Source organism: Saccopteryx leptura, chromosome 4, assembly GCF_036850995.1.
Source record: "Saccopteryx leptura isolate mSacLep1 chromosome 4, mSacLep1_pri_phased_curated, whole genome shotgun sequence".
NCBI classification, from domain to species: domain Eukaryota; kingdom Metazoa; phylum Chordata; class Mammalia; order Chiroptera; family Emballonuridae; genus Saccopteryx; species Saccopteryx leptura.
The window spans coordinates 53,002,280-53,578,995 of record NC_089506.1 but is presented as its reverse complement, the minus strand read 5'-3'; the positions used below and the strand labels follow the sequence as shown (position 1 = coordinate 53,578,995).

The 576,716-nt window shown below is 39.7% G+C and overlaps 4 protein-coding genes, 1 non-coding gene and 1 pseudogene across 12 annotated transcripts; 2 read left to right on the top strand and 4 right to left on the bottom strand.

The window, feature by feature from the left end:
• Positions 1–3,942: 3,942 nt before the first annotated feature.
• CLDN10 (claudin 10) lies at positions 3,943–135,269 on the top strand. Of its 2 annotated transcripts, none has more exons than XM_066383698.1 (5): positions 3,943–4,391; positions 116,762–116,923; positions 117,013–117,094; positions 134,260–134,367; positions 134,913–135,269. In XM_066383698.1, exons 1-5 carry the CDS (start codon positions 4,178–4,180, stop codon positions 135,034–135,036), a joined length of 690 nt encoding a protein of 229 aa, XP_066239795.1. In that variant the 5' UTR covers positions 3,943–4,177; the 3' UTR covers positions 135,037–135,269. The 2 variants fall into 2 exon arrangements, with proteins under 2 accessions (XP_066239795.1, XP_066239796.1); XM_066383699.1 differs by lacking the exon at positions 3,943–4,391 and adding an exon at positions 108,515–108,841.
• An 8,704-nt stretch (positions 135,270–143,973) lies between these two features.
• DZIP1 (DAZ interacting zinc finger protein 1) lies at positions 143,974–223,105 on the bottom strand. 5 transcript variants are annotated; one of them, XM_066380678.1, is made up of 23 exons: positions 222,597–223,105; positions 222,106–222,203; positions 221,528–221,752; positions 220,550–220,816; positions 219,893–220,450; positions 206,664–206,748; positions 203,245–203,369; positions 192,485–192,646; positions 188,143–188,280; positions 186,240–186,302; positions 178,420–178,560; positions 177,922–177,970; positions 170,476–170,532; positions 168,662–168,718; positions 163,246–163,305; positions 158,664–158,803; positions 152,612–152,774; positions 152,194–152,323; positions 151,558–151,611; positions 149,185–149,375; positions 147,486–147,616; positions 146,135–146,315; positions 143,974–144,112 (listed from the first exon to the last, which is right to left on the bottom strand). In XM_066380678.1, exons 4-23 carry the CDS (start codon positions 220,583–220,585, stop codon positions 144,036–144,038), a joined length of 2,598 nt encoding a protein of 865 aa, XP_066236775.1. In that variant the 5' UTR covers positions 220,586–220,816; positions 221,528–221,752; positions 222,106–222,203; positions 222,597–223,105; the 3' UTR covers positions 143,974–144,035. The 5 variants fall into 5 exon arrangements, with proteins under 5 accessions (XP_066236775.1, XP_066236777.1, XP_066236779.1 ...); XM_066380680.1 differs by lacking the exon at positions 151,558–151,611; XM_066380682.1 differs by lacking the exon at positions 163,246–163,305.
• Positions 223,106–247,585: 24,480 nt separating this feature from the next.
• LOC136402817 (platelet-derived growth factor receptor alpha pseudogene) lies at positions 247,586–250,059 on the bottom strand (annotated as a pseudogene).
• Positions 250,060–257,375: 7,316 nt separating this feature from the next.
• DNAJC3 (DnaJ heat shock protein family (Hsp40) member C3) lies at positions 257,376–339,303 on the top strand. The gene is made up of 12 exons (XM_066380677.1): positions 257,376–257,604; positions 277,173–277,283; positions 282,560–282,684; positions 289,425–289,499; positions 306,104–306,256; positions 308,079–308,260; positions 308,702–308,821; positions 312,737–312,842; positions 312,927–313,047; positions 332,359–332,491; positions 332,989–333,137; positions 335,415–339,303. Exons 1-12 carry the CDS (start codon positions 257,523–257,525, stop codon positions 335,570–335,572), a joined length of 1,515 nt encoding a protein of 504 aa, XP_066236774.1. The 5' UTR covers positions 257,376–257,522; the 3' UTR covers positions 335,573–339,303.
• A 3,975-nt stretch (positions 339,304–343,278) lies between these two features.
• On the bottom strand, positions 343,279–575,067 carry UGGT2 (UDP-glucose glycoprotein glucosyltransferase 2). Of its 3 annotated transcripts, none has more exons than XM_066380674.1 (39): positions 574,861–575,067; positions 553,847–553,929; positions 543,198–543,328; positions 542,616–542,728; positions 528,286–528,460; positions 512,888–512,984; positions 504,782–504,854; positions 501,886–501,986; positions 497,429–497,528; positions 496,788–496,848; positions 490,212–490,303; positions 486,076–486,226; positions 480,832–480,951; positions 479,880–479,965; positions 479,197–479,332; positions 467,089–467,220; positions 455,054–455,218; positions 454,583–454,706; positions 454,388–454,486; positions 451,729–451,823; positions 444,899–445,105; positions 439,652–439,783; positions 425,629–425,753; positions 421,122–421,217; positions 417,880–417,982; positions 408,929–409,008; positions 405,250–405,433; positions 400,516–400,674; positions 400,044–400,129; positions 389,376–389,460; positions 377,221–377,309; positions 373,761–373,859; positions 372,310–372,394; positions 358,230–358,412; positions 356,840–357,000; positions 356,099–356,213; positions 352,144–352,260; positions 347,395–347,521; positions 343,279–343,515 (listed from the first exon to the last, which is right to left on the bottom strand). In XM_066380674.1, exons 1-39 carry the CDS (start codon positions 575,010–575,012, stop codon positions 343,493–343,495), a joined length of 4,542 nt encoding a protein of 1,513 aa, XP_066236771.1. In that variant the 5' UTR covers positions 575,013–575,067; the 3' UTR covers positions 343,279–343,492. The 3 variants fall into 3 exon arrangements, with proteins under 3 accessions (XP_066236771.1, XP_066236772.1, XP_066236773.1); XM_066380675.1 differs by having other exon boundaries at positions 421,122–421,214; XM_066380676.1 differs by lacking the exon at positions 455,054–455,218.
• Positions 468,645–468,720, bottom strand: TRNAD-GUC (transfer RNA aspartic acid (anticodon GUC)). The gene has a single exon. It is a non-coding gene; the product is annotated as a tRNA-Asp (tRNA).
• Positions 575,068–576,716: the final 1,649 nt, after the last annotated feature.

Here is a 576,716-nt window from a genome sequence, read left to right as displayed (position 1 = left end):
TCCCAGTGACCCTACTTCTGCCTCTATTCCATTCTTCAATTCACTGTGTTCATTAGATTCCACATATAAGTGAGATAATATGATATTTGTCTTTCTCTGCTTGGCTCATTTCACTTAGCGCAGTGGTCAGCAAACTCATTAGTCAACAGAGCCAAATATCAACAGTACAACGATTGAAATTTCTTTTGAGAGCCAAATTTTTAAATTTAAACTATATAGGTAGGTACATTCCTTATCGAGGTAGCGCCCGCACATGGTATTTTGTAGAGCATGTGGCTTGCGAGCTGCAGTTTGCCGACCAGGGACTTAGCGTAATAATCTCCAGGTCCATCCATGCCATTGCAAAAGGTAAGATTTCCTTCTTTTTGTGGCTATGCAGTATTCCATTGTGAATATATACCACACCTTTTTTATCTACCCATCCACTGATGGACAGGTATCAGTCTGTTCAGACTTTTTTCACAGACGTCAGTGGAGTGTTGCCACTAGACTGCTAGGGCCTTTGAGACCCAGAAATTTGGTCTGCCTACAATCTGGACAGGTTCTACTGAGTATCCTGTGAGGCAGAAGCACCAGTCATATTCTTTCTTTTAAATTTATTTATTTATTTATTCATTTTTTTAGAGAGGAGAGAGAGAGAGAGAGAGAGAGGAGAGAGAGACAGAGAGAGAAGGGGGGGAGGAGCAGGAAACATCAACTCCCATATGTGCCTTGACCAGGCAAGCCACCAGTCATATTCTTAGTAGAGTGCAGGAGAAAGTTCTGTCCTGAAGCCAGAAAACTGACTCACTGCCACACCCCCTGCTTCCTGGCTTACTTCTCAGAACTTTCAGTCACCAAAGGATGGGTCAGGAGAGATTCCCAAGGGTGGGGCAGTTGCTTTCCCCTAAGCCAGCGGTTCTCAACCTGTGGGTCGCGACCCCGGTAGGGATCGAACGACCAAAACACAGGGATCGCCTAAAGCCATCGGAAATACATATTTATAACGTAACATTATAATGTAAATTATACATTTATATGTAACTCCTGGCACTGTTGGAGAATGACTCAGCACAGAGGTTCCAGTGGCCGTCCCCCACCGTATCTCTCCCTGGGTCACCAACTTCACATTTTCCTCATGCAACTCTCGTCCTCCCAACCCTTCCTCACCAGAGCTCCAGGTAAGTGGCTGTGAATAAGGTTTTCTGTGCTGGCTCTTTAAGACAGAGACTGCATCTCTGAGAGCTCCATCACTTTCTCACAGACAGAAACTTTGGCTCTTTTCACTGCCAAATGCTATATGGGCACCTCTTCTAGGCTCTGGGGCTCTAGGCTGGAACACCGTCCTGGGCCATTGGACCTTCTGCTCTCAGGGAAACCCTCCCTGCAGTGAGAGTCCCTCCAGACCCTCAGCCCCACTAGCTCCTGGAGCAGGGCAGCCCTTTCTGCTTGTCTGCCCTTCCTACCAGTCTCGATGTGGCTTCTTCTGTGATCCTTGGTTATGGACATCTTTTCATTTAGTCCAAAGTTGGTTTTTCAAGGTGATTGTTCTTAAATTTAGTTGTAATCCAATTTGGTCCTGGGAGGTGGCAGTTGGAACATTCACCTACTCTGTTGCTATCTTAGAATCCCCTAGATACAATTCTAACAAACATCCCAATAAACATGTATGTGTGTAGCTTAATTAACTTATTCTAAAATATATAAGAAAGAGCAAACAGCTTTAAAAAATTTCCCAGACATTTTCTCTCTCTTTTTTTCAAGAGAGACAGTGATAGAGAGAGATGAGAAGCATTAACTCATAGTTATATCATTTTAGTTGTTCACTGATTGCTTCTGATAGGTGCCTTGATCGGGGGCTTAAGCCAAACCCCTGGCTCAAGCCAGCAACCTTTTTGCTCAAGCCAATGGCCTTGGGATCATGTCAATGAGCCCACACTCAAGCCGTCAACCTTGTGGTTTCAAACTTGGGACCTCAGCATCCCAAGTCTATCTGTCTACTGTACCATCAGGGTCCCCCCTCAAAAAAAGAAGAGCATGATAGGTCATCAACTAGATCTCAAGATATATTTATAATATTAGAGTAATTAAGATATTTGTATTGGCATGGGAACAGACAAACCCATAGATGGAAGAGAGTAGAGAATTCAGAAGCAGACTATGCAAATATTGAAACTTGATATGACAGAGGTAACTTTGAAGATTAATGGGGAAACAAGGGAACAAGTAAAGATTTAAAAAAAAAAAAGGTTTCCATATTTAAAAATGAAATAGTTACCAAATCATAAAACACACAAGAAAGTAATTTCGGATAATTTAGAATTTAAGCTAAAACATTGAAATAGGAGTAAAGGGAAGTGTATTTATTATATCTGTGGAAGGATTTCCTCATCTATATCCCAGAAGCACAAATCATTTAGTAGAAGTTTGATAAATTTGAGTACATTAAAACTGAGACACTTTATCAAATGGCCATATAAAGACAAATCACAGCCTAAGGCAGGGATCTCAAACTCAACTCAGCATGTGGGCCGCAGAGCAAGATCACAGCCTTCGGCGGGCCGCACTAGGTCTACAAAAGGCAACTGTTACGCAACACTTTTCAGTGTCACAAAACAACCAGAAACTGTAGTTCGTGGATTAGTCTGCGGGCCGCACAAAATTGTTCGGCGGGCCGCATGCGGCCCATGGGCCGCGAGTTTGAGACCTCTGGCCTAAGGGAAAATCTTTGCAACATATATATAGTAATCAACAAAAGATTTCTATCCGGAATCTATAGGTAACTAATTGAAATTATAAAAAGTCAGAAACCCAATGGATAAAATGAACAAAAGCTACAAATGTCTTTGTAGGCAAAAACACAATGAGGCAATAAACACGTGAAAAGATGTTCAACCCCTTTAATAATCAGGAAAATACAAATTAATAATTAAAGGTAAGCCTTTACATCTTACAGAGTGGCTAAAAGAAAAAAAACTCTGCCTGACCAGGCAGTGGCACAGTGGATAGAGTGTTGGCCTGGGATGCAGAGGACCCAGGTTTGAAATCCCGAGATCGCCAGCTTGAGGTAGGCTCATCCAGTTGGAGCACAGACTCAGCAGCTTGAGCACTGGGGTGCTGGCTTGAGTGTGGGATCATAGACATGACCCCATGGTTGCTGGCTTGAGCAAGGGGTCACTGGTTTGGCTATAGTCTCCCCACTCCCATCAAGGCACATATGAGAAAGCAATGAATGAAGGTACCACAACAAAGAATTGACACTTCTCATCTCTCTCCTTCCTGTCTGTTCTGTCCCTCTCTCTGTCTCTCTCACTAAAAGAAGAAAAAAGAAAGAAAAATATTCTGACAACACCAGAGTACCAAGTACTGTGAAGTAGGGAGATCAGGACTCACCCATTGAGAGTGGGAAGTAAACTACAATAAGTACTTAGTAAAGCAATTCAGTATGATCTGTAAAGTTGAAGGTATTTCCTACATACTAGCATTCCTGTTTCTCAGATATACCTTGGAGAAAGTCTTGCAAAAGGCTCAAGGAAAAATCTATGAGAATGTTTATAGCTGTACCACTTGCTATGAAGGGAAAACACAAATGTTCATCTCCAGGAAAATGGATAAATTGCAGTACATTCACTTGATAAAATATTATATTCATCTGTTATATTTAATGAACAATTGCTATATTCCCAAACAGAAATAAATCTCACAAACATAATATTTTGTGGAAAACACAGGTTGTAGAAAGATACCCACAATGCTTTCATTTATGAAAAGATTCAGAAGCATGCAAGACAATAGTAATTAGTAAAAAAAAGCCCCAACTGTTACTGTATAATTTGTACTTTGTAATATCTGGTAGTGGCATAGTTCGTTAGGTTTCAGGTTAACAGAAAATTAAGCATTAACTATGGTGCCAGGAAAAAAATTATGAAGTGAGACCTTTAAAATCCATCTACAAAGGTTTAGTAGAATGTCTATGTAGGATATTAGAAAGTTCATCTTAAGGCTGTCTTTAAAATGCCAACAGTAAATCAGACTTTATCCAAAATTCTGGAACTTCCTCAGGCCATTTGAGCATGACATACTGCCACCTACCCACATTAACTTGCTGTAACACTTGTCTAAGTGTTACTCGTCGGCTGCATGCCTAGACCACCAAAGTGTTCTGTCTGGACGGCGTCACTGGAGAAGTCTGAGCGACATGTTTAGGGCACAGATTTCAGCTCTGCTGTTTGGTGTTGGAGGGTTTGGAGCTCTCATTGCTGCCACTGTGTCCAACGAGTGGAAGGTAACCACGCGAGCCTCATCGGTGATAACCGCCACTTGGGTTTACCAGGGTCTGTGGATGAACTGCGCAGGGAATGCGTTGGGTTCTTTCCATTGCCGACCTCACTTTACTATCTTCAGAGTAGAAGGTAAATATAATAGTTTTGTTTGGGGTTGAAGTAAAATGTCACCTTTCCCTCCACTATGCTGAGCTAGCTGTATACAGTCAGCTGTTCACTCTGTAAAGACAAACTGCTTAATTGAAGTGCCATGATTTGCTCAGGATGGATGGGTATGATGGCTGAAACAATTAAATCATGTATTTTATATGGCAAGGGAAAGTTAGAATAGCTCTATGGATCTTTTAAAAATACATAATGCAAATGATAGATTCATAAGAAAGGGCAGAAGAGACTGACTTGTTTTAAAAGCTAGTTTTAATTTGTCTCCTGTCTTGAATCATGGAGGAATTATTCATATGTAATCAATCATGTTATGCTTCCTCAGGCCACCTGTACATGAAATACATACCTACATATATGCATATACATATGTAGGTATATATATATTCATATACAGAGTGATAGAAGCATCTGACAAGAAGGACAGTGTGGAGAGAAGAAGAAATCCTGTTTTCAAAAGGGTTTCCATATATCATGTTTAGTGATAAAATAGCAGAACAAGAAGAATTTTAAAAATAACTAAGTGAAGAACAATTCCCATGAACTATCCCTTTGTGTTACTTGGTTTTATTTTTTAAAATATGTAGGCAAGCTTTCATGGTTATCCATATTAGAAATTATATTACAAGTGTATGTATTCTAAAGAGGAAACTTTTTTTTTTTTTAAATAAAGGCACTTTCACACATCTAGGGAAACAATTATTTGCTTTTCTGTCATTTGGAGAATCACTGTCTGTCTCTGTTTTCTGCCTATTTTATACACTTACAAATATGTCACAAGTTGTGGGTTTATTATATTAAAAATTGGCCCTAGTATTTTATAAAATATAGACTTTTCACAATCAAATGGCAAAACTGTACCTTGGCCCCAGTAAAGAAAATGAAATAAATTTTTAACTAGGAGGTTACTAAAGCATAATATTTTATGGGATTTTGTGTCAAGTATTCACGTCATTAGTCCACAGTGCATGTCAAAGGATTAAGAGAGAATAGTTAAAGCCAGGAGATTTCTAACAACAATCAACGGAAATGTTCAAGCTTGGATACCAGTTAGGGTGTCCAATAACATGGACTTTCCTAAGCACGCATTTTAGGAATCAATGTTATGTCTCTCTGCAGTCCCAACTTCTAAACTTACTTTGGGGTATTTCAAAGTTGGTACAAGGGAGGCTTTTGGAAGGAGAAGAAAAGTGCTGTGGAGACACTTGTCGTTCTGTATACCTCTTGTGGTTCTTCTTTCTCCCTGGTCCCCTTCCGCCCATTCCCACCCTGGGCAGCAAGTAAAAGATGTCATGCGGGTAAGTCTGTTTCTTTGTTCTTTACTAGGTTCATCTTTTTAAAAGACAATGTTCTCCCATATGACCTTCCATTTTTTAAATTTTCTTTTTTCCATTTTTTAAATGAAAGTTTTAATTTAGTATGTTAACATGGCTTCAAGTGTCCCACTCAGTATAACACCCTCATCCCCCAACAACATGCCTCTCATTATACCCCTTTTGCCCCCCCCTTCCTCTGGAACTTCCTGTCCTGTTATCTGTATCTATGTGTTATGTGTATACAATTTCACTAATCCCTTCACCTTCTCTGATCCCATCCTCTCATCCCCCTTCCCTCTGACAGCTGTCCCTCTGCTCCCTGTGACTCCACTTCTGCATCTATTCTGTTCCTCCATTCACTGTGTTTATTAGGTTCTACATATAATGAGATCATATGATATTTGTCTTTCTCTACCCGGTTTATTTCACTTAGCATAATAGTCTCCAGGTTTATCCATGCCATCGCAAAAGGTAAGATTTCCTTCTTTTTCACGGCCACATAGTATTCCATTGTGTATGTGTACCACTGCTTTTTTATCCACTCATCCACTGATGGGCACTTGGGCTGTTTCCAGATCTTGGCTATTGTAAACAATGCTGCAATAAACATGGAGGTGCATATCTTCTTTTGAATCAGTGTTTTGGGATTCTAGTGCAGTATTCATTTCTGATGTTGTATTTGTCATTTCTGAATGGTTTTTTTTTATGATTTCAATGTCCTTTTTAATGCTTAGTATCTCTTTGTTTAAGTTCTCACTGTGATCTTCCATTATTACTCTAAGATCCTTGAGCCTCCTAATAACCATTATTTTAAACTCTATGTCTGGCAGTTTGGTTACTCCCATTTTGTCCCAGTAGAACCCAAGCTCTACATCAATCAAGCATCCTCAATTTGACTTACCCGCACACTGGGACACTCCTGCTTAACAGTAGAGCTGGCAGCCTCTTTGAGACTGCTCTTGAGGCAGCTATGAGGATTCTACTTATCAGTGCCCAGATTAACTGCCACTGGAGGAAAGACATGACTGACACACAAGTTAGTTTCAAGAATCACACAGGCAGCTTATTACTCACGAATCCTTTTGGCATGCCTGGGTACAGCTTAAGGGGACCCCATTGGCGTGCTTCTCTTGGTTGTCCTTGGTCAGAGTGGCATGGAGACAGTCCACAACATTGGAGTCTGGGAGACTACCATAGCAGGGGGCCCCTAAGCTTTAGTGCCTTTTCAGGCCAATGCCTCCTAACAGGTATCAGTCTATAGGATTATCACCTCAAACCACACTTTTAGGCAGGCATCCCCAAACTATGGCCCGCAGGCCGCATGCAGCCCCCTGAGGCCATTTATCCGGCCCCCCACCGCACTTTCGGAAGGGCCACCTCTTTCATTGGTGGTCAGTGAGAGGAGCACTGTATGTGGCTGCCCTCCAACTGTCTGAGGGACTGTGAACTGGCCCTGTAAAAAGTTTGGGGACCCCTGCAAGGAATTCCTCACAGGAAGACCTTTTTATGTTAATCTACCAAATGTCACATCAAGCAACTTTTAAGGTATTCTTAGGGAAGCTTCTTGTTTATGTTAACATACAGAATTACCACATCAAGGCATTTTTTATCAATATATGTATAACTTCATACACACACTAAGTAGGCCCCGTGAGAAAGGCAGAGTCTGCCTATCATATCTGTACACATCAGATTAATTCCTATCCAGACAGCATAGCCTTAATCACTTGCCTTAATGGCTTTTAATATTATATCCTAACTTATTTCTATATATCGTCCATATTTTTTATATTTCTATATATTTAATTATTATAACATTATATTACTGTAACACACTTCATTTAGTTTTTTTTCTGGGGATTTCTTCTATTGATTCATCTGGGTCATATTTTTTTGTCTGCCCATTTTGTCTGTGTATTAGGTAGCTCTGTCTGACTTTGAAATTAGTTGTGGCATCTTTATGAGGAAGATATTCTCAGTGGTACTGACCTCCAGGCCACCTGGAGAAGTTCCTTGCTCTAGGAATGCTTCTTGAGGGTAGTATTTACACTCCTGTTGTATATACATGTTGAATGCTATTGGCCCTTTTGGGAGTGGGGTTATCCCTACAGGCTGGTTGGTTCTAAGGGTCAACCTTGATTATGTGTATTAGATGCTGTGCAGTGTCTGTCCTGTTGGGTGTATTTATTCTCCTCAGTGTCTGGTGTCTGCTGGACTCTTCCTTGGGCATGCAGCTTTTGTACCTAGCTGAGTCTAGTGTTGGTGCTGTCTGCCACCCACTACTGGTTGTGTTAGTTTGGGGTCCTCTTCAGCAGGGTTTGGGTATGGGTTGGCTTCAGCAGTCATTTGTAACCTGCCATGGACTACCTGTCTGGAGAGACTGCTCTGTTCACTGTTTATGTCTGAATTTTTTGTGCCTGGGTAGTGTGGGAGGGGCTAACCTTTGTACAAGGATCAGCTTCTTCCTGCTTAGAGATGACAGCAGATTCGTAAAAACCCCAAGCTCTGTAAGACTTATCTCCACTTTTCAGCGGCTCCACCTCCTCTTGCAGCTGCCTGTTCTTCCCACAGAGTCTTCTGTAGAAAGACAGTAGTCTGGGCTCAGACTGGCCTCACCTACCAACCCCTCTACAGGTTTCATGCTTGGTGGGTTAGGGCAGCTGAGACTGGGACTATGTTAGTGGGACCCTTACTTTAAGAGTCTCTTGGTCAGGAGCTCAGTATGGGGAAAGTGACCACTACTCCAGAGCCTAATTCTCCAGCCACTGCTGGATATTCCAATTCTATTTCTCCCCAATGTGAACATCAGATTGGGTGGGGTTGACAGTCCCCTCTACAGAAGTGTTTCCAGCTGGGATGCCCCAGTTCTCAGGGAGGAAGACTGAGAGAGTCCTCCCTTGGGGCTGATTGTGCTCCCCCCCCCAGAAAGTGGCTAAGCCCCTTGACCAGTCCCAACAATAGGTGCCAGGGAACCCACAGCTTGAATGACCGTGATCTAAACCTCTTTCCCTTCCCCTGAGGAAGCTAGCCTAGCAGGGCAGGATACTTGGGACCTGGGCTGGCAGACTGTGAAGCTCCACCTTGTCCAGTGCATGTCTGAGCTGCTCTGCTGGTGCTGACCACGGAAAGTGAAACTTGTTGCAGCTGGGTCCAGTGATTGATGAGCCCTCCCTTTGGACACACCACCAGCAAGGGTCATTAGGTCCTGAAACAATGCTATCTACAGCTGACCACTGGATGTGCCAGCTATGAGCCTCCCTGGAGGGAACCCAGTGTAGACCTGTGCAGGACCCTGCCTGTGACTGGTCCTCAGCAACCTTTGTGGAGCTATAAGCAAACCAGAGTCTGTGGCTGCTTCTGTTGGGCCCAGGTACACAGGGAAATACCAAGCTGCACTCCTAGGCTGGCTTTTATCCACACTGGGCCTGGGGGAAGTCAGCAAAAGGCCTAAAGTTTCTTGAGTCCTGCCTCCTGAAGCCTCTGTCTGCTGACTGATTGTTGGGCTCAGCCCCTGAAAAAACCTGTAGTAGAGTCTAGACCAGTGGTAGTCAACCTGGTCCCTACCACCCACTAGTGGGCGTTCCAGCTTTCATGGTGGGTGGTAGCAGAGCAACCAAAGTATAAATAAAAAGATAGATTTAACTATAGTAAGTTGTTTTACAAAAATTCATTCTGCTAAACTTAGCAAAAATCTGACATAAAGTACTTGGTGAGTAATTATTATTATATGCTTTAACTTCCTGTAACTCTACTTTATAAATTTTATAAAGTAAAGTTACTTCCCTACTTTATAAATCACCATTACTGTGGATCCGGTGGGTGGTTAGAAAATTTTACTACTAACAGAGATACAAAAGTGGGTGGTAGGTATAAAAAGGTTGACTACCCCTGGTCTACTGCCTGACTGAGGCAGTTCAGGGGTTAGAAAGGGTGGTGGGTGTGGCTCCTGCCTTTTGGCCCAGGTGTCAGTCTGTCCAGACTTTTTCACAGACCTCAGTAGGGTGTGGGCTCCAGGAGTCTGGTGGGTGTGGCTTCTGAAACTCAGAGATATGGTCTTCCCACAGACTGGGCAGTTTCTACTGAATCTCCCATGAGGCAGAAGCACCTGTCAGTCATATTCTCAGAAGAATGTGGGAAAAATTCCAGCCTCAACACTAGAAAACTGAATCACTAACGTGCCGCCTGCTTTCTGGCTCCTCAGAATGACTCAGTCTCCACAGGGTGGGGCAATATGGATTCCTAAGGATAAGACCCTTCCTTTCCCCCAGGATGCACACGGAGGGGACTGCTCTACCCAAGAAAGAGGGTGACTCCCACACTGGGAAATGACTCAGCACAGGGTTTCCAGTGGCCAGCCCCCACCATGTCTCTCCCTGGGCCACCAACTTCACACTCTCCTCACACAACTCTAGTCCTTTCAGGCCTCCCTTCTCTGGAGCCCCCGGTAGTGGCTGTGAATGAAATTTTCTACATTGGCTTTTGAGATGGTGCCTGCATCTTTGAGAGCTCCTGTCTCTTTCTCGCAGATGGAAACCTCAGCATTTTTCACTGCCAGATGCTACGTGGGCACCTCGTCTAGGTTCTAGTGCTCTAGGCTGGGGTACCCGGCTTGAGTCTTAGGACCCAAATCTCTCAGGGCAAAGTTCTCCGCAGTGAGAGTTCCTTTGAATCCTCAACCACCGCTTACTCCGAGGAGCGCGGCAGCCCTTTTGCATCTCGCCCTTCCTACCAGTCTCAATGTGGCTTCTTCTGTGATCCTAAATTATGTATTTCTCTTAATTTAGTCCAAGTTGGTTTTCCAAGGTAATTGTTCTTAAATTTAGTTGTCTTCCAGTTGGGTCCTGGGGGTGGCAGTTGTGACGTCCACCTACTCCATCACCATCTTGGAATTCTTATTCCCTTAATTTTTCTACTTGATAGTAAAGATAATGTGTTCTATATCTGCTGTGTATCTTACACATAAGAGATAAATTGAAAAATATTCTCCACTGACAAAGCTTCAATTAGAATATGCAAAATTTAATTTGACATATTCTCTCCATTATCTTCACCCTGAATTGAAATCTTTATACAAGGTCGTTACCACAGAAATGTATTTTCAACATTAGGAACACTGATTCATATTTCCAAAGGAAATGAGAACTCACAAATTTGGATTTCCTATTCATGTGGAATCATTGCTAATAAAGCTGGTTGCATTTCCTTTGTTCTCATTCAGAAATATATCAGTGGAAGCATTGGGAAACCTTTTTATGCCAATAAACTCACAAACATTGCAATGATTCTAAATTGAGAAAAGGACTCTGAAGCCAATGAGGAGTGCAAATGGTTATCTCACATTTTAAAATAACAAACTATTTAATCCTACATTGTCAATTTGAGAAGAATCTTCTTATATTTAAGCCAGATGAAGCCTCTTCTAAGAAAGGAAAACAGAAAACCTTTTAAAGCTACAGGCTTTTGTTTGGTTGTTTGTTTTTAATGGTTTTATTTATTGATTTTAGAAGAAGGAAAGAGAAAGAGAAAAATGCAAGGGGAGCAGGAAGCATCAGCTTGTAGCAGTTGCTTCTTGTATGTGCTTTGATTGGGTGAGCCTGGGTTGCAAATCGGCAACCTCAGCATTCCAGGCCAATCTATATCCGCTGTGCCACCACAGGTCAGGCTGTTTGCTTCTCACTGTCAGTGTCATACCTTCTTTTTCCTAGCCCTCTTACATGCCCTATTATAATCATGTATTTTTAAAAAATCCTTTAGATTAATAGTGACTGTACCCTTTAAAGATTTGATGAGGGTTTTTTGGACAAGGAGCATTTACAGTTATTAAGAAAAGTACAGGCTTCCTTCAATTACAGTTCTTTGGAATCAATTGCAGGAAAACACCATAGGGGCATTAGTGATTCAATCTTCATTGCATCCTGGAAGCTTCCTGACTCAATTTCAAAAGCACTTCACTTGTTTTAGATGCAATATCCACAATAGTCTGTGTTAAAAAAACTAAAATTTAATTGAGAAATTTTATTTTATTTTAATTTTTTATTAAGTGAGAGGCATGGAGGCAGAGAGACAGACTCCCACATGTGCCCAAACTGGAATCCACCTAACCAGCCCACTAGGGGGAAATGCTCTGCTCATCTAGGGCTGTTGCTCCATTGTTCAACAACCGAACTATTTTAGTGCCTGAGGTGAGGCCATGGTGCCATCCTCAGGTCTTGGGGCCAACTTGCTCAAATGAGCCATGGCTGCAGGAGGTGGACAGAAAGACAGTGAGTGAGAGAGAAGGGGGAGGTAGAGGGGTGGAGAAGCAGATGGTTACTTCTCCTGTGTGCCCTGATCAGGAATTAAACCTGGGACCTCCACATGCTGGAGTGACGCTCCACTGCTGAGCCAACTGGCCAGGGCCAACTGAGGAAATTTGAACATCTAATTGACTTTATTGAGTGACTCATGAATCAAGTAGCATCACATCCAGCAAGTGAAAAGAAGCCCTGAAAAGCTGTACAATATGGAAGGTTTTATAGGCAGAAACTGGGTGGGATAAGAAAGTAACTAGCAAAAGAGAAGGATGGATTATTTCAGGCAAGATTACCTCAGGCCAATTGCCTCAATTTCTTTTGGAAAGAATGGAGGAAGCCCATGTGACAAATTACCTCATTGGTACTGACCAGAGAATTCCAGACTGAGCAATTAATATTACATTGCTGGAGAAGGTTGAAACTGCAATTGGGTTAGGCGTCATGGGCTTTAGTGGAAGTAAGTCCATTTGGGGCTTGTGATTTTCTCTTTAACAGCTGCATCTTCTGTTTTATTGTGTTTTACTTTTCTCTCATGTCAATGTTAATAGGCATGCTTTAATAGGCATCAAAATAAAGCATTTCTCATGGGGAGAGAAGCAGTGATTTCTGGTGGAGAAGACTGAATCCAGAAGGCATTGTTACAAGTAGGTAGTCATGCTAAAATGTGGTCATCCTGAGGACAAGGACCACACTAACGTGATCTGTTGTGCTCTCTTCTGGCACATAGTGAGCTTTGGATATATATTTGAAAAATGACTGAATGAAAAAAATAATGAGTGCAACTGATAGTTTATCATGAGAGCAAGTTGTATTCCTGGAGGAAGGCTGGCATGTCATGAATTGAGGAGTAATTTAGGACACATACTGAGGCAACAAAAAGGAAGATCAGTGGATTGCAACTCAGCAGATGGAGCTTCAGATTCTGACTCTTCTGTTTAACCAGCCATGAGACCTCGACTTTAGCAATGAAACTCTCTGTTCTTTTTTTTTTTTTTTTTCTTTTTTTCTCTGTATTTTTCTGAAGCCGAAACGGGGAGAGACAGTCAGACAGACTCCCGCATGCACCCGACCGGGATCCACCCAGCACGCCCACCAGGGGGCGACGCTCTGCCCACCAGGGGGCGATGCTCTGCCCCTCCGGGGCGTCGCTCTGTTGCTACCAGAGCCACTCTAGAGCCTGGGGCAGAGGCCGAGGAGCCATCCCCAGCGCCCGGGCCATCTTTGCTCCAGTGGAGCCTCGGCTGCGGGAGGGGAATAGAGAGACAGAGAGGAAGGAGAGGGGGAGGGGTGGAGAAGCAGATGGGCGCTTCTCCTGTGTGCCCTGGCCGGGAATCAAGCCCGGGACTTCTGCACGCCAGGCCGACGCTCTACCACTGAGCCAACCGGCCAGGGCCGAAACACTCTGTTCTTCGTACATAAATTTCCTCCTCCATAAGTGGAGAGATCCTCAAAGTATCTTTCAACCTGAAGTTTAATTCAAGAGCATCACAATACTTCACCACCTGGCAGTAGAAATTCACCAAAGAATTATGGCTATAAAAGGCTTCTCTGTGATAATTGCTTATGAGATTAGTCCTTCTTTTTCTACCCTTATCTATTAGTATCTTGGCTGGCTGGCTCCCTGTGTTCCTGACTGTTCGGAATCTTATCTGTATCTGGGTGGAGACAGGTTTAAATGGCCTCAAATGAACATATGACCCAAGTGAAGGTGCCAGAACTTCAGTGGAATGAAACCAAATGTTATTCTGGATGCTGGCATTCAGCTGATGCTGGCTGCTTACAGGATAAAGCTGCTCTCCTCACTTCCCAACTCCTTCGTCTCTCTCTTCCCGTTTCCTTCTCCATCAAGCCATAAGAATGAAAGTAAAAAGAAATGGCGTTTGCTAGGAAAAAATGGGTTTTCTAGGGGTGTTTATTGACATACAGGAAGTAGCTATGAGTTAGCTGATGTCATAATTTTATTTCTTGCTATTTAAAATGTGTGCCTTAATTCATGAATAAATAACAGTCATAAATAAATCTCAAACAACAGTAATGAATAAATAAAAACTATGGTGTCAATGAGAAAAAATTATCTTTAATAATTTAGTAGCTTCCAAAACATTTCAAAAATAATACATTCACCGCACTTCTACATCTTTGGAAGACATTTACCGTTAATCTCAGGAGAAGCTTCTATTTGCTAAGATTTTGACTCTGCTTTCTGAGACTTAATTTCAGTATATAAGCTTAAAGTTAATTTCTTTTTCCTTGTGACAGAGACAGAGAGAGGGACAGCTAGGGACAGGCAGACAGACAGGAAGGGAGAACGATGAGAAGCATCAATTCTTCAATTTGGCATCTTAGTTGTTCACTGATTGCTTTCTCATATGTGCCTTGACTGTGGGGCTACAGCAGATTGAGTGACCCCTTGCTCAAGCCAGCGACCTTGGGTTCAAGCTGATGAGCCTTGCTCAAACCAGATGAGCCTGCCCTCAAGCCGGAGACCTCGGGGTTTTCTACCTGGGTCCTCTGCATCCCAGTCTGATGCTCTATCCACTGTGCCACTGCCTGGTCACCTGGTCAGGCAGCCTAAAGTTAATTTTACTTTTAGATTTATTCTCTTACTGTGTTCCAAATGCATTTAAGGTTATTTAAAAGATATAGAGCTTAACCAGGTGGTGACACAGTAGAAAGAGCATTTGCCTGGGATGCTGAGGACCCAGGTTCTAACCCCAAGGTCACTGGCTTGAGTGCAGGTTCATCCAGCTTGAGCACAGGGTCACCGGCTCGAACATGGGATCTTAGACATGACCCCATGGTCTCTGGCTTGAGGCCCCCAAGACCACTGGCTTGGAGCCCAAGGTCACTGGCTTGAGCAAGGGGTCACTAGTTCGGCTGGGGCATCCCAGTCAAGGCACATATGAGAAAGCAATCAATGAACAACTAAGGTGCCTCAACTATGAATTGATGCTTTTATTCTCTCTCCTTCCTGTCTGTCTGTTTCTCTCTCTCTCTCTCTCTCTCTCTCTCTCTCTCTCTGTCTTGCTAAAAATACTAATAACAATAATTAAATTTAAAAAAATTAAAAGCAGATAGAAAAACTCAAGTTTTGTCTTTGGCATTTATCACCACAAAAATATAAGCTTCAGGAACATCTATATGTTCATGTCCCATCAAAAAGGTGTCATAATTTTATGTTTACTGACACACTCATTGACACCATAGAATTTGGACAGGATGAGCCAAGAAAACATCGTCTCTGTGCCAAGAATGCACAATGCTAAAATGTGTCCAGGCCTTGTGGTGGTGAAGGTGGTGCTGAAACCAAAGCAGCCCATGACTGGACTTGAAATCCTGTCAGTATGATGCAAGGATGCCTTTTTATGGAAGCATCAGAGACATTCAGGGCAGCTTGGCTCCATTAATAGCTCCTTTCTTAAAGACCGGGTCCTTATCTTATTTATCCTCAGATATCATTCACCTCATTTCATCTCACAGCGGCATTGTAACATATCATATCATCACAGGAAGGAGGACGAGTACTGTACGATAAGAAAATTTGAGAGAGACGACATCCACATAACTTTTATTACAACTGTAATGTTGTAATTGTTTTACTTTATTATTTTTGTTGTCAGTCTCATACTGTGCCTAATTTATAAGTTAAAGTTTGTCATATATGAAAAACATATGTACATATATGAAAAACACAGTTATACCTAAGGGTTGGTACTGTTTGCGGTATCGGACAAGTTCCTCTTGGAGTTTAACCCCTATGGATAAGGGGATACTACTATACATTTGGTATTTAATGCTGGTCTTTTGGGGCAAGGAATTTATCTCCTAGCATTGAGCTGGATAAACTCGTGACCGGGAACTACTGCAGAGGAAAGTATGGGCAAGAGCCTTTATTGTGGTTTTTGTGGAAAGGAATGACCTAGGCAGAGTTGCCAGCCTAACCAGGTATAAGGCTAACTAGACTGAATAGTTTCATCAGGCTCTGGGGTGTTGTGGCTGTCTCAGTGTCTAGTACCCGGCCTTGGGTTGACTAAAGCAGAGGAATATTGACTTGAAGTGTGAAAGCTTGACAAAAAAGAAGTAGTTGGGGATGTGGGCTTTAAATTTGCTGTTTTGCTTATGAAAGGTGCACTTTCTTGTTATATCTAAGAATTGGCTGGCCTTGGGTAGGCAGCTTCCCCTCCTGTGATCAATGAGGTCTTAGATGTCAGAGCAATGTGAATACAGAAACTAAGGAAATATAGTTAATATAGTATTGATACTAGAGCCTTAGGTGCTGTTTGCATTGGGGTTCAGAGGACAAGTGCTTTGCTATTGCCACTTTCCTTTATGGCAGGGGTCCCCAAACTACGGCCCACAGGCTGCATGCAGTCCCCTGAGGCCATTTATCCGGCCCCCCACCGCACTTCCGGAAGGGGCACCTCTTTCATTGGTGGTCAGTGAGAGGAGCACTGTATGTGGCGGCCCTCCAACGGTCTGAGGGACAGTGAACTGGCCCCCTGTGTAAAAAGTTTGGGGACCCCTTTCCTTTACAGCTTCACCTGCTTATCTGATTTTCACTATTTGTTTTCTTCTGGAGGATATTTTGTGTAGAAAAGGTTCAGAATTTATTTCACAGGGCTCCTTGCTCCTCTCTCTGCTTGTCGCCCATCTGACAGTATGTGACAAGTGGGCTTTACTGCGTTTCCTTGGCACAGGTTCCGTTCCTCACTCTTAGATTAACTCTCAACCTAGAGGAACTAGAAACTCAAAGGACATCTTTCTGAAGGGCATTTGGAATTAGTAATGTATTTTTTAATTGTTTTAAAATTGAAGTTGAATTTATTGGGGTGACATTGATTAATAAGATTACGTAAGTTTCAGGTGTACCATTCCATAATACATCATTCGTGCATTGCACTGCATGGCCTTCGTAATTTAAAAACTTCCTGTCGCTGGAAGGTAATTTTTAGGTAATTACATAGCACTTCAGAAAGCTATATTGTTCTCAAATGAACTCAAGATAATTGAGCTGATGTGCAGCAGACAGCTAGTCTATAGTTATGCTTTGGTCATATTTTTGGTAGTCATTACAGAAAAAATGGACAATTTGACAAATTGCTATAATGCCATCTTATAACTGCCAAAGGAAATCTGTAAGTGGTTAATTCACTTATCCGTTAATGAGTCCTTTCATCAAAGCATTTATTAGATTCCTGGCACAGAACACAGGTTCTGGGGACTCAGTGAGGAGGAGGTTATGTGCGCATTCTCAGTGGACCCGCTGCTGAGAGAAAGACAATCAGTTAGCAAGTGAACCCAGAATGATAAGTTCTACCTCCTAGTTAAGTAAGTTCAACGATAGGCAGATTTCTCAGTAGCATTAGTGCTCGAACTCCCTTGAAAGATGGGTAGAAGTTTGCCAAGGAGAAAGAAAGAGAGGGCATTTAAGGCTATGAGACTTCATCCAGCTGTACAATTTATTAACTGCATGACTGGGCAAAATGCTTAATATATGAGCTCCTTCTCCACCCCCAGTAAAACAGGAACAATATTATCTACTTCAGAGGGTGGTGGGGAGGATTAAGTGAGTTAATTTGTGTAGAGCATTTAGGATGATGCCTGGCCTGCAAGCAAAGGCCCCAAAGCAGAAGAGAGCCAGTGCATCGGAACCCTGAGCACACTGAAATGACTGCAGTGTGAAATGTGCAGGAGGACGTTAAAAATTGGGCTGCAATGTGGAAAACAGGGCTCTCGAAAGGGGCCCTTTAAACTCTTTGAAGGGTAAATTTAGACTCTGTCTTGGAGCCGGAAAGCTATTGAAACATTTTGATCCGAGAACACCCGAAGGGACTTGCATTTTAGAAAGATCCTGCAGTATTTCATGTTAGAACCTGAATCAAAAAAATAGTAGCGGGAACAGACAGGAAGATAGTTAGGCATGACACTGATAAGACTTAGAAACTTGACTCGCGAGGGGTGAGAGGGACCAAGGATCCTCTGAGGATGCCTTCCTGGAGACTTGGGGGGAAGTGAAAGAGAAAGCTGGTCAAGAGCAGGTCCCAACCTAAGTTCCAGTCCCTCCTCCTAGTACAGTGTTTTCCAATACACACCAAAATTTTAAGTGATAAGATTCAAAACTTAATGTTTGACTTTTTAAAGATTCAACTATATAGAATGAGAGGGCATAGTTTGATTGAATTTAATTTTTTTAATTTAATTTTTTTTGAAAAAATATGCCTTTTAAATGTTTAATAAAAAACAGTGGGAAATGTTGCAGTGATAAAGTTTATTAATGCAATCTAAAGTGCCAATGATAGTATAATAACACCAGAATGGGGAGGGTAGTAGCCACCCTCTGCTCCCAATGTACTCTGTAGTCAAATTGCGGAGTACTAGTCTTGAGTGCCACATTTTAAAGTCATGGACATAAACCACACTCATTGATTCCTGAATAGGGTAACTAGGAAGATGAGAGATCTTAAATAACTACACATAGTAAATTGCTTCACATAGAAAAATAAAGGAACAAAATATGGTGGCAGGGACAAGGGAAGTAGAAAGAAGACAAGTAGGAACACTGAGAGATGTTCCTAGGGAACGAGGTTCAGGGGCACTATGAATAAGAAATGTCTGTTGCCCAGCAATGGAACAGGCTGTCTCACAACGAACCAGCTGGAAGTATCCAGAGGAGGCTAACAATCTGCTAAAAAGGTGGTAGAAACAATGCCTGCATTGGCTGGGAAGACAGACGAGATCATCTCCAAAGTCGTTTCCAATTTGAGAGATGTGAGATTCTATGAACAAAGAGAAATATTTATTTATTTATTTATTATTTTTTTTGTATTTTTCTGAAGCTGGAAACAGGAGAGACAGACTCCCGCATGCGCCTGACCGGGATCCACCCGGCACGCCCACCAGGGGGCAATGCTCTGCCCCTCCGGGGCATCGCTCTGCAGCGACCAGAGCCACTGTAGCGCCTGTGGCAGAGGCCAAGGAGCCATCCCCAGCGCCCGGGCCATCTTTGCTCCAATGGAGCCTTGGCTGCGGGAGGGAAAGAGAGAGACAGAGAGGAAGGAGGGGGGGTGGAGAAGCAAATGGGCGCTTCTCCTATGTGCCGTGGCTGGGAATCGAACCCGGGTCCCCCGCACGCCAGGCCGACGCTCTACCGCTGAGCCAACCGGCCAGGGCCTACAAAGAGAAATATTTAAAAATGGAAACTTCTGATTTGCATATTGACTTCAACGTTTTTGACAGCTGGTAGACTCTGCTGCACACCTCAGAACACAGCAAGAAAAGGACCGTGTCTCTGCCCTGGAGATGTGCAGAGCTCAGAAGGAACCATGAGTTAAAGCAGTGAATGTTATAATATATGTATTATATTAATGCTATTTTATTCAAAACGATCTATTGATACATGTTGGAATTCATATAATAAATATATAATTCTCTATCTCTGATGTTATAAACTGTCTTAAGCAAACCCAGGGGTGTGACATCTAAACCTTGCTGGGGGAAGGAATGACTCTTTCTAAATCCAGGCACTGAGCTGAGTGATAGGGGCTAAGGCGATTCAGGAAGGTAAGTCCTGCCTTTAACTGAATTGCTTTGGATCAATGTTTTTGATTTGTATATACCAAATACAGCCCGTGCATAATAACCAGACCAGTCATCCGACTGGGACACTGATTTTCTCTAGAACACAAAATGTGGACTTTTGGCAAGGTGGGCGGGAGGGGGAGGGGGGATTAAGAGCTGTTTTCTCTCTAACTTACTACAGCCAGATGTTCTCATCTACTTCCACCAGCAAACCTTGAATCAGTTTTACCTGGGTCCTTCAGCCAAATCTGTAAGACTCCTATAAATGTCCCCACTAAACTGATTCTCTCTGCTGCAATGGTTGAGATCCTTCCTTGGCTCCGTGCCCTGGCTCTGTGCTCTTCCCCCTTTGCTTAGCCTCCTAGTTCTTGGAGGTCAGCTGATACCCACTCTCCTGTTGAAACCTGGGCCTCAGACCTGTCACTTTGTTCTGGCAGCTGATATCTGGGTTCCACGCGGTCGGTCCGTTTTATGAATGGTCTACCACCTAATTCCAGCCTGTCTGACTACTCAGTCCTGACCCAACTGCCTGCTTTGTGCTCTAAATTTGGCTGATCGGTCTGGTAATTTACCCCATTGTCCACGGTTCTGCTCCCTTACCAGAATGTGTTCTTCTCCCACCCTGTGCCTTGGGAAGAGCTATTGGAGCATGTCTCCAAGCTGTGAGAATTCAGAGGGGAAGGAGAAGGGGGTAGGAAAGAGTGGAGCAGAAATTACATCAACCCTCTCATTCTCCTCACTGGGAGATTTGTGTTGTCTCTGACTCCACTTCCCTGCTGACTTAGATTGGCATCAAATATTAGAAAGACATTTTCTACATTCTGACTTGCTCTAATCACGGCTCTCCAATACTGCCAGATAAAACGTGCAAAGGCAAGGCTTCTCGCCAGTTTAATTCTGGGCTTTATTCAGCTGCATTTAGAGAGCATTTACTTTGTGTCAGGTCCCACTTGACAGAGTTTTATTTAATCTGAGTTAGACACTATAATCATGCTCATTCTATAGTTCTGAGGCAACTAGAACTTGGAGAAGTCCCATAACTTGCTCAATTTCATGGCTCTGCTGGTGGCCATGGCAAGATTCAAATGCCAGACTGTGTGACTCTTGACCCTAAACAATTGATTGCCTGCCCATCAAAGACTCCCCATGGCTAATTTCCAGCAAGAGGAATGTGTCACAACCATCCTGACTCTCCTTTCTAGTCCCCCTGCTTCCACCAGATTGGTCTACTTCTCTGGTCTGTGCCCCTGCTCACGCTCCTGCGGCAAATGCCTTTCTTCATTCTTTCCATCTCTCTCTCTTTTTTTTTTAAAAAAAAACTCTACCTCGAAAGCCACTTCCCATGCTAAAAAACTATTTAACCTTATAGCTGGAAGAAATCTTTGTCTTCATCTGTGCTCCATGGCATTTGGAACTTTTCTTACTCTGATTGTGCCACTCTGGCTTGTGTTGTGGTTATTTGTGTATTTGTCCTTTCCCACTACTAGATTATAAGCCCTTTGAGGACAAGGTTTGGGCAACTTCTTTCTATCACTTGCCTAGAAGACTGCCCTGCATTAAATCCATGCTCTATAGTTGTATGTTGAACTAGGCGAATTATTTGTTGAGTTAAATGAATCACACTGGGGAACACAATTTTTGTTGCATCCACGAAAACACTTGTTCTTATCTAATTCGAGTGTGCTGATCTCAAACCTGACATTAGTTTTTCTCTGTAAGCTACAGGTTTTTTTGCAATTCAAGATTTTAGGTTTTCATTTTATTGTAAAATTTCAACATTTAGTTTAACATAATGAAGTAGAATGTCTTCTTCGGCATCATCTTTGTGAAAATATAATAATTTATATAACACAGAGAATACACTAATACACTAAAAGATATGATTGCATCAGAATTTGTCTACAATTCCAAAATAGAACATATTAAAACACTTATTTTAATTATAAAATTTGCGCAAAACTTATTTAAATTCTATTCAGGCAAAAATTTGCGTTTGTAGCTCTTGCGTTTGTGTACTTGTTGAGGACGATCTCGTTTGCGTGAGTGCTCATCACTAACAGCTCCAAGATTTTCGGGAAACTTATCAAGGTGACTGTTCAGAAAGTGAATCTTTTTATTTTTCAAGGACAGAGAGAGTCAGAGAGATGGATAGATAGGGACAGACAGACAGGTACAGAGAGAGATGAGAAGCATCAATTATCAGCTTTTCATTGCGACACCTTTTGTTCATTGATTGCTTTCTCATATGTGCCTTGACTGTGGGCCTTCAGCAGACCGAGTAACCCCTTGCTCAAACCAGTAACCTGGGGTCTAGGCTGGTGAGCTTTTTGCTCAAGCCAGATGAGCCCACGCTCAAGCTGGTGACCTCGGAGTCTCGAACCTGGGTCCTCTACATCCCAGTCCAATGCTCTATTCACTGCGCCACCACCTGGTCAGGCTCAGGAAGTGAATCTTAATGCTAATGTTACATCCAATGTCGTGGAAAGCCAACAGCATCCTTTGAACCAGAAGTTCATAGTTTTCTGCTTTTCTGTTGCCAAGGAAGTTCTTTGTAACTGCCACAAAAGACTGCCATGCTGCTTTCGCCTCCTTATTCATCTTCCTGGCAAATTCTTCATCATGTATGAGGGTTCGAATTTGAGGTTCATCGAATACACCTGCTTTTATCTTTCGAAAGACAAGGCAGGAAAAGCAGAAATAATATGTCGAAAGCATTCACTTTCTCTATTCAAAGCCTGAACAAACTGCTTCATTAAGCCAAGTTTGATGTGAAGTGGGGGGAAAATGATCCTGTCTCGATTAACTACAGGCTCATTCACAATATTTGCATCCCTACTTCCAGAGCTTCACGTTTCGGCCACTCCTTCTGTGTCCAGTGTTTCTCCTGAGCTTGGATGTCCCTCAAACACAGAAACCAAGGATACTTCGTGAAACCTCTCTGTTGTCCTAGCAGGAAATTTACTATTTTAAGATCCACACAAATGATCCAGTTATGCTCCTCATACTTCAGAAAATCAAGGACAATTTTTATGTCATTATAATCTTCTCGCAGATGAGTTGAATAACCAATTGGAACTACTGCATAAACATTACTGTTGTGTAGGAGAACACATTTTAGACTCCATTTAGAGCTGTCAAGAAATACCCGCCATTCTGTTGGACTGTAAGTGGTAACATCTAGCTGGCTGAGAAGTCTACTAATATCATGACAGTAAACAAAGTATTTGTTTTCGGAAATAAAGTCCACAAAAATTTGTTCACACTTCCTGATATAGGATACTTAGATGACCAGTGAAGTATATTCTTTTCTTGAAGCCTGGAGGCTAATAACTCAGCTGCTTTCTTTGATAGGCCCAAATCTCTTACTAAGTCATTCAATTCAGGTTGGCTAAACTGCTGAGGGGTTAATGACTTTTTGGCATCAGAAGAAGACCCTTCAGATTATATAACCATTTTGTCATGCATCTTATCAAAATATACTTGATCACCATGTTCACTTTCTTTGTCCTTAGAAGAAAGAAAACCATTGAAAACTGGAACCAGGAGCGTCTCAGAGTGTGGGATAGGTCATATTGCTGAAGGAATATTAGGATATGCGATCATATGCTGTTTTTTCTTGCCGATGCCTTTTGTATGGATCAGACAGAAATAACAGTCACTGCTGTGGTCCTTAGGTTCACGCCAAACCATGGGAATACTAAAAGGCATTCCTTTGCGTTTTCCTTTTGTCCAGTCATGAAGCATTTCCTTAAAATGATGACACACAATATGAGGAGCCCAATTCTTGTCTTGATCACCAAGGGGAACTTGAAAATCTCATAAATGATGTCACAAATGATGAAATATTGCAACTTTGATCTAAATGTGTAACAGCTACATATATAACAGAAGGTGTCAGAACTATTCTTACATTTACGCCTACTCGAAGAAGCCATGATTCAATCTTAAAACAAAATAAGGGGGTGTTTTTATCAGATAATAATTTTTTACATTTAAAAACAACTACAATTATGTAAAAGTGATGTTTGTAAAATATTAATTGCCTTGTGGTTATGTTCAATCCAAGAGTCATTGCCCCTTTAACTCCAATTTAAAAACCAATGCATGCCATTAACTATAACAAAAAGAAATTAAAATTGCATAAAAACTAGAGCATGCACCAAAAAAATGGATTGCATATTTAGAATCAGTGATGCAGAAATATATAGAAACAATTCTAAAACCTCATGCAACAGAAAATGAAAAAAAAAATTGTTCCTCAGTGTAATAGGAGGAAAGACAGGACCACAGGACATGGACACTTTCTTTTAGGTTTACCATCCTTAGTGCCATTAACGAATCTATTCAGAAAGTTGCAGCCCCACGCAGTTGGCTCAGTGGATAGAATGTCAGCCTGGCATATGGGCATCCTGGATTGGATTTCTGGTGAGGGCACATAAAAGCAATCACCTGCTTATCTCCCCTTTCCTCCCCTCCCTCTTCTCTCCCTCTTCCCCTCTCATAGCTAGTGGCTCAGCTCGACTGGTCTGAACATCAGCGGCGGTGTTGAGAATAGCTAGGTTGGTCTGAGCGTCAGCCTCAGGAATTAAAAATAGCTCAGTTGATTCGAGCATTGGCCCTGGACAGGGGTTGCCAGGTGGATTTCAGTCCAGGTGCATGTGGGAATCTGTCTCACTATCTCTCCTCTTCTCACTTAAAAAAAAATATGGAAGTTTCCAGTACCATATTTCTTTTTCTTGACCAAGAGTGTAACATGATAGAAATTGCAAAGCATCCCCGTAAACTCATCAAAAGAGAGTATCTGAGGTGGCATTTCTTGCTCATGGGGAATAAGGCTGGCTCTCATTAGGAGTTTTTGTTTTGTTTTGTTTTAATTAAGAGCTCTAAAACCCTCTCTTTAATTATCTGTCCTAAAATTTATCTGGGGTTTGCTACCAAGCTTACCAATAACAGTACCTTTTTGAAATTTGGGACATTTTCTTGACTTTCTTTCTGGTCTTGTTTGCCTTCATTGTAAGATCACTTCTGGTCTATTCATTCAGATATTAACATCATGAAAAGTCTCGGCACCATTCAAAATGTCCCCTTTGGGCCATAGAAAACAACCTGTATTTAAAAGGTGCAGCTGAGAAATCAGAACATGATAAAAATGGCTCTGATTGTTCTGATTATTCAAACAAACTCACTCTTAATGGATATTTTTTTCCTCTGAGTGATTCTGGGCTGAGTCCTTCTCTTGGTAGTTAATGACTCTAAGATATGGATGTGGCTGTTGGGCTTGTCCATAAATCATCCAGTCATGCATGAACACAGTCAGCAGAAAAATGTAACCTCTTCAGCTTCTCATCTGCTGGATTCTGAAGAGTGACTGAACTACAAGACCATTTCTGTGAGTTGCAAGTTTCTGCATGTTATGAGCAACTTGGCAAAAAGTGCAAGGTAAACATATTAGTGTCATTCACTGACAGAAGACTAAATTACCAACCATAACCTCCTCTAGATAGTCTGGTCCCATTTAGGTTATCTATATTACAAAACATGTCTGAGGATGATTGCTTTGGAAATAATTGTTTTTTTCATGTCTTACTTTATATTAATTAAAATGGTTGAGATAAGGAGTGGAAATTATTTCCAATAATAAAGTATTTCCTTTCTGAATTATTTTCTTGTCAGGATTTTCTCATGGTTACCCTGTTCCCTGACCACATATACCCCACAACTGATCTGGACTTCCTTAGCTTTTTAAAATATTTGTAATTACCATTTTATTAACTTAATTGATGGGTCTTCTCTTCTGGTTTATAAATCTTGATTCTTCCCTAATCAAAAGCATTTTTAACTTTTTAACCCCTTGCATATCTCATCTATTTTTTCCCATGTGTAGAAATTATGCTCTACACACAAGCCTATGGGAACAAGTGCTTTTATCTTTACATTTAGGCCACATTTCAAATGGAATACAGGCTGAAACTTGAGAGTTTTCCAGGAGCTCCTGCCCTAAATATCTCTGAGCTCCCTAGCAACGCTTGGAATGATCTCTTACCTATTATTTTCTTCAGGGGAGATCTCAGACTCTACTCAACAGGGCTGTGGCTTGGTTCAAGTCCCACCACGAGCACTGCTTCACCCTCAAACTCCATCAGCCTTTTGTCTCAATAAACAAGTGTACATTTCTATGATACATGATCTGTATATTGCATTGGTTTTTAGTCGGAATAGGAGGAAATGACAGGGGTACAATGGGCTGAATATTTGTGTCCCTCCCCCAAATTTATATGCTGAAATCCTAAGCCCCAATGTGATGGTTTCAGGAGGTGGGGCCTTTGGGAGGTACTGCCTTTATAAAAGAAACCCCAGAGAGCTCTCTTGCTCTCTCCACCATGGGGGAGATAGAACAAGAAGTCTGCCACCTAGCAGAGGATCCTCACCAGAATCCAGCTATGCCAGCACCCTGATCTCAGACTTCCAGCGCACAGAACTGTAAGAAACAAACTTTTGTTGTCTATAAGCCAGTCAGTCTGTGGTACTTTGTAATAACAGCCTGAACTGACTAAGACACAGGGGCAGTGGGGAACAGTCCTCAAATGCCATATGGGTGATAATCACCCTTTCTGTATGAATGTTCATCTGCCTCACCTTCTTGGCCTTTTCAATAACACCCCATCATGGTATTTCTAATGCTTTCCATACTTTGTTTCATCGAAGAATGGAGAGCTACAGTTTGGCAATTAGCCAAGGTTGGGGCATAGATGGATTAAATGGAATTACCAATATACTTCAGAGCTATATGAACATTTGGTCCTACTCGACAATTTGTTTTTGTGAAAGATAATTTGTTTTAAAGCTACATAGGCTTATGTCAATGCTCAGAGAAAAAAAAGTTTACCTGATATGTTGTACCAAGAATTATTTCCTACAATCCCTAATGGAAAACTATATTTAAAAAATTCTCTTCCTGTAGCCCACTGATTAGTAGCCATGAAATTCAACCTAACCAAAACACAGATATTCTAACCAGTGGAGCAATGTGATTTTGTTTTGGCTTTTCCCACAAAGAATGTTCAACTTTTTTTTTTTTTAAGTGAGAAGACAGGTGATAGACAAACTCCTGCATGTGCCCTGACCCATCTGGGGCCAACGCTCGAATCAACCAAGCTAGCCTCAGAGCCCAGGGTCAACAACCAATCGAGCCACTGGCTGTGAGAGGAGAAGAGGGAGAGGGAGGGGAGAGAAGCAGATGGTTGCTTATCCTGTGTGCTCTGACTGGGGATCAAAACCAGGACATCTGCACACTGGGTCAATGCTCTATCCACTGAGCCACCAGCCAGAGCTCAACATCTTTTAAAATATGTAAGCAAGTTGTTCATGGCCATTTCTTTCTTTCTTTTTTCTCTTTCTTTCTTTCTCTTTCTTTCTTTCTTTCTTTCTTTCTTTCTTTCTTTCTTTCTTTCTTTCTTTCTTTCTAGAGACAGAGAGAGAGTCAGAGAGAGGGATAGATAAGGACAGACAGACAGGAACGGAGAGAGATGAGAAGCATCAATCATCAGTTTTTCATTGCAACACCTTAGTTGTTCATTGATCGCTTTCTCTCTCATATGTGCCTTGACCATGGGGCTATAGCAGACCGAATAACCCCTTGCTCGAGCCAGCGACCTTGGGTCCAAGCTGGTGAGCTTTGCTCAAACCAGATGAGCCCACACTCAAGCTGGCAACCTCAGGGTCTTGAACCTGGGTCCTCCATGTCCCAGTCCGGCGCTCTATCCACTGCGCCACTGCCCGGTTAGGCTCATGGCCATTTCTTTGTGAAGTTTTTGATTGGATTAAAATACCAATGTAAATTAAATGTCAATTGTCCAGTGGCAAATTTTTAATAAAGTAAAATTCTAAGCTTCTGGAGAATGGAAGCAGGGGCTTACTTATAGTTTTCTCTATATTACACAGTACTTACCAAGCTAAGTGCATGCTACAAATAAGAACTCTGTAAGTTCATTTGTTGGATGGGTGAATTTATTTATTCATGAATAAATTTTTTATTCATGAATGAACTTTTATTTATTTGCTCATTACTTTTCTTGCATTTTATCTGCTATTTTTTTATTCTTTCCACTTAGTAATACTTTTCATATTATTCTCAATAAGAGAGCTGAATAAATGCATATTGACCTGAATTGAAAAGAGAAATGGAAATAGACAGAAAATCGTTAGGAAATTGGACCCAAAATCTCCCAGTAAGTTGCAAATTAACCCAGTGAAACGTCCGGATGTTTTGGATGAGGAAATTCAGACAGGTCACACTCTCTTACTAACCTTGGATCTGGTTGAAGGAAGACTCCTCTAATCCAAAACATCCTGCAATTTTAATTTAATTATGAAACCGCATGTTGTGCAAGTCAGGTTAGACTTCAGGATGACTTAGCAGAAAGTCTCTGTTTTGATAACAAAAACAAATACTATCTAATGCAGTAAAAATAATTGTATTAGCATTAAGCCTAACAGTCAGAGATAAGTACAAACAAGCAAGAAGAGGCTTTTACATAACATGATGTTGGGAGCCATAAAATTTTGTGTCATTTGAGGTAAGACTATAATTTCATACCCTTTAAATGTAAAACTACATTTGCTATCTGTGCACCCAGTCGGTCATCTAGCCATCCCAACTCTCATTCCTTGCTATCCAAAACACAACTTATTTTAGGTTCTCCCAGTTCTTTATATATGTCAGTTTGTTTTCCCTGTAAATCTCGCCACCCCTTTCCATCCTCCGCTCTTCTATACTGCTTCACTTTGTTCTAAGGAATTCCAAGAAACAAAGATAAAATCTCTGCTCAAGGACATCTGAACATGCTCTATCCATCCCTCCATCCACCTATTCATCCACCCATCTATTCATACATCCATCTAACAAATATTTATTAAGCATCTTCTATGTGTAAGGCATTTTTCTTGGTTTGTGGGGGCAGATCAAAGAAAACCAAGTTACGGTTTCTATTCTTCACAGGAGATTCAAATTTGAAGGCAATTTGAAGCAGAAGGGGGGGGGGTAGGAGAAAGACAGACCTTTTGTACATATAGGCCATGTAGCCGTCCTGCCACATTATTAATAGAATAGGTCCCAAACCAATGTTCCATTATGTTCCCCCACAAAACCACTTCCTTTTTTGTCCGGTCCCACAACTACTCCTCTGTCTTTCAGAAGCATTTTATTGTACTTATCCTGTGTCCGCCTCTATTGTTGTCATGTATGCATTTGCCTATTTCTTTCTTTTCTCTTTTTTAATTTAAAGAGAGGAAGGGACAGAGAGAGAGAGAGAGAGAGAGAGAGAGAAACATGTATCTGCCTGTGTGTGCCCTGACCTGGGATTGAACCTGCAACCTTTGCATATTAGGACAATGCTCTAATGAACTGAGCTATCTGGCCAGGACTGCCTACTTCTTGAGGAGAATTATACCTTAAACCTGGAATATGAGAGCAGATCTGAATCCTAATCACCTTCACATCTCTGGCAATTACTTGTTTTCAGAAAACAGAGGTACTTCATACTATAAAATCTGCTCCCAGTGAAACAACCATCTTCTACATTGCACGGTTAGGTTGGATGGAAATGGATCTTGTTGTTTTAAGAAGCCAGGTGTATGGCTCAGGCAAAACCAAAACAAAGGCTCGTGGGCTTCTCTGCTCTGCACATGCTTAATAACTGACAGGAGGGTCTTGATTGTCTGGCCACATACTTGGTGAATTACATACTGCTTTAGGGGGATTTCCTATAATGCAACGGATTGTTCCATTCTCTAGTCTTTTACACTAGCTTCAACTACGTACTCTGCAGCTAGAAATTCCTTTGGTTTCTCCCAGTTACCAGACAGTATTTGCTAGTCCTCAGTTTCCTTGGGGATGCCACTGCCTAGCACTTGAATGACTTACAAATAAGGATTCCTTCCAAATAGAAAAGGCAGCTCAGATTTGTGGATATGGTCTCTGACCCTTTTCCCTTCTAATGACCCTACAGGAAGCTCAAGCTCCAAAAACTAAATCACTGTTTAGTGGGAGTGTCCCGAGACCTCTCATCTCATAAGCATATGATAAAAATGGGTTGGTATATGAGTTAGCAATTGTCAGAAAAATGGCTGTGTAACAAACACAGATCCTCATACTCAACAACAACAATAAATACTCATTTTTTGTACCTGCGAAGCCTAACCAATCTAGTTTGGGGTATGTTGGGTGGCTCTGCTGATCTCAGGTACGTATCTCAGTCAGGCATCTGGGGATCTGATGGGGACTGGCTGATTTCAGGTGGGACTGGCTAGAATGGTTTGACTCTGCTCTACCTGTCCACCTCTTCAAATCAAATAAGATAGCATAGACATATTCTTTTCATGGCAAAAATGGAGCAGAACAAACCTAATCCACAGATGGTTTTGCAACCCTCTTCTTGTAACATATCTTCTGACATTCCATTGTCCAAAGCAAGTCATTCATGTGGCTGAACTCAGAGTCACAGGATGGGGAATATACTCTTTATTTTGATGGGAGGGACTACAGAATCAGGCGGCAAAGAGTTTTGTTGTATGAAGTGAAGAACTGGAGTCATCAACACAGTATATAATTGTTGGAAGAACATTTATGCAGTAAACTACATCAACCTTCCTCTCCTTTCTTGATATTTTCCATTCTTTGCTCTTTCTAAGTAACATTGTGACCTTGAGTGAAGAAATTCAGCTAAAATATTCCAGTGGCTTTGTTCCTCACCATTCCACAAATCTTTGATTTCTACTCCCTCATAATGGAGTTGAGTAGAAGAAAGGACAGACACTTTTCAAAGACTTTATGCTGCCTGACCAGGTGGTGGCGCAGTGGATAGAGCATTGAACTGGGATGCGGAAGGACCCAGGTTCGAGACCCCTGAGGTTGCCAGGTTGAGCGCAGGCTCATCTGGCTTGAGCAAAAAGCTCACCAGCTTGGACCCAAGGTCGCTGGCTCCAGCAAGGGGTTACTTGGTCTTCTGAAGGCCCACGGTCAAGGCACATATGAGAAAGCAATCAATGAACAACTAAGAAGTCACAACGCGCTACAAAAAACTAATTATTGATGCTTCTCATCTCTCTTCGTTCCTGTGTGTCTGTCCCTGTCTATCTCTGCCTCTGTAAAAAAAAAAAAAAAGAAGACTTTATGCTAAAAAATCAATTCATTATTATTATTTTTTACTTCATCATTGATTGCCATTCACTCTCATCCCCCAATTATTTGGATTTCACTGTGTTTAATGGTCAGATCGACCTCAGTGTTCTTTCCACTCTCCCACACTGTGCCTCATTATTATTAGGAGACTATTGTCTTGCACTATTAATAGCATGTGAAGCCCAGAGTTATCTCGGAGATCTGAATTATTTCAGGAAAAAAGGAACTTTAAAATAAAGTAACTTTAATTTCCCAAACCAAATTCCTGAAGATTAATCTTCTTTTTTATTTAATCAAAAGAACTCTTCTTACCATAGTGCAAATGCTTTAACTGTGTACTTCTGTGAGATTCAGAACAGCAGAATCTGTTCTTTGTAGTAAGACATTTTACATGCAGCATTTAAACTCTAATACTAAGTTGGGCCTTTCCCCCCAAACACATCTTTGTTAAATATTGCAAGCATTCCAATATTTTCACATAATCCATAATACACAAGGAAAATATTTATCCAAGCCTAAGGCTTCTTGTGAGTTGAGGGAAGAAGCATGGAATAGGGATGAAGAAGAGATGAAGAGATGTTACCAACATGATTACAACGGAAGGGAAAATTTGTGAAAGCTGTTGAAAGGGAAAGAGAGTTTACAGAATATCTGTTCAGCGGAATACTAGGTTAGGAGGATCCTTTGCTGGATTGTTTCATCCTGTAGAGGTGAAGCGTTTTGTCTTTCATTAGGTATTTTACAAGTCTGTTAAGGAAGAAGTTAATTTATAGAAAACCTGTAGCAGTACAAATGGTCCCTGTTCATAGCAGTGCAAAATGATCTCTGCTCATGGCAATGTAGAAGAAATATTATAGTCTCAGGGAAAGAATATAAAAACCAATTATAGTGTCTGACTAATTCCATCGTGAATTAATAATAAAAATAACTATCTGTTGGGTCCAAGTTTAGAGGCAAGGGGTGGAGGGGTGCGAGGGGCCAGGAGCTGAAAGAAGACGCGTGAAGCTATAAGCAGATGGTACATTTTATTGGGCAGCAGCAGCAGCTTGATGCAGTGCATAGGAGTTTTATAGGAAGTCACACAAAAGTGGCACCAAGCCATGATTATAAAAAGTAGGTGGGTAACAGTTATCAGTTATATACAGTGGGCATGCATATATATGTACTGTTCTGGCCTGTTTCCCTTAGTCACGCATGGCTGGATTTGACATAGTTAACCTGTCCTCACTGACTCCATCTTGTGCAGGCTGTCTACCAATTCTGGGGAGACCAGCTTCCCCACACTACCTCATGGATTAGTGATGGTGATTTTATAGTTGTGTGGGAGTCATAATTTCAGCTTTCTTAAAATAGCCATTTAGTACTACATGGCTGAGTTATTTTCAGATTATAATTCCTATAGCCACTTATTTTGTTCATTTATCCTGTAAATAAGTTTAAATTTATTCAAACCATATTTGATCTTTTTTGATCATTCTCTAAATATTTTTTCAGAAGTAAATAATTTTCATAAAGGCAAAGGCTTTGGTATCAAAAGAAATTGAGAGGCCACAATGAGTCATTCAAAGGCTCTTTAATTATAGTACAAAAATATTTATTGACCACTTAGGTGAATAATTATTCTAGCAGCAAAGAAGGAATACATACACTTCCTTCTATTTAAGATTTCACACTTTATACTCCTCTTAGATCTTAGATAACTTATTGATGCTGCCATTGTTCATGATAAAGGGAGATTCATACTTTTTTTTTTCTAGTAGATTCAAGAAAACATTTTTTCCAGCAGCCCCCCCCCCCCGAGATCCACCCATCTTCTAGCCAAAGCATTTTTCTTTGTTATTGTTCATCATCTTCATATATTGAGAGATGCTTTAGAACAGGTGTTCTTAATATGGGGTTCATGAACATAGGTTTTGTCAAATACTTTTTCTGCATCTACTGAGATGACCATGTGATTTTTCTTTTTAAAGGTTTTATTATTGATTTTAGAGGGATGGGGAGAGAAGGGGGGAAGCAACTCATAGTTGCTTCACTTTAGTTGTTCAATGACTGATTCTTGTATGTGTCTGACCAGGCAAGCCCAGAGTTTCTAACCGGTGACCTCAGTGTTCCACGTCCATGCTCTATCCACTGCGCCACCACAGGTCAGGTGACTGTGTGATTTTGATTTCATTCTATTGACCTGATGTATTATATTACTTGATTTTCCAATGTTGAACCAAATTTGCATCCCTGAGATAAATCCCATTTGGTCATGGTATGAAATTATTTTTATTTATTTATTTTACTAAATTTTTTTTATTGTGCTAAAATACATTATCACATAAAATTTGCCATTTTCAATGAGATACCACCTCACACCTGTTCGATTAGCTGTTATTAGCAAGTCAGGTAACAGCAAATGTTGGAGAGGCTGTGGAGAAAAAGGAACCCTCATACACTGTTGGTGGGAATGTAAAGTAGTACAACCATTATGGAAGAAAGTAAGGTGGTTCCTCAAAAAACTGAAAATAGAACTACCTTATGACCCAGCAATCCCTCTACTGGGTATATATCCCAAAAACTCAGAAACATTGATACGTAAAGACACATGCAGCCCGATGTTTATTGCAGCATTGTTCACAGTGGCCAGGACATGGAAACAACCAAAAAGCCCATCAATAGATGACTGGATAAAGAAGATGTGGCACATATACACTATGGAATACTACTCAGCCATAAGAAATGATGACATTGGAACATTTACAGCAAAATGGTGGGATCTTGATAACATGATACGAAGCGAAATAAGTAAATCAGAAAAAAACAGGAACTGTATTATTCCATACGTAGGTGGGACATAATAGTGAAACTAAGAGACATTTATAAGAGTGTGGTGGTTACGGGGGGGAAGGGGGAATGGGAGAGGGATAGGGGGTGGGGAGGGGCACAAAGAAAACAAGATAGAAGGTGACAGAGGACAATCTGACTTTGGGTGGTGGGTATGCAACATAATTGAACGACAAGATAACCTGAACTTGTTATCTTTGAATATATGTATCCTGATTTATTGATGTCACCCCATTAAAAAAATAAAATTATATAAAAAATTTAAAAAAAAAATTTGCCATTTTAACAATTTTTAGTGTATAATTCTTTTTATATGCTTCTAGATTCAATTTAACTAGTACTTTGCTGAGGATTTTTGTGTCCATTGAATATGGATATTGATCTGTAGTTGTTGTTTTTTTTCTGTGTGATGATTGTCTGCTTTTGGTATCAAGGTAATACTGGCCTCAGAAAATGGGTTGGGAAGTGTTCTCTCTGTTCTTTTTGGAAGAATTTGTCTGACATATAGGGTGGAGCTTGATTATGGTGAGCTTTAATTATCCAGGTAGTGGGTACTTGCATTTTATCCCAAGGCAATAAGAAACCATTGGCACTTACTGTATAATATAGTTTTCAATAATTTTTTAAAAATCACTATAGCTAGTAAATAAGAACCCTCTTCATGAGATACAGGAGAGTTAAAATCATATAATTTAGGAGGCAAATGAAAATATGTTTGTAATAGACAAAAAAGAAATAGGTTTGGATTGGCACCTTAAAAATATAGTTACAGCCTGACCGGGTGGTGGCACAGTGAATAGAGCATTGGACTGGGACATGGAGGACCCAGGTTCAAGACCCCGAGGTCACTAGCTTGAGCATGGGCTCATCTGATTTGAGCAAGGCTCACCAGCTTGAGCCCAAGGTCTCTGGCTCGAGCAAGGGGTTACTTACTCGGTCTGCTGTTGCCCCCCCAGTCAAGCACATATGAGAAAGCAAACAATGAATAGCTAAGGTGCTGCAGCAAAGAATTGATGCTTCTCATCTCTCTCCCTTCCTGTCTGTCCCTCTCTCTGGCTCTCTCTGTCTCTGTCACAAAAGACAAACAAACAAACAACAACAAATATATATATAATATATATATATATATATATTTACAATATAGAGGTAGGCATTTAAGGGAAAAAAGGATTTACTTGTAAAAAATGTATATAAGTAATATACAAAAGTAGAGGAAATAGTGTAATGAACCCCTGTTCTGATTTTCTATTCTTCTGCAGTTATCAACACAATTACTTTTGTTTCCTCTATACCCCTCCACTCATTACACTAACTCTCACCCTTGCTGAATTATTTTGAAGCAAGTCCTAGATATTAAAATTATTTTATCCATAAATATTTCAGTATATATTTCAAAAATAAGGACTTTAAAAAGCATAGCCATATAACCAATGCACCCCCAAAATGAACAATATTTCTATACCCTATCAAATATCCAGGCAAATATCCCTGATTGTCTTATAAATTTTTTTAGTTGTTTTGTTCAAATCACGATCCAAGTAAGTCCCCTACATTGTATTTGGTTGATAAGTCTCTTAAGTCTTTTTTACTCTATAAGTTACCCCTTTCCCTTTTTTGTGCAGTTTATTGAAGAACAATAATTTCTATAGATCTATAGAATGTCTCATAATCTGTTTTTTATTGATCATATCCTTATGGGGATGTAGCTCCTATAAGCTGGTAATTAGATCTAGAGGTTTATTTTATCACATTCAGGTTTCATTTTGTTGTTGCTAAAGGAATACTATATTGACAGTGTTGTGTACTCTCATTGCATCACATCAAGAGGTTCCTGAGCCTGGTTGTCTTTTTTGCCATATGAAGAATCATTGGAGGGCTCAGATATCACAGCCTGGTTCATTTATTATAAAGTTCCTTATAATGTTTCACCTAATCCTTTAGCAGCCACTGAAAACCATTTGCCTCGATTTATTATTTTATTAGAGGTTACAAATATTCTAATGGTATTATTCTAGTGATATTCTAATTAAATTATTTCTTCTGCTTTTATTAGCTGGAATTTTTTTAAAAAGAAGAAATTTACATAAACTATTTGGTTACCCTTCAATAACAACTTCAGAATAACTCTGAAGAAGAAAGAATTGAACTATTGTTTTGTCCCCAGGTTTTCAGAATATTGAGTTGGATTCCTAGCTTCCTTCAAAGAGATTCCTGTGTGTTATAACTGTATAACACATTTAAAGGTTTTTTTAGTCCTTTGTAACTATACTTTCTGTTGCTGAAATTGTGTAATCTCTGGCCTATAGGTTCTTCAACTTGGTTCTTAAGTCTTTTGGGTATGACCTTGAGGTCTCGATAGATTCCTTGCTTACTGGTATAACAAGATGTTTCAGTCACATCCTTGACCTTGAATCAGCCATTCCTCCAATGAACGCTATTCCTTTTAATGGGAAATGTCATTTAGAAAGAACAGTTTGGGAGCTAAAGTTGCTCATTTCTATAAATCAGTACCGGTGTGGACCTTTTCAACAGACATAGCTAGAAAGACTTTTTAAAAAACTAAATACCATATATATATATATATATATATATATATATATATATATATATATATTTTACTAATATTTTTATTTCAAACTTGGATCATAGGTTTCTGTTTAACCTCTTTAATTGTTTTTTCAAATTTTCCATTGATTTGAGAGAGAGAGAGAGAGAGAGAGAGAGAGAGGAAGGGAAAGAGAGAGAATGCAGCATCAACTCAGTGTTCCACTTAGTTGTTACATTTAGTTGTGCCCTTGCTGGTTGCTTCTCTTATGTGCCCTGACTGAGGATCATACCGACAAGCTTGACACACTGGGACAACATTCTATTTCCTGAGCCACCCAGCCAGCACTCTATTTAGCCTTTTTGATTTGATATTTATATCTCCCTTTTTTTACACTGAAATCTTGGTTCCTAATAAAAATGTATACTTAACTTCCGTTGCTACTAAATATATTATTATTTCATAATAATTGTATTTTACTATCAGAAGATATCATAATATCAATGAAAAAAATCATGCCAAAAATTTAAGTAATTTACTGAAAACCATTTGAGATTTCTTTACAGTTTTTGGATTGTTTCATTATTTTTCTTTGTTTCTTTGGTATACAGCCCACTAGGAAGAGCTGTGTAGTCCAGTTACTGTGGTTTTAATAATAGAAGCACTTAACATGTCCAGATTTAGCAGACCCCCAGAGAGTTTTAGCCAACTTTGAATGTAGCAATGATGCACTCGGAAAGATTATGATGTGAGTGCTGTAGCCACCTGTTTATTAACTCAAGTTTCTGCCCATTCAGGGAAGGATGTGGACACAGTTAGATTCATAATAATTGCTTTAACTTAACCATCCATATTTAGTAGGAGTTAGATCTGGCATGGCTAACATATGGCCCACGGGCTGGATCCGGCCTGCGTAATGAGTTTATGCGGCCCACGATTAAATTTTTAATATTCTCCGCTACCTTAAAATCTCAGCTACTCAGAAGCAGAAGCATCTTTGATTATTGGAAATCGAGATGTTTAAAAAGATAATGATACGCGGAAAAGAATTGTGCGTGTGACTAATCTAGGGTTAACTTCCAATGATTGGTAGAATGGATTCGCGATACTTCTTTATTTAAAAAAAAATTCCATTATAAAGATTTACAACTTTTGTATTTGTCTGTACTCAATATGAACTGTTTGACGTTTAATGGCGATGTGAAACCCACATTCATTTAGGCGGAGTTTGCCAGTGCGCACCCAAGGTCAAACAATTCGTTATTTGTGTGGTCAAGTGTGCTGAATCAAGTGGCATTGTAGCATAGACAATAGTTGCAGTTGATAACTGAAAACGTGTCCAGGCTGTTTGTAAAACAAAATAATTGTTTTATTTGCGATATAACCCCTTCAAGCTCATTCTATTAATTAAATATTGTTTCGATTGATTGTGATACAGTTCGGATATTTATACGGTATGTAATTATATTTTTATTAAAATATATTTTTATTGCCCTGGCTGGTTGGCTCAGTGGTAGAGCGTCGGCCTGGCATGCAGAAGTCCCAGGTTTGATTCCCGGCCAGGGCACATAGGAGAAGGGCCCATCTGCTTCTCCACCCCTTCCCCTCTCCTTCCTCTCTGTCTCTCTCTTCCCCTCCCGCAGCCAAGGCTCCATTGGAGCAAAGATGGCCCGGGCGCTGGGGATGGCTCCTTGGCCTCTACCTCAGGCGCTAGAATGGCTCTGGTCGCAACAGAGCGACACCCCGGAGGGGTAGAGCATCGCCCCCTGGTGGGCAGAGCGTCGCCCCTGGTGGGCGTGCCAGGTGGATCCCGGTCGGGTGCATGCGGAAGTCTGTCTGACTGTCTCTCCCCGTTTCCAGCTTCAGAAAAATACAAAAAAAATATTTTTTTATTAAAATAATATTATATATTAACATTTTTCCACTCACATTTATTCATAAACAAATTACATACAAAATTTTGTTTACTTAAACAAATCGTTTTTGTATTTAAGATTTTTTAATTTTAATATTTTCTCTGGCCCGTGAAAGAAGTTTTCTTTCTAATCTGGCCCAGGGGCAAAAACTGTTGACCAAGCCTGAGTTAGACCCTCGCTAATGATCAATTACTCAACTGGTTGAGGGTTAATTTCATTCATGAAGTTTTAGTCTTTAGGAGGAAAGTTCAAAGTCCTCTAGCCATAGTTGGTTAAAGTGCTAATGAATCTTACAGGTTACCTGATTTAATAAACTCAGTTTGCAGAAGAGAAACTAAGATCCATAAGAGTCTAATAACTTGTCTAACATCACACAGGTAGTTAGTAGCAGGGGAAGAAGTGGAAAAGAATTTGCCATCTCCCTTTCATTATAGTGCACTCTGCTCCCTTAGTCTCCTTGTGTGAATGCTGAAAGCGATTGTCATCTTTGCAATGAGCACAGGAGGTCTTATCTGAAAGTTTAATCTCAAGACTCAAGATACTCAATAAATGTTTATGAGAATTTGCTCAGTCATTTGGTAAATATTTGGTAATTGGTTGATTATATACCAAGAAAGAATTGATTGCCTACTTTTGTTTTTTATTGGTCCAGGTAATAGATGAAGAAGAATATGTATCTGGTACAATGTGAAGACTAGAGACTCTATTTCAAACATTTAAGACCATTTTCTGTAATCTTTTATCAAAAAACCCACAACTATACAAACAAAAAAAACCCCCGAAAAACAGCACATTACTTTAAAATAATGTCTACTGTCGGGATTGTAAATGTTTTCTGTTTGTTTATCTAATTCAATAAACCACAACTGTGTAAAAAGGCACTGAGCTAAAGGGAATTTTCCAAATATTAGAACTCTCCAAACATGGAACTGGCTGCTTTGTAAATTAGTGATGTAGGGAACTGAGGGCTAGTGTGTTTTTATCAGATGTCTACAGAGAGGATTCTTGCAGAGGTCAAAGGATTGGGACTCGGTGACACCCAATGTCCCTTCTCATCCTGAGAGTGGATAAAAGATTTTTATTGTATGATTTCTGTGATGTCCTAATTAAAATGACTTGTTTATTTTAAAGGGTAGCAACCATTTATACAGAGACACAACGTGTGTTTCCCTTCTGGTTTTCTTCCAAGTTCAGTTTCTATTTACAGCATTGCCCCAGAGACTTGACATGTCAGAGATGATATTCCTTTACAAATGAAAGGGACAGGCTTTGGTGGAATTATGGCAATTTCCTATTGGCCATGCACTTCCTGCACTGCCAAATTCTTTTCTTCCTTTTCTTTCCAATTGTGTTCTGCTTAAATCACATACACTTGCCCAATCTTCTGATATGCACCTTCCACCCAAGGTTAATTAGCAACAGAGTTCCTAGACAAAAGATAAAAAAGAAGTAGACAAATTTGGGAGTTATTTGTAAGGTACTTTTCCCCGCCGAGAAGGAAGGAAGAGGCCAGAGCCACAAAGTGTGGAATAGCAAACGGCTTTATTCAGTACAGAGCACGCATCCCGCCCGGCAAGGTTTCCTGGCCCCGAGGAAAAAAAGATGGAGGTCAGGGAAGTTGCATGGATTAAACCGCGTGGGAGATATTTAAAGGGTCCCTCTAGGGAAGTGGAGCTACTATGACGTGGTGAAATTTCACTGGCTGGCAGACGATCGCTTCTTTCCAAATGGTTCCTGGGAAGCTTCCCCTGGTGCACCTGGTTGTGGGCAGTTCTATCCAAAGTTCGCGGGTCTGAGTTCCCCACGTGACCATCCCCCATTATCCACCGACCTTACATTCTGACCTTTTGTGTTAAATAGAAAAAGGGACGCCGTTTATTCGTCTGGCTACTCCCTGCTGAATAGGGGTGTCATGGGGAGAGGGAGATCAGAAGGTGGTGGCTTTGAGGGGTGTCAAGAGGAACATCTGTGTGGCTGTGACTGGAGAAACTTCGCAGATACGGTCCTGTAAGGATTTAAAAAAAGGAGTAATAGGGGGATTTGCAGGGTCCAGCCTTTTGGTGAGCTGGAAATGGATGGAGTCCAGTGGTTCCGACTGCCAGTGGTCCTATAAGGAGGCAAGCTTGAGGCAAAACTGCATGTCAGGAGTGGCGTAAAAAGGGGAAAGGAAGAGGGTCCCATCCATTCCCATAACCAAAACCTGTGAGGGAACTAGAGGTCCAGAGTGTGATGGTAAAACAGAGAAAGCAGCCCCCGTGTTCACAAGAAATGAGATGGACTTACCCACTTGTTGCAGAACCCTGGGTTCTCCGAGTCCAGGTTGTGTCCTAGGAGTTCGAGCAATGCACCCACCTGGCTGGATTGGCCTCCCATTTGGGCGCTTTGTCCTCCACATAGAGGCGCTGAGGAAAAGCCTGTTGCCCAAAGGGGCACTCACTCCGCCAGTGACTGGGCTGCTTGCAGTCAGGGCAGGGCTCAGTGGGCAGCTGCCGGCAGGGGCCCTGCCGGGACCAGTGGTCCTGCTTGCCACACTTAAAGCAAGCTGCTGGTGGCTCTGCTGGTCTCAGGGTTAACACAAGAGTTTGGGTTTGGAGTGTTACCTTCTGCTGCATGTGGAGCCTGGCGGAACAGCCTTGGCCTGTTTCTACTAGTTGGGACCGTTAAAAACTTTAAATGCCGTGTTCACAGGTTCCGGATAGGGGTTTGGTGGGGGTTGAGAATAAAAGGAGGGGGGCTCATGCGGAGCCCGGGACCCAGATCCTGCAGGAAAAATGCTGGAGCCAAAGAAAGGACAGGGGAGAAACTTCCTGCAAGAAAATTGGGGTTGGACTTCCTGAAAACCAGTGTAAGAGCCAATGCCAGGCTGAGAATAGCCTGACGGAGGAGTGACTTAAGAACACAATGAAGGGAGGGGCCCCTGGCCAGCAGGGGAGAAGAAAAGAGAGATGGTACTGGTGAAATAAGAAACAGGTTTTTGCGAAGGGAGGGGAGGAGGCTTTCAGAGGGAATAGACCCGAGCACAAAAGAAGTCCTCAGAGGGACCAGAGAAAAGTCCCGAGAGAGGGGGGGAGAGAGAGAGGCGCCCCCAGGGGTCAGGCAGGAGGGAAAGAGAGTTGGGAGTCCGCGGAGAAGGAAAGATTAGGAATAGAGGTTTTAGGTGAGGTTTCTCTGGCCAGAAAAAGGCCTGCGCAGTGGAACAGGCAGCACAGAGATTAAGGACAGGTGTGCGAATAATTAGAAGCTGTGAATGTAAGAGATCTCCAATCAGCTCCCAGCTTTTTTGGCCATAGTTAAATTGGTGAGGGTGTTAACACCGGAAGTCCCTTCAGGAAGCTAATTGAGTGGGTTCTGTGGCCTGGCCACAGTGGAGAAGAAGAACAGTTTCTTCCTCTTTAGGGAGGGAGATTCCTGTGCCCCCACAGCCGCCCTCAGTCCTTGGAGTGGTCAGTATTGAGTATTAGCATCCTAAATACTCAAAGTCTGGCCACAGATGGAAAAGGTAAAGTGGATATGCTCCAGACGTCTCCGAAGCACACGCTCACTCGGACGGAAAAGAGTTCCCTGACGTAGCTACGATTTCGGACAGGAAGTCTCGGAGTAAAGAACTGAGAGGAAGGCTGGAGGCAGGGGACTTACTGCACCGTGCGCCGAAGTAGGTGGAAGGTCGGAGATCCTGGTTCTTTCTCCTGGTTCTTTCTCGGAGGGAATGGGAAAGGAGCGGTCCTTGCAGACTTCTAACTCCTTCCGGGTTTTCGGCACCAAAATGTAAGGTATTTTTTCCCGCTGAGAAGGAAGGAAGAAGCCAGAGCCACAAAGTGTGGAATAGCAAACGGCTTTATTGAGTACAGAGCACGCATCCCGCCCAGCAAGTTTCCTTGGCCCCGAGGAAAAAAAGATGGAGGTCAGGAAAGTTGCATGGATTAAACCGCGTGGGAGATATTTAAAGGGTTCCTCTAGGGAAGTGGGGCTACTATGACGTGGTGAAATTTCACTGGCTGGCAGACGATCGCTTCTTTCCAAATGGTTCCTGGGAAGCTTCCCCTGGCGCACCTGGTTGTGGGCAGTTCTAGCCAAAGTTCGCAGGTCTGAGTTCCCCACGTGACCATCCCCCATTATCCACCAACCTTACATTATTCACCAAATGCCTGTGCACTTTGAAAGCCATCCACAAATACTTGAGCCCCATACTGTGTGTCAGGCTCTGAAATTGGTGCTGGGGGTAATGAAAGAAACACAGTTGTTGCTCTTCCAGGCGAAAAGAAGAAGGGAGTAAGAAAGGATCAAATACAGCAAAGTTGATGAGTGTGAGGACAGATAAGAGTAGAATTTTAATCTCATGGAGGAGGAAGAAGAGTCTTGCTGGTCAAAGTAATATTTCACTTTTGACCTGAAGAAGGAGTAAGAGTTAGTTAATAGAAGACAGGAGTAAAGTTTCCAGACAACAGAAAGACAGAAAGACAGGTCCAAAGGTCCAGAACCAAAGAGAGTTTGGTGAATTCAAGAAATGAAAGAGCTTGACCAGGTGGTGGCACAGTGGGTAGAGCCTCGGCCAATCTCTATGAGTTTTGTTTTGTTTTTGATGCAGAGGACCTAGGTTCGAAACCCCAAGATCACTGGCTTGAGCCCAATGCCGCTGGCTTGAGCAAAAGGTCAATGGCTCAGCTATAGCCCCCCAGTCAAGGCATGTATGAGAAAGCAATCAATTAACAACCAAGGGGCTGCAACAAAGAATTGATGCTTCTCATCTCTTTTCCTTCCTGTCTGTCTGTCCCTATCTGTCCCTCTCTCTGTCTCTCTTGCTTAAAAAAAAAAAGAGGTTAAGACTTGTTGGAGCATGGGTTGGAAAGAGACAATTGGAGATGAAGCAAAAGAAAAAGGCAGGAATCAAATGGTGGAGGGGCTTGTCATGGCACCCTCAGAAAGTGTTCATTAATAATGTCCAAAGCAATCTACAGATAGTCGTTAGTCTGAAGGTGTTCTTGCCCAGCTTCTTAAGGCGTATCAGAGTTTTTCACAGGGTATTCGAAAACCAATTTTTTTAGGTGAGAGGAGGGGATACAGTGAGGCGGACTTCCACATGCGCCCCAACCATGATCCACCCAGGCACCTTGTCTGGGGTTGATGCTCGAATACCAAGCTATATTTAGTATCTCTTAGTAACTTTCAAATATATGATACACTATTATTAACTACAGTTACCCTACTGAACACTACATCCCGCTGGTATATTTACTTTATAACTGGAAGTTTGTAAGTCTTGACCCCTTTGACCCACCCCTCTTCCCTACTTTTGACCACCACCAAACTGTTCTCTGTATGTATGAGTTTATTTTGTTTTTGACAAAATGATTTTAACTCTTTGAGTAGTATGAACGTTCATGTACGTCTTTGTGCCTTCTGACCATCCAGAGTACGATCGTACATGTACATCTTTAAACTTTGAGCTGGAGCAGTAAAAGCTGGAGCAGTAAATATATGTTCTTCTTGTTTCCATAAATTATCAAACAAACATGATTTTAAGTTAATAAAACTAGAACTAATTTCATTTTTGGAAAAAGAATTCACTCTCGGGGGGCAGCGAGCATGAAAAAAACTCACTACTGAAAGGGTTAATATGAGAATGTGGGATCAGAAACCTGTCGCCATGACCACACAGTTGAGCCTGACTGTACCGACCATGGCACTTAGAATCCAGAGCTCCCTCTGATCCCTGTGTTTCTTCTCTGGATATTCTTGAGAACTTTGTGTGTATTAACACCCTCAGGAGGGGATTCAATGTCACATGACAACAGCAGGCCCTCAGGCAGCCATAGTGCCCATTGCTTTTTAGTGACAGCGGCCAGTTCCCACCCCTGTGATGATTCAGCCTAAGCTGAAAAATAATAAAAAATCTCATTTACATTTCATTGAGGTGTCATTTATCTAATTCAGCTGATCTCAAACTTGAGCATTGATCAGAATCACATGGAGAGTTTGTGAAAGCTAAATCCTAGAGAGTCTGACTCAGCAGGTCCAGAAAAGGGCCAGAAACTTGAATTTCTAACATGTTCCCAGAGAATGCCGATGCTGTTGGTCGAAGGACCACACTTTGAGAATTAGTGAACTCATTCCACAAAAACTGCTCAAGGGCCAGAGGACACAAATCTCTGCCATCAAGGGGCTTGCCCACTAGTGGAGGAAACTGAAATAGAAAGAAAGTATAACCCAATGCAATGTCACAGGGTTCTAATAGAGAGAGAAGAGGTTTTGATGAGTGCAGAGAAGAGGAATAGCCTACTGTCAGGGTCAAGAGGTCCCTTGGGAAGTGAGGCAGTGCTGAGGGAAAAGAATGCATGAGGAGTTGACACGGGGGAAAGAAAGTTGCTACGCACTTTATTTCCCAAGGCCAGTTTTATACCGTGCAGAAGAACTCATGCATGTGTGAACCCCCTTCTGCTGAAGTCAACTATAGGTAAGGCAGCAGGTTATATAACTGTGGGAGCAACAGCGCATGCGCTCCCACTTCCAGGTTGTGTCCTTCGGCATAGCTACCGCGCAGGCGCTCCAGGCTCTAGCTCATAGCTGGGCTCTCACACCTACATGAGCCTGGGGTTGGTGAGAACAGGTTAGCCTCTGCTCCAGTCGGGAGGGGAGTGGGTACAAGGCCAGGAAGAAGAAGCCATGTGTTTAAAAAGGCAAAGGTCTACTAGCAATGGCTCAGTGGTGGTACCTACTTGTTCTTCTTAGGGTTACCATAGTGAGACTGAGCATCTTCAACAATGGAAATTTATCCTCTCATAGTGCTAGAGTCCAGAAGTTCAAAATCAAGGTATAGACAAGGTTGGTTTCTTCTGTGGGCTGTGAGGACAATCTGTTCTGTGCCTCTGTCCTAGTTTCTGGTGGTTTGTTGACAATCGTTGGTGTTCTTTGGCTTTTAGACACAGCACCAAGTTCACTGCCTTTATCTTCACATGGTGTTCTCCCCATGCCCAGATTTCCCCTTCAAATAAGGACAGCGGTCACCCTAATGACGTCATCTTAACTAATTATGTCTACAGTTACTTAAGGTCACGTTCTGCAGTACTGAGGATTAGGAATTCAACATATAGATTTGGGGATGGGAGACAGAGTGCAACCCATAACAGGAACGACCAAATCTGCTGATCCAGCTCTCTGTTGAGTTACTAAACGTTGGCAGGAGATGAGCCTCCATGGCCCCCATCAGGTCCTCTAGCCATTGGCTGAGAAAGAGTGCCAGAACCTGTGCCACCATCTTTACTGCCCCCAAGTATTGTCACCTCAGGGCATCTCTACTCCTCTCATAAGCCAGCAGGGTTTGAAAGAGTTTGAGTGTTCTCTTCCCAGGGGGTCTCATGCCTCTGATGAGATTGTGTCCCTTTGCTGTAGGGCAGGGGTGCCCATATTAGAGCTCTAGGAATTGGCTCTCTAGATCCATTTCTGTGGGTATGGTCTCAGCTAAACCATCCTGGGTTAGTTACCTCTTGTGCTCCCACAATCCCATGCCCACTTGCACAGATCAAAGCCCCTTGGGTTTAATTTTCTTTCTTTCTTTCTTCTTGAGACTGGGATGTGCTAACCCTTGATTGACTTAATGACTGACAGCTGCCTTACTGAGGCTGTTGGGTGGTCTTCTATGCTCATCCCAAATTTCTTCCAGTGTATTCCACTACACTGCCACTCACCTCTTCTCTCTCCATGGGCCATTCTCCTGAGAGTTAATGGCAATGAGATATATAAGAGAAGAAAGTGTTTGGGGAGATACAAAGAAATATAAACTTGATTTTGGATTGTTAAATATGACATACGAGTTGACAAGATGGAGAAGTTCTGCAGGCATTTGGTTAAGTGTATGGAACTCGAGAGGGAAGTCTGAATTGGGGACGGAAATGTGGGGCCTTGGGAATAAATAGGTCCTCTCAGGGAGCATGTGAAGGGCAAGACTGGAACCCTGGGCAGTGGTGACAAGTGAAAGAGAGAAAAGATGATGTCACCATGTTGATGAAAAAGATCTGTTCGTTTGTTTTTTAATTTTTTTATTTATTGATCTTAGTGAGAGAGGAAAAGAGAGAGAGAGAGAGAGAGAGACAGGAACATCCATCTGTTCCTGTATGTGCCCTGATTCGGGATTGAATCAGCAACCTCTGTGCTTTGGGACAATGCTTTAACCAACTGAGCTATCCAGCCAGGGTGAAAAGGATCTCTAATAAAATGATTTCATTTGGTCTTTACAATGAGATTATGAAATAAATTACCCAGAGGAAGTAACTGAGTCTCAGAGAGATTGTCACTTGATTAAATTATCATAGCCTATAGGTGGCCGAGCCAGGTCTCAAACTGCAAGTTCAGAGCTTTTCTCACTACATGTATTCATTTCTTGACTCAACAGTCATTGAGGTCTGTTCTGTGTTTGCACAGGGTCTCGTGTTCACATAATGGCAATGTAGTAAGGACCTGAGTGGGAGTGGGATGAGAAGTAGGATATGAAAGAGTTGAAAGCCAACCACTCTTCCCATTATAGCAGGGAAGGCAGAAAAGTAACACTAAACAGCTAGAACGATCACGAAGGCACGTGTGCAGAATCAGAGGACACTATCCTATAAACCCTGCTAGGTGTGGTGCATGGACCGGCAGCAAGGCGGCATCTGGGAGCTTAGTAGACATGCAGAGTCTCAGTGCCACCTGGATCCACCGAGTCTGAATCTGCACGTCAACAATATTCTCAGCTGATCCTATGTACATTCAAATGTGAAAAGCACTGGCACCAGCTACAGACAAACTCATGGAGAGATGGAGGAGGAGAATATGTGATTAGTTAGGGAGGTTTCTTGGAGGAGGCCTTTAGCAAGGAATGCCAGCTGCCATTTGGGAAGAGATAAGATCTTTCCCTGACCAGTGGTTCTCAAATGTGGCTGCAAGGTGGGATCACCTGCGGTGTTTTAGAAACTGTTGACGCCTCCTCCCCCCAGAGATTCTCATTTAATTGCGGTAAGGCGTTGACACTGGGATTTCACAGAGACCCCAGGTGATTCAAACTTGAAGCTAAGCTTGTGAACCACTGGTTTTAGTCGTATTTGGGATGAAGTAGAGTGTACCTCTATGAGGAAACAGAGTAAACAGCGATCAGGTGATTCAAATCAGGGCCAGGAGTGTGCATTTATGTATATGGAGGGCGGGGAGGACCTGAGGCTAGGGCTTGCTACATCCCTCTTGTCCCCAGTGTGGCCTTCCCGGTTTGGCATATCAGTCTTTCCACTCTCCTCATGTGGATGCTTGAATTCTGCTTCCTCCTAGTGGTGGTTTTCAGTACTGCCCAGCTCTCACAGGTCCCATAGAGGCCAGCGTTCATCACAAACCTAGGAGGAAGTGAGTCCCAAGTGATGGTCTTGATAGGTGGGATATCCTTGGAATTGTACACAACGAGCAGCTTAGCAGTGATTTCAGGAGTTGCTCCTTCACGGGGCAGCTCAGGGAGTTCCAGGTCGCTAGCCAAGCACTGATCTGGTGCAAGGCCACTACTGGAGCCTAAGTGACTTTCTATGCTTGGGGTTTGAGGAAATTCATCTTACCAACTAGTGGCAAATGCCTATAATATCAAGCATCAGGAAGTGCCAAGGGATAATAAAATAGCAAGCGTCATGGTAAACAGCAGCCACCCTTATTCGGCTCCGTGTGCCAAGGGTGTGTTTGTATTTATCACACCTAATTCTAATACAAGCCTAGAAGAGGTTGGATCCCCGTCCTACAGACAAGGAAACAAACCTACAAAGCGTAAGTAACTTGCTCAAGATGATACAGTTCGTAAGAGACAGAGGCAGAATCTGTAGCCAGCCAGCCCAGTGGGACAGCACAGCCTGGCCCAGCTCTCCGTGTTTCCTGCAGGACCCAGGAGGTCTCGCCTGCAAAGATCTGCACAACAGCTTCAGCATCAGTGCCCGACTGAGTCCCCGCTGGTGCCCGCAGCTCCTTCTTCTCCCTATGGTGTGTTGAGTCAGACACTTCCTTCGGCAGGGCAGCCCCCGAGAGCCCCGCATTGACAGGAGACACCTTGCCCCGTTCTGACAAAAAGCTTCTGCGTTCAACCTCCAGAAGTGGGTTCAGGTCAGATTATAAAAAGTCCTGAGAGAAGCTGGAAGTATCTTAAGATTCCTGTTAGCATCTTCCTTTGCCCTGGCTACCAACCTCACTTCTCCCCTGGTAAGCAGGCAGATTCTTCAGCTCCATCCTCAAAGATTTTGATTTAAGGGGTTGCAAGCAGGGCTGGAAATTTGCATTTTAAACAGATAACCTGTAAGAATTCTGATGCAGGTGGTTTGGAACACACTTTGAAAAGCATTCAACAGACCCACCATTAATATTTGTGGGTCCCAGGTCAAGAGTATAAATGGACGCTCATACTATATGCTTACATGTTTAAAAGTTGTAAATCAAGCTTAACAAACTATCAAATATCTCTTCATAACTACCTGCAGGCTAGGATTCCTAGTTTCTGGAGTTCCAAGCCCAAAGGCACAGCATAAGGAACCTACTCCCAGCCCCCAGCCCTCTCCCCTCGCTCCCTGCCTCTGCCTCTTGCCCCTCTTTGTGCCACGAGGAATCTGCCACTCAATCCAGGGGCACCCAGCCTGCAAGTCCAAGCCCGGGTTCCTCTCTTTCCACCCCATCAACAGCTGTATCTGGACCACCTGTAAAGCTAGGAGATGGTCCCCACAGAGGAGGCCTGCATTGGCACTGGCAGTGGGAATTCTAGGGTTCTAGGTATTCAGAGCACGGCCTAGAGGGGAGATGAGGGCACTAGGTAGACACATTCCCTTGTCCTTGCTGGCCGCCCGCACCATGAAAAGGGTGCAGCCAGAGGATCACCCAAGCAGGGTCCACTAAACCGGTGCTTCTCCAACTTTAATGTGAGTAGGAATCACCTGGGATCTGAAGGTTATGAATCAGTAGGTCTGAAGTAGAGACCAATGTTCTATGTGCCTAATAGCCTCACAGCAAAGCCAATGCTGCAGGTCCACAGGCCACACTTAGAATAGCAATGTTCGAAGGCAGGGTCAGCATAGTTATTCTGCAAAAAGCCAGGGAATACATTTTCAGGCTTTGCAGGCCATATAGTCCCCATGGAACTCCCTAGCTCTGCTGGTGTTGCATGAAAGTGGCCATAGATGAATCATGAATGAATGAGCGTGGCTGTGTTCCAATAAAACCTTATTGAAGGATGTGGGAATTTGAATTGCATATCATTTTCTTATGACACAATATATTCTTATTTTGTATCTTTCAACCACTGTAAAAACTATTCTTAGCTCACAGATTATACAGAAAGAGATAATGGACTGAAGTTGGCCTGTAGGCCAAATCTCTAAAATATAAAAAATGTTTTAATATAAGCATAATTCCAACATCACCTCTAAAAATAATTAGCAATAATTCTTTAATATCATCAAATACCCATTCAGTATTTGAATTCCTAATTGTCTCCTAAAGTTAGGTTAATTATCATTCTTCAATACAGAATTCCTGTTTAATATGTTCTTTAACTCACTTCCCTGTCCCCACAGTAGTTCGGTGTCTTGTGCCCAGTAAAGTTTTAACCAATAGATGGCACTACTGATCATGACATTTGCTAATTCCACTTGATATTGACATGAGAAACTATCATTTGTATGCAGTTCTCAATTCCAGGTGAATATATGAGCAAAAAAATTGAAAATAGACTGTGCTCTGTATAATATGCATAAAACCTCAGCACATTCCAATCCCTAGGAAAACTCTTCATTTCGAACAAATTTCAATTTGTTTGGAATAAGGAGCATGGTCAGCCCATTTCTCTGTATTAAGGTTTACCTCTTCTAGATCAACATTTACAGTGTTAAATGATTGAGGCCACTTATGTTTTTAAATTTTTTGGCTTAGGACATAAAGCAAATTGAATCTATTTGCACAGTGGATCTATGTGTTAAATACCCATCACAAACATACTGTCTGAATTGTATTAAGTGTGCCTACCTTGGAATTAAACTTTCCTTTGCAAATTTCCTCTAGCACAGTGGTCCCCAACCCCCAGGCCGCGGACCGGTAGTGGTCCGTGGGCCATTTGGTACCCGGTCCGCAGAGAAAGAATAAATAACTTACATTATTTCTGTTTTATTTATATTTAAGTCTAAACGATGTTTTGTTTTTTAAAAATGACCAGATTCCCTCTGTTCCATCTGTCTAAGACTCACTCTTGACGCTTGTCTCGGTCACGTGATACATTTATCCGTCCCATTCTAAAGGCCGGTCCGTGAAAATATTTTCTGACATTAAACCGGTCCGTGGCCCAGAAAAGGTTGGGGACCACTGCTCTAGCACATTCTGAAGAACGAGGAATCAGGATGTGCGATTGGGGTGGAATCTTTAAGGTTATCTAGTGGAGCCCTCCAGCTGACAGCAGAAATGAAGTCTCATTATGCAATCACACAGCAATTTGATGGTTTTCTGTGCATATTTACCACCTTTTTGCCAGTGAGCTCTCCTTCTTCCCCCACTCCTACTCTACAACAACAATACACTGTTAAAAATGTCTAACTACTAAATAATAATTAATATTTCATTTTAAAGACATAAAACCCAAATTATATAATTAATCCTTTTTTATGTCCTTTCAGTATAATTCAGCAAACATTTACTGGGTACTGCTAAGACCAAGCAGGGTCTTCTTACTCTCTTGCCAACTTGGTCTTTTATTTGAGTTTACATTTTTTAATTCTCTAGAAAGAAATTAAGACACTTTGGGAAATTAGCCTGTATTAAGTTTCTGAAGTGCAGCATATGTGGCTCTGTCCAGTACACGATAATAATTCTGAGAGTCATTTGTTATCTTCTCCTCCTATATTCAAATTAATACAATACCAGAACACCCTTTCTTTTTTTAAAATCAAACCTCCATCCAGGGCAGGCCCTAAATGTTGCTCTTGAAAGTGAGGTCTTGCCCTGGCCGGTTGGCTTAGCGGTAGAGCGTTGGCCCAGCGTGCGGAGGACCCGGGTTCGATTCCCGGCCAGGGCACACAGGAGAAGCGCCCATTTGCTTCTCCACCCCTCCGCCGCGCTTTCCTCTCTGTCTCTCTCTTCCCCTCCCGCAGCCAAGGCTCCATTGGAGCAAAGATGGCCCGGGCGCTGGGGATGGCTCTGTGGCCTCTGCCTCAGGCGCTAGAGTGGCTCTGGTCGCAATATGGCGATGCCCAGGATGGGCAGAGCATCGCCCCCTGGTGGGCAGAGCGTCGCCCCTGGTGGGCGTGCCGGGTGAATCCCCGTCAGGCGCATGCGGGAGTCTGTCTGACTGTCTCTCCCCGTTTCTAGCTTCAGAAAAATGAAAAAAAAAAAAAAAGAAAGTGAGGTCTTGTCTGACCAGGCAATGGCACAGTGGGTAGAGCATTGGACTGGGACATGGAGGACCCAGGTTTGAAACTCTGAGGTTGCTGACTTGAGCGTGGGCACAGCTCACCAGTTTGAACCCAAGGTCTCTGGCTTGAGCAAGGGGTCACTCGGTCTGCTGTAGCCCCCCAGGCAAGGCACTTATGAGAAAGCAATCAATGAACAAATAAGGTGCCACAGTGAAAATTTGGTGTTTCTCATCTCTCTTCCTTCCTGTCTCTCTGTCCCTGTCTGTCTCTGTCTCTGTCTCTGTCACATATACACACAAAAAGAAAGTGAGTTCTCACCAAGTTTTCCCCAAGAATAACTTTCTTATAGTAAGTAGGTTTTCCCCCTTTATCTTCTCAAACATTCTGGAATCTGGGCCACTAGCCATCTTGCATACAGCCATCTGCTTGCCCCGTCATTCTCAGGGTCTGCCTGCATTACTTCTTCCTCCTGGTCTCACCGACTAAACCTTCCACAATAGAACCTTCTGACCTCACTGGGCAGTTACATTCCACCTGGGAAACAGGCACACAGTCGTACCTGAGGCATTCTATTCACTCCCTGTAACATCATTCAAGTGTGTTCTATGAAGTATTCATACACAAGGGATGTTTCATAGTCAAATTAAGAAGCAATTGCTGGCTCTGGAAGATTGGTTCAATGGATAGAGCATTGTCCCGGCATGCAGACATCTTGGGATCAATCCCTGATCAGGTCACACATGGGAAGCAACCATCTGCTTCTCTTCCCCGCCTTTTCCTCCTTCATTCTCTCCACCCCTCTCCCAGCCAGTGGCTCAATTGGTTTAAGCATGAGCCTCAGGCACTTAGGATAGCTCAGTTGATTCAAGCATAGGGCCCAGATGGGGGTTGCTAGGTGGATCCCGGTCTGGGCGTATATGGGAGTCTATCTCTCTATTTCCCCTCCTCTCACTTAAAAAAAAAAAAAAAAAAAAAAGAAGTAATTGCTTAACCAAATGTAAACAGCTTTCTTTACTGCAGGACTTTTCAGAGCCTTTGACTTCCTAACAGACATTCTGAGTCCTTTCAGATAGGGAGCACATATAGCACATTTTCCAAATTGATTTGATTAAAGAACACTCTCCTGCTTTAGTTAGCGTGGGCTATTACAATAAAATAATGTAGACTGGTGGCATAAAGCACAGACATTTATTTCCTATAATTCTGGAGGTTGAGAAACCCAAAATCAGGCTGCTGGAAGGTTTTATTCTGGGTGAGGGCCCACTTCCTGGCTTGTGGACAGCCACTCACTTGCTGTGTCCTCATATGACAGAGAAAGAGAGAGCCAGCCTCATCTAACTCTAGTTCCCTTCCAAAGATACCATCTCCAAAAACCATCACATTGAGGGTTAGGGCTCCAACATATGAATTTTGAGGAGACACAAACATTCAGCTCATAACACCCCCTTTCACTCTTCTCTCACATTGTCTGCAGTGTGTTGTACAGAATGAACCTTGGGACACATACTCCAGTGCTGGCTTTGGAGTCAGACTGCCTGATTCGGAAAACAAACCACCCAAATTTAGTCCTAGCTCCACCACTTTCTCGCTGTGGGAGTTTGAACTCATGTCTTGATCTCTCCTTGCCCCCATTTCCTCATCTGATAAAACAGGGATACAATGGTACTTACTTCATGGAGTTGCTGTGAGGATTAAATGAGTTGATACAGAGCAATAGAGTGCAACGCAGAGTAAACATTCAAAAAAGTTAGCTATATTCATGAAATGTTATGATTGACAATGAATTATATAATCGAACTATTTCTTTTATCAATTTGCAATAAACATATTGATAATTAATAACACTTAAAATAAGGCACTATTTCTTTTCTGTTTAGAATATTGAATTTTGCCACTGGGTCAGGGTTAAGCGTCTATTTTCTACTGCCTGCAGACTCCTAGAGGGCAGTGTAGCATTGAAAGACACAGCAAGCCGAGATGTCTCCAGCATGTGCCAGGAAGCCAACATTGTGTGGCTGGATTTAAGGGAGAAAGGCCACTGACCTCGGTGCCAAGATGCTGTGCCAACCACCACAGCCTGGGCAGGAAACAGAGTGTGATTCTATAAAGGACAGAGCAGTCACATCATGAGGGTGGCAGACTTGCCTATCACCTCGTGCTCCTTGTAGACACATTAGTATTCATGCAAATGATACCGCCGTTCACACCCTCTTTAAACATGCATCGCCATTGTACCTTTATATCTCCCTTGTCCAATAATCTTAGAGCACAAATGTTCTCTTGGAACTTCAAGGGTATACGGGGTTCCTTTATGTAACCAGGCAAAGGCAAAGGATTAGTGCCAGCTGGGAAATCCAAGTGTTTAAAACCTAGGCAGCAGTTTTGCAGCCAAAAAGTAAGTTGCCAAACATTTCTCTCTCTCTCTCTCTCTCTCTCTCTCTCTCTAAAATATCAAGCTTCTGAATGAATACTAGATGGAGAAATTCTGCAAAAAAATCAAAGAAAGTAGGGAAGACTTAAGAAAATTAAAAGCCCTGACCTGTGGTGGCGCAGTGGGTAAAAGCGTCGACCTGGAACACTGAGGTTGCCAGTTTGAAACCCTGGGCTTGTCCGGTCAAGGCACATAAGAGAAGCAACAACTACTATGAGTTGATGCTTCCCTCTCCTCTCTCACCACCTTTCTCTCTCTCTCCTGTCTCTCTAAAATCAATAACTAAAATATTTAAATAAAATAAAAATTAAAATGATACTGAACTTTCATTGAAATAATATTAAACCTGAGAATATTCAAAAACTACACAAAGAGAAAAAACAGAACACAAGTGATTTTTAAAAGCCAATCAGGAGAAAAGTTTTACAATCCACTAACTTCTGCATATAATCAAACAAAACAGAGCTTCTTTGTTAGAAATCTTTTGAGCCCTCAGAGTTATGAAGTGAGGCTCTGCCTCTGAGGAATGATCTAAAAGGTCAAAGGCATAGTCTGAGACGAGGATTTCTTTGGGACCCACAATTCAGCTCTCATCTCCTATCATCATTAGCATCCCTATGCGCCCACCCTGGTCCACAATGCTGAACTCCAGATCCTTACTTTAGATATTCTTCAGGTAGACTCAGGGTAGAAAACGTTCCAAAGAGAATTTAGGCTCCCAGTACAAGTACATATACAATATGTGCACTCGTGATACTTTTCTCCTAAAAAATTAATTGTAGTAAAATATACATAACATTTACCACTTTCAACATTTTTTGTGTTTAATTAAACTGCAGTAAAAGAACATATAAAACTTACCTTCTTAACCATTGTTCAAGTGTACCCTCAGTAGTGCTAAGTACATTCACACAGTTGTGCAATCAATCCCCAGAATTCTTTTCACCTTGCAAAATTGAAACTCTAGACTCTACACAACCGCTCTCCACACGAATTTCCCCCAGCCCTGGGAAATGCCATTTACCTTCTATATCAATGCACTTGAGAACTCTAAGTACCTTGTATAAGTGGAATCATACAGAATTTGTCTTTTTGTGACTGGCTTGTTTTACTTAGCATAATGTTCTCAAAGTTCATCCATGTTGTAGCATACCATGTGTCATGGTTTTTTTTCCTTATTCTTTTTTATTTTTTTAAAGAGAAAGAGACAGACAGAGACAGAAATGAGAAGCATCAAATCATAGTTGAGGCACCTTAGTTGTTCATTGATTGCTTTCTCATATGTGCCTTGATGGGGGCGGGGGGCTCTAGCTGAGTCAGTGACGCCTTGCTCAAACAGGTGACCTTGGGCTCAATCCAGCAACCTTGGGCTTCAAGCCAGAGACCATAGGGTCATGTCTATGATCCCATGTTCAAGCCAGAAACCCTGTGCTCAAGCTTGTGACCTTGGGGTTTCAAACATGGGTCCTCAGCATCCCAGGCCGATGCTCTATCCACTGTGCCACCGCCTGGTCAGGCTTGGTTTCCTTCCTTTTTAAGTCTGAATAATATTCCATTGTGTGTACTACATTTTGTTTATCCAGTCATCTGTCAATGGACCAGGCAGTACACTTTAAAAGAGGCCATGCAAATATGTGGTGTCATGCTTAAAATGGTTTCACAATTCATGATCAATAGCAATTATCAAGCACCTTTCTGTGCCTCTCTGACAGGCACCAAGAACAGACAGGATGTGGGTGATTTAGGCTGCCGTCTCGCAGTCAGGCAGACAGAGACGCTGATGCAGACCTAACCAGCCCCGCTGCTGGTCAGGCAGACGTTTTCAGGAAGGCTTGAAGGTCAGAGTAGGAAACTGCCAAAGGGGCAGCAAATGGAATCAGCAGCTGGAGCCACCTCACTGAATATGCTTATTGGAAGGCACTGACAGAGCATGTCTGAAACCCAAGAAAGGAATTGAACATTAGTAAAAAGTTCCTCTACACCAAATATCTCTTATCTACTTAACAGTTATTCATTGTTATTGACTCCCTACTATGTACCAGGCACAGTTCTAGGAACTAAGAATGTATCAGTGAATAAAACCCATAAGATCCTCAGTCTCATAGAGTTTACATTCTAGTGGGGTGAGGATACAAATAAACAAATAAATGAACAGGGTATTTGAGACAATGATAAGCAGTGTGGGGGCAATAAAATAGCCTGATGCATACATAGTGAGTGAGGGGGTGGCTGCTGCTTAAGGATGAGAGGTTAGGGAAGGACCCTGTGTGGAGCAACCATTAGATCTGAGGCCAGAATGGCTCAAAGGGGTTACCATGCGATGATCAAAGAGGAGAGCACGCCTCGAATAGGGTACAGTAAATGCAGAGACCCTAAAGTGGGGCCTAGTGTGGTATGTATTAGGCCAGTGTGGCTGCAGTATACTGGGGGGGGGTGGAGGTAAAATAGGTGCCAGTTCATATACAGCTTGTAGCCAAGTATGAAAGGATGCTTAACTACTGTGTGGAGGAAATAAAAGGAGGATATCTCTGGTAAGTGCAAGAAGTGTGCAGAGAGAGACTCATTGTTTTGGTACAGCAGTTATTGCCATGAATGTGTTCAAGGATAAGCAATGATCAATGAGCAAAAAAAACTAGATAGTTGGTTGGGACAAGCCTGGGAAATGCCTACAGCAAGCTAAGGACAGGATCTGAACTTTATCCAGCTAATGACTGGGAACTATCAAAGGTTTTTAATTAGAGGAATGATCCTATTTTTGTTTTAAAAATGGACTTATAGCTGGATGGATTAAAACAGGGCAGAGACATCATTCTTCCCAGAAATCAGGAGTCCTGAACTGAGCTAAGGGATAAGACAGATCAGAGAGGAGGTGGCATATGAGGGAGATACTATCAAGAGCAGATTTACTTGGTCTTCTTGATGAATTGACCTTTTATCATTATGAAATGATAACTATTTCTACTAATTCTTGTTGTCTTGAAGTCTTCTTTGTCTGCAGTCAATAAAGCTACCCTACCTTTCCTATGATGAGTGTTGCATGAATATCTTTTCCACATTTATACATAAAGTGCTTCTCTTATAAACCCCATATAATTGGGTCTTGATTTAAAAAAATCTAATTTAGGTGCTGGCCGATGGCTAAATGGATAGAGCATCAGCCTGGCATATGGATGTCCTGGGCTCGATTCCCTGTCAGGGCACACAGGGGAAGCAACCATCTGCTTCTCTCCCCCCGTCCCTCTCCCCATCTCTCCTTCTCCCTCTTCTTTTCCTCTTCCCCTCTGTAGTCAGTGACTATATTGGTTTGAGCATAGCCCCAGGCACTGAGGATAGCTCCGTTGGAGCACATTGGTCCCTGGTGCTAAAAAATAGCTTGGTACTGCATGACCAGGTGGTGGCACAGTGGTTAGAGCATCGAACTGGGATGCGCAGGACCCAGGTTTGAGACCCCAAGGTCGCCAGCTTGAGTGTGGGCTCATCTGGTTTGAGCGGAGCTCACCAGCTTGGATCCAAGGTTGCTGGCTCGAGCAAAGGATTAGCCAGTCTGCTGAAGGCCCATGGTTGAGGCACATGTGAGAAAGCAATCGATGAACAACTAGGGTGTCACAACAAAAAGCTGATGATTGATGCCTCTCATCTATCTCCGTTCCTGTTTGCCCCTATCTATCCCTCTCTCTGACTCTCTCTCTCTCTCTCTCTCTCTCTCTCTCTCTGTAGAAGAAAAAAAAAAGCTTGGGACTTGAGCATCAGCCCCAAATGGAGTTGCCAGGTGGATCCTGGTTGGGACACATGCAGGAGTCTGCCTCACTATTTCCCTTCTTCTCACCTAAAAAACAAACAAACAAACAAAAAACTAATCTAATAATCTCAAATTTAAATTGAAATGTTAGGCTCACTTACATTTAATATAATCCTTAATATGACTGAGTTTGAGTCTATATAGTCTGGTTTTTTTATTCTATCTTTTTTTTGTTCTTTTCTTTTTGGTTAATTGAATAAATTTTAATATTTCATTCTATTACCTCTACTGACTTTTTAAAACTATATTTCTTGGGGTTTTTTTTTTAAGTAGTGGTTTTAAAGATTCTATGTATACTCTTACCATAGGCTATTTTGAATTGACATCACCTAATGTAAGGACTTTACAGTGCTGCTCCCTTTACACCCCCACCCCATCCTTTATCATTTGTGCTATAGTATTTTACCTCTGCACACGTTCTAAAGGACAAATTTACAGGAAACTCATTAGATTTCACAGGAAAGGAAAAAGGAGGAGTTTAGCTCAATTCTTAGGTTCCTGAATTGGGAATATTGTCTGCAATTCATCTAGAAAAAAAAAGCTGTAAAAATTATATCTAAGAGTACAAATGAGACCAAATTTACAGTCATACTTCAAATCTTGATGTTTTATCCTCCCACCTGCTTGATACCAGGAAGTGTAGTCTTTTGGGATTTCCCTCATCTCTAAGGTCTGAGAAGCCTCAGGGGGTAGTTATGTGAATCTCTGAATCAACTAGTCACTTCTTCTCTGAAATTTGTCCTGATGCTCACAGCATGGATCAGTTTAGGAGCACGTTCTGAGTGAAGGGGATACAGACACCTTCAGTGCATAATACTCAGTAAAAGGGTCTCTCAACAAAGATGCCTGTCTCTGGAGTCACCACTCTTTCTTTCTTTCTTTCTTTCTTTCTTTCTTTCTTTCTTTCTTTCTTTCTTTCTTTCTTTCTTTCTTTCTTGCTTTCTTGCTTTCTTGCTTTCTTGCTTTCTTGCTTTCTTGCTTTCTTGCTTTCTTTTGACAGACAGGGACAGACAGACAGGAAGGGAGAGAGATGAGAAGTATCAACTTGTTGTTGTGGCACTTTAGTTGTTCTTGGTTGCTTCTCATACATGCCTTGACCATGGGGGCTACAGTTGAGCCCATGTCCCCTTGCTCAAGCCAGTGACCTTGGGCTCAAGTCAGCAACCATGGGGTCATATTTATGATCTCACACTGAAGCCAGTGACCCCATGCTCAAACTGGTGAACCTGCACTCAAGCCAGATGAGCTCTCTCGCTCAAACCAGCAACCTCCTGGTTTTGAACTTTGGTCCTCAGCATCCCAGATCGATACTTTATCCACTGCACCACCACCTGGTCAGGCTGGAGTCTTTCTAATGAACATAATTGTAGGTGATTAAAAGAGTGGTAAGAAAAACTCAGAGCCACAATGCATTCCCAGTGCTCACCCAAACATACTGGCTTCTTGTGTGCCTTGTCTTGTGGTTGGAATGAACTTGTTGAAATACTTCCTGTCCAGATCAGAAGAGATGGACTCACAAATGGGGTTTGTTGGGGGCCTGAATTTTGGGTGTTTCCCCACTGGAGATAGCCAATATGCATCTAAAGATGTTGATCTCAGGACAGAAGTCAGAACTGAACATGTGGCTTCACATCAATGATAGATGTATTCACCAAAAGAGAGACTCTAAAAGAAGAAAAACAGAGAGCCAATGACTAAACAATAGGAAGTAGCCTATATTGGGGGTTGAAGGTCATTAATAAAAATACAGACACAAGGTTCTAACAGATTTATTTTTATGTAAGGCCAAAGGAAAGGATGATGTAAAAAAGGAGCGGCTGTGGATGCTCCATGGTATTGCAGAAAAATGCACATCAGTATATGTCCTGGGTCTGAAAATTAAGAAACAGTCTGAAATAGAGAGGATATCAAGAAAACCAATAAATTAAACAAAGACTGTTACTGAAGAAGTATGGTGGCCCTGGCCAGGTAACTCAGCAGTATAGCGTCGGCCCAGTGTGTGGAAGTCCCAAATTCGATTCTGGTCAGGGCACACAAAGGAAGCAACCATCTGCTTCTCCACCCCTTCTCCTTCTCTCTCTCTCTCTCTCTCTCTCTCTCTCTCTCTCTCTTTTTCTCTTTCTCCTCTCTCTTTCTTCATCTCCCACAGCCATGGCTCAAAAGTTTGAGCAAGTTGACCCCAGGTGCTGGGGATAGCTCCATGGCCTCGCCTCAGGTGATAAAATAGTTTGGCTGCCAAGCAACAGAGCACCAGCCCCAGATGGACAGAGCATCGTCCAGTAGGGGCTTTCCATGTGAATCCTAGTCAGCGTGCATGCAGGGGTCTCTCTCTGCCTCCCCCCTCTCACTTAATAAAATAAAGAAAAAGAAGTATGATAAGTATAGGAAAGGGAGAAATTGTTAAAATGGGATTAGAGGACTTCTGGTTTCTGGTTTGTGTATAAAGAACTTGAAAATTGTCACTCTGTCCCACCAACAAGTAAAAATCTGAACAGACTGAAAAGTCAACAACTCTTCTTGGGTCAGTAAGAGACAGGAAGACACAGGGCAAATTCTATGTCCTCCAAGACTGGAGAGACAGAGAGCCCTGGGTTACTGGAGCCCACTCAGGAGCAGAAACTCCCTCGGGAACCACTGTCTGGGTCAGAAAACGGTAACTAGAACTAACAATGGCTACAGGCCAAGTGTGGAGGAGTTGAGAGTTGAACTTCAAGGGGAGTCAGTCCTAATAGCAGCCCCAGAATACTGTGGAGTTTACTTCCAGGAATTTGACCGGGTTCTCATAGTAGATATTGGAGAAAAACCTCCTCATGCTTCTAGCAAGAAGAGGGGGAAAGGAACCATTTTTAAATATACCCTAACCTGCTGGTTATTATCAGAAAGGGGAATAAAGCAAAGTGTATATTTTGTTAAGATATGGAAGACCATACATAGACATCTTTATAGGCAAGAAAAAAGGAACATTCTGATGTCCCTGCCTATGTATATATTTAGTTCTCCCACAAATCTTCTGCAAGAAACACTAATCACATTCACCAAAACATGATGTGACCTTTACACATACTTTAAAAGCATCCATTTGTTTATGTATAAATCACCACTGAATGTTACTTCATTGAAAATTTTCACTAATTTCAAGGTGCTAAAAATCTAAAATCAGGTCTTCTGACTCAATTTCTCTGGAAAGTTAGCAGAACATACAAACAGGCAAGCATCGTTATAGCCACATGGTTCACTCATTGTTCACCTGCAGAGACCCATATGCGAGGAGTATCTTGCAATGAGCCCAGTGAGGTCTTGGCTGTTGACTGACTGACTCGCTTTCTTCAGTGCACAGTTATTGGCTCTCATTAGTATAAATACTATGGTCTTTGAAAGTTGATTTTGGTTCCAACCCAGGCCAACAGTCTCTTTGTGGTTTATCTAAAGGATATTTTTGGCTTCCTGAGAGAAGCCAGAATGGCCGTTGGCAGCAAGAGAAGCAAGTACAATTCAAAAGCTCTCTTCTATTTTTCAGATTACTGCCACAACCTATTTAACTGCATTACTGAGGTGGGCAAAGCAGATGTTTGCAAAGTGAGGCTGACGTGGACTAATGCATAAATAAAATAAAATAGACACATTTGTCACTTTGCTGGTGCCAAGGCTCCTTCTTTTAAAGGCCCTATCTTAAAAGGGGGGATTAATTAATCCTTGGTAGGGGGGAGGATAAAGAACTCAGCCTCACCTCCCAGTGTCTCAAAGAGTGTTCTCCACTGCTAATCAACCTGGGGGGGGGGGTCTCTGCAGCTGCTCATGTGTGTATGGGGGATACAGGGTGGACTAGTGGGGAGAGGCTACTCAGCTCTTTCTCCTCTCGAACCCTGCAAACTGATCAACACGTAGCCTCTGTCTTTCTTCCACGTCCCTCTGCCACATCTACCTTCTCTTTGCAAACACATAATGAACTGTGATGCTTTCTTCAGAAGAGTCAGTAGGAGCTCAAAAGAGCAGCCCAGTCAGTGTAGGAAAAACAAAAGGTGGAACATCATCATTGAAGTCTCAGGCCTCCAGGACGGAGGGTGCCCCCCTTTTATTTCCCATCCCTTCTTTTTAGTGCTCTCTTGCAATGTTCAACTTACTTCTGAAATCTCAGCTTTTATTTACTAGTTAACAAAATTATACAGGTTGCAGGCGCACAATTCCACAACACATCATTCATAATGCTGTATTGTGCGTTCACCACCCCAAGTCAAGTCTTCATCTGTCGCCATTTATGCCTGCTATGTCCTGCTACACTTCTCCTCACCACCTCCTCCTGGCAATCACCACACTGTTGTTCATGTTTATGCATTTTTTAATCTTTTTTTATTTTTTGCTCAATTCTTCCACCCTGCCCCCCAACTCAGCCCCCTAAACGTCCCAACAGCTGTCAGCTTGCTCTCTATCTTTGAGTCTATCTCTATTTTGCTTGTTGGTTCATTTTGTTCATTAGATTCCACATATAAGTGAAATCATAAGGCAGCTGTCTTTATCTGACTGACTTATTTCATTTAGCATAATGCTGTCTAGGTCCATCCATACTGCCCCAAAAGGTAAGATTATCTTCTCTTTATAAAGCCAAGTAGTATTTCATTGTGTAAATGTACCACAGCTTTTTTTATCTACTCATCTACTGATTGGCACTTGGATGCTTCAAATCTTGACTATTGTAAATAACACTGCAATAACATACAGGTGTATATATTCTTCAAATTAGTGTTTCGGGTTTGTTTGGATATATTCCCAGAAGTGGAATCACTGGGTCACAAGGCAGCTCCTTTATTTATTTATTTATTTATTTATTTATTTATTTATTTAGTATTTTTCTGAAGTGAGTAGCGGTGGGGGGGGAAGGCAGACAGACTCTCGCATGCCCCCCAACCAAGATCTACCTGGCATGCCCACCAGGGGGAGATGCTCCGCCCATCTGGGGTGTTGCTCCATTGAAACCGGTGCCATTCTAGTGCCTGATGCAGAGGCCATGGAGCCATTCTCAGCACCTGGGCCAACTTTGCTCCAATGGAGCCTTGGCTGCAGGAGGGGAAGAGAGAGACAGAGAGAAAGGAGAGGGGGAGGGGTAGAGAAGTAGATGGGCACTTCTCCTGTGTGCTCTGGCCAGGAATCAAACCAGGGACTTCGACATGCTAGGTCAACACTATACTGCTGAGCTAAATGGCCAGAGTCCATTTTTAATTTTTTGAGAAATCTCCATACTGCTTTCCACAATGCCTGCGCCAATCTGCATTCGCGCAAACAGTGCACAAGTGTTTCCTTTTCTCCACACCTTCGCCAACACTTGTTTATTGATTTATTGTTGATAGTCATTCTGATAGGTGTGAGGTGATAAAAGAAAACATAGTCAGGCCCTGGCCGGTTGGCTCAGCGGCAGAGCGTCGGCCTGGCGTGTGGGGGACCCAGGTTCAATTCCCAACCAGGGCACATAGGAGAAGCGCCCATTTGCTTCTCCACCCCCCCCTCCTTCCTCTCTGTCTCTCTCTTCCCCTCCCGCAGCCAAGGCTCCATTGGAGCAAGGATGGCCCGGGCGCTGGGGATGGCTCCTTGGCCTCTGCCCTAGGCGCTAGAGTGGTTCTGGTCGCAGCAGAGTGATGCCCCGGAGGGGCAGAGCATCGCCCCCTGGTGGGCGTGCTGGGTGGATCCCGGTCGGGCACATGCGGGAGTCTGTCTGACTGTCTCTCCCCGTTTCCAGCTTCTAAAAAAAAAAAAAGAAAAAAGAAAGAAAACATAGTCAGCAAAATCTCGGACATTTCTCATAGGAATATTTTTTTCTGATATATCGCCCGGGCAAGGGAAACAAAAGAAAAAAATAAACATTTGGGACTACATTAAAGTAATATGTTTCTGCAGAACAAAGGAAACATCAACAAAATGAAAAGACAACCCTCTGAGTTGGAAAACATATTCACTGAAACATCTGATAAGGGGTTAGTACCCAAAATGTAGGAAGAACTTATAAAACTCAACACCAAAGCAATCCAATTAAAAAACAGGCAAAGGACCTATATAAATGTCCAAAGTGGACCTGCAGATGGCTAAACTACATCTGAAAATACGCTCAGTGTCACTAGTCATCAGAGAAATGCATATTAAAACCACAAAGCAATCTCAGCTTTTAAACCCCACCTTTAAATGCCTCACTCAGGAGACCCTGCTCCCTTTGCCCCAGGGAAGTTCTGCCTTCTGGGTCCCATCTGGTATCTGCAAACCCCAGCACCTCAAGCTTTAGCCCCTCACTAATGACACCCTTATTCTGTTCAAGAATGGGGAAGATGGACCTGAGCCTCCCAGTGAAAATAAGGGTCAGTGTACCATATCTAGTTCACTCTCCTCAGCAACACAGTTGATTTCTATAAGATTTTATCCAGAAAGAAGAATACCTTGCTAAAGTGAACTTTTTTTTTTGAGGGGAAGAAACTGTGCATTTTACTCAGAGGGCCCACAGGAAACACACACTGCTTGGCCACCCCAGTCTAAGGCACTGGGGCAGTCTGCTGTCACACACTCGTCCAGAGCCACCCTGTTTCTTTATCCCCCGCAGCATTAGACAGACAGCCCATCCAGTGCTCAGCAACATTCTGATAAGAGACGATCCTCAGTCTTGTCTTGATGAGAGACATAGACTGGGTTCCACCAACCTTGTAAGAAAATTGCTGGAGAAACTAGCTGAAATCCTTTTCTCCCCCCTCCTCCAAAAAAAAGGTGAGGAGAAAGGGAGGGTTGCTGTTCCACAAATTTAGCACCCCCCAAAAGGTGACTTGCCTTCTCTCTGCAAGTGTCACTAGTCATCAGAGAAATGCATATTAAAACCACAAAGCAATCTCACACATAGGTCGGAAGTTTGGGGACAGCAGAACTCTTCAAATGGAGTTTTTCAGCAGGCCGTGAGGAATGAGGTCCAATCTGAACAGAGAACCACAGGTATTTGGCTCCTTATTTTCTCGCATGGAGCCTTAGAACCCAATGCTATTCTGTAATGTGTACTTGCAAAGCTTCAATCTAAAGCGTTAGAGTTATCTCAATGAACACAATTTTTCATGGAAATTAAAAACAAATATAGAAAGATGTGTTTGTCTTGGAAAGCATCCAAGTTTCTCCACTGGAAGAAAATATTTCACCAATCCAGTTGTGAATTTTAGCTATTATTCTAACTTCCTGCCACTTTTCATGGATAAATGTGATTGAGCTGAAGGAAATGTGGAGTTGAGGCTCAAGGTGAATTCCACTGCTTTTGTTCCCACATCCTTTTCTGCTTCAGTACGGAGAGTGGTGCAAGGGGAGGCATCTGGAGTTAGGAGGGAATAAACCGGACTTTGAATCCAGATTGAGCACTGAGGAGGCACGACTCTACATCTGTCAGTTGAACCTCTGGGTTCCAGCTTCCTTGTTGGTCATTACATTTATTTTACTTTTTTAAGAGTAAACCTATTTCATAGAGTAGCTGTGAGGATGATGTGAAATTATATATGTAAAGCGTTTGGCACACCCAGGACTAACAACTGTTCATCAGCTTCCTTCTGAACTTCCTAATTCTCTGTGCTATTCATACTATTCCTCTAAAACCACCTGACTGAGGCCTCATTAATGTTCTTGTGGCCAAGTCCAACCATTCATTTACTCTAAAGCTCTTCTCTGTATCAGTATTGTTAATAAGTTGATCATCATGAAATGTTTCATTTTTGTTTTTGTTTTTCCAGCCCTTAAATTTTGGCAGCACTTGATAAAGCCAAGCACACATCACTTCCGGTATTGTAGTACTCCCTGCATCATATGTAACCTCTACATTCTCAAGCTGCATGGCCAGCCACAAGGAAAATCAAGCCCATGACAAACAGTTATGCAAACATGTTATCAAGCATCATCTAAGTGTCAAAGCAGACACAGGCCAAAGAGGACATGGTTCCTGGGCTGTAGTAAGAAAGGCAGGCAGATACCTGGCTGTGTGACAAGACAGTGATTAACCCTTTGAGTAGTACGAACGTTCATGTACGTCCTCGTGCCTCCTGACCGTCCAGAGTATGATCGTACAAAAATTTTCTTTTTAAAAATGTGTAAGGCAACACTTAAAAAAGCCAAATGTATGTTATTTTTGTTTCCATAAATTGGTTATCAAAGAAACATGATTTTAAGTTAATAAAACTGTAACTGAAATTAATTTCATTTTTTGAAAAAAAAAAAACAAAACACCTCATTCCCGGAGGTCAGCGAACATGAAAAAAACACTACTCAGAGGGTTAAAATGTATACAGGTGCCATAAAAGCAGAGAACTCAAGAGGGGTGGTGGCAAGGAGACTTCTGCATCAATCTGGATGTCACAAAAGATATCATTAGAGGTCATTTTAAGCTACATTCTGAAGGGTGAGTAGGAGTTAGATAAATAATGAAACAAGTAGAGGGGTTAGTGGAGTCAGGTAGGAACTCCAGGCTGAAAACAAAGAATGTGCAAATGCACTGAGGTCTGGACTGAAGGTTGCCTATGGGGGAGTCCAGAGAAATGGGACTAGAGCAGTGGTCCCCCACCTTTTTCAGGCCACAGACCGGTTTAATGTCCGAAAATATTTTCATGGACTGGCCTCTAGGGTGGGATGAATAAATGTATCACATGACCAAGACAAGCATCAAGAGTGAGTCTTAGACAGATGTAACAGAGGGAATCTGGTCATTTTTAAAAAATAAAACATCGTTCAGACTTAAATATAAATAAAATGGAAATAATGTAAGTTATTTATTCTTACTCTGCGAACCAGTACCAAATGGCCCACGGATCGGTACCAGTCCATGGCCTGGGGGTTGGGGGCCACTGGAGTAGAGGAGTAGATAAGCCTTGTTTGTGAGTTGATGTGAGGAGTTTGAACTGTATCTTCAAAATTCTAGAAAACTTTTGAAAAAACAGGGAAGTGACATGATCACATTTGTGGTTTCCAAATCTGACTCTAATATGGAGCATAGATTGGAGGGTGGGGAGGTTAAAGGCACAGAGACAGGTAATTAGGAAGTTTTTGTGGGACTCTAGAGAAAAAGTGACTAGAACTTGACATAAGGCAGTGACAGCAGTAGTGGCCATTGGGAACAGATACCAAAGACCGTAAGCCAGCTGGTTACATGTGGGTGGTGAGGGAGAGAGAGAAACCAGAGATGATGCCCAAGTTTTTATTCTGCGTAACTTAGATGGTGATAAGCAAGTTTTGGGGTGTGGAAGAAGAGGCCCATTTGAGGGGAGAGATCATGAATGTGGTGTTGGACATGCTAGATCTGTTCAACAATGTCAAGTATATGAAGATCAGCCACACTATGTTACCATTCATAGGAAGTTATCTATATACCCTACAGCAAGTGGTCTCCAACCCCCGAGCTGTGGACTGGTACCAGACCATGGGCCATTTGGTACCGGTCCGCATAGAAAGAATAAATATTTATAACTTACATTATTTCCATTTTATTTATATTTAAGTCTGAACGATGTTTTATTTTTAAAAAATGACCAGATTCCCTCTGTTACATCTGTCTAAGACTCGCTCTTGACGCTTGTCTCAGTCACGTGATACATTTATCCATCCCACCCTAAAGGCTGGTCCAGGAAAATATTTTCTGACATTAAACCAGTCTGTGGCCCAAAAAAGGTTGGGGACCACTGCCCTACAGAAAGTCAGGTCAGAGTGACAGAGCTGATATTCTTCCATGAAAACTGAGTGTAATGAGAACATCATTACCTTAATACAGAGGTGAGCAACAGGAGTATTTACAGACAGGGCCAAAATTTTTTAAGAATTGTTCCAGATTTGCTCAATGAACACAGAAAAAAGTGGTCAGGTCATACAGCAAAGCCACAATAATTTTAGTTTTATAAAAATGTTAGGAGTGGAGCAGAAAATAACAAGTTATTTTTTTTAAATCTCCATTTATCCCTCACACAATATAAAGTTCTAAGCTACTCGGCTTTTACCTAAAAATGTAAAGGAAGTGATTCCTCTGCTTTTTTAGACACATTCCTATCCTGTTAATGCTCAAATCCCTCCCTCACTCTTCTTGAAGGTCATTGGTGGTTTCTTGCCACCTTCGTCTCTGTTGCTTAACCCCGGATGCCTTTCCACCCCCTCTGGTCTATCTCTTTTCTCTTCCTCACACACAACTTTCTAGAATATATAATAGTTCCCTGATTGTAAACTGCCTACCTTATGGGTGTGCTGGTAAATGTTTAACACCTGGTGGGCAGGGTGGGCATGGAGGGCTGATTTATAGTATTTGCTCATTTCTGTGGTATAAATATTCTCACCTTGGCAGGTTGCAAACTACTGACATGTTGTCAATGGCCTCTCAAAATTCCTAAGATTTTAACAATGGGAAAGCTCAACTTAGCCTATGCACGTTGGTTCCAGAACAGCACTGCTTCTGAACTGGAGTCACGCTGAGCGTGGTGGTATTCCTGACCCTTCCCTTGGAGGGGAAAGCTGGAATGAAATGGGTAGTCTGGTTTACAAGGGAGGGCCTTTCTCAAGGGATGAAATTTGGAAGTTTCTACCCCTGAGTTTTGCTTAGGCCAGTCTTCTCCTTCCCTGTCAAGGCACATAGTCACTATCCTCCTTTTTGAAAACTTCTGTGATTTTTCTGAGCACACCTTCATGTTTATGAATTCATTTCTTCTTTGCTATTTTGTAGACCTTTGTCGCACAAAGTCAATAGTTTTTTGTGCTAGTGTCAATTAGAGAATATTTGTTCTGCCTTTTCAGGTTGATAGTAAATTTGTTAAGGGTAAGGATCTTACCTCTATGCACAATTGATGTGTGAACAGTTGATTGCCTGTGTATTTGTTAAGCCCTTCCCTGATTTGCCTTACCTTAATCTTTATTAGGCCCTGTTGAGAAATCATTTTTATTTTTATCGTGATTATATATATATAATCTTTTATATACAATGAAAATTTAACTATATTATAATCATGTAAAGTGTCCATGCATGGTAAAAATATCTTTCAATATCAGTAAATTAATAAATTATGTTGCCAGACTCTGACCAGTTGGCTCAGTGGTAGAGCATTGGCCCGGCGTGTGGAAGTCCCAGGTTTGATGCCTGGCCAAGGCACACAGGAGAAGCACCCATCTGCTTCCTCACCCTTCCCCCTTTCCTTTCTTTCTCTCTCTCTCTTCTCCTCCCACAGCCAAGGCTCCATTGGAGCAAAGTTGACCTGGGTGCTGAAGATGGTTCCATGGCCTCCACCTCAGGAGCTAGAATGGCTCCGGTTGCAATGAAGCCACGCCCCAGATAGGCAGAGTACTGCCCCCTAGTGGGTTTGCCAAGTGGATCTCGGTTGGGCACATGCAGGAGTCTGTCTCTCTGACTCTCTGCTTCTCACTTCAGAAAAATACCAAAAAAACCCGATGTTGCCAGAAATTAAAGTGATAAGAACTGGTGGTTAATTGGAGACTTATCTCTGTTATGAACTGCCTTACTATCTGAGGCAAATGATTAAGGCCTCAGGCCTCCAGGTATGCAACAAGGATAATGAGCCCTGGTCAGTTAGCTCAGAGTGTCATTCTGAAATGCCAAAGTTGTGTGTTTGATCCTTGATCAAGGCACATATGGGAAGCAACCAATGATTGAACAATTAAGTAGAACAACAAATGAATGCATCTCCCTCTCTCTGCTCCCCTGTCCCTCTCTCTGTCTCTCTAATATCAATCATTAAAACAAAAATACTCATCATGCTTGAACAGGTTGTGGCGCAGTGTATAAAGCATCAACCTGGGACAGAGGACCCAGGTTTGAAACCCTGAGGTCACCAGCTTGAGTGCAGGCTTATCTGGCTTGAGCACAGGTTCAGCAGCTTGAGCCTGGGGTCACCAGCTTGAGCCTGGAATCATAGACATGACCCCATTGTCACTGGCTTGAGCCCAAGGTTCCGGGATTGAGCAAGGGTCACTGGCTCAGCTGTAGCCCCCACGATCAAGGCACATATGAGTAAGCAATCGATGAACAACTAAAGTTCTGCAACAAGTTGATGCTTCTCATCTCTCTCTCTCTCTTTCTCTCAAAAAAAGTACTTATCATAAAAAAAATAAATAAGGGCATAAAGAAAGCTTTCAAGGTGTTAGAAAGGCTGAGTTGGCTAAATGGAAATGTAGTTGAACTCTAATAACTAGTATGCTATGAATATGATGTATTGGTCAAGCATAAGAATTTTATAGAAAATAAAACATTCTGCACTGCAGGGGTTTTTTTTTTAACTCAAAGATTCTTGAAACATCTACAAAATTTGAGACTTGACAACCAGTTTTGCAAGAACCTTATCCAATCTTTTTATACATCCAAAAGTCAGTTGGCTCTAGGAACCAAAATAGCATTAAGTAAAGTGAGATATTACAAATACAGATTAGTATCATTTGTCTAAGCCATTGTGGGATTTTCTTTAGGTGAAAAAAGCAAATCCTATGATAGAATGGCAGAGAACAAAAAGAAATGAGAAAAAAAGATGCCTGTAAACAAGGAGAACTTTCAAACCTATGACTGTTTATTAACAGAAACAAGTGTTGAGAAACCTGGGTGATGGGAACAAACTGGTTTCACAGAAAAGCATTTCTTTCTGCAAAAATTTCTGCAATAGTCATTATTGAGAGAAAGTCATTATGAGGACTCCCTCTTGGTGGTGTTTCAGACCCAGGTCAATGTTATAACTAGGAAAAACCATTTAACACAAAACTTTACTCATCTGTCTTCCTTTCCTTCTTCTTTTCTCTCTTTCTTGTAAATGGAAACATGTTTGGCCAACCCACAACAAGGTTTGGAAGGGAGAAATGGGTGAAGACAGCCATAGTAAATGTTTTAACTCCCTTTGAGGTAGGGGAATTAACCTGAGAATAACAGCTTCGTTTCTGCCACACAGAATGCTGTCTTGTGAATTTCCCAGGGGCACAGGGCCACCTCTACCACCTGTGCTTTCAGGTGAGCCAGGAGGGGTTCAGTCTCTGCCTGGACTTCATATCCCTACAGGCTTACTTGGGAGAATGGACTGAACCAGAATGCAGAAACTTCAGCTTTCCGTACACAGAAAGTACCTAAAGTTTTTGTTTGTTTGTTTGTTTGTTTGTTTTTTTACCAATATACTCAATAAATATTTATTAACTTAAATTTGAAATTTTCCTACCATTGTAGCATGGTCCTTAAATCCAAAGTCAAAACCTTCTGCATTATTTATTACTCAATAAATATTTGAGTACCAACCATCTGCCAGGCACCATGCTAGGCAATGGACACACAGTGGTGAAGGAGACATTTTACATTTTATATAACAAAAGGCAATGCATGTGCTATACTGAAGATAGGCTTGTTTTCTAATTAACATAAAGACAAAGTAGTTTCACTTGAGAGGTTTAAAGTCATTCCACTTCAAACCAGATGGCACCCTTCTAACTCGTGTTACACTTTGAGCCTTTCTCCTTCCACGCCCTCCCCACCTATCTCCTTCCTGGTCTTCTGGATTTTAAAAGCAGTAAACAGAGGCCCCCCCCCCCAAATAAGAAACTATATATTTTTAAAATTTAGGAAATCCTAACAAAAAACATCTGTGAAAAAGAAATCCTTTGTGTGTAGATTATCTGTGTGTGTGTGTGTGTGTGTGTGTGATAGAGACAGAGAGAAGGACAGATAGGGACAGACAGAGAGGAAGGGAGAGAGATAAGAAGCATCAATTCTTTGTTGCAGCTCCTTAGTTGTTCATTGATTCCTTTCTCATATGTACCTTGACAGGAGAGCTCTAGTTGAGCCATTGACATTGGGCTCAAGGCAGTGATTATGGGGTCATGTCGATGATCCCATGCTCAAGCTAGCAACCCCACACTCAAACTGGTGAGCCCGTGCTCAAGCCAGATGGGCCTGCGCTCAAGCTGGCGACCTTGGGGTTTCAAACCTGGGTCCTCTGCATCCCAGGCTGATACTCTATCCATTGAGCCACTGCCTGGTCAGGCTGTAGATTAGTTCTTAACATCAATTCATACATATCAATTTATTATATTGATAAGAATTGATCTAGGATTGAGATAGACCCTCCCTCATAGGCCCTGCATTCTAATCTCTGTCTATAAACTTCAGAGACCAACAACAAAAGATAATAAGTGTACAAACAGATATTTTTATTTATGACAGCTTTTCACGGGTGCTGTAAGGAAACAGGCAGTCACGTGTGTTGAGGATAACGCAGTAGTGTGCTGGAGGCAGCCCATAAGAGCTGAATGTTACATTTCAGAAATTTTGCCAACTCATGGGTGTCACATTGGTAGGTTGCAAGCAGCCACGGCAGTAGTATTTATGCAACAGAAATAAACAAACACTAGAAATCGGGGATTCTCTCCTTTCCCCCACATCACCTCAGGCCTTCAGGCTAGCCCATCACTTTAACATTCATTCCTCACACAGCAGCCAGTGGGAGCCTCTCAACATAAAAATCAGATCACATTACAACACCCTGATACCTGCTTAAAACTCTTCAATGGCTTTCCACTTCTCTTGAAAAAGCACCTAAATGCTTTGCCTTGACTTACAAAGCCCCATGTTAAATGGTCTATAGCTCATCATGGGCTCTACCTCCCTCCCTCACTGCTCTCCAACCACCCTCGTCAGCTTGATTCCTTTGATGGTGCTTGTCCAGCGCTGGCCCAAGGGAGGAGTGCCACCTGCCACCCGAGCAAACCTTGGACCTTGACTGGCTAGATAACAGTGAGTTTCTTTCTAGTCCTCTACTGAACTTGAACTTATTTGGTTCCAAATTGGCTTAAAAGTCTTCTTTCCTGTGTGTGTGTGTGTGTGTGTGTGTGTGTGTGTGTGTGTGTGTGTGTGTGTCAGTAACAGAGAGAGAGACAGAGACAGGACAGATAGGGACAGACACACAAGAAGGGAAAGAGATGAGAAACATCAATTCTTCATTGTGTCTCCTTAGTTGTTCACTGATTGCTTTCTCATATGTGCCTTGAAGAGGGGCTACAGCAGAGTGAGTGAGCCCTTGTTCAAGCCAACGACCTTTGGGCTCAAGCCAGCGACCATGGGGTCATGTCTATAATCCCACGCTCAAGCCAGCAACCATGGGGTCATGTCTATAATCCCATGCTCAAGCCAACAACCCTGCGCTCAAACTGGTGAGCCCATGCTCAAGCCAGTGACCTTGAGGCTTTAAACCTGGGTCCTCTGCAACGCAGTCTAACGCTCTATCCACTGTGCCACTGCCTAGTCAGGCAAAAAGACTTCTTTCCTTTAAGCACACTTTTCTGAAAGAAACTGTTCTTTTAATTCTTTGAAATGTAAGAGTTAAATGATGTGTTATGAAATCCTTAAACTGAGAAAACTTACTTATGAAAATATTAAGCTCCTTGCTCCAATAACCAAAGTTTATTTATTTATTTATTTGTTTGTTTATTTTATTACAGAGACAGAGAAAGAGTCAGAGAGAGGGATAGATAGGGACAGACAGACAGGAATGGAGAGAGATGAGAAGCATCAATCATTAGCTTTTCATTGTGACATCTTAGTTGTTCATTGATTGCTTTCTCATATGTGCCTTGACCGTGGGCCTTCAGCAGACTGAGTAACCCCTGCTCGAGCCAGCGACCTTGGGTCCAAGCTGGTGAGCTTTTGCTCAAACCAGATGAGCCAGTGCTCAAGCTGGCAACCTTGAAGTCTCGAACCTGGGTCCTCTGCATCCCAGTCCAATGCTCTATCCACTGCACCACTGCCTGCGTCAGGCACCAAAGTTATTTATTTGACAATTTAACTCTTGTGGTCTTTGGTGGCCACAATGCAGACAACAGGTCCAATATTGTTATGTGACATTTTTTTTCTTTAGGTGAGAGCAGGAAAAATAGTGAAACAGACTCCCACATGTACCCTGACTGAGATCCATCCAACAACCCCATCTGAGGCCGTTGCTCAAGTACCGAGCTATTTTTAGTATCTAAAGCTGATATGCTCAGACTAACCAAGCTATCCTCAGCACCTGGGCAATGCTCAAATCAAGTCACTGGCGGCCAGAGTGGAAGAAGGAGAGAAGGGGAGAGGAAGGGGGAGAAAAGCAGATGATTGTTTCTCCTGTGCGCCCTGACCAGGAATAGAACCCAGGATGTCCATATACCAGGTTGGCACTCTATCCACTGAACCATCAGCCAGGGCCTATGTGACACATTTTAAGAACATTTGACTCATCAAAGGAAAAGTGTGTAAAGGAGAACCTAGAGTTTGCTGTTTGTTTGTATGGGTAAGAAGAGTTTGACAGGATAGTTTGGGGTAAATTTTGTAGTAGTGGTGTTACTATAAGGCTTCTCCTTTCAGAAATAATAGGGACTTTTCTAAGAGATAAGTGTGTATTTTTGTGTTTGTTTTTTTGTGACAGAGACAGAGAAAGACAGAGAGAGGGACAGACAGAACAAAAGGTAGAGAGATGAGAAGCATCAATTCTTCGTAGCAGCACCTTAGTTTCTCATCGATTGCTTTCTCATATATGCCTTGACTGTGGGGCTACAGCAGACTGAGTGATCCCTTGCTCAAGCCAACGACCTTTGGCTCAAGCTGGTGAACCTTGCTCAAACCAGATGAGCCTGTGCTCAAGCTGGTGACCTCGGGGTTTCAAACCTGGGTCCTCTGCATCCCAATCCAACGTTCCACCACCTGGTCAGCCTGATAAGTGTGTTCTTAATAATCATTGAATGGAGCAAAATGGCAGGTATTCCAGGCCAGCTGGCTTTTGAAAGATTTTTAAACATGAAGAGCTGTTTTATAATTTAAATATAATATATTAAAATATCCAAATAAATATCGTTATAAATGTATACTAACCAAAAATTTGAAAAGCACTAGCACTTCACAGTAATAGAGTATTTCTCATCTGTATCAGTTGGCCCATAGCCATGATATCTTGACAGTATTATCACATTCTAAATCTTCAGACAGATTAAAGAGTATTATAAAATATAAAAAGTAACATGCAAGTCCAAAGCCTCTGAGAACATTTAAGATCATGCCTTAAGGCAGAAAAGATTCACAGGGAAGTAGCAGTAAACTTAAGGTTTGTGTTGACTGGAAGATTTGGATTCAGACTAAAGAGACACATTTTCAAATGAATGTTTCCATTTGAAAAATACATTACTTTGTGAATGCTCTCAAACTTGTTCTTTTTTAAAATTCCTCTGAAATCCAAGAAGATAATGTTTTTTATCAAAAATATTTACAAGGAAATAAGAAAGTTAAATGATTCCTAAAGAAAACCTATTGGACAGCAATCAGGCAAGAAAAAGAAATAAAAGGCATCCAAATTGGAAAAGAAGAAGTAAAATGATTATTATTTAACGATGATAAGATATTGTATATAGAAAACCTTAAAGTCTCAGTCAAAAAACTACTGGACCTGATAAATGAATTCAGCAAGGTGGCAGGATAAAAATTAATACTCAGAAATCAGAGGCATTTTTATACACTAACAATGAACTGTCAGAAAGAGAAATTAAGGAAGCAATCCCCTTCACCATTGCAACCAAAAAAATAAAGTACCTAGGAATAAATTTAACCAAGGAGATTAAAGACTTGTACTCGGAAAATTATAAAACATTGATAAAAGAAATCAGGGAAGATACAAACAAGTGGAAGCATATACCGTGCTCATGGTTAGGAAGAATAAACATCATTAAAATGTCTATATTACCCAAAGCAATTCATAAATTCAATGCAATACCGATTAAAATACCAATGACTTACTTCAAAGATATACAACACATATTTCAAAAATTTATATGGAACCAAAAGAGAATACGAATAGCCTCAGCAATCTTGAAAAGGAAGAATAAAGTGGGAAGTATCACACTTCCTGATATCAAGTTATACTATAAGGCCATTGTACTCAAAACAGCCTGGTACTGGCATGAGAAGAGGTATACAAATCAATTGAACAGAACTGAGAACCCAGAAATAAACCCACAGTTCTATGGACAACTGATATTTGACAAAGGAGGTAAGGGCATACAATGGAGTAAAGACAGCCTCTTCAAGAAATGGTGTTGGGAAAATTGGACAGCTATCTGCAAAAAAATGAAACTAGACCACCAACTTACACCATTCACAAAAATAAACTCAAAATGGATAAAAGACTTAAATGTAAGTTGTAAAACCATAAGCATCTTAGAAGAAAACATAGGCAGTAAGCTCTCTGACTTCTCTCGCAGCAGTATATTTGCTGATTTATCTCCATGGGGAAGTGAAATAAAAGACAAGATAAACAAATGGGACTTTATCAAACTAAAAAGCTTCTGCACAGCTAAAGACAATAAGAACAGAATAAAAAGACAAACTACACAATGGGAGAACATTTTTTACAATATGTCTGATAAGGGGTTAATAACCAAAATTTATAAAGAACTTGTAAAACTCAACACCAGGAAGACAAACAATCCAATCAAAAAATGAGTGAAAGAAATGAATAGACACTTCTCCAAACAGAACATATAGATGGCCAATAGGCATATGAAAAAATGCTCAACATCACTAATCATTTTAGAGAAATGCAAATTAAAACCACAATGAGATATCACTTCACACCAGTCAGAATAGCACTCATCAATAAAACAACACAGAATAAGTGCTGGCGAGGATGTGGAGAAAAGGGAACCCTCCTGCACTGCTGGTGGGAATGCAGACTGGTGCAGCCACTGTGGAAAACAGTATAGAGATTTCTCAAAAACTTAAAAATCGAACTGTCTTTTGACCCAGCCATCCCACTTTTAGTAATATACCCCAAGAACACCATAGCACTGTTTCAAAAGAAGAAACGCACCCCCATGTTTACGGCAACATTGTTCACAAATGATGACATCGGATCATTTATAACAACATGGATGGACCTTGATAACATTATACTGAGTGAAATAAGTAAATCAGAAAAAGCTAAAAACTATATGATTCCATACATAGGTGGGACATAAAAATGAGACTCAGAGACATGAACAACAGTGTTGGGGTTACAGGGTGGGGGGAGGAGAGGGAGGGGTTGGGGGAGGGGAGGGGAAAAAAAAAGAGTGTGGAGGTTATGGGGTGGGGCGGGAGGAGAGGGAGGGGGTTGGGGGAGGGGAGGAGCACAAAGAAAATTAGTTAGAAGGTGACAGAAGACAATTGGACTTTGGGCGATGGGAATGCAGCATAATCAAATGTCAAAATAACCTGGAGATGTTTTCTCTGAACATTTGTGTCCTGATTTATCAATGTCCCCCCATTAAAATAATTAAAAAAAAAAGAAAACCAATTGGCAAAAACCTTAAAGAGCTCCTGTTACTAGACAAACAAATACCACACAGCGATCCTGGTCCCTCTGCCATTCTCAAGGACCTCTTTGGGGCAGCAAGAAACCTGTCAGGCAACTAAGGAAATATCTTTGGATCTTTGTGATGCATAGAAGGGCATGAAGGGGAATTTCATCTTTTTAAGATCTTCATATCATATTATGAATCCTTATCATATAAATTAAGAAATTAATCAAACGTTATGATGGGGAAGAGTTTTTTTTCCTGCCAGATACACAAATAGCCACCTCCATTAACCATAGGCAATGCTACCCGCAGTCACCTGTGATGAAGCCATTCACCTAGGGTAATAGATTTTCTTCCTTTATTTCCTCCTTCCTTCCTTTCTCTTTTTTCATTCTCTCCTTCCCTCCTTCCCTCTTTTCTTCCCTCTCTGCCTGCCTTCCTTCCTTCCTTCCTTCCTTCCTTCCTTCCTTCCTTCCTTCCTTCCTTCCTTCTTCCCTTCTTTTCTTTCTTCCAAACTGTTTTCCTTTCTTCAAAACATTTTTCTTTTTTTCTTTTGCTTCCTTCTTTCATGGAATTTAGTAAGATGCCCTCCTGCACTGTGCTCAGAGACAGAGATGCTGACATATGAGTAAGGCAACCCTTGCATTCTGGAAGCTCTTCCCACAGACAGACAAATAATAGGAGCCTGAAGGGATGAACACCTACAACCTTAGGGATCTGGCAGTGGAGGAAGGGAGAATCAAGGTAGGAAAGCTGGGAGTTAAATTGAATATTAAAAACAAAGAGACTTTTCAGTGAAACAAGTAGAGAATAGTTAGTAATGATTTTGACAAAAACTAAAAATTTTCTGTTTTTTTCTGGTAGAAATATAAATACGGCCACAGGTGGTGGTATAGTGGATAGAGCATGTGTCTGGAATGCTGAGGACCCAGGTTGAAAACCCTGAGGTCACCGGGTTGAGTGTGGCCTCATTCTGCTTGAGCATGAGCTCACCAGCTTAAGCACAGGGTTGCCGGTTTGAGTGTGGGATCATAGACATGACCCATGGTCTCTGACTTGAACCCAAAGGTCACTGGCTTGAAGCCCAAGGTTGCTGGTTTGAGCCCAAGGTCACTGGCTTGAGCAAGGGGTCACTGGCTCAGCTGGAGCCCCCCTGTCAAGGCACGTATGGGAAAGCAATCAATGAGCAACCAAGGTGCCACCATTATGAGTTGATGCTTTTCATTTCTCTCCCTTCCTGTCTGTCTGTCCCTGTCTGTTCCCCAGCCCCCACTATAGTATATATATGGGAATCATGTTATTTGTGCTAATCACTTCTGGAAAGATAGTAGCTATTGTAACTTTTTTTTTTAGCAAAATTTCCAACTAATTGAAGGGAGTAAACACGCTTCTTTCAAAAGAATGTGCCATGTTACATAGAAAACAAGGTTTGAAAGGAATTGTTAAGAACCATTAAGTTTATTAATATGTTATTTTTTGGTACCGTCAAGGGCACTGGGAACTCTAGCCTTTCGCAGTAGAATTCTTAGCTTCCTAGGTGAGCCTGCCTCCAGGCTGGAATAATTTAGTCACCTGACTCTCTTGTAACTCATTATTTTTGGCTTCATGAAGCAGCATTCATGTACAAGTAGTCCTTTTTCATTCCCCAAGAGTCTTTTGTAGGACACTGATCATCTTTCTTTCTTTTTTTTTTTTTCCCCTCTAGTTCTCTGGGTGAAGTGTGCAAAAATTCCTGGTCATAACCAGGGTTCATATGCAACTAATAGATACAATTAGGATTTTGATTTTGCTAATATTTGTTTCAAATAGTTTTGGGTTTAAGACTGCTATTTCTTTGTTTAGCAACAGATAAGCTCTCCCTTAAAACTAGCTTATAAAATTTCATTTGGTACTGTTTCTAATAATTATGGTGAAAAAAAAAACACATAAATTATTCTAGAGTTAAACCCAATGTAATTGTTATGAAAAGTCACTTTCATTATTCTTTTTAAAAAACACTGAGTTTGTTATACTGAAATTAAAAAGAGATAGTAGGAGTGCATAAATTTTGTATACTAGAATATCAGGCCACACTCATGTAGTGATTTTTCATGCCCACCAACACCAACTAGAAAATGTGTTATTAGGTTCATACTTCCCAGCACTTATATTTGTTTGTTCTTGAAAACTGGAGGAAGGGAAGAGCAACAGAAAGTTTTCACTGTGAATTATTTAAGTCCACTTCCTGTTAAATGAAAGCCCTATGACATTTTCAGAGCTGCTGTTTATTTTGGGATATGAAGGATGTTAAAATTCTTTGTGTTTAAACCACAACATTTGTGAATGGCGTGAGACAAAGACCCATAGCAGGCTGTAAGTGGTCAGGCAATCTCTACCGGAAGGAAAGAGACTATTGAATTACCAAAGTCAAGAGCAGGCAAATCCACCTGGGTTGGCAAGTTTAGGGGAAGCTGCTAAGAAAAACTGACATCCACTGTTCCCTCTCAGCTGCTTGAGTCTATTCAAGCTGAAGGAGTAGCATGTTTCTACTTTTATTAGTGCAAAGATAACAAACTCCAAATTACATAAAGGAGAAGGTTCATACGCTGTTATAAGCTTTTACACAAAGGGAAATACCTGATACACATATGTCCAATAGAAACACCTTGTTTTTTTTAATCAACTGTCTCATGAACTTATTTTTCATTTTTTATCCAAATGTTTCATTAAAATATTTTCCTGAAACGCACTGGTCTTTACAATACCCTATTGTAGTAGGAATAGTTTAAGGGTTACTTTTCTCCATTTTTCTTTTTTTGTTGAAATATAACTGACATGTAACATTATATTAGTTTTAGGTATATAACATTATGATTCAATATTTGTATATATTGCAAAATGATCACCAAAATATATCTATTTAACATCTGTTCCCATACACAGTTTTATTTTCTTCCATGCTTTTTCTTTCTTTACAAATAAAAAATAAAGGAAGGAAGTCAGCTAAGTTTATACTCTAAATTCATAGGAACACCCCCTGCTATTCAACCACATGAGAATCCAATAAGAGGAAACTGGTGGTCTTTATTAAATAATAAAATATGGTGAATTTTATTTTTTAAGACTTTATTCATTTTAGAGGGCGGGGGAGAGAGAGAGAGAGAGAGAGAGAGAGAGAGAGAGAGAAGGGAGGAGGAGCAGGAAGCATCAACTCCCATAAGCACCTTGACCAAGTAAGCCCAGGGTTTCAAATTGGTCACCTCAGTGTTCCAGGTCGATACTCTATCTGCGCCACCGCAGGTCAGGTTAAAATATGGTGAATTTGATTTTTCAACAAAGGCACCAAAGTAATCCGGAAGAAATTTTTTTAAACGGTGCTGATATAACTAGAGATTTATGAAAAATTAACCTTGATCCCAACTCACACCAAACACAGCAACATTAATTAGAGGCAATCATGGATGTAAGCAAAAAATAAAAGAAAAGAAAATATGTACATGGACAACAATGCGGTGATTGCTGGGAGAGGGAGAAGGTTGGGGAGGGTAAATGGAGGATAAATGATGATGCAGAAGGACTTGACCGGCGATGGGGAGTGAGCCACACAATATGGTGTACAGAGATGTGTTGTAGAATTGGGTCCTGAAATCTATATAATTATGTTAACCAGTGTCACCCCAATAAAAAGAAATGTTAAAATCATAAAGTTTTGGAGGAAAATACAGAAGCAGATCTTCATGACTTGGAGGTAGGCAAAGGTATTTCAAACAAGTCAGAAAAGTAATAAGCATAAGAGAGATGGGAGAAATGTATAAGTTATATATACATAATATAACACGTAAATGTTATATATATTAGACTTCATCAAAATTTAAAATTTCTGCTTATCAAAAGATGACTTTAAGAAAATACACAAGCTGGCCCTGACCGGTTGGCTCAGTGGTAGAGTGTCAGCCTGGCGTGTGGAAGTCCCAGGTTTGATTCCTGGTCAGGGCTTACAGGCGAAGCACCCATCTGCTTCTTCACCCTTCCCCTTCCTCTCCTTTCTCTCTATCCCTTTCTTCACCTCCCGCAGCCAAAGCTCCATTGGAGCAAAGTTGGCCTGGGCACTGAGTATGGCTCCATGGCCTCCACCTCAGAGGAGGCCACTAGAATGTCTCTGCTTTCAACAAAGCAATGCCCCAAGTGGGCAGAGCATCACCCCCTAGTGGGCATGCCGGGTGGATCCCGGTTGGGTGCATGTGAAAGTCTCTCTGCCTCCCTGCTTCTCATTTCAGAAAAATTAAAAAAATAAATAAATACACAAGCTATATACTGAAAATGTATATTCATTAAATATATATCTGACAATGATAGCTCCTAGACTATATTTTAAAAACCTTCTACATTAATACAGAAATAACCCAACGAAAAATGAGCAGAATATTTTCACAGACATTTTACAAAAGACATATTTGAACAGGTAATAAGCACACAAAGCTAGGCTCAATATCATTAGTCATCAGAAAAATGAAAATTAAAATTACAGTGAGATGCCATTACACATTCATTAAAATAGGGAAAATAAAAACTAACATCAAATGTTGACAAAGATGCAGAGCAACTAGAATTCCCATAAATTGTTAGTGGAAATGTGAAGTAGTATACTACTTTGGAAAAGAGTCAGGCTGTTTTTTGGGGGTTTTTTTACAAAACTAAACATACACTTACTATATAACCCAACAATTCTGATCCTAGATACATATTTTCCCATGATAACATATATTCACAGAAAGAGTTGTGCAAGAATGTTTACAGCAGCCTTATTTGTAATTATTTAAAACTAGAAACAGCCCAAATGTTCATCTGAAAAAAAAGAAACCATGGACCTTCAGATAATAGAATGCTACTCTGAGGGAAAAAAAGAGAGAAGGAAAAAAAGAGAGAAAAGAAAAATGAATACTACTCATACATGCAACAACATGAATAAATCTTTAAAATATACCAAATGAAGAAAGACTTATATGAAAGAGCACATGCTAGTTGATTCCATTTAGATAAAACATTCTAAGAAAATTTTGGCATGGGGATTGACTAGAAAGAGGTGTGAGGGAACTTTCTGAAGAAAAAGTAATATTTTGTATCTTGATAGAGGTTTGTTTTGTTTACAAAGGTGTATACATTGTCAAAGGTCAGTAAGTGCACACTTAAGATTTATGTATTTCATTATATATAAATTTTACATCAAAGAAAAAACTATTAATCTCTAGCTAATTATATGCATGATGAAGTATTTAGAAGAAAATGTATTGATGCTTATAATTCATTCTAAAAGGCTCCAAAAAATAAGATGGGCTGAAGGATGGATAGAGGGACAGAGGAGAGATGGGAAGAGAGAGAAATTGAGAGAGAGGAAAGCAAGTAAAATATTAATGGTAATATCTAGGTGGTATATATGATATATAGGTATATACCATAGACTGGTTGGCTTAAACCACCAAAATATATTTTCTCTCAGCTCTAGAGACTACAAGACCAAGATCAAGTGCCAGCATGATTGATTAGTCTCTGGTGAGGACTCTATGCTTGGGTTGTTGATAGCTGCCTTCACTCTGTGTCCTCACATGACAGAAAGATTGCTTTTACTGATTTTATAAAGCCACCAATTCTATCAGATTAGGGCCTATATTTATGACCTCATTTAACATAATTGCCATCTAAAAGCCCTTTCTCCAAATAGTTACATCAAGAGTTAGGATTTCAACATATAAATGTGAGTGGGAGGAATGACATAATTCAATTCATAACAATGGGTAATCACTGTAAAATTCTTTCAGCATTACTATATATTTATACAATTTCATAAGAAAACATTAAGAACAAAGAAAGTAGATTTTTAAGAGAAAAAAGATTTGTTCTTTCAGTGGTCTTTAGATACACCACCACCTTCCTGGTACTCTTTTGCAGAACTGCTTTCTGATGAGTCTATTTAACAATAAATAATTGATTAATGTGTTCAAGCCATTAAAAGATAAAATAAATCAGGTTAACATCTTTTAGTATCTTCCAGTAATTATAGAGGTATAAGAATGGGAGGGGAAAACCCTTAGGTCAATAAATGAAGAAGTATTCATTGAGCATTCACTACCTGCACATCCTATGGGATAGCGAGACATGGAAGAGCTAGAATCATCTTACCTGCAGGGGCCACAGTCTCATTGGGCAGCCTGACAAAATGGAGCAAAGTTAGGCCCACAGGCAATGCAGGTGAAGGATAAATACTCAAACGCTCAGAAGAGCCTTCAAGGCCAGCTAACCCGAGCACAATTCTTCCCTCCTTACTGATCTTCCTCTGATTTCCTCTCACCCCAGGTCCCTACACAGACTGTTGGCTCTGTCTGCAAGTCTCTTCTGCTATACCACGCTTGAGTATTCCACCTCATTCATCAAGCCTCAGACCCAGCCCAGTCCTCAGGGACTCTCTCCCTGACCCCAAGCACAGACCAGGTTCTTTCGTTTTCACAGCTTCAGAGTACAGTAGTCCTTTATTCTAGAGGATTGATTCAGTACATAATTTACGTGGTCACTGGTGGAGGAATCACTTGAGTTATGTGTGTCTCATTTTCTAGATTTTGAACTCCATGATAAATAAACAGTATTTCCTCTTAAATTCCAATTATATACCCAGCAATTAGTAGCATCTGTTGCATAGACAGCTATGTAGGAAAGCACATGAAAAGAATATGTGCTTTCAATAAGAAAAAAAATCCACATTGTTATAACCATATAAATTTACTGCCAGAATAGCTTTTTAATCAAATAAATTCAAGAAAAGATTTATTTTAAGTCGAAAGAAGGAAAAAGTGTGTAGAATCATAGAATCTAAGTTGGAAGAGACATTCTGGTTATCTGGTCCAGCTAGGTTTCACTATGCTCCTGGCAAACCTATGAATGCCCTAAGTAAGTTTTTAAAAATTTTATTTAGAAAATTAAATTTAACAGGGTAACATTGATCAATTAACTAAGTAAAATTTTTAAACAAAGCTATTTATATGAAAGTGTAAAATAATTGAAACCAAATCAATCCTCAATATTTCAGTAACTGATCATTATATAAAGCTTTTAATACAATGCTTGATTCACAATAATAGTCATAAAAATTATTATTAGTAGTAGCAATATTACCAGGAAATCTCTAAGTTGTAGTGTATTATTTTGAAAAGAATACAGGGTTTTTAAAAAATTTTTTTAACTAAATTTTTAATTTATTGTGTTAACATAGATTCAAGTCAAAAGAACACAGGTTTTGAACCATAAAAACTCCAGGATTAAATTACAACTCTGCCTCTAACAGCATATGGCTTTGAAGGGTTCACTTAATATCTCCAAATCTCAGTGTGTTTTTTTCTCCTGGCATTCAATAAATGTAGCTAACATGATTATAATATAACAGCCACAATATGCATGAATAAAAATCTGTGTTTACTCTCAAATACTCACACTTTAGCAGAAAAATAGATATAAATTCCAATTCTGTGTAGTAGATGCAACAATGGAAGAATGTCACCAAGAGGAATATAGTAGAGTAACTCTCAGACCTGGCCTTCTGTAGGATGAAAGAGATTTGTTTACAAAGTGAATAAAAAGAAATTCTCTAGGCTGATTAAGAAAAACATTCTGGGTAGAGAGACACTGTGAAGTGTTTCTGTATGATCCCAGCAGAATATCCCAAAGTTGGGTGTGGCAGGAGAGGGCAGATCCTAGCATATCTTATATCGTATGATAAAATACATGGATTTCACACTATAAGTGATGGAGAAGCAGTAAAGGTTAATTTTTTTAAAAAAGAAAGAGATATAACAAGACTTATCTTTAGAAAAATATCCTGGGAAGTCATATAGTGGATGGTTAAGAAGGGGGTGAGCCTAAAGACAGGGGACCAGTCAAGAGGCCATTGTGACATTTGATGAAGACGAGTTGAGAGCCTGAATCAAGAAGAGCGGTGTGGACATAGTGGTGAGAATGATTCAGGGGGTAGTTCCGGAGTAGAACCAACCAGCCAGGAGTACAGACGGAAGTAACAGGTCCAAGAAGACTCACGATGGAATCATGACTTACTTGAGGGAGTTAGTGCATTGACAAATCAGTGCAGAGATTACAGAAGGAAAAAGAGAGGAGGTGAAAATCAGAGGAAAGCTGAGGTGAAGACAAGAAGTTTGATTTTAGACATAATTGAGTTTGCAGTAGCTATGAGCCATCGGGAGATGGAGATGTCCGTTAGGGACTAGAAAGCAGAAGAACTGGGTCAGGGAATCTCATCTGGGGGCTACCAGTTGGCCCGGGGAAAGAGTGTAATGTGAAAAATGGTAAGTGCTAACCACGGAATGACAGAGATTCTACCCCATAAAGAGGAGATAGAGAATAAAGGAACAGGCAGAGAAAAAGAAGTGAGAATAGGATCCTGGAAGCTAAAGGAAGAAAGTATTTCACAAAGGAAGGACTGAGAAACTCTGTTAAAAGTGGGAGAGATCAAACACAATAAGGAATGGGAAATATCCAGTTAGTCAGATAGCATGAAGCCACTTACCACCTTTGCCTGAGGTGTGTCAGTGGAGAAAGATAGGAAACTAGACTGCCATGGGCTGAGAAGTGAATGGGATGGTGGAAAGAGAGGTTGTGATAATAGACAATTCTTTGAAGATGTTTGGTTAAAAAAAGAAAAATGAAGATAAAATGTGGCAGTATATTTACACAATGGATTACTCCACAGCCATAAAAAGAAGGAAACCTTACCTTTCCCAACAGCATGAATGGACCCGGAGAGCATTATGCTGAGTGAAATAAGACAGTCAGAGAAAGATAAGGACCATATGATTTCACTCATATGTGAAATCTAATGAGCAAAATGAACTAACAAGCAAAATAGAGACAGACTCATGCATAGAGATCAGGCTGACAGCTATGATGAGGGTGCTGGGTGAGAGGGGTGGAAGGGTTGAGCAAAAAAGGACAAAAAAACCAACAACTCATGGACACAGACAATACTGTGGTGATTGCCAGGGTGGGGAGAGGTGGAGGAGGGTATAGGGCAGGGGTCCCCAAACTACGGCCCGCGGACCACATGCGGCCCCCTGAGGCCATTTATCCGGCCCCCGCTGTACTTCCAGAAGGGGCACCTCTTTCATTGGTGGTCAATGAAAGGAGCACATTGACCATCTCATTAGCCAAAAGCAGGCCCATAGTTCCCATTGAAATACTGGTCAGTTTCTTGATTTAAATTTACTTGTTTTTTATTTTAAATATTGTATTTGTTCCCGTTTTGTTTTTTACTTTAAAATAAGATATGTGCAGTGTGCATAGGGATTTGTTCATAGTTTTTTTATAGTCCGGCCCTCCAACGGTCTGAGGGACAGTGAACTGGCCCCCTGTGTAAAAAGTTTGGGGACCCCTGGTATAGGGGGACAGATGGTGGTGGACAGAGACCTGACTGGGGGGGGGTGAACACACAATACAGTGTACAGAGATGTGCTGTAGAACTGGGCACCTGAAACCTGTATAACTATGCTAACCAGTGTCATTGCAATAAATTCAATTTTTAAAAAAGAAAAAGGAAACAAAAGAAAAATTTCAAAACATCCCACAAGATATCTTTACATATATTTGTGTATTTTCCAAAATCTGAAAGAAACCATTCCTTGAGCTCTGCTTCTTCCAGGCAGAAAGATCACCCATGGGATAATTTGTCCCGGCCCATACAAAAGTGACAGTCTCAAGAGGAAGACAAGTGCTTACCACTGTTTTCTAGAAAATATTGGCCCTAAGAAACATTACTTTGTAATTTAACATAAGGCAAAATTTCCCAACACAATTATGGTTAGAAGAAAACGATGGGTTCCTAGTTCTGGGTCCTTCTCATGACCATTTTGTCTTGCAGTCTCAGAATCTTTGCCTTGCAGTCTTCTTAACCCTGTCTTTGTAATGTCTCTTGCATCTGTTCTTTCCCCTCTTTTCCCATGATCTTTAAAGCAAAGCTGTGTTTATTTTGAAACCATTGACTGCATTTTATAATTCACATTTAAATGTCTTAACAATTTTATCCAAAAGAGGGCGCAAATTTTTCATGATATATTAAATAATTCTGTATTTCACAAAGTTCACTTGCTCCTAATAGTACTTAAATTTCACAGCTGTGTAATTGAATGTAGAAATATTATTTCAGTGGCATGTGCATATGAATTGAGTCTTATTGTATGAATGTTAATTCCTTTTGCTTCTTCCAGGCAGTTTCAGAAAAGACCCAGACTATTTTTGTTAAATTACAAAAATAAGTCAAAGCTAATGTGGAGTCAAATCAAATTAAGATAGACATTTTAAAATTAATCATTAAATAGGATTTTTTTAAAAACAGTTTATTTAAAGTCACCTAATTTTAGGGTGCATTTTATTCTACCATGGTGTAAAGAATAACTAATGAAGTAATATAGTTTGTACCTTCTGTGTATTAGCTTGGTTAATAGCTAATAGTTTATTTTGTTTTTGCCGTAGTTGAAATTGTTCATATTTCAAATACCTACTATGTATGGCTCTTCTCACATATAAAAAGTAGTATGAATGGTTAACAGAGGGGATGACATGAATTCCAATCTCAGTTATTTTTTTCATTTAAAGTGAATTTATTGGGCTGACATTGGTCATTAAAACTCAACAGGTGTCGGCCCTGGCTGGTTGGCTCAGCGGTAGAGCGTCAGCCTGGCGTGCGGGGGACCCGGGTTCGATTCCCGGCCAGGGCACATAGGAGAAGCACCCATTTGCTTCTTCCTCTCTGTCTCTCTCTTCCCCTCCCGCAGCCAAGGCTCCATTGGAGCAAAGATGGCCCGGGCGCTGGGGATGGCTCCTTGGCCTCTGCCCCAGGTGCTAGAGTGGCTCTGGTCTCAGCAGAGTGACGCCCCCTGGTGGGCAGAGCGTCACCTCTGGTGGGCGTGCCGGGTGGATCCCGGTCGGGCGCATGCGGGAGTCTGTCTGACTGTCTCTCCCCATTTCCAGCTTAAAAAAAAAAAACAAAAAAAAAAACTAAACAGGTGTCAGGTGTCCCATTCCATAGCACATCATCTGTACTCTGCACTGGGCATTCACCACCCTCACTCCAGTCTCCTTCCATCACTATCCCCCCTTTACACTTTCCAATTTCCTCCCACCTTCCTTTTGCTCCCGTAACCAATACACTGTGGTCTGTGTCTATTCGGTTTTTTTCAGCTCTTTCACTAGGTCGAATCTCTCTGTGATTTGCATATATTTTCTTAGGGGAATGGTGTACCAAATATATGCTGAAGTGGGCTTCCTAAATGCAACTTATAGAAATAGAAGGACAATGCAAAGAAGTCATTTTATCAATGATAGTAATGTCCTACAAGTATCCCTTACTTAACAGAAAAAATCTGTTCAAACAGATTCAGTATTTCAAATGTATAGATTAAGGCACAACCTCACTCTACAAATGGTACTTCCAAATTTGCAGGTCCTATGCGTTTATTAGCTCATTCTTGCTTCTGTAACTGTCTTGCATTCCAAATTCCAGCTTCTTTATCATATATAATTGCCTGGTAATTTGCTGGTGGGTGGTCACAATGAACACTTACCCAGGGAAAACAACACCATTTTGTGTGGCTTCTAGCCCCTAAAAATGAAACCAACCATCAGTAGAGAATCACTGAAACTTTATTTGCTACCTCACATCATCTAATGGCAACATACAAGGAGCACTTATGATGGCAAAAACTAAATTCATAGTCCCTCTTAATGCACCAGTCTAAAAACAATATTGCCAAAATCTGCATACATTTTGACAGGGAACTAACAGGAAAACAATAACTAAGCATTATTTTCCATTTTTATTTAGTGACAAATCTATAATCCATTGCCAAGAAATTCAAAGAAGTGCTCCTGCCTACCATTGTAAGAATTCCAAAAAAGTGTTCCTACCTACCCTCCTTATGTGGCCATAGAGCACAGTAATTTGATTCATCACATTGACAGATATTTTCTTGTGACTAAAACTTCCCTTCATCATGCAAGGTCAATGTATAAGTTCACCTTGAAATTCTCACACTGCATCTGTCCAGCTTCCTCCTTTCCTGAATATAAAATGTTATCTGCTCTTCTGTAGGACATAGCCTGGATCACATTTTCTTTTTGGCTTTTGGGGCCTCATGGCTCTTCCTCTTTCTCTGCCCCCTGCCACAGCCAACACCATTTGTTCCGCTGTACCCCTTATGGCCACACTCCTAACCCCCTTAATTTGTTTGATGATGCCAAACCCTGTTACATTTCTGAAACTTTCTATTGCTCTCCAAAAATAGAGACCAGGTCACTCAACTACCCAAACCGTTTGAGGACAGCAATGTGACAGTGGAGGGTATAAAGGAGTCAAAGACACAAATACATTTTCCAATAATACAGAAGAATGACCGAGAAGGCTGGTGATAAGACTGGATTTTGAAACTGTTTTCACAGACTTTGTGTCTGTATTGAGATGTTTGGAAATAGAGCATTCTTTCAATATATTCTCTGGAATGACTATTTGCCAGTTGGTACATGACTTGAAAAGGTTCGTCACATACAGGTGAGCAAAACTCAAAATCTGAAATCAATTTGTTTAGAAAATGAATTTGGTTTTATAATAAAAGTTCAAAAAAAAAGGTGCAGTTATAAATGTGGAGCTAGAAGAAAGCTATTACATTGTTTAGGAGCATTAATAATATGTAAGAGTAAATGGGTAATAAAAGCCAATTACAAAATGGCTTCATTTCTTACTGAAGTTACATTTACTACCTTTCCAGAATATTGTCATGAGAACACTAGCACATTCTCTTTTTTGTTTCTGTTTTGCTTTGTTTTGAGAAAAACTGTAGGACTTAAGAAGATACTCCTTAGTTTGAGCTCAAATGATTATGATTCTTTTCCTTCTTACCCAGCTTTCAAAGAATAATGTTGATCCTTTAACAAATGTTTACCTCTGAGAACTGTTTGCCACTAAAATCCAGCAGAACATATATTAAATTACAAAACACTACTCTTTAGTTTTTAGTCTGAATTAGACAAACAAATGGCATATAGGTATCTTTTGAAAATATCAGAAAAAATAATTAGAGGCTAGTTAATGGCTCTGATTGAGAAATGATACTAATTCTTAAATTTGGTCCTCTTTGTTCCCTGTAAAAACATGATTCAAACTTATATGATCTTTATAACCAATGTCACCCCAATAAATTTACTTTAGAAATATGGTCAAACTTCTAAATTTAAAGCTTGAGTCATCAGAGTAAAGTCTCATGTTTGTTGGAATATTGCTTCTTGCAACCGACACAGACAATACCGGTTTACTAACTACAATTTTTTATTTAGAACTTTAAAAGTTATGTACTATAGTATTTTTAAAGTTTCAAGGCTTGGGAAGTTAGAGTGTTTTGGACGAGTTCTGTTTAAGAAAGCTTGTCCACAGCACTGAGCATAGGAAGTTCCTTGCAGTTGACAAGCAATTTGGAGCAACATGTGGAACAGCTACGTGGCCTAGGGCCCTTTACAGAGAAATCAGCCACTGTGCATGCTAACTCTAGCTTCGTTATCAACTCGCTGTGGGACTGTCTACAAATTGCTTAATTCCAGCTGTGAAAATAAACACAGGCACCAATGCCCTAGAATAGAACTAAGGGAATCAGGCTGTATGCACACAGAACTGAAACTCTCTCTGCCTTTCCTTTCTCATACTTGTTGGGGACAGGGAGGAATTTGGAATGACCAGGCTGAGGTGACTCTTCTTTGCTCAATTGAAAGAGACAAGCATAAGTAAGTGAACATAATCGGGAGAAAGTGGACAGTGGAGGTAAGGATGAATAAAATTGAGAACTGAAGGGTACATCCCTGGAGTGGTGAGAAAGATTTTGCAATGATTCTAATTCTCCTGTTGCTTCCATATGAATACATGGCTCCATCACACTCTTAACGCTTTTGCTCTGTGAATGAACCTTTCTTTCGCTTCTATTTCTCTTTTCCTTTTTCTCCTCATTCCTTCTTGTTTTTCCTTTGTCAGCACTTTGAAGGGGAGAAGAAAACAGTATTCTTCCACTGCGTTTTTTATTTCCTCCCTCTGTTGTTAGAGCTAGGCAGAATTTTACAGACTTTTTTCAACATTCACTTTTTAGGTGGGAAAAATGGGTCCAAGTAATTATAAATTAACAAAGTAGTGACAGCATTAGAACTAGATGCCAGGTCTTTTATGTATGCGTGTATGTATTTGCATTTTTTATTAAATTTATCAGTGTGATATTGGTCAATAAAATGATATCGGTTTCAAGTGTACAATGCTATAATACATCATCTGTATATTGCGACATGTGTTCACTACCGAAAGTCAAATCTCCTTCCATCACCATATATACAATCCCCTTGACTCTATCTCCCACCCTCTCCTCTAGTAACTATATTGTTGTCTGTGTCTATGAGTTTTTGTTTGTTTGTTAACTTGTTGCTTTCAGTTTTATATCCCACATATGAGTGAAATCATATGGTTCTTGACTTTTTTGTCAGACTTATTTTGCTTAGCATAATATTCTCAAGGTCCATCTATGTTGTTGCAAATGGAAGTATTTCATCTTTTCTTACGGCTGAGTAGTATTCCATTGTATATATGTACTGCATCTTCTTTATCTAATAATTTAGCAAGACAACAACACTGTATTGTCTCCATGTCTTAGCCACTGTGAATAATGGTGCAATGAACATAGGGGTACGTATATCCTTACAGATAAATGTTTTCAAATGTTTGGGGTAGACACTCAGAAGACAGGTTGCTGGGTGATATGGTAACTCTCTTGTTAATATTTTGAGGTGCCACCATACTGTTTTTCATAATGGCTGTACCAATTTACATTCCTACAAGCAGTGAATGGAGATTCATTTTTCTCCACAATCTCTCTCTTGTCTTGTTGATAATAGCCATTCTCACAGGTGCGAGGTAGATCTCATAGTTTTGGTTCACGTTTCCCTAATAGCTATTGAAGTTGAACATCTTTTCATGTATCTGTTGTCAGGTTATTTTAATGGCACTCCAGGGCTATTTCTATACATTACATACACGTAAGTATATGATAAAAAAGATTTCAATGCTTTTTTGACCTTATATATTTATATTTAAAAGTGGTACTCTATGTTCATGACTTAAAATAATAAGAATTAGGGTTGGATGGCATTTAAAGTTCATTATTTTATGTATGCAAATATTATTTTATTTAGACAATGAAGTATATGTATTTCAAAGTCAATGTGATTTTTGAAATGTAGTCACAGATGTGGTTCTTCTTTGTTCCTTTATGATCAGAAATAAAATATTGCAGTGGAAATATGTATGTTACATGCAGGAAATAATAAAAAAATGTTATAAAGTCAAAGTCATTGTCACAATCATAGTAGAACAAAAGTTATAATCAGTAAAGAGCCACATTCACAATTTTCTGTTGATTAGGTAGAGTGAACGTTAGTATAGATGTGGGGGTCTAAAATCCACCTATTAAGAAGTCTTGTGTCCCGAGACTGAGAACCAGCTGGAACTTTCAAGGTGATGAGGAGAAAAGAGGATTGCCATTTTAAGTACACAGGTAGAATTGTGGAGGTGCATATTACTTAGAACTGAGCCTGGCTTTCCTTAAATCAGTGGAATACCAGCATCTGGAAAGTCAAAATTAATTCACTGTTAGGAAAAAGGATACAGGAAACTGATATTCCTAATCTGTGATCTAATTTACCATGTAGCTATTCCCAGTAGATTATAGATACAGGCATACTTCTGAATATTGCAGGTTTGGGTCTAGACCACGACAATAAAGCAAATCATACAACCATTGCTGGTGGAGGGTCTTGCCTCTGATTCATAAAAAGCACAGTACCTGTGAAGCTCAGGAACACAAAGCACGATAAAATAAGGTATGCTACTAGTCGGCTCTGTTTACAAATGGAAAAAAAAATTTAAAAATTATATTATTGCATTTTTCTAAATACATATCATGTGATTGCAAGCCATCTGTAAAAAATTCTTTGGTGATAAATATATTATTTATATATGTATACACAGTGGGTTTTCACAGATAAAAAGGAGTAATTATTTGAGGATTAATTTGATCATTTGGAGTATAAAATAAGATCCCGTATTTGTTGCAAAATTATATGACTTTTCTTTATTTAAGAAGATTATCTACTTGAAAGAGTAACTAAAAATTAGACATTTGCAGATGGATTTTGAAAGTTTATGCTTAATAGTATGTTCAATATTTTGTCATTTATCCTTTCTGATTTGTAAAATTAAATCCAACAACTATTTATCAAATGTGCATAAATATACTCAGGTTTATAACATCTGTGCTTTATTTCATCCTTTCTCTCACATCTGGAAATTAACATAAAAATAATGGAATTTTATTATTTGCTTTTCTCCTCTCCAGTATATAAACTTAGAAACTAACAAAAAAAACATCATTCAGGTTGCTTAACCAAATTTTATTGGCTCCTTCATTTACCATGTCAAAAGTTACAACATTAATCATCAGATCATATTTTGACTGGAAACAAAACATTACTTAACTCTATAGAACTACATATGTGGGTGAATTGTATGGTAAGGAAGTAATTGACTTAGGACATATTTGTTTGCCAGAAAAATTTATGTCCCAAATTCGAGCAGTGTGGCAGTTATAATAATAACTAGCCAAACATAACATCAATTTCTTTAGATCTTTTTTATTAATTCTTTCCACAAACTCTAAATCAAACATAGAAACAGCAATTGCTTTGAACAACAAAAAGAGGTGTGCCTGCTATCTGTCTACCCTATTATTAGAGTACAATTCCATTGTTACTTCCTTCCTTTTTATGTAACTATTCAAAAGCCATTTATACAGTTGATTCTGCATTAACCAGAAACAAAAAACCTCCTAGAAACATACTTGTAAATATTTCATTGGCACAAATATATCATTGAGAAGAACCTGTATGAAATATTATAGTTTTCAACTTCTAAATATTCAAACCTTGCTTGTAATTCAAATTCTTCTTCAGCACTCCATTCAAATAATTTTTCAAATTCACACACGTTTGAAGTAAACATACACAAAATGCAATTCTAAGCAATACAATACTTCAACATACACTTTATAACTTAATATACATTAAGAAGTCACTTGTGGACTCCAGTTTCCTCCTCTGTAAAATAATGAATTAAATAATTTTTGAAGTACTTTCTGACTTTAATATTCTAGAACTATAAAACACGTATGCCATATAACCTTTAAACAGCATCAAACTAAATGTGTATTTCAGTACAAAGTCCAATAGACATAAATGCAGATGGAAAGCTGCATCTGAGCTACTGTCTTATAGCATTTAGCCACATGGTGATGCAGCGGGGCAGAGGATGATCATGGATGGAGCGGTTTCGGGGCGTGGCTGCACATGGCATGGGCCCTGCCCACCTCCGCTGCCCGAGCTGTGTGCCTTGGCGTGGGACCGCGACCACACAGAGAAAAGGGCGCCTTTCTTGAATGGACACAAAGGCACCATACAGACCAGGCAGGCCGAAAATGTGGTTATTTCTCTCATCTTAAAAAATAAAAATTAAATAAAAAAAGCTTTTCATGATCCTACTTTCCGTGAGCTGCACACTTATATATTCTAGCCCCCCCACACATACACATTCAGAAACACACATGAAAAGTATGGGCACACACACAGACACCCAAGCAAAGACATGGATACACACAGACACAGAGACACAGACAGATACACACAATGACACATATAGATGCACAGGTAGAAACGAACACACAGATACATACACAGACACAACTATACAAACAGATATGCACAAACACATGCTGACACACACAGACAGCTCACACAGACACTCAGATACACCCACAGACACTCATGGAATCATATTAGACACACTCAGATAGAGAGCACATTACCTGTCTATTCTCATCTCTCACTGCTCTCCCCTTCACTCCCTCTGCAACAGTCACACTAGCTTCTCCAGGGTGGCTCAGACGAGTTGGATACACTCGCCCACTCTGGGACTACTCTGCCTGAAACCGTCCACATGGCTAACTCACTCACTTGTTCATGTCTCTACCCAAAAGTCATCTTCACAGGGAGGGAAGGCTCCACTGTTTATCACACACAAACACTCACACACACGTTATAACATCCCCCTTCCTCACTGGCTTAAATTTTTCTCCTTAGTCCAGTGATGGGCAATCTTTTGAGCTCGGTGTGTCAAAATTCGCCAAAAAACCGAACATAACTCAGGTGGTGTGTCACTTCGAGAAAAAAAAACACCATAATTTTGCAATATTTATAGTTTAAATAACAAAAATGTATAATTGTAATATATAACTGCATTTAATAAACCAAAAACTAATTATTTAACTTACCTGCTTAGTGACTTCTTTGTTCATCTGTCAGTCAGTTTCTTTTGTTGGTCCTGATATTATTTAACTTGTGTGGGGTGCCATGAACTAAGATAAGCGAGGGGGAGGGGGAATTCTTTAACTAACCTGCCTATTAGTGACTTTTTTGTTGCTGAATTTCATTGGCTAAATCTTCAGTTGAAGGTTGGTATTTTGTATACTTCAAGCCCAAGCAAACGCTACTAACTTCATCTGTCAATCTGTTTCTTTTGTTGGTTTTGATATTATTTAACACTGAGAATAAGGTCTCACAAAAGTACGTAGAGGGAAAAATTGTGAGTAAAGCCATTGCTCTATTTTTCAGGGTGCTAAAAGTGTCTGGTAATCGGTTCCAGGCACTCCAAATTTCCTGTTCATAGTGGCACTCCTCTTGATTCTCCAAGCTGCATCTTTCCAGATTCTCAAGCTTTGACCTTAAATTGACAAACACCTGAGCCCAGATGCTGTCTAGAAATTCTGCAAGTTGCATCATATGTAAATTAAGATGTCTGCTGCTATTTCTAATGGTGGGAAACGGCACCCATAGCACAGGCCCTCACCTCTCCCAGCCTCCCCCTCACTTATCTCAGTAATGATGGTCAATTAGAAATCCATGACACCCCAGAACAGTAGATTGGATAATGGTTGCTGTGGTTATGTGGTTGCTGGTAACGGCGATCACAGGGCCCCCAGAGATGCATCCCCCTGTGGCATTCTGCTGCTCTCTGCTCTGCCGGCCAGAAGTGAGGTCAAAGATCCCCTAACGGCCCAACCGGAAGTCCCAGAACTAGACACTCTGTGCCGGAGTTCTGTTGTTTTGGCCTACAGACCTCCGGCACAGAGTGTCTACACTACAGCAAATGTTTTATCCTCAGCTACTGCACCTGGCAATGCAGGAGCCAAGGATGAAACGTCCTTCTACTCATGCGGCTGCGTGTCATCGAAAAGGGCTATGCATGTCAGTGCTGACACGTGTGTCATAGGTTCGCCATCAAGGCCTTAGTCTATATTGTCTGATACACTAAATATTTTTCTTGCCTTCTCCAGTAGAATTGTAAGCTGTATTAGGGAAGAGACTTTGTCTGTTTTGTTTATCATATCTATAATGTGTGGAAGGAAGCATGCAGCATAATAGGCACCCAATAAATGTATTCCAAATAGTTTCAGTGAATAAATGATGCTATTCTCAGACTGGGAGGAAAACCTGAGGGAACTAAAAGGGCTTTCTGAACATCTCATGGCAATAAATCCCCTCTTCTTACACTGTCTTCCCTAATCTCTTTGAATCACCAAGAATCAAAACAACTGCCTGGGTGTAGCTTTTTGAGGCCACTATTCTCCTAATAATTGATCATACTTCCCAGGTTTCAGTGATGTTCAACAGTCTCTGATCATCCCTGTTTTCTCAATCATTTCCTTAAAGGCATCCCAGCAAGTTCCATGACAGCTGCAACTGCATTTAACAATATGGTAAAGAAAATGGAAGCAAAAATCATGGCCAAGAAAACTTGCATTTTTGGCACACCTAGTAGCACATAATATTTGGTGATGAGGAGATTCTGGTCACAAGTTTCTTTTCCAACACTTGAACAATTTAACTTTAAAGGAGAAAAGCAAAGAAGTAATTGGTCATGCTGATATACAGTCATTGTATTCTGCCTTTTCCTCATCTCTCCAAACATACAAGAACAACAGCACTAATTATCATTGTTTGGATGCATTAAATCTCTAGTGCTCAGATATGTATAGATATACTGTGGACAGATATCTATATCAGCTATCAGCCATCTAGCTATCTATTACCTACCGAGATGGCTAAAGCAACCCCATGAAGCAGAAATTGGTCAATGGTCCTGCCTCTCCCTTCACTCTACACATACATACAAGCTCACATTAAACATCCCCTTCATCGTCTCCTACCCTTATCACCTTCACTCTCAATCAATGTTTTATCAATTAGAGAAAACATCCTCCTTGAATACACACCATTCCTGTTTCCTTTTTACTCTCATGTCTTAACCTCTATTTCTTTGCTCTGTGTGTGTGTTTCATAATCAGGTAAGAGGAGGTTGCTGGAGAACAACAAACAGTAACAGACTCCAAAATGTTCAGATAATGACCTTTCTTTTCTTTTTTTCTTTTCTGAGTGAGAGAAGGGGAGATAGAGAGACAGACCCCCAGATGCACCTTGACTGAGATCCAGCAGGCAATCTCCATCTGGGGCCATGCTCTCAACGAGCTATTTTTAGTGCCTGAGGCAGAGGCTCCATGGAGCCATCTTCAGTGCCCAGGGCCAATGTGCTCAAACCAATTAAGCTATGGCTGCAAAAGGGGAAGAGAGAGAGAGAGAGTGAGAAAGAGAAGGGGAAAGGGGTGGAGAAGCAGATGGTTGCTTCTCCTGTGTGCCCTGACCGGGAATCACACTCAGGACAGCCACATGCTGGCCAACACTCTATCACTTAGCCAACCAGCCAGAGCCATGACCTGTCTTTTAACTTGGGATACAGTAATATTTGGAACTTTTGAGTATTTTTTATTTTTTATCTTAAAAAATATATTTTTAAATGTCTTCAGCACATGCTGAATAGGATATCATTTAAATATAATAAGATGAATTTTGGAGATGGAATAATTTTGGTTTTAAAATAGTAATATAACAATTATATATAGTCTGGTTAAACAACTATTGCAAGGATATAAGAAAACAAGAAACACGGGGGTGGGGAGGGGGGAGATATATTCGGTGGGACACTTGAATCTATGTAAGCACAATAAATTAAAATCAATAAAAAATTAAATAAAAAAAGAGGAAAACAAGAAACATTTTGCACTGTTGTGGACATACCATGGAGTACAGCCGTTCCAGAAACAACCAGGCAGTAGTACCTAGTGAAAAAGAAAAAAAAACAAACAAAAAACACCTAGCATTTTAACATTGGAATGGGACACTTTTCCTTTGTTTCATTGTAGCAAACATTTTTCTCAGCTAATATGGGTCAAATTTCTTCAGAAAACAGGCATAAAAGCCTGACCAGGCAGTAGCACAGTGGATAGAGTGTCAATCTGGGATGCCGAGGACCCAGGTACAAAACTCCAAGATCACTGGCTTGAGCACAGGGTCCCCAGCTTGAGCGTGGGATTAAAGACATGACCTCATAGTCTCTGACTTGAGCCCAAAGGTCCCTGGGTTGTAGTCCAAATTTGCTGGCTTAAGTCCAAGATCTCTGGCTTGAGAAAGGGGTCACTTGCTCTGCTGGAGCCTCCCAGTCAAGGCACATATGAGAAAGCAATCAATGAACAACTAAAGTGCTGCAACTATGAGTTGATGCTTTTTATCTCTCTCCCTTCCTATCAGTTTGTCCCTGTCTGTCTTTCTCTGTCTCTTTCATTAAAAAAAAAAAAAAAGATAGCAACCACAAGAAAGACAGGCACAGCACAGTAAACAACACACACTGAAGAACACACCCAATTCAGGATAAGAAGATGGAAAGGTGGGTGCTCATTATTTTCTAACTGGCTGAGAGTACATTATAGAATGCAAAGTATGGAAAAGACAACGTTAACAAAGACCTGTAATGAACTGGGTATAATGTGTGTGTGTCTTTACACACATATATACATACATGTGCACATACATACATATATCTACACACACATCCTTCCAGACACAAATTATGATATCATGAATCAGCCTTGCCCAGGGCATTGTTAAACAGCATATTAATGAACTTCAATCCACCTATTACATACAAAATAGTCAAACAATGGAATTAAATGAGGAAATTAGGTACCCTGTTCAAATCTGATTATAAAAGCCATTTTCCTGTGTTATAAAGATAAATATAAATTATCTAGAAATGTTTAAATTTATTTTGTGTGTGTGTTTCTACTGAGTGGATATTAACTGAATACTCTGCACAAACTACAGACTTGTCTTGGTAGGAAGCAATTTCCTACAAAGGAGTGGAGACTCTAGCACTAAACTGGCTAACTTGAAACCCCGCTTTCTTCTAGAACAAGTTATTTCATCTCTCTGTGGTTTGGTTGTACAGATGAGGATCTGTACAATGGCAATGAAAATACTACCTACTTTGTAAGGTTGTTATTAAATGAGTTAAGTATTTAGAATGATGACTGGGCCTGACCACGTGGTGGTGCAGTGGATAGAGCATTGACCTGGGATGCAGAGGACCCAGGTTTGAAACTCCAAGGTCACCAGCTTGAGAGCAAGCTCAGTGGCTTGAGCAGGGGTTCACCAGTTTGCGTGTGGGGTCACTGGCTTGAGCCATAGACATGACCCCATGGTCCCTGGCTTTGAGCCCAAGGCTTGCTGGCTTGAAACCCAAGGTCACTGGCTTGAGCAAGAGGTCACTGGCTCAGCTGGAGCCCCCCCCCCGCCCCCCCCCCGCATCAAAGCACCTATGAGAAAGCAATCAGTGAACCAAGGGGCCATTACTACTAGTTGATGCTTCTCATCTCTCGTCTCTCTCCCTTCCTGTCTCTCTCTCTCTCTTACTAAAAAAAAAAGAAAAAAGAATGATGACTGATATCTAAAAGGTTCCCATATGTGTTTATATTAAATAAAAATAGAAGAAAACCTACATTTTGAAAAAGAACACTCATAATCATTTGCCTATGGGTATATTTCTGTAAAGACTTGAATTTTAAAACAATGATTTATTGATTGTAAAGAGAGAGAAAAGAAGAGAGAGATTTGTTGTCCCACTTATTTATGAATTCATTGGTTGTTTCTTGCATGTGCCCTGACCTGGGATTGAACCCGCAACATTGTCATTTTGGGTTGACACTCTATCCAACTGAGCTATAGGGCCAGGGCAAGGACTTGCATTTTTGACCCTTAAAGACTTCATTTTAAACCTCCAATAATTTTTCCTATGAAGTGAACCAAATGGTAAACATGCAACTTTTGGTTACTTTTAAATAAATAAACCTCTCACTAGCTCTATTCTGCCGACCAGGGAGAAGAGAAAGTCTCTCCATTTATGACAGGCACTAGAAAGTGCTGTTTCCCACCTTTCACCCACAGTCATGTAGAAAGGTGAGGACTGTGAAAACAATCCTCCATTTTCCCACAGTGCCACCATCTTTCCTCATTGCTACCTCACTCCTTCCATCCACCGTTTAGCAGGTCCCTGTACCCCTTCCCATCTCTTTTATTTTTAAATCCCTTTCTTTCTCCTTTCCTTTCTCCTTATTCTTTCTTGTAGTTGTCTGCCTCTTTGTACATTACCATTCAATAGTTTTATTTCTCCCTGTTGCCACATTTCCCTTTGGAAAACCCCCTTTCTCCCTTTCTCTCTCTCTCTCTCTCTCTCTCTCTCTCTCTCTCTCACACACACACACACACACACACACACACACACTTTCTTTCCCCTGGACTAATCCTGCTCTTACTTCCTGGTTTCTTATCCTCTGCTCTTAGCACCCACCTCTTTGTTGGTACTTTATGAACACTTTGTTTTTTAACTGTAATATTTGTAATAAAGTCTATTCTCTTTCACTTACTGCATGTCAGTCTAACTCTGATTGATATCACTCTTAGGGTATAACTTTAAAGAGAGGCCAGGAGAGGAAAGAGCATGAGTGAACTGGACAATACCCATTTTTAAAATTGAATATTTACTATGTTCCAGGTCCTTTATATACATCGTCTATCCTCCTCACAATAACTTCAAAAGAAGCTATTATTCATTCCTGTTTTATAGTTGAAGAACATATGCTGAGCAATTATGTGACCTAAGGGCATACAGAGCTAAAATGGTATCTGTCTTGTCAGTTCCCTCTTTGCCCTCCAGCCCCCACATCACCCTGTTTCCTAAGTGACTTGATCTACCATGCTATCTCGCATGTTTCTGATAAAAATAAGAATTGAAAATACACCCCCTTTAAATAGAGCTAAGGAGGTAATGTCAGAAAGTGGGCAGAAAAAAAAAAAGAGTGATGAGAACACCAACAGAAAACTCTTGCCTCTCTTCTCTCCTTATAGATTTTGTCTGTGATTTGTTGAGCTTATTAAGAATCATAGACTCAGAGATTTTAAAGTTCAAAGTGTTCTTGGAGGCCATCCAAAATAACTCCTTCATTTACAAATGAGGAAGCTACAACTCAAATAAAACAACTTGCCCAAAACATAGATTTACGTACTGCCCAACCTGGATGGGTAGGTTGAATCAATAATCATAAGATGCTTATTGACCAGAAAAATATAACCAACCTATCTGCAACCCCTGAGAGATTCCCAGCATTCCCCAGAGTGAGAGTCATTCCAGGATGGAAGGTGTTCACCAAGATAGCTCTGAGCTGCTGGGGCCCAAACCTTACCCATTCAGGGGTTCAAGAGGAATCTAGATGGTTCTATCTCAGAATTGAGAATGACTGTGGCCTGAGTGGTGGTTGTGCAGGGGTTAGAGCATTGACCTGTGACTCTGAGGTCCCAGGTTTGAAACCCAGAGGTCACAGGCTCATCCGGCGTAAGCACAGGCTCACCAGTTTGATTGCAGGGTTGCTGGTTTGAGCATGAGATCATTGGCATGATCCCATGGTCACTGGCTTGAGCCCAAAGGTCTCTGGCTTGAAGCCCAAGACTAGTGGCTTGAAGCCCAAGGTCGCTGGCTTGAGCAAGGGGTCACTGGCTTGGCTGGAGCCCCCCGGGAAAGGCACATATGAGAAGCAATCAATGAACAACTAAAGTACTGCAACTACTAGTTGATGCTTCTTATCTCTCTCTATTACTGTCTCTCTCTCTTGTAAAATGACCAGTGGATAAAGTGTCAACCTAGAATGCTGAGATCGCTGGTTTGAAACCTAGAGCTTTTTCCGGTAAAAGCATATGCAAGAAGCAATTATGAGTTGATGCTTCCTGCTTCTCTGCCTCCCCCTTCTCTCTCTTTCTCTCTGCTCTCTCTAAAAATCAATACATTTTTTTAAAAAAGTATTGAGAATGACTGTGGTTTTTTTTTTTTTTCTTTTTCATTTTTCTGAAGCTGGAAACAGGGAGAGACAGTCAGACAGACTCCCGCATGCGCCCGACGGGGATCCACCCGGCACGCCCACCATGGGGCGATGCTCTGCCCACCAGGGGGCGGTGCTCTGCCCATCCTGGGCGTCGCCATGTTGCGACCAGAGCCACTCTAGCGCCTGAGGCAGAGGCCACAGAGCCATCCCCAGCGCCCGGGCCATCTTTGCTCCAATGGAGCCTCGGCTGCGGGAGGGGAAGAGAGAGACAGAGAGGAAAGCGCGGCGGAGGGGTGGAGAAGCAGATGGGCGCTTCTCCTGTGTGCCCTGGCCAGGAATCGAACCCAGGTCCTCCGCACGCTAGGCCGACGCTCTACCGCTGAGCCAACCGGCCAGGGCTGAGAATGACTGTGTTTTAAATAATTGCATGAAAAACCAACCCACATCATACATGGCATCCACTTGTAAGACGCCCGTTGAAACACTCTGATACAGTATAGACTGAAAAGGTACCAAGTAGCAAAATAAGGCACTGTTTGTTTTCTTATAATCTGTGCAAAAAATACATATACAGACACATGTATCATATATATGTGTATAGACAAACATATATAAAATCAGTGATGCAATGATAAGCATGAGTGTTCATTCTCAGAACTATTCGTATCACTCTGTGGCTTTCATGCTAACTAGATTACAAATAGCATAGAATTAGTGTAGAGCATTAAGATAAACTAAGAGTGTTAGGGAACATGGAAGGAAAAAGAACACGGATATGCTATTTTACTATCTTAGTATCGGTATTTAAGTCTTCTTTAACGTGGTGTAACAATATTTGGCTCCTGGGCAGTTGTTTTTTTTAGTTAATGCTGCATTTATCAGGACTTCAGTTTCTTCCTGATTAGATGCACGCCACCTCACTGGAATCTAGGAAGGAGCTAATGTATACTGAAACCAAATTTGATGCTTAGAAAATCCTTGAGCTGTTGAAAGGCACACCTGTGTTGTTTGGCAGGTGAGTTAAATCTCAAATAAAGAATTTCTACAAATCTCCTGTTCAGTTGGCTAAACTGGTTTCACTCCTATTGAACAGCTGCTGGGGTGGGAGAATCCTCTATTTTTCTTTAATAAGCATACTAATGCCGAAGAAAGAACTTCCAATGCTAATCTCAGTGGCTCCGGTCTCAAGGAACGGCTCAGCATTTACTTCAGGATGTTAAATGTATTAATGTCAAATTTATTAATTGATAGATGAATTAGTTTGCATATAGGACAAAAAAATCTATAGCTTTTTTGTAAAGACCATATAATTGTTAATTAAGGTGTTACTTTGAATAATTTGAGAAGTAACTTTCTAGCTGCACTCTTATATTTAAATTAAGACTAGTTTGTTATGAATAGTTAAAAAAAATTTTCAGCTAACTGAGTCCTAAAGAAAATAAGGAAGCATTTATCAGTTGAAAGGCACTCTGTAAATCGGTTTGCAGACGAACTGCAAAAGGATATTTTGGACAGTATAATCTTAAAGTGAAATGGGCCATTTATTCATTACTTCTTTTTAAAACCTTTATTTGATCTATTTCACTTTCTGTACATTCTTATGTTAAATTATGTGGTAGTCTGTACTATCTTTAAGTTTCTTATGACTAAACTGGTTTTGAAAAGCTTTAGATAAAGACATTCTAAAATAAAGGGTTGATTCATTGCACAATATTCTTTAGGTATTAAGGAAAGTTAATATTTTTCATCCTTTGACAGGTACTTGTGGGGTCTAAAATATACTCTTTATAGTATAGATGCAGTACATGCCAAGGAAGAAAAAGTGTTTAGGGTTGTCCTGTCTCATAGAATGAACAAAGGATAAAAGCAGAAAATTATTCAAGTCCACAAGCATAATGACCCTCGTCTGTCTGAGCTGGCAAAGGAACTAATCTGCCACCCAGGTCTTAATATATAGGTTGTTTGTGATACTTTCAATTCCTTTTAACTGTGTATTACAATCTCTATAGCAAAAGAATATTTATTTGTTTGTTTTCAACTAAGAGATTAATATTCTTTCTCCCTATGATATACACCATCTGTTCTACTAAATCAACAGGTTATACACACATATGTGTATCTCAAACAGTTAGAGCTGTGGTTCCCAACCTGGCTGTAAGTTTGAAGCTTTGGAAAGATCACTACTGGAGCCCTTCCCAGATTCAGGCTTAAAGGATTTGATCTGGTGATGTAGCAGAGAGTGTGGAGATGGAAGAGGTATTCTTTCTTAGAGATTCAGTTAGAATTCAGAATTTGTTTCCTCTGGAAGCTATGTTGCGGTGGTGATCTGGGTTTATGGATTTTTTTTAAGTACAACAGATAGAGCTACAATCTGTTATATATATATATATATATATATATATATATATATATATATATATATATATCATGTAGTTGTTATCCTGTGTCACCCAAATAAATTCAATTAAAAAAAACAGAGCTACATATAATAAACATATAATTGTTATCCAGTGCCATCCAAATAAATTCAATTAAAAATAGATAGAGACACATTATCTGTTAAATAACTTTTGGGAGCAGATCTAAAACACCAAACCATTTTTCATAGTTCCTTCTTTTAACAAACAATATGCCTTTGATTCTAAACAATGGGATTGAGAGCTGATCTATTGATAAATTAGGAACCGCTTGCATCTTCAAAGTCATAATACAAATTTGTGAAATTTTTAATTTCGGAAACTCCACAGGGAATTTCTGGGTTCGTGACTTTTTGTGTTTTCTGAATAATAAAATGGATCAGAAAAAGGTTGATCATTCAGAAAGGAGCATGGCATAGAAATAATTGTGGAAATATGCTGGAGGGCAAGAAACCAGATAATAAAAGCACTTTAAAAAGGCAAATCAGACAAAAGAGTAGAGGACACTTTGTAGTCAATACTGAAAGGTGACTGTTTGTAGAGCCAGGCAGATGAGAAGGCTGAGGTTAGATAGGCTGAGGTTTGACCCACTGGTGAACCCAACATGACACACCAGGACAAGTTGGAACCAAGAGCAGTACACTAGTGTAACCATGTCTACATCCCACCAGGCAAACTGTTTTCACCCTTATTTCTATTTACACAAGGCAAGCACACGCACACATACTTCCCAAGGGCTGCTACACAGCCAAAGAGTAGGACTTACCTGTTTTGTCTCAGTGTAGATGGCATCATTTGGGTGGACGTTAAGAAGAAATAAGTTTGGTTCAATATGAAGAAAAACTTTCTAAAAGGCTCTCAAAACAAAACAAAACCGTAATACACGCCTTGTCGTGAACTGAACCTATGGCTGTGAAGGTTAGAGCATGAACTGGATATTATCTCTATAAATAGAAATGATAATGTGTTTGGTGTTAGCATGTCCTAAGTCTTCAATGGCCCTAACAAATCTTAGTTCTGTAGTCCAACCTTCTCTCTTCTCCATAAGCATCTAATTACCTCAAATTTCATTCTGTAACCATTTGGTTAAAAAATAATAATAATGACAAAAGGGAATTGAGAAACTCTTCACAAAGAACCAAAGTGTTCCTGCACAAAGATTGTGAAACAGAGGGTTAGCAACTAGCTTTATTGTAGTGGACTTATTTATAGGTTTTAGACCTTTGGTTACTTTTGGCAAGAAGTGAATCCTGAAAACTCATATCAAGAACGGCAAGAACTTTTAAAATAGACAAATAATAACCCCATAGTAAAACCAGTGTCTTTGTTCTTTCATTTATGTCCAGATTTGTGACCTCAGGAGTGGAAAGTACACCCTGATCTTTATGTATACCTTGAGACAGCAATGAGGAATAAATTAGACTCTTCAATTAGGCCTGAAAGGTGGAGGTGGAAAAAATAAGATACAGAGCAGTTTCCACTGTGACAGAATCATCAATTCATAGAATAGACCCAAACCTGGGAGCTGGAAGGGTCCTACAGAAAAAATGGCTTAAAGGCACGACCTATGTGTAAAGCATTAGTATCAGCAGGCCGGCACTGTGGCTGGAACATTCAAGCTAGAGATTGCAGTGAAGTCTCCACTGGAGTTTGTGCTCTCCATACAGAGCAATCTTGAATTTAGGTCTGTGCCAAGCACATTTTTTTTTCTTTTTTTTTTTTTTACAGAGACAGAGAGTCAGAGAGAGGGATAGACAGGGAGAGACAAACATGACCGGAAAGATGAGAAGCATCAATCATTAGTTTTTCGTTGCACCTTGCAACACCTTAGTTCTTCATTGATTGCTTTCTCATATGTGCCTTGACCGCGGGCCATCAGCAGACCGAGTAACCCCTTGCTTGAGCCAGCGACCTTGGGTCCAAGCTGATGAGCTTTTGCTCAAACCAGATGAGCCCTCGCTCAAGCTGGTGACCTTGGGGTCTTGAATCTGGGTCCTCGGCATCCCAGTCCGATGCTCTATCCACTGCATCACCGCCTGGTCAGGCTCCAAGCACCTTTTAACAATGACTTTCCCTATACCACCGAGCCATAAAGAACTGCTGAATTTTAGATCAAGACCTATTTCGAGGCCAGAACTGCCACAAATCATCCCTCCCTGACAAGCCAAACAGGGTCACCCAAACAAACAAGACACAAAAACCTATAGAGTTCAGCAAGCCATGGGCTGCGTTCCCAGGCGGTGTGCTTTCAGGGTACACAAAAGATTTCTTCTGCTCTGCTTTTACAAGGTGCTCTGAAAGTCAAGCTATTTGCCATGGGTAGGTCTGGGCAGTGGTGGTATTCAAATAATTTAACAACCGGTTCTCTGCCCTAATGACCATTTTAAGTATAAAAAATATATTTACTGAACAGTAATTTATTATTTCATGCATTTAATACTTAAATAAGAACAATAAGAGGTACACAAAATCAGATTATAAGAAAGTTTTAAAATATTAATAAAAATATTAAATAATACCTGACAAAAACAATAAAACTGTTATTTAAGATATTTCCACATTGCTTTTTTTTAGATTTCATTTATTGATTTTTGGAGAGGGGGGGAGAGAGAAAAAGAGGGAGAGAGAGAAATTGGGGGAAGCAGGAAGAACCTACTTGCAGTAGTTACTTCCTATATAGGCCTTGACCTGGCAAGCCTAGGGATTTGAACCTGCAACCTTAGCATTCTAGGTTGATGGTTTTCCCACTGCGCCACCACAGGTCAGGATTCATATTGCTTCTTGATTGGCGTCCAAACTTGCAATTTTCTTCACTTTTATCCAAGCATCATCAGCTGTGTGATTTATCCTTAACCATCTTTTCACTGTGGGCATAGGATCCCATTCCTTTAGAGGTAGACCAATTAGACTAGCATTGTGTTTGATATAATAGAAACAGGTGACTGAAGTAAGAAACACGAGGGAATTAAAATGTAGTATTTTATCAAAAGTATAATGAGTTTTAGGAAATGAAAGATAAATATTACAAGCACAGTTCCTTCAAATTATTTTTATCTATATATGGAATGAACATTAGTATGAGCACTTAGAATATGCTGTTGTGCAAATGAATATTAAAAAAGAGTAAGGAATGTAAATTTGTGATTTCTACATTGGGCGGTTGCCCAGGCGCCTGCACCTCGGTGAGAACCCTGATTACAAGTGCTATTTTAACAACCGGTTTGTCAAACTCAAATTAGGTATCAGTTCTACCCAACGGTAGAAACCTGCTGAATCCCTGAATCCCACCACGGATCTGGGGAGGGGAGAGAGAGGAGGAAGGTGGGACGCAACAGGTTGTCCACATTCCGCTGCCGGTCTGTCCAACAGGAGAGCCATTCTGCGCTGTTCATCGGCTTCCGAGGAGCTGGGGCAGAGGGCAGGGGGCAGGGGGCTAGGGGGATAGGGGGTAGGGGACTAGGGGGAAGAGAGAAGGGGAAAGAGGTTAAGGGGAAGGGAGCGCAAGCTCCCTTCAGACGTCTGGCGCCAAGCCACAAGACTAGAGAGATCCTAGGTAGCGAACCTATAGGCGCCGGAAAGGCCCTCTCTGCCTCGGAGGGCTGGTCCTCAGGTCGATGCCCGCCCCCTGGCGCCGGACCGGGGGCGGACAGGGCGGACGGGGCGGATGGGGCGGGGCGCAGGAGGTCGTAGCGGAGGCAGAGTCCCGGGTTCCTGCGCGCGGGGGCCGGGGCGCCGGGTGGGAGCGCGAGCGCTAGCTCTAGTTCTGGCACCGCTGCAGCGGACGGCATGGCGAGCACGGCCTTGGAGATCATCGCTTTCGTGGTCTCGATCTCGGGCTGGTTGCTGGTATCTTCCACGGTGCCCACCGACTACTGGAAGGTATCCACCAACGACGGCACGGTCATCACCACCGCCACCTTTTGGGCCAACCTGTGGAAGACGTGCGTTACCGACTCCACGGGCGTCTCCAGCTGCAAGGACTTCCCCTCCATGCTGGCACTGGATGGTCTGCATCCCCTCGGCCCCCGCCCCTCACTCCTTTCTGGGCAGCAGGCGGGGGCGCCCTCTGGGCTACACGACCCCCGGTGGGACCCCTGGGCCAGACAACTCTGAGGCAGGGTCCCACTCCTCCCTTAGGGTCTGAGGGAGCTGGGGTTGAGTCCCCCGGTTCCGTCATCCGCCGTCCCCGGACATCTGTCCGCCATGGGCACCTGTTCGAGCGCGGGATCTCGGGGCGGGGGAGAGGGCGTGGGGAGTGGACACGCAGACAGACCTGGCTCGGTGGGTGACTTTCGGGTGTCGGGAGTGGAGGGAAATAACTTTGCTGTCCTGGGAGTCAAGGACACAGTTGTGGGACCCCCTTCGCTTGCGGACTGTTAGGACAGAGTCACGCAGAGAGGGGTTGTCTTCTACATCCACTCCCCAGAAGAGCTTGAGTGTGATTAAAATGGTATCATTGACTTGTCAAAGCGAAATGGGCTTGCTCTGAGCTCCCTTTAGCCGGTTCGTGAATTCTTTTAAAAGTGGGCAGGAGAAAAGGAATATTATTTCCCCCCTTAAGGACGTTTCCCCCCTTAAAAATTCTTCTACAGACGTGTCAGCCTGGGTGTTAATGCCTCCTCCAAATTTTAGGAAAGTAAATAGCTCTTGCCTGTGCCGCAGAGCGGTAGAGAATTCTGGCTAGGTAGAATCTTTGCGGGAGACTGACAAGTTCTGTGTCCGTGCCTCTCGGGTCTCCCTCCTGGTGTTCTTTTGGAAATTGTTTTCTACATTGTGTTATAGGCTTTATATTGCATTGCATTATAGCATAGATAATATAGATAGATCTTCACATAGAAAACGGACTCTTTTAATTTCAAGAGAATGGTAGATGTCAACGTAGTCAGAGGACTGTTCAAGTTATAGGCTCTTCTACCAGGATTTTACTGCACAGGACTACATAGATGGATCCCAGCAGAAACTTAAGGAGAGTCATTTACATTATTTCTAAATTGGTGGTGTTTTCTTTTCATTAGTGCACTGCACATTTTTATTTGTATAGCTGAGTAAATACAAGACAAGATTTATTTCCCCTAAAATGGTGCTTGCCACAAAAAGCAAACCGTTGCTCAAGGTGGTATTTGATAGAACCTGTGTATAAGGGCAGAGGTGTCTAGTTTAAGATGAGTGACACACATATCTGTGTCCTGCTGTGTAAAACAAGTAGCTGGGAGACTGTCGATTCCCTAGAATTACTGTTGGAATTTCCCGTGCTCTACTGAGCTCACACCCAGGCAGATGCTTTGAACAGGCAGGCTCTTGTTTCTATGGTTTATATTCAGGATTATGGGATTGACAGTTACTATCCTAAGCGCATTTTTCTGTTGTAACTGTATTGTTACCTGGGATAGCATGCCAGATAGATATGGTTCCTTCTGTAGAACAGTTGAGGGACAAGAGAGAAGAGAGACAAATAAATGCTCCCTGGATATTATCATGTGCAGAATAGTGAAGTTTTCACCTTATACGTCTGAGGTGAAAGTGGACATGGTATTAAGATTTGGGGGCAGGAGGAAGGAGGACATAGCCCTCAATTATTAAGCTCTAGAGGGAGTTGAGAATAGAGCAAATGGAAGAGTGACATTTTTATACAACCCAGCTTGCAAAATAGCCTTCCATGTATGCTCATGTGTCTAGAAAATGACTTTTAAAAACATAAATGACATCACACTACCTACTATTCTGCAGCATTCTAAAATTAATAACATAGCTTTCCCAGTCCGTACATATAGAAGTAATGGTCGCATCATGTTCTTTAGTCTGGATAAACTGGTTTATTTAACCATTTACCATTGTTGGACATTGGACCATTTCCAGCTTTTCATTCTTTTTTATATATATAAATAAATTTTTATTAATTTTAATGGGGTGACATCAATAAATCAGGGTTCATATATTCAAAGAAAACATGTTCAGGTTATCTTGTCATTCAATTATGTTGCATACCCACCACCCAAAGTCAGATTGTCCTCCATCACCCTCTAACTAGTTTTCTTTGTGCCCCTCCCCCTCCCCTTCTCCTCTCCCTCCTTCCCTCCTGCGCCCCCCCTCCCCCCACCCCTGGTAACCACCACACTTTTGTCCATGTCTCTTAGTCTCGTTTTTATGTCCCACCAATGTATGGAATCATGTAGTTCTTGTTTTTTTCTGATTTACTTATTTCACTCCATATAATGTTATCAAGATCCCACCATTTTGTTGTAAATGATCCGATGTCATCATTTCTTATGGCTGAGTAAGTAGTATTCCATAGTGTATATGTGCCACATCTTCTTTATCCAGTCTTCTATTGAAGGGCTTTTTGGTTGTTTCCATGTCTTGGCCACTGTGAACAATGCTGCAATGAATATGGGGCTACATGTGTCTTTACGTATCAATGTTTCTGAGTTTTAGGGGTATATACCCAGTAGAGGGATTGCTGGGTCATAGGTAGTTCTATTTTCAGTTTTTTGAGGAACCACCATACTTTCTTCCATAATGGTTGTACTACTTTACATTCCCACCAACAGTGAATGAGGGTTCCTTTTTCTCCACCAGCTTTTCATTCTTATTAGCACTTTACTGAAAATCTTTATATTTATCTCTTTGTATATATGTGTATTGTTACAGAGCAGATGCTGAGAAATTGTATTGTCAGGGCAGTAGAATATCCATTTTAATATTCAGTTTATACTACCAAATTATATTCTACCAACAGTGTTTGAGAGTACTTATTTCTCCCCCTGCTCACCACTAAGTTTTTTTATCTATAATGTTATGGGTAACATATTATCATGTTATTATTTTAATTGGCATTTCCCTGATTACCACTGTTTTTGACTATTTTGTCATGTATTGTTCTTTTTTTCTCTTTTGTGAATTGCCTGTCCATATCTCATGCCCACAGGAGTCTGTTGTTTCCGCTAGGTGTTAAATGATTTGTTGTTTTAAATATGGATGTTAATCTTCGATTTGTTATTTATATTGTAATCTCAGTCCACTGTTTGTCTTTTAAATTTATGAGTTTTCTCATACAAAATTTTGAAATATGTAGTGCAATCAAATTGATTAGAATCTTCCTGCTGGCTCTGCCTTTTGTGGCTTAAGAAGTCATTGCCTACTCCAAAACCATAGATTCTCTTTTCTATGTCTCCCAGAATAACAGTAAGGGGATTCAGTGACACAGCTACATTTTCATACAGAGAGGAATTGATTCGCCCATCTACAAGTGGAACTTCTCCAAGAGGGCCCCTCTGCTTGTCCACTCTCTGCCGTGTGTTTCCAGGGCAGCTGTATCTGCTGGATGCTGGTCCTGAGGCAGGTCCTGCTGACAGCACGCTGCATGTGGACTACCTGACATTGCCTTTGCAGTGGCATGAGGCAGCTACATGACCATGGGCCGTGGTGGCTGCCGGCTGGAGCAGACAAACCCTCTCTTTAAACCAGGCATAGGTCTAGATTGAGAAGAAAAGCCAGAAAGAGTGAGATAAAGCTCCTGATTCTCTCACCTAGTCTTAGATGGAAGAACAAGCCTCTTGGAAGCAGATTAGCATTATTCTGAATTTCCTATGTGAGGTCAAAGCTCTGATTCCTCATTATCAGGTGGTATCACTGTCACCCCGGTTTTCCCTAGAAGGAGAATGAGGCTGAGAAAAGATAAATGTTTAGAGCTAATGTTATGCCACGTTAAGACCCGAACTCTAATTTCTGTTTAGACTCGATCTTAGTATTATGAAAGGGAAGCTGCCGTGAGTTTCTTACCCCCTCACCAGACACTTTGTTCATTTTGTTCTGTCCTGTGAATTGAAAGCTGTTATCCCTGTTTTACAGAGGAGAAAACAGAGGCTCAGAAAGATGAACATAAACAAGGGCACACACTGGGAAACTAGAAGAACCAAAGCTAAAATTCAAAGTTCACAACTTCCCCCATACAGATTTTCTTTCCAAGTATTTGCAAAGAGTACGCAAAGCCACTAGCATAAGAAAAGCACGTTTTTCTCCCTTCAATACTAGTACATACGCTCCTAGGAAATTGTCTCCCCAAATGGCTACTTTCATTTTTGTTAGTTTGAAATGGAAAAGGTACACATCATTTAGAAAATCACTTAACTTTTAAGGGACACCTTGAAGGTTTCCGCCATCGTAATTCATTAAAGTCACTGTTATTTTACTAATTGAAAATTTCACAGTTGAATGAGCTAGTGATTTCTATTTATTGCTAACCCATGTACCTTTGAAAAAAACACCACTTGAACTTCAGCTGAGAATAATTTTCAGCCAGGTTGTTTTTTTAGTATATGCCATCTGTTTTTGTTAGTGGGAGTGTTTGCCATGTCTTCCAAGAGAATTAACTATAAATTATACTTCAGAGAACTTCTAAGTAAATATGTTCATGCCTCAGCACTTTAATGTGTTAATTAGCTATTAACGGTGTCAGTAAATTAGACCTGTCAAAATAATGGCCTCCTTGACTAGTTTTTACCACCACTTCATTTGATGGTTTTACTTACAAGTTTTGCCCTGAGGAACTGTTAGAAAGCAAGGTCTGCCTTGCAAAAGAGAAACTCTGAGCTTGTTGGAAGTCACCTAAAGCCTGAGTCTGTGAGTGTTTTAAGGATTGGTAACCCCTAATTTACAAACCTCAGGCTTACCAACAACTCGATTACATTTACCGCTGACAGGGTTGCTTATCCCTAGGAACTCCAATTCCTGCTCTTGGCTCCCTGTCTTAGAAAATCTAGACAGTGATTGTGCTCGTGAAGTGCCTTCTTTGGTACGTGCGACAAGTTAGCGATTTCTTTATTAGAACTGTTTTCACGCCAGAGTGGGGTACCTTGCCCTCAAATCAGGGTTCTGACTGGTACTGAGAAAGAACTGACCACATCAGAACCTGGCTCTCCCCATCTCTGCTCTCTCATTTGTACCAAGAGACCAGTCCTGCTATAGTTAAAAGGACTGAGATGGGAGAACCGAGTGAGAAACTCAGGAAAAAAGGTTATGAGTAGCAGTTAAATCAAGTTTAAACACTGCTATTATTTTCCAAATCAACATCAGCCTGGGATTCTAACTACTGTTTATCATCTGGGAAAATGCATTTCATGACTGTTAGGACTTAACCTTATGCCAGGCTCCTGCATTTTCTCTTCATAAAGCCTATAAGGTTATTGAAGTAAATGCAACTTAAGGTGTATGATAAAGTTTTCTAGGATAGTGGGGTTTTTTGTGTGGGGAGGTTGTTTGTTTGTTTTAGAGAAAGAGAGAGAGAAAGAGACAGACAGGAAGGGAGAGAGGTGAGAAGCATCAATTCTTCGTTGCAGCACCTTAGTTGTTCATTGATTGCTTTCTCATATGTGCCTTGACCGAGGGGCTTCTGCCAAGCCAGTTGACCCCTTGCTCAAACCAGCAACCTTGGGCTCAAGCCAGCTAACATGGGGTCATGTCTATGATCCCACGCTCAAGCCAGTGACCCCACGCACAAGGTGGTGAGTCCGTGCCCAAGCCTGCAACCTTGGGGTTTCGAACCTTGGTCTTTAATGTTCCAGGCCCATGCTCTAGCCATTGCGCAACTGCTTGGTCAGGCTAGGATAGTGGGGTCTTTTTTACACATATATTATAGAGGTTATATAACACACACACTGTTTTGTCTGTTATGTGATTGCAGTCAGAGTCAGCTAAATCACCTCAACACCTTAGATTAAAATAGAGCTCAGACAACAATGAAGGCACACACACTTTCCAGGTCCCCTCTGGTGGTAAGTGGCGAGGCAGTTGTGGTTCTGGAAGACTCTCTTTAAGCTTGTAGGGAACTAACAGCCCCCTCTCTTTGTCTGTGCTTCTGCCTGCTCCTTGGGCTCTGGCAGAGGGACTGGAGGGCTGAAGTGTACAATAGTTGGGCAGCAGTCGCCCAGAGAGCCCTGCAGCATGGTTATTGCTACCGAAATAAACTTCTATTGTCCTGTTTTGCTAAAAATAAGGTTTTTGTTGCTGTTTTTGGTAGTCTCATCATCAGTGAAACTATATTCTGTATGGAAGTAGTCCATGCTATAAAGTAGATTATTGTCATTGCAGTCTGAATTTATGAGGGCCTAAATTTGTTAAATTAACTAGAGCCTCTTCTGTGAACCTTTTAAAATAGATCCTAGAAATAGGATTAACACTTAAAATTTTATTCTTTCCCACAGAAATATGGACTGGAGACTACAGCCATCATTATTTTCTGAATTTATAATTATCATAGTTTTAGAATTATTATTTCTTATAGCCTTTGCCTAAGGACATATAATAAATACTTTCGGTATCTTGGCATTAACAAATTTTTTAGATGAACAAGTTTAATTCCAAATGTAAACCTGATGTACATGTATGTTTATTTGCTAAGTATGGGCCATCATTATTTCAGATTGAAATATGGCATTGTTTCAGACTGAAATGAGAATATCTATATGTGGAAAACATTATTTGTTTAAATCTTATTAATTTAAAATTTGTTAGTGTTTGGATGAAAGCCAGGCTGAGGGTTACATAACCCCTGGCTGTGCAAATAAAAATTATATGACTAAGGAAATGAATGGTGTAGGAAGAATGATCAAACAAGCCAACAGAGAACAAGCTTATAGAGTTACTTTGAGAGCATCCATTTATATGTAGTCAGTTAATTTAATAATTATAAACTTTTCTTCTAATAAATAGCCAATGCTTTTTTAAATAAAATTTTATTATATGTGCCCTGAAAATAATATATCATTAAAATAGTTTTTGGGGTTTTTTTTAGCGAGAGAGAGCAAGGGACAGACAGGCAGGAAGGGAGAGAGATAAGAAGCATTAATTCTTTATTGCAGCACCTTAGTTGTTCATTGATTGATTCTCATGTGTGCCTTGACTGGGGGGCTCCAGCTGAGTCAGTGACCCCTTGCTCAAGACAGCGACCTTGGGCTCAAGCCAGCAACCATGGGGTCATGTCTATGATCCCACGCTCAAGCTTGTGAGTCCGTGTTCAAGCTGGATGAACCAGCGCTCAAGCTGGCAACCTCAGGTTTGAGCCTCTGCATCCCAGGCCAACACTCTATCCACTGCGCCACTGTCTGGTCAAGTTAAAATACTTCTTAATTTAGACTTCTCATGGTTCATAATGATATTTTAGTTGGTCTCATTTATACACTTTCACTAATATTGGAAGATTTCACCCTTTGGGAGGTCTTGCTGCCCCAAATTTTATAAAAACCATTAAAATATCTATTTAAAAGTTGTGAGGTACAAAAACAGTAAGAGGGTTGGGACAGTGGTAGATGATTTTTCTCTTTGTGAAAGTCAGTGTGTTACATGGAGTTTGGAGTCATATCTGTATGGAATCCATTTCTGCCCTTTACTAACTTATCTCTGACATGTCATATCAACTTTGCTTACCTCAGTTTCCTCATACATGGTAGTAACACTCAGAAAGCAAATCTGAAGATTATGGGTAAGCCAAACTTAAAACTGTGTGACATAAAACAGGCACTTCGTATAAACTAACTTGCTTTCCTTTCTTGTGTCTTACCATATTTATTTTAATGTTTTATTTACTGATTTTAGAAAGCAGAGAGATAGACAGATGACAGATAGATAGATAGATAAGATGATAGAGAAGGGGGGAGGAGCAGGAAGCATCAAGTTGTAGTAGTTGCTTTTTGTATGTGCCGACCAGGCAAGCCTGGGGTTCTGAACTGGGGACATCAGCATTCCAGGTTGGCACGTCATCCACTGCGCCACCACAGGTCAGTGTTACCATGTGTTTTAACAATTATGATTATTTATCTATTTTTATGTTTTGGAAAACAGAATAGTCATCAGAAGGACAATGTGAAATGAGGATGTCTCCGTAAACAGCCACTTGTTTTATGTTAATGTGAATGACCTACTCTAATTGCAGGTTATATCCAGGCATGCAGAGGACTTATGATTGCTGCTGTCAGCCTGGGCTTTTTTGGTTCCATAATTGCCCTGTTTGGAATGAAGTGTACCAAAGTCGGAGGCTCAGAGAAAGCCAAAGCTAAAATAGCTTGTTTCGCTGGGGTTGTATTCATACTGTCAGGTAAATAATAACTTTCTTCCAAACAATGTACTTCCACCATGTTAGTGAAATAACACTAAACACGGTGCCTTGCCTCTGATGCCTTTTAGGGCTGTGCTCAATGACCGGTTGTTCCCTGTATGCAAACAAAATCACAACGGAATTCTTTGATCCTCTCTTTATTGATCAAAAGTAAGTACTCTTCTCAGTCTGTATGTTTCTAGCTCACAGGAAATGTATACAGAATTATATTCTACATGAAGGTACATAAATTTCTTACATGGCTTATGAAAAGAAAGTGAGACATATGGGTATATCATATTTGATGATGTCACTCAAGAGTAAATATTTTATGTGCTGTTTGGTAAATAATGTATTTAATTATTGCACTTGTTACATGGTTGGTATCTTGTCTCTAAATAGCTCAAGGTGTAGAATTTAGAGAGCTAAACTCTGTCCCCTGGACATCATAAAATTGAAGCTAAATGGAGGAGAAGCGGAAAAGAGCTGTAAGACGGGGGAGGAAGGCATGATGAAGTGTGACAGCATAAAATGAACTGATTTTACCCCTCCAGAATGGTAGTTGCCTGATGCTAACTAACATCGAGGCCGGTTTCCGTCTCAGACACTGAGATGAAAACTGAAAGGAAACCGTGCTCCTGAAGGTTAGAAACGTTCAATGATATTTAAATATTATTTTTCATTTTTAACTAAAAGAGCTCCACGTAATGAACCTTTATATATATATTTTAAAACTGTACATGATGCAAGGTTTTTTTAAAAAAAAAAATGCTGTAGGAGCGGCACGGACACTCAGCTATGACCTCAGTTGCAGGTGAACGCTTTGGCATTTACAGATCAGTTTGTTTATTGTTGTTTTAACTATGGGCTGTTGCTTTTTATAGCTTCCCTAGGCTTATTTCTTTGCATTGGGAAAACCCCAGGGATACCAAATTAGAAATAATACTATATCAGGTATTTTGTCTTCCGTGAGAGTGTGCCTGCATACCTCTGTGTAAAGCCACACGTGTGTGCGTGTAGATTGCTGTCAACCAGGATGGTGACTCTCTTTCAGTCTTCAGATCTAATGTAGAATTTTAGAAGAAATGCTAAAATGGCTGGTCAGGTCTACATTAGTTTTTTTCCAGTGGATTTAGAAATCTTCAAAAAATTGGTATTCTAGTTCTTTCTTTAGTATAGTGTATGCATAAATAATAAATGCTTATATAATGACTTATAATGAAAATAAGAGCTAACGCTTTGAGTCCCTACCATGTACCAGGCAGGACATTGCAGGCATTCTTTATTTTATTCTTACAACAACCTTATGAAATACCATATTTTTTGCTCCATAAGACGCACCTGACCATAAGCCACACCTAGGGTTTTAAGGAGGAAAATAAGAAATAAAATATTCTGAACCAAATGGTGTGTCAAAATATGTAATAAAATACCATATTTTCCACTCCATAAGATGCATAGGAATTTTCCCCTTTACCTTTGGGGGAAAAAAGTGAGTCTTATGGAGCAAAAAATAGGGTAGGTTCTCCTGGGACTTTCCTTTTTGAAAAAAATTGAGGAATGCGCTCAAGTAGTGTGTCCAGAGAAACTTGGACTCGTAGACCTATGTGATTCAAACCAGGCGGCCAGACTCTAGAATGCTTGCTCTAAAATGCACGATTTGTAATATTGTACTACTTTATAATTTTTGTTACCGTATGCTACATGTTTTTCATCAAGCGAGTTTCTTTTGTACATTTAAAAATGGTTTTTATTCTGAAATTTTACTAAATGGGAAACAAGGACAACTCTTTTTCAGACCACAATGTAATTTTTACTCCACTGCCTATATTAGAAAAGTGTGTTCTGAATTATAAATTTTCTCTTAACTAAGTTTTGATAATGAAATTTGCACAGATGTACATGACACCAGACATTGAAATGAGAACGAAGACTGTGCTCCTGAAGATTAGGAACATTTAAAAAAATTTTTTTTTATTCATTTTAGAGAGGAGAGGGAGAGAGAGAGAGAGGAGAGAGAGAGAGAGGGGAGGGAGGAGCAGGAAGCATCAACTCCCATATGTGCCTTGACCAGGCAAGCCCAGGTTTTGAACCAGCGACCTCAGCATTTCCAAGTCGACGCTTTATCCACTGTGCCACAGGTCAGGCCGATTAGGAACATTTTAATGAAATATTTAAATGAAATATTACTTTCCATTTAAACGATACATTTCAATTTCAGGGTTTGGTATCCTAAATATACAACAAAAGTGTATTTCTCTTGGTTTATTTTATTAAAGACATTGCTAACTTTTCTGGATTACAACACTTTTTTTCAGAATCTTAAAAATAGTTTTCATCTTTCCTCAAAAGGTTAATGCTAATTTGTGTATACACCTTGTCCTTCATATGGTTTTATTCTGTGCTTGCTATATGCTCAGGTACCTTATTCAATTTAGTACATTGGATTTTCTTATTCTCCTTTCAGATTTTAGTTAAACTCAGTTCAGTAGTTATGGACTCTGAAAGGTTCTCCTCTCCCCCACATTCTTGGTCCTACATTGAACTATCCCCTTCCCCCTCAGCCTCCCAGCATTCTTCTTTCTAGCTATGCCTACTCGTCCCCTGTGTGTCTGTATTCTCGTCTGTAAAATCAGGATAACACTAGTACCCCTCACACAGAGTTGCTGTGAGAGTTAAGAGAGAAACATTTATTGGTTGTTCCACTTACTTATGCACTCATTGGTTGATTCTTGTATGCACCCTGACTGGGGATCGAACCTACAACCTTGGTGTATTGGGATGATGCTCTTCTAAACCAACTGTGCTACCCTGTCAAGCACACTGTGTATTATCTTTATAGCTGTCTTTATTAAATTCTTCTGCAGTGACTTAAAACATAACACCTGCAAATTGCCAGTTTACTTTAATGTAATTAAAAACACGAGATAGGGATTATGAAAAACACCACAATTTACAGATTGGTAGTACTGACAAGTAACAGGCCCTTTATACTGAGGCCTTATAGAGAAGATAGATTTTTTTTTTTAATCCTACTTATTGAAAACAGGCTAGCTCTTTAAGATAAGGGCTTTTTCTCTCACTTCTGTGTCCCCAGCAGTGCTTTGCACAAAGCAAGCCCCCCTATGACTTACATAAAGTCCACTTAGATCAAAGAATTGTCAAGGCCTAAAAATTGTAAGTATGATCAGATTCTAATTACCTGCAATGATAGAAAGAATAGAGGCATAAAAATGACATGTGACGTCTAGAGGAATTCACAGACTGCCTTTAAATATAACTTTCTTCTGTATAAAACAACAAATCGAATAACTCAACTTCATCTGTATTCCCTTTATCAACACCTCTTGTAGAGGAGAAGGAGATGAAAATTAAGAGGGCCAAAGAGTTGCAAATTGTCTCTCAACATAATATAAACTGATTTCATAGATCTTAACATACAATCTTTAAAGCAGAACTTTCATTTGGCTTATTCTAGGGGATAGCACTTCTTTTGCTGGCATTTGCTAGTATTTGGTGATCTGTACTTCTGGTGTAGTTTGTACAGGAAATTGGAATATATTGGAGAATGAAGGCTAAAGGCAGAGCCAGCCCGAGGTGAGCTGGAATTTAGCGGGCACTGCTATAGGAAGGCTCTGACTTTCTTGGGTGTCTTCACTGACCTGCAGGAGAGTAAGTTACTTGAAGTCAGAAAACATCTATTTCATCTCTATCTTAATTGCCTAGCACAGTGCTTGGTACGTGAAATTCTTTTTTTTTTTTTTAATTTATTTGTTTTTTTCATTTTTAGAGAGGAGAGGAGAGAGAAAGAGAGAAAGGGAGAGAGAGAAAGGGGGAGAAGCAGGAAGCATCAACTCCCATGTGCCTTGACCAGAGAAGGGCAGGGTTTCGAACTGGCAACCTCAGCGTTCCAGGTCGATGCTTTATCCACTGCGCCACCAACAGGTCAGGTGGTACGTGAAATTCTTAACTGTAATGCTAGTCCTTTCACAATTAGCAGAAAAGGTTTCTGTTGTCTCAGCAGACAGAGAGCCTCTGGGTGGATGGACATAGAAGGCACACTCACTCTCCTCTTCCCATCCTTAGCGTACATTAAATCTTCCTAACGCTAGCTACCCCCAAATAACGTCTTTCCCTCCGGCCCCGGAAGGCATGTGTGTGTTTGCATGCTTAGGAAGGATAGTGAGAGGTAGCTTCTCTCCACATGCTCTAGCTTAAATTTCTAAGCTCTCATATACTTGCTCTCTCATACCCAAACCCTAAAATGAGCTAGAAAATGGTTCAGGTCTCAGAACCTACAGTAGTTTTGAAGTTGGCTTATTGCTGTTGTCCTTCCTTCCTTCCTTCCTTCCTTCCTCCCTCCCTCCCTCCCTCCCTCCCTCCCTCCCGAGCCAGTGACCCTTTGCTCAAGCCAGCGACCTTGGGTCATGTCTATGATCTCACGCTCAAGTGGGCAACCTCAGGGTTTCAAATCTGGGTCCTCCGTGTCCCAGGTCAATGCTCTGTCCACTGTGCCATCACCTTGTTAGGCTGCTGCTGCTGTTCTTAAAAATTCTGTTCTAAATTAATTGAATCTTTTTTGTAGATTTCCAGGACATACTTACATAAGGCCCACCTTGGTTGTAAGGTCATCAAAAACTTCTCACTACAGTCCTACTATGTGCCAAGAACTCAGTAGCCACTTTGTTGAAAATAAAATGAGTGGCTTCTAGTGTGTAGTTGGACTAAAGATTGTGGCGGTAGCATTGTGAACAGTAGCACACTTTATCTTCCATGGCCTTTATTTCTGAAATCCTTCCCTTCCCACCACTTACAAGGATGATTTTCCTTCCAAGCTACAACCATTTGACAGAATTGCAGTCTAAAGAGTTTCAACTGATTCTTGTGTGTCCTGCCATTTCCTCATTTTTTCCTTTTGTTTGCTTCCTTGCTTTTATTCAACTTACAATTGTATTTTATGACTCCAGAATGGACTCCTGCAAAACCTTAATAAATGTTTCTCAACTCTTCTCTTTGGGCTATTTCAAACCAAGTTCCTTCCTTTTATTATACACACACACACACATACAAAAAAATCTACCCTCCTACAAGTTTAGGGTAACAGTCACGCCTTAGTGATTTACCCTATTAGGGTGTTGAAATTTAATTGCATTATTTCCACCTTTGTATTATTTCCAAACCACTAACTTCCTGAATGTCGTGCTTTGTTTTCTTAAATAAACTTTTCCAAGTAAAATTTGGTTGACATAAAAAAAAACTTGTTTTCAAAGCATGCATAGTTAAAGTGCTGAACCAGTTGCCCTAACTGAGGAAACAGGTCATGGTGATCTTAAATTTATTCTCTCTTAGTATATGAGATTTATCATTAATGGCTCTGATATTTTCATGTTTAAGTCTTATCTGCAGGGTCTTCTGTTTTTTAAAACCATGGAGTTATTTATCTCTAGTATTCTTCATTCCTGGCATGTATTTAGTTTCAATTTGAAGATTTAAGCTTTACTTAGGTAAAAATCTTTTCACGACTATGGCTATTTAGTAGTTAGAAATAAACAAATGTTATTTCCCAGTATATTCTCTCATTCTTGTTATGTGTCAAGTTAAATGAACAGTAGACAATTCATGAAGTACATTTCTAGATCACACAGATTTTCCCTGGGGAAAGAAATATCGATCTCACTAAGTGACCTTGCCAAGATAGTTAACTTCTTTCTTCTGTCCTTATTATAGTTTGATGACTTAAGGATGTTTATTTAAGCAAACTCCATTCATGAGGTTATTTGGAGAATGAATTAATATTGGTAAACAGCTCACAGATTCTTGGATAAGGGATTCCACAGAAGTGCCACGTGAACAAAACAACTCAACTGTTAAATATTAAGAAGGTGTTCTGTGACTTTGTTCAGCGGTTGAACCAATTGATCTGACACTTTTGTTATGCTGGCATGACTTAGCCAAGTGTTTGGCAGCTGTACTTTGTTTTACTGACCAGTACATGAAGTCACCATCCCTGCCACTATGCCATGCTTTCTGGTCACTCAGCTGTTACCACACTGCCCCCCCCCCCCACACACACCCTTTTCCTCTGCTTTTCACTTCCTGGCTAAGCCATGTGCCTCCTGCAGGAGTTGCATTCTGGGTGAGGGGCCCTCGTGGCTGCTCCTCTTGTACCTTGTGCTTCTGTCATAATCCTACTGGGCAGTTAGTACTTGCTTGTTGGCGCATGTCCCGGACCAGACCAGGAACATCTCAAAACAGAGACTATATCTTGCTGTTTGTTGGGAGTCTCTTGAAACTAGTCCATGCTCTGTGACATTTATAGCAAGGATTGTCAATCAGCAGTGCTGTATGACTGTCTGTCTGCATTTTTCCTGGAGCAGAAATACTTGAGCATGCTTGTGGAGATTTCAGTTAGGTGAATGAGAAGAAGCAGCTTAACATACTGTTTAAGAGTGAGGACCTTGATGTCCTCACCACTTAGAAGAGCACTTGACACATAGGTGGCTCTCAAGAAGTCTTAGTTGAATCAACTACTTTTGTTTGAAGGAATAATGTTTAAAAATTATTGTGGTAAGAAAAATGTTGGCGAGCAATCAGGACCCTCATACTCTGCTGGTGGGAGCGTAAAATGGTACAATCACATTGGAAACCTGTTTAGATGGCAGCATCCAGTAAACCTGGACACATGACCCAAGAATTCCGTTCCTAGAGGTATATAATTCCGTTCCAACAGGAATGCATCCATATTTTTACCAAAGTACATGTGCAGTGTTCATAGCAGCACTCTTTGTAATAGACTAAAATGTGAACTGCCAAATGCCCATCAGCAGCAGAGTGGATGAGTCAATTGATGTATGTTGGGACACTACAAACACATGATTATGAATCATATACAACCATTTGGATAAATCTCAGAACCAGGGATAAGCAAAAGAAGTCAGACTCAAAAGAGTACATATAGCATGGTTCCACTTATTTAAGTACAAGAACAGGCAAGACTAACCTAAGCTGTGAGAAGTCCGAGAGAGGAGCAGTGACTGCAGGCTGCACGGAGGGGCTCTGGGCTGCTAGTTCTGGGTGCACAGGCGTGTTGAATTTGTGAAAATTGACCTGTGCATATTTGTGCATGTATATTTATTAAAAACTTAAAAAAAAATTTTTTTTTAAGAAAAGGTATATGGACCTTGGATCCAGGCTACCTGGGAGTAAACCCCAGTTCTGCCACTTATTAGTTGTATAACTTGAATAAGTTACTTGTCCTTTCTGTGGTCTGTGTTCCTCATCTGTAGAAAGAGGCAGTAGACACTATGAGGTTATTGTAAGGATTAAATGACAGTATATTTCAGCTGTTTAGAACTGTGCCTGGCACGTAGCACACACTCAGTAAATCTTTGCTATCGTTTTAAAGGGTACTGACCCTTAAGCTGAGTACATTAATACAGCAGTTTATTACCGCTTACAGTATTTTAAGGGTAGCTATACAGAAATGTATATTGAAATGTTGGAGACCTAGTAGAAAGGATAATTATAAGATGTTGTCTCTCAAGTAGAAGGCAGGCTTGAAAAGGGCCTAGCATGAAGCAATTTAAAAGAAGCAAGGCTTGGATAATTTCTTCTGTTTATGTCTAAATACCTGTGTCATAGCATTGCGTTACAGACACACAACACATTGACGTTGTCAAATGGACAGATGGTCCTGAGACTCTTCTCAGAGAACCCTCTCCACCAACAGCCTCCCCGACACCTGGTTTGGTTCTGAAACGTTTTCAGGTTGGCTGTTGAGGATTCTGAAGGAAATGCAATATGCTTTTAATTGACCCAAGGTTTTTGTTTTTTTCTTTCCTGCAAGTCCATCTGTGTGTTTTTCCTTCAACACGAACAGACATGCACACCCATCCCCACACACAGACCCTCCCCCTGTGCTCGCCCTCCAGTGTCTGGTGTTGCCCTCCAGTGTCTCAGTACCGTGTTAGCTATCTTCAGAATTTCCAGTCTTGAAGCTTAGCCCCCTCTGCAGTGTCAGTTTACTCAGACTTCAGAAATTTCACGTAAACACGTTACTGTGCCTACATTGAGTATGAGGGGTCAGCACATCATTTCTCTCTTCAAAAATACGCCTGACAGCCCTGGTCGGTTGGCTCAGAGGTAGAGCGTCGGACTAGCGTGCGGAGGACCCGGGTTCGATTCCCAGCCAGGGCACACAGGAGAAGCGCCCATTTGCTTCTCCACCCCTCCGCCGCGCTTTCCTCTCTGTCTCTCTCTTCCCCTCCCGCAGCTAAGGCTCCATTGGAGGAAAGATGGCCCGGGCGCTGGGGATGGCTCTGTGGCCTCTGCCTCAGGCGTTAGAGTGGCTCTGGTCGCAACATGGCGACGCCCTGGAGGGGCAGAGCATCGCCCCCTGGTGGGCAGAGCATCGCCCCCTGGTGGGCGTGCCGGGTGGATCCCGGTCGGGCGCATGCGGGAGTCTGTCTGACTGTCTCTCCCTGTTTCCAGCTTCAGAAAAATGAAAAAAAAAAAAATACGCCTGACATGTGGTGGCGCAGTGGATAAAGCGTCGACCTGGAATGCTGAGGCCGCCAGTTCAAAACCCTGGGCTTGCCTGGTCAAGGCACATATGGGAGTTGATGCTTCCAGCTCCTCCCCCCTTCTCTCTCTCTGTCTCTTTCTCCTCTCTCTCCCTCTCTCTCTGTCTCTCTCTCCTCTCTAAAAATGAATAAATAAAATAAAATAAAAATTTTAAAAAGCTTTAAAATAAAAATACAGGCCTAGTAAACCCCCCATTTCCACATGAAGGGAGGAGATCAATGGCATGGACCTTGCTAGACAACAGCTTTGTTTTTTAATTGAACTCTGTAGTTTGGGGACATGAGATCTTCCTTTTCTATTATAATTTACCTTGGCTAATAGTATACTGGGGATGGTTTCTTAAATTCCCACGACTAATTGGCAAGAATTTGAGCTCCTGGGGAGATAGCGGCTGAGCACCTTGCACACAGAGAAGGAAAGAAGCAGGTTTTAGAGTCAGACCTCTGCGCAGACCCCGCCCCCGCTCCTGGCCCTGGCTCAGCTGCTGTGTGGTTTCGGGGAAGATGCAGTCATCTAGTCTGAGGGACTGGAACACCACCTCCTGCTTCTGAACGTTCAGGATTAAAGAAAATCACGAAGGTAAAACACCCACCAGTGTGGCACATGGTGTGTGATCAAAACGTGTCACCTGTTATTCATACATGTAGTTTGTAGAATTCTGAACTACCCTAATGATAAATCACAACACAGGGAAGGATACTATGCATGTCTGCTGCCATAAACTAGCCACAGAAAAGCAATTTAGAATCTGCACTCCTCCAAAAAAAAAAAATCAGTCTTTATTTTGAGTTTCCTAAATTTGGTAAGTCTCCGTGAAATTTCCATGTGTAAGTAGACTTATTATTATTTAAATTACCCCATTCTACTTGAGTCACTATTTGGGAGGCAGTTGTCCTGTGGAGCCTTCCAGGTGGTCTGAGAGAACTGGTAACTGATACAAATTGCATGAGACTAGACTGCCACAGCCTCAGGGTGTTGCACAGGGTTGTGGGAACTAAACGCCCTGCTTCTAGAATGTAGAGTATTTGGGGGGAAATGTGTATTTGTAGAAAATCTTCAGAGTCCTTATTTAATATAAAATCCTACCATGCAGTTAGATAGACCCTGGATTTAATAAGCCTCTGAGTTAAGTCAAGTTTATTTGAAATGGTAATCTTTAATAGAAGGCAAACCAATAGAATTCAATTTTAAAATGTTAACATTGATGATATGTAAGTGTACTTTCCACACTTTAAATATTTATTTTACATATTCAGTTGTTTTAAGGAATATTTATTTTAGCTTCTACTCTTTTTTTTTTTTTTTTTTAAGAGAGAGAGAGAGAGGGACAGACAGACAGGAAGGGAAAGAGATGAGAAGTATCAGTTTATAGTTACGGTGCCTTAGTTGTTCATTGATTGTCTTGTCCCAAGTGGGGCACTCCAGTGAGCAGTGACCCCTTGCTCAAGCTAGTGACCATGGGGTCATGTCTATGATCCCACGCTCAAGCTGGATGAGCCTGCACTCAAGCTGGTAACCTCAGGGTTTCAAATCTGGGTCCTCAGCATCCCAGTTTGAAGCTTTATCCCCTGTGCCACTGCCTGGTCAGGCTTCTACTACTCTTGATTAAAATGAGAAGTAGGACAATATGTTTGAAAAAGCACTATCCTGAATGTCAAAGACCTGGCTCCTGGTCCTATGACTTTCAGCAAGGTCACATCACATCTCTGGAGATCTTAAAAGGATGATGTTTTTTCATTCACTAAACAGTTTTTGTTTTGTGTTTATTGGAGCTGATTTTCTCTTTTTCAAGTCCAACGGTCCTGATTTTAATTACTGCACTCACCGGTTTTTGTGTGCTGGGTGAGAAGGTAGCCTGAGGGAATCAGGAAAACCTTCCATACCCGAGTACTTGAGCCAGTGGGAATGGAATGAGCCAGGGAGAGAGAAAACGCACAGCCTTCTGAAATGACAACTAAAACTACGGTGCAGTGATTGTATTTTTTTTATATTAATGAAATCTGTTTCTTAGCTGAGGTATACATGAAGGAAGAAGTGATGACCAAGAGCTCAAGATTTGGATTATATAAGGTCTACCAGAAAGTTCTGTCCGTTTCTATCACAACAAGTTTCGACGCGTTTATTTGGCGCATGTGTGCCTCTCTATTTTTATCACTTAATGTATACATACTGACGTAGCAAATTAACTAAAACAAAGTTGATTCACGTTAGTCTTATGTGTGAAGCGATAGTGTACCCATGGCTACTGATAAAGTTCATTTACGCCACTGTAATTTTTACGAATTTTAACAAGGAAGAAATGCTACAGAAGCACGTCTGTTGCATCCACCATATTCCCCGGACTTAGCACCCTCTGACTATCACTTGTTTTTGTCCTTACAAAATTTTTTGAAGGGCAAAAAATTCAAAAATGAAGAAGATATTAAACAAGCACTGGTTCAATTTTTCGCATCAAAAGATAAAACATTTTTCAAAAATGGGATATACAAATTGCCCTCACGCTGGCAAGAAATCATTAATAATAATGGCAATTATATTATTTAATAAAGTTTATTGACGGTAAGAAAAATTTATATTTTGTTTTATTCCAAAAACGGACAGAACTTTCCGGTAGACCTTATAGTTATGGATTTAAAACCCTGGTTCTGCCATTTACTTAGCAAGTCATGTAATCTCCCTGAGTTTCAATCTCCTCATTTGTAAAACCCATCTCTCAGAATTGCAATGAAGATTGAATATGATAATATGTGTAAAATTTAAAAAATCGTGTCATACAAAAGAATCCTAGTACTTTGAACTGACTATAATAGTAGATTTTGTACCGTGGACATGTACTTGAACCACACCTATTATGGATTTGGGAGAGCAGATAATGTTTACTTTGCAAAAAATGTACTTCTGATTCTCTTGTTACATTTCATCAAACTTTTTTTTTTTTTTTGTATTTTTCTGAAGCTGGAAATGGGGAGAGACAGTCAGACAGACTCCTGCATGCGCCCGACCGGGATCCACCCGGCACGCCCACCAGGGGCGATGCTCTGCCCACCAGGGGGCGATGCTCTGCCCCTCCAGGGCGTCGCTCTGCCGCAACCAGAGCCACTCTAGCGCCTGTGGCAGAGGCCAAGGAGCCATCCCCAGCACCCGGGCCATCTTTGCTCCAATGGAGCCTTGGCTGTGGGAGGGGAAGAGAGAGACAGAGAGGATGGTGGGGTGGAGAAGCAAATGGGCGCTTCTCCTATGTGCCCTGGCCGGGAATCGAACCCGGGTCCCCCGCACGCCAGGCCGACGCTCTACCGCTGAGCCAACCGGCCAGGGCCACATTTCATCATACTTTACTACAATTATTTGCTTAATGCCTGAGTATTCCTACTGGACTATAAGATCCTTGAAAAAGGAGCTATGTCTCTCTCTTCCACCCCTAAACACATGATTAGTACGAGGCTTAGCTTCTTGTTTCTGTGCTAGTGACCAGGGTAGGCTCCCCAGCTTCCCCATGCATGGCAAATCAGGTGGTAACAGGGCTTTGGGTACAAGGAAGACAAAAATAGGAGATGAAAATAAATAGGTGTTCCTCAGTGCATTCCCTCCGGATCACTGTAAAGGTTAAAGCGCTAAAATCTGATGTGACATGTGAAAGTTATCAGAATTAAGGTCACCAAAGGTGTTTCTGGTTCTGGTTCTCTCAACAAGAAATGAGAGACAGGAATAACAGCCTGGAGCCCAGGCACAGCCAGGCAGATGAGAATGACTACACCCAAAAGTTCAGAGCACATTTTAATGCCTTTGATGTGTATGGTTCTTTTTGGGAACATTATAAGTGAGTAATCTGTGTTTTAATATCTCTGTATACAAGTACATTTCACCCCATTACTCATTTACTGAATTTGTATTCAATTATGTACACAAATTAAAGTCATACAGACACTTTTTTGATTTGTCCTAACAACTGAGCACAATAGCTGAGAAGTGCTCCAAAAAAAATATTCTGATCTATAAAACAAGGTTCTGTCCCCAACCTGATGATCATGGATCTGTCCAGTATGAAGCAGATTTATAGCCTTTCAGAATAATGAAGACACTTTGGCGATTGTAACAGCTCAATAAAGAGGCCATGCAGAGAATGGGAAGGCTGGTCTAGGGCAGGAGAACATTAATAAAATGTTAATAAAAGAAAGACCTGCAACAGATGACCTGAAATTTGGTTAGTTTTGTAAGATACTGAGGTCAGCTTTCCAGCATTACCAAAAATGAGGAAATATTTCCAGGCAGGGACAAAGTTTCCCAATAGTTTCAAGGAGATGTGCTATATGACAAATCTGAATGGATGTTATATTGCTCTCTCTCAATCCTGTCTTTCAATAATGCAAGTCCATTTTTGCCAGATCACCCACAGGTAGGTGTGAATTCAAGTAACTGTTGAGTAGGTCTGCTATATGTGTCTTTTAACAACAAAGAAAAAGTCTCTGAAAGAGAAAAAACCATGTCAAAAAAGCTGTCACATTCGAATTGTTAAAAATTATTGGTATAGCCCTGGCCTAGTAGCTCACTGAGCATCATTCCGATACACCAAGGTTGTGGGTTCTATCCCCAGTCAGGGCACATACAAAAATCAACCAATGAATACATAAATAAGGGGAACAACAAATCTATATTTCTCTTTCTCATTCCTTTCCTCTCTCATGCTCTCTCTAAAATCAATAAATAAAATAAAAATTAAAAAATTATTGGTATAGATGTAGAGTCTTAAAGGCTTCAACTCTAAACTAGTACTACTATTTAAATGTTTGTCTCTGATGTCTTTGACAAAAATCACAAAGAATTCAAATAGAAATGATATTTTCCTTGGAACAGAGTCTATATTTAGTAACTTAAAGAAAATTAAAATATATTTAAAACAAGAATAAACCAATTTTTAATATAAGCCAAACTCATGATTTTTAAATCCCTTCAGAAAGTTTCAAGTTGCTTAAATATGTATAAAGATATAACTGCCGATGTTGAGCTGCCTGGATAATTTATCCTCTGATTTGTAACAACACTGTGTACATGTTTGCATGCTCTTTTGAATGCATAATGCTGAGCTGTGGTGTATGATTTCTACTACCTTCACTTCTGACAACTAGTAATAATTGGAGACTTTTTTTTTTGTATTTTTCTGAAGTGAGAAGCAGAGAGGCAGAGAGACAGACTCCCGCATCCACCCACCTGGATACACCCGGCAAGCCCACTAGGGGGCAACACTCTGCCCATCTGGGGCATTGCTCGGTTGCAACCAGAGCCATTCTAGCACCTGAGACGGAGGCCATGGAGCCATCCTCAGTGCCTGGGCCAACTTTGCTCCAATGGAGCCTTGGCTGTAGGAGGGGAAGAGAGAGATGGAAAGAAGAAGGGGAAGGGTGGAGAAGCAGATGGGCACTTCTCCTGTGTGCTCTGGCCAGGAATTGAACCCAGTACATTCACACACCAGACTGATGCTCTACCACTGAGCCAACCAGCCAGGGCGAAGACTTATTTTTAATCAACCATGGTACCTGGCACAGACATCTTATTTTAGAAAACTAAATAGTTTAAGAAAAATTCCAGGTTGTTTCTTCCAGGGGTATTTATGCTAAGTTATACTAAAACATAATTTCAGCAAAGAAGACAGTCTAGATTCCAGGGATGGGGGATAGAGAAAAATAGAAACTATCATTAAATTGTAATCTTATAATAATTTCCTTCAAGTAGAAATTTTCAGTATGCACATTCCTTTAGTTGTCTTTGCAATAAAAGGAAGAGAAGGGATGAGTCTGGTGCTGGCTTACTAGAGGACTTTTAGATGTTTTAAAGGTCAAAAGATATGTATCAATAGCTTGCATTCTGCTTATTTTATTTGCATAATCTTGTTCCAACATCATCAAGCAGGGCTGATGTGGAAATCCAGGACATCCTTTTTAGATGTATAACACGTTTAAGGAAGGTTATCATTTATAAAACTGCCAGTTCAACACTCTTGATTTGGCCAGCTCGCTTCTTTTTCACCTGTGCACATCTCTCTTCAGTCCTCTCTTGGACTATTTATTCTGGGCAAACTTAAGAGATTTTTCTCTACTTACACCACCCTTCTCTTTCTGTCACTGTCTCTAATGGTACCAGTTGAAGTTTCTCAGTTCCCACAGCCTAACCGGTGTAGGTGAGATGCTTGCAGCTGTTCCTCGCTTCAGCTGTCACCTTAATTTCCCAGGAAAAGCAACACAGGAGTGAGAAAGAGAGGGATCACAGGGTAGCATGTATTATGTACATCACTCCTTCCCAGTTGCAAATGCAGGCTATGAAATTGCCTCTGCATTCAGATCTGAAAATAGACCAGTGGGCCAGAAGTCCCCACTCTTCTGTAAGCGTTGCTTTCTGGTCCAGTTAGCTGTTGGCTGGGGCCACGCTATTACACTACCTGCCACTCCTGTGACTCCACCCACACTAGAAAGTCTGCTCAGTCTGGATAGTTGCCCAACATGTAGAATGATGTGAGACAAAGCTCAGGACAGACACAAGCCAGCTGCTCTCATCTTGGTGTGACATTGGTACCAAATTCTGGACTTGGCCCTGCATCTGGGTTAGAGGGTTAGGTTGGGGAGGGAGCCAACCTTGGCATGTCTTTCTTATCCTTACTTTAAATTTTTTTTTATTGACTTTAGAGAAGAGGGAAGGAGGAGAGAGAGAGCGCGCGCATCATTTTGTTGTTCCATTTATTTATGTATTCATTGGTTGATTCTAGTGTGTGCCCTGACTGGGGATCAAACTCACAACCTTGGTGCATAGGGATGAAACTCTAACTGTGCTACCCGGCTAGGGCTTTACCCTTATTTCTTACTTTCCTTTCTCAGCTCCTCTGTGGATTCTGTATGATCAGATCCTTCTTCCTTTGACTTCATTACAATGAAAAGCACCCTTAGATAGGAAATTACAATCATCATTTTTTCCCTGGCAATGCCAGTTTATAGGCCAAAAAAGTTTGAGAACCACATCTTTAAAAAGAAAAAACTCCGTTATGGACCTGGCTAGCTTGCTCAATGGTAGCATATTAACCAACATGTGGAAGTCCTGGGTTTGATTCCCAGTCAGGGCATACAGGAGAAGTGACCATCTGCTTTTCCTTCCTCCCATTCTCCCTCTCCCTCTCCCTCTCTCTTCTCCTCCCACAGTCATGGCTTGATTGATTTGAGTACATTGGCCTGGGCACTGAGGATGGCATTGTGGATGGAGCCTCTGCCCCAGGAGCTAAAAATAGCTCAGTTGTGAGCATCAGCCCCAGATGGGCAGAACAACCCCAGATGGGGGTTGCTGGGTGGATATTGGGGTGCATGCAGGAGTCTTATCTCCCTTCCTCTAACTTAAAAAAACAAAAACCACTATTCTACAAGAATCAGATAGGCAAACATGAGGAAACGCATAGCCCCTGAAATTTGGGTATACATTTCTCATTCTTTGTTCTTCTGGGCAGATGTTCTTCCCCTAAAAGAATTCCCCCTAGCTCTCCACTGTGACTTCCCTTTTCGTTTCAGTAGGATTTTGTGACCCCCCCCCCAAAGCAGAGGCTGTCTTGCTTGTCTTTGCATCTATTCCAGTCATCAGTAGAGGTGACCTGCCATCTATGAGACTTAATAGCAATCTGTCACTAAATGATAATTATTTTTTATTCATTTCCCCCTAAGTTGTAATGATGAGCAAGGTAATGCCCTATCAATCACTGACTTTTTATGGGCACTGTAGAGGAGGGAAAACTTTTCTTTTTCTCTCATCTCCTACATTCTCCACATGGATCCTATAAATATGACTGACAATAGACATTAACAAGAGAAAATAAACAGAAGCTTATTAACATGTGCATCACACATATACATGAAAGTACTCAGTGATGAGTTACTCAAAGAAGTCGTTAGAACTTAGGCATGTATATATAACCTAAACAGAATAATAAATTTGTAGAGAAGTGACAAGATAAAAGACTTTGAGCTTCTCCAGTGGCCAATTGTGAAAAAGCAGATATATGAGAAACTAATGGAAGATGAGTGTTAGTCAAGTTTGTTATATAAATTCCTCTGGTGCCATCTCCAGGCTGATTAACTTCTGTTCTTCCTTATACGAGAGGGAGGGGGGACACCTTTACATATTTATGTCCCGCTTTTAGGCAAATAGGGGAGGGCAGAGAGCTTTTCCTGTGTCGGCTTCTTTTCAGTTGTCTTCAGCTCAAAATAACCCTTATGCCCAAGTGGCATGTTTGGGGCGGTACAATCGGCCTCCCTTCAGCACCTTGCACATGATTTGCGCACAGCAAGTGCTTAGTAAACATTTAATGAACTCCCGTGAAAGTAAAGGGAGTCTCCCCTCTTCTAACTGGATCTGCCTAAATAATTTGTCCTGCACAAATATGTAGATGGAAAGCTTTGTGAGGTTCAGGCAGAGCCCAGAGGAAGATGCTGTCTGAGCCAGGGAACCCGGGCTCGATTCAGCCAGCTTTGCTTCTACTTTGCCTGCAGGGATCCCTTTATCTTCCTTCTGGATGTTGGGGGTATATAATCAAGTGATGGCTATAAAAACACTTTGAGAAAAGTTTAAAGCAACATATGGATACAAGGTGTTATTTCTGGTACAAGCTCTAGTAGCAAACTATTATAATTAGCATTCAGTAAATATTGACTGGAGGTGTTACTGTTTATTCTCCCCCCCTTAATAAGTAAGCTCTAAACTCATACTTGTGTAATACTTCCTCACAGGTATGAATTAGGAGCCGCTCTGTTTATTGGATGGTCAGGAGCCTCACTCTGCATAATTGGTGGTGTCTTATTTTGCTTTTCAATATATGACAACAACAAAACACCCAGGTATGAAAACCAAACAAACTGACCTGTTAAAAAGTACAGTACTATTCTGAATTACTACGTGTGGAATAACTTATAGTTTAAGATTCTTAGAAGCTTCAAAAACCCAGATTTGAGAAAGGTCAGGAATATGTAGTAAATATTAAACATAGTAAATATTGTATGAATAGAATATAGTCATCATCCTTATACCCCAAAGCTATTTCTGAAAGTGAAAATATGGGTCTGGCTACAGGGGCCTCCTCATAATTTTCACATAGAAATTGCTGATGGTCACTACAGTCTCCTAGGGTCCAGGGAGGTGCGTTTTAAATAATAGTTTTGAAGGAGAATCACTGAACAAATGAAAAAGCCCGGACTTCCTTCTACAGAGATTCTTTATCACAGTAGCATTTCAGAAATAATGGAAATATTTCTCGGGGAAAAAAGCTAACTAAAAGTGATCAGGGAGACAAAGAGCTGTGACAGAAACAGGGGGAAATTATTTCTTCCTATTTTTGTTTGCCCTGCGTGTAAAACTGAATCTACCGAACTGTTTTGCCTTTCAGAATGGGATACACATATAATGGGGCCACATCTGCCATGTCTTCCCGGACAAAGCATCATGGTGGAGAAGGAAATATTAAAACCACAAATCCTTCAAAACAGTTTGATAAGAATGCTTATGTCTAAAAAGAGTACTTCTGTAAGCTGTATCTTGAGTTTGTTACAAAGGTGAACCATTCACCCACCAAGGTCCAAAATCATCCCACCAAGGTCCTCCTGTAATTAATACTCAAACTATTTTTAAAATATGAATTTGAAGAATTTGTTGATTGTATGGATGTAAATGTTCTTACATAGTTATATACTAATCATTTTCTGTTGTAGCTTTCTATAAAAAAAAAATAAACAGGTTATTTACAGGATTTGTATATATTTTATACATTTATATCACATGTATTTAGCACCAAAGGGGTGTCAAGAAGTATTTTGTAAAGTAACCTTAATTATATAGATCTTACAGTCTTTGTCTCCATTCCTTATGTTTATTTCTTCATATATTTAACAGAAAGTGTATAAGGAGTGTGTCTTATAAACAGTATGGGGGTAAACTGAGACTTTTCCTCAAAAGATGTGTTGGTTGACTGGACATGTTCCTGGCTCTGTGTAGTGACTTTAATTTCTTAACACTTGTCCACCATTACTTAAGGAAGGGCTATGGGACCAAGATGTTATGGCCCGTTACCCGGCTTGTTTGCCTTACATAAATGCTTAGGATTCTCTGATACAGAAACTATATAGATTCTGAGGCATCAGCAAGAGCTGAGCTGGAAATGCTGGTCATAGCTGACTGGGAGCCAACCAAGGAAGTCCTGGAGCCCACATGGTACCTGCTTTATACAGAGCCAACAGGCCAAGTTTTGATGCCCCTTAGGTCCTGTGTATGGAACTAACTGGGTAATGGAGAGACCATTTGTCAGATATATAAGTTGCCACAGCGGTTTCCAAACAAAGACAATGATTTATTCCTAGAATCGGCCCTGTTGCCACATGGCCAGCACTGTGTGAATGAACACTTTACGTGCCCTGACTCACTTCATCCGCACGGCCGCCCGCTTAGGTAAAATACTATTAGGATCCTGAATTGACAGAGGAGGAAATGAAAGAAGGTAACTTGCCACAGTGAGTGACAAAACAAAGACTTAGCACTGAGGCAGTCTCGGGTAAAACATGTAGTTGCAAGCTTTGGCTAAGAGTTGGAATCCACGTTACCAGTGAGCAAGACACTTCTGATACTAATCAGAACATGGGTGAAAGTAACACTTTTCTGAAGCCTGAAGACCAGGGGTCCCCAAACTTTTTACACAGGGGGCCAGTTCACTGTCCCTCAGACCGTTGGAGGGCCGGACTATAAAAAAACTATGAACATATTCCTATGTACACTGCACATATCTTATTTTAAAGTAAAAAAACAAAACGGGAACAAATACAATATTTAAAATAAAGAACAAGTAAATTTAAATCAACAAACTGACCAATATTTCAATGGGAACTATGCTCCTCTCACTGACCACCAATTTAAGAGGTGCCCCTTCCGGAAGTGCGGCGGGGGCCGGATAAATGGCCTCGGGGCCACCTGTGGCCCACGGGCCGTAGTTTGGGGACCCCTGCTGAAGACCAAAAAGGGAAAATCACATTGTTTGGAAGTGCTCAATGGAAAGAAAAGGAAATGAACACACTTGTTACCCCAAAATTTATTTATTTATTTATTTATTTATTTATATATTTCAGACCATGATAATACTTGAAATATCTTTTTCAGGGATACAAGTGAACAGAAAACAATAAGGGAAAGTTAAGTGCTACAGGCCAGCATAAGGGCAGGGTTTTGTAGTCTGTGTTGAAAACAAATCTTAAGATTTCAGAGCTGTGCTAGTGAAGATACTATTTAGATTGTACTGAGGAATTCAGGGAGAAGAGGGAGGGAAAGTACAGAGAAGCTGCCAGTAACCAGAAACGCGTGTGGTGTGCCCCACTGCCGGAAATACAGGCGATGGGCCAGCCGCAAGTGGGCAAAGCAGATGTGGTTGGACAAAATGATAAGACTAGACAGATAAGGACTGGCCTTTACAACACAGATGTAGCAACTTAATTTAAATGTTGGGTCTACTTAGCAGAAGTTCATCACATTTCCCCAGACACTTCCATGGCAGGCACAGAAAATGAAACTGACACCTGGTTTAAAGCCTGTTCTTCACTGTTTAGTTCAGGGGGCTCAAACTCAACTCAGCATGTGGGCCGCAGAGCAAGATCACAGCCGTTCAGCGGGCCGCACTAGGTCTACAAAAGGCAACTGTTACGCAACACTTTTCTCACTGCAGTTGAAAACAAAAAAAAATCAATACAACAAGCACAATCGTACATGCAGTTTACTCAGTGTCACAAAACGACCAGAAACTGTAGTTCGCATCACAACTGCTGTTAACTAAGCTAATATCTAGCTAGGATGCTAGAGAAATGAAAAATACAAGTAGGCCCCTAGGCTTACTTAATTTTATCCAAAATATTTTGAACTTCGTGGATTAGTATGCGGGCCGCACAAAATTGTTCGGCAGGCCGCATGCGGCCCGCGGGCCGCGAGTTTGAGACCCCTGGTTTAGTTGTATGGTCTTCAGCAAGTTAGTAACTGTTCCTCACGTTTTTAGGATGAGGATTATAATAATAACTATGTCTCAAAGTTTACCTAATTAAGTGAACTAATAATGCATGTTTAAAAAAAGTTCATCTAATGAACCAATAATACATGTTAAAAAAAACAACAAACCCAACCCACATAGCTCAATATCTGTTGACCAAATGAATGAACGCAGCGGCCCATGTTCCTCTGTGCCTTCTTTGTACGTTTTTGTAGGTTGCTTATCTCTGTCCTACTGAATGAAAATGTGATTTGGCTTTTATTAAAACTTTTAGAAACTTACATATAAAGTATGTACATTTGCGTAAAATGGCCCCAGTGGCAAGTTTTTGAAAGGATGACAATGACCTTCAGTTAAAAAGGATGGGAGGAGGGGAGATAGAAACATAACTTGTTCTAACTTCAGATCAGGAATGTTATATGGCAGAGCCAACACGGCAAGCTTGAATCCCCTAACAAGATTAAATTTAGCTCAGAAACTATCTCTAATAACTCAGCCACAGTCACAATTATGTAATGGAGGGCTTTACTCAAAAGGCTGACAAAATGAAAGGAGATCCAAAACCCAACAAACCATTTAGTTAAAATACAGTGGCACCTTGAGATACGAACAGACCAACGATTTTTTTTTTTTTTTTAAGATACAAGCTGCGACTTGGTCCGTATTTTTGTTCGAGATCTGAGCAAAATTCCAATACGAGTCGTGATTCGGGAAGCTGCCACTAGTTGGCACACGGGTCCAGTATCGGCAGTTTGATATACGAGTTGACTGACTTACAAGCTCAGTTACAGAACAAATTAAATTTGTATCTCAAGGTACCACTGTATTACTTTTGGGGAAAAGTACAGATAATACCACAAGTATAAAAAATACAAAAACACTGTTTATGAACTTTCTGCCAATTGACAATGCTATTGTTAAGAACAGGACTAAATTAGTTTTGAGTTATTTTGTAGTATGGGTTGGGCATTTATAAAAAGTGGAAAAAGAACTACATACACGTATCACTAGTAATGACTCAGTCTTTTCTATTCCTATTCTGATAAATTGACACTTAAGTAGCTATAGCTACTTTAAAAAAAAAAAAACAAGGAAAGGTTTATTGATCAAGAAGGCCTAACTCTAGAAGATGGGAGAACTAATTTACAAATCTTCCTTGAGAGTCTGGAATCCAGGCACCTTTTGTTGTTAAGGGAAGGAAGGATGTGTGCTGGCACAGACAGGTGAGGCTGGGAAGGGATCCAAGTGTGAAATTTCTCAATCCCTTTGTTCCAGGTAGCAGGACATTGACCCCCACTGATCTGAGTCAATATGGAGACTCCTATGAATCTCTGAAGAACAGTCTTTTTGTGCATATTTCCTCACCTCTGCTGAAGCATCTGGCAAACCCACTAATTAATTAGGGTATCCATAGCAGGCACGATTAGCCTGGAGGCCATCAGAGAGAGGAAGAATTTCTTACAATTTCCCCATTTTCTGTTTATCCCTTAATCTTGAGGGGATATAGCAACCTCTCAACATCCAGGTTCAATGTAGAGGGAGGATTAGCTTGTAAAATGGAGTCAAATTTATCTACCTATCTGGCTCTGTTATCTGGCTTTTACAATCTCACCCAACTCTTTCCAGATGGTCCCTGAACCTTAATACATGGAGCATTTTGGGGTTCAATTTACAAACAGAGACCACGGTAATGATATTAGAAACAGTAGGCTAGGATACATGTACTCTAAGTCAGTGTTTTTCAACCGTTGTGGACCAGTTCGCCAGAAATTTTGTGCCAGCCCGTGAAAGAGTTAACCACCCTGATGTTGTATGACAATTATAGACCCAATGATCTTCATCGAATTTGCTTATGCTCAGGGCGATTTCTGCCTTAGTGGTCCCTGAAATAATTCTCCTATTTTCACTAGTCCCCAAGTATAAAAAGATTGAAAACCACTGCCCTAAGTAACAATCAGAGCAGACCATAAACCAATTTCTGAGTATGTGAGGCTGCCAGCCGAGAAGACCTCCATGAAAAGCTCAAAGCTTCATTTTTGCTGGAATGAAGTCCAGCAGTGAGAATCCGGCAGATTCCACTGGTCTAGATCAAACATCCGGAAGATGTCGTCAGGTGGTCAAGTAAGCTCTGTGTGGCTTACACAGCATCAGTCACCTAAACCGTCCAAACCAGAGCTGCCGGGATGATTTCTCTGAAGTTTCCAACATGTCATCTACCTACGGTCAGCAATTGCACAGCTCAGGAAAAGGGTTTTAATTCTTAATAATTTCAAGGCAAAAAATAGGAGAAAAATGAAACAACAGTTCAAAGAACTACAGTCTAACATTTTCACTAGAAAAATTCAGTCCACAGGTAAAAAAATAAAACTTTAAAGACAGTCAACAGAACTATAATCTAATATCCACAACTGTACATTATGGTTTCTATTCAAACATTTTTTCTCTCTAGAATCACCCTCATTTTATCAAAAATAGCCAAGTTAAGACATTCACTGCATAAGTCTAGTTTCAATATACCATATTTTTTGCTACATAAAACACACCCATGGCTTTAAGGAGGAAAATAAGAAAAAAATATTCTGAACCAAATGGTATTAAAATATTTAATAAAATATACCACAAAAATATTTCAACAATGTAAACTCAACAGCAGTATTAACAGCCATTAGCACTGTTATTCACAAATGAGAAGAGACTTTACTGTTCAAATACTCTAGTAGTTGTCCAGGAACCCCAGGGACTCATCACTGCTTGTGTCAGAATTTAAGAAGCTCAGTTGCTCACAATCACTGGTATCACTTTCTTCGCTATTTTCATATATGATACCATCTTTAGTGCCATCTAAGGTATTGCTAATGCCACATTTTTTGAATGACTGTACCATAGTTTCATTCTTCACTGACTGCCATGATGTTTTCACCCATTCACAAACTTGAGTGATAGTGGGTCTCTTCATTCGTCCAGTTGGTGTCAGATCATGATTACCAGCAGCCACCCATTTGTTCCACTCATTCTTCTCGCATAAAGACTTTAAATGGTTTGTTGATGGAAACGTCGAGGTTGCAACTGGCCAATAATTATAGCTAGATGAGTCTTCACTTCTTTAAAGTTTTTTATTTTAGTGGTTTCACTAATAATGTGCTCTAAACTGGTCAAGCACTAATAGGGCAGTACATGACATCACCACTTCACACAGCTCCAGCAGCTGCAGCACAGCCCTCCACCTCTGCAGTGTGCCTCTTATGTCTGCCCTTGATGATGTCAGATGAATGCGCCGCACAAGGTCTCTGCCTTCCCTCCTGTGCTGCATGCCACTGTGGAAACTGGAACCAGGAGATCACTCAGCAGATGCCGGGGTTCCACACGCCACCGTAGTGGGTATGATTATGCTCCCACTGGTGCTCATTCTACATATGTTTACGGGTGCAGCACCCCACAGCAGCTAAAAAAATAAACGTTCACTCCATAAGATGCACGAGCATTTTCCCCTCCACTTTGGGGGGGGCGAGGAAAGTGCATCTTATGGAGCAAAAAATATGGTATTTGGTCTGTTGTGTGTTTAAGTACGACAAGAAGAGCAGTTGACTATGTAAGCTCTTTTAAATGTGCTTTGCTAGAATTTCATAAGGGATTTCCAGACTGAAACTCAATTAGCCTTTCAGGGCTGAGAAGCCAAGCCACACACTTGCCATCAACATTTGCCTGCAATACCTATAGATTTGGCTGAATGCCTCAGGTTCTTGAGGTCCTCCTAAATGTCTTCAGGTTCTTCTTTTGCCACTTGCCAGGTAAGCAACTTTATTCCGTACTTGGAAAGACTGCTGTGAACCATGTAAGCAAGGTCTCAGGCTGTTTTCCAAGGGGCTTTTATCAGTCTCCAAAGGCAACCTTACTCCTTTCGTGCTTCCCGGTGACATCTAGAGTCAGCGCATGTCTCTCTTAAATATGACATTCTAGTCAAAGCCTCATCAAGAGTTTCCAATTTGGATCCAATTTTGTATAAAGAAAACAGATTCCTATAGAATTTTATACAAATAAGTATATTGTCATAAAAATAATACTCATTCAGAGCTTCCAACCTTGAAGGATCAGGCAGGGACAAAAATATAAATGCTTACCTGCTCTAAGGAGAAAAAAAGAAAACAAAGTTCTTTATATTTCACAGACGGCTGACCAAAGTCCAAAGATGTTTCCTTACTTCAAATGTGACCTGTCCCAGAGGGGACAGAAGGATAGGGATACGACGTGATACAGGAAGACGGCACAGTGCGGCCCAATCCACCAGGAACACTGGCTCCTGGCTGGCTCGCTATGTTACACGCCCAAGGTTCATGTGCCCGATGCTTCAAAAGAAAGGCCAATACTCAGTAAGTAAGAGTTTGGAGCAAGGAAAGGTTTATTGATTGAGAAGGCCTAGCCCAGGAAGACGGGAGAACTAATTCTCTAATCCAATTAAAAATAACATTTAATTCATAAAATATCCAAGGTAAAGGTTATGCTTACAGAAATTGTATTTAAAGTTCTAAAATAATTGTTTTATAACAACATGCTTACAATGGCTCAAAGCTGCATATGGTAAAGGTACAGAGAATGTATTTAACATGGGCCTTTCTTTTTTCTGTTTTAGAGACAGGAGGGGGGGAAGATGAGAAGCATCAACTCATAATTGCTTCAGTTTAGTTATATATTGATTGCTTCTCATTCGTGCCCTGACTGGGGGGCTCAAGCCGAGCCAGTGACCCCTTACTCAAGCCAGCAGCCTTGGGATCATGTTGATGATCCCTCACTCAAGCCAGCGAGCCCACACTCCAGCCTCCAGCCAGGGAGCCCACGCTCCAGCCGGTGAGCCCACGCTCCAGCCGGCGAGCCCACGCTCCAGCCGGCAAGCCCATGCTCCAGCTGGCGAGCCCACACTCCAGCCTCCAGCCAGTGAGTCCATGCTCCAGCCGGCGAGCCCATGCTCCAGCCGGTGAGCCCACGCTCCAGCCTCCAGCCAGCGAGCCCATGCTCCAGCTGGGGAGCCCACACTCCAGCCTCCAGCCAGTGAGTCCATGCTCCAGCCGGCGAGCCCATGCTCCAGCCGGTGAGCCCACGCTCCAGCTGGGGAGCCCACACTCCAGCCTCCAGCCAGTGAGTCCATGCTCCAGCCGGTGAGCCCACGCTCCAGCCTCCAGCCGGCGAGCCCATGCTCCAGCCGGTGAGCCCACGCTCCAGCCTCCAGCCGGCGAACCCACGCTCCAGCCGGCGAGCCCATGCTCCAGCCTCCAGCCAGTGAGCCCATGCTCCAGCCGGTGAGCCCACGCTCCAGCTGGGGAGCCCACACTCCAGCCTTCAGCCAGTGAGCCCATGCTCCAGCCGGTGAGCCCACGCTCCAGCCGGTGAGCCCATGCTCCAGCCGGTGAGCCCACGCTCCAACCGGCGAGCCCACGCTCCAGCCTCCAGCCAGCGAGCCCATGCTCCAGCCGGTGAGCCCATGCTCCAGCTGGGGAGCCCACACTCCAGCCTCCAGCCGGCGAGCCCACGCTCCAGCCGGTGAGCCCACGCTCCAGCCTCTAGCCGGCGAACCCATGCTCCAGCCAGCGAGCCACGCTCCAGCCTCTAGCCGGCGAGCCCACGCTCCAGCCTCCAGCCGGCGAGCCCACGCTCCAGCCTCCAGCCGGTGAACCCATGCTCCAGCCGGCGAACCCATGCTCCAGCCGGCGAGCCACGCTCCAGCCTCTAGCTGGCGAGCCACGCTCCAGCCAGCGAGCCCACGCTCCAGCCTCCAGCCGGTGAACCCATGCTCCAGCCAGCGAACCCATGCTCCAGCCGGCGAGCCACGCTCCAGCCTCTAGCTGGCGAGCCACGCTCCAGCCGGCGAGCCCACGCTCCAGCCTCTGACCAGCAAACCCACACTCTAGCCTGAGACCTCGGGGTTTGGAACTGGGGCCTTCAGCGTGCCGCGTCGATGCTCCATCTACTGCACCACCAACCACCAGCCAGGCAGGCCTAGCAGTATTTTTATAGTTCTAAACTTCTATATGGAAAATAACCAATCTATCTTTAAGATATCAGACTCCACTATTTCAGTTTGTTACTAACCGAATTGTATAATAAAACACTTTCAATGTGATAACCTACATAAGAAAGCTATAAAGTTTTAATTCAAACCAAAACCTGCTATAATTAAATTTTTCACTTAAAAATTAGTTGGAAAAACATACACTGAAACACTAGAGTATGGTTATGAAGTAAAAAAACATTTTATGACTTTAATGAAACCCAATTTTTAAGGAGACTTTAAACACCTTTGTAGCTTCAAAATAATGATGACAATTTGTTTTTCAATAGTGTATTAGGTACCATTAAAGAGACCGTTGTTGTTTGAATCAGCTTCCTAGTTACTGTGGGAAATTCTGTATCACAGGACCATTAGTGTCTTTTTGGCAGGTTGCTGACATACTGCGATACAGAAATATTGGCACCTGCATCTTCTGACATGTGGGATTACAGTTATACATCTGAAGAGTCACTCCAGTCAGTCACAGTTATTAAGCTGCTTTTTAGGGTGCTTGATTCATCTTGAAGTCCTGTGGAGGGAGAGGGGAACAGGAAGAGGTCCCAATGATTGAAAAAACACATTGTCCAGCCGTAAGAATGCATAACTTCATACTGGGGTTTATCACTCAGTGTCTAGGTCTGTTCACCAGTTCCCACCTGGGAGGCTACAGTGTACCGAGACCATGGAACGGCCGTTCTCTAGGGTGCTCTCCAGGACCCTTCTGTATGGGAGTTCTGCTTGGCTTCTCTGCTTACTTGCATTCAGCACAGGGCCTACATGTTGACAGTACACAATTTATTTTTGTTGTTTTTGTTACTGACTCTGAGTGGGTAGGTCATAAAGAAAGAATAAAATTAACAAGCCAAGAATGTATTAAATTGTAAAAATAGACTTCCTAGGGTAGATAAGCTTAAATATTAAGTTTGTTAAAAACTGTCTTGACCAATGAAATAGTATGGGGCAGTGAATTCCACCGACTTTGATTCTAGTTTTTTGTTTGTTTTTTTGAAGGGCTTGGGGTCGTGGCATTGGGAGAAGAGAAAGGAAATGGACGCAGAGAGTCCTCTCTGCTCTGTGAACTTAGAGCCACTGTACTGTAAACACAGCCTTTTGGTTTTTCAACTACATATTAGAACTGATACGTAGACATAGCACAGATAACACAAAGATGGTTCCAGAACAGAGGTCAATGTTATGACTTGACAATGTGAAAGTAAAGGTGCAGCTGACACAATGTTGGAGGGAAAAGGTGAGTGAAGAATAGAGACAGCAATGGTTCATTTTAAAAAGTGTGTGAGCGAGAGATATTGCTGCAAATGGCCAGAGCAAATATGGACATTAACATCCTAACTTAAAATTACAAACACGGGTACAAAAGTATGGACAAGGGGTGCACGAGAAGTAGTGAGTGGAGAAAATGAGCCCAATCTTCATCTGTCTTAGCAGGACATTAAGAGTTAATGTCTAAAGTTGGTAAGTCTAGAAATAGTAGTCTAACCCCATTACTTCGATAGGGAGGTGCTCATCAGAAGCACTAACAGGACTGATGAGGCACTACAGATGGAGAAGCCTTTCTGTATAACTTGACTTTCACCAGGTGCAAGAATTACTTTGACACAAAATATGTCACATTTTCTAATTTTAAAAATTTAATGTATTGAGAGTTCAGTTACTGGACTTATATAGACTCTAGGACTTATTCAGGGAACAATTTCAACTAATGATTTCATTTGTCATTTACCCCACTGTGTACAGTGCCAGAAGGGAAATCTTCCTTCAGAAAAATAAAGACAATATGTAAACAGAATAATACAGGAAGACTTCCAGTAAAATGACCTCATTTAAGTATATCATCAGAAATCTTCATTTCTATGGAGCACCTGCATGAAAAGTATATTTATATAAGCATTTTCAAAAATAACATAAAAAATTCAATTACTAAAAAGTAGGCCTAAAATTAAATAAAAATAGGCTCTGGCCAGCTGGCTCAGTGGTAGAGTGTCAGCCTGGTATATGGATGTCCCGGATTCAATTCTTGGTCAGGACACATAGGAAAAGCAACCATCTGCTTCTCCACCCCTCCTGCTCTCACTTCTCTCTCTCTCTCTTCTCCTTCCACAGTCATGGCTCAGTTGGAGCAAGTAGGCCCCGGGTGCTAAGGATGGCTCCATGGCCTCACCTCAGGCGCTAAAATAGCTCAGTTGCTGAGCAATGGAGCAACAGCCCCAGATGGACAGAGCATCGCCCCACAGGGGCTTGCTGGTTGGATCCCAGTTGGGGTGCATGTGGGAATCTGTCTCTCTGCCTCCTCACTTTTCACTTAAGAAAAAGAATTTTTTTAATTAAATAAAAATAATTAGTAAATATACATAAATCAGTAAGTTGTACATATTTAGTTCTTATTAAAATAGAAAAGTATCAAGGTCTTTGTTATGCCAACAGATTATTTCTGTCTGATGATATATTAGCATAGTTTAATTAGATATTTATAAAGATTAAACAAATAATTGGAAAATGGACCAAGCTTTTGCAAGACACCAAAGTAGCAAACCTTCTCTTGTTGGCCCTCTAAGAGTAGATGGACCCCAGGCATTTGGCACTTGAGTAGAATGTGATTCCTTCTTCACAGGCAGAGGTTCTTTCGGCTCTTTCCCAGTTATTTTCCCCACAGATATTTCCTCCACTAAGGATGGTATGTCCCAGTCGTTGTCCCAGTCATCTGCATCTGAGCACTGAAAGAAATCCATAGAGAACAGTTTCTTAAAGCAGTAGTGCATGTTAGCGCCCCTCAATCATTTTGTTAGCCAGACTGAGCTGCTGACTCTGAATGATAAGAAACTGGAAGCCTCAGAGGATCCCCCTTCTGGTCATTGCCAGAGGCCAATGCAATGGACTTAGAAATCCGTGTTTTGAAAATGGAGAGGAAAACCTCTTTTTCTTTCTTTCTTTTTTTCTTTTCTGCCACGAAAATGTATGTTTCTTGCTTCACCAATCATGAATTTGGGAAATTCCAGAAACACTACTTTTTAGAAGAAAAGTTAGAATGCTCCCCAAAGTAGGAGCTAGGCCGTCTCCAGCGCTCTTGCCTGTGATAATGATATTTAATCCGCATGAGGACCCTGGAAAATAGCCCCTAACCAAAAGGAGCACGCATATCTACCAAACCCGAAGGAACATACATGAGGACTGCCTTAAAAAATACATGGCTTTTTGTCATTTTTGGCTTGTATAACACTAATAGCACAAACTAAATAAAAGTACTTTGACAGAATGCTCTGGATTCTATAGATGAAGAGGAAAAGAATTAATATAAGTGAAAATTTAAGAAAAGAACAACTATTATTGGAACAGCTACCCTGTCAACACCTCTGAGCCATGCCCGGGAAGACAATGAGAGATCTCCATCCGAAGACACACGCCTGGCATCCTGGGTGTCGGTCTGCTCCGAATGTGTTAGCATCTCCTGTCCAGGCGAGGAGCTCGGGCTCTGCCCTCCCCTTGGTTCACACATCTTCCTGAAGGATCCCCCACTGACTACCAAGTTGGGCTAAACCTACTTTACTTCCAGATCACAACATGGTAGCAGAAAAGCCCCTGGACTCGGATCTAGAGGACACATATTTTGAGCAGTCACAGGATTCTGTGCATGGTTAACCATCTAATATCTGTAAGCATCAAATAATACAGGGGACAGGATGATGAAAACATCTCAACTTTGATAAGCATTTGATGTATTATTTCTAGTTATCATTTCAATATTTATCTCTATGGAATAGGAAGAAAGGCAATACTGAAAACAAGAAAAGGTAAAAATCTCAACCTCAACACTACAAAAAAATTAAGATGTATTCATTAAAAGATGAAATTCTTTGTGTATGTTTAGTAAGTCAAACTGATTTTACCTTTAGTTCTTCTTTTAATTCTCGTTTGATGAATGCCTCAGCCACATTAATCCCACCAACTGGCTTACTCACATTTCTTTGATTTGAAACTGTCTTTTCAACTTTTTCAGTTAATGTTTTAATGGAGGTTCCTATATGACCAATAGGAAATAGACAGTTCTTAAAAACATGTGTCTATCTTCAGTTCCAAAATAACCTAACAAGCAACTCTGAAACAGTCTAATTAATCTTTGTAAATACTTATATACTATGAAAATAATCTCAATTGATATATTTTGGGGATTAAAAGTGTCACATTAAATACTTATAATGCCTTTAAAAAATAATGATTTTTGGCCCTGGCTGGTGGCTCAGTGGATAGAGCGTCAGCCCAGCATATGGATGACCCAGGTTAGATTCCTGGTGAGGGCACACAGGAGAAGTGGCCACCTGCCTCTCTCTGCCCCCTTCTCCTCTCTCCCTATTCCTCTACTGGAGCCAGCAGCTAGACTGGTTTGAGCATGGCCCTGGGCACTGAGGATAGCTTGGTTGGTCCCAGCGTATTTGCCTCAAGTGCTAAAAATAGCTCAGTACTTGAACATTAACTCCAGACAGGGGTTGCAGGGTGGATCCCAGTTGGGGCATATGCAGGAGTCTGCCTCACTATCTCCTCTTCTCTCATTTAATAAAAAATAATAATAATAATGATACTCTAGACTAGAAGCCATAAAATTTTCATTTTAAATCAAAGGAGGATGGTCTCATTCTAGTATTGATCAGAAACTTTAATCTCAGTGAGGTAACCTGCATGAATGGAATATTCATATGGATATTTACAAAAATATTAATTATTTTAAATGTATTAGTTATATTTTACATAATTATATAAATATATGTACATGCAAGTTATATACAATAAACTAATTAAATATAATAAGGTTAAATATATTTTAAAAATTACATTAAACAATTTGTTTTTAAAAAAATAAGCATGAAGTACAACTTCTCTTCAACAAATTAACAGCAGTCACAGACTTGGACTTTATGTTCCTTTCAATTGCCCCATCTCCAAAAGGCAGCAGAATGTATTAGCACAACCATTCTCAGTCACATAGTTATGGGTTGAATTGTGTCTCTACAAACTCATGTCCTATATTTCCTAAACCTAGTACCTTAGAATGTGACCTTATTTAAAGACAGGGCCTTTAAAGAGATAACTAAGTTGACGTGAGGTCATTAGTGTGAGCAGTAATCCAATATGACTAATGCCCTTACAAAAGTAGTAAATCTGGACACAGATACACTCATTGAGGGAAGTCAATGGCATGATACATAGGAAGACAGCCATCAAGACACAGGACAGACTTCTTTGGCCTCTAGCAAAAGCCCACTCTGCTACCCTTGGTTTTGGCCCTCTAGCCTCCAGGACTCCAAGATAATATATTTCTTTTGTTAAAGCCACCCGGTGTGTGATACTTGGCTATAGCAGCCCTAGGACACTAATACACCCAGGCGTTCCCAACTCCTTCCTCTCCTCTACTTGATTATCAAGTTGTTGCTAAACCCTGTCCATTTTCCTGAGGCAGCAGTAGCTTTCGGATGAGCCCTATGCTTTCCTCAAGCACATTTCCAGCTCAGACTGCCAGTGCTTGGTGCCCCTGGTTGAGAACCACTGCCCTAGACAAAATTTCCAAAAGGATTTTCAATGATAAAAGCTCACCTGTGGGCTTGGAAGAATGATCAGAGTCCTCCATTTCACTTCCTTCAGTACATTCAGTGTCACTTTTGACAGTTTTCCTTCCAAAGCTACTCTTGTTTTTAGATGACTGCACAAAGCGTACATCTGGGGATGTGTACACCTGGATGAGGTCACCAGCATCTGACTCTTCCTCTGAACTAAAGGGAGGTGTCCTAAACAAATCAAAACCCAAGCGGGCGCTGTTTTCATAAGTTTCAGAATTACAAATGATCTGCGTCTTAAAGTGGTGGGAACTTTCTCGGGTTATTCCCTGGGAGCCTACCAAACAAATGCCAGTGCTGCCACCGAACAACAGGGCAACAAGGCCCAGGGCTTATACAAAAGGCTGAGAGTCATTTCGAATCAAGGCCTGCCGACCATGTGACATAGTTATGAAAATGGACTGAAGTTACACCAATTCTCCTCTAAATCCAAACTTGTATATTCTTTTTTTTTTTGAGAGAGAGAGAGAGGCAGAGAGAGTATGAGAAGCATCAACTCGTAGTTGCTTTCACTTTAGTTGTATACTAATTGCTTTCTTTTTTAAAGATTTTATTTATTCATTTTAGAGAGAAGAGAGAGAGAAGGGGAAAGGAGCAGGAAGCACCAACTCCCTATATGCCTTGACCAGGCAAGCCCAGGGTTTCGAACCAGCGACCTCAGCATTCCAAGTTAACGCTTTTTCCACTCACCACCACAGGTCAGGCCTGAACATTGATTGCTTGTAGGTGCCTTTATTGGAGCCATGCCAGTGTCCCCTTGCTCAAGCTGGTGAGCTTTGGGATTATGTGGACCAAGTCAGCGACCCCACGCTGACGAGCCTGTGCTCAGAGCCAGCTACCTCGGGGTTTCAAACCGGCAACCTCAGCATCCCGGGAGGATGTTTTATCCAGTGTGCCACCACTTGTCAGGCCAACCTTGTATATTCATAACATACTTGGTTTTTACATATCCAAGAAACCTAGTTCTCCATGGGATAAAAAATAGTTCAGCAATAAAACTATCATCTTTTAAAATAGTTTCATTTACTTCTAACTTACTTTACCCTGCTTCTTACAAAGTGCTTTTACAGTTTCATTTATATTATCACATGAATTATTACCCCATTTTAAAGTGGAAAAAAGTTTAGAGCAGTGTTCATTCATTTAGAAAGTATTCACTGAACACTTAGATTTTAGACATCGTTCAGTTATACTATTCCCATGAAATAAGGCTCTTCCCATGAGATTATGTAAGTAAAAAGTGCTTTTGAAGGGTAAATCATTATTGATATTGTCTCTACTATATTATATCTCTATAATGTCTCCACTATGTTTATACATATAGGCCTCAATGAAAAGATTTATAGCATCAATAGCTCTAGAGTAAATCAATGATGGTAAAATTTAATTATAAAATCATTTTACTCATAATTAATAATAATATAATTTATTGAGTACTCACAAGTGCCAAGCCCTTTCCATATATTACTTAATAAATTATAGAATTATCCAGCCTGACTAGTGGTGGCACAGTGGATAAAGAGTCGACCCAGAAAGCTGAGGTTGCCGGTTCAAAACCACAAGGTTGCTAGCTCGAGTGTGGGCTCATCAGCTTGAGTACGAGGTCACTGGCTTGAGCAAGGAATGGTCCACACAATCCCAAAAGTTGCCAGCCTGAGCCCAAAAGTTGCTGGCTTGAGCAAAGGGACACTGGAGTGGCTTGAGCCAGAGGTCTGATTCCCCATCAAGGCATGTACGAGTAGCAATCAATGCACAACTAAAGTGAAAGCAACTATGAGTTGATGTTTCCTATTCTCTCTCCCTCCCTCTCTCTTTCTTGCTCTCTCTCCCCCTTTTCCTATTTCTCTCCCTCTTCCTCTCTCCCCCTTCCTTTCTCTAAAGTCAAAAAATAAAATAAAATTATAGAACCACCCAGTAATACAAATTTAAAAAACTGAGGCTTAAAACCAGTAAGCAATTGAATCAATGGCACACAGTAAGGAATAACTGAGCTAGGATTCTTACCCTAAGAGAGCCTTAGAATATTAAAATATTTGACGTGGGTCCAGCCATTAAAAGTCAACACAATTCCTTTAATTTATCAAGCTTATTGAAAATTACTAGACACTGAGGGGGATAATAGAAATAACTCCGGGTAGTCCCACTTCTTAATGGAAGCCACAATGTGATAAGAACTATTAAATTATATAGTAACTGATAAAGAAACAGAGAAACATCACAAAGGAGTAACAAATTAATGATGACATTTAATAATTAAGGCTTTAGTTAACCCCAGTGAGCATACTAATTTACAATAAAAGGGATATTCAGTGAAAAGAATTTTTAAATGGCCTCTCCCCACCCAAGTACTCACGTAATAGTTGAAGACTTTTGGGGAAAATAATCTTCAATGATATTTTTCTTAATTCTAAAAAACAACAGAAAACTATTTCTAAACAGTATGTGTGAATAGTGGAACTTAACATATATTTCTATGGAACTGGTGGTTTTTGCTGTTAATGTATAATAGAGAGGGTGAGCAGTAAGAGTCGCCCAGCACCAATGAAAGATGAGTAGAAATTACAAGTGTGATTCTCTCTTTGGTTAAACATTGTTGTGGGCTGAATAGTTGTGTCCACCTAAAATCATATGTTGCAGCCCTAACCCCCACCAAAGTGATGGTACCTAAAGATGGTGTCTGTGGGAGGTAATCACGTTTATTTGAGCTCATGAAGGTGGGGCACCTATGAGGGGCTTAGCGCTCTTATAAGAAGAGGAAGAGACCAGAGCTCACTCTTCCTGCCATGTGAGGATGCAGCCAGAAGGCGGCTCTCTGTAAGCCCAGGAAGAGAACCCTTACTGACTAAGCTGGCACCCTGATCTTTGGACATCTAGTCTTTAGAAGTGTGAGAAAATAAATCTCTGTTGTTTAAGCCACCTGGTCTATGGCATTTTGTTATGGCAGCCACAGCTAAAAGAAACACCAGTAAAGAAATCGGGAAATACTCACTTTGGAACAGATGTTCTATCAGTGAAAACAGGTCTTTGTCTAACGAACTGTCCACGTTTGGGAGGAGGTTCTATTGCTCTGGGTATTTCTCCATTTGAAAGGGTATCCACTTGAGAAGCACTGTGCCTATCTGGAATAGTGGTGTCATTTGTGAGTCTTCATTGCATGAAAAGCAGAAAAGACTGCAATACTGTTTATGCTGGCCCCGACGTGCACAAGCCCAGCTCTAGGGTCTAGAGCCCACACTATAGGGGATTTTCAAATGTAAAAGACAAAATGAAAAATCCAACACTTAGTGGTTCAAACAATAAGATGGTTACAAATTAAGTGCCAAAGTTTGTGAATTGTTTAAAATTATAGAGGTTGTTCAATTTCACTTCCATTTGCAGAATGAAATGGCTGTTTGTAACAGGCTTACCTGAAGACAATAATAGTCGCTCCTCAATTTTACAGCTGACCTGATGTTCAAGGGATTCTCGAATTTGCTGAATGTTAGGCATCTGTCTTCCTTGATCACGTCTTTTTGATTCCATGGTTCTTAGCACTCTATTCAGTTGATCTCTTGAAATACCACACGTATTCTGAAGGAATAAAATGTTAATTAATTATTCTAGGATGTTTTTCATTTCATGGACATTTGTTAGCATTACTGTGCCAACCTTTTGTCCTTACTGCTGCATGTAAGGTGGAGGATGCCCCAATATATAACATACTGTGTGGGCCTGTAATGCCAGTGGCTGAGGCCAGGCAGGTCCACATTGGATTCTGGCAGATGATAGAAAAACTGTGGAGCCAGAAAGCATTTTGCCATTCTGTTTAATAGAGTCTCACAATGGCGGATGAGCACACAGGCAGGGGAAACCACCTCTCAGGCAAACAATCAGCAAAATGGCCCCTCATAGTGGCAGGCAAGAAATTCGCCATCCACAATCCCCCATCTCTCTGAGCACAAGCACTCATAGCCTTATATAGGCCATACACACGTGGCACAGCCACGCACTCACGCACCCATCGGGCAAAGTGCTTGCAGCCAGCCAGTAAACCAGCGAGCAAGCCTAATACAGCTGCCCGACATTCCATCCCTTTAGGGTTGCTCACCTCACAATAGGTACATTACATACATACCAAAAATGACAATTACAAAGGTGCCCTTCACTATGTCTCCCTGAACACTCTGTCCAGGGAGTTAACTGGAGGTCCATCTCTAGCCCCCTACCCCAGGGTGCCAACAAGACCACACATCGTAGTGGGAGCTTGTACAGTCCAGAGCCATGTCCATTAAAGAAAGTGACCTTGGTGTATCTCTGCAACTGGGTAAGAAGCAGTCCATGATAGACAGTCCAGCTGTCTGTGCAAATCACCAAGGTAAAAAATCCGTTACAGGCAACTAGCCATACAACTCTTTATTAATGGACCTCAGCATCTTTCCATAAGTGCTCTGTTTGTGCCACAAGCCCCATCCAAATGCCTCAGAGGTCCAAGCTCACAGGGCCTGGTGGAGTCAAATATATTCAAGGCCTGTAGTGCCTTGACAGTTCTCTTAGCTGAACATGAACGCTACACATTTTCCTGGCAGAGCCAGGACCACCCATTTCTCTCACTTTTTCAACAGTTGGAACCTTGGTCTGACTCAAGATGTTGCCAAAGTTCCAACAAGACTTTATTAGGCTTGCCATCTAATTTCTCCCTATCTGCACCGGCCATAATCAAATCCACCCACATCTGTGTTCAGGCAACAACCTTCACAGTTCCATTTCTCCTGTTGGGGGGGGGGGCAGCATGGGCAGCAACCCTCACAGCCTTACAGTCCATCTCTGTTCCAGAGACCATGATGCCATCCACCCCCCGTGTCCCACAACCACAGCAACCAGGCTGCCAGGGGCTCAATGGGTTTCTGCCTGAATTTCACCCCAACTCCATCAGTTCTGCCTGGCTGTAGGCTGCCTGAATTCCACCCCCAACTCTATCAGCTCTGCTTGGCTGTGGGGCCAGACCACAGAGTGCTCTACTACCTGGTGAGGGGGTTGTGGTTGTCCCCGAGGGACTCTTGGCTGCTGGGTTTTTACCCGCTTGGTGACCACTGGCCAGGCTCTGAGTCTGCAGATGGAAGCGTCAGCCTGAGCCTCCTAATCCTCAAAAGAGGAGTTGGAAATACCTGCTCCCACTGACTCAGTGCCACTCTGCTGGCAGGAATGCAGCTGTCTTCTGCATGTGTTTCGGCTCCTGTGGCTGCTGGCTCTCAGCATGAAGCCGAGATTCAAGCTCCTGAACCCGCAGTTGTCTCTTGAACAGCTGTTGCTGCCAATGTTCAGTTTGCAGGGCAAAATACAACTTGTGAACCTGCAATTCCTTCTTCAGACACTGTTCTAGTTCCAGGTGCTGCTGGTACTCAGCCTGCACCTCATGCTACATTCAGCTCTTGAACCTGGTAGGCCTCCTTCTCCAGTGCTCACTCCAGTTCATACTGCCGTTGCTGTTCAGCCTGCAGCTCATCCTGTAGCTTTCAGCCTCACTCAGCTTCTCACACAGGGCTCTTGGTTTCTTTTTGCAGGACTGTAAAAAACACCCAGCTCACGGTCCCAATAGGAGAGCCACCAGGAACAGCCACTCCTCTATTCCGTCTTTCAAGGGTGTTGGCGGCTCCATACCAACTTGCTCCAAATCCTGCTCACTACGCCAGATATAATGCCGATGGCCAAGGCCAGGCAGGTCCAATTGGATTTGGGCAGATGGTAGAGAAACTGTAGTGCCATAAAGCAGTGGTTGGCAAACCACGGCTCGCGAGCCACATGCGGCTCAATCATATTGAGGATGTTTTTAGCAAAGGCCAGCTTAGGAGTACCCTAATTAAGTTAATAACAATGTACCTACCTATATAGTGTAAGTTTAAAAAATTTGGCTCTCAAAAGAAATATCAATCGTTGTATTGTTGATATTTGGCTCGGTTGACTAATGAGTTTGCCGACCACTGCCCTAAAGCATTGAGCCATTCCACTTAATAGTCTCACAATGGCAGATGAGCACACAGGCAAGGAAACTGCCTCTCAGGCAAAAAGCAAAACGGCCCCTTATAGTGGGGGGCAGGAAATCCGCCATCCATCCGCAAACACCCATAGCCTTACATAGGCCATACACACGTGGCACAGCCATGCACTCACGCACCAATCAGGCAAAGTGCTTGCAGTCGGTAAACCAGCAAGCGAGCCTAACACAGATGCCCCACAGGACCCCAAAAGAAGCGCTCACAGTGCAGTGGGCACACAGGGCATGTGATGACTGTATATGACCGATTAGCAGTAATTGGCTATAAATGCACAAAAGGCTTGTGTGAGTGCATATGACTGAATAATCAACAATGCAAGGTATGTGATAAGGACCAAATGAGTTCACAAGGGCTAGAGAAGTTCCACAGAGAGAGGTTACTGAAGGACTCAGTGACCAGAAAAAGTTTAAGGGGGAGACTGGGCTGTGCCCTAAAAAATGAGTGAGTCATACAAGTAGAAACAAGTAGTATTCCAGATGGGTAGGAACTGGGGTGGGGGCACGCTGCAGGTAAAGCAGATAGTGGGGCGGAAATAGTCAAGGCACGTCCAATGGCTAGTGCTACAAAGGAACGGGTGAGGAGATCAGAAAAGAAGACTGAATGCCAATATGAAAAGTAAAAGAAAGTCAACAGATGTTTTCAATTATGAAAATAGAATAATTAAAGAGGTAACTTGAGAAAATTCATTTGGATTTGATGTGTATTTAGACAGAAAAAGAACCAGTTAAAAAGCTGTTTAGTCAGTAACAGTGTCACACACACTTCTGCATCTCGTGTCCCCCACCCGCCCCCCATCCTCCAGTCTTTCCTGGTACAGGAAGTGACCTCCCATCCTCCCAACTGCTCCACATAGAAATCTCCTTCATCAGATCAAGTGCCCCTCCAAGAAGGTTCCTCTGACCTCAGCTATCCTATACCCTCTTCTTTTCCTTCACTGAATGCCCTCCAACTGATCATCACGGATCTACCACCTGTATGCACGGCTGTTCAACGCCTGTCGTCCTATACCCTGTGGATGAATACCCAATACTGTACTGATGTCAATCCTTCCTAATTAGCACACAAAAGTGAATTATGCAAAATTTAGGGAAATGTCAATCAGAATTCCAATAGGAATCATTCTGGAGCTGCAGAAGCTGCATCTAAAATTCACTGGAAAACAAAATAAAAGAGTTGCCAAAAATTTTTTAAAATAAGACTACTGAAGAAGGCATGGCCTATAATAGATATTAAAATATAGGACAAAGTTACTGCAATTAAATCAGTGTGTTGTTGGCAAAGGAATACAAAAAAGGGGGTAAAGCAGATGAAAGTCTAAAAAAAATCCTAATGTATATGGGAATTTCATATATTATAAAAGTTCCATTTCAAATAAATGGGGGGAGAATGGATTATTCAACAGATGATTTTGGGACAACTGATCAAATTGGAAATAAGATTAGATCTCCAACTCAGTGTTTCCAAACTTAAAGCCTAGAAAAAAAAAAAAAAAGCATTAAATGTTTTTACAATCTTGGGATGAAAGGAAATGTCTGTAATAAAACATAAAACCCAAAAACCATAAGCAAATAACTAACATGAAAACTATGTAAAAATTCACATAGGGATTATGAAATTCATGCATGTGTCTGGTTTCCATTGCCCGGCCTAAGGGTAGTCAAAACCTGCCTGAAAAGAGACTGGAAGCTCAAAGGCTGACAGTACTAAGAGTTGAGAAAGGTGTGAAGTAACTGGACCTCTTACACAATGACAGGGGTAAGGTAAACTGGTACAAACACTTGAATAACTATTTGGCTAAACCAGTTAATACAAAACATGCATAATCTTAGACTCAGCAATTTCTTTTTTTTTTTTTTTTTTTGTATTTTTCTGAAGCTGGAAACGAGGAGAGACAGCCAGACAGACTCCCGCATGCGCCCAACGGAGATCCACCCAGCACGCCCACCAGGGGCGACGCTCTGCCCACCAGGGGGCGATGCTCTGCCCCTCCGGGGCGTCGCTCTTTTGCGACCAGAGCCACTCTAGCGCCTGGGGCAGAGGCCAAGGAGCCATCCCCAGCACCCGGGCCATCCTTGCTCCAATGGAGCCTTGGCTGCGGGAGGGGAAGAGAGAGACAGAGAGGAAGGAGAGGGGGGGGGGTGGAGAAGCAAATGGGTGCTTCTCCTATGTGCCCTGGCTGGGAATCGAACCCGGGTCCCCCGCACGCCAGGCCGACGCTCTACCGCTGAGCCAACCGGCCAGGGCCTAGACTCAGCAATTTCATTCCCGGAAAGATATTCAAGAGAAAAGAATGCCTATATCCACCAAAACACATGCATAAGAATGTAATGGTCAAGCCTGACCAGTGGTGGCACAGTGGATAAAGCATCAGCCTGGGATGCTGAGGACTCAGGTTCAAAACCTTGAGGTTGCTGGCTTGATTATAGGCTCACCCAACTTGAGTATAGGCTCACCACCTCGAGTGCAGGGTCATTGGCTGGAGCCCAAAGGTTGCTGGTTGAAGCCCAAGGTCACTGGCTTGAGCAAGGGGTCACTGGCTCAGCTGGAGCCCCCTGGTCAATGCAAATATGAGAAAGCAGTCAACGAACAACTAAGCTGTTACAACTATGAGTTGATGCTTCTCATCTCTCTCCCTTCCTGTCTGTTTGTCCCTGTATGTCTCTCACACTTAAAAAAAAAAAGTAATGGTCAAAAAGAGCCCCAAACTATAAATTCAACTGTCTTTAACAGGAGAGTATATAAAATATAGCATATTCAGACAATAAAATACTACACTACAAACCACTGCTAAATAAAACTACAGATATGAACCTTACAGACAAAAATCATAAGCAAAAGAGGTCATATATACCCAGAATGCTACATGATATACATATGATTGCATTCACATAAGGTTCAAGAACAAGCAAAATTGAGTTAGAATAGCCATTACATCTTGTGAGTATGTGAAACAGTTTATTCTTGTACTACTGTTAACTATTGTATTATTTTCCATATGAATTCTAAACATGTTTTACCAAAATAATTCAATCTGGCAAAAACATAAACTATAACTCATCATCCATTCATTTAACAACTATAGCTTAAGTGCTAATTTTGTAGCAGGCAACAATTTGGAGTTAATAGTAGAATGTAAACAGCACAGCAGCTGCTTAGATACAAACGCTGGCTCCTTCGTACTAGCTGTGTGACCCGAAGCAAGTTACTTAACTCCTCTGTCAAGTGGAGAGAACATCGCCACTTACCTCATAGGTTTGTTTCTATGTTTAAGAGATTTACTATTCACGAAGCTCTTACAAAGGTGTATTAACTCCAGTCTCCTAATGTGAACAGAGCTGACATGTCTTCTTCTCTTCTCTGATTCTTTCTTATTTAGAAAACAAAACAAAACAAACCCAGCAAATATTCCAAAAACGAATGAACTTACTGCACTGATCCCCAGGGTTTCCAATTTCCGCACCAAATTCTCCTCCAAGATTGTTCTGATTTTCTTCGTCAGAGAGGGGTTATTCTTCAACGCTTTCCTGTAATGGCTCTTGTTATTTAATTTCTGTTCATTTTCCCTTCCTGAAATAAGTTTTCAAAAAATGTGTTAAAAAAACAACTAAATATAATAAATCTCGAAGTAGAAAATGATAAAAAACACAACTTTTAAACAGTGAGTCATCATTTGTAATCTTTTAAAGTTTTGGGAAATTTTAGTTATTCAGCACAATATATAATGCTTAATTAAGTACTGCAGCTTTTAAAACTTTAAGTTGGTTTTAGAACTGCAAATGTCTTTAAAGATTCTTTCTTGATCACTTAACCAAATTATAGCTAAATAATATAAGAAATGTCTCTAAAGAAGTATAATAAAAAATTATTTAGAAGTTTAAGTTTTATACTAAAATTATTTTACTACTTCCTGAAAAATTTATTTCTCCTAAATTCAGTAAGAATTGATGTATCATTTTGTGAAGACAAAGCTCAATTTATTTTAAATAAGTTTTTATATAGTAAATTTAGTAGTTCATATATACTTTCAAACTGTGAAATTATCCTTCTAAAAATATTTCATTAAAATGAAAAAGAGGTTAAGAGAAGTCATAGAAAGAGCATATTTTGTTTAAAACAAAGAAATAATTCATACAAAGAAATTAAATGAAAAATAATCATTTTAATTAAATTAAAAATAAATTATTAAATAATTAAAAACAAAGAAAAAATAACAGACCAGGTTCTTTTAACTTTTCCTTCTCTATTTCTCCTTCAATAGCCCACTAAAAAAATGTCTAATTCAAAAAAGTTTGAAGAAGGGGTTTAATCACATGACCTTGAAGAACTGAGTCCTTATATAATAGGAAACTAAAACCTTGATGATAGAGACCCAATTCTGGGCAGTTCTGACCCTTAGTAGAAGTCCAAAGGCAGACCTGGGAGAATACAACAACACTACTACCATTTTGGAGTCTGATCTTCTATACTCTGAACAGGGGCATTTCGCCTAATAAGGGGGCTCCAAACGCTATCACCTGGGTCTGGGGCTACAGGCAGGCCCCCAGACTCTCCACTTTCCCCCCACGTGATCCACCTCGGTAGACGGGGTTTTTAGGTACCCATGGCATTTGGATTTGTACATCTTAACAAAATGCCTTTGGTTAAGATGTTTTCTAAACATTAGATCAATTCCAGTAGTAAAGAATATGTTTGTTCACTAATAAATGATTTTGCTGACAGCAAAATTAGTCAAATTGTTATTTGTATATTAAGTAGAAGAAAAAATCCTATATGATGATGTTTTTCTATACTTTGCTACTGCAGCTTGCTAAATCAAAATGATGAAATTGTATATGATTATATATGATTAAAAGTTGGAAGTAATCTTAAAACTGTATATCCTCAATACTTACGCTGCTGTTTCACAAACAATATTTTCCAGGATTCTGAAAACAAAAAAAGTACTTCTGTACTAGAAACTGACAATACATAATAATCTAGAGGGCTTAGCTAGAACTATGGCTGTGTCATTGACTTTGGTTGCTAGTTGGCTACCGAGTCTACAATTATCGAGAGCTAAAAATAAGAAGAGGAACCCAGAGACAGTCCCGAGTCATGGCGCTAACATTGGAATTCAAACACCTCCTGTCGGATTATGCAGAGATAATTTGGGGGGCCAGAATCTGGGATATTAAAGGAACTCACAGAAGCATAGTGTGAAGAAAAGCTCTAGGCCCTGTCTTTCCTGAGCCATAAGGAACCCAGGGTCGAGGGATGCAAGAGTGACTTGGTCACAGTTTAGGAGAGTTATAAGGTCTTTAACAGCAGTTGCTTATTCACTTGTTGATTGATCCAGGTTCACCCTCAACCATGATGACAAGTTCCTTTCGGTGACCTAACTTCCCCAGTGACCACAGATTAAACATTTTCTTCTGTCCTCAAAATCAATTAATATGTTGGCACTTGCTTTGGAAAGCCATTGATGAATAATTAGAAAATCTTGGTTGGAAAGACTCACAAGGGTGGAGCTGGCTGATGGAAGCAAGAAAAAGAACGAAGAGTGGACAGGAAAAAGAATAATAATCAAGTTTTAATGTAAAGATGGAATTAATCACTTGAAAACCAACAGAGCTGAAGATTCTAATTAAAGCATGTATTGCTCACCAAGATCAAAACAAAACTTTCTAGATATCAGCACTTCCTCTAATTACAAATGTGAAAGCTTATGAAAACAGATGGCCAGTGCACAATAGCCCACACATGTGATCAGTTCTAACACATGTGCAACAAGGCATTTACGGTAAGCAGATAATTATAGCACAAAGCAAACGGTGAAAAACAAATGCAGAATTGGAGCTGGAAGGGACTTTTTCATCTAGTAATGAACCTCTTCATTTTCACATGAGGACACCAACACCAGAGAGGTGGGGAGACACCCCCAGGCTGCCCAGCTGGTCCTGCAGTGCCGGGACCAGCTTGCCTCCTTCCCTTTGTTCTTTGCATTAAGGTATGAAAAGCAGAAAACCTGGATTTAATTCCAGCCCTGACATCAATTAAATCAATGACTTAAAGCAAGCTCCTAATTCCTGTTTCAAGTTTCTGAATAATAAATGGCTTCTACTAGCCCTTCCTGGCTCACATACTAACACCCTATAAACAGCAAGATCAAGTACACCCCTACACAACTGTCAATAGTAAGGGTGCAGAGAGAGTCTTCTCAGTGAGTTACTCTTGATAATAGCAAACCACTGCCTAGGGCATTAGCCACACAGGTATTATGTGCAAAATGTTAGCACAAGCTGAGGAATTTATTGATGGCAATTAACTTGCTGCCAGCGCCTTGGCTCTGCAGAGGCACTGGAAGGATGTGGTCACTGTGCATTTGGAATCTGGGGTGTTCTGACAGTCCTCAGTACTATCTCTCACAATAGCTGTGCATGAACCCAAGAACGGTGGTAAAGATTTTTTTGCCCATTCTGATTCTCCAACTGTGGTGGCAATCAATGATAACGTTTGCTGTCAATGACCCCAAATTCATGGCTCATGTTTTCTGGGTAGAAGAATCTAAAAGAAACATAGGGCCTGACCAGTGGTGGCGTGGTGGATAGAGTGTTGACCCCAAACGCCAAGGTTGCTGGTTCAAAACCCAAGGTCGTCGGTTCAAAATCCGGGGTCGCTGGCTTGAGCATGGGGTTGCCAGTTTGATCCCCAGCCAAAGCACATACGAGAAGCAATCAATGCACAACTAAATGGAGCAATGAGTTGGTGCTTCTCTGTCTCTCCCTCCTCCCTCTCCCTGCCTGGCTCTCTCTCTCTCTCTCTCTCAATAAAAGAAAAGAAACAGCAGAAAGATGCAGTGGGTGGAACCTAGAACTGAAGTGGTGATGGTGAACAAATCAGGAGTCTGCTTGAAACCTAGCTGACTCATTTTTTAAGTGAGTGTGAACTAGATGACCTGAGACTCCAGTTTCAAAATTTTGGATGTTTTTAATGAACCTCCTGATACATTTCATGAATTCTTCAGGGAATAAGACATCAATAAATGATATGTAAAAAAGAAAAAGCATGTTACTTTAAAGTAAAATGACAATACAGACATCATATAGATCTTATGGATATGCCTGATTTAATTACTTCTAAATTTGTAGCCTTGTTAAAAAATTCTGGAAAAAGTCTAGAGACACAGAAGTTATAACAAATACATATTAAGACTTTACATATTAGAATATATCATTTTACTTTTCTTCCTAACAAAAATGATAAAACCAGAGCCCATATAAATATTAACAATTTGCTTTCTCCTAAATAAGTGGTATAGGATAAAGCATTATCATTACTAAGGAGAAAATTATGATAAACTGATTCAAATAGAATTTTTTTTTTTTAGAAATTACAAGTCTAGCATTAGAAAATATTGTAAAGTAACTTTCATAAGCTTCAAATATTAATTTCCAGGAAATAATTTTTAGAACTGCCAAATAAAATGGGTAAGCAGTAGTATTATAATTATCTCCCCAAACGTGTAACAGCTCCCAAATTCCACCAAAAACATTATTTTGCACATAAGTATTCCACATTCAGAGCTTAAACATTATGCTATCCTTTCTATTAACAGTAATTTTTGAAGTAGGCACTTCACCCATTCATTTCACAGGTTCAGGGTATGAGAAATAACCACTGTGATACAAATATTTTTGTATCATTTGATACACAACAAGTGTTGACCTGTCATCAGACCAGAAAATATCTGCATTGACACAAAGGCTTAATTTTTTTTTCAAGTTCCCTGAGACAGGGAACTTATTTATATACTAAGAATACAATAAAGCAGGAGGAAAATATAACAGCATATTAGGGGAGTAAGATGACAAAATACTGCATAAGGACTGAAAATATCATCCAAACCTAAAACATCTTCCTTAATTTTGACCCAGTGTGATAAAAACCACTGGATCGTATTTTCAAGGCTGGGGTTTTAGCATCTAAATATCATCTCTGCAGGTGTAAACCCTGATCAAGCCTTTCGTTACCTTTTTCTTCCTCTGAAAGTTCTTCTATTGGTTCCAGTATGTGCGATGAGAATGCCTGTTCTATTAATGAGGAAAAATAAAAATAGTACAAACAGGACAATAGCAAAGTAAAATTAGTTCACTTTCAAACAATTTTGAAAGCCATAGTTCCACAGTATTTTAATCATGTCTAAAATAACAAGAGTTTACTGGGAAAAAAACATTGAGGCAGTGAGTTAAAATAAAGCTGCTCACTTTTTCATGTATTTTCCACTAACTCCATCTCAGGATATTACATTTTAAAATGTAATTACAAGCTAAAGTTTCTCATTCATCAACCTCGTGCCTGATATGATTCTTTTAATGCACAAGGACACTACTGGACTGAGTAGCTAAATAGAAAATTATTGAAAATATTTCCATTCCCAAAGATAAAAACATAAAGAATTTCTAGAGTCTAGGGATTCCCACTTCTCACAAGCCTCAGAAGACCAGGATGGTCAAGGGCAAGGACAGGTGGCCCTAGGGTCAGCAGCAGGACTAAGAGCCATTCTCAAATACCTCCATGACCCCAAACTACTTTTCAAGACCTCGTTGTGCTATGAGAGGCACCAGGGCAAGGCTGCAGTCGAGCGAGGATTCCCCATCCTACCCCCGACAGCGGTGGGTAAGGTGAGGCCTCTGGGGGACGTTTCAGGATCAGGTTTCTGCGCAGACACAGAAAACACACAGGCAGCATGAATAAAGCCAAACCCTATTCTATCAACAAAGGGTAACTCCCTTCATGGGGAAGGTCAGGTTTTGGCTAGAAAGGTCTAACCATGGCAGTCAAGCATTAGACCTGAAATGAAATGTAACCAGGGAGTCTTGTTTAGTGGGGTGCATGGTTCACTCTTCTTCACCTTGGGGACTAAAACAGGGAACATCCCCAGGGAGCTTTCCACCTGCACCCATTGGACGGAGGTCATTTTATTCTACCAACAGACCCCAGAGCACAGGAGAATAATAATAGCCAAGTCCTGAGTTCGATTCCCGCCCAGGGCACACAGGAGAAGTGCCCATCTGCTTCTTTACCCTTCCCCCTCTCCTTTCTTTCTGTCTCTTTCTTCTCCTCCTGCAGCCAATGCTCCACTGGAGCAAAGTTGGCCCGGGTGCTGAGAATGGCTCCAAGGCCTCTGCCTCAGGCGCTAGAATGGTTCTGGTTGCAGCAGAGCAAGGCCCCAGATGGGTCGAGCATCGCCCCTGGTGGGCATGACAGGTGGATCCTGGCCGGGCGCATGCAGGAGTCTGTCTTTCTGCCTCCCCCGCTTCCCACTTCAGAAAAATACAAAAATAATAATAAAAGTAATAATGACAAATTATTACTCAGTGCTCACTAGGTTGTCAAGCACAGATCTAAGTGTTTTGCACGTATTAGCTCAAATTTAATACCTCCTACAATAAAGATCTGGCTTTTAATTTATTAAAGGGTACTTCTAGTACTCTAGTTTAGGCACATACAAATACACACACGTGAACACACACATATATAGGTATATACAATTAAATGTACATATAGTATTTAGGCATAGTATATAAACAGGCTTTTATAGCTTCGCCAGCAACCCTTTCAGCATATTCAACATTGGCTATATGCAAGAAATGCACTTTAAATTACTTTCAAAAAAACTTTTGGAACACAGACTATTAGTGAGTAGGAGTCCACTTTAATTTTCAGTAGGAGCACAGCCCTGCTAAGGAGCATTTAAGTCCATCCACGTAGCACAGCTGCTGAACAGCAAACGTGCTTTCAAATGTGTTATTCAGCATAGAGGTTTAAAAATATACAAACAGACTATTTACTAGTCTGGACTGCCGAAAGTATAAATTTTAGGCGGATATTCAATTTCAGGTTTTTTATGTCACGTGGTGTTTATTTTATTGTACTTCATGAAAATAATAAAAATGAGGAAAGTTCTATAAAATCTCAGAAAATCATAATATGCATATTTATTATCATTAGATGACAGGGAAAATTCTGTGGCTTATTTCTCAAGTCAGGATACACTGTCAAAATTCAGACTTTTCCTGCTGGGTATGTAGGGCAAGGCCCTGCGAGAGGCTAGCTCCCTGAACCCGGTCTCCTCCTACAGAGCTGAGGAAGTGAGGTCAACCAGACCCCAGCCTCCAAAACAAGCAGGCTGATGTCCCAAAAGGGGAGGGAGGGGCCTGCCATTCTCATATTGTGTAAGCCACAGGTCCAGCCTCTGAAGTCCCAGTTTCTGTCCTGAGATGAGATCTCCAGGATGAGAGCTGAAACACCCGAGGCTTGAGTCTCCCCTCTGAACTTACTGGACACTTCCAGTTTCCTACCGTTACCCAGAGGAAATCTCAGATCTGTACTCAGTCCTTTCTCCCACTGGCTGACTTTGTTGGGCTTCATCACCCCTACCCTTCAAGCTAACATTGAGCCATGCCCTGTTCCGTGGATCCTGATCCAAAGGTCCTTCATCATTTGTTCCACAGCCCACCTAATAGCCATTACTATTCTCCCCATTTGGCAGGCAAGGAAACTAAACTTATTGTTTCATGAGTCAACTGTGAATTCAGACTGCCTGATTGCAAAGTCCAAGCTACGAAGCCACGATGCCTTCCTACTGGTGCTCACTGAGTTTGTCTTCCAGATTCTCTAAACGGCACTGCCATCCACCCCATATCTGAGCTCATCATGTTCTGCTCCTGCCCTCACCCTTGCCCCCAGTCACTTGTCCAGTCTTTCCACCAATTCCACTGAACAACTGTTATGTCCACTCCCTCTTGTTTCATCACCACACCCTGACTCCTAGGTGAGGAATCTCACACAGACAACTACTAACATCCCCAGCTGGTCTCCCCAGTTCTGATCCTTTGAACACACTCTGGTCAGCCTAAGATTCCCAGAGCCCGCTCTCCATTCCAGCCTTGTCCAGCCTCAGAACAGTTAGCGGCTACACAGTACCACAGGCACAGCCCTGAACAGATACAGTCAACTCAGTAGTTGCCATGAACAATCTCAACCAACCTTATTTCCTTCAAATCTCTTCTGCATACTCTGTGCTCAGCCAGATAATTCATATGCACCATTAGTTCACATCTAGTGCTTTCCTGCTACCTTGTGCTTCTATTTTTGCTTTATCTCAGCTGAAGGAAGCAGTCCCCACCACACACACATCCTTCCTGCGGCAACCCACATCTGATAACTGATCACCTCAATCCAGGAAAATCTGGAAGTGCACATCCCAGCTCTAAGCTCCTAGACAGGTCTGCTGGGGGCTCCACTGCAGCTGTATCTCTTGTTCCTGCTTCTCTTACAGGTGTTGCCTGAGAGCACTGCCTACTAAACCTCCCACCTGCACATCTCCACCTCCGAGTCTGTTTCTCAGGGAACCCAACCCAAGATGATGAGTAATCATGACATTATTTACGGTAAAGAACCTCGTCAAGCTTTGAGATAGAACAAAAGGAAAGACAGAGGTAATCAGGCTAATTAATGTCCTGTAATATATGACTAACCCTTCCTGCACCCCTAACACAGGTGGGGGTGGGAGTAGATCAGTGAGCCCCAGCCAAGCCTCCTCCTCCCTCCTGCCCATCAAGATGCTCACAAATCAGCTTTGATCCCAATCTAAGGTTTGCAGGCCCCATGCCAAGTCTGGCTGGCATTTAAAACTAGCACTCCAATCCCAGCAGATGCCAGCAAGAGGGCATGGTTGATTCATGGGGCCCCAGCCCTATCAGTGTGGTCCCAGATGGGATACATTACATTAGAACCAACAGAATTGTCAGCAGCCTCAACTAACCCCAGATAGCTTAACATACAGACTATATGTGTCCTCTAGCACAGTGGTCCCCAACCCCCGGGGCCACGGACTGGTACCAGTCCGTGGGCCATTTGGTACCGGTCTGCAGAGAAAGAATAAATAACTTACATTATTCTTGTTTTAATTATATTTAGGTCTGAACGATGTTTTATTTTTAAAAAATGACCATATTCCCTCTGTTACATCCGTCTAAGACTCACTCTTGACGCTTGTCTCGATCACGTGATACATTTATCCGTCCCACCCTAAAGGCCAGTCATGAAAATATTTTCTGACATTAAACCGGTCCGTGGCCCACAAAAGGTTGGGACCACTGCTTTAGCAGGCACTTAAAAATATAAAACAAAGAAAATGTGGACCTTATATAAATGCTATACAAAAGCTAATTATAACAAAGTAAAGAAAGAGAAAAAGATGGCAAACACTGTTGAAGTACAAAAGAGAAGCAACTGCTTTATAAAAAGCAACCAGAGAGAAAAGCAACAGAGAAATTTTAGACCTGATATAAAATAATATGAATAGAGAATAATGCCAGAGAAAACTGTCTTGTATTTCAACATTAAAGTAAATTTATAAAAATCCAATATACATTTTATCTGTTACTGGCCCAAAGGGGGAAAAAAGCCCTGCATGTCCTAAATACTTATAAATAGTAACATTTAATGTGTGGAGAATTTGCATTACATATTATGAACACATGGTCAAGAAAACTGATCCACCTGAAATGTTTTAGAAAAGAAGTAAGGGGCAATAATTACTTCATGAGTCAGTCAGTGAGTAAAAAGAATAATGACAAAGGCCATGACCAAAATATTTACGAAGACAATCTGATTTGACTGATTAGGGATTTGACTAAGTCTAATTAAAAGGCTGAAACAAATGTCAAATGAAGTAATCATTAGGTAAAACAGGAAAAAGATGGTCCACCCCACCCCACCCCATCTTAATTCATTAGAAATATACAGCAGACCATAGGAAAACAATATATATAAAAACATACTACAAAAATTATAAGTACCTAATTGTAAAATATAGCTACAAATATTCCCCCCCCCCCCCTCTATTGGAGGATGTTAAAAACAATTATCACTACAGTGGCCAGTCCAACAACTGAATCCTGGCAGCAATTTCATCAGGGGTTCCTACTTTTTTCTTTGGTTTCCATCACATGTCTGTTTTAAATTTTTCCCAACCAAATGCTGAAACTGTTTGTTTTAAAAAGCTGACTTTCTGCCACACTGAAAGTTATAAAAACAGTCACATATGCCCTGCGGCATGTGCTGGTTGGCTGGTCTAGAAAGTCACCCTCTCACCCAATGCCTACTACTTTCCACTAAAAATCATAAATAATGAAAGTACTATTCAAAGTTAAAATGTCTATTGGTGAGTCCAGCAACATGTGTATTTTATACTTAATGGCATTGGTGGGTAAATTCAGCTTATGACATTAAACAGGAAGTTTTATTAACTGTTTTGCATTCACTAAAATGTTTCTTATTTTGCATAATTACTCCCACAGTAAAGCACTTTCAGTTAATAAGTTATCTAACTCAGGGTGGAAACTGTACATAAAACGCTGAGACTTGGCTGAAACTTACCATGTGCCATTGTTAGACTTGACTTAGCATCCAAAGTCTGTGGGCCTGAGGCGGTCACTGCAACAGCATAGAAACAGTCTCTATAATTAAAGTGTAAGCCTCTGAACATGATAACCAAGTACTACTCAAGTTAGTCAAGATATATACAGGCCACAAGGGACAAATGTTTCAAATTAATCTAAACCAAATTTTTTAATAATAGCATTACTGAAATATAATTTACCCTTTTAGAATATACAATTCAATGGGATTTAGTATATTCACAGTTGTGTGAGGGGGAGCAGATTTTGCCACCTCAAAATATGCATCTTTGGGATATTGGTTATTTTAGGATGGTTAATTTTAACCAGTACAAGTTACGGGGTTTGGAAAACTAAAGTTTGTGGGACACTGCATCCCATCACCTATTTTTATAAAGTTTTATTGGGGTCTTGGCCAGTTGGCTCAGTGGTAGAGCATCAGCCTGGTGTGTAAAAGTCCCGGGTTCGATTCCTGGCCAGGGCACACAGGAGAAGCGCCCATCTGCTTCTCCACCCTTCCCCCTCTCCTTCCTCTCTGTCTCTCTCTTCCCCTCCCACAGCTAAGGCTCCATTGGAGCAAAGTTGGCCTGGGTGCTAAGGACGGCTCCATGGCCTCTGCTCAGGTGCTATAATGGCTCCAGCCACAACAGAGCAATGCCCCAGATGGGCAGAGCATCGCCCCCTGGTGGGCATGCCAAGTGGATCCCGGTCAGGCACATGCAGGAATCTGACTGCCTCCCTACTTCTAACTTCGGAAAAATACAACAACAACCTCAAAAGTTTTATTGGAGCACACTATTGTTCCAATATTATGCCAAGTATAATGAACATATGAACAGTAATAACTGAGTGCCTTTTAACTTTTCATCCTTCTCTGAAATATATTGTTTTCTTTATTTCATAAGATGTAAGTCCAGCTTCTACTCTCCCCTCAGCCCTACTCTTCCATTTAAATTACCATCTCCTCTTTAGGACCTCTCAACCTCTTCAGATCCCAAAGCAACACTGAGGGTACTCAAGAAGCATCTCAGACAAATGAGGTTAAAACCATTAGCATTTCCAGTCAATGATACCAAATTCCCAGTCACATTCATTACTGTTTTTTATTCACTACACAGTCCTGGGACCACAGAAAAGGTGTCCCTCGGTGCCCAGCCTCAGGCCAGGCCCACCATTCACATTCAATCTCTGTTCCCAGGCACGTCCTCTTGCCCAGGGTCACCTCTCCCTGACTTCCTCCACCCTTACACCTTCCTGAATGAAAACAAAAGGATCTCAAATTTTAAACTATTATTAAGCGAACAACCTGTTCAATCCTAAACTGGACAGATTATGTCTTTTTGGACTATAGCCCAATTCTGATAGCTTCAGGAGACAGCTGTGCTGAGGTGAACTCGAGTGAGTAGCAAGAGAACATCAGCTCAAAGCCTGCGGCATGGAGAGTCTCGGAGAGGCCAAAATGTGGTGGCCACCCACAGTCACACCTTCACACCTGCAGTACCTGGGAGACCCCGAAGTGAAAACTGGAGTGATGCCAAAGAATTTGTAGTCATCCCTTTATTAGGTGAAGTGCAAATAATAGGGATGGCTAATCGAAATCACCACAAAGACACCTGGATATTTACAATACCGGGTTTCAGAACTACGTGAAAGCCAAGAATCAAAATAGATCATCACATAATCTGCAAACACATTGGTTTTCAAAGAAAAGTCTCTAAAATTAGTAAAAGTTATGTACTGGCTTAGCACTTTACAAAATACTTCTAGACTCCTGAGCTTATTATAGAAACTTACTAGATACAGCTGGAGCAGTGGACTTAGGTTCAAAAGTTTGCCAGGTTGAAGGATTCCCTGAAATAACAACCAAACAATTAACAACAAAAATCACAAGATATGGGTTATATTTTCCAGCACTTATTGTAATCTTCCCCCACACAAACAATAAACAAAATTTACCACCATAGAGCAACTCACCCAACAGTGTAAGGATGTTTAACAAAAATTATTATAGCCTGACCAGGTAGTGGCTCAGTGGATAGAGCACTGGCCTGAGATGCTGAGGACCCAGGTTTGAAACCCTGAGGTCGCAGGCTTGAGCATGGGCTCACCAGCTTGAGCTGGGGGTGCTGGATTGAGTCGGGGATCATAGACATGACCCCATGATCACTGGCTCGAGCCCAAAGGTCGCTGGCTTGAAACCCAAGTTTGCTGGATTGAGCAAGAGGTCACTCGTTCTGAGGGAGCCCCCCGGTCAAAGTACATATGAGAAAGAAATCAATGACAACAAAGATGCCACAACTACGAGTTGATGCTTCTCATCTCTCTCCCTTCCTGTCTGTCTGTCCCTCTCTTCCTCCCCCACCTCTTGCTAAAAATATATATATATATATATATATATATATATATATATATATATATATATATATATATATTTTCCTAAAAATCCTTTTTGGTCAAATAGTTATATGTTATCTAAGTAATTATACAGGTATTCCTCACTCTCTGAACTCTTACTATTCAAAGAGAAGTATAGAGAACCATGAACCTTCCCAAACCTTTCTCTCAAAACAAGAAGGAAATTAGTGTGTCAGTCAATGCATTTCCTGAGGCCCCTGAAACAGATGGGAAACCCAACATATACACTCATTTCCAATCCCCAGTTAGTGTCTCTCAAGCAGACAAGTTACATAAAAACCCAAAACGTGCAGGAAACAAGACTGGAGTCACTTGGAAGGAGACCAGGAAGAAGGCAAGCTTTACGTTTTATTGTGAGACCCTGTACTTCTGGCCGCCAGTATCCCATCTAGACTACCTCTTGAATGATACAGAAATGGGTGCTATCATTACAACACTTAATAGGTTGTAAATGCCTTCACTATGCTTAGAACAAACCTTTAACCCAAAACAACTGCAACTGAGAATAATGCAGTAAGCCTCTACAGAACTTTAAAACAACTGATTTTGATATCAGTAACAATAGCTAACACTAATGAATGTTTAATTAGTGCAATATTCATGTTCTCCAATGTTAATCCCTTAAAAAGCATAAGATGTAGTTATTACTAATAACTACACACTCACAAAACTACAAAGTGCCAGAGATGAGAGTTGAACTCAGTCTGTCTCTGGATCCTCTGAATCATAACTGTGTAGGAATATGCTGTGAAGACTTGCAGAGTTAGGGTAAACAATTAGAGACAGAGAGTCACCCTACGGCGAAAGCACTGAGCAGATGCGAGTCCAGGGGCCTCTCTGACCCATGCTGGAAACAGCAAAACAGCAGGATAAGATTCAGGAACGGAATATGTTTAGGTTCTCAGAACAGAGATTAGGAGTCATGTTCCTTGTCCTTGACTTCACCCCCTGAGAACTGCTGTCTGCTTCCTTGAGCTATTTGTACTTGCTAATAAATATCTGAGTAAGGCCGGGGATGGGGATCTGCTGTCCAGGGATCTGCCTCCCCTTACCCCCTCAGAGCATTCATTTGGTCTCCAAGTGGTTCTTTGTAAATGCGGCAACAAGCGGTGCCCCATGTGAGGATCAGGAATTCCCAATCCGGCCATGACTCCTCAGGAATAGCATTTCATTGTCATTGATTTGAAAGACTGTTTCTTTACAATTCCCCTTCATCCTACAGACCGAGAGAAATTTGCCTTTTCTCTCCCTAGCATCAATTTTCAGGATCCCATGAAATGCTATCAATGGAAGGTCCTTCCACAAGGTATGATTAATAGCTCCACTATTTATCAGACCTTCGTAGATCAAGTCCTACAGCCCATGCAGCAAATCCACCCCACTGCACTCATTTACCATTACATGGATGATATTTTGCTAACCCATTCAAGCCAACAAATACTTAACACCATTCTTTTCAATTTAACAATTCAAATTAACCAACATGGGCTACAATTTGCCCCAGAAAAAATTCAAACTCAAGAACTCTGGTAAGGCCCTGGCCGGTTGGCTCAGTGGTAGAGCATTAGCCTGGCATGTGGAAGTCCCAGGTTCGATTCCTGGCCAGGGCAAACAGGAGAAGCGCCCATCTGCTTCTCTACCCTTTCTCTTCTTTCTATCTCTCTCGTCCCCTCCCGCAACCAAGGCTTCATTGGAGCAAAGTTGGCCCGGGCGCTGAGGATGGCTCCATAGCCTCCACCTCAGGCACTAAAATGGTTCTGGTTGCAACAAAGCAAGGGTCCCAGATGGGCAAAGCATCGCCCCCTAGTGGGCATTCCTGGTGGATCCCAGTCGGGTGCATGCGGGAGTCTCTTTGCCTCCCTACTTCTCATTTCAGAAAAATACAAAAAGAAAAAAGAAGAAAACCCTGGCAATATCTAGGATACATCCTTACAGCTTATTCAATTCGACCCAAAGGAGTACAACTAAAAACATCCAATCCCATTACCCTCAGTGACCCACAAAAACTTTTGGGAACATCAATTGGCTGCGTCCATCAGTCAGGATCCCCATTATATGCTGTCTCATTTGTTCAATTCTCAAGGGGGATTCTGCATGAAATTGCCTTGCTTTCTTTCCCTGCAGCCTCTTGAAGAGTTACAGTACATTATTCAATTACTACTTGATAGTCAAATGACTAGAATAATCTCAGGGTTCCCCATTCAATTAATTATCCTTAATACACCCATAGTCTCACTGAGATTCTCCGTCAACATACCCCTCAATTAGGAATGACTGACTGGCTTTTCAAACCTCATCATAGGAAAAAATTATACACCAAATCAGACCAGAGGTTTCGCCCTCCTGTCCCAGGGATGAATTCACTGCCAGCAGCTAACAGGTTATGACACCAATATTATTATCCTGGGATTAAAGAAAGAATTTGATCTTCCATTCCAAACTTGTGAGAAGCTTCAAAGTGTCCCAAGCAGATTTCACAGGGACTGTTGACTGCACTGCCCCTTCTCTAAAGAACTTACGGGGTCATAATTACTTCCCAGACAAGCGATGCCCATCATTACCTCTTCTCCTGTCCATCAAGCTCTCACTCTTTTCCTCGATGGATGAGGAAGAAGCAGGAAAGGTATTGTCACTTGGCAGCAGAGTGGAAGACGGCACCACTTTATAAGGCCCAGACATAAAAGCACCCAAAGAGCAGAGTTAGCTGCCGCTACTGCAGCCCTAAGAATGCTTCCCAGCCAGGCACTTAACACTATTGCTGACAATAGTCCCCTCTATTGTGGACTATTGTCCACTCGGTAGAAGTTATTCAAAATGCCCTAGCTCATCAAACTACAGATAGACACCTGTTTATTATTTCCTCCCAATTACAACATTTTCTCTACTAGAAAATACCCTATCGATATTACTCACATTGGCTCTCTTTCAGGGCTCCCAGGTCCTTTAACAGAGGAAAACAGCTGAGCTGACCACCTTGCTATGGTTTCAGAAATGGTCTCTACAGCCATTCAGTCTCACAATTTTCTTCATCAAGGGGCTCAAGCTCTTGCCAAATATTTTCAAATTTCTTTCTCCCAAGCTCAAGGAATCATTAAATCTTGTCCAGATTGTCAGCGTTACACTCAGCCCAGATTAGTGGGAGTAAATCCTCGTGGCCTTGCAGTTAATGTCCTCTGGCAAATGGATGTCATTCAATACCCACCTTTCAGTAAACTTAAATACATTCATGTTACTATTGACACACATTCCAGTTTTCTCTCTGCCACTTGTCAATCTGGTGAGTCTGCCCGTCATGTCCAAAAACATCTTATGGTTACTCTTGCTTGTATGGGCCACCCAAAAGAAATTAAAACAGATAATGGTCTTGCCTATACCTCCAGGCGGTTTCATGAATTCTGTCAACGATGGGACATTTCCCACTACCACCAGCATCCCTTATAATCCTCAAGGACAGGCCATAGTAGAACGTGCCCAGCATACATCAAGCAATGTCTCTTAAAACAAAAAAGGGGGAGTCAGGAGGACATGCTTTCTTTTCCCCAGGAAGAACTAAACGAAGTATTACATACTTTGAATTTTTAAAATCTTAATGCAGCCAGGTTTATAGCAGCTGAGAAACATTTCTGCCTGACTAGTAAAGAAACTAAGCCATTAGTTCTTTACAGAGATCTTTACTGGGACACAAATGGGTTGGCCCCGCTGAATTACTAACCTGGGGCAAGGATATACAGCTGGCTGTTTTGTTATCAACAGGTCCCTTGTGAGTGTCCACCCACTTCGTGAAGCCATATCACGAGCTGGCATCAATCAAGCCCCAACCTCAACCAGAGATATAGATGCTGTCCCTCAAACAGATCATGCCACACAGAATAAGGACACTTCAAAGTGGAGGAGGGATGAGCTGTTATTAGCTACCACCTAAGTCACACCCAATACTTGGGGCAGTCTCATGAGCCTATGACCGGGGCTCAAGCCGTTCTTCAGAACCCTGGAACTCCGGTTACGCCTGCGACTCTCCTTTCTCTCTCTGCTGTCTGTTGTTACTATTGAGTCTCAGGCTAGCAAGGTACAACTTCTGTCCTTTCTTTTTCTTCTTAGTCTGCTTACAGTAAGTAATGCTACTTCTTTTATCTACTGGGCTCATACTCTAGACCAGGGGTCCCCAAACTTTTTACACAGGGGGCCAGTTCACTGTTCCAAAGACCATTGGAGGGCCGCCACATACAGTACTCCTCTCACTGACCACCAATGAAAGAGGTACTCCTTCCAGAAGTGCGGCGGGGAGGGGGGGGGCAGATAAATGGCCTCAGGGGGCCGCATGCAGCCCGCAGACCATAGTTTGGGGACGCCTGTTCTAGACCTACCTATTTTTTATGTAGTCACCTGGGGTGACCCAGAACCCTGTTTCTTCTAATAATTCTAAGATCATGGGGGCTTCGAGGCTCTCCCCGTCCAATCCTTTAAGAGATTGTGGGGAAACTTGTGAAGAGGAAGGGTGTCACAGCGGACGGTATAGACTGCCGCGAGAGTGGTTCTTTCTATCGGAACAACTTCCCCTCTGTCTTGTTAACCCCACAAAGTTCTAACTCCTCTACACAACCTTGTATTCCATTTTCCCCTCAGTAGTATATGAATTACAGTTATGATAATCTAACTGCCCAACGGGAAGCAGCCCATCATCGAGTCTTTATTCAGGTGGCTGGAGTAGATGGAACCTTAGTTCCTGGAAAAAATTATTCTAAGCCCCATATTCCTATCTGCCAGCATCTTTGGTTATCTTTTCATGAGGGGTTAGATCTCAGTTGCTCACTTTGTTGCTCCACTAATCTCACTAGTAATGCCCTCATGAATGATTATATCCTAGAAAACTGGGGTCCTCAGGGCCTCCTAGTAGAGGCCAGTCATACCCATTGGAATTGGAGCATGTCATATCATTATAGTAATGGCTCTTTATTATGGAACGCAGGCCTCACTGGCCCATTACTGCAGGTCTGATCAACTGTCAAAAATAACATCCTTTTCTCCCCTAGCAAGAAAAATACCTGGAGAGTTGCTTTACCCTTTTCTCCCCATATCTTTAGGCATGATCAATATCCTAGCTTTCAGTGGGTCACTAATGAGACAGTAGAACATGTCATGACCTGCACCTCCCAGCCCTATGTGTTTCTTATGTGTAACTTTCCCCCAAACATAAGCCAGGTAAATTTTATCCATTCTGTATGTCAACAGGAAGACTATAATGTCACCTTCCTTGCTAATCAGACGTGGATTACTCCCTGTATTACTCATGAATGTCACAACCCTTAGTAACACTCACCTCTTTATTATTCGACAGTGGACGCAAGCTTGGGTACCAATCAATCTTACTCGCTCTTGGGAAATGGTTCAGCTCTTGAGATTACTTGAGCTTTAGAAAAGGTCTGAGTAAGAGGTCTCTACGAGTCTTCATAGCCTCCATTATTGCAGCTACAGCCTTGGCAGCTACTACCATCACAGCTGCTGTCGCTTTATCAGTCTACTCAGATTGCCCGACATGTCAAAGTAAACCTCCAGAAGGTCACTTCCGAGCTTCAGTCTTTCGCTCAGACTGGCCAGGAAATAATGCAGTGCTTAGATGCGCTAGAGGCAGCTGTCTTATGGACAGAACAGCAACAAGCCATGTGGTAACATCAGAGATTTTGTGACACTGAGTTTCATACTATGTGCGTCACTCCTATTCCTTTCAATTCCACCAAGTCCTGGAAGGACTTTAGCTGCCTACTTCACAGCACCTTTAATTCTCCTTTAGGACAAGATGTTGTAGACTTACAACAAAAGCTTCAGAAGCAGATGCAACAACTGAAACTAGAAGCTCAGAGTATTACGCTTAGCACTTTAATGATATTGCTCAATGGCTTAATCCTAAGAACTGGTTTTCAGGCCTTAACCTTCAGGTATGGATCTTTGCTGCTTTAGTTATCATTCTCTTACTTTGTTTACTTTCAGTCTTGCACACATTAGCCACCTCCTGAATTGTACCTTCACGCTGAAGCAATGATTGCCCTACATTTCCCAGCACCGCCGCTGCCCATTGACAAACCGTACTTCCCCAAGCCACCCGGTCATCTTGCTCTCTGTTAATCTTTACTAAAACAAAAACAGGGGATTTGTAGGAATATGCTGTGAAGACTTGCAGAGTTAGGTAAACAATCAGAGTCAGAGAGGCACCTTGGGGCAAAGGACCTGAGAGGACAAGAGTCCAGCAACCTCTCTGACTCACACTGGAAACAGTGCATGCTGGAAACAGCAAAACAGCAGGATAAGATTCAGCAACAAGAAATGTTTAGGCTCTCAGAACAGAGATTAGGAGTCAACATGTTTCTTGTCCTTTACTTCACCCCCTGAGAACTTCTGCTGTCTGCTTCCTTGAGTTATTTGTACTTATTAATAAATATCTGAGTAAGTCTGGGGACGGGGCTTCAGTCCTTGGATCTGCTGACCAGGGCTGTTGCCTCCCCTCAGTTCCTCAGAGCATTTCACTTGGTCTCTGAGTAGTTCATTTTTGTAGCGACATAATTCCATCTACTGCACATGGGTACAGAGGTAAACAGTTACTGAGCATGACATATTCTGATAAAAAAAATACAGGAAACCATTCAATAATAGTTTTTGTATTTAAAATTCTTCAACTTTCAGGATTATAATAACAGGTCTCCCAAATTAAAATAACCAGAGGAATGCCATCTTAGCACCCAGAAACCATCGGGACCCCACGGTCTTCTGATGCCCAGCAAATGGTCAGGCAGGCCTGCCTTGCCTCCAGCACTGGGCTCCTGGTCCACTTACCTTTGGGTTCAGGGACACTGTTTAATGGTTTACTGGTAAACTCTTTAATCTGCAAAGAAAAAGAGTCTTCTAGTGAAGTGTGTTTGAAATTAGATAGGGACATACTGGGTAATGAACAGATACTGGACTTAGTAAATTAACCTTCTCATGAAATCCTCCAAAGACAAAGGAGGACAAATTGACTTTAAAGACAAGGAGAAAAGTTTCATGAAAGCTGCATCTGGGCCCAGCTGCTTCTCTAAGTAATTAATTACTAAAGCAAGTTCTTATGAACCTTCAGATTTGTTCTGAATTCTAATCGAATAAATCTGCTTTACAGTATTTTTAAATACCTTAAAATATATTTGGTTGAATTTACTTTTACAGATAACAAAAGAAATAACATATTCTATTTTCTATGCCTTGTCCAACTTACAATTGTTCTAAATCAAAAACATCTGTTCTTAGACAAGTTGCACCACTTAAAAAAAAACAATGCCAATATATAGCCCCAAATACCTGTTGTCTCTGACTGATAATCAGTTCATTCTGCTCCTGGAGTCTCAGCCCTTGCTCTTCTATACTTTTCTTGTAGAAAACATTATTTGCATTTATATTGTCTATCATGAAGGTTCGAAGTTTCTCTATATGTGACAGGAGCTGGAAAAGTAATTAAGAAAGGCACCAGTCTGCAAACTGCATGCAAATTGTCCTCTGCAGTCTGTATGCATGTGCCCTGCCTTCTCTACTGGCCTTACGTTACCGGAGCACACTAAGTCATGAAGTAAATCTTTTATCACTGGGTAGCAAGGCCGTGGCTGTACAAGGCGCTGCACTTCTGTTCCCAGGGAGCTCAAACCAACAACACTGATAATGTGAACAGCTGAGTGAACTTGAACACATTACATGAAATGACACAGGGATGAGCAACGATGAAGGATCAAGGCTTCTCCCACGGAGGGCTCCGAGCCCATGCAGTCCTGTCTTTCCATGTCTACATGCACCATCTCGGCTCAAATGTGCACTCTTTGGGCCAGAGAGCCCATATTGATTATTTTTACTTGTCTAGCAACTACTACAATCTCTGGTTGTTAATAGGGTCTCAATAAATATTTAATGAGAAAAGGAAGGTAGAGGGAGGTGGGTAGAGGGGAAAAGAGGAGGAGGAGGAAAGGAAGGAAGGAAGGAATGGCTGAAGGAAGAGAGAGAAAGGGAGAGACGCAGAGGACAGAGGGATCCAAAGATTCACAGACAGAGTCATCTTCAGAGGCTTAACGGAGGATCATATATTGGACAAAAAGAATTCAAGAAGAATATGTTTTCAATAACTTAGGGAAAGGTATTTAAAGCAATTTTAGTAGTTGCTTAAACAGAGGGGTAAAAAAAATCTTGGTAATTGGAGCTAAGGACAGTCCAAGCTTATGGCATGGAAATGGAACCAAGACTGTTCAGATCAAATAAAGGGGGAAGTAACCATGCCTGTGAGGGGGACAAAGGCATCTAGGGCAGCACCTCCTCACTCGCTTGAGTTTTTAAACACCGACCATGTGCTAGAGGCCATGTTAAGCACTTCACCTTCTTGAATCCACATCACAACCTTTAGGACACAAGTTTTGATCCCATTGTACAGACAGGGAAACTCAAGTCTAGAGAGGTCAAGTAGCTGGCCCAGACTCAGAGAGCTGAAGGAGGAAGAGCCCAGACTTGAATTTTCATGTCTGGTTTCGAAGTCAACGCTCCCAAATGTGGTGTCTAGGTTATGAAAGATATTAATAAATAATACTTGTACGCAATCTTACAGACCCTAGGAATTTTTTTTTTTTAAAGCTTAGTTTTTTATTTATTTATTTATTTATTTATTCATTTTAGAGAGGAGAAGGAGAGACAGAGAGAAGGGGGGAGGAGCTGGAAGCATCAACTCCCATATGTGCCTTGACCAGGCAAGCCCAGGGTTTCAAACCGGCAACCTCAGCATTTCTAGGTCGACGCTTTATCCACTGCGCCACCACAGGTCAGGCCAGACCCTAGGAATTTAAGAAATCACCAAATCAAAAAGTAACAGCAATGTACCTATTAGAATGGCCAGCATTCAGGTCAATGACTATATCAAATACTGGTGAGGACGTGGAGCAGCAGGAACTCATTCATGGTTAGTGGGAATGCAAATTGGTACAGCCACTTTGCAAGACAGTTTCATGGTTTCTTATAAAATCACAAATACTCATACTATACAATCCAGCAATCATGCTCCTTGGTATTTACCCAAAGGAGGTGAAAACTTATTCCACACAGAAACCTGCATACAGAGGTATACAGCAGCTTTATTTATCACTGCCAAAATTTGGAAGCAACCAAAATGCCCTTCACTATGTGAACGGATAAATAAACTGTGGTCCATATAGACAAAAAAATATTATTTTGCATTAAAAACAAATGAGCCCTGGCCAGTTGGCTCAGCGGTAGAGCGTCGGCCTAGCGTGCAGAGGACCCAGGTTCGATTCCCGGCCAGGGCACACAGGAGAAGCGCCCATTTGCTTCTCCACCCCTCCGCCGCGCTTTCCTCTCTGTCTCTCTCTTCCCCTCCCGCAGCCAAGGCTCCATTGGAGCAAACATGGCCCGGGCGCTGGGGATGGCTCCTTGGCCTCTGCCCCAGGCGCTAGAGTGGCTCTGGTCGCAACATGGCGACGCCCAGGATGGGCAGAGCATCGCCCCCTGGTGGGCAGAGCGTCGCCCCATGGTGGGCGTGCCGGGTGCATCCCGGTCGGGCGCATGCGGGAGTCTGTCTGACTGTTTCTCCCTGTTTCCAGCTTCGGAAAAATGAAAAAAAACAAACAAAAAAAACCAAAAACAAATGAGAGCCCCGGCCTGTTGGCTCAGTGGTAGAGCGTCGACCTGGCGTGCAGGAGTCCCAGGTTCGATTCCCAGTCAGGGCACACAGGAGAAGCGCCCATCTGCTTCTCCACCCCTCCCCCTCTCCTTCCTCTCTGTCTCTTTCTTCCCCTCCCGCAACCAAGGCTCCATTGGAGCAAAGTTGGCCTGGGCGCTGAGCATGGCTCCATGGCCTCTGCCTCAAGGGCTAGAATGGCTCTGGTTGCAACAGAGCAACGCCCCAGATGGGCAGAGCATTGCCCCAGATGGGCAGAGCATTGCCCCCTGGTGGGCATGCCAGGTGGATCCCAGTCGGGCACATATGGGAGTCTGACTGCCTCTCCTTTTCCAACTTCAGAAAAATACAAAAAAAAAAAAAAGTGTTGGCTGAGCCCATGCAAAAAAACCCCAAATGAGCTATCAAGCCACCAAAAGATGTAGCGGACTTTAAATTCATATTACTAAGTGGAAGAAGCCAATCTGAAAAGCTTAAATCCTGTATAATTCCCATAATCTGACATTCTATAAAAAGGAAAAGTACAGAAGCAGTAAAAAGGCCAGAGGTTAGAGGGAAGGAAGGGATGAATAGGCAGAGTTCAGCGGACTTTCAGAGCAGTAAAATTATTCTGTATATACTGTAATGGTGGATAATGTCATCTGTCCAAACTTACAGAATGTAGAATACCAAGAGTAAACCCTAAAGTAAACTCCGGTCTTGAAACGATAGTTTATGTAAGTTCACTGATTGTAACAAATGCACTGCTCTGGGATGGAATGTTGAGAGTGGGTGGTGGGGGCAGTGAGTATTTAGAAACTCTCTTTGATCTTAAAACTGCTCTAAAAAATAGTTCAATCACATTAAAAAAACAAAAAATAACAACAACAAAAAGTTAATGCTCTCCATCAATACATCGGGGTCCTCCCTCTGAGTGCTCTGTGCTTATATGAGGTTGGACAAACGCTGGGTTAAACCAAGTTAAAAAGTTTTCCTGAGTGAGAACTAAAAGCCTTTCTATCCTAGTGAATGCTAAGAATCTCCCCCATGCCGGACACTGTCAAGAATCTACATTTTTACAGACCACTGGAAGAGTGCCCCCAAGGCCAGTCTGGGAAACACCGAGCTGGAAACAGAAGTATAAACCTGTAAAGATGTCCAGGGTGCTGCCTGGAGGTTTAGGACCAATAATAGGGGAGTTGTTTCAACCCCAAGAATAGGATATAGGAAAAACAAAGGGATGACAGCACTTTGATATTGGAACTGAGAACTGATCACAAAGGTACAGAAAAAGTTCAGAGAGAGGAATGTTATCATCTATGTAAGGGATAGCCAGACATTATTTGAAAAAGTCTATAGCTCTTGAGCCCCTCTGTCATAACCTGCTACCATTTCAAGTTTTTGTTATTTTCCATCAGTCTACATCGCCCCATCCTCCTCTACTTCTGTGACTGTTCTACGACTTCCAAAGCTCTAGAGTCTCCCGTTGGGTCAACAGAGTATACCATCGTTTATCTGTGACTCCCTTTGAACTCCTACCAATGTTATTTTTTAAAAAACTACTGCCAAGAATCCAGGTAAGGCAATAAAAAGTTGGCAAATGCAACTTCCCTTAAACAGAGAAATACAATATGTGCATTGTAGGAACAGTAGGCACCAATCATGTGGAATAATTAATAGTTTGGTCTCAGGCAGAGATTACCAAACCTGATTAAATTCAACCCTCTGTTAGAGTTTAAGAGAAATAAAGGAAGAACTAAGTAGCTCCAGAACAATCAAAACCAACAGACAAGGGAGCAGCGTAGCCTAGCGGCGGCACAAACACTCCACAGTCCCAATCTGTGAAACGGGGTGCCTCGCTCCGACCCAGAAGGGCCTTTCCTCCTTCCTCTGAACTACCAAGAGTCAGTCCTTCTCTCTAGCATGACTTGCAGTGGCAAATTTGAAACTTGCATTCTATTCTGCCAGAAGGCCACTGAAATTACCTGGAACAGGTCATTTTAAAGGGGCTTTAAAAAAGCAAGGATTGCCTGGCTTGTGGTGGCGCAGTGCATAAAGCATCAGCCTGGAATGCTGAGGTCGCTGGTTTGAAGCCCTGGGCTTGCCTGGTAAAGGCACATGTGGGAGTTGATGCTTCCTGCTCCTCCCCTCTTCTGTCTCTATCTTTCTCTCTCTCTCTCTCTCTCTCTCTCCCTTTTCTGAAATGAATAAAGTCTTAAAAAAAGAGAGCAAGGACTAAAACTCACCCCTTATTAATAAGAAAACCAAATTCTGTCCCTAAATACCAATGCTTTAAGATGTCTTAAATAATAAAAGTAGGAACTTCGCCTGACCAGGCGGTGGCGCAGTGGATAGAGCGTCAGACTGGGATGCGGAGGACCCAGGTTCGAGACCCGAGGTCGCCAGCTTGAGCGCGGGCTCATCTGGTTTGAGCAAAGCTCACCAGCTTGGACCCAAGGTCACTGGCTTGAGCAAGGGGTCACTCGGTCTGCTGTAGCCCCCCCCCCCATCAAGGCATATATGAGAAAGCAATCAATGAACAACTAAGGTGTCGCAATGAAAAACTAGTGATTAATGCTTCTCATCTCTCTCCGTTCCTGTCTGTCTCTCTCTCTCTGACTCTCTATCTGCCTCTGAAAAAAAAAAAAAAAAAGTAGGAACTTCAAATTATCTAAGAACAGTGGTTCAAACCATGGATCCAAAACAGAACTGTCTAGGTTTGGTTTTTTGGTGTCTTCCCCCCCACCTCCCAAAAATATCTGCATATCCCAGACTTTCCTACTGAACAAGAATCTCGTTGTAGAGGGACATGTGTGTATTTTGGGAAAGAGTCTCAGGTCATTGTGAAGTGCAACTCTCTTTAAGAACTATTTATTATCTGGCCCTGGCCGGTTGGCTCAGTGGTAGAGCGTCGGCCTGGCGTGCAGAAGTCCCAGGTTCGATTCCCGGCCAGGGCACACAGGAGAAGCGCCCATCTGCTTCTCCACCCCTCCCCTCCTTCCTCTCTGTCTCTCTCTTCCCCTCCCGCAGCTGAGGCTCCATTGGAGCAAAGATGGCCTGGGCGCTGGGGATGGCTCCTCGGCCTCTGCCCCAGGCACTAGAGTGGCTCTGGTCGCAACAGAGCGACGCCCCGGAGGGGCAGAGCATCGCCCCCTGGTGGGCAGAGCATCGCCCCCTGGTGGGCAGAGCGTCGCCCCTGGTGGGCGTGCCGGGTGGATCCCGGTCGGGCGCATGCAGGAGTCTGTCTGACTGTCTCTCCCCGTTTCCAGCTTCAGAAAAGAAAAAAGAAAAAAAAAAAAAAGAACTATTTATTATCTAAGAGCATCTCAAAGGAAAGCTAGAACATTCTTACATAAAAGCAACCACTCTTAAGTTGTCATTGCCTATTCCCCTCCCCAGATGGCTACGTGCCTAATACCTGACAGGTCAGTAAGATAGGCAGACAAGCAGGGCCCTGAGGTTAAGAGGGCCTGGGTTCAAATACTATATACCAATGGACAACTCCTTCAACCCTGCTCTTTTGAACTCTACAATCAGAATTTCTCCATCCACAAAAGTATGGTTGAATGATCCCATTTGGGGACATCTAGCAACCTTTCACATTCACTCAGCAAATCGTTAATGAATTTCAATCACATTTTAGGCACATTATTAAATGTTGAGACTATAATGGAGAACTAAATAAGAGTCCCTCCCTCATAGGGCTAGTGATCTGGTTGGAGAAGCAGAAACTAAACAAGTCAACAAATAAAATGTGATTTAAAATAGTGATCAGAGCTACACTCATGAAGTGGTGAGAAATACAATGGGAGGGGACTACCTACTTAGATGGAGCAGTTGTAGGTGACACATAAAACAAGGCCCGGAGAGGGTGTGGAAGGCAAAAATCTAAAATGGCCCAAGTTTATACCCCTAGAATACAGACCCTTTGGAATCCCTTTCCCTTGACCTTATAGACTTGATGTTTGTGTTCTCCCAAAATTCATGTTGAAGCCCTAACCCCCAATACAATATGATATTAGAAAGGGGGGGCCTTTGGAAGTCATTTGGTTTAGATGACATCATGAAGGTAGGGTCCTCGTGATGGAATTACTGCCCTTATAAGAAAAAAACCTAAGCTTGCTCTCCCTCCCCCCCCCCTCTCTCTCCCTGCCATGTGAGGACACAGTGGCTGCCTGCAAGAGGGCTCTCATTAAAAATTAAATTGGCTAACACCCAGAATCCCAGTCTCAAGAACAGTGAGAAATAAATATCCATTTCTAAGATACCTAGTCTATGGTATTTTATTTTAACAGCCTATACAGACTAAGGCACAACAGATCCAAAGGGCTACAAAATATATATATATACAATATAAAGTGAAAAAATGAACAATTTCTCCTAGAGAAAAGGCTCTCAAATAGATCTACTTTAGATGTTTTGCAGCAGTGTAAAAATCATTTTGATAATGGTGTCCTCAGTTAAAAGGGAATTAGTGTTGTAATTAAATTTTGTTTTCTAAAAATGATTTTAATGTGAACAATCCTTGCCTTTATTTAAAAGTTAGATTGCCACTCTGTGTGAAAAAATCAGGAACATATACTCAACAACGAAGAGATGACTAAATAACTTATGATGCATCTACAAGATCATTACTAAAGTCATGATTTTGAAGAACAGTTTAAAATAAAACATAGGATATATTAAGTGAAAAGTATATAAAGTTATAGATAGAAAGCATAATTCAGAATCTGTAAGATTGTATGTATGGGTTTCTAACTTACAGAAATGCAACACTTACAGCACAGGAATAAGGCTGAAAAAACTTATAACAAAGAAGTAGCAGTGGTTCTTTGGTATTAAAATTAGAAGTCATTTTAATTTTGCTACACATTTCTCCACAAACTTTATTAAGTAAAAATACTATCTTAATTATAAAGAAAAACAAATTCTCTTTGCAAAAATGACTCACTTACAGGTTTCTTTTTCTTTTTTGCCGGTTACAGTTAACATACAGAATTAGTTTCAGGTATACAACATAGTGATTAGACCTTTAGATAACTTACAGAGTGATCCCCCCAATAATTCTAGTACACATCTGATACCTGACAAGGCTACTAGAACATTAATGACTGTTCCCTATCTTGTATTCTGCATCCCCATGGCAACTTTATAACTGCAACTTTGTGTTTCTCAATCCCTTCACCTTTTTCACTCATTCCTCCAACACCCTCCTATCTGGTAACCATTAGTTTGTTCTCTGTATCTATGAGTTTGTTCATTTATTTTGTTTTTTAGATTCCACATGTAAGTGAAATCATATGGTATTGGGTCTTTCTCTATCTCACTTAGCATAATTCACTCTAGGTCCAGTCATGTTCTCACAAATAGCAAGATTCTTTTTTATGTCTGAGTAATATTCCATTATAATAGGTATCAAATCTTCTTTATCCCTATCATGGCTACTGTAAACACAGGGGTGGTTTCTTCATCTTACCTGACTCTTCTCTTTCTTGTGCTCTTGGCGAAGTGCCTGAACTCGAGCTGTCCACTTGCTTTCCTAGGAAACAGTAAAATAAGAGTGATTTATGTGCAACTGCAACAGTGAGATCCACGCAAAATGGAAGCTTACTTTTTAATGGGTACCTTTGAAACCCAGCTATCTATTTGGTAAAGTGTTAGCAGGCATTTTTAGAATACATACAGTCAAAAATGTTTAAACACATTTGTACCTGGTTACTCTTGTACTCTAAGGCAGGTATCAGAAAACATTTTCTGTTAAGGGGCTAATAGTAAATAAAGGAGTGGGTAAAGTAGGTTTATAGTTGCATTATGACATTCTTTTAAATTAATAAAGCGATTATAATAATCATAACCTGCATGTCTTTTTCCATATTAACAACTATAGAGCTATTTGCCTTCCCCTATATTTTAGGCTCTGGGAACCAGATGACAGGATCACTAATACCAGTATTAGTAGAACAGCTATAGATAATATCTAAATAAATAGGTATGTCTGTGTTCCAATCAAATTTTATATTCAAAAATATTGGTGCTAGCTTGCCAACCTAAGCACCTAAATGGAAACACCAAGTTTTCTAAGGCCATGGGTTCTGAACTGACAATACAACTCATAGAAAGGAAATAGGAAAAATTTAGGTGGGACCCTAAGATTTTATTGCTGGGTCCTTTAATTTGTGAGAGACCATCCTGCTGGGAGCAACTGTCAACAGTTCAGGTCACGACCCAAGTCCTGGTCCTCTACCATGCACCAGACACCTTGCTGGGCAGTCGTGGCAGGCGAGGAGAAGACAACGAGAAAGTCCTTCCCTGTACAGGAGGGCGGTGGACATAACAACAGGGAGTTCCCACACAGCGTGCATGTGATCAGGTCCCTCTGGGGGAACAAGGGAAATTCAATATCCCAGAGGCCCAGGAGAATTCTCTAGAAGTACTGCCCCAGCTGAATAGGTACAGTACAGGCCCAGAAACTGGGAGGTGCCAACAGAAAGCCACAAGAGCCAGAGCAGAAAACAGAATGCCGTGTCCTGGCAATCCGGCTACTTGGTGCTACTGGGAGTGTCAGGGAAAGACAAGAACAGTGGCAGAGGGTGCAGGTCCAGGTCCTCAGGGACGTGGAGTGCGGTTAAGGGTTCAAGACTGTTCTGTGGAGAGCCGCTGAAAACCTTCAGACAGGACAGTGCGTGTTCAGGCCGGCTGCAACCCGGGAGGTGGCTTTGTGGGAGGGACGCAATGCTGCGCGGCAGAGCAAGCAGCAGCGATAGCTGCTCACATTCCAAAAACACACTCACTTTTTTAAATACCATATTACTGCTGATTGCTTTTAAAAACAATACTGAATTCATAAACTTTAATCTCATTTGTTTCCTAGTAAAACACAACGTTCCCCTAAACCAGTATGACCAAAATATCCAGCGTGACGGTTGTGCTGATTATAGGGGCTCACTTCCAAATTATTTTAATTAAATTTGATGAATGCGAAAGATCATCAGTTCATCATGCAGTTGCGTATTTAATCTCTGAAAATAAAGTTAGAACTTCAAGATGCCCTTCTAAGCCTTTTGAAGCTGAGACTTAGATCTGAACTGTAAAAAAGAAATACTGAGGTAATGTTAACCAATTCAAATAGATATTATCTTAGGGGAAAAAAATAAAGCAATCTCACCCACTATTCTGTATCTATATCTATTAGTCAATCAACAATCAGCTAATGAACATCTATTATGAATTATACATGTATTAGGAGACAAGAAAAAGGAATCAGCTATCTTCTAAGTCACTGAAAGACACACACACTTTTTCTGTAGAAGAGGCTTGTTGTGAATAATTTACTAAGAATAATTCGGCTTCTACCACAGTTCTCACCCACTTTTACATACCTGATTATCAAGAAATTGCATCACATTTGGGAAATCCTGGGGATACTGAGGACGCTCCTCTTTAAACTCATGTGCATCTTTCAGCGTACCTAAATTGGACTTGATCTGCAGATTGGACTTCTGGATTTCTGACAGCTGCTATAAAGTGAAAGGCACAATCACGGGTACAAATGTTTATACTTTTGTAAGGTTGAAACAGAATTCACATGGGGAGCTGTGTCCATGTTTTAAACCTGACTACACTGTTGGATGCTCACTGTGCTTCTGTGCTCCTTTCCAGTGGTTTTCTTCTTCTTTTTTCTTCCAACAAAGAAACATGCACAGGGTAAAAAAAAAGTAACAGAAAACCTAACTTTTTAATCTTAGACAATGGGTCTTAAATTTTTCGACGGACATGTAACAGTGCTAGAAATAAGAGGAACTGCATGCAGCTGATTTTCAAGATTACTTAGTGATGAGGCCAGCATCACACAGGACCACATCCATGAACCCAACAGGGACATAATATTGTAATCTTACCCTTTGCTTGTATGTCAATCCCAAAGTTACTAGCAGTGAGCACAGAAGGTAATACTGTGTTAACTTCAAACACAAAATGCTAGGGGAGCACAGTTCCCCGCTCTTTAAGTCTGGGCTACACATAGCAACTTCTTTTCAAAGAGAACAGTATGAAACAGGGAGAGGTTACTTTTCAGTGGAGAAATCTGGCAAACTACCTCAGCCAGGTGGTCAAGATATCAACAACCACAGTTAGGTAGGTGGTGTATACCTTTTATATGATATGAAGAAAACTGCATGCTAACTCTGAGGTCTTCTTCCCCAAAACCGTTAAGCCCAGTCTGACCTTAAAAATAATGTCAAATCAATTCCAATAGAGGGGCAGCCTACAATATACATTGTCCAAGTCATTAAAAACAAATCTGACTGTCACAGACAAGAAGAGGCTAAGGATAAATGTAATGTGGTATCTATACAAGATCTTGGAGCAGAAAAAGGGCATCAGGTAAAAGCTAAAGAAATTGGGAAAAAGTATGGACTTCAATTAATGCAAGTGTATCAGTATTGGTTCATTAAGTGTAACAAATCCACTAATTTAAGATTGTCAGAATATGGAAAATGTATATAGAGTAGGAGAGAGAGGTTTATATGGAACTTTCTGTATTATCTACTCAATTTTCCTGTAAACTTAAAACTATTCTAAAAACGTAGTCTACTTTAATAATAATTTTTAAATCTATTAATAGCCGAAAAGGGCAAACAAAATAAATACCATCAACTGATGAATGCACAAATAAAATATGGTATATCCATACAATAGATGATCATTCAACAATAAAAATAAGAACAGCCTGGCCAGTTGGCTCAGTGGTAGAACGTCAACCCAGCATGTGGCTGTCCCAGGTTTGATTCCAGGTCAGGGCACACAGGATAAATGACTATCTGCTTCTCCTCCCCTTTCCCCTGACCCTTCTCTCTCTCTTCCCCTCCCACAGCCATGGCTCAACTGATTTGAGTGTGTCAGACACAGCTGCTGAGGATGGCTCCATGGAGCCTCCACCTCAGGCGCTAAAAATAGCTCGGTTGCAGTTGCAAGCATAGGCTCCAGATGGGCAGAGAATCAGCCCCAGACAGGGGTTGCCAGGTGGTTCCTGGTCACAGCACATGCAGGAATCTGTCTGTCCTCCCTCCTCTCACTTAAGAAAAATAAAGAATAAAATACTGATAAATACAACATGAATGAATCCTGAATACATTATACTAAGTGAAAGATGTCACTCACAAAAGAGCACATATTATATGATTCAATTTATATGAAATGTCCAGAACAGGCAGATTCATAGAGACAGAAAGTAGCTTTGTGGTTGCCAGGGGTTGGGGCAAGGGAGATGTTGGGGAGAGACAGAAAGTAGATTTGTGGTTGCCAGGGGTTGGGGAGAGAGCCAATGGGAACAAGGTTTCTTTTATTTATTGATTGATTGATTTAAAAATTTTTATTTATTCATTTTTAGAGAGAGAGGAGAGAGAGAGCGAAAGAGAGAAGGGAGAATGCAGGAAAATGGCCAGGAATTGGAATGCTGCCCTGAAACAAGTTTTTAGTGTGAACTTTGGATCTCCAAGTCCTGTGGGAGCAGAACGCTGTCCCAGCAAACTCTGATAAGATTGTTTAATGGGAGCTTCTGAACCTGTTAGACATTTCCTGCATACCTGCAAGGTTTTAGTTAATCATCCTTCTCTGTTCCTGAGCCTATGCTCTGCTAACTTGCTTGCTGAGTAAAGAAACAAATAAATACAATGTCGCTGCAGATATGAGCTCTCAGTCTTAACGGCTGGGAGTCCCTAGTAACATCTTTTATTTATGTTGTATCTTGTGTGTGTGTGTGTGTGTGTTTTTAAGTTCTGCAGCACCTTCCCTTCGTGTACACCCATTGCCGAGCTGGTCCCTGCAGGGGGAGGAGCAGGAAGCATCAACTCCCGTATGTGCCTTGACCAGGCAGGCCCAGGGTTTTGAACTAGCGACCTCAGTGCTCCAAGTTGACGCTTTACCCACTGAGCCACCACAGGTCAAGCCAAGGTTTCTTCTTAGGGTAATAAAATGTTCTAAAATGACCATGATGATTGTTGCATAAGTCTGTGAACAATAAAGACAACTGAAATTGTACACTTTAAGTGGGTGAACTGTATAGTATGTGAACTATATCTCAATAAAACTATTTATTTTCAAGGTAGAAATGGTAAAGCTGTGGGGAAAAGTCCTACTCCACAATTATCTTAGGTGCAGGGAGCAGAGGACATGAGCACAGCAAAAGAATGGTAATTGGCAGATTATCACAAGGGAAAACAATGAGTGTGAACTTCATGGAGATGTAAGAAATCAGTCTTAAATCGGTTAGTATCAAAATCCACTCCTGTCACTGATATGGCATCCCACTTTGAGAAGGAGCCACAGATTGGGGTCTGGAGTACGGGTGGTAGAGGAAACCATGAAGAGAAATTACTACAGCCTGGGGCTCTGATGCTTAGGAAGAAGAACAGCAACAAGGAAGGGTCACAGGGGACCAAGTGAACCGACAGGAAGCTGCCTTAAGGAATGTGTACAGAAAAGATATGAGCCATCTGATGTTCTTTCCCATCAATTTTTTTTTCTTTGCAAATGACAAGTTACACGAAAGGTAAAGAATAGTATCATAAACATCCATTTCATCTTCACCAACTGTTAGCCTTGTGCCAATAAAGATATGACAGGGGCTGTCAAACTTTTCCTGTAAAGAGCCCCAGATAGCACAGTTTTTGTTCGAGACACAGAGGGCCTCCGTCACTACCCTGAACTCTATGGGCCCAACACAGAAGCACCACAGATAAGGGGTAAAGGAATAAGTGTGATTGTGTCCAAAGAAACTTTACTTGTGGACACTGAAATGTTAACATCATTTAATTTTTGTGTCATGAAATATTCTTCTTTTGACTTTTTTCAACCACTTAACAATGTAAAAACCTTTGTTAGCTCATGAGCCTTACAAAAACAGGGCTATGCCAGATCTGGTTCACAGGTCATAGTTTTGCCCATCCTTATGTGAGGGTTCAGGGTGTTTTAGAGAAGGATCTTAACAGTCTCTAAAAAAAAATTTCTATTTCAGTTTATAAACTCCATCCCCTAGAGGGAGCTCAAGGATCTTCCCTTGCTTCCCTCGTTTCTTTTTCTTAAGGATGACTTAGCTCTGAGCTACCCAGCAAGTTCAGATCATTCTTAGCGGGATGACAGCGGCCACTGTGTGAAGCAGGAGCTCACAGAATATGAAGAGCCCAGCCCAGCAACGAGCATGTCTGTGTCATCCATGTAAGTAACGAGGGCAATGTGGAGCGAGGCTGCTCCCACAGGGGAGGGAAGGGGCTCACTGAACCACATCCTGCCTGCTGCAGACCCATCTTCCTCCCCAGCCGGGCCTGGCAAAAATTCTCCCTCTGTCTGTCTGGGTCAGCTTCCTTTTCCTCCCACATTGGTGATCTCTGTCAGCCTTTCTTGGAAAGTTCCAAAACTCAGAGAAAGGTTTATGATTTAAGTTTTCCTAATCTAAACCAGCTAATAAAAGAGGGACCCTCTTCTATCATCCGACCAAATGTACCAACTGTTGTGCACTGGAGTTTGGGGACAAAGCTCCCATTCTCAAAGAAATAGTTTTTTTCACTTGCTCTGTCTTCTATATGTTTCTCCCTCCTCAAGATTCTCAGGGAGTGGGGTGTTTGGGCCAGGGATTAGGTCAGGTGGCCATAATGACATTCTAACTCCACCTTTCAAGGCAATAACTCTACCAGTACTATAGGGGCTTCTCAGTTTAATACTTACATATTCTAATGCTGAATTTTTGGAAGTTAATTCTTTAAATTCATTCTGACACATTTCCTTGAATTTTTCTATTTCATCAGCAAATTTCTCCTTTTCTTCTTCTTTCCATCTATGAAATAACTTCAGAAATTCTTCCTCTTTTGTTTTCTGCATTTCATATTCCTGAAATTATTTTAAGACATGGTTTTAAAAGTTTTGATATGAAGCAAATATGTAAAATTTTAAATCAGTGGACATAACTTCACCTCAAATGTGCCAACCAGTATTGCCTATTTCAGTAAGGGCTGCAATAACACTTCAAATAATAGCAGGTCTGTGCATACAACTTTTACAAACCAAGGGCAACACATCCTTACATCCTTCAAATACAAATGCAGAGCCCCAAAGTATCAAGTGTTCTGTGAACTTGTAGAATAGACATGTAATAATACTTAAAATATAAATATACTTTAAAAGAAAAAGTCTATTGAGCCTTTCTTGATACCATATCAATTTGGGTATAGTAGCGCCATCTCAACCTCATAAAACACAAATTCATATTTATATAAGCTAAATTCAAGATCCAATCAACCTTCGATTTCTTGATAATCTTCAGGTTTTGGGGTTTTTTTTTAACCTTAACTGGGGACTTGAGCAAACTATATACAATCTCAACCTATCAAACATATACAGAAAGAATACTGCACCCAACAGCAGAATATAAAATCTTGCTAAACACGCATAGGAGCTTCAGCAGAAGAAATCATGTATTAGGCCATAAAATAATTCTCAATAAATTGAAAAGATGGAAATCATGCAAAGTATACTCTTCAACCACAGTGGAGTAAAGCTAGAAATCAGTAACAGAAGAAAATCTAGAAGATAAAAATACATGAAGCTTGAATAACATACTCTTAAACTAACAGGTCAAAGAAAAACTCATTAGGGTAGTTAGAAAATACTTAAGATGAATGAAAATTAAAATACAACACACCAAAAAAGGGAAGCAGCCAATCAGTGTCCAGGGGAAATTTAGAACTGTAAGCACCTACATTAAAAAAGAGAAATATCAAGAAACAAAGAGGGTCATTCTATAATGATAAAGGGGTCAATTTATCACAAAGATATAAAAATTGTAGTATTTACATATCCAACGTTGGAGCACCTAAATATATAAAGTAAATATTAACAGAACAGAAAGGAGAAATAAATAGCAACACAATAATAGGAGACTTTAATACCCAACTCTCAAACAATGGACAGATCATCCAAACAAAAATCAATGAAGAAAAACAGGATTTGAACACTACAGATCAGCGATTTCCAACCTTTTCATCTCATGGCACTCATAAACTACTAAAATTCTGTGTCGTACCAAAATTTATATTTAAATTTTTCGCCAATCTGACAAAAAATAGGTATAATTTTGATTCAGTCACTCCAGATCGTTATTGTTGTGTTGGCTGTTGTCATTTTTTTATTTGACAATCTAAGAAAAAAGAGGTCAATGCCCCTGACTAAATAGTCAGGTATTGTATCATATATTTTAAAAGTTCTTAGCCCTGGATGGTTGGCTCAGGGGTAGAGTGTCAGTCCAGTGTTTGGATGTCCCGGGTTTGAATCCAGGTCAGGGCACACAGGAGAAGTGCCCATCTACTTCTCCACCCTTCCTCTTCTCTCTTCTCATCCTCACTCTCTCTCTCTCTCCCACTTCTGTAGCCATGACTCAATTGAAGTGGGTTGGCCCTAGGCACTGAAGATGGCTGCATGGACTCCACCTCAGGCGCTAAGAAGAGCTGGTTGCTGAGTAACAGAGCAAAGTCCCAGATGGGCAGAGCATTGCCCCCTAGTGGATTTGCTGGGTGGACACTGGTCAGGACACATGCTGGAGTCTGTCTCTGCCTCCTCTCCTCTCACTAAATTAAAAAAAAAGGGGCCCTGGCTGGTTGGCTCAGCGGTAGAGCGTCGGCCTGGCGTGCGGGGGACCCGGGTTCGATTCCTGGCCAGGACACATAGGAGAAGCGCCCATTTGCTTCTCCACCCCCCCCCCCGCCTTCCTCTCTGTCTCTCTCTTCCCCTCCCGCAGCCAAGGCTCCATTGGAGCAAAGATGACCCAGGCGCTGGGGATGGCTCCTTGGCCTCTGCCCCAGGCGCTAGAGTGGCTCTGGTGGCGGCAGAGCGACGCCCTGGAGGGGCAGAGCATCGCGCCCTGGTGGGCAGAGCGTCGCCCCTGGTGGGCGTGCCGGGTGGATCCCGGTTGGGCGCATGCGGGAGTCTGTCTGACTGTCTCTCCCCGTTTCCAGCTTCAGATTAAAATTAAAAAAAAAAAAAAGTTCTGTGGCACAACAGTGTGACATAGCACAGTAGTTGAAAATTGCTAGACCCTGGTCAGTTAGCTCAGTGGATTAAGAGCATTGTCCTGAAAAGAAAAACAACAAGGTTGCGGGTTCGATCTCCAGTCAGGGCACACATGGGAAGAAACCAATGAATATATGACTGCCCCTCTCCCTCCTTTCTTCTCTGTCTCTCTAAAAATCAATCAATTAAAAAAATATAATAATTAAGCCAGTGGTAGGATTAAAATAATTTAACAACTGGTCTTCTAGCTTACTGATCATTTTAAATAATTTTTTTATTAATATTTTTTATTTTATTTATTTTTAGAGAGGAGAGAGAGAGAGGGAGAGAGAGACAGAGAGAGAGAGAGAGAGAGGAGAGACACAGAGAGAGAAGGGGGAGGAGCTGGAAGCATCAACTCCCATATGTGCCTTGACCAGGCAAGCCCAGGGTTTCAAACCGGTGACCTCAGCATTTCCAGGTCGACGCTTTATCCACTGCTCCACCACAGGTCAGGCCGCTTACTGATCATTTTAAATATAAAAAAAGATACACCGAAAGGTAGTTTATTATGTCATGCATTTAATACTTAAATAAGTACAATAAAAGAGGTACGTACACAAAACTAGATTATGTTATAAGGAGTTTTAAAATATTAATGAAAAAGTATTAAATAATACTGGACAAAAGATAATAAAACTGTTATTTAAGATATTTCCATATTGCTTCTTGATTGGGGTCCTCACTTGCAATTTTTTTTCACCTATGGACGGAATGAACATTACAACAGGAGCTTAGAATATGCTGTTGTGCAGATTAACGTTAAAAAAGAGGAATGTCGATGAAGTGCAGAAATACTTATAAGATAGGGTACTACAATGAATATGGTAGGTACCCTTTTCATTACTTAATGGTAACCACCCGAGAAAAAACCACCACAAAAACACATGACTTAAAAAAGGTAGCAACAGAGGAAAGAAGTATGGAACACAAACAAACAGAAACAAATGATAGAAAAACAAAAGAGAAGAATCAAACTAGATACAAAACTAACAGAAAGCAATTTATAAAATGGCAGTAGGGAACCCACAAGTGTCAATAATTACACTAAATGTAAATGGATTAAACTTACCAATAAAAAGACACAGAGTAGCAGAATGGATTAAAAAAGAAAATCCAACTATATGCTGCCTACAAGAAACACATCTAAGCAACAAGGATAAAAACAAATTCAAAGTGAAAGGCTGGAAAACAATACTCCAAGCAAACAACACCCAAAAAAAAGCAGGTGTAGCAATACTCATATCGGATAATGCTGACTACAAGACAGAAAAAGTACTCAGAGACAAAAATGGTCACTTCATAATGATTAAGGGGACACTGAATCAAGAAGACATAACAATCCTTAATATATATGCACCAAACCAAGGAGCACCAAAATATATAAGACAGCTACTTATTGACCTTAAAACAAAAACTAACAAAAATACAATCATACTTGGAGACCTCAATACTCCACTGACGGCTCTAGATCGGTCATCCAAACAGAGAATCAATAAAGATATAGTGGCCTTGAACGAAATACTAGAACACCTGGATATGATAGACATCTACAGGACACTTCATCCCAAAGCGACAGAGTATACATTTTTCTCTAGTGTACATGGAACATTCTCAAGAATTGACCATATGTTGGGCCACAAAGACAGTATCAGCAAATTTAGAAAAATTGAAATTGTACCAAGCATATTTTCTGATCATAAAGCCTTGAAACTAGAATTCAACTGCAAAAAAGAGGGGGAAAAACCCACAAAAATGTGGAAACTAAACAACATACTTCTAAAAAATGAATGGGTCAAAGAAGAAATAAGCGAAGAGATCAAAAGATACATACAGACAAATGAAAATGAAAATACGACATATCAGAATCTCTGGGATGCAGCAAAAGCAGTAATAAGAGGAAAATTCATATCACTGCAGGCCTATATGAACAAACAAGAGAGAGCCGAAGTAAACCACTTAACTTCACACCTTAAGGAACTAGAAAAAGAAGAACAAAGACAACCCAAAACCAGCCGAAGAAAGGAGATAATAAAAATCAGAGCAGAAATAAATGAAATAGAGAACAGAAAAACTATAGAAAAAATCAATAAAACAAGGAGCTGGTTCTTTGAAAAGATCAACAAAATTGACAAACCCTTGGCAAGACTCACCAAGGAAAAAAGGCACAGGACTCAAATAAATAAAATCCAAAATGAAAGAGGAGAGATCACCACAGACATCATAGATATACAAAGAATTATTGTAGAATACTATGAAAAATTATATGCCACCAAATACAACAATCTAGAAGAAATGGATAAATTCCTAGAACAATACAACCTTCCTAGACTGAGTCATGAAGAAGTAGAAAGCCTAAACAGACCAATCAGCAGGGAGGAAATAGAAAAAACTATTAAAAACCTCCCCAAAAATAAAAGTCCAGGCCCAGACGGTTATACTAGTGAATTCTATCAAACATTTAAAGAAGACTTGGTTCCTATTCTACTCAAAGTCTTCCAAAAAATTGAAGAAGAAGCAATAATTCCGAACACATTTTATGAGGCCAACATAACCCTCATACCAAAACCTGGCAAGGATGGCACAAAGAAAGAAAACTACAGACCAATATCTCTAATGAATACAGATGCTAAAATTCTAAACAAAATACTGGCAAACCGAATACAACAACATATTAAAAAAATAATACATCATGATCAAGTGGGATTCATCCCAGAATCTCAAGGATGGTTCAACATACGCAAAACGGTTAACGTAATACACCATATCAACAAAACAAAGAACAAAAACCACATGATCTTATCAATAGATGCAGAAAAGGCTTTCGATAAAATACAACACAATTTTATGTTTAAGACTCTCAACAAAATGGGTATAGAAGGAAAATATCTCAACATGATAAAGGCCATATATGATAAACCATCAGCTAACATCATATTAAATGGCACTAAACTGAAGGCTTTCCCCCTTAAATCAGGAACAAGACAGGGTTGTCCACTCTCTCCACTCTTATTTAACGTGGTGCTAGAAGTTCTGGCCAGAGCAATCAGACAAGACAAAGAAATAAAAGGCATCCATATTGGAAAAGAAGAAGTAAAGGTATCACTTTTTGCTGACGATATGATCCTATACATCGAAAACCCGAAGGACTCCACAAAAAGATTATTAGAAACAATAAACCAATACAGTAAGGTCGCAGGATACAAAATTAACATACAGAAGTCCATAGCCTTTCTCTATGCCAACAATGAAATATTAGAAAACGAACTCAAAAAAATAATCCCCTTCACGATTGCAACAAAAAAAATAAAATACCTAGGAATAAACATAACAAAGAATGTAAAGGACCTATATAATGAAAATTACAAAGCATTGTTAAGGGAAATCGAAAAAGATACAATGAGATGGAAAAATATTCCTTGTTCTTGGATAGGAAGAATAAATATAATCAAGATGGCCATATTACCCAAAGCAATATACAAATTTAATGCAATTCCCATCAAAATTCCTATGACATTTTTTAAAGAAATGGAACAAAAAATCATCAGATTTATATGGAACTATAAAAAACCCCGAATAGCCAAAACAATCCTAAGGAAAAAGAATGAAGCTGGGGGCATTACAATACCTGACTTTAAACTATATTATAGGGCCACAATAATCAAAACAGCATGGTATTGGCAGAAAAATAGACACTCAGACCAATGGAACAGAATAGAAAGCCCAGAAATAAAACCACATATATATGGTCAAATAATCTTTGATAAAGGGGCCAACAACACACAATGGAGAAAAGAAAGCCTCTTCAACAAATGGTGTTGGGAAAACTGGAAAGCCACATGCAAAAGAATGAAACTCGACTACAGCCTGTCCCCGTGTACTAAAATTAATTCAAAATGGATCAAAGACCTAAATATAAGACCTGAAACAATAAAGTACATAGAAGAAGACATAGGTACTCAACTCATGGACCTGGGTTTTAAAGAACATTTTATGAACTTGACTCCAATGGCAAGAGAAGTGAAGGCAAAGATAAATGAATGGGACTACATCAGAATAAAAAGTTTTTGCTCAGCAAGAGAAACTGATATAAAAATAAACAGACAGCCAACTAAATGGGAAATGATATTTTCAAACAACAGCTCAGATAAGGGCCTAATTTCCAAAATTTACAAAGAACTCATAAAACTCAACAACAAACAAACAAACAATCCAATAAAAAAATGGGAAGAAGACATGAATAGACACTTCTCCCAGGAAGAGATACAAATGGCCAACAGATATATGAAAAAATGCTCAGCTTCATTAGTTATTAGGGAAATGCAAATCAAAACTACAATGAGATACCACCTCACCCCTGTTAGATTAGCTATGATCAACAAGACGGGTAATAGCAAATGTTGGAGAGGCTGTGGAGAAAAAGGAACCCTCATTCACTGTTGGTGGGACTGTAAAGTAGTACAACCATTATGGAGGAAAGTATGGTGGTTCCTCAAAAAACTGCAAATAGAACTACCTTATGACCCAGCAATCCCTCTACTGGGTATATACCCCAAAACCTCAGAAACATTGATACGTGAAGACACATGTAGCCCCATGTTCATTGCAGCACTGTTCACAGTGGCCAAGACATGGAAACAACCAAAAAGCCTTTCAATAGAAGACTGGATAAAGAAGATGTGGCACATATACACTATGGAATACTACTCAGCCATAAGAAACGATGACATCAGATCATTTACAGCAAAATGGTGGGATCTTGATAACATTATAAGGAGTGAAATAAGTAAATCAGAAAAAACCAAGAACTACATGATTCCATACATTGGTGGAACATAAAAATGAGACTAAGAGACATGGACAAGAGTGTGGTGGTTACCAGGGGTGGGGGGAGGGAGGACAGGGGGAGAGTTAGGGGGAGGGGCACAGAGAACTAGATAGAGGGTGGCGAAGGACAATCTGACTTTGGGCGAGGGGTATGCAACATAATTTAATGACAAAATAACCTAGACATGTTTTCTTTGAATATATGTACCCTGATTTATTAATGTCATCCCATTACCATTAATAAAAATTTAATAAAAAAAAAAAAAAAAAAAAGAGGAATGTAAATTTGTAATTTCCACACTGAGAGAGAACCCTGATTACAAATGCCATTTTAACAACTGGTTCATCCAACTCAAAAAAAAATTAGGTATCGGTTCTGCTGAATCAGTGTGAACCGGCTGAATCCCACCACTGAATTAAGCCCTAGCTCCGTGATGGCGAACCTTTTTATAAAAACCACCCACTTTTGCAGTGCTGGTCAACCTGGTCCCTCCCGCCCACTAGTAGGCAGTCCAGCTTTCATGGTGGACCAATCGCAGCACAGTTTGGTTGCTCCGCTACTGCCCACCATGAAAGTTGGAATGCCCACTAATGGTCGGGAGGGACCAGATAGACCAGCACTGCAAAAGTGGGTCGGTTTTTTGGTTTTTTTATAGAGACAGAGAGTCAGAGAGAGGGATAGACAGGGACAGATAGACAGGAACGGAGATGAGAAGCATTAATCATCAGATTTTTGTTGCAAGACCTTAGTTGTTCATTGATTGCTTTCTCATACGTGCCTTAACCACGGGCCTTCAGCAGACTGAGTAACCCCTTGCTCGAGCCAGCAACCTTGGGTCCAAGCTGGTGAGCTTTTGCTCAAACCAGATGAGCCCGCGCTCAAGCTGGTGACCTCGGGGTCTCGAACCTGGGTCCTCTACATCCCAGTCCAATGCTCCATCCACTGCACCACCACCTGGTCAGGCAAAGTGGGAGGTTTTTATAAAAAGGTTTGCTATCACGGCCCTAGCTCAATTGGTTGGAGGAGCATCATCCTGGACAGTTGCTGGTTAAATCCCCAGTCAGGACACATATAGGAGCAGTTTGATGTTCCTCTCAGGAAACGAAAGAGAAAGAGAGAGTGAGAGAAAGAGAGAGAGAGAGAGAAAGAGAGAAAGAAAGAAAATTGCTGCTATCAAATGAACCTAACAGACATACACAGGCCATCCTACCCAACAGCAGCTGACATACATTCTTCTCAGTGCACAAAGAATATTCTCCAGGATATATCATATATTAGGTCACAAAACAAGTCTTAACAAATTCAAGAGAACTCAATTTAAACCAAGCATCTTTTCTGACCACACTAGTATGAAACTAGAAATAAGTAATAAGAAGAAAATAAGAATATTCACAAATACATGAAAATTAAACAACACACTCCTGAACAACCAATGGGTCAAAAAAGAAATCATAAAGGAAATAAAAGATATCTTGAGACAGTCCCCAGCCAGTTAGCTCAATTGGTTAGAGTGCTGTCCCCGATATACCAAGGTTGCAGGTTCAATCCCCGCAGGGCACGTACTAAGAAGCAACCAATGAACGTGGAACAAATTGATGTAGCTCTCTCTATCTATTTCCATCCCCCCTAAAATCAATATATTAAAAAATTTTTGGCCCTGGCCGGTTGGCTCAGTGGTAGAGCGTCGGCCTGGCGTGCAGAAGTCCCGGGTTCGATTCCCGGCCAGGGCACACAGGAGAAGCGCCCATCTGCTTCTCCACCCCTCCCTCTCTCCTTCCTCTCTGTCTCTCTCCTCCCCTCCTGCAGCGAGGCTCCATTGGAGCAAAGATGGCCCGGGCACTGGGGATGGCTCCTTGGCCTCTGCCCCAGGCGCTGGAGTGGCTCTGGTCACAACAGAGCGACCGCCTCGGAGGGGCAGAGCATCGCCCCCTGGTGGGCAGAGCGTCGCCCCCTGGTGGGTGTGCCGGGTGGATCCCAGTCGGGCGCATGCGGGAGTCTGTCTGACTGTTTCTCCCCGTTTCCAGCTTCAGAAAAATACAAAAAAAAAAAATTTTTTTTTGAAACAAACAAAAATGGAATCACACATACTAAAACTTATAGGATACAGCAAAAGCAGTTCTAAGAAAGTTTAATGGCTTTAAACACCTACATTAAGAAAGAAATTGGAATGACCTAATATTTTTTTTTTTAGGTTTTTTTTTTTTTTTTTTTTGCATTTTTCTGAAGCTGGAAACAGGGAGAGACAGTCAGACAGACTCCCGCATGCGCCCGACTGTGATCCACCCGGCACACCCACCATGGGGCGACGCTCTGCCCACCAGGAAGCGATGCTCTGCCCATCCTGGGCGTCACCATGTTGCGACCAGAGCCACTCTAGCGCCTGAGGCAGAGGCCACAGAGCCATCCCCAGTGCCCGGGCCATCTTTTGCTCCAATGGAGCCTCGGCTGCGGGAGGGGAAGAGAGAGACAGAGAGGAAGGCGCGGCGGAGGGGTGGAGAAGCAAATGGGCGATTCTCCTGTGTGCCCTGGCCGGGAATCGAACCCGGGTCCTCCGCACGCTAGGCCGACGCTCTACCGCTGAGCCAACCGGCCAGGGCTGGAATGACCTAATATTACACTTCAAATAACTAGGAAAAAAGAACAAACTAAACTCAAAGTTAGCAAAGAGATGGAAATAGTGAAGATTAGAGCAATAATTAATAAAATAGAGACCAGGAAAACAACAGAAAAGATAATAAATCTAAGAGTTTTTTTAAAAGATAAACAAAATTGAGAAACCTTTAGCTAGACTAACCAAGAGAGAGAGGGGATTCAAATAAAATTACAAATGAAAGAGAGCACATTACAATTGATACTACAGAATTACCAAGGGTCATAAGATACCACTAGGAACAATTATATGCCAAGAAATTGGACAATCGAGAAGAAATGAATAAAATCCTAGAAACATACCTACCAAGACTGAATCATAAAAAAATAGGCTATCTGAATAGACCAGTAGGAGTAAGGAAATTGAATCAGTAATCAGAAAACTCCCAAAAGCCTGCCCAGGCAGTGGCACAGTGAATAGATTGTCAGCCTGGAGTGCAGAGAACCTAGGTTCAAAACCCTGAGGTCACTGGTTTGAGCGCAGAATCATAGACATGACCCCATGGTCTCTGGCTTGAGCGCAAAGATCGCTGGCTTGAAGCTCAAGGTCGCTGGCTTGAGCCCCAGGTAACTGGCTTGAGCAAGGGGTCACTAAATCAGCTGTAGCTCCCCTCCATCAAGGCACATATAAGAATGCAATCAATGAAAAACTAAGGTGCCGCAACCAAAAACTGATGCTTCTCATCTCTCTCCCTTCCTGTCTGTCAGTCTCTATCTGTCTCTCTGTCTCTCTCGCTAAAAGTAAATAAATAAAAATGGTGGCATTATTTCCATTAAAAATACAAAAACTCCCAACAAAGAAAAGTCCAGGACCAGATGGTTTCACTGATGAATTCTACCAAACATCTAAAAAGAATTCATGCCAATCCTTCCCAACATACCACTGTTTCGAAATTTGGTCTCCTACCTCGGAGAGTCGGACGGCATGGGCGCGCTGGGAAGCCTCTAGCTGAGACTTCGTAAGCTGCAGCTGCTCCTTCAGCATGTCAATCTCATTCTGGAGCTTATCGGTCTGCTCCTTTTTCGTATATGCTGTTGCAACAGAAATACCTTGTTAAACTATGAAGCCTATCTGAAAACTTACGGGGTGGACTTCTATTGACAAGACAAAGGAAACTGCTCTTACTTGGGATATTACTGTTTTAATGCCACATTAGCCAATTTTTTTTCCTTAGTATTTATTTGCAGCCCTTTGCATTACTGGGCACGGAATCAATTTTAGCAGATTCTTTCAGCCACTGTATTGAGGTTGGATTATCCCACAGAGACAGAGTGAGAGCCCATTCAGGAAGCAATAATGGTGACAAGGAATAATCCTGGGCCCTTCTTCAAGATATCTGTCTCAATCAAAGAAGGAAGCAATGGCTTCCACTGCAGGTGCCACGACATTGAAATCTCTGTGGTCACCATCCTTCTGCTCTCACCAAACTCTCCTGAGAACCCATGAATTTAGCTAAGACAAGCAGAGGCTGGCAGTCAAAGTGCAAACTCGGGCCATAACCTGTCGACAGGGCAAAAACGCAGTACTGAAAAGTTGTAAAAGGAAGCAACAAGTGAAGGGAGGAATATTTATGTACATGTACTTACATGCAGATGTACACATGACTGAATGGATATACATGTGTCTGTGAAGCAGACATGAAAGGTATGGAAACCAAAGTAGAAAGTCAGTATCTCAAAGATGACCTGAAGAAATAATACTCATTTCAGAGTGTGAAATGCTCTCTGAAACGAGTATGAGATAGAATAAGAGACTGAAACAGAAGAGAAAGAAAGTCAGTTTCACACAGAAGAATGGTAGATTAATTAAAATATTTACTATTTCCAATATATTGCTAGAATGTATCAGTAGCCCATGGCTTATACATGGTATTTTATGTTGTTCATATTGTTTACACAAAGCTTAGCTAGTTCCCAAATAAATCTATTTACCTGAAACTGGCAAAAATGGAAATACATTGGCCCAAAAGGGAAGGGAAAGCAGGCACTGAGCAACAAGCTAGAAGTACACACATCCTGATACTAAAGATATGTAAGCTCTTAATGAGAATTTCTGTGGATTGCTGTAGCAATCTGTGGAATGCTTTGATCTGCTCGTGGAGAAATAGATCTCGCATTCTTTACTTTTGAGAATGTTTAAGTACTAGGAAACCTGGTTCCTTGATAAACCACAGAACTGTTCCCTCTCTTGCTTCCTAGTTTCCTCCTGTACATACTGGTTAATTCACAATAGTACCCAAATACATTTGAGTATCTCCCACATCAAACAAAACAAACATTTTCTCTTGATCCCACATTTCCCTCCAGATAATGCCTCACATCTCTGTTCTTCCCAGTAAACACTATTGAAATAAATGTCTGTAATCGACATGACCACTTCCTCACCGGATTCTCAGTGCAGCTCATTCAGAATTTTGTCCCCACCAATCCACCCAAGCTGCTATATCAAGATCACCAACAGCTATAGTGACAACAGTCAATTCTCGGCCATCATCTTTCTCTGTGTCATAGAACATTCGATACAATTGAAACATTATTTCCCTTGGTTTTCATGATAACACACCCCAGAGGTTCCCTTCCCGTCTCCATACTCCTTTCAGCTACTCCTCCTGAGCCCCCACTGTTGGGAGAGCCTTGGAGCTGGCTCTTAGCTATCTTCTCTGTCTAGGTGACCTCATCCAGCCCAGCTCTAACAACTCCCGGGTTTATATTCCCAGCCTGGACCTCCACCTTGACCTCCAGACCTCTGGAATCTCAACTTGTATGACAACTGTATGTGTAACTTAAGTTTACCCATGGCCAGCACAAACTCTCCATTCTCCTTACTCCTTCAACCTGCTTCCTACCGCTAGATTTCCCATCTTGGTAAACATCGTTGCCATCCACCCAAGCACACAGCCCAAAACGCAGGATTGTCTTGCCTTCATCGTTTCCTCTCACGCTGAGCCTCATCCCTGTGGGCTCTGTGTCTGGAACATACCCTCTCTACCTTCACTTCTCCCATCTTCCCTGGTACCATTGTGGTCTAGTTGCCACCTTCTCTCTCCCCTGAGCTACTCTTGCAATCTTCTCACTCTCCTACCTGCTTCCACCATTGCCCTACAGCAGGGGTCCCCAAACTACGGCCCGCAAGCCACATGCGGCCCCCTGAGGCCATTTTTCTGGCCTCCGCCGCACTTCCAGAAGGGGCACCTCTTTCATTGGTGGTCAGTGAGAGGAGCACTGTTGTGGTGGAGCCGCAAAGCACGACATCACTCACGTACAGTACTACTTCCGGTGACGCAGGACACACGCATCACAGCTCCAGAAGCGCGTCATATCACTTATTATGGCTAGCAGTGACAAATATGGAACCGGACATTGACCATCTCATTAGCCAAAAGCAGACCCATAGTTCCTATTGAAATACTGGTCAGTTTGTTGATTTAAATTTATTTGTTCTTTATTTTAAATATTGTATTTGTTCCTGTTTTGTTTTTTTACTTTAAAATAAGATATGTGCAGTGTGCATAGGGATTTGTTCATAGTTGTGGGTTTTTTTTATAGCCCAGCCCTCCAACGGTCTGAGGGACAGTGAACTGGCCCCCTGTGTAAAAAGTTTAGGGACCCCTGCCCTACAGTCTATGCTCCAACAGCAGCTAGAGAGGTCATTCTCAGGTGCAATTTGGATTGTGTTCCCCCCATACTTAAAAACCTCCAGTGGCTTGCCATTACGCTTATAAAAACACCCACATTCCTCCTGCCCAGGGTGTTCAACGCCCATGGGATCTGGCTCCTTCCTTTCCAATGTCACCACACATCACAGCCTTGCTCACTTGACTCCACCAACCGTCTATCTGATCCTCAAACACACTGTCCTGTCTCCCCCTCACACCTCTCACAATCAGAGTTCCCCTTGCCTGGGAGATTCATTTCTCAGATTTTCCCCAGACTAGGACTGCCTCATCATTCTGTTTTCCAATCAAAATCACCTCCTCAATAAAGCCTTTGCTGATTACCTGCAGTCAATCTCCATCCCATTCTCCTGATTTATTTTTCTTTGCTGCATTTGCCATCATTTTAAAAGAACCACTCATTCATTTAAGTGTATTTGCTCTGTAAGACCATTGGAATGTAGGACTTAGTTGGTTTCCCTTGGGGCTACAGCCCCAGGCCTTAGTACAGTGCCTCACTCACAGCAAGGCCTCAACACTTAATTCATGCACGGACAAGGACAGCGGTACTTTCTTTTAAAAGGATTGAGAAATGCACTGGATCATGTCTCACTGAAAAAAGGAAATATTACCAGATAGAAAACAGCTCATTAAAGTTGAGCTCAGTACTTACCAAGGTGAGAATCTTCCAGATGGCGGCGTTGAATATGACTTTGGAGAAAGGCTTGGTTCATGAAGGCCTTGTCACAAAAATGGCACTGAAAAGGAGAAAGCAACAAATCAAAGTGGCCGTAATGAGTCCCTTCCACCTGATTTCAATTAAAATTCAGGTACCTGAAGTACTACTACTGCTTGGTGGCTTTCCTCCAAAAGATACCATCCTGGCAAGCGATACTAAAAGCCTGACTAAAACAACACATATAAAACGTGCGCGCCCTTCCCAAACTGCCCACAAGGTAGTGGAAACTATCACCTAGCAGTTACATAAGAGTAGCCCATCATGGCTTTCTGGAACCCTAATGCTGCTGCACTTAGACTGGGGGTACCCAGCATCATCACCAACTTGCTGGGACACTCCAGCAGCGCAAGTCTTCTTTCTGTTTCTCAAGCAGGCCAACCTCAGAGACTCTGCACGAGCTGGTCCCCTGCCTGAATCTTCCACAGGCCTTCCCATGACAGACTCCTTGACACTCAGGATGTCAGTTATAAAACATTTCCACACTGGGAATCAGTGGCACGTCCTCAACAAGATTTTCAAGAATGGTCCTTCTGCCAGTCACTGTACATCTCACCAGTTAATCTTTTCATGTTTATTTACTTCACTTGTTTGTCTTCAGCCTAATTCCTGTAGGTTACTGAAAGCACTGACTCTCATCTATCTTATTCACAGCATTGTCCCTGGAGCCCAACATTAATAAATGATTAAACAGATGCTTAGAAATATTTGCCCTCCTAAAATAAATGTATTGAAAAAAAATTCCACCAAATCTCTATTTTCCACTTAAACACAGATTCAAATTTTAAGCCAAAATTCAAATTGTTTTCATATATCCTCACCCCTGGATTACTCTGAAATAAATCCTGGATATTATATATTTTATTGGTTAATATTTCAGTGTTTTCTCTATAAGGACTTTATTTGACACAATCATAATATCATTATTCCATCTTTTAAAATGTGAATATTGTCCTGGCCAGATAGCTCAATTGGTTAGAGCAGTGGTCCCCAGCCCCCCGGTACCGGTCCGTGGGCCATTTGGTACCGGTCCACAGAGAAAGAATAAATAACTTACATTATTTCCGTTTTATTTATATTTAAGTCTGAACGATGTTTTATTTTTAAAAAATGACCAGATTCCCTGTTACATCTGTCTAAGACTCATTCTTGACACTTGTCTCGGTCACGTGATACACTTATCCGTCCCACCCTAAAGGCCGGTCAGTGAAAATATTTTCTGACATTAAACCAGTCCGTGGCCCAAAAAAGACTGGGGACCACTGGGTTAGAGCATCATCCCAATATGCAACAGTTGCTAGTTCAATCCTGGGTCAGGGCACAAACAGAAACAGATTGATGTTTCTCTCTCTCTCGCCCTTCCTCTCTCTCTAAAATCAATTAATAAATTAAAAATAAAATGTGAATAATTCCTTAATATCAATAAATATCTAACCATTTATCCCCCCCAATATTTCACACTTTGTCTCAGAAAAAAATTTTACAGATTGTTTTGAATTAGGATCCAAATAGTTATATTTTGCAATTGATTGTTATGTCCCTTAATTCCTTTAGTCTATAGATTGCCCCTCCCTCTCTCATTTTTCCTTGCAGTATTTTGCTGAAGAAACCTAACATTTGTTCTGCAGAGTTTCTCTCAGTTTGGATTTCACTGTTTCAGCGCTATTGTGCTATTTACATTTCTTCTATTTGTGCACTGCCTTACTCTTAGCATAACTGCACCAGAACTTCAGGTCCTAGTGTCCTAGAAAACCAATGTAACAGCAATTTCTCAACATTGCATTTCAGAGAATCTTTAAAAAACCATTTCATCCTTCTCTGCTAATGGTGAATGCTCTGGTTTAGCGACTTACTCAAGTGTAAGTGTGAGCTCTAGAGCTATGCACAGCACTGGAGAAGGAAAACAATAAAGAACCCTAGATAAAACTTTTCATTTCTGTTATTCTTTTTCTTTTTTTTAAGTGAGGAGGGGAGATAGAAAGAGACTCCTGCATGGACCCTGACTAAGATCCACCAGGAAACCCCCATCTGGGGCCAATGCTCAAATCAATCAAGCTATCCTCAGCACCCAGGACTGACACTCGGACCAGCTAAGCTATCCTCAGTGCTTGGGGCCAATGCTCTAACTAACTGAGCTATCTTCAGCACCTGGGGCCGACACTTGAACCAACGGAGCTATCACCCAGAGCCAACACTTGAACCAATTCAGCCACTGGATATGGGAGGGGAAAACACAGAAAGGGGGAAAGGGAGAGAAAGAGAAGCAGATAGTTGCTTCTCCTGTGTGTCCTGCCTGGGGATCAAACCCAGGACATCTGACGCTGGGTTGCTGCTCTATCCACAGAGCCCACTGGCCACGGAAACTTTTAATTTCTAAAAATGAAAAAAATATTTTAATTATTTGAATAGTACAGAAGACTCATGAGCTCACGGTAAGAAGGGGTTCCTATTCCAAAACAGAAAAGACTGACATTTTCACTACGTCCAAATGAAAAACACTGAAATCTAAGAGATTTGTTTCTGGATCTGCATGTAGGAAGCTTGAGAATCACCACTTCATCTCAACAAGCAAAAAGCTGAACAGACTGAAAAAGCAACTCTTCATAGATCTGTAAGAGGGGAGGTCACAGACCAAACCACTGCCCCAAGCTTGGAGAGATGGGAAGTCACAAGGGACTGGAGCAGAGGCTCACCAGCAAAACCCCCACAGGAACCAGTGCAGCTAAAAAAACCTAAACTGTAATTGACTAATTACTTCAGGCTCAGAGTGGATGGTTTGAGAGTTAAAAGCTCTGAGTGGGGAACTTTCAAGTTAATAAAGACAATCTACAAAAATCTATATCTAACACCTACAAAAACCTACAGTGTGTCCGTAAAGTCATGGTGCACTTTTGACCAGTCACAGGAAAGCAACAAAAGATGACAGAAATGTGAAATCTGCACCAAATAAAAGGAAAACCCTCCCAGTTTCTGTAGGATGATGTGGCAGCATGTGTGCATGCGCAGATGATGACGTAACACCATGTATACAGCAGAGCAGCCCATGGCAATGCCAGTCGAGATGTGGACGGTACAGAGGAAAGTTCAGTGTGTTCTGTGGCTCGCTAAATTTGAATCCGTGACCAAAGTGCAATGTGAATATCAGCGTGTTTATAACGAAGTGCCACCACATAGGAATAACATTACTTGGTGGGATAAGCAGTTGAAGGAAACCGGTAGTTTGGTGGAGAAACCCCGTTCTGGTAGGCCATCAGTCAGTGATGAGTCTGTAGAGGCTATATGGGATAGCTACCTAAGGAACCCTAAAAAATCTGTGCATGAGCCCACATCGAATTGCACTGAATAGGTATGAAACTGGGAGAGTTTTCCTTTATTTGGGGCAGATTTCACATTTTTATCGTCTTTTGTTGCTTTCCTGTGACCGGTCAAAAGTGTACCATGACATTACAGACACAGTGTATATCTAACGTACTTAGTGGTGGGAAACCCAAAGTTTTCCAATGAAGATCAGGTAAAGGCAAGAATATCCCCTCAGCACTGCTTTTCAACGCCGTACAATGAAATAAGGCAAGAAAAGGAAATAAAAGATATACAGACTGGGAAGGAAAACACAGAAATGTTTTTGTATGCAGACAACATTTCCATGTAGAAACTCCAAAAGCACTGACCTAAAACCAATAACCAGGTATATCAAAGTTGCAGAATATAAGTGTAATATTCTAAGGTCAATTGCTTTCCTGTACTTTAGCAATGGCAAGTGGTATTTGAAATTAAAAACATAACATCATCGCCTGACCAGGTGGTGGCACAGTGGATCGAGAGTCAGACTGGAACACAGAGGACCCAGGTTCTCTCACAGAGGACTGGAACACAAGGTCCCCAACTTGAGTGCGGGCTCATTCAGCTCGAGCATGGGCTTACCAGCTTAAAGGCAGGGTCATTGGCTTGAGCATGGGATCATGGATCCCATGGTTGCTGGCTTGAGCTCAAAGGTCACTGGTTTGAGTCCAAGGTCACTGGCTTGAGTCCAAGGTCACTGGCTTGAGCCCAAGGTTGCTGGCTTGAGCAAGGGGTCACATGCTCTGCAGTAAATCCCAGGTCAAGGCATGTATGAGAAGCAATCAATGAACAACTAAAGTGACACAACTACAAATTGATGGTTCTCATCTCTCTCACTTCCTCTATTTCTTTTTCTCTCTCAAACACAGAAATAAATAAAAATTAAAAATCCCAGAAAGTTATTTTGTGAATACCAGCAAACTAATTCTAAAGTTTCCAGGAAGAAGCAGAAGACCCAGACTAGCCAACACAATACTGATGAAGGACAATGTTGAAGGACTGATACTACCCAACTTTAAGATTTAATATATAAAGCTATAGTAATCAAGATGCTGTGGCACTGGCTAAACAATAAACAAATCAGTGGAACAGAATAGAGAATCCAGAAGTAACCCATATAAATATAGTCACCTAATCTTTAACAAACAGGCAAAAGCAATATAGTGGAACAAGGACAGTCTCTCAGCAATGGTGCTGGAACAAGTGGTTTTCCATATGTCAAAAAGAAAAGGAAAAAAGGATCTAGACACAGAACTTATATATCAATATCCTTCACAAATCTAACTCAAAATGGATCACAGAACTAAATGTGAAATGCAAAACTATAAAACTCCTATAAAATACCATAGTTAAAAAACCTAGATGACTTTTGGGTATGGTGATGCCTTCTTTCTTTTTAATAATTTTTTTATTGATTGATTTTAGGGAAGGGGAGAGAGGGAGGGAAACATCAATTTGTTGTTCCACCCACTTATGCATTCACTGGTTTCTTGTATATGCCCTGATTGGGGATTGAACCTGCAACCTTGGCATATCATATCACTCTAACCAACTGAGCTAAAGGGCCAGGGCTAGTGATGCCTCTCAGACACAACACCAAAGACACAGTCCATTAAAAAAATTAATAAGTGAAGTTAAACAATTCTGCTTGGCAAAAGACAACATCAACAGAATAACAAGACAATATATACACTGTCTTGAAAATATTTGCAAAACACATAACTCATAAAGTTTTGTTATCCAAAATATACCAAAAAACTCTTAAAACTCAAGAAAAAGGAAACAAACAATCCAACTAAAAAATGGGCCAAAGCCCTGGCTGGATAGCTTAGTTGTTTAGAGCATCACCCCAAAGTGCAAAGGTTGCCAGTTCGATCCCTGGTCAGAGCACATACAGGAACAGATCACTGTCTCTCTCGCTCCCTATTCTCTCTCTAAAATCAATAAAATAGACATTTTTTTAAAAAGGGACCAAAGACCTTAAAAGATACGTCACCAAAGAAAATATACAGATGGTAAATAAGCATATGAAAGGATGTTCCAGCTCTGGCCAGATGGCTCAGTCGGTTAGAACATCTTCCTGATACACAAAGGTTGCCAGTTTGATCCCCAGTCAGGGCATGTACAAGGGACAGATCAATGTTTTGTCTCTCTCTCTTTCCCTACTTCTTTCTAAAATTCATTTAAAAATAGTTCCACATAGGCCCTGGCCGGTTGGCTCAGCGGTGGAGCGTCGGCCTGGCGTGCGGGGGACCCGGGTTCGATTCCCGGCCAGGGCACATAGGAGAAGCGCCCATTTGCTTCTCCACCCCCCCCTCCTTCCTCTCTGTCTCTCTCTTCCCCTCCCACAGCCAAGGCTCCATTGGAGCAAGGATGGCCCGGGCGCTGGGGATGGCTCCTTGGCCTCTGCCCCAGGCGCTAGAGTGGCTCTGGTCGCTGCAGAGCGACGCCCGGAGGGGCAGAGCATCGCCCCCTGGTGGGCAGAGCATCGCCCCTGGTGGGCGTGCCGGCTGGATCCCGGTCGGGCACATGCGGGAGTCTGTCTGACTGTTTCTCCCCGTTTCCAGCTTCAGAAAAAAAAGAAGAAAAATTAAAATAAATAAATAAATAAAAATAAATAAATAAATAAATAAAGTTCCACATAATATGCCATCAAGAAAATGCAAATTTAAATAGTGAGATATCACCACATACCTATCAGAATGGCCAAAATAAAGAGAACTGACCATACCAAATTGTGGTGAGGATGTGGAGCAAAGGGAACTCTCGTTCACTGCTGGTGGAAATGCAAAATGGTAGAACCACTTTGGCACTTTCTTACAAAACTAAACATACTCTAACCATACAATCCAGTAATCACACTCCTTGGCATTTACCCAAAGGAGTTGAAAACTTAAGTCCACACACACAAAAAACCTATATACAGATGTTTACAGAAGCTTTATATTGGAAGACGTTCTTCAGTATGTGAATGGATAAATAAACTCTGAAATGAACTATCAATCCATGAAATAAAGTGGAAGAACCTATCAAGATTACATCCTATATGATTCCAACTATATGACATTCTGGAAAAGGCAAGAGTACAGACACAATAAAAAGATCAGTGGTTGCCAGGTTTTGAGGCGAGAGGATGAAAAGGCAGAGCACAGAGGACATTTAGGAAGTGAAAATATTCTTTATGATACCAAAATGATGGGTACATGACATTAAACATTTGTCTAAACCCAGAGTGAACGATAAGTAAACAATGAACTTTGGTGGATAATGATGTGCCAATATAGGCTCGTCAATTGCTGTCACTATGGTGGGGATATTGATAATGGAGGGGGCTATGCATGGGTGGAACGAGGGGGTACATGGGAACTTTCTGTACCTTCCCTCAATTTTGCCATGAACTTAAAATTGCTATAGAAAAACCCTGCACATGAATGTTCATATCAGCATTATTCATGTTAGCCAAACACTGGAACACAACAAAATATTATCCAAAGGTGAAAGGTTAACAAATCTGATACATGTACACAATGAATGCTAGTCAGTTAAAAAAATAAATTGATACACCTCAACAACTTGTTCTGTCAAGCCCCAAAACCAATGCTATCTGATCTTCTGTCACTTTGCTTACAAAGAGATCTTACAGTAATTAGAAACTTAATAAGCCTAATGTGGTGGCGCAGCAGATGGAGCATCAACCTGGAGCACTGAGGTTCAAAACCCTGGGCTTGCCTGGTCAAGGTACATTTGGGAGATGATGCTTCCTGCTCCCCTCCTCTCTTCCCCTCTCCAAAACAAATAAATAAAATCTTTTTTAAAAATTAGAAAACAGGGCCCTGGCTGGTTGGCTCAGCGGTAGAGCATCGGCCTGGCGTGAGGGGGACCCGGGTTCGATTCCCAGCCAGGGCACATAGGAGAAGCGCCCATTTGCTTCTCCACCCCTCCCCCTCTCCTTCCTCTCTGTCTCTCTCTTCCCCTCCCACAGCCGAGGCTCCATTGGAGCAAAGATGGCCCGGGCGCTGGGGATGGCTCCTTGGCCTCTGCCCCAGGGGCTAGAGTGGCTCTGATCGTGGCAGAGCGACCCCCCGGAGGGGCAGAGCATCGCCCAGGGGCATGCCGGGTGGATCCCGGTCGGGCGCATGTGGGAGTCTGTCTGACTGTCTCTCCCCGTTTCCAGCTTCAGAAAAATACAAAAAAAAAAAAAAAAAAATAGAAAAGAAAGAAACTTAATAAAAGTCAAATAAGCTTTACAATGAGAAGTAGCAGAAGGTTCAGGAATCCTATTTATTTGAACAAAGACTCTGCTTTAGAAATAATAAGGTTTTCTTTCAGGAAAAGATGGCAGGACAGAATTCCACATAACTGGGAATCAAATTTCCCCATTAATAAAATAAGACTTTAAAAAAGTATTTAAAACTTTTATCCTCTAAAACCCTTCGCATTTTGTTTTTTCTTTTTTTTATTCAGTGAGAGGAGGGGAGGCAGAGAAACAGACTCCTGCAAGCACCCCAACCAGATCTAGAAATTGCACCCCAGAAATCCCACTAGGGGGCAATGCTCTGCCCATCTGGAGTGTTTTTTCATTGCTCAGCAACCCAGCTCTTCTTAGCACCTGAGGTAGAGGCCATGGAGCCATTCTCAGTGTCTGGGGAAAGAGGGAGAGAGAGAAAGAGAGAGAGAAGCAAGAGGGGAGGGGTGGAGAAGCAGATGGGTGCTTCTCCTGTGTGTCCTGACCTGGAATCAAACCTGGGACATCCACATGCCGGGCCAATACTCTACCACTGAGCAAACCAGCTAGGGCCTGCATTTTCTTAAAAAGATAGTATATATAGTATACACATATATATATACATACACACACATATATATATATGAGATAAATATAATGCATCTATGAATTTAATATACCAGTGAATGATATACACTATTTCAAAAGAGTATCCTTTAAAACATTTTCAGAAAAGAAAAAAGTGATATAATGAAGTAAGAACAGTTAGGTATTATTATATTCATAAACAGGAATCTGATGCTCTTTCCATGACAACCCCAAGGATAGAATATGTCAAATTATGTTCAGTATACTCAGTTTATGAAATGTAGACTACATGTAGATTATATGCTATGTGAAATACATAAATGATTTATCACCACTTTCACTCAAAATCATTAAAAAATGAAAAATACTTAGTGTAATAGAATTAACACAAGAACTCAGGATTCCTTTACCAAAATGAAGTAGGATGGAAGTTCTCTATTCCTCCAGAATTCTGAGACCTCCCAAAGACAATGGCAGTGGGAAACTGTGGATAAAAAAAACATTTCCACTGTACCTACTCAAACTTAGGGCCTGTTACATTGTTACTTATTTAATTTCGATGGCCACCACTTTATGAAGAAATCAAAGTTCAGAAAAATTAAGTTGTAGCATTATCAGCTGCATATTTTAACCTATGTTTCTCTAACTGCAAAATGCATGCTTTTTCTACCGTCCCACGCTCTTCTCCAACTCCAAGAGACTCAGTAACCGGAAGCAGTAACAGCAATTCACTGACAGACTCCAAAATCTGCCTGTGTTGCTGGAGCATGGAGAGGAATCTGAGGCTTCTAGCTATGAAAATGAAAGGTCTTCATAGAATGAGTCTAAGTCCTGTTATGATGCACTAGTGTTTCAAAACATTTAAATAAAGAAAAAATAATTTGATATCCAGATCCTTGGTACACACAGGCCTTTACACATGACCCCCAGACTTCCCCAGCGATTAAAAGTCTCTATTTAAGTACAAATTCATGACTGAATGGTATAATCAAATGACAATTTAAACAAAATCAATTGTCTTCCCATAAATTTATATTAGACCAAATATTCCCAGCTTATGAAACTGGTGTTTCAATGATTATAACACCATGGAACCCCAGCTAGCTTATGTGCTAACTAGTCTTAGCAAGTCTTTGACGACACCTCCCTAAATCACTGATTCTTACAGAATTAGCACTGTGACCTCTGGCCCTCTTTTCTGTACTCCCACTATATGATAAGCTCCTAAGAGAGGTCTGTCACAGCTCACTACCAGGAAGCCACTGCAGAAATTAATATCCAGCCTTGGTTGGATAGCTCAACTAGTCAAAGCATCCTCCCAATATGCAAAGTTGCTGGTTTGATCCCTGGTCAAGGCACATGCAGGAACAGATCAATGTTTCTGTCTCTCTCTAAAATCAATAAAAAAAATTTTTTTTTTAAATGAACATCCATATGTCATATCTCAGATGCTATTTACTGAGTCTTCCTCATTTTTTTTTTTTTTTTTTTTTTTTTTAAGAATACTTCAGTTGGCCCTGGCCGGTTGGCTCAGCGGTAGGGCGTCGGCCTGGCGTGCGGGGGACCCCAGTTCAATTCCCAGCCGGGGCGCACGGGAGAGGCGCCCATTTGCTTCTCCGCCCCCCCCCCCCCTCCTTCCTCTCTGTCTCTCTCTTCCCCTCCCGCAGCCGAGGCTCCATTGGAGCGGGGATGGCCCAGGCGCTGGGGATGGCTCCTTGGCCTCTGCCCCGGGCGCTAGAGCAGCTCTGGTTGCTCGAGGCAGAGCGACGCCCGGGAGGGGCAGAGCATCGCCCCTGGTGGGCCTGCCGGGTGGATCCCTGTCGGGCGCATGCGGGAGTCTGTCTGACTGTCTCTCCCCGTTTCCAGCTTCAGAAAAATACAAAAAAGAAAAAAATGTAAAAAAAAAAAAAAAAAAAAAAGAATACTTCAGTTGTTTTTATTTTGGAAAGAACTAATAATTAGTTTATAGTAAGAATTTTTTTATTTTTCAATAGCAGCAGCTTTTTTTTTTTTTTTTTACTATTTACCTTTTTTTTTCATTAAATTTTAAATTTATTGTGTTAACATGGGTTCAAGTGTCCCACTCAAGGCTTTCTCATGCTTTAAATGTAATATCTCATGGAATTCTCAGAACCTAAAAAGGTTGCTACTACTATTATTCTCACTTTCCTGATAAGGAAACTGAGGTTTAGAAAGTCAAATGATTTGCACAATGGAACAGTTAGCATTCAAAACCAGAAAGTTAACTCTAGAATTGCTCACACTATTCAAAGACTCCATAAAAAAACAATGTCAAGCCACCTAACAGAGGGCAGAGTGTACCTACACTATATAGGAAAAGGTGGTCTGGTCCCTCCTACCTCTTCTCGGTCACACCTGTACACACCACATAGCTACCACTATCATTCAGAACCCACTGAGTGGCCCAGGGTTGGCAGGTGTCACTCGTTTAATAAAATTGAGTATTACCTTTTTATTCTTATAAAATGTTGATTTATTAACAGCTATTTTTATGGTAACCAAAAGAATGAAAAAAATGTTTATAAACATAAAATTCTATGTTAGAGGATTTACTGTTTCGTTAGATTACTAACAAATCTTTAGCAAGATAAATTTTTTTTTTTTTAATTTTTATTCATTTTAGAGAGGAGAAAGAGACAGAGGGAGAGAAGGGGGGGAGGAGCTGGAAGCATCAACTCCCATATGTGCCTTGACCAGGCAAGCCTGGGATTCCGAACCAGCAACCTCAGCATTTCCAGGTCGACGCTTTATCCACTGCGCCACCACAGGTCAGGCCAAGATAAACTTTTTTTAAGTTTAAATACACTCATTGTTTAAGACATATATATTTATAAAGAGCCATTTCAGCAATATTTATAAATATTTAGATTTGAAATTGTATTTATGAAACAAATCAGCAATTAGCAACACCAATTTGACAATTATACCCCAGTGTGTGTACCCAAAGCTAAACACTAAGCCTTTTCCAACAGTCTTTCTTTCATTTTCTTTCTTTCTTTCTTTCTTTCTTTCTTTCTTTCTTTCTTTCTTTCTTTCTTTCTTTCTTTCTTTCTTTCTATCTTTTTGACAGAGACAGAGAGAGAGACAGAGAGAGAGGGAACAGATAGGAAGGGACAGACAGACAGGAAGCGAGAGAGATGAGAAGCATCAATTCTTCGTTAGAGCACCTTAGTTGGTTCATTGATTGCTTTCTCATACTGCCTTGAGGGGGTTTGGGAGCCGCTCACGGGGTCATGTCTATGGTCCCACGCTCAAGCCAGCGACCACCACACTCAAGCTGGTGAGCCAAGCTCAAGCTGGAGAGCTCAGGATTTCGAACCTGGGTCCTGTGTCCCAGTCTGACGTTCTATCCACTGCGCCACCGCCTGGTCAGGCTTTCTAACAGTTTTCTTTCCCAACTGTTCACCTCTTTAAAGTACACTTCTTTCAACACTCCTACTGAGTCAATCCTAAGCACTATTAACTCCACTATTTTCTGCACTATATACCCAGTTCTCTGTATTCACTATTACCTAAATCTACTGAAACCGTTTAAGCCATATTTAGCCAAATGACTAGAATATAAGGGTATGAAATCAATCCTGTCAGGCTGTTCCTTATTTCAGTATCTCCATCACACATTGTTGATACCTTTCTGCACTTCCTCCACCTAACTGATAAAAAAGATATATATGTTGATTTCTGTTACATTAAAAAATTACTATATTTGCCTGACCTCTGGTGGCGCAGTGGATAAAGCGTCGACCTGGGAACACTGAGGTTGCCGGTTCAAAACCCTGCACTAGTCTGGTCAAGGCATATATGGGAGTTGATGCTTCCTGCTCCTCCCCTCTTTCTCTCTCTCTCTCTCTCTCTTTCTCCCCCCTCCTCTCTAAAATGAATAAATAAAAAAAATTACTATATTTATCTTGTGTTCAATGTCCAACCCATAACAGTTGGAGATTGACAACAGAAAGGCAAATCTTTTTTTTTTTTTTTTTTTTGTATTTTTCTGAAGCTGGAAATGGGGAGAGACAGTCAGACAGACTCCCACATGCCCCCGGACCGGGATCCACCCAGCACGCCCACCAGGGGCGATGCTCTGCCCACCAGGGGTGATGCTCTGCCCCTCCAGGGCGTCGCTCCGCCTCGACCAGAGCCACTCCAGGGCCTGGGGCAGAGGCCAAGGAGCCATCCCCAGCGCCCGGGCCATCCCTGCTCCAATGGAGCCCCGGCTGCGGGAGAGGAAGAGAGAGACAGAGAGGAAGGGGGGGGGGGGGTGGAGAAGCAAATGGGCGCTTCTCCTATGTGCCCTGGCCGGAATCGAACCCGGGTCCCCCGCACACCAGGCCGACGCTCTACCACTGAGCCAACTGGCCAGGGCCAAAATTTTTTAATTTTTAAAAAACTGTTGTTATATATAGAGTGTTAGGAAATATACACATTGAAATATTTAGGAGCCTGCAACTTACTATCAAATGGTGCAGTAATATATATAAAGACAAAGGAAATAAAGCAACTATGGCAAACATTAACAATTGACGAATATGGTTGAAAGGTATATGGAACTTCCAGGCACTATCGTAACTTTTCTGTAAATTTGACAAGATTTTGAAATAAAAAATGAGAAAAATTTAAAAATGTAATCAGTTCAGATTGTTCTGGGGGCCAACCTCAGCTGTAATTTGTACATGGTTTATTTTCATTACACGCATTAGGACAAGAAAACAGCTTCTCAACTAACCGGCATTTACATGACTTAAATAAAGCGCTACAGACAACGTTTAATCATTAATCCTATGGTAATCTACATAAGGTAATGATCCATGTCATCTGTTGGTTAAAATTACTGTTCTGGTTCATTTAAATATGCTGTTTCTTCTGCTTCACAGTACGAATCTTAAAACAAGACAAACAAACAAAAACAGTGATATAAAGGACTCACAATATCCTGGCCAGTGGGAAACTGAGGTTTTGGGGGGTTATGAATTTTAATCACAACACAGTTTCCCACCTGGTAATAGCTGGCTTTGGCCTCCATCATCATTTGTTGAGTAGAGATCATTTTTTTCCTTCGTTTACACTCTTCCTTGAGGAACTTGATCTCCCCGGCCTGCTTGGTGAGGAGCTCCCTGCTCTGCTCGCAGTTGGCCAGGCTCAGGCGCAGCCGCTCCTCCACGCCGTGCAGCTGCGAGGTGAGGAACTCCTGCGAGTGCATCAGGTACTCGATGCAGAGCTGCGCCAGGCGGATGAGCTTCAGCAGCACGGGGTCCACCCCCGACTGGCAGTGCGGGCACTTCTCGTCCTCCAGCTTGCAGAAGGTGATGTTCATGATGTTCTCCTGCAGCGTGAGGACATCCACCGCCCCGGCCACCTTGTCCACGTCGATGGCGCTCAGCCGCCGCCAGTCAGCACTTTCCAGCCGCGGCCGGAACTGGAAGAACGGCAGGGGGCCCGAGGCCGCGCTGGCGGGGAAACCGGCCATGGCCGCTGTCCCGGCGGCGGCCCCTCCAGGGGAGTCGGGGCCCTCGAGGCCGCTGGCCAGCGGGTAGTAGACCTGCTTGTGGAAGGGCTGTGGGAAGGAGACAAGATGGGGGTGGTGGGGGCGCTGTGCGTCCCGCGGATCCCCGACCCTCGCCGCCCCGAGCATCCCGGGCCTCCAGCCTCTTACCATGCCTGGAAGCAAGGCGGCCACCTCCGCTGGCATCGGAGGAAAGGGCGATCTTGGCCACTGCGCCGCGGCCGCCTCCCAGACCCGCGCCGCTGCCGTCAGCGCGGAGGCAGGTCCCAGGAGGCGGCGGCGGCGGTGGCGGGAACGGCAGCAACGGCCTAACGTCTGGGTGTTTGGGCCGTTGCTATGGCAGCGTCCTCCGCCGGGACTGGGAGCAAAGGGCGCGCTGCACCCCGCCTCCCGCGCTGTCAGCGTGCGCCCAGGGCCCTGCGGGTCCAGAGAAGACCTATTGGACTAGTGGACACACCCGTCCACCCAGAGGGGCACCACCCTCCCGAACCTTTAGGCCGAATATGCCCTGTTCCCAAGCGGATCCACATTCCCGGGACCTTCCAGTCCTAGTTCCATCGTCTGGTTACTCACTCCTATTCCCGCCTTAGATTTTGAGATCAGAAATATCTATTCATCCTCATTTTTTACACACAACTCAGAAAACATTAAGCATCGAAACTATGTAAAATTAAACGGGATGGAGGGGGACTGGCTGCCAAAGGGTCCAAAGACACTTTGGGGTGTAATAAAAATTCTATATTTTGATTATTTTGTTGATTACATGGGCGTATACATAACAAATTCACCATATTGCACACTGAAAACTAAGGGTGTATTTTGTATATAATGACTCAATAAAGTTTTTAAAATTAAATTTCTAGTGTAGTTAATTATAGTTGGTGGTAGGCTTTCTAAATTTCTTACAGGAAGGATACTTTTTAAAATGGACTTTTTCTTCCTTTTATGGGTTGGCTACCTAAGTTAACATTCTGATAAAAGTACAAACCAAAAAAACTTCCCCAAATATTTATTACTTTGTTTTTCCAAGAGGATGGATTTTCAAAAAGGCAAGATTAAACAATTACATGGAGGGGAATTTTAACCATCAGCTTTACCATCAAGTTTTACAGGGCCCTGGTAATCTACCTTACAGACTTGTGGGGCAGCTGCATTCCTGGGTTTTGTTTCTGTTTTTGGAGAGGCTAAAAAATTTCTAGCAACAGCTTGTAGACCTCAGGCCTCTCATTCTTGGGGTCTTCTGATGGCTGCATGTGGCTATCAGAGATCAGTGAGCTGAGGAAAAGCCAGACATTTCTCAATCTACCGGGGAGCCCCGGCGTGGACCAACCATCAGGAAAACTTTTGTCTTTCCTAACAGCCAAAGAACAGAAGAAAGAAAAATACAATTCAGAGTAACCAGAAGCAAAGCTATAATATCAAATATTTTTACCACTTCCCAGTTACTGTAATTAAAAATAAACCTGCATAAAAGCATCCAGGAAACAAGCATGCACTTCATATTATTTCATAGGAATCATACATCTAATTAACGTCTAATGGAACTTGGGGGTGGGTTATGACAGATTCACTGCTGCCGCATTAAAGTCTTAAACATCTAGGTTCAAGGTTTGACTTTTTGTCTACTTGCTTCCTGACCTAGAACAAGTTAGGTCAACCTTAGGCCTCAGTTGTCCTATCTATATAAAGGGCGTCAGGATACCAACCTGGCAGGTCTTTGAACTTTGGACTCCATCCACTGGGCTGAAGGATTATTGGGAACAAGGGCCGAGGTCTCTCTTGCTCACAGTTATATCCCCAGCACCTAGCATAGGACAGGCAGGCAGAGGCGTTAAGAATTCGCAAACGGACACGTGGATAAAGAATGATCAAATGAAATAGGAGCTTCCAGCTCTTATCCCTCGTTATTTTCTCGCCTCTGGCCTGGTAGGGAGATTCACCTGTGCTCTGGGACCAAGCCCTTGGAGTTGAACGTGGGTGGCTGTCCGCGTGGCCCCACTACAGTCCGTGAAGGAGGCATAAGGGCCCGAGAAAGCCTCTGTTCACGCCACCATTCTGGCCCCGAGCTCGGTAGGATTTACCACCCTCCCCCCTTGATGGAATCTCTTTGGCAAGATGGCCGGACCGGGAAAGAAGGGGGTACGCTTCCCGATTCCTCTACCCCCCATACCCCAGCAGGGCCACCAACAGGACGCACCGTGGGGCCGGCTCCGGAATCCGCAAGGACAAAAGCCGGGAAAAGCGGGCTCCACTGGAACTTCGGCCCCTGCGCTTTGAAGACAAATGGCAATGGGGGCTGCGGCAGCCTAGCCAGCGGGGTCTGCAGCGCCTCTGCTCCCAGCCGGCGGAAGCGGGAGGAGGACCCAGCTTCGCTAGCACCAAGATGCCCCTTCTGCCGCGGACTCCCCGGGCGCCTGACGCATCTCAGGCCTCGGCAAACCCCCGGTGCGCGCTCCTCCTGGGCGAACGGCGGGCGCTGCAGTCAGCCAGGGCGACGCTGGGAATCCAGATGCGCTGCTTAGGGTACGCAGGCCCACCGAGGGTCTGGAGCAGCAAAGCGGGAAGCAGCGAGTATTGCTCCTTCCAAGATGCAGGATAAAGCCTGCCTGGTTTAGGCAAGTTGTGGCAAGGCAGGCAGCCTGGCGCCGCTCCGGGCCCTCCCAGACTCCAGGCCGCTGGCGCCTAAGGATCCCCCACCCCCCTCCCGCTCCCTCCCCTCCGCGATCTTTCTCCGGCCTCTTCTCTCTGCGTCCCAGATCCTCTGGCAGCTGGGCGGGACCTTGCACATCTAGACTGCAGCGCTAAAATGCGCTCCGCCAATCCGGCTGTTAGTGCAGACACGTGGTACCCGGGGCCGCTCTGTTGCTGGTGCGGGATGCTCTCCCCAGGAAGGCTTTTCGAGAGAACCCAGATTCACTCTAGTCGTGTGGATGGCCTGGCCTTCTAGCAATTTCCCTTAGAGGCTTTACGTGAATTCACTCCCAAGAAGAGACTCTTTTTAATCGCAGAAATCTGCACATTCCGGAGACCTAGAAGATTCAAATGCAGCCCTGCGTTTGGGTGACGAGGAAAACGGATTAGCACTTTACAAGTGAAGCACATCAGGATTTAAACCTACGTAGCCTTGGCCGTTTCTTTCGGTTATGCCCACTTTAGAACTAGAGGCATGGGTCTCCGTTGGCAGAAAGGTCGAAGGTGTGGGGAGAGGGAATTGTGGTCAAGAGTAATGTGACTATTTAATCTAAAATTGGAACATGTGTGTAAAGCCAGTAGCCACGGCCACCATCACAGCCACCTGGCTCGTGCAAGTTTGCATTACATTCAGACAGACAGTAATGAAATAACATCACCTTTAATCCTAGCTTGCACCCGGCAGCAAGTAAAAACACATACTGGGCTCTAAAACCCACTCATTCAGTGCTCACAAAGCTACTGATTTATCCGAGTTTCCTAGAATCAAAGGTATTTACCTCACCAGCCTTATTCACCTCTGTTTCCCATCTCTTTCTCTCTGCACAAACTGGCTTCTCCTTCAGCACTCCACCATCGTAGCTACCTCTCCTCTCCTCCATGTGGCCTTTCTCTGCTCTCCTCTCTAATGCTAATCTCAGGAACTGAAGGAGAGCAAGCTCCCGGTCTGCCCCACTTTATAGTGTAGAAACCAAAACCTTTAATCCAATATATAAACAAGGAAGTATCTGATACAAAGTCACTTACTTATCTGAGGCATAATGGGATTCCTCATGAGAGTGCACCACCCCACATCAAAAAGGGTGGGAAAGGCTTAGTCCCCAAACCAAGCCCCAGGCTACAAGGATCCTGCCTGCCCACAGCCCACCCCTAACACACATTAATATTATCACACCCACCCCAAGCAAGAAGGGCAACCAATACTATCACCTGGGAGATGGGCTTCCACGTGGGCAGTGCCATTTTTAACAAAGTGAGCATAATATATTTTATCTGCCCAACAATGTGGTATGACAATGGAGAAAAATTCAGTAGTTTAAAATAATGAGCAGCCCTGGCCGGTTGGTTCAGTGGTAGAGCACCGGCCTGGTGTGCGGAAGTCCCGGGTTTGATTCCCGGCCAGGGCACATAGGAGAAGCGCCCATCTGCTTCTCCACTCCTCCCCCTCTCTTTCCTCTCTGTCTCTCCCTTCCCCTCCTGCAGCCAAGGCTCCATTGGAGCAAAGTTTGCCAAGGCGCTGGGGATGGCTCCATGGCCTCCGCCTCAGGCACTAGACTGGCTCTGGTTGCGACAGCGATGCCCTGGATGGGCAGAGCATCGCCCCCTGGTGGGCATACCGGGTGGATCCCGGTCGGGCGCATAGCGGAGTCTGTCTGACTGCCTCCCCATTTCCAGCTTCAGAAAAATACAAAAACAAAGCAAAACAAAAATAATAATAATAATAATAATAATGAGCAATCCAGAAGTGTGCATTTTAACAACCATAAAGTTGACACAGATTGAGAAATTTGAGTACGTCTTTTGTAAAATCTTAGTGTCTGCTGTAGCAAGAATCGTTCTTCAGTTAAAAAAGAGTAATAAAGGCCCCGGCCGGTTGGTTCAGTGGTAGAGTGTCGGCCTGGCGTGCAGGAGTCCTGGGTTCGATTCCCGGCCAGGGCACACAGGAGAAGTGCCCATCTGTTTCTTCACCCCTCCCCCTCTCCTTCCTCTCTGTCTCTCTCTTCCCCTCCCGCAGCCAAGGCTCCATTGGAGCAAAGTTGGCCCAGGCGCTGAGGATGGCTCTGTGGCCTCTCCTCAGGTGCTAGAATGGCTCTGGTTGCAACATAGCAATGCCCCAGATGGGCAGAGCATCGCCCCCTGGTGGGCATGCTGGGTGGATCCCAGTTGGGCTCATGCAAGAGTCTGTCTGACTGCCTCCCCATTTCCAACTTCAGAAAAATGCAAAAAAAAAAAAAAAAAAGTAATAAATACAATATTATCTCACTTATATGTGGAATCTAATAAACATAATAAACGGAGGAACAAATAGAAAGAGAAGCAGTCACAGGGAATAGATGGACAGTTGTCAGAGGGAAGGGGGAAGAAGGGTTGGGATCAAAGGTGAAATAATAGGCCAAAAACATATACATAACAACAAGGTAGCAATAGCCCAGGGAGGGAGGAGGGTGTGGGGGAAGGGGGCAGAGTGCGAAATGGGAGGCTGAGAGATTTTGTATGGAGCATGGGAGTCACAATGTGGTGTGTAGAGGATATTATATTGAGTAGGAAACTTGAAACCATGTCATAACAACAAATGAAAATTAAAAGAATTACCATTCTCATCATCAAGTGCATAAAGTGCTTAATTGTAAATGGAAGAAAATATTATTCACTTTATTTTCTTAAAATGTGTTCACACCTGTAAAAAAAAGAGAAAGTAACTACAGACAACAGGTTACTTGCAGTGGTGGGATTCAAATAATTTAACAACCAGTTCTCTTGCCCTAATAACTGTTTTAAGTACAGTATAAAAAAATATATACCGAAAGGTAGTTTATTATTTCATGCATTTAATACTTAAATAAGTACAATAAAAGAGGTACACAAAACTAGATTATAAGAAAGTTTTAAAATATTAATGAAAAAAATATTAAGTAATACCTGAGAAAAAAAACAATAAAACTGCTATTTAAGATATTTCTATATTGCTTCTTGATTGACATCCTCACTTGCAATTTTTTTCACCTATGAACGGAATGGACATTACTATGGGCACTTAGAATATGCTGTTGCACAGATGAATGTTAAAAAAGAGTAAGGAATGTAAATTTGTGATTTCCACATTGGACAGATGCCCAGGCACCCACCTTAGAGAGAACCCTGATTACAAGTGCCATTTTAACAACCAGTTCGCCAAACTCAACAAAAAACTAGGTATTGGTTCTACTGAACTGGTGCGAGCCAGCTGAATCCCACCACTGGTTACTCGTACTTTGCCCCAATGGAGTCAACTTTGTGCCATACTTTATTTGCATGATTCTTCAAATGTAGTAACATCTAACTATTTATGTTGAATTCCATGCTTTAGTTTTTACTTAAAATCATAGACTTAGGGCCTGACCTGTGGTGGCGCAGTGGATAAAGCGTCGACCTGGAAATGCTGAGGTTGCCGGTTCGAAACCCTGGGCTTGCCTGGTCAAGGCACATATGGGAGTTGATGCTTCCAGCTCCTCCCCCCTTCTCTCTCTCTCTGTCTCTCCTCTCTCTCTGTCTCTCCCTCTCCTGTCTAAAATGAATAAATAAAAAAAGAAAAAAAATCATAGACTTAGGACACCCTTGGTGAGATTTTAAAATTTGTCTAATTTTTAAATGATTAAATTTGAAAAAGAATCCAAGACCCCTCTAAAAATTTTCTAAAGTGGTGATGTTGCAAAGATTTCTAGATAGAAATTGCAGGCACTATGAGGTAGATAAGGCCAATGCCCTTTAAGGCATGTGTGTGTGTATGTTTGTGTGTGTGTGTGTGTGTGTGTGTGTGTGTGTGTGTAAGGTGATTGTTTAATTAACATTACTTGATGATACACCATTTGAGTTACTTGTATTCCCAATTCTCCAGTAATATACTGTCAGTATATTACCCTACAAGTGCATAGTTGGAAGAAAAAAGATGAACCAATTGACCCTGGCGTGACATAGCAGCAATTCTACATTCTTCATCCTTTCAAACCCTTTATACCAATTACCACAGCTAAGCGGGAAGTGGCTGTGATAATTAAATAATTAAAAGTTTTGTTATTTCAGTATTGTTCTTCTCCATCTGACTATGAGATCCTCAAGTGTTCTAGCACATTGATTGGGGACATCTAGTGAGTGTTCAAATAAATATTTGGCATTTGAAGACAGAAATGATCCCCCAAAAGGGATATAGAAATGTTGGTGATCCTATCCTGTGGTAGGTACAGTGATTAAAGCACTGACCTGGAATGCTGAAGCAGCTGGTTCGAAGCCCCGGGCTTGCCCGGTTGAGGTACATACAAGAAGCAACTACAAGTTGATGCTTCCCGTTCCTCCCCCCACCTTTCTTTCTCTCCCACACCTCTCTTTAACATCAATAAATAAACTATTTAACAAAAAGAAAAAAAAACATATTGGTGAATATTAATCATTTATTATAGTAAATAAATAAAAATGTAGCTGAATTCATTTCAAATTTTTGTTTCTGTTTCTCATTTGAAAATAGTTAGTGTGAGAAAATGAAAATTACAGTGGGCCAGGCAATTTGGGGTGGTAGTTAACATGGTATCTATTTATTATTAAACATCAGATCTTATGGAATAAAGCCAAGGTTAGATATTCAAAATGGGACTAGGAGCCAAAACAATTTTAAAATATTGAATCAGGCAATATGTGCCATTTCTGCTTTTCTTTTTTTTTTTTTTTTTTTTTTGTATTTTTCTGAAGCTGGAAACGGGGAGAGACAGTCAGACAGACTCCCGCATGCGCCTGACCAGGATCCACCCAGCATGCCCACCAGGGGCGACGCTCTGCCCACCAGGGGGCGATGCTCTGCCCCTCCGGGGCGTCACTCTGTTGCGACCAGAGCCACTCTAGCGCCTGGGGCAGAGGCCAAGGAGCCATCCCCAGCGCCCGGGCCATCCTTGTTCCAATGGAGCCTTGGCTGAGGGAGGGGAAGAGAGAGACAGAGAGGAAGGAGGGGGTGGGGGTGGAGAAGCAAATGGGCGCTTCCCCTATGTGCCCTGGCCGGGAATCGAACCCTGGTCCCCCACACGCCAGGCCGACGCTCTACCGCTGAGCCAACCGGCCAGGGCCTCAGCTTTTCTTTTTTTTTTTTTTCATTTTTCTGAAGCTGGAAACAGGGAGAGACAGTCAGACAGACTCCCGCATGCGCCCGACCGGGATCCACCGGCACGCCCACCAGGGGCGGTGCTCTGCCCCCCAGGGGGCGATGCTCTGCCCCTCCGGGGCGTCACTCTGTTGCGACCAGAGCCACTCCAGCGCCTGAGGCAGAGGCCACAGAGCCATGCCCAGGGCCCGGGCCATCCCTGCTCCAATGGAGCCTTGGCTGCGGGAGGGGAAGAGAGAGACAGAGAGGAAAGCGCGGCGGAGGGGTGGAGAAGCAAATGGGCGCTTCTCCTATGTGCCCTGGCCGGGAATCGAACCCGGGTCCTCCGCACGCTAGGCCGCCGCTCTACCGCTGAGCCAACCGGCCAGGGCAGCTTTTCTTTTTAGATCAACTGGCTAATATCTTTTCGTTATCATTATAATGTCATATATCTAGTATATACAAGAGTCTCTAAAATGTATATGTACAGCCTGACCGGGCGGTGGCGCAGGGGATAGAGCATCAGACTGGGATGCGGAAAACACAGGTTCTAGACCCCGAGCTCGCCAGCTTGAGAGAGGGCTCATTTGGTTTGAGCAAAAAGCTCACCAGCTTGAGCCCAAGCTTGCTGGCTCAAGCAAGGGTCTACTCAATCTGCTGAAGGCCCGCGGTCAAGGCACGTATGAGAAAGCAATCAATGAACAATTAAGGTGTTGCAATGTGCAATGAAAAACTAATGATTGATGCTTCTCATCTCTCCATTCCTGTCTGTCTGTCCCTGTCTATCTCTCTCTCTGTAAAATGTATATGTACAGCCTGACCTGTGGTGGCGCAGTGGATAAAGTGTCGACCTGGAAATGCTGAGGTCGCTGGTTCGAAACCCTGGGCTTGCCTGGTCAAGGCACATATGGGAGTTGATGCTTCCAGCTCCTCCCCCCTGTCTCTCTCTCCTCTCTCTCTGTATCTCTGTCTCTCTCTCTCTCCCCCTCTCTCTCCTCTCTAAAATGAATAAATGAAATAAAATGAAAATTAAAAAAATAAATAAAATGTATATGTACAGTTTGCAGGGGTCTCCAAACTTTTTACACAGGGGGCCAGTTCACTGTCCCTCAGACCATTGGAGGGCTGCCAAATACAGTGGTCCTCTCACTGACCAATGAAAGAGGTGCCCCTTCCAGAAGTGCAGTGGGGACTGGATAAATGGCCTCAGGGGGCCGCATTGCGGCCACGGGCCGTAGTTTGGGGACGCCTGGTAAAGAATAATAGATCCAGCTGATCTAGTGTGTCATTTAAGGACACCATTTCCTTGTTGATTTTCTGTCTAGAAGATCTATTCATTGATGTCCATGTGTTGTTAAAATACTCTGCTATGCCTGTATTGCTGTCAATCTCTCCCTTTATGTCCATCAAGATTTGTTTTACTGCTCACAAAAATTAGGGGATATTTTATCACTTCATATTAATTGTGAAATATCCCCTAATTTTTGTGAACATTATATTTAAGAACACCGATGTTGGATGCGTAAATGTTTATAAGGATTATGTATCTTGTTAGATTGCTCCCTTTATTATTATGTAGTGTCCTTTTTTTTTTGTATTTTTCTGAAGCTGGAAACAGGAAGAGACAGTCAGACAGACTCCCGCATGTGCCGACCGGGATCCACCCGGCACGCCCACCAGGGGCAACGCTCTTCCCACCAGGGGGCAATGCTCTGCCCCTCTGGGGCGTGACCAGAGCCATGCTAGTGCCTGGGGCAGAGGCCAAGGAGCCATCCCCAGCGCCTGGGCCATCTTTGCTCCAATGGAGCCTTGGCTGCAGGAGGGGAAGAGAAAGACAGAGAGGAAGGAGGGGGGTGGAGAAGCAAATGGGCGCTTCTCCTATGTGCCCTGGCCGGGAATCGAACCCGGGTCCCCCGCACGTCAGGCCGACGCTCTACCGCTGAGCCAACCGGCCTATGTAGTGTCCTTCTTTATCTCTTACTACAGCCTTTGTTTTAAAGCATATTTTATCAGATATAAGTATTGCTACCCCAGCTTTTTTTAAAATTTCTGTTTACATGAGATATCCTTTTTTTCATCCCTTTACTTTTAGTCTGTGTGTGTCTTTCATTCTGAGTTGGGTCTCTTATATACAGCATATGTATGGATCTTACTTTCTTATCCATTCACCTATCCTATCATTATTTTTTAAAGATATTATTTATTAATTTTAGAAAGAGGGGAGAGAGAAAGAGAAGGGGGAGGAGTGGGAAGCATTGACTCTTAGTTGCTTTGTAGTTGCTTCTCATATGTGCTTTGATGGAGCAAGCTCAGGATTTCAAACCGGCTATCTCAGCATTCCAGGCAATGGTTTATCCACTGCACTAACACAGGACAGGTTACCTATCTTTTTTGATTGGAGTATTTAAGCCATTAACTCTTAAAGTGATTATTGGTAGGTACGAATTTATTGACATTTTATTCTTTTAACTATGTTCCTCTTTCTTCTTCCTCTACTCCTTCTCCTTCTCCTTCTCCTTCTATTCTTCTTCCTAAAACAGCATTTCTTGTAATACTGTTTTGGTGGTAAAAAATCCCTTTAGCTTTTTATTATCTTAAAGAGCTTTATTTCTCCTTCATTTTTTTAAATTAAATTTAATGCAGTGACATTGATAAATCAGGGTACATATGTTGGGAGAAAAAATCTCCAATTTCTCCTTCAATTTTACTTTATTTTATTTTATTTATTTATTTTATTTTATTTTTTGTATTTTTCTGAAGCTGAAAATGGGAAGGCAGTCAGACAGACTCCCATGCACCCGACGGGGATCCACCTGGCATGTCCACCACGGGGAGATACTCTGCCCATCTGGGGTGTTGCTCTGTTGCAACCAGGGCCATTCTAGCACCTGAGGCAGAGGCCATGGAGCCATCCTTAGCTCCCGGGCCAACTTTGCTCCAATGGAGCCTTGGCTGTGGGAGGGGAAGAGAGAGACAGAGAGGAAGGAGAGGGGGAGGGGTGGAGAAGCAGATGGGTGCTTCTCCTGTGTGCCCTGGTCAGGAATCGAACCCAGGACTCCTGCATGCCAGGCCAATGCTCTACCACTGAGCCAACCGGCCAGGGCCTCTCCTTCAATTTTAAATGACAGTTTTGCTGGGTAAAGTAGTCTTGGTTGTAGTTCCTTGCTTTTTTTTTTTTTTAAGAGAGAGAGAGAGAGATGGATGGGGGAGAGAAGCACAGACAGGGACAGACAGGAAGGAAGGGAGTGAGATGAGAAGCATCAATTCTTTGTTGTGGCACCTTAGTTGTTCATTGATTGCTTTCTCATATGTGCTTTGATGGGGGGGGAGGGTCCAGCCAAGCCGGTGACACCTTCCTCAAGACAGTGACTTTGGGCTTAAGCCAGTGACCTTGGGTTTTAACCCAGCAACCTTTGGGCTCAAGCCAGCGACCATGAGGTCATGGCTATGATCCCATACTCAAGTCTGAGACCCCACACTCAAGCTGGTGAGCCCACACCCAAGCTGGAGACCTCAGGGTTTCAAACCTGGGTCTTCAGCATCCCATGCCAACACTCTATCCACTGCACTGCCACCTGGTCAGGCTGTGATTCCTTGATTTTCATCACTTTGAATATTTCATGCCAATCCCTTCTGTTAAGAAATAAGCTGAAAGGCCCTGGCCAGTTGGCTCAGTGATAGAGCATCGGCCTGGCATGTAGGAGTCCTGGGTTCGATTCCCGGCCAGGGCACACAGAAGAGGCGCCCATCTGCTTCTCCACCCCTCCCCCTCTCCTTCCCCTCTGTCTCTCTCTTCCCCTCCTGCAGCTGAGGCTCCACTGGAGCAAAGTTTGCCCGGGCGCTGAGGATGGTTCTGTGGCCTCTGCCTCAGGCACTAGATTGGCTCTGATTGCGGAAGAGCGTCACCCCAAGATGGGCAGAGCATCGCCCCCTGGTGGGCATCTCGGTCGGGCGCATGCGGGAGTCTGTCTGACTGCCTCCCCGTTTCCAACTTCAGAAAAAATACAAAAAATAAAATAAAAAATAAAAATAAATAAGCTGAAAGTCTTTTTTTCTTTTTTAATTTAAGTGAGAGGAGGGGAGTTAGACTCCCACATGCACCCTGACTGGGATCAACCTGGTGACCCCCGTCTAGGGCTGAAGCTCTGCCAATCTAGGGACAGTGTTTGATGCTCACAACTGAGCTATTTTTAGCACCCGAGGCAGAGGTTCTACGGAGCCATCCTCAGCTCCTGGGGCCAATGTGCTTGAACCAATCAAACCACAGCTGTGGAAAGAGAAGAGAGAGAGAGAGAAAGAGAGAAAGAGGAGGAGAAGAGAAGCAGATGGTCACTTCTCCTGTGTACCCTGATCAGGAATTGAACCTGGGACTTCCACACACTGGGTCAGTGCTCTATCACTAAGCCAACCTACCAGGACCAGCTGACAGTCTTATAGGAGCTCCCTTGTAGGTAACTAACTGCTTTTCTCTAGCTGCTTTTAAGATTCTCTCTTTGCATTTAATCTTTAGCATTTTAATTATAATGTGTCTTGATGTGGGCCTCTTTGGGTCCATCTTGTTTGGGACTCTTTTTCCTTCCTGGACTTGTGTGTCTTTTTCCTTTACCAGGTTAGGGAAATTTTCAGTCATTATTTCATCACAGTGGTTCTGGATCCCTTGGTCTCTCTCTTCTCCTTCTGGTACCTGTATGATTTGAGTATTGTTATATTTTTTGTTGTCACAAAGGTCCTTTAAACTATCCTCATTCTTTTTTTTTTTTTTTTTTTAGATTTTATTTATTCATTTTAGAGATAGGGGAGAGAGAGAGAGGAGGGGAAGGAGAAGGAAGCATCAACTCTCATATGTACCTTGACCAGGTAAGCCCAGGGTTTTGAACCAGCAACCTCAGTATTCCAGGTTGACATTTTATCCACTGTGCCACCACAGATCAGGCAAACTATCCTCATTCTTTTTATTTCTTTTTTTCTTTTGGCTGCTCTGATTTGGTGTTTTTTCTACCCTGTCTTCTAAATTGCTGATTCAGTCCTCTTCTTCATCCAACTTACATTTGATTCCTTCCAGTTTATTCTTGATGTCAGGTATTGCATTCTTTATTTCTGAGTATGCCTTTTTTTGTGGTTTATATGTCCTTTTTTATGCTGCTGTAGTTCTCAACAAGTTCCTTGTAGTTCTCACTGAGTTCCTTGAGCTTCCTTATAACCATAATTTAGAACTCTATATCTAATAAATTGCTTGCCTCCATTTAACTTATCTCTTTTTCTGTAGAATTCTCCTGCTCTTTCATTCGAGGTCTGTTTCTTTGTCTCCCCATTTTGGTTAAAGCTTTGTATTTGTTTCTATGTATTAGATAGATCTGCTATGACTTTCCATCTTTTTGGGGTGGCTTTATGTAGTAGGTGCTCTGTGGGACAAGTGTCACTGTCTCTTTGATCACCTGAACTGGATGCTCCAGGAATGTCCCTTGTGTGGGTTATGGTGGGCCCTCCTGTTGTAAGTGGGTCTTGATTACTATTGGCCCATTCGTGCATGAAATTGATCCCAAATTGGCTGAGAGGCTTGAACCCCACCACAGTATGCAAGTTGCTGTGCAGGTGCTGATCTCACAGAGCAGAAGCCACCTCAGTGGGGTTTGGTGCCCACCAATACCACCCTTTGGATATGCTGCTTGTAAAGCTTATTGTATCCTGCTCTGATGTCTGAATCTGGCCACTGGGTGTCTTGGTTCTGAGCCTCTAGGGAGGGACTCTGGTGCAGGCGAATGTCAGACACTGTCTGGGACTGGCCCTCAGCAACCTGTTTAGAGCTACACACAATTAACAGTTTGTGGCTGCCTCTGCTAGGCTTAGGTGTGCATTGGGAAGAAACAAGCTACACACTAAGTCTGGCTTTTACCAAAAGTCCCAAGGCACCCTGAGATCTGCCTCCAGCTACTTCTGCTTGCCAGCTATGTGTTAGGCTCAGTCACTGAAAGAGCCTCTGTTGGAGTCAGGAGGATGGGGCCAGTGGATCTTCAGTGAGGGGTAAGTGATGGTCAAACATCAGGGAAGGTGGTGGGTGTGGCCTCTGAACCAGAGCTGCTCAACTCAGTGACTCAGGCTGACCCATATTTTGCCCTGGTATTAGCAGGGTGGAGCCACAAGGATTCAGGCAGGTGGGTCTGTTGGAAGATGGTAGGATAGTTCTATCAATCTCCCATGAGGGGGAAGTGCCAGTCAGGTTCACAGGAAAGTGGGGAAATGGCCCCTGCCCCAAAGCCAGACAACTGAGTCACTGATACCCCCAGAGTCTGTCCAGAGCTCTATACCCTGGGCAAGGCATCTGACTCCTCAGCAGGGCCTCTTGGATTTAATTGATATCTTCAAAGCACTTCACCCCAAGGCAGAAGAATATATATTTAAAAAAATTTTTTAACAGCTATAGTAATTTTGAGAAAGAACAAAGTTGGAGGAATCACACTACCTGATATCAAACTATACTACAAAGCTATAATAATTAACAGCATGGTACTAGTATAAAAACAGACATATAGATCAATGGAAAAGAACAGAGAGCCCAAATATCAACCCATGTTTTTATAATTAATTAATATTTGACAAAGGAGGCAAGAACATACAATGGGGTAATGATAGTCTATTCAATAATTAGGTCTTGGGAAAATTGAACAGATACATGCAAAAAGTAAAACTAAATCACCTTCTTATACCATACACAAGGATAAACTCAAAATGGATTAAAGAGTTAAATGTGAAACTCAAAACTATAAAAATCGTGTAAGAAAATATAGGCAGTAAAATCTCGCACATTTCTAATAGCAATATTTTTTTTCTAATATATCACCTCAGGCAAAGCAAACAAATGAAAAAATAACAAATGGGACTGCATCAAACTAAAAACATTTTGCCCACAGAGGACATCATCAACAAAATGAAAAAACAGCCCACTGAAAGGGAGAACATATTTATCAATACATCTGATAAGAACTTAATATCCAAAATTTACAAGGAACTTATAAAACTCAACACCAATAAAATGAACAATCCAATCAAGAAATGGGCAAAGGACTGAATAGACACTTCTCTAGAGAAGAAATACAGATGGCCACTAGACATATGAACAGATGCTCAACGTCGTTAATCATCAGAGAAATGCAAATTAAAACCACAATGAGATATCACCTTACATTGTCAGAATGGCTGTCCTCAATAAATCAACAAACAAAAAGTGTTGATGAGGGTGTGGAGAAAAGGGTACCCTCACACACTGTTGGTGGGAATGCAGGCTGGTGCAGGAACTGTGGAGAACAGTAGAAGTTACCTCAAAATATTAAAGATGAAACTGCCTTATGACCCAGCGATTCCACTTCTCAGACTATATCCAAAGAAACCTAAAGCACTGATTTGAAAGACTATATGCACCCCTATGTTCATTGCAGAGTTATTTATAATAGTTGAGATTTGGGAGCAGCCCAGGGATAAAAAAGCTGTGGTACATTTAAACAATAGAATACTACTTGGTCATAAAAAAGGACATCTGACCCTTATGACAGCATGGATGGAGCTGGAGAGCATTATGCTAAGTAAAATAAGCCTTTACTTAGAAAGAATAATAAGTCAGAGAGAGACAAGTACCATATAAATTCACTTCCATATAGAATCTAATAAAAATAAACTAAGGAACAAAAGAGAAACAGACTCATAGGTAAGAAAAACTGACAGCTGTCAGAGGCGTAGGGGTTGGGGGCTGGGTGGGAAAGGGCTGGGAAAGCAAAAAAAAAACTGATAGAAACTGGCAATAGGGCGGGGACTGTGGGAGGGAAACGAGGGTAGGGGGAGGTGAAGAGGGGTTGGGGGCTGGGTGGGAAAGGGCTGGGAAAGCAAAGCAAAGAAAACATAGAAACTGGCAATAGGGCGGGGGTTGCGGGAGCGAAACGAGGGTAAGGGGAGGTGAAGAGGGGTTGGGGATGGATAGTGAAAGAGGGAGACTTGACTTGGGGTGGTAAACACACGATGCAATATACAGAAGATATATTGTAGAATTGTGCACCTGAAACCTGCATTATTTTATTAACCAATGTCACCCCAGTAAATTCAATAAAAAAATTAACAAATAAATACTAAAGAATAATGGAATGAACACTTGTGTTCCCGCCATAGAAGTGAAGAAATAGAACATTCCTGGCCCTAGCTGATTTGCTCAGTGGATAGAGCATCAGCCCAGTGTATGGGCGTCCTAGGTTCGATTCTTGGTCAGGGCACACAGAAGTGACCTGCTTCTCTCCCCTTTCTCCTCCCCCTTCTCTCTCTTTTCCCCTCCTGCGCTAGTGGCTTGATTGGTGCAAGTGTCCACCTGGGGAATGAGGATAGCTCAGTTGGACCAAGCGCATCAGCTTCAGGTGCTAAAAATAGCTTGGTTTATTGAGCATTGGCCCTAGATGGAGGTTGCCAGATGGATCCTGGTTGGGCCTCATGCGGGAATCTGTCTCATTGTCTCCCCTCCTCTCACTTAAAAAAAAAAAAAAAAAAGAAGACATTCCAAGCATGTTGGAAACCTCCCTCTGTGCACCTCACCAATCATATCCTTCTCCATCCTCCTATTTAACAATTTCCTCACTTTTGGATTAAATTATTTCCTTGTATCTCAAACATTATATTATTGACTTTTGAAAATTGAGTAGCAAGCACAAACTGTAAAGATGAGTTAGATGAGCATTTGGGTAGGTAGCACCTTTACACAAAGGCAAGAGGACTTCTGCACCAGTCCAGCACTTTAGAAAAGTCCAAGGAGCTAATGGACAAGGTTTTCCAATATCCTGCGCTCTTCCACTCTAGACCACATTCCAGCTACGCAGAACCCCAGAATTTCCTGCACAAATACATCATGCCAACTTCCAGAGCCGATATGGCTGCTTCCCCAAGTCCGTATTCTGAAAGGTGGATTGTGCTGCTTATAGTTAGGTACGTGGGGTGGGGGAAGGGCTACAGGCAGCAGCAATACTATTTAGAAGTACTAAATAGTGCAGACATACAGATGGGAGGTTTACACCTGTACAAACAAGGTTTCTTGCTGGTCAGATGGACCTAGCGTAGAAAGAGAAGAGTCACTGCCCGGAATCTTGGCTGAGAGTCCAAAAATTCTAAATTCAAACCTGTCTGCAGTCTCAGCCTCCTTTGAGTATCTGAAGATATGATTGTTGGCGGGCAGTTGTAAAGGTATATTGCAAACTCTAGGGCAACCACTAAAAAAATTAAAAAGAGAATTAATATGCTAACAAATAAGATAAGTGGAATTGTATAAAATGCTCTGTTAAAACCAGAGAAAGCAGCCTGACCTGTGGTGGCGCAGTGGATAAAGCACGACCTGGAATGCTGATGTTGCCAGTTCAAAACCCCATGCTTGCCTGGTCAAAGCATATATGAGAAGCAACTACTAAAAGTTGATGCTTCTCGCTCCTCTACCCTGCCTTTCTCTCTCTCTGTAGTCAATAAAATCTTAAAAACAAAACAGAGAAGGCAAAAAAGGGGAGAGAAAAGAAACAAAAGACAAATGCAGCAAATAGGAAACAGTTACAAAGAAATATTAGCCCAATTATCATTTTAGATGTGAATAGTATAAATAAATCAATTAAAAGACAGAGATTGTCAGAGTGGATTAAAAAACAACAACAACAAGAGCCAACATTACGTTATCTATAAGACACTCATTTTATAAAGACTTAGGTGAAAAATAAAGGGATGGGAAAATGTATACCTTGCTAACATGAATCAAAAGAAATCTGGAGCCTGACCAGGCGGTGGCGCAGTGGATAGAGCGTCGGACTGGGATGCGGATGACCCAGGTTCGAGACCCCAAGGTTGCCAGCTTGAGTGCGGGCTCATCTGGTTTGAGCAAAGCTCACCAGGTTGGACTCAAGGTCACTGGTTTGAGCAAGAGGTTACTCAGTCTGCTGTAGCCCCACGGTCAAGGCACATATGAGAAAGCAATCAATAAACAACTAAGGAGCCGCAACGAAAAACTAATGATTGATGCTTCTCATCTCTCTCTGTTCCTGTCTGTCTATCCCTATCTATCCCTCTCTCTGACTCTCTCTCTGTCTCTGTAAAAAAAAAAAAAAAAGAAATCTGGAGCAGCTCTGTTGATTGCAGACAAAGCAAACCTCAAAACAAGGAAAATAATCAGGGATTAAGAAGGGTACCACATTATGATAAAGAAGTCAATTTTCCAAGAAGACATACAATCCATAATATATATATGTACATAACAACGAAGTGTCAAAACACATGAGGCAAAAACAGATAGAACAACAAGGAGAAATAGACAAATACACTATTAGACTGGAGACTTCAACATCACTCTATTAACAGTTGACAGATCAATAAAGACATGGTTGACCAAAATAGCACTATCAATCAACCTGATCTAATTGATATTTATAGAATACTCCATCCGACAACAGCAAAATTCACAGTCTTAAACTGGCATGGAACATACACCTTAACAAAGCTAAAAGAACAGAAATCTTACAGTCTGATGCTCTATCCACTGCGCCACCATCTGGTCAGTCTTATTTACTCATTTTAGAGATGAGAGAGGGGAAAGAGAGAGAGAGAAGGGGGGAGGAGCAGGAAGCATCAACTCCCATTTGTGCCTTGACCAGGCAAGCCTGGGGTTTTGAACTGGCGGCGAGCTCAGCATTACAGGTCGAGGCTTTATGCACTGCGCCGTCACAGGTCACGCCCTAAACTCCTTTTCACCTCATATTCTGGAAGCAAATTAGATACTACCAGTTAGATACCCTCTTGAATGATTTGAAAGCTAGAGTGAGACAAAAGCTATCTTCTTTTTTCCCCCTTTTCATTGGATTTATTGAGGTGACACTGGTTAACAAAATTATACAGGTTTCAGGTGCCCAATTCCATAATGCATCCTCTGTACACTGTGCTGTGTGTTCACCACCCCAAGTCAGGTCAAATCCATCACCATGTGTTCCCCCTCTACCCTCTTCTATCACCCCCTTCCCCTTTTCCCCTGGCAATCGCCACACTGTTGTCTGAGTCCATGAGTCTTCTCTTTCTCTCTTTTTCTTCTTTTTTGCTTAATTCCTCCGCTCCACCCGACACACACACCCAGTCCCTCAACTCCTCCAACAGCTATCAGCATGCTTTCTGTGAGTCTGTTTCTGTTGTGCTTATTAGTTCATTTTGTTCATTAGATCCCATATATGAGTGAAATCATATGGTACCTGTCTTTTTCTGGCTGGCTTATTTCACTTGACACAGAAGCTAACTTCCTGCTGTTGTTTTCTCTAACAAGCAAGGCCATGCAGATCAGAAAAGGCAGCAGCTGAATTCCGTGTCTACTCACAGCTTTCAATGTGTCAAGTGGCTGCTGAAACAGCAGTGGCTGCACTGGCTATTTTCTTTTTTAAATTTTTTTAATCAAAGGATCAAAGTCCTGAACTTAACAGATCTAATACTGCACTTGTCACCCAGTACTCCTCTTTCAATGATTTTGCAAGCTTTTATTTGGATGCAATTACCTTTTTGCTTGAACTACCTATGTGTGTGTGTGTGTGTGTGTGTGTGTGTGTGTGTACACACACACACACACACACACACACACACATACATACATACTGGCAAGAAAGAGAGAGACAATCAGACAGGGACAGACAGACAGGAAGGGAGAGAGATGAGAAGCATCAATACTTCATTGCAGCACCTTAGTTGTTCCTTGATTGCTTTCTCATATGTGCCTTAATGGGGGTGGGGGCTCCAGCTGAGTCAGTGACCCCTTGCTCAAGCCAGTGACCTTGAGCTTCAAGCCGGCAACCATGGGGTCATGTCTTTGATTCCACACTCAAGCTGGTGAGGAGCGCTTAAGCTGGATGAGAATGCATTCAAGCCGGCAACCTCAGGTTTTGAAACTGGGTCATCAGCGTCCCAGGCTGTTGCTCTATCCACTGCATGACACCTGGTCAGGCTCCAGTCTATTTTTTATTTTTTTCATTTTTGTATTTTTCCGAAATTAGAAGCAGGAGGCAGTCAAACAGACTCCCGCATGCACTGGACCAGGATCCACCAGGCATGCCCACCAGGGGGCAATGCTCTGCTCATTGGGCATTGCTATACTGCAACGGGAGCCATTCTAGCACCTGAGGCGGAGGCCATGGAGCCATCCTCAGTGCCCAGGCCAACTTTGCTCCAATGGAGCCTTGGCTGCAGGAGGGGAAGAGAGGGACAAAGAGGAAGGAGAAGGGAAAGGGTGAAGAAGTAGATGGGTGCTTCTCCTGTGTGCCCTGACCAGGAATCAAACCCTGGACTTTTACATGCCGGGCTGATGTTCTACCGCTGAGCCAACCGGTCAGGGCCTCCAGTCTGTATTTTCTTATTACTACAATAAATGTTTGTATCAAAGATGTGAGGAGGTGCCTCGACTAGATGAACATAATTTATCTAAACTTTATTTCCTTTTCCTGAAGTCTTTGAATTCCTTCCTTTATATTTGTTAAGGGGTTTCTGACTTCCGGGGTTGTAATTTGTTGTGGAACAAAGTTCAGTATACATTTACATTGAACAATCCTCCCCTAGTTTGTTATACAGTGAACACACAATCACTGGAAAATGCCCACAAATATACATTTGGTCTGATTCAAAATAAGGACCATGCTCCTTGACCTAGCAATCTCAAAAATTTATTTCCACAAACATTCTTCCAATTTGGAGGGTGATATAAATTAACAAAGTCCTACAACTTCTAGATTTCTAACTCTTTTGTACCAATATCCAGGATTGCCTCACCTTCGTACTGCTACTTTCAAAGCCATGCTAAATTTGTACTCTGGTTGCTATAGCAACATTGTGGCTTGGCTGCTGAGGGGAAAATTGTTAGTTCTGTGCACAGGTGGCAAAGCTTCCTCAGCCAAAGAAGCAAAGTGTGGAATTAATTCAGGATGGTTTGAAGACTTGAGAGCCTCTACATCAATTGCTCCCAGACTTTCCTCAGTGTCCTCTTGGATTCTATGTTTCACACAGATAGCCCCTAGAGTTCCTGGTTTAGCAGGTCTAGGCTGGGGCCAGGAAATCTGCATTTTTAAAAAGTTTCCAGCTGATGCCACTGTCTGGGGATCTCACTTTGAGAACCACTGCATTCAATATTACAAATCCCCTTAAATGTTGCCATTTGTACTTATTCTTCTGATTAGTTCTCTTATCTTCATATAAAAGACTGGTTCTTCTGATTAGTTCTCTTATCTTTATATAAAAGACTGTGAACCCAACTCACAAAGTCAGTTTCTGGTTTGGGTTTTTTATGTCCCCAGTCTTACAAATCTAGATAGGTACTAATTTTTTTCCCCCATCAATGGTCATAGGATATTTCAAAACCCCACCTTTCCCCAAGGGTGGTCATTTCAAGCACCAATCTCCAATTAGTTGAGGTGTTTGCTTGTGGACAACAGACACTGATTCTGTTAACTTAAAGGGGCAAGGTTACTGACAGGATAGCTCATGGTAACAAAGGAGAAATTAAACAATGGGGCCTCATGACATAGTAAACAGGTGAGCTCCAGAATTCTCTGCCACAAAGATAATTCATCCCCATGTACCTTCAGCCCTTTGAAATTCCGCTCAAGATTCAAGTTCCTCTGAGATGGAATGTGATGGACGTATCGTGGGTCATGTTTCTGTGGGTTTCATATGGTAGTGGGGCTGTGATGGAGATACTCTACAGTGGTATACAGTACCTGTATGGCCAGTAGTCACTGCAGTTGAGTCCATGCACATTCAGGTTCTCATTAGATTTGGGCAGACGGTAAAGAAACAGTGGAGCCAAAAAATGGTGGGCCATTTGAGGAGCCACTGCGCCACTTCACCTGCAGGTGTTGTAAGGTACCAAAAACTACAGAATTAATATTAATATTTTAAGAGGCTTGAAGAACATTTTATTAATTTGGGTTAAGGTGTGCAGAGAAATTGTGAGAATAGTCTCTGTACTGTGTGATTGGCATAACCAGGATGGCCCTTGGCATTGTATTGTAAATGCGAAGGGGAGGAAAACATGGATTCCCAGATGTTGCATCCTTCAAATCTAGGACAGAATAATAGGTATGAGTTGGGGGCAATGAGCTCAGTAAGGTATACGGATTGGGCACCGTGGGATGAATAGTCTCTACCTGTGCATTCACCTCCTGCAAGTCCTGGACCGGACCATAGTCTTGGCTCCCCGGTTTCTGGACGGGAAGCAGCGGGGTGTTCCAAGCTGATTGGTATCTTCGAAGGATACCTGCCTCCAGCAGGCGTTGCAAGTGCCGGGCGATTCCCTGTCTAGCTCGGGCTAGGACCGGGTACTGCTTGATCCTAACCGGTCTAGCAGTGCTAAGCAGTTGCACCAGGACAGATGGTTGGTGAGCAGCCAAACCTGGGGGGTTGGTTTCCGCCCAAACCTCAGGTACCTGGGCACGCAGGGCATCTAGAACCCCTTCCTCGGCCTCCCTATCTTCTAGGACGGTGGCAAGTAAGTGTTCTTCAGACAGTGGGACAGTTACTTCTATGCTGACCTCTGCCTCTTTGTTCCCCATAGGGCTTTCCTCCTGTCGGAAGGTTATGGTGGCCTGAACTTTCTGCAATAAGTCCCTTTCAAGCAGTGGGTAAGGGCAGTCTGGAATGACTAGGAAAGAGTGGGTGATGGTGCCTCGACCTAAGTCAGTAATTCTTGTGGTGGCCCATGGGTAAGCTTCTGCTTTGCCCGTTGCCCCTATTATCTTAGTAGTTGTCTTCTGCATCTGGCCCTGTGGTTTCTTTAGGACTGAGTAGGTGGCTCCCGTGTCGACTAGGAAGTCTATTGGTTTTCCTTCGACTGTTAAGGTGACCATGGGCTCCTGGGAGCTGGTGGGAATGGAGCCCTGGCCCCGTCAGTCTAAAGTTTGGAGCAAGACCTCTGGGCCCTGTCTTGGCCCTTGGCTGTCAGATTTCAACCTTGGACACTCTCTTTTCTAGTGTCCTTTCTCCTTACAATAGGCACATTGATCTTTGGCTATTCGCCGTCCCTGGCCCTTTTGCTGTCCCCCTTTCCCTTTGGGGGGAGGTTTCTGGGCAGCAATCAGGATTTTGGCAACTTCCTTCGCCCTGCCAACCTCCAGATCATCCCTATTGACATACACCTTCTGGGCTATCTCTAATAGCTTGCTTCTATTCTCTCCCTTAAATCCCTCTATCTTCTGAAGCTTTTTCCTAATATCTGAAGCGGCCTGAGTCACAAAGGCTATATTTACTAGTCTCCTGTTCTCTTCTGCCTCAGGATCTAGAGGGGTATATACTCTATAAGCCTCTATGATTCTTTCTAGAAAGGCTGCTGGCGATTCCTCTCTTCCCTGGATGACTTCACTAACCTTACTGAAGTTGGTTGGCTTTCTAGCTGCTGCCTTGAGCCCCTTCAACAGAGCCCGGCGATACTGGAGGAGCGCGTCCCTTCCCCCAGCGGTATTAGGGTCCCAGGTAGGAGGTTGAGACGGAAGAACATCTTCTATTTCCCTTCTTCCCTCCTAAGTTTCCCTTTCTTCTCCTATTACCGCCTTAGCAGCTTCTCTCATTATTCTGTCCCTTTCTTCAGAAGTGAAGAGGGTTTGTAAAATCTGCTGACAATCATCCCATGTGGGCTGATGGGTCCTAAAAAATGGTCTCAAGGAGAGATATTAGTCCCTGAGGTTTCTCAGAAAATGGGGGATTCTGATGTTTTCAATTGTATAAATCACTAGTGGAAAAAGGCACATAGATGAGGCGAGGAAGTGCCCGTGGGCCAGCATCTGGTGCTGGCAGCGCCTCCCGGAGGAGGAGGCAAGATGGCTGCGCCTCCCAGAGGAGGAGGAAAAATGGCTGTATCTACCTACACATCCATATACAGGTATTGGTCTGGGTGGGGAGCCCTATAGACTGTGGCTCTGACAGCAAACAAAATTGGAAGGTCAAAAGTGCCCTCTGTGGGCTGTCCTACATTAAATGCAGGCCATTCCAGCTGGCTCAAGGTCCGAGGAAACCTGGACTCGGCTGCGGACCTCCGTACCCCTGAGCCCTCTTCTGGAAATCAGAAAAATTCTTCAACAGGCACTCGAGCAGGGATCCTGTCACAGACTCCTGTTGTCCCATCCCAGATGACTCAGGAATAATGAGAATGGGTAGGATACAGGCAACACACACTATTAACACAAGGGACACACTTGTCTCTCTCACACTCAACTCAGTCATTTGAGCTCAGACAAAACGCAGCACAGCGCAAAATGGATTCCTAATGTGACCGGTCACTCTAAAGTTAACAAATCCAAATATCCAAATTAAAGAGAGTGGTGTCCTGCTTCTGAGAGCCCTGGGTAGGTTACCGGCAGCATCCCACCTACTACCTCAGTATTGTGTGCTCTGGAGCCCAAAAGCCAAACCAAATGAGGATCCTCCATGAATACTTACTCAGCTCGAGCTGTCCTTCCGGTCTCTGACCCAAAACTCTGCCAACGGAGAATCCCGATGAGCCCCCAAAATGTTGCATCCACCGGGTACGAGAACAAACGTCGGAGACTTTCAGGAGTTTAGATGTTACTTTATTGGCCAGTTTAACCTGCGCAGGGGCAAACTCCCAAGATGTCCGGAGACACCGTGCTCACAAGGAGCTGCAAACGGAAGCCGTGCCTGGCGCTTACAGCCAGGTCCTTATATCCTAAGTGAGCAAGCATAATACAGAAGCAGATGTGGCAGTTTAGCTATTGGCTAGGGAGGTTGCACACAGCATAGCAACAGGGGCCGGCATAGCAACAGGGGCCGGTTTTAGCTTAGTGGCGAATTTCAAACATAAACTTCTGATAAGGGTCTTTGACCTTCTTTGTTCTCAGCCTCACAGGGGCCTTATCAGCACTCCCTGTTCCTTCAATAGTTACACTCTTGGCAGCCCCAGCATATCAGTACTCCCTGAATCTAACACCAGACATTCCACCACGCCTGTGGGAAAAGGGGTGAATGGCTAGCCAGGTACAGGAAGAGAAAAGCCAAAATAAATCTTTCCTTATAGCAATGAGCCATTTGCGGGCATTTATCCCCACAGAAACTACCTCTCCTCTGTAAATGTGTGTGGTTAACACGTGTGACTCTGGACAGAGAGATGGCAGATAAACACTAGATAATATAGGAATGCCTTTTAATATGTAAAGAGACATCTTTCTACCATTGTATTGGCTTGTAAATTTTGTTTTCTCCAAAATGATGTATGGCTTGCAAATTGAACATGGTCCTATCATGTTAAAGGACATATGACTATAACCAATAGTGGTAAAGGGCTCCTAATTGCAATTTTTTACTTCTGTACTTCTCACTTACAAAACTATAAAAACTAGGTAGAACAAGGGGCCGGTGTGCTCTCCCTCAGATTTCTGTTGGAGTTGCCGCTGCTTGGCCAAGCTAGACAATAAAGCTTTGATGTGTAATCAACAGACTTTGTTCGTGTCTACCATGTTTTGGGTCCCTCCGGATTAGGCTCAACACCATTCCTTTATTCAAGTCTCGCACTAGCCAGCAAGCAAACACACAGGGAAAGCACATTTCCCTTTCACTCAGGGCTCCCAAAGCCACTGACACATTCTCTGGTTCCACAACCAGGAGAATCTTCTCTGGTTTCTCCTAGAATCAAAGGCTCCACCACTCTTAGCAGAGCTCGCAAAAACCCCTCACCTCTGATTCCCATCTGCACACTTTGATTCTCTCTGCACAAACTCTGCAGAAACATGGCTTCCTCCCTTCTCTTTTCAATACTGTCTGGTGTGAAAATCTCTCCTGCAGCAAACATTAGCAAAACAATGGCCCTTCCCAAGCAGGAAGGTAATTTGCAATTTCACAGATCACATACCTGGTGCTGCCCAGCACTATTTTGTAATACTAAAAGTGAGCAAACTCTAAAAATACAAACTTTACAAACTCATCTGCCAAACAGTACCCAACAAAACTGCATGCAGGGTGTGATAATTCTCAAAAGGAGGATATTCTGAGCAGACGAGTAACAGATACCTAGTATGAACAGCATCAACTTTCCCTCTTTACCACCCACTCCGTCGCCTGACCTTTAGGAAAGGCATCCTGATGTTTTTCTTCAATATCGGGGAGATAAAATATATTATGCTCACTTTGTTAAATACGGCGCTGCCCACGAAGAGGCCGTCGCCCAGGTGATATTAATGTGTGTCTCTGTGGGCAGGTAGAATCCTTGTAGCCTGGGGCTTGGTTTTGGGATTAAGCCTTTCCCACCCGTTTTGATGTGGGGTGGTACAATCCAATCATGCCTCAGAGAAGTGACTTTGTATTAGAGACTTCCCTATTTTGTATATTGGATTGAGGGTTTGGATTTCTGCACTGTAAAGTGGGGACGAAGCGGGAGCTTGCTCTCTTGGTTCCTGAGATTGTCATTAGATGAGAGAGCAGAGGGAGCAGAGCAGAGAGCAGAAAGAGGCCATGTGGCCAGGAGAAGCAGCCAAGATGGCGGAGTGTTGAGTGAGAAGCCAGTTTGTGCAGAGTTTGTATTTGGGAGAAGGAAGGAGATGGGGAACTGAGGAGAATAAGGCTGGTGAGCTAGAAACCTTTGATTCTAGGAAACTCGGATAAGTTAGTGGCTTTGTGAGCACTGAATGTGAGTGGGTTTTGGAGCCCAGTGTGTGTTTTTACTTGCCCGCCGGGTGCAAGCTAGAATGAAAGAAAATGGCCTATCAGTTTTTGGCTCCATTGTTTCTTTACCGACTGTCCGAATCCAATGCGAACCTGCATGGGCCGGGCTGCTGTGATAGTGGCCCTGGCCGTGGCTCCTGGCTTTACATTCAAAATGTTCTCTCTTCCAAAATGGAAGATTTAAGATTTGATGATAAAGACAAGGCAGAGGAAAGGAATGCACCTTTATATCCCTATGAATAATCTGGATTTTCTTCTCTCAGGGACGTTCTTTCATCCCTCACCTACAGTTTCTCCATCCAGGGTCTGGGATCTCAGCTTCTTTCATTCAGATTCTAGGATCATAACCAATTCCACAAGAAATATGATCTCCTAATATTTCTTCACCACTTTCAATACAATAATTCCTTTTTTAAAAAATTGATTGATTTGAGAGAGGGGGAGGAGAGAGAGAGAGAGACAGACAGAAAGATCAATCTGTTCCTGTATGTACCCTGACTGGGGATTGAACCCACAACCTCTGTGTATCAGGATGACACTCTAACCAACTGAGCTATCCAGCCAGAGAAATACAATAATTTCTGCTTATTTAGAAATTTTTATTCTTCTGTTTCTTTATTTTTGCTCTGTAGTGTTTCTAGCATCCTGAGCTGAATGTATCATTTGTTTTCCTTTTTTTTTTTTTTTTTTTTCTTTCATAAGTTTATGCCTTTATATTGAGAACGTTTAGGATTTAGGGGTTTTGCTTGTTTGTTTCAAATCCCATTACTTTTGAGGGCAGTTAATTGTTTTTAGTACATGGATTAGGGAACCTATTCAGTACAGTATACAGTTAAAAACTCCGACTTTCTGGAAGACACTACTTTTACTTTGTTCTCTATGTTCAACTAAATTTAATCCACTAAAGCTATTACCATATTTTTATAGAGAAACATATGCTATTTAATATAAATGTCAACAACTGTCAAACTTGTCACCTACTTAGTAAGGATTTCTTTAAAATTGTGCTTTCACTGTAGGGAAAACGTGTTACATATTACACATTTAGTATTACTGATAACAGTAGTATTATAAACATAGATTACAATATAAAAATGAATTGCTGGGCTTCTAAATGACCCAAATCTATTAAACAGGGTTGGTTAATCATTAGCCTTGATCTCTTTAACATTAAAAAAAAAGTAAGTTGCTATATATAGTACCAGTACCTTTTAAGGTTCAAAAGTGGTTTTGCATGTACTTCACAAGAAAGTTCAACAGCAGCTGCTACCAGGTTTCAGGCGGGAAGTACATGGATGGGCTGAGTGGTCGGTCTCTTCAGAGGTCCAGAGAAGATAGTTAATACAAATCTAAACACATCCTTAGTTAGAGTTATTTACATAAGTACAATGCTGTAGTTGTGTTGCAACAACAACCAAAAAAATTGTGTATGTTGGAATCTCACCAATGCCTCGAAACACAAAGTTCATCTTCTGTGGTTCATTATTTCCTAGTCCATCTACCTCCAAACTTCACACACTGAGATGCTACTGAAGCATTGCAAGAGGCAATGCTGAGAAAGTTCATTTCAAAATATCCCGTTCACTCACATGTAGAAGACTCCCTGAGGCCCTTGGCTGGGAACTTCTCTTTACATATCATCCAAGTCCTCCTCTCAAACTTTGCATTGCAATAAAGTGGTTTTCTTAAAAGGATCCACAGTGGCTCCAGGGGTGGAAGGTACCCCTTAAATCTGTCAGTTAAAGGAAGCTGTCCTCCACCAGGTCTGAGGAGTCTATGCCAATGTCATCCATCATGTCGATGTCCTCAATGGTCTCGTCCTCTCTCTTGATGAAGGTGGAGCTGCTGGAACCTGTCTCAATGGCACTTTCTTCAGAGGTCTGCGAGCTGTGTCTGTTCCTCTTGCCCAGGTCTTCCTCCTCAGGAACAGGGTCGATGTCTGGCAGAGGGATGATGTAGCCGCTGTCAGCACTCAGCCTCTGCTCATCCAGGCCACCCTCCCAGTCCTTCAGCTTGTCTTCCTCGTTTTTGTAGGTGACACCAATGTAGGCATTGTCAGCATCCACTCGCATACGTGCCACAGCAGGATGGTCGCTTTTCAGGAAATCCAGGTGAATCTTTTCATAGCTCTTTTTGTACTGTCCGGGCAGCAGGCTCTCCACAATCTCTCTCAGGTGGTGGAAGGAGGGTCTCTTCTCCGGCTCACTGTTCCAGCACTTCCCCATGATCTCATAGATTTCACTGGTGGCGTGGTCAGGCTTGGCCATGCGATACCCACTCTTGATCTTATTGTAGAAAGTAGAGTCCACCATCATGCCAGGGTAGGGTGTGCCACCAAGGGAAAAGATCTCCCACAGCAGAATGCCGTAAGACCAGACATCGCTCAGCGTGGTGTACAGGTTGTCGAAGATGCTCTCGGGAGCCATCCACTTCACAGGGAGGAAGGTGCTGCCTTTAGATACGTAGTTTGAATCATGCATGATGTCTCTGGCCAGGCCAAAGTCACAGATCTTCACGATTTTCCCTTGTGCGAGAAGTACATTGCGAGCGGCCAGGTCTCGGTGGACACAATTTTTTGAAGCCAAAAACTCCATTCCTCGGGCAACTTGATAGGTGAAGCTCAACAAATCCAGCAAGGTAAGGCCTTCCGAGTTATCATCCGAAAGGAGGTTTTTGACTTCCGAGTCTAACATAGCTTTCTTCTTATAGGAGGCCGGGCGGTCATACAGTGATCTCTGGATGTCCGAATATTTAGAAACCTCTTTCCTCTCCAGCATGGGGACATACTGCGTGGTGTCAGCTTGCTTCATGTCCATGTAGTCACCATTGTTTTCAAAAGACAAAACAACATAACTCCGTGTGCTTTCATCAGCGGGGTTCAATCCAAAGATGTCCAGCTCTTTCTTTGGCTTCTCTGGGTGGCGGCTCAGGAAGCTGTCCCTATTCTTATGCAAATAGTTGACCAAATCCCCATAGAAGCAGTACTCAGTGATGATGTAAATGGGGCCTGACTTGGTACAGGCCCCCAGCAAGTTCACAATGTTTAAATGTGGCCCCAGGTGGGTCATTATCTTCAGTTCGGACATGAGAGCTTGTTTTTCACTGGATCTGGCTGTGGGCTTCAGCATCTTCACTGCTACTTTCATGACAGGTTGGGAGCGGCTCAATCCATATTTTTTTCCTTTTTTTTTAAAACTGAAAGCATTTAAGGCTATGAATTTCCCTCAAAATACTTGCTTTAGCAGCATTTCACAAATTATGATATTGTAGCATTCTCGTTATCATCTAGTTTTCGGATTATTTGAAAATTTTATGATGATTTTACTTTTAATATAATTAATTTAGATACACTGTTTCTAAGCATAAGTTGAAAATATGTTTATTATTGACTTTCAATTTAATTGCATTATGGTCAGAGAAGATGAAATGTATAACAACTCTTAGAAATTTGTAAAACTTCCTGTGAGAAATAGTATTTGGTAGATTTTATAAATGTTCCATGCATTTGAAAAAAGTGTTTTGTATTGCTAGGCAGGTCATCATCTCTCCATGTAGAGCAGTTTAGGTAAAGTGCTAGATAAAACTTTAAAAATTTTTACTCATATTTTCTAAGGGTTTCCAATCCTTACTAAGATGTTTGTGTGTGCTTAATCTAAGCGTTTCTGATAGTGATATGTTTTTAAGTGTCTTCTAATATTAATCTTTTCACTTTGTGTTCTAAATCTTACTCCATCTATTAGATGTATATGTGTGTGGGGGTGTGGTGTATTAGGGTGTGTTTTTAATTTTTAATTTCAGGGACTATTTTTTAAAATTTGAGATTATTTATTAATTATAGTGCTCCTTAAACCAAATTTCATGTCCACTCAGTCTCAAAATGTGACTTTATTTAGAAATAGAGTCTTTGAAGATGTAATTAGTTAAGAAGCAAAGGAAAAGACACACTGAAGAATGCCATGCAAAGGTGGAGGCAGAGGTTAGAATGATAAAGCTATAGGCTAAGGAATGCAAGGGTTGCTGGGAGCCACCAGAAATAAGGGAATAAGCAAGAAAGGACTTTTTCCTAGAGCTGTCAGAGAGAGGATATGGCCCTGTCAACAACTGATTTTAAATTTCTAGTTTCCAGAACTATGAGAAAATAAATTTCTGTTCTCTTAAACCATCCAGTTTGTGCTAATTTATTATGACAGCCCTAGGAAATTAATACAAGTATTTAAAAACCTTTTACAAAAATTGTTTGATTTTTTAAAAAGAGAGGAAGGGAGAGAGACAGAAATATCTATTTGTTTCTGTATGTGCCTTGACCGGAGATAGAATCAGCAACCTTTGTACACTGGGACGATACTCCAACCAACTGAGCTATCTGGCCAGGGCAACACAAGTATATTTTTATATACCAGTTTTGTTCCATACTTTCTTGTATTTTTGGAAGTGATTTCTTTATCTATGTCTGTAGGCATCCTTGGTCTATAAAGTTAATTTTCTTTTGAGGTCAGGTTCAGTTGTTTGTGGTTGCTTTTTCTTAGCATTCAAGTTCTTGGTATGTTTTGAAATTTTGTTTTCCAGTTCATTTTGAAGGAAAAGGTAAAAGTAAGTGTAATGCTGGTGATTGAGGCCAGGCAGGTTGCATTGAATTTGGGCAGATGGTAGAGGAACTGCAGAGCTGGAAAGTGTCGGACATTCCCATTTATTGGAGGCTTGCAGAAACAGGTGAGAGAGTAAACAAAGGAAAACCTGCTCTTTTCAGTGGAGGACAAGGGATCAGGAAAACTGCCCCTCACGGTGGCAGCTGAGGGAATCAGTTAACCACACTTCATGGTGGCGGAAGAGTAATCTGTGAGAATCTCTAATGAGGGAAAGCACCCATATATTTTCTTAGAGACACACACATGGCTTTCTGCCACATGCTCATGCATTAATTGTGCGAAGTGCTTGCAAACCAGGAAAGCAGTAAGCAAGCCTAACTGTGTTTTCTCCACAGGAAGGTTTTGCTTATTATTTTTCTTTTTGTTCTGTTGTAAAGCACCTGTACCTCAATTCCGCAGGTTTACGTAGAGACACCAAGTCCAGATGAATTTTAAGGAGTTTTATTAAAGGATGAAATTTATTAAATATGCTGGCCGCATATGGCTGACATGGGGCAGTTGCAAACCCAAATCATGTGTGCCAAATATATCTCAGGGGCTGGTTATATACCCTTGATCACACACGGGCTTGGGAGAGCATGACATCATGGCACAAGCTTACAACACTTGTTTAGGGGATACACAGAAACATTAAGACTTTTAAGGTAACACAATCAAAGTTGTTTACAACCTTTCAGGGTTTATCTTCCCTCCTTTGCATAGAGGTATGTTACTCTCAAGATTCCAGGAAGCGGGAGGAACTTCAATCAATGTAAGGTGGTATGTAAATTCTGTCTCCCATTGAAAGAGAAGAAGTTTCTCGGTTAACCTTTATTTTAGATTTAAAATTAGATGTACCATTGTTCTTGCATGCCAGAACCTTCTACATTCTTCTCCCTCCCCTCCCCAAAGGAAGGATGGGACAGGAAAGCCTGACCTTTCCTCCTAGAATATCAATATTAATTTTGCAGCTTTTTGGTACCTTACTACAGTTCCACTCATTCTTCTGTGTTCACTCTCTCCCATCTAATAATGGCAGTTCCAGGCTGATAGTGTGTTGGGCAGATAAAGTATATTATGCTCACTTTGTTAAATATGACGCTGCCCATGAGGAGGCCGTTGCCCAGGTGATATTAATTTGTGTTGAGAATCCTTGTAGCCTGGGGCTTGGTTTGGGAATTAGGCCTTTCCCACCCTTTTTGATGTGGGGCAGTACAATCCAATCATGCCTCAGAGTAGTGACTTTGTATTAGAGACTTCCCTATTTTATATATTGGATTAAAGGTTTGGATTTCTACACTATAAAATAGGGGCAGAACAGGAGCTTGCTCTCTTGGTTCCTGAGATCATCATTTAGAGGAGAGAGCAGAGCAGAGAGCAGAAGGAGGCCATGTGGATAGGCCAGGAGAAGCAGCCAAGATGGTGGAGTGTTGAGTGAAAAGCCAGTTTATGCAGTTTGTGCAGGGAAAAGGAAGGAGATGGGAAACAGAGGTGAATAAGTCTGGTGAGCTAGAAACCTTTGATTCTAGGAAACTCGGATAAGTCAGTAGCTTTGTGAGCACTGAATGTGAGTGCGTTTTGGAGCCCAGTGTATATTTTTACTTGCCCGCCGGGTGCAAGCTAGGATTAAAGACTATGGCCCACCAGTTTGTGGCTCCGTTGTTTCTTTACCAACTGTCTGAATCCAATGTGAACCTGCATGTGAATGGCCACGATGGTGGCTCCTGGCTTTACATAGTGCTGAACCAGTAAGAAGCAGACTGATTCCACATTCCTAGGTTTCTACAATTCCATGTAAACAAGCAGCCATAATAGAGCTGCCACTGTTGGTTTCAAGCAGCAAAAACAGGAGAATGTCTCCACATTACTTTTGGTCCCTCTCTAGATATAAAACACAGGTTCATTTCCCTGCGGCTTCCACTTCCACATGACTTTGTGGTCACCCCCACCCCTCCGTTTCTAGTCCATAGAAATATTTATCTTGGCTTAGGCTCCTGCCAGGTCCTTTTCAGTGGTGGGATTCAAATAATTTGACAACTGTTCTCTGCCCTAATGACCATTTCAAGTATAAAAAAGTTAATATGCTGAAAGATAGTTCATTATTTAATGAATTTAATACTTAAATAAGAATAAAAGAGGTACACAAAACTAGATTATGTTATAAAAAGTTTTAAAGTATTAATAAAAAAATAATACCTGACAAAAAACAATACAAGTTTGCACCCCCTGGTTGTTTGGCACTTTTTCTCTTTACATCATATGTTTGTTTACTGATGTAACAAATGCGAGGGAATTAAAATGTAGTATTTCATCAGAAGTATAATGAATTTTATGAAATGAATAAATATTACAAGCATAGTTATGTCAATTTTTTTTCACTCGTGGACAGATGAACATTACCAAGGGCACTCAGAATACAATGTTGTGCAGATGAATGTTAAAAAAGGAAGAAAGAACATACATTTGTGATTTCTACACTGGGTGGCAGCCCAGGCACCCACCTTAGAGAGAACCCTGATTACAAGTGCCATTTTAACAACTGGTTCACCAAACTCAACAGAAGATTAGGCATTGGTTCTGCTGAACCAGTGCAAACCGACTGAATCCCACCATTGGTCCTTTTGTTTGCTTATTTGTTTTTCTTTTTAGTTTCCATACTATTATATGAATTTGTAATAAAGGCTCAAAAGTGAACCCTTGATATTTTACGTCTTTTTGCCTGTTGGTCTTTCCAGAGCCTAAACAGGTATCACAAATATTTCCAGGGGTCCCCAAACTTTTTACACAGAGGGCCAGTTCACTGTTCCTCAGACCGTTGGAGGGCCGCCACATACAGTGCTCCTCTCACTGACCACCAATGAAAGAGGTGGCCCTTCCGGAAGTGCGGTGGGGGGCCGGATAAATGGCCTCAGGGGCTGCATGCGGCCTGCGGGCCGTAGTTTGGGGACACCTGTTAGGCTATACTTCTGTGTTGCAATTAAAGAGTAATTCACTTAATGAAGGTAACCTGATGACTAACTTGGTCCTACTCCCATCTATTCTATTTATTAGCACCAAAATACATCTCACATTTGTTTGCTTCTCTCCATTTTCATATCTGTAGTTACCATCATAGTTCAAGCTACCATCATCTTTCACCTGGCCTACTGCAGTAGCCTCCTATCTGGGCACACTGCTCATCCCTCTATATTTTTCATATAATAGCCAGAGTGATTTCTTATTTTTTTTAAAATAAAGATTGTAGGGGGACATAAAGATAGAGGGAGAGAGAGAAAAACACATCAGTTTGTTGTTCTACTTATTTGTGCATTCACTGATTGATTCTTATATGTGCCCTGACCAGGGATCAAACCTGCAAACTTGGTGTATCAGAATGACACTAACCAACTCAGCTACTTGGCCAGAGCTAGACTGATCTAAATCCAATAATGTCAGACTTCTGCTTAAAACCCTCTGATTTTTATGTTTAAAAAAATACATTTACCCTGTCCAGTTGACTCAGTGGTAGGGCATTGGTCCAGTGTGTGAATGTCCCGGGTTTCATTTCTGGTCAGGGCACACAGGAGAAGCGACCATCTACTTCTCCATCCCTCTTCCTTCTCTCTCTCTCTCTCTCTCCCCTCCTCTCCTGCAGCCATGGGTCGAATGGTTCAAGTAATTTGGCCCCAGACTCTGAAGATGGTTCCATGGCCTTGCCTAAGGCATTGAAATAGCTTGGTTGCCAAGCAATGAAGCAGTGGCCCCAGATGGTCAGAGCATCATCCTGTAGGGGGCTTGCCAGGTGGATCTGGGCCAGGGCGCATGTGGGAGTCTGTCTCTCTGTCTCCCTGCCTCCCCACCTCTACTTAATTAAAAAAAATTTTAAAACCTCCTTTTAATAGCCTAATTTTTATTCTTAGAACTTTTATTTTTTAGAAAGAGAGAGTGAGAGATACATTGATTTGTTGTTCCACTTATTTATGTGTTCATTGGTTGATTCTTGTGTTTCCTGACCAGGGATTGAGCCCACAACCTTGGCATATGGGGAAGATGCTCTAACCAACTGAGCTCCCTAGTCACAGCCTCACAGGAAGGGAGAGAGATGATAAGCATCAATTCATGGTTGTGGCACTTTTAGTTATCGATTGTTTTCTCATACGTCCCTTGACCAGGGGGCTCCAGCCAAGTCAGTGACCCCTTGCTCAAGTCAGCAACCTTGGGCTCAAGCCAGCGACCTTGTTTACAAACTCTTTCCTCACTATATTCAACATTTTGTTGGCTGTCTTGAACATGGTACATCATTTAGATGATGTCTTTACTAATTACTTGTGGACATTAAAATATCTGCCATTTTTGTCACTAGCACCACAGTGATGTCAAAAGGAAAAGTGCAAATCAAAGCAAAACAAACACTCAAGGAATTTCCAGAGACGAATTTCTTCATTATTCTGCTGTTAGAAGGATGAGTAACATCTGTATAACACCTTATAATGTACAAGAACCTTTACACTTCATAAGACCTCAAAACAAAACTGAGGAAGTCAGGATCATTACCACTTTACAGATGGTTATTTAGATAATAATCATGATATAGGATTACAGTTCTTGGATCTGAACCTCTCCATTTCACATTATACTGCTTTCCATCACAACTAAACAAGGATTTGTTGTTGTTTTCCTCGAAACTATTTCCTTTGCACTAGTTCTCTTTGGAATAGAAGACTTTCTGCTTTTACTTTCCTTAGTGTAGCTCCAGAGAATGATGAATTCACTGTTATTTATAATTCACGAGTACTTCTAAAGTGTGAAGTAGTACCAAGGTACCAAATGCATACCCATTGGTAATGTTTGCACTGGACAATGCTTAACACAGAAAAACATTACTGCTTTTTACCTCACATAAAACACCACTGGTATATAGTGCGTGTGGAGGAGAGGCCAGAGCAGTGGGCTGTGAACCAACATCATGCCAAATTAAGTAACTTGAACTTTATCTCGTGTGGGTTCTTATCTCTTTTGTATAGTGAGTCTCTTCTGATGAGCACAAGGTTCAAGATCCCTTTTAACAGTTTTTTTTTTTCTTTTTCTTATAACTGAGGTTGGCTACACTCTCAAGTACCCCTTGCTCTCTTAGCTGCTGAGGCTCCCTGGCTTCTTCTTCACAGATCTTCCAGGATTCTTCTCTCTTTTTTTTTTTTTTTTTGTACCCACTGGCCCGCTGGACAATCTGGGTGGAGGGTGGGAAGGGTTCCCAAACTTCCAAGCCATTCTTATTTAGTGCTTTAGGTCACTAATGTACTTCTCTCGGCTTGTCCCTGAAATGTTTCGGCCTCCATCAACTCACCCAGCTTCTCCTGACCGTTTCTAGAGCTTTTCGGTTCACTCAGTGTTTGTCCCCTCACTGTCCCCCACCCCCGCCCGAGACGTGCAGCGGGAAGTAGCAGGTTCTGTGATTCCTCGTGTTTACCAGTCCATTCTGAGACCTCAATTCTAGGCCCTTTAAAGCGAGGTTTCGCCTTCTCATTCCGGACGCCGAGGCTTTACCTTTCTCACCAAGCAACACACCGGAAAACCTCGAATTGCTGACGTCCTCCTCTTGGCTAACCTAGCTCACGGAGACCGACCCCAAGAGGCTTTCGCAGCCTGCGCATGCGGCCTCGGCTGCCTCCCTCCGGAGGGCCACGGCAGTTTGGAACTCCTTGACAGCTCCGCGACAGGCGGACGCAGTCTAGTCTTGTGCTTCCACGTTAGCCTATCAGAGACGGGGCGGGGCGATGGCCTCCGCAGCCTATCCGCGCAAACCACGACCCCGGCGAGTCCAGTAGAAGAGTGGCTAGGAAGAAGGCGATTGGACGGCAGCTGCGCTTGGGGCGTATCGTCGCTCGGGCCCCGCCCACCGCTGCCATCCTCCGGTGGGTGCCAGCTGCTGCTTAGGCCTGAGCGCGTTGCGACGGCGGGCGGGTGCAGCTGCAACCTGAGCGGCGGCGGGGTTGGTGGGCCCCGCACTCTAGTTTCTTCTCACCAGCGCGCTCTCGGCATGGTGGCCCCCGGTTCTGTGACCAGCCGATTGGGCTCGGTGTTCCCCTTCCTGCTTGTCCTAGTGGACCTGCAGTATGAAGGTAAGTTTTGCCCTGCCCTGGCGAGAGGAGCGGGCTCCGGGGTCAGGTCCCTCGGCACTTCCCCGCCAGCTCCTGTGCTGGAGTTTCGGGGCGGCCGGGACGGTGGGCGAGACCGGGACTCCGCGGCTCGGCCTGGGCCCGGGCCCCGGCCCGGACCCGCCCCTGGGTTGGGGCTGGCGCCCGGTTCCGGGTTTGTCTGGGGAAGAAGTGCTGGGACCGGCGGGCACGGGGCTGGAACGGGGCATTTGGAGTGTGAAGCCGGGCCGAACGGGTCCGGGGAGAGCGGGGCACCGGGCAGCGACTTCGCGAACGTCCCGGGACGCGGAGACTCGAGCAGCCCTCGGGTCCGTCCTCGCTTGGGACCCTCTTTGGCGACTGGGGACACTTGGTCAGTGGTGCTGGCACGAGGCGGCGAAGGTAGCCAGAGGGGTGGTTCCTTTCGCTTTGGAGTTCCGGGGGTGGCGGGAGGAAGCGTCCCACTGAGGGAAGTGAGGGGACAGTGGTGACTGTGAAAAGTGGGTAACCATCGCTTTATGGTACCCTGTCTTGTATAGAAGTTGTTAGGTTGGTGCGTTCAAAGGAGCTGGTGTTGGAATTCAAGCTCCCGGAGGGCAAGGCTTGTGGTTTTACAAGTAGCACGGTGCCATTCAAATTAGGACCGGCTCTCCTTTTCCTAGTTTTCTAGGGGTAAAAAGTCCCCTTAAAAAGGTATGAATGATTCAGTTTCACTTAAAAGCTCTACAGATTGGATTGTTGGCTCCTCTTAACTGAATAGCAAATACCGAGGGCTGTCCCATCTTGAGGGATCAGCGGGAGGAGTAAGAGTTTAAAGCTGAAAGTGCCAGTTGAACTAATGCTCCTAGCTTGGTTACTGTGCGAAATAGTTGAGTATAACATCATATCAAATGCCCTGATCTGTTTTCATCCCCATGAAAAGGGTTAGTAAAGAGAAAAAACTTAACATTTTAATATGAGATTTAATATTAGACAGAAGGAGTGAGGAGCTGAAGCTGGTAAAGTCCCCTTAAAAGTCTAAATTTAAAAGACAAGTAATACTTTCCAGTTTTTAGGTCTAATGTGTGGCAGGTGGTTGGTTTTTTGTTATTGCTATTTTGGTTCCCCTAGTGTGTGTGTGTGTGTGTGTGTGTCTCTCTCTCTCTCTCTCTCTCTCTCTCTCTCTCTCTCTATATATATATATATATATATATATATATATATATTTGAACCAAAAATCAGGACATGTATCAGGACAACATTGGAACAGAGAATTTGACAGTGAGGCTGCCCCAGAAAATCTAGGGAATTTGAATTTTAATGCCCGAACCACATTAATATGGGTCATGTATTCCAGTTCTCTTGAATTTTCTAATGCTAATCCTCTCCTCCCCAAATGTAGCATTTACATCCAGTTGCCATTAATGATTTGTTTTGGCTACTTAAGAGAAACTTGTTTATTTTATGTTTAATGCCAATCATTTTAAGGTACAAAGGTGTACACTTTTGTATGATTTGCTTTTCCCATAGCTTTTGGTTTACCCTTTTAGAATTGCTGTTCTGTATAGGATTCTGTAGGACTCTTAACACTTCATTTCCATCTGCGATATTTTCCTTAAGAAAAAAACCTTATTGGAGAGCTTTACTATATAGGAGGCATTAGTGGCATTTCTCAAAAGTTAGTGCCAGAGTGCTATCTTGTTTAGGAGCATTGCCTGTAGAAAGTAGCGGGGACTTGGTACAAATAGTACAATAGAAAGGAAAAAGACTTAAATTTATTGAAGATCTGCTGTGTGCCCGCACCTTTGTGTACGAGAGCTCTTATTCACGGAAGTGTGTGATATTTAAATTTTTCCTACTTTACAGATTAGGGAATTGAGGCTCCCAGTTAAATTAACACATATAAGGTCACATACCTACCTGGTAACTCTATGATCCTTAAGTTGAACTCGTTATTTGACTAAATTTTATCTGTGTACAGGCTGGAGAGAAAAATGATTAATAGCATCACGTGGACCCCAATTTTCTGTAAGTGATGGCAGCTGAGAACAATCAGAATATTTTGCCTGTTTGCTACCAGCAGTAATGAACAGGAAGGTGATTTCCTAGCGTGTTTAGTAGAATACCTGAGTGTGCACCCAGGAAGGCGTTTTAAAACAGAGTTCATACCTGATCAGGTGGTGGTGCAGTGGTTAGAGCACTGACCTCAGATGCTGGGGACCCAGGTTTGAATCCCTGAGGTCGCAGGCTTGAGTGCAACTATGAGTTGATGCTTCTCATCTCTATCCCTTCCTCTTTCTGTCTTTCTCTTAAAAAAAACAACAATTAAAAACAAAACAGAGTTTAGGTTCCCACTCCCAGGGTTTCTGGAATTTAGGAGGACTGGGTGGTAACTGAAATTTTGCATTTCTAAAAAGAAATCCCTGATGAAAATTACTGGTGTAATAAGTTATATCGAGGAGTTTAATTAGGTGTCTGCTAAGTGCTATAGTACTATGCACTGAGTTTGGTGGTGGCACTCTAGAGATAAGAATCTCTGATTTGGATTAGCAAACTGTTAGCTCCTATTTTCCCAAATACGTTTTGTGTCTGAGTTCAGTAACCTCAAAGTCCTCCTGGAGAAATTCAGGTCTGCATGATTCCACTAGTAGGCCTGCGGCTTGGAGAAAGAAGAAATAAAGTAGAATGGGTTTGAGGAGAGGGAATGTGAAACAAAGAGTTGCACAGTAATCACCAGTAATTAGCTTAGTTGGCTTTGTTTTTTACTCGTTTAAAAATATCTTTTTTTTCTAGGCTTTTCTGTTAATTGTAACCCAGAGAAAGAAATATGTAATAGGTTTATGAATTGAAAGTTTTAGTACTCCCTTCTAAAAGAACTTCGTAGTCCAAAGCACTACACAAGGAATAGAATTTTTGGAGCAGAAAGAAAACTTTAATAGATTACTTTAGTATTCTCATGTTACAGATAAGGAAGTGAGTTTAATTCTTTGCTAATGGTTTGTTCTATTTGATGCCTTGAGTAGGAACACAGCCTGGGAACCAGGCCTTTTATTTCTTTTTTTTTTTCTTTCTCTTTTAAAGAGCTGGGGAGGACAGGTAGGGACGGACAGACAGACAAGAAGGGAGAGAGATGAGAAGGATTAATTCTTCCTTGTGGCACCTCAGTTCATTGATTGCTTTCTCATTTGTGCCTTGCCTGGGGACGGGGGGAGGCTCCAGCTGAGCCAGTGACCCCTTGCTCAAGCCAGTGACTTTTGGGCTCAAGCCAGTGGCCCTGTGCTCAAACTGGTGAGCCCACACTTCAGCCAGCGACCTCGGAGTTTTGAACCTGAGTCCTCAGCATCCCAGACCGTTGCTCTATCTACTGCGCCACCACCTGGTCAGGCATCTTTTTCTTTCTTAACATATTACCTGGACCCAGTTTTTCTTTATTTCACTGAACTCACTAATTCATGTATTTGGCCATAAGGAAAATAATAGTTTAAAATATATAACTATAAAAGATGATAGTGATTTTTATATGAATATTACTGCCGCAAACCAGCACGGCTACTAATTCCAGGTCCTGAGTGGGAACGGTGCAGAATTAAGAATATAGGCTTAAAGTAAAAGGAGGGGCTCGGGAGGGCTTTGCAATTGCTGTTGGCAAGAACAGAGCTTGCTCCACCACCGCTTCTTGCTTTATTTATAGGGCAAAGTGGTCCATTAGCAAATCAGTGAGATCTCTGATCGTATTTCCAAGGCAACACAAGAATTTTACCATGTGCAGAAAACCCCCACAATACATAACATCTTAACTTTACACAAAACAAAGGATAGAAGAAACTTGCCTCCAGTCTTCTGGGGACCATGGAGGGTAGGATGAGTATAAACAATCTAGCACCACAGCTTAACAGCCTTTAGCAACTTCACAGAACAAGTGAGGTGGGGGGTTGGGCAGACTGTCAGCTTACAGCCAGTTTCTCACACCTCTGTCCCCCAAAAATCTAAACTGCATAAACCTTGTTGGCTTTTCGGTCGCCAACAACTTACTAAAAGTATGTTTTGTCTGTTCTAGGATTTTCTTGACATTATTTAAATACAGAAAGAATAAGTATAATAGGGAAAGTGAATGACTTTCAGTAATTTATAAACTAAGTATTCTAGCAGAGGGTCAGATAACTTCTAGAATTGTTTTAAATTATTTTAATAATATATGCAGTAGTTAGAAGTAGTGTCAAAGTTCCAGTTCACTTGACTAGTTAGCCTGGATGAGCCAGTGCCTGGAAAAGCAGTAGTTTTAATTCTGTGGGTCAGAAAGAGTTGTTCTAATATAGAATGCCCTTTAGTGATTAGGCTTTATTTTCCCATATGGGGTGAATTAATTGTGGTTAAGGTAACTTTCTATTGCCATGCTTTTCCTTTGATTAATTCTAGCAATTAATCTTTGTTTATGTGGAAATATGGGAACCCAGTTAGCTGCTCTTTAGAAAGAAAACATTTCAACTATAGATTTATTTTTATCTTATTATTTTTTTAAATTGATTCCACTAATTTATGCAATTATTGTTTGATTCTTGTATGTCCACTCTGACCAGGGATCGAACCTGCAACCTTGGCTTATAGTGGCGATGCTCTAACCAACCAACTGAACTACCTGGCCAGAGCTCTTTGGAAATATTTAGAAAGCTATTTTTTTTTAATGTTTTCCTTTTTTTTTTTTTTGTATTTTTTTGAAGTTGGAAACGGGGAGGCAGTCAGACAGACTCCAGCATGCGCCTGACCTGGATCCACCTGGCATGCCCACCAGGGGGCGATGCTCCGCCCATCTGGGACACCGCTCTGTTGCAACCAGAGCCATTCTAGCGCCTGAGGCCGAGGCCATAGAGCCATTCTCAGTGCCCGGGCCAACTTTGCTCCAGTGGAGCCTTGGCTGCGGGAGGGGAAGAGCGAGACAGAGAGGAAGGAGAGGGGGAGGGGTGGAGAGAGGAAGGGAGAAGAGAGTGAGAGAAAGAGACAGGAACATCAAACTGGCAGCCTCTGTACACTAGGGACAATGGTCTAATCAATTGTGTCTCCAGCCAGGACTGCCTCCCCCCTTTTTTAAAAATCTGATGAGTTTATATCATTTGGAGTTCTGAAATATGGGGAATACTCATTTAATCAGACAGCAGAGGCTGTAGTACACTTTGGTGAGGTATACATAGTATTGAATTCATGGTTTTTGTTGTTGAGTTTATAGGTCACTTGGGGATATAAGACTTACTTTGTGAAACATCCGTGTCCTTTTGTCCTTTCTCAGTTTAGATTTAGTGGTTCATCTTGTAGTTCATACATTGCAAACACCCTTGAATTTCCTGTCTCTGTATGCATTTTGTTTTACTCACTTGGCAAAATTTAATACCGACTAAATCCAACTTGGCCACCAACTTGTTTGTTGTACCTCAAAGGTGAACTTGGGTGGAGAAAAATGGACATAACCTTGCCAAATGTTCTCATTACACTCAATACTGCCAACATTCCTACATTTCCCTAGTATGTCTGTCTGTCTTGAATACCAGTATTTTAAACCTTTTGTCTTTTCTTAAATCTCCAACTTAAACTACCCTAGTCCTTTCTTTCTTTACCTCATTCTCTAGACTGTGTCTTTATTGAGAAAATGAAAGATATCATAGAGCAGTTTGCTGTCACTAAATTCACTAGCCTACCTGTATCTGTATGTACTCTGCTACTTTTCTTGTATTAAAATAAAAAACCATCTCTATTCCTGGCAATTTTTTTTTTTTTTTTTTACAGAGAGAGTCAGAGGGAGGGATAGACAGGAATGGAGAGAGATGAGAAGCATCAATCATTAGTTTTTCGTTGAGACACCTTAGTTGTTCATTGATTGCTTTCTCATGTGTGCCTTGACCACGGGGCTTCAGCAGACCGAGTGACCCCTTGCTCGATCCATTGACCTTGGGTCCAAGCTGGTGAGCTTTGCTCAAACCAGATGAGCCTACGCTCAAGCTGGCGATCTCAGGGTCTCAAACCTGGGTCCTCCACATCCCAGTCCGATGCTCTATCCACTGCACCACCGCCTGGTCAGGCTATTCCTGGCAAAATTTAATTTCTGAGCTTTGGATTTTATTTCCTCTCATCTTTTGTAATTTTGCTCCTACAATGATGTTTCTCTATGTCATCACTTTCTCCCTCTGCTGGATCATTGACATCAGCACTCCAACGTGCTGTGCTGTGTCCACCTTAAACTGTTCTTTGATGTCATGTGCCCCTTCCACTGCTGAACTGTATCTTTGCTTCTCTGAACAGCAGAAATTTAAAGGGTTGTTGGCAGTCTCTATCTCTGTTTCTTCATCTTTTGTTCTTGCTTTCATGTCTCCGTCCAACATGACAGTCTTACATATCTGAGTCCTGTTTACTTATGCCTCTTGTCATCTTAATCTTCCCCTTCATCACCAGGCTCCTACCAAATCAATTTCTTTTACTTTCAGATGTCAAGCTCATTTCTGATTGAGTGTCTTTATTCTTGTTTTTCCCACAGCCTGGAAAGCTCTTCTGAGAGCTTCAAATGAGCATTTATGTTTCAAAAAAGCCTGCCTTGAACTATTTAAAAAAATACCCCCAAAAACCACTCCTTCAGTTAATACTTTCCCTTTACCTTTTTGTATTTTCTTCATAAAACTTAAACAGTGTCTGAATTATCTCACTTGTTTTTTCTTGTCTGTCCCCTCTAGAATGTGAACTTTATGGAAGGACCTCTTGTGTCTGTACCTGACATTTGTTGACATGTAGTACCTGGGCAATAAATGATTTTTAAATGGATGAGTAAAGTTGACTATTTGAGCTGTTTTTGTGATGGGGTCTTCTGAACTTATTTTCCAAGTTGAAATTCCTTGGAGAAGGAATCCTATTACAGCTAGAGCTCAACTTACGACCACGACTGGTTCCAACAGACCGGTCGTAACACGATTTGGTCGTAAGTTGAGTAGGCTATAGGTACAGTACTGTGAAATGATGTTATAAAAATCTTTAAGTCATATTTTTTATCATAATTTTCTTTCATTATTGTTATATATCATAATTTCCTTTGTTCATTTTTTGCCATTTGTATCATCTCTACACCACTTTGTTTCTTATTTTTACATTCGTCAGGTTTAAGTAAAACACTGCATTACCAGTACAACTGGTTTAATATTTGCAAAGACAATTTCCTCTTGGTAGACATCTTGGGAGGGGTTTGATGAAAAATATCCAAGACACAAAACAAAAATTGCTGTACCGAGCAACTCAAGCTCTGGTCACTGGCTGGTTAGGTAGAGTGGGAGTGTCCGGGACGTCTCCATGGGCACACACGCACTCGGATCGGATACGAGGTCCCTGATGCAGCTCTAATTACGGACAAGGAGTCTCGGCGGGAAAGAACTGAGGGGAGGCTGGACGCAGGGGACTTACTGCACCATGTGCCGAAGTGGGTGGCAGGTCGGAGGTCCTGGTTCTTCCTCAGAAGGGAAGGGGAGAGGAGCGGTCCCTTGCGGACTTTAAACTCCTCCCAGGTTTTGGCACCAAATGTAAGGAATGCCCCCCCCCCCCCCCCAAGAAAGAAGGGTGTATTTACCAACTGTGGAATAACAAAAACTTGATTCAGAGTGCATCTCGGGCAAAGTTCTCTGGTATGTGAAATGGGCCAGAGAAGTCGTGCTGCCTCCCCTGTTTGGGGTAATTTATAGCGTTGGGAGGGTGGTCGGGTTGATATGTGGTGAAATTTCATTGGCTGGCTGACAGTCATTCTTTTTCAGAGGGCTCCTGGGAAGTTTCTTTTGGCTTGCATGGGTGTGGGAGGTTCCAGCCAAAGTTCCTGGGCCTGGTTCCACATGTGACCTTTCCCCATTGCCAACCGACCTCACAGTTACATTCATTCATTAAATACTGAGTGCACTTTGTTCAAGATACTGAACTGGGTGATTGATGTAAAGAAGAAAGACTAGATTCTCAGACTTGCTTTGGTCTGAGAGTTGAGGGGTTGAGGGGCTGGGCATTGTGAGTGACAGACAGGCTGAAGGTCAATGTATTGAAACAATAGAATTACAAAGTGAAGTCAATTACTTATGATTGCGAGGATACAACGTATAGTAGGAATAGAGAATGGTCTTTTCCCCACGACCTCACTAAAGTGGTTTGGGAAGGTTTCATAAAGGAGTCAGCATTTGAGGGCAGAATCCTGGTGGAGAAGTAGACATTTTCCAGGTGGGTAAGTGGGGAAGGTCTTTTCATGAAGCAGCAAGTGCTAAGGTCTGTGGCACGAGCACGTAGTATGTTCAGGGTAGTCTGTCCAGTTCATTATGCTGTAGGAGTATGAAGTAAGAGGTGGGGAATGAGGGGTGGTAAGGCTGGACCTACATCCTGGATCTGATCATGAAGGGTCTTGTTTGCCTTTAGATCTGAAGGGTTTAGTTTGAACCTAGCCAGTGATGTGAAGATACTGAAGAATTTCTATTAGGAGTGTATTTTGAAAGGACTGCTTTGTAAGCAGTGTGGGGGCTGGATTCAGAGGAAGAAAGTGAGGGAGCATCCCAATTAGGAGGCACAGGGGTCTATACAATCAACCTTTTTTTTTTTTTTAATTTTTATTTTATTTATTCATTTTAGAGAGGAGAGGGGGGGGGGGAGAGACACACAGAGAGAGAGACAGGGGGGAGGAGCTGGAAGCATCAACTCCCATATGTGCCTTGTCCAGGCAAGCCCAGGGTTTTGAACCGGCGACCTCAGCATTTCCAGGTCGACGCTTTATCCACTGTGCCACCACAGGTCAGGCCTACAATCAACCTTTACACTGTGACAGGTTCTTTTATGGTAAGGTGACCAAGGTATACAAAAGGGATAATAATTAATTCTGTCCAATGATTAGGGTGAGCCATATAAATTTTTCATAGAGGAGGTGGTATTTACTTATCACTTTATGTATGTATGTATGTATGTATGTGGTATTTTTCTGAAGTGAGAAGTGGGTGGCAGCAGATAGAATCCCTCATGCGCTGACCAGGATCCACCCGGCATGCCCGCCAGGGAGCGATGCTCGCCCATCTTGGGTGCTGCTCTACTGCAACTGGAACCATTCTAGTGCCTGAGGCAGAGGCCATGGAGCCATCCTCAGAGCCCAGGCCAACTTTGCTCCCATGGAGTCTTGGCTGCAAGAGGGGAAGAGAGAGATAGAGAGGAAAGGGAGGGGGAAAGGTGGAGAAGCAGATGGGTGCTTCTCCTGTGTGCCCTGGCCGGAAATCGAACCTGGGATTTCCACACACTGGGCCAACACTCAACCGCTGAGCCAACTGGCCAGGGCCTTTATCATTTTATTAAATGGAAATTATATTGGATAAAATTGTAATGCAATAAAGATCTGAGTTTTATTCAAAAGGGGCAGAGAAATGCTAGATAACTCTTTTAATCCTAGAAGGCAAGAAAAGTTTAGTTTGAAGAGTAACTTAACCTTTGGGGTGACAGTATGACATAGCTTTTTTTTTTTTTTGACATGTTACCAAATTACTTATTTGAAGACATGGTACAAATGAAAGAACTTAAGTGGATGTTTTGGTACAACTTACAGAAAAGATAAAAGTCACCCCAACATGGATCCTCTACCTTGGTGACTAGGCAAGTCTATTCCATGGCAACAGGAAGCCAGCCTAAGGCTTAGCTTGTCACTGTCTCCCAGACTACTTGTTAGATAGTCTGCCATGTCAGATTCTGGGCTTCCCAGACACATGAGTTGGTTGTGTGGTTACCTGATTCTTTGATAGATTATACCTGCTCATTTAGGTAGGTAATGAATTTTTGTCAGTGGCCAGTTTGTATAGTTCCAGTGGTGACTGAATTATACTTTTTTCCAAGTGTAACACACACTTTATTGCATTTAGCCAGCCCTCCCTGTCATCATGGGTTGGTTTCTTAATATTCTGAAGAAGTTAGGATTTGGTCTCCTCACTGATTCTGCAGATTCATTAATTTCTCAGCATATTGCCTTTTCTCAGGAGATTGGTGAATAAAATATATTATTTGACAAAATTCTTCAAAGCCACATCATCAGGATCAAAGTAGTAAGACATGGGCAGGTAGCTGTAAAGAGGCAAAGAGCTCCAGGTTGAGCTGGGGCTTGATCTCCAAGTCCTCGTGGTAGTTCTGGTACATCTGCAAGGGTGATCTCATCTGAGGGCACTGTGAGGAGGTGGCTGACAGCCTGCTGGGTGCTGTTTATATTTATTTACGTATTTTTTAATGAATGGTGCATCCTTTTCAATCTGTAAAAATGTCAATTTTATTCATTTTTAGATTTTTAAAATATTTGCTCTACTATTTTACTCTTAATTTTCTTATTAGGTGTTAGTTTTTAAAGATTGATTTCATTATCATCTTTGTATTTCAGAATTGCTCAATGCCAGTCTTTTTGGATTGTGGGAGAAGGCTGATGGCCAGGCTGGGAGCTGGGACTTTCCCTGAGTCCCTTCCTTTTCCTTTATCAAAGTTGGAATAATTAAAGAATTGTAACCACCTCCACAGGCTGCTTTCCCTGGGAGGGTGCTTGGTTGTGATTTTGTCCACTAATCCAATCCTGTCCTTTTTATGTTTTAAGAGTTTTTATAACATCTGTTTTTCTGATGGCCCTGTTCTTCTTTTTCTTTCTTTTTAAAATTATGTGGGAGGTAGGGAGGCAGAGAGACAGCCTTCTGCTAGTGTCTTGACCAGGATATTCTTGGCAAGCCCTCTGTGGGATGATGCTCTGCCCATCTGGGATTCACTCTGTTGCCCAGCAACCGAGCTATTTTAGTGCCTGAGGAGAGGCCATGGAGCCATCCATCCTCAGTGCCCAGGGCCAACTTGCTTGAGCCATTCAAGCCATGGCTGTGGGAGGCGAAGAGAGAGAGAAAGAGGAGGGGTAGGGGTGGAGGAGCAGATGGTCACTTCTCCTTTGTCTCCTGACTGAGAATCGAACCCAGGACTTCCACATGCTGGGCTGACACTCTACTGCTGAGCCAACTGGCCAGGGCCTGAGGACTCTCTTGTAAAAAATTTTTTTCTGGCAAAGTTAAGCATTTATTTCTTTAAATAATTTGTCATTTCTAGAATTTGAGCATATTGGAGGGTAGGCTCATGTACTCAGTTGGCTGTTCTAAACTATAGTCCCTGTAGTGTCCATTTTCTTCAAAAACATTTCTTTTTATTAAAAGAGAGGCAATTTTTATCAGCCAGTTTTCTCTTCATGGGAGATATTTTTTTAAAAAGTACCTTGATTTTGGAAACTTACAAATGTGCCAAAGTGGAAAGAATAGTATAATATCCCACTGTGACATGTGTACTGTCACCAGCTTCAAAAATTATCAATACAGGACCAATCCGGTTTCACTTATACTTTCATCCTCCCGCCAAGATTATTTTGCAGTCAGTCCTGTTCTTCATATTATATATTCTGTAAATATTTCCGTATATAGCAAAGACTCCAGTGTAATTCTAGAAAGCAGCCTGTCTCTCTCTAGAAAATAATGAGAACGCTGCAGGGTAGGGAGTTCGTGGCTAACGCCTACGGGGTTTCTCTTCATTGCCTCTTTGGAAGAGACTAGTCTATGTTATGGCCCCATTTTTACATATAGTATATATTCAGTAACATTTGTTGAATGAAAACATTAGTTTCCATAATCTCCATTGTGAAAATCAAGTTATAGTTCTAGCTATAGTATGGAGTTGGATGCTATATGAACTTATCATTTTCTAAATCAATATTGCATAGTGAATTTTCACAGAGTAGGATCCTGTATCCTTATTTTAAATGAGAAAAATAATACTTTCCCAGATCACTGAAAACCCACAACTAATTTCTCTATGTGACTCATATACTCTTAAATACCCTATCTGTCTCTACATTGTTGCCCAAAACAAATAGGGCTGTGTAGGAGGACCCTAAGTTTTTGAGGCCATTGAGTTAGAGTTACTTCCCTCACCTTTTTTCCTTCTTTTCTTGAATAGAGGGGGTCCAAAAGGCAGCCAAGGTAATGAAATACTGTACTGAAACTGCAGACTAGGAATACTAAAAGCTAAAAAAAGCTACTTTGTTTAGTAGGGCACGCAGCAAAGTAAAGTGAAATGTTCAGCTTTTTGCTTGAATGAAATGGAATAAGAATTCAAATAGTTGCCCTGAGTATCCTCCTGGACTCATTCCTCACTTGGCCTCCATATCCAGACAGTCAGTACAAGTCATGCTTAGTCTTCTTTGTCTCTTACATTTCTTTAAGTACTTTTTCTGTTTCCACTGCTACTCCTCCAGGGTCAAGTCACCATAATATCATTTGGGTTAATGAAACAGATGCCTTATTGGTTTCCCACTTTCCTACTGGCTGTTTCCTGTAATCACCTAGCACTAAAGTTACCCACTCCAGTTTTAAATCATGGAGGGATGAGCTAGCTGAAATACTTGACTTGAATTTCTATGAAAACCTCATTAATTTTTTGACCACTGGGCATTTAGATAAGATGTTCTTTGTGTTTGGAATGTTGGTTTCCCTCTCCTGCCTTTTCACATAGGGATATTCTTTCTTTAGGTTTTAGGTGAGACCTCAAGGAAACTCCTGTCACCCCCAAAGCACTGTTCATTAGAAGTTTCTGTGACTATGGAAAATGTTCTGTGTCATCTGCACTGTCCCGTATACTACCCACTAGCTCTCCAGTACTGTACTGCGGCTGATGTGACAGAAATGGAATTTCAGATTTTATTTCATTTGAACTGTAGATGTTAGACACCTTAACTTGTGTCCTCACAACATCCTTTGTGTATTTTCCCTGCCATAACACTTATTTTATTGTATATTTTAAAACAATTCTTTTTATTTATTCATTTTAGAGAGGAGAGAGAGAGAGAGAGAAAGGAGAGAGAGACAGGGGGGAGGAGCTGGAAGCATCAACTCCCATATGTGCCTTGACCAGGCAAGCCCAGGGTTTCGAACCGGCGACCTCAGCATTTCCAGGTCGACGCTTTATCCACTGCGCCACCACAGGTCAGGCTTTTTTTTAAAAACAATTTTTTTTTATTTATTCATTTTAGAGAGGAGAGAGAGAGAGAGAGATTTTATTGTATATTTTACCAGCACTATTAAACATTTTGCAAAATTGAAAGAATTTTACAGTGTTCACTCCTAGATCTACCATTAATATCATTACTATACCTGGCTTTAACATATATCCATGTGGGTATTTCTTTACCTATCCATTATCCTTTTAAGAAAATACATTTAAAAATAACATCAGTACACATGCCCCTAAATACTTTGACATGCATATTATGAACAGCTGTTTTGAGTGTAAACTTTATATATAATAAAATGTCCATATTTTAATTATGTATTTGCTGAGTTTTGATAACTGCATAACCCAGTGTAACCCATATCTCTGTGAAGATTAGAACATTATCAACACCCTCAGAAAGTTCTCCCCTGCCCTTTCCAAGTCTGTCCTTTCTCCCACTTTCCCAAGTGACTGCAATATTCTGATTTTTTCCCCTACAATGTCCTCTTTGCAACCTGAAATACTGAGCCACAGCTTCTAGCAGGAAGCACAGGATTAGGATCCTGCAAGCCTCAGGTCACTACATTTTTGTCAACAGATCAAACATTACCCTGTTTTATGTGTATTTCTGTTTAAAAATATCTTATTCAATATATATTGTTAACACTGAACTCATTCATGGGCAACAGCATTATCATTCATGTCTGAATGAAGATTTTCTAACATTTTCTGTGAAAGTGTATACAACAGCCTTTTTCACGTAGGAACATTAGACAGCACTATACGTGGAGGCCATTATAAACATTGTAATCACCAACAAAAACACAAAAATGTGAAAAACATGACCCTACACATACCGTGAAAAGGACACTTGTTTACAATATGAGAGCTGAAAGAAGGTGGCAAAGTATTGCCTTGCATGACTTCATCTGGGAATTTGTACTTCGAGTGACTCAAGTTTTTCATCATTCTGCACATGCACATGTCTGCGAATGACTACCAGGGTGTCCTACATACTAATTTTGGGGTTATAAATGAGTTTTAGGGGATGACAAATGAATTTTATTGTTGGGAAAATTCACAAATACAGAATCTTTGAATTGTGAAGATTGTCTGTATTTACCAATAAACGTGTATAACAAGCAAAGAGAAAATCTGCCTAGCTACTGAAGTTTTTATGTCTGGTAATGAGATCGTAGTTGACATAAATGGCCTCCTTCATCAGCTACCTTTTGTATACTTCTATCCTCAGATACTTTTTTTTTTTTGACAGAGACAGAGAGTCAGAGAGAGGGATAGATAGGGACAAACAGGAAGGGAGAGAGATGAGAAATACCAATTCTTCATTGTGGTACTTTAGTTGTTCATTGATTGCTTTCTCATATGTACCTTGACTGTGGGGCTACAGCAGACCGAGCAACCCCTTGCTCAAGCTGGCGACCTTGAGCTGAAGCTGTGAGCCTTGCTCAAACCAGATGAGCCCATGCTCAAGGTGGCGTCCTAGTTTGATGCTCTATCCACTGCACCACTGCCTGGTCAGGCACCCTGGCTTCTTTACTGGTGCTTTTACCCAAACCTTTATTCCTGAAGGGTTTGAATGTTTAAGTGTACCTTTTGTTTTGGTTGCTATAGTTTTTTTTAACCTTTGGTGCTGGAAGTATTAGGTTCACCAAGAGAAATTACATGAGGCTTAGGGAGGTAAAACAATGGACTTTAGAAGAGCATCTGGGTGCAGATGGGCTGAGGCCAAAAAAGGCGTCAGCCTGGATCAAAGGGAGTCTGGGGGTTTAGAGGGTTTGAAAGTTCCTGCTGACATGTGTTGTTAGAGAACTGGTGAAGCTTCTTCTGCTTCTTGGAATTTAGGGGGGTCAGCCTGTGATCAGTTGGTACCGGGAACACCAGAAAGGTGTTGACAGCCTTTGGGTCTCTCAAGCACATCGTTCCTCTTGGATTAGCCCAGCGGTTCTCAACCTGTGGGTTGCTGGATCAGACTGTGGTCATTGTGACCTGCAAAGTCCTGATAAAAATGGGAGTTAGGAGGGGAAAAATGGAGCTGTCTTTGATCTACCTAACAGGAAATACTTAAGAATGTAGAAAATCCCCTGGCTTTCAGGTGTAGCCACCACTGTGTAGCAGCAAAAAAGCTCCTTGATAATTGAATATTTATCTATTTGTTTATTTTCCCGTTCATTTTAGTGCCATAATGAGTACAAAATGGTGAGGTGGCATTGTCATCTTCCAATTCATTGGAACCATTGTATATCTCCTTGTGGAAGCATTTTTACCCTTTGGGGAATAAGAACTCCAAAGCATCAGAGCTTAAGCTGCCAGGTCTGGAAGCAAACATTTTGTAAGTGGATTATTAAGTATAGTAATGAGAGGCACCAGTCCCTCTTCTACTTCTTGATTCCTGGACCCATGTATTCTGGCTGTGGGGGAGATGGCACCACCTAATGGCCTGTCACTGAAAGCATAACCTGGAGCCTGCAAAGTAGTTTCTTAGGGTTTTGTCTCCCACTTGGTGCTGCCATTCCACTTTTCAAATGAACATGCTGCTTCTGGGTGAAGGAGTATGTTCTAAGACCAGTTAATTCTATGGGCACGAGCAAATTGCTGCACCTTCTTTGCTGTGAAGTGAGTAAACGTGTTTCCTGATTAAATACAAAGCTGTGTGGAATGCCAAGATGATGGACAATGCATTAGTGAGTCTATCAATGGTAGTGCTGGCAGAAGCATTACAGGCAAATCTATATGCTGAATATATGAAGGTGATCCATTGTGGAAGAGAACCAGTGTAATCAACCTGCTACCAGGTGACTGGCTTGTCTCCCTACCTTCACCCCTTATGGTGCTGTATTGGGAACTCAGGTTTGTTCTCTAGGGTTGTCAGATTAGGTCTCTGGCAGATTAGCTTTGGTAAGCAGTAGTCTGTTTTTGATTTGAACCCATTGATATCCTCTATCTCTGCCATCATGGCCACTTTGTTTATGGGTTCATTGCACAGGCACTGGTGTCGAGGAAAGGAAGTTGACTGATAATCATGAAGAATGTCATTCTGTATCTGATTATTAAGCTTCTCCTTTGTAGTCGACGCCGTTTATAGTTGATGTGCTCACCTAGTCTGGCTGTGGTGGTGAAGTGCTGCTACTTAAGCTTCAGCTACTGGAGGATCCTGTCATCCCCACAAATCAGAAAGCCCAGCCCCTGTATCTGTCCTACGAGGGAAGTGACCATAGAGCTTTGAAAAGATTCCAGGTGATCCACTAATATATTTCTCAATGCTTTAGTAAATGGAGTATCTGCTAAGCCTTCTCATGGAGCATAGGTAGGAGGTTCGTGTGTAATGGTCCCCTTGGTCTAACACCTTCAGAATCCATTTCCACACATGTCCCATGGGTTTCTGTTAGTTTATCGTCCAAGTCTTGGAGGTCTTTTGGTGTATAATTTATTTTCTTTGGTCATAGTGTATACCTATCTAGTGACACCAGGAATGGTTAGGGTTGGCTTTAATGGAAATGAGTATCCACTTTCATGGTATTTGCCCTACATGATATTATCCTAAGAATTTTAAACAGTGGAAGACTAGTCTCCTTTGGTGTAGAGGGCGAGCTACTTCTTTTGGTAAAAGAGGCTCTCCAGAAGGACTTGGGGGTTTAAGTTGATTAGTTTCATCTAAGTCTAATTAAATGTCTTCATTCTAAGTTTAGGGTCACATTCTTTACTAATACATGCTCTAAATTTCAGAGGAGAAACTTGGTGACACTGTGAATTCAACTAGTATTCTTTTAATTTAACAACACTCAAAAGTGGACTTTATGTTTTATTTTCAGCTAAATTAGCTCTGTGGGCACAAAAAATAAGAGGTTGTTTTAGAGCTGCCATGGAAGCTGCTTGTTATTTTTTATTTTTATATTTCTGTGTAAGTGAAGACCCATCAGGGTGGTTAATTCTTTTGTGAACTGGCACAAAATTTCTGGTGGACCGGCAGTGGTCTGTGATCCGGCAGCTGAAAACCACTGCAGTGTACTCAGAAGAATCTGCCCCACATCTCAGTTCTCTATGGTCTCGAGCGGAAACCCCTGGGTTTCCAAGCATGCTCCTTGGAAGCAAGTTAGCACTTGCTTACTGAAAACCACAAATGATATGTTGATTAATTTTGATTCTAATACCTGCCATGGATTACTAGTATCTTGTTTTTTATTGTCAGGAAGTTCAGCACTGCACTCAAGCTCGAGGGCATGACCAATCCAATTTTCCACTCCCATCTTCGTGGGTCTGTCTCCTGGGATCACTCCCAGTACCAGCTGTGTATAAGTATGGGTCTTCTCGGGCAACAGAAACCACATAATAATTTTAAGAGGGAAGTTTAACATGAAGAATTGTTAAGTTGTGATAGGCGTGTAATTATAAAGATGTAAAGGGAACTTTAAAGGATATTCTAAGGCTTAAAGACAGTCCCCAAGGAAGGGTCAACTTAGAGTGGGGACTCCCTACACTTGGTTGGGGTCCAGACATCATTGGAGAAGGGATAGCTCTGTAGCTTAAGTTTCTCGTAGAAAAGGTTGCTGAGTTGCTGGGTCAAGAGCTGGTCCGCAGTAGCTGGGCAAGCAGGAAACAACCCTCTCAGGTATAGTTAGGCCCAACCTGGTTAGCCTTAGGCAAGGGGAAGTTGGGGTGCTGTTGTAGGTATGAAGCCTGGAGTGCATGGTGTCCTTGCTGGGAGGTGGTGCCTGGCCACGGCTGCCAGGTTGCTGAGGGACTGGGCCCCTGGGCATATGGCTAGGGCAGTGTACCACTGGATGTCCTCCCCATGAGGGACTGGGCCCCTGGGCAGATGGCTGGGGCAGTGTGCCACTGGATGTCCTCCCCATGAGGGACTGGGCCCCTGGGCAGATGGCTGGGGCAGTGTGCCACTGGATGTCCTCCCCATGAGGGACTGGGCCCCTGGGCAGATGGCTGGGGCAGTGTGCCACTGGATGTCCTCCCCATGAGGGACTGGGCCCCTGGGCAGATGGCTGGGGCAGTGTACCACTGGATGTCCTCCCCATGTGCACCAAGAAGCAGGAGCCAGAAAAAAGGAAAGGCAGCAACTGGAACCAGAAGGTGTCCTTGCAATTCCCCTTCAGAGCCCTTTTCCGACAGTGTAACATTGTGCTGTGGAAAGAAATGCTTAAGAACTCCAGCCCATTTCTTTACAGCCAAGCACTAAAGAATGAACTCAAAGCTGAGAGGCAGCACATTGATAATTGTAAGGTTACCGACTTTTTTACAACGAAAAGGAGGACAAAAATAAATAGAAGAAAACAATATTGTAAATAAAAGAAACATTTTATTCATTCTAACAATAATACACTATAATAAGATAAATGCATAATAAAAACATTTGTAATATTTTATATTGTAATTATGCTTACATGCCTATTAATTTTTAATAATAATTGTAAAGAAAAAAGTACTCATTTAGATACAAATACGTCACATCACATGCAATGGATCGACTTTGCATCGATTGAATATGGACATTTACAGCTTAGTCTTCCAATATCAAAAAGGAGGACTACATGTAGGAGGACACTTTTTGGGGGAGGACGGAACTTACAAAAGAAAGGCTGTCCTCCCTAAAGGAGGACGATTGGTCACCTTAGTAATTGGCTTGGTCAGTCAGATAGTGGTGTTCTACTCACAGTTCCTCAGTAGCTCCCCATTTTAACCAGTGAAGCTGGAGCCGTACATAGGTCTCCTACGTTGACTTCATGTACTGCTGTCTCCCTGTTGGCTCTGTGGTAGCTATTCCGGCCTCCCTGCCGTTTCTGGAACATAACCTGGCACGTGGCTGTTTTAGGGCCCTCACACTAGCTGGTTTTTCTTGGAAAGCTCTTTTCCCAGATATCTGCATGTTCAGTTCCTCACTTCCTTCAATTAAATCTTTGCTCAAACGCTTTTTCAATAAAGCCCAGCCTTCACCACCTTATTTAATACTGAAAGCCCAGTAGTCCTGACCCCATCACATGGTTTTACTTTTTCCAGAGTACTTTCCCCATAACATGCTCTGTAATTTACTTACTTCTTATGTCTGGCTCTTCCCATAATGTCAGGCACTGTGAGTGGCAGAGGTTTTTGTTTGTTTTGTGCACTTATCCCGAATACAGTACGTACTTAGAATAGTACCTGGTACATTGTAGATGCTCAGCAAGTACTTGAATATTTTAGTGGACTCTAATCATTAAAGTGAGAGTCTAGTTTAACAAAGCAATTCTGATTTTGTTCAACATATTTTTACTAGTTCTGTGTTGTACATTTTCCCTTTATTTTATAGACTAGTTAAAATCTTTTCACGATGGTTGATACGATCGATGTATTTTTGGGTTGCTTATATTCTATAAAATGAAGTGCTGTTTGTGCTTTATTGTTACTTTCTCTAAGTCACTTTTCAGCTCCTGTTACTTTTCTCATCTTATAAATGTCTGAGACAAATATAGCTTTAACATTGTATTCTTTAGAATTAAATTTGGTCCATGGAGATTTAACTAATTTTTTAAATTTGTTTTTAGGTGCTGAATGTGGAGTAAATGCAGATGTTGAGAAACATCTTGAATTGGGCAAGAAATTACTTGCAGCTGGACAGCTAGCTGATGCTTTATCACAGTTTCATGCTGCAGTAGGTTTGTATCTTGGAAATAAAACATTCAGTGGCCATCTTTGTGAATTCTAATTAATAGTTATTATTTTTTAATTGATTTTGAGAGAGAGAGGAGGGAGAGAGAGAAAGAGGGGGCGAGAAGTGGGAAACATCAACTCATAGTCGCTTCCTGTATGTGCCTTGACCAGGCAAGCTCAGGCATTTGAACTAGCGACCTCAGTGTTCCAGGTTGATGCTTTATCCACTGTGCCACCACAGGTTAGGCAATAGCTATTTTTTTGAATAACATTTAAATTAAACATCACTTAATGTTTAAATACAACATTTAAAAATATTTACAGGATTCTGGGTGAAACAGATTAGTAAAATAAATGCATGACACTTGAATGTATATAGATTTCCAGGTATCTGAGATTTACTACTATAAGTGCTAAGAATAATGCAAGATAATTTTGATAGAAGACTTTTCTTAATGTATTACATAATTTTCTACTTTCTTAAAAGATTTCACTAAATACAATTTAATTTTCTTGATGACACCATCAATATAGTAGTTTTCTGGTGAGTTGAATTGTCTTCAGTGTAGCAGCATGGTAATTAAAAAATACTGTTATTGTCTTAAATAAAGCATGTCTTAAAAAAATATGATTCTTTCCTACTACCACAGGAGTATTTGCAGAAATTTATGCTTTCTACCTATTTTGTACTTTATTATTTGCATTTTTAAATTCCACAGTTAGCAGAAACATTAAGGTCTATGGCGTATTGTTAAAGTAGTTTAAAATGACTGCTTATTTTCCTTTAGCTTCACTGCCACACAAGAATTCTTGAAATGGCTCTTCCCCCAAATACGCTATAAAATATTGTCTTCACTGAGAGATGTACACTAGTGAAGCTAAAGTAAAGTATAGCTGTGAAATTCAGTAAAGGGCAGAAGTGAAACATTTGGTGCTTTCAGAATTTGAATAAACAATGTCACTTTGTTTATAATTTGGCAAATAGCAGTGATTTTCAAGTGGTACACATAATTTCTGAGGAAGACCTGTGTGGTGTGAGACATTCATCATTTTATTTTATGTAAAACACTGATTGTTCATAACTAACTGTAGAAAATAAAAGTTTAATTTATATATGACGACAATATATAATAGATAATGATGGTGTAATATTATGTCGTGGCTTACTGAATCTCTTAGGAGATGCATATTTATCAGGAAAGAAGTGTACATCCTCTATTTCAGTTGTCTTATTTACCAAACATCAAATTTAGTGTGGTCTCATTGGCTGCTTCAGGTAACTCAATGAGTTGGTCGGAGACTCTTTTTTTATTTTTTTTATTTTTTATTTTTTTCTGAAGTTGGAAACAGGGAGGCAGTCAGACAGACTCCCGCATGTGCCTGACTGGGATCCACCCGGCATGCCCACCAGGGGGTGATGCTCTGCCCATCTGGGGTGTCGCTCTGTTGTAACCAGAGCCATTCTAGTGCCTAAGGTAGAGCCATCCTCAGTGCCCGGGCCAACTTTGCTCCAATGGAGCCCTGGCTGTGGGAGGGGAAGAGAGAGACAGAGAGGAAGGAGAGGGGGAGGGGTAGAGAAGCAGATGGGTGCTTCTCCTGTGTGCCCTGGCTGGGAATTGAACCTGGGACTCCTGCACGCCAGGCTGACGCTCTACCACTGAGCTAACTGGCCAGGGCCAGGAGACTCTTAACTAACAATGAATTCTAGATGAACACGTCGTATATGCTTATTGCTGTAGGTCATAGAGCTGCTTCAAAATGTACACTGATCTTTTGTGGTAAAATATCATCCATGTTTAAAACATTGCTTTAAACTGACTATATAAAAAGTTCATTAAATATTCATTCATAAAAATGTTTATAGCTCTCAACTTCTAAATTTTGTAATGTACTTTATTTCTTTAACTTTATCTGATTAGAAATTGATGTTAAAGTTTATAATAGAATTTGGCTAGCAGCACTGTATCAACAAATCGTTTTTATTATAATGTTCCAGACTTATATGGTTGTGACACCCTTCATTTATATTTTTGAAAAATTACTTGGTACATTTGAAGATTACTTGGGCGTGGTATGTTTTATGATTACAGTTTTACACAATAAAAGTTTTATTAAAACAGCATACAAATAATTGTTTTTACCTTGTGGTTTGAAACTTTTTGTATCCAGCACATAAATATTTTTGGTAGGGGTTTTACGATCTGGAACTTATTGGGAAACATTCTTGATCTGTTAGAAACATTATGATTTAAAGAAGAGTGTTGATTATCACTTTTCACATAGTCTTCTGAAATAGTGCATCTATTTTAAAGCAATGAAGAGTCAGATACAGGGGGAGGGAAGGAAGGAGAGGGGGAGGCGTACAAAGAAAACTAGATAGAAGGTGACGGAGGACAATCTCTCTTTGGGTGATGGATATGCAACAGAATTGAATGACAAGATAACCTGGACATGTTTCCTTTGAATATATGTACCCTGATTTATTGATTTCACCCCATTAAAATAAAAATAAATTTATAAAAACAAAACAAAACAAACACACACACACACACAAAAGAGTCAGATACAAGTTTTGTTTAGAAATTTATCATTAGAGAAGACTGCAGTGCAGGTGTGAAGATGGCTCCACCTCTCATTTCTGCAGCATGGTCTTATGTTCTGTGGTTCTGAAATTAATTCTTGGGTGTAAGATTTTATCTTTGATAGATCTTAGGTATATTTGGCATGAATGAATGTCTAAAGTAGATTAAATGGTTGGCATGTTTGAAATGATAGTATTTGTCATTTGCTTGGTAAGAAAACCAGCATCACACTTATGTAGTTCTGCTAAATCAAATGTCAAAATCATGTCCACATATATGTCACTTGAATATGTGGTGTTTTCTCATGACATTTAAACCTCACTTGTGAAGTGGGGATGGACATTGTTATTAACATTTAGATAGAAGGAAAGGAAGAATGCGCTAGTGACTTTACAAAGCTCATATTCCAGTTCAAAAGATTGCGGTGGCACAGTGGATAGAGCGTCGGACTGGGATGAGGAGTACCCAGGTTTGAGACCCCGAGGTTGCCAGCTTGAGCACGGGCTTATCTGGCTTGAGTGAGGGCTCATCTGGCCTGAGTGCGGGCTCGCTGGCTTGAGCGTGGGGTTGCTGGCTTGAGTGTGGGATCATAGACATGACCCCATGGTCACTGGCCTGAGCCCAAGGTCGCTGGCTTGAGCCAGGCGTCACTCGCTCTGGTTGAGAAGCAGATAGTCACTTCTGTGTGCCCTGACTGGGAATCAAACCTGGGACATCCACATGCCAGGCCAATGCTCTACCATGAATCCAACTGGCAAGGGCCTAATTTAACCATTTTAAACATATTGGTCAGTGGCATTAAGTGCATTCACATTGTTGCAAACTATCACCACCATCCATGTCCAGAACTTTTTCATCATCCCAAACTGACACTACACAATAAATAGTTCATTTTGATAAAAAAATTTCTTTTGTTACTTACTGACTTTATTTCATATTCCTTTTCTCTAGAGAGAAAAAGGGAGAGAGAGAAAGAGAGAGAGAGAGACAAAGAAACATTGATTTGCTGTTACACTTAATTTAGGCACTCATTGGTTGATTCTTTCTTGTATATGCTCTGATGAGGGATTGAACCCACAACCTTGGTGTATTGGGATGGGTTCTAACCAGCTGAGCTACCCAGCTAGGGCCTGTTATTCATTTCTGATCCCCTTTCCTTCCCAGCCCCTGGCAACCACCATTCTAATTTCTGTTTCTGTAAGATTGACTACTCTAGGTACCTCATTGAAGTGGAATCATACAATATTAGTCCTCTTGTGTCTGGCTTATTTCAATTAGGATAATGCCTTCAAGGTTCCTTTGCGTTGTAGCATACATATATCAGAAGGTAATTATTTTTTAAAGGGCTAAAGATTAATGTTCCATGGTGTGTATATGTCACATTTGCTTTCCATCTTGGGCGTTGTGAATAATGCTTCTGTGAGCATGGTATACAAATATCTATTTAAACTTCGCTTTTAATTTCTTTGGGCATATACCCAGAAGTGGAATCCTCATCAGTATACTTATTTTCTTCTTTCTTTCCTTCCTCTGTTTCTTCACTACCATTTTAGTTGGAGTTTTTGAGGGAACAGAGATCGTACATTCAATATATCAATTTAGATGGAAGTCTATAATTTTCTGAAATCCTGTGAATAAGGCCTCATTTTCAGTCAGTATTCCACTTAGGAAAATTTTGGTAAGGACAAAGTTATGAGTGAATACAATTAGTACTTCAAGCTAGAGGCTAGTAAACTTTTACTCTAAAGCAGTGATTTTCAACCTTTTTTGAGCCACGGCACATTTTTTACATTTACAAAATTCTGGGTCACACCACCTACCAAAATGACACAAAATGACACTCTAATACAGTACATATTATACATATAGTTAATAGTATAGTTTCTAAATGTATTTATACTCACACCTGACCAAGTCTCACGACACACTAGTGGGCCGCAGCGCACTGGTTGAAAAACACTGCTCTAACGGGCCAGATAATAAATGTTTTAGGCTTCGCAGCCATACAGTCTCTGTTGCATATTTTTCTTTCATTTTTTTTACAAATTAAAAAATATATTAAAAATATTTAATTTTTTTACAACTTTTAAAAAAATAGAAAAAATTTTTTTATTTTTATTTTTTTATTTTTCTGAAGTGAGAAGTAGAGAAGCAGAGAGACAGACTCCTGCATGTGCTCAACCGGGATCCACCCGGCAAGCCCACCAGGGGGTGATGTTCTGCCCATCTAGGGCATTGCTCCATTGCAACCAGAGCCATTCTAGCACCTGAGATGGAGGCCATGGAGTTATCCTCAGCACCCGGGCCATCTTTGCTCCAATGGAGCCTTGGCTGCAGGAGGGAAAGAGAGAGATAGAGAGGAAGGAGAGGGGGAGGGGTGGAGAAGCAGATGGGCGCTTCTCCTGTGTGCCCTGGCCGGGAATCAAACCCAGGACCTCCACACACTGGGCCGATGCTCTACCACTGAGCCAGCTGGCCAGAGACATAAAAATATTCTTCACTTTGTGGATTGGATTTGGTTCAGAGGCAACAGCTTGCTAACCCCTGTTCTGGATTTATTTGCAGTGATCTTGTTAGGCAACACGACTCATTTTTGATGATGAAATACTTAATAGAATTGCAAACTCTAATATTGTTCAGGGAATTTGTTTTTTTTAAATAAATCACTGAGTGCTAATATTTATTATTTTAATTTTCAGATGGTGACCCAGATAACTATGTTGCTTACTATCGGAGAGCTACTGTCTTTTTAGCTATGGGCAAGTCGAAAGCAGCACTTCCTGATTTAACTAAAGTGATTGAATTGAAGATGGATTTCACTGCAGTAAGTGCATCTAAATTTTCTTTAAAGGAGAATTTAAGAGAACTCGGAGGAGGTATTTTGTTTCTTAAGGTGAAGATTGGCATGTTGGGCATAGCTGGAGGATATAGAAAGTCACTGTGATGTAGTGGACTGGACAAAGAGAGACCTCCATAGTCCCTGGCATCAAAGGTCTGGGAGAAAGGTGAGCAGTGTGTGCGTTAGATAGTTTTGGAAGCTTGGCAGTGATGTTTGCTTTGTCATTTAGAATAGTATTTTTCATCCTCTAGTTCACAGACTGCTGCAGGTCTGCCAGAAATTTCATGCTGGTCCATGAAAGAGTTAACTACCATGATGGCGCTATAATCTTCACATAAGCACCAGGGTAGTTAACTCTTATGTGGACCACCATGAAATTTCTGGTAGGCTGGCACTGGTCTGTGAACCAGTGGCTGAAAACCACTGATTTAGAAAGACCTCTGTGGCTCAGTGGATGGAGCGTCAGCCTGACATGTGGATGTCTGGGGTTTAATCACTGGTCAGGGCAAACATGAGAAGCCACCATCTGCTTCTTTCCCCTCCCTTTTCTCTCTTTTCTCCGTCTTTCTCTCTTGCAGCCAGGGCCTCAATTGGTTCAAGCGTCAGCCCCTCCCAGGCACTAAGGATAGCTTGGTTGGTCTGAGCATGGCCTCAGGTGCTCAGGATAGCTCTGTTGATTCAAGCATCAGCCCCAGACTGGGGTTGCTGGATGGATCCTTGTTGGGGCACATGCGGAAATCTATATCTCTTATCTCCTCTCCTCTCATTTAGAAAATCAATCAATCAATCAATAAGTAAAAAGACCTCTGTGTGGAGGATGGAGAGGTATAGGGCAAGAAGTGAGGCTGAAAAATGAGTTCACTAAAAGGCTGTTAAATTATAGGCTGTCACGTAGCAGGAACAATGAAGAAAAAGAAAAGGGGTTAAATCAACTAAGCAGTGGTGTGTAGTGAGGACACTGCTGAATTAGTATTCTCCTCTGAAACCAACACACAGACTTCAGAAGTGGAGGAATTTACAGTCTACTGCAGGGGCCCCCAAACTTTTTACACAGGGGGCCAGTTCCCTGTCCCTCAGACCGTTGGAGGGCCGGACTATAAAAAAAAAACTATGAACAAATCCCTATGCACACTGCACATATCTTATTTTAAAGTAAAAAAACAAAATGGGAACAAATACAATATTTAAAATAAAGAACAAGTAAATTCAAATCAACAAACTGACCAGTATTTCAATGGAAACTATGGGCCTGCTTTTGGCTAATGAGATGGTCAATGTCCGGTTCCATATTTGTCACTGCTAGCCGTAACAAGTGATATGACGCGCTTCCGGAGCTGTGATGCATGCGTCCCGCGTCACCGGAAGTACTGTATGGGAGCGAGGCCGCCACATACAGTACTCCAGGAGCACAGGATGCATCTTTCACTGACCACCAATGAAAGAGGTGCCCCTTCTGGAAGTGCAGTGGGGCCAGATAAATGGCCTTGGGGCTGCATGCGGCCCACAGGCTGTAGTTTGGGGATCCCTGGTCTACTGGTTTATTTTGACAATTGGCAGGTCATTGAAATGGCTTAAAATAACAGGATCAATTAGATGATTTCAGAATTAATTTAGTAACTCATTTATTGTTTATATCCCGCCATATAGCAGAATGAATTTGAGATGGGTAAGAGTTTGGTTTGAAATATTACTATTTTAAGATGGAATTCCCAAGTGCCTAATTTTCTTTAATCTCGTACTTTACCCAACTAAGCACAATCTTTCACAAAGGTTAAGTAGCTCATTATCCTAGTATTACGGTAACTGTTAGCTGGGAACCTTTAATATTGAAATAGGTTTATATCTTTTTTGTGTATATTGATGTATTTAACAGAGGATTAGGGAAATTTTACATATCATACAATTCATATATAAGTTTTAGTGGAATATCTGTGATTTCTCTTAAAATTTTATTTTAATTTTTTAAATTACAGTTGACAAACAATATTATGTTAGAAATTAGACATTTATATACCTTACAGAGAATTCACCCTGGTAAGTCTAGTACCCAGTTGACACCATATAAAGTTATTACAATATTATTGCCTCTTAAAGTATGGCTGTGCTATAATATATTCTACATCCCTACGACTGTTTTTATAACTGGCAATTTATATTTCTGTAATCCCTTTCACATTTTTCACCCTTCCCTCCAACCACCTTCCCATCCGGCAAACATCTATTTGTTTTTTGTATCTGTTTGTTTATTTTGTTTTTTAGAGTCCACATATAGTTTAAATCAAATGGTATTTGTCTTTCTCTGACTTTTTTTCACTTAGCATAACAGACTCCAGGTCCATTCATGTTGTCACAGATGGGAGTATTTCATTCTTTTTTTTTTTGTATTTTTCTGAAGCTGGAAACGGGGAGAGACAGTCAGACAGACTCCCGCATGCGCCCGACTGGGATCCACCTGGCACGCCCACCAGGGGCGACGCTCTGCCCACCAGGGGGCGATGCTCTGCCGCGACCAGAGCCACTCTAGCGCCTGGGGCAGAGGCCAAGGAGCCATCCCCAGCGCCCGGGCCATCTTTGCTCCAATGGAGCCTTGGTTGTGGGAGGGGAAGAGAGAGACAGAGAGGAAGGAGGGGACGGGGGTGGAGAAGCAAATGGGCGCCTCTCCTATGTGCCCTGGCCGGGAATCGAACCCGGGTCCCCCACACGCCAGGCCGACGCTTTACCGCTGAGCCAACCGGCCAGGGCCTTCATTCTTTTTTTTATAGCTGAGTAATACTCCAATATATATATAAATAAGTACCAAATCTTATTTGTCCATTATATATCATGGACACTTGAGCTGCTTCCATGTCTTGGCTATTGTAAATAGTGCTGAAGTGAACATAAGGGTGCATATATCTTTTCAAAATACTGTTACGGGTTTCTTTGGATAAATACCAAAAGTGGATTTCCTGGGTCAGGTGGTAGTTCTGTTTACACTGTTTTCCATAGTGGCTACACCAATTTGCCATCCCATCAAGAGTGCACTAGAGTTCCCTTTTCTTCACATTCTTACAAACACTCATTTGTTGATTTACGGATGATAGCCATTCTGACAGTTGTGAGGTGACAGATCCATGTGATTTTAATTTGTGTTTCTCTGATGATTAGTGATGTTGAGCATCTTTTCATATGTTTGTTGGCCAAACTGTATGTCCTCTCTGGAGAAATGCTTATTCAGAGCTTCTGCTGTTTTTTATAAATCAGATTATTTGTTTTTTTGGGTTTATTTGAGTTCTTTACATATTTTGGATATTAACCCCTTATCAGATGTATCATTAGTGAATATCTTCTTTTATTCGGTAGCTTGTTTTCTGTTTTGATGATGGCTTCCTTTACTGTGCAAAAACATTTTATTTTGATATAGCCCCATTTGTTTACTTTTTTCTTTTGTTTCCCTTGCTTGAGGAGACATATCCAAAAAAAAATTCCAATAACAATGTCATAGAGTTTACTGCCTTTGTTTTCCTCTAAAAGTTTTATGGTTTCAGGATTTATATTTAAGTCTTAGTCCCATCTTGATTTTATTTTTGTATATTGTTTTGGAAAGTGATCTAGTTTAATTTTTTGCATGTATCTGTTCAGTTTTCCTAACATCATTTACTGAAGAAACTGTTGTTACCCCATTGTATATTCTTGCCTTCTTTGTCATAGATTAGTCGACTATATAGGTGTGGGTTTATTTGGGGGCTCTCTGTTCTGTTCCATTGAGCTGTGGTCTGTGTTTATGCTAGTACCATGCTATTTTGATTACTATAGTCTTGTAGTATAGTTTGATATCAGATAGTGTGATACTTTAAACTTTGTTCTTTTTCCTTCAGATTGCTTTCGCTACTGGGGGCTTTTATGGTTCCATTAAATCTTTGAATTATTTATTCTAGTTCTGTGAAAAATGCCATTGGTATTTTAATAGGGATTATATTGAATCTGTAAATTTCTTTGAGTAGTGGGGACATTTTAACAGTGTTAATTCTTTCTCTGCAAGAGCATGCTGTATCCTTCCATTTATTTGTGTCTTCTTCAGTGTCTTACAGTTTGCCAAGTAGAGGTCTTTTACTTCCTTGCTTGAATTCCTAGATAGTTTATTCTTTATGATGCAATTGTAAATTCTATCGTTTTCTTAATTTCTTTTTCTGATAGTCATTATTGCTATATAAAAATGGAATTGATCTCTGAATATTTGTTGTATATCCTGCTTAATGAATTCAATATTAGTTTTTTTTTTGTTTGTTTGTTTTTTGACAGAGAGAATCAGAGAAAGGGACAGATAGGGATAGACACAATGGGAGGGAGAGAGATGAGAAGCATCAATTTTTTGTTACGGCACCTTAGTTGTTCATTGATTGCTTTCTCATATGTGCCTTGACTGGAGGGTGGGGGCACAGTGACCCCTTGTTCAAGCCAGCGACCTTGGGCTCAAGGTAGCCACCTTGGGCGTCAAGCCAGTGACCTTTGGGCTTAAGCCAGCAACCATGGGGTCATGTTTCTGATTCCACGTTCAAGCCAGCAACCCTGCACTCAAGTTGGCGACATTGGGTTTTAAACCTGGGTCCTCTGCGTCCTAGTCCGATGCTCTATCCACTGCACCACCACTTGGTCAGGCTCATTATTAGTTCTAATAGTGTTTTTGGTGAAATCTTTAGTGTTCTCTATATATTGCATGTCATCTGCAAATAATGACAGTTGTACTTCTTTTCAATTTGGATGCCTTTTATTTTTTTTCCTTATCTGATTGCTCTGGCTAGGACTTATGATACTATGTTAAATAAAGGTGGTGAAAGTAGACATTCTGGCCTTGCTCCTAATCCTCTGTGTGGGTTATGTATGCCCTCCTGTTTCAGTTGAGCCTTGATTGCTGCTGGTATGTTGGTGGGTGGAGTTGACCCTCAGACTGATTGGCTGTGAGGGCTGGCCGTGACTACAGCAGACAAGCTGTTGTGCAGGGAGTGGCCCCATGTAGTGTGAAGTCACTTTAGCAGGGCTTTGGTCCTAGCTGAGGCTGCCCTTTGGATGCGTTGGTTCTGGAGTAGACTGGATGTGGTCCGAAGCTGGCCATTAAATTTGTTAGGTTTGCAGCCTTTTGGGAGGGACTCTGCTACAGGCCAAGGTCAGCTGCCTCTTGTGCTGGGCTTGGAGGTACGGGGCTTGGGACTTTTTGATGAGCACTATAATGTGAGCTGAGGCCAGCTGCCACTTGTGACAGGCTTGTGGCCTTTTAGTTGGAGCTACATTCTAGGTCAACACTAGCCGCCTCATATGCCAGGCTGGGGCCACCTGATGGGAGTTATGATGCAAGTTAAGACTGGTTGTTTTGGACTTGGGGTCACATAGCAAGAGCTACAAGTCACAGTGAGGCCTGTTACTGCTTGTTGGGGTATTGTGGACCTTTGAGAGATTTGGGGAAGTTTGCAGAATGAGCTGAGACAGGCCATTTGTATGGATGAGGCACTGGAAGGGGTAGGGCTGGGTGATTGAGTTGGGTGTGATCTTAGGGAATCACCAGAGCTGGGTGAATGGTGTTAGCCAGGTTAATGGAAAGCACAGAGTTGGTGCCAGCCTGTGCCGAACTAGCTGGGTGGGAGGAATTCTTCACAGAGGAACGATGGTGCCTGACAGCGCTTCCTGGGAGAGAACTGCCCCTCCTCTGCCCCTCCAGCTCCTGCCCTGACGTTAGTCAGTTCTCATGTATTTCACTATATAATGAAAGGGAAAACGGAATGGTTATATGGGTACTCACCATTAACATACACAGCTGAAAGCACACTGGTACACAGATGGGCACTTTGTGGACATGATGGGGTGCAAAACACAAAACACGATAGCCTAAAAACCCTTGCAGCACAGTGCACTGTAGAGAATTGGTGGTTTACCCTCGATTGTTGGCTGACTGGGAACTGAGACCCCCTGCTACTCCCGAGCATCATGAGAGAGTGTCGCACGAAGAGTGCTAGCTCGGGAGAAGATGAAAGCAGAATTCAGTCTCTACTAATGCCTGTCGCCTTTGCACCATAGTGAAGTCAAATAATTGTAAGTCAAACCGAACCATCCTAAATTGGGCACTGTGTATATGCACAAGGTTGTGCAAGTATTACCACTGTCTAGTTCCAGAACATTGTTATCACCTAAAAAATAATGTACCCATTAATGGTCATTCTCATTTCTTCCCTAGCCCCTGGCAACCACTTATTTTTCGTCTCTATAGATTTTGGATGTTTCACATAAACGAAACCATACAATATGTAGCCTTTTGTGTCTGACTTCTTTCACTTACCATAATGTATTCAGGTTCATGTTGTAGTATGTGTCAGTACTTTATTCCTTTTCACGGCTGATTAATAATTCCATTGTATGGATATATCACATTTGCTTATTGATTTATAAGTTGATGGGAATTTGGATTGTTTCCACTTCTTAGCTGTTTCTGTGAAATTCATGTACAAGGTTTTGTGTGGATACATTTTCAACTTTTTTGGGGACAGCAGAAAGTATTTTCAAGTAAGCGTACTTTATCAAAATTTATACATAGTAATTGGTTCTAGAAAGTATTCTTAGAGTGCCAATATTTTTCTAATATGTATTGGAAAATAAATATTTTATTAATAATTTACTAGCCTATTTAGTTTTATTCTTTGTGTTTAAATAAAATTTAGAAATAAGTAGTACTCAGCACACCCTTGTTTTTTTCCTAGGCAAGACTACAGAGAGGTCACTTATTACTCAAACAAGGAAAACTTGATGAAGCAGAAGATGATTTTAAAAAAGTGGTAAGTTCAATTTGTATATGGCTCTATGTGTTATTTTGAGTGAACATACTAGATTTATATTTTATAGAAAGACATTTAATAATTTTATAGCTAAAAGGGAAAATAATTTGATTTGTATATATAAGAATCACAGTTCCTGAATTAATATTTAGTGATTGACATCAAAGAATCACTTTAATAATTGGGAGGTAAAGTCCATGGAGTACATATAGAATCCTAACTCAGTTTATGTAGCTCATGTGCTCATTTGTGTCTTCTATGAAACTCTAGAGGTGTCAGCTAAGCTATTCTAAAAGACTTCTAGCTATTTGGGAAGCCCTTTATTTGATTTGAAAGGAGTAATGAAACATTCTGAATAGGAAATTTTGCAGTTACCTATATGGCTATGCTACAAAGTGTAAAGTGTTGGTGAGAATTTTGGTCAAGATGGCAGAGAATCCAGAGCCTCTGTGACAAACAGACCTTTTATTTGCTAATGTTGGCAGCCTTTCATAACTAGCTTTGTGGTATTATTATGCTAAAAAACCTGTACCAGTAGAGCAGAGATGAAAACGTAGGAAACTGGGTGAAGAGAACAGAGAACTCCACATACCCACTTCATTCATTCATTTATTTGTTTTATTTAACAAACATTTATTTTTTTTCTAGGCAGTATATATCTAGTGTTAAATAAAGTATTTGATTTCTGTCTAGAAAGAGTGTAAATGTTTTGGATTTGTTGCGGGAATGTTACAGAGAATATGTAATTGAAGAGGGTATAACCTGAAAGATGATTTGTAGAGAGATGGTTGGCCCAATGTCTTTGTGCCTTTAGTAGGCTTGTTTTAAGACCTGTATCTTTGTTCTACTTAGACTTGTTTCTGGAATAGTTTAGAAAGGGCATATATGTAGAATCTGTTGTTCATTATTTGCATTTTTTTAGCTTATTAAAATGCTTAGTTACCATACTGATAACCACTATGAAAACAAAATTTCTGGCATTTACATAACCTTTGTCACAATACTCAGTCATATGCAGAAAAATCTAGAAAATATTAGACTTAATTGTTTTGAATCAGAAGCTGTTTCATGGTCTCAATAACATTGGGTGTCATTTTCTGTTTCTCTAATCTTCCTTACTACTTGGAAGATGCTTGAGAGCAGGCTGAAGGCCAGGTGGTAAAGAGGCGATGGTGCTGGGAGTATATCTTCCCCTAGCTCAGTCCTTTGTGTATAGCAAGTGTTGTATAAAAAGTTGTCAAATGGAGACCTGGCCAGTTGGTTCAGCAGTAGAGCATTGGCCCGGCGTGTGGAAGTCCCCGGTTCGATTCCAGGTCAGGGCACACAGGAGAAGCGCCCATCTGCTTCTCCCCCCTCCCCTCTCCTTCCTCTCTGTCTCTCTCTTCCCCTCCCGCAGCCAAGGCGCCATTGGAGCGAAGATGGCCTGGACGCTGGGGATGGCTCTGTGGCCTCTGCCTCAGGTGCTAGAATGGCTCTGGTCGCAACAGAGCAACTCCCAAGATGGGCAGAGCATCGCCTCCTGGTGGGCGTGCCAGGTGGATCCTGGTTGAGTGCATGTGGGAGTTGGGAGTCTGACTGCCTCCCCGCTTCTCACTTTGGAAAAATATTAAAATTTTTTTTTTGTCAAATGAGTAAATGATAAAATGTAAGAATGTATTTTTTTTCTTTTTAACAAATCCTTAAATCTTTTACTTAGAATTTTTTTCAATCACCAATTAGAGTAGTCTTTTAGAAATAACACTATTTAGAATAAAGCTTTAGCATATATTAATCTTTAGTGGGCATTGGGTGTGTATCATTTTAGAACTTTGGGTATGGTTTAACTTAATTAATGCTTTTTCTGTGACCAATACTAAAACCTCCCAGAAACAAGACGGGGAACTTTCATGTGACTTTGCACACTCAGATTATTCTCTGGCAGTCATCTCTTGCTATTATTGTTACTGGATTCTTCTATGACGGTTGGGAACCTATGGCTTGTGAGCCAGATGTGGCTCTTTTGATGGCTGCATCTGGCTCGCAGACAAATCTTTAATAAAAAAAAATAATGTTAAAAATATAAAACATTCTCATGTATTACAATCCTTTCATTTCCTACTGCTCATGTTCATGGTTGCGGGTGGCTGGAGCCAATCACAGCTGTCCTCCGGGACAACACCAAATTTTTATTGGATAATGTGTAATGTACACGGGTCGTTATATGGCTTTCATGGAATTACATTTTAAAATATGTGGTGTTCATGGCTCTCTCAGCCAAAAAGGTTCCTGGCCCCTGTTCTATGAGAATATGCATCTGTATTGAGTATTTAATTTTGAATTTAAAGTCTTATTGAGATAATTTAGATTCCCATGAAATTATAATTACTTGAGATTTTTTATACCCTTTACCCAATACCAAGTTGCCCCAGTGCTAACATTTTGTAAAACTGTAGTACAGAATAAAACCGGGATATTGATATTGATACTGATACAATCTATGAGTCCAATTATGTTTCCACTGTTTTATAGTATTCATTTCTGTGTGTATTTCTGTATCTGTCACCACAGTCAAGGTATTGAATAGTTTATTGCCAGGAGGATATCCCTCCTTTTATGGTTGACCTTTTATAACCACACTGAGTTCTCTTCCATATTTGTTCAGCACCTCATCCATACTCCTAGCAATCACTAATTTGTTATTCATTGTTTGAATTTTGATAATTTTAAAATATTGTATACATGGACTTGAATGTATGTAACCTTTTGGAAGTGACTTTTTTTCGCCTCAGCATACTTCCTTGGGGATTCATCCAGATGTGCAGATATTACTTAGGTTGTTCCTTTTAATTGCTGAGTTTTCCATAGTATGTGTATGACACGTTTTAGTTACTCATTCATTAATTGATTGACATTTGCATTGTTTCCTCTTTTTGGCTATTATGAATAAAACCATTATGCACTTTTGCATACAGGTTATAGTATAAACATAAATCCTCATTTTCCTGGGATGAATAAATGCTCAGGAGTACAATTTCTGGGGTGTAATTATATGTTTAGTTTTATAAGAAACCACCAAATTGCTTTCCAAAGTAACTGAGCCATTTTACATTCCTCTGCATCCTTGCCAATATTTGGTGTTGTCACTATTTTTTATTTTACCCATTCTGAGAAGTAGTAATAGTGCATTATAGGCTAATGATCTTTTCATATGCTTATTTGCCACTTATAAATCCTTTTTGGTATGATGTTTATTCATGTCTTTGCCTGTGTTCTAATTGGATTGTTTGCTTTTTTACTATTGTATTTTGGAAGTTCTTTATATATTTTAGATAGTTTATCACATATGTAGTTTGCAAATATATTCTGCCAGTCTAGACTCGTCTTGTCATCCTTTCACAGAGTCTTTCAGAGAGCAAAAGTTATTTTCAATTTTTTTTTTTTCCCTGAAGCTAGAAATGGGGAGAGACAGTCAGACTTCTGCATGCGCCCGACCGGGATCCACCCGGCACGCCCACCAGGAGGCGATGCTCTGCCCCTCCGGGGCGTCGCTCTGTTGTGACCAGAGCCACTCTAGTGCCTGGGGCAGAGGCCAAGGAGCCATCCCCAGCGCCCGGGCCATCTTTGTTCCAATGGAGCCTCGGCTGCGGGAGGGGAAGAGAGAGACAGAGAGGAAGGAGAGGGGGAGGGGTGGAAAAGCAGATGGGCGCTTCTCCTGTGTGCCCTGGCCGGGAATCGAACCCGGGACTTCTGCACGCCAGGCCGATGCTCTACCACTGAGCCAACCGGCCAGGGCCTATTTTCAATTTTAATGATGTCCAGTTTATTGATTTTCTTTTCTGTGGATCGTGTATTGATATCTTGTCTAAGAACTTTACCAAACCTAAGGTTTCATAGACTTTCTCCTATGTTATCTTCTATAAGTTTTATGTTTTATGTTTATGTTGTCTGTAATCAATTTTTAGTTAATTTCATATAAAGTATGAGGTTTAGATTGAGGTTTTGCCTCTGGATGTCTCGTTGTTGTAGCACCACATTTTGAAGAAGCTTTCCTTCATTAATTGAATTGCTTTTGCACCCTTAAAAATAATTAGTTATTGCCCTGGCCAGTTGACTCAGTGGTAGAGTGTCCGCCTGGCATGTGGATGTCCCAGGTTCAAGTTCCATCAGGGTACACAAGAAGTGACCATCTGCTTCTCCATTCTTCTCTCTTTCTTCTCTCCTCTTTCTCTCCTTCTCCCTCTCTTCCCCCTCTCCCTCTCTCCCTCCTCTCTCTCTCCCACAGCTCGTTAGCTTGAGCCTGGCCCAAGGAGTTGAGGATAGCTCCATTGGAGCACATTAGCCTCAGGCATTAAGAATAGCTGGGTACTTGAACATCGGCCCCAGATGGGGTTGCCGGTGGATCCCAGTTGAGGTGCATGTGGGAATCTGTCTCACTATCTCCTCTCTTCACCCAAAATAAATTTAGAAAATCTCACATATGTTTCCTTTTTCTGAATAGTAAGTACAGTGTCTTAAGCAAGGGTCTCCAAACTTTTTACACAGGGGGCCAGTTCACTGTCCCTCAGACCATTGGAGGGCTGCCAAATACAGTGGTCCTCTCACTGACCACCAATGAAAGAGGTGCCCCTTCCAGAAGTGCAGTGGGGGCTGGATAAATGGCCTCAGGGGGCCGCATTGCAGCCCGCGGGCCGTAGTTTGGGGACGCCTGGTCTTAAGGGTATAGGTGGCAGAGGGGGAGATAGGATTATGGAATAGGAATATTGAGAAGAACTTATCAGTTAACCTATATAAAATGTATTAAATTTTTAAGCATTAAGAACCTACGTTCTCCTGACTAGGCAATGGCGCAATGGATAGAGTGTCGAACTGGGACGCGGAGGACCCAAGTTCGAAACCCCAAGTCACTGGCTTGAGTCCAGGCTCATCTAGCTTGAGTGTGGGCTCACCAGCTTGAGCATGGAGTCACTGGCTTGAGTGTGGGATCATAGACATGACCCCATGGTTGCTGGCTTGAGCAAGGGGTTGCTTGCCCTGCTGTAGCCCCCTGGTTAAGGCACATATAAAAAAGCAATCACTGAACAACTAAGGTGCCACAGAAGAATTGATGCTTCTCATTTCTCTCCCTTCCTGTCTGTTTCTATCTGTTCCTCTCTCTGACTCTCTGTCTCTGTAAAAAAAAAAAAAAAAAAAGAAAAAAAGAAAAAAAAGAACCTACGTTCTATTGGACAAATAAATGATAGAAGAATATTATTGGGTGAACAACTCAGATACAAATCCAAAGCCAGTATCTCCAATACTGCCTTTCTAAGTGTACAGGTAAACATTAGAACTATATATTTAGAAGGACCACTATCTGTTAAGTTTAGCAAAAATAAATAAATAATATAGACCCTAATGTTGATGGGACTCGAATGAAATGTTTCCAGTCATGTAATACTGTTATATTAACATTGCAAATATAGATGGAACTTTGCAGAAAAATCTTGAGTATTATGAAAGAAAAACATTTGCCCAAAGATACCTCTTGGAACTCCATTTGTTTTGGAAACTATTAGAGAATGTTATGTCAATATGAAAAAATTATATTCATTAACAAGAATTAATTTATGGGCCCTGGCTGGCGTGTGGATGTCATGGGTTCGATTCCCGGTCTGGGCACACAGGAGAAGCACCCATCTGCTTCTCCACCCCTCCCCCGCTTCTCTCTCTCTCTCTCTCTCTTTTGTTTCCTCTCCTCTCCTCCTCTCTTCCCTCCTCCCCTCCTGCAGCCAAGGCTCTGTTAGAGCAAGTTGGCTCTGGGGGCTGAGGATGGCTCCATGGATGCTGCCTCAGGTGCTTAAAAAACCCCCAAACAACAACAACAACAAAAACGCCCGGATGGGCCAAGCATCACCCCCTGGTGGGCTTGCCTGGTGGATCCCAGCCGGGGTGCATACAGGAGTCTCTCTGCTTCCCCTTCTCTCACTAAGATTAAAAAAAAATAATAATTTATGGATGTTGTTGCTTTATAGACCTATATGTACACAATAAAGTCAGTTAAAAGGCAAAATAAAATTTTGTGTAACTGTTACTTATTATTACAGAAAACTTTTATTTGTACTAGATGGGTATAAACTGGCAATTATTTAAAGCTTTTATAACTCTTTCTTTTTGTAAAATTGTATACAACAAATTTCGAAGAAAAAAATGTTTTGGAACAAAGTATAGGTTGAGGTTTTAGGCCTTTGTAATTCATTCAGTCCTGGTTAACAGCATTCGGGGGTTTCATAGATTATTTTACTTAATCATTGTTTCACCTCTGGGTTGTGGTATATTGGTAATTACTCCCCCTTCATCTGTGGTTTCACTTTCTGTGGTTTTTACTTACATCAACTGTGGTCTGAAAATATTAAATAGAAAATTCCAGAAATAAACAATTCATAGGTTTTAAATTGTGTGACAGTCTGAGTAGTGTGATGAAGCCTTGAGCCTTCCTGTTCTGTCCCAGCCAGATTGGGAATCATCCCTCTGTCCTGTGTATCCGCACTGTATGCACTGCCTGCCTGTTAGTTATTTAATAGCCATCTTGCTTATCAGGTAAACTGTGCAGGTATCGCAATGTTTGTGCTCAAGTAACCCTTATTTTACTTAATTGTCCCTAACGTGCACAAGTAGTGATACTGGTGATTCAGATATGCCAAAGAGAAGTAGTAAACTTTATCATAGGTATGTGTGTATGGGAAGAAACGTAGTATATATAGGGTTCTGTACTTCTGTGATTTCAGGTATCCCCTGGGGTCTTGAAATGTATCTTTCTCAGATAAGGGAGAGACTACTGTGCTCTCATTTTACAGCAGAGGAAAGTGAGGTTTAGAGAGGTGTAACTTGCCCAAGGTTACACCACTAGTAAGCAACTAGGTTTTAAGAATTTAGAACATACACTCCTTTTTTTTTTTTTTTTTTTTTTTATATTTTTCCAAAGTGAGAAGTAGAGGGCAGCAGACAGACAGACTCCGCTATGCGCCCAACTGGGATCCAGCCTGCATACCCACCAGGGAGCAGTGCTTGGCCCATCTGGGCCATTGCTCTGCTGCAACTGGAGCCTTTCATGGCGCCTGAGGTGGAGGCCATGGAGACATCCTTAGCACCCAAGCTAACTTTGCTCCAATGGAGCCTTGGCTGTGGGAAGGGAAGAGAGAGACAGAGGAAGGGGAGGAGAAAGGGTAGAGAAGCAGATGGGCGCTTCTCCTGTGTGCCCTGGCCGGGGATCGAACCCGGGACTTCTACAGGCTGGGCCGACGCTCTACTGCTGAGCCAACCGGCCAGGGCCAGAACGTACACTCTTAAGCACTGTAGCATTTTGCTTGTACTGTAATTAGTAACTGTTTGTATGTATCCTTTGAAGGCTATTCCTACAGAATATGCCCAGGACTCCAACATGTGTATGAGTTCTACATAGTGCAGAACATTTGCTGCTATTTGTATAAAAAAAGTGAGAAAACACATATTGCTTGTAAATGGATAAAAGTTTCTGGGAGATAGTGCAAGAAATTTATAGTATTGGTTATCTCTTGGAAGAAAAGTATAAAGTGGCCTTGATAAGTTCTTACCTTCAAGGACCTCATTGTGAGTGTAGAATTGTGAAGAATAGATGTCATGATTCTATTGTTTGGTATCATAAAATGGATGTTTTCTGGGTCTGGTTTGAAAAATTTTATGTTATGACTATCTTTATCGACTAAAGAATTACAGTTTAATTTTCAAGTATTTGTGAACACAGATTATATGTACTAATTTATTTGCTTTATATATTTTTAGTTAAATGAACTTTTTATGGTGTTTAAGAGCAGATACTAGCCTATTGAATATGCTAAAAATATCGTCTTACTAATAAAGAACTAGATACAACCAGGTAGATACGTTCAGCTACATTTTACATGATGGAGCAAAAGTTTAAATATCCTTAATCTCTCTGGGTTACAGTGAGGATCTCCTGCTATATGTGTATAGTTTACTCTGCTGGCAGAGGGTCTCAGGTCCACTCCAGCTGTCCAACCTACTATACAGGATCTTAGGTAGTTTAGTTTGTATTCTAGCTGTCAATGACCCTTCTATAACCATTGCATAAAACCCTATGTTAGTTCAACAAGCATTTGCATTCATGTTATTTGCAACTCAGAGTGGTAGGTGTTAAAGGGCTGCTGACAAAGAAAACAAGTGTCTGCCGTTACAGAGATTCTATTATATATTGTATATTACATATTAGGTTAAGAACTAGTCAGGCAAATATGATACTGTGTGATAAGTGCTGTGATTTGAGCCCTATGGGAACATACGGAAAGGTCATCTAACTTAGCTGCGATTTGGGGGCCTGGAGTCAAAAAGGGCTTTCCCAAAGGAGGGAATATATTTCAAATATGAATGTTAAAAGGATGAATGTGTTAGCAAAGTGGATAGGAGGACCATCACTGAAGAGGGTAGGCAGCTGTGTAAAAGCTAGAGGAAGAGAAAGCCTGTCATTTAGAAAATGATGCCTCCAAGAAGACCAGAGCCCAGGGGTATGAGAATACTGAGCAGGAAAGTAGGGGTCTGATTGCAAAGAGGACATATGTAGTACCAGGAGCCGGATCTTTTTAGCTATGGAATCATGTTGGGAGTGTTTTTACTGGAGCAAAAACATGATCAGGTTTTTGCTTCAGTAAAATCCAGGCTACTCTGAAGAATAAATTGGAAGACGACAAGGATGGAAGCAGACAGTCTGAGATGAAGCTGGTGCAGAAATCCAAGTGTGACCTATAGAGGCCAAATGTTAGGCAAGAGTAGGTGGGGATTGAGAGAAACAGACATTTAGGAGTTTGGATCAAGAGAGGTGCAATGATTGGAGTCAAGTTTCTGGATTGTCAAATTCGTACCTATCTATGCTATTCCCTGAGATATCCCAGAGAGAAATTATTTAGGGGAAGGAATGGGTGAGAAAAATTGACTGACTTACTCTTATAAAACTTTCAGATTCTCTCAGCAACTCATTTTATTTAATAATTTGTAGCCTATGAGTTCTTCCCTTTTATTCCCAAGTCCAACAATATAGTCAGTGCAATTTAAACTCTTCTATTCTTGGTGTTTAGTGTTTTGTTTATCTTTGCTTTATTTATCTTTTCTAATCATGCTTTGGGTTTAAGTGGAAAGTATTTAGATTGAGACAGTGTTCCATGAGATCCAAATACAGTGAAGGTAATGGTTAATTTAAATGTTTATTTCATATTTCTATATATTTTTATTTTGACAAAGTTAGAAACTTGCATTTTGATTGGGGTGAACAACTGTACATTAGGTAAATATCAGTGCCAACTGCAGTTTAATGATTAAATCAATTATAAACCTTTGGAATAACATCCCATTGGTACTTTGTGAACTGTGTTAATTGAAAACAAATCAAACACATAAATCCACTATACTTCAATATAACTTTAGGCATTGTTTTTTCATTTTTAATCTTTTAGTGCATAAAGAATGATTATATGTCTCAAGATAACTAAATCACAACTAAAGTTAATATGTATATATAGTATTATAAACTGGGAAGAGAAGCAAATAGTATTTTTTACAAGCATGAAATAAATTTGGTTATAATTTAACATAAAGATAGTTGTTCTGATTTTTTTTTCTTTTCCAAGTGAGAGGAGGGGAGATAGAGAGACAGACTTCCGCATGTGGCATGACTAGAATCCACCTGGCAACGCCTGTCTGGGGTCAATGCTCTGCCCATATGGGGCCTTGCTCACAACCAAGCTATTTTTAGTGCCTGAGGTAGAGGCTCCATGGAGCCATCCACAGCACCTGGAGCCAATGCACTTGAACCAATGGAGCCATGGCTGTAGGAGAAGAAGAGAGAGTGAGAGAGAGAAAGGGAAAGGGGAGAGGTGGAGAAGCAGATGATCGCTTCTCTTGTGTGCCCTGACTGGGAATCGAATGCAGCACATCCACATGCTGGGCTGACTCTCTACCACTGAGCCAGCTGGCCAGCGTCTTTTCTGATTTTCTTTGAATCAGATACATACTGGATCACACACCATAATTCACCAAATATAAAGAACCATCAGTTGTAAGAAAGGTGAATATTTTATGTACTAAGAAAAGAATAAATGCTGTGAATTGAATAATGCCTTCCTATAACTTAATGTTTTTACTCTGTATTTGTGGAAAGAGCTATTTGAGTCTTAGCATTACATTTTTCTTCCATCACACTGCTCTGTACTTTGCCCTTCTGCGTATGTTAACTTCTTGAAGATTTTATGTGACAGTTAAATTCAGTATGATTAGTACCAACAATGCTTATTAATTCAATTGAAGCATGTTATACCATTTTGTGCAGTCATGTCTACAGGCTAACAGTGAAACTCCATCAATTTTAAGACTCATTTAAGAGAGGTTGACATGTGCTTTCTTATCAGCTTGCTCAGGTGTGAGGGAGAGGAAGAAGAGGGAGGGCGGGGGAGGTTTAAAAGTTGTCAGCTGTGAAATGGATTCAGATTCATAATTATAAAAGGGAAAGAAGAAACTCTTTCTGTCATGACATAGCATGACCTAGGATTTGGCCTAAAGAATCAAGAGGAGCCACTTACTGAAGAGGATGGGGTGTTGGTGGTGGTTGTGGTACACAGGTCATGGCAGTGGTTGGAGATGGGAACTGGAATTCTGTGTTGGCCTGGTACTGATATGCCATTAGGATGTCCTATTGGAGATGGCAGGGAGGCAGGTGCCTGTCTCATATCAGTGTGCACATAAAAGAGTAGTTACTGCCCTGGCCGGTTGGCTCAGCGGTAGAGTGTCGGCCTGGTGTGCGGGGGACCCGGGTTCGATTCCCGGCCAGGGCACATAGGAGAAGCACCCATTTGCTTCTCCACCCCCACCCCCTCCTTCCTCTCTGTCTCTCTCTTCCCCTTCCGCAGCTAAGGCTCCATTGGAGCAAGGATGGCCCGGGCGCTGGGGATGGCTCCTTGGCCTCTGCCCCAGGAGCTAGAGTGGCTCTGGTCACGGCAGAGCGACGCCCCGGAGGGGCAGAGCATCGCCCCCTGGTGGGCAGAGCCTCGCCCCTGGTGGGCGTGCCGGGTGGATCCCGGTCGGGCGCATGTGGGAGTCTGTCTGACTGTCTCTCCCCGTTTCCAGCTTCAGAAAAATACAAAAAAAAAAAAAAAGAGTAGTTACCGAATGTAGGCTATGAACATGACTTGAACCACAGTTTCCTTCTGTGTGGAAATAGAGATAATATGAAATGTCCTTTAGGGTTTTAGGCTTAGGATCAGTGCCTGGGGCCTATGGAGCTTTCAGTAACTGTTTACTGTTGCCACGATTGAGCGTCCTCATCATCATCATCCAAAGTACATTTAACATATTACTTTAAAAGTAATAACCTCTCTGTATGTTAATATGAATAACTTTTTGCATGGAAAATAATTTCAAAAATAAAATAGTAATGAGTGGTATTTTTACATTTTTACAAATCTCTTTAATATCTGGCTTACTTGAAGACATCAGATTCCCAGATCTGACTTACATTTTGGTTGAAGTATTGAAAATGTGAACTCAAACATATAAGCAGTTGGAAAAATAAGAATATTTGAATAGTCTTTTTAGGTAATTATGAATATTCTTTGATGTTGTTATACTAAACCTCCACTAGTGGTTATAGGTGTTTTTACTCTGTTATAATGAAATCCATTGGTTTATCTTCCACTTTGAATGGATTCTTTATCTTTTCTCCATACTTGCTTTTGTCCTCACAGACCCCTGAAAAGTTTTTAAGGACTTCCAGGGTTCCCTGAACCACACTTTGAGAATCACTGCTATTGGGTATATCTGAATTTATATACAGTGCTCACAAAAATTAGGAGATATTTATTGCTTCATGTTCATTTTGAAATATCCCCTAATTTTTGTGAGCAGTAGATTATAGAATGTTCACAAAAGGAGTTTGGAAATTTTTATTATTTCTTTGCAGTACTTGCTGTGTGTTTCATAAAGTGTCTTCTTAATTTCTCAGTGACTACAGTTGTCCCTCACCATATTTGCAGTTCACTTTTCACAGTCTCACTGTATCATGGTCTTTAAAAATTTTTTTTTAATTTTTATTTTATTTATTCATTTTAGAGAGGAAAGAGAGAGGGGGGGAGAGAGAGAGAAAGAGAGAGAGAGAGAGGAGAGAGACGGGGGGGAGGAGCTGGAAGCATCAACTCCCATATGTGCCTTGACCAGGCAAGCCCAGGGTTTTGAACCGGCGACCTCAGCATTTCCAGGTCGACGCCTTATCCACTGCGCCACCACAGGTCAGGCCTATCATGGACTTTTAAATTGTATATGTCTATTTTTTTATTTTTTTACAGGGACAGAGAGAGAATCAGAGAGAGGGATAGACAGGGACAGACAGACAGGAACGAAGAGAGATGAGAAGCATCAATCATCAGTTTTTTGTTGCAAGACTTTAGTTGTTCATTGATTGCTTTCTCATATGTGCCTTGACCGGGGGGCTTCAGCAGACCAAGTGACCCCTTGCTCAAGCCAGCAACCTTGGGTCCAAGCTGGTGAGTTTTTGCTCAAACTAGATGAGCCCGCACTCAAGCTGGTGACTTCGGGGTCTCGAACCTGGGTCCTCTGCATCCCAGTTTGACGCTCTATCCACTGTGCTACCGCCTGGTCAGGCGTATATGTCTAATTTTGTATCACAGATTTTTCACCGTATTGTGGGATTTTGCAGTATATAGGTATTTTTATATATTATTTTAATTATTTTTGTGGTAAAATAAGCAAAATAAGTGGGAAAGGTTAGTAACAGTGTGGGAAAAGTATGTAAGAGTGTGGAGAGGGTTTATAAAGCCTTAAAAGATAGAAGTAATAAAATAAATATAAGGTCACTACTTCGTGGATTTTTGCCTATTGGGGGGGGTTCTGGAACCTAACCCCCATGATAGATGAGGGACCACTGTACTCCTTGGGGTGTAGGTTTTATTATCCCCCTTTTATTGGTGAAGAAAATGAAGATACCATATAGATAATAAGTGTTAAAGTCAGGATTTGGGCTTAGTTTTTTTCCATTTAGACTTTATTTTAAAACATTAATAATACAAAGTCTTTTGGAAATATTCATAATCTGGCCATTGAGAAATGGTCAAAGTATTGTGTTAGTTATCTATTGCTGTGTAACAAGTTGCCCAAAGTTAGCAGCCTAAAGTAACACACATTTATGATCTTACAGTTGATGGAGTCAGGAATCTGGGCATGCATAGTGGATCCTCTACTCCAGAGTCTCTCACAGGCTATGGTCAAGGTGTCGGATAGGGCTGCAGTATTATCTGGAGGCTTGGCTGGGGAGGAACTGCTTCCAGACTCACCCGGTTGTTGGCAGGATTTAGTTCCTCTTGAGCTGTTAGACTGAGGCCTCAGGGTTTTTTTAGCTGTTGGCCAGAGGCTTACCTTGGTTCTTTCTTTCTGTTTTTTGCATAAATATTTTTAACAGTTTTATTTTTGAGAGATTGAGAGGGAGGATGAGAAGCATCAACTCGTAGTTGCTTTACTTTAATTGTTCATTGATTGCTTCTCATATACTTCTTGACCAGGGGGCTCAAGCTGAGCCAGTGACCCCTTCCTCAAGCCAGTGATCCCGTGCTGAAGTGGTGACTCCATGCTCAAACTGTTGAGCCCATGCTCAAGCTGTGATCTCTGGGTTTTGAACTGGGTACTTTCGTATTCTGGGTCACACTCTACCCACTGCGCCACCACTGGTCAGGCTTCCCTTTGTTCTTTACGTGGATGTCTGCGTAAAATGTCTCACAGCTTGGCAGCTTGATTCGTTAGTGTAAACAGTGAGAAGGCAAGAGACGGACAGCAAAAGAGAGAATTCTAGTAAGATGGAAGTCGGTGTTTTGTATCTGTTTAAGAGAGTGACCTCCTTTACCTTTGTTGTATTCTGATAAAAGGAGTTACAGCTTCATCCCATACTGTAGGGGAGGGGATCACACAAAGGCACAAATTCCCGGAGTTGGGGATTATCTGGGGCTATCTTGGAAGTCTTCCCACTACAACTACTGGTCCACTGCTTCCATTTGAGGTCCCAGAAATAGGGGTTTATGTAGATTAGATTAGGGAGGACCACTTATCTGGCAACCAGCCCCTATCCCATAGCTATTACGGGTTTTACCCAAAAGCTCAGTGACCACAGTCAATGGTAAGAAATAAGAAATAAAATATTGTCATACTCAGAGATTTGGCTGAAAGGGTCAGAAATGTAAAACAGTAAAGAGGAGAATAGCTATCAAGGAACATGAGAAAAGGACAGAGGGAAATACCAGTGTAGTCTACCTTCTACTTGTAAATATCCTGGAACGTAAGAGGACAACGGGGAGGAGTCAGCAATCTCGTGCAGTAAGAGTGAATATCTTCATCTCACTTAACCCTCTTGGAAGTTCTCCAGGGTTATAAGGGTTGTTTTTCAGATTCCTTTTTTACCTCCTTAGGAAAATTCCCTCCATTTCTTCCTCCATCCTCACTCCCAGTCCCAAAGAGGCTCAGATGACCTGAGCTGGCTCCCTCTTTCCTATTCCCATTGTCTGAGCGTGGAGTGAGGCTGAGCGCCCATCCTCAACCTTGAGACTTAGGGCTTTCCTCTCCCTTCCAACAAGAAAAATTGTGTGGAAGAGATTAGACTCTAACGTTTAGGAGAGGAAAGATGCAAATTCTATCCAGAAGAGGCAGTCTCTAATACATTCTATCCAAAAAGGAGCAGTAGTGTACATATAGAGAACTTCTACTTTGCCAAGAACATAGTGACAGCACCCACATTTACACTCCTTCCATTGTGGTCTGTCAGAAGTATTCATGTTCACCCCAAGGGTGATAACACAGTCATAGGCAAGCATTCTGTGGCTCTACTGCAGCTCCCTTTAGCTGGATGGTTCAGTCGTGCATGACATCCACTCCTTAGAGCCAGCTGAGGGGACCACTTCCTTCCTAGTTACCTGTCGGTACTTGGAGTCCTGTCTGTGTCTTCTAAAGCCAGGGATTATACAAGATGAAACAGAATACCTAAAGAATCCTAAAAATGAACAGAAATATAAACCTTCTACTAAGTTGTGGTAATCTGACGGTTTCTCATTTGGAGTATTCTTTCCTAACAGGTGGCTATAGGGTGTTTTTAAAAAATCCACTAAAAATGGAAGCAGTACGCTTGGTCAATTGAAGGAGAGACATTTCTAGAAACAATCTACTGTTGTCTGTACCTCATCCAAAATTGGAACACATCAACTACAATTCCCATCTTAAGAATTATTAGAATTCAGAAATTATTACATATAAATTGTAATGTTAAAAAGTTCCAGGCCCTAGCCAGTTTGCTCAGTAGATAGAGCGTCAGCTTGGTGTGTGGATGTCCCGGGTTTGATCCCCGGTGAAGGAACTCATTAGAAGCGCCCACCTGCTTTTCTTCCCCTCCACCTCTTCCTTCTCTCTCTTCCCCTCCCACAGCCAGTGGCATCACTGGTTTGGCCCCAGGCCCTGAGGAAAGCTCGCCTGGCCTGAGTGTCAGCCTCGAATGCTGAGGATAGCTTGGTTGATTTGAGCATCAGCCCCAGATGGGGGCTGCCAGGTGGATCCCGGTCTGGGCGCATCTGGGAGGCTATCTCTCTATTTCCCCTCCTCTCACTTCAAAAAAAAAAAAAAAAAAAAAAAAAAGAAAGAAAATATTCCAAAAAAGAGTTAGTAGGTTTTTAATGTAAGCACCCATTTTTTCTGAGCCATTAAGCTTAAGATTTTTTCTCTGATGGAAGAAACCGTTGAGCGTCCCTGTGTGTGAAACCAGGCTGGGAGTGAGGACGAACTGGAAGCGGACACAGAGGCTCTTACTGGGTGACAGAAATGGTCCAGACTGTGGTGATGGTTGCACACTTGGTAAATTTTTAAAAATCATAGAATTACAGACTCAAAATGAGTGAATTTTTGATATATAAATTATACCTGGGTAATGTTAAAAAAGAGACAAGGGTGTAAACCTCTTAAAACCAAACCATAACCTTTTTAAGTAAATTATTACTATCTTATTTTTCCCTGTAAATTTTTCCTTTCTTATACCATAGCCCCTCTGGTATCATATCCTCTTCTGTCTTATGATTTCTAAAAAAAAAAGAAAGAAAGAAAAAAGCCCTCTCTCTGCTTCCCTGTGTTTTTCATTATTTTGATAAAGTTATTTTATATTTTAAAATGCTTAGAAAATGTAACTAGAAGGTAAAATACATAAAACTCAGGTTATTTTCTCTAGAGCTGTACATGGAGAAGTGAGGAAGGCGCTTCCCCTGATTACTTCACTTTTCTCTGCCCTTTGACAACTCTAAGTATATTTGCTTCCTTAGCAGTGTGGAGGGTCCAGGGCTTTGGACGCCTGCACCGCTGCTCGCTCTGGCGCCCCATGTTGGTGGAAGGAGCTTTTGCTGTTACTTCCCACAGTGGTCAGCATCAGGGGCGAAGTTTTTGGACAAGCCAGTTTGGCCAGGGTCTCTACCCTTTCTCCCCAATATACTTAAGTATTTTGAGTGGTCAGATCATTGTGTATACCATGAATTTTAGACTTAAGAGGTCGAAAACCTTGTTTATTATTTTTATAGCTCAAATCTAATCCAAATGAAAATGAGGAAAAGGAAGCCCAGTCCCAACTTATGAAATGTGATGAAATGCAGCGTTTGCGTTCACAAGCCCTGGATGCTTTTGAAAACTCGGATTATGTCTCTGCTATAACCTTCCTTGATAAGATTTTAGAGGTAAGTTTCTTAGATATTGCAGCTGACAAGCCTGACAGTGCTTTTTACCATACACGTTTGTACACTTTGATATGTTATATACCACAGAAAACCTAGGTAGGATAAAATCGGACTGGTACTTGGGCTTTGCACCTGAAATTTTCAGGAAATGTAATGAATGTGCTCTGGAATGGGAGCTACACATTTTTACACATTGTTTACTTTGCTATTTTTGTTGGACTTGACATTTTTTTCTGGAAGCGGGGAGAGGAACAAACTCTAGAGGTTAAATTATGAGTAGAAGATGAAAAACTTGGTTAAGAAAAAGGAAAAGTAATGTTAGGGAGGACAGAGGAGTGTTTAGTGTGAGAAGTTTCTAGGGCAGAAGGCAATGAAGAGTTGATAGGATCCAGATGGTTCTAGATTGGGAAACCAAGTCTACAGTCTCCTTGCCTCTGAGGGGCTTATGACAGATGGTTTCAGAAGGAAGTCTACTAAAATATTCAAATGAAAGAATTCGTAATTCAACTTTACTTATAATTTTTCATAGCACTTTGATATACAGTTTTATTTAATATTGTCAGTAAACTTGTGATATATGTATAATGGGCACTTTGGTAATTTTATAGAAAAAATTGTGGTGTGATTCAGTGGAATTCACATCTTACGGAATTATTTTGTAAATGCTTTCTAAGGAAAAATACAGTTTCAATTCTTACCTCCCTATATTTAGACCCCCTGTTTTGACCTAGCTTATTGTCCATGGCATTTAATTTATGGCCAGTGTTGACTTTGATATATCATATTCCCCCATGTATAAGATGCACCTTAAGTTTGGGGCCTGAAATTTGAAAAAAACAAAAGAATTTCATAAAGTTATTGAACTCAAGTTTTATTCATCACAAAATTCATACAACTCCTCATCACTGTCAAAACTCCCATCCATTAGCTTGTCCTCATCTGTGTCTGATAACGAATCACTGTCTTCATATGTTGCCTCGTCCTCAGTTCCATCTATGGCATTTGAAATGCCACAACTACTGTTTAAGACACAGCCAGTTTTTAGATCCCAAATTTTTTGAAAAAGAGTGTGTCTTATACACGGGGAAATATGGTATATGAGAAGTTTACATGACTTTACCCTAGGAAATGTGTATAGATACTTCCACAGCCCATATTGGTGAGCTTTTGGGTTTATATTTTGACAAATAGTGGTGCATTTACTAAACATTGTAAACTTTTCAGTAAAATGGAAATGATGAAGCTTCAACCATCCCACATTGTTTTTCTTTCTTTTTTTTACTTTTTGTGCTATGAGTAAAAAATTTAATTTCAAGATGACATTTTATAAGAGAATTTCATTTTGATATTAGTAAAAATATTTTGCAAATTTAGAACCTAGATTTTAATTTTTTTTTTTTTTTTAATTTTTGATACTAGAAATTAGAATTGTTGATTAAGTACAAAAAACCTGATTACAGAATATTCTCTTCAAAATCAAATGTGTTTCGCTGGGAACAACCTTTGAAACTTATTTTCAAAGCTTAAAATTATATAATTGGAGGAGATAGGAAAAGGGCCTTATTAGTATATATATATCCCTTCTCCCATTAGAATTTATTTAGGATACTATTGTAGAAATTATCTTATATCTAATTATTTTTATCACACCTAAATTATATCATGCTTCACATACTGTTTACCACATTATAGAAGTTTCCACATTAATTGAGGATATTTTTTGTTGATAATTATATAGGTAAAATATTGATATATGGGATATGAGATAAATGTGCATAATTTACTGTTTCTTTCTTAAAGTCCAATTCTTTTGTTTCTCAAGGTTTGTGTTTGGGATGCTGAACTACGGGAACTTCGAGCTGAATGTTTTATAAAAGAAGGGGAACCTAGGAAAGCAATAAGTGACTTAAAAGCTGCATCAAAATTGAAGAATGACAACACTGAGGCTTTTTATAAAATCAGCACACTGTACTATCAACTAGGAGATCATGAACTGTCCCTCAGGTCAGTTCAAGTGACATATACATCTCATCGTTGTTTTATTGTTGGCAGTAAGATAATAAACCCATTTTCTTTCTAATTTAAAAAAATTGTGAAGCCTGTTTTTATTTTGTACTAATATCCTGTTATCTATTTATACATTTTAAGTTATTCTACTTCCACAGTTTATTTTCATGAATATTGCTTATTAAAATAAATAGGGATGTTATACTTTTAGAAGCAAAATGGAGTGTTTAATGTATAACTCTAACTCATTTAAATTTGAATTACTGCGTGAGTGCTTGGTATAATACCATATGTAAAAATATATAGTCAATTATTAAGAAAGTATATTTTGTTAAAAATAATGAATACTTTTTATTGTGATTTTTGTATTTAGTATTGGAGACTACTTATTAATTATTTTGACTTGGAATATTTTCCTTTTTTTAAATACATGAACAGTGAAGTTCGTGAATGTCTTAAACTTGACCAGGATCATAAAAGGTGTTTTGCACACTATAAACAAGTAAAGAAACTTAATAAGCTGATTGAGTCAGCTGAAGAGCTCATCAGAGATGGCAGGTAAGAGTATGCTTGTCTGTGCTGTCTAGCGCAAAGAACAATTGAAACGCTTGCTTTTTTACTTTATAGCAATTGCAGCTGGACTATCTTAGATGGCACTGGACCTTAAACTACCGCAATTGTACGTATTTTTTAATAAGGCAGAATGTAAATAATAGTAACTACATAGTATTCTTGTCAGATATATGTATATTTTACCAAATATTTATTGAATATCTCCTGTATCAGGCACTATGTACTAGGGTTGTAATAATGTGTATGAGTATAGATTTTGGTCTTAAGAAGCTTATAGTATAGCCTGACCAGATGGTGGTGCAGTGGATAGAGCGTCAGCCTGGAACACTGATGACCTAGGTTCGAAACCCCAAGGTCACCAGCTTGAGAGTGGGCTCACCAGTGCAGGGTTGCCAGGTTGAGCATAGGATGATAGACATGATCCCATGGTCACTGGCTTGAGCCCAAAAGTCGCTGGCTTGAGCACAAGGTCTCTGGCTTGAGCAGGGGGTCACTGGCTTGGCTGTAGCCCCCCGGTTAGGGCATGTATGAGAAAGCAATCAATGAACAACTAAGGTGCCGCAACTATGAGTTGATGCTTCTCATCTCTCTCCCTTCCTGTCTGTGTCTTTCAGCAAAAATAAATAAATAGATAGATAGATAGATAGATAGATAGATACATAGATACATAGATAGATAGATAAATAAAAAGCTTCGTCGGCCTAGCGTGCGGAGGACCCGGGTTCGATTCCCGGCCAGGGCACACAGGAGAAGCGCCCATTTGCTTCTCCACCCCTCCGCCGCACTTTCCTCTCTGTCTCTCTCTTCCCCTCCCGCAGCCAAGGCTCCATTGGAGCAAAGATGGCCCGGGCGCTGGGGATGGCTCTGTGGCCTCTGCCCCAGGCGCTAGAGTGGCTCTGGTCGCAACATGGCGACGCCCAGGATGGGCAGAGCATCGCCCCATGGTGGGCGTGCCGGGTGGATCCCGGTCGGGCGCATGCGGGAGTCTGTCTGACTGTCTCTCCCCGTTTCCAGCTTCAGAAAAATGAAAAAAAAAAAAAAAAAAAAAAAAAAATAAAAAGCTTATCATGTCGTGACGGAGACAGACATATAAGTTGATTATTACAACATAATATGGTCTCTGAAATGATAGAGAAACACACAGAGGATCCCCCGTCCCGCCATGGTGTAAGATTCTGGGTTAACAGTTCTTTTGTTATAGTACCTGAAAAGTATTATATCACTTTTTTCTGGCCTTTACAATTCCTAATGAGAAATAAATTGCCATTTTGGATTTTCCTCTGACTGCTTACAAGGTTGTTTTCTTTGTCTTTAATATTCGTAAGTTTTATTATGATGTGTCTCAATGTGCATTTCCTTAAGTTTGTCCTTTTTGGAGTTTAGTTTCTAGAATGTGCAGGGTCATGTCTTGTCAAATTTGGGAAGTTTTTAGCTATTTTGGGGGATACTTTTTCTGCCCAGCCCTCTCTATTCGTTGCTTCTTAGACTCTGATTGACACAAATGTTAACTCTTATAACAGCCTTCCTGGACTATGTTCACTTTTTTCAATTTCTTTTCTCTCTGTTAAGATTTTGTAATTTTATTGTTCCAATTCCCTGAGTCTTTCCTATCTCCTTCAATAAGCTATTGAGCACATTCAGTGAGCTTATTTTGTTTTTCTATTTTTTAGTTCAAAAAATTCCATTTGGTTAGTCTTTTTCCTCCCTCCCTCCCCCTTCCCATCCCCTCCCTTCCCTACCTTCCATCCCTCCCCTCTCCACCCCACCCTCCCCTCCCCTTCCCTGCCTTTCCTTTCTTCTTTCATGAGAAGAAGGGAGATAGTGACACAGACTCCTGCATGCACCCTGACTGAAATCTACCCAGCAACTCCATATGGGGCCTGATACTCGAGTACCAGGCTATTTTTAGTGCCTGAGGCTGATATGCTCCAATGGAGCTATCCTCAGTGCCCAGGGCCACACTCGAACCAGTCAAGCCACTGGCTGCAAGAGGGGAAGAGGGAGAAGGAGGTAGTCGCTTCTCCTGTGTTTCCTGACTGGGAATTGAACACAGGACATTCATATATCTGGCTGATATTCTATCCACTGAACCACTGGCCCAGGCCTGGTTATTCTTTTATATCTTCTGTTTCTTTGTTGATACTTTCTATTTCTTTGTAGAGGCTTTCTGTTTTTCCATTTGCTTTAAGCATGTTGGTCATTGTTGCCTTTTTCATGGCTGCTTTAAATATTTGATCCTCTTGGTAGTGGAATTTATTGTCTTACTCAGGTTGAGATCTGTCTCTTGGTAAGGTGAGTGGCTTTTAATTGAAACCTGCATATTTTCATTTTATAAGACTTTTTCATTTAAATCTTCTGTTTTGGCTGCATTTTTCTGACATTATTCCAGCAAAGTTGGTGTGGGCAGGTGGAGGGAGGTAGGAGTTTACTACTCAGCTTGATACCGGAGGTGTGGGGCTTCTTGCTACTGTTTGGTGCAGGTGAGAGTTTGGGGCACTCATTTTTAGCTATGGGTGAAGGTCCTGGCTCCATTCCTGGACTGTTCTGACACCACCTGGGTATATGTGTGAGCACACCTCTTCACAGCCTAACCTTGGAGAAGTCTGGAATCTTCATGTAACCTGCTGGCATTGGTGGGGTTTGGGCCATAATTTTCTCTGGTGTTTGGCTGGAATAGAGCCATTATGGTCAAAACGTTTTTGTCTTGCTAAATTGGTCTTCCAGGTCGTCTGGCTTGGGACGGCAGGCTTTTGCAGTTTTTTCTTGTGTGTGTTTGTGTTTGTACCCATTGGCATTTCTGGGTTGCTGGCTTCCTGGGTTCCAAGTCTGGGGTACATAAAGCAAAAAAGAAACCCAGGGAACTTAACCACACACTGTTTTTCCTCGGGTCTAGAGGTCCCTAGCTGGTGTACCTTTTTCTTTCCCTTTCTGAGTCTTTGCATATTTAAAAAATATTTAATTCTAGGGTGTTTATATGTACCTAGCTGGACAAATTGGGGAAAACACATTTATTCCATCTTCCCAGTAGCTAGCTTTTTTTTTTTTTTAAGTGAAGTGCAGTACTTTAATTGAATTTTTACTTCGAGCTAATTGGAGTTTTGCACGTAGTTGTGAGAGGTAGAGTAAGACCTGACACCTGACATAGTCTGTGCACTTTCCTACAGATGTTTTACTGTCACGGAAAATTTTAGACTAATATCCCAACTAGATAGCTCACTTCTGTTTTAAATGTTATATTTAAAGCTGTGTTTCATCCATCAGCCTTTAAAAGTGAAGACTGCAGCACTTTGGGAACAATGTTCCACATTCTATACCTTTTAATCTGCCATTACTGAGGAAAGTAACGGTGTATAACATGACCAGTACTTTTAAACAGTTTTAAAAATGCTGAAATAGCTTTTATTGTTCTCAGAAAGCTAATAGAATTAGGAATTTAAACAGGTTACTTCTTCAAGGAAGTATATTGTACTTAGCTGTGAATATGAACACTCATTATATAAAATAGTATGTATGAAATGGGCTCCATTATTTCATGAAAGAGTGACTAAAAAATAAAACCTATCTCTGCTTTGCTGAAAGTGCTTCATGTAAACCAGACTTTACCAAGGTATTTTACTCAGTTTCAAAATCATGAGCATTTTTCTGTAAAGAAATTCATCAGGTGATTTGATTGGTACAACTGTGCTCCGATTTATCCTTTTCTGTGGTCATGTGTTTTATCTCCTAACTCTTAATTGCAGATAGTACGTTCCTTGATACTGTGAATTAGTAAAGCAGTGTTTGAAGATATGTGCTCATTCAGGTGAACTGAGTCAGCAACATATAGTGAAAAGTAGAGGGTTTCTTGCTCTGGCTCTGGAAGTGGAATTCCTTACTTACCATGATTTGCTCATTTAATAGATACACAGATGCGACCAGCAAATATGAATCTGTCATGAAAACAGAGCCTAGTGTTTCCGAATATGCAGTTCGTTCAAAAGAAAGGATTTGTCACTGCTTTTCTAAGGTAACAGTTGACCCATTCCCAGAAATGGAAGAACTTAACATATGGAATAGAAGCTGTAAATCATTTTCTCACATTTACTTTTAGGACGAGAAGCCTGTTGAAGCTATTCGGGTGTGTTCTGAAGTTTTACAGCTGGAGCCTGACAATGTGAATGCTCTGAAAGATCGGGCAGAGGCCTATTTAATAGAAGAAATGTACGATGAAGGTAAATCTGCAAGGAAAGGAGCTTCAGTATCTCAGAGTTAATGTATGTGAAAATTAGCACATCCTTTTGATTAGAAAAAGTTTACCAGAGTACCAGGAAGGGTTGATAATTTTAGAAAAATGGCATAGAACTTCAAAATTATTCTTGGTTTAACTTGAAAGGTATACCATATAAAGAAAAAGTTCTGCTGTTGAAACCAGTTTAGTGGAATATAAAATTAAAATTTTAGCCTTTCTTTTAGACAGGGTAGAAAAGATAAATAAAAAAATTGAAAATTTAAATTGTAGATGTCGTTTCATCCAGAAGTAATCATGGTTTGTTTTGAGTTTATATCTTTCAGATTTTTCTATATGTATAGTCTATATTCTATACATATTAGAATATGCATATTCTATTCATATATAGTATACATATTATACACGCAAGAATACATATTTATTCCTAAGTATAAAATGATCTTCTGTGCACCCCAAGCTGTTTAATAACACTAGGATAACTGCTTACCTGACTTTGTTCAAGTTGAAGTAACAGAGTTTCCTGTTAGATGTAAGGACCTTGAATAAAGGCAGTGACCTATTTTTGAAGGATAACTAAGGCATGTAAAGTAATATACATTTTTTGAAAACTAGACACTTTTCATGTGACAATAGGTTATGAACATTTATAAGAAGTGAGTCTTATTGCACATATTGCTGTTTCATTTCAAATCAGGTAAATTATTTTAAATTGAAAACAGCATTTTTCTGGTGAAAGTTTGTGGTGCAGCTCTTTTTTTCAAACAGGTACTGAATATTTAACAAAAGAGTTTGGTTATTAAAGTAATATGTATTAAATTTTAATGTTTTGCCAAAATAGTCATAAGCGGTAATCTTGGATAAAAAAGTTTAAATGCAGTAAGATGCATTTGCAACAATGATAAAACCTATCTTAAGACAGAGATAACCACTCTTTTAATAAGAAGGGTTATTGTGCTAATTTTTTAAGGCAAACTGATCATTCACTTTTTTTCTGCTTTCCACAATTTGAAAAAAATTTTGCTCTTACATGGTTTCCTGGGAGTGATGACAACTGGGGTTATTCCATTTGTGGGACATTTTTATAGTATAGTCCTTGAAATCTGAGGCTTGAAATGTAAGCAGTCAATATGATGTTTTAATATTCGTAAGAGCACTTCAGTAAGGCGGGTAATTTACATGGGAGAGCTCATTAGCATAATTGTTCTTTTCATTTTTGAGGTAGTGTCTTCTTTGTGATATGACTTTAGGATTTGCATTCCAGTTTTTGGAATGCTTCATCAAAGGTTCTTTTGTCATCTGTATATAAACCCTCAGCTCTAATTGTGAAATTAGAGAAGCTGCAGAATATAAAAAACTTAGCTATTAAAAAAGGTTAAATCTTGTAGGCTGCTAAATATAACTTGAGAGATGCCTTTGTGAATGTCAAACTGACTTTTTTTAGGGAAACTTGACAGCTTGATTCTTGAATAAAAAGATGCTAAAACTAAATAGAATAGATGCATTTAAAGACTGTTTTTTCCTTTAAAATTTTCTTTTAAGTAGTTTATTCTTTGTCTTGGGGGTTGGCTTAGGTTATACAGTGGGGAATATTTCTGAATTATGGTTTTACAAGAGTAAAAAGGTTGTTTGAGTCACAAGTGTGGAAATTAAGAACCTCCTGGAGAGAGAATGGATTGCTAGGTCTCAATATGGGGGGTGGGGTGGAGGAAGCCTGTATAGTTGAAACTGAAAGGTATTATTTGACTTGTTTGTTTGGATTTGAATCAGAGATGTAGTAAGTGATGTAAATAAGTAATAATCTTACACAACTAGGCTAAATAATATGTTGAAATCCTGAGTTAAAATATATAGGGTTTTCATATTCTTGTTACTAGTTTTACTTTTTTTAAAATCAGCATTTTAAAATGACAGCTATGTATTGAATAATGAAAAAACAGGTTTAGATTAGTGAATAATGGAACATGGAGATTTATTAATTTGGGGCTTACAATAAAATTATCAATCAATAAAGGTATTAGGAGATTCCACTCATTAAGAAGTAAAGTAAAATTGTTGTTTGAGGATGCCTCGGACCATGAAAAATGAAGGAGGCTCTTCAGCTGTCTATGAGTAATTCTTTTAATAGTTTTTGAGAGGAACAGACTGACATTGAAGCAATAATTCCTTTGAAAATAGGGTTATTCAAATGTCCTTACAAGATTAGCAGTTATGTGGGCCAGAAACTTAAGCTACACTATTTTATGAACTGATGCATCTCTGGTACTTGTGATTGCCACATAAGCAGGCACTCATATATTAATATTTGCTGAATGAATGAATGTAGTTAAACAATAAGGACATACTGAAAAGAATAAGGAATTTAGATCTAGTCCTGAGTTTCAGTCTGGCTTTACTATTCATTTTACTTTTTGTTTTTAATTGTAAAACACACGTAAGATTTACCATACTGTTTTTTAAGAGTACCGTTTAGTAGTGCTAAGTATATTCACATTGTCGTTCAACCATTCTCCAGAACTCGTTTCATCTTGAACAACTGAACTCTGTACCCATTCAACTCTGGACCTATTACACATCCTTCCCCCCATCTTCCACCTCTCAGGCCCTGGTAACCACCGTTTTGCTTTCCTTCTGAATTTGACTACTTTAGATACTTATCTAAGGGGAGTGATGCAGACTTTGTCTTTTTGTGACTGGCTTATTTCACGTAGCATAATGTCTTCAGGGCTCATCCATGTCTTAGCTTGTGTCAGATTTCCTTCCTTTTTAAGGCTGAATGGTATTTTCTTGTATGTATATAATGTGTACATCAATAATCTGTTGATGGACATGCTTCCATCTTTTGTCTTTATTGTGAATAACGCTACCATCAGCACAAGTGTATAAATACCTGTGCAAGACCCTCCTTTAGAGTCTTCTGCATACATATCCGGAAGTGGGATTGCTGGACCATATTGTAATTCCGTTTTTTGAGTTTTATTAGAAACCACCATACTGAATTTTTAATAATGGTTACACCATTTTGTATTTCAATCAGCAGTATTGAAAGGATTCCAATATCTCCACATCCTCATCAACACGTATTTTCTATTTTTTTTTTTTTTTTATAAAAACCATCCTTAGGAGTGTGAAGTGATATCTCTTGTGGTTTTGATTTACATTTCCCTAATGTTGATGTAGAGCATCTTTTCATATACTTGTTGGCCACTTGTATATCTTCTTTGGAGTGTGCCAGTTATTTTTGCTGTGTCGTCTCAAGTAACTTGGCCAGTTACTGTTTTACTTTGCTTATCTGTAAGACAGGAAGGAGAAAAGCATGCATCTCATACAACTGTTGGGACAAATAAAATGATGCTCAGGAAATGCTCAGTAAGCCTGGCCTGTGGTGGCGCAGTGGATAAAGCACCAGCCTGGAATGCTGAGGTCTTCAGTTTGAAACCCTGGGCTTGCCTGCTCAAGGCACATATGGGAGTTGATGCTTCCTGCTCTCTCTCTCTCTCTCTCTCTCTCTCTCTCTCTCCTTTTTAAAATAAATAAATAAAAATCTTTTAAAAACTTAAAAAAAAAGAAAGAAAATGCTCAGTACAGTGCTGGTGCACTTTTAAGTAAATGACTTTCTTTATACTCATTTTCAGTGTAGTAGTTTAGAACTTGCATTAACTTTTCTATGCAAACAGTATTATATTGGATAGCTAGCTTCTAGGTCTAACCAATCACTGCTGAATTAACTCTGCAATAATATTTGACACAGCTGTTATTTTAATATTATCAATAAAGTTCATAATTCTGAGACTAGGAGCCAGGTAGTTCTTTTTCTGGATAAAGGGCTGGCCTAGGCAAATTTGTGAAATGGAATTTGTGTTTGACATCCTATATGTTGTCCTGTACATAGATTCTTTGGCCCTCTTGATTATTCTAGGACCCTACCTAGTGGCATTAGGCTGCCCTATTCCCCGGAAGTAGTCTATGTTCAAAATACACATCACCTATTTACTTCAGTACCCTCATGCCTCCTCCGGTACATCTGTATTTTAGGAAGAGTGGCCAAATTTAGGATATTCGTATAAAACACTGATTGTATTCTTTATAAGAATAAATAACCCAAAGGAATCTCTGATTAGTGGAATTTCAGGCGAGTGCCTATGCTACCACATACATGTTGGGTAATGTGCAGGACAGGTATGGGATTACAGGGCTCATCCTCCCCTCTTTTTAAAAGATTTTATTCATTTTTAAAGAGAGAGGAGAGAGAGAGAGAAGGGAGGAGGAGGAAGCATCAACTCCCATATGTGCCTTGACTGGGCAAGCCCGGGGTTTCGAACTGGTGACCTCAGTGTTCCAGGTTGATGCTTTATCCGTTGCGTCACCACAGGTCAAGTGAAAAGTCAAATCTTAAAATAGGTGCACCTATCTTAGCTTCACCAAGGGAGTTGGAAACAGGTGGTTAGAATAGAAAACTAGTTCTTTGCAAAGACAACCAGTATAACATAATATATGTGGATTGCTTAACTCCTTTGGCTGTAAATCTCACAAACTGTAAATCCAGCCTGCAATTTTATTCACACACAGGCTGTTTAGCCCCAGCCGCCTCTTTTGTTTTGAAAAGTACACAGTTGCAGGGAAGACTAGATAGCTACCTGCTCTGTGGGGATTAGCACGTTTGCCTATCATATCAGTCGGCACAACATTATATCCCCTATGGTACCAACCCTGGGACTTCCTGAAATACCAAGGAATCTTTGAGCTTAATATGTAGGTAGATGGGGAAACATTGACAGTAAACAATATTATTCAGCAGAAAAAATATAAGGCTAATTTCCAAATGATCAAAAGCTTAAAGTATTAGAAAAGAATATTAAGGAAAACAGTAGGGAAGGACACACTGCAGCTGTGGGAGATGTACCAAGAACAGAAGCCCGGAGGCAGGGGTGAAAGGTCCTTCGTCTCTCCCAAAGGGGGCGTATATGTGAGCAGGACAGAGAGTAGGTAGGTTTGGGCGGAAGAAAGTAGGTCATACATATGTTTTTGATTGGGCTTTTTATGTGCCAATTAACAAGAAAGTGATTACATATAACAAACAAATGTGACCTCAAACAGTGAAGCAGCTTCTTTAAAAGAGAAAGGAAAAAAAAACACCTTCATGTTTCTTACCATCTTCAGAAACAGACTAAGTACCTGGAACAAGGCTTATATTTGTGCCTCTCTACTCCAGTGCTTTGAATATAGTTGGTGATATTTTCTAACTGTTAATAGAGAAATTATAGCACAAGATTTAAAATTTTATAATCCTACAACAATTGGAACTCTTTTTGTATTTAGCACTATTATGTCTTCCCACTATAAACATTTCAACAAAACACATTTTTTACAATTTTTATTTATTTATTTTTTTGTGGCAGAGACAGAGAGAGTCAGAGAGAGGGACAGATAGGGACAGACGGACAGGAAGGGAGAGAGATGAGAAACATCAATTCTTTGTTGCGGCTCCTTAATTGTTCATTGATTGCTTTTTAATATGTCCCTTGACTGGGGGGCTACAGCAGACTGAGTGACCCCTTGCTCGAGCCAGCGACCTTGGGCTCAAGCTGGTGAGTCCTGATCAAACCAGATAAGCCTGTGCTCAAGCTGGCGACCTCGGGGTCTAGAACTTGGGTCCTCCACATTCCAGTCCGACTCTCTGTCCACTGTGCCACCACCTGGTCAGGCAACAAAACACATTTTTAGAGCACATTGATGTACCAGATTCCGTTAGAGGTGCAAGCCACTTTATGTCCCTATGTACAGAATTAAACATAATTAGTCTCATCACTATTTAAATCAGTCTAAAATAAAATTAGGCTTGCCTTTGTTATTGCCAATATGAGAATGCTGTCTCCTGTAGCAAGCAGTTACGTTTATGGAAGTTTGACTTTACATTGTTTAGCCCTCTTTTAATGTCAGAAACAGCTCACAAGTCTCTTAACAGTTCTGTGATAGCAATGAAGCTCTATGTGTTCTTAAATAAAGCTCCCTTTGTGTCTAAGGATGAATATGTATAAGAGTGGTAGAACACATTTTCATTGTCTATATTATGACAGTTTCACAGGAGGTAAACATTGCCCTCAACGTTTTATTATGCAAAATGTCAAATATAGTGAGAAACTGAAAGTTTTATCGTGAACACTCATGTCCTCACCTAGATTCTAAAATTAACCTATCACTGTCTTATCACATTTGTCTATCCTTCCATCTGTCAATTCATCTTTCTTTGATACATTTCCAAAAAATACTTAGACTTTGATTTACTTTCCTCCAAATACTTTGGCTTGTATGTTATCAACTTGAAATTGTTTACTGTCTTTCTTAGTTTTTTTTGTGTGTGTGTGTGGGGGGGAGGTAATTTTAGATAAGATGAAATGCACAAATCTTAGGGATACCAGTTCTGATTTTAATGCCTATTAAATAGAAAAATTATTCTTGATACTTGTTAAAAAACTTTATTCAAAGGGTGATGGGCAGAGGATCACGATAGGTATAGGAACCACTGCAGTGGGGTCCTGGAGTGGGAGGTTGGGCTCACGTCTGATTCCGACAAGGATAAGTGGGGAGTTCTACCCAAGGAGCAGGCTGGGAGGTAAGCAGAAAGAAAACAGACTAGGCGGAAATGTCAGGGAAAAGGGGGATTCTTGCTAGATGGACTGAATTCTTGCTGAAGACAAGGCAGGAAATGAGGAATTTTATCAGACATCAAGTTCTAATTAGGTCAAATACCAACGGTGGAGAATTTTAGCCAAAATCACCTAGCAGTATTTTTGCTCAGACTGATTCTACAAGGACAGAGAAAGAAGCCCAAGGTTGAGCTTAGACGGAAAGAGAACTCAGAGGAACCAGACTCAAGTTTTGGCCAAAGGAGGGAGTCCTTGTCAAACCGAGACTCCTGTAAGATACAGAATATTCTTTTACCCTCTGTCCCTTACTTCCCAGTCAGTCCTTATCCTGCTGCCAGGAGGCAGCCATTGTTCTGATTTTCCTATCGTAGACTCGTTTTACCAATTCTAGATCTTCATATTAGTAGAACCAAATACTCTTGAACAACACAGGTATGAACTGTGTGGGTCCACTTATATGTGGATTTTTAAAATAAATACTGTAAATGTATTTTCCTTAAGATTTTCTTTTCTCTGGCTTAGTCAATTGTAAGAATATGGTAAGTAGTACACAAAGTATACAAAATAGACGTCAGTTGACTGTTTATGTTATTGGTAAGGCTTCCAGTCAATGATAGGCTATTACTGCTTATGTTTTTGGAGAGTCAAAAGTTATATGCGGATTTGACTGCACAGGGTCAGCACCCCTAAATCCTGCGTTGTTCAAGGGTCACTGTAGTATGTTGACTTTGTGTAAGGCTTCTTTTATTCAAACACGTTTTTGAGATTTATTTATTATTTATGTTGTTACTTGCACCAGTAATTTATTCCTTTTTATTGATGAAGAGCATTAAGTGGCAAACTTTTTCTGTAAAGGGCTGGTAGTAAAAATTATAGGCACCATAAACTCTGTGTTGCTACTTCTCATCTCTGCCACTGCAATGCAAGAGGGGCCACAGACAGTATAAATAGACATGGCTATGTGCTAATGACTTTATTTTAAAAGCAGGTAGTGGGCTGAAAGCACTATTTTATCTATCTCACCATTAATCCTATCCCTGAAGACAATACATTTTATGACTATACTACACTTTATTTATTCTCTTATTAACAGACAGCCAGGAAGATTTCAGCTATGAAAAAACCTGCTATGAACATTATTCTGCAAAGCTCTTTTTAGATAGCATTTCATTTCTATTGTGTAAATGTCTAGTAGAAGTGGAAGTGCTGAGTCGTCAGGTAAGGTGTATGCTTAGATTTGAAAAAAACTACTAGGCCCTTTCTGAAAAAGTAATTTACATTTTACACTCACACCAATAAAGTCTATAGGAATCCCTGCTGCTTTTTATCCTTGCAAACATTTGGTGTTGTCAGTCTTTTAATTTTATACATTTTAGTATCTCCTTGTGGCTTTAATATGTCTTTTTGATGACTTCGGTTGTTGAATATTTTTTCATATGCTGCCTGCATATTGAGATATCTTTTTTTTGGTGACGTGTTCAATTACTTACCCACTTAACAAAGTGTGTTGTTTCTTTTGTTATTGAGTTATACAAGTTATGTATATATTTGTATTTTTCTCCTTTATTCTCTTAGTATGATAAATTACAATGATATTTCTAAAGTTAAATCAGCCTTGAAATACTGGGTTAAACCCTTCTTGGACATGATGAATTATCTGTCCTCTTTAGATATTGCTGGATTTGATTTACTACTATTTTAATGTGCATCTGTGTTCATAAGGAAAATTGCTCTTTTTAAAATATCTTTGTCAGATTGTAGTGTTAAAGTTGTGCTAGACTCAGATATTAAAGAGTATTCCTTTCTCTGAAAGAGTTGTGTAAGACTGGTATGTATCAGTCTTTCTCTGGTGTTCACCAGTGAAACAACTTTGGTCCTGGAGTTTTATTAGTAGGAAGGCTTTTTGATTATGAATTTTCATTAATTGATACTGGGCTATTTATATTCTCTGTTTCATTTTGTGTTAGTTTTCATAAGTTACAAACTTCCAAGGAATTTGTTCATTTCACCTATATTGCTGATTTTGTTGGCATGAAGTTTATAATATTATTTTCTCTTTCTTTTTTTAATCTCTCTGAAGAGGGAAGATAGACAAACTCCCGCGTGTGGCCCATCTAGAATCCACCCAGCAACCCCTGTCTGGGGCCGGTGCTAGAATCAGCCAAGCTATTTTTAGCATCTGGGGCTGAGTCTTGGAGCAGCTGAGCTATCCTCAGTGCCCAGGACCATGCTCTAACAATTTGAGCCACTGGGTGTGGGGGGGGGGGGAGAGGGAGAGAAGGAGAGAAACAGATGGTTGCTTCTCCTGTGTGCCCACTAGGATCAAACCCGGGATGTCCATATGCCTGGCTGATGCTCTATCCATTGAGCCTACTGGCCAGGGCCTATTTTTCTCTTAATGTCTGTAAGACCTGAAGTGATTATTCCTTTTTCATTTCTAATATGATAATTTATACTTTTTTTCCTCTTGAAAAATTAGCTAGAGTTTGGCAATTTATGGATTTGTTAATATTTTCTGTGATTTTTAAAAAAATATTTTATTCATGTCTTCTCTGCCTTCCTCTGATTTTGGGTTTACTTGTGCCTTTCCATCTTCTTAAGGTGGATCTCTCATTGATTTTGGGTCTCTTTTTAATATAAGCATTTAAAGCTTTACTTTTCACATTGTTTTATTTTCATTATCATTTGGTTTGAAATGTATTCTGATTTTCTTTGATGTATATATTATTTAGATGTAGTTTCAAATATAGGCTGGGGAAATTTTATTATTCGACAGTAGATGCAATTATAAACCTATGTTACCCCACCCTGTATTTGTTGGTTCCCTAGGTACCTGATTATTGATTTGTAATTTAATTCCATTGTGGTCAGAGAACATACTCTGTGTGATGTCCTTTCTATTAAATTTATTTGGATTTGGTTTCTTTAAAATTTATGTAGACTTGTATTGTAGTCTAGTATGGTATGCTGAATGTCTTATTTGCACTTGAAAATAATGTGTATTCTGCAATTGTTAGATGTGAAATTTTCTCAGCAGTTGCCGAGAGAGTTAAAATCTTTATTCTTATTTTTCCCTTTAAGTGTCCAGTTTTCCTTTCTGCATTTTGAAGCTTTGATATTAGCAGCCAACACATTTCAAATTGTTAAATTCTCCTGAAGAACTTTTTCTCTATCCTCTCCCCCTCCTTCTATTAATTCTAGAATGGAGTATTGCAATATTCTCAAAAAATTCTGAGGAAAAATAATTTTCAACCTAGACTTTTATATATAGCAAACTAGTAATTAGGGTAGTTTTGTTTATTTATTTATTTATTTAAAAATTATTTTTATTCTTTTTAGAGGAGAGGGGGGGGGGAGAGAGAGAGAGAGAGAGAGAGGGAGAGAGAAAGAAAGAAAGAGAAAGAAAATGGGGAGGAGCAGGAAGCATCAACTCCCATATGTGCCTTGACCAGGCAAGCCCAGGGTTTTGAACCGGTGACCTCAGCGTTCCAGGTTGACACTTTACCCACTGCACCACCACAGGTCAGGCTTATTTTTTAGCAAGGGGAACAGACAGGAAGAAAGAGAGATGAGAAACATCAACTCATAGTTGTAGCATCTTAGTTGTTCACTGATTGCTTTCTCATATGTGCCTTGACTGGGGAGCTCCAGCCGAGTCAGTGACCCCTTTCTCAAGCCAGTTACCTTGGGCTCAAGCCAGTGACCATGGGGTCATTTCTATGATCCCACGCTCAAGCTGGTGACCCCACACTCAAGTTGGATGAGCCCGCACTCAATCAAGCTGGTGACCCTGGGGTTTCAAACCTGGGTCCTCAGCATCCCAGGCTGACACTCTATCCACTGCACTATTGCCTGCCCAGGCGGGTAGTTCTTAATAATTGGAAATTTCCCTTTTTAAGTTGTAGGATCTCCATGGAAAGCCCGCTGCTTTATTGGAAGACAGCTTTTTAAAAAATATTTTATTTTTTCATTTTAGAGAAAGTAGAGAGAGAGAGAAAAAAAGGTGCAGGAGTGGGAAGCATCAACTCCTAATTGCTTCCTGTATGTGCCTTGACCAGGCAAGGCTGGGGTTTTGAACCAGTGTCCTCAGCATTCTAGGTCAACACTTGAACCCACTGTGCCACCACAGGTCAGGTGGAAGATGACTTTTTCTAAGACAGTTGTAATTTTCTGTCTCTTCTGGGTTGAGTTTGAGTTACTCTTCTTGAAATTTCAAGTTTATTTGTATGGAATTTAGTTAAGTAGTCTCATCATTTTAGTTTCCTAATGGTTATTTCTTAATTTCTTATTTTTTTTTTTTGTATTTAAACTTGCTTTTCTTCATTAGATTAGAGCTGTTGGCTGATTTTTGTGAAGAAAATAAGCTTTTTGACTTATCAGTCTTATTATTTTGTTCATTAGTTTCTGTTTTTGTCCTACAGTTCACCTTTGTTTTCTTACTTTGAATAATGATTATTTTGTTCATTTTTTCCTGTTATTTTTATTGAACCACTAAGGCTATGCTGTTAACACTCATGAGCTGTGTCTTATGGATTCTGAAAGGTAGCGTTTTCATCATTATTTTCTAGATATTTTGCAGGTTTTATTTTTATATTTCTCTTTCATTTCGAGAGTGTTTGGTGCCCTGGCCGGATAGCTCTGTTGGTTGGAGCATCACCCTGAAGCACAGACTTGCTGATTTGATCCCCAGTCAGGGTACACACAGGAACAGATGTTCCTCTCCTCTCCTGCTCTCTCTCTTTTTCTCTGTAAAATCAATAAAGTAAACATTGAAACAAAGAGTTGTTGGGGAGTTAAAATTTTTTAAGTGTAAAGCTTAATTTTTGATATTAATTTCTAGTTATTGTGATCAAAGAATATTTTTACTACTTCATTTTTTATAAGTTATTACTAGTTTCTTTTCTTTTTTTTTTTTTTAACCTAACATGGCTGACTTAATGAATTATAAGAAGTTGAAAAGAGTGGACACTTGTTTCTGGGACAGGATTTGACATATCAATGAAATGTATCTTTTATTGTGGTCTTCCTCTATCTTGCCTCTTTGTACACTTGATCTGTTACAAGCAGAGAGGTACAAGGTTTCCTCTACTAGTGTCTTTAAGTCGGTCCTAGTATCTTCTTTCTGCTTTACAAACGTTGCCATTGTTTTATTTTATGCACTGATATTCACTATAATGCCTTTACCATTATACAACCTCCCCCTGTTTTTGTAGTTTAATGTTTTTGACCTAAATCCTAATTATCTGATGTTAGGGTTGTGAACCAAACTTTATTTGCATTTGCCTGCTGAAACTTTGACCATACCTTTTGTATTTTTTTATTGATTTCAAAGAGAGGAACATCAATTTAAAAAATTGTATAGTTTTTAAAACTTTTTTTAAGTTAAATTTTTGGAGCAAGAGGAAGGGGGGCAGAGAGAAAGATAAATATAGATTTGTTGTTCCACTTATTTAGGCATTTATTGGTTGATTCTTGTATGTGCCCTGGTCAGGGATTGAACCCATGACCTTAATGTATCAGAATGACACAAATCAGCTGAGCTACCTGGCCAGGGCCAACCATACTTTTATTTTTGCCTTTTTGGAATCACTTTGTTTCAGGTATGTCTCTTGTATAGAGTTGGGTTGGATTTGTGATCCAATACGACAATGCTTTTAAATAGGTGAGTTAGGTACATTTATATTGATTGTTTGATTTTACAGAGGGAAGGGAGAGAGAGGTAGGGAGGAGCAAGAACTATCAACTCATAGTTGCTTCATTTTAGTTCATTGATTGCTTGTTTAGTTGTTCATTGATGTGCCTTGACCCCGCAAGCCCAGGATTTCAAACAGGTGACTTCAGCATTCTAGTTGGACGCTTTTGCACTGCGCCACCACAGGTCAGGCTGCATTTACATTTATTGATGTGACAGATGTGTTTGGTCTGAATTCTAGCATTCTGTTTTGCTGAGAAATTTTGCTATTTGGCCCATATTGTTTTGCGTATTATTTTGTTATATAGAAAGGTTTGTATTTTTCTTGTTTTTATTTTATTTTTTTAAGTTTTGTTAACTAGCCCTCTTACTTTGGGCAATGTCTTATTAGTATCTTACCATGAAGAAAAATGTTAGCATGTTTTTTTCTTTTTTCCTTTTCCTCTACCACTTAATACTTATTAATGAATTTCTCTCTAGTATTTGCCTTTGATTTATTAGTGGGTGATGTTTTCTTATGCCTTCCGCTGTAAGTGGGGAATTTTTTGTTAGCTGTATCCCTTCTGCCTTGTCAGGGCATACATTGTACTTTGTCACTCTAATTTTGTGTTTTGTTTTAGTCTCGGTTCTACAGTAAATGTATTCAGTGTGTGCCACCCTCCTTTGGCCGTGGTTTCTCCAGACCTCTCTTGGTGAGTTCATCCCACAGTAGTTTCCTGAGAGGCTCCTGAGAAAATTTTTCCTTGATTTCTTCTATGTTCAGAGCTGTACCTTTTGTACTTGAAGGAAGGCTTGACTAGATAATAAAATCCTTGGTTCACAAATTCTCTGTGTATTCTAGTTACTATTCCAGTCTGTTCGGGCACTGAGTACTGCTGTGGAGTGTCTGGGGCCAGGAGTTTGGTCTTGGCCCGGCAACCCACAGCACCCTTACCTGTCAGCATGTTACTTGCACTGGGCCGTCTCTAAATGGTGAGCATTCTTACCTTGTTTGCCTGGTGCCTGCTGGGCCCTTTGAATACATAGATTTATTTCTTATTTTAGAAAAGTTTTCTTAAATTTAATCTGGCTTTTGTTCTGTTCTATTGGTTTTCTGCTTCAGAGATCCAATTATGTGTAGGTTGTATTCCCTTTTGTTTGTCATTTAGAGTTACATTTTTTTTCCTCTAGTTTTTTAAAACTACTTCCATTGCATTTTGTTGGGTCCTTATATTTTTCCCATATGTTGCTTCTCCCGTGTGTTCATTTTATCTTCTATGAGTTTTTACTGTACTTATTTTTGAGTTTTGACTATTCACATTTTATCTCCTCCATTTCATTCTTTGCTGAGTTCTTATTCTGCTTAGTGATTACTCTTAATAGAGGTGATTAAATTAAAATTTAACTATTCATGGCATAAGGTTTGCTCAGAATTTTCATGTATTCTTTGGCTAGTGTTCTGATGCATGTTCATCAGGTAAGTTTTGGTGCTCTTTTCCCGTTTCCATTTAAAAATTAAATATCTTTAAATTGATGCTATACCACTAAAAAATACTGATTACAAAATGGCATGAAATGATCTTTTCCCAGTGATCTGTGGGAAAGTCCTGTGGGGGTATGTGTGTAAGGGGGTGTTGGGGACAGGGCAGCCTTCTCTATTTAACAATCGCAATACTCTCTGCTTCACTGTTTCCACAGACATTCTGCTTCCTGCTAAAATGGCCTTTCTGTATAGCCCTGCCCTTTCTGCTTCTCTGAACCAAACCGTGTCCAGGAGGTCGTCTGCTGCCAGTCCTGCGCCCTCTGCCCACATCCTTTGCTACACCAAAGGGGTATATCTCTTGCACTTCAGGGTGAGCCCTTCACCTCAGAGAGCACCTAGTTGCTGAGTTTCCTGAGATGTGCTGCCCAGGGCTATCTGCTAGTCTCACTCATTGCAGTCCCTTCTTTCCTGTCTTCTCCCTAGTAAGGCCTCTGCTTTATCTTCACTAAGTCTGCTTTATTTGATTAGATTTATTGGGAAGACATTGGCTAATAGGATTGTATGGTTTTGAAGTGTACATTTCTATGATACATGATCTGTGTATTGCATTGTGTTGCCACCGCCCAAAGTAAGATCATCTTCCGCCACCATATGTTTGGCCCCATTTGTCCTTCAGGACCCTCCATCCCCTTCCCTCTGGTAACCACCATGCTGTTGTCTGTGTCCAGGAGTTTCAGTTTTATATCCTACATATGAGCGAAATCATATGGTTCTTAGCTTTTTCTAACTGACTTCGTTTACCATATTCTCAAGGTCCATCCATGGTGTTGCAAATGGCAGTATGTCATCATTTCTTATGGCTGAGTAGTATTCCATAGTATATATGTGCCACATCTTCTTTATTCAGTCCTCTATCGAGGGACACTTTGGTTGTCTCCATGTCTTGGCCACTGTGAATAATGCTGCAGTGAACACAGGGATGAATATATCGTTGTGAATAATTGTTTCAAGTTTTTTGGGCAGATACCCAGAAGAGGGATTGCTGGGTCATGTGGTAACTCTATTCTCAATTTTTTGAGGAACCTCCATTCTGTTTTCTGTGATGGCTGTACCAGTTTACATTCCCACCTCCACCGCCTCTCCAGCACTTGTTATTGCCTGTCTTGTTGATAATAGCTAATCTAACAGGTGTGAGGAGGTGTCTCATTGTAGTTTTGATTTGCATCTCCCTAGTAGCTACTGAATTTGAGCATTTTTTCATATCTGTTGGCCGTTTGTGTGTCTTCTTGGGAGAAGTGTCTGTTCAGGTTCTGCCCATTTTTTAATTGGATTGTTTGGTGTTAGGTTGTATGAGTTGTTTTTTTTTTTCCAGTTATTAACCCCTTATTGAAAATTTCATTTGCAAATATTGTCTCTGATTCAGTTGGTTGCCTTTTTGTTTTGTTTGTCAGTTTCTTCTGCTGTGCAGAAGCTTTTTAGTTTGATATAATCCCATTCATTTATTTTTGCCTTCACTTCCCTTGCCTTTGGGGTCAAATTCATAAAATGTTCTCTACGACAAATGTTCGTAAGTGTAGTACATATGTTTTCTTCTGTGCAGTTTACAGTTTCAGATCTTATATTTAGGTCTTTGATCCATTTTGATTTAATTTTTGTGCAGGGGGACAAACTATGGTCAAGTTTCATATTGCAAGTGGCTTTCCAATTTTCCCAGCACCACTTATTGCAGAGACTTTCTTTTCTCCATTATGTGTTTTGGCTCCTTTGTCAAAAATTATTTGTCCATATATATGTGGCTTTATTTCTGGGCCCTCAGTTCTGTTCCATTGGTGCATGTGTCTGTTCTTCTGCCAATACCTTGCTGGTTGATTACCATAGCTCCATAGTATAATTGGAAGTCACGTAGTGTGATAGCTCTGGCTTTGATCTTTTCTCAGGATTGCTTTGGCTTTTCTGGGTCTTTTGTGGTTCCATACAAATCTGATGATTTTTTGTTCTATTTCTTTAAAAAATGACGTTGGGATTTTGTTGATGATTGCATTAAATTTGTATATTGCTTTGGGTTATATGGCCATTTTAAATATGTTGATTTGTCCAATCCATGAACACGGAATATCTTTCCATTTCATTGTGTTTTTCAGTCTCTTTTTATAATGCTTTGTAGTTTTCAGTATATAGGCCCTTCACATCCTTTGTTAAGTTTATTCCTAGGTATTTTATTCTTTTGGTTACAACTGCAAAAGGACCTGTTTTTTCCATTTCTATTTCTGAAGTTTCATTGTTAGTATTTAGGGAAGCAGTGGATATTTTTTGTACATTGATAATGTATGTATTCTGCAACATCACTGTATTTGTTTCTTGTTTCTAATAGGTCTTGGTGAAGTCTCTGGGTTTTTTACATACAGAATTATGTCATCAGAAGGGGTAGAAGCTGAAGAGAGTTGTTATAAAGTTATTACAGCTATTATACCTATTAATACAGGTGTATTAATGACTGGCTTAATCACAGTGGTAACTGAAATGGTGAGAAGTAAATTCTCTTGGAAGGGAAGCTGATTTGGGATTTGCTAATGAATTGGTGAAATGAGAGGGGAGTCATTGGCAACTGTGCACATTTGTCTTTCAAATGTTTCTCTGTGTTGGGGAGCTCATGGCAGACTTCTGAGAGGGTAGAAACTGTTCACAGGAGACTTCCCCTACGTTGCTAGCCAGCTTGCCAGAATGAGCAGGGCTGTATTCCTCTTTTACTCGTTTTACTTATCAAGTGGAGTCACTTGAAATATTTAAATTCTGGACGGAACCGCTTTTGCTGTTCTGGGTCTGTTGTAGAGGTCTTACGTGCCTGCGGGGTCAGTTCTGCTTCTCTTCCTGGTGCCAGCAGCCACAGTGGGGCCTCCAGATACACATCCTCCATTCTGCTGAGGCTGGTTCTTGGACACTGGTAGGGGTTAATGCTGTAGCTGCTCCACTCGAAAGGGGAGAGCCTGCCCAGCCATCCTGTAGTCATCTAACAAACACCATCCTGATGGGTGTGTTAAAGCTACTCTTGCTCGCTAAAGTGAGGGTCCTTGGACAAATAGAATGGCCTCCAAATTTGCTAGGGCCTCTTTCAATGTGTATTTGGATTGTGATTCTTCTACTTAAGGTCATTCATTATATATAATATGATCCCATTTGCTTTCTCTCTTCCAGAAATGTATCAAAATTTCAGGTCTGCTGTTTTTATTGCTGCCACGGCTATATTACTTTTTAACTTTTGTCATTTTGGTGGGATCATGGGATGGAGGGCAGGCAAACTCCTGTGCTTACTGTCTGCCGTCTTGATCTGGTTGTTTCAGTACTCCTTAAGAAGTGGGTGAGGGAAATATGGAAGAAAAATAATTCGGGAAGGAGAATATTCTTTTAGATTCAGAGGTTAGAAAATGAATTGTCTAATATGTAATAGACTGTTCATTTAGGACCTTAATATTTTTGGCTTATTCTACTTTTCACAGCTGCTTAGTGTGGTATGGGATAAACATAACTGAGTGGCATTTAGGTTTCTTTTTAGATTCTCTCAGAGTAGTAGAATCTGAAATATAATTGACAATGATCTAGTTTATGTCCAGGGCAAGTCTTAATCATCCATATTAAGTTTCTAATTAATTATCTACCTATAATTATGTGAATTTAGGAAACCCAACCTGTAATTTTATACTTTGTTTTATAGTATATTGGGAAAAATGTATCTACCTTAAGTTTTAATAAAAGGATATAGAAGACTACTTTGGGGGAGATACTGTGAACACTTAAGAATGCAAACATGTTTCAAATGTGAGCTTGCATAAGCAGCAAAATTGCATATACTGAAACATTTCCCCTTGTAATAAAATCCTTAAAGTACATTTCCTTACTCGGTTCTGGTATCCCAGTGCTCTGGGTATTAATTGCAAAGTTAAACCTCACTACTATTTATGATGGGTTTTTGTCATAATTGGAAAGATATTTTAGGATGTCACTGTGAATTGGGTGACAGTAATAATGTTTTATATTTAATATTATATTCAATATTAATATTAATGCATTGAGGCAGGAATTAAGATAAAAGCTTCAAGCAGCCCCCCCGTGGGCCAGAAGTTAGTGTTGGTTCATTTTTCTATGTAGTGCAGGTTTATAAATTTGATCTTATCCTAATATCTTTATTATTTTCATGTTTCCCAAGGTTAAACCCCTTTTAGGATTAGCTGTTGCCAAGATGATTGTTCAGGCATATTACCCAGAGAGATGTCTTCTCCCACATGAAATATATTTTCATAAATACTAGAATTTGAAACCAATAGTCTTATTATTTGAGATGTCTTTCCAAGGAGAACACTGAGAAAAATGTGTGTTGGAGCTTCCCGAGATCACCCCCAGATTTGATGACTCAGTCGTAGGACACATGGAACTGAGCATGTAGTTGTGCTCGGGGCCAGATTTATTCCAGTGAAAGAGCAGGAAGTAGGATCAGCAGAGGAAAAGGCTCATGGGGCAAAAGCCGTAGGAGACCAAGGGAAAGATTCCGAGTGTTTCTCTCTGAAGTCATACAGCACAAGCACATCCTTCCAGTTGTCTACCAGGGAAGCTTGTTAGAGACCCAGTGCCCAGGGTTTTTTTTGGAGGCTGGTGACGTAGGCACCTTGTGCCTACTTCCTACCAGGATTCTGGCCTTCCAGAAGGAAAGAAGACATTTACCATAAATCACATTGTTTATACAGATAGTTTCAGCAGGTGAGCCAGTCTTATCAGGGAATGCTGGGAATACTCCTGAAATCCAACTTTCCCGAAGCCTGCCAGGGGCCACCCTGCCAGCATGCCTTTCAAAGCAGAACAGAATGAGGCCTGCTGTGTGACTCTTTTCTGCATGACGTTAGGTTTCCAGGTAGACGCCTTGGATTTTCTAAATATTTTAAATGACCATACCAGGTCTCTATATGGTTTTCTATTGTGATTGATACTTTTTAAAAAAATCAGGTTGTACTAGTTGTTTGTGTTGAAGCCTGTGGGTGGCATAGTGATTGATTGTGATTGCTGCTGGTTCCTCTTGCTTCCTTTCTAATCCTCTAATTCTTCTGTATTATGGACCCAGTTGCTGACCACACAGATATTTTTTTTCCATTGTCTTAGTTTCTTGTGTAACAATCACTTGAGTCTTCTTATGGTAAGATTGCTTTGTATAAAGTGCTGATGTTAAAACATCTAAAAGGCTAACAGGTACGGGGAAGATAATGAGGGAGGGTAAGGAAACAGCAGCGACTTCTATTGACTGGGAGAAATAAGCTACTGAATTCAGCCTTAATTGTGCCTTTTGTAAGTTTGCAAACAAAATTACTAAGGTGATAATATTTCTTAGGCTCTTAGCAGTAATGGCAGAGTGAGGGGGCTGGGGATGTGACTTCAGTGTCAATGTTGCAGGATAAATAAAGGTTATAAATTGTAATTCCTCTTAACAGCATTATCTTAAACATATTTTGACAGCTATTCAGGATTATGAGACTGCTCAGGAACACAATGAAAATGACCAGCAGATTCGGGAAGGTCTAGAGAAAGCACAGAGACTACTGAAACAGTCACAGAAGAGAGATTACTATAAAATCTTGGGAGTAAAAAGGTGAATTAATTTAAAATTGGCATTTTTTAAATTGTTTTAAAGCTATAATCGTTGCTCCTCTTTTCTCTCTGATTCATTTCCTTTCCTTATGTAATTTCGGTCATAGATTAAACCCTGACAGTCTAACATCATAAAGCTCTTTTGAATAGGTTACAGTTTTCTTTGATAGAGACTAGTAATGCAGTAATGGAGAATTAGGAGTTGGTGACAAAGACAGGGTACTGTAGCATGAGTAGGTCCTTTTGCGGGGGAACCGGGAGGGAGAGAGGGGATGGGGGAAATAAAAATTCTCTAGGTCTGTAAATAAAGGGGTATTTTAAGAATCAACTTGCAGGTACTAAATGATGCTCAATTTACTCAACATGTGCTTTTATATAAGACCACCCTCCTTGAAAAAAAATCAACCTTTTAAGTAATTGTTTATATTAAACTAGCTAATCCAGAAGTGTTGAGAACTCCTTAACTAATGATTATTAATCAATTTTAATACCCCTCAGAAATGCCAAAAAGCAAGAAATCATTAAAGCATACCGAAAATTAGCAATGCAGTGGCACCCAGACAACTTCCAGAATGAAGAAGAAAAGAAAAAAGCTGAGAAAAAGTTCATTGACATTGCAGCTGCTAAAGAGGTCCTCTCCGATCCAGGTATCACTGCCTTTAACATTCTCTATGCTCTTGAACTAGCTGAGCTGGTGACCGGCGGCTGAGCCGTCCCCGTCCCTGCCCGTCGAGGCACTGCCACAGTGGGCGTAGGCAGCTCGGGTTCACCTCGGGTCGGGCCTCCTCCGGCCTCGCAGTTGCAGAAGCCCAGTGTAGGCCTGTTCTAGTCAGACTGGGGGCCCACGGGTGCGCAGTACAGTGGAAAGACCAACAAATGTGGAGTCAGACCGCCTGGGTCCGACATTTCTCCCTTTTTTTCACCTGTGGTGTGAAAGCACAGCAGTGAGGGGATCTCGTAGGTCCGCTTCATCGATCAGTGAGGACTTCCTTACACACACACGGGAGCTTGAGGTGGAAACCGGACGGGGTGTGCAGCCGGGGGAGGAGCTGCCTGCCCGTGCCCCCCCCCCCCCCCCCCCCCCCCCCGGGAACCTTGCCTAAACTGAATACTCTTCTCTTACACGCTAACATTGCCTGGAAAATAAGTGAAACAGCAAGAATGTAGGTAATACTGAGTAATATTTTGACATCTATTTCCAGGAGGAATTTAATACTAACCTAATGTCTGGTTTTTGTGCCCTTCCATGTCTGGGAGCAGAAGCTATGACTTGAGCTAGACAAATTAAAAAAATAGAAGTTTTATGCCCATTTGATGAATCTTTCCCTTTTTTTTTGTTTTTTTTTTGTTGTTGTTTTTTGTTTTTTGTTTGTATTTTTCTGAAGTTGGAAACAGAGGCAGTCAGACTCCCGCATGCGCCCGACCGGGATCCACCCGGCATGCCCACCAGGGGGCGATGCTCTGCCCATCTGGGGCACCGCTCTGTTGCAACCAGAGCCACTCTAGCGCCTGGAGCAGAGGCCAAGGAGCCATCCCCAGCGCCCGGGCCAACTCTGCTCCAGTGGAGCCTTGGCTGCGGGAGGGGAAGAGAGAGACAGAGAGGAAGGAGAGGGGGAGGGGTGGAGAAGCAGATGGGCACCTCTCCAGTGTGCCCTGGCCGGGAATCGAACCTGGGACTCCTGCACGCCAGGCTGACGCTCTACCACTGAGCCAACTGGCCAGGGCACATTTTTTTTTTTTTTTGACAGAGATAGAAAGACAGATAGGGACAGACAGACAGGAATGGAAAGAGATGAAAAGCATAAAAGCATCAACTCTTCATTGTGGCACCTTAGTTGTTCATTGATTGCTCTCTCATATGTGTCTTGACTGGGGGGGCTACAGCAGAGCGAGTGACCCCTTGCTCGAGCCAGCGACCTTGGGTTCAAGCTGGTGAGCCTTGCTCAAACCAGATGAGCCCGCACTCAAGCTGGCGACCTCAGGGTTTCGAACCTGGGCCCTCTGTGTCCGACGCTCCATCCACTGCACCACCGCCTGGTCAGGCGACAAATCTTTCTTGAATACCTACTATGCTACACAGTTGAAGTTAAATGATCCTTGGTTCTCAGGTGCAGTAGGATGCGTATGTTTGTGCTTGTATTCAGCAGATGCAGGTCTGCAGCGTTCTTTGAATGGCCTGTCCTCTCTGCCTGTACATGCGCAGTGGGGGCTTGAGCGGAGCTCTCAGGGCAGCAGGGAGCTAACTGGGAAGCTGGGGCTGACAGTCACCAGGCAGGCATTGAGAGAAGAACTGCATCTGTAATTACTAAGAGTTCTTTTTTGGTCTCGGATCCTTTTTCTTAGCCCCTGTTCTTTTAAGGATTAAATAGCTTTTTCTAACTTCAGAATATTAGCTTGCTCTTCTGCTTCCGTAGTGATCCTTTCTCCTGTTGGCTGTGTAGGTATCTGGCTCATGGGGGCTTCTCCTCAGGACCGACAGGTACAGCAGTGGAGGGGGGCTCGCTCCCCTCAGGTCTGAAGAACCCTTGTTCTGTTCCGATTTAAGAGGGAGGCACTAGAAAGCTTGCCGGGTGGCTGAGGTCCTGCCTGGCTGAGGTCATTGTTGGGGTGAGGGTGGCCACAGGCCGTTTGATCAGACCAGTGAGACTGAGGTCTCTCTCTGCAGTCACTCATTTTCTCCGGAGAAGCTTGGGGAGCTTCTTGGAGGAGAGCAAGTTCAGCGGCCTGCACGGCAGTGATTCCCTTTGCAGCCCGGGCCCTCACCCCCTCCCTCTGTGTGACGGTGTTTCTCTCACCTGTTTTCCCGAGACCAGAGAGCCTAGACGGGGTGTCAGGCACACCTGTTTCAGCCCCCCCACCCCCCTCCCGCCACACCGTAGTCCGTGCCTGGGGCCTGGGTCTTACCTCGCTGGTTTCTTCTACAGAAATGAGGAAGAAGTTTGATGACGGAGAGGACCCTCTGGATGCAGAGAGCCAACAAGGAGGCGGCAGCAGCCCTTTCCACAGGAGCTGGAACTCATGGCAGGGCTTCAATCCCTTCAGCTCGGGCGGACCTTTCAGATTTAAATTCCACTTCAATTAAACCAGCTCTTCTTTTTTCTCCCTTAATTTTTTTAAAGGTTAAAAACAAAGAAACATTATTCCAGGATCCTGATGAAAAAAATTTGAAAACTTTTTTGTTTGTCCATGACCAAAGAGTTGTTGTAATCTGTTCCTGCCATCCTAGACTTGAGGGTTTTCAGGGCCGGAGGGAGGAAGGCTGGCAGCAGCGTGCGCCGCGCTGAGGCTGGTGAGGTCGAGGCGGGCGCGCGCACGGAGGTGGCGCGCACTGTTTTCTACACTGGAGCGGGTAGAAGTTACTTTCTTCACGGCCTTGCGTAGACTCAGTGCCTTCGTGTATAAGGAGCTGTACGTAATCTTCATGAGAATGGGTTATATTTCAGTATTCTTAAAGAGAATATTAACATTGGGAGTTATATGTTCTTAGGGACAATTTTGCTTAGATTTTGGTCAGTCCAGTCATTTGCAAGTATTTATTAAATTACAGAGCCTCCTTTAATTCACATGCATTTCCGTCTCCCTACCAGCATGAACATGGCTGTCACTGAAGGGAGGGGTGGAGATCGTGTGTTAGAGCGGTGTTTTTCAACTGCTGGGTCCACGAACCTGTGCTGGTCCGCCAGAAATATCGTGCTGGTCCCTGAAATTTCTGGCAGACTGGCACTGGGCTGAGGATTCCGCGGTTGAAAAACAGTGTTTTAGAGAGCTGCTACCAAATGGTAGTCAATATAACCAGCTTTAGACTTTGGATTGATGTTAAGCATATACTTTGTATTTGTTCTTCAGTACCTGCAAGAGAATAGTAAAAACCACTGAAACAGAGTAATTATAAACCTGTGGACCCTTTTAATATAAAACACAACAAATTAACTTCAAAGTTATGTATAAAACAGGTTCAGATAATGTAAGCAGTGGTTTTATTTAAAATAATTTTGCTAAAGTTTGGAGTGAAATACTTCAATAACTGAAATTGTGAATTAAACAGTTTCCTGTAACAGAAATGTCAGATTGCTCAGTTAACATGAACAGAATGCCCTCTTCCTCGCTTTTAATGAAATGCATTGGGGTCGCTTCTCTTGCCTCCTGGCCGGCCCCTGGGCTGCAGGAGCTCCCGCGTGTGGCTGTTTCCGGTGGGCGTTCCAGAGCAGGCCTGCCCCTCTGCCCGCCCTGCTGCCTCTGCCTTCTCCTGCCTAGAAAACGCCGGGTTTCAGCAGTCAGCTCTGTATCCCCACGTCTGGATGGCGTCTCTCCCTGGGATACCTTCTTCGTACCTTTTAAGAAACGAACTGTTCAGTCCTTGTATGATATATGTCATAACTGTTTTCCCTAAAGCAATGAGTGCTTAATGAAGAACAGTAAATATTTATGGAAATATTGATACTGCATTCAAAATCTAAGAGAATTACTTCAGAAAATTAGTGCCGTGATTCTGGAAAGGTTTTCCTGTTTGACTCAGAGCATGTTGAACCATTAAGCAGTCTAACGAACTGTTTTTATGAAATTATTTAATTTTAGCTCTAGGAGGCCTCCTGACCAATACTGTGCAGACCAGCCGAGCACAAATAGTTTTCTTCTATAGTCATCCTAAATGGAAGTGGAAATTGTTTTAAACTGAGACAAAAATCACAGAGTTGAGTTGGGTAAAACACATTAAGTGCTTTTTGCATCTTAATTTAGAAGTCTGTTTCTTACCCATAAACTTAACAGTGCATTTTGAAAACTAGTGAACAGCTTGCAGCTTTTTGTTTTAATTTTGAAAGTCAAAGTAGTGAAAATAATTTCTAAAGGAAATTCATTTTGTTAATCTCCGTAATCGCGTTACTTTATTAGTTATATCAGAATTTTTTTCAATGTTTATTTTTTGTGTGTGTGTATAATGTCACTGTGACCTCTTTGCTATCTAGCAATGGCCTCTACCTACTTTCAAAATGAAAATTTTTTCACACATAATCAGAACGAAGGAGATCAAATCACTTGACCTTCCATTCAAGGGAGACGATGGAAAGTTGCCAACAAAGAACCTGAGGGAGTCGGGAGGGTGGAGAGCGGGGCCGCCTGGGAGGGTGTCGGCACACAGGTCACCTTGCCGCCTGCCAGCGGCCCCCAGAGGTTGTTTACATGATTTTCTTTCTCCAGTTCTAATGACCATTAATTCCTGTTTATAAAGCCTTACCATGGATTTAATTTAGTCATAACAAATGTGCAGAATTACTTGCCTGTTTTCAGTGAAGAGAGAGTAAAAGTTATGATGCCAAGTGCCAACACCAGTGAGAGAAATACTTTGGAATCTGTTTTGCTGATTAATGAAGAAAACGACCTTTACGTTCCAGCCTTGGTGGGCATCAGCGGTCTTCTGGTACTCACCTGAATGGAGATGGTCACTCCATGTTTCCTTCAGTGATGGAGAAAAACGTGGGTGTGTAAAGGGCCAGTCAGCCTTCTTGCTGGCCTCATGGAGAAGATCACTGTGCAATGGAGCAGATGACGGAGAAAGCATTCGACTTACATCACCACTCTCATCTCTGGAGACAGCAGTGCCAGGAGCCCTGAAGGCTCCTCTGGGAAGGGGAACGGGAGCAGCATCCCCACCTGGATTCTGTTCCCTTCTCGACCCTCCCCCTTTTTGGTGAGCTCCGGAAGTGAAGGATTGCTGTTCTGTACATTATGGAGATTTTCCACAGCAGAAAGTATTACACATATCAGCCTATAACTGTGAAAAAGTTGTAAAAGGAGAGAATAAATTAATTTATTGCCACCTCTGAAAGTTTGTGCTTTCTTACCATGAATAAATGAAAACTTGAGAACAACTTTGTTTACTGATGTGAATTGGATATCACATAATACTAATTTTAAAATGTCTTTTTATTCAGCATTAAAATTTTATTTTAAATACCAGTATGGAAACAGAACTTTTTGGGACTCTGATAATGGAATGTAAACTACCCACAAATATTTAAAGAGAAAAATACTGATAATCGAGTAGAAAAAAGTTAATAACAATTTGACCATTTTCTATTCGTGGTGGAAAATGAAAGATTTCACCTTTAAAGGCATGACATTGGTCAGAAGTTGTGAGATTTAACCATAAGAAAATGCATGAGATGCTTATGTTAACAATGGTTTCTTGGTTTTTGTTAGAGCCAACTGCCTTAAAGGGATTAGGACCCTGGAGATGGGCCTGGCCACAGTCTTCACTGAATCCACATCGGTAGCGTAATCTAGAGAGATTCATGCCACTTTGTTGAATGTGATTTACTTTTCTATATTTATAAAGGAAGGAAGAAGGCAAGTGCTAATTTGTCAATACACAGTACCCTTATTCTAAATCATCATTCCTTTTAAAGTAGCAGAGTTTATTCTGTAATTGCAAATAATATTAATAGGTGGGGATAATTTTTTTATGGATGATCTCATTTGTTGAACGATTTAAGAGTAAAATTAGCCACTGCGTGGCTTTGTGTGTAGTTAACGGGTTTTGTTAGAATCATCTGGTTGAACCTCTTCCCTGCAGGGCAAAGCAGAGCGTGGAGAATGTAAAGACTGGAGATGTTGGGAAAGTAAAATATTACTCCTGCTGTAAGGCTGTATAGTTAGTTTTGAATGAAACAAAACTAACTTAATCCATCTCAATTCAGTGTTTTAATAAAAAAAATTGAAAATTAAAATGAGTCTCAGACATGTCTATACATATGGGTACTATTTTTATGCCCTTGTATTTTCACGTTTAATAAAAATATTTATGGTCAAAATAAGTACTTTTTTGCTTTCGATTTATTAAGTCTTTTGGAGAAGTCTACTTTCCAACTTCATTTTACACATAATCTACTGAAGTGGCAGGTGCCCCTTTACGTGAGCTGAAGCGAGAAGATTGGAGCACCAAAAGCAGAAATGGCTAAAATCTCAACTCGCAAAAGTCGGTGCTAAAGTGGATAATTCTTCAACTTAAGTACAGTGTGTCTAAAGTCATGGTGCACTTTTGACCGGTCACAGGGAAGCAACAAAAGATGATAGAAATGTGAAATCTGCACCAAATAAAAGGGAAACTCTCCCAGTTTCATACCTATTCAGTGCAGTTCGATGTGGGCTCACGCACAGATTTTTTAGGGCTCCTTAGAGAGCTATCCCATTATAGCCTCTACAGACTCGTCACTGACTGATGGCCTACCAGAACGGGGTTTCTCCACCAAACTGCCAGTTTCCTTCAACTGCTTATCCCACCGAGTAATGTTATTCCTATGTGGTGGCGCTTTGTTATAAACGTGCTGATATTCACGTTGCACTTTGGTCACGGATTCGAATTTAGCGAGCCACAGAACACACTGAACTTTCCTCTGTACCGTCCACATCTCAACTGGCATGGCTGTGGGCTGCTCTGCTGTATACATGGTGTTATGTCATCATCTGCGCATGCGCACATGCTGCCACATCATCCTACAGAAACTGGGAGGGTTTTCCTTTTATTTGGTGCAGATTTCACATTTCTATCATCTTGTTGCTTTCCTGTGACGGTCAAAAGTACACCATGACTTTACGGACACACTGTACAATTAAAATTGAATGCTTAAATTGGCTTTGTTTGAAGACTTTCCCTTTAACACTATATTTGTACATTTCTATTAAAGTCTTCAAAAGGGTGATGGTGAACACACACTGCTATTTCAAATTTCTGACAACAATAGTAACTTTCTTCTTAATTATATATTCTGCATATTCTGAAACTAAAGGACAGCAAGAATGCTTATTTAGAACTACAGAAAGCTCAACATTTGCAAATTCTTAATAATATCTTTGTAATATGTGAGCAATTGTCCTTAGTGTGAAGACAGTGAAAATACCTCTAACAGACATAAGAGCTGCTGGAAGAGCAAAGAGGAATGTCCTATAAAATATGAATAAATCCAGATTATTAGATACAAGATATCAGCCATGTGGAAATGAGACATGTAAATTTAGCCATTCAAATCAGGGACAAATCACATCAAAACTGTGTTTATAGTATTTTGCAATTCTAGCTTCTCTATGAAATACAGAATTAACAAACTGGACATGATAGTAATTGGCATGGGAATCCCATACCTTTGCCTAGTCCTTCTTCCCACAAGATTCTTTCGGAAGTGGATACAGAGGCTGACAATAAAGGAGAGCAGAGTACCAGCTTGCAGGCAGCTGGGGCTTCTCCAAATACCACAGTAAACTTCAGGTGAGGTGGGCTGGAGCATTCGGCCTAAGCCAGGAGCTCAGAATCTCTCTTCTCTCACCAAGCCCAGATGTTACACCTGACTCCAAAGAGTAAGCCAGAGAGCACAGTGCAGTAGGTCACCTCAAGCCAAGTTACCACTGTAGCCTTTGATAGGATCCCTGGAAACCACAGGAATAACCTAGTTCCATTAGGGTAGGAAACATCTGGAGCACTCCATGTAATCATCGACAAGAACAAGTAACAGGGAGGTGTGACCAGGAGAGGGAGAGGTTTGTGATCTCTTACTAGCAATGAGTGGAGCTGCTGGGTACAGAGTGCTTATTTGCAAATACTCTGGGCTGTGCTGTCAAATAGAGGACTAAACTTGTTCAGAAAAGCTCAAAGGAGCAAGAGTAGAGACTGCCATTTAATAAACAGTGTTGGGTAAATTGGACAGATACATGAAAAAAAAATGAAACCAGACCACCAACTTGCACCATATACAAAATTCAAAATGGATAAAAGACTTACATGTAAATTGCGAAACCATAAAAATCCTCAAAAACAGGCAGTCGAGTCTCAGACATCTCTTGTAGCTATATATTTTTAAAAGATTTTATTTATTGATTTTAGAGGAGAGAGAATGGATGGGGGAGGGGGAGGAATAGGAAGCATCAACTTGCTTCTCATATGAGCCCTGACTGGGCAAGCCCAGGATCCCAAACCCATAATCCCAGCGCTCCAGGACCACGCTCTATCCACTGGGCTACCACAGGCGAGGCATCCTGTAGCAATGTTTTTGCCGATACATCTCCTTGGGTAAGTGAAACAGGGGGAAAAAAATGGGATGACATCAACTAAAAAGCTTTTGCACACCAAGAGAAACCATTAACAAAAAGACAACCCACTCAATGGGAGAACAGGTGCCCTGACACATCTGATGGGTTAATAACCAAAATTTAAAAAGAACTTCTAAAACTCAACACCAGAAAGACAAACAATCCAATCAAAAAACAGGCAAAGGATCTGAATAGATACTTCTTCAAAGGGGACATACAGATGGCAAATAGGCATATGAAAAAATGTTCAATGTTACTCATCATCAGAACAATGCAAATTAAAACCACAATGAGATATCTTCTCATACCTGCCAAGATGGCTATTATCAACAAATCAATAACATGCTGGAGATAACGCGGAGAAAAGGGAACCCTCATACCCTGCTTGTGGGAATGCAGGCTGGTGCAGCCACTGTGGAGAACAGTAGAGAGTTTCCTCAAAAAATTAAAAGTGAATCTGCCTCTTGACCCAGCTATTCTACTTCTAGGAATATATCCTAAGAATCCCAAAACACTGATTCAAAAAATATATGAACCCCATGTTCATCGCAGCGTTATTTATAATAACCAAGGACTGGAAACAGCTTGAGTAAATAAAAAAAGCTGCGGTACATTTACACAGTGGAATACTATGCAGCTGTAAAAAAGGAAGTCTTGCCTTTTGCCACAGCATGGATGGACCTGGAGATTATTATGCTAAGTGAAATAAGCCAGGCAGAGAAAGACAAGTACCATATAATTTTACTTACATGTGGAATATAATGAACACAATAAACTGAGAAACAAAACAGAAACAGAGGCAGGGTCACAGGGAACAGATGGACAGCTGTCAGAAGTAAGTGGGAAGAAGGAAGTGGATCAGAGAAGGTGAAGGGATTAGCCAAAACACGTATATACATAACACATAGATACAGATGAGAGTAGCAACAGCCAGGGGAAAGAGCGCGTGGAGGCAGGGGAAAGAGGCACAGGCGGGGGGTGGGGTAGAAAGAGACTTCATGGGGCACAGGGGGCAGGATGTGGTATGTAGATGGTGCCATATTGAGTGGGACACTTGAAACCATGTCAACACAATAAGTTAAACAAGAAACAAGAAAACATAGGGAACCAATTTATAAATATATTTATCTTTATACTGGTTCTATGTCATTATTGTTTTGGTTTAATGATTTTTTTCTTTGGGGATATAAAATTATAGATATATTTCAAGTTTTTTTATGTAACAATTTGTGTGACTGAGCCTATATAAATATTTTTAATTTACAATATACTGCATGTTCTGTTTCCTTTCAAAATTATACTTTTCATTAAAATAATAATAAATTAATTTTATAAGATGAAAGGAAAAAAACAGAGACTGCTGACAGGGACCTAATGGTACAGAGCTGCTCAGGGATGGACCTTCCTGTCTCTAGAGGCAGACAGTTCGCTGAGGCCCTGGAGATTTCCACGCTGGCCTGGGGCTCCGCCTGATAGGGCCTTGTAAGGGGGGCTGCCACAGAATAAAAAACAAAATACGTTTCTCTGAATGCATCTGGTAAATAAGAAAATATAAATGCACATAGAGCAGAAATACATAAAGATGTAGATGGTTTGGTAAGTCTCCATGGGCCAGATACGTTTTTTACTAGGTAACCTGAGAAAATATCACTTTAACTGGTGAAAACAGCATTTTAAGCAATCAGGAAAAAGGAATAATCTAGTTTTAAATACTCAATGGTCATTTATTATATAACTTAAACTTATTCAATACATTAAGTACATGCATTTTTAAATAATATTTTTTTTAAAAAATTAGTTTTTTAAAATTGAATAATCTCACTGATCTTTAATAAAACTTCCAAAAGTCTTAGTAGTAGTTCCACACTTTCCCAGCAGGTGGCAGATTTCTTCTCAAATGTTTATCTTCTTATAAAAGCCAGTGCTAGAGTTCATCATGTGTCATAACTGTAGGGGAGGAAAATTTATTTAGTTCTTGAAATTTTAAATGTCAAATTAGCTCAAATCTCACTGATACATGATATAAAAAAAGTACAGGTACTGACTGAGGATCCTTTTGTTAGTTTAGCACCTATTTGCTTCATTATGTGACATGAGAATAACTCTTCGTACATGATGGTATCTATTACACTGTACTGTATCGTAACTACTTGTCTTTGCACCTCTTAGAAGTGAGCTCCCATGAGTATATGAGGACAAGGACCATACCTTACTTACCTTTGTTATTTCTAGGACCTACCTGGCAATGGAAGCCTTAAAAAATACTAATAGATTACTTGCCAAGACAACATGTCCTATCATTAGTGTAATGGAACAACAAAGAGCAGAACACAGGGTAATCTACAAAGGGAGGAGAGAGCATTCAAACCTAGATATTGGCACAATACAAATATGAGGTTCTATAATAGTGAAGACTCTTAGAGACAAGAATGGGTTCTTTTCCTTCTGCATCATTGACCTGTCATATACTAATTGATCTAAGAACACTGAGAATTCAGGCTCTGGCTGTTTGGCTCAGTGGTAGAGCATCGGCCCAGCATGTGGAAGTCCTGAGTTTGATTTCCGGTCAGGGCACACAGGAGAAGCGCCCATCTGCTTCTCCACCCCTCCCCCTCTCCTTCCTCTCTGTCTCTCTCTTCCCCTCCTGCAGCCAGGCTCCAATGGAGCAAAGTTGGCCCGGGTGCTGAGGATGGCTCTATGGCCTCTGCCTCAGGTGCTAGAATGGCTCTGGTTGCAGCGAGCAACGCCCCAAAGGGGCTGAGCAACGCCCCAAAGGGGCTGATCATTGCCCCCTGGTGGGCATGCCGGGTGGATCCCGGTCCGGGCGCATGTGGGAGTCTGTCTGCCTCCCCCCACTTTTCACTTTGGAAAAATACCAAAAAACAAAACAAAACAAAACAACAATAACAACAAAAAAAACCCACTGAGAATTCAGGTAGAAATAAATTAATATACAGCTAAAATGCATCCTGCACCATAACTCAATATGGCAGGCAATATTTCTCTTCACTAAATTACACTTTAAAGATAATAAAGAAATATAAAAGGGAATACCAATAAAGGAATGGGCAATAAAGGAAGTGGTTATGAGACATCATTGGAGCAGAGCTGTCAATGAATTTCTAAAACTGGAAAAGAGAATATACAGCTGAAGACATAGGCACATGGCTGGAAATGCTGGTATGTCTGACAGAAGAAGGTGGGAGAGCCTACCAACAGAAAACACTGGTGGGGAGCGACAGAGAAGCAATGAACTGAAGGGCCGGTCTGGAAAATCTGTGCCGTCAGCACCCTCCTCCCATTCGACTGCACACCAGAGAAGATCTGACAGCTTGTTGGTTCCAAGAGAAAAAGTAGAAGACTCTTCTTGAAAACCAATAGAAAAATCTATTGAGGTGGGGAGGCAAAGAGAGAGAGAGAAGAGAGAGAGAAAGAGAGGGAGGGAAACAGAGAGATAGACACACAGATATTTCTGTATGGGTATCGACACTCTTGAGTAAAGTCCTCTCATCTTGGCTTTTGGGTAGGGTGTTGTGTGGGATGGGCTTTGATCTATTCCATGCACATATATCTAGAGGGCAGCCTGCCAGTTCTACAACATGCTAATGTACCCAGAGCTATCAATTTACCCTCTTATGCTAAGAAGGAGCCTCTTGGAAAAATAGACACATTTACACCATGGCAGAGGAAGGCTATGTCAGCTCTCTATATTAATCAATCTAATCTTTCATTCTTAAATATATAAAATTTGAGGAAGAGTAAAAGCAAAAGGAACAAGGACCGAGATGACCAAACAAAACAATTCATCCAATGGAGAGAAAGATAACAAAGAAAACCAGATACTTAAAATAATTCTAATTAATATTTTCCAGAGATGTCTGAAAAGTCAATAAAGCTATAAAATAAGAACAAATAGAAACTCAAAGAAAGTAAGCAGGGAAAAGAAAGATCTGTTGGAGCCTGACCAGGCGGGTGGCACAGTGGATAGAGCATCGGACTGGGATGCGGAGAACCCAGGTTTGAGACCCCGAAGTTGCCAGCTTTAGCGCGGGCTCATCTGCTTTGAGCAAAGCTCATCAGCTTGGACCCAAGGTCGCTGGCTTGAGCAAATGGTTACTCAGTCTGCTGTAGCCCCATGGTCAAGGCATATATGAGAAAGCAATCAATGAACAACTAAGGTGTCGCAATGGAAAACTAATGATTGATGCTTCTCATCTCTCTCCATTCCTGTCTGTCCCTGTCTATCCCTCTCTCTGACTCTCTCTGTCTCTGTAAAAATAAATAAATAAAGATCTGTTGGAAATTAAGATGTGACTGTCCCTCTTAAAAATAAAGACTAATAGAAGGGTTGAAGATAAAGTAAAAAAATTTCCCAGGGCCTGACCTGTGGTGGCGCAGTGGATAAAGCGTCAACCTGGAAATGCTGAGGTTGCTGGTTTGAAACCCTGGGCTTGCCTGGTCAAGGCACATATGGGAGTTGATGCTCCCAGCTCCTCCCCCCCTTCTCTCTCTCTCTCTCTCTCTGTCTCTCCTCTTTCTCTGTCTCTCCCTCTCCTCTCTAAAAAAATAATAAATTAAAAAAAAATTTTCCCAGGACACAGAGGAAAAGGGAATATAAAAAGACAATATAACCACAGAAATACAAATGATCACAAAAGACTGCTATGAACAATTACGTGCCAGCAAACTGGAGAAGAAATGGATACAGTCCTAGAAATATACAACCTACCAATATTGAATGTGGAAGAATTAGGAAATCATAACAGACCAATAACTACTAAGTGTTAGAGTTAAATTAGCCACTGTAAAATTCATATTCTCCTCACCCAAGCATTCTGTAAAGTTAGAGTTCATTTGCTTGCTAGTCTCTTTCCTAAAAGCTGCCTGGGTTTCACTTTGAAATGTAACAAAAAGTTTACCTTTGGAAAAATGTCTGAGAAATCTTGTATTGGGGAGGGACCTGCCTATTAAGGGAGTTTAAACCACAACAGTTGTTTGTGAAAGCCTATTCACACTCACATCCCAGCTGTTCCTGGCAGACTGACCTCTTGGCTGTCTTCAGAATTTATCAAGTCTATGCTGCATCAAAGAACTTGTGTCTCTGCAGCAGAATTCTGCTCATTAGGTCACTAACCAAGGAAACAAAAACCCTGATATGCTAATCTGAGTTTACCCAGGTGCAGGTATGTAAAACTTTTATTCAATTTCAGGGCTTAGATTTTCATGTTTGGGAAATTTGGTGTGATCTTAAAGACAAGCCTTTATTATTATTATTATTATTAATTATTAAGTGAGAGGCGGGGAGGCAGAGACAGACTCCCACATGAGCCCTGACCAGGATCCAACCAGCAAGCCCCCTATGGGGTGATGCTCTGCCCATCTGGGGCTGTTGCTCTGTTGCTTGGCAACTGAGCTATTTTAGCACCTGAGGCAAGGTCATGGTGCCATCCTCAGCATCCGAGGCCAACCTGCTCAAACAATTTGAGCCATGGCTGCAGGGGGGGAAGAGAGAGAGGGGGGGCAAAGAAGAGGGGGACAAGCCCTTTTTAAACTTATTTTTAGCTCTATCTTGTGTTAGGAGGTAACTTCTGTATGGTGATATGTGGTGATATGAATTGATGCTATATCCATGGGGGTATAGATTCTCTGCTCATATTTTAAATTTGTGCATTTAGTCCACATAAAAATATTTTTAATTATGTCACACACTTTCTTAAAGAAATTCTGACCTAATCATTTGATAACTTCACAAATAAGTTTGTAATCTATTCTAATTTCAGGTAATACAACATATGTTTCACACACCACTGCAGAATGATGACTTACTTGCATTTTTCTTCTTGTTTTTAAGGTGATCTAACAGTTGTCGTATCTCAGTATCGTACTCCACCCATTCTGGGACAATCCTGACAGCAGCTTGTAGTTTTGGTTCTTTTGTTTTGGGATTATTGCACTAAAAGTTTAAATAAAGTTTTGTTAATTAAAAAAAACATGCTCTATAAAAATAAAGGAAACACTTTAGGACACTGCTGTGTGTCACAGAGCAAACAAAATGCATTTCATAAAAAACAGAGTCCTCAGTAATGAGTACTTGAAATACTGGAGTTAGTTTAATAGAGACAGGATCAGTGAAATGACAAATTGTAGTTTATGTAAGCAACAAGTGTTCAATGCAAATATATCAATCAGAAATTTAAACAAAAATTGTTTAAAGACATTCTCATGGTTCACAAGTTTGCCAAACAATTCTGCAAAATGTTTTTGGCAAGAGGTCTAAATACATGACCATTCTGACAAAGAACATAGCAGACTATCTTAATAAGTGTTTTCCTGCCATTTCTTGGAACTAAAAATCTGGTTTAATATACTTTACATTCTCCACAGACAAAACCATTTGTCAGCCTTTAGAAATGTCTTGAATTTCTTTAGCAAAAGAATTCATTCTCCTTCATATGCCTGTGTTCTAATCAGAATTTGGTTTATATTAAAAATCAGCTAACCAGCCTGACCTGTGGTGGCGCAGTGGATAAAGCATCGACCTAGAATGCTGAGGTTGCTGGTTTGAAACCCTGGGCTTGCCTGGTAAAGACCTATATGGGAGTTGATGCTTCCTGCTCCCCCCTCTTCTCTCTCTCTCTCCTCTCTAAAATATATAAAAAGATTTATTTTTAAAAAGAAAAAAAAGTACTGAATAAAAACCAGCTAATCAGAACTCATTTATCATAATACTAATAGTTGTGAAGTTCAGAGTAGTCCATAAATCTCGGTCCTCACAGTTCCAACTTATTGGTGGAGTAAGACCCAAACATATCACTTAACTTTGATGTGTGTCGGGGATCTCAGTTTCTTCATCTACAGTGGAGGAAAGTAAGATCACCTCTACGGTTCCACTAATAGGAGCATAAATTCACCAAGTTACAAAGATACCCATTTCCTTATTAAGAAACGTTAACAGAAAATGCACCCTGAAGCTCATGTCTATGGACATTTTGTGGTTGCTGAAATTTGCCCCTTGCCATGTCTTACAGGAAAGCTAGTAATTATGAGCCACGAGCCTGTTGTCTTAATCCTTTCCTCACCAGATATTTTCAGTTCATTCCATTATGGACTTTTATATATTCCAGAAGTAGTGGAAAACAGATTTTCTTTGCAAAAATCAACCTAACATGCAATTTGTTCTATAAAGTTTAGAAAATAGAACTATTTCCTCTCTTTTTGGGTTAGAAACTATTAGAATAAAAATACTGTTTTTCTTAGTTTTTATTTGTGCTACAAGCCCTGCCCCAATCTGTAGCCATGGTGCTTAAATGGGGGCTATAATGCCCCTCAAGGGAGCTTTGGCAAGATCTGGAGACATTTTTTTTTTTTTTTTTTTTTTGTCATTACAAGGGGGTGGTGGGGTGCTACTGCCATCTAGTGGGTAGAGGCCAGGATTGCTGCTAAACATTCTACAGTGCACAGGACAGCTCCACAGCAAAAAATTATGTGGTCCAAAATGCCAATAATGACTTAATTGAGAAATCTTTATTGAAATAGGGTCTTACCTTTGATACATTATTCATTCTTTTCCTTCCCCTTATGCTATTTCCTTGGGATTTTTTTTTGCATTCCCTTAACTTTTCCCGCAAGGAGCTAGCTCCAAGTAGCATGTTCTCTTTTTAAAATGACATTTTTATTGATTGATTGATTTTAGAGAGAGAGGAAGTGGGGGAGATAGAGAACATTGATTTGTTGTTCCTCTTATTTATGCATTCATTGATTGATTCTTGTATGTGCCCTGATCAGGGATCGAACCTGCAACCTTGGCATATTGGGACGACATCCTAACCAACTGGCTACCCAGCCAGGGTTGCATGTACTCTCATTTTTATTTCAAGTCCACTAAAATCTGTGTCATCTGTCCTTTTCCTATGCAGACTTATGTTAGGAAGTAGCTGAGCATCCAGGAATGACATTTCTCAGTTCTTCTCACATCTCCATGTGGCCACATGAGCAAGTCCCACCATGGGGCCAAGGCCTTTAAGAGTCAGGATGCATTCTCCACCATCCTTTTTTTCCTTTACTCCAGATTATACTACCCAACAGAAATACGAAAACTGCGTATGTAATTTAAAATGTTCTAGTAGCCACATGTAAAAATGTAAAAGGAACAAGTAAAATAAAATTTAATACCCCCTTTTATTTAACCCAATATGTCCAAAATGTTATCAGTTATCAGTCCATATGTAATCAATATAACATTCTTTTTATTGCACTGAGTCTTCCTAATCTGGTATATATTTTACAATTTACAGCACATCTCAATTCAAACTAGCATCATTTTAAGTGCTCAATGGCCACATGACCGCCATACTGACAGATGGATACAGCTGATGAGAGGACCCTAGAGGATACAAGCCACAAGTTGGATAGAGTCTGGTCCCTGAATTATGAGATACAGGGAAGTTTCCCGAAAGGATGCCCACTTAGATCTGCACTTGGGTCAGTGTGGAACCACTGAAATTTGGGGATTTGTTAAAGCAGCTCAAGGTAACCCAAGTACTCCTAAAGATCCCAAGGAGACATATGTCACTAAGATATTAGTCACAACCTTTTATGTTACTACACAACCTTAAACAACATCATAGCTAGGTTCAGTAATATTCTTGATTTCTCTTTAGAAAACTCCCTTGCTTATAATCCTGAAATATTAATTCAAAAGAATATATGCACCCCTAGGTTCATTCCAGCACTATTTACAATAAAACAATAGCCAAGATCTGGAAATAACCCAAGTGCTCATCAGTTAGATGAGTGGATAAAAAAAAGCTGTGGTACATCTACACAATGGAACACTACTTGGCCATAAAAAGAAGGAAATGTTACCTTTGTGACAGCATGGATGGACCTGGAGACTATTATGCTAAGTGAAATAAGCCAGGCAGAGAAAGGCAAGTACCATATGATTTTACTTATATGTAGAATCTAATGAACAAAATAAACTGACAAATGAAACTGAAACAGAAGCATGGTTACACGGGACAGACTGACACGTCAGAGGGGAGGGGTCTAGAGGGCTTGGTGAAAAAAGGTGAAGGGATTAAGCAAAAGAAATGTATATATACAAAACAGACACAGACAACAGTATGGTGAGAGCCAGAGAGAGAAGCAGGGTGGGGGAGGGGAAGAGGGCAGAGGGGAGATAATGGGGACGGAGAGACTTGACTGTGGTGATGGGTGCACAATACAATTATGCACATGGTATTTTGTTGGGTTGTACATTTGATACCTGTATGGTTTTGTTACCTGTCATATACCAATAAACTCAATACAAAAAACTTTCTTGCTTCTTTCTTAATAATACCATCTTATTTGTTTCTGCTTCATTCTATCATCTATAATTGCATTCTAACATGTTGGCATGCTACCATTTTTTTTCTATATATTTCTATACATATCTGGAAAAACATCCTTATATTTTACTGTTCTGTTTTATTTTGTTCAAAACTGTATGAATTCTAAAATTTAGATAGTTTATTCTTCAGGGAATATCTTATAAATAATTATTTTATACTTAAGTTAGCACATAAAAACAATATAGTCAGAAAATAAATGATAATATCCTGTAACTGTTAAAGACAATATAGTATTTGAACATGTGTTTTAGACAATAAATAAATTACTGTAGTTTGAAATATTTCCTGCTTAGGAGAGTGAAACTGTAGCATAATTAAATTGCTTAAAATGAAAATAAACTTATTTCTCAAAAACAAGGAATAAAATAGACATGTATAGAATAATTTGGGTAGAGACAATTATTTTGGTTATCATTATTTGGGGAATATATTTGCAGGAGAATTAAGTTGATGACATACTAATATGATAGCTTACTAATGAACATTTCTGTCAGCTCATGGCCTTTCTTTCAAAAGCCCTGTGCAGAAAACAGTTAACATAGCCAGCCTAAGATTCCTATTCTTAGAAAGGCCTGTTCACAAGGTTGTCCCATGGCTGGCATCTGGGGACATGTATTTCAGAAGTGTTCCCACCACTCCCCAATAGGAACGGCTCACTGTACCTAATCTGAGCAAACAGTATGCTTTATGCTGAATGCCCACTTTTCTTCTAGATGGTGGGAATTTTGGTATGTGCCAGGCAGAGGGGTTACTTATCTGACTTGTCCCCAATAAGAACCCTGGGCATTTCATTTCTAATAGCTTCCCTGCTAGACAACATTTTGCATGTGTTATGAAACTTTTCATAGCTTAAGGAATTAAGCTTGTCCCGTGGAACTTCATAGGGTGAAGGCTCTTGGACACCCACGCCTGGTTTTCTCTGGACTGGACCCCATGCACCATCTCCCTTTGTTGCCTTTGTTTTATACCTTTTCATTGGAATAAATCATAGGCATGAGCAAGACTGTGTTCTCAGTCTGTGAGTCCTCTTAATGAATCATCAAACCTGGGGGTGAACCTGGGGACCCCTGACACAGCCGTGTACTTGTATGTGCCATTCCATTTGTAAAACACAAAATATTTCTATTTGAACATTTTCATATCTGCTTATACACAAATGGAAAGAACCACAGATATTCACCAGATCAATTGTTTTGGCTCTTTCTTTGGATTCATCGTCACACCAGGTTTCACACCATAGCCAATCTTGAGGAAGAGACTTAATGGCAACTCGGTAAATCATATTATTGGGAAGATCCTACAGAAAAAAAAGAGATATTTTTTGTTAATTTTTTTTTTTGGTTAGCATTTTTATTTATTTAATGAATTGTGTTTACATAGATTCTAGGGTCACCCCAAATGCATCCCCCCTCCCCCCTATTCCCCTCAACATCTCCATTGCCCCCTCCCTACAGTGCCCTCCCCCCTTCCCTTCAGGTTTATCCCATCCTATCATCCCCTTTCCCTCTTGGCGCAGTGGATAGAGCATTGTTGGACTGGGATGCGGAAGGACCCAGGTTTGAGACCCTGAGGTTGCCAGCTTGAGCGTGGGCTCATCTGACTTGAGCAAAAAGCTCACCAGCTTGGACCCAAGGTTGCTGGCTCAGCAAGGGGTTACTCGGTCTACTGAAGGCCCGTGGTCAAGGCACATATGAGAAAGCAATCAGTGAACTAAGGTGTTGCAACGAAAAAAAAAAAGATTTAAACAAAGACATATATAGAGATTAGAATCAGACAAAAGAAGTTGAAGATGTCATTTAGATTATAAACATATCCTTAAAAAACATGTAAATCTGAGATATCTATTTTTAAGCTTTAAATATATAACTTGACCCAATCATTTTGTGTCATGAATGAACCCATGCACCGGAACTAAGTCCACACCTGCCTTGGACTTGACCCCTAGCATCAAGTGGGCAGAAGAGGGAAGCCCAGAAACCCAGCACTTCCCATTCCCCAGATTATCTCCCTTGAAACACCAGTATTAATCACTCACAATGTGCTTGCTATTACTGTTTATGTCAGTCACTGCCACATTCTGATACTGAGGTGACCTTTAATTTCCCTATTAGAAAACAATGTTCCATGAATATTTTCACATTTCTGCATGCTCAGGGCTTTCTAAGCAAAGATTGCTGGCATCTGAGTTAGAGGATATTTAAATGGCAAATGAGCCCAGTAAGTTAAAGATAGTGACCTCTGAAGAGATTTAGGGACACCTTTCCCAGAGATATTCATTCATATGCCAGGGGATATAGAGACCTTTCCTTCTTCTCCCCAGATACTGTGGGTTCACATTCCAGAGTAAAGGGCATGCTTCTTCTCTCTTTGAGAGTGCACAGGGGTACCTATGTTAGCTGTCTCAACTAAGTTCCAAGATTCATAATTTTAAGGTTCTTCTCTCACTCCTATTAATATCAATACTGGAAGTATTAGTTAATGCAACAAGACAAGGAAAGGAAATTCAAGGTATGCAAACTGAAAAGGAAGAAATAAAACTGTCTTTGTCGCAGGTAACAGAATTGCTTATGCAGAAAGTCCTAAAAATAAAAACAAACAAACAAACAAAAATTTCTGGAACTAATTAAGAATTATAGCAAGGTCAGAAGATACAAGGTTAATATACAGAAGTCAGTTGTTACATACCAGCAATGAACAATGAGAATTTGAAATTAGGCACTGGCCAGTGGCTCAGTGGATAGAGTGTCAACCTGCGTATGGATGTCCTGGGTTCAATTACCAGTCAGGGCATACAAGAGAAGCGACCATCTGCTTCTCTCCCCTTCCCTCTCGCCCTTCTCTCCCTCTTCCCCCTCCTGCAGCCAGTGGTTCGACTGGTTTGAGCATTGGCCCCAGGGCACAGAGGATAGCTTGGTAGGTCCCAGTGCATTAGTCTCAGGTTCTAAAAATAGCTCAGTTGATTCAAGCATCGGCCCTAATTGGATTGCCAGGTGGATCCCTGTTGGGGCACTTGAGGGAGTCTGTATCACTATTTCCTCTCTTCTCACGTAAAAAAATTTTTTTAAATTAAAGAACACCATTCCATTAGTATTAAAACAAACAAAAAATAACTCCCCAAAATAAACCTAGGTAAAAATATAACAAAATATGTTCTTCCACATGAAGAAAGAAAATTATAATATATTGATAAATAAAATCTGAGAAGGTCTAAATAAATGGAAAGATAGTCCATGCTCATGAATAGGAAGACTCAATATTAATAAGGTGTCAATTCTTCTCAAATTGATCTATTGATTCAATGCAATCCCAATAAAAGTCCTAGCAAATTATTTTGTGGATATTGACCAACTGATTCTAAAATTTATATGCAACGGTAAAATAAAAAAAAAATCCAGGACAACACAATATTGAAGAATAACAACAAAGTCAGAAGACTTTTACTATTGAACTTAATAGTCTTACTATAAAATCTATAGTAATTAAGAAAATACGGTATTCGAAAAAAGAATAGACAAACAGACCAATGGAATAGAATAGAGAACCCATAAATATGGGAATTCTTTGTACTTTCTGCTCATTTTTGTTACTATAAAACCAATACTGCTCTACAAAAAGTCTATGAAAAGCTTCGCTGGCCTGACCAGGCGGTGGCACAGTGGATAGAGTGTCTGACTGGGATGCCGAGGACCCAGGTTTGAGACCCTGAGGTCGTCAGCTTGAGCGCAGGTTTATCTGGTTTGAGCAAAAGCTCACCAGCTTGGACCCAAGGTCACTGGCTCCAGCAAGGGGTCACTCGGTCTGCTGAAGGCCCGCAGTCAAGGCACATGTGAGAAAGCAATCAATGAACAACTAAGGTGTAGCAATGCGCAACGAAAAACTAATGATTGATGCTTCTCATCTCTCTGTTCCTGTCTGTCTGTCCCTGTCTATCCCTCTCTCTCTCTCTGTCTCTGTAAAAAAAAAAAAAAAAAAAAGCTTCGCTGTTCCTTCTAAAACTGTTTTCTTAGATAAGTCTGTCATCTTATCTCAGCCACTTTCTCCCTCGTCATGCTCCAGTCAAATCCTCTATAATTTCAAATTCATGATCCCACTCCCTGACAACCTCTGATTTTCAGCTCACTCCATCTACTATTCAGATATCAATATCCTTTGACCACAATTTGAACCTTCAATCAGCTGATCCCACCACTATTTCATTGTCCCTCATCCCTTAATGTCTTCACTCCCTTCCTTACAGAGTTAATTTCCATGGTTAGTCATTCCAGTTAAACCTTTGAACACACTTTTGACTATCTTACCTGTGTCATTTAGTTGTATTCACTTGGCAAAATATAGTCCTGGTTAAATCCAAACCTCCGCACTCTCACCCATGCAACTAAACATGGCTTGCAAAACACAGACACAGACACAGACACACACAAACCATGCTGACTGCTTTCACTTTAACCTCATGAATATTCATCTTAAAGGGGGACCTTAGTGTTGTTGAACAATTACACAAATATGCAAAAGTCTTTGTGTAGATACATTTCTATACAATTCTCATTTCTCTTAGGTAAATACCTCGAAGTGGAAAGACTGATCATATGGTAGGTGTATATTTAAATTTATATGAAATCGCAAAACTATTTTCCAAAATGGTTGTATCATTTTCATTCTCTATCAGCAATGTATGCAAGTTCTAGCCACTGCACATACTTGTTAGCACTTGGTGTGGTCAGTCTTTTTAAAGTTAACCATTCAAATGGGTGTGTAGAATTATTCACTGTAGTTTTAATTAGTGGGATATGAAGAAAAAAAGTGTCTGCTAGGTGAAATGTGAGGCAGAAGACAGATGGGGCACAGGAGGAAAACTGTTTTGAAGATCAGAGACATGTTTAAATGATGATGGAAATGAATAAGAAAAAGATAGGGTACGAGAAGGCATATAGAGGGAAGAAGAGGTTTTAGAATGGAAAAGTGAAGATAAAATACTATTATTTTTAAAATGTTGAGCTTGAAGTTAAAAAATTATATATAAGTCTAGATATCCAATAGAGAATTCTATAAAGAGAAAAAGCTGAAAGTTTAAGAGCAGGGAGTGGGAGCAGTCTATATCTATATACTGAAAATTATTCCGTGAACATTTTACTTACCTGATCTAGGTTTGAAAGACTGTTTGGATCTTGACTGAGAGCTTGGTACTGGCCCCGGAGCCTGTCACCTGCTGCGATTCTCCTGAACTTCTTGAGATCCACAACGTATAAAGCACTGCCAAAAAATGAGCACTCCTTGGTACTCTATGTTGTTTATAGATTTTTACTTCCCCCCAGTGTTTGTCTACTGTAATGACATTAACCGTAAATATCCTTGGCTCTAATAATAATGAATCCTTTCATAAATTTGCTCCCAATATCTAATACTATTTCCAAGGGGTCTAAAGTTTGTTATTCTACTGTTAGGATCCAGATCCTCTTAGAGTCACCTCAGATTTTTCCAAGATCTCATGAAACTCATGGCATGACGAAACAGTAAAAGACTGAAGACAGTATCTCCATTTTGTAATCTGACAAAATTTAAATCTTTCTTAGTAGTTAGGATAATACTACTTGAGCCATATTACTTGGGTTTAACTTGGTTTGGTTATGTAAGCTGAGCAAGTCACGTAAGTGCTGTATGCTTTAGTTTCCACAGCTATAAAATGGGGATAATAACAGTGCCTCAAAAGACTGTCATAAAGGTTTTGTGAGTCAATATATGTAAAGTCTTATAAGAGTGATTGGCATGCAATAGCACTATGTAGTTGGTTGACATTATTGTATAATTTCTACGAGAAAAGAATATCAGTGATTCAAAGTTATTTATTTACTAAAGGTTAAGAGTACACACTTTCTTACCTGATGTGGTATTTCCTTTTTAAAAGATGTGATGCCCAATATCCTTTTTTCCAGAAACGATACCCATCCATTTCAGTGCGGCTATCACAAAATGGAGTATACCCATACGGGGCTCCATCCAGATCGAAGTCTCGAAGTTCTTTCAGGTCATGTCGCACAATCTAAATAATACAGTTTTTCTGATGAAGACTATGAAATAATATAAGCTCCTTCATCTGAATCTCAAATCGTTACTTTATTGCAGAAATACAGAGCGCTGCATTTCCTCCCAGTCCTCATGTAACACGAGTCTACTAAGTTACTATTTCTTTCTCTCGCCCTCATAGACTAAGAGAAACCTAAAATTTATATACCTACTTTATATGACAGAGGTCTTATTCATGAATAAGAATGATTTATTACATCATTTTCATCATATACTTTAAACAAAATGTATTTTGGGAAGGCACACTAAATATTAGACAAGTGCATACCTCCAAGTTTCTTTCTCAAGGTATGGATTAATAATTTGAAATCATTTTTATGATAAATTTCTATTATTGTATGTTGGCAAATATTAGTTTGAATCATAAAGAAAAATCCCCTGATTAGCTTCAATGGTTTTAATGCAATAATGTTTGCATGTTTCATTAAAAAAAAATTTTATTTTATTTTATGTTTCATTTTTTAATAGACTCTAGCCTGCTTGAAAAATATCACTGTATATGTTGTGGACAGGTAGGAGAAATATTGTTGTTATGTTTGCAAATGCTTAGTTCACCACCCATATCTGCCTGTTCCTTTAGTTTCTAATGGTAATAATTCACATCTGCTGACTTGGAAAACAATACAAAAAATAGAGTTTACAATATAAGTAAAATATAACATAAAATTTGAAAATATACTTTTTGTCCTAAATATAAATACTAACTTGTGCATTTAATTTATATAACATTAATATTGACATAAAATAATGAGAACTTGGTTTTTGCCTAAATGCCAAAGAATGTTTTTTAAGGTGGAACAATGAGAAGAAAAATATGTATAGTTGCTAACTTTCCAGCAAGAATAGTTGATTTTTTACAAATATCAGCTCATATTCATAGGAACTCAGATAACTTTTATTATAACTAAGTATCTTTTATTTTTAATTACCCAAATTACAAAAATTACTACTTCAGAGAGAAAACTGTTATGTCCTAAATAACAAATGATATTTCTTGCAATGCCTTCAATTCTCCTGGAATTCTGAGTTTTTTAAAAGATCTTTGCTTTTATATCATAATCATGGCTTACATGCTTATGTAACCTGGCAACAAAGATAACAGTAAATACCAGCAACATAAATTGAGTTCCTACACTCAAAAGAATAGAAATGTTTACTAATAAAAACAATAGTTAGCCTTATTACCTGGTCAGCATCAACAAAAATGATTTTGTCCACTGCTAGAGGAAAAAGGACATCAAGGAAAAGAATTTTGTAACCCCAAATAATCCTTTGTTTTTCCGTCTGTTGGTGAAGCCAGCGTGGCCACTTATATTGGACTAGTTCGTATTGGAATCCATATTCCTTAGCCATGTGAGGAATTACCTCCTAAAAAAGACACACACACAAATCAAAGAATACGTTCAAGGAAGAAAAAGTAGTTTTTGTTTTAAAGGAAAAAATTATTTTATTTTTTTTTTTTTTTTTTTTTTTTTTTTTTTTTTTTAATAAATTTTTATTGATGTTAATGGGATGACATTAATAATTCAGGGTACATATATTCAAAGAAAACATGTCTAGGTTATTTTGTCATTAAATTATGTTGCATACCCCTCACCCAGAGTCAGATTGTCCTCCGTCATCCTCTGTCTAGTTTTCTCTGTGCCCCTCCCCCTCCCCCTAACTCTCCCTCCCTCCCTCCTGCGTCCTCCCTCCCCCCACCCCTGGTAACCACCACTCTCTTGTCCATGTCTCTTAGTCTCGTTTTTATGTTCCACCAATGTATGGAATCATGTAGTTCTTGTTTTTTTCTGATTTACTTATTTCACTCCGTATAATGTTATCAAGATCCCACCATTTTGCTGTAAATGATCTGATGTCATCATTTCTTATGGCTGAGTAGTATTCCATAGTGTATATGTGCCACATCTTCTTTATCCAGTCTTCTATTGAAGGGCTTTTTGGTTGTTTCCATGTCTTGGCCACTGTGAACAGTGCTGCAATGAACATGGGGCTACATGTGTCTTTACGTATCAATGATTCTGAGGTTTTGGGGTATATACCCAGTAGAGGGATTGCTGGGTCATAAGGTAGTTCTATTTGCAGTTTTTTGAGGAACCACCATACTTTCCTCCATAATGGTTGTACTACTTTACAGTCCCACCAACAGTGTATGAGGGTTCCTTTTTCTCCACAGCCTCTCCAACATTTGCTATTGTCCGTCTTGTTGATAATAGCTAATCTAACAGGGGTGAGGTGGTATCTCATTGTAGTTTTGATTTGCATTTCTCTAATAACTAATGAAGCTGAGCATCTTTTCATATATCTGTTGGCCATTTGTATTTCTTCCTGGGAGAAGTGTCTGTTCATGTCTTCTTCCCATTTTTTTATTGGATTGTTTGTTTGTTTGTTGTTGAGTTTTATGAGTTCTTTGTAAATTTTGGATATTAGGCCCTTATCTGAGCTATTGTTTGAAAATATCAGTTCCCATTTAGTTGGCTTTCTGTTTATTTTGATATCAGTTTCTCTTGCTGAGCAAAAACTTTTTATTCTGATGTAGTCCCATTCATTTATCTTTGCCTTCACTTCTCTTGCCATTGGAGTCAAGTTCATAAAATGTTCTTTAAAACCCAGGTCCATGAGTTGAGTACCTATGTCTTCTTCTATGTACTTTATTGTTTCAGATCTTATATTTAGGTCTTTGATCCATTTTGAATTAATTTTAGTACACGGGGACAGGCTGTAGTCGAGTTTCATTCTTTTGCATGTGGCTTTCCAGTTTTCCCAACACCATTTGTTGAAGAGGCTTTCTTTTCTCCATTTTGTGTTGTTGGCCCCCTTATCAAAGATTATTTGACCATATATATGTGGTTTTATTTCTGGGCTTTCTATTCTGTTCCATTGGTCTGAGTGTCTATTTTTCTGCCAATACCATACAGTTTTGATTATTGTGGCTCTATAATATAGTTTAAAGTCAGGTATTGTACTGCCCCCAGCTTCATTCTTTTTCCTTAGGATTGCTTTAGCTATTCGGGGTTTTTTATAGTTCCATATAAATCTTATGATTGAAAAAATTATTTTAAAAGGTAGAGTTTACTATAAAATTGCTAAAAATTCACAAGTGTTAATGCTACTTCTATACACCTACTAACTTCTATATACCTACGAACAAGAAATATGAAAATGCTGGCAAATATAAAGAGACAAGTATACATAAAACTACATAATGACATTAAAAATAGTTATATTAATTAGCAAGGTTATTAACTAAGACAGATGTTCTCATATTTTTACAACTAACATTTGATTTGAGAACATTTGACTTTAGAAAGGAAAGCCTCTGGATTATGGAACACCTATGCAATCAGTTTCTAATTGAGGTGGAGCAAACATAGGTTTACAATTGTTCTATGGAAAATACAATAATTAATACAACAATAAACTCTGTTTTACATATTTACAACTGTAATCCTACTTTTGACCCACCCTGTATATACCACCGTGTTTGTCAGAGATACAAAGATGATAAGGATGTCCAAAAAACATATAATGAGTTGTAAATTGATACATTAGATTCTCTATAAGTTTCACGTTTGAGATTTATGACTAATTTAGTGATTAAAAATACAAGATAGTTATTGTGGTCTGAATATTTGATATCTGACTTAGTGTCTTAAGGTTTAGAGTAGTGGTCCCCAACCTTTTTTGGGCCACGGACCGGTTTAATGTCAGAAAATATTTTCACGGACCGGCCTTTAGGGTGGGACGGATAAATGCACAAAATAAAATTATGTGACCGGCGTAAAAACTGTGGTATTTTAAATTTATTTATTTATTTTTTTTGGGTATTTTTCTGAAGCTGGAAACGGGGAGAGACAGTCAGACAGACTCCCGCATGCGCCCAACCAGGATCATCGCTCTGTTGAGAGACAAGAACCACTCCAGCGCCTGGGACAGAGGCCAAGGAGCCATCCCCAGCGCCCGGGCCATCTTTGCTCCAATGGAGCCTCGCTGCGGGAAGGGAAGAGAGACAGAGAGGAAGGAGAGGGGGAGGGGTGGAGAAGCAGATGGGCGCTTCTCCTGTGTGCCCTGGCCGGGAATCGAACCCGGGACTTCTGCACGCCAGGCCGACGCTCTACCACTGAGCCAACTGGCCAGGGCCTAAAACTGTGGTATTTTAAAATATAATTGTCGAACTTACGAGACAAGCGTCAAGAGTGAGTCTTAGACAGATGTAACAGAGGGAATCTGGTCATTTAAAAAAATAAAACATCGTTCAGACTTAAATATAAATAAAATGAAAATAATGTAAGTTATTTATTCTTTCTCTGTGGTCCGGTACCAAATGGCCCATGGACTGGTACCGGTCTGTGGCCCGGGGGTTGGGGACCACTGGCTTAGAGTATCTATTTCTATTTACATTGGAACAGTTAATGAATCAGTGTTGGTTAAGTTTGGCTTAACACCTTCCCAAACTGAGATGAAGGATGATAAAGACGTAAAGAATGAAAATGGGTTAGTAATTACAGAATATGCATTCATCTCCTTAGTTTTCATCTGTACCCAGTTTCTAATTATATACTTAATTTAATTTTCTCCCTGCTTTTGTAAGAACAATGTAGATTTAAATTATATTCCTTACTGTAAGCATCAGTGAATTAATATGAAATTATGGTTACACCAGTTTCTGGAAATAATTGCTTTAGTTTCAAAATTAAAAAAAAATGAGAAGAAATTTAAAAATCTTTTTTATTCAACAAATATATATATTCTCCCAACATGCATTATATACTAGGCACTATTCTAGGCTATAGTGTTACAGCAGTGAACAAAACAAATGTAAATCATGGCCCTCACAAACTAATAGGTAGAAAACAAAAGAAGTTAGTAATTTATCTACAGAAGATGGTGTTATGGAAAAAAATAAAAAAGTAAGGGAAATAGAGTAACAGATCAAAAGGGATTGCAATTTTACGTAGTCTGGACAGGAAAGGATTATCCCCTAGATAGATATAATTTAGCAAAGATTTAAATGAAAAAAGTTTATTGTTCCTGGTACTATCAAACTATGGTAAAGTGTTCATATTGTCTCGATATAGTTGTTTTCTTTATGTGCCTTGACTGGGCAAGCCTGGGGTTTGGGCCTGGGGTTTGGAACCTGTAACCTCAGCATTCCAGGCAAACACTTTATCCACTGCACCACCACAGGTCAAGCTGCACATATTTTTACTGTCAAATTTTATTTTATTTTATATTTATTTTTAAACCTTTTTATTTTTAAAATTTAACATGGTTTCAAATATCCCACTCAATATAACATCCTCTACCCACCACACTGTGCCCCCATACCCCAAAGTCTCTTTCCATTTCACCCGTTACCCCTCATCCTACCTACATTCCCTCTTTTCCTCTGCAACTTGCTGCCCTGTAATCTATTTGTATCTATATGTTACCTTTAAATAATTTGGCTAATAATTTCACCTTCTTTGATCCTGTTCCCTCATTCTACTTCTCTCTGACAGCTGTCCTGTTCCTTGTGATCCCACCTCTGTTTCTGTTTATTTATATGTGTTCATTAGATTCCACATATAAGTGAGATCATATGATATTTATCTTTCTCTGTCTGGCTTATTTCACTCACCATAATAATCTTCAGGTCCAATCATGCAGTTGCAAAAGGTAAGAATTTCTCTTTTTATTTATTTTTTATTTTTTTATTTTTACGTTTTTTTTAAAAATATTTTTTATTTATTGATTTTTTAGAGAGAGAGGAGTGAGAGAGAGAGACAGAGAGAGAGAGAGAAGGGGGAGGAGCTGGAAGCATCAACTCCCATATGTGCCTTGACCAGGCAAGCCCAAGGTTTCGAACCAGCGACCTCAGTGTTCCAGGTCAATGCTTTATCCCACTGCGCCATCACAGGTCAGGCAAGAATTTCTCTTTTAATGGCCATGTAGTATTCCATCGTGTATATATACCACAGCTTTTAAATTCATTTGTCCAATATTGGACACTTGGGCTGTTTCCAGATATTGGCTATTGTAAACAATGCTACAATAAACATGGGGTTGCTTATCTTCTTTTGAATCAGTGTTTTGAGATTCTTAGGATATATTCCTAAAAGCGGGACAGCTGGGTCATAAGAAAGTTCCATATTTAATTTTTTGAGGAAATGCCATACTGTTTTCAATATTTGCTGCAGAGGTCTGTTTTCCCACCAGCAGCACAGGAGGGTTCCCTTTTCTCCACACCGTTGCCAACCCAGCACTTGATGTTTGTTGATTTGTTAACAACAGCCATTACAACAGGTGTGAATTGGTATCTCAATGTGGTTTTCATTTGCCTTTCTCTGATGATTAGTGACAATGGACACTTTTTCATATGCCTATTGGCTATCTGTATGTCTTCTTTGGAAAAGTGTCTATTCAGGTCCGTAGCCCATTTTTTTAACTGGATTGTTCACCTTCCTGGTGTTGTTTTAGAAGTTCTTTATACATTTTGGTTATTAAACCCTTATCAGACGCATCAGTGAATATGTTCTCCCATTGAGTGGGTTGTCTTTTTATTTTGTTAATGACGTGCAAAAGCTTTTCAGTTTGATCTAGTTCCATTTGTTTACTTTGTCTTTTATTTCACTTGCCCGTAGAGATATATTGGCAAAAATATTGCTACAAGAGCTATCAGAGAGTTTACTGTCTATGTTTCTTCCAAGAATTTTATGGTTTTATAAGTTATATTTAATTCTTTCATCCATTTTGAGTTTATTTTTGTGAATTGCATAAGTTGGTAGTTTCATTTTTTTGCATATACCTGTCCAATTTTCCCAACACCATTTATTAAAGAGATTATCTTTACTCGATTGTATACTCTTGCCTTCTCCTGCATGGGTTTATTTCTGGGTTCTCTGTTCTGTTCCATTGATCTGTGTGTCTATTCTTATGTCAGTACCAATTTGTTTTGATTATAATAACCTTGTAATATACCATATTTCCCCATGTATAAGATGTACCCTTTTTCGAAAAATTTGGGGTCTAAAAACTGGGAGCATCTTAAACAGTGGTTTTAGATATTTTTTACTTGCATTTCTCACTATTTTGCCCTGTTTTTGTGCTCATTGTTGTAGACAATTTGTCACCAGCAGGAAGAGTGAAGAAACCAATACAGGAGAAGTTTGTACCTGGGTGAAAAGATCTTGGGATACTATCAAGATTAAGATAATTGTTAAATCATTTAAGAAGTGTAGCATTTTAAATGCCATAGATGGAACTGAGGACGAGGCAATATATGAAGACAGTGATTCGTCATCAGACACAGATGAGGACAAGCCAAAGGATGGGAGTTTTGACAGTGATGAGGTGTTGTATGACTTTTATAATGAATAAAACTTGGGTTCAGTAACTTTATGTAATACTTTTTTTTTTTTCAAATTTCGGGCCCCAAAATTAAAGTGTGTCTTATACATGGGGAAATATGGTGACTTGATATCAGGAAGTGTGATCCCTCCCACTTTGTTCATCTTCAAGATTACTGAGGCTATTTGGGTTCTTTTTTGGTTCCATATATATTTTTGGAATATTATATCTGTGAAGTATGCCATAGGTTTTTTAAATAAGAATTGCATTGAATCTATAGATTGTTTTGGGTAATATAGACATTTTAATGATATTAATTCCTCCTATCCATGAACATGGTATATGCTTCCACTTGTTTGTATCTTTCTCAGTTTCTTTTTTTCAGTGTCTCATAAGTTTCTAAGCACAAGTTTTTTACTTTCTTGGTTAAATTTATTTCTAGGTACTTTATTATTATTATTTTTGTTGTAATAGTGAAGGAGATTGTTTCCTTAATTTCTCTGACAATTTATTGTTGGTATATAAAAATGGCACTGATTTCTGAAGATTAATTTTATATCCTGCCACCTTGCAAATTCATTAACAGCTCTAGTCGTGTTTTGATTGAGACTTTAGGGTTTTCTATCTAGAGTATCATGTCATCAAAAAATAATGACAATTTTACTTCTTATTGTCTAATATGGATGCCTTTTATTTCTTCTTATTATTTGATTTCTATGACTAGAACTTCCAGAACTATGTTGAATAAGAGTGGTAAAAGGGGGTATCCCTGTCTTGTTCCTGATCTTAAGGGGATTACTCTTAATTTTGCCCATTTAGTATAATGTTGGCAATCAGTGTGTCACACATGAACTTTATTATGTTGAGGCATATTCCCTGTATTCCCACTTTGCTGAGAGTTTTGACCATAAATCATTGCTGGAATTTATTAAATGCTTTTCCTGCATCTATTGATATCATCATGTGACTTTTTGTCATTTTGTTTATGTGATAAATCACTTTTATCAATTTGCAAATATTGTACCAGCCTTGCCTCCCTGGAATAAATCCCACTTGATCATGATGTATGATTATTTAAATGTATTGCAGAATCTGGTTTGTTAATATTTTGTTGAGATTTTTAGTATCTCTATTCATCAAGGATATTGGACTACAGTTTTTTTTCTTTGTAGTGTCTTAGCCTGATTTTGGAGTTAGGATAATGCTTGTCTCATAAAATAAGCTTGGAAGTCTTTGCTCCTCTTGAATTTTTTGTAATAGCTTGGGAAGGATAGGTGTTAATTCTTCTTTGAATATTTGGTAAAATTTGCCTGTGAAGCATCTGGTCTAGGACTTTTGTTTTCTGGGAGTTTTTAGTTGGCTGTTTCAATTTGATTTGTTTTAATCACTTTGCTTAGGTTTTCTGATTCCTTCAGATCCAGTTTTGGAAGACTGTTATGTCTTTAGGAATTTATCCATTTCACCTAGTTTGTCCAATTACTTGGCATATAGATTTAATAGTATTTTCTTACAATCCTTTGTATTTCTGTGATGTCAAGTTCTTACTTCTCCTCTTTAATTTTTAATTTTATTTATTTGGGTCCTCTTTTTTTTCTTGATGAGTTTAATTAAAGGTTCAACAATCTTATTTACCTTTTCAAAGAACAAGCTCTTGGTTTCATTGACCTTTTGTATTTTTTTTTTTTAGCCTCTGTGTCATTTATCTCTGCTCTGATGTTCTTTATTTTTTTTACTTTATTTTTTATTTTTGTATTTTTCTGAAGTGAGAAGTAGGGAGACAGAGAGACAGATTCCCTCATGCGCATGGCTGTGATCCACCCGGCATGCCCACTAGGGGGTGGTGCTCTTCCCATTTGGGGTGATGCTCCATTGCAACTGGAGCCATTCTTGCTCTGAGGCAGAGAACATGGAGCCATCCTCAGCGCCCATGCCAACTTTGCTCCAAAGGAGCCTTGGCTGTGGGAGGGGAAGAAAGAGACAGAGAGAAAAGAGAGGGGGTAGGGTGGAGAAGCAGATGGGCACTTATCCTGTGGACCCTGGCCAGGTATTGAACCTGGGATTTCTACACGCTGGGCTGATGCTCTACCACTGAGCCAACCAGCCAGGGCTTCTGCTCTGATCTTTATTATTTCCTTCCTTCTACTTCCTCTGGGCTTTATTTGTTGTTCTTTTCCTAGTTCTTTTACGTGCAGGGTTAAAATTTTTTGAGCCTTTTCTTGCTTCATACGGTATGCCTGTAATGCTATGAATTTCCCTCTTAGGATTGCTTTTGCTGTGTCCCATAGATTTTGGGTTGTTGTATGATCATTTTCATTTGTTTCAAGGAAATTTTTTATTTCTTCCTTGATCTCATTATTAACCCATTCATTATTTAATAACATGATCTTTAGCCTCCAAGTGTTTGAATGTTTTTCAGCTTTTCTATTGTAGTTGATTTCTAGTTTCATGAAATTGTGGTCAGAGAAGATGCCTGATATGATTTCAATATTCTTAAATTTATTAAGACTTGTTTTGTGTCTTAGAGAATGTATCATGAGCACTTGAAGATAATGTATATTCTGCTGCTTTGGGGTGAAATGTTTTGAAGATATTAATTAAAGCCAGTTCATCTTGTATGTCATTTAAGGCTGCTGTTTCTTTGTTAATTTTCTGTCTGGAAAAATCTATCCATTGATGTTAGTGGAGTATTAAAATCCCCTACTATTATAGTATTGCTATTGATTTTGCCCTTTATGTCTGTCAGAATCTGCTTTATATATTTATATGCACCCTATATTGGATGCATAAATATTTACAATGGTTTGATCCTCTTTTTGGATTGCTCCCTTTATTATTTTGTAGTGACCTTCTTTGTCCCTTACTATAGCTTTAGTTTTAAAGGCTATTTTGTCAGATATAAATATTGTTATGCAGCTTTTTTTTTCATTTCTATTTGTATGAAATATTCTTTTCTATCCCTTTACTTTCAGTATACATCTGTCTTTTGTTCTGAGGTGTGTCTCTTGTAGACAGCATACATATGGGTCTTGTTTTCATATCCAAGCAGCTACCCTGTGTCTTTTGATTGGGACATTTAATTCATTTATATCTAAGTTTATTATTGATATGTGCTTATTTATTGCCATTTTATTCTTTAAACCTATAATCCTCTTTCTCTTGACTTCTGTTTTCCTTTGCTTCTTTTATAGCAGGCCCTTTAACATTTCCTTCAGTATTGGTTTGGTTGTAATAGAACTCCCGGAGCCTTTTTTGTTGTCTGGGAAGCTCTCTATTTCTCCTTCAATTTTTTAATGATAGCTTTGCTGGATAGAGTAGTCTTGGCTGTAGATTCTTGTTTTGCATCATTTTGGATATTTCTTGCCATTCCCTTCGACCGTGAAGTGTTTCTGTTGAGAAGTCAGATTTCATTTTTATGGGGGCTCCTCTGTAGGTACTGGTCCACAGAGAAAAAATAAATAACTTACATCATTTCTGTTTTATTTATATTTAAGTCTGAACAATGTTTTATTTTTAAAAAATGACCAGATTCCCTCTGTTACATCTGTCTAAGACTCACTCGTGACACTTGTCTCGTAAATTCAACAATTCTATTTAAAAATACCACAGTTTTTATGCCGGTCGCATAATTTTATTTTGTGCATTTATCTGTCCTACCCTAAAGACCGGTCTGTGACAATATTTTCTGACATTAAACTGGTCCGTGGCCCACAAACGGTTGAGGACCATTGCTCTATCCCTTGTCTGTTCTCTTCTCCTTCAGGAACCCCTACGATGGGGATGTTGTTTTTCTTCATGTTGTCGCAGAGCTCTCTTAATGTTTCCTCAGTCTTTTAGAGCCTCTTTTCTTTTTGCTGCTCTGCTTCTGTTATCTTGTCCTCTAAATCACTGATTCAATCCTCTGCTTCATCCAGCCTACTGTTGATTCCTTCTAGTGTGGTCTTCATTTCTGATATTGTATTTGTCATTTCTGACTTTTTTTTTTATGATTTCAATGTCTTTTTTAATGCTTACTTATCTCTTTAAGTTCTGTGCTCATCCATTGTTACTCTAAGATCCTTGAGCATTCTAATAACATTATTTTAAGCTCTACTTCTGGTAGTTTGGTCACTTCCATTTCAAATAGTTTTATTTTTCTGGGGATTTCTCCTGTTGATTCATTTGGGTCATATTTCTCTATCTGCCCATTTTGTCTTTTATTAGGTAGCTTTGTTCTGACTTTCAAATATGTTGTGGCACCTTTATGAGGAAGATGGGCTCAGAGGTATTGACCTCTAGGCCACTTGAGTTCCTTACTCTATAAATGCTTCTTGAGGGTGGCATTTACCCTCCTGTTGTATGTGAGTACTGAATGCAGTTGGCCCTTTTTGTGGATGGGATTATCATTTCAAGCTGGCTCTAAGGGACAACCCTGATCACATGTACTAGATGATGTGCAGTGTCTGTTCTGCTGGGCTTATTTATTTTTTGCAGTGTCTGCTGCCTGCTAGACTCCTCCTTTGGATGTGCAACTTGTGTAGCTAGCCTAGTCTTGTATTGGTGCCGTCTGCCACCCACTACTGGTAGTGTGGGTTCTGTGTTCTCTTGGGTGGGGTTCAGGTGTGGGTTGGCATCAGCAGTTGTTTCTAACCCCCGTGGAGTACCTGTCTGGAGCTACTACTGTGTTCACTTTTTGTCTGTGTTTTCTGTGCCTTGTAGTGTGGAAGGGGCCAACCTTTGTGTAAGGATCAGCTTTCTTCTGCTTAGAGCTGACAGAAGGTCCATAAAAGGGCCCAAGCTCGTAAGATTTGCTTCCACTTTTCAGCTGCTCCACCTCCTCTTGCAGCTGCCTGGTCTTCCCATAGTCTTCTGAAGAAAGACTATAGTGTGGGCTCAGATAGGTCTCATCTACTAACCCCTCTATAGGTTGCAAGCTTGGTGGGGTAGGGCAGCTGAGGTTGGGAATTTAAGGTTAGGGAACACCCTACTTCAGGGGTCTCTTGGTTAGGAGCTTAGTACAGGAAAAGTGGCCCCTATTCAAGAGCCTAATCCCTCAGACACTGCTGAACACTCCAATTCTATTTCTATCCAGAGAGGTGGACAGCAGGTTCAGATTCAGTGGGGCTGACAGTCCCTTCTGTAGAAGTTCTTCCAGTTGGATAGCCCCTGGTCTCAGGGAGGACGACTGAGAGAGATCTGCCCTGGGGCTGACTGTATGCTCCTCCTCTGGAGAGTGTCTAAGCTTTGCAACCAATCCCAACAGTATGCTCCAAGGAACCTACACCTTGAGTGTCCTTGCTCCAAGCTTCTTTCCTTTCCCTCCATGGAACCTAGCCCTGTGGGGCAGGATATCTGGGACCTGGGCCAGCCAATTGTGAAGCTCCACCCTGTTCAATGTACGTGCAAGCAGCTGTGCAGGTGTTGACCACAGAAAGCAGAATTCGCTTCGGCTCTACTGGGGGTCAGACCAGCCCTCCCTTAGGACTTGTCACCGGCAAGGGTCATTAGGCCCTGCTCTGATGCTCTCCACAGCTGGCCACTGGATGTGTCATCCCCGGACATTCCTGGGGAGAACTCAGTGCAGACCATACAGGACACTGCCTGTGACGGCCCTCAGCAGCCCTCTTAGGGCTACAAGCAAACCAGAGTCTTTGGCTGCCTCTGTTAGGTCCAGGTGCAAATGTAAATACCAAGCTGCAGACCTAGGCTGGCTTTTACCCACAGTGCGTCTGGAGGCACATCAGCAAAAGTCCTAGGCTCCATGAAGTCCACCTCCTGCTGCCTCTGTCTACTGGCTGCTTGTTGGGCTTGGCCTCTGAAAAAAACTCTCTGGTAGAATCTAGAGCCTGGGGCAATTTAGGGATTAGGAAGGGTGGTGGGTATGGCTCTCACCCCTTGGCCTCAGGTGTCAGTCATTCCTGACTTTTTTCACAGACTTCAGTAGGTTGTGGCCCCCAGGAGTCCAGTGGGTGTGGCCTCTGAGACCCAGAGATGTGGTCTGCCCACAGCCTAGACTGTTTCTACTGAATCTCCTGTGAGGGGAAAGCACCAGTCATAGTCTCAAGAGAGTGCAGAGAAAAGCTCTGACCTCAACGCCAGAAAACAGAGTCACTGATGCACCTTTTGCTTCCCGGCTTAAGTCAGAATGGCCCCAATAGGGTGAGGCAAGAGAGATTTGTGAGGATGGGTTGGTTGCTTTCCCCCAGGTGGCACACAGAGGAGACTGCTCCACCCAAAAAAGATGGTGACTGAAGTACTGGAGAATGACTCAGCACAGGGATTCCAGTGGCCGTCCCCCACAGTGTCTCTCCCTGGGTCACCAACTTCACCCTCTCCTCACGCAACTCCTGTCCTCTCAGCCCTCCCTCCACTGGAACCCCAATAGTGGCTGTGAAGGAGATTTCCTGTGTTGGCCCTTTAAGAATCCTGCATTTCTAAGAGCTCCTGTCTCTTTCTCGCAGACAGAAACCTCGGCTCTTTTCACTGCCAAATGCTATGGAGGTGCCTCTTTTGGGTTCTGGGGCTCTAGGCTGGGGTGCCAATCCTGGGGTTTAGGACTCTCACCTCTCAGGGCGAACATCCTTATAGATGGAAGTCCCTCTGGACCCTCCACCACTGCTCACTCCTGGGTGCGGGGAAGCCCTTTTCGCATCCCTACCCTTCCTTCCAGTCTCAATGTGGCTTCTTCTGTGACTCTTTGGTTATGAACTCCTCTTCATTTAGCCCAAAGTTGGTTTTTCAAGATGATTTCTCTTTTATTATTTATTTATTTTAATAAGTGAGAAGTGGGGAGGCAGAGAGACTCCCACATGCACACTGACCAGGATACATCCGGCAAGCCCCCTACCCGGCAATGCTCTGCCCATCTGGGGCCACTGCTCCATTGCTTGCAACCAAGCCATTCTAGTGCCTGTGGCAAGGCCACAGAGCCATCCTCAGCACCCAGGCCAACTTGCTCAAACTGTTTGAACCATGGCTGTGGGAGGAGAAGAGAGAGAGAGGAGAGAGGAGAGAGGAAAGAGAGAGAGAAAGAAAGGGGAGAGCTGAAGAAGCAGATGGTCACCTCTCTTGTGTGCCCTCACTAGGAATTGAACCCTGGACTTCCACATGCTGGGCTGATGCTCTATTGCTGAGCCAATCAGCCAAGGCTGATTGTTCTTTTTTTGTTTGTTTGTTTGTTTCTTTTTGTATTTTTCTAAAGCTGGAAACGGGGAGAGACAGTCAGACAGACTCCCACATGCTCCCGACCGGGATCCACCCGGCACGCCCACCAGGGGTGACGCTCTGCCCACCAGGGGGCGATGCTCTGCCCCGCCGGGGCCTCGCTCTGCTGCGACCAGAGCCACTCTAGCGTCTGGGGCAGAGGCCAAGGAGCCATCCCCAGCGCCTGGGCCATCTTTGCTCCAATGGAACCTTGGCTGTGGGAGGGGAAGAGAGAGACAGAGAGGAAGGAGGGGGGAGGTGGAGAAGCAAATGGGCGCTTCTCCTATGTGCCCTGGCCGGGAATCGAACCCGGGTCCCCCGCACGCCAGGCCGACGCTCTACCGCTAAGCCAACCGGCCAGGGCGCTGATTGTTCTTAAACTTAGTTGTAATTCAATTTGTTCCTGGGAGGTGGCAGTTGGGACCTTTGCCTACTCACTTGACCTCATGGAATCCTCGCCAAATTTTATTTAATTATCCATTATCATAAAAAACCATTAATACTTTTGATTTTGAGTTAACTTAAAAATAAGCCATCTCCTGCTGTCTTTTTAAACACTGCTATTAAATAAAAGTGTATAAAAATTTTCTTAAACTAGATAAAAAAAATACTGAATACCAATTTTAAATATTAAAAATAGCAATTTGAATAAATATTCAAGACTCATTCTGAAAATAAAAGTTATATGAACTTACAATGATATAAAGAATTTACTATTCAAACATTATTCTATAATAAAAAAGGTTAATGTACTTACTTTAAATGTTGGTGAGAGATAATTTTTTAGGAACCAGAATTTCACTGGTGTTTTGGTGTTACGTAAAACAGAAAGCATCATAATCCTGTACAAAAGAACATTAAACCCACTAAGTTAACATTAATAGTTCATTCTACTTTTCATAAGCCTTTTACATATTTAAATGTATTACTTTAAGTTTTTCACTGTGTATAATGAAGAAATAGACTGAAGGACTTTCAAATATCTGGTTGCTTATCAAGTATGTAATGTATAAGAATATATATTTAGAGAGGGTTCCTGAGCTATGATGGTTTAACTTATGAATTTTTGACTTTACAATAATATGAAAGTGATACACATTTAGTAGAAACCATATTTCCAATTTTGAATTTTTATCTTCTCTTGGGATGGTAATATATGGTTTGATACTTTCTCAGGATGCTGGGTAATGGTATGACATGATTTTGTCTAAGTGTTGTAGGCTAATGTAAGTGTTCTTAGCACATTATGGTAAGCTAGGTTAAGCTATGATATTGAATAGGTTAGGTGCATTAAATGCATTTCTGAATTACAGTATTTTCAACTTATAATGGGCTTATTGAGATGTAACCCCATCATAAGAGACGAGGAGCGTCTGTACACATATATTGATAGGGACTAAATTGGTTGCTTTTTGTATGTCCAGCTGAAAAAGAAAGAAGCTAGTTTGAAACAGTCTTAATGAGCTGAACTACAGCCTAATATTGGCTATTCTACTGTGTCCTTAATATCAGGTGTGAAAAACTTCAAGAGTTGAATGATACGTCTATATTGATAATTCACTGGACAGGGCACTTGTTTTGCTATTTTAGACCTCTGATTGGAGAAGACACAGATATATTTGAAGTTCCACATCTTAAGGTATAAACACACATTCTAATATTTTTGAGGCATTCTCTGTGATCCTTCTATATAAACAATTAAAAAAGAAACAGTCCTTTCTAGTTTGTAAACATGCTTTCCTCCTCTCACTGTCGCCTCTTCACCTTTTCTTTTTTTAAATAAAACAAGGCATTTCTTCATCAGAATATATACTTTTATCACATGTTTTTACAAAATACATTCATTTTCTAGTTTGCAAGAACATCATCAGTGTTTTAAATAAATAAAACTCATGAAATTTCAATATGTTTAAAAACACACACTTTCCTCATAATTTTAGATTAAAATAAAACAAATTACATTTTTACTATTTGGGTAAAAAGAAGTTTAAAAAAGGAAAAAATATATACATTTGCTTGTCCACACATATCTTTAGCAGGATATGAAAATAATACCGGTTTCCTATGGAAAAGAGAACTGGGTATCAAGAAAATAGAAGTCGGAAATGTTTTTCACTGTACATCATTTTATTCTTTCAAACTTTGAAAACTCTTTTTGAACTAAGTAAATGTATTAATTTAAAAAATATTAGATAAAAAAATACCTACCTTAAAAAGCGTTCGTATAAATGGCCAGAAGCAACTGAGAAAATGTTCAGAACGTCTGCTTCCTTTTTGTCTTTTCCTTTACTCAAACTTCTTGTGAAACTTGGAATAAAAAAGTAGGGACTAACAGTTTCTAAATACACACCTGCAAACTTTACATATCTAAATACTAAATTTGACAAGCAACAAAAACATGAATGCCTTTCAAAGTAAAGTTATTACACTGAAACAAGTTCTAAAACTAATGAATTATCAATATTAAAACATGTGACACTATAACAAAGTTTATAGGCTTTTTAAAAATTTAAAACATAGAATGCAATTATATTGTCTCTATGTTAATGAGGTAATATTTTTGAATCTTTCTGAGTTACAAATGTTGTTTTGAGAACAAAGAACGAGTTATAGCAAGCCATGGCCGTATGTAACATATTGAGATTTTAAATAGGCCAACAGTGAGGGAAGAAACAGAATGAAAGCGTGTAACTACAGAGTTTTCCTCTGTGGTCAAAGGCAGGCCCTTGAGTGCTGGTGACATGGCTCCCCTGGGGTAAAATGTTATAAAAGGTGCCAACAGTGTAGAGCTCCTCTGGCCAGTCAGGCACCACTCCGGGCAGACTCCGGAGGCCGCTGTGCTTTGAGAGTATGTCCATGAGAAACAAGAGAGAGCCAGGAGCCACATTCACTCACTGGCTACTTCTGAGCCCAGCTGTCATTTCCACAACATTATGGACCTATGCCAGCCTTTTTATTTTATTTTATTTTATTTTTTATTTTTTTTTAAAATTTTATTTATTCATTTTAGAGAGAGGAAACAGAGACAGATAGAGAAGGGAGGGAGGAGCAGAAATCATCAACTCCCATATGTGCCTTGACTAAGGAAGCCTGGGGTTTCAGACCAGCAACCTCAGCATATCAGATCGATGCTTTTATCCACTGCGCCACCATAGGTCAGGCATGCCAGCCTTTTTATATGCCCCACCTCATATACAAAAGTGATTGAAACTTTTATTTAAGGTATTTATAATGTATAATTTCTTCTTTTTCCTTCTATCTAAAATTCTTATTTAATTAAAAATCTCATTTTTATATGCACAGATACTTAAAATGACTAGAATTTGGAAAACTAAACAATCATCATGGGATATATTTTGCCAAATAGAAATTATGACAGAAATATTTTTCAAATCTTTCTTTGTAGTAATCTCCCAAACAAGAAAAACACAAATTGATTCAGTGGGGAAAAAATCACTCTAAATCAGGATAAAACAAAGATTTTAAAAAGTAAGAGCAGTATAATATACACAGTATTTTTATACAGGGGTCCTCGGGTTATGACAGTCTCAACATACGACCTTTCAAGTTTACGATGCTCACTCCCATTAAAAACTTAAAAAAAATTGAGACATGAGTATTTCAGCTCTCTGTTACACTGTACTTACAGACTACGTGGGTGAACTAGTCTGGTTGTTCATGGCGGAAGAATAAGCAGTACAGTGTACAGTTCAGTATATTTATGTCCTTTTCCTTTTCCTGTGGCTTAGTTTTATGTTCTAGATTATGATTTTACAACTGTGTTAGGATAGGTAAGTGACTTAGGCTAGGGCGTGTTTCGACTTACACCAAAATTCGGGTTATGTTACTGTTGTAGGAACAGAACTGTGTTGTAACCTGAGGACCCCCTGTATTTGGAGGAGCTGCCACCTCTATAACAAAGCATTATTTTGTCTTTGGTATCCTTTCTGTATAGCAAGTTCTATGCTGTAGTTTTGTTATCTTTATTCATTCTTAGCTCTTCCTCTGGCTTTAATGAAATGTTATGGACAGATCCTCTTTAAATGTTCTGATTCTGCTTCATTATCCCCCTGTCAAATGTACTTACTCTTCACTCAGCTCAAAATGAGTGGGTCTGAGCCTTTCTCTACAGGAACTATTTCAGTGAATATACCGGCACAATGACATGATTCTTCTTTTCAAACAAGGAGTCAACTACTGAGAAAGAGGCCTACACTGGGCAAAATCCAAAGTGATGGGAGTGCTTTTGATCGGTATAACAAAATCTGCTTAGGTTGTTGAATCTATTTGGCTTAAGGTTTCTATTTCTTAGCCTTGACCAATAAATAAATAAATAAATAAATAAATAAATAAATAAATAATTCTTCATCACAATCAAATTAAGTTCAAATCTCTAAAATGGACTTTCAAAATTTTCTACAATGTGAACCTACAGCAGCTTTTGTTTTTGTCAGCTTAACATCCTTTACACTTCAGTGATAACCTGGTATTTTGAAGGGAAAGACATTCCCCCTCCAATTTCATTCTGTGAAGTTTAGGTGATAGGCCTTTCCATTGACCCTAGAGATAGGCATATGACCCAAGTGTGGTCAGTCAGACACAGTGGTCAGTTCAGTTTGGGACACATGGCTACATCTGGACCAATAAGTCAGCGTTGGAACTTCTACTGGTACTGTTTGGAAGGAGGCAATCTCTTCCCATTAAAGATGGCAAACTTTTCCTTATAAAAGTTTATCTGAAAATGAAGGAAGCACAGATAACAGAACTAAGAGATGAAAAGAGTTTCTAGACCATATCACCTGAATGCCCAAAGCCAGCTCTACTCTTGGACTCTATAGATGTGAGTCAATATATTACTGTTTTGGTTAATAATATAGGTCCTGCCTGACCAGGCAGTGGCCCAGTCAATAGAATGTAGACCTGGGACGCTGAGGTCCTAGGTTCAAAACCCTGAGGTCACCAGCTTGAACGCCGGCTCATCCAGCTTGAGTGTGGAGTTGTCAGCTTGAGCATGTGATCATTGACATGATCCCATGGTAGCTGGCTTGAGCTCAAAGGTCACTCTGGCTTGAGCAAGGGGTCACAGGCTCAGCTGGAGCCCCCTAGTCAAGGCACATAGGAGAAGTGATCAATGAACAAAGTACCATAACTATGAGTTGATGCTTTTCATCTCTCTCCCTTTCTGCCTCACTAAAAAAAAAAGAAAAAAGAAAAAAGAAAAAGAAGATAGGTCCCAACCTTATTTATAGATGCCCTATTATATATATTCACTGTAGCCAGCTAACTCAGGCTACTTTCTGTTCTTTGAGTAACACACCCAAACATCATGTAACCAGGTACCTTCAATCCATCCTCAACTTTTGAAAACCTGTTTATCTTTTTAAACACATCTTAGCCCACTCTTCTCCAAGGAGTCTTTTCATGGAGTCTTTTCTGAGTTTCCTCATTAGATATAGTCCTTCTCCTCCTGGTTTGTATAGCACTTTATTTCCAGCTGTCTTATAGCTCCAGTTTCCCATCTTGCATTACTAAAATTTCTGTATCTATCTTATCCCTCCTAGAGGAGAGGATCTGTGCTTCACTTAAATGTTTACCATCTGCTGGGTTTCCACACACTAGATTCCTGATGAATGCATAGTTACATCTTAAAGTATTCATTAGCAATTACCTTTTAATGGAATCCCACATTCCTTTTCCTTTTTTTTCACCTTTATCGGTAAGGATATCTTCCTTAATTTTGTCTGGCTTTTTTTGCACCTGGATAGCATGATAACAAAAGAAAAGTTAGAATTTTGCAGCTTTCAATATTATGCTGCATGGTTAGAAAGCGAAAATTATTGGGCAAGGTGACCCTTGTAAATCTAAAAGCTGTAGCAAATGAAGCCAGAAAATATCTTAGTACAACATTATAGACACTGTCTGGTCTGAACTACCAGGTCAACCCCTTGTTTTCAGTCCTTTGGTTGTTAGCTCCATTCTGCTAAATAATGTGCTTATATTTGTATATACTGATTTATCAACTTGAAACATATCTACCAGCATATCTGAATCCATAATGTTTGGTTTTGACATTCCTCATTCCTCATGATGACAGATGAGCAGCTCACTTTTACCACCCTTATCCTTTTTGTTTGGAAGTGTTGATGATAATATGTTTATTATTAGTTCTTCTATCAAGTATTTTTTTTATAAACTTTAAATAATAATATTTACATCTCTGTTTTCTATTCCAATACCTTCAACAGTTTCACTTTTATACTCTGTTTTAAGGATACTAGCATCACGACCTTTCCCCTCCACCTCCCAACTTACATTAGCTTAACATCTTTATCACTGTAAATATAGATAATATTTTCATTTAGTCTGGCAAATACATGATTTGCACTTTGTTATGTTTATTCTCCATCTTGAAAATCAGTAAATAGTTCTTATTGTGACAGGGTAAATACTGGTCACTGAAAAGTCTGAAAGGCTACTGCAATTATATTTCCTCTGTAGAGTTACAGTAACATGACCACTGTACCACTTGTAGGAGACATGCTAGTTCACATGGATTCTGCTTTTTCATATTTGACCAATAGAGAAATATTTTTTTGGAACTTTTTTGTATTTCTTTCTAGTGATGAGTTTTATTTCTTCTTTACCACATACCCAATATTTTCCAGTTAACTACTCATGTTAGTTGTCTAGAATTCCTGTCTTCTGGAAGGCATTTTTCTTGGAGCTCAATAATTAACTTCCTGTTTATTTCTAGGACTTATTTGCTTTAATTTTCAGATTAATGTCATCATTTCCTGAAATATTTATCTTCCTCTTTCTTGGTCTTCACCTTCACTATTCTGGCCAGTAACTTCAAGAAAGGATGTTAAGAATAATGTTCCTAGGCCCTGGCCGGTTGGCTCAGCGGTAGAGCATTGGCCTGGCGTGCGGGGGACCCGGGTTCAATTCCTGGCCAGGGCACATAGGAGAAGCGCCCATTTGCTTCTCCACCCCCACCCCCTCCTTCCTCTCTGTCTCTCTCTTCCCCTCCCGCAGCCAAGGCTCCATTGGCGCAAGGATGGCCCGGACGCTGGGGATGGCTCCTTGGCCTCTGCCCCAGGCGCTAGAGTGGCTCGACGCCCCGGAGGGGCAGAGCATCGCCCCCTGGTGGGCAGAGCGTTGCTCCTGGTGGGCGTGCCTGGTGGATCCCGGTCGGGCGCATGCGGGAGTCTGTCTGACTGTCTCTCCCCGTTTCCAGCTTCAGAAAAATACAAAAAAAAAAAAAAAAAGAATAATGTTCCTAAATCCTCACACTTCAGAGAACTATACTTTGTTTTCAGATTTGATTAAGAATGTGACTAAAGAATCCTAGACTCAAAATAATTTTCCTTGAGAAAGTGAAGGGATTAGTGAAATTATATATATATGTATATATAACACATAGATGCAGATAACAAGACAGCACATCCCAAAGGGAAGGAGGGAGGGGGACAATGGGGGACAGAGGGGTGGAGGTGAGGGTGTTATTCTGAGTGAGACACTTGATTTCATGTTAACACAATAAATTAAAATAAAAAATTTTTTAAAAATTTCCCTCAAAACATTAAAGGTTTTGTTTTGCTGTCTTGCATCATCCATTTTGAAAATGAAATGTCTGATGCTAGTGTTAGGGTTATTCTACTGCAATGACCAGACTTTTCTCCTTGATAAGTTAGTGTGATCTTATTTGGGCCATTTTTCGCTCATCTGAGTTTGTGGACCATTTTGACACAAACATTTTCTCTTTTTCTTCCTTCTGGAATTTCTATTAGCAGGCTACTGAAGTTCATGGGCTAACCCTCGACGCTGCTTATCTTTTCTCCCTCCATTTTTTGTTCTTTTTGTGTGATCCTAAGAGATGGATGGTGAAGGGATTAAACTGCTCTACTAAAAAACAACTGGAGGACCCAGAAGGCTGCAGAATGGCTGACCCCCAAAGGTTTGATGGTTATGATGAGAGACTTAGATCTGCTCTCTATTATGGACTAACAGGTCAAATTACAACCAATGCATAAGAATACAAAAATTCTGCTCAAGAACAAGAAAACTTAAACAGTTTTTTAATGGTCAGAGATTAAATTGCATCTACTCTCTCCTCCCAGATGGAATTTCTCTCCTGTTTGTGGGGCTAAGAAAATTTGATGAAAAGCTGGTCCTAAAGGGCTGGGACTGTTAGTATCTTAAGATGCTCATCTGGATTTTGTGAGGGTTTTCATCTGGAATTGCCAGAAGGAAATGCACTCAAAGAGAGAATATAAGTTATTATTAAGAAAGAAAGTCAAGATCAGAGAAGAAAGGATAGCAAAGATCAGTCTGTGCAACATGTATAACTGATCACAGGATAAAGAGCAAAGGCAGTTAGGAATAAATTATGATAAGGGATGTAAGGTAAAATCTAATGATGTAGTTTAAAATCTAGGCACTATATAGAGCAAGAGGTTTGGTAGCCTACTGTTATTGGATCTTAGACATTCCAACCAAATGGGTACTTCCTAGTTATCACAGGATATTGATTTCTGCTCTGCCTGATTTCATTCTTCTGAAATTTGTTAAAACTTGCTTTTCAACTAAATGTAAAGCTAATATTCTTCTGTAAAACTAATTTTTATTAATGTTTTTTGTGTGTTTGAAAGACTACTCATTTGGTATTACTGGATGTTGGGTTCTATATACATCCATTAGGTCAAGATTTATAGTCACACTGTCCAAATCTTCCAAATTTCTATTGATTTTTTTCACCTGCTTGTTATATCAAGTACTAAGAGATGTGTGTTAAAACACACATATGAAGAGAAATTGTCAATTTCTCTTCATAATCCTATTTCTGTTTTAAATACAAAATTACTTTTATCTTTAGTAATGTTATTTGTCTCAGTGTCTAATATCTGATATTAGTATAGCTATACAAGCTTTATTTAGTTTAGTATTGGCCTACTAAACTTCTGCCACACTTGTATTTTATTTACATCCTCACTCTGAAGCTGTATTCTTATGTACTAGATGTGCTTTCTGCAAACAATATATAGTTGGTATTTAAAAAAAACTAGTATGACGATCTTTGTCTTTAGTTAGAACATTTAGCCCATTTACATTTAATTAATAGTATTAAATTCTGACTATTTTGTGCATTTCTATGTCCCATATGTTAACGTTACATCTCCATTCTTAGTCTACTTATATTGATTTGTTTCACTCTATTTTTTCTCTTTACTATGACATTATGCTTTATCTCTATTCTCTTAGTAGTTATCTTAAAAATTACAAAAATAGTATTTGTTCTAAAGTCTCAAAGTAATCATTACCCTTACCCTGGTCAATATAATGACTTTATATGTTATTGCAAATAACCTTAGTTCTTAAGGTTTAATGTTGTTATTAAAATTTTTAAATTATATATATTTAAATATCTCACAAGACATTTACTGTTTTATGTATTTACTGCTGATAACTCATCAATATATATTTACCATTTTTATCCTGCATTTTTTTTTAAATCTTATTTTTATTAATTTTAATGCAGTGACATTGATAAATCAGGATACATATGTCCTGAGAAAACATCTCCAGATTATTTTGATCTTTGATTATGCTGCATACTCCTCACTCAAAGTCAAATCATCCTCCATCACCTTCTATCTGGTTTTCTTTGTGCCCCTACCCTCCCCGCACTCCCTCCCTCTCCTTCCTCGCCCCTTCCCCACCCCTCCACCCCACGCCCTATTACCATCACATTCTTGTCCATGTCTATAAGCCTCATTTTTATGTCCCATCTATGCATTGGTTCATATAGTTCTTAGTTTTTTTCTGATTTACTTATTTCACTCTGTATAATGTTATCAAGGTCCATCCATGTTATTGTAAATGATCTGATGTCATCATTTCTTATGGCTGAGTAGTATCCCATAGTATATATGTACCAAACCTTTTTAATCCACTCGTCCTCTGATGGACACTTGGGCTGTTTCCAGATCTTCGCTATTGTGAACAATGCTGCTATAAACATGGGGGTGCATTTCTCCTTCTGAAACCATTCTATGGTGTCCTTGGGGTATATTCCTAAAAGTGGGATGGCTGGGTCAAAAGGCAGTTCGATTTTCAATTTTTTGAGGAATCTCCATACTGTTTTCCACAGAGGCTGCACCAGTCTGCATTCCCACCAGCAATGCAGGAGGGTTCCCTTTTCTCCACATCCTTGCCAGCACTTATTCTGTGTTGTTTCGTTGATGAGCGCCATTCTAACCGGTGTGAGGTGATATCTCATTGTGGTTTTAATTTGCATTTCTCTAATGATTAATGATGTTGAGCATTTTTTCATATGCCTATTGGCCATCTGTAGATCCTCTTTGGAGAAGTGTCTATTTATTTCTTTTGCTCATTTTTTAATTGGATTGTTTGTCTTCCTGGCGTTGAGTTTTACTAGTACTTTATAAATTTTGGTTATTAACCCCTTATCAGACATACTGTCAAATATGTTCTCCCATTGTGTAGTTTGTCTTTTTATTTTGTTCTTATTGTCTTTGGCCGTGCAAAAGCTTTTTAGTTTGATATAGTCCCATTTGTTTATCCTGTCTTTTATTTCACTTGCCCGTGGAGATAAATCAGCAAATATATCGCTGTGAGAGATGTCAGAGAGCTTACTGCCTATGTTTTCTTCTAAGATGCTTATGGTTTCACGCCTTACATTTAAGTCTTTTATCCATTTTGAGTTTATTTTTGTGTATGGTGTAAGTTGGTGGTCTAGTTTCATTTTTTTTGCAGGTTGTTGTCCAATTTTTCCAACACCATTTGTTGAGGAGGCTGTCTTTATTCCATTGTATTTCCTTACATCTTTTGTCAAATATCAGTTGTCCATAGAGCTGTGGGTTTATTTCTGGGTTCTCTGTTCTGTTCCATTGATCTATGTGCCTGTTCTTATGCCAGTACCAGGCTGTTTTGAGTACAATGGCCTTGTAGTATAGCTTGATATCAGGAAGTGTGATACCTCCCCCTTTATTCTTCTTTTTTAAGATTGCTGAGGCTTTTTGTGTTTTCTTTTGGTTCCATATAAATTTTTGGAATATGTGATCTATATCTTTCAAGTATGTCACTGGTATTTTAATTGGTATTGCATTGAATTTATAAATTACTTTGGGTAATATAGACATTTTAATGATGTTTATTCTTCCTAACCATGAGCATGGTATATGCTTCCACTTGTTTGTATCTTCCTTGATTTCTTTTATCAATGTTTTATAATTTTCCTAGTACAAGCTTTAGTCTCCTTGGTTAAATGTACTCCTAGGTACTTTATTTTTTTGGTTGCAATAGTGAATGGGATTGTTTCCTTAATTTCTCTTTCTGATTGTTCATTGTTGGTGTATAAAAATGCCTCTGATTTCTGAATATTAATTTTATATCCTGCCACCTTTCTGAATTCATTTATCAGGTCCAGTAGTTTTTTGACTGAAACTTTAGGATTTTCTATATACAATATCATATCATCTGCAAATAATGATAGCTTTACTTCTTCTTTTCCAACTTGAATGCCTTTTATTTCTTCTTCTTGTCTGATTGCTGTGTCTAGGACTTCTAGGACTATGTTGAATAAGAGTGGTGAAAGGGGGCACCCCTGCCTTGTTCCTGATCGTAAGGGTATTGCTTTTAATTTTTGCCCATTGAGTATGATGTTGGCTGTGAGTTTCTCATAAATGGCTTTTATCATGTTGAGGTATGTTCCCTGTATTCCCACTTTGCTGAGAGTTTTGATCATGAATGGGTGCTAGATTTTATTAAATGCTTTTTCTGCATCTATTGAAATTATCATGTGGTTTTTCTCCTTCCTTTCATTTATGTGATGAATAACATTGATAGATTTGCGAATATTGTACCAGCCTTGTCTCCCCAGAATAAATCCTACTTGATCATGGTGTATGATATTTTCCATATATTGTTGGATCCGGTTTGCTAATATTTTGTTGAGGATTTTAGCATCTATATTCATCAAGGATATTGGCCTATAATTTTCTTTCTTTGTGTTGTCTTGGCCTGGTTTTGGAATCAGAATTATGCTCGCCTCATAAAAGGAGCTTGGAAGTCTTCCTTCCTCTTGAATTTTTTGAAATAGCTTGAGAAGGATAGGAGTTAGTTCTTCTTTGAATAGTTGGTAGAATTCACTTGTGAAGCCATCTGGCCCAGGATTTTTCTTTGTTGGGAGTTTTTTGATAACTGTTTTGATCTCATTTGGTGTAATCGGTCTGTTTAGGTTTTCTGATTCTTCCAGACTGATTTTTGGAAGATTGTATGTTTCAAGCAATTTGTCCATTTCATCTAGGTTGTCTAGTTTTTTTTTTTTGTTTTTTTTTTTTCATTTTTCTGAAGCTGGAAACGGGGAGAGACAGTCAGACAGACTCCCGCATGCGCCCGACTGGGATCCACCCGGCACGCCCACCAGGGGCTACGCTCTGCCCACCAGGGGGCGATGCTCTGCCCATCCTGGGCGTCGCCATATTGCGACCAGAGCCACTCTAGCGCCTGAGGCAGAGGCCACAGAGCCATCCCCAGCGCCCAGGCCATCTTTGCTCCAATGGAGCCTTGGCTGCGGGAGGGGAAGAGAGAGACAGAGAGGAAAGCGCGGCGGAGGGGTGGAGAAGCAAATGGGCGCTTCTCCTGTGTGCCCTGGCCGGGAATCGAACCCGGGTCCTCCGCACGCTAGGCCGACGCTCTACCGCTGAGCCAACCGGCCAGGGCTAGGTTGTCTAGTTTTTTGGCACGCAGTTCTTTATAGAATTTCTTACAATCCTTTGTATTTCTGATGTGTCAGTTGTTATTTCTCCCCTCTCATTTCTAATTTTATTTATTTGAGTCCTCTCTCTCTTTTTCTTGTTGAGTCTAGTTAAAGGTTCATCAATCTTGTTTACTTTTTCAAGAAACCAGCTCCTAGTTTCATTGATCCTCTGTATTGTTTCTTTAGTCTCTATGTCATTTATTTCTGCTCTGATCTTTATTATTTCCTTCCTTCTACTACATTTAGGCTTTACTTGCTGTTCTTTTTCTAGTTCTTTTAGGTGCAGGGTTAAGTTGTTTATTTGAGCTTTTTCTAGCTTCTTAAAGTGTGCCTGTAGTGCTATGAACTTCCCTCAATACTGCTTTTGCAGTGTCCCATAAATTTTGAGTTGTTGTATGCTCGTTATCATTCGTTTCTAGGAATTTTTTAATTTCTTCTTTGATCTCATTCTTAATCCATTTGTTATTTAACAACCTGCTATTTAGTTTCCATGTGTTTGAGAATTTTTGAGCTTTTCTGTTGTGGTTGATTACTAGTTTCTTGCCATTGTGATCAGAGAAAGTGTTTGATATGATTTCAATCTTCTTAAATTTGTTGAGACCACTTTTGTGCCCTAACATGTGGTCTATCCTAGAGAATGTACCATGAGCACTTGAAAAGAATGTATATTCTGCTGCTTTAGGGTGAAAGGTTCTGTAGATATCTATTAAATCGAGTTGATCTAGTGTGTCCTTTAAGTCTGCTGTTTCTTTGTTAATTTTCTTTCTTGAGGATCTATCTAGTGATGTTAGTGGGGTATTAAAATCCCCTACTATTATAGTGTTGCTGTTATCTCGCTCTTTATATCCATCAAAGTCTGCTTTATATATTTAGGTGCTCCTATATTAGGTGCGTAGATATTTATAATAGTTATATCTTCCTGTTGGATTACTCCCTTTATCATTATGTAGTGGCCTTTTTTTTATCTCTTACTATGTTCTTTGTTTTAAAGTCCATTTTGTCTGATACAAGTATTGCTACCCCAGCTTTTTTTTCATTTCCATTTCCATGAAATGGTTTTTTCCATCCTTTCACCTTCAACCTATGTGCATCTTTTGTATTAAGGTGTGTCTCTTGTAGACAGCATATGTATGGGTCCTGTGTTTTTTCCATGCAGCTACCCTATGTCTTTTGATGGGATGATTTAATCCATTTACATTTAGGGTTATTATTGACATGTAATTGTTTATTGCCATTTTATTCTTTAAAGCTGTATTTCTCTTTTGCTATATTCTTTTCCCACTTTGGTCTGTTTACACCATGCCCCTTAACATTTCCTGCAGCATTGGTTTGGTTGTAATGAATTCCTTGAGTTTTTTTTTGTCTGGGAAACTTTTTATTTCTCCTTCAATTTTAAATGATAGTCTTGGTGGATAAAGTAGTCTTGGTTGTAGGTTCTTGTTCTGCATTACTTTGAATATTTCTTGCCATTCCCTTCTGGCCTCAAGTGTTTCTGTTGAGAAGTCGGATGTCATCCTTAGGGGGCTCCTTTGTAGGTGATAACTTTTTTTTCTCTTGCAGCTTTTAATATTTTCTCTTTATCACTTAGCTTTGGTATTTTAATTATGATGTGTCTTGGTGTAGGTTTCTTTGGGTTTCTCTTTAATGGAATCCTCTGTGCTTCTTGGACTTGTGAGAGTTTCTCTTGCATTAATTTAGGGAAGTTTTCAGCTATGATATGATTGAACAAAGTCTCTATCCCTTGTTCTTTCTCTTCTTCTTCAGGAACCCCTATGATGTGGATGGTATTTCTCTTCATGTTGTCACAGAGCTCTCTAAGGGTTTCCTCTGACTTTTTGAGTCTCTTTTCTCTTTTCTTCTCTGCTTTCATGCCTTCATTCCAGTTGTCCTCCAACTCGCTGATTCGATCCTCAGCTGTATCCATCCTGTTTTTAATTCCTTCTATTGTGGTCTTCATTTCTGATATTGTATTTGTCATCTCCGACTGATTCTTTTTTAATATTTCAATATCCTTTTGTATACTTGCTATTTCTTTATTTAGGTGTTCATGATGACCATCCATTGTTGTTCTAAGATCCCTAAGCATCCTTACAATAATTATTTTAAACTCTGCATCCGGAAGTTTGATTATTTCCATATCACTCAGTTCATCTCCTGAAGGTCTCTCTTGTGGTTTCATTTGGTTTGCACTTCTTTGTCTTCTCATTGTGCCTGGGTATCTGGGTGTTTGTAGAGCTGGTTGAGTCTAGGCTTGGTGTTGTCTGTCTCTAGTTTTTACTTGTGTTGTTTCTAAGTCTTCTTGGGTTGGCTTCAGCTATTATTTGTAATGCACTTTAGGATTTAGGCCGCTTTGAAGTCTTGATTTGTTTGTTTTCTTAACAGGTGATTGTCTTGTTTGCTGATCTCAGCAGGGGGCTTATTTGAAACTGTATCCAGGAATGCGGTAGGTGTGACCTGAGGCTCTGAAATCCTCTTCTGCCAGTTAATCTCTCTGGGTGCGGGTTGCTTTCTCAGCTTCAGTAGGGGGAGGTGTATCTCAGATCTCCAAGGAGACCTGAGTTACTGCCCCTCCTCCCCACTTCTTGTTTTCAGCTGTGTCTTGTTGCGCTGATTGGAGCTGGAGAGATGTGTGTATCTCTGTGACCTGGAAGTACTTTTGTATTTTGCTTTGTGGAAGGATCAGCCCCTCTCCCAGTTATGGCCGCCTCCAGCACTGAATGAGTCAGCTTTTTATGTCATCACCTATCTTCCTCTCCCCCTCACCATCCGTCTCTCTCTTTCTCCTTTCTTTTTGGAAGACAAGCGGGCCCTTTCAACACTCCTTGTTCCCTGGTCACCAGGTAAGTGGCTGTGAGCAATATTTACTGCTCTTTATCCTTGGAATTGAGAGCCCAGCCTCACAGCCCCCCCCCTTCATTCCTGTAAGCAGGGGAGATTCAGGCGCTCTCTACCAGGTTTGTTGTGGCTTCTTCTTTGCTCCTTGATTTTTGAAAGCTGTTCTTGTAGTCTAGATTTGGTTTTTCACGCTGATTGTTCATAAATTAGTTTATAATCCAGTTCGGTGGTGTGAGCTGGGTGTCTGCGTCTGCCTACTTTGCTGCCATCTTCAGGGATCTAGCCTCCATTCTTTTTCATCTTCCATCTGAGATAAGTACTTTTCCTGTCTGAGGTACATCTTTTAGAATTTCCTTCAGTATGAGTGTGCTGATGGTAAATTCAGTTTTTAATTTTTCTGAAAATACCCTGTTTTATGGTTCCTCTTGAAAGATATATTTTCAGGGTAAATTATTTTAGGTTGACATTTCTTTTTCTATTCAGTGCTTTTAAAATATCATTCCAGTATCTTCTGGCTTTCATTGTTACTGCTGAGAAATCAACTGTCAAGACTATAGCTCTTTAAAGTTATTATTATTTTTTTTATCCTTCTGGTTACTCTCAAGATTTTTCTGTCTTTGGTTTTTTGTAGTTTCATCAAGAGTTTAGATATCTTTTAAATATTTTCCTTAGGAATCACTAGACATCTTGAAAATGTAAATTGGTTTTTTTAATTCAATTCATAAAAATTCATCCTTCAAATATTACCTCTACCTCATTCTTTCTTTTTCATCTTCTAGAACTCCATTTAAGTTGATATTATTTATTCAACATTCATAAAGCACTTTACAAAGCTAAGTATCTTATCCTTGTTATAGACAATAAAGGTAAGTTCAGTTATTAACCCCATGTTATATCGATAAATGACAAAAATGAGACAGAAAAGGGTGAAGCAGTATGTCCAAGGTGAGTAATAGCTCAGTGAGTACCTAGTGAGTAATAGCCCAGTGTAAATGCAATACTCATACTTCAGATTGCTCTATTCTTTGCCTTTTATGCTCTGGTCTGTATTCTCTTCTTTCTTAATGTCCCTGTTGCATCTGGGATACTTTCTCCTCTCTTCATGCTTGTTAAAATCATCCATTGAATTCTTAATTTTGGTTATTACATTGCTCAGTTTTAGAAGTTCTACTTTAAAAATTCAGATATGGATGTTTTATAGTTTCCTGTTCCATGCAATTGTTTCCAAGTTTGTCTTTTACTTCTTTAAACATTTTAAGCATAGTTGTTTCAGAGTCTGTGACAATAATTCTAATACAGTGAGTGTTTTTGTATCTGTTTTCTACTGTTGTTTCTGCTGGTTTTCTTTTTCTATTTGGATATAGCAACCTTATTCCAGAGATATATGGCTGTTTCTGCCAGACACCTGTACACCTATTTTAATGCAAATTCAAGACTCAGGTTCCCTGGACTACTTAGACGATAAGAATTTTGGCTAAAAGACTGTGAGGGATAATTTACTTTGGTTCATTCTTACCCTAAAACTATAGCCAGTTTACTGTAGAGATTATCTTCTACTAGATTACCCCTTTTATGTGGCTCCACAGTTTTAATTTCTGTCCCCATCACCCTGCAAATTAAACCAAAATGATAGTTTGGGTGTAGCAGGATGGACAATGTTCTCAGGCTTATAGCAGCTTTCTTGGGACAAGAGAAGCTTCTGTGCTTGCTCACTTCACCTAAGGCTCTTACTGTTTCTTTCGGTTTTGGTTTTTATATCCTTATTTTCCTTGTTGTTAGCTCCTCATTGCTTTTTAGACTTTAAAAAAATATTTTATCCAACATTTTTACTAGTTTTAAGTAAGAACCAAACCTGCCATCATTAAAAACTCTTTCTTTTGAAAAAAAACACATCTTTTTTTCAGGGCTAGTTTTTCAACCTGTGTTCCTGATCTCATATCTAGAGCCTAACTTGTAACATTATATGGCTACAGATACAATAGATAGAGCAGACACATCATAACTTTAAAGAAAAATCATTCCTTTTCTTTTATCTTCAAGCTCTCTGCTTTCTCTTCATAAACTTAACCCTTTTCTTCCTTTCATTTTCCGAATTCCAGTATGACATTTTAGTTAGTAAAATTAGTTGTAAAATAAAAATTAATTAAAATCAAGAGATAAATTTTAATATTAAGAGCAAAGCTTATAAATAGCTTCTGCCCACTTACTTGTATTTCCAGTATTTTGCTTTTGAAGCTGTTTAAGACAACAACGACATCTCCAAAGTCTGATTGAGGGTCAGTCCCTTCATGCCTAAAAGTAAAAAACCATGTAAATATCTATAAACAGTTCACAGAAAGACATACAACATAAAAGAATACATTTTGAAATAAATGTAATATCAATTGTGTATACATATTTCTATAGTCAACTTCTATAACACTAAGATTTTCAAAATTGTCCAGTTTTAACTTAGTGCAAATTAAAATTATACAAAAGTTACTCTCTAAATTTGATACTGCCTAATCACCGGGAAAGCCTAAGTACTGCGTATCTTTTCTGTTGTATACCATGATTATCACAAGTCAAATCTTTCATAACTCTGTGATACCTGTAATGATAATTAATGTATAAAGCATTTTCTAGACTTTAAGTTGTTTATATATCATAATAAAAGAAATTCTACACTGTCCAACAACTTTTCAATATCTACAAGTATTTTCAAATACCAAAATTTGAAGTGTATTGTTGAAGTCATTAAGACTGAATTGTCTATGATGTCCATCTACACACTTGAATGTTTCTATATATCACACATGATGGATTTCATTGTCTAAATTTCAAAACTTCATAAATCAAATATGACAGCTTGGCTCAATAATTATGTTTTGAATACTATACTCACTATGTACTGAAAAATGCTAGTGGAAGGAATGTTTACAATAAAATTGAATTCTGTCAAAGAGGGAAAATAATCAAATGTTAAATTAGTAGGTACTTGGCCCTGGCCAGTTGGCTCAGTGGTGGAACGTCTGCCCGGCATGTGGATGTCCCGGGTTCAGTTCCCAGTCAGGGCACACAGGTGAAGTGACCATCTGCTTCTCCATATCACCCCCTCCCCCTTTTCTTTCTCTCTCCCTCTCCTCAGCCATGGCTCAAGCACATTGGCCTGGGCACTGATGATGGCTCCACGGAACCTCTGCCTCAGGTGCTAAAAATAGATTGGTTGTGGGCATGGTCCCAGATGAGCAGAGCATTGGCCCCAGACGGGGGTCACCAAGTGGGTCCCAGTTGGGGCACATGCGGGAATCTGTCTCTCTCTATCTGCCATCCTCTCACTTGGAAAAGAAGAAAAAATAATTAGTAGATATTTTAAGTTCAGTCAGGTTAATACACTTGAACATTTTCTCTAAAACAAAAACCTAGGGAATTCTAGCACTATGTTAACTAACACATGCCCAAGCAGCAGAGGTAGTAGTGATAAAAAACTCTTACTCTATTTCAGGTACTATTTGAAGCCTTTATAGTTACAACCATTGTTTGAGGAAGGTACAGTTATTATCCCAGATCCAAACAGCCTAAGCAGCCAGGCTCTTCCATCCTGTTCTATTAGACCTTCATAAGCAACTAAATATCACTGGATATGTGAGGACAGTAATCAGCTTCAATGAAGGGAACAAGCTAAGCAAAGAACATGGACTAATTGATAAGGATTTAAAGCAGAAAAAGAGGGAGCATTCAAATAACTTAGATTCTCAATGAGATTTGAGAATATTGTATCTCAGGTAAAGCCATTTACTTCAAAATAAAAAGGAATCATTGCATGTCAAGAAGTATGACTTTAAAACAAACAAACAATCCAATAAAAAAAAATGGGAAGAGGACATGAACAGACACTTCTCCCAGGAAGAAATACAAATGGCCAACAGATATATGAAGAGATGCTCATCTTCATTAGTTATTAGAGAAATGCAAATCAAAACTACAATGCGATACCACCATACACCTGTTAGATTAGCTATTATCAACAAGACAGGTAATAGCAAATGCTGGAGAGGCTGTGGAGAAAAAGGAACCCTCACACACTGTTGGTGGGAATGTAAAGTAGTGCAACCATTATGGAAGAAAGTATGGTGGTTCCTCAAAAAACTGAAAATAGAACTACCTTATGACCCAGCAATCCCTCTACTGGGTATATACCCCAAAAACTCAGAAACATTGATACGTAAAGACACATGTAGCCCCATGTTTGTTGCAGCATTGTTCACAGTGGCCAAAACATGGAAACAACCAAAAAAAGCCCTTTCATAGAAGACTGGATAAAGAAGATTGGCACATATACACTATGGAATACTACTCAGCCATAAGAAATGATGACATCGGATCATTTACAACAAAATGGTGGGATCTTGATAACATTATACGGAGTGAAATTAGTAAATCAAAAAAAAAACAAGAACTACATGATTCCATACATTGGTGGGACATAAAAACGAGACTAAGAGACATGGACAAGAGTGTGGTGGTTACGGGGGGGGGGGGAGGAGGGAGTGTGGGAGGGAAGGAGGAGAGGGGGAGGGGCACAAAGAAAACTAGATAAAAGGTGACAGAGGACAATCTGATTTTGGGTGATGAGTATGCAACATAAGTGAATGACAAGATAATCTGGACATGTTTTCTTTTAATATATGTACCCTGATTTATTGATGTCACCCCATTAACATTAATAAATATTTATTAAAAAAAAGTATGACTTTAAAAATTCATATTTTTTTCCTGGAATTCTAAATATAAATATCATTTAAATTTTATAGAGGTAAAATAAATCATACTGCCTTTCATTTCTTATCCAAAACACTGGGGAGTAGAAGACAATGATGCAGGCTTGTTTTAAGTATTCCAAAGAAAATTAAAATGCTATTATTAATATTTATAAAAAGTAAAAGTTAGGATCAAGAATATATATCACTAATATTTCTGAAAAAATCTGTAGACATGTAGTGTATATTATGATATGGCTAGCAACATCTATTCCACCTTTTAGCATATACTGCAGAAGCTAGAAAGTTAAAAACTCTTTTTGTTATTGTTCCTAGTTTCCTTTGAAGCTATAGTTCTGGTATAGACTGTGCTAAACAGAGATACATCTGCATGTGATTTGGAATTTAAAAGCGAGGAAAGGGTAATGTAGTGATGTTGGCTGGTTTCTCTTGGCAAGCAAAGTCATGGAGACCCAGAGGTTTTCTACACGAGTGCTCCAGGGTGCAATCTCTTAGCTTTGTGGGTATGGAGAACCAGTGATGTACTGGTAAATAGCAGCTTGGTACTTTCTCACTTTTCTAATTATGGAGAGGGAACCAGCTCTTTCAGATTGGTCAGTTCCTTGGCTTTGTTCTGCTATCCCTTACTGGAAGGTAGTCCTCCTCTAAGCTAGCCCTCTTGAAGAACTTGCTCCTCAGTCCTTCCTATTACAGTCAAGAATCCATTCCCCTGTGCTAAATCCTTCTCGGAGAGCTGTTGCAGACTGTGAGTCTCCACCACTACACTCTCATGGAAAATACTGCCTTCTAATCCTAAACTGTAGATGCTTTAAAAGAAAAGCACTTTGCAATGTATTTTCTGAAGTTGAGAGACACTGACTGCTATCTGGAAAAATTAAAGTAGACCATGAAATAGAATCTGATATTTGAGAACTGACTTACTGCTTTATTCCAGTAGCGTGTCACTGCCTTTGACTGGCCTGAACTCCTGGGGAAATGATGTGTAAGTATTTCCCACAGATCAGAAGTGGCCAAGCATGGCAGATTATGTTTTATTATTTATCACCATAGTGTAGTCATGCATCCTGTCAATATGGTACCCTGGAGATATGAAGAGATGTTAGCAAAAATAGGCTGTGGGTATAACACAGAATGCCCAAAACTGAGGAAGTTGTTAGGCCAGCTGGAACCAAGGAATCAAAGGAAAGTAGGTTCAGTAATGGAGACCTGAGAGTTTACAAAAGTAACCCACGAACAGTGAGCTAGAACCACTGCCGGGGCCAGAAAGTGTAGTTAGTTTCCAAAGGAACCAGCTGAAGGAATTGTAAAGAAAGAATGAAAAGTGTTTGAAATCTCTCTTGTATCCAATAGAAAACATAAGAGAAGCAGTTCAATCTCACAGGTACCAAATTATCTACAAACAGTAATTTGGCAATCTGTTAGTGAAGCTGATGTTTTCTATAACTTAATTGGGAAAATCTAAGAAGCATTTGTCTAATTTTAATAAAACTCTAAAGATTTTTTAAGGAGAGAATAGTTCTGAGTATTTTTGTATACAAGGCTAATGACTGTTAACACCAAGTCAGGGTAGATGCTCTGCAGTTAAAGATTACAATAAAATGGACAGGCAAAAAAGGACCTGTGAGGATTATGCATAATAAACAGAAAGTCACATTTTAAATTATCAAGTGATTTAGCCATGGTTTTAAAATCTGGACTTAAAAACTGATGTCAATATTATTTAAGCTTAGCTTTTCAGCATATTTCCTAAATGTAATATCAATTAGAATGAAATCATGAAATGGGATAAACAGAATTTCCATTATTATAATTTTATATTAACTTATTTTTCATTATTGATACATCAATTGCAAAGAAGTTTTATTACAAAGTAGCATCATTTGTTTTTTCCATTCTGAATACTTAGTGACATATTAATCACATTTAGAATTAATTAAATTATGACAGAGAAGTTTATGGTTTTATTGTTTATAAATAATACAAATGTGAAATTATTTCTATTACCAAAAGTTGTCTATAAATGAGAAAAATTAGTTTTCCACTAATATATTAGGGGTACTTAAAATATAATATCAAGGGCTATTTTCTCTCTAATGGATTCAGGTATAGATTGTGTATAACAGCAAATAATGGTAATAAACTAGAATCTAATATAATATCTAGTTTTACATAATCTATATTATATATACATTATGTAAAATAGGTATTATGTAACACATATACATAATATACAATAATATGATTATAGTTCGTTAAGGAATAATATAAAATAAGTGGGGAGGAAATGGACATTTACTCAATGTGAGACACAGGACTCTATGATGTCTCTATGATGGTACTTAGTCTGTACCAAGACTCCACAAGGTAGGTAGGATTATCCCCTCTTGTTATAAGGAAATAAAAACTTCAGGTGGTAAAGAAACTAATGCAAGATTATACAGACAGCTGGTGGTAGAGAAAGAATTTGAATCACAGTTTATCTAATTCCAAAAGGTTGTCCCTTTGCAAAAAGCAAAGGTGAAGCAGTAGTGACACATATAGAAACACTGAGTTCCTGGCGGTAGAGTTTGCACAAAATCAAAGAGCTAAACAAAGCACCAATGGCTCTTGAAATTATACCTTGAAACCACAGTTTTTATAAGGACCAGTATAAATGTTACAGTATATTTTGCTTTATTTTCTGTACCATATTGCATTCTTTTATAGTATTTATAATGTGTTAATAGTCACTCATTTTCTTAACACCTCTTTCTTACTGAGAAAAGTTTTAGAAGGGTAGAATCTGTGTTTTGTTCATCTATTTATCTTCCATATGTATCGCTGCTTTTGCCTGCCCTCACCGTTCCCATCCCCAAGCAACCAGTGATCTGATTTCTGTCACTACAGTTTGTATTACCTAGTCATTATAACTTATAAAAGGAATTATACAGAATTTGCTCTTTTTTGGCCACATTTCTTTAACCCAGCATAATTATTTTGAGATTCATCTCTGTCACTGTGTTATCAAAGGTTTATCACTTTTATTTTATATTTTGTTTTACTTTACTTCATTTAATTTAGTGAGAGGAGGTTGAGGCAGAGACAGACTGCTGCATGCACCCTGACTGGGATCCATCCACCAAGTCCACTAGGGGGCGATGCTCCATCCATCTGGGGCCCTTGCTCCATTGCAATGGAAGCCATTTTTAGCACCTTTAGCATGAGGCAGAGGCAATGGCACCATCCTCAGCGCCCAGGGCCAACTTGCTCTAATTGAGCCATGGCTGCAAGAGGGGAGGAGAAGAGAGAGAGAGAAGAAAGAGAGGGAGGGGTGGAGAAGCAGATAGGCACTTCTCCTGTGTGCCTTCACCAGGAATCTAACCCGGGACATCTACCAGGCCAACGCTCTACCACTGAGCAAACCGGCCAGGGCCAAAAGTCCACCCTCTATATTGCTGGATAGAATTCCATTATATGGATTGTACCACATTTTGATTATTTCTTCAATTGTTAACATTTGGATTGTTTCTGACAATTACAAATAAAACTGCTATGAACATTAATGTACAAGTCTTTGTACAAACATATTATTTCCTTTTATTTTGGTAAATATCTATGAGTAAATGCCTGGATCATATGGTTTAAGTGTGTGTACATATTTTTAAAGTCCTGCCTGTTCTTCTTTTTTAAGTATTTTTTTACTATTTTTATCTTAGAGAGAGGCAGGGAAAGAGAGACAGAGACAGGAATATTGAGCCGTTCCTGTATGTACCCTGATTGGGGATCGAACCAGAGACCTCTCTGTGCTTCAGGACAAGGTGCCAACCAACCAAACTATCTGGCCAGGGCTTATTTTTTTAATGTATTGGGTGATTTTTAGAGAGACAGAGAGAGGAAAGGAGAAAGAGGGGTGGGGAAAGGGAAGCATTCATTTGTTGTTCCACTCAGCCATGCATTAAGTGGTTGCTTCCTGTGTATGCCCTGACTGCGGATTGAACTACAACTTTGTCATTTTGGGAGGACGCTCAAACCAACTGAGCTAACCAGCCAGGGCCCTTGCCAAACTGTTCTAAGGTGGTTGTACTATCCTACATCCCCACTGATAGGGTATGACAGTTCCTGTTGCTTCATATCCTCACCATCACTTGGTAGTGTCAGTCTTTTTTTTTTATTAATTTTACTAGGTGACATCAATAAATCAGGGTACATATGTTCAAAGAAAACATGTCCAGGTTATCTTATCAATCAATTATTTTGCATACCCATCACCCAAAGTCAGATTGTCCTCCATCACCTTCTATCTAGTTTTCTTTGTGCTCCTCCCCCTCCCCCTTTTCCTCTCCCCCCCCCCCCCAACCACCACACTCTTATCAATGTCTCTTAGTCTCGTTTTTATGTCTCACCTACGTATGGAATAATGCAGTTCCTGGTTTTTTCTGATTTACTTATTTCACTTTGTATAATGTTATCAAGATCCCACCATTTTGTTGTAAATGATCCGATGTCATCATTTCTTATGGCTGAGTAGTATTCCATAGTATATATGTGCCATATCTTCTTTATCCAGTCTTCTATTGAAGGGCTTTTTGGTTGTTTCCATGTCCTGGCCACTGTGAACAATGCTGCAACGAACATGGGGCTGCATGTGTCTTTACGTATCAATGTTTCTGAGTTTTGGGGGTATATACCCAGTAGAGGGATTGCTGGGTCATAAGGTAGTTCTATTTTCAGTTTTTTGAGAAAGCACCATGCTTTCTTCCACAATGGTTGTACTACTTTACATTCCCACCAACAGTGAATGAGGGTTCCTTTTTCTCCACAGCCTCTCCAACATTTGCTATTACCTGTCTTGTTAATAATAGCTAGTCTAACAGGTGTGAGGTGGTATCTCATTGCCGTTTTGATTTGCATTTCTCTAATAACTAATGAAGATGAGCATCTTTTCATATATCTGTTGGCCATTTGTATTTCTTCCTGAGAGAAGTGTCTGTTCATGTCCTCTTCCCATTTTTTTATTGGATTGTTTGTTTGTTTGTTGTTGAGTTTTATGAGTTCTTTGTATATTTTGGATATTAGGCCCTTATCTGAGCTGTTATTTGAAAATATCATTTCCCATTTAGTTGGCTGTCCGTTTATTTTGTTGTCAGTTTCTCTTGCTGAGCAGACACTTCACTTCCCTTGCCTTTGGAGTCAAATTCATAAAATGCTCTTTAAAACCAAGGTCCATGATTTAGTACCTATGTCTTCTTCTATGTACTTTATTGTTTCAGATCTTATATTTAGGTCTTTGATGCATTTTGAATTAATTTTAGTACAAGGGGACAAACTGTAGTTGAGTTTCATTCTTTTGCATGTGGCTTTCCAGTTTTCCCAGCACCGTTTGTTTTTTTCTTTTTTTTTTGTATTTTTCTGAAGCTAGGAACAGGGAGAGACAGACAGACTCCCCCATGCGCCTGACCAGGATCCACCCGGCTCGCCCACCAGGGGGCGACGCTCTGCCCACCAGGGGGCGATGCTCTGCCCCTCCGGGGCGTCGCTCTGCCGCGACCAGAGCCACTCTAGCGCCTGGGGCAGAGGCCAAGGAGCCATCCCCAGCGCCCGGGCCATCTTTGCTCCAATGGAGCCTTGGCTGCAGGAGGGGAAGAGAGAGACAGAGAGGAAGGAGAGGGGGAGGGGTGGAGAAGCAGATGGGCGCTTCTCCTGTGTGCCCTGGCCGGGAATTGAACCCGGGACTTCTGCACACCAGGCCGATGCTCTACCACTGAGCCAACCGGCCAGGGCCCCCAGCACCATTTGTTGAAGAGACTTTCTTTTTCCATTGTGTGTTGTTGGCCCCTTTATCAAAAATTATTTGACCATATATATGTGGTTTTATTTCTGGACTTTCTATTCTGTTCCATTGGTCTGAATGTCTATGTTTCTGCCAATACCATGCTGTTTTGATTGTCGTGGCTCTATAATATAGTTTGAAGTCAGGTATTGTAATGCCCCAGTGTCAGTCTTTTTAATGTTCACTGTTCTAAGAGATGAGTGGCAGTATCTCATTGTGGGTTAAATATGCATTTTCCTAATAACTAACGATGTTGAGCATGATTTTATGTGCTTATTTGCCATTTATATGTCTCTTCTGGTGAAGTGTCTGTTCAAGTCTTCTGTACATTTTTTATCAGGTTGTTTTCTTACTGTTGAGTTTTGATAGTTCTTTATACATTCTATATATAAGTTCTTAGTCAGATGTAGGCTTTACGAATATTTTTCTCCCAGTCTGTGGCTTGTTTTCATTTTCTTTTATATTTATTATATATCCTTTTAATGTAAGTATTTACAAATTTTGCAAGAGAAATATTTGTTTAATAAAGTGCTTTCTTAGATCTTGCCTGATGTGTTATAATATATTATATATGTATCGTATTAACTTTCTAAAATCTGGAAAATTGTATTTCTAAAACACACATATCCCTAACAGTTTATGATGAGAGATCTGTACCCTCTTCCTGTTCCTGAAATGTTTTGTCTGTGGTATGATTAGTAGTAAGTCACTATAATTCTTTAAAACTCTCTTGAGGCACTACTATCTCATTCTTAATGTTGAGACTGACTTACCCCAATCCTATTCCCTATTACAGAATTAAGCATTGTAGGCTTTGTGTACACAAATTATTAAGCATATTTGTTGAATGACACTATGTGCTAGGTACAGTATAGGGAAAGAGGTAAGAGCAGTGAAAAAGGTCCAATAACCTCTATTCCCATATTATCGTTTCTGAGCACAGTTCTGGTGTAATAACAGTGCTCAATAAATACAGGGTGGGACAAAGTAGGTTTACAGTTGTTCGTATAAAAAAAGACACACAGGGTATGGTGTTACAATAGCTTTATTAACTCTGTGTTTTGCATCCTCACAACTGTATAGCTACTTTGGCCCAAGCTTGTATTTGTTTAAATAAATGAAAAGTACAGATATTTATTAAATGGTGTAAAAAGACTTTATAAGGGGTCGGCAAACTATGGCTGGGAAGTGAAATCAGGTTGGTGACCTACTTTTGCATGGTCCCTGAACTAAAATTGATTTTCATGTTTTAAAATGCTTGATAAGAAAAGAATATATTGACAAAGATCATATCTACCCTAAAACAGTGGTCCCCAACCCCCGGGCCGTGGACCGATACTGGTCCGTGGGCCATTTGGTACCAGTTTGCAGAGGAAGAATACATAACTTACATTATTTCTGTTTTTATTTATATTTAAGTCTGAATGATGTTTTAATTTTAAAAAATGACCAGATTCCCTCTGTTACATCCAACTAAGACTCACTCTTGACGCTTGTTTCAGTCACGTGATACATTTATCCGTCCCACCCTAAAGGCTGGTCTGTGAAAATATTTTCTGATATTAAACCGGTCCATGGCCCAAAAAAGGTTGGGGACCACTGCCCTAAAACATTAAGTATTTTCTATTAGCTCCTATAGAAAAAGTCTAATAATTCTTGCTTTATACTATGCTTGTTGATAAGCAGGTAAGAAGATACTATGAAAGAAACCAATTCTTACTTATAAAAATGAAAAAGACTGAACATAATCCATGGATAATGGCTTTCTTATATACGACATAACATACATTATATTGTCATCGAATAAAAACATTTATATTATCCTGTCCTGGCCAGGTAGCTCAGATGGCGAGAGAGTCTTCCTGCTATACCAAGTTTTCAGGTTCAATTCCCAATCAGGACACATACAACAATCAACCAATGAATGCATAAATAAGTGGAACAACAAACTGATGTCTCCTCTCTCTCTCTTTCTTTCTCTCTCCCTCTTTCTCTAAAATCAATAAATAAATTAAAAAAAGAAAAACTTAAAAAATATATTAATTAGGTTAACATATGAAAAAGTGTATAGAAAACAGTTAACTAAAGGAGACAGAATAAAGAACAATAAATACATATTAGGCAATCCTTTTATATTTTTGAAATAAAACAAAAAGAATTTGGAACAAATGCCACAGTTCTATAACTTAGTATTTGTTTTATAGTAATGGTACTTGTGAACATTTTAACTGTTATGATGATCTTTGTTATATCACACTAATAACTTATTTACACATAAAAATTTAACAGTGGTTTATATAACTCACCCAACTATTTGATAAATATCTTCAGATTTTCCTTTGCGTAATTTCAGTATCCAAGCACCTGGGTTTGCTTTTAATTGAAAATACCCCTTTTAAGATGAGAAAAATATGATCATAGTTGTATGACTAAACACACATCCAACTGTTTAAGCCAGACTATACACGAATCATCAAAGAACGTGCTTACTAACTGCGGGATGATTGAATTCTACAAATGAATTCCAAGGAAGGAGATTTTTGCAATCATCTGTAAAAGCACGTTCTGAAAACATAATTCCCTTCATTTTGTTTTATTTAATTACCTTATTCAATGTTGCAATTTTGTTTTTTGGGAGCTGTTCAGCAACAGCAGGATAAAAATTATTTTATCTTATTATTAGAAAAATTTAGAGGAGTTTACCAAAACACCTAATTTTAATGATTTTACCAAAACATCTAATTGTAATAGTATCAAATAAGTATTCATAATACTTACAAGATTGGCCATCACTATTGTATCAACTGCAACAGGTTGATTTTTTGTGCCAAGTGTAAACTGCAGACCCCGAGGAGGTTTTTCTGTTGCTATATCAAAGCAATGTCCTTCAAGTAGCAGGTATTCTAGTTCATATCCTGCTACAACAGTTCTCTCAATCTGTGGAGGAAATACGTCATCGGTCATTCCCATAATACAAATATTATAATAACTAAATGAGATTATTTTAATATTAGTCAATGAATTTTGGATGGGCAACTTCAAGTCTTTTTTTTTTTTAAATCTTGAACATTTCTTTTAATAATATATTTTTTCCTTTATTATTAATTTTAATGGGGTGACATTGATTAATCAGGGTACACAGATTCAGAGAAAACATCTCCAGGTTATTTTGACATTTGATTATGTTGCATATCCATCACCCAAAGTCAAATTGTCTTCCGTCACCTTCCATCTGGTTTTCTTTGTGCCCCTCCCCTCCCAAACCCCCTCCCTCTCCTCAAGTCTTGCTTTTACAGGAGTGAACCTAATAGTTGAATTAATTTCTTGAAAACCTAAGTTCATGATAAAGTTTCTTTTTCCTTTCCCATGACAGCAGCTCTACTCAGGATATATGCATCAATGTCATAAACAGAAAAGTTGTCATAGAGTTATAGCATTCAGAGATCTCTCTTCAAGACAGATTTAGATGGAAAAGTTCTCAAAGGATCTGCTTCACTGCTATTGCCCTATATCGAGCTCCCTCTTGAGACTTGGCAAGAAAGCCAACTTATTACCATCTACTGCCTTTCTTATAATTTAAAAATATTAATGTTTAAATGTTTTGCCCTCAAAATAACATAAGCTCATCAGAGAAAATTTAGTAAATATAAGAAAGTGAAAAGGATAAAAAGTGGAAATCATGCACAGACTAAACATTCATAAACACATCAATGCACTGGTTTCTATTTTTCTCATCAACTTTTACTAAAGAAAGCATAACCTGCTTTTTCATTAAATTTAGTTTTCTCGAAACATGTCCCTGACTCTATAAACATCCTTCAAGTGCTGGTGATTCCAATTGTTTCCAGGCTTTCCTCTATTGGAAATACTACAATAAGTATCTCAGGACTAAAGATTTTTTCTCTCTTTCAGCTGAAAAACATAACCAAACATGAAATTAAATCAAATATAAGAAGTGATTTTTACATAGTTTAGTAATTTTGTTGAGCAGATGAATCTATAGTTTAACTCACTCTATGAGGTTTTCAACACCGTTGCTTAGTGTGTGTAGGAAACAGAATACAGGGAGGGAGTCCTTGGGTTAGGACACAGTTCCGTTCCTATGGCAGTGAACTAACCCATATTTTGGTGTAAGTTGAAACACACCCTAGACTAAGTATCTTACCTATCCTAGCACAGTTGTGCAATCATAATCTAGAACATAAAAACACAATTGAGGCACAGGAAAAGGAAAAGGACCTAAATATACTGTACTGTACTGCACATTCTTCTGCTGCACACCACCAAACTAGTTTGCTCATGTAGTCCATAAGTACAATGCTAACAGCATAAGCCAAAACACTCATTTCTCAATTTTTTAAAAAGTTTTTATGGGAGTAAGCATCGAAAACTAAAAACATTATGTTGAGACTGTTGTAATCCAAGGAACACCTGTATTTAAAAATATTCTCTATCCTATTTTTTTCTTTCTCTTTTTTAAAATTAAGTGAGAGGTGGGGAGGTAGAGAGTCAGATTCCCAAATGCAACCTGACTAGGATCAACCTGGCAAGCCCCCTACCAGGCAATGCTCTGCCCATCTGGGGCTGCTGCCCGATTGCTTTGCAACCAAGCTATTTTAGCACTTGAGGCAAGGCCATGGAGTCATCCTCAGTGCCTGGGGCCGACATGCTCAAGTCATTCGAGCCATGGCTGTGGGAGGTGAAGAGAGAGAGAAATAGAGAGAGGAGAGGGAGGGGTGGAGAAGCAGATGGTCCCTTCTCCTGTGTGCCTTGATCAGTAATTGAACCTGAGACTTCCATATACTAGGCTGATGCTTTACCACTGGCCAACTGGCCAGGGTTCCTATTTGATTTTCTTTGACTGTAGTTATAACAAGAAATAATTATAGTACTTGTGTATAGCATTTGTTTGAGTCCAGCTCTTATACTTCTACTGTTTATAAGAATAAGAAACAAGTGACTTCTTTGAAAACAGTATTTGTTTCAAAAATTTTAATTGGGTTCTGTATTAGTGGTTGACTTATTACTATTCTAAGTGATGAACTTCATATATTTCATTTACCTGTGTCTGCAGACCTTATACAAAGATTTTCATAGGATAGTCTCAGAATATAAGAATATTTATAGTAGAGATCATCTAGTTTAACTCTTTCATTTTATAGACAAGGAAACTGTGCCCCTAAGTGTTTGTGAAATAAAGTATAAATATTTTTCATTATAAATTAGACATTAGGGCAAAGTTCAAATATATTCAATCAGTCTATGACTAAGAGTATCCTCATTTTATGATATATTAATGTAAAAATTTCTTTTGTCCCTATATATCTGTGTAACAGACATCAATTCTGTTGACTTATTCAAACCATAACACCAAAAAAACAGTCAATTTGTTTTCACAGAGGTTTTTTTCAGTGAATATTTAAAATTTTCTAATAATTTCATAAAGATGACTTAAGTTACATTAGTTTAAGTAAAATTAGTTTCCATAATCAAGAATTTGGAATCTAGTAATCTTTATTGATGTTTACATCTCCTTTATATTTTTGTTTATCTGTTCTTTTTTTTTTTAATAATTACATACAAGGCTTTTTAAAAATATTTTTATTTTATTTATTTATTTTTAGAGAGGAGAGAGAGAGACAGAGAGAGAGAGGAGAGAGAGACACACACAGAGAGAAGGGGGGAGGAGCTGGAAGCATCAACTCCCATATGTGCCTTGACTAGGCAAGCCCAGGGTTTCGAACCAGCGACCTCAGCATTTCCAGGTCGATGCTTTATCCACTGCGCCACCACAGGTCAGGCTGTTTATCTGTTCTAAATACTAACGGTTGACCAATGTTCTGGTAAAGGACTTGTGTGGTCTTGTGTGTAGGGACAAAACTCTCATTATTAGTTTGATTTTTGCAATGGTACATTTTTGTCCTTGACCCACAACTCCTTCTTTCTACTCTAACAGACGCCTTTACTTTACTTGTTATTTAACAGTCTCCCAGGATAGCTGCAGGTAATATTCTGAGCATGTGCAGCATACAGTGGAAGAGAAGAGCCTCAGAGGCAGTTAACTTTTACAGCTGCTAGAATTTATAATTTCCTTCTGTTTGTTCACGGCCTATGAAGACAGAGGAAATAACTTCTCTATTTTAGTCTTCTAAAATAAATAGAGCTACTACTGTTCACTTAAATAGCTTCTATAAAGACACTGCTATATTTGCTACTCACAACAAAAAATGTTTAGTTAATCTCCATTAATTGTTTAATAGCTGCAGAAATTTTATACCAGCAGACGCAATTTAAAATCTTTTCTAAGCTGCATAATTCTCCCACCACAAACTCTTTATCCATTTTGGACCCAATAGATTCATTTTAAGAGATAAAACTCATGGAAAAAAATTTTTTTTAACTTCTTGCCAAGTTCATTTCTCAATTTCCACTCATGGGTTTTATTATTTTTCTCCTTTTCTATTCTTTTCCTAGATTTGAAGGACTAATTTTAGATGATAGCTATGACTAAGTTTTAGGTTCTTCTTTGGGTGGGTCAAGCTGGGGGTATTGGTGAGTACGTGTTCCAGGGAAGTGACTTAATATCCCATAGAATCTACTCACCAGTGGATCAGAAAAGCTTGCCTAAGAGGAAAATCTTTAGGCAAAGGTAACACATAAAAAGCATGGGAAATAAATTTGTTGAACACTTGTAACCAAATTATCAGAGGTAAAATGTTTATGCCTAGGTCAAGGCAATGACGCCTCTCTGAAGCTGCTGGAAACAGGTGGGAGGCTGTGCAGAACCAGACACGAGGAGGATAACGAGGAGGACGTTCTCTCAGTTCCCAGATACCTGCTCTGTAGGTGCACTCTCCTGAAATGTACCTCCTCTTTGTGGGGCTGAATCCCTTTTTGAGTAGAATGTTTGAAAACTCGGATAATAAAAAATAGTCTCCTCCCCTTTTTTGTGCTGCGGGCTAAATGACAACAGGAAGGGAAGAGAAGTCTGGTCATTGCGGGACAAGGGGTCACGCTAGAGACGATGGAAAGCAAAGCAGCCAGCCTGCGGTGCCGCGTCCCTGCTTTTTGCCCTATCTCTTTAGGACTGCCGTCTCTGGCTATGAGCGGGCAGCAGAAAAAGGGTTTCAGATGAAACTGAACTGTTTCTTTCTGAGTTAAAAATAAAACCTGAAGGGCAAACCAGGAACACAGTGGTGCGTCCTAAGTTGCCATGTATCCATCTGCATGTTTTCTACATTGTTTGCTTGAGAATAGCACCTATGAACCAGAGATCTGAAGCACAGAATCAGTGAGGACATCTGGAAACCCAGAACACTAAGCAGCTCAAGTTGGAAGTTAGAGAATCTTAGAAATCAAAGAAAAGCCTGGGTCAGAACCTGGGTAGAATCCTAAAGAAAAAAAATCTTTGATGAGCAGTCACAGTATAATCACTCACTTTCTACAGTTATCATAATTGGTAAGAATTTATCTTTTTCCTTTTTCTTTATATAACTTTACATGATAACTTACATCTTTTAAGTGAATGTTATCAAGGTCACAGTTGCTGTGTACTGTTTCAACCAGCCAGCCTTCAGGAGTAATCAGGTTGAGGGTTAGAAGAGGTGATTCAGGGATATCCAAGAATTTCGCTACTGGTGCAATGAGGTTATTAGCCACTAACGTCAGTTCTGGTTCCAGAACAAATCGGTAAAAACTGTTGATAGAACGTTAAAAAAAACTTACTTTGACTCAAATTGAGATTTCTTCCATCTAAAATATTTTAAATCTGAAAATGTTTTAAAAATATGACAAGAAAGTCTTAAATTAAAAAGAGTAAAAACACACTCTACTGCAGAAAAGATAATGCTTGTAAAAGGTAATTATTAATTTGCACTATTACCTATTATAAGACTGTATAGCCTGACCAGGCAGTGGCGCAGTGGCTAGAGCATCAGACTGGGATGCGGAGGACGCAGGTTCGAGACCCCGAGGTTGCCAGTTTGAGCACGGGCTCATCTGGCTTGAGCAAAAAGCTCGCCAGCTTGGATCCAAGGTCGCTGGCTTGAGCAGGGGGTTATTCGATCTGCTGAAGGCCCACGGTCAGGGCACATGTGAGAGAGCAGTCAATGAACAACTAAGGTGTCACAATGCGCAGCGAAAAACTAACGATTGATGCTTCTCATCTCTCCGTTCCTGTCTGTCTGTCCCTGTCTATCCCTCACTCTGACTCTCTGTCTCTGTAAAAAAAAAAAAAAAAAAAAAAAAAAAAAAGACTGTACACAAACACACACCCTTGTTAATTATTATTATTTTTTAAATTCATTTTAGAGAGGAGAGAGAAAGGGAGAGAGAGAGAGAGAGAGAGAGAGAGGAGAGAGAGACCGAGAGAGACAGGGGGGAGGAGCTGGAAGCATCAACTCCCATATGTGCCTTGACCAGGCAAGCCCAGGGTTTCGAACCGGCGACCTCAGCATTTCCAGGTCGATTTTTTTTAAAAATTATTTCTTAATGAACATGATTTGAATCCCTTTAAGACACTGACTTATGCAGGTTCTAGAAGTTTATGATCTGTATTCACTCACTGATCATTCTTTAAAATTGACCACCGTCTATTTTTCAACCATTTTATTAGCTCTCAGTACCATTAATAATATGAATAGAAACAGGAATCAGAAAGCTAGTAAAATTCAAGCTGAAATTCTGGTACCAATTATAATAGTTCAATTAAAAAAAAAAAAGGACCGTGCTGAAGGCAGTGGCTTATTAACAGACTAGCAGTTTTAATGTACAGTATTTTAGCCTTATTCCTCAATATCACATATATAAAAATTAGCTCTATTACTGAGATAGTGACTTCCACTGTTTTGAGACTGGAGTAAAGATGTCACCTATGCTACAGTTATCTTCAGGTCTGAAGGGGGAAGGATCCACTGCCAGGCTCAGGCAGCTCCTCCAGGCCACTGGAATGAGGGCGGTGGGTCCTCACTAGGGTTGGCTGGAGCTCGCCCTCAGCTACTTCCCCGGCTCATCCCCAGCATGCTTCATCAGAGGAGCACGCAAGAACAGAGCGAGAATGCCAGCAAAGCAAAAGTCATAGTCTTAATTGCAGAAGACACATTCTATCACTGTTGCCATATTCTGCTTATTAGAAGCAAATCATTTGGTGTGGTCCACACAACAGGAAAATGTAGAGTGGGAATCCCAGGAGGTGGTGATCACTGGCAGTCATGTCTGAAGCTGCTTACTGCAGGAAGGCAGAGTCAAAACAAAAGAGGGGTGAGAGGAGACACAGGAGAGAATAGTCATGATGCAGAGGTAAATATACTGTCCAACCCAGCAGAAATGTTACAAATAAAAAGTATCCCGTGGATAATACAAAAAGCAATTTCTTCATGATTAAGTCGGAACAATTTGGCGACAAAAAGGAAATTAAATCCAAACTGCAGTGGGAAGCAGTGTGAACGAGAGATCAAGATGAGTATGAACACTCTTCAAAGAAGCTGAGATTGAGAAAGGGTGGAGAAGAGGAGGAAAGGTTAGGGCTCTAGAGCAGAGGAAGTTAAGGGAGTAGCTTATTTCTTTTTTAAAACTGAGTAACTCTTTGGACTGAGAAAGGCAACAAGAGAGATTAAAGGTAAAAAATCAAAGGGAGTATGTGATAAAGCAAGGATCCAGGACAAATGGCAAAGCATAGGATCAAAACAGAGAGGGAATATTAAACAAGAGGAGAGAGAGCAGCAAATTATTCTCTTACCACAGAGGAAGGCTGGAGAGGTACAGGCTTTAGAGGAGGAATTTGAGGGGATTTCTGCCCATAACCTACATCATCTCTGAGACACTATTTATTCTAAAAGTGAAGGGCTTGTAATGTCACTAGTTTGATTGATATATGTACTGAAAAAATAAGACTCTATTTAACACATAGTTTTAAACAGTTTAACAGTTTTTGTCCTGTGTAGTATTATTCACCACTCAAAGCATCTATCTGGTATATTAGGTGATACTTCACCTTAGGGAAGTGATTATAAATTATGTATACTTATAGTCAATATTCCTACTCATTATTACATATTCAAAACTTTTACAGAGATACTATGCAGATGATCCATACTCGTGTGAATGAGCTCATTTAATTTTTATACTTCTAATTTATCTTTTGTATTTCAAAATTCATATCTTTCCAAATATATGAATAAATGATTTCATCTTATTTTAGCCACAAATTGAGATGTCTATTAGCTACATGTCTATTGGCTTCATTCAACAGAAGTTTTAATAAAGCATATTTGCATATAATAAACTACCTATTTTATATTATTAAAAGTTTATAACCTAATTACATCTAACTACACCCCAAATATAAATGTGATGATAATAAAAAATCTTTTTTTTTTTTTTGACAGAAACAGAGAGTCAGAGAGAGGGACAGATAGGGACAGACAGACAGGAAGGGAGAGAGATGAGAAGCATCAATTCTTCATTGCAGCTCCTTAGTTGTTCATTGATTGCTTTCTCATATGTGCTTTGACGGGTGTGGGGGCTACAGCAGAGCTCCCCACCCTTACTCCCACCCCTTGCTCAAGCCAGCATCCTTGGGCTCATGCCAGCGACCTTAGGCTTCAAGCCAGCGACCTTTGGGCTCAAGCCAGCGACAATGGGGTCATGTTTATGATCCCACACTCAAGCCAGCGACCCCACACTTAAGCTGGTGAGCCTGTGCTCAAGCTGGATGAGTCCGCGTTCAAGCCAGCAACCTCAGGGTTTCAAACCTGGGTCCTCCATGTCCCAGTCTGATGCTCTATCTACTGCACCACCACCTGGTCAGGCTAATAAAGATCATTTTGATAATTTAGTTCTGAAGTATTTAAAGTACAGAGACACCAAAAATGGTGCAATTCAACCTGTTTCCCACTTGTTATTACCTATTTTTTAAAAAATAGGTATTTCTAAATCACATTTTCAAAAATACCCATGAATAAACATAAATCTGCAGTAAGACTAAATTCTGCAATTAGATTGGATCAATTTTACTGGTTAGGTTATTTTAATTTTATATCATTTAAAGTTAATAAATTATGCCTGATCTTCTGATCTATTTCTGTTAACCATCTTGTGAAGAAGAAAAAAAACAGGTGCAGTAATTATGGCTCTTTTTTCATTTTAGTATTTGAAAATCTTTTGAAATAAAATTATGTTCATTTAGACTTACCTCTTTAAAGGGGCTTCAGAAAGCTTATCCCTACAGTTCATGAACAACTTTAACTTCATGTTGATAATCTTTCCAAGTACCTATTAGAAAAACATTCCTATATTTAATGTTATATCTATAATAACTAACATTTATTATTTGCTATGTACCAGATACTACCTTCAATCTTGTTTTTGTACTTTTTGAAGAAATTTTATTTAGAAAATTAAATTTAACAGGGTGATATTGATCAATAAGAATACATAGGTTTCAGGTAAATATTTTATAACATTTGAACTGTTTGATTATGTTGTATACCCATCATCCAAAGTCAAATCATTTTCCATCACCTTACATTTGTTCCTCTTTATACCCTTACACTCATTCCTCCCCCACTCTCCCTACCCCTGGTAACCACTTCACTTTTATCTATGTCTGTGAGTCTGTTTTATATCCCACCTATGTGTGAAATCATACAGTTCTTAGCTTTTTCTGATTTACTTATTTCACTCAGTATAATGTTCTCAAGGTCCACCCATGTTGTCGTAAATGGCAATAGGTCATCATTTCTTATGGCTGAGTAGTATTCCACTGTATATATGTACCATATCTTCTTTATCCAATTTTCTATCGATGGACACTTTCGTTGTTTCCATGTCTTGGCCACTGTAAATATGCTGCGATGAACGTGGGGGTGCATGTGTCTTTATATACCAAAGTTTTCAAGTTTTGGGGGTAGAGACCTAGTAGAGGGATTTCTGGGTCATATGGTAGTTATATTCTTAATTTTTTGAGGAACCACCATAATTTCTCCCATAATGGTCATATTAATTTGCATTCTAACCAGCAGATAATGAGGGCTCCTTTCTCTTTAACACTTGTTATTACCTGTCTTGTTGATAATAGCCAGTCTAACAGGTGTAGGTGGTATCTCATTATAATTTTGATTTGCATTTTTCAAATAGCTAGTGAAGATGAGCATCTTTTCATGTATCTGTTGGCCATTTGTATGTCGTCCTGGTAGAAGTGCCTGTTCAGGTCCTCTTTCCACTTTTTTAATTAGATTGTTTGCTTCTTTGCTGCTGAGCTTTGTGAATTCTTTGTATATTTTGGATATTAACCCCATATCAGAGCTGTCATTTAAAAATATCAGCTCCCATTTAGTTGGCTATTTGTTTTGTTGTCAGTTTCTTTTGCTGTGCAGAAGGTTTTTAGTTTGATATAGTCTCATTCATTTTTGCCTTTATTTCCCTTGCCTCTGGGGTCAAATTCATAAACTGTTCTCTATGGCCAAGGTCCATGAATTTAGTTCCTATCTTTTCTTCTATGTAATTGATTGTTTCAGATCTTGTATTTAGGTCTTTGACCCATTTTGAATTAATTTTTGTGCAGGGAGACAAACTGTAATCAAGTTTCATTCTTTTACATGTGGCTTTCCAGGTTTCCCAGCACCATTTATTGAAGAGGCTTTCTTTCTCTACTGTTTTTGGCTCCTTTGTCACAGATGATTTATAGTACTTATGTGGTTTTATTTCTAGGCTGTTGATTTTGTTCCATTGGCCTGTATGTCTGTTTTTCTGCCAATAGCAGGCCATTTTGATTATCATGGCTATATAATATCATATAATTTGAAGTCAGGTAGTGTGATACCTCTGGTTTTATTCTTTTTCCTCGAAATTGCTTTGGCTATTGGGTTTTTTTTTCTGGTTCCATACAAACCTGGTAACTTCTATTCTATTTCTTTAAAAAATGACACTGGGATTTTGATGGGGATTGCATTAAATCTGTATATTGCTTTTGGTAACATGGCCATTTTAACTATTTTGATCCTTCCAATCCATGAATATGGAATATTTTTCCATTTCCATTGTGTCTTTTTCAATTTCTTTTAATAATGTTTTGTAGTTTTCAGTAAATAGGTCTTTCACTCCTTTGTTAAGTTTATTCTTAGGTATTTTATTTTATTTTGTTGTTGTAATTGTAAAAGGAATTTTTCTTTTTTAGTTCATTTTCAGAAGTTTCATCATTGGCATATAGGAAAGCAGTAGACTTTTGAATACTGATTTTGTATCCTGCAACTTCACTGTATTGGCTTATTGTTTCTAATAGTTTTTTGGTGGAGTCTTTGGGATTTTCTATATACAGATCCTATCATCTGCAAAAAGTGATACCTTTACTTCTTCATTCCTGAGATGGATGCCTTTTATTTCATTTTTTTTGCCTGATGCTCTGGCTAAAACTTCCAGAACTATGTTCAATGTTCAATGAGTGGGCAGCATTGTCTTGTTCCTGATTTTAGAGAAAAAGCCTTCATTTATTTTCATGATTTAGTATGATGGTTTCACGATTTAGCTGATGGTTTGTCATATAGGGCCTTTATTATGTTGAAGTACCTTCCTTCTATTCTGATTTTATTGAGTGTTTTAAACATAAAGGGATGTTGTATCTTATCGAATGCCTTTGCTACATCTATTGATAGGATCATATAATTTTTGTTCTTTGTTTTGCTAATGTGGAGTATTATGTTGATCAATTTCTATATGTTGTACCATCCTTGTGTTCCTGGAATGAATCCCACTTGATCGTGATGTATTATTGTTTTAATATGTTGTGATATTCAATTTGCTAGTATTTTGTTTAGGATTTTTGCATCTGTATTCATTAGAGATATTGGTCTATAGTTTTCTTTTTTTGTGTTGTCCTTGTGAGGTTTTGGCCTTATGGTTATGCTGGCCTCATAAAATGTGTTAGGGAGTATTGCTTCTTCTTCTATATTTTGGAAGACTTTGAGAAGGATGGGTACCAAATCTTCTTTGAATGTTTGGTAGAATTCAGTAGTGTAGCTATCTGGTTCTGGACCTGTTTTTTTCGGAGGTTTTTTATAGTTGTTTCTATTTCCTCCCTGCTTATAGGTTGATTTAGGTTTTCCACTTTTTCATGACTCAGTCTCGGAGGATTGTACAGTTCTAGGAATTTATCCTTTCCTCTAGGTTGTTGAACTTGGTGCATATAATCTTTTATAGAATTCTACAATGATCCTTTGTATATCTATGATATCTGTTGTAATTTCTCCTCTTTCATTTCAGATTTTGCTTATATGAGTTCTTTCTCTTTTTTCCTTAATGAGTCTTTTCAGGGGTTTGTCAATTTTACTGATCTTTTCAAAGAACTAGCTCTTTGTTGTGTTAATGTTTTCTTTAGTTTTTCTGTTCTCTATTTCATTTATTTCTGCTCTAATTTTTACTATTTCATTCTTCTGCTGGTTTTGACTTGCCTTTGTTCTTCGTTTTCTAGTTCCTTAAGATGTGATGTTAAGTTGTTTATTTGGGCTCTTTCTTGTTTCTTGATGCTGCATCCCAGAAATTTTTATATGTCTTGCCGTCATTTTTGTTTGTCTGTTTATATCTTTTGATCTCTGCTTTTATTTCTTCTTTGACGTCATTTTTTAGAAGTATGTTGTTTAATTTCCACATTTTTTGTGTTTTTTAACTTCTTTATTGCAGTTGAATCCTAATTTCAAAGCTTTATGGCCAGAAAATTTGCTTGATATAATTTGTTGATGTTAGTTTTGTGGCCCAACATATGGTCTTTTCTTGAGAATACTCCATGCACACTACAGAAGAGTGTATAATCTGACAATCTGGGATAAAATATCCTGTAAATGTTTATTACATAATTTTGGTCCAGTGTGTCATTTAAGGCCAGTATTTCTTTATTGATTTTTTTTGGATGATCTATCTAAAGCCATCAGTGGTGTGTTGAAATCTCCAAGTATGATTATGTTTTTATCTGCATCTAATTTTAGAACAGTTAGTAGATGTCTTACATATTTTGATGCCCTCTGGTTTGGTGCATATATATTAAGAAGTGTTATGTCTCCTTGATACAATGTCCCCTTTATCATTATAAAATGTCCATCTTGGTCTCTGGTTATCTTTGTTGTCTTGAAGTCAGCATTGTCAGATATGAGTATGGCTACACCTGCTTTTTCCTTTGGTTATTATTTGCTTGGAGAATTATTTTCCAACCTTTCACTTTGAGTCTACTTTTGTTCTCACAGCTTATATGTGTTTCTGGAAGGCAGCATATGGTTGGGTTTTGCTTTTTGATCAAATCTGTGCCTCTTTACTGGTGAGTGCAGTCCATTTACAATTGGGGCAATTATTGACATTTGAGGATTTCCAATAGCCATTTTATGTTTTGTTTCCCAGTAGCTCTGTGTCTTGTCTGGTTCTTCTGTTTTTTGTTTCTGTCAGTTGTTTTTTTTTTTTTTTTTTTTTTGTAATATTCCATAGTTCTTTCCCTTGTTTCTTCTCTTTTAAACTTATATTTCAGTGGTGGTTTTTTGTGGGTGGTTACCATTAGTTTATTAAGAGAAAAATGTTCATATGTACATGTATTCTTTGTCTTATGAGTGCTCCTGCACTCCATTTTCTTTTGCTACTATAGATCTTTAACATCTACCCTTCTATGTTATTGTTGTCACAGATTATCCTTGTTCTTATTGTGACCTTGTTGGAGCTTTTACTCCAACAAGTAAAAGCTTGTTGTTTTGATGTGTTTTGTTCTTTTTGGCTGATCAAATAACCCCTTGAGTATTTTTAGCAGTAGGGGTTTTCTGGTGACAAATTCCTACAGCTTCTGTATGTCTGCAAAAGTTTTTATTTCTCCTTCACATCTGAAGGGTAACTTTGATGGATATAGCATTCTTGGCTGGTAACTCCTCTTTCAGTACTTTGAATGTTTTGTCCATTCTCTTCTGCCTTGTAGAGTTTCTGCTGAGAAGTCTGATGATAACCTAATGGGCTTTCCTTTACATGTTATGTTCTTCTTTTCCCAGGTGCCTTGAGAATTCTATTTTGTCATTGATTACTGAGAATTTTATTATGATGTGCCTTGGAGTAGGTCTGTTTGGGTTGAGGTAATTCAGTATTCTGTTTGTTTCTTGAATTCAAGGCTTTAACTCTTTCCATAGGCTTGGGAATTTCTCATCAATTATTTGTTTAAATAGGCTCTCCAGTCACTTCTCCCTCTCTTCTTCTGATACTGTGGTCTCTCGTCTATCACAGGAGTTAGGTTCCAAAACCACCCACAATAGGCAAAAATCTGCAAAGTAGCAACCTTATATTTACTTTATTATATATGTATATGTATGTATATATATATGCTTTATAAACACTCCCCACACTCTTATAAACCTTTCCCACACTGTTATTAACCTTTTCCAAACTTATTTTGCTTATTTTACCACAAAATAATTAAAACAATAAATATATAAAAATGCCTATATACTGCAAAATCTTGCTATATAGTGAAAAGTCCGTGATACAATATTAGATATATACAATTTAAAAATCCACGGTATAGTGAACCAGTGAAAAGTGAACTGCAATATGGTGAGGGACGACTGTATACCCATTATTCTTATATTGCTCTTTCTGATGGAGTCAGACAATTCTTACAGAGCTCTCCCAGTTTTTATTTTATTTGTGAGTCTCTCTCCTCTTCTCTGTAGCATCTCTAGTTGCCAGTCTTTGATGTCAGTGATTCTTTCCTTTATCTGGCTTGTTCTATTAGCCAAACTTGCTATCTCTGTTTTCAATTCATGTATTGAGTTCTTCATCTCTGTTTATAAAGTTTCAAACTCTTTTTCGTTTTTTTTCTTGTCATAGTTTTCTTAAATTCTAATTTTTTTTATTGTATTTTTTTAATTTTTCTTTTTTTAGTTTTTTTCTTGCTAGGGTTTTTAACAACATCACTCTCAAATGCTATCAAAAGGAAGTATTGAATACCATGGCTACATAAGACAGAGATGTAGTTCAGAAAGAAAATGAAAAATCTCCAGAAAAAAATCTCAATCACATGGAAACCTTTGAATTCTTTTTCTTTTCTTATTATGTGAGTGGGTGAGAGGTGGGGTGGCAGAGAGACAAACTTCTGCTTGTGCCCTGACAGAGACTGACCCAAAAGCCCCCTACTGGGCGATGCTCTGCCCATCTGGAGCTGCTCTGCTGCTCAGCAACCAAGCTATTTTAGTGTCTAAAGTGAGGCCATGGAGCCATCCTCAGCACCCAAGGCTAATTTGTTCAAACCATTCAAGCCATGGCTGCAGGAGGGGAAGACAGAAAAAGAGAGCAAGCAAGAGAGAGAGAGAGAGAGAGAGAAGGGGTGGAAAAGCAGACGGTCACTTCTCCTGCATGCCCTGAGGGGGAATTGAACCTGGGACTTCCACATGCCAGCCGATGCTCTACTGCTGAACCAACAGGCCAGGGCCTCGTTTTGTTTTCTGAGCTAATTAAGTTGCCTATTGGTGTCTTCTTGCATCTCACTGAGTATTTTCAGAACTTCAATTTTGAATTCTCTATCATTTAATTCCAAGGTTTCCATGTGATTGAGATTTTTTTCTGGAGATTTTTCATTTTCCTTCTGAACTACATCTCTGTCTTGTGTAGCCATGGTATTCAATACTTCTTTTTGATAGCATTTGAGAGTGATGTTGTTAAAAACCCTAACAATAAAAAAACTAAAAAAAGAAAAATTTAAAAAAATACAATAAAACTATGACAGAAAAACGACAGAAAAACCAAAAAAATACTGGTTGTGACCTGTACTCTGGCCACTTGGGTTATATCCCCATCTGCTCCTCTTTGTCACTGCTCCTCCCGGCAGAAGGAGACCCAGTCAATCCAGGTTTCCCTCTCTGTACCTTTCAGACAAAATCCAAACATTCTGAGCTTTCCTCCATCCCATAGTCTGGCAGAGAAAAAAAACCCCAAGCCAGGAACAACTACGCCGCAGTAAAGGAACCCGTTGGGCTCACAGTGCGCCTGAAAGATCCACACACCGAATGAACTAAAGTTGGGGTGGGGTGAAAAGGAGGGCAGAAGATAAAACACATTCACAGTAGGCTTTGGAGAGGAAACAAACCTGGACTGGATAATTTGCCCAAGACCACATAATAAGTCATGGAAGAGGTAAGATTAGAATCCAAACAGTCAATTTCATTGCCCAAGGGTTATGCTATCTACCTTTTGCCTAACATGACTTTCTTTTATGGTATCTAAATTGCCTTAGTATTAAAGAACAAGTAAAATAATTATTAATATCTTGACCAGCAAATACAAAGTGGTGATGTCAAAGAACAATGGTGAGGGTGCCCCAAGCCTTTGTTATTTGAACTATTTGTAAGAGATGTATAAAGTTCTTGGCTACATACAGATGAAATATTCTATTTTATTTTCATTTTCCAGGAGCATAACAAGTAGGAGAAGTATCAACTAATGTCACCCCACTAAATTCAATTAAAAAGATGTTAAGAATAAAAGAAATGAGAATTATTAATTTTGATAGTCCCCACCTCTACATAGGCAACAAGTCAGTGAATTTGAAAGATTCTAGAAAACAAAGGATAAAGATAAAGGGAGAAGAAAAGAACAGATACATGGAACAGAAAGGATATGGGCTTGATAGGACAAACTAATTTGGAAGGGCAAACTAATTTCTGAGAGAAACTGCATTTTGAAATCTCGACAGACTATAGACCAGTATGACCCAGCTTAATCACTTACACCTTTCACCAGGCTTAATATCTAATTACCTTTGTTTGTTTTTAAAAATAAAGCCAACTGTCAAAGAACAAATAGTTTCTACTGCTGAGAATTTTTACAATGTGTCTTTAAAAAAAAAAACATTAAGTAATTTCACTTAGGAGTCCCACCAAATTTTGAACATCCCTAGAAAATATAGCCTTCCAATGTACATAGTTCATTCAAATTTATGTACTGAAAACTGAATCACAATTACAATGTAAAATTGTTCAAATGATAAACCATATAATGTCCTTTCAGAATCTGCTGGTGGTCTCCTAACATTATCCCTACTTCCTTAGTGAAAAAAATTTCAGACATATGCGTGTCTCCACTCTCCCTTTTGCACAGGTGTATCCAGATAACCACCTACATTCCAGTCAGTGAGATGTGACTGGATGGAATATGACCAACTTTGGGTTTGGGCCCTTATTCTCCCCTTCCTGCAGGCAGAAATACAGAGATGACATTAGGAACTTGATCTTAAACCACTAGATAGAAAATGCTTTAGGAAGATGACTGAAGAACCAGACAGGAGGTGTCTGAGTCCCTCAACACTATGGAGCTGTCTGAGAAACTTTACGTGACTTACATGTGAACTGAGATGAGGGAAATATATATAATTCAGTCTTAAAGATACTGTCACTTGGTGGCCTTTGTAACAGTGGCCAAGCCTACTGCATGCAACCTTCATGTTCCCTTTTCCCTTAGCTTCATCTGTTTGGCTAACATTACTTATTATACTTTAAGCTTCAACTAGTTAAGCTCAGGCATCAGCTTTTCCAGAAGCCAATTTTCACATTTGAAGGCAGGACGTTAGCTAGGGCTGCCATAACAAAATACCACAGACTTACACAAGAGGGTAGCTTAGTTAACAGATATTTATTTTAAATCAGGTGTTGGTCAATTTGGTTTTTAGTGCGAGTTCTCTTCTAGGCTTGCAGGCTGCTGCCATTTTGAGTTATGCTTAGATAACCTCTTCTTTGTGTCAGTGAGAAAGAAAGAGATCGCTTTTTACAAGGCCATCAACTCTATTAACTTAGGGCCTAACCTATAAGACCTCATTTAACCTCAATTGCCTCCTACAGCCCTATTTCAAAATACAGTCACACTGGAGTTAGGGCTTAATAACATGGACTTTTTCTGGAGACAACAATTAAGTCCATACCAACACCTAACCTTGCTACTGCCATAATACTCCATGCACAGCCCTATCATTTTATTTTATATATTTAAATATGACAATTTAGTTAAAATGTGTGAAATAGATAGTCAAGAATACAAATATTTATACTTGAAAATGGACTTGGAAAGATTAATTATACATTTCTAAAAAGTACTATATGATAAATACATATAAGATATATAACTAAAACATTATCTTACGATCAATAACTGTGCCATCGTCTGTGCTTCTCTTGTCAACGGATCAACAATAGCAATAACATCGAAGAACATATCATTCTCTTGAGGATTTATCTTTAAAATGCTAGGAAAATAAAAAATAAGGTAAAAGACAATCAGTTAAATTTATTCCATTACCAATTAATCTTAGCTACATACATTGTGATAAATTGCTTCCTGTCTCAATAGATTAAAAAAAAGTCCTGCTTGTTTCATAGAAGAAAATGCAAATTTAAAACTCTAAAATTTGTATTCAGTAAATTAGAAAACTGCAAGGAATTAGAGAGAATGAAAGAAAGCTTTTATTAATGACTTTTTAAAAACTTATCAAAGAACTATTATACTATTATAGTGAAAACTGATAATTCTAAGTCCCCCAAATTCTCCTGGATTTCACAATGTAAAAAATGAAATCAAGATGCTTTGGTGTTAGTTGAATATACTTTTTCAGATTTGAGAATGGTAATTAACTATTCAATACTCTTTTTAAATTTAGTATTTTAAACCTCCCAACATATTATAACAGAAAAGTTAAGGGAACCCGCCAGCCCAGATTTAGCATACTTTATTTTACCCTAAACTCCCAATGCTTCCTCCCCTCTGTCCTTTCCATTTTGTCTTTCATTGATCTAAATTCTATGTTAGACTATAAACTAATATTGGAAGGTAAATGTTAGAAAATAATTAAAAGCACAGAAAAGCCCAACAGAGGAAAATCAATTCTATAGTTAATACAATTAAAAGTTAAAAGTATATATTTAATTAAAAGCACAGAATATTCCTGTTGAATTATTGTTTTACTATGAAAATCAGTTTCTTTTTGAGATGTATAAATTAAGTGTTTTACATATTACAAAGGAAAAAAAGATTACCAACTCAATATATACCTGAAAAATTACAGGAATATAGGTCTTTAGAATAGAAAGACTGTATATATCTAGATCTTTCACAGTGAAATATTTAATTACTTAGCAATTAAATAAGAGGTGATGTAAAATTCACTTCAAACATTGGTTCTCTCAATACGGGGAAATGAAAGACATTTTATTTTATATGCAATCGATATGATTTAATTATGTTAAAATAGGAATGGTAGAGCCAGAGAACAGCTGCTGTTGGATAATTACTGCTAGAAATTAAGAGCTACAAATAAAATGTTTTAAATCAAAGAGACCATCTATAATGGTTAATTCCTCTAGTTCTCTTGGTGAAATATTTTCAAATTTAATGCTTGTTTTCTATATGCTTTATAAGATGTTATGGCTAAGGTAGGCATCTGTTTACCGCCCCTTTAAGTTTTTTCTCTCAAACTACTACCAATCACGTAAAGTTGTATGAATCAGAATTCCGATTTCCATAAATGAACAGAAAAGAATTGGGGAATTGTAAACCACTGTCACAAAGTCAGACTACAGCTATCCCTCTATATAAAATAAGGCAGTGGGCTTAAAAGCAGCAGGACAGTGATAGACATAAAAGCTAGAAAAAAAAAAGGCAGAGACTACAACAACTATAAACTACCAAAAGTTTCAGACATTTAATTTAAGAGTAAAGAGTTCCAAACATAACAAAATTCCTAAATATAATATAACTTAATGGGAACAGTATAGTGACTAACATTTATGATAGTTTTAATAATTTGTGAATTATTTCAGCACATAGTATTTAAGAAGTCAAAAAACTCTGTAAAAAAATTCTATTGGGTGTGTTTAAAATACAGGAAAGTACTGAATCTCAGTTATATTAAATAAACAAACAAACAAATAAATAAATAAAAACTTCACTCCCAACAGTGCCAGATAATTTTTCTTTAGAAAGTAATTTCTTCTGAGAATAATACATGTATGAAGACACCTCAAAAAATAGACTTCCTACAGCTAAAGCGAGTTTTATTTTCTATTAGCAAATTAAAGCAACATAAGATAGCAAGATAGCATCTACCATAAAATCAGAAAACTTGTGTCAGTCATTTAAGTTTATGATAATTTGTCTCAATTTAGTTTTATAGGAGCAGTGATTACAAAAAGATCATCATAATAAAACATGTCTATAATTTAGTTGCATAATGTTTAATTGATTTTCCCCCAATTCTAAGTGGTCTTTAATTAAAAACAACAGAAAAAGTTCTCTCCTGGAGACAGATAATTTTATGTATGTAGGTGGAGCTTGATGATTTTTATTTCAAATTTCAAAGTGAAGTTCTAACCTAGTGTACTATTCTAAAATTGTTTCTCTGATGGCTATCTTCATTCAGAAACCCGATTTTTATGAAACAATAAGTTTTGTTTTGTTTGAGAGGCAGGGAGAGAGGGGAGAAAGGACTATCAAGCTGCTCCTGTATGAGCCCTAACCAGGGAATCAAATGGGCAACCATGCTCTGGGATGACACTCCAGAGCTATCTGGCCAGGGCTTAACTATTATTATCTGTAGAGGGGCAGAGGAAGGGAGAGAGAGGGGAGGGGAAACGGAAGAATTTGTTGTTTCACTCAGTCATGCATTTCTTGGTTGCTTCCCGTGTCTGTCCTGACTGGGGATCAAACCTGCTACCTTGTTTCAGGACCATGCTCTTAACCAACTGAGCTAACCAGCTAGGGCAGAAACAGTAAGTTTTTAACAACAACAAAAAAAACGTTCCATGGAAAAACAAATTACCCAACTGCTGAATTAACTAAAATGAACTTTTGTTTTTTTTTTAAACTATACATCTCATAACCATTAATATATTGATGAACACTGAAAATCTCATCCCTCCTCCTCCAAAGGGATGCGGTGGTCTCGTACTTGACCAGAGAACAGATTTTTCCTCAGAATATAACTGTCAACATCTCAGGGTACTGCTCCATAGATCACATTTTGGGACATGCTATTATACATGTCTACACTTTATTAATCAGAATTCTTTAGTAACTGAGAATACAAAGATATTATTTATAATAATTATACCAAGATACTGCAAATACTCTGAATGATCTGAAATATGAAAGAAAAGACAAATCATACTTGATATAACTCACTTGAAATTCTACATATATCCTATATATATCATCTTTTATTTACTGGAATACATAATTAACAGGAATTTCTTTTTCTACTCTTGTCAAATACTATTCTCTAACATAGAACTTTTAGTTCTATAATATTGCTATATTATGAATACAAATTGAAACCATAACTGAGTACAGGATTCAGTTACAGGAGAAACACAGCACTATTACATCCTTACCTGTGATTTTCTTTTAAAAATGTAACATCATAACGAGATTCACGTACAGGCAAAGAGGAAACGAGGCTATCAACTTTCATAACAAGGTCACTCCTGCTAGATAAATAAGACAAAGAATGTTGAGATTTTCAGGAAGATAATGTCCAAATTTTGTCATAATTAATACCCTTAAAAAGGGGAATTTAATTTAAAATACTCCCAAAGGATAAATTTCATATAAATGATTTTTCATCAAGACTCATAAGTAGAACTTGTAAGTAGAACTTTAAAGTAAGGTGATTTTCTTTTAAAATTATCCTACTTTTTAAAATCATTGATATAATATTTAAACACTTTTAAAATAGTATTTTTCAGCATAGTCATAAAAATATGGTGAATCATTCCATTCACTCATTATTTGCTGAGTACCGGTTATGTATCCAAGCATTGGGGCCCACACAGCAAAGGAAGAAGAGCATAAAGCACAAAAAGTAAATAACAGGATATCTACTTTCAAAGAATTTTTAATATAGTTAAGAAGCCCAGATTTCTATGGTTTTTAATTAGTTTGAAAACTAAGAATGCACAAAACAAATACCTAGATTAAATATAACAAATTTGAAAACCATGATAGAGAAAGTGTTCAATGATATGTTGGTATAAAATGTGTTGGCTGAAATATACAGAAGTCTTTCTTAAAAAAAAAGAAAAAGAAAGAAAAAAGAGAGTAATCAAGAATCCAGTCAATTTCTCTCTACTATATCATCTTTTATATAAGTTCATGAAATGCAGGATTTTATGTTAAAGTAAGTTTCTATTCATAACACCTACCATATTTTTCAGAGCACTGCATTTAATGGCCACTTAAGCATATATTAAATAAATTAATTGATCAAGATAATTTGACTGACAGCTGTCAGAGTGGATGGGGGTTGGGGGGCTGTGTGAAAAGATTAAGCAAAAGAAAAAACCCCACCTCTTAGACACAGATAACATTATGGCAATTGTCAGAGGGAAGGGGGTCAGGGGAGGTAGAAGAGGGTGAAGGGGGATAGATGGTGATGGAAGGAGTGCTGACTTGGGGTGGTGAACACACAATACAATATACAGATGATGTATTATAGAATTGTACACCTGAAACCTATATAATTTTATTAACCAATGTCATCACAATAAATTCAATAAAAATTTTAAAATTACATTAAAAATCATAATCTAAATTCCTAAACTCAAAGGTATTTATTAGCCATATAATCTCTAATATATAAAATTGTAAGCACAATTGAGGAAATATTTATTGTCAGACATGCTCCCATGCTTCTGAAACTGGGCTGACTGCTTAACTAGAACATATGTACAGAGAGGAGTGAAGGTTGAGAACAGGAAAGTCTCCGAGGCCCCTAACAACCTTTTCTTAAATTCTCTGCTGAATTCTGAATTTTCAGCTGGATATCCAAAATAGTTTTCTCTCTTTTTGAAAAGTACTGAATGAAAGAAGGTAAAAGGTACTAGAAACTCAGGACCTAATGCTTTAGAACTGAAGATATGATATCTTTCAGAACAGAACAAGTTGCAATCACTCCATTAGAGATTTTAAGTGCTCCTAGAGATAATGGTTCCAAAGATTCTGTTCTTGGCATTCAGACTTAGACCTTCCTCATTAAGTAACTCTTGAAAAGTGTGATAAGGAGGCATACATTTAATGTATGTTCAGATGTAAGTGACTTGGAATTTATTCTAATTAAAACACAACTTGTTAGCACTATTTCTGTGCATCTAACAACTTAAGATAATTAGAGGGGATGCTGTTATAGTTTAATGCTATTGATTTTAAAATGCAGCTTTAAAGTGGCTAAGATAGGCCCTGGCTGATTGGCTCAGTGGATAGAGCACTGGCCCGGATTATGGCCATCCTGGGTTCGATTCAGAGTCAGGGCACACAAGAGAAGTAACCATCTGCTTCTTCCCCCTTCCTCTATCCCTTCTCTCCTTCTTCGCCTCCTGTAGCCAGTGGCTTGATTGGTTCGAGTGTCAGCCTCAGGTTTGTGGAGAGCTCGGCTGATTCAAGCATCAGCCCTAGATGGGGGTTGCTGGGTAGATCCCAGTTGGGGCATATGTAGGAGTCTGTATCTATATTTTCTCTCTTCTCACTTAAAAATATAAATAAATAAATAAAGTGGCTAAAATAGCTTCCCAAACCTACATAAAACTATAATTATATATATTTTAATTAAACAACTTAAAAAGATTAGCTCTGAAATTTTAACATTATATTTGTAACATTCAACATATAATTACTGAATTATATGCCTTTCAACATATACTGGTCCTACTAAAATTATATATATGTTTTTGATTTTTAGAGCTTTCTTTTTTTTTATTGCATTTGAATGTAACTATGGATGTTTCTCTTCACTGTAGAAAAGCCCTTACTTTACTCCTTTATATACATTCATAATTTCCTTTTAATATTATTTCCTAAATGATGAATTTTTTAAAAATATATCATTTCTTAAAGGACAAAGTAAGACATCAGTTTCATCGGGGTCAGAATTCTGTATTTAAGAGTAAGAATAAGGTCCTGGAGTGGGTCAGTGGATAGAGTGTCTGCCCAGCATATGGATGTCCTGGGTTCAATTCCTAGGCAGGGCACACAGGAGAAGCAACCATCTGCTTCTCTCCCCCTCCTTCTTCCCCTTCTCTCTCTCTTCCTCTCCCCCAGCCAATAGTTTGACTGTTTAGAGTGTGGCCCCAAGCTCTGAGAATAGCTTGGTTAGTCCCAGCGCATCAGCCGTAGGCGCTAAAAATAGCCTGGTACTCAAGCATTGGCCCTAGATAGGGTTGCCAGGTGGATCCTGGTCCAGGTGCATGTGGGAGTTTGCCTCACTATCTCCTCTCTTTTCACCTAAAAAAATATTAAGAACAGTTCTGGAAAGATAATCACCCCTAATACTAAGCCATATACTATAAGGTGCGTAGATATAATGAAACAAATAATAAAAAAAGATACAACAAAAAACTATTATCCAAAACATCAGACCCCATAGACTTTAAGCCAAAACCATTATTAGAAAAAGGGTAATTTATATAATGATGAGAGGAATAATTCACTAGAAAGATACTTCTGAATTGGGGTATACATAAATTATAGGTCAAAATATTTAAAACAAAAATTGATGAGAGTACAAGAGTTAAATGATAAATCCACAATCCTAGAGATAGTATTTAACAAATTTCTTTTTGTAAGTGAAATACGAAACAAAGAAAAATTCAGTATTTTGATGATGCAAAAAATAAAAAATAGAACAAACATGAATAAAAATATCAGAAGATACTCAACTATAGTATAGCTCAAAGAAATGTAAATTAAAACAAGATACAATTTCACATCTTATCAGGAAAAATTAATAAATCAGATAACATCAACAAGTATTGGTGAGGACTTGGAAAAACAGGAACTCAAGTACTGATTATTACAACTACTTTAAATGACAGAATTTAGTAATACCTGGTAAAGCTGAAAATAAGTATATTCCACAACTCAATAACAACAATCCTCTAAACTCAAACATTGCACAAGGAGACATTAAAGCAGGTTCATTAGAGCATTTCTGTAGTAGTAAAAAACTAAAGTCAAGTTAACTGTATCTCAGTAATGGATGATATAAATGGACTTCAGTATATTCATAAAATGAAATACTAAAAGGAATTAAAACGAATGAGCAAGCTCTATATCAATGAACGTGAATAAAGCTTTTATGGAAATAGACGGCAAAAAGAGTCTACAGTATAACAGTATTTCTCTAAAAAATTTAAGGATCCAACACAATAAACACTGATATACGTATTTAGATATAAAGCAAAAGTAAAAACACAAATATGGGAGTCACATATACAATCTTTAGGAAAATAGTTATGTCTTGGGAAAGGAGATTGAAACAGGTGGGAGAAAGAGTAAAATCCAGGACAAATAATAGAAAATATTAACATCTATGGTTTGGTGATAGTGAGTAAATGGATATCTTTTATTACTTCTTTCTATTCTTTATATGTCTTTTGTTATATCTTAACTTGTACATATATTTGAAAAATTTTTTAATCTTAAAAATAATAAATGAGATGGAAAATACAAAACCCTAAAATTAATTTCTCTTATGTTTTATTTTTTCTTTTCCAAGTGAGAGGAGGGGAGATAGAAAGATAGACTCCTGCATGTGTCCTGACCAGGATCCACTCATCAACTACTGTCTGGGGATGATGCTCTGCCCATCTGTGGCCATGCTTGCAATGGAGGCTCCATGGAGCCATCCTGAGTGGCCAAAGCTGATGTGATTGAACCAACTGAGCCATGGCTGTGGGAAGGGAAGAAAGAGGAGAGAAGGGGGAGGGATAGAGTAGCAGACGGTCTCTTCTCCTGTGTGCCCTGACTAGGAATTGAACCCAGAATTTCCACAAGCCAGGCCGACATTCTACCACTGAGCCAATTGGCCAGGGCCCATTGCTCTTATGACTGACTTTAAGTACTTACTTCTTTGAGTCGATTGCCATATTTTCAACAATGCCTTTAATTTCCTCTGCTAATTTAGTGAGTGTTATTTTTTCCAACAAAGAGAAATCTTCTGCATAGAAATTTTCATCTACACGTCCTAAGAACTTAAGATAAAAGCAATTATTGTATATCTTCTAGAAGATACCCATTATTTCATTAAATATTTTCTCATGAAAAATATATTTCTTTAAAAAAATTGATTAGAGACTAAATATAATAGATGGTGAACATTAATCCCACCATTGACTAAATCCACTGGGATTAAAAGAAGAGAAATATTTATTTTCTCACTTTCATATTACAAATAATATTTGCATAAACCTGAAAAATCAAAGTAACAGAAAGTAGCAAATTATTTTCCATTTGAAAGTTTTCCTTTGAAACATAATGCTTTGAAAAACCTAAGACTTTTCATTCTCAAGTATGATAAATGAAGAAAGCAATTGTCTAAATTTCATAAATGTTTTTAATTTTATTTTATCTATAAATTTAGTCCATATGAGGTAGATATGAGTATGTAAACAAGGCATAAAAAAGCAAAAACCAAGAGCCAAATCACATAATTACTTAATAATACCAACCAATCTTCATCTAACTGATGTATAAGAGGTTTGGAGAACAGCAAGGTCATGCAGATTAGCTTTAAACCAGTAAGTACAGAAGGAAAAATTGTCAAATTGCTACATACCTAATTTCTCAGGATGGCTATTCCATCACAACTACCACCAACTCGACTACCATGAGCATTGTTTTGAGGAAATTAATACACACAGTCATCACACTATTATGAACACAAACCCTGATGTAGAAGATGGGCCTGAGACAGTCTTATGCATTTAACAATTGTACTTAGTGACAATCAAGCAATATGTCAAGCAGAATATTTTTTCTTAGTAAAAACACTAGAACAAAATGGTTGCAGCAGATTTTCTCATTTCCCTTTCATCAGTTTCTGCAGTTAATAATTTCTAAAACTTAATGAAGTATATAGTTCCTGAGTCTTTTGCATTTGTTCATGTCACAGATAGTATCATGTTTCACCTTTATTTTCAAAATTTATTTTGAAAGAGAGAGGAAGGGACAGAGACAGAGAAAAACATCAATTTGTTGTTCCACTTATTCATGCCATAACTGGTTGATTCTTGTATGTGCTGTGACCTGGGATTGAACCTGCAACCTTGGCATGATGGAAGGCCACTCTAACCAACTGAGCCACCTTAAACATAAAACATGGTTATTAAAAGAAAAAGAGCACTATAAAACTAAAAGTACACATATAAACATTTCATTACCTCAGATATATCTTGTGTGTGTGTGTATGTGTGTGTGTGTGTGTGTGTGTGTGTGTGTGTGTGTGTGTGTGTGTATGAGAGAGAGAGAGAGAGAGAGAGAGAAAGAGATGGACAGACAGGGATAGCCAGATAGGAGGGGAGAGAGGTGAACATTATCAACTCATAGTTGCAGCCCTTTAGTTGTTCATTGATTACATTCTCATATGTGCCATTATCAACTCATAGTTGCAGCCCTTTAGTTGTTCATTGAATACTTTCTCATATGTGCCTTGAGCTGGGGTAGGGGGAGTGGGTTTCGAGCTAAGCCAGTGACCTTTGCTCAAGCCAGAGACCTTGGGCTCAAGGCAGCGACCATGGGGTCATGTTTATGATCCCAAGTTCCAGCTGCAACCCCATGCTCAAGCTTGTGAGCCCGCACCAAACTGGTGACCTCAGGGTCTCAAACCAGGGTCCTCAGTGTTCCAGGCCAATGCTCCATCCACTGTACCACCACCTACTCAGGCGATATAACATTTTTAAGCACTTTCAATGTTATATTTTTTGGACTATGAATAGGAGAGGCCTGAAAAACTGTTGAAATTTTATCTATAGCCTCTCTTGTGACTCAAGTAGTTTTGTTAATAGCTCAGAATAAGGAGATAAAACCTCAAATTATTTTCTTAAGGAATTAACAAGAGGTCTATTTTTATTGATTAAATTGACCAGAGAACTGACTCTATTAGCTGTGTAAGTCCAACCTCAAATACCATGCTCGCTTCGGCAGTACATATACTAAAATACTAAATACCTAGGACTGTGATGGCGAACTTTTTTTATAAAAACCGCCCACTTTTGCCTGACCAGGCGGTGGCGCAGTGGATAGAGCGTCAGACTGGGATGCAGAGGACCCAGGTTTGAGACCCCGAGGTCGCCAGCTTGAACGTGGGCTCATCTGGTTTGAGCAAAAAGCCCACCAGCTTGAATCCAAGGTCGCTGGGTCCAACAAGGGTTTACTCCGTCTGCTGAAGGGCCGTGGACAAGGCACATATGAGAAAGCAATCAATGAACAACTAAGGTGTTGCAACATGCAATGAAAAACTAATGATTGATGCTTCTCATCTCTCTCTGTTCCTGTCTGTCTGTCTGTGTCTATCCCTCGCTCTGACTCACTCTCTGTCTCTGTAATAAATAAATAAATAAAAAATAAAGACAAAAAAAAAAACCGCCCACTTTTGCAGTGCTGGTCAAACTGGTCCCTCCTACCCACTAGTAGGTGTTCCAGCTTTCATAGTGGGCCAATCGCGGTGCGGTTTGGTTGCTACACTACCATGAAAGCTGGACCGCCCACTAGTGGGCGGGAAGGACCAGGATGACCAGCACTGCAAAAGTGGGTGGTTTTTATAAAAAGGTTCGCCATCATGGACCTAGGAGAAACTTGATTTTTCTGTGTCAATCACATTATATCCATGATGGAAAAAGGAACATTAAACATGTATTGGAAGACTGAAACCTACCTGGTGCTTAAATCTTTACAACATTTTAGAAATGTGATTTTTTTTTAGTTACACAGAATAATTGCTGTAACAAAAATATATTACCTCCTTTGACAGCTTATTAAAACTCTAGAAAACTCAGAGTGTTTATTTACATACTGAGCTAAAAGTCTCTCACCACTTGGAAGTTTGTCTCACCACTCGGAAGTTTGATCAGCTGGCCTTGATTCTATACTGACTCATCAAATGTAACATAGATTAACCTACAAATGTATCCACTGTATCCCCTGACAGCCTTCAAATATTTAAAGAGAAAACAGGAGTTAATATTGAAAATTTACTTGGTGTCTGGGGCTGTTCTATGTGCTTTATGTATAAAGTATATTTAATCTGATGCTATAAATCATACTATTACCATTCCCATTGTGCAAACCAAGAAACCACGTCTCACAGAGGCTATATATAATTGATAGTGCAACTAGATTTGTCTACTTTAAGAAAATAAAAGGTGCCTGACCTGTGGTGGTGCAGTGGATAAAGTGTCAGCCTGGAATGCTGAGGTCATTGGTTCAAAACCCTGGGCTTGCCGGGTCAAGGCACATACGGGCAACTACTACAAGTTGATGCTTCCCGCTTTTCCCCTCTCTCTCCCTGTCTCTCTCTTTCTTTCTCTCTCTCTCCTCCATCTAAAAAATCAATAAATAAAAATAAAAATATACTTGATTAAAAAAAAAGGCCTTGTTTCCCTATGCTCTACTACCCATGTCTCTCAGTGGTTTGTAAATATGTAGTATAATAAAAATAAACTTATTATAATTATAGCAACAGTATTATTTAGGGTTTTATTTGATATTATAATATCAAATTTTTAATTCTTCAGCACCCAGTAAGAAAATATCATTGTTGGTTGCCAGATGAGAAGGGGTTGGGTGGGGGTTGGAAGGCTGAGTGAAAAAGTGAAGAGATTTAGAAGTACAAATTGGTATCTACACAACAGTCACAGGCACATAAAGTACAGCATAGGGAAAGCAGTCAACAGTACTGTAAAAACTGTGTATGGTGTCAGGTGGGAAGAAGATGGATTGAGGAGATCACTTCATAAGTTATATAAATGTCTAACTATATACTATGCTGTACATCTGAAACTAATATTAAATGCCAACTGTTAATTAAAATTAAAATTAAAAACAGTATCATTGGTTCTTAGTTTTATTATTCATATATATATATTTTTAGCAAAAGAGAGAGACAGACAGAAAGACAGGAAGGGAGAGAGATGAGAACTATCAATTCATAGTTGTTCATTGGTTGCTTTCTCATATGTGCCTTGACCTGGGGGGGGGGCTACAGCTGAGCCAGTGACCCTTTGCTCAAACCAACGACCTTGGGCTCAAGCCAGCAACCATAGGGTCATGTCTATGATCCCACGCTCAAGCCGGCGACCCTGCGCTCAGGCTGGTGAGCCTGTGCTCAAGCCGAATTAGCCTGCACTCAAACTGGCAACCCTGGGTTTTGAACCTGGGTCCCCAGCGTCCCAGGAAGCTCTATTCACTGTCACAGCCTGGTCATGCTTGATTATTCATAATTTTAACTTTGAATATGTTCCAATTCTAATGTAAACATTTGGCAGGTTCAGAATGAAGATTCATTTTTAAAATGTCAGAATTATTTCAAGCATTAAACTATTTGATTCAGAATGATAACTATTTGCCGTAATTGCTGTGATTATTGTGCTTTATACCACTACTCTGAGATAGAGTCGTAAGTATTGCTTTATAGTTCATAAACCATGGAACTTATTTTCAGATATATTATACATTTTTATTCAAACCATGGTTGTACAAATAAATAATAATCATAACCACAATTTTCTATTTATATAAAAAGTCAACATAACTTGACGTAACACTATCTCTAGCCCCAACTTCTCCCCTAAATTCAGGTCATATGTTCACTTGTCAACTCAATTAGCCTACTTTGATATCCAGAACTGAATAATAAACTCTTAATATGTTCAGAACTGAAATCTTTTCTTTTTCTAATTTTTTTTTAAAATTTATTCATTTTAGAGAGGAGAGAGTGAGAAAGAGAGAGAGAGAGAAAGACAGAGAGAGAGAAGGGGTAAGGAGCAGGAAGCATCAACTCCCATATGTGCCTTGACCAGACAAGTGCAGGATTTGAACTGGTGACCTCAGCATTCCAGGTTGACGCTTTATCCACTGTGCCATCACAGGTCAGGCAGAACTGAAATCTTTATCTTTCCCTTTCCACATCTGAACTGCCAATCCTTCTGTAGTCTTTCTTACCTGAATACACGACAACTTCATTCTGCTAGTTATTTAGTTCCCCACCCCGCATCACATCTGTCAGCCATTACTGTTCACTTTCCTCTAAAATATATCCCATATCCACTTTTCACTATTTCCACCACAGCCATTCTGGTAAAAGTTCTCATCATCTCTCATTTGGACCATAGCAATTATGTCCTACCATGTTTCCTGAGCCCTATAGTCTATTCTCAATGTAACAGTCACTAGAGATCCAAATAAAACATAGGTCAGATCAAGTTAACCTCCTGTCCAGAACTATGAACTTTACAACTCATGACAGGAACCTCAGCAACTTCTCGGAGCTTCTCTCCTGACTCCTCCACTCAATATACTGCTATTTCTAAAACACACAGTCATGATCTCTTCTCAAGGCCTACCCAGAAATTCCTCTTCCAGACATGGCTTGTTCCTTCACCTCCTTTGGTTTTCTGTCCAAATGACACCTTATCAGTAAGGATACTATTTGTTATCTGACTGCCCACCAAAATGTAAACACCAAGAAAACATGCTTGTTCACTACGGTTCTCTCAGAAACTAGAACGGGGGTAGTCAACCTTTTTATACCTACCACCCACTTTTGTATCTCTGTTAGTAGTAAAATTTTCTAACTGCCCACCGGTTCCACAGTAATGGTGATTTATAAAGTAGGGAAGTAACTTTACTTTATAAAATTTATAAAGCAGAGTTATAGCAAGTTAAAGCATATAATAATAATTACTTACCAAGTACTTTATGTTGGATTTTCGCTAATTTTGGCAGAATAAATCTTTATAAAACAACTTACTATAGTTAAATCTATCTTTTTATTTATACTTTGGTTGCTCCACTACTGCCCAACAAGAAAGCTAGAATGCCCACTAGTGGGCGGTAGAGACCAGGTTGACTACCACTGACCTAGAAGAATGTTGGTTCACAGCAGGTGACAAATTAATGTCTGAATATTTTGTCAATTTTAAAAAAAGAGAGAAAAACAAAGTTCTAGAAATAAGATGAACAGAACTACAATATTTGTTACCACTAATAATGATAACAGTGTAAGAAATAAACTAGACAACGACAAAAAAGAAATAGGGTAATTTTTCCATATGTATAGTCAAAATGCCAGGTACTAGGTACAGTGGGAGTATTTTTTCCTGTTTATTTCTTAAAATGACAAAACCAAAGGTAACCGTATACTTTAAAACTATTCTAAAAAGCTTTATTTCTTCCCAAAGTAATTGTTAGAGAGAAAAAGTAATGTTATTTCTGGGTTTCCATTGTCTATAACTGACTATCAAAATTCACTAATATAGGGTGGGGCAATATTAGGTTTACAGTTGTGGGTATGTGAAACAAGTTTATTCTTATATTTTTATTTATTAATTATTGTATTATTTTTCATACAAACTATAAACATACTATTGCCCAACCTGTACCTTATATTATTATAATAAAATGTGGCAACTATTTCATTAATTTGTGACAATTTTTAAAAAACTGTTACTGAAGCAGAAATATTTTATCTGTGGTAGCTTGAAGAAATGGGTCTCTCACTTTTCCCCAATTCTTTTTTTTATCTTATTTTTATTAATTTTAATGCAGTGATATTGATAAATCAGGGTACATATGTTCCCAGAAAACATCTCCAGATTATTTTGACCTTTGATTATGCTGCATACTCCTCACTCAAAGTCAAATCGTCCTCCAGTCACCTTCTATCTGGTTTTTCTTTGTGCCCCCCTACCTCCCCCCACTCCCTCCCTCTTCTTCCTCGCCCCTTCCCCACACCCCTCCACCCCCACCTCCTGTTACATCACATTTTTTCCATGTCTACTGAGTCTCATTTTTATGTCCCATCTATGCATTGGTTCATATAGTTCTTAGTTTTTTTCTGATTTACTTATTTCACCTCGGTATAATGTTATCAAAGTCCATCCATGTTATTGTAAATGATCGATGTCAATCATTTCTTATGGCTGAGTAGTATTCCAAGTATATATGTACACAAAGCTTTTTAATCCACTCGTCCTCTGACGGACACTTGGGCTGTTTCCAGATCTTCGCATATTGTGAACAATGCTGCTATAACATGGGGGTGCATTTTCTCCTTCTGGAACCATTCTATGGTGTTCTTGGGGTATATTCCTAAAAGTGGGATGGCTGGGTCAAAAGGCAGTTCAATTTTCAATTTTTTGAGGAATCTCCATACTGTTTTCCACAGAGGCTGCACCAGTCTGCATTCCCACCAGCAATGCAGGAGTGTTCGTTCCCTTTTCTCCACATCCTCGCCAGCACTTATTCTGTGTTGTTTTGTTGATGAGCGCCATTCTAACCGGTGTGAGGTGATATCTCATTGTGGTTTTAATTTGCATTTCTCTAATGATTAATGATGTTGAGCATTTTTTCATATGCCTATTGGCCATCTGTATATCCTCTTTGGAGAAGTGTCTATTCATTTCTTTTGCCCATTTTTTGATTGGATTGTTTGTCTTTCTGGTGTTGAGATTTACAAGTCCTTTTAAATTTTGGTTATTAACCCCTTATCAGACATACTGTCAAATATGTTCTCCCATTGTGTAGTTTGTCTTTTTATTCTGTTCTTATTGTCTTTGGCCGTGCAAAAGCTTTTTAGTTTGATATAGTCCCATTTGTTTATCCTGTCTTTTATTTCCCTTGCCTGTGGAGATAAATCAGCAAATATATCGCTGCGAGAGATGTTGGAGAGCTTACTGCATATGTTTTCTTCTAAGATGCTTATGGTTTCACGCCTTACATTTAAGTTTTTTTTATCCATTTTGAGTTTATTTTTGTGAATGGTGTAAGTTGGTGGTCTAGTTTTATCTTTTTGCATGTTGCTGTCCAGTTCTCCCAACACCATTTGTTGAAGAGACTGTTTTTACTCCATTGTATTTCCTTACCTCTTTGTCAAATATTAGTTGTCCATAGAGCTGTGGGTTTATTTCTGGGTTCTCTGTTCTGTTCCATTGATCTATGTGCCTGTTCTTATGCCAGTACCAGGTTGTTTTGAGTACAATGGCCTTGTAGTATAGCTTGATATCAGAAAGTGTGATACCTCCCCCTTTATTCTTCTTTTTTAATATTGCTGAGGCTTTTCGTGTTTTCTTTTGGTTCCATATAAATTTTTGGAATATGTGATCTATATCTTTAAAGTATGTCACTGGTATTTTAATTGGTATTGCATTGAATTTATAAATTACTTTGGGTAATATAGACATTTTAATGATGTTTATTTTTCCTAACCATGAGCATGGTATATGTTTCCACTTGTTTGTATCTTCCTTGATTTCTTTTATCAATGTTTTATAATTTTCCGAGTACAAGTCTTTAGTCTCCTTGGTTAAATGTACTCCTAGGTACTTTATTTTTTTGGTTGTAATAGTGAAGGGGATTGTTTCCTTAATTTCTCTTTCTGATTGTTCATTGTTGGTGTATAGAAATGCCTCTGATTTCTGAGTATTAATTTTATATCCTGCCACCTTTCTGAATTCATTTATCAGGTCCAGTAGTTTCTTGACTGAGACTTTAGGATTTTCTATATACAATATCATATCATCTGCAAATAATGATAGTTTTACTTCTTTTCCAACTTGAATGCCTTGTATTTCTTCTTCTTGTCTGATTGCTGTGGCTAGGACTTCCAGGACTATGTTGAATAACAGTGGTGAAAGGGGGCACCCCTGCCTTGTTCCTGATCTTAAGGGGATTGCTTTTAATTTTTGCCCATTGAGTATGATGTTGGCTGTGGGTTTCTCATAGATGGCTGTTATCATGTTGAGGTATGTTCCCTGTATTCCCACTTTGCTGAGAGCTTTGATCATAAATGGGTGCTGGATTTTATCAAATGCTTTTTCTGCATCTATTGAAATTATCATGTGGTTTTTCTCCTTCCTTTCATTTATGTGATGAATAACATTGATAGATTTGCGAATATTGTACCAGCCTTGCCTCCCCAGAATAAATCCCACTTGATCATGGTATATAATTTTTTCCATATATTGTTGGATCTGGTTTGCTAATATTTTGTTGAGGATTTTAGCATCTATATTCATCAGGGATATTGGCCTATAATTTTCTTTCTTTCTGTTGTCCTTGCCTGGTTTTGGAATCAGAATTATGCTCGCCTCATAAAAGGAGCTTGGAAGTCTTCCTTCCTCTTGAATTTTTTGAAATAGCTTGAGAAGGATAGGAGTTAGTTCTTCTTTGAATAGTTGGTAGAATTCATTTGTGAAGCCATCTGGCCCAGGACTTTTCTTTGTTGGGAGTTTTTTGATAACTGTTTTGATCTCATTTGGTGTAATCGGTCTGTTTAGGTTTTCTGATTCTTCCAGACTGATTTTTGGAAGATTGTATGTTTCAAGGAATTTGTCCATTTCATCTAGGTTGTCTAGTTTTTTTGGCATACAGTTCTTCATAGTATTTTCTTACAATCCTTTGTATTTTTGTTGTGTCAGTTGTTATTTCTCCCCTCTCATTTCTAATTTTATTTGAGTCCTCTCTCTCTTTTTCTTGGTGAGTCTAGCTAAGGGTCCATCAATCTTGTTTATCTTTTCAAAAAACCAGCTCTTTGTTTCATTGATCCTTTGAATTGTTTCTTTAGTCTCTATGTCATTTATTCTGCTCTGTTCTTTATTATTTCCTTCCTTCTACTACATTTAGGCTTTAATTGCTGCTCTTTTTCTAGTTCTTTTAGGTGCAGGGTTAAGTTGTTTAATTGAGCCTTTTCTAGCTTCTTAAAGTGTGCCTGTAATGCTATGATCTTTCCTCTCAGTACTGCTTTTGCTGTGTCCCATAAATTCTGAGTTGTTGTATGCTCATTATCATTCGTTTCTAGAAATTTTTTTATTTCTTCTTTGATCTCATTCTTAATCCACTCGTTATTTAACAACCTGCTATTTAGTTTCCATATGTTTGAGGATTTTTGAGCTTTTCTGTTGTCGTTGATTTCTAGTTTCATGCCATTTTGATCAGAGAAAGTGTTTGATATGATTTCAATCTTCTTAAATTTGTTGAGACCACTTTTGTGCCCTAACATGTGGTCTATCCTAGAGAATGTACCATGAGCACTTGAAAAGAATGTATATTCTGCTGCTTTAGGATTAAAGGTTCTGTAGATATCTATTAAATCGAGTTGATCTAATGTGTCCTTTAAGTCTGCTGTTTCTTTGTTAATTTTCTTTCTTGAGGATATATCTAGTGATGTTAGTGGGGTATTAAAATCCCCTACTATTATAGTGTTGCTGTTATCTCGCTCTTTATATCCATCAAAGTCTGCTTTATATATTTAGGTGCTCCTATATTAGGTGTGTAGATATTTATAATATTGAATAGTTATATCTTCCTGTTGGATTACTCCCTTTATCATATGTAGTGGCCTTCTTTATCTCTTACTATATTCTCTCTTAATACTTTACTGATATAAGTATTGCTACCCCAGCTTTTTTTTCATTTCCATTTGCATGAAATGTTTTTTTCCATCCTTTTACCTTCAACCTATGTGCATCTTTTGTTTTAAGGTGTGTCTCCTGTAGACAGCATATGTATGGGTCCTGTTTTCTTATCCATGCAGCTACCCTATGTCTTTTGATTAGATCATTTAATCCATTTACATTTAGGGTTATTATTGACATGTAGTTGTTTATTGCCATTTTATTCTTTAAAGCTGTATTCCTCTTTTGCTATATTCTTTTCCCACTTTGATCTGTTTACACCATGCCCCTTAACATTTCCTGCAGCATTGGTTTGGTTGTAATGAATTCCTTGAGTTTTTTTTTTGTCTGGGAAACTTTTATTTCTCCTTCAATTTTTTATTTTTATTTTATTTTTTCTTTTTATTTATTCATTTTATAGAGGAGAGAGAAAGAGACAGAGAGAGACAGAGAGGAAAGAGAGACAGGGGGGAGGAGCTGGAAGCATCAACTCCCATATGTGCCTTGACCAGGCAAGCCCAGGGTTTCGAACCGGTGACCTCAGCATTTCCAGGTCGATGCTTTATCCACTGCGCCACCACAGGTCAGGCTCTCCTTCAATTTTAAATGATAGCCTTGCTGGATAAAGTAGTCTTGGTTGTAGGTTCTTATTCTGCATTACTTTGAATATTTCTTGCCATTCCTTTCTGGCCTCAAGTGTTTCTGTTGAGTCTGATGTCATCCTTATGGGGGCTCCTTTGTAGGTGATAGCCTTTTTTTCTCTCACAGCTTTTAATATTTTCTCTTTATCACTTAGCTTTGGTATTTTAATTATGATGTGTCTTGGTGTAGGTTTCTTTGGGTTTCTTTTTAGTGGAGTTCTCTGTGCTTCTTGAATTTGTGAGAGTTTCTCCTGCATTAATTTAGGGAAGTTTTCCGCTATGATTTGATTGAACAAAGCCTCTATCCCTTGTTCTTTTTCTTCTTCTTCAGGAACCCCTATGATGCGGATGTTATTCCTCTTTATGTTGTCATAGAGCTCTCTAAGAGTTTCCTCAGACTTTTTGAGTCTCTTTTCTTTTTTCTTCTCTGCTTTCATGCCTTCATTCCAGTTTTCCTCCAACTCGCTGATTCGATCCTCAGCTGTATCCATCCTGTTTTTAATTCCTTCTATTCTGGTCTTCATTTCTGATATTGTATTTGTCATCTCCGACTGATTCTTTTTTTAATATTTCAATATCCTTTTTTTATATTTGCTATTTCTTTATTTAGGTGTTTGTGATGACCATCCATTGTTGTTCTAAGATCCCTAAGCATCCTTACAATCATTATTTTAAACTCTGCATCCGGAAGTTTGATTATTTCCATATCACTCAGTTCATCTCCTGAAGGTCTCTCTTGTGGTTTCATTTGGATTGCACTTTTTTGTCTTCTCATTGTGCCTGGGTATCTGAGTGTTTTCTTTGTAGAGCTGGTTGAGTCTAGGCTTGGTGTTGTCTGCCTCTAGTTTTTACTTGTGTTGTTTCTAAGTCTTCTTGGGTTGGCTTCAGCTATTATTTGTAATCCACTTTAGGATTTGGGCCACTTTGAAGTCTTGATTTGTTTGTTTTCTTAACAGGTGATTGTCTTGTTTGCTGATCTCAGCAGGGGGCTTATTTGAAACTGTATCCAGGAGTGCGGTGGGTGTGACTTGAGGCTTTGAAATCCTCTTCTGCCAGTTAATCTCTCTGGGGGCGGGTTGCTTTCTCAGCTTCAGTAGGGGGAGGTGTATCTCAGATCTCCAAGGAGACCTGAGTTACTGCCCCTCCTCCCCACTTCTTGTTTTCAGCTGTGTCTTGTTGCACTGATTGGAGTTGGAGAGATGTCTGTATCTCTATGACCTGGAAGTACTTTTGTATTTTGCTTTGTGGAAGGATCAGCCCCTCCCCCAGTTATGGCCACCTCCAGCACTGAGTCAGCTTTTTATGTCATCACCTATATTCCTCTCCCCCTCACCATCCATCTCTCTCTTTCTCCTGTTTTTGGAAGACAAGCAGGCCCTTTCAACACACCTTGTTCCCTGTTCACCAGGTAAGTGGCTGTGAGCAGTACTTACTGCTCTCCTCCTTGGAATTGAGAGCCCAGCCTCACCCCCCCCCCCCCGTTCCTGTAAGCAGGGGAGATTCAGGCACTCCCTACCAGGTTTGTTGTGGCTTCTTCTTTGCTCCTTGATTTTTGAAAGCTGTTCTTGTAGTCCAGATTTGGTTTTTCATGCTGATTTTTCTTAAATTAGTTTATAATCCAGTTCGGTGTTGTGAGCTGGGAGTCTGTGTGTCTGCCTACTCCGCTGCCATCTTCCTCCCCAATTATTATTGTTTATGAATTTAGATAAGAAAAACTAATAAGGCCCTGGCCAGGTAGCTCAGTTGGTTAGAATATTAGCCCAACATATCAAGGTTGCAGGTTCAATCCCTGTTCAGGACATATACAAGAATCAACCAATGAATGCTTAAATAAGTGGAACAACAAATAGATGTTTCTCTGTTTCCCTTTCTCTCTCTCTAAATTAAAATTTTTTTAAAAAGAATAAGCATAATTTTAAGGGAATACTAATATGGGGATAAAACACACAGGTGAACAGAGCTCATAAAAATGTAGAAAACAAACCAAGCGTATATTAGAGCTTTGAAGATGATTTGGGAATACATATTTAATAGTTCAGGCAGAGGTATATCAAACACATTGCATTAGTTTATTTCTTAATGAATCTAAGCACCAGATTCAACTTTTTAAAACTTAAATAATTTTTGAGAAACAAAACCAGACTATCATATACAAAATATATTAATAAGTAGCTATTATTCATTAATTTTGTGTGACTATAAAGATGCTCTCTAGTCAGAAAAAATACTCAGAAAAAAAGTGTGATATAAGATACCATATATAAAATTACAATTATGTATTTAAGAAAATCAATTCTGTAGGGTAAAAAAAAAGGGTTGGAAGGTAAAACAATAAACTTTTAAGAAATTTTATTAGGATGGTGGAAGCGATTTTCCCTATAGATTTTTAAAGTTTATATTAATAAATCAAACCTTATATTTCAATACAAAAGTATTGTACTGCTAAACAATTGTAGAGAAAGCTACAAGAAGAATAAGATTTCACAATGAATTTTCTATACCTATAACAGTGGTTCTCAATCACAATGTTGTAATGTGTACTGAGTAGCTTTTTCTAATACTTACATTAGGACAAAATGAAAGTTATCCCCACAAGAACATTTTTCCTTTCCCGTGTTCAGTGTTCTCATCAATGGCAGAAGCGATGAAGAGACAGGCACTGTGCCATAAATTAAACCTCGCAGCACCCATTTCACTTATGCTGAGACCTGTCTGGTGTGTCTAGCATATGAACACCATCCTCTGCGTGTGTCACATCAGGTGTGTTGTAAGAGAAAAATGTTGGAGACCTGTGTATCTCAGTGTCACTAACAAAAATGAACACCTGTTTGTCCTACTTACTTTCCCATTGCAGACAATACCCATTTCTCCAGGATTCAAGTTAAGTACATCTTGACAGAACAACTGGTGAGTTTGAAAAATATTCACTCCAACGGTATTATATTTTTTCTCAAAAGCATCCTTATCTATTCCCTAAAGCATGAAAATAATGAAATGAATAAAAAAACAGTAAATATATCAAATTATTTTCTTAACAAAGCCTATTTTAATACATTAGTGTAAAATTTAAATTAAACTAAATTATGATAAAGTACTATTTTGTTCTGAAACCACATTTTTTTAAAAAAAGGAATGTTTCTTCACCAAGTAAATTATAATATTTGTACATCGTTTTACAAGTGATATAATTTGCTATTCATTCTTTGAGAATTTCAGGTGAATTACTGATTAGCAAAATGTTGGGAACATCAATTTAAATAAAATTTAACACTCAAGAAATAAAATGTTTATTAAATTATGAACTCATTTGCCCTGGCCAGTTGGTTCAGTGGTAAAGTATCAGCCCAGTGTGTGGATGTCCTGGGTTTGATTCCTAGTCAGGGCACACAGGAGAAGTGACCATCTGCTTCTCCACCCCTCCTACTTTTGCTTCTCACTTTCTCTGTCTCTTTCCCTCCTGCAGCAATCGCTCAACTCGAGTGAGTTGGCCCTGGGTGCTGAGGATGGCTCCATGGCCTTTCCCTTAGGCACTAAGAAAAAGCTTGTTTGCTGAGCAATGGTTTAACACCCCTGATGGGCACAGCATCACACCCTAGTGGACTTGCCAGGTTGATCCCATTTGGGGCACATGTGGGAGTCTGTCTTTGCCTCCCTTCTCACTGAATAAAAAAATAATATTATGAACTCAATAAACCTATTTTGCTGCACTCAAGAAGTAGTGTTTAAAACAGAAATAACCTATCTCACCTCACTGTACCACGCCCACAAAACCAACTTAGTTAATAGTGCATGTAACTTCAGAAATACCAAAGTAACCCATGGTTATAGTAAAAAAAAATATGGACAGTCACAGAAAATAAACCACAAATAAGGTCCTTATATCTTCATACCAAGACATCTCCATATCAGTAGTTATCAAACTTTAATGTTCATACAAATCACCTTGGTGCCTTGTTAAAATGTAGTTTTTTCTTCAGTACATCAGGGTGGGGACTTCCATTCTGAACTTCTAACAAGTTCCCCGGTGCTCCTGTGATAGAAATGTCTCCCCTGTGCTGTCCAGTATGGTAGTCACAGCCACAAATGGTTACTGAGCCCTGGAAATGTGGCTAATATGACTGAGGAGCTGAATTTAAAGTTTAATTTAATTTTAAGCTTAAAATAGCCACAAGTAATAAGTGACTACAGTACTGGACAGTGCAGTCCTAGATCTTTACTTCTAAAATCTCTATCTCCATCATCCTCTCTCTGACCACAAGCCCCTGACCTTCCGACTCACTCATTCCAGTGCTACCAGACCAACCATTACTCAGCACTTTTAGTCTTCTGACCCCTACCACTTGTTTACTGTCCATCATACTTCCCATATCATAATTTTCCTCCTTCCCAGCTTATACCCTGGAATCCTTTACTATAACATCAACCTTCTATGCTCAGCTCCACTGATTGCTTCTCTATAGTTATTACTTCCCTGGCAAAACCCCAACTCTGATTAAATATAACTGTGTTTCCTCTGCATCTATACCCAAACAGTGTTAATAAAGTTGGGGGGGGGGGGGAGAAACAACATGCAAGCAATTTCTTTTTCTTTCTTTCTTTCTTTCTTTCTTTCTTTCTTTCTTTCTTTCTTTCTTTCTTTCTTTCTTTCTTTCTCTCTCTCTCTCTCTCTCTCTCTCTCTCTCTCTTTCTTTCTTTCTTTCTTTCTTTCTTTCTTTCTTTCTTTCTTTCTTTCTTTCTTTCTTTCCCTTCCTTTCCCTTCCCTTCCCTTCCCTTCCCTTCCCTTCCCTTCCCTTCCCTTCCCTCCCCTCCCCTCCCCTCCCCTCCCTCCCTCCCTCCTTTCTTTCTTTCTTTTTCTTTTTTTCTTTTTTTAGCAAGAGATTGAGAGAGAGGGATAGACAAAAACAGACAGATAGGAAGGGAGAGAGAAGAGAAGCATCAAATCCGAGTTGTGGCACCTTAGTTGTTTATTGATTGCTTTCTCATATGTGCCTTGACCCGGTAGGGGGTGGGCTCCAGCTGAACCAGTGACCCCTTACACAAGCCAGCAGCATTGGGCTCAAGCCAGTGAACTTCAGTTTTAAGCCAGCGACCTTTGGGCTCAAGCCAGTAACTATGGGGTCATGTCTATGATCCCACGCTCAAGCTGGTGACCCTGCGCTCAAGCTGGTGAGCTTGCACTTCAGCCAGATGAAACCTTGGGGTTTCGAACCTGGCTTGTCAGCATCCCAGGCCAATGCTCTATTCACTGCCCCACCGCCTGGTCAGGCATCACTTTCAGTTTGTGGTCATTAACCTCAAGTGGGCCCTCAGAAATCTTACCACACTAATGTACTGAATTCACATTCTCACTCTCAGAATAACAGAAAAATATTTGACATTTTTCTCCTTTTTTCTCAAACCTCTAATAGCACCTACTGACATTCTAATATTTAGCTACCGACCTTTACTTTGAAAATGAAAGTAATCAGAAAAGAAGTACTTATCTTGCTACCATCAAATAAATCCACCCTTCTGCATCTATATCCATACATTTTGCCTTTATTCTGGTTAAAATGAATGAACAATTCCTGTTCTTAAGACTAACACTTAACACTGTCCATTGGATCCCAGCACCTCTTATCTACTCAAGAACTTTGCTGCCCTGTCTGTATCATCCCTTCTCATTGTTGGATAGATTGTTTCTATTAGCATACAAAAAGGTGACATCTCCCAAATTGAGAAAGCTTTCCTTGATCTCAAGTTCTATTCTGGCTACAGAACACTTCTCTGCTCCCCATATAAAAAAGTTCTTTAAAAGAACTATACTTGCTGTCTCTACTTCCCGATTTCCCATTTTCTCTTGAATCTATTTCACTTTTATGCTTATCACTTGACAGACACTGTTCTTCTCAGTCACCAATGACCACTTTAACAAATAAAATTGTCAGTTACAAAGATGGATTTCAGAAACATCCGGCATAGGTGATTATTTCCTTCTGAAAATACATTCTCTACTCTGGCTGGTTGGCTCAGCAGTTAGCATCGGCCTGGTGTGTGGAAGTCATGGGTTCGATTCCTGACCAGGGCACACAGGAGAAGCAACCATCTGCTTCTCCATCCTTTCCCCTCCCCATCCCCCTTCTCTCTCTCTCTCTCTCTCTCTTCCCCTCCTGCAGCCATGGTTCAAAATGGTTTGAGCAAGTTGGCCTCAGGTGCTGAGGAGGGCTCCATGGTTTTGCCTTAAGCACTAAAATAGCTGGGTTGCTGAGCAACGGAGCAGCAGCCCCAGCAATGACTGAGTAGGGGGCTTTCTAGGTGGATCTCAGTTGGGGTACATGTGGGAGTCTGTCTCTGCCTCCCCATCTCTCACTTAAAATAAAAACTACATTCTCCATTGGCTTCCAGGATACCATGCTCTCCTGGTTATCTTCCTAACTCATTGCCTGTTGTCTCCTTTACAAGCTCATCCTTTTCTTGTGTTTCTCTACATTTTGGAATGTTTTAGGGCTTAGCTCTCAATACCTCTGTTCTCCACCCCATCCTCACTTCTGAGGTTTCTCATGTAGTTTCTTAGCTCGAAATTATACCTAATGTCGATGGTCCTCAAACTGACTCTCAAAAAACAAAAATGACAACTCTTCATTGATTTCTATACTCATTTACTCAATTGTCAACTCAACATCTCCACCTGAACGTCCAACAGGCACCTCCAACTAACATGTACAAAACTTAGCTCTTGATCCCCTGTGTGTCCAAATCTTCTCTTCCCCATCTCAAAAAAGTCTAGCTGTTCAAGCCAAAATTGTAGCCTACTCTTTTCACGTCACATACAATGATCAACTAATCTTGTTGACTATAATACAACTACTTTACCATCCCCACCACTACTATCTAGTCCAAGACACCATTATTTCTTGCCTATATTACTGCAATAGCATTCTAATTGTTCATCCTATTTCTACTCTGTGTACCTACTATCAAATCCTCACATGGTATCCAGGGTCATATTTTAATAATTATTCACCTCTTCAAGATTCCTCAATGACTTGCCATTATACTCAGAAAATATTTCAATTCCTTACTATGGCCTACAAGTGGTAAAAATATCTGGGGTTCATTTCTGACCTCATATTTTAGTATTCTCAATATCTCTATTTTGGTCATAATAATTTTCTGTCTATACCTCAAACCTGGAAAGACTATCTCTGTGTCAGGCCTTTAGACATGCTATGTTCCTCAACCTGGTACATTTTCCCCACAGACTTCCATGGCTTATGCCTCATTTCATTCAGAGCTCTGCCCAAATGTAAGCTCTTTAGAAATACCTTTCTTGACCACTCCAGCTAAAAGAGCGTCCCTCCAACTATCTGCCCTCTTATGTTTCTTTATTTTTCCATTATCACTTACTTTGTCTTTTCCACTACCATGTAAGCTCCACAAAAGCACGGACTCTATCTGCCTTGTTCAAAAGTATTTATATCTCTACTGTCTGGTAGACAATCAATAAATATTTTTTGAATGAATTAGTGAAACTTTCTACCAGATCATCTTCTAAAGATTTTATTTATTCATTTTAGAGAGGGAGGAGAGAGAGAGAGAGAGAGAGGGAGAGAGAGAGAGAGAGAAGGGGAAGAACAGGAAGCATCAACTCCCATATGTGCCTTGACTGGGCAAGCCCAGTGTTTTGAACCGGTGACCTCAGCGTTACAGGTCAATGCTTTATCCACTGCACCACCACAGGTCATAATAGAAGGTCAACTTCTATCTTTGAAATTTCCCTCATACAGGATTCCTTCAGTGAAATACCTAAGGTTTATTTACATAATCCTTTGATTCCCAATCCTTAAGGACATATCCTAACCAGAATTGTATCAACATTAAGGATCATGCAGTAGTTGAAATATAAGAAATCTGATTTGTTAAATACCTCCAGGCAAAATAATATTATTTAACATTTATCTTTTCTCAGTTAAAGGAATATTTATTACCCCCAAATGATTATACCTATTAACTGATGTTTTTTCAGTAACATGATATATCTAAGACCATTGACTTATACTTTTGAAATATTCAATACATACTTACTATATCAAACAAATAGCTACTGACCTCAGTAAGGAATGTTTTAATTTTATCTCCAGAGTAAATAGATGTAGCAGTTTCTTCTTCTGCCAGTTTCCTGAGAAAGTTTCTCAAAAAGTTGTTTTTCTGTGTGAGAAAAGCTGCCAAAATTCCTCTAGAAATAGCCGTGTTCTCTTCATTTATTTTTGATGTAGGATTATAAATAATGCCCAACCGACTATGAAAACTTGTTTTCTGCAAAATACATTCATAGGTGAAAAAGATCTGTATCTTACATACCTTTTTACAGTTGAAGTTTTTTTCTTTCCATTCAAGGTTATACTTCACCATACAGCATCTTTCACTGTCAAATGCTAATTGATTACTGAAGGTGGCCTATTACTGAAATAGCCTGTAAACAATCATTTTAATAACTTCAAATGCTTCACCTCTTTGCATAACAATTATTTTATAATGAAATAGTTTAACCTCTTCTTGTGTATCTGTGAAATAACAAATAAAAATGTAGAGCTTAGCAAATTAACTCATAAAACTGTCATCCAATCAACAAATAGAGCACTGTCCAGACATCTCTCATACCTGCTGCCAATTACTAAACCCTCTGCTTTTCTTTCTTTCTTTCTTTGACAGAGACAGAAAGAGAGAGAGAGAGAGAGATAGAGAGAGAGAGAGAGAGAGAGAGAGAGAGAGAGAGAGAGGAAGGTAGAGAGATGAGAAGCATCAATTCTTTGTTGTGGTACCTTAGCTGTTCATTGTTTGCTTTCTCATGTATGGCTTGACCGGGGGAGTGGGAGGGACTACAGTAGAGTGAGTGACCCCTTACTCAAGCTGGCAATGTCATAAACCTTCCCGCTTTTCTAAAAACCACTATCCTGTCATTTATGATAACATTCTTGCTTTTCTCTGTAGTTTACCACCTTAGTTTATATCATTAAATATTCCATTTATTTTTAACTTGATATAAATATAATCTTGTATTATGTATTCTTTTGTCCTCTTTCCACTCCACAAAATGGTTGAAATTCTTTAACATTGTTTTGTGTAGCTGCAGCTATTTATTTATTTATTATAGTGCTCTGCAGAATTCCATGATATGGATATGTTCTCTTTTATCCATTCCACTGGACATTAGAATTTTTTGTTTGGTGTTCTACAAAACAAAATATGCATATCTTCAACTTAGAAGATGCTAAATAAATAGTTTTTAAAAAACAATTGGACTAATTTTCACTCCACAAGCAACACATAAGAGTTTCATTACCCCACAGACCTTCTAATTTAAATCATTTTGGTACATATGTAAGGATAGTTCATCAGGTTTGCACACTTGAACACAAACAGAGCTGTATTGTCAATTATATCTCAGTTGACTCTGTATGGAGGTCTAGTTCTGGACTCTCAATTCTGTCCCATTGATGCAATCTGTGCAACCTTATGCTAATCCAACACTTTTATGATTACATCAAATTTTACAGCAAATCTTAAAATCCTCAAGTATGAGCCTTCAAATTTTCTTATTCAGTTTTACTCATCACTAATGATACTAAATATCCTTTAACATGTCCACTAGACTCTTTAGTGATTTGCCTATTTAATTTCTGCCATTATTTTACTGCAGATAATTATTCTTTAATTACTGATTTATAGGTATTTGAGTTCTAAGACTTGAATTTTTTGTTATATGTATGCAGATAACTTCTGCCATTCTGTGGTCTGCATTTTTATTCTCTTGATGGAGTCTTTTGACAAAAAAATAGTCCTTAATTTTAATGTACTTCAGTTTATTGGTATTTTAACTCATAATTACTGGGTTTTGTTGTTTTAGAAATCTATTCCTACTTTCAAGTCATCAAGTGTAATAAATATATGCATGGGTCTATTTCTAGGCTCTCTATTGTTTTTCCATTGCTCTATATTTCTATCCAATGAAACTGTCTTCAATTTTATAGCTTTGTATAAGATCTTCATATCCAGCAGAGCAATTATCCCTCTTTCCTTTTCTTTAAGAATATGGTAGCTATTGTTGGTGCTTTGAATCACTATATAAATTTGAGAATAAATTTGAGAATTTCCATTTAAAATGCCATAATTCATACTGGAATTGCTCTAAAGCTTATACATCAATCTTGGGAGAGCTAAGATCTTTACAATATTGAATCTTTCCATTCATTATTATGGTCTATTTCTCCATTCATGTGGAACTTCTAAATTTTATTTTAATATTTTGTGTACAGGTCTTAAACTATTTTGTTAATATTTATTCTTAGTATGTGAAATTTTACTAAGTGATATATTTATTTAAAATGCATTTTTTGTTTGCTGCAACCCTTAAAATTCTTATATGATAACCTCTTATTCAGCAACCTGGTTAAACTAAAAATTAATCCTAACAATTTGTGTTGGTTTACACGTTTTTTTTTCTGTATAAATAATTTAGAAATATGACAATTTCAATTCTCCTTCTTGGCTTTTGTTTATTTTGTTCTTCACAGGTGTAGAATTTTTGCATCTATGTTCTTAAGTAAGACTGGCCTATAGTTTTCTATTCTTTATAATGTCTTTTTAGACATTTGTTTTTAAAGTAATGCTGATCTTGCAAAATGAGTTGGAATACATTGCTTACTTTTCTATTCTCCAGAATAAACTGTGTTAGCCTGGTGCTTGGTATAGCCTGGTACTAATATGATCATATGGGTCTGCATTTTCTATTTTGAACACTTTTTCAACTACAGATTTAATTTTTTCAATAATTATAAACATCTTCCTACCACTGCTATGAACACAGAAACATCCCCTTTGTCAGTCATGGCTTTGACAGTTTGGGACTGCTTCTCCATTTCTCTTGAACAGTTTTACCAGATATTTTATCTATTCTATTAATCTTTTCAAAGAACCAACTTTTAGCTTTGCAGACCTTTATTATATGTCTTTTCCTTTTATTTTTTTTCAAGTGAGAGGAGCAGAGACAGTGAGACAGATTTCCACATGTGCCCTGACTGGGATCCACCTGGCAACCTGTCTGGGGCCAATGCTCCAGTACCAAGCTATTTTTAGTGCCCAAGGCTGATGTGCCTCTGTGCGGGGCATGCTGGAACCAATCGATCCACTGGCTATGGGAGTGGAAGAGGGAGAAGAGGGGGAGAAGGAGGGATGAGAGGCAGATGATCGCTTCTCCTGTGTGTCCTGACTAGGACTCGAACCTGGGATGTCCATATGCCAGGCCAACACTCTATCCACTGAGCCATCGGCCAGGGCCTACTATATGTCTTTTTCATAATTTTTTTATTTATTGATTTTTCTCAGTGAGCAAGGGAGGGATAAAGAAAGAGGGAAGGAAGGAGAGAAAATGAGAGAGAGAAACATTGATTTGTTGTTCTACTTATCTATGCATTCATTGGTTGATTCCTATGTGTGCCCTGACCCAGGATGGAACGTGCAATCCCAACACATTGGGATGATGTTCCAACTAAGCCATCCAGCCAGGGCTTTATTATGTCCTCTATTTCATTACTTTTTGTTTTCAACTTTATCTTTTCCTTTCCTTTCTTTTCTTTGATAGAAGTTTAAGTTGCTGTTTTTAAATTTTAAGATTTGTGTTTAGATAATTGATTTTACAACCTTTCTTTTTTCATTTATCTATCTAAACACAGTTGTAGTTGTAACTGTCAAATTTTTTATTTTTTAATTAAGTGAGAGGCAGGGAGGCAGAGAGACAGACTCCAGCATGTGCCCAACTGGGATTCACCCAGCAAGCCCTGTCTGGGGCTGATGCTTTACCATCTGGGGCCTCTGCTCTGTTGCTCAGCAACAGGGCTATTTTTGAGCTTGAGGCGAGGCCATGGAGGTATCCTCAGTGCCCGGGGCCAACTTGCTTGAACCATTTGAGCCATGGCTGCAGGAGAGGGGGAGAGAGAGAGAGAGAAAGAGAGAGAGAGGAAGAGAGAAGGAGACATAGAGAGAAGAGGTGGAGGAGCAGATGATCACTTCTCCTGTGTGCCCTGACTGGGTATCAAACCAGGACTTCTACATGCCAGGCCAACACTCTACCACTGAGCCAACTGGCCAGAGCCTTCAAGTTTTAATGTCATTCAAATTTTCATTCATTTCAAAATTACTTTAAAATATGTATTTTTGTACCAACAAGTTACACAGAAACATTCCTGCATTTTCAAATGTACAGAGATATTCTAATTTTTTTTCATTATAGATTTCTAACTTAATTGTACTGTGGTCAGAGAATACACTTTGTATGATTTTGATTCTTGGAAAGTTAACAAGACTCACTGTATAGCCCAGCATTGATAATTATTATTTAAAGGTTACATTTGTACTTTCCAAGAACATATACTAGGCATTTTGCAGTTTTCCCTCATATCCATTACGTCAAATTTGATGACCTTGTTATTCAAATCATCTATACATCTCTGTTGATTTTTTGTGTACTTGTTCTACTTGATACTGAGAGAGATGTGTTAATATTTCAGACTATGAGTAGTGTTTTGTACATTCTTCACTGAAGTTTTGTCATATATTCTGTATTATATACTTCGATGCTATTCTCTGAGGTGAATTATGCTAAAATGCTTTTTCTACAGGTGAAAATGTAGAAAACACAGATTACACCCTGGCTACTAAAATAGCCTGGAAGCAATGACATCCTACTAACAATGAGCACTTTAGTGCCCAGATCTGGTCTTCTAACTATCATTTTCCACCAAAAGAAGTTAGAAGTCTTTGAACAAACAGTCAATTATATATCTAAAACAGAATATAAGGTGAGAAAGGGACATATTTTCTATCAGAAAGCTATAAAGTACTCAGGAAAAGGATACAGATGTCAGCTTGAAGGGTTCATTAGCCAAGATGGGGCATTGTGAACATCTAAAGAGTAACCATATAACTGATAGAAGACACTGACACCAAAAAAAAAAAAAATCCATGAGCCTAAAGGTACTTGAAAATAAAAAAACAAAAAAATGTGTATTCTTCTATCAACAGAGGTGACTTCTACACCATCTCTCTTGTCTGAAAATTAGTAACAAAATATAAAGAATAAAGAATTTCATCTGGACTATTAGGAATAATTTTATCTGTCATCCTCAGTTGATAAGAAAAAAAATCTCTTTTGTTTTCAGAAGAATAACAGCTAATAAATAAAGAATAATATCTCCTTTGCAACTAAAGGTAACTGATTTAGGCAAGCATCATCAATAAATCCTAAATGTATCATGTATAAGGTTGTGGGCAAAAGGATATTGATACAGCATCAAAATATTGTTAGGTAGTTCAATTCCTATTTGAAAAAGGCAAAACATATATTTACAAAGTAGAGATATGACAACCACCGCTTTATGCTTTAAATATACAGTGAGACAGACAACCTAATGTTTCATGTGTTTCACCAACAAGAAGACCATAGGGAGAGCTCAATATATACAACACACTGCTGTATATACGTAGCATGAAGAATACATCACCCATGAAGTCTTCTTGCCAAAACATGGCTAAACGAAATCTAAGCTTTAGATATAATTTCTAGTATGGAGAAAATATGAGGGCTAGAAGAACAAGTTAAAAATACTATAAGTAAAATAATCAGTAAAAATACTACAAGTAAAAAAATTCAGAATATGAAAATTTTCTACAAAGCAAATAGTGTGGTCTCTAAAAAATCAATGAAAAAAATGTGGATGGGGTTATTCTATAATAAAAGAAACTAATGAAACATTGATGAAATGTACTATGGAAAAATTGTTTGGATCATGGTTTGGAAAAATAAAAGACATCGTTGTGGGAATATTTGGAAAAATTTTAATACAAACTTAGTGTTAATAATTTCATTAGTTTGCAGTTTTGTATAAGAATATCCTTACTCTTGGGAAATTAATGTTAAAAGTACTATGAGTTACATACTGATTTCTACAACTTACTTTAAAATGATGTAGACCAATCCCCCACCCTCAACACAAAATTAAATAAAACAAATACGGCAAGATATTAACAATGATAGAACCTAGGTGTTAGGTATATAAGTATTTTTATATTAGTCTTTCAAATTTCATGTAGCAATGAAAAGGAAACAGGACCTCCAAAACACTGACTCAGGAAGCCATAGGCAAAGCTCAAGTAAGATAAAGGTAGCAATTAAGAACAAACTGAATGGAAAAAAAAAAAAGAACAAACTGAATGAATTAAAAGAGATTCAACATATAATACTTAAAAGAATAAAGATAACTGATATCATAGAAAATTCAATAAATATACTAGATCAAGAGTCAGCAAAGTACAGCCTGTTAGCAAATTCCATCTGGGGTCTGTTTTTATATGATTTTCTAGGCATTCAACCTCCCAAAATGTTGGGCGCCCCCCGCAAAAAAAGAAATGGCAGAGCAGCCAGAAGTTTGACAGAGAGCATCAGTTTGATTTTCCATCATTCTGAGGAAAGCCAGCTGTCAGTTTGTGAGAACAGACTCTTAAGCAATACTCAAAAGAAGTTGATGTGGCAATAGGATAAAGCATTCTGTTCACAGCCAGTGAAAAACTGGCCTCTTGCTAACAGCCATGAAAGCGAGCCATCTGAGCTGACCCTACAACTGTGGTAAAGCCTTCAGGTCCCAGCCAAAATTCTGACTGCGACCTCATGAAAATCCCCAAGCCACAATCACTCAGCTAAGTCACTCCTGAATTCTTAAACTCCAGAAACTGTTAGATAATAAAATTGTTTACTTTTTAAGCCACTAAATTGTAGGGTAATTTGTTATACAGCAATAAATTTACACTTAGCTACTACAAAACAATTTCATACAACATTTTGGTTTATGTTTCTTAGCTGTTTTTACCTAGGCAAACTTACTCACCATGTGCTTTAAAGCATTCAAAAGCAGTTTTCTCCCAGATGGTTTGTCAAAATCAGCAATAATCCAGAGAGTAACTGAAGAAATTACGTCTTCATCTGGAAATTTCATATGGTTTAGTTAAACTAATTCTTTTAAAAATCAAATCAAAAGCAGAGAACCAGTTAATAAAATATAAAAAAATATTAAAATTAAATCTTTCTGAAAATAAGCAAATATTAAAATTATACACACAGTGACATACTTATAAAAATGCTAGAAATGTAATTCATCATATAAGCTCTATATAAATTCAAATTTCAAAAAGAAAGAATAGTCCCGAGGGGACACATCTGTGAGATACTTCCCTGAGCAGAGAAAACTACATTATGCAATCATGGTTTCAATACTGGCAAGCAAAACTGCCTTCTAGCTAAATTGTAAAAAAAAAAAAAAAAAAAAAAAAAATTTAACCTATATTTATACCCCCATATAAACACAAAACCAGATACAATAAAGCTTATTAGTAGATACTAAAACCAGAAATATTTTATTTGCTTATGATTCATTTAATTCAAATTGGCTATTAACTTGGTCTCTAACTCATATGTTCTAGTGCCATCAACATGAGTACAATTCTATTTCTGAATATTTGAAAATTTGGATGTCAGAGAAAGAAATAATTTTTAATTTTTAAAAAGTATATATTTTATTTGGTCCTGGTCAGTTGGCTCAGTGGTAGAGCATCAGCCCAGCATGTGGAGGTCCCGGGTTCGATTCCCAGGTAGGGCACACAGGAGAAGTGTCCACCTGCTTCTCTACCCCTCCCCCTCTCACTTCTCTCTCTCTCTCTAATCTCTCTCTCTTCTCCTCCCCTCCTGCAGACATGGCTCAATGGAGCAAGTTGGCCCTGGGTACTGAGGATGGCTTCATGGCCTCCACTTCAGGCGCTAAAAAAAATGGCTCCAGTTGCAATGGAGCAAGGGCCCCAGATGGACAGAGCATCACCCCCTGGTGGGCTTGCAAGTGGATCCCTGTGGGGGCACGTGCGGAAGTCTCTGCCTCCCCTCCTCTCAAGTCTCTGCCTCCCCTCCTCTCACTAAAAATATTTTTTAAAAATTTATTGGTTGATTTTAGAGAGAGGTTGGGGAGAGGAGAGGAGTAAGAGGCATCAAATTTGGTAGTTGCTTCTCATACATGCTTTGACCTGGCAAGCCAGGGTTTCACACTGGTGACTTCAGCATTTCAGGTCAATGGTCTATCCACCGTACCACCACAGGTCAGGCAATTTTTAATTCTAATGTCATAGTTAAATGCATTTATTTCATCCAGCCTCAGCATATAATATCTGAAATATTTGTCTGGTTATCAATAAAACCTATATAAAAATTATTCTTTTAGACCACATGACCCATTTAAAACAACTGTAAAAGATTTGCTCTACCAAATAGCACATTCTTTTCAAAGAATAAAGATAAAGAATTTTGATGCCTTCTTAATGCCAGACCTTTTACCATAATGGAATTGAGTAATATTTCAAAAGTGATAAGTAAATTTCTCACAATTCTTTATTTCTTAAAACATTTACATGAATGCAAAAAAGAGGAAAATAGGTGTTTCTCAGTTAAAGTATTCTTTTAAACAGCAAAAGATTTAACCAGAGGGCATTAATTTTAGACTAATTTATTCTGATGCCCTGAAGCAAGTTCTGAAATACAACCCAGAACTTGATAAATGCTTATTCTAACTTTTATGCCATATTTCTGTCTCCCTTTCTCTTCACTTTTATATATTCAAGACCTTAGCCTGCCAGAAAGTGAAACTTTTATTTTACATTTTATTATTTTTAGATTATGTATACAGATCACTTCCTGACCATAAAATCATAGATCAGTTAGAAAGTAATTCTCAGGCCATCTGGTCCAAAGTTGGGTTCACTCTACAGCATCCTTAAAAACTAGTCATATAGCCTCTGCTTAAATCTCTGATATAAAAATTTACCCCTTAATATTATACATAGCTCATTCCATCTAAAATCACCCTCATTGTTAGAAAGTTATTGCTTTATATACTAAGCCTTCTTTTATGTATTGGCTCTGGTTTTTCTCCCTATAGAAAAGCAGTTCATATAAAACAAAGAAAAACAAAAACTCTTTATCTTCATCTATCTGAATAAATCATTGTACCCGAAAAAAATCTGTGGCCCCAGTGCAGACTTTCCTGTCTACGCTAAATTCTAATCTCCAAATATGTCCCATCCTGGTCTCACCTCTTTTGGTTTGACTCCCAACCTAAGCAAAATGTCCACATGTTGTTTAATGAGAGTTCAGAACTATTCTCCTCTGATCTGGGAATTATAGTTTTATTTATGCATCCTAAGATAGCAGTTTATAGTCTTGAAAGAGTTTTGTTGCTTTTGAAAAAGGTGACAATGGTACAGCTTGCTTTTAAAAAAGGCAAAAAACCCAGTATGAATCCCTCTGCATTTATAATTAGCTAGGACAAAAGCCATCCTTTTTTCAGCACAATCTCTATATCCTGAAAAATTACACTCTCTCAAATTGAAAATCAGGTCTCTATTCAAATACAAACATATAAAAATGTATTATGCAAACACTTTATAAAAATTACAAGTTTTTGCTACTTTAGGAATAAATTCAGGAAAATAAAATATGCTCATTACCTTCTTGGGTTAAATAATACATGTTCTCTGCAATTACAGCACTCTTATCTTGTGAATCCAAGAAAAAGAAAGTCGAGAAATCTTCAACATCTGCAGTTACTGAAAATTTTCATATTAAATAATAAATAATGAATTAATAAAATATTCCCAAATCAATAAGCACTTGTAGAAAAGTATATGGGAAAATTATTTTACCTGATGTAGGTATTAAATTAAGGTACTGCCATTCAGTGTACAAAATCAAAGGATTTATATGGGATACAACATTATTTTTATCCATAAGGAAATCAATTGCATTTGTTTGATCATTTAATGTGCCCTAAAATAACAAAAACAAAATTTAGGTAATATAAGCAATTTATATGCATATGTTTTAAAGTTATGCAGAGATTATATTTATAGCCTACTTAATCTAAAATAAATTAATAAATAATATGTAATTTAGGATTCTCATAATAAATTTTCATGTAATACTTTGAATCTTCTTTCCAGTTAAACCATTTTTATATGTAATTATGCACAAAGCTAATTAATTACACTTTAAAAATCACTACTACAATGATCAGTATGGAAAATTTCACAAATTACTCTTGCTATTAACAGATTTCTTAATATAAAAATAATTTTAAATATTCATCATATATTTTCTCATAAATGTTTACCTACCATAAAAAATTCCCTTTGTAAATATATAGTCATATCCATCATTTTTCGCAGAAGGGCTGTTTCTAGCTCTTGAATATCTAACTTCTCATGGTTAAAGGATTCACCATTATAAAGAGCTTGAGGCAAAGGACCCAGGCCAGTCATCTTATAGAAGCTTGCTCCTGCCTATTCAGTTCAAAAATATCAAAATTAAACAGAATATAGTTGTACAAAAAAGACATATGCATGAAAAAGAAGGGATACTGCCACATTTTTATATACCAGAGAAAAAATTTAATTTTGCTAATTTTAACCATTTTTTTTCCTAAATATTATTTATATGAAAGTAATTTATCAATATAGAACAAGAATCAAGGAACTTTCTTCTTAGGGCCAGAAAATACAAACTTTAGGCTTTGTGAGTTATTAGGTCTGTGTCACAACTACTCAACTCTGATATTATAGTGCAAAAGCAGTGATACCGAACACATGAACAAATGGACATGGTCAAGATCACCAAAACTATAAAAACAGGTATTGAGAGGGCTAGCTTTGGCCTATGGACTGTTTGCTGACCCTTCATATAGAGTATTATACTTACTTTAAAAAAACATCTTCACATGAACCAGAGACTCATTTATCCCTGTATTCATTTATTTAACAAGCATTTGTTGAATTCATGCCACCAGGCTAGACCCTGTGAATACAGAGCTGAACGTGTGCCCTCAAGTGGTTCGTATACAAGGTTCTATGTGGGAACCCAGAAGAAAAGCATCCAACCAACCCTGCACATGGAGAGGAAGGTATCAGAGAAGATTCTGCTAGAGAATAACACCAAAAAAAATTAGAGGATGAGAAAATTTACTAGGAAGACAAAATAGAGAAAGACATTCCAAGTGAAAAGAGACAGCACAGCAAGAAATGGAGAGGAGGGATTATGGCACATTTAGGCAATGACAAATAATTTTCTGTGTGTATAGTGGGAAGAGTTAAACTTTGGGAGAGCTGTCAGGTATAGGGTCAGGGGAGATGGGTAGAGGCAGATCATAAAGGTCTTCAACATCTGGATTTTGTCTTCAGAGTGATAAAGGTCACTATACAATTCATTCATTTCCTATTTAGTACTATGTATGATTATAATTATTATAGCTGACACTCTCACACTCACTCTATGAAGTACTCCTATTACATTCATTTTACAGATGATGAAACAGATATAAAAGCATAAAGTCACTACCAATGTCACAGAGCTACTTCATTTTGGAAACAGAATTTGTATTTAGATCTAAGAGTCTGAATTCTTAACCACTGGACTGTATTATCTCTGCATTTATTGGGCATTTACTATGTGTTAAAACTATGAATGCATATACTTGATATTCATACTCTACCCTAAGAAAACTTTAACAGAGGGAGAGGTGGATGTGATTATAGTATCCAGGGCTACCAAGAGGGTATGACCAATCCTATCCAGAAAGAGGATTCATGACATTATGAGCTGATTTGCTTATTTAAAAAAAGAACACAGAAGCAACAATGTGAAGGAAGGTGGGAGAGTGTGAACTGGGGATGAATGGTCAAGGGCTACTGCAACAGTACAGGAAAGGAAATGCAAGAGCCAGGCCAAATATCAATGGTAATGGGCAAGGTAAGAAGGAGCTGGTTTATAAAATATTTAACTAGCAGAACTGGATCTATAGTCTAGGAAAGTATGAGGAAACAGAAGTAGTTTAGGATGCCTTAGGTGGCCTGGGAAAATAATAGCACTACCCTCTAAGATAGTGTCATCATTGTTTACCTTTCGTTTTAATTTTTCATTTCTTTGTATTTTTTGTCTCTGTATTATTGAATTTTTAATTTCTAAGAGTTGTACCCTATTCTTTAATTTTCTGTGCATAGAACATTATAAGTACTCAATAAATATTTGTTGAAAATACAGATAAAGTTTGGACAGAGAGAAAAAAATGACAGGATTATGAGTTTATGGAATAAAGGACTACATTCATTTATTTTCTTTGTGATGTAGGAGCCAGAATGGTTTCCTAGGCATGCAGAGGAAAGTGGAAAAGGGGGATTATGGGGCTGATAAATGTTTAGAATAATATTTGGGAGGAATAGGGAGAGGAGGAGACCAAGTACAACTAAAGGACTATTAGGTAACAGAGTCTAGATTGATCTGAAGATGAAATAGTCTTAGAAAAAAATAAGAGACTGAGATATTGTCATTATAGGACAGTCTTATAGACAGAGAATAGCACAAATGGAGCAAATGAAAGACTACTCACACACTAGAACAATATGGAATTTGATATTTCTGAGAAGTGTACTATATCCAGAATCTTATAAAAGTCCTTAACAATTTTCATAATTTCAGGAGAACATACTGCAGATTCTTCTTCTTCTTCTTTTTTTTTTGTATTTTTCTAAAGTGAGCAATAGGGAGGCAGGGAGACAGACTCCCACGTGTGTCTGACTGGCATCCACCCAGCATGCCCACTAGGTGGCGGTGCTCTGCCCATCTGGGGCATTGCTCCATTGCAACTGGAGCCATTCTAGCGCCTGAGGCAGAGGCTATGGGGCCATCCTCAAGCAGCTGTGCCAACTTTGCTCCAATGGAGCCTTGGCTGCAGGAGGGGAAGAGAGAGAGAGAGGAAGGAGAGAGGGAAGGGTGGAGAAGAAGATGGGTGTTTCTCCTGTATGCCCTGACCGGGAATTGAACCTGGGACTTCCACACGCCAGGCGATATTCTACCACTGTTTCAACCAGCCAGGGCCACTGAAAATTTCAAAATACATAGTAACACCATAAAATATACTAATTTTACTGCTTAACTTGATAAAGAGTAAAAGGGGGGTTCTTATTAAATATGGTGCATTTATTACATATGCTCATCTCTTCTCTCTTCACAAATGCCACTAATATGAGAATAAAAATTATGACTATGATAATAATAATAATAAGTTATAAGCCCACAAAGGAAAACAGTTAAAAAGAGAGAGTAGATGTCCAAAGTAGAAAGGGAAGTGACACCTGTGAAGACCGAAAAAAGTGTCAATACTTTTCACATCCCCAAGAGCTGAAGATCTAGAGATACTTGGTATCTTAGAAGGAAAGGAAAAGGAGCAGAGAAGAAAATGTGGAAACTTGTTGACAGTCTATGTACGAGTAGTTGCATATCAGGGCCCCTCTACCAGCCCTGAAAAGCAAACCTATTCTGCTTTTCCTTACAGGTATTAATCGACTTATGATCTATGCAACTTACGACCATTCGACTTTACAACCACGATCGCTAGCCACAGCTGCTCCATGTCTGGCAGAGTAAGCATTGCCCAGCTGGGCGTACGACAGTGCGGACCAGCTTCTGGCAGCACTACCATCTCCGTGTGCACCATTTCAACTGTTATCCCAGACTCGGTACAACAATTTGTGTTTTGTGTCTTGGATATTTTTCATCAAACCCCTCCCAAGATGTCTACCAAGAGGAAATTGTCTTTGTCTACACCTCAGCCTGCCAAGAAGGAAAGAAAGGCCATTGATCTTGACACGAAAATGAAGGTAATTAAGTAGTACGAAGGAGGAAAGAAAGTAAATGTGATTGCACATGATATGAAGTTATCACACTCGACTGTGTCGACGATTTTGAAAGATAAAAAAAGAATTCGCGAAGCTGTGAAAGGTTCTGCACCCCTGCGATCAACAGTACTGTACATATAGCTTACTCAACTTATGACCAAATCGTGTTACGACCGGTCTGTTGGAACCAATCGTGGTCGTAAGTAGAGCACTAGCTGTATTCTGTTGATACTGAATCACAAAGACTCAAGACTTGGGGACTCCAGTCATGGTGAACAGCTGAGAAAGGGGATGAAAACCAGACAGGATATTAAAGAAAAATTCACATTCTTTCACATTCAGCACATTATCCCATCCTGTTTCTAGACATATGCTACCCCCTCACTTCCTGCATCTATATATCCTTTCATTTTCCCTGTGTATTTCTTCTAAGAGAAAAATAAAGGATTCTCATTTAAGAAATCAAATGTTCCTTGACAGTTGCTTTAGTGATAGAGCATTGGCCTGGTATATGGATGTCCCAGGTTCGATTTCCGGTCAGGGCACACAGGAGAAGTGCTCATCTACTTCTCTACCCCTACCCCCCTTTCTCTCAGTCTCTTTCTCCTCCCCTCCCCTTGTAGCCATGATTGGATTGGTTTGAGTGAACTGCCCCTAAGCACTGAGAATGGCTCCAGGGAGCCTCACCTCAAGTGTAAAAATAGCTCGGTTGCGGTTGCGAGCATCAGCCCCAGATGAGGGTTGCTGGGTGGATCCTGGTTGGTGTCATGTGGGAGTCTTTCTCTGTCTCCCTGCCTCTCACTTAAGAAACAAAAAAAGAAAAAAAATCAAATAAATCAAATGTTGCAACATATTGTATTAGAAACGAGATCTGTTGATCCTTTAATTAAAAATATCAGCTCAGCTCCCCAGTTAGGCCCACCAACCAACAAGACCAATTTATTTGTAATTGGCTTTTCAGAATTTCATACTTACATATGAAAGACAATTGGACATCATAAAACTTTTGACAAATTCTTCAAACACAAAAGAGAGAAATCAAAATGAATGAAAAAAATAAAGCTATGGAAGCAAAAGAAAATGCAGGGATCAGAACAACACATAAGAAATTGATACCCTTAGAGATAAAAAATAATATTATGTCCATGGAAGAAAGGCTGAATGCTACAGAAAAGGAATAGAATACAAAAGAGATCTCTAAACAATAAAAAAAAACTGAATAAAAAAGACAAAGAAATCCAAATAGAAAGAAAATGGAAATTCAACTCATAAAATTTAGAATAAACAGAGAAGATAAAGAAGAGCATTAGAGAAATAAAAAATTTCCCAGAATTGATGGACATAAATCTCCATTAGAAGGGCTCATCAAATACCCAATGCACTGAATGAAAGAGGATCACTAACTACAAAGACGTAACATCATAAAATTTTCAAAGACCAAGGACAACTGTTACTGGGGGTGGGGAGGAAGGAAAAGGAGGGGGTGAAGGAGGGGAGGGGCACAAAAAAAAAAAACAGATAGAAGGTGACAGAAGATGATTTGACTTTGGGTAATGGGTATGCAACATAATCAAATGTCAAAATAACCTGGAGATGTTTTCTCTGAACATATGTACCCTGATTTATCAATGTCACCCCACTAAAATTAATAATAAAAAACCTCCAAAAAACCCCCCCAAAACAATCAAGCTGAAACACAATGGAATAAAAATTAGAATGGTATAATTTGTCTCAGTAGTCTATTACAATGTAAAAGACAGTAAAAGAAAACATTCAGAATTTGGAAGAGGCTCTGGCTGTTTGGCTCAGTGGAAGAGCCTGGCACGTGGATGTCTTGGGTTCAATTCCCAATCAGGGCACACAGGAGAAGTAACTATCTACTTCTCCACTCATCCCTCTCCCCTCTCACTTCCCCTCCCTCAGCTATGACTCAATTGGTTTGAGCACCTCAGGTGCTAAAAATAGCTTGGTTGCGAGCATCAGCCCCAGATGGGCAGAGCCTAAGATAGGGGTTGCTAGGTGGATCCCAGTCAGGGCACATGCAGGACTCTCTCTGTCTCCTCTCTTTCATTTAAAAACTTTTTTTTGGAAGAAAGTTGCCTGACCTGTGGTGGCGCAGTGGCTAAAGCGTCGACCTGGAAATGCTGCGGTCACCGGTTTGAAACCCTGGGCTTGCCTGGTCAAGGCACATATGGGAGTTGATGCTTCCAGCTCCTCCCCCCTTCTCTCTCTCTGTCTCTCTCTCCTCTCTCTCTCCCTCTCTGTCTCTCTCCTCTCTAAAAATGAATAAATAAATAAATAAGTTGAAAGTTAATTACACAGTCCAACAATCAATAAATACAAATACAAAATAAGATTTTTAACAGAAAAGAGTTCAAATAATTTTTCTCTCATGCGTATTTGCTTAAGAGAGAAGTAAAATCAGAGGGAAATAAGAAAAAGAAAAGGCAGGCCCTGGCCGGTTGGCTCAGCGGTAGAGCGTCGGCCTGGCGTGCAGGGGACCCGGGTTCGATTCCCAGCCAGGGCACATAGGAGAAGCGCCCATTTGCTTCTCCACACCCCCCCCTCCTTCCTCTCTGTCTCTCTCTTCCCCTCCCGCAGCCAAGGCTCCATTGGAGCAAAGATGGCCCAGGCGCTGGGGATGGCTCCTTGGCCTCTGCCCCAGGCGCTAGAGTGGCTCTGGTCACGGCAGAGCGACGCCCCGGAGGGGCAGAGCATCGCCCCCTGGTGGGCAGAGCGTCGCCCCTGGTGGGCGTGCCGGGTGGATCCCGGTCGGGCGCATGCGGGAGTCTGTTGTCTCTCCCCGTTTCCAGCTTAAGAAAAAGAGAAAGAAAAAAAAAAAAGAAAAGACAGTGTAAACGAAACCAGAGGTAGAGCAGAGATCCTACGAAGGTGAGCAGCACAGGCACCAGCTCAGTTTTGGGAAAGGGGAGAATGGCTGCAGAAGACACGCTTGGGGCTGATGTGTGTGAGGGAAGGTGCTGGTTTAACAGCTATGTTTGTAAGGAAAATTCTGAATAGGTTATCTACCAATCTATTGACTATTTTGATATACCTGCAATATATAGAAAACTACGAGAGTGGGTGAAACTGTGGAGTAATTCTTATGGCAAAAAAAAAAAAAAAAAGTTAAGAAATGAAATGACAATCATAGTATTTGACTTACTAACAAAGAATACTTAAAAAGCCACACACACACACACACACACACTAAATATTCACTTAATCAAAATGTGTTAAAAACAGATCTGATGACCAACTGGTATGCACTGTACAGGTCTTACGAATGCTTAATGTAGTGAAATGTTTCTGTACCAGTTGGTAATTAATGCTGTCTCACCAGAGCAATTTCCCCCATGACAACTATCCTGACCTCTTTCCCTGACTGGGAAGAGTCCAAGGAAAGGCAGGGAGGTAGAAAAGATCTCAATCCTCAATTATGAGAACAGGAACTCAGCAAGTAATATTTACAACTTAAGACATGCTATACAACTTGAGGAATATAAAAGAATAGTAAGAGAAGATTCCTTTTCTGGAAGTACTTAAAGTCCAGTTGGAAGTAAAATTTATAACCAAATACACTATGCATAAAAAAGGGTAGTTAAGGCCCTGGCCGGTTGGCTCAGAGGTAGAGCGTCGGCCTGGCGTGCGGGGGACCCAGGTTCGATTCCCGGCCAGGGCACATAGGAGAAGCGCCCATTTGCTTCTCTACCCCCCCCCCTCCTTCCTCTCTGTCTCTCTCTTCCCCTCCCGCAGCCAAGGCTCCATTGGAGCAAAGATGGCCCAGGCGCTGGGGATGGCTCCTTGGCCTCTGCCCCAGGCGCTAGAGTGGCTCTGGTCACGGCAGAGCGACACCCCGGAGGGGCAGAGCATCGTCCCCTGGTGGGCAGAGTGTTGCCCCTGGTGGGCGTGCCAGGTGGATCCCGGTCGGGCGCATGCGGGAGTCTGTCTGTCTCTCCCCGTTTCCAGCTTCAGAAAAAAAAAAAAAAGAATAAAGAAAAAAAAAGGGTAGTTAATAGGACACAGTAATATTCGGTTGTAAATACCAATACTTAAGGATAACATAGTGTTAAGATATTTTTATGAAAACTGATAAGTAGTATATTTTGGCTATAAAATATTATCTCAGCTTAAATACATTAATACCACAGCATACACTGTCTAGAATAGACTTAAATAAATCTATTTCTATCATATATACAAGTTAGGTTATAAACAGTATTTTGAAACTTTTAATAAATATATTAAATGAAATTAAGTAAGTACTTTAAATATTTCTTATGTAGCTGTTCACAGCAATACATTTTATTTTAATACACTTTGTATCCTCAGGTACTCAAGTGTTACAAAAAGCTTTAAATGTTACAATTAATTTAAACCAGAAGAAGTTTCTTTTTTTCCTCCTCTTCTTCTTTTCCAAGTGGGAGGACTGGATACAGAAAGACAGACTCCCGCATGTGCCTTGACTAGGATCTGCTCAGCAACTGCCATCTGGGCCTATGCGCTGCCTATCTGGGGCTGATGCTCTGCCTATCTGGGGCTGGCTGATGCTCACAACTGAGCTATTTTTAGCAACTGAGGTGGAGGCTCCATGTAGCCATTCTCAGCATCTGGGGCCAATGCACTCGAACCAACTGAGCCATGGCTATAGGAGGGGAAAAGGGGAAGAGAGAGAGAGAAATGGGAGGGAGAGGGATGGAGATACAGATGTTCACTTCTGTGGACCCTGACCAGAATTGAAACCTGGGATATTCTCACATCAGGCCAATGCTCTACCACTAAGCCAATTGGCAAGGGTCCAGATGAAGCTTCTCATACAACAATTTAGATAAAAGTCAAATAAGTGGTTTCAGATTAATAAAAAAAAAAAGCAAAAATTAACCAGAAAAAATTTTTACTCTTGGGAAATGATTCTTAGTATCACCATTAAGTAACACTTAAGATATATATATATTTACAGAAGTATTAGTGGCTATGGAGAGTAAGTGTGAATAGAAATTGTGCTCCAAAAGATACCATTAACAAAATAAAAAGATAACCTGCTCAATGGGAGAACATATTTGTTGATACGTCTGATAAGGGGTTAATAACCAAAATTTATAAAGAACTTATAAAACTTGCCTGACCAAGTGATGGCACAGTGGATAGAGCATCAGCCTGGGATGTTGAGAACCCAGGTTAAAAAACTCGAGGTCACCGGATTGAGCGTGGGCTCACCATTTGAGAGCAGGGTCGCCAGGTTGAGTGTGGGACCATAGATGTGACCCTATGGTCGCTGGCTTGAGCTTAAAGGTCACTGGCTTGAAGCCCAAGGTTGCTGGCTTGAGCAAGGGGTCACTGGCTCAGCTGCTGCCCCCTGGTCAAAGCACATATGAGAAAGCAATCATTGAACAACTAAAGTGCAGCAACTATGAGTTTATGCTTCTCATTTCTCTCCTTTCCTGTCAGTCTGTTCCCTGTCTGTCTGTCTCTCTCTCTCATGGATGATAAAAAAAAAAAGGAAACACTTCTAAAACTCAATACCAGGATGGTAAACAATGCATTTAAAAAATGGCAAAGGAACTGAATAGACACTTCTCCAAACTGAACATACGGATGGCCAATAGACATATGAAAAAATGTTCAACATCACTAATCATCAGAAAAATGCAAATTAAAAGCACAAAAAGATAGTACCTCACACCTGTCAGAACGGCTCTCATTAACAAATCAACACACAACAAGTGCTGGTGAGGGTGTAGAGAAAAGGGAACCTTCTTACACTGCTAGTGGAAATGCAGACTTGTGCAGCCACTGTGGAAAACAGTATGGTGCTTACTCAAAAAATTAAAAAAAAAAAATTGCCTGACCTGTGGTGGCGTAGTGGATAAAGCATCGACCTGGAAATGCTGAGGTTGCCGGTTTGAAACCCTGGGCTTGCCTGGTCAAGGCACATATGGGAGTTGATGCTTCCAGCTCCTCCCCCCTGTCTCTCTCTCGGTCTCTCTGTCTCTCTCTCTCTCCCTCTTTCCTCTCTAAAATGATAAAATAAAATAAAATAAAAATTAAAAAAATTTATTAAAAAAAAAGACAATTCATTTAAAAAAAATTAAAAAATGGAACTGCCTTTTGACCCAGCTATCCTACTTTTAGGAATATATCTTAAGAATCCCAAAACACTAATTCAAAAGAAGATATTCACTCCCATGTTTATTGCAGCATTATTTATAATAACCAAGACCTGTAAACAGTCCAAGTGGATAAAAAAGCTGTGGTACATATACACAACGGAATACTACACAGCTGTGAAAAAGAAGGAAATCTTACCTTTTACGATGGCATGGATAGATCTGGAGATTATTTGTTAAGTGAAATAAGCCAGGTAGAGAAAGACAAATATCATATGATCTCACTTATATGTGGAATCTAATGAACAAGTTGAACTGAGGAACAGAATAGAGGCAGAGGTGGATTCACAGGGAGCAGAGGGACAGCTGTCAGAGGGGAGGGGGATTAGGGGATGGGATAAGAGAAGGTGAAGGGATTAGTGAAATTATATATACATAACACAGATACAGATGACAGGACAGCAAGTACCAGAGAGAAGGGAGGGGAGGGAAGTAGGGGAGGAGAAGCAAGGTATAGTGGGGGCCACATTGTGTGTGGGGGGTTTGAGGGTGCTATATTGAGTAGGACACTTAAATCCATGTTAATAAAATAAATTTAAAAATTTAATAAAAAATAAAGTTAATTTTTGATATAGGAAAAGAAATTGTGCTCTATACCACTTGGCATCAAGGAGTAAAATAAAATCACATCTATTAAAAAAAAAAAGAAAGAAAAAGAAAATGAAAACATAATGTGTAAGTATGAAACATTTCCAGGATTCCTATAATTGTCCCATTAAATGGGCTGAAATTAAAACCCAAATAATGATGCAATGCTCTGCTTTTCTTTTTTATTCTTTTTTTTTTTTAAGTGAGAGGAGGGGAGATAGTGAGACAGACTCTCGCATGCACCTGACCAGGAACCACCTGGCAACCCCCGTCTTGGGCCGATGCTCCAATCAGAAGAGCTATTTTTCACTCCTGAGGCTGATGCTTGGAACAACTGAGCATGGGTCCTGGTCCTCAGTGCCCAGGACCCACGCTCAAACCAATCCAGTCACTGGTGCGGGAGGTGAAGAGTGAGAAAACGGGGAGAGAAGCAGATGAGCGCTTCTCATGTGTGCTCTGACGGGGAATCAAACCTGGGCCATCCACACTCCAGGCTGACGTTCTATCCACTGAGCTAACCAGCCAGGGCTGCAACATTCTGCTTTCAATCTGTGCAAAGACACCCCTAACACAGAGCACTTCTGTTTCTATTCCATGAGCTTACATATTCATTACAGGAAATTTTTGTCCCATCCCTTCCATGATTCAAAATAATTCAAGAGTACTTATTAATCTTTTCCAATTTCCTTAGTGCAATACATAACTTTACTAAAAGAGATGCCTCTATATAACTTGGCCCTAAAAGCTCATGTTGGTTGCCTTTTAAATTATATAAAAATCCTAGCTGCACCCTACCATGCATCGCAGTGGCTTAGTCTGGTTAAATGGAAAAGAAAGAAAAGAGAAAGTGCACATTTCTAGTCGGTTTAATTTCACAATGCTTGTGGGTATATAATATTTTTTGTTGTTCCACTGCCTGTGCAGAATATAGAAATTGTCTGGTTTGCCGACTCTAGAACACGCAACGTATAATTGTCCATGTGAGAAGCAATCCGTGTCTAGATCTAAACCGCACAATTCTAAAGATTGGCCCTGAGGAAGAGGGAGAAAGTGTCTACACACACGAAGAAAAACAAGAATACAAAGTTCCTCTGATGAGAAGGAGGCGACTCATTCAAGAACTTCAAATAACACCAGTGTGGTTGGAACAGAAAAAAGAAAATGAGTAGTAAAAAATGAGACTAAAGGATTGTAAATAGGAGCCAAATTTGGTAAGACCTTTACAATACTAATCATACTGAACTTTATTATTAATTACTATTGAGGGATATTACATATAAGAGTGTCAAGATCAGATCTGTTTTTTTAAAGAAACTCATAAAATGCAAAAATCCATTTAGAAATCTTGAGCTCCATCTGAGCATTAGAAATACAACCCCGATGAAGCTGCATTTTCCTAAGTTTGATTCTTATCCTAGTATTTATCTAAATAGTCAGCTCTCCATTTCTTCCTAAGAAGGCACAAATTAAATCCTGTTAAATTCTATGCTTAAGTTTCCAACTCTGTAAATCCTGAGAAATATCTATTTTTTTTTGTATTTTTTAAAACATCAATTGTGGAAATGTAAATATTGTATACAATATATATCATTCAAAGGTCTAAAATTTCCCTTCTTTTTGAGGGACTAAAACACAAATCATGAGTTCATCATATTAAGGTAACATACTCATAAAATTAAAATAAAAGGGCTTTAGATCATAATTTTAAAAATTTATATTTCAAATTACCTTTCTTCTGTCATCATATTTAGAATGAATTCCCAAAATATCTAAAATATTAGCATGAGGAAATTTCTTTTGGAGAACACTCTTCACATTGTCCACAGTGAGTATTTTTTGATTCTTCACTTTTTGGTACATCTGTGGAAATAAAGATATTATAATTAATTTTTATCTTAGAGCAGTTATTTTCTTTCTTTTAGCATGTAGATAAGTTTATAAATTAGGTATATTTTACATTTTGTAAGTTCTAAACATATTATATACACAGTGGTGGGATTCAAATAATTTAACAACCGGTTCTCTGTCCTAATGACTGTTTTAAGTATAAAAAAATGATACACCGGAAAGGTAGTTTATTATTTCATGCATTTAATACTTAAATAAGAACAATAAAAGAGGTATACTAAACCAGATTATGTTATAAGATAAAGTTTAAAAATATTAATGAAAAAATATTAAATAATACCTGACAAAAAACAATAAAACTGTTATTTAAGATATTTCCAGTGACAGCTTGTCACCTCCTGCTTGTTTGGCACTTTATCTTTTTACGTTATATGTTTGTTTACTGAGGTAATAAACATGAGGGAATAAAAATGTAGTATTTCATCAAAGGTATAATAATAAGATTTATGAAATAAATAAATAAATATTACAAGCACAGTTCTGTCTTTTTTTTTTTTCACCGATGGACGGAATGAACATTACTACAGCACTTAGAATACGCTGTTGTGCAGATGAACATTAAAAAAGAGTAAGGAATATAAATTTATGATTTCCACATTGGGCAGCTGCCCAGGTGCCCAACTTAGAGAGAACCCTGATTACAAGTGACATTTTAACAACCGGTTCACTGAACTCAACAAAAAATTAGGTATCGGTTCTGCCGAACTGGTGCAAACTGGCTGAATCCCACTACTGTATATACATATGGATACATACACCCATACATACAGATAAGTTATTTTAACCAGATAATATATCATCTAATAAAAATAACTTTGAAATTCTATAGCTTCCAAAAATACTATAACAAATTTGTTATATTTTATTTTGCTCACTACTTGTAAATAAAATAAGGTTACCTTATTTAAAAAGATATTTATAAAATATTTTAAATGGCTATTTCAGAAATGCTTTATTTTAACTTCTGATTGCTCTTCAGTAAATACCTTGACTAGATTTTCTCTGCACCTCCAGTCTTGACCCATCTGAAATGTTCTAAATTTACTTGTGTAATTTCAGTTGTTACTCCTTTATTATTATTATTATTATTTGTATTTTTCTGAAGCTGGAAACGGAAAGGCAGTCAGACAGACTCCCGCATGAGCCCGACCGGGATCCACCCGGCATGCCCACCAGGGGGCAATGCTCTGCCCATCCGGTGCGTCGCTATGTTGCGACCAGAGCCACTCTAGCTCCTGGGGCAGAGGCCACAGAGCCATCCCCAGCGCCCGGGCCATCTTTTGCTCCAATGGAGCCTCGGCTGTGGGAGGGGAAGAGAGAGACAGAGAGGAAGGAGAGGGGGAGGGGTGGAGAAGCAGATGGGCACCTCTCCTGTGTGCCCTGGCCGGGAATCGAACCCGAGACTTCCGCATGACAGGCCGATGCTCTATCACTGAGCCAACCGGCCAGGGCTATTATTTTTGTTTTATTCCTCCCTTCATTATAGATCCGTGATGGCAAACCTTTTTATAAAGACCGCCCACTTTTGCAGTGCTAGTCAACCTGGTCCCTCCCGCCCACTAGTAGGCATTCCAGCTTTCATGGTGGGCCAATCGCAGCACCATTTGGTTTCTCTGCTACTGCCCACCGCTAAAGCTGGAATGCCTACTAGTGGGCAGGAGGGACCAGGTTGACCAGCACTGCATAAGTGGGCGGTTTTTATAAAAAGGTTTGCCATCACGGTTATAGATCCTCTACTATAACCCAGGCACTGTTCAAGGTGTGGGGAAAAAGAACCGATCTGTATCAAGACAGAAGGCATCTCTGAGCAGATAAATTAGCTGAGAACTTATTTCCCCTTACTCCTTTATGATATTTTTGATAATACTGGTTTACACTTGGCAATATAGCTAAATTTATCAATGTTTTCTTTCAGAATCAGACTTTTTAAAGTCTTATCCAAGAAACTCTCATCTCCCTTCCTTGGAGTCCTAATTTCTTCTAAATGTTTTAATCCTTTGTTCTTCCACTAAAATTTTAAGCTAATTGAAATTATTTTTACATAAGGTGTGAGATTTTGTTTGTATTGTTAAAATCAATTGCCCAAACACCAGCTGCTGAAAGTCCATTACAACTTATTGTAACATCACTTTTGCATTCTTCAGTTTTGGAGGTCTCTTATGTTACTGGCTTTGGTCTATATATCTTTTCCTTGAATTAATATTACACTGTCTTAATATAACTTAATAGATCTGATTGTGTGGTATGGTGGCTAGAATCAATTTATTCTTCCTCAAATGATTCTGGATCTTTACATTCTCATATAAATTATATTTATTTTATTGGGTTGGGGAATAAGTTCATAGCGTTTTTACTGAAGACTTTTATTTAAACAAAAAACAATAATTATATCAATAAGTTAATCAATTATATATTCGCCGTTGCTGTTTATAACCTCTTCCCACCTCTCGACCAATTTGTTGATGCAGTTCCGCCAAAAATCGCCTGGTCTGGTGTCAAAGAAGTTGTTGAGCCAGTTTTTAAGGACCTCTTTGTTATCGAAGGTAACGCCCTTCATATGGTTTGACAGGGAGCAGAAAAGATGGTAATCGGTCGGTGCAAGGTCCGGAGAATACGGTGGATGCTGAAGGACCTCCCATTCGAGCTCTTGGAGTGCGGCTTTGACGACTTGTGCAACATGGGGCCTGGCGTTGTCGTGAAGGAGTATGGTTTGACCATGTCGATCAGGTTGTTTCAGTCGAATAGCCTCATTCACGCGGTGTAGCTGGGCAATGTAGAGCTCCTTGTTGACCGTGGCATTCTTTTCGAGCATTTCCCAGTTCTTCATCGAATTCAGAAGGCCTTCCACTGTGGCACGTGTCATCGATGTCAAAGTCACCATTTTTGAACTTTGCAAACCATTTCTGTGCTGTAGACTCGCCTATGACACCTTCTCCATACACGTCACAAATGTCCTGGGCTGCTTCGGCAGCTTTTTGACCTCGATGAAAAGCAAAGAAGAGCAGGTGTCGAAAATGTTGATTTTTGCCTCCTGGGTATTCCATTTCTAAGCCTCAAAACTAATAAAAAATTAAATAACTCAAAAAAACAATTAACATAGTTTTGTAGAGCAGAAAGAGTTTTATCGAATGAATACTTACCCTTTGCCAAACAGCAAACAAATCGTTGTAAAATAAAAGAAAATATAAAAACGCTACGAACTTATTCCCCAACCCAATACTTTGCTTTTTCATTTTATTGGGGTATAACTGACAAATAGTAACATATTTAAAGTGTACAAGATGATGATAAAATCCAGTGAAAGAATTTCCACCATGAAGTTAATTAATAAAGCCATCAGCTTATTTATTTATTTAGGTAAGAATACTTAAATTTTACTCTCTTAGTAAATGTCAACTATACAATACAGTATTACAACCATAGTCACCATGCTGTACATCAGATCCCCAGAACTTATTCCTCTTATAACTGAAAATTTTATATTCTTTGACCAACACCTCATTTCCCAAATCCTTTGGCAACTAGTTTTCAACTGTTTCCAGGGATTCAGCTTTTTTAGATTCCACATATAAGTGATATATAGTATTTATCTTTCTCTGTCTGATATATTGCACTTAGCATAATGTTCTCCGGGTTCATCCATATTGTTACAAGTAGCAGGATTTTCTTCTTTAAGGCTGAGTAGTATTCTGTTGTGTGTACATATATACATTTTTCTATATCCATTCATCTATTGATGGACACTTAGGTTGTTTCCATACTTTTGCTATTGTAAATAATGCTGCAATAAACTTGAGAGTACTGAAAAATTCTTTGAGATACTGACCTTATTTCCTTTTTATATACACCCAGAAGTGGGATAGCTGATTCATACTGTAATCCTCTTTTAATTTCTAGAGAAACCACCAGACTGTTTTCCTTAGTGGATCTCCCAGTTTACATTCCAAAAATTTAGTGACCATGTATACATGGGTATATTTCTGGGATCTCAATTTTCTGTTTCATTGATCTATGCATTTCTTTTTATGCCGAAGTTCCATAGTGTTTTAATTACTTGTAACTTTGCAATACAGCGGTACCTTGAGATATGAGCAGACCAACATACAATTTTTTTTTTAAAAGATACGAGCCCTGGCCGGTTGGCTCAGTGGTAGAGCATCGGCCTAGCGTGCGGAGGACCCGGGTTCGATTCCCGGCCAGGGCACACAGGAGAAGTGCCCATTTGCTTCTCCACCCCCCGCCGCGCTTTCCTCTCTGTCTCTCTCTTCCCCTCCCGCAGCCGAGGCTCCATTGGAGCAAAGATGGCCCAGGCGCTGGGGATGGCTCTGTGGCCTCTGCCTCAGGCGCTAGAGTGGCTCTGGTCGCAACATGGCGACGCCCAGGATGGGCAGAGCATCGCCCCCTGGTGGGCAGAGCGTCGCCCCATGGTGGGCGTGCCAGGTGGATCCCGGTCGGGGCATGCGGGAGTCTGTCTGAATGTCTCTCCCTGTTTCCAGCTTCAGAAAAATGAAAAAATAAAAATAAAAAAAAATAAAGATACGAGCTGTGACTCGGTCCGTATCTTTGTTTGAGATCCAAGCAAAATTCCGAGATACGAGTTGTGATTCGGGAAGCTTCCGCTAGTTGGTGTGTTGGCGCATGGGTCCAGTATTAGTAGCACAACACCAGCATCTCGTTCTTTCTCACGTGTTACCCACAGAATCAAGTCAAATCTCATGTGCTGTACTCATTCTTGCATCACTTTCGCCATTTTTACTTTTTTTTGTGTGCTATCATGGGGCCGAAGAAAGTGAGTGTAAAGGACAGTGGTGAGAAGAAGAAGAGAATGATGTCGATAAAAGTAAAGCAAGAAATAATAGAAAAACATGAGCGTGGTGTACAAGTGATTGAAGTGGCAAGGCTGTACGACTGCAATACATCTATAATTTGTACCATCCTTAAACAAAAGGATGCCATCAAAAGTACAAATCCAGCAAAAGGAACTAAAATTCTGTCCCAATTAAGGACAATATCCATGAAGAAATGAAGAAGCTTCTTCTGGTGTGGGTGAGAGAAAGAGCTGGCAGGAGATACAGTAACGGAGACTGTAATATGCAAAAAGGCAAGTATTATTTACAGCGACTTGAAGAAGAAAGAACCATCAACCTCAAAAGAGGCAGCAAAAGATACATTTAAGGCAAGTCACAGCTGGTTTGGAAATTTCAAGAAGAGTTCTGGCATTCACTCGGTGCTGAGGCATGGTGAAGCTGCGAGTGCTGATGTTAAGGCAGCTGAGGAGTACATCGCACGTTTTGCTCCACTTATTGCAAAGGCTACATCCCCCAACAAGTGCTCAACTGTGACAGAACAGGATTGCTTTGAAAAAAAAATGCCCCGGAGGACTTTCATCACCGAAGAGGAGAAGCTACCAGGCCATAAACCTATGAAGGACCATCTGACTGTTGCATTGTGTGCAAATGCTAGTGGTGACTGTAAAGTAAAGCCACTACTAGTGTATCATTTCGAAAATCCTCGAGCCTTTAAGACTCACAAGATTCTTAAAGAAAAACTGCAGGTTATGTGGCGTGCCAATGCTAGGGCATGGGTTATACAGCAGTTTTTTATTGAATGGGTAAATTTTGTCTTTGGTCCTGCAGTGAAGAAATATCTTCAAGAAAATAAACTCCTGATGTAACCATTACTAATCCAGCCCACCCACCTGGTCTTGAAGATGACATTCTCGATGAGATCAAGTTTGTGAAAGTCCTCTACCTCCCACCCAACATGACTTCAATCTTTCAACCTATGGATCGGCAGGTCATTTCCAACTTTAAAAAGCTTTACACAAAGCACTTGTTCTGCCACTGCTTTGAGGTGACTGAGAATACAAATCTAACTCTTCGAGAGTTTTGGAAAGATCACTACAACATCGTGATATGTTTACGCATTATTGACTTGGCATGGCAAAAGGTTACAAGAAGAACCTTGAACTTGGCATGAAAAAAGCTATGGCCTGATGTTGTTGCAGACAGGGACTTTGAAGGATTCGAACCAGAGACTGAGACTGAGGTAGAGGCATTGGAGGAGATTGTGTCCCTCGGAAAATTGATGGGTCTGGAGGTAGATGAGGGTGGCATAAGCGAGCTTGTCGAGGAACATGAGGAGGAACTCTCAATTGAGGAGTTGAAGGAGCTACAGATGATGCAGCATATGGAGCTTCTGCAAGTGACTAGTAGTGAGTAGAAGGTAGAGTCGAAGGCAGTGATTTCTATAGTAAAATTAAAGACATGCTGCAATGTGGGAGAAACTTTCAAGTTTCATTGAAAAGTATCACCCAGAAAAAGTTTCAACTGGTCCTGCTTCAGCACTTTTTAATGACACTTGTTTGTCACATTTCCATAACATTTTGAAAGGCAGGCAAAAGCAAACCTCTTTGGATAGATTTTTATTCAAAAGTCCTGCAAGTGAAAGTGCCGAAAGTGCAGCCAAAAAGGCAAAAACAGGTGATGATTAAATGAAAAATATGTAATGTTAAGCTTAGGTTAAGTTTAAAGTTAAGAAAGTGCATTTTTTTACAATTAAGTTTTTGTGGTTTCATTTTAAGTAAAGAAAGTGCAGTTTTAGTTTACATTTAGTGTTAAGAAAGTGCAGTTTTAGTTTACGTGTCTAAAGTGCCTGTGTCTCTCCCTCCCTCCTCCTCTGCCATTCACCTGTTATCCACACTCGTCTGTCTCCAAGGTAAGAATACAGTACTAAAGAACACTTTTTTTTTAATTTCATATATTTTTTTTATGCATTGGTAAAGTATACATGTGTGTTTCTTAATTAAAAATGTCTTTTTTTTATAATTTAGGATGGTTTGGGGATGTTTCACAGGGCTGATATGGATTAAATCTATTTCAGTTATTTTAAATGGGAGAAATTTGTTTGATATACAAGTTGACTGACGAGCTTGGTTACAGAACAAATTAAACTTGTATCTCAAAGTACCACTGTATTAATTAAAATTAGTAAGAGCAATGCTTCCAGCTTTGTTTTTCTTTCACAAGATTGCTTTTTCTATTCAGGGTCTCTTGTGGTTCCATATGAATTTTGTGGTTCTATATGTTTATCTATTATTGTGAAAAAAGCAACTGGAATTTTAATAGCTATTGCATAAAATCTTTGTTTTTCTTCCACAAAATTGCTTTGTATGGACAATTTAAATTGTATAAACAATTTTACAATATTAATGCTTCAATCCATGAACGTGGAATACCTTTCCATTTATCTCTTCTTCAATTTCTTTCATTATGTTTTACAATTTTCAGTAAAAAGATCTTTGGCATCCTTGGTTAAATTTATTCCTGAGTATTATATTCTTTTTCATGCTATTGTAAATGGGATTTTATACTTAATTTTCTTTCCAATAGTTGTGAGTATATAAAAGTGCTACTGATTTTTGTATCCTGCAACTTGAATGAATTCATTTATTAGCTCCAACAGGTTTTTGGTGGTGTCTTTAGGGTTTTCTATATATGAGATCATGTGATGTGCAAACAGACAACTTTACTTCTTCCTTTCTAATTGAGGTGGCTTTTATTTATTGTTTTTGTCTAATTTTCTGGCTAGGACCTCAAACACTATGTTGAATAAGAATGGTTCCAGATCTCAGAGGAAAAACTTTCATCTTTTTACTTTTGAGTATGATGTTAGCAGTGGACTTGTCATATATGGCTTTAATTCATTGAGGGACATTCCTTCTGTAGCCAATTTGTTGAAAGTTTGTTTGTTTTTTATCATGAAAGGGTGTTGAATTTTGTCAAATGCTTTATCTCCTTCTACTGAAATTATTATATGATTTTATCATTCGTTTTGTTTACCACATTGATTTGTATATGTTAAACCATCCTTGCATCCCAGGAGTAAATCCTATTTGATCATGGTGTATGATCATTTTAAAGTACTATTGAATTCAGTTTGCTAATATTTTGTTGAGGAATTTTCATCTATGTTCATCAGGTATATAGGCCTGTAACTTCCCTTTTTTATTATTAATTTTAATAGGGTGACATAGATCAGTCAGGGTACATAGGTTCAGAGAAAACATCTCCAGGTTATTTTGACATTTGATTATGTTGCATACCCATCACCCAAAGTCAAATTGTCTTCTGTCACCTTCTATCTGGTTTTCTTTGTGCCCTTCCCCTCCCCCTCCTCTGCCCCCCACCCCCCCGTAACCACCACATTCTTGTCCATGTCCCTGAGTCTCATTTTTATGTCCCACCTATGTATGGAATCATATAGTTCTTAGTTTTTTTCTGATTTACTTATTTCACTCAGTATAATGTTATCAAGGTCCATCCATGTTGTTGTAAATGATCCAATGTCATTTCTTATGGCTGATTAGTAGTATTCCATAGTATATATGTAACTTCCCTTTCTTGTAGTGTCCTTGTCTGGCTTTGGTATCAGGGTAATGCTTGCCTTATAAAATAAGTTTGGAAGTGTTCCCTCCTGTTTTTTGGAAACGTTTGAGGATTGGTATTAATTCTTATTTAAATGTTTGGTAGAATTTACCAATAAAGCCATCTGGACCTGAACTTTTCTTTACTAAGAGGTTTCTGATTAATGACTCAATCTTCATACTAGTATTTGGTCTTCAGATTTTTCTATTTTGTCCTGATTCGGTCTTGGTAGATTGTTTCTACAAATTTTCTTCCATATTGTTAAATGTTTAGCTTATCTATAATTTTCCATCTTGTTATATCCCTTCTTCTGGTATGCTTAAATTTAATATACTCATACTTAATATAATTTATTGATGTAGTTGGATTAGTTTGTGCCATTTTGCTATTTGTTTTCTATATATCGTATGTGTCTTTTGGCTCACTGCTTCTTTCTTTACTGCTGTTTTATATGTTTAACTGACATTTCTTAGTGCATCATTTCAATTCTTCTTTTGATTTTCAATTATGTATTTAACTTATTTTCTTTGTAGTTACTCTAGGAATTACAACATACATTGGAACGTATCACAATCTACCTCCATTAATCCTAACAATATAGTAAATATGCAGAATTACAGTTCTAAAATAAATCCATTTCATCCTCTGCTCCTTTGTAACAATTATTGTCATGTATTACATCTATATGAGTTAAAATATATGCTTTATTACTCTTTTGTAATTTAAAGAGAAGAGAAAAATATATTCATACAGCCTTCTATATTTTCCCATGTATTACATATTATTTACTGTTACCATTTCATTTCTTTCTATAGATTTGAGTTACCATCTGGTGTCATTTCCTTTCAGCCTAAAGGATTTCCTTTAGTACCTCTTCTGAAGCAGCAAGGACTTTCTTAGTCTTTATTTGTAAATATCTTTATTTTATCATTTTGCAAGTATCATGGTCTTTGTTGCCACTTGTCAAGTGCCTGAAAACAGATTTAATTCATGTATTTTTCTAGTTTTATAATTTCTTTTTACTGTCAGATGGCTAATCTGTTGTCAGTTACTCCATCACATCCAAGTCTTTATTTATTTATTTTTTAGCAAGAGAAAAAGGGACTGATAGGGACAGACAGGAAGGGTGAGAGATGAGAAGCATCAACCCATGGTTGTGGCACTTTAGTTGTTCATTGATTGCTCATATGTGCCTTGACAAGGGGGCTGCAGCTGAGCCAGTGACACCTTGCCCAAGCCAGTGACCTTGGGCTCGAGCCAGCATCCTTGGGCTTTAAGCCAGTGACATTCAGGCTTTAAGCCAGTGACATTCAGGCTCAAGCCAGTGACCATGGGGTCATGTCTATGACCTCATGCTCAAGCTGGTGACCTCGGTGTTTTGAACCTGGGTCCTCAGCATCCCAGGTCGATACTTCATCCACTGTGCCACTGGCTGGTTAGGCACATTCAAGTCTTAAAGTGTTTTTACATTCTCAAACATGCATTCCTCAAATATTCAATAAGTATGTAACATACATTTTTTTAACCTTGAACTTGCAAGACAGAGAGAAACAATTAAATTACTTGTAAGTTTGTATAGCTACTGGGTGAAAGAGCTGAGCTATTAAGTCAGATTGTTTTATGACAAATACTGTAATTACTCTACCAACATTCTCTATCACATTTCAATAATCTTCATATATTTTTAGTATGATTTTGACTTTCTATTACATTCCCCCCTATCCTAATACTGTATTTTTTAAATTATTTAACTTAGATAAAATAATTCAATTGAAGGTAATAAAACAGTATTTAAGAAATTTTATAATTGATATATTTTACTAAAAGTCTACATTTTGCTCAAATTGTTCTAAATTAGTAAAGCTAAGTCATCTTAAACTATATTATTCAACTGCCAGTCCATGGACTGGTCTGCCAGAAATTTCGTGCCAGTCAGCAAGTTAACTACCCTGATGTTGTATGAAGATAACAGACCTAATGATCTCAGTCGAAATTGCTTATGTTCAGGGGGATTTCTGCCTTAGTGGTCCCCAAAATATATAATTCTCCTATTTTCACTGTTCCTAAGTGTAAAAAGGTTGAAAACCACTGGATAGGACATAACACATTCCCAATGAAATGTAAGTGAATATTGTCATACTTCAGAACACAGAGAATCTAATATGCTTTCTTTAAATATTCCTTCTTCATTTACTTTCCCTCTCCTTCTTTCTCTAGTTGTTTAGCACAACTTGTAGGCTATAGTAAATATTGAATACTTATTTTTATGCTGCTTTGTACTGAACCCTATGATTTTAAGTGCAATTAGGTTTCCTAAGAGATTATAATATTGTGCTGAACATCACCACATATATTTCAAAAGGCAAGTGATTTAACAATATGCCATCATGCAAATTAATGTCTGATAGAAAGTGCTTATAGAATACTGATTCAACAGAAATAATTAAGATAACTTAGGTAAAAGTAATTTTGGAAGGTTTTCAAATTTCTTAGTTTTCAATAGCACGATGATTCTTTTATAATAAGGTAGTTGGATTTTAATAAATGTATAAGTCAATTTGACTAAGCTCCTTATAAACTCTTAACACAAATCAGTAAAACTAATAGACTGAGGTACAATATTGACATATATTCCATGGCACTGTTTCACAGAACAAAGAATATCCAAAGTCACTGCAGTGTAGGTAGTTTCTATACCCCATGATAGTCAATTAATGAGGGATTTAGTGGTTTTCCAGGGAGCTACAGGGAGGGTAGATAATTTACAGTGCTTTGGTAATTTCCTTCTCAGTCTGAAGAACCATTCCTTGTTTATAATTGTGGTTGATAAGTTAAAGATCAATAAATTTAAAAATGAATAGACATGATTTAAGACTTAACCTGACTTTCTTAATAATTTAAAAATACATTTATATTTTTTTCATGATGGGCTATAATAGTTTCAAAACCTCAATTATGAAATAATCTTCTTGTATCTTATTATTCCTTAATTAGGTTCTTACCAATTTCTGACTTCTTTTACAACCTCTTAGTCACCCAGTATTACATACCATTTCCATTCTAATTTACTGTTATAAAGTAACCTCCTCCTCCTTTGAAATTCTCTAGAAAGTATCTATATCCTTTGTCATTCAGAATAAAATATTTATATTTTGCAATACTTTACAATATTTTTTTCTATTTGTGATTTTACTCAAGACCTACTCAAGAAATCTTCCCTGACTAACCATTTTCTTTAAACATATATATATATATATATATGTATATATATATATGCAATTTAAATTTCTTTATTGGCTGGGTAAACTTAAGTAAGTTCATATATTTTGTAAAGCATGGGGACAATATCATGCACTTAAGTTGGGAGTTGCAAAAATCAAATACATCATCTGTATTAATTCCCATGATAGTTTTTATAAACTTTGAAATGTTAATAATAATTATAGTAATGCAGGAAAGGCACTACAAATTTAAATAAATTATGCCTAGTGCATAAACTCACATGTGCTACGGAAATAAATGCTTGTGATACATTATGCTCTTCTGCAATATAATTGAAAGCCCGCCAAAGAGCAACTCCAGTATCATTTGTTCCATCAGCTGCATCATCTGTATTAACAATGAACACAAAACCAATTCTGGAAAAGGAAGATGAATAAGGAATGTCACAATTACTCCTTGAACCACAATAAACCATGATTTTAAAACATCATTAGACTACAACATTTAGATGGAGAGAATGTGTTAGAAAATGGGGGTATGAGGGAACATTATTATTTGAAAGGTTTGATGTATAATACCTACTCATCAAAATCTTCATATCTGATGGATTCCTCCAAAATGTATACTCTCTGGTGGTGGCAGTATCAAATGACCATGTTTTTTGGGGTGGGGGATGAGTGGGGGAAGACAAGTGCACTCTTAACACAACCACAATGAAATGGATCTATCTTTAAGTTCCCAAAGTAAAGAGATCATTCTCTCAGGAAGATAAACAAGATTACCAAGCAGCTCTGAGGAACAGAGTCTACCATAAAGGTATACGATGCTTCACAACACATAGCTATGTGTGTCAGGCAATAGAGATGAACCATTGCTTTGAATTCACATTAATACTATGTGTAATACAACATGAACATCATTAGATTGCCTTCAGTTGACAGTTTGTTATAAATTGACAATTACCTAAGAGGAATTTTTTGATAAAATAAAAGTTCAGCAAGCTTTATAAAATCCAAGGTATATTCTTGAGCAGGATCTATAAACAGAACCTAAAAGAAAGTAAATAGTCTATAATCATTATTTTGTTTTAATACAATATTTTCATGAAATTCAAGTTTAGTCTAATTACTGTAACTAAAAGTATTAAGTTCAAGGTTTTTAAAAATAAATTTCTAGCAAGTCTAAAGAATTTTGAAGAATGTACAGAAAAATTTCATTTATAAAGAATTTCTAAAAGCTGCATATCCAAATACAATATATGGAATTTGATAATATATTACTCATTCTCTTTTTGAAGCACAGCATAAAGTACATATTTTTTTACAGGAAGTAAAAGATCTTATTCTAAATGTTCAGTGGATTTTCTGTGATAAATTTTTAAAAAAAGGAAATGGTAATTAAATATTGACCAAAAAAAGAAAGCAGTCACATAACTGATTGCTGTAGATTGATATAGAAAATAAGATATTCACTTCCTATGCAAAAATAAATAAATAAATAAGGCCCTACGTGTCCACATTTTAAAGTTCTATAAGGTTCTTTATGTTGTAGTAATGAATTTGTATGCTAAGATGATAAAATGGTATTTGTGTATTTTTCTCAGAAATGTAAAAAATGTTATAATATAGAAGAAAGAAAAGCTCTATAATAGATTCCTTTCAGAAAAGGTAAAAGTAGCCCACTAAGTTAATAATGGGTATTATTAAAGGACATGAACACTAAATGACAAGAGGCAGATAATGTGACACTGCTAGTGTTTGAGACCTACTCAGGCATGCCACTACAGCTTGCTGCATCAGGCCAATAGTTCCTTCCTTATTACTCAGACGCCTATTTATCAAGAGCAGGGTAATCCAAAAGAGGGCTTACATCTTTATAAAAAAATCTATATAAAATATCAAAATGTAGAACTCACCAAATTATGGAAATTACGCCTTATGGAAGGTATTTTTCCAGGGAATACTGGTTTTAGAAGTTCCTGGCAACTTGCAGGCCATGTAACATACAAATCATCATTTTCTAAGTCATTAATCCACTAGGAAAGAATACATAAATCTGTTAAAGCTATAGTAAGATCATCTAAAATAATTTTCAAAGGCAGATTTCACTCTATCAAAGGCAAGGTGGAAGTATACATAGAATTTTCTATATTATACTGATTAAATATAGGAAGTCAGTCAAATAGTCTTTAATTAAGGAATATATCATATGCAATAATTTTATATTACCATGGCCTTTTCCATGAAGCCTTCTCCCCAAAACAGTGACTCCTTTTACTAGTATGTGTGTTTTTTATATTAAAAAATAAAATTGTATAAAAATTACTCTCCATTAACCATTTAAGAGAGATAAAAATTTATCTTATTAGCAGTATAAGAGCCAGTGAAGTCCTCCACCTCCCATCTCAAATTTAAAGGCTTGGCCATAAGAAAAATAAAACAGTTTTTAAAAGTTATAGAACATATACTAAGTAAAGTACATGGCAAAAAACAATAATGGAAAATCCAAACAAAGTGCAAGAGAGATGGGCAACACAGGCAAAGGGTCTAATATACATGTAGCTGAAAAAGAAAAACGGGACAAAGCAATACTTGAAGAAAATCAGGAGGCTTCTGCAGTGATCTAGACATAAGTTTTTGGAGGGCTTAACTAAGAGGCAGTGGTTTTAGAGAGAAGTCAGAATTAAGACACACACCTAAAGAGGGATGAGTAAGAGGGACGAATCCAAGGTAATTCAGGGCTTTCAGAAAGGAACACTGTACCAACACAGAGATAATAGACTCTAAGGGAAGTGGACTTCTTCAGGGAAGACGGCAAGAAAGTAGGGAGGGAGCTAACTCCTAATACTTAAGATGTCTACATGACATCTGAGGAGGGAAAACTGGACAGTTTCAAGAATTTCTATTTTAGCGGATAACAAGTATGATGGGGATCTGGGATTAGCTTATTTCCACTATAATTTGCCCTGGTAGTACTGAGAGTGAAGAGAGAACTTTGGTCACCCTGGAAAAGTCAGTAGTAGAGTATCTTGCTTATTTTTCTGATGTAATTCTTGCAAAGATGTGAAGGTAATGGGAATAGTCCTAAGGATCGTGACATGCTAGGAATCTCCTGTGAAGTGAAATCTCTGTAGACTCAGTCAGCAGTGTCTATTTTATTGTTTTTTCTTTTTCTATCGATATGTGAATACTAGGCCAGAGGAGGAGAACGTTCCATGTAGAGGATTTGAATATCTGGTCCCCTTGGTGATGTTATATTTCTTATTTTAAGAGAGAAACTGGCCTTATGTTTTATGTATCAGTCCCACTGAACTGGATAATGATTGCAAGCAGAGTCGCTGTTAATGATCAGAATAGCTGAAGGTGTTTATTTAAAATGCACTTTCCTTACCTCCATTACAGACCTGCTAAATCAGAAACTCAGAACAGGCCCATTCTGGGAATCTCCATTTAGAACAACTGCCTGTCCGCAGACCAGTCCGCCAGAAATTTCATGCTGGTCCGCAAAAGAGTTAACCACCCTGATGTTGTATGAATATTATAGACCCAATGATCTTGGTAGAATTTGCTTATGCTCAGGGTGATTTCTGCCTTAGTGGTCCCCGAAATAATTCTATTTTCATGAGCTTCCAAGTGTAAAAAGGTTGAAAACCACTGGTATAAAGAGCAGTAAAAAGAGCTACAGTAAACATTGATAACAAGTCACTTAATGTTCCAGAAAATATAAATGGTAACTAATTAATAACTTGTGTGATTTCTCCTGAGTCTGACAGCTTTGATGTTCATGGTGCTGCTATGGGAGGCTTTTGACGTAGGACAAAAGTAACCATGATAATTGAGATGCTTCAGAGCAAAACCCTTAGATTTTTATATCAAACAATTAGCAAGACATTGAGAGGTTATATTTTTTTCTTAAAACCTTTTCTTCTCATCATACAAAGGGTAGGTAAAAGTAGGTTTATAGTTGTGAATGCAAAACAGTTTATTCTTGTACTATTAGTTATTGTGTAATTTATTTGTATTACCATTAGAAACCTACTTTTGTCCACACCTGTATAACACATACCCACAGATAAAAATTTGCAATATACAGAAAATATGAAAAAATATTCAAAACTACCCACTACATCACCAACACCCGTTAATAATTTAACATTTTGACGTACATGCTCCTAATCCTGTGTTCATCTTTTACGTGATGACCTCATATGTCCACATTTTTTACTTACTATGAGAACACAGTCATTGCCCCTGATTTAAGCATATTTATAAATATAAGTTTAACTCAATAGTGTGAATATGTAGTTGACATTTCTGTTTTATACATAACTCGTTTTTATTTTGATTGTTTTAAAAATATGGAGTAATGATCACATCTTAGTGTACAGAGACTTTTCTCCATTTCCTACTGTCTCTTTATGATAGTCTCTAGATCAAAGTACATGAACATTGTAAGGACACAGCAGCCGTAACTTTTTTTTTTTTTTTGTATTTTTCCAAAGCTGGAAATGGGGAGGCAGTCAGACAGACTCCCGCATGCACCCGACCAGGATCCACCCGGCACGCCCACCAGGGGGCGACGCTCTGCCCATCTTGGGGCATCGCAGCCATAACTTTTTAAAAGGCTGTGTCAGTTACCACTCTCCTCCCATGTGCCTTTTCATCCTTCTTTCCTATCTCCTTAGTTAAGTTGCAGTTTTTATTATTAGTTTTATTATCAAATATTAAGATTATGTTATTACTTAGTAGTTATTATTACAAATTAAAATGTATATGTCATTATAAATAAATCATTTTGTCTTCCAAATGATTTTTGAAGAAAAAGCTTTTGATCTGTTTACTGTCACTTCAAACCCATTTTCACTCAAGTCTCATTAATTATAATGGTTTTCCTTGGGGAGTTTTTGTTATATAATCTTACGTTATGTAATACTTTTATTTTCTCATTTCTAATAGTTACTTTAATAATAATGTTAAATCATAATGTTGATATGAACATTCTTATATTAATTGTTGTAATTAGAATGATCCCAGAATCTCACTGTTAAAATTATGCTCTGTATTGGTTTGAGATAAATATTTATATAGCCATTTATATAATATTTATATTTACTGAGTACCTACTAAAATCAGGGATATATAGGTGAGAGAAAAAAATGGATAAAATTTCTACCTTCAAAATGTTTATATAGCCTATAAAAACAGACATTGAAGAATGACACATAAATGAAAAATTGTAACTGTGCTAAGTTTACAGAAGTTGTAGTTCTATTACATAATATGTATATATATGTGTGCGCACGCTCCCGCAGCGCACACAACAGAGAAAGGCAGGGGGAGAGAGGGAGAAATGGAGAGGGAGGGAAGGAGAGAGAGGAAGGGAGAAGAAGGGAAGAAAGGGGGAAGTGAGAGGGAAGGAGAGGAGGGAGGGAGAGGAAGAGGGGGGAGAGAGGGATGGAAAAGGGTGATAAGGGGTGTGAGGGGGAGAGAGAAGGAGGGAGAGAAAGGGAGAGGGAGAGAGGGAGGGGGAGAGTTAGTTGAGTCAGTAGGTCTGGGTTGCTCACACCTTGCACATTCCCAAGAAGAGCCTATTTTTGTGATAAAGGTTCTCAAGCATGGCTCCTGGGAATTAAGCTCTTGAAACATTCTGACTGAGAGTCTTCCACAGGTTTAGGGCCTTGCTGCAGGCTGCAGCAGTTTGTATGACTTTATACAAACAATGTGATTGTGATCAACATCTAGTTTTCCTTTGAGGTCTGGAGCTTCAGTGACAGATCAGTCACATAGCCATCATATGCCTATATAACATACTGCATTTCAAAACCCTGAACTCCCATGCTCAAGCGAACTTCCCTGGCAAGTAGCACTTTGTACTGTCACATTGACTAAAGTATGTCCTGTACAACATCACTAGGAGCCCATTCTTGGAAGCTTGTTCCTGGCTTCTTTTGGACTCCACCTCATACCCTCTCTCCTGCTATTACTTGTACTCTTTTGCTCTATTAAATCATAACCACTAGTATAACCATTTCTAGGTCTTTTGAATCCTTTTAGCAAATCACCAAATTCGATGGTGCTTGTGGGGACTCCTTGACACAATCTGTATATAAAAAAAATCATCTAGGACAGTTAAGGAAAATTGCTCTCAGGAAGTACTGTTTGGAGTTAAAGAATGAAAATAAATTGATTGGATAGAGAGAGGAAAATTTACTTTCCAGGCATGAGATAAGGGATAGTGGTGAAAAGAATATTTTATAGTCTAAGAAATGAAAGGAAGGATTAGACCATTTATAGCCTCATAGGTCCTACTAAGGACTGTTTTTGTGCCTTAAGCAAGGGAGAACACTGTGATCAGATTTCAAAAACTTCATTCAGGCTATATCACACGGGCAAGAATTTAGGAGGGCACTGAAAATTGTCTAGGCAAGATTTTCATTACATAAAGGTGGCAATTTTACATTCCTCAGATTTTAACCACTTGGTGTTTTGTTGTTATTGATCATGTGGTAATTTTGTTGTTCTTGTTTGCTTTGTTTTTACCTTTAAAGCTGGAAAGGATACTAAACTAGTGAGTAAGTGTTCTTGTGAGGAAATGCAAAGGACACAAGGAAAAGAAGATACAAATGTGAGGGGATGAATCAATTTTTTACTTTTTCTTCTGAGTTCTGCTATATAACCTCTTTGAAATTATTTAAATTTATTCTGAAGTTAGACAATATTTTTTCTTTTTTTTAATTTTAGATTTTTTCTTTTTATTAAGTGAGAAGAGGCAGAGAGACAGACTCCTGCATACTCCCAACCAGGATCCACCTGGCAAGCCCTCTACCGGTGATGTTCTGCCCTTCTGGGGCCACTGCTCTGTTGCTCAGCAACCGAGCTATTTTACCGCCTGAGATAAGACCATGGAGCCATTCTCAGTGCTTGGGGCCAACTTGCTCCAACCAAGCCATGGCTGCTGGAGGAGAAGAGAGATATAGAGAGAAGGTGAGGGGGAGGGGTGGAGAAGCTGATGGGCACTTCTACTGTGTCCTCTGACCGGAAATCAAACCCAGGACTTTCACACCCTAGGCTAATGCTATACCACTGAGCCAATCAGCCAGGACCAATATTTTGTTTTATATTAAGTCTTAATTTAAAACAGGAATTACATGAGCACTTACCATTATTGAAGAATGCCTAATATCTAATACATAGTTTTTGTCCCAAACATGTGAACCTAATTTTAAAAATTTGCTCATATCTTCTCTGTTTATCCCGAGATTTCGAAGGCCATTCATCATTTTTCCTTCTAGCTTCAGCATATCCAAAATACTTCACATTTAAAGAAAAGAGATAAGTTTTATTCTGATGTGCCAGCATTTTAAAAAATCCTTTAAAATATATAGCTTTCTTAAAGCATTGGAAACAATTTACAATGGTATTTTTATTAATAGAGAAAAATATATAATTAAATTAAACTCATTAACAAATCAGGCAAGGAATTCTAATTAATTATCCAGATTAAAGTTATATTGGGGGTTGTTTTGTTTTTAGTTGTTAACAAAATCTTATTTAAAATATAAAACAACAAGGATTATATTCCTTCCCAAAGAAGCAAGAATATGCTCACTCCTGAACAAGTCAATAATGAAGGGAAAAATAGAATAGGTCACTTTTTGATACATCTACTACAGAAACAAGATTAAACATGATCTAAAATATAAAATTTTAGTACAGAGAAAGCCCTATTAAAACATGAAACTTCACATCTTTTTAGAATACATATTAAAATTTCTAGTTACATTTATAATTAGATAGCTCTTAAACAGGATAGAAAATATTACTGCTAAAAATAACAATATCGATAAATAACCCTATTGACTTCCCCTTTCAGATATGAATGGAATGAGAATAAAGCAATATATAGATTTTATAATACAGTTTTCAGAAAGAACTATCAAGATCCAAATTTAAAAAGCAGAGATCTAATATCTAAACTGTAAAGAAAACTGTTTCATAAGTGTTTGAAGTTGACCTGTATAATTTCTGCTCTGCACATCTGTATTCAGTGGTGGGATTCAGCCAGTTCATACTGGTTCAACAGAAACAATACTGAATTTTTTGTTGAGTTTGGCGATCCAGTTGTTAAAATCGCACTTGTAATCAGGGTTCTCTCTAAGGAGGGTGCCTGGGCAGCCGCCCAATGTGGAAATCACAAATGTACATTCCTTACACATTTTTTTTTTAACATTTATCTGTGCAACTATGTATTCTAAGTGCCCATAGTAATGTTCATTCCATCCATAGGTGAGAAAAAATTGTGAGGATGCCAATCAAGAAGCAATATGGAAATACCTTAACAGTTTTGTTTTTTTTCAGGTATTATTTAATATTTTTCATTAATATTTTAAAACTCTTGTGTACCTCTTTTATTGTTTTTATTTAGGTATTAAATGCATGAAATAATAAACTATCAGTATATCATTTATTTATACTTAAAACGGTCATTAGGGCAGAGAACTGATTGTTAAATTATTTGAATCCCACCACTGTCTGTATTCTAGATAGTTCTTCCCACTGCTTTGCAAAGTAAACTTTTTACCAAAATAATAATAATAATAATTAATAATAATAAAATCTATTAGGAAATGAGTGTAATGAAAAGAGTACTAGCTTGTTATCACAAACCACCAATCTAATAATAAGATTTAATCTGGGTTGCAACACTGTTTCATGTGTGGATTCCTAAAGCTCTTAATCCCTTATATCTAAATTTTCTAATAAAATAAAAATTTTGGAACGCACTGCCAGTGTTCTATTTTAAATATGTTATGATGCTTACTGATCATATACGTTTTATGTGATAGAATTTAAATATTCATTGTGGTTTTTATCATCTCTGCTATTTCAATCTCAATTTTCCAAGGAAAAAACATTTATAGAAAAATTAGATACAAGGTACAATGGACAAAGAATGAGATTTCAAATCTTGCTACTATTTGCTAGCTGTGTCCCTATCTTTGTGTGAGATCTCTCTGAGAGAACAGTCATGATCACTTTATAAGGTATTAGTAATTACATTAATTCACTACTGGGCATGCAGTTGCCCTCAACTAGCATTAGTTTCCTCCTTGTTCTTCCTAAATCATGAATTTTACATACTGATGAAAAAAACCCCCAGTTCATTAAATATGCTATATTTGTTTATCAGTAAAACTCCTGTATCTCTGAATTTCTAAATAATTTCTCATGCTTCTTTTTTAAATATGTAGTTACTCTCTTTAGATTTGCTTAGAACCCTTCACCAACTTCTACTGGTTCCGCATCTGGTCCTTGCCCATTTGAGTGATCTCAGTTTCCTCAGTCTCCTCACTGCACATTCTGGCCATACTAGACTTTCCATTTTCTCAAATATGCCATGTTTATAGAACTTGCACTCCTGCATTTGCCTGATTCATCCTTTAAGTCTTAGCTAAAATATCACTTCCATGGAGAAATCTGGTATCCACTGTCCCCATGTTCCATCAAGAACAAATTTAAATCTCTGTAGGTATAAACCCTTAAAGCACTGCACTTTACCTTTTATAAACCTTAGCATTGTACTTATCTAATATGTTATTCTACTAATAGACTGTCAATTTCACATAGGCAAGACTTCTACGTTGTTCACCATTATACCCCAAATATTAAGCAGTATATACAGAATAATAGATACTTACTAAACTAAATATTTCAATATTGAATTGATTTAAAAATATCAAGACACCTTTGTTATTTCTTTCTGGATGAGAGAAAGAAGGGCCAGGCCATGGGGTGTAGTACCAGTTTTCTACAACCCAAAAATGCAATGAGGGACAGGAGATAAGAAGTGCTTACCCCCAACTTCTTTTTCTTCTTTTTACCAGAAATGGACCTCTCTCTAGACCTAGGATGTGACTTCAATAATATAACATTTTCCTTCCTCTCCTCTTTCTTGTATCATTTTCTTCCATTCATCAAGTTCTTCACACTGATTTTATCTACATGTTCTGATCTTTTTCCGAGAACCTCTTTGATTGTTTATTTTGTACTAAAAATGTCAAAAGATATAAATACTCTCACATATCTTCTTTCCCTCTAAGGAAATTATAGTAGTGACAACTAGTGATCACTTCAATAAGGCACAAAAATGTATCATGCATGCTGCAAATCACAGAAGGGGGTTGTACTTTTTAAGTAACTTACAGCCTTTCTAAATTAAACATCAAAATGTTCCTGCCAATAAATTTCCCCATACATTGACACAGAAAACTTTCCCCAACCTACCTAGCATTTCACTCCTTTTTCTAAACCTGTTTTCTCTGTTCCTGAACACAGATGTACTTTTGCCCCTCTGAAGAGCACAGGCCTGGAGCTAAAACTCCTCCACTCTTTCAGCATGTGGTACTTATTCCTGTGTATCCTAGGTTATCGTTTCCCAATATTAGGTCCAAGGACTCAACTAAATAAAGAGAAAAGTCCCATTTGCACTACCTGCTCTTCTTCTCAGTCTTTTTTGTATTTTCCTATATATTTTTTAAACTGGTAAAAAACAAAGTACAATAAACATTTATTAATTAAAGTTCAATAAAATACATTCAATTGAACTAAAACTGAGTGTCTTAACTAAAGTATTATGTTTATAAAATTCATTTTATAGTCTCAATATTAATTTTTACTTGTATGCTTCTTTAAAAAAATAAAATAACTTCAATTGATTTCCCTTCTTTTGGCCCATGACTGATTTATGGCCAGTAGCCATGATGAATAAACGAATACCTAATTCTGCTCTAGAGCATTTCTGAAGAATTTTTTTGACCTAAGGAAATAGATAGCACCTTGAATTCTATTATTACAAATTTCCTTTCTGACAAATACCAATACTTTATATTCTCCCCATTAATTTCCTTCCTCTGAAGGAATATCTTACGTTCTTTCAGTTCCTTTCTGGAAGGCAGAATTCCCTGGTTGCTCAACCCAGTGCCAAAAAATTTCCCTGCTAAAGGATAAACCTTCTCTTCAATGAAAGGGCACTTCAAACCATGGCATAAGTATAAGTCTATAATTCAGAAACTTCAGTTTTCTCATCTAAACAAATGTTTCCAAGGTCTCTCCCAGTTCAGACATTCTATGACATGTAAGAGAGTACTCTACAAAAATAACAGAGCTGTTTTATGCAATCAACATGCATTTGCTCTACCTTTAAAATGATTATTTGAATTTTGACAAAGAATAAATTCAGAACAATATTGACCTTTATATAAATAGTAGTTAGCTATATAAATAATTCAAAACTTACCTAAAAGGATCATGAGCAGTCATATCAACACGAAGTCCATTTATATATAGACAGGCATCACCCGGCTGAATTTCAAATCTATGGAAAAGATCCTTGAAATAGGGCAGAATAATAGTTAACCAAGTCATATAATAATAGCAATCTAAGTGAAGAGTCTGCAAACTTTTGTATAGAGTCAGTTAGGAAATATATAGGTTTTTTTAGTCATATGATCTCTGATACAACCATTCAGTTCTGCCCTTATAGCATGAACGTAGCCAAAGACAATATATAAACAAATGGGCATGACAATGTTCCAGTAAAGCTTTTATTTATAAAAACAGGTGGTAGGCCAGATTTCAGTTACAGGTGGGTAGCAGTGTGACCACTGATCTAGTGATAGATATCTAATGACAGGCTAGAAACACAAATACTTGAATATTTTTATTCTGTAAATTGTTATATTAAGGTTCTAATGCCATAAAAATCATTTACCTCCTCATTTTATATTGTGTGTGTGTGTGTGTGTGTATGTATGCTCACACACTTAGAATTTAATAGTTGACACATTCTTATTCTTCAATATCCCAAGACTCAAAACTTTGGTGTATGTGTAAATATTTGGAGATCATTCTAAATTCATAAAGTATTCCATTAAAGCAGTGTTTTAATGTTCATTGTCTTTTCATTCAGTAAATATTTCTCAAGGGCCTACTGTGTGCTAGAAATAACTCGAGGCACTAGGGCAGTAATAAAAATTAAAAAGGTAATGACCTTGCCAGTACAGTATAGATATTAAGATCATGGTAGGGAGTAAGATCTAGTTTAAATCTTAGTAGTAGTAAAATCTTGGCAAATTTACTTAGCTTGTATGTCTCAGTTTTCTCATCTGTAAAAAGGAATACTTACATCTATCTCACTGGTTTGTTGTAAAATTTAATCATAATATATACCTTGTCTAGTCACATATGCAGTACTTGCAAATAAAGCCTTTATTATTACTATTATCAGTATAGATAAACTGGTTTAGGAGAAAAAAAATACAGAAAAAGCTTTTGACAAGATATAACATTCATTTATAATTAAAACACTCAATAAAATGGGTGTAGAAGGAAAGTACCTCAACATAAAGGCTATATATCATGCTCAAGGGTAGAAAATGGAAAGTTTTTCCTCTAAGATTAGGAGCTAAACAAGGATATGCACTCTTACATTTGTTATTCAGTGTAGTTCTTATAGTCCTAGCCAGAACAATCAGCCAAGAAAAAGAAACAGCATGCAAATTGGAAATGAAGAAGTAAAACTCTCATTTTTGCAGATGACATAATGCTTTATATAGAAAACCCTGATCACTTCAAAAAGAAGCTATTAGAAACAATAAACAAATAGAGTAAAGTTACAGGATATAAAATCAATGTTCAAAAATCCATTGTATTCCTATATACTAACAATAAAATTTAGAAAAAAAATTCCTTTTGCAATTACCACACAAAGAATATAATACTTAGGAATAAACCTAACAAAAGATGTGAAGACCCTGTACACTGAAAACTAAAGAACATTATAAAAAGAGATTAAAAATGGCCCTGGCTGGTTGACTTAGTCATAGAGCTTCAGCCAGCATGTGTCCCTATCAGGGCACACAGGAGAAGCAACCATCAGCTTCTCCACCCCTCCCTCCTCTCTCTCTCTCTCTCTCTCTCTCTCTCTCTCTCTCTCTCTGTCTCTCTCTCTCTCTCTGTCTCCCTCTCTCTCTTCCCCTCCCACAGCCATGGCTCTATTGGTGCAAGCATATCAGCCCCAGGCGTTAAGGATGGCTCCTTGGAGCCTCTGCCTCAGGCACTAAACATAGCTCAGTTACGAACATTGCCCCAGATGGACAGCGCATTGGCCTAAGTCGGGGGTTGCCTGCTGGATCCTGTTTGGTGTACATGTGGGTGTCTGTCTCTCTATCGCCTATCCTTTCACTTGGAATAGATGAAAAAAATTTTTTTAAATGATTGAAAAAAATCACAAAGGAATATTCTGTGTTCATGAATTGAAGGAATCGACATAGTTAAAATGGCCATATTACCCAAAGCAACATAAAAATGTAATGTAATCCCCTTCAAAATCCCAATGACATTAAAAAAAAAAGAAACAGAACAAAGTATCATCAGATTTGTATGGAACCCTAAAAGACCCAGAATAGCCAAAGTAATCCTGAAATAAAAAAGCATGAAGACAAGGGTTTCACATGTCCTGACTTCGAATTATACTACAAAATGACAATAATCAAAACAGCATGGTATTGGCAGAAAAACAGACACATAGACCAAGAAGACAAACAAATAGTCAACAGATATATAAAATGATGCTCAACTTCACTAGCTATTAGGGAAATGCAAATCAAAACTACAATGAGTTATTACATCAAACCTATTAAAATAACTATTATCAACAAGACAAATAATAACAAGTGTTGGAGAGGTTGTGAAGAAAAGAATCCTCATTCACTGCTGGTGGGAATGTAAACTGGTACAGCCACTATGAAAAACTGTATGGAGGTTCCTCAGAAAACGAAGAATAGGGTTACCATATGACCCTGTAATCCCTCTTCTAGGTATCTACCATAAAAACTTGAAAACTTTTATTTGCAAAGATATATGCATTCCTATAGTCACTGCAGCATTCATTATTCATAGTGGCCAAAACATGGAAACAACCAACGTGTCCTTTGATAGAGGGCTGGATAAAGATGTGGTACATATACAGTATGAAATACTACTCAGCCATAAAAAGTTGAAATACTGCAACTATATAAATGAACCTTGAGAATATCATGCTAAGTGAAATAAGTCAGTCAGAGAAAGCCAAGAACCATATGATGTCACTCATATGTGGGATATAACACTGAAGGCAACAAATGAACAAATAAGATGAATACACAAAAACTCCTTGACACAGACAACAGTATGGTGGTTACTAGAGGGAAGGGGGTTGGGAGTATTAAGGTAAAAGAGGTCAAATATATGGTGATGGAAGAAAATAAGACTTTGAGAGGTGGGCATACAATGTAATATACAGATGATATATTATAGAATTGTACACTTTAAACCAGGGGTCCCCAAACTTTTTACACAGGGGGCCAGTTCACTGTCCCTCAGACTGTTGGAGGGCCGGACTATAAAAAAACTATGAACAAATTCCTATGCACACTGCACATATCTTATTTTAAAGTAAAAAAACAAAACGGGAACAAATACAATATTTAAAATAAAGAACAAGTAAATTTAAATCAACAAACTGACCAGTATTTCAATGGGAACTATAAGCCTGCTTTTGGCTAATGAGATGGTCAATGTGCGCCTCTCACTGACCACCAATGAAAGAAGTGCCCCTCCCGGAAGTGTGGCAGGGGGCCGGATAAATGGCCTCAGGGGGCCACATGCGGCCCGCGGGCCGTAGTTTGGGGACCCCTGCTTTAAACTATATAATTTTATTAACCAGTATCACCCAACTTATTTAAAAAAGCATCATGTTTGAGTTTACCAATCCTCAATTACTGTGTTACAACCTCTATCCAATCCCAAACAATTCCTCACCTTGAAAGACCAACTTAAACCACTTGAACAGAGACCTCTCTAGCCACCCTATATATACCTTACCCTAATGTCCTTTTGAGACACTAACATGATTCTATCAAGGTGCTGGTTTCTCTATTGAACAAGCTTATTAAACTCAGCTTTGCTTGATTAGCAAGTTTCCCTGTGATTTTTGTGGGAAGCTAGCAGTTTACACCAGACTCTCCCTATTCACCTGGTTTTATTTAAATACACCTCACTAGCATTTGTATGCTATTCTTCTAACAAGAGCAGTCAATGAAGAATATTTAGAAGTGACTAGATCAAATTTTTAAATTTCCACACATATTTTAGTTTTCCAGTTACCTGGCAAGGTGTTTAATACTTAAACAAATTCAAAATGCTTATTAAGTTGTTCTGAAATGACCTATAGATCAAGGCATAAATTCTGGTTCTGTATTGTACCAATTCTGTGAACCAGAAGAAACCACTGGATCTCAGTTTATATATTGGGATGCTAATAAGTGCTACAACAGATCTTACATTGCTAAATATAGAATGTATTATAAATAACACTTGAACTCAAAAGCTTTCAATTCAACAAGTATTTCTGAGGGAATACTCTGTGCCAGGTACTGTGCTCATCCATACCCCCAGATTCAGAGTTTCCTGATTGACTTTCTACTAACTTTGACTTTCACTTCACTTCAGTGACTGGTTTTGACTGTCACGACTGTGTAATCTACCTCTAAAATTATCACATTTGGTGATTTGGATCTTTAGTACTTCTAATTATCCCTTTTATTTCCACAACATTTCCTCTTTAACCTTAGAAAATCCTCCAGCCTTTGGACCCAAAATCACCCCATAAAACAAAGCTCTGATGACCAGTAACAAACACTTTGGATGTTAAATAAGAAAATAAGCATTGGACTGTGTGAAGCCACAGATAGTCTGGCATTCCTTTCTTCTTTCCCTCTTTTCTTTCCCATTTTTCTCCCATTCTTTTTTTTTTTTTTTTTTTTTTTGTATTTTTCTGAAGTTGGAAACGGGGAAGCAGTCAGACAGACTCCCGCATGCACTCGACTGGGATCCACCCGGCATGCCCTCTAGTGGGCAATGCTCTGCCCATCTGGGGTGTTGCTTTGTTGCAACCAGAGCCATTCTAGCGCCTGAGGCAGAGGCCATGGAGCCATCCTCAGCGCCCGGGCCAACTTTGCTCCAATGGAGCCTTGGCTGCGGGAGGGGAAGAGAGAGACAGAGAGGAAGGAGAGGGGGAGGGGTGGAGAAGCAGATGGGCGCTTCTCCTGTATGCCCTGGCCAGGAATCAAACCCAGGACTCCTGCACGCCAGGCCAACGCTCTACCGCTTAGCCAACCGGCCAGGGCCTTTTTCTCCCATTCTTATTGCAGGTGGCATTATTCAAACAAATATGGTAACTTGTATAAGAAAACAATCCATTCTGCCTGAAGAATGGTAAGAGCAATTAAGAAAATTACAGAAAGGAGTAATACCACAACTCAGTTTTTTTTTAATTAATTTTAATAGGGTGACATTGATAAATCAGGGTACATATGTTCAGAGAAAACATCTCCAGGTTATTTTGACATTTGATTATGCTGCATTCCCATCACCCAAAGTCCAATTGTCTTCCCTCACCTTCTAACTGGTTTTCTTTGTGCCCCTCCCCTCCCACAACCCCTCCGTCTCCTCCCCCCCACCTGGATTAAAAAGCTTTGGCACAACTCAGTTTTAAAATATAAGAATTTGTTAAGTGATCATAAAGAACACCCCAGGTAGAAATTATGTGTTATGGTTCCTAATACCCACACCAAATGAATGAAGTGTCTACTTATCAATGTAGTTGTCAACATTCCAACAGCGGACATTTACTGACAGTTTACTCTGTTTCTGTGGTTTCAGTGTGACAGGCACTACTGGCTATCTAATCTAGCACCATTCCTAACCTACTTCTCCTCTACTTGCCTCAATTACTAGAAAAGTAAACACTGACTTTTCTACCCACCCTTGCAGCTAGGGATAGCCATATTACAAAATTTTGGCCAATGAAATGAAAGTCAAAGCTGACTGAAATGTTCCAGGAAGGCTTTAGTGAGGATGAACATGGTCGTTACCATATTCCTGCCTCCTTCTGCTTTGCATTCACATAAGAAGTTGTTAGCTGTGACAGTAATTCTGTGATCATAAAAGGAAAAAAAATCCATGCCTGCAGCCACCTATTTTAACACTTCTTTTTAGGTGAAAAAAATAAACTACTCTGTGGGACCCTATGCATCTGGTATTGTATCATACTACTTAAAGCCAAACTAGCCCTGTGTAATAAAGCCAGGAGATACTCTAAGCACTACACAAGTATCAACACAATTAGCATCATTTGGGGTCTAAAGTTAAGTAACCATTTGGCAGAATCTTACCAAACCACCAATTGTGTCCTATATGTGGTAAGATTCTAGTAATCTTCCAATGGTCTAAACTTGATTTGGTCCTCAAATTTTTAAGCAAAACTAATTATGAGAAATAATAATTAACTCATAGCTTTTATTTTTTATCTTGTGAAGAAAATCACACTACATGGGCGAAAGTTTTGGGGTACAGGGTAAATGAGGAGGTAAGTAGAATACATGTCAGAAAAGACTGGCTAGAATCACTGACTGTATGTAGACAGTATAAAAATAGAAAAGCTTAAATTGTTTCTTTTTTTATTTTTAAAAATTTATTCATTTTAGAGCGGGGGTGAGAGAGAGAGAGAGAAAGAGAGAGAGAGAAGGGGGGAAGAGCAGGAAGCATCAACTCCCATATGTGCCTTGACCAGGCAAGACAGAGGTGTCAAACCAGCGACCCAAGTGTTCCAGGTTGATGTTTTACCCACTGCTCCATCACAGGTCAGACCGAATTGTTTCAATAATCAAAAAGTACAAATGAATGTTTTCATTTTTGTATGAAAATTAAACAGCCAAAGTCTGAAAGAGTGATGAATATAGTAAATTTTTTTAAAAAAGGCATTCAAACAAACCTGTTGATTTTTTTGTATTTCCTTCTTCATATGTTGATTTACAGCAATTCTGGTCAGAGATCTGGGAAAATAAATATTGATATAACTCATTACTCCTTAAATGTTTAGGACTAATCTATAATTCAAGATAATATAATACCTTGTGTAAGAAATGAACAACTCCGCAGGCTTCAGAACATTTCTGTATAGCCCATTTGACAAATGGTATTATGGCTTTCATTTGACAAGGGTATTTAATTCAGATAGGACAGACACTGTCAATCAAAGTTCATGTACACTATCTATGGGCATTAAGTATTGTCAGACCTTGCTTACTACTAGATATTTACTTTTCAAAAGTACTTGATTAGTGTTTGCTTTGGCAGCATATACAAAATACTTTATTAAAAATGCTATTTTGTGTTGTTTTTCCCATACAGATAAATTTGCATGAAATATCATCATATGTGTTTATGCCAACAGGTAATTTTCAGAATATATGTCCACAAACAACATACGTACTGAGGAAAGGCTAAGTTTATAAACACTATATGTACTAGAATTAATTGACATCATTCTGTTAAGTGAAATCAGTTATTTTCGTAAAATTTATTTAACGGAAAGAATTCTGGCTATAATCAAATTAATAAACTTTACTATACCTGGATTTTATGGGGAAGTTTTGAGAAATGTCTTTCATTAATTTTAAGGCATCATAAACTGGAGTGGCCATTATTTGAGAAGCTGCTTGAAAACTAAGATCTGGAAGGGGAAAAAAATCATTAAAACTCTAGCATAATGCCATACCTTTATAGACATTTCCATATAATTTAAGTAATTCACTCAACCCTTCTCACCATATATTCATGTTTGAATTTTATTTTATTTTATTTTTTTAGAAAGAGAGGGAGGTGAGAGAGAAAAAGAGAGACAGAAACACTGATTTGCTGTTCCACTGATCTGATCTACACATTCATTGGTTGAACCTTGTATGAGTCCTGACCAGGGATCAAACCCACAACTGTGATGTGCTATTCTATAGGCATTTATAAGCAACATAATTTTTAACTGGTATGTACACATTTAGGAATATATGCTTTTTTAGTGAGAAAACTTAAGAGCATTACTTATGTAATTGATTTGTTGTAACAACTTTTAGAAGAGTATTTCTTTTGAGGAAAGTGTATGATCAATGATGTTGCCTGACAGCATTTGGCTGAACAATGTTATACTAAAAATAGTACAAAATGGTGATAAAGAAAGAATTTGGGCTCTAACATGAGACAAATTTGCTTATTTTAGGTACCCTTGATTGGTGCTTTATCACATTTGTAACCTATTCTATGGGTCTATTTCTTGAAATTTCCTCATATTGGATAGTGGAACACCTATATTACATAAATTTTTAAGTTAGGGTAATGCATACAAAGAGCCTACTACCATGCCAGACATGGTAGTATTGGCTAATATTTTTATCATCATCAATCACCATCATTAATTATTATGATCATGGAAACTATATGTTACTCAGGTTTGATAGCCCAATTAGTCTTTTAAAACTTTTTATAACATGAAGCCCTAGCCGATTGGCTCAGTGGTAGAGTGTCAGCCCAGCATGTGGAAGTCCCGAGTTTGATTCCCAGCCAGGGCACACAGGAGAAGCGACCATCTGCTTCTCCCCCCTACCCCCTCTCCCTTCTTTCTATCTCTCTCTTCCCCTCCTGCAGCTAAGGTGCCACTGGAGCAAGTTGGCTCGGGCACTGAGGACGGCTCCATAGCCTCACCTCAGGCACTAAATGGCTCCCGTTGCAATGAAGCAATAGCCCCAGATGGGCAGAGCATCGCCCCACAGTGGGCTTGCCAGGTGGATCCCAGTCAAGTGCATGCAAGAGTGTGTCTCTGCCTCCTAGCTACTCACTTAAGAAAAATAAAAAAATAAAAAAATAAATAAACTTTTTATAACATGAATGTAGTTCTCCTTCACATGACCAATTTTCTGCATACAATTTACTTGAAAGTCCCTGAAAATTCACTTATGAAATCAGATAAACTGCAAATAACAAGAAATAAAATATTATCAGATTCGATTAACATCTTTTTTGTCTAAAATGTTCCATACCTAGATGGTTCATAAACTGCTATTTAACTTCTACACCTTGACTCTGAAATCCAAATCCCGATATTTAATGCCTTCTCGCCTTTGCCACTTGGATACTTCAAAAGCAGCATGTTTAGTAAATTAATGGTATTCCCACCTCATTTTTGCCTCTATGGTCCTCTTTAGTCTTCTCTTTTCAGTAAATATCCACCATTGTTCCTCCAGCTGGGAAAACCTTGAATCAAACCATTGTTCTTGATATCTCCTTTTCCCTCACATCCCATATCCAATTGCTCACAAATACCTTTGATATTTTCTCTAAATAACCCATCCTCAAATTTATTCCAAGCCCTCCTGAAACCTCAAGTCAGTCACCACTTCTGTAGGAAGACTTCCCTTTCTGTTCCCCCTTCCCTTCCCTACTATACCAGATGTTCCTAGCACACACCCTACTTAACCTATGTATCTTTATTTTTGCAGCACCTAATATGGTAATTTTTATATTGTTTTAAAAATTATTTATGTTTATCTAAGATCCTTTAAGAAACATGATATCTGTTTTAACTTATCATTCTATTTTCAAAATTTAGTGTTTTTCAAACTGTCAGCTGGAATCCATGAGTTAATACGTAGTGAAATCAGATTAAATAGTGTGATACTTTTTTTCTAATGAAATAGGTTAAAGTATAAGAAGTTCTGTCAGAGTTAATAAAATGTAGTAAACATACCTACTGTATGCTGAAGCTTTTTTTTTTTTTTAGTTTTGAGCATATTTATGTATTCATACATTATACACTGTGTAATGGGTGCTGATGTAAAATATATTTCCTACTATGTAGGTCTTAGCCCAAGTTATAACACCATGGATGTAGGGACATGACTGACACCTAGTAGACACACAAATTTTGTTAAATCAATCAAAAAAAGGAAGAAAAAGAAAAGATATTACTTTCTTTTTCTTGAAAATTTGTTTCTTCTCGTTTCCATAGTGAACTCTGCCATTTCTCATCATTGCACTATTCTTCTTCATGGGCTCTGCTGCCCACCCACACCTGACACCACAGCACCCTCCCTTGTACACTGATTGCCCTGCCCACCCACACCTGACACCACAGCACCCTCCCTTGTACACTGATTGCCCTGCCCACCCACACCTGAGCACCACAGCACCCTCCCCTGTACACTGATTGCCCTGCCCACCCACACCTGACACCACAGCACCCTCCCTTGTACACTGATTGCCCTGCCCACCCACACCTGAGCACCACAGCACCCTCCCTTGTACACTGATCTGTTCACTCTACACTCAAGAGTTAGCACCTTCTCCTTTTAAAAAACTTTATGCTATGATTTTCAACATTTTAAATCATCTTTTTTTAGCTTAAGGACTTTATACTCACCTTACTACTGGCCCTTATCATCTGGGTGTGTCACAGTCACTTTAAGTCAATCATTTTAATGCCAGTATCATTATCTCTGGGCCCCCAAACCTGCTTACACACTTTATATTCTCTGTACTCAGGATCAAAGCTAGGATTCTTTTTTTTTTTAATTAATTTATTTTTTAATTTTTATTTATTTATTTATTTATTTATTTTTCTGAAGTTGGAAACGGGGAGACACAGTCAGACAGACTCCCACATGCGCCCGACCGGGATCCACCCGGCACGCCCACCAGGGGGCGATGCTCTGCCCCTCCGGGGCGTCGCTCTGTTGCGACCAGAGCCACTCGAGCACCTGGGGCAGAGGCCAAGGAGCCATCCCCAGCGCCCGGGCCATCTTTGCTCCAATGGAGCCTCGGCTGCGGGAGGGGAAGAGAGAGACAGAGAGGAAGGAGAGGGGGAGGGGTGGAGAAGCAGATGGGCGCTTCTCCTGTATGCCCTGGCCGGGAATCGAACCCGGTACTTCCACATGCCAGGCCGACGCTCTACCACTGAGCCAACTGGCCAGGGCCAAAGCTAGGATTCTTAAAGCCATCTTTGACTCTTTTACCTCCTAGATATTTGCCAAATCCAGCCTTCCTTTCTAATCCTCTACTGTAGTCATACTTCAACTTCTCATTACACTATTTCAATGACGTCTTAATCAGATTTCCTGTTTCTAGTCCATTCAAATCTATCTTACAAAGACACTAGGAAGGTTAATTAAAACTAAGCTGACTATACATGTTCTCTGTTTACAAGCCTTCAAAGCTCTTTATCACTTATAATTTTTCAAATTATGAATCCCCTGGAAAACATTCTGAAGGAGAAGAAAGTAGATTGGTGCTTGCCTACAGTTGGAGGAGTTGGGAAAAATGGGAGTGACTTTTCATGTGTACTATTACTTCCTTTTGGGGGTGATGAAAACACTCTAAAATTGACTATGGTGAAAGTTAAAGAATTCTGAAAATGTGCTAAAACTCACTGAATAGTACACTTCAACTGGGTAAACCGTATAGTATGTCAGTTATATATCAGTAAATTGTTCTATTTTAAAAAGCTGATGAGAGATGTGATAAAAGTTACGGGTCACAGAGAAAAATATGTCCCCATGACCTACTTAAAATTAAAAAAAATTAAAAAGAAAATTACAAACTGACAAGGACTTATAATTCAATCCAAAATAAATTTTGGCCACAAAATATTGGCTTATATCAGCACAGAAGCTGTTCTAAGTTAACATTGATACATACAATGGTCACTCTATTAAGATCAAAATTTTAAATAGAAGAAAACTAAAATTTAGTTCTGATTTCTCCTAATGTACAAGTTAGAATTTTTAATCAATGTTACAGATTCCCTAAAATGTGATTTAACTGTACTTTATATAATTTTGTCTTACAAACATAAAAATATGATTTGCTCAATAAACTTTTAATTAAATATTTCCACAAGAAGTCATGTAACAATTTATATTATTTATACCATAGTAACTGTTACTTTCTAGAATATAAATTATATCATGTTATATAAAAGCTTATTTCATAAAACAGAGGTAAGTTACCAAATTGCCGTTTTAAAGCAGATCAAAATACTATACCTTGTAGTTCCCAGACTTTCAAAGGCATCATTTCCTTGTTACTCTCAATCAGGTATTTTTGGAATGCTGTCAGATTATCTCTAAGATGTGAGTATCTTTCTCTGCATTAGAATATTAAGTAATGTTAATTATCATCATCTACCATAAATCATTATATAAGCCATATATTTTTTAAATTCAATCTTCCAAATAATTAGACACAAACTAATTGTTCATCATTAAGAGAATAAATCATGATGCAATTATACCTACAGAACTTAATATAAATAAGGAGAAAGATATATGTCTATTTTTTTTTCCATTATATAACACAAAACAAAATCTGGAGAGATATTGTCTCACAATGTATGCGGGTTAAAATTTTTGAAATTCAGTTCCTCAATAATTTTCTAAAATTCACATCACTTTTTGACAAGCTCCCAGCATGCTGGTGTCTGCAGCAGTGACTGACTCTGGGCATCTCATAAAAACATGTACCCCCAGGAGGCAGACAGGAGTGAAAAATCAGACCTTGAAGACGACCTTGAGCAGTAGGATATAAATAACTCTGATGTCACTACCATTCCAATAATGGAACATGAAGCATAAATGGGTTAGCATATTAACATTACCTATAGGGATCCAAGGGTGAGGGCAGAATTATTAGTTTTTATGTTATACACTTTTCATTTTAACATTTTATTTATAAGTTAAAAGTATTGCATTTATAATTTAAAATGAAAGCTATTTCTATAAGATAATAATGCTTCCTATATAATCTTAGAGTTTATTCTATTTCTGAAAAGTTCCATGTTTGAAATGTATAAAAAAGTAAGATAATTTTGCCTAATAATAAATACATCTAGGTTATCTTTCAGAGACTGCCAAATAATAATGTAGTAAAAGAATATTTGACTATATACACAATCTAAAGTATAATCTTTTATTGCTCACAAAATTAAGACATAATGCCAATTCAGATTTAAAGTTTTTAAAATAAAAACCTTTAACTACCATCCTAACTCATAAAATATATATTTCCAGCAATAAAGAGAAATGGTTTTGAAAAGTGAAATGAGGCCCTGACTGGTTGGCTCAGTGGTAGAATGTCGGCCCAGTGTATGGATATCCCAGGTTTGATTCCTGGTCAGGGCACACAGGAGAAGTGATCATCTGCTTCTCCACCTCTCCCACTTCTCTCTCTCTTTTCCTCCCACAGCCATAGCTCAATTGGTTCAAGCAAATTGGCTTCAGGTGCTAAGGATGACTCCATGGCCTTGCCTCAGGCCCCAAAACAGCTCGGTTGCTGAGCAACAGAGCAGTGGCCCCAGATAGGCAGAAAATGCTGGATCCCGGTCCAGGCACATGCAGGAGTCTGTCGCTCTGTCTCCCTGCCTCTCACTTAATAAAAAAAAGTGAAATGAAAAATATATAAAACATATATACAGAAATGCATTATCTTACAGATAACAATAGATAAACATACAACAGTGTCAATATCTTATAATTTGCTTGTAATGTGGAACCACATTTTGAAAATGAATCAAGACTATGACTGTTGACATAATAAAAAAGCAATAAAACTTCAGAAGTGTTTACCAAAAATTACATTAATCCCTCATTTCTCAAAATTTTATGTTACCAAGTAATATTAAGTTTATGAGATATATTGTTTCATATATAATCATAATCTTAATAATTTCACTAAAATTATATAATTCAGGCAAAAATACATTATTCAGACAATATCTTAAAGCAAAGTGGGGCTTTTTTTCTTTCTAAATCTACTGAGTAATGGTATAGAACTAACTTTGAGTATTTCCTCTTTTAAAAAACTGATATCCCAGGGTTCCAAAGGCTTTTTTGAGGATACACAATTTACTCCCATAAAAAGTTATATTTAAAGAGAAATAGAACTATGGATTTCAAAATGTTGAGACAAGGCTGAAAAGGGAATAAAATGTTTTGTTATATACTAACTAAATACCTTACTTATAATAAATCCATTTTACAAACTGTATTAACTTTTTTTTTAGCTGTATTAACTTTTTAAGGTCATTAGCATGCAATATGGCCAACACAGATTAGAAATATCTCAGTCACCTGCATAATCAGCAGTCTCCAAAAATGTTTCCCTTACTCTATAGATGTTATCTATTCTCCAGAAGTGTTCTTTAATAAATACTTGTAATACTAAACAAGAACTAAAAAATTAATAAAACAGTCTTTCCCATTTAATTAATTTTGCCATTATATTGAAATCAATAACTTTCCCTTCTTGTAAATGAGAGAAAACACACATAAAACTACAATCCCCGTTCATGAGTATTCAGAGAACTCACCATCCTATTCCTTGTCTTCAATGAGTGATGCAGAAAAAAAGGGGAATACAACTTTAATTTTTCAGAGTTTACATACACATGGATATAAAATTAAGACCAAACATTAAAAAATGTTTAATATGGGAATCTTTGGCAAAAATTTAAGAAAATAAATTATTTTCTCTTCTTTTGAGGTATAAAACTTTTTATTTTTTCATGCTAAATATTAAGCATGATTTTTGTAACATATTAGATCTGTAAAAGATTCTATAAAGTTAAGTTTTCTACCAGAGATGACTGATCATTTTCAATTCCTATTTTCTATTATATGTATATTTTTAAAACATAAATCACAAGCCAACAGAGCATAATGAATTATTTCCTTTAAAAACAAACTTAAAAGACAACCTACTGAAATCATCAACAAACTGAAAAGACAACCTACTGAAAGGCAATCAAGTTAATATACAAAATTTATATGGTACTCATACAATTCTACACTAAAAAACAAATTTAAAAATGGCCAGAGGAAAAAAAAATAAAATAAAAACAAACTTAAGAGAATGGAAATATCATTTCACTTCTTTCAGACTTACTTTAGTTTCTCAAAGAGAAATCCTTGAACTTCATTTGTTTCAATCTCGCCTTCATTAGTAGTATTAGTTACAGCTATATTTTGGAAACCAAACCAAACCAAAACAAAAACAGTTTTTAGACTGGGAAAGGAATATGTAATCAAATATTCAAAGAACTTAAAATGAAATTAATTTCCATTCATTTTACCTTGTTTTTCCTTCACGGATGAGCTTAATGATATATGCATGTGCACATGCTTGCATTCCTGGGTGTACATTTTTTATTTTTTAACATTTTAAATGGAATTTATTGGGTGACATTGGTTAATAAAGTTAAAAATGTTTCAAGTGTACAATTCTATAATACATTATCTGCATACTGAATTGTGTGCATGCCACTCAAAGTCAAATCTCCTTCAATCACCATTTATCCCCTTTGTTCTATCTACCCCACCTCCCCCTTTCCCTCTAGTAATCACAACACTGTTGACTGTGTCTATGTGTTATATATAGTCTGTATAACATATGTTATATATATATATAAAACAAACACATATATAATATATATGGTGTTTATTTTGCTTAATCCCTTTCCTCAACTGACTTGACAGCTGTCCGTCTGTCTCAGGTACCCATGCTTCTGTTTCCATCTTATTCATCAGTTTATTTTGTTCATTAGATTCCATATATAAGTAAAATCATATAGTGTTTGTCTTTCTCTGACTGGCTTATTTTACTTAGCATAATAATCTCCAGACCCATTCATGCTGAAGTAAAAGGTAAGATTTCATTTTTTTTTAACAGATAATTACTATTCCACTGTGTAAATGGAACACAGCTTTTTTATCCACTCATCTACTAATGGGAACTTGGGCTGCATCCAAATCTTGGTTATTATAAACAGTGTTCCAATAAACACAGGGGTATATATATTCTTTCAAATTAGTGTTTTGGGTTTCTTAGAACATATTCCCATTAGTGGGATCACTGAGTCATAAGGCAGTTCCATTTTATCCCTTCTTCTCCAAGTGAGAGAAGGGGAGATAGACTCCCGCATGCGCCTTGACTGGGATCCACCTGGCAGCCCCTGTCTGGGGCCAATGCTCTGCCCACCTGGGCCCATGCTCACAACTGAGCCATTTTCAGCACCTGAGGCAGAGGCTCCACAGTACCATCCTCAATGCCCAGGGCTGATGCACTTACCAGTTAAGCCATGACTGTGGGAGGGGAAGAAAGAGAGAAAAAGGGGGAGAAGAGGAAGGGAGGGATGGAGAAGCAGATGGTTGCCTCTCCTGTGTGCCTTGCCTGGGAATCAAACCTGGGACATCTATGCACTGGGCCAACCAGCTAGTGCCACGGCAGTTCCATTTTAATTTTTTGAGAAAATTCCATACTTTTTTCTATAGTATCTGCACCAAACTGCATTCCTACCAACAGTGCATGAGGGTTCCCTTTTATATTCATTCTTGCTAACTCTTGTTGTTGATTTACTGATGATAGCCATTTTGACTGGTGTGAGGTGATATCTCACTGTGGTTTTAATTTTCATCTATTTGATGATTAGTGACATAGAGCATCTCTCCTATGTCTATTTCTCATACACATGTCCTCTTTGGAGAAGAACCTATTCAAGTCCTCTGCTCATTTTTATTTGGATTATTTTTTTTTGGTGTTAAGTTGTATACGTTCTTTATAAATTTTGGATATTGGAATGATGTTGGTGCCAACTTGGACTTAGTGAACATGTTAAGGACACTACTCTTTTATGGATTCTTGCTGTATTGGCCAAGAGTTTGCTTAAAGGCTTTAATCACTGTAAAAAAAAATAGAAGACTGGATAAAGAAGATGTGGTACATATACACTATGGTATACTACTCAGCCATAAGAAATGATGACATCGGATCATTTACAACAAAATGGTGGGATCTTGATAACATTATATGGAGTGAAATAAGTAAATTAGAAAAAATCAAGAACTGCATGATTCCATACATTGGTGGGACATAAAAACGAGACTAAGAGACATGGACAAGAGTGTGGTGGTTGGGGGGTGGAGGGAAGGAGGGAGAGGGGGAGGGGGAGGAGGAGGGGCACAAAGAAAACTAGATAGAAGGTGACAGAGGACAACCTGACTTTGGGTGATGGGTATGCAACATAATTGAATGACAAGAGAACCTGGACATGTTTTATTTGAATATATGTACCCTGATTTATTGATGTCATCCCATTAAAATTAATAAAAATTTATTAAAAAAATTTTTAGATATTATTTGCTTATCAGATATATCACTGGTGAATATGTTCTCTCATACTGTCTTTGATTTTGTTGATGGTTTCCTTTGCTGTGAAAAAAACTTGTTAGTTTGATGTAATCTCATTTTTAAATATTTTTCTTTTGTTTCCCTTGCCTGAGGAGATATATCAGAAGAGATGTCTGAGATCTGATTGCCTATGATTTCATCAAGGATTTCTGTGGTTTAGAGTCTTACTTATAATTCTCCCTCCTCTCCTCTCATCCCCATTGATTGAGAGTGAGAAGGTGGGGGGAGGGAGAGAGAGAAGTAACAACTCATTGTTTCACTTAGTTGTTTTATTTAGTTGTATACTCAACGATTGTTTCTTGTTAGCACCATCAGGGATGGAACCAGCAACCTCAGGTGTGCCAGAACAATGCTTTATCCACTAGCCACCCGGTCAGGACCTTACAAATGGTTCTTTAATCCATTTTGAGTTTCTTCTTGTGTATGCTGCAAGAAGGTGGCCTAGTTTCACTTAGTTGTACGTTATCTGTTCAATTTTCCCAACACCAATTATTGAATAGACTGTCTTGACCCCATTGTATGTTTTTGCCTCCTTTGTCAAATATTAATTGACCATTAAAGTGTGGGTTTATCTCTGAGCTCTCTATTTTGTTCCATTGATCTATATGTCTATTTTTATGCCAGTATCACGTTGTTTGGTTACTATGGTCTTGTAGTAAAGTTTGATACCAGGTAGCATGCTTCCTCCAACTTTGTTCTTCTTTCTCAAGATTGTTGTGGCTATTTGAGATCTTTTGTGGTTCCATATAAATTCCTAAAATATCTGTCCTAGTTCTATGAAATATGCCATCAGTATCTTAAGAATTGCATTGATATACAGATTGTTTTGGATAGTATACATTTCAATGATGTTACTTCTCCCTATCCACAAACATGGTATATGTTATCACTTATGTGTATCTTCTTCAGTTTCTTTCTTCAATATTTTATAATTTTCCAAGTAGAAGACTTTTACTTCTTTGGTTAAATTTATTCTTAGTTATTTTATTCTTTTTGATGCAATTGTAAATGGAAGATTTTTTTTAGTTTTCCTTTCCAATGGTCCATTACTGATGTACAAAAATGCAACTAATTTCTGTATATTTGTTTTGTATCCTGCTATTTTACTGAAATCATTTGAGTGCTAGTAGGTTTTTGGTGGAATCTTTAGGGTTTTCTATATACACTATTATGTCATCTGCACACAATGACAGTTTTACTTCTTTTCCAATTTGGGTGCTTTTTATTTCTTCTTGTCTGATTGCTGTGACTAGGACTTCCAGCGAATGAAGAATGGTGAAAGCAGAAACCTCTGTCTTGTTCCTAATGTTAAGGGAAACACTTTTAGTTTTTGCTCATTAAAAAGATGCTGGCTGTCAGTCATACATGGCCTTATTATGCTGAGAGGGTTTTTTTTTAATACATTTTCTTTTTTTTAATTTTTACTAGGGTGACATCAATAAATCAGGGTACATATGTTCAAAGAAAACATGTCCAGGTTATCTTGTCAATCAATTATGTTTATTCTTCCTAACCATGACCACGGTATATGCCTCCACTTGTTTGTATCTTCCCTGATTTCTTTTATCAATGTTTCATAATTTTCCGAGTACAAGTCTTTAATCTCCCTGGTTAAGTTTATTCCTAGGTACTTTATTTTTTTGGTTGCAATGGTAAAGAGGATTGATTCCTTAATTTCTCTTTCTGACAGTTCATTGTTAGTGTATAAAAATGCCTCTGATTTCTGAGCATTGATTTTATATCCTGCCACCTTGCTGAATTCATTAATCAGGTCCAGTAGTTTTTTCACTGCGAATTTAGGGTTTTCTATATACAATATCATGTCATCTGCAAATAATGATAGTTTTACTTCTTCTTTTCCAATTTGGATGCCTTTTATTTCTTTTTCTTGTCTGATTGCTGTGGCTAGGACTTCTGGAACTATGTTGAATAAGAGTGGTGAAAGGGGGCACCCCTGCCTTGTTCCTGATCTTAAGGGAATTGCCTTTCATTTTTGCCCATTGAGTATGATATTGGCTGTGGGTTTGTCATAGATGGCCTTTATCATGTTGAGGTATGTTCCCTGTATTCCCACTTTGCTGAGAGTTTTGATCATGAATGGGTGCTGGATTTTATCAAATGCCCTGTCTGCATCTATTGAAATTATCATGTGGTTTTTCTCCTTCCTTTTGTTTAGGTGATGAATCACATTGATTGACTTGAGAATATTGTACCAGCCTTGCCTCCCAAGAATAAATCCCACTTGATCATGGTGTATGATTTTTTTCATATATTGCTGGATCCGGTTTGCTAATATTTTGTTGAGGATTTTTGCATCTAAATTCATCAGGGATATTGGCCTATAATTTTCTTTCCTTGTGTTGTCTTTGCCTGGTTTTTGAATCAGAATTATGCTCGCCTCATAAAAGGAGCTTGGAAGTCTTCCTTCCTCTTGAATTTTTTGAAATAGTTTGAGAAGGATAGGAGTTAGTTCTTCTTTGAATATTTGGTAGAATTCACCTGTGAAGCCATCAGGCCCAGGACTTTTCTTTTTTGGGAGTTTTTTGATAGCTGTTTCAATCTCATTTGTTGTAATTGGTCTGTTTAGGTTTTCTGATTCTTCCAGATTAATCTTTGGAAGATTATATGTTTCAAGGAACTTGTCCATTTCATCTAGGTTGTCTAGTTCTTTGGCATACAATTCTTCATAGTATTTTCCCACAATACCTTGTATTTCTGTTGTGTCAGTTGTTATTTCTCCACTCTCGTTTCTAATTTTATTTATTTGAGTCCTCTCTCTTTTTTTCTTGGTGAGTCTGGTTAAAGGTTCATTGATCTTGTTTATCCTTTCAAAGAACCAGCTCCTGGCTTCACCAATCCTCTGTATTGCTTCCTTAGCCTCTATGTCACTTATTTCTGCTCTGATCTTTATTATTTCCTTCCTTCTACTAGCTCTGGGCTTTACTTGCTGTTCTTTTTCTAGTTCTTTTAGATGTAGGGTCAAGTTGTTTATTTGAGCTTTTTCTAGTTTCTTGAGGTATGCCTGTAATGCTATAAACTTCCCTCTCAGAACTGCTTTTGCTGTGTCCCATAAATTTTGAGTTGATGTATGCTCATTATCATTTGTTTCTAGGAATTTTTTAATTTCTTCTTTGATCTCATTATTTACCCATTCATTATTTAATAACATGCTATTTAGTTTCCAAGTATTTGAGTATTTTTCAGTTTTTCTGTTGTGGTTGATTTCTAGTTTAATGCCATTGTGATCAGAGAAAGTGCTTGATATGATTTCAATCTTCTTAAATTTGTTGAAACTGCTTTTGTGCCCTAACATGTGGTCTATTCTAGAGAATGTACCATGAGCGCTTGAAAAGAATGTATATTCTGCTGTTTTAGGGTGAAAGGTTCTGAAGATATCTATTAAATCCAGTTGATCTAATATGTCCTTTAAGTCTGCTGTTTCTTTGTTAATTTTCTTTCTTGAGGATCTATCTAGTGATGTTAATGGAGTATTGAAATCCCCTACTATTATAGTATTGCTGTTGATCTCACCCTTTAAATCCATCAAAGTCTGCTTTATATATTTAGGTGCTCCTATATTAGGTGTGTAGATATTTATAATGGTTATATCTTCCTTTTGGATTGCTCCCTTTATCATTATGTAGTGACCTTCTTTATCTCTAACTATAGTCATTCTTTTAAAGTCCAGCTTTTTTTTCATTTCCATTTGCGTGAAATATTTCCTTTCTTCTACTCAAGTTCAATTTTGTTTGTTGTTCTTTTTCTAGTACCTTTAAATGTAATGCTTCATTGCTTACTTGAGATTTTTCTTGTTTCTTGATGTCGGCCTGTAATGCTTTGAATTTCTCTCTCAGAACTGCTTTAGTGGTGTCCCATTTATTTGGGGTTGTGCTCTCATTTTCATTTGTTTCAAGGAATCTTTTGATTTATTTCTTGATCTCATGTTTAACCCATTCATTGCTTAGTAACGTGTTATATAGCCTCCATGCCTTTGTACGTTTTTAAGTTTTTTCTTGTGAATAATTTCTAGTTTCATACTATTATGGTCAGAGAAAATACTTGATATGATTTCAATCTACTTAAATTTGAGACTCCGTTTTGTATCATAACATGTGATCTAACCTAGAAAATGTTCCATGTGTGCTTGAAAAGAATGTATATTCTGTGGCTTTGGGGTGAAATGCTCTGAAGATATCAAATAAATCCAGCTGATCTAAAGTGTAATTTAAGGCTGCCATTTCTTTGTTGATTTCCTGTCTGGAAGATCTATCTATTAATGTTGACAGGCTGTTATAAAGAGTGGTGAAAGGAGACATCCCTGTCTTATTCCTGATCTTATGACTTGCTGATGCCAGTCATATCCCCTATGACTATATTGCTGTCAATCTCTCCCTTTATGTCCATCAAAATTTGCTTTATTTATTTAGGTGTTCCTATATTGGGAGTCTAAATGTTTACAAGGGTTATATCCTCTTGTTGGATTGCTCCCTTTATCATTATGTAGTTTCCTTCTTTGTCTCTTAGTATAGCATTTGTTTTAGTCTGTCAGAAATAAGTATGGATACCCCAGTTTTTCATTTACATTTGCATAAAATATCTTTTCCCATCCCTTTACTTTTAGTCTGTGTGTGATGTGTGAGTACTCTTGTTGACAGCATGTATATATGAGTCGTTTTTTTCTTACCCATTCAGCCACCTTATGTCTTTTGATTAGATCATTTAACCATTTACATTTAAAATGATTACTGATAGGTATGTATTTATTGCCATTTTATTCTCTTAATTATGTTCCTCTATTTCCTTCTTCATGTTTACTTTTGTTTTGTTTTTAGTGAGAGAAGGGGAGATCAACAGATGCCTACATACGCCCTGACCAGGATCCACCTGGCAACCCATTAGGGCCAATGCTTGAATCAACTGAGCTATCCTCACTGCCTGGGGCAATGCTCAACCAGGGGTCCCCAAACTACGGCCCGCAGGCAGCATGCGGCCTCCTGAGGCCATTTATCCAGCCCCCACCACACTTCCGGAAGGGGCACCTCTTTCACTGGTGGTCAGTGAGAGGAGCACTGTATGTGGCAGCCCTCCAATGGTCTGAGGGACAGTGAACTGGCCCCCTGCGTGAAAAATTTGGGGACCCCTGGAACCAATCAAGCCACTGTTGGTGAGAGAGGATGAGAGAAAAAAGGCATAGAGAGAAAGGGGAGAAGAAAGGGAAGAGAAGCAGATGGCGCTTCTCATGTGTGACCTGACCAGGAATCAAACCTGGGATGTTTGTACACCAGGCTGATGCTCTATCTACTGAGCCAACCAGCCAGGGTCACAGGTAGAATTTTAGTCATGAAATGTTTTTCAAAAACAAAAGTAGCCTGACCAGGTGGTGGCGCAGTGGATAGAGCATCAGACTGGGATGCAGAGGACCCAGGTTTGAGACCCCGAGGTCACCAGCTTGAGCGCCAGCTCATCTAGTTTGAGCAAAAAGTCCACCAGCTTGAACCCAAGATTGCTGGCTCCAGCAAGGGGTTACTCAGTCTGCTGAAGGCCCGCAGTCGAGGCACATTTGAGAAGGCAATCAATGAACAACTAAGGTGTTGCAATGCACAATGAAAAAAAACTAGTGATTGATGCTTCTCATCTCTCTCCATTCCTGTCTGTCTGTCCCTGTCTATCCCTCTCTCTGACTCACTCTCTGTCTCTGTAAAAAATAATTAAGTTAAAAAAACCAAAAAAAAACCCCAAAAAACAAAAGTATATAAGCCTCCAAATTTACATGCTACTCAAATACAGAGAGAAAACTTAACTTACTTTTGTCTTGGGTATCATCCAATGTTTTATATTCTGTACTCTTAATTGCTAGCTCCACACCATAGCCAGATAAGTACATTTTCGATGAGGATGGTTTCTGTTCAAACATTTTGATTAAAAAGAAAAAGAGAGGAAGAGAGAAAAAATATTTACTTAAATATCTTCTTTTCCATTCAATGTAATTGTGTATTAGGAAACTAGGGTAAATTATTACTAATAAAACTTTTAAATCACTATGAAAATTATTTGGGGGATATTTATACTCTCTCAAACCAATCTATCAGGAAACTAGAATTTGGTTGATGACTAATTCTTTACTTTCTAAAAGCTATGCCATAACTCTATTATTTTAATTCCTTTTTTATGATGAAAAAATATCTGATCTTTTCTTGTTATACCACGGGTACTTTCCCATCTCTCCTATAAGTTGACTGACAGAGGATCCAATACCATCAAGTTTCAACAAAACTTATATTGCTTTTGGGAAACACAAAAGATTTGCTAAACCAGCAAATGGTTTCCTTTGCTAACTGTCCAGATGTACAACTAGAGTGATGCCCAAAGCAAATACTGGAAAGTAGAGGCAAAGCAGAGAAAAAAACAAACAAAGTCAGTACCTTAAACAACCTGATTAAATTTTTCTCTATGTCCCTTAATGACTGAAATATACTAAATGCCACAAATTAATATCTATTCTTTCAACGAGGGACAACAATTGTGTGTGAGGAGTCACATTTTATCAAAAGGTAAGCAAGCTGAATAAATGTGTATAATATTGTTGAAGATGTTTAAGTCTCTTTCTAAGATTCTAGACTGAAATTCTTATTAGTTGTGCTACAATCACAATAATTCAGTATATTCTTTCACAGGTTAAGAAACCATTTTAACCTAGTGTTCAGAAAATTCTAGTGTCTTTGCTTAATTCAGGTATGCAAAGGGGTAATTTTGAAACATCAACATGATGGAGGAAAAGGTAGAACTCAGAGGGAAGGAGAAACTTAAGAGTGTATTACACTTTTTATTCCCTTTTTTCTTCTCTAAACTTCTTCTCCAGTCTTAAAATTAAATGTATTGTTAGAGTTACTTTTCCTGGGCTGTTCTATTTCCAAATAAGATGATATAAGAATTAGTTTCAGATATGCAGACAAGTATTTAACATTGCTGCCCACACTAAAATTTAACTTGGTAATTTATCAGGCATATGATATAAACAAAAATAGCATGAGAAAGCTAGGATGTTTATAATTAGTAATCTGACAAATTTGAAAAAATTTTAAATACTTTTTAAATTCATACAGCTAAATTTAAAAATACATTTTGATAGATTCCAAGATGGCTTCAGTGTAGAGGGAAGCTACACTCACCAATACCTGGTACCAAACCAAATTTATAGCTCAATTATAGAGCAATAAACCTGAATAAGTAACTAAAAAAATATTATAACCAAGGATTGAAGGAAGAAGCTATGTAGAGACTGGTAAGATGAATAAAAATGTAAAAATGCCCCCCCCCCCCCACATTTGGTGAACTAATGGCGACACTACTCTGTGTGCTGGGTGTTACAGAGGAATCTGCTGGCTGTACCCAGCAGAAACCTTTCGGGTGCTCTTTTTCTGGAGCTCTGGAAGAGACTCAGAAGTTATTGAACTGTGCAGCATGGGGAAATGGTTCACTCCCCATCTCTAAAGCATAGACAGTGCTTCCCCTCCCCCAACTGTTGAATCACTTGGCCCGCCCTGCCATTCTTGGCCCCATCTGGCTGAGTTCAGTTAGGCATGGGGATCAGAGTACTTTGCAGAGCTGGGGCTTTTGAAGTATATCATCTGGGTAGGCTTTGTTGGGGAATCAGACAGGTAGGTGCTGGGTTGTGTGGCTAAATCACAGGGAAGGGGCCATTCCTTTCTACCCTGTGAGCTCAGCACTCACTATCCCAGGAATAAGAAGAAGTGCCTGCCACCATCCTCCAGGTTTGCTAGCACCAACCACAATGGGAGACTATTAGGATCTACCCTCTCAAGTCCTGCTAACATAAAACTGCTGAGCTCAGTTCCATGGGGGGAAAGGAATGCTGTTCAGAGTTGGCACAACTGGAGTGTGTCTCCCTTGGAGGCTACTGTCTGGGAACAGAACAAATTACTTGGCCCCTACCTGCCACCCAGCTGGCACTACCTCAGCTGGAGACTCTTTTTATTTGTCTTCACAAGCCCTGGTAACTCTTCCCTGTTGACCTTGCTCCTGTACAGGGAACATCTTGCTGCTCACACACTGAACCTGTGACACGTTCCTCCTATGGGATCTAGAGCTGGAGAATCTGGCAGAGACTAAGTGGTTTGGGCTTGGAGTAGGGGTCACTTTCCCCTCATTGAGTACCTGACCATGCAGTACCTAAGTAGGGGATTCAAATGGAGACCCATTAGCCCTGACCTTCTAACCGTGGTTGCCCCACACCACCAAGCTCACAAGCTGTAGAGGGGGCTGTAGGTCATGACCAGCCTGGGATTACTCTAGTATTCCTTCAGAAGGGTCTGGAGGAAGACCAGGCAACCTCTGGGGAGGTGGACTAGCTGACAGGTAAAGGGAGACCACAGGGAGCCTCAGGCTTTTTATAAGGTGTGCCCCTAGTTCTAACCTGGAGGAATACAACCCTTGTACACAGAACGGCCCATTCCATGCATATACAGGCCTCATAGACACAGCCACAGTGAACAATGTAATCACTCCAGACAGATAGCCCAGGCCCAGGTACATACGAGGTCTGACTTCGTCCTGTACCTGAAACCTGTCCAAATAGACCCAGAACCAACCCAGCTCACTGGTGGACTTCAGACCACACCACAACTTGTCCCAAAGAGTCACAGAAGTAGCACATCCAAAGGGGAATTCTGGCAGGCACTAGAGTTTGATGGGAACAGCTTGGCCTTAGGTACAGCCTCTGCATAGCAACTCATATCCAGCAACTGAGCCAGCCTGAAGGGTTAACTCCACCCACAAAAAGACCAACAGCATTCAGGCTCAACTACAATAGGAGGGTGCACATATCCCACAAGTAAAATTCCTGGAGCATCAAGGTCAGGTGATCCAGAAAACTCTGCCACTGGACTCAACAACACACCTACATCATAAAGCTACCAAAACAAGTCTGAAAGTCATAGCAGATCTACCTAATACACAGAGACAAAATGGGGAGACAAACAAATATGCCTCAAATAAAAGAACAAGAGAAATGCCCTAAAAAATAATTAAATACAATGGAAGCAACCCAGATACCAGATGCAGAGTTTCAAACAATAGTTAAAAGGATGCTCAGGACCTTAGGGAAAGAATGGATAATCTCAGTGAGAACTTAAACAAAGAGATAGAATGCATTAAAAAGGACATAGAAACCATAAAAAAGAACCAGTTAGCCTAGCGTGCGGAGGACCCAGGTTCGATTCCCGGCCAGGGCAAACAGGAGAAGCGCCCATTTGCTTCTCCACCCCTCCACCGCGCTTTCCTCTCTGTCTCTCTCTTCCCCTCCCGCAGCCAAGGCTCCATTGGAGCAAAGATTGCCCGGGCGCTGGGGATGGCTCTGTGGCCTCTGCCTCAACCGCTAGAGTGGCCCTGGTCGCAACATGGCAACACCCAGGATGGGCAGAGCATCGCCCCCTGGTGGGCAGAGCATCGCCCCATGGTGGGTGTGCCGGGTGGATCCCGGTCAGGCGCATGCGGGAGTCTGTCTGATTGTCTCTCCCTGTTTCCAGCTTCAGAAAAATGCAAAAAAAAAAAAAAAAAGAACCAGTTATAAATGAAGAATACAATATCAGAAATGAAGAACACATAGAAGAAATCAATAAATTAGATGAAACAGAGGATTGAATCAGTAATTTAGAGAACAACATAACAGTAAGCACCCAAGTAGTACATCAAAATGAAAAGAGAATCTAAAAAATAAAAAGAGGAAAAACTAAGAAACCCCTGGGAAAACATCAAGCATAACATAATAATAACATCTGCATTATAGCGGAACCAGAAGTAGAAGAGAGTGAGCAAGGTTTCGGGAATCTGTTTGAAGAAATAGTAGCTAAAAGCTGCCCTAATCTGGTGAAAAAGTCCTTCCTGAACACAAATTTACAAAGCACAGAGAGTCTCAATCAAGATGAACCCAAAGAGGCCCATACCAATACACATCATGATTAAAATGGCAAAAGTTAAAGACAAAGAAAGAATTTTAAAAGCAGCAAGAGAGAGACAGTTACCTAAAGGGAATTCCCATAAGGCTGTCAGCTGATTTTTCAAAAGAAACACTTCAGGACACAAGGGATTGGCATGAAATGTTCAAAGTGATGAAAAGTAAGGACTGACAACCAAGAATAATTAAAATTGAAGGCAAAATAAAGACCTCCTCGACAAAAAATAGCTGGAGGAATTAATTACCACCAAACCAGTATTGAAAAAATGTTGAAAGACCTGCTTTAAAAAGAAGAAAACATATATATACACAGAGAGAAATATAGGTATAAAGAATAAAATGGGAATAAATATGTACCTATTAATAATAACCTTAAATGTATATAAATTAAATGCTCTAATAAAAAGACAAAAGGTAGCTGAATGGATAAGAAAAAATGACCCATATATATACTATCTACAAGAGACACATCTCAGAACAAAAGATATACACACTCTGAAAGAGAAGGGATGAGAAAAAATATCCATGCAAATGAAAGAAAAAAAAGAAGCTGAGGTAGCAATATTTTTGTCATACAAAATAGCCTTCAAAACAAAGGCCATAACAAGAGACAAAGGTCATTAAATAATACAATCCAACAAAAGGACATAATCCTTGTAAACATATATATACTCAACACAAAACATCTAAATATATAAAGACAATCCTGGTGGACATTAAGGGGGATATTGACAGCAATACAGTCATTGTAAAGAATTTTAACACCCCACTGATATCAATGGATAGCTCTTCCAGACAGAAAGTTAAAAAGGCAACAGCAACATTAAACGCAGACTGGATGGGATGGATTTAATTGATATTTAAGGAACATTTCATCCCAAAGCAGCAGAACATAAATTCTTCTCAAGTGCACATGGAATATTTTCAAAGATTGACTACATGGTAAGACACAAAATACATCTTAATAAATTCATGAAGATAAAAATCATATCAAGTATCTTCTCTGATCACAATGATATGAAACTAGAAATCCACTATAATGAAAAAACACCTGAAAAACATTCAAACACATGGAGACTAAATAACACTTTATTAAACAATAAATGGGTTAACAATGAGACAGGAAAGAAATCAAAAGTTATCTGGAAACAAATAAAAATGAACACACAACAACCCAAATCAACAGAACATAAAAAATCAATTCTGAGGGAAATTCATGGCATTATAGGCCAAAACCAAGAAGCAAGAAAAATCTCAAATAAACAATCTAACTTGACACTTAAAGGTACTAGAAAAAGAACAATATACAAAACCAAACTGAGTTGAAGAAATATTAAAGATCTGAGCAGAAATAAATTAAATAGAGTCTAAAAATCCCTACAAAGGACCAATGAAAAAAACAGTTGGTTCTTTGAAAAGATGACAAACTTTAACCAGACTAATCAAGAAGAGAGTGGAGGCACTAGTGCAGGGGTCAGGAACCTATGGCTCACGAGCCAGATGTGGCTCTTTTGATGGCTGCATCTGGCTCACAGACAAATCTTTAATAAAAACAATAATAACGTTAAAAATATAAAACATTCTCATGTATTACAATCCATTCATTTCCTACTGCTCATGTTCATGGTTGCGGGTGGCTGGAGCCAATCACAGCTGTCCTCCGGGACAACACCAAATTTTTATTGGATAATGCGTAATATACATGGGTCGTTGTATGGCTCTCACGGAATTACATTTTAAAATATGTGGTGTTCATGGCTCTCTCAACCAAAAAGGTTCCCGACCCCTGCCCTAGTGGGTTGGCTCAGAGGATAGAACATCAGCTGGCATGCGGATGTCCTGGGTTCGATCCCCAGTCAGGGCATACATGAGAAATGACCATCTACTTTTCTTTCCTTCCCTCTCCTCTTCTCTCTCTCTTCCCTCTTGCAGCCAGTGACTTTATTGGTTCAAGCATCACCCTAGGCACTAAGGATAGCTCATTTGGTCTGATCATCAGCCCCAGGTGTTGAGAATAGCTCAGTTGGTCCAAGCATAGGCCTCAGGCACTGAGGATAGCTCGGTTGACTCAAGCATCGATTCCAGACAGGGGTTCCTGGGTGGATCCAGGTCAGGTTATATGTGGGAATCTCTCTCTCTATCTCTCCTCTCACTTAAAAAAAAGAAGAAGAAAGAGGACCCAAATAAATAAAATCAGAAATGAAAGAGGAAACGTGACAACGGACACCACATAAATACAGGGGGTTCTAATAAAATGCTATGAACAACTATAAGCCAACAAATTGGATAAATCTGAGTGAAATGGATAAATTCCTAGAAACATACACTCTCCCAAAACTAAATATGGAAAAATAAGAAAACTTGAATAGACCATTTATTACTAATGAAATTTAAGCAATAATCAAAAAACTCTCAACAAACAAAAGTCCTGGACAAAATGCTTCACAGGCAAATTTTACCAAACACTCAATAGGTTAAAAAAATCATACACTGTGATTAAGTGGGATTTATTCTGGGGGAAGCACTGTTGGTACAATATTTCCAAATCAATGAATGTAACACACCACATAAACAAAATGAATGAAAATCGCATGATTATATCAATAGATTCAAAAAAAGAATTTGATAAAATCCAGCACCCATTTATGATAAAAATTCTTAGCAAAGTGGGAATTCAGGGGTCATACTTCAACATAATAAGGACATATATGACAAACCAACAGCCAACATCATACTCAATGAACAAAAACTAAAAGTGTTTTCCTTAAGATCAGGAACAAGACAGAGATGCCCGCTTTCATCACTCTTACACAAGACAGTACTGCCAGTCCTGGACACAGCAGTCAAAGAAGAAGAAATAAAAGGCATCCAAATTGGAAAGGAGGAAGCAAAACTGTCATTATTTGAAGATGTCATGATATTGTACAGAGAAAATGGTAAAAAGACTCCACCAAAAAACTACTAGATTTAAAAAGTGAATTTGGAAATGTAGCATACAAAATTAATATTCAGAAATTAATGGCATTTTAACATTCCAATAATGAAATATCAGAAATGGAAACTAAGAAAGCAATCCTATTTACTACCGCAACAACAAAAATATGGTACCTAGGAATAAATTTATTCAAGGAGATAAATGTCCTGTACTCAGGGAATTATATGTTATTTAAGAAAGAAACTGAAGAAGATACAAAGAATTGGAAGCATATATTGTGTTTATGGATAAGAAAAATTAACATTATTAAAATGTCCATACTATCTAAAACATTCTACAGATTCAACACAATCCCTATTAAAATACCAGAGGTATATCTCACAGATCTAAGACAAATATTCCAAATATTTATATTAAATCACAAAAGATCCTGACTATCCTCAACAATCTTAGAGAAAGAAAAACGAATTGGAGGTACCTGATATCAAACTATACTACAAGGCAACAGTAATAAGAACAGCATGGTATTGGCACAAGAACAGGCATATAGATCAATGACACAGAATAGAGAGCACAGAAATAAACCCATACCTTTATAATCAATTAATATTTGGCAAATGAGCCAATAACATACAATGGGGTAAAATAAAGACAGTCTCTTCAAAAAGCAGTGTTGCAAAAATTGGTCAGATACATTGTAAAAAATGAAACCAGACCACCTTCTTTCACCATACACAAGAATAAACTAAGAATGGATTAAAAACTTAAATGTAAGTTGCAAAACCATAAAAATCCTAGATGAAAACATAGACAGTAAAATTTCAGACACTCCTCATAGCAATATTTATGCCAGTATATGTCCTCAGGCAAGGGAGAAAAAGAAAAAAGTAAACAAATGGGACCACATCAAACTAAAAAGCTTTTGCACAGCAAGAGAAACCATTAATGAAATAAAAAGAAAACCACTGATTGGGAGAACATATTTGCCAATGATATATCTGATAAGGGGTTAATTTCCAAAATATATGAAGAATTTATACAACCCAACACCAAGAACACAAACACCTAATTTAATAGACACTTCTCCAAAGAGGACATACAGATGGCCAACAGGCATATGAAAAGATGGTCAATATTACTAATCATCAGAGATATGCTAATTAAAACTACAATGAGATCACCTCACACTTGTCAGAATGGCTATTATCAATAAATCGACAAACAAGTGTTGGTAGGGATATGGAGAAAAAACAACCCTCATGCTGTGTTGGTGGAAATGCAGATTGGTACATCCACTGTGGAAAACAGTATGGAGTTTCCTCAAAAAATTAAAAATGAAACTGCCTTTTGACTGAGCCATCCTACTTCTAGGAATACATCCAAAGAAACCAGACACACTAATTTGAAAGAACATATGCACCCCCACATTCATTGCAGCATTATTTTTAATAGCCAAGATCCGGAAGCAGCTCAAGTAGATGACTGGATAAAAAACTGGTATATTTACACAATGAAATACTATACAGCTGCAGAAAAAAAAGGGAAATTTTACCTTTAGCAGCAGAATGTAAACGTGGAATTATTATGCTAAGTGAAAGAGGGCAGGCAGAGAAAGACAAATACTGTATGATCTCACTTATATGTGGAATCTAATGAACAAAATAAACTGACAAACAAAATAGAGACAGAGGCAGAGATACATGGAACAGACTGATAACTGTCCAAGGGGAGGGAGAGTTGGAGAGTTGGAGAGTTGGAGAGCTGGAGAGCTGGGGAGCTGGAGAGCTGAATAAAAGAAGGTGAAGGAATTAAGGAAATATATATATAACACATACACAGTGTGGTAATAGCCAGAGAAGGAGGAGGATGGGGGTAGACTGAGGTGGGCAAAGGAGGGAGAAACAGAGACAGAGAGAGCTTTTGCTCGGTGCAGTGGATGTATGATGCAGTGTATAGATCATGTTTTGAGTTGTACTCTTAAAACCATGTGCATGGCTTTGTGAACCAATGTCACCCCAATAAATTCAATAGAAGATAAAAACTCTTTTGACTATCCTCTCAAAAGACAATCAGTTGGTGGCTAAGTGAACCAAGACTCTCAGTCAACATATACATATTTTGTTACAGTTCATAAAAGAAATGCAGTTTCACAAAACCAATTTCTATTATTAGTTCTGGAATATTATTAGCTCCTTAATAATAAGAATACATTTTTATTAAATTTCTACTTTTTTCATTTGAAAATATATTAATATAAAATTTGAATTGTAATTTAATAAGTGTAGATTTGCAAGCCAAAAATGCTCTTAGGCTAAAAAAAAAAAATCTGTATTCATTTTTCTATTTCTTCTTTCCCACGAAAAGGCACCTGTTCAAAAAGTGGCATAAATAAGTGTAATTTTATTAGAATTACATGTTGATTAGTTTTACAATATATAAATAACTATTTTGATCATACAATATATCACTCATTAAATCAGGGGTCTCAAACTCAACTCAGCATGTGGGCCGCAGAGCAAGATCACAGCCGTTCGGCGGGCCGCACTAGGTCTACAAAAGGCAACTGTTACGCAACACTTTTCTCACTGCAGTTGAAAACAAAAAAAAAATCAGTACAATATTGTTCGGCGGGCCGCAAGTTTGAGACCCCTGCATTAAATACAGGGCTATAGCCTGACCTGTGGTGGCGCAGTGTATAAAGCGTCGACCTGGAAATGCTGAGGTCGCCGGTTCGAAACCCTGGGCTTGCCTGGTCAAGGCACATATGGGAGTTGATGCTTCCAGCTCCTCTCCCCTGTCTCTCTCTCCTCTCTCTCTCTCCCTCTCTCTCTCCTCTCTAAAATGAATTTAAAAAAATTTTTTTAAAAATAGAGGGCTATAATTTGATGTTGCAAAGTGCCTACAGAGTTGGCTAGTATGATTTCACAAAAATATATTTAATAGTCACATTCTCCAAAGAATAACTAGGGACACTGATTCTCAATAGATGAGCATACCTTCTGTGGCATATCAGAATCATTTGGGAGACATTTTTTTTAAAAGATAAACATATACTTCAATCTCCCATTCCCATTGTCATGCTGATATAATTGACATATAACACTGTATGAATAAGGGATACAACATAATGATTTGATACTATATATTATGAAATGATCACCACAGTAAGTTTAGTTAATATCCACACCTCACATACAGTGTTTTTTCTTGCGACAAGAACTTTTAAGATCTACTCTTAGCAACTTTCAACATACAATACAGTGTTGTTAAATATAGTCACCACACTGCATATTGCATCCCTAGAATTTGTTTATCATTTCTTTTTATTATTAAGTGAGATGTGGGGAGGCAGAGAGACAGACTCCCACATGTGCTCCAAGCAGGATCCACCCTGCAAGCCCCCTATAGGGTAACGCTCTGCCTATGTGGGGCCACTGTTCCATTGTTTGGTAACCAAGCTATATTAGCAGCTGAGGTGAGGCCATGGAGCCATCCTTAGTGCCTGGGCCAACTTGCTCAAACCATTCAAGCCATGCTGCAGGAGGAAAAGAGAGAAAGAGAGAGAAAGAGGAGGTGGAGGGGTGGAGAACCAGATGGTCACTTCTCCTGTTGACTTGACCAGGAATCGAACCCAGGACTTCCACAAGCCCAGTTGACATTCTACCACTGAGCCAACCAGCCAGGGCCACTTGTTTATCTCGTAACTGGAATTTGTACCTTTTGACTACCTTCACCAATTAGCACTGCCCCATTGCCTCCTCCCACGACCACCAACCTGTTATCTGAGTTCAGTTTTTTGAGATTGCATATATAAGTGAGATCATACATACAGTATCTGTCTTTCTCTGACTTATTTCACTTACTATAATGCCATCAAGGTCGATTCATTTTGTTGTAATTGGCAAGACTTCATTCCTTTTTAAGGCTGCATAATATTCCAATTTTACACACACACACACACACACACTCACACACACATTTTCTTTATCCATTCATCCAGTTATGCACAAATATGTAGGTTATTCCCATATTTTCACTATTTTAAGTAATGCTGCAATGAATACGGGGTGTAGATATCTTTCTGAGTTAAGTGATTTCACTTATGATATACTCAAAAGGAGAATTGCTGGATCACATGTAGGTTTATCTTTAATATGTAAGAGGAGGCCCAGGTACATACGAGGTCTGACTTCGTCCTGTACCTGAGACCTGTCCAAATAGACCCAGAACCAACCCAGGTCACTGGTGGACTTCAGACCACAGCATTCAATTCTGTAACACATATCTGCCGAGATGTAAATTACGGTTGACTCCTCCGCTACCTCCATGCCAACGGTGCCTCTATATTCTTTATCTGCCTATATCTCCACGTAGGTCGAGGTCTCTATTATGGGTCCTATACTTTCACAGAGACTTGAAATGTAGGAATCCTTCTATTATTTGCAGTTATAGCCACCGCTTTTATAGGATATGTTCTACCATGAGGCCAAATATCTTTCTGAGGGGCCACAGTCATCACAAATCTTCTCTCTGCTATCCCCTACATCAGAACAGACCTAGTTGAGTGAATCTGAGGGGGTTTCTCTGTAGATAAAGCCACTCTAACCCGATTCTTCGCCTTCCATTTCCTCCTACCATTTATTATCGCAGCCCTAGTCATAGTGCATCTCCTATTCCTTCATGAAACAGGATCAAATAACCCAACAGGCATCCCCTCAAATGCAGATATAATCCCCTTTCACCCCTATTATACAATCAAAGACATCCTAGGGTTTCTACTAATACTAACTGCACTACTAGCACTGGTACTATTTGCCCCAGACATATTAGGAGACCCAGATAATTACACCCCAGCTAATCCATTAAATACCCCTCCCCATATTAAACCAGAATGATATTTCCTATTTGCCTACGCTATCCTACGATCTATCCCCAATAAATTAGGAGGCGTCTTAGCACTAGTACTATCAATTCTAATCCTCGCCCTAGTTCCCTTACTCCACACTTCAAAACAACGAAGCATAACATTCCGTCCCCTCAGCCAATGCATATTCTGACTTCTAGTTGCAGACCTCATTACACTCACATGAATTGGGGGCCAACCCGTAGAACACCCCTATGTTATCATTGGCCAACTGGCCTCAGTTCTATATTTTTCAATTATTTTGATTCTTATACCCCTTGCTAGCATTATAGAAAACCGATTCTTAAAATGAAGAGTCTCTGTAGTATACTTTATTACTCTGGTCTTGTAAACCAGCAAAGGGGACTTAAACTCCCCCAAAGACCTCAAGGAGAGAGCGCAAGCCCCACCGTCAACACCCAAAGCTGATATTCTAATTAAACTACCCCTTGGTCTTATATAAGGAAATAAAATTTTTCAAAGTACTCCCCCCGCATCATATAAAATCTTACACCCTATGTATATCGTGCATTAAATTATATGCCCCATTAACATTAGGCAAGTACATATTAATTAATGGTACAGGACATATTAATTGGCCATCGTACATAAACCATCAAGTTATAATAAATCCTTGTCAACAGGACTATCCTCATCCAAAGGGGATCTCTTAATCTACCAACCTCCGTGAAACCAACAACCCGACGGACACCACATGGTAGCACTCTTCTTGCTCCAGGCCCATTAATCGTGGGGGTTTCTAAACTGGGTCGTAAACGGCATCTGGTTCTTACCTCAGGGCCATGGAACGTAAAATCGCCCACAACTTGCTCTTAAATAAGACATCACGATGGATTAGTCGCTATTAAGTCCGTGATCCCGGCATACCTTGCACTGTCATGCCTGGGGTGGGTTTTTATTTTTTGGGGGATGCTTGGATTCAGCCCTGGCCGTGGAGGCCTGGATGCAATCAAATAGAGTCACATTGGCAACATCAATTGATATCTCCTACAGTGCTCAAGGGTTCTCTTTTCTCCACATCCTCACCAACACTTATCTTCTCTTCTTTGGGTAACAGCCATGTTGTGATATCTCATTATAGCTCTGATTTACATTTCCCTGATGATTAACGATGGTGAGCACCTGTTCATGTACCTAATGACCACTTGCATGTCTCCTTTAAAAAAATGTCTATTCAGGTTCTTTGCCCATTTTTTAATTGGATTCTGAAAAATTTTTTTGTTTATTTTGCTATTGAGTTACATATGATCCTTATATATTTTGGATATTAACCACTTTACCAGATACGATTTGCAAATATTTATAATATTTCCCATTCCATAGATTGTCTTTACATTTTGTTGGTTTCCTTGACTGTGCAGATAATTTTTTTGTTTGATGTAGTGTCCTTTGTTTATTTTTTGCTTTTATTTCCTTTCCTTTTGGTGTCAAATCCAAAAAATCATTGTCAACAGCAATGTCAAGGAGTCTTTTTCTCTATTTTTCTAAGGAGTTTTATGGTTTCAATTGTATGTTGAAGTTTTTAATCCATTTTAATTAATTTTTGTTAGTGGTGGAAGATAGAGTCCAGTTACATTCTTTTGCATGTGGCATTGCAGTTTCCCTCACATTTTTTATAGAAGAGACTATTTCTCACTGAGTATTCCTGAATCCCTTGTATATATCAGTTTATCATATATGAATGGGTTATTTCTAGGCTTGCTATTCTGTTCCACCAATCAATGTGTTTGTCTTTATGCCAACACCATACTGTTTTGATTACTATAGCTTTATAATATAATTTGAAGTCAGAAAGTGTCATGTCTCTAGTTCTGTCTTTGTTTCTGAAGACTACTTTAGTTTTTAAAACTACTTCAATTAAAATTATGTTATATTTGTATAGAATAGACATATATACATTATTGGAACAGAACAGAGAGTCTGAAAACAAACATTCTGATAGAAAAACTTGGTGTATGATGTCTTTGGATAATGACTTAGCTGTTCAATTAATTGTGTGAGGACCAATGATTTTCTCATGGAAAACTAGAATTATAGCTGTACCTCACAACATATACAAATACAGTACAGATAGATTAAGTACTAAAACATAAAGAATTCCGTTTTAATTCTCACACAAAAAAACATAGTACAATGTCTTTATAACATCATGAGGGAAAATCACTAAAGAAAAGTTCAATAAATTTGACACCATCAAATACTTGTGCTGTAAATAAAATTGAAAAAAACGTGTTTTCAGGAACTGCATTATTCCATACGTAGGTGGGACATAAAAGTGAAACTAAGAGACATTGATAAGAGTGTGGTGGTTACGGGGGAGAGGGGGGAATAGGAGAGGGAAAGGGGGAGGGGGAGGGGCACAAAGAAAACAAGATAGAAGGTGACAGAGGACAATCTGACTTTAGGTGATGGGTATGCAACATAATTGAACGACAAGATAACCTGGACTTGTTATCTTTGAATATATGTATCCTGATTTATTGATGTCACCCCATTAAAAAAATAAAATTATTAAAAAAAAAAGAAAAAAGCGTGTTTTTTTAAATATAAGAAGACCAGAAATACACCTTATAGTGTATTTTGCAATACACTTATAGTGTTTGCAAAGTATGAAAGAAACAGTTAGTATTAAGAATATATATATTTTTAAATCTGTAACTAAGAGAAAAATCCTAAAGAATCCAACATAAAAACAGGCAAAGGATATGGGTAGGCAATAACAAGTTAATTAGCAAGTCATTAATATTTTGGGAAGTGCAAATTAAAACACTCTTTCCATGTTTGGAGTTTAGCAGGAAAAAAAGGTAAAGTACTACCTTTCATGGCCATTATGTTCTAGCATGTGTCTGTGAGAGTTTGGGGGTGTGTGTGTGTGGGGGGTGTTAAAAAATAAAATCTGAGCTATAGTAAAACAGAATAATGTGATAGAATGTGATAGCAATGAGAGGTTGAGAGAGTGGAAGATAATACGACATTGACCAGAAATGTAAATAAGAAAGTAGTCGGTTGTCCACAGAAATAGGGTTAAGAGAATCATTGTATCAAGTAAATCAGATTTCTTAGTGTAATTCATTTTCATTAAAAATGATTAATATATTTATTAATGTTAGCAATATAAAATTTATCACATTATATTTTTTTATTATCCAATTTTTATTTCTGTTCCTGATATATATGGGAGGGAAAACATGATATTCCCAGAAAAGACACGGAATCCCAATATTTTTCCAGATAAAATTCACATTTAATAATTGCATTTGTTTTTAAAAACCTTTAACATTCCTGATGGAAACTATGTAAAATCTAGTAAGAAAATTACCATGAAATGTATTTTTATACCCAAAATAATATTAAATAAAACAAGTATGTACCTGAATATAATGACGAAGAACATAGAGAATTTCCCCATTTTGAGCTTTTTTGGATAATACTTTGTGAAATTTACCAAATGATCTGGTCCCCATTTCTGCATAGAGAATAATCACTGGTAAGTTCTCTTTGTTTGTAGGAAATTTATGATCCCCTTCAAAAAGATAAGGTCTGGGCCTAAAATGAAAAAAATAACAAACTTATATCTAAAAAATATTTTTTTAAATAACAAACTTTTAAAAGAATTGAAAGAGCATACGAGAAATGTATCATGATACTTTATAACTTATACTTACCAAAGAACTTACAGGAATATATATACACACATACATATATCATCACAGAAAAATAATTTAAATTTCCTGTGGTGATTTTGTACACACTTCTACTAAATGACAGGAAAAAACAAAATTTGGTTAAATCAAAGTTGAATATTAGAAATACTTTATTTTCCAACAAGGTTTACTCTCTTTAAATAGTAACATATAATGGCAACATATTTTCTAGTGAAATAAAATTTATGTTTTCTTCAATTAGGATATACTTTTTTATTATAAGCTCACATTTCTGGAATATGAGTCCCAACCATTTAAAAAACAAAACAAAGGCACTATATCATATAAAAATTATTTATCATATAAAAATGTATCATATATAAATAACAATTCATTAAATCCTTCAGTATGTATATACTCAAAGAAACAGGAGTCCTGTGGTCTTGCTCTATCATCACAAATATACTTTGACACTTTTTTATTTGTTAGGGTCTGTGCTAGATTCTTTATACATATGAGTAAATTGTATCTTCACAACAGTTCCTTCAGATTGTTACTATTACTTATTTAAACTATATATAAAGGTTTCTAAGGCTCAGGTCAATTAAATATCCAGAAAAATTTCAAACAGAATATCAGAATTTCAACTCATGTCTATGTCCATGAGTTGAATTTCAACTTCTAAGTCCACATCCTTCAACAATTTATATACAGTGTGTCCCTAAAGTCATGGTGCACTTTCGACCAGTCACAGGAAAGCAACAAAAGATGATAGAAATGTGAAATATGCACCAAATAAAAGGAAAACCCTCCCAGTTTCTGTAGGATGAAGTGGCAGCATGTGTGCATGTGCAGATGATGACATAACACCGTGTATACAGCGGAGCAGCACATGACCATGCCAGTTGAAATGTGGACGGTACAGAGGAAAGTTCAGTGTGTTCTGTGGCTTGCTAAATTTGAATCCATGACAAAAGTGCAACGTGAATATCGGCGCGTTTATAATGAAGCACCACCATATAGGAATAACATTACTCGGTAGGATAAGCAGTTGAAGGAAACCGGCAGTTTGGTGGAGAAACCTCGTTCTGGTAGGCCATCAGTCAGTGACGAGTCTGTAGAGCAGGGGTCCCCAAACTACGGCCCGTGGGCCACATGCAGCCCTTTATCCAGCCCCCGCCGCACTTCCAGAAGGGGCACCTCTTTCATTGGTGGTCAGTGAGAAGAGCACATTGACCATCTCATTAGCCAAAAGCAGGCCCATAGTTCCCATTGAAATACTGGTCAGTTTGTTGATTTAAATTTACTTGTTCTTTATTTTAAATATTGTATTTGTTCCCATTTTGTTTTTTTACTTTAAAATAAGATATGTGCAGCGTGCATAGGGATTTGTTATAGTTTTTTTTATAGTCCGGCCTTCCAACAGTCTGAGGGACAGTGAACTGGCCCCCTGTGTAAAAAGTTTGGGGACCTCTGCTGTAGAGGCTATATGGGATAGCTACCTAAGGAGCCCTAAAAAAATCTGTGCATGAGCCCACATCGAACTGCACTGAATAGGTATGAAACTGGGAAGGTTTTCCTTTTATTTGCTGCAGATTGCACATCTCTATCATCTTTTGTTGCTTTCCTGTGACCGGTCAAAAGTGCACCATAACTTTATGGACACACTGTAGGTAGAAAGAAAAACAAAATGAATAACAAAGGTATGTATAAAATAACCTTTTATTTAATGAATTCATATCTCTACAAACTTTCAGTCATTTATTACCTTTAAATAACAACATTAAGTAAAGGAGAGAGAGAAAGAGGACATTGTAACTGGGAATAAATATGTTATATTCCTGATTTACTGATCTTGGTCTGACTAGCCATAAAATAGAACTAAATACAGTAGGAATGTACTAATAATCCAGTTTGTTACTCTTGTAACCATGATTCAATATCACCAGTTTAGTGGTCAAAGTTATGTATTCTGCAACAAATAAAAAATATATAATCAATCCACTGCTTTTATGGTAGGCAATTGGACAGACATGAGCAGAGCAACAGACCAAGCACCGAAGGCCAGCAGGGCCAAAAGCCCCAGGTGCCTAACAATGGACAAAACTGGGAAAACAAGGACCTTGCCCCCAGGGTGACCTTTTGTCCCTTAGTTGGTCATGAGTTTTAGACCCCTTGATTTCATATTGCTGGTTATGAAATTCAGACCCTCCCCTGGCATATCACTGGTCATGTGGTTTTCCCTTAGAAGAGGAACAAACAAGAAAACCAAATAGAGCTTAAGCATTAACCCCTAGAGATAACGTCTAGGCCTCTGTTGTGTTTCAGCTCCAGGTCCAGAAAAGCAGTAAAATCAGACAAAGGAAAGCCACAGTTTACATTAGGATCAGCTGCACTGAATAATGGAAGCCCTGCTCTGGCACCGACCAATCAGTAGAGAACATGACCCTAAAAGAACACATCTGGAAAGCCGATGAATATTCTATTGAAATCCTCCCCTAGGACCTCCCTTAAAATCCCCACACTTGAAATCCCTTCAGATGAAGGTCCCAGTGCACTTGCCCTTCCAGGAGCATACCCATGTCTTTCCATTCCCCTCCTCTCTCTCCTCTTCTTTTTCCCAGGTGTGTTTTCCTTGTTTGCCTTCTTTCTCCTAAGTTCTAGGAACTCCACAAGACTTGCAACCAGGGGAGCAGTGAGCAGAATTGGTTTGTCCTGGGCTAACAACCTGAACCTCTCTCCAAGGTCCCTTTTTCTCTGACTTTCTTCCTGCACAGACAGAAATTTCTTACTTTACTTGCTGCACTTTGTCTCTTGATTGAATGTTTTCCTTCAAGAAGACAAGAATCAAGGTGTCATCACTCCCCCTGTAACACTTTCACCTCTGGCCAAGTTCTCATTGCAGCCGAAAGGTCTGTTCCTCTCCAGCTGATCCACATCAAGAGTTAACAGATGAAGAAGACAAAGCATAAGCAGGAGCTACATGCACCTCGCCCCCGCCCCCTTCTCCTCACTCCTACCACACTGAGACTTGTAGTAGTTCTGATTCTCACTCAAGGCCAAGAAGACAACCTGATTGTGAGAACCTGTTACAATAAAGTATAAGATTTTACATGAAGGGGATAAAAATAATTTTCCTCCTCCTAAGTTCTGGCTGGACTAATTATCAAATTAATATGAGACAGATTAAGAGGAGAAAAAGTCCAATTTTCTAGGGAAGTGATATAAGAATATGGGAGGAGAGATTGGGCAATTAAGATTTATAAGGCAAGGAGAAGGGGTGGCTGTGGTAACTGGGAATTCAACAGGCAGGCAAATATTTGGTAAATAAATGTTTTCTGGGCCATCTCTAACAATGGGATAGAGAGAGGACTTCGATCAAAAGGTTCCACCCTGTCTATCACACTTAGTCTGTATTAAACTGCAGTTACCTATGATAATAACTCCCTTGCTGGAGTAGGTTCTTTACCTAAACTTTTGTGGCCATTCCAGAGAGGTGAAGGATTACTCTTGAGCCTTTGTTTTTAAATTAACCAGCTTAAAATAATATCCCAAAAGGGTAATTTTGAGGTGGCAAACTCTGCTTCCCCTCATACACACTCATCCACTTTTATCTGATTTATTATTAACAAAAGATATGACTTATAAATATTATTGTCAGTGTTTAGATATTTGAAACATGAAGCAAATAGAACTTTATAGGCCCAAAATAAGATTTGGCTTTACATTTTAATCTCTTCTATAACAGATAAAGAGATATGAATGTGCAAAATGAAGAATTAAGTTAGGATGCAAAATAAGAATAACTGAATTAGTTTCCATTCTTCATAGAAAACTATTAATAAATGCAAAAAGACTATAATACTAAAATCATAATTCCCATTAAAAAAGTGAAAAAGAATCTTAAACTAGATAAAATTATTAAATTTATTCTAATTTTAACTGATAACTTGGAAATAAAATGACACAAAGTAAAATCCTGATTTTTTCAAATCAGTACTATAGAAATACATTTAGTAATTTATATAGGGTATCATACATTTTATTATTAGTATGAAAGATGTTTTCAATTAATTTGCTATTGTTGGTAATTGGAAAGTCTGCTAATAAAACAAGGCTAATAGATCAATCTTAAAGTTGAATATAAAAATAATTAGCTCATCTACCAATTGTTCATGCCTTCCTACATCCATGTACATACACATTTCAAAGTTTGATTCTATGATTAATTTAGGAACTGCTTGGATATATGATAGGTTAAAAAAAACTATACTACAGCAATAGAGAATCACTAAGTAAGAGGGAAAGTAGTTTTTAAATTTGATGAGATTACATTCAAAATTAGAAAATTTCATTTATTGAGTTGATTAAGACTATAAAGGGAAATAATACAAATTAGCAGTAGTAAAAATGTTAGAAATAAAGTATAAAACAAAACCAGCTTTCTGAAGAACAATTTTGACATACCAATTTTAAATGTATACATTTATTTACCTAATGATTCTAGTTTGATCAAGATACTTATATAAAGATATATATAAACACTAAAGAACATTTGTAATAGAAACATTTTACAGTTGTAAAGAAGACTGTAAAATAGCATACATATGTATATATATATATGTGTGTCTGTGTGTATCACCATAGGTTGGATAAAATAATGTACTTATTAATTTAATTACTGTATAATTCACTTGACAAATAATTTTGAGCATTTATTACATGTCAGTGGAAATACAATAAACAATATATATAGGTACTGATCCACAAACACAGAGTATACCTATATTTATACTTATTTAGTGTAAGGCATGTAAAAATTTAAATTTAGAGAAGGAAGATTCTATAATATGCTTTTAAGTACAATCTCATGTTGATTAATATATATCTATATATATTTGCATATTAATATATGCATTAAAGAAGAATATTTCAAACTGTTAACAGAATTATGGGTCACTTTCCCTTACTACATTGCATTTTTCTGAGATACATGAATTCTTTACAAATGACCACAAAGAATTTTTTTCTTTAAAAATACAACTTTCAGCCCTGGCCGGTTGGCTCAGCGGTAGAGCGTCGGCCTAGCGTGCAGAGGACCCGGGTTCGATTCCCGGCCAGGGCACACAGGAGAAGCGCCCATTTGCTTCTCCACCCCTCCGCCGCGCTTTCCTCTCTGTCTCTCTCTTCCCCTCCCGCAGCCAAGGCTCCATTGGAGCGGAGATGGCCTGGGCGCTGGGGATGGCTCCTTGGCCTCTGCCCCAGGCGCTAGAGTGGCTCTGGTCGCAATATGGCGACGCCCAGGATGGGCAGAGCATCGCCCCCTGGTGGGCAGAGCGCCGCCCCATGGTGGGCGTGCCGGGTGGATCCCGGTCGGGCGCATGCGGGAGTCTGTCTGACTGTCTCTCCCTGTTTCCAGCTTCAGAAAAATGAAAAAAAAAAAAAATACAACTTTCAGTCAGAGTAATAGCAGCATGAGAGATACTCTTGATCTCTCCCCTTGAAATTTTAACAAATTGAACAATTATAATGCAGCAAAATAAAATCCCAGCTGGGTTCACAGGTGCACCTAAAAGATCCATGCACCAACTGGACTAAAGGTGGAACAAGGTGAAAAGGGGGGGCAGAAGATAAGATGCACTTGCAGTTCTGGAAAGGAGAGGAGACAAACCTGAGTGACTGGGATTTTTTTTTTCTCTGCTGAACTATGGGGAGGAGGGAAGTACAAACTATTTGGATTCTGTCTGAAGAGTACAGAGAGGAAAACTTGTAGTGACTGGGTCTCCTTCTGCTGGGTAAAGTGGTGAGATAGAGGGGCAGAGGGGATGATAAACAAAAGTAGCCAGGGTGTGGGGTCATGGTTGGTATTCCTGTGATTTGCCTGCAGCCCACACTTGGAAGAGACAAAGAATGCTAAAGGGTGCCCCCCCAGCCTCCCAGATTCTGACCCCCTCACTTCTCCATCCAGAGAATGGTAGAGACAAAGCCCACAGCTAACTCTCCAGAGCCACTCTCTCCCCTGAAGAACAGAGGTGCTCCACGTCTGGTCCCTGGGTCTGTTGAGATGTGGGAATGAGTGCTGGGAAGCCTGAGATTGCCATTGCTAAAGCCGTAAAGCTGAAGCCATAAAACTGAAGCAATAAAGCCCACACAACAAACCCCACCCACTAACATGACTACAGCCTCACCCACATCACTGTGATAGCAACATCTCAGTGGAGGACAGACCAGGACCTTCACAGAGCTAAAACTTGTAATACAATGAAACCTACTGGAAGAAATCTCTCAAATTTGAAATATATTTTTTCTTTTTTTCTTCATTTATTCCTTTTTTCTTATTCTTTTTATCTCTTTTGAATATTATTTCTTAGATTTTTTTTTTCATTTTTCTGAAGCTGGAAACAGGGAGAGACAGTCAGACAGACTCCCGCATGCGCCCGACCAGGATCCACCCGGCACGCCCACCATGGGGCGACGCTCTGCCCACCAGGGGGCGATGCCCTGCCCATCCTGGGTGTCGCCATGTTGCGACCAGAGCCACTCTAGCACCTGAGGCAGAGGCCACAGAGCCATCCCCAGTGCCCGGGCCATCTTTGCTCCAATGGAGCCTTGGCTGCGGGAGGGGAAGAGAGAGACAGAGAGGAAAGCGTGGCGGAGGGGTGGAGAAGCAAATGGGTGCTTCTACTGTGTGCCCTGGCTGGGAATCGAACCCAGGTCCTCCGCACGCTAGGCCGACGCTCTACCGCTGAGCCAACCGGCCAGGGCTATTTCTTAGATTTTTATATATTTTATTCTTATTGTTTTCTAGGTGTTTTGTTTTTTATTTTTATTTTTTATTGGTTTTCAATCTTATTATCTATGGTTTTACTTCTTGTCATAATTATTTAAACTTTAACATTTTTTACTTCATTTAAAAAAGTTTTTCATAACATTGGTTGTTTATTTGTTAGCATTCTTAACAACACCATTCTTAAATGCCATCAAGGAAAAAGAAATCAAATACCACAGCTACACAAGACAGATATATAGTTCAGAAAGAAAATTTTAAAACTCCAGAAAAAAATTTCAATCATATGAAAACCTTGGAGTTAAGTGATAGAGAATCAAAATTGAAGTTCTTAAAGTATTCAACAAGATGCGAGAAGACACTAAGAGGCAACTTAATGAGCTCAGAAAACAAATACCACACTAAGGAGACTGAAACTTTGAAAACAAAGATGAAAAACTCAATACATGAATTGAAAACTGAGGTAGCAAGTTTGGCTATTATAACAAGCCAAAAAAGGAAAGAATCAGTGACATCAAAGACAGGTAACTACAGATGTTACATAGAGGACTGTAACTCATTAACTAAAAAAACTGAGAGAGCTCTACAAGAATTGTCTGACTCCATTAGAAAGAGCAATATAAGAATAATGGGTATATCACATGAAGAAGAGAAGGAGAAGGGAATGGAGAGCCTATTCAAACAAATAATTGATGAGAATTTCCCAAGCCTATGGAAAGAGAGCCTCAAATCCAAGAAGCAAACAGAACACCAAGTTACCTCAACCCAAACAGACCTACTCCAAGGCATATTGTAATAAAATTATCAAAAATCAATGACAAAAAAAGAATTTTCAAGGCATCTAGAAAAAAAAGAACATAACATATAAAGGAAAGCTCATTAGATTATTATCAGACTTCTCAGTAGAAACTCTATAAGCCAGAAGAGAGTGGACTTAAACATTCAAGGTACTGAAAGAAAAAAAATTACCAGCCATGAATACTATATGCATCAAAGTTATCATACAAATATGAAGGAATAATAAAAACTTTTTCAGACATACAGAAGCTGAGGGAATATATCACCTAAAACCCCCACTGCAGGAAATACTCAAGGGGGTTATTTGACCAGACACAAAGAACAAAACAAATCAAACTACAAGTAAAAGCTCCAACAAAGTCACAATAAAAACAAGGATAATCTGTGACAACAATAACATAAAAGGAAAGAAAATAAAGATCTGCAGTAGTAAAGGAGGATGGAGTACAGAAGCACTCATAAGACACAGAACACTTGTACAGACAAACATTTTTCTCTTAATAACCTAATGGCAACCACTCACAAAAAAGCCACTACTGAAACACACAACTTGAATAAAGAAGAAACAGGAAAAAGAAGTATAGAATATCACCAAACAAAAACAACTGACAGAAGCAAAAAAGAGAAGAACCTAACAAAACACAGAGATACCAAAAAACAAAACATAAAATGGCTATAGGAAATTCTCAAATTTCAATAATTACCCAAAATGTAAATGGATTGAACTCACCAATAAAGAGGCACAGAGAAGCAGATTGAGTCAAAAAGCAAAACCCAACTATATTCTGCTTTCAAGAGACACATGTAAGCTGCAAGGACAAAAGTAGGCCCAAAATGAAAGGTTGGAAAATGATTCTCCAAACAAATAATATCCAAAGAAAAGCAGGTGTAGCCATACTTATATCTGAAAACACTGACTTCAACACCACAAAGGTAACAAGAAACAAAAACAAACATTTCATAATGATAAAGGGGACACTGTTTCAAAAAGACATAACACTTCTTAATATATTTATATATGCAATGAACAAGGGAGCACCAAAAAATATAAAACATCTACTAACAGATCTAAAAATAGAGGCAGAAAAGAACACAATCATACTTAGAGATTGCAACACACCATTGATGGCTTTAGGTAGAGTATCCAAATAGTATCAATAAAGAAATATCAAAAATAATGACACACTGGCACAAATGGACATAATAAACATTTATAGGATTTTCATCCCAAAACATTAGATTATACATTCTTCAGTATGCATGGAACATTCTTAAGGAGAAACTACATGTTGGGCCACAAAACTAGCATCAACAAATTCAGGAAGATTGAAATTATACCAAGCATATGTTCTGACCATCAGGCTTTGAAATTAGAATTCAACTGCAATAGGAAGTAAAGAAACACACAAAATTGTAGATATTAAATGACATACTTCTAAAAACTGACTGGGTCAAAGAAGAAATAAAAGCAGAGATCAAAAGATATATACAGACAAATGAAAATGACAACACAACATATTAAAATTTCTGGGATGCAGCAAAAACAGTAATAAGATGGAAATTTATATCATTACAGGCTTATATAAAGAAACAAGAGAGATCCCAAGTAGACAACCTAACATCACATCTTAAGGAACTAGGAAAAGAAGAACAAAGGCAACCTAAAGTCAGCAGCAGAAAGGAAATAATATAAATTAGAGAAGAAATAAATGAAAGAGAGAACAAAAAAGCCTATAGGAAAAAATAATACAGCAAAGAGCTAGCTCTTTGAAAAGATCAATAAAATTGACAGTCCCCTGACTAGACTCACTAAAGATAAAAGAAGGACTCATATAAACAAAATTTGAAATGAAAGAGGAGAAATTACCACAGACATCATAGATATACAAAGGATGTTGATAAAATATTACAAAAGATTATATGCCACCAACTTCAACAATCTAGAAGAAATGGATAAATTTCTAGAACTAAACAATCTTCCAAGACTGGTATAAAAAAAAAACACCTAAATACACATATAAGTAGGGAGGAAATAGGACCAACCATCAAAAACCTCCCAAAAAACAGAAGTCCAGGACCAGACGGCTATACTACTGAATTCTACCAAACATTCAAAGAAGGTTTGGTTTCTATCTTCTCAAAGTCTTCAAATAATTAAAGAAGAAGCAATACTCCCTAACACATATTATGAGGTCAATATAACCCTCACACCAAAACCTGGCAAGGATAACACACACACACACACACACACACACACACACACACACACACACACACAAAACAAAGAAGACCAGTATCTCAAATGAACACAGATGCAAAAATACTAAACAAAATACTAGCAAATAGAACACAACACATTAAAAAATATGCAATATATCATGATCAAGTGGGATTCATTCCAAGAGCACAAGAATAGTTTAACATATGGAAATCAATCAATGTTATTCACCACATCAAGAAAACAGAAAGAAAATCATATGATCCTAGCAATAGATGCAGAAAAGACATTCAATAAGATACAACATCACTTTATGTTTAAAACACTCAATAAAATCGGAACAGAAGGAAAGTACTTCAACATAAATGCCATATAAGACAAACCATCAGTTCATATCATACTAAATGAAGAAAAAATGAAAGCTTTTCCTCTAAAATCAGGAACAAGACAAGGCTGCCCACTCTTTCTATTCTTATTCAACATAGTTCTGGAAGTTTTAGTCAGAGCAATCAGGCAAGAGAAAGAAAAGGCATCCATATAGGTAAAGAAGAAACAAAGCTATCACTTTTTTTGCATATGACATGACCCTGTATATAGAAAACTGCAGACTCCCCTAAAAACTATTAGAAGCAATAAACAATACAGAAAAGTCAAAGAATACAAAATCAATACATAAATCTATTGTTTTCTATATGCCAATGATGAAACTTCAGAAAATAAACTTTAAAAAATAATTCTTTCTACAATTGCAACAGAAAAAATAAAATTCTTAGGAATAAACTTAAAATATGTGAAAGACCTATATACTGAAAACTATAACATTATTGAAAGAAATTGAAAAAGATACAATGAAATGGGAAAATATCACATTTTTGTGGATTGGAAGAATCAACATCATTAAAATGGCAATATTACTCAAAGTAATATACAAATTTAATGTAATCCCCATCAAAATCCCAATGTCATTTTTAAAAGAAATAGAACAAAAAATTACCAGGTTTGTATGGAACCATAAAAAACCCTGAATAGCCAAAGCAATCCTGAGGAAAAAGAATGAAGCTGGAGGTATCACACTACCTGACTTCAAATTATACTACAGAGCCATGATAATCAAAACAGCATGGTATTGGCAGAAAAACAGACATACAGACCAACGGACCAGAATCGAGAGCCCAGAAATAAAACCACATATATGTGGACAAATCATCTTCGACAAACAAGCCAAAAACACACAATGGAGTATAGAAAGCCTCTTCAATAAATGGTGCTGGCAAAATTGGAAAGCCACAATCAAAACAATGAAATTTCACTACACTTTGTCCCTCTGCACAAAAATCAATTCAAAATTGATCAAAGACCTAAATATAAGATCTGAAACAATCAATTATATAAAAGAAAATATAGGTACTAAACTCATGGACCTTGGCCATAGAGAACAATTTATAAATTTGACCCCAAAGGCAAAGGAAGTAATGGCTAAAATAAGTGAATGGGACTATATCAAACTAAAAAGCTTGCGTATAGCAAAAGAAACTGAAAACAGAACAAAAAGGCAGTCAACTAAATAGGAGATGATATTTGCAAATAATAGCTCTGATATGGGGTTAAGATCCAAAATATACAAAGAACTCACAAAGCTCAGTAACAAGCAAGCAAACAATCCAATTAAAAAATGGGGAGAGGACCTGAACAGACACTTCTCCCAAAAGGATATTCAGATGGCCAACAGATATATGAAAAGATGCTCATCCTCACTAGCTATTAGAGCACTGCAAATCAAAATTAAAATGAGATACTACCTCACACCTGTTAGATTGGCTATTATCAGCAAGACAGGTAATACCAAGTGTTGGAGAGGCTGTGGAGAAAAAGGAACCCTCATGCTGGTGGGAATGCAAATTAGTACAACCTTTATGGAAGGAAGTATGGTGTTTCCTCAAAATTAGAAAAAGAACTACCATATGACCCAGCAATCCCTCTACTGGGTATCTACCCCTAAAACTCTAACATTGGTACACAAAGACCCATGCAGCCCCATGTTCGCTGCAACATTATTCACAGTGGCCAAGACACAGAAACAACCAATGTCCCTCAGTAGAGGATTGGAGAAAGAAGAAGTGGTACATATCTATATACAATGGAATACTACTCAGCCATAAGAAATGATAACATAGTGACATTTATGACAACATAGATGGACCTTGGGAACATGATACTGAGTGAAATGAGTAAATCAGAAAAAGCTAAGAACTGTATGATTTCACACATAGGTGGGATATAAAACTGAGACTCATGGACATAAATAAAAGTGAAGCAGTTACCAGGGAGAGGAGGATATAAGGAGGGGTACTAGTAGAATTGGTGGGGGAATGGTGTAAAGAGGGACAAATATAGGGTAACGAAAAATGATTTGACTTTGAGTGATAGGTATACAAAATAATCAATAGTTCAAATGCTATAGAAATGCTTACCTGAAACCTATGTACTCTTATTGATCAATATCAACCTCTTAAATTAAATTTTCTAAATAAAAAAATAATGCAACTTTCAATTTTAAACAAAAATTTAAAGTCACAAAAAATGAGGGGAATGCTGATTTGAAGTGGCATTTGGAGAGCAGTCCCTAGAAGTTAATTTTCCCAAATCTCCAATAATATTTTCAAAGACACAGAAAAGACAAAAACTCTTTAATAAAGCTGAAAACTAGTACGAACCTTATACTGTCAGTTGGGAACAAAACCCACTAAATATAAAATCTTAGAATCATAACTGATAGTCAAGCCTTACCAGTTAAAACAATACCTTACCACTTGTAATACAATGTATTAGCCAAAAAGAAAGGTAGACTGATTCTTCATCTCTTCCCTACTTCCTGTTCTATGGTTCAAAGATCCATATGAATCTTACTCCAAACTTGACAGACATTATTATAAAATGTGATTTATATATTTGGAAGAAAGTGACAGCAACCATCACCATCCTAAATGAGAATGACTTTCTCTGCCTCCAACAAGAAAAGAAAAGTAATATAAAGGAATTTTTTAAGGAAATGGAACAATGAGTATAGATCTGATTAAAAAAAGGCAACTTTGATGCTTTAAAGGTGTTATGATTGAGGAAAAAATAAAACCCACATGTTTAGCTCAACCAAAGGTAAAAGAAGCAAATAATACGAATGAAAAAGGTAAGAGATTAAAAAACAACAAAAGAAACAAATTCTATCAGTCATTTGATAGAATGTATTCTCATTTAAAAAACACAAAACTTTAATCTGGAAAAACTAAAGGAAAATGAAAACTGAAAAAAATTTAGCAATGAGAAACATCTACAGAGAAGAATTAAAATTATATTAAATTAAATAAATGGTGCTGGCAAAATTGGAAAGCCACATGCAAAAAAATGAAACTTGACTACACTTTGTCCCCCTGCACAAAAATCAAAGAATTAAAATTATATTATGGTAAGTACATATGTAAATTCATAAATATTTGCTCAAATAAGAAAAAATCAACCCTATGGATCAATACTGATAATGTGGTATTAAAGAGGGATTATGAGTCTAAGGTTCACAGAAAAAAAAAATGTACTAATTTAATGCTATATATGAATTGTCAGGATGGGGATTTGATTTTATTGAAATTTACAATCTAACAAGTTTGCCTTTTACTATTTCATGGGTGCTGGCAGAAGACATGAGGCTTCTAGGTCAGAAATAAAGAACTTGACTACTCACAGCACATGGCAGTATGAGCATTAGGATGTTTGCACCAGTTCCCTGTGGTCTTTACATTCCTTGGGGAAGAAATGGACCCACAAGAATGCTACACATACTACTTCCCATATTTATTTGTATGAAGTACTTGAAAATAAAATAAAAAGTTTCAAATAAAACATTAAAAAAAACTATGTTTCTGTTTTCATTAATTTTTTTGTTCCTAAGGCATACATTCAGTTTATATGTAAAGAAATAGAATCCAAATAAATCCAGTTTTATTTTTACTGTTTTTATAAAACATCTCATTTTATGGTATTTTGGTATAATTTATACTCTAAAATTAAAAGCTAATCAGACAAAATATTGAAAGTACTTAATATATTTTAGAAAAGGACTCCCAGCTCGTATGTATTGTTTTTCAATAGAGTACCGTATATTCTTGGAATATTAAAATTTTGTATTATAAAAAATGTCTGCAATATTGACTCTTGCCTATTTTTATAAACCACTTCTTTCACTATAAGTTATCACTGATTTACCTTGAAGTAGCCTTCTTCAGCAGCTTTTTAATCTCATTAATTTTACAAGTGTGTTTCGTATGGATAACCACAAACGCATCACAACCATCTGGTGGTGGCTCATTAGCTGCAATCTAAGATTTCAAAGATTATATTTAGCTACAGTAGTTGATAATTACAATATGATTAAGAAAGTCCCACATTATTTTGATTGTAACTCATTAACTACTATTAAGTTATTGCTCTAATTAAAGTAAAAAATATCTTTATGCAGTCAGAATTAAATACTTTAACAAAATCAACTTGACAGTAGAAATCTGTGCTTCAAAGTTTTTGAAAAGTATCAAATTAAAATTTTCATTATAGTTAATTTTAATGATGTCTTGTCTTCCTAATTTCCTTATCCCAAATAACTATATATAAAATTACATATTAATTATATTATAATCAATGACACAATGATAATATAATCAATGATATACTATGGAACCAGATAGTACAACTTTGTAGATCCTTTTGAACTGAACATATTCACTTAAGATAGATGTATGTACATTGCTAGCATGCTTCTCTGTCATGTATACCTTGGAAATTTTTACATACCTGTTGAAACATCTGAATCGCTGGAGAGTATGCTCTTATAGAAATAGCAAACTTTAAAAGATTGATATGTAAATTGTCTAAGAATTGTCCGGCCTTCTTCAGTATTAAGTTGTAATAAGAATAATCTGACTCTATAAAAACAATCCAAAAGAAAAGAATGTTAGTATTTTGTATTCAACACATTGGCACATCTCTCTCACTATAATGCTAACTTAATATCATGTCATCTTAAATTTCGTGATGGATTGTATTAAGAAAATAATAAAAAACAAAGATCTCTATTTTATTATTAACTTCATATGGACCTTTCAGTGAAGTTTAAGAAATCAATATAAGTTCAGGTGAAAATAACCTTCCCATTAAAATCTATTGGAAGGTGCTAGTATATCAGACCAATTCACTCCAAGGTTGTGAGTCTATAAAACAAGAATAAGATACAAACTTTACTTTCAATTTAAGAGGAGACTAAGAATAGCACAAAAAATTAAATAATAATATATTATACAGATATATTTTAATTTTTTTTATTCAGTGATAGGAGGGGAAGGAGAGAGAAAGACTTCTGCATGTGCCCTGACCAAGATCCACACAGCAAGCCCACTAGGGGGCGATGCTCTGCCCATCTGAGGCATTGCTCCATTGCTCAGCAACTGAGCTCCTAGCACCTGAGACAAGGCCATGAAGCCATCCTCAGCTCTGGGGGCCAACTTGCTCTAATTGAGCCATGGCTTCAGGAGTGGGAGAGAGGAAGAGAGGAAGAGAAAGATGGAAAGAGAGAGGGAGAGGGAGGGAGGGAGAGAGGAAGAGGGAAGGTGAAAGAGAGAGGGAGGGAGGGCGAGAAGCGAGAGGGGGAGGGATGGAGAAGCAGATGGGCACTTCTCCTGTGTGGCCATACTGAAGATCAAACCCGGGACATCCACATGCCAGGCTGATAATCTACCACTGAGCCAACTGGCCAGGGCCAATTTTTAAATTACATGTATGAATATAATCTACTGATATTTAGTACTCATAGCCAAGTTTAATTAGGGTGTCTGGAATTTAGGAGACAGAATTTGAACTAGATCTTAAAGAACAAGCGAACTATCTCCTAGTCTGTAACAAACTAATCTAAAAAGCTGATTTCCTTCTCTAAACCCACTCCAAAGATCACAAAGACACAAAAGAGAAGGATGAATCCTACAATTTAATTTAAAAACTCTTGGATACCCCTGGGATGATAGAGGTCATCTGCATGGGAGAGGGCAGAAGAGAGTGGCAGCACAGAGTTGAAGAGTGCCTGGTGGCCCTAATGGGAATAAGCAGGAAGCTCTCTATTTTTGCCCTTTTATCTACACTGCCCTGGGTGTAACACTGCCTGCACTGTTGCTATTGTGTCAGAAAATGGCAGTACCATTCCACTGCCAGCAAGAGGTGGTAAGTTAACAAGAGAGTGGCTCTTGAGTCCACCTGATACAGGTATCCATCCATAAGTATGCCTCTGGACAGTCCCTGGGCATTTTTTTCTCTCCTGTAGTCCTTGGCATTAGGTTACCAATTCTCAGAACCTTCCCATACAAAAGAGCAAATCTGGGGTAGATCTGGAGCAGTTACCCATTGGTCAGTTCCCTGATCTGAAAAGGGAGGACAAAAGTGTGTATAACACCAGATGCTCTAGTGCTGGAAAGAGGAAGACGATGCTGACTAGAAGGAGACACTTAGGAGGAAGCAAGAGAGATTGGATTGTTTGTTGTTACATTTACTGCTTGTTCAAAGGACCCTTGGTTCCTCTTCCACCATAACACAGTCATGGTACAGGTGTCATCCAGCCCTCTGTTGCCATATGAGAACCAAGCTCAGAGAACCAGCACAAACATGTGAACACTGTGGTTACTGATTTAGCTTTGAGTAGTAAGTCTTTTGTCTCTGACCCAGGGGTCTTATGTCTTCTGTCAGCATCCATGAATTAATCTGCTAGCTTGTAAGTAGGGTAAAATCTCAGATCCAAATTTGATAGATTTGACAAAATAGATGGAATGCTGACCAGATACATGGATTCTGGAGGAGAAAAGACCCCGTCTCATGGGCCAATTAACAAAATTTGAAGGAAGTCCTTTAAGTTGATAGTGGACATGTGGACAAAAGTGTGTATGGTCATCAGGCAATAAATGTTCATCCAAATTATTTCCTATTAATGAAAAGAAAATAAGGAGGAGGTTATAAGGCTAAGAACTAGGCAACAGATTCAAAGGCATTTGCCCAAATGATGTCTTACAATAACTCTCCTCTGGGCAAGTGGACTTCTTTACCAATTGTTCTGTCAGCTTCAAGTATACACCACTGTGGCAACAAGTACTAAGTTCTTGTCTTAGGTTTAGAGTAAGGTTCTATATTCCTCAAATAATAAGTACAAAGATGCATACTTACATTGAGTGAGAAAGGAAGGAAATTTGTGACTACTACAGTCAGAAGGCTCAAAATCATTAGAACTTTATTTTAGTTTGGCAGATGAGGGGATGAAGTACAAAATGCAGAATTACAATCACCTGATGATTACAAAACTTCTATAGTCTATCATGCCAACCTTAGATCCCTTCTAAGATGACAATAAAAAGTCTCAATATTGCAATATATCCCGGCTGGAAAAAAACAACAACACATCTATAGCTTACTCGGAAGATTTCCCTTGGTAAGTTATCAGGTCTTTCAGCTCTGATCCAAAAGTCTCACGTCTCATACCTTATGTCTGTCTGTGACAAGCTAAATTTTTAGCTTACAAGTAGGGCATAAATCTTGGCATTTTTAAGTTCTTCATAAAAATCTCAGAAATTAGATGACTAAAACAGGAAAGAAACTAAACTAAAATTGGGAAGAAATGAGGAAAGAGCAAGAAAAAATACTAGAAAATATAGGCTAAATTAGAAGTAACACAAGAGTAAAAAGATGTCATGGAAAACAAGAGTAAGAGAAACAGAATAAGGATAAGAAATCTGAAGACAAACAGAAATTTTTTTTTTTTCATTTTTCTGAAGCTGGAAACAGGGAGAGACAGTCAGACAGACTCCCGCATGCGCCCAACCGGGATCCACCCGGCACGCCCACCAGGGGCGACGCTCTGCCCACCAGGGGGCGATGCTCTGCCCATCCTGGGCATCGCCATGTTGCGACCAGAGCCACTCTAGCGCCTGAGGCAGAGGCCACAGAGCCATCCCCAGCGCCCGGGCCATCTTTGCTCCAATGGAGCCTTGGCTGCGGGAGGGGAAGAGAGAGACAGAGAGGAAAGCGCGGCAGAGGGTGGAGAAGCAAATGGGCGCTTCTCCTGTGTGCCCTGGCCGGGAATCGAACCCGGGTCCTCCGCACGCTAGGCCGACACTCTACCGCTGAGCCAACCGGCCAGGGCAACAAACAGAAATTTTAATAAAGAGGAAATAAAAAAAATGATAGATGCAGAATTAGGCAAAAGAGAGCTACTATATGTGTAATTGTAACCCTAAAGCAGAAAATCAAGGGTCTAGCCTGACCAGGCAGTGGCACAGTGGATAGAGCATCGGACTGGGACGCGAAGTACCCAGGTTCGAAACCCCGAGGTCTCCAGCTTGAGCACAAGATCATCTGGTTTGAGCAAGACGCACCAGCTTGAGCCCAAAGTCCCTGGCTTGAGCAAGGGGTCACTCGCTCTGCTGTAGCCCCCGGTCTGCTGTAGCACCCCGGTCAAGGCACACATGAGAAAGCCATCAATGAACAACGAAGGTGCCAACAATGAAGAATTGATGTTTCTCATCTCTCTCTTCTGTCTGTCCCTTTCTATCCCTCTCTCAGTCTTTCTATGTCTCTGTCCTCCCCCCCCAAAAAAAAAAACCAAAAAACTGAACAAGGGAATAAAACAGAATGAATAAAGAAAACTACAATCTAAGAATATTCTCCAGAATTAAAAAGAGTAATGAATCTACATATCTAAGAATAAAGACTCAATGGTTAGCACTGCAACATTTTTTGGTAAAACTGTAAGACTCTAAAGTTAAAAACCTGAAGTATAAAATTCACACATAAACATTTATGTAAGTGAAGAACTCAAGTCTATTATTCCTAGGAGTTATCTGAGGCATCAACTAGAGAACAAACTATAACTGGAAAACTATAGCATAAAGTTTGATGGTGAGTTCTGAATGTACTTAACTGCAGAAATAAACCCAATTAAGAAGTTAAGGTTTACAGAAGACTATGTAAAAGTTGTATATTCTGGCAGTAGAACAACATACTACCAAAAAAATGCAACAAAGGGATAATTAAATGGAAAGTAAAGCAGGCCATGATTCCTCATAAATATTAGCTGGGACTAAAAGGATATACTGGAAGCCAAGAAATCAAGTAGTAGAAGCTTATGTACAGTAAAGAATACGAAGATAAAGACTAAGAATATTTGTAAACAAAATCAGATGGTGGTGGAGGGATCACTAACAATTTTCATCACTAATTGTACGGTACTAACAGAAAATATCTAAAGAAAGAGCAGGTTAACAACTCAGGAGCTTTACATGTTATTCCTTTGGCATGAAACTCAGGAGGATTGAGGTTGTGTGTTCAACTAACTCTTAATTCAGCATACCTCCGCTTATGTGTCATGTGTTTTGGAAAGAGTTTTCCCTGACTTCCCATTATACACTCTGACAAGACTCTATACTATCTTTGGTTCAATTTTCAAAAGTGTAATTGAGAATTAATAGTATAATCATTTGTTTAATGCTGTTCTTCCCATTAAGCTATAAACAATGAAAACAGAAGTCTTTGCTAGAGGCCCTGGCCGGTTGGCTCAGCGGTAGAGCGTCGGCCTGGCGTGCTGGGGACCCAGGTTCGATTCCCGGCCAGGGCACATAGAAGAAGCGCCCATTTGCTTCTCCACCCCCCCCCCTCCTTCCTCTCTGTCTCTCTCTTCCCCTCCCGCAGCCAAGGCTCCATTGGAGCAAAAGATGGCCCGGGCGCTGGGGATGGTTCCTTGGCCTCTGCCCCAGGCGCTGGAGTGGCTCTGGTCGCAGCAGAGCGACGCCCGGAGGGGCAGAGCATCGCCCCCTGGTGGGCAGAGCGTCGCCCCATGGTGGGCGTGCCGGGTGGATCCCGGTCGGGCGCATGCGGGAGTCTGTCTGACTGTCTCTCCCCGTTTCCAGCTTCAGAAAAAAAAAAAAAAAAAAAAAAAAGAAATCTTTGCTAGACTTCCAATTGCACCTTTTTACTCCTGGCATACAAAATATACATTCAATACATTTCTAAAATTAATATTTAAGAACTGAGTAGGTCTCTTTATTTAGTGCAAAATACTTTGCTAATCTAGTAATTTTAAAGAGTTATTTTGTAAGAATAGGTATGCTCATTCACTCCTACTTTTTAAGAACTGTAAGTGATTTCTCTGGAACTTATGGCACATTTCCACCAAAGAATAAAAAAATAATGCAAGTTAAGATTCGCCTTTAATATAAAAGTAACAAAAAATAAAGTAGAATAGAATTTTTTCTTAAAAATTGATCTTGTAATAACTACCTATGGTTCTAGGTAGTTATTATGGTTCCAGTTGCATACTGATAATATCAAGGGGAATACTTTATCAAGTATGTGCTTAACCATTATGCTGTATACCTGAAACCAATACAAAGTACTGAATGTAAACTTTAATTGAAAAAGTTTTTTTAATTTTTAAGAAATGATCTTTAAAAATATATAATAGCTATAGGGTGAACAAAAATATAGCAAAAATTAATAAACAACTAAAATAAGACCACATCAGTCAAAATGGAAATGAAAACAAAGAGTCAACAGAAAAAAATGTGAGCATTGCCTGACAACAGACACCAAAATTTGTCAAGATCACTATTAAGGTTGTCTCCAATATAGTGACAGATTTAGGGTCAGGGATTTAGAGAAAGTAAACATCTGTAATTTAAACTTAACTTGCAAGAGTTCACCTTAATCATGAGATGAATGCATTGAACTATTTCAGCTGATGTTTTAAAATAACTAAATCCATGCTCACCAATAAACCTGTAGATAATAATTTTTCCCTTTAAGTATTCTCATATACAACTTCACCTTTTACTTGAATTTACCAATTGGCAAATATGCATACATTACTCTGCTCTTTTTTATTAAATTTATTCATTTTAGAGAGGGGGGGGGAGATAGAGAGAGAGAGAGAGAGAGAAGGGGGAAGAGCAGGAAGCATCAACTCCCATATGTGCCTTGACCAGGCAAGCCAGGGATTTGAACCGGCAACCTCAGTGTTTCCAGGTTGATGCTTTATCCACTGCACCACCACAGGTCAGGCCACTCTGCTCTTAAAAAAAAGCAGCAGCAGCCTCCAGTCAACTACTGACTCATCATATTCACTTCAGAGTCAATCTTGAAAGACTTAACAATACTTCCACATATTCAACTTCTACTCATATCTTAAACAACTATAATTTTATTATACCAGTGAAATAACTCTCACCAATGTTACCAATAATTTTTCTGTTGTTAAAAGCTTAATACTCATCTTACTTGATCTGGCTACTGCCTCTAATAACCTACATCATTTACCACTAAATATTCTCCTGGCTTTCATGACATCACACTTTCTAGGTTTTCACCTACCTTCACAAATCCTCCTTATATTCTTTACTTTTTAATTTATGAATACATTGTTTTTTAAAATTTATATTAATTTTAATTTATTGTGTTAACCATGGATTCAAGTGTCCCACTCAATATAACACCATTATTCCCCACCCCCATGTCTACCATTATACCCCTTTATCCCCTTCCCCTAACTCCTTCTCTCCTGCCCTCTGGATTTACTGTCCTGTTATATGTATCTATGTGTTATATACATATAATTTCACTAATCTTTTCACCTTCTCTGATCCTATGCCCTCAGCCCCCTTCCCTTTGATGGTTGTCCCTCTGCTCCCTGTGACTCTATTCCATTCCTTAGTTCACTTTGTTCATCAGATTTCACATATAAGTGAGATCATGTGATATTTGTGTTTCTCTGTCTGGCTTATTTCACTTAGCATAATAATCTCCAGGTCCATCCATGCCATCACAAAAGGTAAGATTTACTTCTTTTTCAAAGTTGCATACTATTCTTTGTGTATATGTACCACCGCTTTTTAACCCACTCGTCCACTGATGAATACTTGGGCTGTTTCAGATCTTGGCTACTGTAACAATGCTGCAATAAACATGGGAGTGCATATCTTCTTTTGAATCAGTGATTTGGTATTCTTAGGATATGTTCCAAAAAGTGGAATAGCTGGGTCAAATGGCAGTTCCATTTTCAATTTTTTGAGGAAACACCATACAGTTTTCCACAGTGGCTGCACCAGTCTGCATTCCCATCAGCAGTGCAGGAGGGTTCCCTTTTCTCCACACCCTTGCCAGCATTTATTGTGTGTTGATTTCTTACTGAGAGCCATTCTGAAAGGTTTGAGGTGGTATCTCATTGTGGTTTTAATTTGCATTTCTCTGACGATTAGTGACATTGAACATTTTTTTCATATGCTTATTGGCCATCTGTATGTCATCTTTGGAGAAGTGTTTATTCAGTTCCTTTGCCTATTTTTTAATTGGATTATTTACCTTCATGGTGTTGAGTTTTAGAAGTTCTTTACAAATTTTGATTATTAACCCCTTATCACCTGTACTGGTAAATGTGTCCTCCAATTGTGTGGGTTGTCTTTTTATTTTGTTAATGGTGTATTGCTGTACAAAAGCTTTTTAGTTTGATATAGTCCCATTTGTTTATTTTGTCCTTTATTTCAATGCCCATGGACATATATCAGCAAAAATATTGCTATGAGAGATATTGGAGAGTTCACTGATTATATTTTCTTCCAATATATTTATGGTTTCACAACTTACATTTAAGTATTTTATCCATTTTGAGATTATTTTTATGAATGGTATAAATTGGTGGTCTAGTTTTATTTTTTTGCATGTACTTGTCCAATTTTCCAAACACCATTTATTAAAGAGACTATCCTTACTCCATTGTATGCTCTTACCTCCTTTGTCAAATATCAATTGACCATAGGGGTGTGGGTTAATTTCTTGGTTCTCTGTTCTGTTCCATTGATCTGTATGCCTGTTTTTATGCCAGTGCCAAGCTGTTTTGATTACAATGGCCTTGTAGTATAACTTGATATCAGGAAGTGTAATACCTCCCACTTTGTTCTTCATTTTCAAGATTACTGAGGTTGTTCGTGTTCTTTTTTTGGCTCTATATAAATTTTGGAATATTTCTTCTATATCTTTGAAGTATGCCATTGGTATTTTAATAGGAATTGCATTGAACCTATAGATTGCTTTGGGTAAAGACATTTTAATGATGTTTATTCTCCCTATCCTTGATAGTATATGCTTCCACTTGTATCTTCCTTGATTTCTTTTTTCAATGTCTTATAATTTTCTGCCAAGTCTTTTAACTCTTTGGTTAAATTTACTCCTAGGTACTTTATTTATTTTGTTGCAATAGTGAAGAGGATGGTTTCCTTAATTTCTTTTTCAGATAGTTTATTGTTGGTGTATAAAAATGTCACTGACTTCTGAATATTAATTTTATATCCTGCCACCTTGCCGAATTTATTTATCAGTTCTAGTAGTTTTTTGACTTAGACTTTAGGGTTTTCTATGTACAGTATTATGTCACCAGCAAATAATGATAGTTTTACTTCCTATTTTCCAATTTGGATGTCTTTTATTTCTTCTTCTTGACTGATTGCTATGGCTAGGACTTCCAGAAGTATGTTGAATAGGAGTGGTGAAAGAGGGCACCCCTGCCTTATTCCTGATCTTAAGGGGATTGCTCTTGATTTTTGCCCATTGAGTATGATGTTGGCTGTGGGTTTGCCATAGATAGCCATTATTATGTTTATGTATGTTCTCTGTATTCCCACTTTGCTCAGAGTTTTGATCATAAATGGGTGCTAGATTTTATCAAGTGCTTTTTCTGCATCTATTGATATAATCATGTGATTTTTAGCCTTCTTTTTACACAGGGGGCCAGTTCACTGTCCCTCAGACCGTTGGAGGGCCACCACATACAGTGCTCCTCTCACTGACCACCAATGAAAGAGGTGCCCCTTTCGGAAGTGCGGCAGGGGGCTGGATAAATGGCCTCAGGGGGCCGCATGTGGCCCGTGGACCATAGTTTGGGGACGCCTGGTTTATGTGATGATTCACGTTTATTGATTTGCAAATATTGTACCAGCTTGTTTCCCTGGAATAAATCCCACTTGATCACAATGTATAATTCTTTTTAATGTATTGCTGGATCCAGTTTACTAATATTTTTTTGAGAATCTTAGCATCAATGTTCATCAGGGATATTGGCCTGCAGTTTTCTTTGTAGTGTCTTTACCTGGTTTTGAAATGAGGATAATGCTTCAAAAAGGAGTTTGGAAGACTTTCCTCCTCTTGAATTTTTTGAAATAGCTTGAGAAGGATAGGTGTTAGCTCTTCTTTCAATGTTTTGTAAAATTTGCCTATGAATCCATGTGGTCCAGGATTTTGTTTGCTGGAAGCGTTTTGATAACTGTTTCAATTACATTTGTTGTAATTGGTCTGTTTAGATTTTCTGATTCTTCCAGATTGAGTTTTGGAAGATTGTATGTTTCTAGGAATTTATCCATTTCTCTTAGTGATTCTATGTTCATATAATTTATTCTATGGCTTGTAGAGACAGGAAAATAACCATTTTTTATAATAATAATAATTAACATTTTAGCCTCTACTGCTAAAATTTAAATTCTGTATCTTAAATCTACTGACCTTCCTTAAGAAACAAATACTTTCATTCTAAATATACATGAATGTATACACAGATATATACTCTCTTAATTATTTTTTGAGAGAGGATGGGAGAGAGAAAGACAGGAATACCAAGCTGCTCCTATTTGTGCCCTACCAGGGAATCAAACCTGGAACCTCTGTGCTCCAGGACAGTGCTCCAGCCAACTGAGCTATCCATCCAGGGCTTAACATTCATTGATTTTTAGAGAGACAGAAAGGGGAACGGAAAGAGAGGGGTGGGGGAAAGGAAGCATTTGTTGTTCCACTCAGTCATGCATTTTTTGGTTGCTTCCAGTGTGTGCCCTGACCAGGGATCAAACCTGCAACCTTGTTGTTTTGGGACGAAACTTTTGACTGACTGATCTAATTGGCCAGCGCCATATATATTTAAAAAGTAGGAATGACTAACTCCATTATCTAGATAGTAAAACAAAACCACATAGGTTCTCTGATTGTGACAGAAAGCCTTAAAAATCTCTTGAAGAGTTTAAGAGTATTTTGGCGGAAAAAAAAAGGAAAATCAATATTACTAAATGCAAAACTTATACTATTTCAAAGAAATCTAGGTAGTTAAAAATAAAACTATAATTAAACAACTTCTTTTTCTTCTTAATTATAATGCAATATGCAAACATTGCTAATTATATGAGTTTCCTTATAATGAAATATTAAATATTAAAGCCTTATATTTTTGGAAATGGATGCTTAAAACAGTTTTCATTAAAATATCATATCAAATTTAATATTTAGATTAATTCATTAAGCATTTACAGTTAACCTTTACTATTAAACATATCTAATGTATGTCCATAAACACAAATCATACCAGTTAAAATATGCACATCACATACCTGTTTGCTTATAAGTTGCTAATTCTTTTACAGTGTCCAAAAACTGCCAAAATTTTTCATTACTTTCTTCTGCCATAAATTCACTATTAAAAATAAAAGTAATCAATTAATAAATAAAAATAAAAAATGATTTAGATACTATAAACCATATTTAGAACCAAACTATAGCTTATGCTAAAAACAAAAAGTTCCAAATATATATTGTCAAGTTACTGATTTCTATTTACCATAATGCAGAAAGGGAACAAATTAATGATTCTTGCCTGAAGTATCACTCTCAACTACAAGTACACATCATGACCAGACTATAAAAAATTATGTTTGGCTTTTCCTTATTATTAGTACAACTAAAATATGGATAATTTATTTTGTTTCTCCATATGAAATGGCACTAAAAAGTATAATTTTAAGGTAATGAAAAAATGTTTTTAAGGTAAAAAGTAAAAAGAAAGAAAAAGACTACTTGTTTTTCACAAAAACTGGTTTTAGGAACATTTTTAAAGTCATATATAATAATTTTTAATTAGCTACTTATTTGTGTAGACAACCTTTGTATTTAAAAGAGAAAATACCTCAATGAAAAAATAATAGGAAGTTGGTGTATTGCATTAGGTATTTGGCAATAAAGCCCAAGAAACTTCCAGTTTTGTACAGGAGGTAAGAAAAAGTGTCCAAAGCCATGTAAAACCTTTTGGAAATAATGAAATAAATGACAGGTTATTCAGTCCTGTATAGAACAAAGCACAAGACACCTAAAACAAATAGTTTTAACTATGTAAACTAGAAAGGAAACAGCCAATACACAGGGAAAGCATCCTTTAAGAGATCAAAGACACATGCAGAGTAATTCTTGCGAGTCTGCGATGTTCACTAAGTGGAGAAGAGGAGAATAAAAAATGATTAATTTGCCAACATAAACATGATAAGCCCAGAAATTTAAAGCAGTAATTTCTTTTTTTTTTAAAGCAGTAATTTCAAAGTGACTTTTGTCATTAATAATGTTCAACTCACAATGGCATTAAAAAAAGATAAAAGTAGAGGAAACAACTGGAACACTAAATAAGATGTGACCTGAAAAGGGCAGGGGTGGTACAAAAACGTAATTAGAAGCAAAACTTAATACCTAACTGACTTGACCAAGCAACTACAGACATGCTCGTACACTGTGCAACCATAAGAAAAAGACTTTCATATGCCAAAATTTATATATCTAAATATGATCCTTCAAGGTGATCACCTTAAGAAACATTCACTTACACTTATTCCCTCATTAGATACCACTGCTCTAAACACTTTTGAAACTCTTCTGCAATTACTTTCAGGAACTATTTGTCAGCAACTCATCATTAATTTCAGAGAAGTGAGTGTCCTTGAGCAGTGGTAGTCAACCTGGTCCCTACCACCCACTAGTGGGTGTTCCAGCTTTCATGGTGGGTGGTAGTGGAGCAACCAATGTATAAATAAAAAGATAGATTTAACTATAGTAAGTTGTTTTATAAAGATTTATTCTGCCAAACAGCAAAAATCCGACATAAAGTACTTGGTAAATAATTATTATTATATGCTTTAACTTGCTGTAACTCTGCTTTATAAATTTTATAAAGTTACTTCCCTACTTTATAAATCACCATTACTGTGGAACCGGTTGGCGGTTAGAAAATTTTACTACTAACAGATACAAAAGTGGGCAGTAGGTATAAAAAGGTTGACTACCCCTGGTCCTTGAGAGTCACCTAAATCAACTCCTCACCTATCAAAAAATAAGAGTATCTTTGGTCAATGTTTTAAAAAGGAAAAGCCAAAAAAAGTAAACAAACAACACAAAAAAAACCAAGGCTGGAATTTCCAATTTGTTTATTTGTCATATAACATTTAGCTCCAAATAACATTGTTCCCACAAACAATTCTACCGCAGAGAATTTTATATGGACTAAAGAATATACAGTAATCATAAGTAGAATTCCAAAAGAAATTTTCACCAAGAGCAACACCATGGAATAAATGCAGTTTAGATATATGTTACAGTATATACATGGTAAAGAATGTAGTCTCATTATCCTATTATCCATAGCAAATAGTAATAAATTATAATTTTTTTTAGGAAGGAGACATACTTCATTCATCTTTGTTTTTGACATAGAACCCATCATGGATCATGCTCAAAACAAGCACACAAATATTTATGCTGAATTAAAAATATATATATGTAGTATGTAATATATATTAATAAAAGTATAATATATATATTTATATATAGCCAGTAAGAAAAAAATCCCGAGTGCTTTAAGTATAAAAAAAGAGCTTTCCCAACAGAAAGGTATTGCTTTTCTCAAGCTTCTATCTTCCAACTTCTTCAGTCTACCTAATGCTCTTCAAATCTTCCTCTCATGTATTCCCAACAACTTATTTGATTTTCCTAAAATTTTGATTTAAGAGAAACATGAAAAACAAGAACATGTGCAGAATAAGGAAGGCTAGAAAACAGAAAGTTTAACAGATAAAAAAATTAAAAACTACACTGTCACAAAGAAAGAGATTTGGTTCAGAACGATAAAGTCATGACTAGTATACAAAAGGTATAGTGGGAAAGATTTTCATTTATATAATAAAGGACCTGCTAACAATTTATATTTGTTACAACAGAACAAGCAGGCATGTGTGATAACACGGAGCATCCTGTCTGAATTATCTAAGCAGAGACCAGATGTCAAGATGATGCATATTGTAGAGGTAACTCTGGTGGTGGTTTGAAGTACACAAAACTTTAAATATGGTCCTTTCAATTGAAACAACTTTATTGAGCACCTACTTCTGTATACTAAGCATTGGGGATAACATGAGTATAAGAAATACTCTTGTTGCATCTAATGAACTAATATGGAGAGGGGTTCTCAGGTTACAAAAGTCTTGACATATGACGTTTCAAATTTATGATGCTCACTCCCATAAAAACTTTAAAAAAATTGAGACATGTTTCAGCTTATGCCAATAGCATTATACTTACAAACGACTTCAGCAAACAAGTTCCAGACTAGACTGGAACAATTCTTTAAGAAGCAAGAGACGTCTGCAACACATTCTGATCCCTGTGTATCAGTGGCTTCTCGAGATGAAACACCTGTAGTACGGGTAGAATCACCTCTACCATCTCCTGCATGTTCCTTAGGCAATCCTGATTCACTTGACCCAGTATCTGCAGCCCCTTCTGCAGGTTCTCTTGCCTCTCCAGCTTCCTCCTCCCAATAGGTCACTTTTTCCTACCTTACAATGCCCCTTCCAGTGTGCAAGCCAACCACAGGAATAAAGGTAAGGATTTATTTTAAACTGATTTTTTCTGTTACTACAGTACAGTGTCCAGTATAGTATATTTATGTCCTTTTCCTTTTTCTGTGGTTTAGTTGTTTTTATGTTCCAGATTATGATTTTACAACTGTGTTAGGATAGGTAAGTGACTTAGGCTAGGTTAGAGTATGTTTTGCCTTGCACCAAAATTTGGGTTGCATCATTGTCGTAGGAAAAGAACTGTATCATAACCCGAGAATCCCCTATACAGTCTTTAATTAATTTATTATATTTTAATTTATTGTGTTAGTTCAAGTGTCCCACTCAATATTAACACCTTCACCCCCACTAACATGCCCCCACTACATCCCCTTTGTCCCACTTCTCTTAACTCCCTCCCTCCTTTCCCTCTGAGATTTGCTGTCCTGTTGTTACCTGTATCTCTGTGTTATGTATATATAATTTCACAAATCCCTTACCTTCTCTGATCCCATCCCCTCATCCCCTCTCCTTTTGACAGCTGTCCCTCTGCTCCCTGTGACCCGGCTCTGCCTCTATTCCGTTTCTTAGTTCAAGTTGTTCATTACATTCCACATATAAGTAATATCATATATTTTTCTTTCTCTGCCTGGCTTATTTCACTTAGCATAATAATCTCCAAGACCATCCATGCCAACGCAAAAGGTAAGATTTATTTCTTTTTCAAGGTCGCATACTATTTCATTGTGTATATGTACCACCGCCTTTTAACCCACTCGTCCACTGATGAACACTTGGGCTGTTTCCAGATCTTGGCTACTATAAACAATGCTGCAATAAACATGGGAATGCATATCTTCTTTTGAATCAGTGATCTGGTATTCTTAGGATATGTTCCAAAAAGTGGGATAGCTGGATCAAATGGCTGTTCCATTTTCAATTTTTTGAGGAAATGCCATACTGTTTTCCACAGTGGCTGCACAAGTCTACATTCCTACCAACAGTGCAGGAGGGTTCCCTTTACTCTACACCCATGCCAGCACTTATTGTGTGTTGATTTCTTACTGAGAGCCAGTCTGTTAGGTGTGAGGCGGTATCTCATTGTGATTTTAATTTGCATTTCTCTGATGATTAGTGACGTTGAACATTTTTTCATATGCCTATTGGCCATCTGTATGTCCTTTTTGGTGAAGTGTCTATTCAATTTCTTTGCCCATTTTTTAAATTGGATTGTTTACCTTCATGGTGTTGAGTTTTAGAAGTTCTTTACAAATTTTGGTTATTAACTCCTTATCAGACATATTGGTGAATGTTCTCCCATTGTGTGGGTTGTCATTTTATTTTAATGGTGTCTTTTGCTGTGCAAAAGCTTTTTAGTTTGATGTAGTCCCATTTGTTTATTTTGTCCTTTATTTCACTTGCCCATGGACATATATCAGCAAAAATATTGCTACATGAAATATTGGAGAGTTCACCAATTATATTTTCTTCCAGTATGTTTATGGTTTTGCGACTTACATTTAAGTCTTTTATCCATTTTGAGTTTACATTTGTGAATGGTGTAAGTTGTTGGGCGAGTTTCATTTTTTGCATGTACTTGTCCAATTTTCCTAACACCACTTATTAAAGAGACTGTCCTTACTCCGTTGTATGTTCTTACCTCCTTTGTTCTGGGTTCTCTGTTCTGTTCTATTGATCTGTATGCCTGTTCTTATGCCAGTACCAAGATGTTTTGATTACAACTGCCTTGAAGCATAACTTGATATCAGGAGGTGAAATACTTCCCACTTTATTCTTCATTTTCAAGATTGCTTAAGCTATTTGCATTCTTCTTCAGTTTCATATAAATTCTTCGAATATTTGTTCCATACCTTTGAAGTATGTCATTAGTATTTTAGTAGGAATTGCATTGAATTTATAGATTACTCTGGGTAGTATAGACATTACAATGGTGCTTATTTTTCTTATCCATGAACACGGTACATGCTTCCACTTGTTTGTATCTTCCTTGAATTTTTTCAATGTCTTATATATAATTTTCTGAGTACAAGTCTATTACCTCCTGGGTTAAATTTATACCTAGGTACTTTACTTTTTGTTGTTGTTGCAATAGTGAAGGTAATTGTTTCCTTAATTTCTCTTTCAGACAGTTTATTGTTGGTGTATAAAAATGCTACTGATTTCTGAATATTAATTTTATATCCTGCCTCCTTGCTGAATTCATTTATTAGGTCTAATAGTTTTTTTGACTGAGACTTTAGGGTTTTCTATGTACAGTATCATTTCACCAGCAAATAATATTTTTATTTTTTTTCCATTTGGATGCCTTTTATTTATTCTTCTTGTCTGACTACTGTGGTTAGGACCTCCATAACTATGTTGAATAGGAGTGGTGAAAGGGGCACCCATGTCTTGTTCCTGATCTTAAGGGAATTGCTTTTAATTTTTGCCCATTGAGTATGATATTAGCTGTGGGTTTATCATAGATGGCCTTTATTATGTTGAAGTATGTTCCCTGTATTCCACATTATTGAGTGTTTTCATAATAAATAGGTGCTGGGTTTTATCAAATGCTTTTTCTCCATCTATTGATATGATCATGTGATTTTTTTTCCTCCATTTTATGTGAAAAATCACATTTATTGATTTGCAAATACTGTACCAGCCATGCTTCCCCAAAATAAATCCTACTTGATTATGATGTATAATCTTTTTAATTTATTGCAGGATCTGATTTGCTAATATTTTGTTGAGAATTCTAGCATCTATGCTCATCAGGGATATTGGTTCATGGTTTTCTTTGTAGTTTTGGAATGAGGAAAATGCTTGCCTCACAGAAGGAGCTTGAAAGTCTTTCTTCCCCTTGAATTCTTTGAAATAGCTTGAGAAGGATTGGTGTTAGGTCTTCTTTCAATGTTTGGTAAAATTCGCCTGTGAAGCCTTCCAGTCCAGGACTTTTGTTTGCTGGCAGTTTTTTGATAACTGAATTTTATTTGTTGTCATGGGTTTGGTTAGGTTTTCTGATTCTTCCTGATTGAGTTTTGGAAGATTGTATGTTTCTAGGAATTTATCCATTTTGCCTATTCTAATTTTTTGGCATATATATCTTCATAGTATTTTCTTTCAATCCTTTGTATTTCTACGGTATCAGTTGTTACTTGTCCACTTTCATTTCTAATTGTATTTAATTGAGTCCTGTTTTTTCTTGATAATTCTGGTTAAAGGTTCGTCAATCTTGTTTCCCTTTTCAAAGAACCAGTTCTTGGTTTCATTGATCTTTTTTTATTGTATGGGGTTTTTTTTTGTTTGTTTGTTTTACTATGTCATTTATTTATGCTCTGATCTTTATTATTTTCTTCCATCTACTTCCTTTGGGCTTTGTTGTTCTTTTTCTCATTCTTTTAGGTGAAGGGTTAAGTTCTTTATTTGAACTTTTTCTTGCTGCTTAAGGTATGACTCTAATGCTATTAACTTGCCTTTCAGGACTGCTTTTGCTGTGTCCCATAGATTTTTGGTTGTTGTATATTCATTTTCATTTGTTTCAAGGAAATTTTTAATTTCTTCCTTGATCTCATTGTTAACCCATTATTTAATAACATGATATTTAGTGTCCAAGTGTTTGAATGTTTTTCAGTTTTCCTATTGTGGTTGATTTCTAGTTTCATGCCATTTTGATCAGAGACAATGCTTGATATGATTTCAATCTTCTTAAATTTATTGAGATTTGTTTTGTGTCCTAACATGTGGTCTATCCTACTAAATGTACCATTAGCACTTGAAAAGAATGTATATTCTGCTGCTTCGGCGTAAAAGATTCTGAAGATATCAATTAAATCCAGCTGACGTAGTGTGTTATTTCAGGTCACTGTTTCTTTGCTAGTTTTTTGTCAGGAGGATCTACCCACTGATGTTAATGGGGGTATTAATATCCCTTACTATTATAATATAATATAATATTGCTATCAATCTCATCTTTTAAGTCCATCAAAATCTGCTTTATATATTTAGTTGCTCCTATATTAGGTGCATAAATATTTACAAAGGTTATATCCTCCTGATGGATTGCTCTTTTTTTTTTTTTTTTTTTTTTTTACAGAGACAGAGAGTGAGTCAGAGAGAGGGAGAGATAGGGACAGACAGACAGGAAAGGAGAGAGATTAGGAGCATCAATCATCAGTTTTTTGTTACGACACTTTAGTTATTCATTGATTGCTTTCTCATATGTGCCTTGACCACAAGCCTTCAGCAGACTGAGTAACCCCTTGCTCGAGCCAGCGACCTTGGGTCCAAGCTGGTGAGCTTTTTTTTTTTGCTCAAGCCAGATGAGCCCATGCTCAAGCTGGCGACCTCAGGGTCTTGAACCTGGGTCCTCTGCATCCCAGTCTGACACTTTATCCACTGCACCACTGCCTGGTCAGGCTGCTTTTACTCATTATGTAATGACCTTCTTTAACCTTTATTATAGCCTTTGTTTTAAAGGCTATTTTGTCATATATAAGTTTAGTTACCCCCATTTTTTTTTTTCATTTCAATTTGCATGAAATCGTATTTCCATCCCTTCACTTTCAATTTATGTGTATATTTTGTTCTGATGTGGTCTCTTGTAGACAGCATATGTATGGGTCCTATTTTCTTATCCATGCAGCTACCTTATGTTTTGGGTTTTTTTTGTATTTTTATGAAGCTGGAAACAGGGAGAGACAGTCAGACAGACTCCCGCATGCGCCCGACTGGGATCAACCCGGCACGCCCACCAGGGGCGATGCTCTGCCCACCAGGGGGCGATACTCTGCCCCTCCGGGGCTTCGCTCTGCCGCGACCAGAGCCACTCTAGCGCCTGGGGCAGAGGCCAAGGAGCCATCCCCAGCGCCTGGGCCATCTTTGCTCCAATGGAGCCTTGGCTGTGGGAGGGGAAGAGAGAGAGAGGAAGGAGGGGGGCGGTGGAGAAGCAGATGGGCGCTTCTCCTATGTGCCCTGGCCGGGAATTGAACCCGGGTCCCCCGCATGCCAGGCCGACGCTCTACTGCTGAGCCAACTGGCCAGGGCCTACCTTATGTTTTTGACTGGAGCATTTAATCTATTTATATTTAAGGTTATTATTAATATGTACTTATTTGTTGCCATTTTCTTCTTTAAATCTATAATCCTTTTTTTTCTCGATTTCTTTTTTCCTTTGTTTTTTTTTTTACAGCTGGTCCCTTAACATTTGTTGCAGTAGTGGTTTGGTTGTAATGAATACTTTGAGTCTTTTATTTTTATTTTTTTATTATTTCTTCTTCAATTTTATTTGTTTTTTTTTGTATTTTTCTGAAGCTGGAAACGGGGAGAGACAGACAGACTCCCGCATGCGCCCGACCGGGATCCACCCGGCACACCCACCAGGGGGCGACGCTCTGCCCACCAGGGGGCGATGCTCTGCCCCTCCAGGGCGTTGCTCTGCCGCGACCAGAGCCACTCTAGCGCCTGGGGCAGAGGCCAAGGAGCCATCCCCAGCGCCCGGGCCATCTTTGCTCCAATGGAGCCTCACTGCGGGAGGGGAAGAGAGAGACAGAGAGGAAGGAGGGGGGTGGGGGTGGAGAAGCAAATGGGCACTTCTCCTATGTGCCCTGGCCTGGAATCGAACCCGGCTCCCCCGCACGCCAGGCCAACGCTCTACCACTGAGCCAACCGGCCAGGGCTCTTCTTCAATTTTAAACAGTGCCTTGCTGCATGAAGTAGTCTTGGTTATAGTTTCTTGTTTTGCATTACTTTGAATATTGCTTGTCAATTCTTTCTAGCCGCAAGTGTTGCTGTTGAGAAGATGTCATCCTTAAGAGGGCTCCTCTGTAAGCAATTATCTTCTTTTCTCTTACAGCTTTTAGTATTCTTTCTTTGTCTCTTAACTTTGGCATTTTAATTATGAAGTGTCTTGGTGTAGGCCTCTTTGGGTTTCTCTCTAATGGAACTCTCTGTGTTTCTTGAACTTGTGTGACTTTTTTATCAATTTAGGGAAATTTTTAACAATGATTTCTTCAAACAAGTTCTCTATCCCTTGTTTGTTTTCTCCTTCAGGAACCCCTATGATGCAGATGTTGTTTCTCTTGATGTTGTCATAGAGCTCTCTTCGAGTTCCCTCAGTTTTTTTGAACCTATTTTCATTTTGCTGCTCTGTTTCTGTGCTTTCATTAATTTTGTCCTCTAAATCGCTGATTTGCTCCTCTGCTTCATCCAGCCTACTGTGCATTCCTTCTAGTCCAGTGTTCATTTCTGATATTGTAATGGCCATTTCTGACTGATTCTCTTTTATGATTTCAATGTTCTTTTTGATGCTTGCTATCTCTTTACATAGGTACTCATTATGACCATCCATTGTTGCTCAAAGATCCTTGAGCATACCAAAAATCATTATTTTAAACTCTGCACCTTGTACTTTAGTTACTTCCATTTCATTTAGTTCTATTTCTGGGAATTTATTTTGTTGATTCACTTGGGTTGTTTTTCTTTGTTGGCTCATTGTGTCTGAATTTTGTAGCATTAACTCTGAAATTTGTTACTATGTCTTTATAAGGAAGATGTGCTCAGTGATACTAATATCCAGGCCTCCAGATGTGCTTGCTCTAAGAATGCTTCTTGAAGGTACTATTTTCTGTCCTGTTGTGAGTATTGAATGCCATTGGTCCTTTAATAGGTGTGGTAGTCCCCTCAGGCTGGCTAGCTCTAAGGTTCAACCTTGATCATGTGTATTACACACTGCAATGTCTGTCCTGTTGGGCTTATTTATTCTCCAGTGTATGGTGCCTTCTGGACTCTTCTTTTGTGCATACTGCTTGTGTAGTTAGCTGAGTCTAGGGTTGGTTCTGTCTGCCATCTACTACTGGTTGTGTTCGTTCTCAGTCTTCTTGTGTTGGAGTTAGGCATTATTTTTAACCTGCCATGGGCTACCTTTCTGAACCTAGTGCTCTGTTTGCTGTTTGTATCTGCATTTCCTGTGCCTGGGTAGTGTGGGAAGGGGTCAACCTGTATATAAGAATCAGCTTCCTCCTGCTTAGAGATGACAGCAGCTCCATAAAAGTTCCAAGTTCCGTAAAATTTCCATCTAGTTTTCAGCACCTCCACCTCCTCTTGCAGTTGTCTGGTATTCCAACAGTCTTCTGTAGAAAGAGTGTAGTGTGAGCTCATACTGGCCTCATCCAACCAGTCCCTCTACAGGTTATAAGATTGGTGGGTTATGGCAGCTGGGTTGGGAATACAACATTAGTGGTACCCCCTAATTAAGGGGTTTCTTGATCAGGAGCTTAGTATAGGAAAGTGGCCCCTACTGCAAAGCCTAATCCCTTAGATACTGCTGGATACTCCAATTCTATTTCTATCCAGTTAGGTGAATAGCAGGTTCACTTTGCAGAATTTCTTACAGCTGGTAAGAACCTGGTCTCAGGGAGGAATACTGAGAGAGTCTCCTCCTTGGGCTGACTGTGCCCCCTCCACAGAAAGTAACTAAACCTCTCGACAAGACCTAACAACAGGCTCACAGGGATCCACACTTTAAATGTCCATGCTTTAAGTCTCTCTCCCTTCCCCCTGTGGAATCTAGCTCAGCAGGACAGGATACCCAGCACCTGGGCTGGCTGGATGTAAAGTTCCACCCTGTCCAATCCACATGAGCCACTATGCCGGTACTGACCACAGAAAGTGGAACTCGCCTCACCTGGGCCAGGTGTGAGGAACCCTTCCTAAGGATACCTCACTAGTGAGGGTTGTTAGGTCCTGTATCAATGCTCTTCGCATCTGGCCACTGATGTGCCAGCCCCGAGCTTCCCTGGAGGGAACCCAGTACAGACCAGTGGGAGACACTGCCCGTGACTGGCCCTCAGGAACTTTCTTGGAGCTACAGGCAATCCTGAGTTTGTGGCTGCCTTTTCTGGGCCCAAATACATATGTCTAATGCTACTGGCCAATGCCAGGCAGGTTCACATTAGATTCGGGCAGATGATAGAAAAACTGTAGAGCCAGAAAGGGTTGGACCATTCTGGTTAATAAAGTCTCACAACAGTGGACAAGCACACAGGCAAGGGAAACTGCCTCTCAGGCAAACAAACAGCAAAATGTCCCCTCAGAACGGTGGGCAGGCAATCTACACAGCCGCAATCCCCCTGAGCGCAAGCACCCATAGCCTTATATAGGCCATATGAACATGGCACAGCCACATGCTCACACACTAATCAGGCAAAGTTCTTGCAGCTGGTAAACCAGTGATCAAGCCTAACACAGCTTCCCCACAACATGGAAAAACCAAGCTGTACACCTAGGTTGCCTTTCACTCACAATGAGCTTGGAGGAAGTTCCACTTAAAAGACAAAGGTTCCCTGAGTCCTACCTTCTGCAACCTCTTTTTATGCTGGCTGCTTGATGGGCTCAGCCACTAAAAAAGACCTCATAGAGCTCAGAGATTAGGAAGGGTGCTGGGTTTGGCTCAGTTCCAGGTGTCAGTCAGTCCAGACTTTTTTCACAGACTTCGGTAGGGTGCAGTCCCATGAGTCCAGTGGGTGGGGTCTGAGACACAGAGATGTGGTCTTTCCACAGTCTGGACAGTTTCTTCTGCATCTTCTGTGAAGTGGAAGCACCAGTTATGGACTTGGCAGCATGTGGGGAAAGCTCCAGTGTCAACATCAGAGAACTGAGTCACTGAGGGACCCCGTTTCCTGGCTTCTCAGAATGGCCTGGTCTCCATGGGTGGGGCAGGAGAGACTCCTGAGGGTGGAGCAGTTGCTTTTCCCTAGGCTGATGCCACTCAGAGGGGACTGCTCCACCCAGGAAAGATGGCAACTGTGGTACTGGAGAATGACTCAGCACAGAAGTTCCGGTAGCATCATACCCCTCCAGTTTCTTTCCTTGGGCCACCAAACTTCACACTCTCTTCATGCAACTCTAGTCCTCTCAGCCCTCCCTCTGCTGTAGCCCCAGGTGAGCAGCTTTGCACCATATTTTCTGTGCTGGCCCTTTATAACGGAGCTTGCATCTCTGAGAGTTCTCATTTCTTTCTCAGACAGCAACTCCCCACAGTGAGAATTCCTCTGGACCCTCCCATACCACTTATTCCTGGGAGCACGGCAGCCCTTTCCGTCTCTGCCCTTCCTACCAGTCCTGGTGTGGCTTCTTCTGTGATCCTTGGTTATAGACTCCTCTTCCTTTAGTCCAAAGTTGGTTTTTCAAAATGATTGTTCTTAAATTAAGTTGTAATCCAATTTGGTCCTGGGAAGTAGCAGTTAGAACATCTACCTACTCCATCACCATCTTGGAATCCACCTTAGAGATTTTGTGGGTTTGGTTCCAGACCACTACAATAAAGTGATTAGGGGTCTTTTTGCTGGTGGAAGACCTTGCCTTCAGTTTGTAAAAAAATGCAACATCTGGGACAAGGTCAGCACTGTCGGCATGCCACCCTGCCTCCCACCACACCCCAGTGCAAGCCGGTGGGCCTGTCAGACATGGTGGGAACTCCAGCCTGCAGGTGTGCCAGATAGTCTTCACTTAATGTTGCTAGTAAGTTCTTGAAAACTGTGACTAAATAAAATGACATATAAGTAAACTAATTAAATTAGTATAAATAAGAGTTAAGCCCCAATGATATATTTTTGGTCTCAAAAAAATCACCAATCTTCTAAATAAAAACCCAAAACACTTCTTATTTTTAACACTGAAATAAATGTGGCCCTGGTTGGCTGACTTGTGGTAGAGTATCAGCCCAGCATGTGGATGTCCCAAGTCTGATTCCCAGCCAGGGCACATAGGAGAAGCAACCATCTGCTTCTCCACCCTTCCCTCTTCTCTCTCTCTCTCTCTCTCTCCCCTCCTCCTCCTGCAGCCATGGCTTGATTGGTTCCAGTGAGTTGGCCACAGGTGCTGAGGATGGCTCAGTAGAGTCTCCCAACTCAGGCACTAAAAATAGCTCAGTTGCTGAGCAACATCTCCAGATGAACAGAACATCACTCCCTTAGGAGGCTTGCTAGGTGGATTCTCATCAGGGCACATGTGGGAGTCTGTCTCTCTGTCTCTCCTTCTCTCACTTAGAAAGAAAAAAAGGAAGGAAAGGAAGGGAAGGAAAGGAAAGTAGGGGAGGGGAGGGGAGGGAAGAAGGAAAGAAGGAAGAAAAGGAAGGAAGGAAGGAAGGAAGGAAGGAAGGAAGGAAGGAAGGAAGGAAAGAAAGAAGAAGGAAGGAAGAAGAAGGAAGGAAGGAAGGAACACATGAGCTGGGATGGTCACTAAGGAAAGAGCCACAGATCTGAGAATTACAAGTCAGACGGTAGGCTGAGAACCAGTGATGGCATAAACTGAAGCTAGCACTGGAGAGGGAGGCTGACCAGGTTCAAGAGTTGCAGTGTGAGGTGCAGGCAGAACACCAATGGCACCTGGAACTGGAGTGGTCTCTGAAGAAGAAATTGTGATTTGTGAGTTGCAGTTTGCCCTGAAAGCTGAATGTTGGCAGTGACAGCTGTTTAAGAAACAACTGCAGGTTCAGGAGCTCAAGAGTCAGCTTCAGGCTGAGAGCTGGCAGCCACAGGAGCCAAAGTGGGTGTGGAAGATGGAGCAGCATTCCTGCTGGCAAAGTGGCTCTGAGTAGGTGGGAGCAGGTGTTTCCGACTCCTCCTCAGGCTGCAACTGCCATCCCCAGTCTCAGAGCCCAGCCAGTGGTCGCCAAGAGGGTAAAATCCCAGCCGCAAAGAGTCCCTCAGGGGCAAGCACAGCCTCCTCCAAAGATAGTGGAGCACTCTGTGGTCCAGCCCTACACCTGATAGAGTTGGGGGTGCAATTCAGGAAGAAAGCCATGGAGCTGCTGGCAGCCTGGCTACTGAGGTTGTGGGACATAGGGGGTGGATGCATCATGCTCTCCAGAACAGAGATGGAGAAATTGGCCACTATTACCACACACTCCTCCTTGAGGCAGCATCTTCAGAACTGCCATGACAACCCAGGAAACTATACCCTATTAGAATGGGTGATGGCTGCCATTTGTACAGCCTGGCAGAATGCTGGGTACTTGCCGGGGTCAGTGAGTTGATGGCAGTGCTATAGTGAATTAGTAAAGGTCCTTCAGGAACTTAGGTATGTAGAATGCTGCTTTCCACCTGGGGTCCCATGGTCCAGAAGAGGAAGTATTTACAGCTGGGATGTGGAATCCTATCCTCTGCAGTGCCCCATTAGCCCTTTTTGGGTCACTAGTGGCTATCCTGGACCCCTATGTAGGACAATCTATCAATGCAGTTACACAGATGGCAGATTTGAGGGGGCTGGAAGTAGCACAGAATCACAAAGCTGTGAGGGCTGCTGCCCATGCTGCCCCTCCGACTAGCAAGAGGAATGGGCCTGTGCAAGTTACCTGAACACATGTGGGTAGATTTAATTGCAGCTGTGGCAGATAGGGAGAAATTGGATGGCAAGCCTAACAAGGTTCTTTTGGAGCTTTGGCAGCAGCTTAAACAGGACAGAGATTCCAGCTGCTGAGACGAATGGCCCAGCAACTACCAATAAAATGGTTGGTGCATGGGCAGCATGGTTATGAAATTATATGATGGAGACCGCTGAAGGAGAGGAGGATCCCCAAGACCTGCTGTTCCATTTTAAATAGGGAGAAGACTGAGGGATCCGTCTAACAGAGATAGGCGGGGACCAGAGGCCACGTGTGGAACTGGCTATTCACTGGTCCCCTTCTAATGTACAATGGATATTGGCCTTGGTGGATACAGGTGCAGAATGTTCCCTCCTCTATGGGAACCCAGAGCAGTTTGCTGGGACCCCAGTGGCTATTGATGATTATGGTGGCCAAACTGTTCGAGTGAAGCCAACAACTATTCTATTGGGAATCGGAAGACTGCCTCCTAATCCATGTAAGGTATATGTATCCCCTATTTCTGAATATATTTGGGGGGTAATTATCTTACAAGGACTGTGATTGGAAACTAGCTGGGGAGTTCTGCCTGTGAGCCAGGTTGTGAAGACACTGTTGCAGGGACACGCAGCACATTCCTCCTTGCAATCATCTGTTTCCCAGCATGTGACTAGCACAAAGCCTGTCAGGTGGCTATGAAGAAATCACTGGGACAGTCCTCGAACTAGAAAAAGTGGGGGTCATCCGGTCGGCACACAGCCCTTATAATTCCTCAGTGTGGTCTATGCACAAACCAGATGGAACTTGGTGAATAACAGTGGGGTAATAAAGTTGTTCCCCCTTTGCACACTGCTGTACCCTCAATAGCTAACCTGATGGATCAGCTAAACCATGAGTTGGGGACATACTACTTTGTGGTAGATTTGGCTAACATCTTCTTTTCTATTGATATAGCCATAGAGTCAAGACCAATTTGCCTTCACGTGGGAAGGGCAGCAATGGACCTTTACAGTATTACCATAGGGCTATTTGCAAAGTCCCACCTTGTGTCATGGGCTGGTGGTTGCTAACCTGGTTAAATGGAAACAACTAGAGGCATTTCGTATGTATCATTATATCAATGACATTATGCTAACTACTGACTCTCTTCCAGAATTGAAGCAAGTAGTCCCTACCTTGCTATCCCATATGAAAGCATGTGGCTGGGAGGTCAACGAGGATAAATTACAAGAACCTGGGTTATCTGTTAAGTTCTTGGGAGTTGTTTGGTTGGGTTATCCCTGACACAGTTATAGACAAGATCCAAGCATACCCTTTGCCCACTACCAGAGGCGGATTAAAGTTGGTTGAGGACCCGGATGCAGAAGAAAATATTGGGCCCCTTAACAAAAAAGAGAGACGGAAAATAAAAATACATGCTATCCATATTTTTAAATAAATAAAAAAAATATTATGTACTAGTAACGTTAAAATTGAACATATGAAACCAAACTTGGTGTCATTAGAAAAATGTGTCAAGTTGGGGTTTTGCAGGGCCCTTCAGAAGTCGGGGCCCAAGGCGCGTGCCCGGTGTGCCTGCCATTAAATCCGCCTCTGCTCACTATGGTAAAAGTTATAGGAATTCCTAGGTCTGTTGGGGTACTAGTGAGCATTCATACCCCATTTAGCTCAATTACTGCATCCCTTTTATCACCTTATTCAGAAGGAAGTTCACTGGGATTGGACTGAGCAGGCACAAGGTGCATTTGCAGCAGCTAAGAGAGCTGTCAAGGTGGCACAGGCTTTGCATGCATTTGATCCTGCCAGGTCCCGTGAACTTGATGTCCATGTAACCCCTGAGGGGTTCGGATAGGGCTTGTGGCAACAGACAGAGCACCTATGGTAACCTATTGGGTTTTGGTTTCAACTGTGGGAAGGCACTGAAGTCCATTACAAATTAGGGGAGGAACAGTTGGCAGCTGTGTATACTGCCCTCCTAGCTACTGAGAGTATTATGACAACTCCAGTTATGGTCAAGACCACATATCCTATTTCAGGATGGGTGAGAGATTGGGCAACCAAACCTTGTAGTGGTACAGCCCAAACCTCCACCTTGGCCAAGTGGGGTGCATACTAGCACCAGCCCATTGAGAGCAGAACTGCAGGAAGTCTTGGGTCCAGTCACCTATGTGACCTTAGAGTCAGGTGCAGCTGGGGCTCAGGAGGCAGAACCTGAAGTCAGTCCCTACCAGAAGGGGTTGACACCCATCCCCAAAGATGCCTGGTATACTGATGGTTCAGCAGGGGCCAACCAGCCAAGTGGATGGCCATAGCCTTCCAACCATCCACTGAGACTATCTGGATGGACACAGGTACAGGCCAAAGCAGCCAATGGAGGGAATTAAGAGCTGTGTGGCTAGTTGCCTGTAACTTCTGGTGATTTGCACCAACAGCTGGGCTGTCTATAATGGATTGACTCTTTGGATTGCTACTTGGCACATTAACCAGTGGATGGTAATGCACTGCATCGTCTGCTATGGGGTCAGGCCATGTGGCAAGACTTATGTGAAATAGGACACTAGAAACAGCTGATAGTATACTATGTCACAGGGCATGCCCCTCTAGCCCATCCTGGGAATGATGAGGCAGACACTTTGGCGAGGGTGTGATAGTTGGAGACTGTGCCCACAGGTGACATGGCACAGTGGCTCCTCTGGCATCTGCTCCATGTAGGACAAAAACTATGTGGGCTTATCATTAAGGCGTGGAACTTGCCTATGTCCTATGCAGAGGCACTTGAAGCTTGTGATCAATGTGCAGTGTGTTCCAAGGAGCACCCGCGGAGACAACTGGTGTCACCTGGACAAATTCAGAGAAGTTGTGTTCCACTGACACGGTGGCAGACAGACGTCATTGGACACTTACCAAGGTCGACGGGTACCAGTATGCAGTCACATGTGTAGATACTGCCACCGGTCTGCTTGCTGCTTACCCTGCCTGTATCCCAGACCAAAGGGCAGTCATACAGGCTCTGGACCACCTGAGTGCTGTGTCCGGGCAGCCGCTGGTCCTTGAAAGTGACAATGGTAGCCATTTCATGGGTTCTATGGTGAGGCAATGGGTTCAAGACCTAGGGGTGGACTGGAAGTACCATGTCCCCTACGACCCACAGGCCGCTGGTATCATTGAGTGGTATAACGGACTCTTAAAGCAGGGACTGCAACAGGAGGGGGGGAACTGGCTCCCTTATTGGATGGACATGCCACTTGTGGACAGTACTCTGCATTTTGAAGGAGAGACCTCAGTGGGGGGCCCCATCTCCAGTGAAGGCCCTCCTGCACTAGGCAGCTGCTCCCATCCAATTGTAGATACACATCAAGGACACTTTGCTCAAGCTGGGCTTTGGATGGCAGGGCAACATGCTTTTGCCTGCTCCAACAGCCCCCCTTAAAGGCCAATGGCTTCAATGGGCATGGCCCGGGACTGTACAGGTGCCCCACCTATGATGGGTGGCCTTTTTGGCACCGTGGGGTCGGGGGCTAGAGGTAGATTTCTAGTTAACTGCCTGGCAACCAGCACCTGGCCGCCTAAGGTAAAAGTGTATTATCTCTTGAGTGTTCAGGGAGACATCTTTATGAAGGGCATCTTTGTAATTTCTTTATAGCCCATAGAGATCTCCCATTTTGCTGCACGTAGAACCAGCAGATCCTGGTGTGCAGGACAATAAAATTTGGTATATCTTCCCAGAGTGGCCTCTGGTACCTGTTACATGCTGTCTGCAGACAGAACTCTGGCCTGTATTCCACCAGCAGGGAAAGATTTGCCTCTCTTGGTGATGCTGACCACTCTATCATTTCACCCATAGCTGCGTTTTGTAATTCTGTTGCTGTAGACTGCACTGCTTTTGTTTTTGTAATGTACCTCACTCCTCGCACAGGGACCATAGCGGAGGAAGAAACTCATCATGTAAATTATGAGGTGAGCAACCCTAAAGGGGTGGAATGTGGGGCACCTGTGATAGGCTTGCTCGTGGGTTTACCAGCTGCAAGCACTTTGCTTGATTACTGCATGAGCACGTGGCAGAGGCAAGTGTGCACAGCCTATATAAGGCTATGGTGCTTCCCCTGGGCGGCGATTCTCCCAGATCGCTCTCCCACCACCATGAAGTGTGGTTTATCTTGCTCTCTTGCCCTTCCTGCAAATAGCAGATTTTCCTTTATTAGCTCTTTCCCTTTTGTTGTTTATTTGCTTGTCTGTCTTTGCTTGCCTCCAATACATGGGTATGGCCTGACACTTTCTGACTCTGCAGTTTCTCTACCATCTGCCCAAATCCAACGTGAACCTGCCTAGCTTCGACCACCGGCATTACAGATCTGATAGACATTTTTCTAAAGAAGACATACAGATGGCCAACAGGAACACAAAAAAGTGCTCAACTTCAGTAATCAGGAAAATGCAAATCAAAATCACACTGAGATACCAACTCACATCTGTTACACAATGACTATCATAAAAAAGGCAAGAGATAAATACTGGCAAGAATGTGGAGAAATATAACCCTTGTATAAGATTGGTGGAAATGTAAATTGGTACAGGCATTATGGAAGAGTATGGAGGTTCCTCAGAAAATGAAAACTAGAACTACCATGAGATCCAGCATGTCCACTTCTGGGTATCCAAAGGAAATAAAACCACAAAAGATACACACACCTCTATGTTCATCGAAACATTACTTACAATAGCTAATTGCCCACAGAGGGATGACTGGATAAAGACGTTGTGGCATATAAGTACAATGGAAAATTATTCAGCAATATAAAAAAGGAAATCCTATTATTTGGGACAGCATGGACTTTTTGGCGTTATTTTAACTGAAATCAGACAGAGAGGAACAAATACTGTATGACCTCACTTATGTGTGAAATTCTTCCCATCCAAAATAGAGAATAGATTGGGAGGGGCAGGTGAATGAAATAGGTAAAGTTGGTCAAAAGGTACAAACTTGCAGTTATAAAATAATTCAAGGGATGTAATATACAGCAGAGTGACTACAGTTAATACTGCATATCATATTGGAAAATCACAAATATGATAGATCTTAAAAGTTCTCATCACAAGAAAAAAATTGTTTTTGTAGTTAACGTGGTGAAATGCTAACTAGACTTATCCTGGTGATCTCAATAAATACAAATAGCAAATCATTATATTGTACACCTGAAACTAATATAATGTTATATGTCAATTATACCTCAGTTAAAAAGAACTGTTTCAGTATTTTATATATACAATGTAATGTGGGGTGATGGAGACTCTTTTCAGGATGGTAAGCTGTTTCTTTGGTGAAATGACTAAAGCAATTAGAGTTAAAACTTGGGCCCTGGCTGGTTGGCTCAGTGGTAGAGTGTGGGCCAGGCATGAGGATTTCTGCATTCCATTCCCAGTCAGGGCACACAGAAGAAGCACCCATCTGTTTCTGCACCCCTCCCCCTCTCACTTCTCTCTCTCTTTCCTCCTCTACTCCTGCAGCCATGGCTCAACTAGAGCGAGCTGGCCTCAAAAGCTGAGTATGGCTCCATGGCCTCTGCCTCAGGCGCTAAAAAATGGCTCCATTTGCAAGGGAGCAACCCCCCAGATGGGTAGAGCATCGCCCCCTAGTGGGCTTGCCTGGTGGATCCCAGTTGGGCTCATGCGAGAGTCTGTCTCTGCCTCCACTCTTCTCACGAAATAAAAACAAAACAAAAAAACTTCATGCTGGGCCCTGGCCAGTTGGCTCAACGGTATAGCTTGGCCCCGCCTGTGGAAGTCTAGGATCTGATTCCTGGTCAGGGCACACAGAAGACGGACCATCTGCTTCTCCCTTTTCCCCACCAGTGGCTCCAGTGTCAGCCTCAAGCGCAGTGGATAGCTCAGCATTCCAGCATCCTCCCCAGATGAAGTTGCCGATGGAGAGCAAAATTTAATAGCTACAACTTTTGATTTACTAATGAACTATCCAGTTGAGGAAATTCATAACATGTTCGCAGGAAGCCTACCTAGTTGCTTTTGAGTACGGTTTCCTGAAAAGAACTGCCCACGTCAACTGAAGTGTTAGCGGTAAATGCCATACTCCACCACCCATTCTTCCTTTTTTTTCTCTTTTTTCCGTAAATGCTAATGAAAATCCAAATGAATTAAGCAAAGGTCCCTAAGTTTTAAAAGCCGCGGGCGAGGCAAAGTGCTAACTGCTGGGGGGGGGGGGGGGGGAGTGCAAGCGAGTCCTGTGCGCGGGACAGCAGGGGAGGCGGCGATGCTCGCGGGGCCAGCAAGCGGGCACCTGGGCGGCGGGCCTAGGACAGCTCCCGGGGCCTCAGGTCCCAGCTCGCCCGGCCCTCTCTCCGCGCTGCGCTCCGCAGACGGCCCAGCCCGCACCCACCTGGCTTCCAGCAGCAGCGGGGTCTCGGGCCACTTCGCGGCCAAGTGAGCCGTCACCGCCTTGGACGCGGAGGCCGTCCCGGAGCCGAGCAGCGAAAGCCAGAGCATCGTGGCGCCCAGGAGCAGCCACACCGCGTCGGCGGCCTTGGCCATGACACGGAGGGCGAAGAGCGAGCTGCTCGAACCCGGAGCCGAAAGCCCGCGGCCGTCAAGTAGCCGGATCCGCCCCTCGCGCCGGCGCCCACTTCCGGTGGGGGGAGCTCGAGTCCGCGGCTCTGGCCCCGGCCTGGCTGGCGCCCGGCGCATGCGCGTTCAGCGCGGCGCCCTCCGGGGATCCCTAGCCGGCGGGCTCCCGCGGGGCAGCGGACACGTAGGTGCCTGCGGTGCCCGAATGCGGAGCCGCGGGGCTGCTGCGCAGGCGGGTCGGCGACCGGCTCTCCGACAGAGGGGAGGCTGTGGGACACAGGGCCGGAGGCGGGATCCCCAAGACCGATCTAGGATTGTGGCCGACTGAGGCTGGCTGGAGGTGCCAAAGCCTGGGAGCGGAGTGAATATTACCGCCTTTACATGTGGAAAGTCCGGTCCTATCGAAGTTCAAGCACCTCCCTCACGGGTTTCTCAAATCTTACCGCATATTAGGGTCACCTGGTAGAACTGTTAGAAAGCCGGATGCCCTGACCACACCACGCACTAGGACAGGGGAATCGCGGATTGAGTCTTGGGCATCAACAGTGTGTAACGCTCTCCGCCCCCTCTTCCGGGGATTGCAGTGTTGTAACCAAGTTGGAAAACCAGTGACATCGCTTGGAGTGCTTGTTGAAACACAGGGTGCTGGGCCTTATCCCAGTGTTTCTGATTCAGTAGGTCTTGCGTGGGGTTCTAGAATCCGCATTTCACATCTAATAACTTCCTTGGTGACACTAATACTGCTGACGAGGGTCCATGCTTCTAGCCTTTGTACTGGAAAATGGTCCGCAATGGAGCATCAGCGCCACCTGCAACCTCATTAGAAGCGCAGAATCTCAGGTCCCTCTTTAGACCTATGGAATCCCCAGATTAGCAGGAACCGCAGGTGATAGTTACGCATATTAAACTTTGAGAAGAGCAATAAGAGCTAGTTTAGAAGATTCCAGGTGAAATGCATAGAAAACTGATTGTTGTTTTTGTTATCAGTTAAAATCACATACTGTGATTGAGAGTCTCATTTCAGCCAAAGACTGACTGACCTCAAAGCTCACGCATTTTACTACATCAGGTTCAAAGACAAAAATCTTGCAATAGTGTTAACTAGTTTACCAGTCAGTACTTATGATTCATCAAGCAAAGTATTTTGTTTTTTGGGTTTTTTTTTTAACTGGGTAGAAGTGAAGCTGCAAAATTCTGGCTTCTAGTCAGGAATGATTCTTTTCCTACTAAGAAGAAAGCAAATTTATTATAAATATTAAAATACATGGTAAAGAGAAGCAGCAGCTGGGGAAAATTGTTTAGGGCAGGGGTTGGGAAACTTTTGGCTGAGAGAGCCATGAACGCCACATATTTTACAATGTAATTCCGTGAGAGCCGTACAACGACCTGTGTACATTACGCATTATCCTGTAAAAATTTGGTGTTGTCCCAGAGGACAGTTGTGATTGACTCCAGCTACTCGCAACCATGAACATGAGCGGTAGGAAATGAATGGATTGTAATACATGAGAATGTTTTATATTTTTAATGTTTTTATTATTATTATTATTAAAGATTTGTCTGTGAGCCAGATGCAGCCATCAAAAGAGCCACATCTGGCTCGCGAGCCTTAGGTTCCTGACCCCTGGTTTAGGGGTTGTGCTGATCTTTTTTTCCTCCCATTACCTCCTT

Bases quoted from the DNA above. Each gene is read 5' to 3' on its own strand.
- DZIP1 (XM_066380678.1), bottom strand. From the start codon at position 220,585: ATGCCAGCGGAGGTGGCCGCCTTGCTTCCAGGCATG. The intron at 152,324-152,611 runs GTAAGCCTGTTA...CCACTATTCCAG, and splicing joins GCGACTATTATTGTCTTCAG to ATAGGCACAGTGCTTCTCAA. The intron at 149,376-151,557 runs GTGAGTACTTGG...TGATTTGTTTAG, and splicing joins CAAAAGTCTTCAACTATTAC to GACACCTCCCTTTAGTTCAG.
- UGGT2 (XM_066380674.1), bottom strand. From the start codon at position 575,012: ATGGCCAAGGCCGCCGACGCGGTGTGGCTGCTCCTGGGCGCCACGATG. The intron at 439,784-444,898 runs GTCAGTAGCTAT...TTCATGCTTTAG, and splicing joins TTAAAACATTCCTTACTGAG to GGAATAGATAAGGATGCTTT. The intron at 356,214-356,839 runs GTAAGAAAGTGT...ATTTTTTGGCAG, and splicing joins AAAAGGAAATACCACATCAG to TGCTTTATACGTTGTGGATC.
- CLDN10 (XM_066383699.1), top strand. From the start codon at position 108,622: ATGGCGAGCACGGCCTTGGAGATCATCGCTTTCGTGGTCTCGATCTCG. The intron at 116,924-117,012 runs GTAAATAATAAC...GATGCCTTTTAG, and splicing joins GGTTGTATTCATACTGTCAG to GGCTGTGCTCAATGACCGGT. The intron at 117,095-134,259 runs GTAAGTACTCTT...ACTTCCTCACAG, and splicing joins CCTCTCTTTATTGATCAAAA to GTATGAATTAGGAGCCGCTC.
- DNAJC3 (XM_066380677.1), top strand. From the start codon at position 257,523: ATGGTGGCCCCCGGTTCTGTGACCAGCCGATTGGGCTCGGTGTTCCCC. The intron at 289,500-306,103 runs GTAAGTTCAATT...TTATTTTTATAG, and splicing joins AAGATGATTTTAAAAAAGTG to CTCAAATCTAATCCAAATGA. The intron at 332,492-332,988 runs GTGAATTAATTT...AATACCCCTCAG, and splicing joins AAAATCTTGGGAGTAAAAAG to AAATGCCAAAAAGCAAGAAA.